The sequence below is a fragment of the Malaclemys terrapin genome, chromosome 19, assembly GCF_027887155.1.
Source record: "Malaclemys terrapin pileata isolate rMalTer1 chromosome 19, rMalTer1.hap1, whole genome shotgun sequence".
Lineage (NCBI taxonomy): Eukaryota > Metazoa > Chordata > Testudines > Emydidae > Malaclemys > Malaclemys terrapin.
In genome coordinates this window covers 15178989-15620281 of record NC_071523.1, presented here as the reverse complement: position 1 = coordinate 15620281, position 441293 = coordinate 15178989, and the positions used below count along the sequence as shown (strand labels likewise).

Sequence of the window (441293 nt, the reverse complement as noted above, 5' to 3'; positions counted from 1 at the left end):
ATTCATCTTTCTACCTGACACCAAGTGATACCTGTGCTAAGGGTCCCACTTCCAACAGGCAGCTTTTTCTTAAGCATCCGCTGTCACGCATCTCCAAGGATTTCCGTCCTATGGTGTTGGAAATCCACCTTTGAGTCAGCTCTTCCTGATGAATTTGAGGATAGGTGCTTAAATCACACTTCACTGTATAGAAAAGATTTTTTTCCCCAATATGACGGTCCCCGCTGCTATATTCCTTGCAGAAGAGAAGGTGTATAGCTGTATACTGCTGGGATTTCATGTTCCCTTGTAATCCTACTGCAGCACTGACCTCCCAAGCAGTCTGCGTGTCATGTCACGCACCCTGGGGTGGCTGCCACAGCTTTCTCTTTTACCTTTTCTTAGTGGAATTAGAAAAAGACAAAGGGTAAAATTTGCAAAAGTAGCGAAATGACTTAAGATCGTAGGGCTCCTTTTCAAAAGCGACTGAGGCACAGAGCAACCTGCCAGTCAGTGGGTCTTAGGGCGTGTCTAAATGAAGAGTTAGTGCATGGCAAGCAGGGGCGTAAAGCTACAGCACTCCAGCGTGACACGTACCAACGGTCCATGTGGATCCCACTGCTGTACCCACAAGGTTCCTTAGATTACACGGACATAGAGCTGTTTGAAACAGCCATTCACTACACCAGTGCACATTAGTGAACAGTGGCAGGATCCACACGGACAGTTAGTGTGCTGGAGCACTGTAGATTTTACACCCCACCTTGCCACACACCAACTCTCCGTTTAAGCTCCTAAATCCCTTTTGCCTAACTCACCCATGGGCTAGCATCGCCCCGCTATGTTTCTGGAAGCACAGCTTTCATTACGATTCATCTGGAATCCCAAACTATACTGGCTAAGTAGCAAAGTTGCCGGTGACCAATATAAAATTGCACGATCCTTTTAGAACCTGCAGCGGTTCAGCAACATTCTTTCCATTTTTCACCTAGGCATGACACAAATACTCATCACCCTCAGAAATTCATTTTTTTTTAAATCAAACTTTAAAGCAATCAGAGAAATCAGGGTAAATCATCCCTTACTTTTGCTGTATCTCAAGGAGGCACTATTTAAAAAAAAAGTCTGTGACTTTACTGACAATCTCTGGTGGTTCTGCTTTTAAACCAGTTTTTTTATTTCTCTGCTCATGTATTTTTTTTTTCTGGCTCACTTTATCTTAAAGCAAAAGTTATGGGCTCTCGGGAAAAGATTGTAGTGTTAATCTAGTAGGGTATACGGAAGGGGGAGTGAGTGCAGGCTGGGCTTTCACCCAAGGAGGCTGACGTGTTTTATTTCCTTGTACGTCTTTTCAGGAGTTGCAGTTACACACTTGCTGTATTTTTTTTTTCTTTTTGTTGTGGTGGTGGTAAATGCTATTGGCAGAAAAACTGCTCTGTGTCGTGTTGCCCTTTGCTGCTGTGTTGAAATGATTGTGTTCTGTATTTCTGTGTGCATGGGTGACTCTGGAGTCAGGCTGACACAGTCCATATTGTAGGGGTGGGAAGGTGCTCATCTGCTGAAGGAAGCAGGCTGCCAAATCTGGCTTTGACTGTGGGTTAGAAATTAACCTGCTTCTATCCAAACTGGCTCCAGCTGAGATCGAGCTCCCAGTTCAGGTAAAGCATGCACTGCTCTGTGTGCGATGGCAGGTTATTAAACAGTGAACGGCATCTTCTGTTCCCTGAAGAGCCAGAGGAGAATCTAAGTGCCCATTCTAGGAATAGTGCAATACATCATGGTTACAATCTAATACATAGGGCTTGATTCCCCTCTCCCTTCCCCTGGAGGAATGTACAGTAACTCCACTGAAGTCTAGGGAGATGCCAGGCTGAGTGAGTGGGGAACCAGGTGTAGACTGTTTGTCACTTATTCGTGAGTGGATGGAGGGAGATCTCCTCCAAAATCCTGCTGATGCCTTTAAATATGTCCAAGTTTATCTTTGCAGCATGGGGGTGTTTTGGGCCTAATTTTGCAAGCATATACTGCCAGATGGATGCTTCCTCCAGAGAGACGTGCCCTTGACGTCAACGAGGCAGTTGTAAGTGCTACGCCAGGTGGCGAATAGTTGAAGGATCAGGCCCTTAAAGAGCATGTAGTTTCTTAGCAGAGCCCAGGTTAGTTTGCTCCTTTTAAGGTCGGGGAGTGGCAGTGGTCTGGCTCTAGAATGTATCTTGACCTGTCCTCCTCCCACTGCAATGAAAAGTAATGGGCTTGCCGTTAATAGGCACACGAAGGGTGTGATGCTGAATGGGTTAAAATGACAAGCTGGCCTCATAACAGGAGCCTTAAATAGTATTTGAATTCGGGGGGTGGGAGGAAGGGAAAGGGGGGAATTAGCAAAATCTGCCTGTGCTCTGCAGCTAGACTTGCACTATTATTTATTCATTCCTGTCAACAGCAACTAATAAGGACAAATAGGTGTGTTTTGTGGCTTAGAGATAACATATGTGCCAAGGCTTTGGGATGACACCTCCTACTGGAATGTCAGTATTAACCCAACTCTCTAAAGAGTAAGATTTTGGTGAATGGTTTATGAGCGTCTTAAAGGCACTGCTGATGTCTTTGACCTCCTGTTAACACATTTTCTTTTCAGAGGTAATAGTCCCTGGACACTTTATCCAAAGGTATATTGGATGGCAAACAATGCACAGGCGCCGACTTTTGATATTTTTATTGTTTTTTGTCAAATTGACAGTCCCATCTTGAGACTGACAGCTGATGAGTTGATGTAATTGTTTTTGTTTTGCATTTAACTGGATTGTAATAAGATTGACTTTAAAAAAAATCATTCTAATCAGTGATTAGAAATACATGTAAAGAATTTATGTACAGTAGAGGGGGAAAAACGTTAAATGATTTTAAATAATGAAAACCCAGACTATCACTTATTCTAGAATTGGTTCTACTCCGAGAGTAACCTTTTACTAGCATGGACTGCACTGTTCCTGTTAAATGTCTATTGCATAATTGAATTCTTTTTTGTAGATATTGTATTAAAACCCAAGTGTCTGTATAGTTAATATATAGCTGCTTATGTGTAAATGCTATTTTAAACACTAAAAAGCTTTTAATTTTATGTGACAACTGCACCCAGTATCTTGCCTTTATTGATACGTTGCACTTCTCTAGCACTTGCCTTCCAGGGATCTCAAGGCATGTCTGACAGCTCCCCCCTTGAGAGAGGTAAGTATTCTGTCCGGTTGATAGGAGAAAGTGTGGTCTGCGGGTTAGAGCAGGGAACTGGGATTCAGAGTTCTATGGCCTATCGTCATTTCTCCGGATGCTCAGATACTGATAAGGCATAGGTGCTGGAAGTAGGGGTGCTTGAAGTGATTTCCATTATATGCAGGTTTACATTTTGATTCAATGGCTCTCAGCACCCCCACTATACAAATTGTTCCAGCCCCTCTGTGATAAAGTGTATGAGTCGAGGGAACGGAGACACAGAGAGTTAAATGAGTTGCCTAAGAGGTGGGGATAGAATCCAGAGGTCTGATTGTCCCCATGCAGGATAATGAGTGAAAGGAGAGGTTCCCAGGAATTATTTGCAGTGCTCAGTGCTTCTTGCAACCATGCCCTGACCTTGTCATCAATGCATTTGTGCAGAAAGCATGCTTGTCTCTTTAAAAGAGAGGCTAGATTAATTAGCTTATCTCCTCCCTCTCCCTGAGCCTGCCTTTGGAAAGGGAGTAGGCAGAGCTTGTGGGAGCACAAGTCTAATGTAGAGGGTGTGATATTTTGCATTGTATGGACCAGGGTGTTGAGAGTCCTGGGCCTAGGTTGGAACAAGCTGGCTGAGCCGCAAACCCAAGAAGCGAATAAGAAATCTCTTCCTCTGTCCCCTGGAGCTGCTTGAACCCACTAACGGTCCTGTGACTAAACTCACTTGTTCTGGACTCTGCATGCCTGCCCCAGCTGAGATGGAGACTAGGATCCTGCCGGACCCCAGATGGCAGGTGAGTCTAACGAGGAAACCCCAACAAAATGCATTTGATAAACGGCATAAAGAAATCTGCTCTCTAAAGCCTGAATGGGCCTGGCACAGAGATTCTCCCTAGGGCTTGATGGGGACCAAATCCCCCACCTAAGCTGGCGAGAGCCAGCAGAAAGGGGGGTTGCTCTCCATCATCAGGGGCCCCTAGAAGACCCCTGAATACCCCTCGGGCCGATCATGGATAGTACTGCTCTGTAGCAGATATGGACTGGAGACGCCTTCTCTGGGCTGTGTGCAGAAGAACTTCCCCAGCTCTTCTATCTTTCAGAGCCTACATGTCAGCTGGGAGGGAGCTGAGGGGAAGCTGGCTAAACGCTGGATGCTAATCACAATTTAGAGCACAGTCCAGAGCTGCTCAGCTGCAAGTGAGAGGAGATCATAGCTTTAGTTATCACTGTGGCTTTCAGACTGTAAGCTCTTTGGGGGCAGGGACTGTCTTTCTATTCTTTGTCTGTGCAGCACCTAGTACAGTGAGATCCTGGTCCTGGAGCTCATAGACATGAATGCAATGGAATAAATATCATCCGCTTCAGCCTGCAAGGCCTTCACACATAAAGCTTCCACTGAAACCCCTGCAAACCCAGGGCCTGCTGGTTATCACTAGATAGTAGACCGGGGCAGCCAAACTTTTTGGCTTGAGGGCCACATCAGGTTTCCAAAATTGAATAGAGGGCCGGTTAGGGAAGGTTGTGCCTCCCCAAACAGCCAGGTGTGGCCTGGCCCCTGACCCCTGACCCCTATCCGACTCCCTCTGCTTCTCGCCCCCTGACAGCCCCCCTCGGGACTCCTACCCCATCCAACCCCCCCGTTCCCTGTCCCCTGACCACCCCCGGACACCTCCCCAACTGCCCCCCGCCACTCCATCCAACCCCCCCTCTCCTTCCTGACTGCCCCCCCCGGGACCCCTGCCCCCATTCAACCCCCCTGTTCCCCACCCTCTGACTGCCCCGACCCCTATCCATACCGCCACCCCCTGACCACCACTCTGAACTCCCCTGCCCTCTTACCGCCGTGCCTGGAGCGCCGCCCAGAGCACCGGGTCAGGCCGCGGCTCTGCAGCTGCGCTGCCTGGCTGCCCAGAGCATTGCGTCGGCGGCAGGGCGAGCTGAGACTGCGGGAGAGAGGGAACAGTGGGGGAGGGCTGGGGTCTAGCTTCCTGGGCCAGGAGCTCAGGGGCTGGGCAGGACGGTCTTGCGGGCCGGATGTGGCCCACGGGCCATAGTTTGCCCACCCCTGTAGTATACACTTAATAATGTATTCATGGGAAGCAGCATAGCCTTTTGCCTAGGGAGATCCTAGGTTCTGTTCCCAGCTCTGCCATCAACTTGCTGTATGACCGTGGGCCTCTCAGTGCCTCATGTCCCCCTTTGTACAATGGAGGTGATAACACCCATGTACTCCTCTCACTCGCAGTGAGAGAACGTCCGTCTTCACCCACCTTAGTGCCCCGATGGCGCCTACCTTTCACCACAGGCAACAGCTAAGAAACAGCAACTATCCAAGGTGCTGATCAAACACATCGCCAAGGGCGAGCAGGGCTACGGATCTCCCTGCACCGTTGGGAGAAGAGAATGAACTTGGACACACGTTGACCTCTGCAGCTTGGGCAATGATACCTCCATTGTAGCAATAATGCATTTATTTCTCAGACAGGGTGAGAGACAATTTAAACCTCCCTAGTGGGCAGTGGGTCTGATTCTAATCGCGCTTGCGCTAGTTTTAAACCACATAACCCCACTGACTTCAGGGGTGCTACTTCTGACTATGCTGCAATTGAGAGGAGAATTTAGCAGCCTCTGCTCCGCAGAGAGTGAGGCAAACCTTTGGGATATGATTCGAGAGCTGTGCAGCCAGCCTGTGCCTTTATCCATCTAATCTATAACACGACAACACCAAAGTGTCACTTGATTAAAAGACCAAATAGTAATTACATTGCCCAGAGCACACATGCCCCAGTCAATGGATGGCAGGAAAAGCAAACAGACCTATGAATGCTTCTGGAGTGGCCGGCACGGCGCTTTAAGTGCGCCCGCTGGCTTGGTTGCATTGATTCCATTGCCACTCAGTCAAAGCTAGTCTCCCTTGGGTTGGTTGGTTTGCTTCCCTTCCAGGCTAATTCAGCGGCTTCATCCTGCTCCATTGCCGTCCGTGGGAGTTTCACCCTTGTCTCCAGTGGGAACTAGGATCAAGCCCCGTGACCTTAACCGTTCCAAAGCGTCTGTTCTGATGCTGTCTATGAACCATTTCATCTCGTTACCTGATCGCTGCTGAATAGACGAGCTGCGGCTGAATCCAGCAGTATCTCTGGTCGTTCCCAGTGCCGCTGTTTTGGTTTTTGTGCGTGCAGACTGAGCCTTGCAGTGACGCCTAAAAGTACTGGGAATTGAGTGCCCAGATACCCTAAATGACTTTGAAAATTGCAGCAGTATTTTTTTTTTCCAGCGTCCAAATAAACTGTAATCCATTTTTTCCCCTTCCCGTTGCCTTTCTCATGGACGGAGGGGTTTATAGCACCATGAACAAGTCAGATCCTTCATCACAAAGAGTGCCTTGTTTAATCTGGATTATTTGATAGCATGTGTATTGCTTGGTGTGCACGTGGGGGGAGGGGGGAATCATGGAGCCATATTATTTCAAAGCTAGACAGTCTGATCTGTGGGGAGTTGTTTGAGGGGGGCAGGTATAGGGATATACAAGATTAAAATAATCTTAAATCACAAACCTGGCTTTGAATAACCATCCATGCATTTTGCCTACACGGCATGGAACAGATCCTCGTATTCTAGATCATCCTAATACTATAAACCCCTTTAAATTCAGAAGATCTGTCTAAACGTTCTTGTATTGGTGCTTGACACCGTGGTATTTCAGCACCAGCTTTGCACCATAATGATACTTATCCTGCAGACTTACTCCTCTTCTTCCCTTCAGATTGACACATCTCCCCCTTTTCACTCCTGGGATTCTAGCCTTCCTCTGCCTCTTCCCTTCTACCCATCGCTCTCACGCTCATTCCTCTCCTCCTGCTCTGAACGGGACAAAAGAAGCTGCTCCCCAGGGGCCAAGATGGTAACCTGGCTGTGCCGTCTGAACAGGATTTGAAAGATCTGAGATCTTCCAATAGGCTTTGCCTCCTGAAAGCGACCAGCCTTCCGCAGAATGGGATGCGGTGACCTCCAACCATGTCAAGATGCTGCTGCTCGGGGGAGGGGAATGAATTGAGATGTGTTCATTTAGATTTAACAACAAAGGGCCAGATTTCCACAGGTATGTCGGTACCTCAGGATGCAGGGAGGGGCCTAGTGAGATTTGCAAGTGTCTTAACTCCCATAGATTTGCAATGGGAGTTAGGCACCTAATCCAGTTAGGTTCTATTTGTGAATCCGTCTAGACACGTATCTGCATCTTTAGGCTTTTGTAAATCTGGCCCAACGTGACTAGTCTCCATGCTGCACTGAGACGAAGAGAAGCCGAGAGTCGTTTCCCAGGAATGTCAATGGAACTGCAGTGGGCTTTGGCCGAGGCCCATAATTACAGTGGTTTTGTAGCCCTGTAGCCTGAATGCAAACTGCCCTAAGGCAGCTCCCCCTCTAATCCAAACAGAAGTAGCCACTGAGTGGCAGGAAACTTCCGCCTCTTTCTTGCCTTTGATGAGCAAGCTTTGGCATGTCCGTGGGCAGCAGTGCCACCGTCGGGCTGGGATCTCCTGGGCTAACCAGGGTGGGGGGAAGGATAGCAACGAAAGCCCAAGATGGAAGTGATGTTAATTCAGTAGGAGGCCCTTTTCCCTGTGAAACAATGCTGAATTGATGCCTCAGCATGGCGTTACCCGCTGGTGCTGCACTACAGGTACATCCATCGGTCAGGTGAGATGTATCCCTGAGATCCTGACCACCTGCAGTCATAAAAACCCTGATTCACCCAATCCAGAGCCTACTGAAGTCGTCGTAAGTTGTCCTTTCTAGCGCTAGAGGCGTATTCTATAACAGAGTTCTACCTCTCATTAAGAAAATATTCAGTGACGTATCAGAAGCAGCTGAGAGGTAACCGAAGAATAAATGTCCCATCTTCGTTTCGGGTGTATTTAGCATTTCGGAGAGGGGGTGTTGATTTTAATGCATTTGTTTCCTATGGGATCAAACCTTTCCCTCTCTTGAATTTTGTAACATTTGCAATAAATAGTTTGCACGCTTTCTCTGTGCTTCCCCTCCTCCTCCACGGAGCATCTCTCTCTCTCCGCAGAGTGTGAATGAGGGCTGGAATGCTTTGCACAGGCAGCAGATGCTCCTGGAGCAATCCATATATTAGAAATGAACCAAAAAGGCAGTTGGCAGAAAGATCAGCTCGAGGGTCTGAAAGTTTGTAGCTATGTATAGAGCTAGAAAGTGGCAGTAGACGTTCCTACTATTTCTGTTTACTCCTATCTAATTCAATTAACACAGATGTACGAAAAAATCGTATCTTTAGGGTTTGGATGTAGCCCCTAAGAAATGGGCCAAATTGAAGGAGCCTGGACTGATGCTTGTAGTAGGCTGACAAACCACAATGCAATAATTGGCCTGTGGAACTCATTGCAATGAAATATGCCAAGAGGTTGGTGGGGTTTCAAAAAGATTTGGACAACTATATGGACAATGGAAACATCCATTTACATTAGATAGGGTTTTTTTTAAAATGGAGGCGATGTAAACCCGCAGGTTTCAGAGCATTAACCAGCTCTGAAAGAACTTCTATGGGCTAGTTACTCCATAATTGTCGTTGTAGGGTTTCCTACCCCTTCCTCTGAAAAGAGCTGCTATTCGTCATTGGTGGTGGCAGGTTGCTGAATTAGACAAACCACTGCTCTGACATTTCCCGAGCCTGTTTCATGAACAGGTGAGGGGGTTTTTTACATGTCGTTCATAATTTGCAACAAGGATGTTGCTATTTTATCCCAATGCAAACAGTCCCACTGGGTGAGGAGTGGGTCTCTTGGCCGATCCTTTGCATGTTTGCAGAGGCTGTGGGAGCATTTTGCTTTGACTCGGGAGGGTGAGATTTGCATTTTCTATTTTCAATTCATTTCCATGTTCTTTGCAAAGGCAGCTTGGCGAAAAATGAACTAAAGCCAATTTAGATGATTAATATGTCCCTTGTATTGGGCCAGATATTTCCCCCCTTATACTTGATCTAAATGTGGTCTCTACAAGTCTCAGTACAAATGTATGCAGTGGTAGATATAGATGTAAATAAGGAATAGCACACTCTTGCCTGTATACTGAAGGATCCTGGGGAAGGTATAAATGGTAAGAGGAAAGCTTGTCACCAGAATGCTCAGGTGGGATTCCAGCATTAATTTATATCAGTTATGAGGAGAAAAATTATACTCTCTTGTTCCAATTCCTCCCTTTCCGCCCATTTCAGGTCTGACCTACTCTTGTTCTCTTCTCCCGTATCTTTCCCCTCCCATGTCCTCGCCCTCCTTCTATGTATTCCTCAAGGTGAAATCAAGGGCCTGCAAAAATTGCCCCAACCCAAGGCCACGTTCACTATTTTCCAGGAACCTGAGGGTCACAGCTAACTTCGAGCAGATTGGAGCCACCCTCCTCTTTAATGCAAAAGAGCAGCACAAAGAAATGACAGATCCCAGCATGCAATATTCTATATTGGTCTGAGATGGATCCAGAGTCTCTGTGGGTTTTGGTGGTGGCCACTTTGGCCTGCCGCTGATTTAGATGATGAAATGATTTCATTCACTGTAACTTCTACAAAGTAAATCCAAGGCTGCAGAATGTCTTGGTTTTATTCCTTTTTAATAGACACAAAATGTGTAGAAATACATGCAGTCCTGTTACGCTAGCTTGGAGTTACAAACCCCGTGTGTGGCAAAGCATGCTTGTGTGCTAGGAACAGAGCAAACATATATACCAAAAAGCACCCAGGAGAATGGAAGCCAGAAGCAAACTCCAGCCTTTAAACTAGTTGCTGGGACTGGAGGAACTGATCCTTGAATACGATTCGACTTGGTTATCACCCTAGCAGCAATACAGAGGCATTTCAGTGGGTTCTCTCTCCCCCATCCATGCTGCCTGTGGTGCATATTTGGAGACCAGTAATAAAGGATCTGTAGATATGTACTCGGCAATTCCTGGGCCGTAACTATTTTTCCCCCCATCGTTGAGTTGGAATCAGAAACGCACCCTGTTGAAACTGGAGGGGTGCTAAGCATCTGCTTCTTCCATGAGAGCAAGTCCTCTCCTCCCCCACCACATGCTGTCCCTTCTTTCTGTGCCCCTCCTGCATTTCCATACTCTGGTCGGGACCGGAAATGGATGTACACAAATAGCACGAGAGAAGCAGGTTGGCTTTTATTTCTGCCCTGACTGGAAGCGGGAAATCCTGGAAATCTTTTGAGGGCGCTGGGTCTGGTGAGGTTCCCAGCTCAGCTGTGCAGACCCGACAGGAACAGATGCTGCCGAGAAGCAGCCGAACCTTAGGACGCTTGTTAAATGGAACCTGTGACGTTGGTGGCTTTATGGGGGTGACTGACTCAGCAATGACTCCCTCTGCTTATTGGTCCAAGAGGATATGGGACCTACTATTATTGTTGCCTGGGGCATCAGAACCCTATGATAGATGTATATTTTTTTGAGCTGGAAAGGTTCTAGTCTTCAGTCTACCAGGTAGGGCTGTGTGTGTATTTTATACAGTAATTGTGTCTTTGGACTGCAGCTCATGGATTCATTACAAACCAAACCACCCTCGCTAATATTTCAAGCCCTCCCCGCTTCTATTTCACAGCAGCCAAGCACAGGCCTGGTTAGCGAGAATCCTTCTCATGAAGCCCCTTCTTGGTGTAACTGGAAATAAGCCACGGTGTTCCACTCCGGCTTAAACAAGAGGATGTAACATTTCGGGAGGTAGTAGGAGGCCAGGAGCCCCAGCGTGCACAGCAGCCCGCTGCAGATCTGCGCAGCGGGCTGCTGCGTGGCGTGCACCGTGCTATAGGTGGCCACGAAAGCGATCCAAGTAACAAAGTAGGACAGCATGCTGAACGTTATCCCCCGGGCAATGTTGTACTTCTTGGCAGGGGTCTGCACCATGAAAGTGCAGAGGAAACAGATGAATGCCAGGCCGCCGGTGTAGCCGTGGATCAGAATGAAGGTGAACCAGGACTGAACCCTACAACGGATCAGAACCTGGGAGTGCAGCAGCTTGTAATCCCTCGCTGGGAGGGCTGGATTGGAGTAGATGTACCAAAAACAGAGCATGCTCTCAACCAGGCAGGTGACGGCGACAATGAGCCAGGCCCTCTTCTGGGTCACCCAGAGCAGGAAGCTTTTGGGACAGCTTGTGAACTCCGTGAGCAAGACGATCTCCAGCGACTTGACTAAGAAGGTGGAGAAGCAAGCGCTGAGGCACAGGGTGTAGAGGGGCTGCTGGACCATACAACCGGCTGTGCTGGGCTTCCCTATGTGGAGGCACAAGCTGAGGTACATCAGCAAGAGGCAGAGCAGGGCAAAGATGCTCCTGGCGCCCCCGGACGCCTGCACCAGGGGCGTGTTGAGGTTCTTCAGGAAGAGCACTGCTGACAGGCAGGTCAGCACCGTGACGAAGAGCATCAGGACCAGCAAGCCGATGATGAGCGGCTCGTCCCAGAAGAGGTACCTCTCGCTGCGGTCGTAACACTTGGTGCTTCGAATAGGTGACCACTGATGCTCTGGACAGTCAGTACAAAACAAGTCCTCTGCAAACCAGCAATGAGGAGGGGACGTGAGACTGGGCCCGGCTTTCCACGCCATCGCTCTGGGCTGCAATGACCCTGCCACAGGCCGCTCGTGACGACGGGTCACCGGCACGGGTGAACGGAGCAGCCGATGCGATTCCTACAAGCCCCAGTTTCAAAGTGCCATCCCCAGAAATATGCAAGCATCTTCAGGGTCCCCAGAGCCTGTGACTAGCCAATCTCCTCCCCTGTCTGCCCTCAAACGAGCCCTGTATTTTCTGCTTCTGCTCCCTTCCCCAGGCAGGAGCCCTGCTTCCAAAAGACCCTTCGGTTGTGTCACAATGATCATTTTCACCTTGTCACAAAACTAAAAAAAATCCCATCCCGTCCCATGGGCTCACTTCCGCTGCTTTGGCCCCGCATTGGCTGTCACCTGAGGTCTTCAGAAGGATGCTGGACAAAGCACTGGAGAATAGATCATAGGGAACAATCCTGCACGGGCCAGTAGCAGGGGCAGACCAATAGGCGAGTGAAAGATGCTCACCCACCCCACCCCCACTTCCCCATGCCACTCGAGCTGTGTACAGGGGCTGCAAAGGTGTTACAAGGCACTGGGGGGAAATGCCCCCACCATGGGGCTGGCATAACCAACCCTGGCCTATTCACAACTGTAGGGGGTACACTAGGAGCAGGCCAAGGGCAGGAGCACATGTCTGCAGCACATGCCACTACAGAAACCTGGAGCTGTGACTCGGTCCTTTGGAGGCTGCTGTAAATTGGAGCAACCCCGGGGCTGCTCTAACTTATGGTGGGAGCAGCACTGGCCCAGGATAAGGCCAGGCAAAGATGGCTTCAAGTCACCTTTGTCGCTCCTCCCCATGGTCTGCATTTTGTGCACCAGGCCTCTCAGAGGAACAGCACAGAATTGGACACCAATTTTCCTTAGAGGCTCTAGGAAGTTGTGTGGCCCTAAAGTCAGTGGCCAGCTGGGAGAGGGGTTATTCAGACAGTTGCTTTTCCCAAGCCTCACCTTTGGTGCTCTGGTAGGTGTTTTCTTCACAGTCAATACAGTCATAACAGCAGAGGTGGAATCCCTTCACTCTCTTAATCTGCCCCGGTTCACACCGCCGAAAACACGTGGATACAGGCTTCTGGAAGATGAACAAAGCCACAGACATTCAGCAGCAGTAGCAGCCGATATTTGACGACACTGTAACACACGGGCTGAGTATGGGCACCACTGCCCCTTATTGGATAGGACCAGAGCTCTGTGTCTGAGTCCCTATACTGCTAAGGAGGATTCACACAGCTATTTGTGAGCAGGAAGGACTGCTGTAGCCATAAAGTCCTGAATGGCCACAGCGAGCAAGCTGGGTGGGTAGGTAGGGGCAGCTTTGTTACCGTGGTGTTGTGATTTAGCAGCGCCTCCACCCTCCCTCTTTACCTGGCTATCCACAGTGTGAAACCGAATCTGGGCCGTGTCGATGCGCAAGGACTCCCGGTAGTCTCCGACGGGTATATACTGGAGGCTGTTTTTCTGCCAGCTCCAGAACATGACGTCGTAGCCCTGGTTGGTGCTATGGAACTGGTCCATCTGGAATGATTGGTTATCAAGGGTGAACTGAAGCTCTTCCATGATGTCCAGCAGCTGCAGAGAAAAAGGGAGAATGCGTGGTGGGCGGTGGGAGGCGGAGAGACTTTTTGCCAAACGCTCTCCAATATCGGGTGCGTCTGGACTGCGATCGCTGGGGAGGGATTGCGGCCCGGCCTGACGTAGCAGAGCTAGCTTGAATCTAGCTAGCTCAGGAAAGCTGCGGCTGCAAGAGCTTCAGCCCAGGCTAACCCCACAAGTAATTGCCCAGGGTTTGGGGTGGGTTTGTACCACCCATGCTGAAGCTTGCTGCGGTGGGACTCAAGTTCAATCAGTTAACGCTAACTAGGGTGTGGCTGCTCAAGCTGCAACCACACCCCATGACTGCCATGTACAGGGTGTGTCTACACTGCAGTGTGAGCCCAGGGTTCAAACTCAGGCTCAAGGCTAACCCCCCCGCCTTCCGTCTACACACAGATCACCCTAATCCAGGACTCAGCTCCAAGGTCCCAGGGCTCCATGAGGATGGAGCCAGGACCCAGGGTTCAAGCCCTATTGCTTTGCAATATAGACACAGCCCCATGTGACTCATGCCCTGGAAGGCCACCAACAGTATCCCACTTTCCCATGGGCCGACTTTCTTTGTTCTCTGGACGGTCAAGTTTGGTGGACAGTCACATTTTCCCATGCTGCCCCACGAACAAAGGGCTAGAGCAGGCCACGTTGTGGGAGGGCACTAGGAAGTCTAGGATACAGCAGGTTGGCCTCAGGCCTGCATAATGCAGTGTAGATGCTGGAGCCCAGGTTCAAGGATTCCTACCTGGGGGTACGAATGAGTGTAGACACACAAACCCAGGATCTGCTGGCGCAAGTTCTACTAATCCTGGGTTTACATTGCATGGGAGACAGACCCACTCTGAGTGTGGCAGTGGGCTGAGTATGAATGTCCCATTTTCTGATTGAAATCACTTGTCACCTGTGCAGGCTAAGATAGCAGCCATCCGCTCTTAGGCTTCTGGACATCAGCTCTTAACTGCCGGGCTCAGGAGGGAATTTCCCCTTTTTTTAAAGCCTTGACCAAGCATTATCCATGGCGTGGAACTGACTTGGTGACCTGCTGCATGTTTAACGGCCCTTTATTGCAGTGTGGGGTTGTGTTAATAAATACGTGGTTCGTACACAGAGCTGTTCATTTGTAGATCTCAAAGTATCACTATCCCAGTTTTACAGCTGCGGAAACGGGGGCACACAGAGGGCAAGTAACTTGCCTGGAAGTCACCCAGAAGGTCCATGGCAGAGACGGGAATAGAATCGGGGTCTCCTGACTCCCAGACCACTAGACCACATTTTGGGCATTGCCGGAGGCAGGAAACTGGACCTGGTGAGCCAATGGCATGATGACCCTATGCCTGAGTAAAGGAGTTGGTCAGTGTGGCTCCGGTGATGGGCTCGTGGTGGGAGACAGTGAGGAGGATTAATCTTAGCATGTGGAAAAGGACCGATGGGAGAGAGCTGGGCAGCGGGACAGACGGGTGGGAGCGGAAAAGCTGCTGCTGAGACTCCGGCCCTCACTCACCTGCCAGGACTTGACAGTCGCTTTTGGGCACCCTTCCTCCGTGCACCCCAGCGCCTGGTGCAGCGTGTGGGCCACGCTGTAGACCGCGACGTACACCGTGTAGGTCTGCTGGTTCTCTAGCAAGTGAGCGATGTCGTGCAGGGAAACGTTGTCGCATTGCCTGCACTGCGGGCCCAGCACAGCGGAGTCGGCATCGCGGCTGTACTCCCAGGAAGCCCGGCAGAAACTCTCCTGCTGGACGGATGCGAAGAGGTCAGCAACGTAGTCTTGAAAGCCAGGTACAATGCCGCCCTTGATGGTAAAGCCGATGACGGTCCCAATGGTTTGGATGTTAGGGATGGAGGTGACTATGTCAGACATCACCCAGGCTTCAGTGGCAATCCAGACCTTCTGGCTGAAGCCATGACTGATCCACTGTTCCAGCAGAGCCTTCGCTGGCCTGTCCACGGAGAAGAGGACAATGACATTCACCTGGGTCTCATTGATGTACTTGATTATTTTCTCCAGTTTCTTGTGATCTTGTGGGACCGATGGGTCAGCAGGAATCAATGCCTCATAGGCTATGCAGATGCCCTGGGCTGTGGCCAAGCTAGAGAAGGTGCCTACGCCTTCACGGCCATATTCGTTTTCGCTCCCGATGGCTGCGATCCAGTTCCATTCAAACTTGTCGAGCAGCTGCACCAGGGCTTTCGACTGGCTCTTGTCACTGGGAACGGTCCGGAAAAAGGACGGGTAATACTCCTCTTGGCTGAGTTTCTCACTGCTGGCTCCGTAGCTGACCTGGAAATGGGGGAGAGACCAGTGTATCTGGATACGTCTGCACTGGACTGGAGGTATGCAGTGTGGTGGTAGCCACGTCAGTCCCAGGATATTAGAGAGAGAAGGTGGGGGAGGGAATATCTTTTATTGGACCAACTTCTGCTGGTGAGAGAGAAACTTTCAAGCCACAGAGAGCTCAGCTTGTCTCTTTCACCTACAGAAGTTGGTCCAATCAAAGATACGACCTCACCCACCTTGTCTGGACTGGAGGTGTAATTTCCATCTTGGGCAGACAGACCCGTGCTAGCTCTGATTTGATCTAACTTGCTAAAAACAGCCGTGTAGACATGGAGGCGCAGGCTGAGGGCTGGGCTGTCCACCCTGAATACGCACCTAGGATGTCGGATGGGATTGTACTCGGGGAGGCCAGCCATCCTGCCACCTGCGCTGCTGTTTATAGTTCTCTAGCTTGTACAGAGCTAGTGTGCCTACGTCCGCCCACGCTGGAAATTCCAGCTCCAGCTCCAGTGTAGATGTACCCTGTGAGAGCAAAGCTAGTCCGGGAGAACACGCAGGGCTAGAACCACCAACTCCAGCCTGTCTCCCAGTGCCATTACATCGGATAGCGCTGGGTGCCTAAAAGACAGGTTCACGGTAAAGGCATAAGAAGGAAGGAAGTTGAGTGACTGGGAGGACTGCGAGGACTGCAGGCATAAGGATGAAAATCAGTGACTTTCCCCGGTATATAAACAGCCACTGCTGGTCATTTCCTCACTCTGCATTTTCACTCGGCCGCCTGTTTAAAGGGGATCTGTTATCAAGAAACTGAGCTGCCCTCTGTAGGTAGAGGGCCTGGGGCCGAGCCCCCTTGATTCCACTGATAGGAATCTAGAGTGCTCAGCACCTCCTAGGCTGAGGCCCAAACGCTACCCAGGGAGCAGCGTTTAGACCTATTAGATCAACAGCAGCAACTTGTACAGCGAGGCGGCTTCCATTTCCAGAGCTATGTGCTGGCACCAGCCAGGGAGCTCGCGAGTGATCGGGAAACACACAACTCCTCTGTCTTACTTCGACAGCCCTCCATCAGCGCAGTGTCTGAGCCCCACAGTCATCAGTGCATTCATCCACGCGCCCCTGAGAGGTAGGCCCTATTTTACAGATACGGGACAGAGAGACGAAGTAACTTACCGATGTCTGTGGTCTCCCAAGGCCCAGGCTAATGCTCTAACCACTAGACAATTCTTCCTTTCACGCTCATTGGTCCAAACACCTATAATGCAAAAGCTGTGATTCTCCAAAGACTTACCTGCGGGATTAGAAAGAAGCCGAAGAGCTTGGCTGTAATCAGAGCGAGGTCTGACACGTAAGGCCCAATCACAGCTGTTACTCGGGTCTGGTAGTCAGTGTAGCTGCACAGGACTCTGATCCCAGTGCTGCCCTCCCTCGTCAGGAATAACAAGCTAGGCTGTATGACCACCACTGGCTCTAAGCAGGTGTCGTAGATTTCATAGCCCAGTTTTATTCCCGGGAGGAGGGAAGTGGAGTTGTTGATTTCATCGATGGCAAACTTCATCCCTAGAGCCCAGATCAGGCCAGAAGCATATAACCTGCAGGTAGGGGAAACAGCAAAGGAGAGACCTAGAACTACATGAAGCCAGACTGATCGGTGCCGTTGCATTAGGGATGAATTTATTCTATGCTCTTTGAGCTCTCGGCAGCCGTGAGTTAGCACAGACGTGCAGAACAGTATAGCTGAGCCTGCCTCTAGCAAATCCAGGTTCTACAGGAGATGACTTAACTATCAGCAGAGCTTGACTGTAACCAGGACTGTTGTAAGACTTTGTACCTTCTGCCTGAAGATCTCCAAGCACTAATGAATTCAGCTTTGCAGTCCCATTGGGTGGTAGGTAAATATATTCTCTGCATTTCACAGGGGAGAAAACTGAAGTACAGAGCGGGGAATTGATTCATCCTGCGTCACACAAGAGGTCTGTGGCAGAGATGGGATTCGAACCCAGTGCCCTTGACTCCCTACGAGTTAACCACTAGACCATTGTGTGTGGAGTGTGCTGTTGACTTCAGTTCTGTCCTTTACAGCGGTCAGACAGTGGATGGGACACAAGGGTCTGTTTTCCACTCCTTGCAAATGGAAGTGTGTATACATATTGCCATTGTGGTCTGGGGTTGTTGGCAGCCTATATCGTCCCTGTAAATGTGACTAATTTGGTGAACCTGACAAAGACATATCAATCACAAGTCCACAGGTAAGAGCTAGTGTGCTGAGACCTGCCTACAGCATTCAGCTACAGCGTAATGACTATTGTATGACTGTACACTGTGAAATGTGGCTGATTGCTCCCTGGAGTTGGTGTCTGGAGTTCCCCCCCATGTTTGATCCGGGTGAGGTTGACTTCCTCTGAGGCTGGCTTTTCCTGGGAGTTGACTCAAAGCAAAAAGTAATCCAGAATTACTGCGCCCAGGCTGGCTTGTGTCTCTGCTTGTGGAATCGTCTCCGAATTCAAGTGTCACCAGGGTTTGGGGTCCCTTGTTCAAATGTCGCCCGTTTCACAAAAGTCTGGATTGCGTCTGTGTTCTGAGGCTTTAACACAGCAGGTACTGGCCGAGGAAGAATTTGCTCACTTTTCAGCTTTACCTTTTTTCATGTAGGCTCTGACTCAGCAAAGCACACAAGCATGTTCTTAACTCCCATTGATTTGAATGCCTGCACTTAGAGTTAAGGTGTCTGCTTGGTGGGTCCTGCCCACATGCTCAGGGTCTAACTGAGCGCCATATTTGGGGTTGGAAAGGAATTTTCCCCCAGATCAGATTGGCAGAAACCTGGTGGTTTTTCGCCTTCCTCTGCAGCGTGGGGCACGGGGCACGTGCAGGTTTAAAGTAGCGTAAACGGTGAATTCTCTGTAACTTGATGTCTTCAAACCCTGATTTGAGGACGGCAGTAACTCAGCCAGAGGTTAGGGGTCTATTACAGGAGTGGGTGAGTGAAGTTTTATCACTTGCAGCCTGCAGAGGTCAGACGAAATATCACCATGGTCCCTTCTGGCCTTAAAGTCTAGGTGCTTAAATGCTTTGCTGAGCAGGGATAGGAATGTGTAAGTGCATGTGGCCCAATCATGCAAGGTACTGAACATCCTCGTCTCTGGCTGAATTTGGAGAGAGTGGAGGGTGCTCATCGCCTCTCTGGGATCTTATTATCCTTGTTTGTAAGCATCTTCCCCCAATAGGCATGGTGAGCTTCCCAGCGGGTTACAAATGCAATAAGAAACCATCATGATCTGTCAGAGTCCAGGGCACACTTACAGCTCTGTCTAAACCCACAACATATTGAAACCATCCTGGCAGACAGTAGAATCCTTTCAGTGTTAGCAACCGAACAGGCCAGCACCATTAAAATCTCTGACCAAAATCTGTGTGGAGGGAGTGAATAACATCAGCAGGAGCGTGCCGAAGATTTCCCATTCCAGCACCTGCCATCACCATGGCAATGCCCTCAGTGCCCCATAGCGCTCTTTCTTCCTAACTCGCCTCCAGCGTCCTCCTATGTGACTAAGACATCGGATTGTTTGCTACATAAAAGCCCTTTCCTCCTCTTCCCCCCCCCCGGGTGACCAAAGTCACTCTATGCCAATTAGGATGATATCCTTGACAGATCCCGTCTTACCTTTCACACACGACGACGCTGGGCTCCAGTCGCTCGCTCAGGTTCATGGTATTCATTCCAAAAGGGAACAAGCCTCCCAGGATATAATCACCCGGCTTTTTAAACTGAGCCGACATGCACGTGCGTCCATGGGCCGCGGAGCAGCCCAAACTCAGGTACAGCAGCAGGATTCTAGCCATGGCTTTGGTGTTTGAGAGCTAATGCTTCCCAGGAAATTTAAAACGGCCACAGGGAGCTGGAGGGGAAAGCGAGAGAGAATCTTGCAGTGGCAGGTCCCAAACAAGTCTTGTCAAATAGAATTAAAAGAGGTGAGAATGACGCGGGTGAATTTGGTTAGCAAAATTCATTAAATAAATAACTCTGTGTTTGGTCCTCAGTAGTCAAATATACAGCAGTGACCTATGTGTGGGCTCTTCTGCAAACCAGGGGCTTGATCCTGGCTCCCTTTGCTCAACGAGTGGCGTGTATTCAGGCATGGAGTCTCATTGACTTCAGTAGGAAGAGTTCGCGTTTGCTTGAGGGAGGTGTGCAGGATCCTGTCCCAGGCCCTGGAGACGATCCAATTTGACTAAAGTTGCTTTACATGACCTCTTTCACGGAGTGAAATTTGCAAAAACAGTCTCCCGTTTGCAAATTTCCCTGACACCTGGATTTGTGTGTCACCTTGTATCAACAACCGCTCTTGATTACTGCAGATCACCTGCCCCAGAGTGTCTCTGCGTGGATGTTGTGCTTTATACCCTGGCCTGCTTGAAGCTCGGGGGTGAGAGGGCTCTGCACTTTGCAGGATCTGGCCTTTTAGTAGAGTAAATGTTTGCTTTCCCCAAACAGTGCCCGCTGCGCTTTGTTTTCTGTTTGGGTAACACAGCCAGATACCACAGCGATGGGCTTATACTAGTAGGCCAAGGTTTTTCAAAGTGACATGTGATGCTGAGTGCTCAGCTTGAGAGATCACTTGATGATTTGGATCACTTGATGGTTCCCTGTTCTGTTCATTCCCTCTGACGCACCTGGCATTGGCCACTGTCGCAAGACAGGATGCTGGGCTAGATGGACCTTTGGTCTGACCCAGTCTGGCTGTTATGTGAGAGATCTTAGAGGGCCCTACAGTTCAGAAAGTGCTGAGTGCACACCCATGGAGAATTAGACACCTTTCAGAGTGGATTGATTTAAATCACTTTATTTTAATGATTTAAATCAGCAGCAGCAGCAAACCTTGATTCAAATAATCGATTGTAGTCTTGTTTTGTGTTTGTCATTTTTAGTTATTTTCCTAAAGAGAGGTTGATTCTTGTTGGTTGGTAACCATTAAAACGTGTCGATTAGTGTGTTGAAATCCGTAGGCACCTAAATACCTTTGAGGATCTGTCCCTCAGGCACTTTTGAGCTTGGATTCTGTGTAGCTTTCCCATCATTAGAGTTAGTGACAGAGCCAGGAACAGATCCCCGTTCTTAGGAGTCCTAGTCCAATGTTGTAACCTCAGGACCATCCTTACGCCACACCTGGGTTGATACTCTCCACTGTAGTTCCTGGGTATCAGCACTTTCTTTATTATGCCCATCTAACCTTAGAGCAGGGGTCTCAAACTCAAATGACCACGAGGACCACATGAGAACTAGTACATTGGCCCGAGGGCCACATTTACTGACACCTCCCCCCCTCGGCCCCCCCCCCACTCCACCCCTTCCATGAGGCCCCGCCTCTTCCCATCCCTTCCCTGCCCCCATTCCAACCCCTTCCCTAAAATCCCGACCCCAACTCTGCCCCCTCCCTGCCCCCAGGGGTGTGGCAGGGGCTCAGGGCAGGGAGTTGGGGTGTGGAGTGTAGGAGGGGTGCGGCAGAGGGTCAAGGTGCAGGGTGCGGCGGGGGCTCAGGGCAGGGGGTTGGGGTGCGGGGTGCAGCGGGAGGTTCAGGACAGGGGGTCAGGGTGCGGCAGGGGGCTCAGGGCAGTGCAGGCACGCAGGGAGCCTGCCCTGCCCCCGGTGCGCGTCGGGCTGGAGCCGCTCTAGGTAAACGCTGGGGGAGGGTGGGAGGGGGCTGCGAGGAGCTCGCGGGCCACAGAAAATAACCTCATGGGCCGTATGCGGCCCCCCGAGCCGCGTGTTTGAGACCCTTGCCTTAGAGGTTTATAACTCAGCTAAAAATTCTGCTGGAAACGAAAAAAAGAGTCTGGTCCAATCAGCAGCAGGTTCTGTCCTTTCTTCCCCTCCTCCCACATAAATAGCTCATTCGGTCTGGCAGAAAAAGGAACAGAAATTGGTTGCAGATGACAGTAAATATCCTGTATCTGCTTGCAATAAGCCGCCTCAGTGGGGAGCATAAATCATAGCAATCACTGTCTGCTCTGCTTTCAGAGGGATCCAATCTATTATTTCCTGCCAGGGCTTGATCAGTCATCTTGTGCTGCAGTTAAACAAATTGCAGCTGTGTGGTCCTATGGCACCAGGATACACAATGTCCAGTACTCCATCACTGCACTGTGCATGATGGACCTGCTTTGTGTCTAACGGGCAAACACAATTAGCCACACATGGTTCTCTGAACAGCTCATTTGCGGGATTCCCCCACTCCAAGTTTATTTACAGTAGACGGTGTCACTTCGGATTCTGTCAGTGCTAGAGTGGGGGAGATTACAGGAACTGGACACTTTCCAAATACCTGTAAATTTGGGGAAATGGCTCTTATTTCTTAGAGGATGGAATGGGGCCTGCAGTGATGGGACTAGGAGTCAGGACTTCTGGCATTGCCACTGACTTAACATATGCTCTGGGAAAAGTCACTTTCTCCTTCTCTGTACTTCAGTTTACCTATTTATAAAACCATTCTAGTCCAACAGAGAGGGCTGTTTCGAAACCCACTCTCCTGCAATGTGCAGTGCTTGGTGTATTACCCAAAGGACAGCACTTTGCAGTTCCAAAGAGGGCTGAGCAGGGAAGCCCTTATTGATGTACATTGTATTGGCTGTGATTAGGGTTACCATATTTCAGCGAGCAAAAAAGAGGACGGGAGGAGCCCCGCCCTAGCCCCGCCCCCGCCCCTCCCACTTCCCGCCCCCCCAGAACCCCCAACCCTCCCCCTGTTCCTTGTCCCCTGACTGCCCCCTCCTGGGACCCCTGCCCCTAACTGCCCCCCAGGACTCCACCCCCTATCTAAGCCTCCCTGCCTCTTGTCCCCTGACTGCCCCAACCCTTATCCACACCCCCACCCCCAGACAGACCCCTGGGACTCCCACGCCCCATCCAACCACTCCCCACCCCCTGACAGCCCCCCCCCAGAACTCCCAACCCATCTAAACCCCTCTGCTCCCTGTCCCCTGACTGCTCCGATCCCTCTCCCCACTCCTGCCCCCTGACAGCCCCCCCCAGAACTCCCAACCCATCTAAACCCCTCTGCTCCCTGTCCCCTGACTGCTCCGATCCCTCTCCCCACTCCTGCCCCCTGACAGCCCCCCCCAGAACTCCCAACCCATCTAAACTCCTCTGCTCCCTGTCCCCTGACTGCTCCGATCCCTCTCCCCACTCCTGCCCCCTGACAGCCCCCCCCCCAGAACTCCCAGCCCCCCACTCCGCTCCTTGTCCCCTGACTGCCCCCTCCTGGGACCCCTGCTCCTAACTGCCCTCCAGAACCCCACCCCCTACCTAAGACTCCCTGTTCCTTGTCCCCTAACTGCCCCCTCCTAAGACCCCCCCCCAACTGCCCCCCAGGACTGTATCCTGACTGCCCAAAACTTTCTCCACTCCCCCCAAAAAGCCCCCCCCCCCCGTTTCTTGACTGCCCCCTCCAGAACCTCCCTGTCCCTTCTCCTGCCCCCCCTTACCCTGCTGCTCAGAACAGGGTGTTGGGCTCTGTGCGAGCCGAGCCGGACACGTGGCTGAGCTCCCCAGCACAACAAAACCCGGTCCCTGGCCCTGCACAGTGCTGCCGGACCGGGTTGCAGGGGAGAGCTGCTGGCTCAGAATGCAGGGCGGATCCGGCTCCTCTACAGCTGCTCCTGAGTCCAGCCCGGGACTTTCCTGCAGCCCTCCCAGCCGCTTGCTCTGCTCTGCTCTGCCAGGGAGGGGGGAAATCCCGGACATTGTGAGTGCTTTACAAATTCCCCCCGGACGCTATTTTTAGCACGAAAAGGAGGACATGTCCGGGTAAATCCGGACGAATGGTAACCCTAGCTGTGATAGATCGGACTATGTTTAGGCCCATCCAATTGGTATAGCCAGGGAATAAAAAAACCAACATTGCTAATTTCCGGTGAGTGGCAAATTGTTTCCCTGGTGTGTGGGTGAGTTTAGCCATTAATTCCTGCAGGGCATAATCGTTTGGAAAGGCCTTCCCAGCAGCCATCAGGCTAGTGAAGGGGGAGAGTAGGAGAGACCCTCCCCCACATGCAAGAGTTGGGAGGCTTTTAGAGGTGTGGGAATCCAGCCAACAGGGCGGAGGCTTGGGGGGGTGGGAAGAGGGGGGGGGAAGGAAGGACAGAGTTCCTCCTTCCTTGAAGCAGCCCAGAGGAGGTTGAGGCTTCAGAATGATCAGACCGCAAGCAGCCAGAGAAGCCCTCAAGTGGTGCCCAGGGATTGCATGCTGGTTATGCACCCAGCAGTTGGGAGTGGTGGTGGTGGAGTGTGTAGGGTAGGTGATGGGCGGGGAGGGGATACTTGAACTTGCCAGTGGCTCTTCCCCCTCCATCATTCTTATCGGGCTCTCTGGCAAGGTGAATTTTTCAAACCCAGGACATGACTCCGTCCACTCCAATAGCCTGATCTTGTTCAAATCCATTCTGAATGAATAACTGCGCGAGCATCCCCTGCATATGGGAGCGAGCTCAGGGTCCACATCCACGTTGATTCTGGAGTGGAGGGTTTTGTGCACATTAGGCTGTTTTTCTGCACTGCATTTTCATCTCCGCTCCTTTAAACATCTTGGCCATCAGGCTGCGAGAATGTCTTGTTTTTCATTTGCTGTCATGGCTCCCATTTCGGTGTGAGCAGGGGATTCCTTAGGGGTTCATGCTGTATGGGCACTGTCTGTTTCAAAGCACCTGATGTTTCTATCTGAAGATGCTCCTGCACTGGGGGGAGGGGAGGAGCAATAGAAGAAGAGCTGGCAAGGACTATTAGATCATCAAGGGCAAAGCAGATTCCTGAGCTAGGCCCCATCAGCTGCCGTTATGCTTGATCTTAGCCTCAAAGCAGAGACAGTGAGGGCCATTGTTTTGCTTGCAAAAGAAAGGAAAAGCAGTTGGTCCGTAGGTAAATCTGATGGTGTATGTACAGAATCACTTTGGCATTAAGGTTTGTGCAGAGAGATGATGTATCTGAAGATCCCATGTAGGCTGCCCCCCCACTCTTCCCGCGCATGCTGTTTCGGTAGTTGCATGATGTACTAGTGTTACCAAGGGCTTGTTCCGACACAGGGTAGGTATGGTGCCTACAGGCCCTAGGTGAAAAGGGACGTGTGGAGAACCTGATCCTACATGAATGAGAGTGTTGCTGGATGGACCCCATGTTACTCCTGCAAGAGTGAAGTCTAGAGGGGAGTGTGTAGCTAAGTGCCGAGGGTCTGGTACGGAGCCCATTGAAATCAATGGAAAGACTCCTATCAACTTGAATGGGCTTTGGTTCAGGCCCCTAATTACCAGGGTGAGAATCAGGCTTAAGCTCACATCTCCTTGCATGTGCCTTGGGCTTTTCTCTTCAAACTTGAGTGCACAAGGAGTGGTAGAAACCTACCCCAACTCTACCCTCAGGAAGGGGCTAAGCACAGCTGGGGTGAGGGTGTGAGGATGTGCATATCAAAGCTGCTTGAAGGTTTTTTTTCCAGTTTGTATTTTTACCTGAAGCCCTTGGAGGACAATCTCTTCGGACATTTCATAAATTAAATTGCCCTGCTATTATGATAAATACTGTCTCCTCCTCAAGTCAGTGTGGGAGGAAAAGCTAACCTTTGTAGGAAACATCATTTGTTTTTAGTTTAAAAAAAAAAAAACGGTTCAGTCCCGGCACTTCCCTCTGCCAGCTGGCAAGGAACATGGAACCAGAAACTTGGTTTTTTTTAAAGGTCACTAATAACCATGTAAAGACTCTGCAGTTCACTGGTAAATGCTGACAATCCGGTTCCATGATGAATGCTATGGTCCAGCACCATGCCGCTATCACAGGTTGCAGGCCCAGAGGTGGCGCTGTGGGATTGATGAGTAATAAACATGCTCCCATTGTATAAGGACCTTAACTCCAAACAAACCCTGTACTCTACCTGCCAAATAATTGTTATAGTTGATGTTCCTTACCAAGCAGTTGCAGAGGAATTATACACTGGTTTCACTGCGGGGGAAGAGGGGGGGAATAAAAAAGGAAGTAGGCAATAAGTCCCCTTTCCCTCGTTTTTACACTGAAGTTGTATTGTTCTTTGAAGTAATAATTCCGATCCCCAGTGAGTGATAAACTCTTGCTATAAAGCTAAGGTGTTTGGGGATGCAATAACGCCTCCTCAAGCACTTACATTTCTTTCAACTATCTCACGTTTCACTGCAGAATGAATGGTATCTCCGGCTTATTGATCTGCTTGAGACAACAGAAGCAGGAGGCTTTCTAACAGGGATGTTTTTCCTGCTAAAATAACTTCTTTCCAACACCCTGGGGACAGTGCTGATTTTGGTGTAGGACGTATCCCTGTGAAGTCAATGGGGATCAAGGGCCCATAGCAAGCTGCAGGATTAGGCTCTTTGGAGACCCGAAGCTCTTTGTGCACCTTGGGGTGAAGGGGAGAAAAGGGATGGCAATAAAGAAAGTTGCCATAGGTGTTGCAATCTAGATGATTTAAAGTTCTGTTTCAGAGGTTCAGGTGAAATGACTCGCCCGTGGTCAGACAGTAGGTCAGTGGCAGAACTAGGAATAAAACCCAGGTCTCCTGGCTTCCCGTCCCCTGCTCAAACCCCTAAGCCCTTCTAGTCTACTGGTGGCCAAACCTCAAAAGGTTCATTGTAGACCGACATCCAAAAGTTCAGAGGCTTAGCTCACCTTCTTGGGTGCACTGAAATGTCACTCCTCTTTTCAAACAGCCCGAAGCACAGGGACAGTTTTGGCTGGGTATTTACTCTCAACCCAGTTTTAGAGAAGATCACTGACTTGATAAAAAACACACCCAGTCACCCTCTTCAGTCTCCATTATGTTGGTGCCAGGAAACCTTCTAAAGCAGTGGGTCTTCCCCTTTTCCATCCCACAACCCGGTGCGACACCGTAAGAATGTTGAGGGTCCCTTCTAGTCATAAAGAAGAGGAACAAGCAATATGTTGAGAACACATCAAAAATATGGGCAGACATTCTTAGGCACTCTGAATAAATTATCTAGCATTCCCCTTGACAGTACAGTCTGGCTTCGACGTGGGGGTGGTGAAATACTGGCAGAGGAATATAGAATAGTTATTGCTAGAATGTGGAGTAAAACATTAAATGCTGCCATTAAACTCCGTGTTCTTCTCTGGGGACACACTGTGTGTTTCTCTGCCATTACAGATGCAGTTTCCCAGCCTCAGCTCTTCATTCTCTTTGGGACCTATTATTCCTCCATAACCTTTCAACTTCGTCCCCAGGTACTAAATTTATTCTCCAAACTCCTGATTCTTATTTGAGCCTTTTCATCCAAAGGCACGGTGACTAATTTGCTAGCTAAAGCTCCACATGTCGCATCTCCTGCTGGTTTTCAAATCACACTGGGAAAGAAATCCTCTAACTACTTAAAGGTGACCTGCAATGAAAGAATGGTGTGGAACTTGTTTTTAAATGAGCTATGGAATTATGTGCTCAGTGGCCCAGATAGTAAGGTTAGGAGCAGCAGTCAGACAGCAGGGATCCTAAACTTTTTAATTTTAGGTCATCCAATGGCACAGATTTGAGTCTCCTTCAGAATCATCATTGGAACTTGTCCGGAGCAGAGAGCTAGTCTATACTCCAGGACAGGTAAGTTGTGCTGCTGTTTTTTAATAGTCATTTGGCAAAATTGTGATTTCTCGCATATGGGGTTGCCATGTTATCCTTAGTGCAACTCTTCAGGGATCTCTATTCCAGAATACAGTCATTTAGGCACCAAGGCATATCCTGAGGACAGATCTAAACTGGAGAACTTCTGGTTTTAGCACTTAAACTCACTGGTGCACTTCTTACTGGCTCTGCATGCATTGATATTCCATCACACACCTAGTCTCAAAGCATGAAAAAAGCACTGGTTTCTACTACTAGATGTTTGGAATATGTCTTTCAATAAGTCCATTAGAGAAGTGATACTTGTGCATTTAAATTTAGTGTTTAGCTTGCTGTATGATCCGATGAGGGTAGACACAGTTGTGAGTTTCCTGAGTTCAGGGGGCTGTGTTGTACTGTTTAGCTGATGTGACTGCAAATCTCTTGGTAAGATTTCTATGTACCATTCCCTAATCTTTGGTAAAGGTTCAGAATGCAAGTGTAGGAATATATCTAAGGATATGAACAGATGGAACAGGCCAGCAGAGAATGATCTGAAATCCTTATGTGATTGCAAAGTCAACTCATTGCTCCAGAAATGTATTTTCTTCTCCTTTTAATGTTACGGGCTTACTTAGATTATAAATTCTTCAGGGCAGGGACCATCTTTTTGTTCTGTCTCTATAGAGTCTAGCACAATAGAATCCCTAGTTATGACCAGCCTCCCACATGCTATGGAAATAGTTAATGAGCAGAGTGGAAAGTGATTGATTTTTAAAGTATGTAGTTTCATAAGACTAAACTAAGTACACATTCACTCCAAGATAAAAGGAAATTTAGAGCCAAATGGTGCAAGATTAACACGTGTACAGAGGCAAAGAGATTGCACCTGTTCAATTCATCACTCGATGAACGAGCTCCATCTGGTGAACAGATAGGTTCATTGCGACCCTTCCTCAAAACCTACATCCAGTCCCTGCAGCTGTAAGCCCACATGTCCGACAATACTTTCTGCTTAAAACTGAACCTCTAAACCCAAATGTAATTTGGGCCCCAATCCTGCAAGCTGCTGTGCACGGCAGGACCCTTATACCATGCAGAGGCCTTCTGTGCAAAGCAGCTTGCAACCCCCACAGAGCTGTTTGTAGGACCCCGGCCTTAATGAGCAGTAAGGGACAGAGGCTAGGATTTTAGGAACATGGCCAGAGCAGGGAGAGAAGAGGAACCTCAAAATTTGGAGCATCACTAAACAATGCATATGCATAAGAATTTGCTAAAGATGCAACACAGATTGCAGGATGCTGCTAGAAAGGTGTCGATTTTGAGTGTATTAAGTGTGTGTACCGCCCTGTGGAATCTAACCATCATGTGTATATATAACCCTCATTTGGAAAAAAACAAAACAAGACCAACAGATTAGTAGAAACAAAGCAAATTCAGGTTTTCCACTGGTAAGTGACTTTTTAATTGAAAAACCACTTGTTGGAAATTGCAGAATCAAGTATTACAGCTTTGATGATATAAGAATAGTGTTTTAGCTTGGACATACTGGTGGAGAATAGATAAACAGTTTTCACATGATGTTTCTCCCTTTATATTAAACCCTTGGAACAAAGGCATTATGCAAATGTTACTTACGATACATACAGCTTTTTCACATCATATGTAGTGCAAGATGCTTCAATTTCATACAATATTTTAATTGTACACAAAATATGCAACACCACATTTTAGATGAAATATCAACATCTGACCAGCAAGAAAACTCATTTAGCTAAAACAAAACAAAAAATAGCGAGTATTTATTAGACGTTGGAACACTGAGCTACCTGAATTGTCTTAATACGCGGGGGATCTACCCCATGGCATTGAGTGTAAACAGCATTTTGAAAGTTACAGTAAGTTTTTAAAAGGGGCTTTTCTAAATTAATATCTTAACATGGAAGGAAAATGGCACATTTCACAGAGCTATACTAGAGGCATAAATATCTTTTAATCACTGTGGGTAAATATCCATCCTTGGATCAGAGGGGGGGAAACCCTCCTTTCCTGATCCTCAAGCTAAGAAATACTCTATGAACAGATTCTGATCTACAGAGATGCATGCTGCAGCTGAGAGTTTAGAATCTGCTGTTAAATGTATTAGGTCTCTTCTGATCACTACCCAAATGGCTAATTAAGCAACCACTCATTATTAGGTTCAGTATGCCCTGAATGTATGAGACCCAAGATCACATGCCTTCAAAGACCTGAGAAAGACAGGCATTTCTGTACACCACCACTTTTTGAAGGCAAGTTATTAATGTAATTTAAGGGAGAGTAGTGTGGCTAGCTAGGTCAAACTCATGAGGTAATACTCAATTCTAGCATTGTGGCCTTATTGGCCATTTAAATGCCTCCGATTATCTAGATCACTTTATTAGCATTAAAATGTACAGGGGCACAGCGTGAGAGGTGTGAACGTTGTCTTGAAATAGTTTCACAGCAGTGGTATTAGTGTTCTTTCTGAAATATCCATGCAGTGTTGTGAAAGATAAATTTTGAAAATATCTGAAAGTACAATTCATTATTTTATAACCAGCTTGCATACCTTTTCCTATTTATACACCTATTATATACACAACATATATAGGAATTCTTGCTAAAACAATTTTACCCTTACCACTTGCATGAAGATTTACCCTCCTTTTAAAGCTTATGATTGATTTGGACTGGAAGGCATTAAGCTTCAGCAAACACTATGATTTTATGTATAGTACAAATCATAATTACCCCACCCAGCCAGCAGGACTTCATTTCTCTAGGCTTTCAGCATTCCCTTTATTTCCTAAAGTCTACTGCAGGGGTAGTTTCTGTAACCTCAACATCCATAAGGCTCTGAATTATTCTGTGATTCAGTACTGTGCAGTTTGCACTAAAGATTATTCCCCACCCCCAAAAGGCATGATGCCAAGCAATACAACTGGGGAGAGGGAGGGGGAAGAGGGAGAAAATAACAAAGGGACTTCCTATCTCAACAGCCCCACACAAAAAAAAAGGGGGGGGGGGGGAACGTATCCTTATACCACATCTCCACGCCATTTAGTTTTTGTGAGGATGAGTGTGAGAAGAAAGGGCAGGAAGTATTATCCAGTGCAAGTGATGACCAGCTGCCATGAAGGTGGTCTGTAACCAATTGCTCTCACTGTTGAGAGAAAGCATCATAATTTCAAGGTCCCTGCTTTGCAGTGCATCAAAACCAAAATACCAGGCCCTGTAACACACATCACCTTGCTAACCCAACCAGAGAACAAGTGGCTGAATGGCAATGAGTGTCATCTGTACACAGGCCTTACAATATCACAGCAAGAGGTTCCAACCCTAGTTTAGCTGTATTTTAGCATCATCACACGAGTAGGACAAAGGGAGAGTCCTCATCACTTTTGTTTAAAAAGGCATTGGAGCTACAAAGATTAAGTGATCACTCGTGGCCGGGTGCTTTGTTTGGCTTTTACAAAGAATAAAGACCTGATAAAGTTTTGAAAAAGAAGTTCAGTGCAGAGAAAAGCGATAAGTCCTTTAAGTTTAAACAAGCTAATATGGGCTTTGGAATGTTTATTCCAAATGTCTTCTTATAAAAGGGGAGCCAAGAATTAAGTCAGCTCTCTTTTAAAAGGCCAAAGAGTACCAATCAGGTTATTTATGGGCTCTACTAGAGACATAGGGGAAGAGGAAGAGAATCCAGTCTCTAGTGCAAATAACCACTTATTTACATAAGTGCACCCTCCCCCCCCATACAGTGAATTCCAGCAATCTCAATATTGAGATATTCTAATCAAACATCCCCTACGCTAGGGGAGGTCGAGCAGTTTGTGTTGGGCATAGAGCTCCTCTGTGATTTTATAGACTTCACAGATATAGGGCAAAGCATCCCCCAGCATAGCCACCGCCTCTTCAGCTGTGCCCACATTCATGGTTTCAAGGAATGTATTTCGAGTGGGTAAGGCACAAAAAGCCACCCCGGCAGCCTTGCGAATAATCCAGGGATGATAGTTAGCCAAGGAAGCATTGTACGTCTCTGAGCAGATCACAGAGGTTTTGGAGTTGTCCTCGCCAGTCCTCAGTCCTTCCAAGAACATCTGCAGCCAGTGAAGGGCTCGGTGGAGGCGCAAGAAGGTTCTGCAACCTGAGTTAGGGTGCTTGGATCGCTGTTGGAGATCAACCAGGCCATTAGCCAGCTCATACTCCACCATGGATTGAACGGTCAAGTACTTTTCTCGCTGGTCACTATTACGGTAATTCTCTATGATCTCTATTTTGGTCACTGCGTCTTTAGAAATGAAGGAGAAAATTGTGCCCAGGCAGTTCAGAAACCTACAATCAAAACAAAAAATCAATTGTGTTATGTGACAGAGTAAGGGAGCTTGAGAAATGATGCTGAAATGGTGACCTTACTTAAGTGGTTAAGAGTTAGATCAGTTATTGGACAGACCAGAACTGGTGAACATAGATTGAACTTAAATCTAAAATGGAATATATGTAAGAATAAGGTGGTAGTCATTTTTATTTTTATTACAGGTAATGTAGTAAATAACAGGAACAGGCTTACAAACAAGATAGTAGTGGAGTCAAGTGTCGGTAATATAAAGTAAAACTGGTTAACTACATAGAATGTAATATACTAACAGCCACTTTGTGCCTAGTACTAGTCACCTACCTTTTTCAGGGATGATCAAGAGGCAGTGTTTCAGTGTTAGGCTTGGAAGGATTAGATTTTTAGCGGTAGACATTAATAAACATTGATTTCACACAAACTGATGAAAAAATATTTTCATCAACAGTCATCAAAGTTTACGTATAGGCAAAGTAAGAAAAATACTGCTTGAGAACTTTGAGTTTGATGTAAGGCGATTTACTTTGTTAAACTGCCAATATCATATGTCAAAACAGTTAGAGATTCAAAAGCTGAAACTTTGTCTATTGTCATTGAACTGTCTGACCCCGCCCATAATTTTGTGCAACTGCAAAAATTTAAATTGATAAATATGCTTCAAACTAATACATTTTATCATAATTAAAAATATCAAAATTGAATTCTGTCATGCCTCATTATGCTTCACCTCTAGCTTAGATCACAAGAGCAGGGGCTGAGGCAGGTGGTTTGCATTAAACTCATGTAAAGTGTGTAGTATGGGGACATTAGAGACACAAGGTAGGTAAGTTCATATCTTTTATTGGATCAACATTTGTTGGTGAGCAAGACAGGCTTCTGAGCTACAATGAACTCTTCAAGTTGGATGGAGCGTGAGGGCACAGTTATCCTCAAAATGCTCAACTATGCTCCCTAGGACAGTTACCTGACACTGGTTTTACAGTGCATTATAACATTTTCTTAACTATCAACCCCCCTTTGTCCTGTGCCTGCAGTGGTGTTAATTTCCCACTTCTTTTTAAGTGGTCTCCTGCAGCCTGTGAGATCCTTATGCTTAATCTGCTCTAGCTGATACCTAACTGTGACACTGGTTGCCTCCTCCAGTCCTAAAGCGCTTGATAGGTTTGCTCTGCCTACACCCCAACAACAGGCCAGTGCAGCGCTGGGGCGACAGGCCAGGCAGGCTACTCCCATGTCTCCTGCAGTACTCTGGGAAGGGTGTGGCCCTCTGCCACGTGACCACAGACGCTAGCTATGGGCGGGGCAGCGAACCCAGACAGCGCCCCCAGCGGCCACCGGCCCAGTCGGTATCTCCCCGCTGTCCTTAAACAGCGGGGCGGGGCCTCGCGGGCGGCTGAGGCTACGGTTACCATACGTCCGGATTTTCCCGGACATGTCAGCCTGGGCCACGCCTCCCCTCCCCATCCCCCCCTTACCTGCTTCAGGTTTCCGGCGAATCAAATGTTTGCGGGAAGCAGGGGAGGGGGCAGAGTTGGGGCGGGGACTTTGGGGAAGGGCGGAGTTGGGGGTGTGGGCGTGGCAGGGGGCGGGGCCGGGTGGAGTGTCCTCCTTTGGGAGGCTCAAAATATGGTAACCTTAGCTGAGGCCAGTCACAGCCCACGAGCCCCCCCTTACCGGACCAGGCCTTTCCAGCCCGCCAGGTACGGGTCCACGCGGACTTCCCGCTGCTCGCTGACGCAGGCGGTGAACGCCACCAGCACTTCCCGCAGGGAGAACGTCTCCGCCCCCGCCGCCATGTTGAACCGCTCGAGACTCCCCCGGCTCTCCTCAGCCCGTTGCTTCCGCTTTCCCGACGGCTGCCCCGCCCTCTCTCTCCGCAGCCAATCGACGCCCGAGGCTCTTGCTCCAGCCATTCACCGTCTTCCTCTCCGGGCCCCACGTTGCCTTGGCCAATCGCAAGTAGGGAGACGGGGGGTGGTTGGGGAGGATGAGAGCCGCTGCCCATTGGCTGGCGCTCGCTGTGGACGCGGTGAGAGGCTATACCTGCGTCACGTGATAGGGGAGTGACACCCCCTCCAAGTCAGGGGGCGGTGCTTCGTTAGGGTTGTCGCGCATGCGCAGATATCACCGGGGGAGCGGGCCTGCCAGAAGTAATGGCAACGTGAGTCCGTTTGGGAGCCGCGGGCTGGGAGTGAGCGGGGCCTGTGCCCGGGGGGGGAGTTGGGGGGATTCAGGGGGCGCCGTGCTGGGGGGGGGAGTTGGGGGGGGTCAGGGGGCGCCGGGCTCGGAAGAGGGGGAGTTGGGGGGGTCAGGGGGCGCCGGGCTCGGAAGAGGGGGAGTTGGGGGGGGCCAGGGGGCGCCGGGCTCGGAAGAGGGGGAGTTGGGGGGGGCCAGGGGGCGCCGGGCTCGGAAGAGGGGGAGTTGGGGTGGGGCAGGGGGCGCCGTGCTGGGGAGGAGGGGAGTTGGGGGGGGGTTGGGGTAGGTCGGGGGCGCCGTGCCAAGGGGGGGAGGTGGGGGGGCAGGGCGCGCCGTGCTGGGGCGGGGGGGGAAGTTGGGGGGGTTAGAGGGTGCCATCCCGCGGGGTACGGTGTGTGTGGGGGGGGTGAACGGGGGTGCCATGCTGCGGGTTAATTGGGACACTTTTGTTTTGATCACTTTTTCGGATCCCAACCTTTTAAAACTTAAACTGGTTTTTATATAAATAAAATTTTGTTCCTAAAAGTTGTTTTGAAACAAAACAATCAGAACGTTATATTCTGGGGGGAAAAAAAGGATGTTTTTATGTTATTTCAGGATATTTTGATTTTATTAAAACACTTCATTTGGTTTTTTTAAAATGTCAAAAATGACAACTTTTTGTAAATATTTTGATTTTGACTTAAATAACATTTTTGTTTTGTTTTGAGGAAAATTTTCCCATCAGCAGTGGTGATAATGCAACCTCACAATTTCCTGTAATGATTTATAAAATAGGGACTGCTCTGGAATCCTAGAAGCAGAGCTAAAGAATGTACTAATTGCATTCAGACAATTTAAGGTGTTTTGTTATGTCCCGCCTTAGAAGTTAATTGAACTAAATTCATTCTCATCTTTGATCTAATAGCAATTTGCGTTGGGAAAGGGATGCAGAGGATGACAGTCTTAATTTTTTTAAACTAACTCATACTGCAAAATCAAGGCTGTAATAGGGAGTTTGTCTGCAATTTGTTAATACATGAATGAACTTAGAAAGTCTAGGAGGCTGCAAACCTCACTCTATCTGGCAGGATCAGCCGCAGTCAGGCTTCCCACATACAGCCATGCCAATGTGCATCCCCTCTCACCTGGGCAGAATCCCTCTAAGGACCAAGTCCATGGCCCAATCAGTCCTGGACTGAGTGACTATAAAACACTCTAATAATGTTAGGGTCAAGGAAACCAGTTTATGTTTTCGCAGAACCTAAGCCTTAACTATATTGGGAGCAGGCATGCATTTTTAGATGACACTAAGAATGTGCTGAGTTACCTGACCCTTTTCTTGTCTGTATTCTTGTCTCCCTCTAGGAAGCCATGGGGCCCCAGCTGAGCTCTTCTCTGTGATATTAGTAAATAAACAGATCAGTGGTTTGAAGAAAGGCTGGATCTTCTCTTGTTTTCAGTACCCAGTTATGGTGTCTCTGAAATAGCCTGCTATACTGCTAAGGTTCAAAAAGTTCTTCTCGGCTTAAAATGCCTGAAATAAAAGTCACACCCTTGGGTAAGTTCAAACCACAAGATGGAGCTGAAATAGATAGAAAAGTAGAAAAGGTTTGGATGCTGTGACAGAGCCCTAAAGGAATTAAAATTAGTTAGAAATAACTACAATACGCATAGCAAGAGATTCATGCTTCTTTCCATGTTTTAACATAGAATAGCTTGTTATGGTCTTATACTTGCACTTATGTTACTACGTTATATTTATGTAACTAGCATGCAGCATTCAGATTTGACTCCTCTCTTTAGGCAATCTTAATCTTGCTTTGCAAATGAGAAGACGGAAAGAGATGTTGCTAACCTTGCTTTCGGATGTTGAAAGGATTAATTCATTTATATTTATAAGCTGCCATATAGTGCAAAATATTATTTCCTCTTTTCCTTTTGAATTTGGCAAACACTGTTTTCCGCCCACCCCAAAAGTGTTTTTACTGAAGCTGGATTATGCTGTGAGCCTCTTGTTTCCTGCGTGGTTTTGCTTCAGCATACATATTAGCACAACGTGTGCAGAATGTTAGCTTATTTAACATTGCTATAGGACCAGTGGGGGACATTGTTCTGTGGAGTACACACATTCAAAAATAGCTGCTGTTAGTTTGTATAGCTATGTTTCTGTGTGTAGTCTGCATACAGAGGATGTTCCTGAAAGATGATAGCAGTTTTGGTGATAAACTGTTCGATGGTATCTTCTTAAATATATCAGCAGAAATGCTTTTTGCTAAGGTATGTCTTTTGGTCTGAAACTAACAAGCCAGGTGCTAAATGGAGAGCTGCACTTTTACCAAAAGATGAGACACTGTGGCATAGAGGAGTGACTATAGGAGAGGGTTTAGATTTCTAATCCAGCTCTGCCAATGATTTACTGTGTGCCATTGGGCAAGTAATTTCCTCTGTCTGAGCCTGAGTTTCCTCCTTTCTAAAATGAGGATAATGATACTTGCCTATTTAATAGGGGTGTTGAAGTTTATCTAGCCAGTGTTTTCCCAGAGCTTCAAATGTTTATATCCTTCTAAAGGTTTAAGAGGTTATATAGACGGGTGATGCAGTTGCCTTTGTTTGTCTCTTGCTCCAGGGGCTGGCCAGGATGTGGGCCGGAGCTGCATCCTTGTGTCTATTGCAGGGAAAAATGTCATGCTAGACTGCGGGATGCACATGGGCTATAACGATGATGTAAGTATGGCAGAAAGACCGAATGTTGTGTGCAGATTCTTTAAGGTTTATCTGCCCAGCCTTTTCCAGTATTGCTTCTGGTTCTGTGGGTGCCTTAGCTACCTAACCTACTTGGCCAGCTGTACCAAGCTTCATTTAGAAATTGTTTGAAGAATCCAGCACGTTTTGGTGCACTCTTAGGTGAAGGCTCACTTTCCTCTGAAACCTTAGGTATTAACCGCTGCTGGAGTTATAGTACCACACTTGATGGACCAATATCCCCTCTGGCAAATGCTGAGTTCCTGAGTCTTCCCCATATATGACAGGTTTCAGAGTAGCAGCCGTGTTAGTCTGTATCCGCAAAAAGAAGAACAGGAGTACTTGTGGCACCTTAGAGACTAACAAATTTATTAGAGCATAAGCTTTCGTGGACTACAGCCCACTTCTTCGGATGCATTTAACACCATTATAAAGGCTGGAGGCAAAGCGGGGTTTGGAGTGGTGGCTGACAGCTCGTGACAGAACGAACTACCAGCTTTAGCAGAACTCTATGAAGAGGTCTGAAACCTACAAATGAGAATTATGGTGAAGATAAAATGGATTAGCTATCTTTCTTCTCTGACGATAACTTAATTACTTATTTGCAATGTCAAAATAAACCCTCCCATTGGCAGTTTTCTCCTCCTCCTCCTTCTTGGCACTCTCTGCATTCATGTCTTTTATGGGGTTTAGCCTGTAGCGATCCACCTTACTGGTGACACCAGCATTCCCTGTTGTCCTGCTGGAGTTCTGCCCTGTAATAAGATCACAGTGCATTCCTAATGCTACATGGGCGGCTGACATTTGTTTTGAATTTCATGTTTTGAATTCAGTAACCAGCTTTGTTTAATATCTGATAACCTGCTTTTGTGTCTTTTAGAGACGCTTTCCTGATTTTTCATACATTACCCAGAATGGAAGACTGACTGACTTTCTAGACTGTGTAATCATCAGGTAAGAAAACTGCCTGCCATCTTATAATTCGGGTGCAGAAGAGGAAAGCACTGGAAAATAATTCTTCCACTTTCCCCTCCTACGTTAATAAACTAGTCACCCTTAATGGCTTGCAGTTCTATACTGCAAAGATTAGATTGCACTTCTGCTCCATGCAGGGATCTCTCCGTGTTTTACATGAGCTAATGCACATTCACAAGATCTGTGTGTTAGGTGACGGCTATAAACATCTAGCTAAGTGCCTGTGGGTCATATCTTCCATTCTGGATGTTCCTACACAGCCACTTTCATTTGGACCACTGCGGAGCTTTACCGTATTTCAGCGAAATGGTTGGCTATGATGGACCCATATACATGACGCACCCCACCAAGGCCATCTGCCCCATCCTGCTGGAGGATTACAGGAAAATTACTGTGGATAAGAAAGGGGAGACCAACTTCTTCACTTCCCAAATGATTAAAGATTGCATGAAAAAAGTGGTAGCTGTCCACCTTCACCAGACAATCCAGGTAATATGACTCACCCCGGGGAACTCTCAGAATAAATCAATTGGACTGTTGAAGAGGAGGGAACAGGGTCTTCCATTGCTACACTTCCATAGTGCCTGAGATACAAAAAAAGGTTAAATGATGTGCCCAAGGTCAGACAGTGAGTCAGTGGCAGAGCAGGGAAAGGTGCCCAGGAATCTTAATCCCCTCCCCTCATACTCCTGCCCTAGCTAAGACGCATTTTCACTTTAAGCTTGTAAGATATTGTGTTTCTTGTCAGTTTCCCTTTGCAGCCAGCTATGTGCTCTAAGGAGCTTGATACAGAAGGAAAAGGACTAAACCTAGTCAATTTCCTCTGCAGCCCTTCCATGTATAAAGGGGGTGGAGGGTTGTTCCTCACCTTGCAAAGACCAAAAATAGGTGGAAAAAACAAAGTGCATATAAAAGGAAAAAGGAAAAACAAGCAAGAGACCAGGGTGAAGGGGCAGAAACGAGAAAGCAGGGAGTCAGAGACACAATACAAAATAGGAAGAAGGTGAGACAAAGATTACCCAGGGTCCTTTTAGCGGCTGCTATGGAAGCATCTTAGGAGCTAGTGCATTTGTCTTTGGGGGTAATCAAATCCCTTATTTGTTCAGGGTAGTACTGCACTAGAAGTTGGTTCTGCCCTATGGTTTCCTCTAGCGGGAGTGTGACTTTTGGTATAGAGGGTGCTGCCTCTCAAACACAGGGGATGGGAAGAGGACAATTGTATTTGGGAAGGGATCAAAATTAGCAGTGAAGAAACAGAGTAATAAAATCAGCTGCCATCAGTGCTCGTAATTCCCAATGCATGAATTCTCTTTAAACGCTGAGAGAGATGTCTAAAATTGGCTATATGGTTTTGTCTCTGTAGGTGGATGATGAGCTGGAAATCAAGGCGTACTATGCTGGCCATGTGCTGGGAGCAGCCATGTTCCAGATTAAAGTTGGCTCTGAGTCTGTGGTCTATACTGTAAGTATACAGATAAATATTTATAGACCTATACATCTCCTTTGTATGGTATGTGTCCAGTTAGCTTTCAGGTAGTAAATGGGTTTTCTTTTCTTCCATTAGGGTGATTATAACATGACGCCAGACAGACACTTAGGGTAAGTAGGAAGCAGAGAAATTATGAATTTTAATGAGTGTGATCCATACATGGGAGATCTTAACCTGCAACTCCTGTTAATGTATGGGAGTTTATTACTGGTGATTCTTTGTTCTCGGATAAGAGACTCAGTCGCTTAGTGCCTTCTCTGTTGGGAAGATAAATGAAGTTTTTCAATTATGGAACTAAATAGATTTAAAATAATTCCTCAAGATAGACTCTGCAGTATTCTTCTTCTCTCTGGTGTACGGTCATGTTAATCCCTTTTTAAGACTGCACAATAATTGGGTTTAAATGTTCCATATATTTTCCTGTCATGGCATCTTTTATAGATGTTAGCCTTCTAACATAATTCAGATCAATGCTATGCATTTGCAGTGAGCCATGTTTTCTTTTATTACTTGCAATAATAAATGTTCTATCAGTGCTAAAGGAGAAGGATATTAATGTGTATGAAAGATTTTAAATGTTGGTGATCTTTAATAAAATGTAACCTCTTAAATTAGTCTTCAGCAAGTAAATGAAAGCTTGTCTCAAAAATCTGTAGTGTTAGTCTCCATATTGTGGACTGGATTCATTTAGCAAGAGACAGTTACAATGTGGTCCAGTGAAGTTAAGATTCTTGGCTCTGCTCCTGACTTCCTGTGTGACCTTGAGCAAGTCACTGCACAGTGATCTGGACAAACTGGAGAAATGGTCTGAAGTAGATAGGATGAAATTGAATAAGGGCAAATGCAAAGTACTCCATTTAGGAAGGAACAATCAGTTGCACACACACAAAATGGGAAATGACTGCCTAGGAAGGAGTACTGCGGAAAGGGATCTGGGGGTCTTAGTGGACCACAAGCTAAATGAGTCAGTAGTGTAACGCTGTTGCAAAAAAAGAACATCATTCTGGGATGTATTATCAGGAGCGTTGTAAGCAAGACATGAGAAGTAATTCTTCCGCTCTACTCCGCTGATTAGGCCTCAACTGGAGTATTGTGTCCAGTTCTGGGTGCCACATTTCAGGAAATGTGGACAAATTGGAGAGAGTCCAGAGAAGAGCAACAAAAATGATTAAAGGACTAGAAAGCATGACCTATGAGGAAAGATTGAAAAAAATGGGTTTGTTTAGTCTGGAAAAGAGAAAACTGAGAAGGGACATAACAGTTTTCAAGTATGTAAAAGGTTGTTACAAGGAGGAGGGAGAAAAATTGTTTTTCTTAACCTCACAGGATAGGACAAGAATCAATGGACTTAAATTGCAGCAAGGGAGGTTTAGATTGATCATTAGGAAAAACTTCCTAACTGTCAGGGTAGTTAATCGTTGGAGATTTTTAAGAGCAGGTTAGACAAACACCTGTCAGGAATGGTCTAGATAATACTTAGTCCTGCCATGAGTGCAGGGGACTGAACTAGCTGATCCCTCAAGGTCCCTTCCAGTCCTATGATTCTGTGATTTCTGGGCCTCAGTTTCCCCATCTATAAAAGAAGGATAAGGAACATCATTATCCCTATATTAAAGTGCTATATATTATCTATTAGATTAGATGGTCTCTCTCTGTTTTGTTTTAGAGCTGCCTGGATTGATAAGTGTCGTCCGGATTTATTAATCAGCGAATCCACCTATGCCACAACTATCAGAGACTCCAAACGCTGCAGAGAGAGGGACTTCCTGAAGAAGGTCCATGAAAGTGTAGAGAGAGGAGGGAAGGTATGGCGGTGGGTCAGTAGGGCCGTATTATTGCTAATATTTGAGCTGACTTCTTACACAGCCTGATGACAGCTCTGTTGCTCCACCAAGCAAGTTCATGGTTGGTTTTATTGCTAACCTATGCTAGAAAGGGCAGGGTATTAAGTGTGTGCTTTTGTTTTTCTAGTGGAAGGGAAATGCCAAGGTTACAGTCTGAACTCTCTGTAGTTCAAAGTTACAGAGAAAGTCGTGCCTGAGACACAGGCATAAGCATTTTGTGCTCTAAACTAGTCTCTTAGTCTCAGTTTCTAAATTTAGATGACTATCTGTCAAAATCTTTACTCTTAACCAATAATTTCTAGTGCTCTCATCTCAGTATTCCGTGCCCCACGATTAGACCCTTAGCAGATTTTTGCTGTAAAACCCCAAATATATGGAAAGTATTAACATACAAAGAGGTACCTACATCCCCTTCTGAAACATTTTAAAAATGTTTGCATGCACTGCATGTAGCTTCCCCCTTTTATTTGTTCAGTTCTTTTCTAATAATGTCAATTTGAAATAAACAACTACATGTTATCTACATGACCACCAAAGCACATGGCACATAGCGGTGCTTATAATGTCAATAACATCTTAATGCAATTTTTAACTATAGTTGGATTTTGTGGGTCTGCCTTAGGCACTTGTTTGTTTCTCGCTCATTCAGAATTTTGGTCATTGCCTCCCTCTGTTAATAAAAGACAACTTTCTGTAGCCAGTGAGAGTATTTTCCCAATAAAATGTGCCTTAGAGCAGTCCTACTTAAAGGTGGATGTTGTATCTGCATTATAACAAATAGTTTAGAGCCAGATCCCAATGGTCAAGTCACTGGATTCTCAAATAATGGAACTATGCTGATTTGCATGAGGATGTGGCCCTTAGTTCCTGAAGTTTGGATTAAATTAATCGCTGATAAAATGGGAGGTGCAGTCTGTATGGCAATCGCATGTTTACGGTTTTAATGGTGTTGTCGTGGTTAAAAGGTACATTAGTTCATCCCTAGTGACTTTGGTCATACACTTCGTTCATTTATTGTTCTGTTCCCAGTGAGGGAGAAATCTGGAACTGCTTATGGAAGGGAAAAGTGAGTCCTCTGAGAACAGAGGTGGCATACACATAGATCTCCCACCTAGAGACTCATCTTAGAACTAGCTGATGATTTCTATGAAGTTGTCACTGAATCTGGAAAACCAATCAGTGTAATGTAAGGTCCTGCGAGTTGGCAGCAAGCATCAGTGAAGAGTTTGATAGCAGAAAATATTAGAGACATGAAACGACGTGTGTGAAAACTCTCCAAGGAGGCAGATGTGTGTACGTTCTATGTTCGACTCTCACGCTCCTTGTCCCCTGGAGGGCTAAAAAAGTTACTGCTAGGACGTAACTGCTCCAGTGCGGCCTAGGCAGTCAAGATGAAAAGTGCTTGGCACAATATAATTTTCCATAGACAATGCCAGAAATGTGGTTTTGTTTTTATTTACAGTATTTTATTGGAAACTTCCTTGCAGTGCTAAACCGAACAATGTGATCCCCTAGGTCTCCATAAAGCATGTTCCCTGTTACATTGCGAGAATCCAGGGAGCCTAGGCTGTTGCTTTCAGTAAATGTGCAATGTCTCCTCTCCTTAAGAACAAATGATGAATAGGGAAATAAAAAGCAGCATCAGGAAGATCGGCCCTCTGTGGGGAGAGTTTGGAAAGGAGGGCACATGGAGTTCATCTATAAAATGGAATGTGCACCCACTGTGAGCAAGTGCAGGTGTTTGTGGGCACCAGTGGGGCACATAATCTTTGCATGATGTTTGGCAGTAGTATAGTCTAACTCTGCACTTTAATTGCAGGTTCTTATCCCGGTTTTTGCTCTGGGACGTGCCCAGGAACTCTGCATCTTACTGGAAACTTTCTGGTAAGAACAGCCTCAACTTTTCCATTTAAACCACGTATTTATTCCCCTCCCCTCCTACACTTAGTGCTCATTTTTTCCAGGATTCTGTGGTGTCTGTTTGTCATGCACAGTCTTATATTCATCTCTCTGCCTTGCTGACCTTCCGCCACCTCCCCTAACTGGCAACCCTGGTAGCCCTTGCCCACATTCCACTGGGATCTTGCCCAGGGCTGGCTGCATCTGGTCCCAAGCTGTCTCCGCTGTATTCCAGGTGCTCTGTGTCCTCGCTACTTTCTCTAACCACTGCCCCACTCGATACCCATTAATGCAACATCGGAAACATCCGAATCCCTCGCGTCAACACCGAGACCGACGCGAACCTCCCCCCGCAATGTTGGGAAAAGCTGGATGGGAACTTTGTGGCCCGAGTTCAGCACTGATATCCACGAAGCCCAAATTCAGACAGACGCACGCCACAGACGCAGATTAAGGAAACTGGCTGCCCTGCAAAGAATCTGGAATGTAAACCTCTTGAGTGCCTGTATCTGCCCATGCTGGCTAGTGTAGGATTGCTCCCTGTAGTATATTTTCTAGTGCTTTTGTCCCTCCACCACTTGGACACTACTCTAAAATATCTTGCTCTTTTGAGTCATGCCTCATCCTGCTCCAAGGCACTCAGTCTAAATTTTCTCTTTCTTTATTTCATACCATCCCTCTGGCCTTGCAAAACTCTGTGCTCTGGATAAGAAACTTTTTTTGGATGGCCGAATAAAATATTGAGTCTTTTTCATGAACACTGTCATGGTAAGGATCAGAAAGGAGAGGCTGTGTCTGGGTTGGAACATGTACATGATGATCTAAAGCTGCCTTACTCTTAATTATACCCCATAGCATCATGTTTAACATTCATAATTGGTTAGATAAGTCTGGACCAGCTGACAAGGAGAATTGGATTATCTAACATTAATGTGACATAGCGGAGATATTGACTTCCTATTTCCCCAGGTAAGTGTATGCATAGAAATCTTAAGTCCCTAGACTAATTCTTGAGCACACAAAGGGGAGCGCCTGAGAGGTTTTTGCCAGGATTCCACTTAAGCAACCACAATTGACTGACTGACTCTTCTCTCTCCCCAAAGGGAAAGAATGAACTTGAAGGCCCCAATTTACTTCTCCATGGGATTGACTGAGAAGGCCAATCACTACTACAAGCTCTTCATCACATGGACTAATCAGAAGATCCGGAAAACTTTTGTCCAGAGAAACATGTTCGAATTCAAACACATCAAGGCGTTTGACAGGGCTTTTGCCGATAACCCTGGGCCAATGGTACGTGGAGGTTAAGAACGTGATAGGATTGATGTGCACGGGTAGGAGCTGTTTTAGTGCTGTTTTTTGCCTGGCTTAAGGAAAGCGCACAGTTTACATAATACCTGAGCTCCTTGCAATTGTCAATGTATTTTTCACAGCACCTCTCTGAGATAGTGAATTACTGTTATCCCCATTTTACAGATGGGAAACTGAGGCCCAGAGAGATTAAGTAATTTGCCTAACATCACATAGGAAGCCTGTGGCAGACCTGGGACTCTAAACCCAAATCCCTGTTGAATTACATTTTTTTTTTTTTTTTGCACTGATAAATCCAATCATATGCAGCAATAATGAAGCTTTTGTCTTAAACATAATAAAAGGAATAAACATATTACAAGAACTACCTTCCAGTGCATTAAAGTTAAAAAGTATTAGAAAATTAATCTAAAAAGGGCGAATGTTAAATGCATTCCTCTGCATTGATCCAATCTATAGTTCTTCTAAACAATCCCTTTAAATTAAATTAAAAATGAAAGTGACCCTTTAAAAAAAAAAATGTTGTTTTCTTGCTATTGATTTCGACAGATTCCTTTCTAGTTACCTCCCAGTAGATCACTCAGAAACCATCATGGTACTGCCGGCTAATCAAAACTCTTGAAGGGTTTATTAGGAAATGTGAATTTTGAAGTATTTTGTTTTATGGAAAATTATGGAGATCTTGTAAGGCACAGTTTGAAAAAATTTCCTCTGCCTCCCCCTTCTCTTTTCCCCCCCCCCCCCAATCCCCAGAGCTGTAATGAGTCTAAACTGTACTGTATATTAATTGGTACTATATAGATTCATAGATGGAACTTCCCTGGTTCTATTCTTACGTGCTCTCTCCATAATCTGGGACACCTGTTTTCTAATCATTAGGAAAAATGAATCTGTGTGGCAGCTCCTAACACTCCTCTTTTGAAACCTAGGTTGTATTTGCAACCCCAGGTATGCTTCATGCCGGACAGTCCCTTCAGATCTTCAGGAAATGGGCAGGGAATGAAAAGAACATGGTAAGAAATTCTGTGACCTTGAATGATGCTTCATATTGATGTGTGGGGCTACACTCCAGTCGTTTTAGAAATAAACTCTGCCTATATTGGCAGGAGAGTTTTTTGCATGCATCTTTCCTTTATCAGCGGTTATCTAAATGAGTCATCAGTTAGTAATAACTGCTGACTGACTGACCTTATTTAATTAAAGCATGATTTAAAAATGCTTTTTATGACTGGCACATTGCATTTGGACCAACGCTGGGCTTTGAAATTAGTGGATGTTTAGCCATTGGCCTCACTGGGGCCAGGATTTGTCTCTCTTGGACAAGGACTCACCCTTTGTGTCTTTGGGGAACAGATGCAGCTTGATGGTTTAATTACTGTGCATGAACATGATGCATTCAGTTCTGATGGCATGTCTACATTCCAGACTTCAGTCGACCTATGTTAGATACCACATTGTGCTTCAATTAGGGGGAAAAAATTAGTATTAACTCCTTACATGCTGCTGTGATCCATGCGTGGGGACGCATTGGTCCATTTATTTCAGTGGGGCCGCCTTATCGAGTATCCACGCAGGTCAACTTTTACAAAGGGAACACTGGCTATGAAAACCGTCGATGGTGAATAGCGGTGGAACTGAGTCACGCTCTGAAAGCTTAGCCTGCTCTGGTGGCCTTGAGGGGATATTGATATCCTTATTGAGAGAGGGTTTGTGTCCAAAGGCTGGCCGTGACCTTTGAAACCCATAAAGTGACATTCCTCAGGTTTGAGACTGTGGAACCACTTACTGAATATTTAGAAGGTCTTTTAAAGAAGCCTTACTTTCGAAGGAATCCCATGAAACTGAATGATAACCAGGCCCTTATAGTCGGGGAGAGAGGGATTCCCTGAGGAATTGACACTGGTACAGTTCTGTTAGCTCAAGTTTTTGTGACTGTTAAAATGTTGCATTGTTGGCAGTAGACTCGGAAAGGATGAGTGGTGCAAGATTTTATGTTATGGAAATGTATTTTCAGCCGTGCTTATCTGTTCAAAGCTGTCTGTTTACCCATGACTAGTAATAACCCTTGTTTAGTAACATGTGGATTTTAACAGAAGCCGCCTTTTTAATTTGATCTTAATGCTTGTGCCATACTCAGGTCTTTATCATGCAAGATGCTGAGGGGCATAATTGAACAGAATAGATTCAGTAGCTTCTAAACCAGAGGTCGGCAACCTTTCCGAAGTGGTGTGCCGAGTCTTCATTTAGTCACTCTAATTTAAGGTTTCGCGTGCCGGTAATACATTTTAACGTTTTTAGAAGGTCTCTTTCTATAAGTCTATAATATATAACTAAACTATTGTTGTATGTAAAGTAAATAAGGTTTTTAAAATGTTTACGAAGCTTCATTTAAAATTAAAATGTAGAGCCCCCGGGACCGGTGGCCAGGATCCGGGCAGTGTGAGTGCCACTGAAAATCAGCTTGTGCGCCGCCTTCGGCACGTGTGCCATAGGTTGCCTACCCCTGTTCTAAACAAAGAGTTGTGGTAGACATGTCGGGAACCATGGAAACTTGCCATCAGCATTATACAGGTGGATGTGCGGCTAGTTCTGTCCCAAGAGAACAACTTACTCTAGCTCCATTCAGTGTGCAAATGCTACATATTTGTCTGGATTCCTTCCAGGTCATTATGCCAGGTTACTGTGTGCAAGGAACTGTGGGTCATAAGATCCTGAGTGGACAGCGGAAGCTAGAAATGGAAGGAAGACAAATAGTAAGTTAATTTTGAAAGGGCCCCGCTGACTTTCAGGGGGACTTGCACATTGCACTGCCCTGTGTCGGTGAAAGTCTCTCCCTGTGTTGATATACATTTTAGCTGAAGTGATTGAATTAGTTCCTTTGGTTGCGCTGACAATGATTTGCATTCTGCTGCCATCCTTCCACATGTGGACACACAACTACAGTCAGTGGGAGTTTGGCTACGTGGGCAATGGCTGAACAATTGCCCCATAAATCTCTTACCCTGCTGAAATCATTGTAGCTGGGGCCCAGAGACTTTAATGGATGTTTAATTCTATATGGAAAAGTAGATAAATCACCTGTACCCCGTGAGGTAACTGTCACATAGATTCCTGCTGAAAGGGACATTGCAGCTGGTAATCAAAATCCTTACAAGGTGATTTTCTTTGGGCAAAGCTGAGACGGGTCGCTTGCTGGAGGATTCTCAGCGATTTGAAGTCTTTAAATCATGATTTGGGGACTTCAATAGCTGAGTCAAGGGAAAGAATTCTTCCAGGAGTGGGTGGGTCAGCTTTTGTGGCCCGCATCATGCGGGAGGTCAGACTAGATGATCATAATGGTCCCTTCTGACCTTAGAGTCTATGAGGAAGTGTATCCAGAATTATAAAGTCTGATCCTGCAAGGTACTAACTGCTTTCCTTGTATGGTGCTGACTTTTGTCAACTGCCCCTGAAGTTAAGGATCTGGCTGTCTCAATTGTCCCACTTTCTGATGTAGGCGTCTTGCTTACTCCAGTTACACGCGGATGCTGAGAGCTCTGGTTTAGTTACTGTGTGGCTTGTAAGTTGTGAACAGGCAAAGCAAGTAGTGATGGGGGATGGTCTGTGTTTGCTTCTCCCCTTGGTCCCTGCAGCTGGAGGTGAAGATGCAGGTCGAATACATGTCCTTTAGTGCCCATGCTGATGCCAAGGGAATAATGCAGCTGATTCGCCAGGCCGAGCCACGCAGTGTTCTTCTGGTTCACGGGGAAGCAAAGAAGATGGAGTTCCTGAAGCAGAAAATTGAACAGGAATTTCGTATGTAAGGTGTTGGGCTCTGGAGGGTGGTGGGGAGGATTAGGAGTGGAAGGGGGAAGGATTAATTATTTTTATAGTTCATGTAGTTTGGCCAGGACGTTAAATCTAGTTGAATAACATGTTTTGATTGGCTCAAGTACTGAAAAGTCCCTGTGCTGGAAGCAAATGGGTAGGATGACTCTCCAGATGGCATGGTTTGCAGTGAGCCCCTGCTGCAGGTTTAATGATCTCTGGGGACCAGTCAGATGCAGTGTAGTCGAAGAAATGGAGAGTTATTGCATGTGTGCATGTATAAACAGGGAGTTAGTTCTGTAAGCTGTGCCTCTTGGACGCCTAAAACCAACAGAGACTGGTGGGGAAAAGTTCTTTCATGTTTACAATTCTGTACTACAGACTTAAGTTACAGTGAACAAGACTAGAGGAAAAATAAAAACCTTTTTTGAAAGCAGCTGACTTTAAGGCTAGGGGGAGAATGATCAATAAAGAGATCATTGTGTATCACTCTCGGGATGCTTATTCATTGGGTGCATTTTCCCAATAGTTTCAGGTGACTTTTGCATTAACTTGTTTTTATCATGGCTGTAAGTTCTGCTGCAGCCTGGGATCGTTTCAGCTCTCGCATACTCTCCAAGCCTCAGGTTGGGTGGGAGTTCCCCAAAGGAAGAAACACATGCTGCTACATGAAGTGTTGCTGGTGATTCAATAAGTAGCGTTGTTCCCTTTGTGGGAATCTGTGCTGTCTTCCACGGGGGGGGGGGGGGGAAAGGCCGTGGCTACTTGTGATTAACAATCCCATGGAATTTACCATGATTAGGGGTGTTAACTCTGGTCTCCTGGCAAGATTCAACTATACTGGTTATTTGAATTACTCTTTCAAGTTTGTTGACTATAATATTCTTAGTCTCTGTCCCAAATTGTTGTAAAGGGTTGCTGTTAAACACCTGCCATGTTCCACTCTAGCCATGGGTGCAATGATAGTCCCCGTATAAAAAGTCCTTTGGGATTAGAAGCTGTATATGGATGTTTCTTCAGTATTGTTTGGCTTTTAATACAGATGTGAACTGTTACATGCCTGCAAATGGAGAAACCACTACATTGTTCACCAGCCCCAATATACCAGTGGACATTTCCCTTGGATTGTTGAAGAGAGAGAGTGCCATAGGTAATACACCCGTTAACAATGACTTTCCCCTTTCAGGTACTGCAATTCTAGTACATCTTATGTTTTTACTGCTGAATGTACGATTATGCATGGATGTGTGAGAAGGGGATGTTGTGGACACATTTATGTGATATCCCATATAATGGAGCTTCATAACTAGTCATTGGTTGAAAGAGGCTTCCAGTGGGATGACGTGGATTTCACCTGCCAATTTATCCTCATTCAGAACATATTCACTGTTTTTTAAAAGCCCCATGCAGGAAAGTCACAGAGACACAGAATGGGGCTGCCCTGCTATTCATCACTAATGCACCCTGCAGAGAGATGACATGTCAGTTTGCTTAATGGATAAAAATGCATACTTCAGTGGGCCAGTTCCGCCCCCACTGGAATTACAAGATAACCTGGTTTTAACACCTCCCCCCCCCCCCCCCCCCCCAACTTCTATCTAAAGCAAGGAAGCGCCATGTGCTGCAAGATCGAGAAGAGAAAGTCAATGTTGCTGAGAGTGATTTGCCTCATCCCCATGGAGTTGCTAACTGGTTTAAGTACATGGTTTGTAAAGGGTCTCTGCCCAGGTTATAAGACCATAGACTAGACCTACTGCATTTCAGTTGAGGGGCTGGCAGTTCAGACCCTCTTCTCACCATGGCCGTGCAGTCTGTTAGATCCTAAAGTGTTTTACTATGTTTGTATGAAAGATAAGCACAAGAACATTAATGACTTTGCCCTTCTTTTCTGTTGGTCCCACTCTAGGTCTTGTGCCGGATTCCAAGAAGCCAAAGCTCATGCATGGCACATTAATCATGAAGGATAACGTAAGTGAAAAGGAGATTACTCTAGTACAGGGATTCTCAAACTGGGGGTCGGGACCCCTCATGGGGTCACGAGGTTATTACATGGGGGGGTCGTGAGCTGCCAGCCTCCACCCCAAACCCTGCTTCACCTCCAGCATTTACAATGTTGTTAAATTTATAAAAAAGGGTTTTAATTTATAAGAGGTATCATGCTCTTGCATGTGAAAGGGGTCACAGAGAACCTCGGTGTTGTGCTCAGTCCTACAGCTCAGCAGTGACCACTCTAAAGTGTTGTGAGGCTGTGAAGGAAATCCAGGTGTATGAGAATTCCCAGCCTCTCACCTGCCAAGGCTGGTAGAGATCAGAGCAACCCAGAGGCGTGGCACTCTCTCTGGAAGAGGACACTGGAGCCATAGCTAACCACTCCACAGAGCCACTTCCAATCAAGTTCTGCTTTTTGTCATGCTCTTGACTCCTGCTGCCATACTGGCTGGTCCACGTCAAGAGAGCTTATCCTTCGCCTCGTGGCTGTGGTCCAACTCACTCTCGTCATACAGGAGGGTTGTGCCAACTTTTATCCATAGAGCAGCTGTGTTTGAAGGCAGGTTTGGAAAATGGGGAATGTATAACAGATAGAGGTGTTTATATAAATAAATCTGTGTACACACATCTAGCTGCTGCTGCTGGTGGTGGTGGTGGCATTGTCCACAGTGTGCTAGGCCATTTAAAAAGGCAGGGTCCATGACCCAAGAAAATCTGTGTGGTTGTCCTTTAGCTCTACAGAGAGCTACCCTAATAATGAAAAAAGCACTCTGGAGCAATGTGAACGGCAGCCTGCGATTAATGGATTTCTCCCTTCCCTTGGCAGAGCTTCCGCTTGGTCTCTCCCGAGCAGGCACTGAAGGAACTGGGTCTTGGGGAGCATCAGCTGCGTTTTACCTGCCGAGTCCACATTCAGGATCCTCGCAAGGAGCACGAGATGGTGCTTCGAGTCTATAATCACCTTAAGGGGTAAGCGTGCCACAGACTGTTTAACAGCTGCTGCTCCAAGGGTGGCCTTGCTGTTCCAAACCAGCTGTGTGTAGCTGGGGAATATTAATAGGTGACAAAGATTCCAGTGACTAAAATGTAGATAATTCCGCTGGCCCAGCCCCTGAGGATTGGTTTATGCAGACGAATAGGAACCAGAATTTTACTTTAGGATCTCGCCTGTCCTTTTCAGACAGGTCAGAAATCCAGCCCTGTGGAACTATATGACTTTCTAATGATTAATATTCAAAGTCTTAGCCTTTTTGTAAGTCCTGTCCTGCCCTCCTCAGCTGGTGGGTATTGGCTTACACTCCAGCCAGGGAGTCTGTGAGGTGCAGGCGTTCTCTGTACTGATGCACCGTTTGTAGGAGCTAGGTCTGTGTAGTCAGATGCCCACTTGAGTACAGAACAGGACTGCATAATATACCTTCCATCTTCCTAGAGTCCTGAAAGATTATTCTGTTCAGCATCTCCCTGACGGATCTATCATGGTGGAGTCCATTCTGATCCAAGCCACAGCACAGTCAGAGGACCAAGGAACCAAAGTTTTGCTGGTGTCATGGACATACCAGGTAAGAATAAATGTCATGTCGAAGACACACATTCACAAAGTGATTCCGGTTAGCTCTGTTCTAACTTGGGCCTGTGGTGGGGGTTGCAGTTATAAGAATCCGTTTCCAGAGGAAGTGGGTTAGTGCAGCGAGGGAACAGAAAAGAGCTACTCCAGCTTTGAGTTTGTTTGAAAAGTCCCGCATGAGCCACTTCGGCTAGGTCTGTGCGGCACGTGGGAGGTGTAACTCCATGCCCAAGCTGCCACCGACACAGCTGTTTTTAGTGCACTAGCTTGCGCTGAGCTAGCATGATCGTCTGTCTGGGCTGGGAATCTCACCTCTCAGCTGCAGTGTAGATGCATCCTTAGAGCTTGTGGAAACAACGTCTTAGTACAGGGGCACTATAGATTTACACCCCAGCTTGCCATGCACTAACTCGCTGGAGTCACCTCCTTTCCTTAAGCTTTCCCCCTAATAAAACTACCTTTCCAGGAGCACCATCTCCTGAGTCTACTCCCCCTGTGGGCACTGGAAACAAAATCATCAGCCACGCTAAAATCGCTGGCCTTACTTATTTTTGGCTATTTCTAGTATCCTGGCCCTAGTCAGGGTGGAGTACTGGTAGCAGAGGGAAGGTTGGAGCGGGGGTTTGTATGAAAAATTTGAGGTGTGACTAGCATACATATAAACAGTCTCAAACTTGCTGACTAGCAAAAAGCTTGCCCTAGCAGAGTCACTCATGTTTAAGTTCAAGGATAGAGTTCTCTAGTGCCTAGGTTTTGTGGGTTTCCAAAGGCTTTTCTTTAGAGGGAAATGTTTTCCTGAGAGCAAAGCAAAAATCAATAGTCCTTTCTTTGCGTCTCTTAAGAAAAGAGACATCTATTGTCTCAGGGCCCCTGTACTTTGTTACTGCCAAGTCTGCGATTTTGGAAGAATAAACTCCCATTTGTCAAACTATCAGAAATGGGTTCAGGCCAAACAATTCTGAAACCGTACTAATTTTCGGGGGTTTTGGGTCTGGATATTTGGTTTAGTCCTGTCAAAAGAGCAGCCTTTGGTGTGCTGCCCTAAATGAGAGAGTGGAGTGGGGGTGTTGCCACCTGACCTATTTCTGATGTCTGTGTATAGGATGAAGAACTGGGCAGCTATCTTACCTCCCTATTGAAAAAGGGACTGCCCCAAACTACAGCTTGAGTGACGCAGCAATGGGGAAAATGGAACTTCAGAAGCCTTCCAAGTTCACCTCTGTTTTTTATATTATCCAAAGCATGTAAATACTTAAGTTGTTTTTTTAAATAAAGACAAGGTCTATTGTAAAATATCCTGCAGTAGAGAGTATTAAACTATTCAGACAAAATTTTGCTTTAGCAGCACTGCTATCCCCCACTGGCAAAGTCAGTCACAAATATCAAGTTACCTGGAGCAGCTTCGTCTGGTATTCCTTGTAGAGCAAGGTAAGAGATTTTCAAAGTCTCTCCATTCACATTTATTTTTGTAATATTAAAAAGAACATTCTGATGCCAGCACTTTGCTTTTTCCACATACTTAAGTACAGCACAGGACGATGCTCCTCTTAACAGCGTTTTAATTCACTCAGCCACCTTTTGAAGCTTGTGAACAAAATGATTCAATTATTTTGTTGTTTCTGCATTGAACGTAAGGTCAGCTGTCAACTTTAACAGTACAGAACACTGATAGGGAGTTAGAACTTAAAAGTAGGCCTGAGGGATTAAAACTAAGCACAATATTTAAGCAGTTACTTATCCATTACCGCATATGCATACATGGCTGTGAACAATAGGCAGAACATCCCTCAGATATAAAGCAAAGCTAACTTTCACAGTGTTCAGCAAAGAAAGGGACAACACCGAGGTACTTGGCTATTCCCATTTTATAGATGGGCAGATATTCAATGTCCTGCAAAGCAACTGGATTAGAACCTAGCCCTCTGAGTCCCAGTCCTTTGTGCTAGACACTTGACCAGTCTGTCTCAATAGCAGTTAAAGGATGCAGATGATGAAATGACTCAAGTAGTCGGTATACCAACCCGTACTGCTGCAGGTCCATTCGTTTGGATAATTCATATCATTTGTCAACTATTAATAAATCAAATATTTCATACTATACACAGACTGAAATTGTTCTTATTCTACAAAGAGATTTTAAATAGCAGAAAGCCAGCTGCTCCGTTTACTTTGGGAATCAGCCTGTAATGTCACCACTTTCCAAACAAAGGATTTTTTTTTTTGTATTGCTTAATAAGTAACACTGAAGTGGAAATATTGCCATACATTCTTGACACACTTCAGTTTTCAGAGCTGTTGATCCCAACTAAAGTCCTATTTATACACAACACAGGCATCTCTGCTAATGTGTTGTCTTTTATCTTCATGTAGTCTGCTGTGCCAACGCTTGCCGATTAACAGACTTTTGGAGGGGGCGAGGGTCGTAACAGACTCTAGTTTCCTAGGAAGTGGACTGACATCCCCAACAAATTCAATTCATAGTCCGTGCCCTAAAGAGTATGTGTATACAGCACCTGATCTCACCTGAATCCTCCTCCTCCTCCAAGTTCGGGTGGATTTGAACCCGTAACCTATGGGTGAATCACTTACTGACCTTGTTTTAAAAAAGGCAATTCATTCAATTGCTGTGTTGGTGGTCTTGTTGTTGGCTTGCTTTTATAAGGATAGTCATTGAATTTTCTGTCACAAATGGTATAAACCTTGGTTTTGGATCTGAACTTGAGGCCAAGATGCCATGGCTTGCTGGAAGACGTGAAGTAGTATAGGATGGGGTTCAGGCAGCAGTTGAAACTGACCAGGGCCAAAGTGACCCGGCGCATTTTGTAAATTAAGTTGGTAAACAGGCAACTTTGGATGAGTTGGACCCTCATCAGGAAGTGGAGTAGGTGAGTGAGATGATAAGGAAGGAAGCACAGGATGGAGATGAGCAGGATCAGGTAGATGGTCCTCAAGGCCTTCTTCTTGTGAATGCTGCGTCTGGTGTGGGCGATCCGCTTGGCGATGAGAGGGTAGCTGATGAGGATGACGGCAAACGGGATGACAAAGCCAAACAGCAAGGCACAGACATTGTAGGGCATCATGCGATGGGTCCAGCTAGTCAGCGAGAAGTTCTCAAAGCATGCGGTCTTGTTCTCTGTGCCCTTGTTGTGAAGCGGCCCCCCAAGGATAAGCGGGATCATGATGCTTGCAGCAATGAGCCAAAAGACGGTGACCACTATCCTGTAGTGGGTGACTTTGATCCGGATGTAGGTGAAGGGGTGCAGCACGGCCACGTAACGATCCATGCAAATGCAGGTGAAGAAGGCAATGCTGACGTAGATGTTGATGTAGTACAAGGCCCCAGTGATCCTACAAGCCATGTCTCCAAAGATCCAATCGTTCTGGTTCAGGTGGTAATGGATTTTAAAGGGCAATATACAAACAAACAAGGTATCTGCTACAGCCAAGTTGATGAGGTAGATGTAGGAATGCGAGGTGTGCTTGACCTTGCAGGTCAAAAGGTAGAGAGCCAAGACATTTTCTAGCAGTCCCAGTACAAAGACAATGCTGTAGATGATAGTGAAGAGATGGTACTGGAAGTCTGCTTCCACACAACAATCAACTATGGTTGCATTCGAGTGTCCCCTGGCCATGGTACAGGAAGTGTTTGCCATGCTTTCTGCTGCAGGAGAACAAGTTCTGTGGGGAGAGCCTAGATTATCCTCTTTTTTCCAAAGCTGCAGGAGCTCTCTGTCCTGGGGTGAGAACTCGAGGTGTGGTGTTACATCAGCCAGCTCTGGTTAAAATGCAGCTAAAGCTTCTACGCTCGGTAAACCTAATAAGATAAAAATAAGCATTAGTGTAGTGGGGAAAGACTTTCCGTCACGTTACAATCAAAAATATCCCCTAAAACAGGAGACGGGTTGAGATTAAGCAGCTGCAGCCCCCAGCTCGTTTAAGAGGCAGCTGGAGGAGACCAGTTACAGGAGCATGTATAGAATATGTAAAGGGGACACACGTTTTTAACGTGCGATGGGCTGAAGAGTTAAATACTGGACTGTCCTTCAAATGTAGCTTGAGATGGTTCCTTGCACTGGTGGAAGCCAAGCCCCAGTTCTCTGAGATTAGGTATCCAAGTCTGAGCATTGGACTGGGCCTAGCAGCCCTGGCTTCTGTTCCAGGCAAGTCAAGTCACCTCTCTGTGCCTGTTGCCCCTCCTACCCTTTGTCTTAGACTGCAAGCTCTTCAGGGCAGGGGTTGTTTCTCATGACGTATCTGTACAGAGCCGAGCACTAGCTGCTACTGTAATACAAATAACCCTCTTGAAACCATTGGGATACCACCTCCCCGAGGAGTGAGGGTTCATGCAGTGTTTGTAAAGTGCTTTGAGATCCTCTGGTGGGAGCCCCTAGGAAAGTAGATGTAACTATTCATTATACATTAAAGGGGCACAGTCCATCTCCTCACACTTGTACTGTTGTCACAAGAAGTACAAAAAATTATTATAACAGATGGGGGGCGGGGGGGAAGAATAGTTTCATTTTGGCACTACAGGGCGAAGAGCAAGTCTGACTACACAATCTGTTGGTGGGGTCTTTCAGATAACGGGTGGGGCGGGGGGCGGAAATAATTGCAAAACCACACTGTGGCCAACCATGCCTCTCAACTATTCAGTGGATGGTGTCCCAGGCAAGAGAATTTCACCAGAGCAGGATCTAAATGCGCAGCGACAACTCTAATTTGACCCTGTCCCTGACAAGAAAAAGAGCGACCGAGAAATAGCAGCAGGCCTAAAACAAACATACTGACTCATGCACACAAACGAGGAGGTTGCAGTGGTCTTAGATGGAGAATTAAATTTAAGATAGATCCAAGGAGCAGCCAGGGTGATCTGAATAAATAAGAGTGATGTCTGAGTGGAGAGGATACTAGCAAATGAAGTGAGCGGTGGGGTTTTGAATAGGCTGTAGAATTTGTCAAGAGAGAGTAATTTTACTGACCACTAACTGAATGACGTGGAACAGAGCAGACTGAGTCAGTCAGCACCACATAGGAAAATACAGGTTTTTTCCATAAGTGACATTTTGCTGACCACACCAACCCACTCAAATCAAAGGAAAATCTCACGCTCTCACTTCTCAAGCAGTCTTGGTGTGAGACTTGACTAGCCAAGGCACAAAATCTACTTGCCCGACATCACCATGATGAAAACAGAGACTAATATTCTAGTGGTCTGCTGAGAGTACAATCTTGCACAGCTGTGCTAAAGCCACCATCTAAGTAGGCATCAGAAACCAGGTCTGCCCCACTGAAAGAGGATGGCAGCCTTCTCAAGCCTCACAAAAAGGAAGTGAAATGTATGGCTGGAAGGGATCTCGAGAGGTCATCGAGTTCAGCCTGCTGGGCTGACTTGGTAAGACGGGTAACTCCATTTAGATGTTCCACTCCCTTACAGTGAACCTGCTTTGGATTAATTATGGCAAAACGAGGATAAGAGAGGGAAGAAAACTCTGAGGACATTCCATCATCAGCTCTTTACAAACAATTTAGCATCACAATACACATCGGAAGTAAATAAATTTAAGTATCTTCATTATACTACTAGAGGTAGTATCAAAATGACTCTCCCCATGTCACAAAGCTAGGAGAAGCAACCAGTTCCCCAGATACAGTCAACTTCTCCCTATTGTAAATAAACTAAATTGTTTACTCATGGTTCTCCTATTACTCTAAGGCCCCCATTCCGCAAGTAAATCAGCGTGCAGGACCAGCGCCTCCATTTCTTTAAAACCCCAATTCTTTCTGCTGTATTTATCAAGGCCATTTTACTTCCTGCATTTCAGCTCGAATAATGAAAATCACCATTGTGAGATTCACTTGCCAAGCTCTCCAGGGTGGAAAATTTCTGGTTTGCAAACCCAGTAGTGAAGAGGAAAAGGTCTGTTGGATTGGAAAAGAAGTTTCCATTGTTATTAATGGAAACGTTTCTGTTAATCACAGGATAAATGTACGTTTTTACAAAATTTGAATTTCGGGTCATGTGATTTGTAAAGCACCAGAAATGCAAGTATTCCCAATGTCGGGATGCAGCATCCTAGGCAGATTACAGCCAAGTGGAAAGAATTAGCAGCATAAGATATTTAAAGTCCCCCCCCCAAAAAAAAAAATAAGTTACTATCTCAGCTGGAGCTAGTAAGTTATTTTCACACATTTACCAGGGGTGTTGCAAACCTAATTCAGCCTGATCAGTTGGAGAGGGGCTTTCCAACTTGTATTAACATGTAAGCATTCCTTTAAAAAAAACCCAGACACTCGCTGCCAGCTGCCCTTGTGCTGTGCCAGGCGGCGTTTCATGACAAATCAAGAAAGGGAAGTAAAAGAACTCACCCACCAGCCCCAGGCCACTATCTCACGTGAAAAATGCAACGAACACGCTGGATCCTCTGAAGATGCTTCACAAAGCAGAGGCTTGATGCTGAGCTCGCCTGTCGAAAGTGTAGCACCACAATGAAGTCACCTTGCAAAGCATATGGCAAAACCCTCCCACCTTGCTCTGCAGCGAGAAACCACAGGAAGTGCAGAGGTCGGCCAAGAGTTCCAGTTCATACTCGGACTCGGCCGGTAGGTGAACAGAACATTTCACATCATGCCCAGCATGTCACGTGAAACTACAGTGAGATGAGTTTCAGTTTTGCCAGCGAGTGAAAGGCACAGTCCCATGTTCATTCACAACTGCGACAGGCACCTCAGCTACTACGCAGCCCTAGGCCTCCCCCTTAGCTGATGCTTCCAAATCATGGGCCAGTACTTGACTTTAGCCTGAGCCTAAATCCGATTCATTTCACTTGTGATTTTATTTGTATTTTAACGAATGCTTTTCCTGGTAAGGAGAAATGGCAATGATGCGGCAAGGTTTAGGCCACTGGTTAATGCCTTTCCAGGGAAACAGCTGCCTAAATGTGATTGATTGTGTCCAATTTCCTGTGTGTCTGTATCTATGTGGAGCTAAGATACCCAGGTGAGTCCAAAGCAACATGAAAGCTGGTCCCTTAACTGTTCTGCAATACGTCCAGTCTCTACGGTAACGACAGGGTGAGTCCAGTGCTCCACAAGCAGATGCACGAAGCCGTTGTATAACATCAGTCGGCACTGCCCCTATTGAGATACCGACGTTCACCTTCCCGACTGTGTGAAAGGGATTGTGTGGCATTTTCCGGGGCTCCTGGGAACTGCCAGTGGCACTGTTAGTGCTAAGAATGCAGCTCCTGACTCACCCGTGTGCAACCAAAGAAAGTGAGTAGGAACCAACCCGCTATGTATGAAGGGAGAGAATAAAATGGAAAATTCTTACCTCTCCTTCAGTGGGTGGAAGAAGTGAGTCCACTGGTAAACCTGCTACCGGCAACAGTAAAGGGCTGAAATACTTTACCATCACCAGCTCCCAACCCTGCCTGTCAGAGTTAATGCACACTGCACAATCTTGCAACTAAGTATTTTTCATTTGTCTGAACAGGTTACCGGGTATCTAGTCCAACCCCCCCAGTAACAAAAAGCACCCTCCGAACCTTGAGGAGCTGACTGTAGGGCTCTGAACACCAGCTCTGCAGTCAAGGAGAGAGCTTGTCACAGGGTCTTAGAGTTCAGTCTCATTTCCTGTATATCACAAGCCACCGCCACCCAGCAACCAAAAGGAAACCAACTATTACAGCCCTCTGGAACCTCGATTTTGTGCCACAGGCAGAGAATAGGAAGGACCAAGATGCACTGATGCCCAAAGTCGCCGCAAATGGCGGGGAAATGATTAAGTGAAATAGACCCTGATAATCTTGGCAGGTCACCTGCATCCACACACTGCAGAGGAAGGTGGGGGGGGAAAATAGCCACCCACAGTCACTGACAATTTGACCGTCTCAATAATTGCAACACAGGCACATGAGGACGAGGAGCTAATTCATAAAGTTGACATTAGGCACCTTCAATGTGCACCAAACATGATTTTTGCAGCAGGACCCGGCCAAGCACTAGTGTTTAACTGAGCGATATGTTCGCTTTCTTTTGGAAAAACCACAACAGACTGAAGTTTGCACTAACCAAGCCATAAGACACCGCAAAGCTTTAGAAGTAGTAAAGCAAAAGGCAGAGCGAGATGATGTTATATAAGAATAACGCCTGCTTCAGTCTCTCTGCCTAAAACTTTTGCCACAAAGACAAACTGTTGCAGAATATGCACAGCAAAACAGGCCCCCCTCCAGCACACCTAGGTCTGGTTTTTAGCTCCCAGTGATGTCAATGCTCAACACCTCCCAGGTACTCCGCTGCCTGTGGCATGGACCTTTGCAAACAGAGTCCCCCTCAAGGAAGGCTGGGGTTTTGGGGCCATTCACAAGCCAGGCCAATTAACACACAATATGATGCTGACTGTATCAGACCTAGTCATAAAATAGGCAAAACTTGAGGTTTAAGTGTCACAAAAAACAATCCTGTTTAATTAAAAAAAAAAAAAAATAGTATCCGTGTTCTCCATCACGCTAGGCTCCTGTGCTGATTCAGGTGTGCTTTGTGCATGATAAGCCTGCTGTCAGCCCCACGCATTAATAGCTGTAACACAGTTGCAGCAAAATGTCCTATTATCAAAAATAATTTGCTAGTCTCTGAGGTGCCACAAGTACTCCTCGTTCTTTTTGATAATCCTTGAGTGTGTCTATTGTTCTAGCAATTTTTTCCTTAAACAAATAGATCTTCTCTGGCTTTTGCAAATGACCCCAATTAATAAAAGGCTATTATTACTTTTCCACAATTTTCCATGTCTTGTCCACAACTCAGCTGCAATTATTTGACAATCATCCCGCAATTCAAGTCGGGCTTTCATGATACATACATAAGCGACTGTGTCTCCTGCTGGTCTGCAAGACGACAGGGATTACAAAGAAGAGGGGTAAAGAGGAGACAAAGGTTTGCCTACTGTGGTCTGACCCCATTCTGCGTCTATGCCCAGGGGAAGTGACGCCCCTCCACACACACAGGTCCCTTCCCTGTATGTTGGTGGAGGCAGGTGGCGAGGGGAAGACAGTATGTGAGTGTGTAGCCAGTGGTGTGACCCAGGTAGCTTAGAATCTACAAACCAACCAGCTGTCTGTCGCCCAGAATTACCAATCCTTCCAAGCCTCTGGGCATGTGGACAAATGACGTGGCGATGTCTCTAGCCACAATCAATGGGGTTTATTGAGACCTGGCCGCGTATCAGCATACAAAGCGAGTTCTGGAAATCTCTGCGACATGGCCCCCACCAACCGAGTTCTTTCAGGCACAGCTGCACGTCTCACAGGGCCGCTATTTTGCTGCGTTACCTTCTGTGTCCACGTCTGTGAGGAGAAAAAGGGAAAACATTGATGTGGAAAGAAAGAAAAACCCAGCCCACCTGAAAGCACTTAAGTTTGTGTTTCTTCATTTCCTGCTTGGGCTCCGTCCCCACAAACGCGGGCAGATGGCTGGGTGGCTCGGCAGCCAGCGCTTCTTGGGAGAAGTGCCATTAGAACAGGCCAAAACTGACAAGCTGCAGCGTTTTCAAGGCCCGCCTAAGAGCTCTGCTTTGTCTCCAAGCTGGTTGTGTGGCTCTTTGTTTCCCTGCTTCTTGTTCCCCGAGTCCTGCTCAGGCACCTCCAAGAAAAATCAAAGGAGGCCTCGTCTGCTGCTGTGGGGGATGAAACCTAACCCTAGTTTAACAGAGACTTGGGGAGCCTTGATAGCTTTAGCAAGCCCTGGGTGCAACGGAGTGGTCCCAGGGAGGGCTGGTGGGGCTAGCTGAGATGGATGCTCACCCCGGCCCTGGTGAATCGCTGGCTAATGAGGAGAGGAAGATTCTACCAGGAGCTGCAGAGAGAGGAAGTGGCTCTCAGGGAGGGCACTCCAGGGAGATGGGGGCCCCAGAGAGAGCCTGTAGAAGGTGAACCATTGACGTCCATTTGTCCCCACCCCACCTGTAGAAGGGAATTGAGTTTTGTTTTTTCATTGCAGCTGCCATGTGCCTGGGGACAGCTCGGGGGTCCGAAGGCCTCTCTCTACGCAGCATAGGATCACCAGTTACACAAGCTTCTCCATATCGCCACCCACCATCATTTGTGCCCTCAACGCTGACCTGGCCAGGTAGGGCACAGTGCTGTGTAGCTGTCAGGACACCTGGGTTCTACTCCAGGCTTCTGCCTCGGAGCCCATGTGACTATGGGCAAGTCAGTTTTGCCTCTCCGTGCCTCAGTTTCCCCATCATGGGCAGTAATACACGTCTTTATAAAGGGCTGTGAGAGCGATGGATGAAGTAGCTCCAGTAGGTACTTGATTATTGTATCATTTCACAATGGTGGCTCACATCTGTCACTACGGCAACACTCGCTAGGAAGTAATTCGATGCCCCCATCCTTCTCCCTTGGAGCGGATCGCTAATCTCATCAGAAGCAGGTACGCGTGTTTACGGCAAAGATTTCATTGATTTCCTTTAATGGGACACTAACACAGAGGCTGTATTCGATTTAGAAATAAGATCGTCTTTGCCCCATCAAGACATCACATTCTGCCTGCAATAAAATCGCTTTTCTCGTTCAAGCCAGTTAATATCCTCCCTCCCTACAGGGGATATGAATTTTGGATTGTATGAATTCATAATCTTTTAGGAGAAACAAATTGGCTTTTTTTTTTTTTTTTTTTTAAACTTCCTTAAGCAGTACCCGAAATAAACAGCTTAAAACAGATACCACGTCTCCGATCACAGGGACCCCCTGGATTTCTGTCTCCTGTTCTGGACAGGTTAAGCAACAGGCCTTATCATTACGGGTTCTGTGCAAGAACAACCCAGTGAGAGGTGGGAATGAAGATGCGAGCAAATTCTGGGTATCTGGCTGGTGCCCACCACCCTTCTCAGCCCGCTATTAAACATTTAAAGAGGGTAGTAGCTCTACTCGTTACGTGCAAGAGACTAAGTCTCAAACCCTGGGTTCTGTTCCTGTCTCGGGGAGGGCAGGGGTCAGGTAGTTAGAGCAGGGGACCAGGTGCCAGAATTATTGGATCCTAGACTTCGCTCAGCCACTGATTTGCTCTGTGACCTCGGGCAAGTTGCTGCACCTTCTTTGCCTCAGTTTCCTCATCAAAACGGCCATAATGCTCCCGTGGGTGTAACAGGGCTTCATTAGTTCGTCTGTACTGACACAGCCCTGTTCATCCAAGAATCTCAAAGCCCTTTGCAAACTGTATGATGAATGTTTTACCAACGGAGAAAACTGACCAGGAAACGCACCCGTCCATGATGCCCCATTGCAACGAGCGCCCATTACGACTTCGGCACTCAGTGGAACGTGGCTATAAATAGCCTGTGGGATGAATAATGGCGAAAATGGTTTTGATAGCAAGGCTGGGGCAGGTGACTGCTGCCTTCAGAGGCAGATCTGACTCCACTGAAGGAGTCTTGCGATGCTCGGGGTTCTCTCTGACTGGCACTACATGGATTCACTTACCAGCGTCGTCATACTCCACAGATTTCAGGAAGAGTCCAGCTGCTGGAGCCATGGTGTTCTGTGGATAAGCCAGCGAGTCTCTAATCTCTAATAGTTCCTTTATGTGATAAGGTGCCAGCCTGCCTTGGCCAACTGCTACTAGAGCCCCTGCCATCCTTCGTACCTGAAACAACAGAGAATCCGGCTTAGAAATACCGCCCCGTTGTTGCCCTTGTAAAAAGCAGACGTGAAAACCCATCTGATGCTTTCAGTGTAACCCAGCAGGGCCCAGGGGCATGTAACGTTCCATAACTACCATGGCCAGGGAATTAGCCTATGGAGCGATGCTTCACGCCCTGCAGTTCAAGGCAGCATGCCCGGTCCCTGTCACCGTGGGAGGAGTCCTGCCAACACACACTGGTTGAGAAGAAGTGGCCTGAGAGGGCCAAGCAAATTCCAGCACTGGTGACCGGTAAATTAAGCCCCTTGCTCAAAGGAAGGTCAGATAAACCAGACCCCGCAAGAACGCGTTGTCTGTTGGGGCCTCTTCTGCAGGTATTTTTAGGGCCACCACTGGCTGTGGCATCTCCCTGCCAAGCCAGCTGCAGGAAGCTCCCATCACTCATCCCAGCTAACTCTGTCCCTCTGTCTGGACCCAAAGAGCTCTGGGCGTCTCCTGAGAGGGGCTGAGTGGGAATTAAGGGGACTCGGGCCCTTGGAGGAGATTCCAAGCTCCGTGGTCTATTCTATGCTGGGCTTCTTTACTGAGAGCCAACCCAGGGGCTCCATCACGGCACAGACCCGCTGGGAGTGTCTACACTGCAATGAAACACCTGCAGCTGGCCTGTGTCCGCTGACTTGGGCTCATGGGGCTGTAAAACTGCAGTGGAGATGTTCAGGGGCAAGCAGAAGCCCAGGGTCTGGGACCTCCCCCCTCCCCCCATCATGGGGACTCAGAGCCCGGGCTCCAGCCTGAGTCCAAATGTCCACACTCCCCCACAGCCTACCCTCGCGTGCCCGGGTCAGCCACGCCTGCTTTAGTGCTGTGTAGATGTACCCAAAGAGAACCAGGCTGAGACCAGTCACCCCAAAGAGCCCTGACTCTCTGTCCATAATGTGGCAGCCTGGAGCTTCCACATCCCCCAGAAGCACCCCTTGGCCTTGCTCTTTTAACGCTCAGGGTCTGTCTACACTGCAACGCAACCCCAGGGATAGAGAACTCGAGTTGGCCGGCCCGTGGTTTGTTAACCCGGGACTTGAGCGTCTACACCCATTTGTAAGCCCAGGTTAGGAATCGTTGAAACCCAACCTGGGGCTCCAGCATCTACATTGCATTATGCAGGTACGAGTCCAGCCAGGCATATTCTAGACTTCCTAGCGCCCTCCCACAACGTGGCCACTCTTGCCCCTTGTTCATGGGGCCGTGCAGGAAAACTGGACTGCTCACGAAACTTGACCGTTCAGAGGACAAAGTCAGCCCATGGGATTGTGGGATACTCCCCGAGCATGAGTCCGGGGGGGCTGTGTCTACACTGCAAAGCAATAGGGCTTGAATCCAGGCTTGGAGCCTCCACCCCCAAGGGGTCCTGGGACACAGCCGTGTGGGTGCACGGAAGAGGGGTTAGGGGTGCAAACCCTGGACTTGCATTGCAGTGTAGACATGCCCTGAGACCCCGCCTTTGTGACACCCCCTCACGCATGGCCCCTACTCCCCCAATCCGCTGGTGAGCTCCAGCAGCTGCCCCCTATCTCCAGGGGGCAGGGCATGGCAATGGTAGGCGGTACCTCTGCTGTGATTTGCCTGCTCCATGAGTCTGCCCCGCTCAGCGGTGCCTGGGACTGCAGGCAGCAGTGACAGCGGCCACCAATAACACAAATCAGCACAGTGACCTCTACTGGTCAAAGGAGGAGGGGTGAACTTCAGACAAAATTCCTGGGCCCTCTGCATTATATCATGAGAGCCTTCCTTGCAGTGATACTGAGAGTGCCGGGGACGCTGAAACTTTCTGCTACACAGCAACGCTGCCTCTAACTGGAGCGCACGCGTGGGCAGAGAGAGCTGAGCAGAGGCGAGGAACAGCAGCACCCACACATCCCTCTGTGGTAGGAAACTAACGAGCACGCGACAGAGCTGGGCTTTCAAACTCAAGTTATGCAACCAACCTGGTTTCCAGGCGGGGGAGACTCGGGGGCTCGTGTCGCTCTCAAAAAGCCAAAAACAAGTGAGTCAGACGAGGAAGAAATGCCCCCGCAGCCGGGAATTTGATATTTCAAACACCTCCTCTGATCTGCATAGAACACCTCCCCACTGCCACTTGCTGCTTTCATCCACACCGGGAGGACTAGAGAGCTACATGGAGAAGCTTGCCCTCCTGTCCATCACCTAAGCATCTAGGCTAACAGTTGTCCTTTCCCGCTCTGTTCCTGGAACCGAAGGTGCTGCATGGATGCCCCTGGCACTTGCATCCGTCGGTGCCTCCTGTCCCAGGATGCCCCAAAGTCAGCAGCCTCCTACGCCAGAGGCATGGAGCATCTCTGCAGACAGGACGTGCACGGACTGCTGCCTGACACGGGCAGCAGAAGCCAATGCCCGCCTTACAGCAGCTGCTTCAACACGAGCAGCCACCGCCTGACAGCTCCTCCTCAAAAAGGGCACATCTACCAACATGCAGGAGAAGCGAAGCTAAAAAGTAGAGCACCAAAGATGCGAGTAGGAATGAGGTCTGCCTACAGGAGGCGCTGGCACTCGTTAAGAGAGAGGATCTGATAGAGCGTAAGCTCTTTGGGGCAGGACTGTCTTTTTCTTCCATGTTTGAACACGCTGGGGTTCTGGTCCATGAAGGCGGCTCAAGGGCACTATGGTAATACAAATAATTAATCATCACACTCATAGGTCCAACCCCTCAATCCCGTTAAGCCAGCTGTGATAGGGCTTGGGATGGCCTTTGGGTTCCATACGGCTGCTAGGAAGTGAAACCCATTGTTGTGTTTTTCAAGGCACTGACTGCCCAGTAGCTAGTTAGTTATAGACAGGAGCTGGACAGGCGTCACTGCTAGCAACCAAGCAGCAAAACCATCAGCAACAGCTGGGCCCGTATCCTCTCCAGGCAAAGCTCTGGTGGGGCAGGAGAGTGGGTGGGCACTGGCAGTGATCCTGTTCAAAGCACGCAGTGCAGCTGGAGAAAGGAGACGACGGGATTTCACAGCTCCCACAAGAGTTAATGCACAAAACGGAAACAGTCCACCCATTGGGGGGAGGGATAGCTCAGTGGTTTGAGCATTGGCCTGCTAAACCCAGGGTTGTGAGTTCAATCCTTGAGGGGGCCACTTGGGGATCTGGGGCAAAATCAGTACTTGGTCCTGCTAGTGAAGGCAGGGGGCTGGACTCGATGACCTTTCAAGGTCCCTTCCAGTTCTAGGAGAGGGGATATCTCCATTATAAAAAAAAATAAAAATCTCAGCTTATTGGCATTAGCATCGCCTCAGCCAGTGCCCCTTTTAAGGGGCGTGGGCAGAATCAAAGGGGGAGATGGGGCGGGGCGCTGACTCTGCCGGCGGGATGCTCAGTGCTTTCCGAACATCAGGCCCTTTGAAGGCACCTCAAAGTGGGCACCCCGGAAAGCCCCAGGTTGGCCTTTTCAAAGCCCTCTCCTCTGATCCCACGGGCAGGCCCTGCGGCTCCCCTCAGGCCGTAGGACATGGCAGTCCCCGCCCCAAAGAGCTCATGGTCTAAAAGACAAGCCGTAAGAGATGGACGAAATTAACAAGTGGGTGGTGCAAGAAGCCAGCCAGCAGCCGAGCGCTCAACATGCCCAGAAGAATGTGAGTCTGAGTGAGTAGCCATGGGCCATAATCCCCATGGTTCAGTCAGCGAGTGCTGCGAGGGCTTCGGACCTTTGCCCCTTCTGGCTGCCTTTCCAAGGGCATAGCTAGCCCAGTGGGGACCTGGGGGGATGCAAGGCACTGTAGAAATGCTAGATGTTATTTAGCCTTTGCTCAGGGTCCCTGCCCTGCAGGTTGCATGGGGCAGAGAGCGCTGTTCGGCCTCTCACGGGAGGAGGACACTTCCATTTTGCTTTTATGCAAAAAGCACACTAAAAAGTTACTTGCTCCCTTTTATATTATTGGCAGCCTGTCCTCAGCCGTGTCGCTGTCTCCTCCCCAGCTACCAACCAGCTCCCCCACAGCCTTCCCCCGCATGACTCAAGGGGAAAATTATTCCAGCATCCATGCCATGAAAAGCTGCCTCGCCCTGCTTTCTGTGCTTGCTACTGTCTCTGCGCTCTCTCCATTCCAGCCCAAGGCGTTAGCTTAGCCGTCTCAGAGAAGAGTTTAAATACCTTGTCTCCCTTCACCCCCAAGAATCAGAGCAGGACTAACTGAGGTTTCACACACAAACTCTAATGCAGGTAGCTAAGTGTGTACAGGACTTTTGCACAAACCCTTAAAAACCAAGGTCCTGTCTGGCTATGAAAGACCCTAGGACAACTTTCATAAGAGCAGGGTTTGCCCTGGTGTCTGCCCACTCGCTGTCACACACGGGGCTCCCTGCCAACCCCCAGGTAGCTGCATTGCAGAGCACAGGGCTGCTGGCTGTGTGTACATATAGTTAGGGGAGCATTTGGGGATGAAAACTGCTAGAGCAATTGGAATTCTATCACAGTTAATAACTTTGCATCAGGAATTTCCAGCCATTAGGATCCTCCTTTTTTTGGTGACCTATAAAGGTAGAAATAAAATTATGCTGGCACCCTATTTATTTATTTAGCTTCTTTATGGTGCCACCTGATAATGAAAAACAGAAATATCAGGAATATCGAGTCTGATTTTGCTGGAGGAGCTGAAAACCTTGAGTTGGGACTTCCTCAGTCCTTAACTGAAGGGGCAGGGGATGATTAAACTTTAACAAAAATGTCTTTTCTCCCAGATGTTTGGCAGGCGTTTGAGTTGTGGTAGGGCCTAGGAGCGGCTGTCACATCTCATCTAAAAGGATCCCTCTTCTCAATTGCTCTGGGTCCACTTTCTTGGGAGTTAAGATCCTATAATCCTTTAAGCTCCCCAATCACAGAATCTTAGAGGAACAGCAGAGTAGAAACAACCTGAACTGCTAAAACAAAAACTCAAAGCCCAGGCTCCTTCCTGCTCGTTATGCAGTTCATCATGCTGCAGCACCAAAGGACACAAGCACGTCCTGAAAGCCACCTTTTGGGGCTGCCTACTGCCTGACTCTCCTTCCCTCTTGCCATCTGAGCCAAAAAAAACCCAAACTCAGCACCTCCCTTCTGAACAGGGCTGAAGAAAGCTCCTTTCTGCTTATAGCACTTCCAGAAACAGTCTGGCAGGCTCTGAGCTGGTACCTTTGCAGCGTAGCTGCTCTCCCAGGAGCTCCGACTGATCTCATCAGAGGGATATAGGGCTGAGGGTGCTAGCTAGGCTGCCCGATCAACTCCTAGCCCTCCTCCTCCCTCGTATATCGATGAGCTTATTCTGAAACTAGACTTATCTCCTGGCCCCTGGCATACTTCATGTTTGCACTACGGCTTTCCCGTTAGGCTGCAGTCAAGAAATGTCACTTTAAACTCCCACCACAAGCCTCGTTAGCGATCCATTTCTAGGGATACGGGCTGTTCTGTAGTCACTATCAAAGAGACCTGTCTAGTGGTTAGAGCTGGGGAAGATCTGGGATCAGCTCACTGGATGACTGTGGGCAAGTCAATTTGCCCTTGAGAAGTTTAATGTGCAAAGGGCTTGGAGATCCCCAGGAAAATAAAGGGAGAAAGAGGGGAGTGAGTTCCAAAACCAGGCAGCCAGCTTCTAACAGGGCCAACCAGCAGGAGAGAAGGTTCAGTGGGGGTCACTGACGCGATTGGGACTTCATCCATTGTGCTCACTGCCTGTGGGAACAGCCGCTCAAGCATTCCTAGAACTCTGCAATGCACAGAAGCCCTAACACCTAATTCCACCTGGCTCAGTGGCGACCGGCCTTTCAAGTTGGGCGTTGTGTTTGGTGAGGTCCCGCAAGACCCCTCCTCGACACTGCTGGAGCTTTGCGATTGTCTGACTAGTATCCCGGGCGCTGAGAGGAAAGCGACCATGCAGGCTCAGGGGAGACACCAGCTCACAACAGCCTTTGTGTCACACATCGCAGGGATGGGGAGTCCCATTGACATTTAGAGTTGGGCCACAGAACATGCTACTGGTGCAGCACTTGCTTGTGGTTGTAACTTGTATCCCACCCACTGCTATCTCATCCCCTCCCGTGGATCTCTCCAGATTTTCCACTAGCTGATTTTACCAGCAACCCAGGAGTGCAGACCGAATCTGTACGAGGGACTCAGATCAAACACACGGGGGCCCAGCTGCCACACTTACTTGTGTAAACAGCTGTTGTGCAAATGCACATCCACCTCCGTACGTGCAATCGGTTGTGCCCGCACAGAAGGGAAGGCTGGGGCTAACATCGGAGTTCCATTTAGATTTGTTTTATTAGGCTGCTTGTGCCCTTACAAGAAAAATGAAGAAACAAATGTAAAGCAAATCCGGCAAGGACCTAAGCACAACACTATAAAACAGGAGGAAACAATTATCCAGGCGGTTGCGTTTACAGTGGAGTAAACTCAGCTAATCGGGTTTGTCCTTGTTAAACCCAGGCACCGGTCAAACGAGCGAGGAGTTATTTATATGAAGACAAAGCACCATCACTTTCCCACTAATGCCTTAATCCAATCAAAGCAGCCGGCTCCCAGTGCAGTTAGCAACTAGGGGGTTGGGTTCGGTCTCTAAATCTTCAGATTGATGGGCCAACCCAGCACGGATCTGTTTTATGGATCTTCCCTGCTCAAGCCAGCTAGGTCTTGTCCAGCTCTACCGGCTAAGATCCTACACTTCAGCATGGATAAAACAAGCCAGGTCTCACTGTGAAGAAACGACCCTTCTGGACACGCACTATTTTACATTTTCCCCACTAGAGGTCACTGCCTGCTGCGAATCTAACTCCGATGCCTCAGTGTTTCATGTCTGCCTGCTTTAAAGGACGGCTGCCTCAGGGATCTGGGATAGCCACACGCCCCGCATCCTCATCAGCCTCACGGGGCCAACACATTACACGCCTCGTGACAATTCTCCTGGGCTGCCCCACCCTGCTTCCCTTGTCAAATGCATCCTGACTGCACCAGCGGGTAGGTCGGTGCACACAGTTCAAAGCTGAGCTGGGTTTCTGCAGTAGATAGTTGGGCAGAGATGGCGCGTGGGAGGCCCAGAAGGTCACCGCCCGAGGCTGGTACCTCCTAATGCCTAAAACGCTCATTTGGAGGGAGACATACACTCTCTCTCTCTTAACTGTCCTTCCCGGGAACAGAGAATGGGCCTACGTCCTTCCCATGCCCTGAAGGTCTCCCCCGTTTCGAACCCGTTGCTGCTCCGCCTCGGCCACTCAGTCGCTGGGCGCCCGCAGCCAGGGAGTTTAAGAAAACAAAGCTAGTCTGCCATAATGGAATCCAAAAGAGCCGCTTATCGCTCCCACAAAGAAGACCAAGCTGCCATCTCTCTGCTGCCAGAACGTGACCGTGGCGGAGACCCACCGACCAGCATTGCCAACTCTTTCCTAACAATGAGCTCCATTAAACTGAGGAGCAGCCTCTCCCGGGGGTGTGTGTGTGTGTGTGTGTGTGTGAAAACCCCCCTCCTGAGTCATTTCCAAGCAGACAGGACAAATCTAGAGAACAGGGCAGAGAAGGGAAGAATCTCCCTGAGAGAGGAACCACACGGCGTAATGGCGCTTTTCCAGCTCTCCTTTCTATATTCCACGTAGTATTTCATGATCCAAAACACAAGTGAAAACTCCTGCCTGTCGGCTCAGCATCGTAGCACAGAGTGAGACTGCCTGGCTAGTGGCTGCAGCCACTCAAACCGAAGGGATAAGGCAAGGAAGTTTGGGGGGAAGGATAGCTCAGTGGTTTGAGCATTGGCCTGCTAAACCCAGGGTTGTGAGTTCAATCCTTGAGGGGGCCACTTAGGGATCTGGGGCAAAATCAGTACTTGGTCCTGCTAGTGAAGGCAGGGGGCTGGACTCGATGACCTTTCGGGGTCCCTTCCAGTTCTAGGAGATAGGTATATCTCTCTATATATTATTATTTAGAACTCCCACCCACATGGCCTGGAACCTCCAGTCATTTTAGGAGCAAACTTAGAGGTTCTGGTTCTACTGGTCCAAACACTGAAATAAGAACATCTGAGTTCTATTCCCGGCTCTGCTATGGATTCACTGCATGGCCAGAGCAGTCACGGCGCCTCCTTGCCTCAGTTCCCCCATCTGTAAAACAGGGAAGACAACTCCCAAGGATGTAGTAAAGTTTGCTGAGTGCTTTGAGATCCTTGGATGAAAGGGGCTGACAGCGGCTAGAGCTGTATCACCATCACGGCACTCTACCGTACCTGCCTGTAGAGGAATGATCTGCTCTTGAATTCTAGCTCCCAGAACTGCAGTCCCCTAGAAAAAGAAACAAAAGATCAGTTTTTAAAATTGTCTCTCAAACCAGCCACCCGCAGCCCCAAGAGGGACCGTAAATCACTGGTCAATTATAGGCAGGCAGGAGAATCAATGCGAAGCCGTGAGTTTCCACTTCTGATGTAAAGAGCCCTCACTGATCCCCAACACTGAACAGGGACAGCTTCCTCCAGAGCCCAGATTCTCCTGCGGGAACTACGCTGAACTTGCAAACGGTCAGTTATGCAGTGAGCAACGCTGCACAGAGCACTCCCCAGCCCTCCACTCGCCTACAGCTAAACGGGCAAATTTCACAGTCCTGGAGTAAGAGAAACAGCATTGGCTGAAATAAAGGAGACACAAACCTTTGTCAGGGAAACGGCAGAGCAGACTGACGGGGGAAACTGAAATGCTGCTTCTAAGACAGATGGCGCCAGAGCGAACAAGCAGCTCGGGGCTGCACAGGACATGCGTTGCACCATACCCAAGGCAAATTTCTCCCTCACCATCCCAGCTCGCTTCTTGTGTGGAGCTTACAGGAAGTTTATACAGCAGCAGATGCGAGGGTCTGTTCTCTACCCAACCCACACACTGCTCTGTCAGTCACATTCTGGCTGGCCCTATGTAGGTGGGGATGGGAAGAGGCCAGAATGGTCCTTCGCTATTTGCCCAAATCGTTGAACCACCACATGCATCATGCGGCCCATCTGGCAGGTTCTCTCTGCCCGGCAACAGATTGGAAACGGGGGCAGCTGCAGAGCTGGGGAGTAGCAGGGGGTGCGGCGGGTCTGGACGGAGCGGCATCAGCAGAGCCGTGGAACGGTAAAGGCACTGAGGGTCAGGACTGAGGGGAATCAGGACAGCTGCTGGGGGAGGTAGGATGGGCACGGCAGGGGATGCCAGGAGTCAGGATTCCAGGGCATCAGCAGAGCTGGGCTGGGAAAGTTTTGGTCCCCCGCTGCTCTGCCATTCACCTGTTCGCTCTCAATGGCACCAAAACTCAAGCACATTAAAGACAAGTCATCTTTGTGCCACCACCACCGCGCAGCGCTGAGCCTCAGTCTCTCCCTATATCTCACCGTGACTTAAAAAAGAATCCCTTTAAACTAACGGGGAACGGGAACAAAAGACTAAAACAGGCTCCAGGAGAGGAGATTAAGGAGGAACAATTCCACTCTCAATCTTCTTAAGCCTTTGGCAGGAGAAGAGAGAATCAAACACTCGGGCCCAGTTTCTGTGCTCCCTGGATGGCACTCACCACCGGGTTTCTGGTTACAGAGGAGAACATGCCCATAGCCCTTGCTCGCCTGGGGTCGGGGGGGGGGGGGAGAGGGGTTCAGATCACAGTTTTAGTGCAATCAATAATCTCTCCCGTCAGGGAAGTTTGGGTTTTTTAATTTTTTTCTTAACTCCTTTTGGTCTCGATGCACTAAAGCGCCCCACGGATTCTCAACCCATTCAAAACACTAAGTGCCGCTCTGGCCCTGAACAGAAGGAGCCGACGGACCTCAACCCTGCCCTGCAGCGCTCACCCTGCCCTTCCGCTCTGAGCTCCCAGAGACCAACCATGTAACTAGCACAGATATGGACATTGCTGCAGTCCAGGGAAAATCACATTTACCTGCACCTCCAATGAGCCAAAGGTTGCAGACGCTCCCTGAACAGGGCAGCTACAGGGGATCCTACTATCCATTATTATTATTGAATCGTGAGCTCACATGGGCTGCTGCCAGCATGGTGGAGGTTTCCAGGGCCTTGCCTCCACTAGGGATTTCAGCTGTTGGTGATCAGCCACAGGGACAGCTGTCCTGACCTAGGCAGGCAATGCTACTTTGCAGCAGAGAAGTGGTCACCGCTTAAGGGCAGGGTAAGTGACGTGGGTGCAAATTGACTCTCCCCGTTGACAGTAGGGGCTGCAGCCCCGTCGGTCAGTGAAATGGGGCTGGAATCCCTGTTCATCTGACTCTGTCCTGGGGCAGCAGCCTCCCTGTGTCAGGGCTAAGACTCCCCTCCCTTTTCTTCCCAGCCTGTGAACACCAGAGGGGTTGCCGATTTTATGTAGCTTTCGAGGAAGCAGATGCTGTCCTGGGGGTTCTTTCGGGGGATTCTTTTCTTGCCATTTCAGAAATTCGCCCCTAACTGAATAGCACGACCCTAAAATGCCCAAGGACAAAGTAGGTCTGAGCCAGAGGGGAAGAGATGGCCAGGCACTCTCAGAAGGACTAAGCATTTACAGTACGGTCCGGTTGCTGGGGAGACGTGGTCAATTTCATGAGCACAGGTTTAAAACAAACACAAGGAAGTATTTCTTCACACAACTCACAGTTAACCTGTGGAACTCCTTGCCAGAGGATGCTGTGAAGGCCAAGACTATAACAGGGTTCAAAAAAGAACTAGATAAGTTCATGGAGGATAGGGTCCATCAGTGGCTATTGGCCAAGATGGGCAGGGATGGTGTCCCTAGCCTCTGTTTGCCAGAGACTGGGAATGGATCACTTGATGGTTACCTGTTCTGTGCATTCCCTCTGGGGCACCTGGCATTGGCCACTGTCAGAAGACAGGATACTGGGCTGGATGGACCTCTGGTCTGACCCAGTATGGCTGTTCTTATGTTCACTCATGTGATTGTCCCACCTGGGCAGGACAGCTCCGTGGTGACTATACATGGATGCAATGCCTTGGCCAAGTGGGCTGGGCGGTTCTGGGCTGCTCCGTGGGGATGATGTGTCTCAGCCTGGCTCGGAGGTGCTCCACACAGGTGCTGCCCATGGGCTAGGAGCTCCATACCAAGCGGGAAATCAACACTTTTTATTTGCGCCTGCTGGGTGGTCCCTGCTGATCCATTTAAAAGGCCAACCACCTCCTCAAGTTATTTCCAATTAAATTCTCAACAGCTGCATAGCCCAGTTTGCCAGCTCCCCCTCATTAAACCTCACCAGCCTCGCACGTGGCTCAACTGGGCTTTAACCAATCAAAAGCCACGCAGGACGCACATACCCAGGCAGGACACTGCCCCGATGAGCTGAGATCTAAAGGGGGGCAAGCCAAGCGCAGACAGGATGCCGGGAACAGCAGGGGATGCTGCAGGTGCAGAGCTGTGGGAGTGCGCAGAACTGGATCAGCGGCGACTGCTACAGGCAGAGAACAAAGTGCCCTGGCAGAGCTGGGCGGAGACCCCCCAGCTGGAATGGCACGGGAAGGATTTTTAGGTCAGGGTTCTGGACCCAGGCACATCTAGGTGGAGGAAACTTGCCCAACATCTGAGCTACCCAGAACTGCTGACCCTCCCCCCCACACACACACACCCCGAGCCAATCTGTCTGCTACTTTCAGAAGCACTAAATTCACACAAAACCAGCCTCTTCTCCCACCGACATGAAGATTGCTTTTGGCGTTTGCTGCAATTATGCAGCTTCTGTTCAGGAGGCGGGGGGAGGGGAGTCATGAGGATCGTTTGGCTGATGTAACCCGAGCAGACATCTCCCAAGAGGAGGCACAGAACACACTCTTCTCCAGAAGATGCAAAATGGGCCTTAATTGAAGCACTATTATTTAAACAGCAGGCACTGCAGCCCTTATGCGCAATTTTACTCCAGGCATCTGTAAGTAATGGGGATCGGGGGTGGGGGCTTAGAGTCAATGGTTAATAATGACACCGCCGGAAGCTGATTTTTCCATGGCAGCCCAGGGCGGCTTTCTTGTTCTGGGATCCAGTCGCATGACCTTGGTCCAAAGTTCACCTGGGAAACGAGCATGGCGGCTGCACTGACAGCGGCTCACTCTGCAGCTAGCAATGAAGTAGTGCTGCCATGAGTTAGGTACATTCAGAGGGGACACGGCAGAAGCATGCAACATAATGAACAGGACAGGGAGCATTGATCAGAAACCAGCATGACCCGTGTGTCACGATACACGGACAAGGGGACAGTCAAAGAACTTGAAAAGCGGCCACTTCAGACCTGATCAAAAGGAAAGATTTCCCCCGCATGATACATAATTAGCCGGTGGAACTCATTGCCACAAGATGTCACCGATGCCAAGAAGTTTAGCGGGATTAAATGGGTAGGAGGCATTGATAGGAGTAACAAGACTAGCCAGAGTTAGAATAGTACATATGAAAACACACACCAGACAAGAGTTTTGGAAGGATAATTAGTAGTAGTAGTATTGCAACACCTAGGAGCCCTAGTCATGGATCCCATTTTGCTAGGCACTGTACAAACACAGAACAAAAAACAGCCCGTGTCCCACACAGCTTATCATCTACATATAAAACAATAGACAAAGGTAGATACAGACTGACAGGGGAGTACAAGAAAACCATGAGACGGTGTTGGTCAGCAGGACAGGCTGTGGTCTCTGCACACCAGCAGACTAACCACTGTCAAGTTTTGTGTAGGCGTCATGGAAAAGGAGGGTCTTAAGGAGGGTTCTGAAGGAGGCGAATTCATTAGTTTTGTGGATGTTTATGGGGAGCTCAACCCCAGCACGGGGGACAGCACAAAGGTGTTACATTTTCAAACAAGCAAGTGGGCCGTGGAGGCTGGGATCCTGGACCGACCGGTGGCGGGACAGCGAATGAGAGATGGGGAAAGGCCATGCAGGACCTTGAAAGCAAAGACAAGCAGCTAATATTTTTGGTACGCTAGAGAAGGGGGAGCCAGTGGAGGGTTGCAAAGAGAGGAGGTGACACGGTCAAAGCGACAGGCCAGGCAAACAATCTTTGCAGCAGCATTCTGAAGGGATCTGAGCGCGACAGGACTGCATTGGTCAAGGCCAGAGAAACGGATGTTGCAGTAATTGAGGTGCAAGATGGGGAAAGCCGGATAAAGCCTCCTGCTGTGTGGCAGAAGCTCTCACGTGTGTGGTTTGGGAGTAGACTTTCCTTGGGAGCAGCTGAGACCGTAACTGCCAATTGCAAGGTCTGGATCTTTGATGTAACTGGTACCGATCACGGCCAGAGACAGGATATTGGACTGGATGGAGCACCTGTCCGGCCCAAAGTTCCTAGCAGTTGTCTTTGAGGAAGCTCTCATCACCCCCTTAATAAACTGGATGCACCGTGAGTGCTCCAGGCAGCGCTGCTGCATGTGTTGGGATAGACGGAGCCAGCCCTTCCTGCAGCTCCCTCCAGGACTGCTCAGTTGCACAAGCCAAGGTGCAGAGATGGACATTCTTCCGTACCGGGGTCAGCTGCTGAACCATGAAATGCATCTGCAGCCAAATGTCGAGAAAGAATTTCTACCTGTCAAGAGAGCAGGGGATGCAGCCTCCCAGTAGACAGCCGACCAGGAGTCATCCGGACACATTGTCTGGCCTGGGAGATGTTTGTTTCAAAGAAGCTTATAAAAAAAATAAATGTTTATTTAAAAAATATGTAAATCCCAACGAAGACAGAAAAATTCTAGAGTATTAGCATCACCAGCTTTCCATCTCATCGGCAGCTCTAACAAGTGCTAGAGACGTAAACATGGATTAGTTCAGTGACTGGATCCATCCCATTAGCTTGGGGTTTGCATCTTTAATGAGAGAGCTTTTCCCCCAACTATTTAGCAGGTGTCTGAGTTAATTAGTTGTTGCTGAAACAACAGAGTTTTGAACATTAAAATCTCCCCTCTTTCCATTTAATCGGTTTTCAAATGCTTGGTGTCTGTGACTAGTTCCCCAATCATCGAAAGAGTCTTTCAGGGAAACAGAGTGGAAAAGAACTGAATTCATAATGTAACAAACACACCAGGTTGTTGGTTTTTTTTCCTTCCACAAACCTTTCAGATCTTTTCTCATTCACCAGGAAGCAGCAAAAATAAAGACGCACATGCCCATTTCTCCTACTCTTTGCAGGTCATCTTTAGGAAATGGTGCAACTGTCTGGAACACTGGAGGTCCACCAAACGTGGCCTTCCCTTCCACGTGCAACACCGCTTTGTTGTTATTCACCGTCCTTGGGATATAAACCTCACCAGCTTCCTGGCATCCACTCCTTAGCTGGGGTCAAATGTATTATTCCATAACTGTCCACTAGCTGGTGGGGGCTTCCTTCACCTTCTGCTAAAACAGCTGGTTCTGTCTGCTGAACCAGGATACAGGACAAGATGGACTGTCTGATTCGGCCTGGCCATTCCAACCTCCCTGTGCAATTCCACAGAGCCTCACAGGGCTGGGAAATGTGCATCAGATGCTGGAGACAGGAAGCGAGTGCTAGAGCCGGAGGGGAAATGGGGCGTTTCTGTCCCTCCCCTCCCTATCGGCATTCACATTTTTGATGAAAAACATGGTCAACCTTTCAACCAACTGCAGCAAGTGGAAGGATTCCAGGGAGGAGGCAGGGATAGAGCCAAGGGAGGGTGGAGAAGAGGCGGGCACTATTTGAACAGGCTGGGGAGAGGGAAGGGCCTGGCCAGGACGTAACAGGAAACGGCAGCGCCCTGGGATTCGAGTCACGTTAATTTCAGCCTTTGCACTACGAAATCCCATCTGTCTCGTCGGGAAACACTGCCTCCAACACAGTCTCCCTTCTCTCTCGGGGGCACCCAGCCCTCGGTCTGCGCTGGTCGCTAACGCGGCTTTGCTTACTGGCAGAAAAAGGATGAGGAAAGCAGCTCTGACCCCTTGATCAGGCTCCTTCCCAAACAAGAACTGGCGTTAACCACCACCAGGGAGGCAGCTATTGCTAATTTACTGCAGGTTACATTTCTATTTCATTTATGCGTCTCAATACCCAGTGCAAATGGCTGTTCAGAAACAAGTGCTGCAGGAAATTGCAAATGAAGACTCTCGTTACCTAATGAATTGGAGCCATTTAGTTAATAACATTTGCCAACATAAACCTGGAAGCAGAGCCAGGCTGCTCACTGCAGTTCCTTCAGCCGCAGTTCAAACACAATTAGCTGGGCATCAGATCACCAAGATAATGAATGTAAGGAGCCCCCAGCAGGTCAGATTTAACTCTCCCTCTTCCCCTTCTCTCCAAAGAGACAGCTGGAGACTTGAACCCTGGTCCTAATGTTCCAGACCCGTGTGCTTCTTCCACTTGAGCTAAAGGAGAACTCCCTCAGTTTGTCCTAAGGGGTCTGTGAGGCCAACATCATTTATTCATATGCTCAAAGCCAGCATATGAGCTCCAGCACATTGGCAGCAGACAGGATGAACCCAGGAGTCTGACGCCCTCTGCTGGTGGGTGGCTCCATCCTGTTGTCCCAGCGGGAGAAACTGGGCTCCATGCCCATGTCACATGCTCAGTTGGCACTGGGGGTAGCAAGGCAGAGAGGGAATACGCCAGGGACAGCCACACCCCCTCCAGGGCCGGTCAGGGCTCTTACATCAGCGCTGCACGCTCAGCCAACGAGCACGGACTGATGCGGGGAGATGCGTGTTCTGATGTTGTTACGGATCAGGTCTCAACAACCGAGGCTAAAAATAGACAGCACAGGGCAGGCGGGAAAGGGAGCCCAGGCAAAAGCGCCGGGGAACTGCCAAGATGCGTTCAGTGCAAACCACCGCTGAGCTAGCGAGGCAGCTAACGTGCAGCGAACACGCACCTGCCTCAGGGGTGAGGAACCAGTCCCGACAAAGGAAGGGCCGGTGGCTAATGCACTGGAGCGAGATTCAGGTTTTTCACTGATTCACGGATTCTGAGGGCCCATCGGGATCCTCCAGCCTGACCCACTGCAGAGCACAGGCCAGAGACCTGCCCCAAAACAATCCCTAGAGCAGAGCTTTTAGAAACACATCCCAGCTTGAGTTAAAGACGGTCACTGATGGAGAATCCACCACAGGCCCTGGTAAGTCGTTCCAATGGTTAATCACGCTCGCGGTTACGAACGTACGCCCTGTTTCCAGTCTGACTTTGTCTAGCTTCAACTTCCAGCCATTGGATTGGGTTCTACTTTCTCTGCTAGACTGAAGAGCCCGTTATTAAGTAATTGTTCCCCACTTAGGTACCTGTAGACTGTAATGAAGACACCCCGTAACCTTCTCTTTGTTAAACTTAATAAATCAGGTTTTCTAACCCTTTAATCGTTCATCTCCAGACCACTTGGGCGGGTTGGAGTTGGTCCCCCAGCCACCTGGGCTCCTTCCTTTTAAGAGGGAGGAAACTTAGCAGAGCTAATTAAGCACTAGACACCTTAACTTACCAATGGGCTACTCGCCAATTAGGCGCTCGTCGAGGTGAGCTGGAGTGGTAGAATCCGAACACAGGCATTGTTGTCTGCCGGCTTGGGGGCTTGTAGTTATTAACCAGACCAAGTGCCGTCTAGAGCAGAGGTTCTCAACCAGGGGTCCGGGGCCCCCTGGAGGGCAGCAAGCAGGTTTCAGGGGGTCCTCCAAGCATGGTCAGCATTAGACTTGCTAGGGCCCAGGGGCAGAAAGCCGAAGCCCCCACTGCCTGGGGCTGAAGCCTGGGGCCCTGAGCCTAGTCACCGGGGGCTGAAACCGAAGCCTGAGCAATGTAGTCTCACAGGGGCCCCTGTGGCATGAGGACCCCGGCAACTGCCCTGCTTGTTATCCCCTAATGCTGGCCCTGGCTTTTATATACAAAAAGCCAGTTGTTGGGGCACAGGCGGGCTGTGGAGTTTTTATAGCATGTTGGGGGGGCCTCAGAAAGAAAAAGGTTGAGACCCCCTGGTCGATGCTGCTCATGCCGTGAGCCTCTTTTAAGGGAGAGACAATTATCAAGGTGCCGGAAACAGGCAGCATCCTGGTCAGCGCCCCGCCCCACAGCACTGCTTACTAATAACCCCAGACACAGGGAGTGCTGGAAGCAGGGGAAAGTTCCCCGCCTCTGGTTTTAATTTCACGTCCTGGGAAAATGCAGAGGAGCCGGGTTTCAGTGGGGATATTCCATTACGGGGTCCGCGGCGAGGAGGGTTTTGTGCTTGGCTGGGAGGAGGGAATTCGAAACCAGCCAGATTGAATTGTGGGGGGTGGGGGGGAGACAGCAGGGCAGGCAGCACTGCTAGCAGACAAAACAAATCTCTTCCCCCTTAACCAACCCTCCGCAACGCTGGCTACAGGCGTCCCTGGGGCATTTGCAGATAAGGCTCCCTTGCTTTTCTCCAAGCTGCAGCTCACTATAAATCTGCCTCCTCCTCGCATGCCCCCTGTCCTCTGTCTCCATCCCCGCCCAGCGTTCAGCATCATTAAAAGGAATTTTTTATGGGTGTGATTTCTAATCGAATTTGCTAGACGTTACCTGACCAGGCTTCGGGATGAATTACTAACTGGAACCTCATGGCATTAGGTTGTTGCATGCTCTGTCTCGCCCCTCCCGGTTTCCTCCCCCCGCCCCAGAGAAAGCAGGGCTTTGCCAAGCTTTCAGGACCAGCATTTCTCTCTCTCTCTCTGAGCCTCTGGCAAAGCTACAGCACTCAGTGGTTTGTAGCTTCACTAGAGATCTTGGAGTGTAGCTACAAGGGGGTGGAAATTAGCGCGATTCACAGGAACAAAAGCAACCAGTGTATGAGGGAGAGGGGAATAAGCGATTCTGCAAGTGAGTTGGGCAAAGTGTGACCGTCTTCCCTGAACCCAGGAGGGACTGCAGCCAGGACAGGAGCTTACAGAGCTGGGTCCCTGGGTTCCAACAGGATTTGGTCTTGCTGCTTGGCCAGGCCCACTGTGCATTGTAACTACGTGCCGCATCATCAGGGGGGTTGCGCAGGACAGTGTGTTTGGCCCATGACCATTACAACATGGGTCCGCTGGCCTGGCAACATCTGGAGCGTAGATGGCAGGCCATTGGTGGCATTATTACTGGGTTTGGAGTTGCAAGTGGTGGCCACCAGTTCTGGTGCAGAGTACCCCATGCCATGAAATGCGCACTCCAGGAGAGCGTCCGCTTTACAGCGTGGACAGGCAATTCCGGGGCTAGGCGCCACTCCTTCTCCGGGTTACATTTCCAATTTCAACGGAACCTTTCCTCCTGCCTCTGCCTTGCTGACCTTCTGCCACCTCTCCTACCTGGCAACCCTGGTAGCCCTTGCCCACACTCCACTGGGATCTTGCCTAGGGCTGGCTGCATCTGGCCCCAAACAACAGCTGTCACAGCTGTATTCCAAGTGCTCTGTGTCCTCGCTGCTTTCTCTAACGACTGCCCCACTCTATACCCATTAATGCAACATCGGAAACATCCGAATCCTTCGCGTCAACACCGAGACCGATGCGAACCTCCCCCCGCAATGTTGGGAAAAGCTGGATGGGAACTTTGATATCCACAAAGCCCAAATTCAGACAGACGCACGCCTCAGACGCAGATTAAGGAAACCGGCTGCCCTGCAAAGAATCTGGAATGTAAACCTCTTGAGTGCCTGTTTCGGTCAGCAGTTAAACGGGGGTTTTGCAGGCAGGGAGTTGAATGTAATGCAAAAGGAAACACCGATCTTCCCGCGGGTTAGGGTAGGCCCTACGTATTTTGCAGAGCGGATGCACTGTGCATCTGCAGCTAGCAGAGTTGCTATTATGTCCTTCATACACACAGCTGATCATTTGCATCAGCACCACTGACTGGATGCACTTAGTAACAGGCACAAGGAGCAATGTCCAGAACTCAAGGGTCATCAGTGATCTCCCTCTGGCATCCAACCAGAACGAAAGGGCTTGTCCCATCTACCTGATTCATCACTTGTGCTTCACAGAGGAGACGAGCGCCAGTCCCAGTGGGGAGATGGGAATTCAGAACTTCTGGTCCACATCTCACAGCGCTACTAGCTCTTCTCTGCAAACCCAGTTAGCCTGCAGGGCTGAACGATGCCACTTTGCATTAGAGTAGTTGCTGTCAAAAGTCTATCCAAATCCAGTGGCCAGCAGCCGACTGCAAATTAAACCAGCCTAGCTCACTGTGGTGGAAATCTTTGGTGTGGGTCTGGGAGAAGGTGGCATTTTTCCCCTAGAGATTCAGCAATGAACCAGTGCCCCAAACAGAGGCTGCTGGATGGCAGGAGGAGCAATCTTTCAGAGAAGATGTGAAACCGAAGTTGGGAGTGGTTGGGGTTTTTTTGGTAATAGCTTTTAACCTCAGTGTCCTGGTTAAAACATAACACAGTTCCTACATGCCGCCTATTTAAACTCTTCTGTCATTTCAGCTAGAGATAGCGTTCAGCACCACTTCCACTCCTAAATTAAAGTGGAAAATTGATGTGAGCTGTTAAACAGCTGCCATGTTCCACCCCAGAGATGGCTGCCTCTGAGCAATCCCTGCCTAGTTTGTATGCATGATTCTTAAGCTTGTAAAGAGCTTTAGGATCCTTTAGCGCAGCGTGTATAGGTTCTTATACACGTATGCACAATGGCTCACAACCAGAGCAATGACTTCAACCTGAGATACACAATATAAAACAAGGTGCAATTCAACTGCCTGCAGAGAAAGTGCTGACTCTGGGAACGCTCCCTGCTGGGAACAGGAAAAAAACCCTCTCCTAATACCCAGAGCAAACCCACAATGCGATTTCATCGGAGCTGACTGGGGAAAGTCATGTGGTCACCACCGACTTTGCAGAATGCTTTTCATCATTCGGCAGTCCACTCCGCGACCTCCACATGCTGCTGGAAAGGCCAGAGCAAGCAAATCAGGAAACTGACGTGCACAGGGAATCCATCTGGAGCAGTCAGGAAGGCATGTAGCAGCAGACAGAGAGGCGTTCCCATACAGGGGCGAGAGTCGGGGGAAACGGCCAGATGGAGATTCTGGTTCAGACATTATTTAAGCAGGCATTCTTCTCCCTTGTCAAATCGTGCTGCTTGGATAGAAACAGCCGCTGCTATCAGCAACCTAGAGATCACTCGGATTCGAAAATCTTCGGGGATGATCACCAACGTTCCTTAAAGGGGATCTGACCAACGCTAGTTCTCCCAATGTTTCATGTAGGCTTGCAAACCCTATTTAATTCTTTATGGGTTGTCTTTGAATACTTTGTGCCTTTGCACCATCCCGTCACCCCAAAAGGCAGAAGACCCCGTGTTCACACCCAACCCTGTAACAACAAATCAATATCTGCAGCCCAACTCTCAGGAGCAGCCCTACAACAACAGACCAGTACGAACCTTCCTCTCCTACAGCCCTAAAAACAAAACCCAGCATGCACGGCAGAGCACTCAAGAGCAACCCTGTAACAACCAAAATGTCCATCCTGCCCTAAAGCATGATTCTACCACAACGAGCCAGTGCCCACGTGATGAAGGCAAAAATATTAGCTAATGAAATGGATTACCAGTCTTGGAGTTCCAAAAGTTTTAGGGTTTCTAAGACTCATTGAAAACAGGATTTTAAAACCTCCAAAGGACACCTCGACACCATCCTACCAACATGGGGAGATTTTTGTTTTACGGTGGATCCAATCTGATTCATTTCTGAAAAAAGCGGTTTTGTGGCAGACTCTACAAAGGGACAGGGACAGAGACAAAGCACTCTCCAGTCCATTACGTGTATAGAGAGGGTACATACGTAGCAGCACATTTATAGACTCCCACTGTGATCTCATAATTAATTACCCACCGGTATTTATCCATGCGACCAAGTGCTGCTGGAATTCACGTGATAGCGAATGGAAACTATCCAATGCACTGGGAGTTCCCAAATGCCCCAGCTCCCCCATTCACCACCCCTCCCTCAATTGCTTCCTACTGCCACTAGGGATAACATTTACCTTTGCTAATCCCAACAGCTGACCTTTGTGTGCAAGTGACTGTTAGTGCTCTATGGTTTGTTCCCACGCCCCTGCAAAATTATTAGTAATGGCAGACTGGGCAGCTATGACGATTTGGACCATCTGTGCTTAGGCAGAAGGGGTCTGTGTGTGTGTGGAAAACGTGGCTGTGAGAAATGCATCTGTGTTGTTCAGGCTGGTTCCCCATTGGTTTGGGCCTGTTCAGAACCTGCAGGCCTGTGGGGAAGGGCTCGGCTCTCTGGGAAGGTGAAAAGCTACCATGCGATCAAAGACAGAAGGGCAGAGTGGGGTTGAGGTCACCTGCTAGCACCGGAGGTCGGCGCACTAAAGGGTGCAGAACGCGGCATTAGGACACTCCATGGTGGGAGGATGCTTTTAAAGAAAAATCACTGATAACATCCTGCTGCAACATGTGCTTCTCCTTCCCCTCGTTCAGTTCCCACCCCCAGACTCTGCTCCTGTCAGAAAACGTTAATATCCTACCGCTTCCCCATGCCATTACTTCCCCTCTATGTATGTGTTTTACCTGCATGCGCACTCTGCCCATACACACTCTGCCCTTACGCAATTTTAATCAGATTAAGGTCTTGATCCAGCAAAGCGTTTATGCACATGTTCTGAATCGAGGCTAATATATTTATTGCAGTCTCCCTTCATTTTATGCAGCACCACGGGCATGGTTTCTTGGTCTCCAAGTCCCCTGATCAATAACCTTGGACCCCAATTTAATGAGAAGGAAAACTGAGGGCCTGGCCACCCATTATGTGACACTAAGTATTTGGACACTTGCACTCAGTTCTTGTCATTGTTTTGCTGCATTGAATCATAGAATATCAGGGTTGGGAGGGACCTCAGGAGGTCATCTAGTCCAATCCCTGGCTCAAAGCAGGACCAACACCAACTAAATCATCCCAGCCAGGGCTTTGTCATGATCCTGGGCAAATTACTTCCCCCTCTCTGCCTCAGTTGTCCCATCTGTAAAACAGGGCTCATAAAGGTGCTCAGGCCCATGATCTAGCTGATCTCTGAATTTTAGTTTTTTTTCTAAAAGAAGAATATAAAAAGCAGGGGGGAGGGATAGCTCAGTGGTTTGAGAATTGGCCTGCTAAACCCAGGGTTGTGAGTTTAATCCTTGAGGGGGCCATTAGGGATCTGGGACAAAAACCTATCTGGGGATTGGTCCTGCTTTGAGCAGGGGGTTGGACTAGATGACCTCCTGAGGTCCCTTCCAGCCCTGCTATTCTATGATTTTGATCAGGACTAGTCTGAAATCTTGCCACATACTGCTGGGGTCAAGGGCTGGAATTGCCTGTGAAATCTGACTTCCTAAATCGATGCCATCAGAGATGCCACTTGCAAAGTCGAATAGGACTGAAGGATGAAACCAATAGCAGTCTATAGAAGTTGCTCTAAAAACCTATGGAGCTGAATGGAAAATGAGATTCTTTCTGAAAGTTTTCTGAGCCTTCTTATAGAATTTTATAGCGGGGATATAACTTAATAGAGAATTCTATCAGATGACTCAAACTTAGAGAAAGAATTTAACAGAGAACCAGATCCTATCAGACTTTTCCATAAGGGGGAACTTTCTTCTTCTTGTTAATATCACACACAATTCTTCTTCTGAGCAGAACTCTGGGCTGGCTTTTCGCTTGGCAGAACCCAGCACCTCGCAACGAATAATACATGTTCAGTGAGAAACAGGTGATGGAAAATTACTCCCAAGGAAGCAGCAATGGGGCTAAGTTCCTGAACATGGCTGTAGCATTCAAGAGTGCTTTGTACTGACGGGACATTAACCTAACTTCCACTGTTGCCAGGCAACACGGAGTTTGATGGAGGGAGCCGTTTTAACAGCTGCCCTTTTACACAGACAAGTGGTCAATTCAGAAGCTCGGTTTTCGTGTGGAGGGGAAGAAAGAAGCAGGAAGAAAAGCTGCATTATTTGACTAAAAGATCATGGTTTATCATTCTCTGTATCCCACCCTCCCGAGTGAAAAAAATAAATAAACCTCTTAGATTAGTCTTAAAACCTATTTATATGCTGTTAGTGCAACCTCAAGCCTTTCTTTGCAAGCTGATTTCCTGCTGCCACTTCAGTAAAGAAATGCACACGCTGCAGGTACACTGGCTGTCAGTCACAGGTTTGGGAAAGGTGCATACCCAGTTTCATAAGTGACAACTGTCTCACCGTGGGAACATCTGACAGATTCATTATAACCAGGAGATTAATACAAAGGATAAATCAAGCCAGAATTGTATTTATTCCCTACATCAGAAAAATAATGGTTTGGTTTAACAAGATTTTAATAATTAAGGCTGGGATTTTAAAAGGCATCTATGGGAATTAATCATCCAAATCCCATTGAAATCATGCACCTCTGAAAGCCCCAAGTCTGCATGCTCAGTAAATAAATAAATAAAACATTACATCGCTGTAAAAATGACTCGTTATAAAACAGCCGCCTTTGTGCATCACCAGAACATAGCAGAAATGCTCCTCCAACAACTAGTGTGATGCTGTTGATTCAGCTTGAAGACTCTCTCAAGTTGCTTTGCACGGATTTATGAAGCAAGATAAACTAGAAAATGCACATTCCCTTTCCAAACAATTTAAATCAACAGCGTTCTGTTAAAATCGAACACACACAACCAAGCTGGACCACGTTAAAAATTCACAAATTGATAGATGAGTGACGAGAGAAACATCTGCCAAGTCCACTGCTTTCCCCAGTAGTACTCTCCTTATCAGGCTATTGGGGTTTTTTTTTCCTGAAGCTGGGCTCAGTGCAGGGAGATTTCACTCTGAATCAAAGAGCAACTGATGGGTTTCAAGAAACAGCCCTGGTACTAAAATGGGCCTGTCTACATTTATGATACTGGCACTGGAGAAGCTACACTGCTGCAGTCACTCCGTTGCAAACCCTAATCTAGACATACTGCACTGACTAAAAGCAGGAGGTACACCACGGTGGCCATTTACTGGAGTTGGCTGTTCTAATCCAGAAGGGTCTAAATCACACTTCTCTTTCCCTGATGTGTCTGATCACTTAGGTTACCCAATTCCAGATCCCCCAGGCTCCACACATCCCATAAACATGGGCAATCTTTTCCACACGCTAATGACTGGTTATACCATAACTTCACGATGGACAGGGAGGTGGCTTTGGATGGATTGTGCCAGTAAAGATATGCAATTCTGGCCCGCTCCTTTGGTTGCTGGACTATGAGCAATTTATTATTGAACAGTAAGATTGGACAGGGAGCTCCCCTTCTTGCCCCATCACCACCTCTCCTTGGCTCCTTTTACCTGCCTTCTACCCTTTCCCCCAGCTCCTCCCTCCACCCTGGGGCAGACTGCAGGCCTGTTGGTTGAGGTGAGCCTGAAAACGTGCCAGCAGAGACGTGCAGAGAAGCCAGGCTGCACAAGCTGGATAAATGTGAGGCAGCACTGGCTAGTGCCTAGAGAAGAAACTCCAAGTCAGCCGTTCCCAAGTTCCAGTCCCAGCTCTGCCTAACTCGCCCTGGGTTTACCCCAGGCCAAAACACTGGACTGCCTCACTTTCCCCACTGGTAATTCTCACCTCCCACCTGAGGTGCTGCGGGGATGGATTAGCTACTGCGGCAAAGCCCTCCTTCAAGGCTAAGCATTACTAGCTACACAGAGCTGTGGGGTTTTTTAAGGAAGAGAGCTCCGGTATCTTCAGGAGGACATGCCTTTAATGGGAAGATGACCTGACTTTTCACAGCGCCAACAGCTCTGCCAATGTCACCTCCTTGCCACTTCCCCCTCGGCAGAACGCAGCAGGATAGGGGACACAGGTTTGGGGTTTTTTTGGGGGGGAGGGGGCCCAGATGCAAAGAGGTGTTTTAACTTCAGCTCCATCCAGCCCTGATGGAGGAAGGCTCTTTGTCTCCAGCCACAGCAGCCAATGAGTGACACAAGGAGGCTGCCGTGCACAAGAGGCCAGCTATCTCAGCAGTCTTCCCCCCTTGCCATCAATCTCCAGGAACTACCTGGAAAGGCAGCTTATTCAGCTGCCCAGTGGAGTGTGGTGGCCAAGGGTCAGATCAGGTAGGTGCAGATTTACTACCAAGATCCTGCCTAGCTCGGATAACGTATGTGTGTATTCTCCCCCCAGTGGCTCAGCTCTATAAACACTGATCTCTTGGGGGAGGAGGGGTGTCTTTCCATCATGACCTACCACTTCTCTTCACATCATGATGTCCGCTTTGTTCTGGACACACATGCCAGAACAACTGATTTTTCACTTAGCCTAACAAGCCAGGCGATGCCTACCAATGACCTGCTGTTCAGATCAGTGTGTGTTTAAAAAAAACCAACCACCACCTCTTGCACTTCTCTGGCATATTAACTCCCGATGAATCCAGGACCCCTTTGCAAATTGAATAGAGGGGAATCCCTTCTTCCTCACGATGAAATGCAGCGGCCTCTAGAGTGGAACGCATTAGCTAACAGTGCATCACAGTCTTGGAGAGGACAGGAGGCACACTTTACCTGACTGAGCCGTTCCCAGAGCTGGGGGTTGATGGAGGTAGAATTTAAAGGTTTAAACTGGAACAGATCAGGACAACAAGGGCTAGAATTCCTACTTTGGGGAAAACATGCCAGGGAATGTTTAATGAACACAAGTGGTCACTGCCTCGGTCTTACACTCAACCCAAGAGTCTGGCAGTTCAGTGCCATGGTAGCAAGAGAGAGTGCCACCCGCTGAGATGCCAACACCAACCCAGAAACACCCTGTTTCTCCTCCCTGGGTCTCTCCTGCACGGATCACACCCAACTCCACCTCGCTTAGAGTGTCTGACCCGGGTGGGACAGCTACAGTCATTGCTCTTTTACTAGCCTATGAACATGGGTGCAAACCCATCTCCTTTTTCTTCTCTTTTCAAGGCAGTTTAAGGCGTCTATTTTTTAAAACGTGGTTTATGGAACAAACACCAAATCTCTAGGCACTCTAAAGCTTGGATCTCAGCACCTGGCTGACCCTGCCCAGTGGCCTAAAACAGATCACCCTGCCAGTGAGCCTACTATACTCATAAAGTGCCACCATGCCTACAAGGGTCACCACAAAGCTATGAGATGGCACGGGCCTCCCCCTTTAACTACCTCGCTTGCAAGCTGCAAGGCTGGACAGCTGGCAATGGAGGAGGGCGTGCACACTGCAGCAATGTCTGCAGCTTACATCACACAGGATCAGTCCCTTTTTTTGCTCCACAGAACCTTGGCCAAAGTCGGAGATGACGAAATCTGCATGTAACACTCGGAAAATCTCACCGACAGGTTTGGCTCAAGTGCCCCACTCTAAACCTAAGCGTGAGATGGAGTTGGCCGGGGGAGGTGTGGGGAGACACGCAATATGGCTAATTCACTAAATACTTAATGCAAGCAAGACTCATGCAGAAGTAATAACAATCCAGCACAGCTTTACGGAGACAACAAGGAATGGGCAGAGTGCTCCAGTTTCAATTCTTGACCTTAATGAGTGGTACATCACTGACCAGAAAGGAGAGGTTTTTAAGATGGCTTTGAGCCTTAAAAACTGAAGCCAATCCCCTGTAACCCAGGGGTTCTCCACCTTCTCAGCTGTATGGCAAGGAGAAGTTAGAGAAACGCTCCACCCGGTGAGAACAACGCACGTCCTTCCACTAGCAGAGCAGAGGATGCAAAGAGCCAGAGTCACGTTAAGTTTGATGGCTCCCGCCAACGGGGCATTCGATACTGACCACGAGGGCAGGAATGACAACATGCCACTGCATCTGCCCGATCCACACTCCACAGTGGGACAGACAGCCAGTGGGTCTATTCGGCTCGCTCAGCCGTGGGCTGCTGCTTTCAGTCCCCTTCGTTTCCAGTCTTAGGCTGCTGGCAAGGGGAGAGAAGAGTGGGCTATTGGCAAGCTGCAGTTCGTGGTCAGCTCAGCAGAAGCAGTGGCCAGTCAAGGTGTATGATCAACAAAGCGCCTGACAGGGCTGAGGGCTATGTGTGGGTTCTTACCTGTATTCATAGTGATGCGACACGAAGCCAGAAGAGGGTCGGATGTCTACCTGGGCCAGGGTTTTAATGGGAGATTTGAAAGGTTTTTCAGAGCTGACTGAGCGGAAGGTGCTGAAGTCATGGGTCCCTAGGAGGGAACCTGCTGCTTCCTGCATGGCAGGCACGTTCAAATGGCTGGAACAAAATGGAGAGAGATGCATCAGCGCAAGAAGGAAGGTTGTAGGGTGATCTGGAAGCACGGGAAGGTTCTGTACACCAATGTCTTTGCGGGGGTTAAAGATAATAAATTTCCAAGAAGGGTCCAAGTCCCAGATTCAGACACTCTAGAAAAAAGCTGGGAGGGGCGAGTAAAGGCTGGGGAACTCCCATATTGCAAATGGCCCCTTATAATGGCCCAAACCAAAAAACATGGTGCCAAACACCCCTGAAGTTTGGGGGTGTTCCAAACCCTAACCCAGATATGAATTCTGTTCCCCTCTAAGGGCCTATTACTGCAAAGGTTTACGCAAGGCGGTAGCTATCAAAGAACTTCTAGATCGCTCGTGACTGCAGGATCTGAACACCTCCATTAAAGTTACTGCCCTGAAAAAAACAAACCAAAAACTCTCTCTGGAGGATGAGGTTCTTATAAATTAAAATGGAAATTGCAGAGAAATTCACAACACAAGGACAATGACCTAAACCGCGCCTTTGGAATAGCCTGCTACAGCCAAGCCAACCAGAAGGGGCAACTGACTAGAGATGGAAGAGGAACGGACAGGTAACAGCACAAGCTTAAGGCACTGCAAACTCTCAATGAACAGACAGGGTAAAGGGCAAAAAGTAGAGCTAAGATTTCTAACTGCCATTCAGATTTAATAATCCAAAATGTTTAAAGAGGATAGCTATTTTTTTAAGGTTTTTTTGTGGCAAAAAAATGGTGGGTTTGTTTTTGAGAGTCTGGACATGGAAATCACCAAAGGAAATGTCCATTTTTGCTTAAATTTTTTTTTTGGGGGGGGGAAGGGGTTGTCAGAAAACCACAAAAATGGTGTGGTTTTTGGCTGAACATTTTCAGGTTCAAACTTCAAAACTTTTTTCCATTTTTGTGGAAATTTTTCACAGGAACAAAAAACAAACAAACAAACAAAAAGTTATTTCCCAACTACCTCTAAAGGTGATACTGGGAATACAGAAAGGAATCTGGTTAGGGAATTTTAAACTGACAGTGTCCCTTTAAAATATATTTATGTATTTAGGGCTGATACTGCTTTCCACTGAAATCAGTGGGAATTTTCTCTCTGGATTTTGTTAGAGTAAGGATCAATCCAATTAGTAAATTGCCTCCCATTCAGAGTTTGTTAGTCTGTCTTTACCCATTGTATGGTATTGTCCTTTGAGAAAATTAACTGCAACATCTGGACTAAATTAAATGTCATTTCACAAAGCTTGAGATTAGGGTTTATTGTGGGTGCAACATATAATTTTGCAGTTTTAAGCTGATTTTTCCCCTCCCCAGCCCACAAAAAAGAATCCACATATTTAACATTAGGACAATATAATTTTGATTTCTCTGCTGGGACCATCTGGGATTGTTATGCTGGTTTTATAAGAATACATGTAATGAAAAATGTCAAGTTATTCCATTAGTGGTGATAAAACTATTGTAACTGACTTTGAAGTTATAAAACTGTTTTATAATGTGATTGAAAAAACTCCAAAAAAACCAATATTCTTGAATGTATATTTATTATAGCATATGCTGATAAAAAAAGAATGAGGATAGCTTGACGTTGTTTTATTCTTTAACTCACAATTTATAATATCTTAAAGCTTGAAACCAACATCTTGTTTCTTTACTAAAATGTTTGTATCCTCCATTGCAGGTATGCTGCTATATTACTAAACGGTTGTTTCATAGGTACCAATCTGCAATAACTGGTTTGCTATTCCAAGATTGTTTATGAGCACTGGGTTACGCAGACTGGTTTGTTTTTGTAGGGTTGCACGTGAATGATTGGCACCTGCGTCCATTCATTATTTGAATACACAGTATTGTAGAATGTGATCAGGGAGAAGAATTATATGGATTTGCAAACAGGGGCAAGAAAAAAATCTTGAGCTGTCAATCTTGATGGGATGTAAAGAGCAGACTATCCATAACTTTAAAATCTGCAAGGTAATGGGTTTCTGCACATTTGTTTCTTGTTGGATAATTGCACCCTAGACTGTCAGAATTAACTTGCTGTACAGAAAAAAGTATCCATTTTAGATGCTTCTCACTCTCTACAGAGGATGCAAAAAGTTTGCTCCATTGCGAGTTTCTGGCTTGGCAGCACAGAGAACATCAATCACAGATGCAGTCCTTTGTGACTCAGTCACTGCAAATATGCTATTAGCTGTAAGCAAGCGAAGCCACTGCCGTTACCCCAGATCTCACTGAGGAAAGAACTGACAGCCAGATTCACAGCGGTGGTAAGTCAGTGTGGTTCCAGTGACTTCATTCGACAAAACTGACTTACACCGGCTGGGGATCTGGTCTCACACCTGGAAATTAAGGGCTTGTCTACACAGGAACACTCAGGAAAGTGAATCCGAATTAACTAAAAGGTGTGAATTTAAAGTGTATTAGTTAAACCACATTAAACCCATTACCATATTAAATTATTCAGAATTAAAGTGGACTTAATTCCACTTAGTTTAACTCACTTTGAAACTTAAAAAACAAAAACAAACCGAAAAACATCTGCATAATCCAATAAGGGGGATTTTCCTGAAGAGTTCTGTTAATTAAATAAACTTACTCTCCCTTGGGAGCCCAGCACAGATCCCTTTCAAACACCGGTATTTGGGAATAGTGAGAGCAGCCTGTCACCAGCCGATAAACATAGGTTCTTGACAATGCGGAGAAGCGTGCGTGGAAGTTATCAGACACCTGATAGGCACTCAGAATGCTGTCAGGAAAGAAGAGTTGAGATCCTCGTTAATCCACTGGTTTAAGCCTGGTCACCACCTGGATTGGAGACCTCCAGAATTAAACACACAACAGACTTCTCTAGGAAGCCCCTCTGATGATTCCCTGGTTACCACCCATCCCTTTGAGCTGATAAACCAATTCTTTAGCATGGAGCTTGGAGTCACTGTAGATTTGTGTTGACTAGGATAGAAAGGGAGACCTTATGCTTCAACTCAACCGGCTGGCACTTGGGTAAAGTCTACACACCCTGACTACCCACCCTAGAGTTTTAGACTGTGTTAGCTATCACTTCTAGCATACCTTTAAATCCCAGACAAGGGTAAGCCTGGGTCACTGTAGGTGGTATCTTTAGAATGAGACACAAAACTGAGGTTCTGACCCCTTGCAAGTTTCAGAGTAACAGCCGTGTTAGTCTGTATCCACAAAAAGAACAGGAGTACTTGTGGCACCTTAGAGACTAACAAATTTATTAGAGCATATGCATCCGAAGAAGTGGGCTGTAGTCCACGAAAGCTTATGCTCTAATAAATTTGTTAGTCTCTAAGGTGCCACAAGTACTCCTGTTCTTCTTTTTGTGACCCCTTGCAGTTATTAACAACCCCAGAGCTCTTTTTGCAAGAATAGGGAGGTAACCTTGGTGTCCTGACCTAGGTTCCAACCTGAATAATTAACTCCTGCCACCCTTAGTTCCCTTTCCATTTCAATTTCAACTGAACGTTGTATCTTAAACTAATGTGTTTCTGAGCACTGCTAAACAGCTGCTCCATTCTGCCTAAGCAGTAGATGTGGAATGCACGTTTGTGCACATCTAAATATGCATATAGATAAGTACTCACTCACTCTCTCTCTCTCTCACACACACACACACCACTTAAGGGGAAAGTTTTGCATGAGTAAGACAAGCAGGAGTTTGCTCACGGTTTGCAGAAATGCTGTGGGATAAAATGTACTACACAAATACAAGATATTATATTACACTACATTATGGCCAGCATCAACCACAACGGGGCCACTACCTCTTCAGTGGCTGGTGCAAATGTCAAAGGAAGCATAGTGGTGTTTTATTTTATTTTTTTTTTGGGGGGGGGGGGGTGGTGCAAGAAGTCACTATATACTTACCAGTTTCTTTGGTATCCCTAGCATGTTACACAAACATAGAACATCATGATTAACTCTGTTGCTACTGATGTAGATTTAAAAATTAAATCTTTCTGCACCTTCCCACCCTGCAAGTAGCACCATCATGGCTAGATCACATGAATGATGGCAAGAGAGCCATGCTCTCCCCCACCAGGTCCCTTCACAGCAGAGCTCTGCAACGAATGAATAAATCTTAGAGTTGATGGATTTCACCCCAGATTGATCACATCAGCACTAACTTTCATGCAAAGATTATAGCCGCGAGGTGAATCCTAAGTAACGATCGCTGTGTGGAAACTGGCCACACTGCTACCAATCAGTCGGGAATCAGTTTGGAATTGGGAAATCCACTGTGGGGGTGGCTGTGATGCAAGTGTGCAGGGCCATTAATTGCCTCCTGCTATGAAGGATTGTGACTGGGCAATGTGCAGGACATAATGGATAGTTTTGCAGCAACGGGGCTCCCTAACTGCAGTGGGGCGATAGATGGCACACATATCCCTATTTTGGCCCCAGAACACCTGGTGACGGGGCACACCAACAGAAAGAACTACTTATGGTATTGCAAGTGCTGGGGGGGATCACTGGGATCATTTCACCGACATCAACACAGGCTAGTCAAGGAAGGTGCATGATGCATGCATCTTTAGGAATACTGTACAGAAAGCTGCAAGCAAGGACGTTCTTTCCAGACCAGAGGATTACCATTGGGGATGTGGAAATGCCAATAGTGATCCTGGGAGACCCAGCCTACCCCTTGCTCCCATGGCTCACGAAGCCGTACACCGGCCACCTCGACAGCAGCAAGGAGCGCTTCAACAAGAGGCTCAGCAGGTGCAGAATGACTGTTGAATGTGCTTTTGGCACGGACCTGTCTGGTTTTAAGATTAAGTTAGATAAGTTTATGGAGGGAATGGTTTAATGGTAAAACATAGTAGCCAAGGAAAACCAAGCGATGGTATGTAAATAGTATAATGGCCAACAGGGGTCAGGCTAGAGACTCTTGCCTACATGCTCGGGGTCTTACTGATCGCCATATTTGGGGTTGGGAAGGAATTTTCCTCCAGGGTAAATTGGCTGAGCCTCTGGAGGTTTTTCGCCTTCCTCCGCAGCATGGGGCAGGGATCACTAGCAGGAGTGTCTCTGCCAATTGAAGTCACTAAAACACAGGATTGGAGACTTCAACGGCAGAGTCCAGGGATGGGTTTTGTGGCCTGCAGCATGCAGGGGGTCAGACCAGATGATCATAATGGTCCCTTCTGACCTTAAAGTCTATGAGTCTATGAGTTTGAAGGGTCGCTGGCGCTGTCTCCTCAGAAGGTTAGTCCTCAGTGAGGACAATATGTCCATGGTCATAGCTGCCTGCTGTGCGCTTCATAATATCTGTGTCGCAAAGGGAGAGAAATTCCCCCAGGACTGGAGCGTGAAGGTAGATCGGCTGTCTGCTAATTTTGAGCAGCCAGATACCAGGGCTATCAGAGGGGCTCAAAGGGGAGCTATTCGGCTGAGGGAGGCTTTGAAGGAGCATTTAACAATGAGCCACAGTAATGTGTGTTGCTGTAATGTGTTGAGCCTGGCACTGTTTTTCTGCACCTTGGTATGAACTTTGGAAGGATTACTGTGTGCGCCTTATTATGAGAATGCAAATGCATCTATTGCTGTCGTTTGCGAATGTTAGCAGCAGCCACCATATGCTGGAGAATAATAAAAGTAAATTCAGTTTCCATAATAGATTTTTATTCTACACCCATGCAAACATACCTATGTAATGCTGAGTTAAGCTTCACACATACAGGGAAAAGTATCTTTAACGGGGAAGGAACAGGGAATTCACAAACACATACGCCAACGAGGCTCTCACTGCTGGGTTTATGAGTGGCTGCCATTGTGCACACTTTCCCGCAGGGCGGCGTGCCTGGGGAGCTGCTGCAGCCCTGGAAGATACATGGAATGTGGGGGCGGGGGCAAGTGTGGGGAGGTCCTGGAATGCAGATCTCTATGGGCTGCAGCGGCGTTGAGCACAGATGTGCTCAGCCTGACGTTCAATCAGAGACTGCAGCATGTCTGTCTGCCCCTTCAGCACCGCTATCATCTCCTGCTGCCTGTTTTCCCTGTACACCCAATCCCTCTGCATTTTGTCATTGATTTCCAACCTGCAAGGCCTGCTCGCAATCCGAAGCACCAGAGGCTTGCAGGACCTCCTGGAACATGCCTTCCTTATTCCTCTTCTTTCTCCTCCTCATCTTGCCAAGCCGCTCCACCAGAGACCCTCAAGGCCACATCTGCAGTTGCTAAAGAAACAATGGACAGAGGTCCTATTTTCAGTGCACTTACACCCCTTGATCCAAACCAGTTACAATCACAACTTTCTCACTTTCCCTTCTGAGTCAGAGAGCAGAATGGCAGCCCCGGGAGGGGTGGTGGTCGGGTGGCACTGGGGTATCCGTACAAGCGCATAGGGCTGTTGTTCTGAATACTGGTACTGTTTTCCAAAGGCAGTGGTGATTGTAGCTGATCTCACTCCTGAGGGTAACTGAGGCTGCAAGGGAGCAGCTCCTGCATGCATCTGGCTGCAAACTGGGTCTATATGTTGCTAGCCTGAATGCTGCAATGGTGCCTGCTGAAGTAACTGCTGAGTGCCGTGGCAAAGTGTCCTACCACGGGGAAAGAAACAAGGCAGCCCTCCCAAGAAACCTTCGGCAGAGGATTGCAGATTTACCTCCAGGAAAATTTGCTAAAGATCTCTATGGAGGATTCACGTGACATCCCAGCGTGCATAAACCAACTGTTCCACAGGGCCCCTTCTGCCTAGCTGTATAGGGGAATGAGAAGCAGATAGCAACTGGCCCTCTGTTGGTTATTTCACGACCTCCTCTAGCCTGATTAAAAAAGCAGTACGTGAGCAGCGGTGTCCCTGTGATATTGAAGCAAACTGAGTACTTACCAGAGCTTCCCTTCTCTGCATCAGGCTCACCAGAGCTAGACTGCTCAGGAGTCAAAAAGAGATCCTGGCTCCTCACGCCACCGGATCTCCCGGTCACCTGTCCCCCATCCACCTCCGCCTCCACTTCTTCGTCCAGCAAGTCATCCTTAGAGTTCATTCCGGTGAGTCAGTGACTCTAGCCCCCTCCCACCCACCCCCAAAAGTATCCACGGGGTTCTTGACTCTGCAGGTGGGGTTGCTGCTGAGGATGGCGTGCAGCTCTTGTAGAAGTGGCATGTCTGCGACTCCGCACCAGAGCAACTATTTGCCTCCCTGGCCTTCTGGTACGCCTGCCTCAGCGCCTTGATTTTTACGCAGCACTGCTGTGCGTTCCTGGTGTAGCCCTCCTCCTCCTCACCCCGAACGATCTGGCTGGAGATGTTGAACTTCCTACAACTAGAGCGGAGCTGTGACTGCACAGCTTCCCCTCCCCACAGACCCAGGAGATCCACCTCCTCTGGGGTACTCCAGGCAGGAGCGCGCGTGAGCCGGCATGGTCAGCTGGGCAGTTGTTATGTTAGCTCTCCAAACCGAGCAAACGGGAAAAGCCATTTCAAAAAGTTCCCAGGGCGTTAAAAGGGGAGGGGCATACACCTGTGTACCTGGCTGCAGGGCAGCGGCGTTCAAAACGGTTACCAGAGCAGTCACAATGGGACACCTCCTGGAGGCCACTTAGGGCGACGTGAGCAACGCAGTGTCTACACCGACATTGTGTCACCTTAACTACGTCGCCCTAAGCGCTACGCCTCTCACTGAGGTGATTTTGTTAGGTCAGCGTAGCGAGCGAGTTAAAGCGCCGGGAGGAGTATTGTAGTATAGACACCTCCACAGTTAGGTCAACGTAAGCTGTCTTACATCAACCTAACTCTGTAGTGTAGACGGGGGCTCAAAGGTTTAGGGAGACCCAGAGCATGAGGTTGCATCCCTGACCATCTTGGCTAATAGTCATTGATGGACCTATGCTCCATGAACTTATCTAGTTCTTTTATGAATCCAGTTTTACTTTTGGCCTTCACAGTATCCCCTGGCAAGGAGTTCCACAGGTTGACTGCACCGTGAGGAAGAAATACTTCCTTTTGTTTGTTTTAAACCTGCCGCCTACTAATTTCATTGGGTGACCCCCGGTTCGTGTGTTATGTGAAGGGGTAAACAGCATTTCCCTGGGGGCTGTAACGAGTTCACTCCCATGCTTACAGTCAGGCATGAGCTCGAGTGCCTTCCTGAATCGGGGCCCTGAGGAGGAAGGTCCTTCCAGTCATGGCCCACCTGGATACCCAAGGAGCACACTCCTCACTAGCTCTTTCCAAAGGCTGTTACTCAGCTCATTGCAGCAGATGGAGACAGCAGGAAACTAGGTCACTCCCCCGCCCCCCCAAAGACAGACACGACTTTGCCGCAGTCGGGTGGAAATGCAGAGAGCACGTTGCTGCCTCTTCGACTGATTCTGCAGCCAGGAAGACGAGCACGTGGACTGCATTTAAGAGACCTCCAGGAAATCACAAGCTCTTGTGTATTGAAAGGAAGGGCATCTTGTGTATTGAGAGGAAGGGCATCTTGTGTATTGAGAGAAAGTTTCACCCGGCAAGGCAGTGGCAGAACCAGGCCCAGAAGGGCGCTAGGACAAAGTTGTCCCCAGCGCATCTCCATGGACTTCAGAGCCCTTACACCGGGGAGGAACTTGCCAGTTTCCTACGCTCCCTTGTTTTCTATTTAATCCAGGTAGAGGAGCAACTGCCTGCCTCTGTGAGAAGCTGCCATGGCGACCATCAGATGGGGCCACCTTGGTTTAAAACAGAGGGGGGCCACAGATTATAGCGGGGGAAGCAGGGATACAGCTCCTCCTACTCTCTGGCTTTGGGGAGCAGTTCCCACGCCCCTGTTAGCTCCCCCACTTCTTTCAATCTATTTAAGACACTGGAGGCAAGAGGTGATATCAGAGGGTTTCCCGCAAAGGATCCTTCCCTGTCTTGGTCACACATTTGTGTGAGATTTGTGTGTGAGAGCACAGATTTGTTATCCTGCAGGGACAGGCCGAACTATATTGCCCCACAGGCTTTTGGAAGAGGCTGAGGTCATTACCCTCTTCTGGCAGGTGTGACTCTATCGAAGGTGGGCTGCCCCTCTGCGGAATGCAGGGGTCCTCGCTGTGCCAGGCACCCTTTGCATTAAGTACGGGGTGCTCTGAACCTGGCATCTGAGGAGCAAAGAGATCAATGGTCATTAAAAAACCTGGTGCCCATCAAGAGCAAATGTTTGAGCAACCAACTTATTTACAAATATTTTTCTTGTGCCCTGGGGATTTTTGCCAGCTGGAGTGCCCGCAGATCCTCTCCCCGATAGCTATGGAGTGGATCAGGAAGGAGGAAGGAGAGCGGAGCTGCAGGACTCAATGCAGTTTTCCAGTAACAAGCCTCATCTGACCCCAGTACCATAATTAAATGTTCCATTTATCCCCCCTCTCCCCCCCCCCCCACACACTCTGCAAGTATGCGGTTCCCCTGGAGCTTTCCTTGTCAATGCTCATATGCTTATTAGGAAATAATCACCCTTGTATGCACTCCAATAGAGCAGCTCTTTCAGAGAAGAAATATATTTATGCTCACATGATTCTTCTGTGTACACATTATTTCCCGCCTCGCACACTCGGAGTAATGAGTGCTACAGTCCTTTTATAGCTGGGACCGTCTTTCCACAATGTAGTACTCTAGGCCTCCTTCCTTGCTTCATTTCAGTCACTCCTAAGAGCCCATTTCAGCAGCACGGCCTGCAAAAATCATGCTAGGCACTGACAAAGTCGAGATTTCCAAAGGAATTTAGATCCCTTGGTTACCTCGGCTGGGATTTCTTCAGCGACATAAAAGATGGGAACCATCAAAACGCGTGTACATCTTGTAACCACAAAATCATAGACCTGTAACCCATCTCCTTTCCACCCCCGCATCCTTCCAGCAGTGAGTTGTCTCCTCTCTACCAACTCTGTCTTTCAGACTGGGACTAGAGCTGGTTTGAAGGGCGGGAGGGCAGATGAATTTGTTTTTTCCCCAAAATATTCCAAAATTTCCGAACGTTTCAAGTGAGCCCTTCTCAGAAGCCTGCCTGGTACGTGCTGTCTACGATGCACCGAGCAAACTTGTGACTGATATGCAACACCCCACTGTTATTGCTTATGTCTCTGACCCTGCAAATGGAACTATACACCCGCTTGGGAGCCCCGGTGAAGGGACTCTATGCAGGAGGTTGTCAGCGCAGGATCAGCAATGGGCCCAGTGCCTGGCGATGTTTGCCGGATACAGCGCTTAGTCATGATCGTTTCAGGCTAAAACTGCATGGTAAGAGAACACCACCTACTGATAGGAACTGAATGATGACTATTAATCTGGATTACCGTAGCACCACAGAAAACCACCCCATTGTGCTAGGTGCTGTACAAACACAGAACAAAAGGACAGTCTCTGCCCCATTGAGTCAACAGAGGGGGGAGCACAAGGAAACAATGAGGCATTATTGGGCTGTGGTTTCCACACTCCAGCAGCCTAACCATTGTCAAGTTGTTTGGAGGCACCAGGCAGAGAAGAGTTCTGAACGTGATGAGGAGAAACGTTGGCAGATGTTTATGGGACGCTCCTCCCACGCAGGGGGGAGGGGGAGGCCAAATCCACTGGCCTAGTTTTTCAAGAGTAATTGGTGATCGGTAGCATCTCAGTTTGTGGGGGGCCCACTTGAGATGCCATAAAACGACCTGATTTTCAAAGGGCAGGTGCTCAGCGCTGTCTGAAGACCAGGCCCTTTACCCCATCTCAAGTGGATGATACAAAAAAAATCACTCGTTACTGTGAAACCCTTGGCTGTGTTCTCCTGCGCTCCGATTCAGAGAGGTACAGTACTACCTTCCACGGGGATACAGAGGAAGCGAAAGCGATGCTTAAAGATCCCAACAGGATCTGTCTGGAAGCAATATTTTATTAGCAGGTCTTGCGACCACCAAATACTTGGCTTCCTTCGCTTTCATCTGACACTAATGTTTATTTTGCTAGGTCTGTCATTAATCTGGAAGCAAATAATAAGCAAATATGGAACTGAAACCAGAAACAAAGGAATACAAGTCAATTTTCCTGCCATCATTCCATCACTCTGACAAAACGCCAGCAAATATACGGCGGGGAGCCATCCTACAGTGGCTGGGGAGACGAGATGTCTTTAACAGATCTTCTCCATCTATGTGATGCATACTGGATCTGCGTGGGCGAGAGCCTTCAAATTGTGCTTTGCAGCCCTAAAGTAACGCAAGACTGAGTCGAGATGCGGCAGTTGCTAAGGGACTGCAACCAGACGAGGTTTGGGGGAATAACAGGATCATTAGGCATGTAAAATCCCTTTAAAGCAGATAATGCGCAAGGTACCACTGCCATAGGGATAGAAGCCACAGAACAAACACGATAATGCCCTTAGATCCTCCGAGTTTTTGCACAGGGGGCGCACAAGACTGGTGCACTCCGGTGCAAGGGTCAGCCGAGACTGTGGGCAGGCACACACGAGAGTTAGAGGAGGAGGGGGGCAGAAAATTGGCCTATGCTGGTTCATCATTGCGATGAGTACTTTAGCTACCCACTCCCTACTTAGGCCTGACTGCTGGACTGGAGCAGCTTGGGGGTCCTGCAGCAAGATGGGATGGGGTCTCCTACGCTGCTCCCTGCAGCCAGGCTCAGGCTCCGCCCCAGCGTGGTTCATTTGCTTCAGAACTTTGTGTGGACTCTTTAGCAACAAAACACCAGACTGGACGTTCTGGGGAAGAAACCGATGTTAAGACCAGTCTGACCTAAACAGCACAGGCCAAAGACCGTCATCAAGCGATACCTGCATCCAACCCAATAACAAGACCCCAGATTGGTTTCCTGCTCTCCCACCACACAATGCGAGGACACACACCGTTGAGTCCGGCAGGGGGAGTAGCCGCTGACCTATTCTCTAGCATGCAGCAATGCGCTTGGATAGAGGGTGGATTTCAAACTCTCCTGCAATAGGTTAGGAATTCCTCGAGCATGTCTCCAGCTCCAGAGCGTGGGTTTTGGTGGAGCATCATCTGCTGCAGCCAGTTTTGTGGAGGGGGAAAGCTCAGATGAGAGATTAGACCCACCACATGGCATATGGGAGAGCTATACGGGAGGACTTTACTGCTGATAATGCAGCCAGCCAGCCAGCATGGAATCTTGTTTCCCTTCCAAACTCTATCGACAATAATATGCTCTCACAAAGACCGTCCCTCCCCACCCCCTTCCCCGATCTCCACCACATGAAAGTGCTCAGTTTTCTGTTCAGCATTAGGAGGGAATTTTTTTCAGCAGAGTAATATTTACAGAGGGAGAGTGGCGGTTGCTGAGTCCGCTCCGGCTCATGCCCGTCACCAATTCCTTAATCTGAAGCAGATGGACGGTTTGGAAAAGTACAGCCAGGGGAAGGAGTAGGAAGCAGCACCAACCCGAGCGCCTCTAAACCCGAACCCTCTAACCGGTCAGAGCGACACTAGCTCTAGTTAAAGACCAAATAAAGTGAGATTCCCCATCCCGTGGGTCAGTCATTACAACCGTACCAGACCAACAGGCTATGCAGAAAGAGAAAAGCTTAGCCCTTCCTTGAGATACGACTGCCAACTTTTCACTGGATGCTCTCTAGCCGGGATCTTCTGTCTAATGCCAATCTCAGCACACAAGACCACGAGCTTCTTTATGGGTTGGAAGGAATAAAACTCTGAGCTTTCATCATAATCATCAAAACCAGCCTCCCCGCTCCATCCAAAGCCCAGCACAGAAATCTAGAGACATGTTCATCACGTTTATTCCCACAGCATCCATAAACCCATCGGGAGGAAAATAAATCCACAGTTTGAGATGTATTGAGTATGAAGTAGAGTTTGCCTCATAAAAAGGTTTGACAGGGAGATTGCTATCTGACTTTCAAAGGCCTTGTAGTAGAAATGGAAGATCTGTCCCTTAGGCCTGGAACAGGGTTTGAACCTTAAACGTCCAGTGCTAGAAGCGTTGCCCCCTACTGCTTGAGCTAAAGGAATTACTCCACTAGCTTGCAACTGCAGTAGGCTGTTATCCGCTTCAGCAGACCAGCCACTAGAGGGAGACAAAGGCCCACACTTCCTTAATGTGTGTTAGACATTGGATAAATGGTTGTTCTGAATGGTGTCACTCTTCCCTCAGTACTGAACCAATACCCCAGCATGGCCATAGGGGTCACTGTGCCATATCATTCAGAGGAGACTGAAATCCTGACCACTCACGGTCATTAAAAATGTCATAGTACTTAAAAAAATAAATGGTATTCTGGCCAAACTCCATCTCAAGGAATTACATTCTGCTTCCCTAAATCCTCGCTATAGTTTCACAGAGGTATTGTGTTCTTTACTTCCTACCCCATAGTGTTGTGCTGTTAAACACAATGTTCCACCCCAGAGGTGGATGCATTTCCACTGTGGTGAAGTAATACCTATACATCCCTTTCCTCCCCCACAGAGATGTTGTGGAAAGGGTGTTCAGATCCTCAGATCTCAAGGTGTTACAGAAATGTGAAGTACCGCGGTAAAATTCTGTGAGAACCTCTGGGTTTCCTTTGGTTAATAGTGGTGGTTATGGTAGCATAACTTCTGGCAGCCTGCTGGACTGAAAACCAATTCTTTCACCCTGCTGCCTTCATGCAACAGCTGGAGATGTTCTCGGAAACTCCATGCTCCCCAATTCAATTAACATATTGGCATCCTACATCTCATCACTCCCAGAGCTCTTATTTATAGCACGTGAGGCCAAATTTCACCCTCTGATGCATGCAAAAAATTGTCATCGACCTCCAACACAGCCACATATATACACCAGAAGCATTTTTTGGTCCCAGCTCCACTTCTCGATGCTTATCTCATTCGCCACTAAAGCAAAATGCTCTTCTTACATGTCCTCCCCCCCTCACCAATAATGATTAGCCATCAAACCAGACTATAATCACAAGGACCTTGTCAATTTACATACCATGATTTTAAAACCTTTACCTCTAACCCCCCAATTCGCTAGTTAGAGTCACAGGGGGAACACGTCACTACAGGCTATTTCCTTATTGAATTCAGTCCCTCACCTACCCACCATGATGCACGCACTTACTGAGTTAGAACTGGACAACTGCCAACACCAAATTCGTTTTGCTAGAAAGAAAAATTGCATGGACTTTTGCAAACAAATTCAGAAAAGAACACTTCGCAATTCCGGAGCACCAAGCAAACATTAATGAAGCCTAAAACCACCCCCAATGAAGCCAACAGGAATAATTTGACAAGGGGAAATGGAGGCACAGGGAAGTTAAGTGACTTGCCCAAGTCACAATGAGTCAGTGGCAAAGCCAGGAATAGGATGCACAAATTATTGGGTTCAACACAGGATGAAGTAGATGAAATTCTGTGATCTGTGATATACAGGAGGTCAGACTAAATGGTCTAATGGTCCCTTCTGGCCTTCGTATCTGAGTTCTGACTTCCAAACCACTGCTTCAACCACTAGACCACACAAGCAAGAAATCAAATATCGGGCCTCCACGTTTATACCCTGTTCCTTCCTACTATCAGGGTGATCAGAAGTTCTTTGACTTCCAAACTGGGTTAAGTTCTGAGACTGAAAATATAAGACCAAATTCTATTTTATGGCCTTTTTTAACCAAAGAGTCATCTGAAAACAAGCCCTCTCCTAGCGCTCAATACAGCTGCGAAGGCCATTTTCAATGTGTGTTGTACAAGGTGAAAGCTATCGAGGGACAGTTCCCCACAGATGTTAAACACGTAACTTCAGCTGGCTTGTGAAACACTGGCTTCACGCGCTGGCCTCTGACTATGCATTCAAAGGCCACATGGTAACCACAGCCATTACCAATCCATCTGGCTGAGGGCATAAACAAGTGAAATTACAATGATGCATTTGCTGTTTGCAGTACAGCTGAGACCGATACAGGGGCCAGGCGGGTGGAAGTCAAACTTGATTTTATTGCTCCTTTTTACTTTGCACCGTAACCGTCAGTGAACACAAGTTCAACCCAAACCTCAAAACCACCACCACCAGGATTCTTTCCTGTATTTTAAGAGGGGCATCCGGACGTGGTGGCTCACATTTGTCAACGCTGGTTTATTATTGTGCTGGGCTGCACAACCTGGTTTGTTATTGTAGGGTTGCCTCTGGATGGTGAGATGGTGGCACTGAATTTTTTTTTATAAATAATCATTACAGAAGCATTTGCTTTGAGGGAACTTAATGGACTTTGCAAACTAAGAAGAAACTAATTTTTTTGCACTTCAAGAGACATCATCAACTTGAAAACAAAAATCACAATCCCCTCTGAAAAACTTTTACCTAAATATTTACACCTTAGATTACGCTAAACAAATGAGATCAGAAAATCTCTTTTTGTTTACTCTGCATTTGCCAGCATTTTATTGCCAGCTTCACTCCTTCCCGGGGACCAGTTGGGCTCCCTGTCCCAAGCCCCAGCACCGAGACATTATTCGCATGCACCTTGGTGGGTGAACTCCCTTTCCCAGGCACCATGAGAGGGCACCTCCAAAGAACAACAGCAGCAGCAAAGCGAACACTGAAGAGGCAAAAGGAAGATGCATGGCCGGGGAGGTGTATGGGAGCAGGTGTATGTTCAATGAGATCGCTCCTTAGCCTGCCCTAAAGACCCTTCTAAACATCAGTAAGGGAGCAGGAATCCCTCAGAAAATTAGTCAATTAAAAATAATAATTGAAGTTGATTGTCCCTTTAATAACAAGGCTCTTACAACACCTTCTCCCTCTGCATCTCCTCTGTCCGCGGAACCCAAATTCCGAGGACCGTACTTAATCGTTCCCATACAGATACCATGGCACTTGTTCAGACATAAGAGTGCACAGCTGGTGCTGAGACAGCTGCTGCAGATGCTGCTTCATTTATTCACTCAGTCGAGAGCCTTCAGACAAAAGGCCCCACTGTATTTAAATGCAAAGTAGCCTGGTCACCCGGCTCCGGAAACGGTGCAATAAGCCAGAGCCGGGATTGATCCTGAGAGGTGCCAAGCACCTGAATTCCAAGAGGGTTGCCCCGAGAGCTGCAGACACTCGGGTCCAGACCCTGGGAAAGCTCTCACTGTGCGTGGGTAGGACCCTGGCCACCATGGCAGCCAGCGTGGATTCACACGTGCTCACCATGGCTGAATTTAGGAGAGTGGAGAACCAGGAAGCACAGCGGGAAGGTCTCCCACGCTGATCCCTGTCATCCAGGGCTGTCACCACGCCTGTCCTGGGCGTCACTAATGGCAAAGCCGTGCACTGCGTGCTGTCAAACGCTGCCATGGAGAACGCTCTGGAGATTGTGCCAAAGAGAACAAGAGCAGAGACAGAACTCTGGGGTCCCGGCCACTCAGCGAACCCTCCACCTTGTTCCGCCTATCCACACACCGAGGGGTCTCACGGAACATGCACGGGGACCAGCAGCTCGGCCTAACTCTGGCTGGATCCTGACTCAGTGCATGGACCTGAGCAAGTCACAAAGAGCCTAAGCATATTCGGGGTTAATTCCCACTGAAACCAATGGGCGTTCGGCACTGAACTGGCTTTGGTGCTTCTCAAACCCCACCAGACATCTAGCCGCATCTTTAGCGCCTAAACATCTTTGACAATGGGCCTAATTTTCAGAGTTGCTAAGCACCCACCAGACCAGTTAAAGCCTGAGAGAGCTTTGGGGGAATCGGGACCTTTACACCAAGCTTCCTAATCTGTCTCACCGTTCACCCCCACTGTGATAAAAATGGCTGCCTCTTTGGGGTGCTGCAGAAATGGACTAGGCTGTGGGTGTCCTGTGCTTTAGGGGTGACCTTGCTGTGTGTATTGCTATTAAGGCTGGCTCAGCACCCTCACAAAAGGATATGACCCTGCGTGGTATTTCAGACCCTGATTTGGGGATTCTCCCACACGGACGGGAGAAATCAAAGTGGCATTAAAAAAAAAACAAAAAAATAAACCCTCAACAAACGACCACCCACGCAAAAATCTCAGAGCCGGCACAATTTACAGCCAGGGTTGGCGCAGTCCCCCAATGCCGGACGACTGGATTTTCTATCCTGCAATGCTGAGATCAGATGCAACTGTGATGTCAGCCCCCAAATCCCAGGCCTTGCTGTGTCGGCATTTGGGTCGGGCCCTGCTATACAAAAGAGGAGATTAGGATTTAAAGCAAACAGGGATTCTGAGGGAGAGGGGGGGAAAGAGGCGCTTTACAATAATGTTGCTATGCTTAACAACAATCCTTTCACAGGGTGCGTTGGGGATTTGTTTTTTGTCCTGAGCCCGTTGGCTCTGGCAGGAAAGTATTTGCCTTCGTAAGCGTCCCTTTGTTTAATTTCACGCCAGCAGACAGCAGGTGGGTTGTGGCGACATGTGATGGAGCAGGCCACGTAAGCACCATGAATGGGCATCTTACATCAAGGATCTATCATTCAGGTCTCAGGCACTGACCCAACTACCTGCTTTCCTTAATGCCAATTTGGACTGTAAAGCACTTATGTAGATTATTATTTATGGTAGCACCTACGGACCAGGCGAGATGGGGACCTCATGGTACTAGGTGCTGTACTAACAAAGAGATCATCCCAGCCCCCAAAGAGTTTACAGTCGAAATAGACAAGACAGATAGTGGGTATGGCATAGAGCTAGAGCATACAAGCAAAGTGATGGTTTGCAAACAGCATGTTGGTGCCCCAATTTGGGAGAAAGTGACAAAGAGTCCTCTGGCACCTTATAGACTAATAGACGCATTGGAGCATAAGCTTTCGTGGGTGAATACCCACTTTGTCATGAAAGCTTATGCTCCAATACGTCGGTCAGTCTATAAGGTGCCACAGGACTCTGTCACAATTTGGAAGGGGTTTTTTGGTTGTTTTTCACAAAGCATTCAAAACAATAAAAAAGATAGATGTAAACATCACTCTTAGAGTTCACTCAATAATCACTGAAATGCATCTACCTCGGAGGAGGACTATAGCACTATTAACAGCTCACAGTAACAGCACACAACAGTTTAGAAAGGAAACAAAGGAACATTCAATCCACCCAATACTTTAGAAACACAGAAAATATACATACAATATAGCTCATGAATTGCTTATATAATAAATGCAACTTCCCGACAAAAGCTTTTGGTTTAATTATCATATTTTTCCCAGCAGCAAGGTCTGTGGGAGCAGGTGTTTCGACCTGGGTTTTGTCCAAACGAAGCTGATTTTATGAGAACTGCTTTTATGAAGAGCTAAATTCGACGACATGAGCAATCTGCAGCTTTCTGTGAAGTTACAGTCGTAGCATCATTGGTTGACCATGCCCTGAATGTAGCAACTACAAGAGCCGGATCCCCTCATTTCAACCCTTAGAGGGTTCTCCACAAAGTACCATTATTGTGATATGATGAGACTGCCCGACTGCCAAACGGTACTGGTGGGACAGGGGAGACTGTGTGTATGTCTGTCTGTGTGTGTGTGGACGCGGGTGGGGAGCTTGCAGAGATGTTTAAGACAGCCAGACCCATTCTGTGGATAAACACGGGGGAGCTCATCGCACCTTCGCCAGCAATCGCAGAGAAAGATTTTGTCCCTCCACCAAACTCACCTGATTGGTTCGGGCTTCAAGTGGTAATTGAGGGCGGAGACAATAACGCTTTCAGGGAAAGGCGGCTTCCCGACGCCTCTCTGGACGTCGAGGTGAGCGGAGTTGCAGAGGGCATGGACGCCGGTGTCTGTTCGGCTGGAGACGTAGAACTTGATGGGAGTGACGGGTCTGAGATTCTGTGCCGCCCGCTGCAATCCAACAGAAGGGACAGTGAGCAAGGGATTCGCAAGAAGGCATTACGACACAACGCCATGTTCTTCGTCTCTCCCACGTGCCCTCTCCTGCACCACGGCAATCAACGGGAGCAGAAGCGAGGCATGTTTATAGGCCTGGTCCCACGGAAGTGATCTGACCTTTGCTCTGGTAGAGCATCAATCGTACACATTTAACGCGAGCATGTGCAGCAAACGGAACTTCCTGCATCTGTTCACCTGCTTCTTCCTTTGAAACTTCTTTTATACAGTTACACACCAGGGAAAAGAGAACTCCCCGCTCCAAGCCCTCTACACATTCACCATGACTCAGTGCTAAGTACTGGCCTCCGATCGTTTGAGCAGGAAACAAAACCAGCCAGCTCTGTCACTGGCAAATATTTAATAATGTTTTCCCGGTTCTCATCAAGGGATCCATTCTGCAAGGGGCTGGGGTCCATCAGCTTTCAAGGACATCAACAGGAGTCCAATTCAGAGGCCTCAGCCCCTTGCGGAAAGCAGACCAGTGGGTGCTTTCGTTTCTTTGAGGCCAACAACAAAACAAAACCCAATTTTCAAACACGACGGGGTGATTTTGGGGGCCCAGTTTCAGACACTTTAAAGGGGCCTGATTTTCACACAGTACGGCGCATTTGCCCTCTGAGAATCAGGCCCCTTTAAAAGACACCTTAGGCTGGACACCCAAAGATGGAGGCACTCAAAATCCCTAGTCACCACTGTAGATGTAGGCCGTTGCTTTTCATACAATTGTCATCAGGGAAGAAGGAATCACATACAACAGATGTTCGTTACAATGCTTAATGCACGACTGGAAGGTGCCCAGACACTGTGGTGACGAGGATGGTATAAAAATCTAGACAGAACAGAAGATAGAAGAGGAGGTTGGCTGGTTGTTTTGTAAAGGTTGGTCCTGCTTTGAGCAGGGGATTGGACTAGATGACCTCCTGAGGTCTCTTCCAACCCTAATATTCTATGATTCTAAAGTGACTTCCCCTTTAGGGTGACCCAGATTCTAAATCCAGTTTTCCACCAAGATATGGCTGTCTCAGATTTTCCCTAGCCCTGGTCACTCTTTCCACCTTGCCATATGGATTGACTGAGCAGAGATGACATTTAGCCGAGTGGCAGGTCAGGTGGGCAAATCCATTCCCCTTCTCGGTGACCCTTACAAACTGAGGCAAGACAACCGTTTGCATTTTAAGTCACAGCTTAGACATGACATTTAGTCGATGCACCCAGCGTTTAAATGCAACCCAGCAGCTTATCCTGTGATTGGTGAGTAACTGCATTTACAGTGATTTATCACCTGTTCTCATTTGCGGACCCCTAAAACATTTCGAATGGAGGTGCAGACCCCTTTGGAAATCTTAGACATAGTCTGTGGACCATCAGCGGTCCGCAGACCAGAGACTTTCTTACAATGCTATTGATCTTAGCCTGACTCTATGCACACACACTTAAAAGAACATGGAAGCCATTCACTCAAGAGACACATCAGCAGCATCTAGGGACCAATCCAACACCCCTGCAGTTTTGACACCAGACTTTAGCAGGTGCAGGGTTCACCCTTTCATTTTCAGAGCAGACCCCAGCTGAATAAAATATCTCAAGCCAAAGATTCCTCCCACCCATAAAGGGAGCAATAGGCTTCCATCAATTATTAAGATCAGAGGAGGGGCCAGCAGATCAGACTAACAGTAACACAGCACCGAGCTCATGCATTTCATTAGTCTCAGGAATAGATGATATCGCCCAAGGATCAAGGCACTTCCCCATTAATACGCACATGTAGCGTTGGAGCTGATGCAAGGACATACACGCAGGGATATGAGTGACGGGATAAACCATATGGACTCAAGTCACATCCTTCTATTCATTGGTCACGTATGTTACTATGACACAGAATTGGGCTGCTCCTGTTTAAAAATACTGCCTCTCTTTCCTAGTGAGAGTCATCTTAGCATTGATGCGATGTCCTGCTAACACGACTGGGACGTTAGTCACAGCAAGACTAAAATTAAAATGACTATGGGCAATATATTATTTATAGAGCGAGGGGACTGTATTTTACTAGTGCCACCATACCACCCTTGAATCACACCGCAGCTGTGAAGTGAGATGGGGGGGGGAGGAAAGGGGGGACGACGGGACGGGACAGTTAAAAATTACACCCAATAATACTAAAAATCACCATTTTTAAACCAAGGGTAGCGGAAGTACTTTAATATCTGCAAGATTCTGCACCACAGCACAGCTTCCACAGTGAATTAAACACCTTTTAAAAGGGATTTCAGTTCCCATTCCCCACCACTCTCCTCCCCAACAGCTGTTCCCCCACCCCCTTCCTCCTTTGCCCCATAACAAAGGGCTGGAAAAAACAAACAGGTGCGATATCTTTACTGCCCCCCTACTGGGAAAGTAAAGAAAAACCCCGATTAATGTGGTGTCCTCTAATGCAGCTAATTAGGCATGTCTGCGTGCACGAGCTAGGACGAATTACGTTTTCTTAAAAACCCTAGAGAAGACAGGGCAGGTTTTATTTTAACACGTGAGTGGGTAGGGGCCTAGGGTTCACCAGGACTGACTTTACACATTTTAAAACATAACTTGCCCCGTCTACACTCAAGTTTTCAAAGCACGTTCACGATCTCATTGTGCAAGCACCCCTTTCAGCCTCATGTTCACTGGCCCCTAGGGAGAGACTAAGGCAGTTAGCCAGAGTGGTTAGGACGGAGAGAGATCAGAAAGATGGGCTGAAAAAGAAATAAAGGAGAAACCCAGATTAATGGCTAGCATTGGCTCTCACTCCCCGCCCCCCCTCCCCAAGGAGGGCAAGCAGTGATCTTTATTAGATTTCAATTTGGTACCGAGAGTCAATAAAGTTTTAACCGCTCACTCGGAAATACCTTCCAGACTCCTGCTATTTTAGCAGAGAGGATTCTGGACTCTTAGAAACGTACCATTATAAAGGATGGGGAGGAGCGCAACAATGTAACTGAACTGCAGGGGGAAGGCCTGGGAACCAGAACACACCCCACCCGAGCCTTTTCCTCTTCCTAGTTCTTTTCTTGGAGCTCACATGTGGTTACAATTAACATTGAAAAATCTTTATTTATTACCCTTTAGCAGAGAGGAGCAGACAGAAATTAAACAGTTTTCTTTAGCAGACCTTGACATGTGGCTCAGCGACTTATGGTAAAGCTGAGGTTGCATTTATAGAGCAAACTTGCAGGAAGACGTGTTTGGGTTTAGCAGATTTTGTCAGGCATAGGAGAAGCGCAGCAGATCCATGCTTGGGAAACAGGGCTAGAGCCTGGGAAACCCCCTGCTTGGCTTGGTATGGATTTGTGTCTGTTTGGGCTCAGGACTCAGCGGGATCCCCACACCCACCCCATCCCTTCTCCAGCCCCTTTCAAGCCTGTGTCTGAACAGCACTGGAAGGTACTGCAGTGAGAGCCATGCGCTGAGGTTTGGATCTCACCCCTCTGCCTGGGAGAAAGTCTCTCTTTTTGGAGAATAGACTGGAAAAGAAGCGTGGACCGTAGGATCGATCCAAGCAGGACTGACTGACTGACTGGCACATGGGGAACAATGAACCCACAGAGAGCCACAACTGGACGATGGGGACAAAGAAAAGCTATTTTCACAGCTGCCTCCATCCAGCAGGCGTCCTTCCCCTGCAGAACTCTCTGGAGAGGAAACTGAAGGATCTATGTGCTGAACATTCAAGGAATAACCAACAACAAAACCGGAGCTATTAAAAGCTATTTTCCCTCCAGCCCAGCGGCCACGTGGTCTTTAAGAGATATTACAAGTGACTCCTGCACCAGATTCCTTTTTAATAGCTCAGTGGAAGCACGTCCTAATTAATCTCCCCAATGCGGAGCATTGCTGAACTGCTGACCCCCGTTGCAAGCAACTCACAAATGACCCCTTCACTTATGAGAGTGTCCCATAATTGGACCATCCAGATGTCCTTTGAGCCTATATGCAGCTGGTGGTTTGTTTCCCCCTGATTCCCACAACGCTAATCTGCTAATATCACTCGTACTGAATTATGAAAAGATGCATTATTTACTCTTCAGTAATTTCAGGGAAAAGCCTGATGACAAAATAAAATCACTTTGGACCTGCACAGTGCTTTTCATCGGAGGAACTCACCCCGGCATTACTGATATTAATTAAGCCTCCCAAATACCTCCCCTGGGTATTATCTCAGAGATGCAAATGAGGAAACTGAGGCAGAAGGATTAAGCGACTTGCCCAAGGTCACCCAGCAAGTGGCTGGTACAGCTGGGACTAGAGTCTAGGATTGTGGGGTCTCCTCTCACTTGTGCTGTTTTCACACCAGTGTAACTCTGCTGACTTGAATGGACTTACTCCTGGTCACTCCAGTGCAAACGAGAGGAGGTTCACGCCTTAGAAGTCCCCAGGTGCTGGTTCTTAGCCCACATTGCTTCCAAGTGTCCTCACTTTAGCAGATGTTCATTTCATTTGATGGCTCAACACATGCCGGAGGTGCCTCATTTACCTAGATCCAGTCATCTTTCTATTGGACTTTGCTTTCTGGTGTGCAGTCTCTCCAGCCAACAGTATTCCTTGAGCTGGGATACACATCCAAGGGTTTCACTTTACCCTGAATTCCTGCCTACGCTGTGATGCATGAAAAGAACCACTTGCAGTTAGCTGGGCTGTTCTTCTCACAGGCCATTCGCTAAGCGTTTCCACATTTAGAACCGCATGAAAACGTCCACTCAAGTGCCAGAATGATATGGATCCACGTCCCATATTGCTATTATTCTTCTGGGGCCCATCCTCCCCTCAGTCCACACACCTGCGAACCGCAAGGATCCCATCTACTTCCACGGAAACTGGGTTCGGTCCCAACTTAGAAGCTCTGGCACAAGGGCCACAAGCCAAGGCTGAGCTGAGAGATTTGCAGAGGGAGGGAATAAAGTTCTAGTGTGGGGGAGAAGGGGGAAGCTCTGGAACCCTACCTGTAAATCCTTTTTTTTTTTTTTAAACAACAATGAACCTTGCACCATTCAATGCAATCTTGTGCCTTGGAAACGCAAGAAAAATTCTCCAATTTCCCAATCCAACTCCCATTCAAATCAATGGGACTGACTTCAGTGGGAGCTGGGCCCTTAAAGTATCCTGAAGAGACAGGGAATAACAGGAATCCCCGGTAGGTCCAGCGGTATCCAGAGAAGAGGGACAGAGTCCTGCAGAGCCAGGGAAATCTCGGCTCCTGTTTGAACTCTTGAACGCAGAAGAGGAACCAGAGAGACATCACCTGTAGTGCTGCAGCCTATAGAAAGAGTTGGTTTTCAGCTCTCTGACCCAGTCCAATTGCCCTTTAAAGGTTAAAACAGACATTGAGGGTGGCTCTACACAGCCCATGGAAGCAAGCGCTCCCAGCCCGGCTTCAGAGACGGGCTAGCAGGACACGGCTCTGAAGTTGGGTCTTGGGCTGGGGCTCGTGCTCTGAAGCCTTCAGGGTAGGGTGGCAGTCTACGTACTTGGGGATGGGAGGGGCTGACTGACTACAGACCCAAAGAAGGGAGGCCCAGTCCAATAAGTCTGAGAACCACTGAGCTGGGGAAGCAGTTAGAAAAACTCCCTGGTAAGCTTGTTACATGAGGTCTCTCAGCTCTATCCCGGACATCAGAAGTCACCCAGCCACGATACCTGCCTAACTGCGATGCTTGATGTATTGGACCCACAGAGACAGCAGAAACTCTGGCTGCAGGGCCAAATTCTATCGGCGACAACGGTGCAGCTCTCCTGATTCCAGTGACGTTTCCCCTCAGTTACACTGGGGTAAGCCCAGGGCCGGCTCCAGGCACCAGCCCAGCAAGCAGGTGCTTGGGGCGGCCAAAGGAGAGGGGCGGCACGTCGGGCTCTTCAGGGGCAATTCCGCGGCGGGTCCCTCACTCTCGGAGCGAAGGACCAGCTGCCGAATTGCCGCCAAAGATTGAAGCGGGCGCGGTTAGGGTGACCAGATAGCAAGCGTGAAAAATCGGGACGGGGGTGGGGGTTAATAGGAGCCTATATAAGAAAAAGCCCCAAATATCAGGACTGTCCCTATAAAATCGAGACATCTGGTCACCCTAGGCGCGGCAGAACTGATCGCAATCGCGGCTTCTTTTTTTTTTTTTTTTGCTTCTGCTTGGGGTGGTGAAAACCCTGGAGCCAGCCCTGGGTAAGCCCTGCAAAAACAACACTTCGCACCTCCCTGGAGGTCCCTTCAGCGCGTTGCAAACTAATGACATCCCTGTGAGATCGGAGAATAGCATTCACCCCCCCGGGGAACACACTGACGGTGAAGTGACCTGCCCAAAGCCAGACAGATAATGAATGGCAGCACCCTGAGAAAATCTGAGCTCCCTGAATCTTGCTGTGCGCTCTAACCACTGGACAACGCTTCCTCTCTGACTGTGCCGTATTAGAGAGAAGGGAAATGGATGCTTTCAAATGGGTTTTAAAGGTCAAAACAGAAGCACTAGGGCAAACTGCATGTGGAAGAGAATTCCATCAAGAAGGCACCAGATGTGCAGAGACCCCACGTGCTGCGCTGGCTCACAGCCGTCTACTGAGGCATGAGGGTACATTTTAAAATTAGTGGGCCTGATCCTCTTCTGGTATATATCAGCACAGCCTCATGGACTTAGACAGTGCTACACCGATTCACACCAGCCGAGGATCTGGCCCGGTACTTAGTGTGATGGATGCAAGTTCTTGCGGCAGCAAGGAGAGTACAGTAGAGACATTCACTAGGTCTAAAAGCCAGTCGCCCACATCGCTGGAGGAGCAATCCAACTCAAACAGGGACAACAGATGACTCATTCCTGTGTCTACCTTCTTTTCTTTGGAGTTTGTTCTGAAACAGCCTCACGCGGCCCTTGGCTGCTCTGATCCCCGCTCCCCCTTGCATGGGAAATAGTATCTGGATATAGCACAAAGCTGCTGGCCAAAGCAGAGCTTTGTGCAGGAAGATTTGTTCTGGGCAGCATTCATCAGCACACTCGGGAGACGATTCAAACCAAACAGCAAGCACCACACTGCACATAAATTCAGGAAGAAAAATACAACGAAGAAGCAACATACACCAGCTCAGGGCTGGGGGTTCTGTTTTCTTGGGGGTGTATAAATTGGATTTGTGTTTGTTGCATTTTAGAGGAGATCAAACTGGGTGCAGTTTACTAGCTGTAGCACTAAACGGGCTTGATTCTGCAAATCCTAACAGTGCTTCCTTATGCAAGTAATCCCACTGAAGTCCAGGTGCTCACTTGCATGAGTAACAGCTACTCATTTGAGTAAGGGGGTTAAAAGCTTCGATGCTGAAGGTTGTCCCTCTAAACTGCACTTACAGTGGGGTTACCTGTGTGTAAGGGCTGCAGGATCGGATCCTATATATCTTGTCAATATTAATAAAGAAATAACAAGAGAAATGGCCAAGCCACAGTGTTCAGATCTAGATCCAAACTCTAGAAAAGTCCGGGGGGGGGGATGCTTAGATCTGGGTTCTAGGTTTGCTCCCGTCCCTAGAAATGATACGAGTTTTTAAGGGGCGCAGACTAAATAAATATTCACCAAGAAAGAAAGTTTTAATCTTCTGGGGGGGAAAAAGCTAAACATATTAAATCATCCTCTATCTCTGTATGCTTAATCCGCAAAACTGATCCATCTCTCTGCTTCATGCAGGTAGTCTCTGAACACGAACAAATCTGTGGCTACAGGATTGTCACTATGGTGCATGCCGTGACCACTTGTGAACTTCATGGTGACAGCGGGGATAGACTCAAAACCTCCTGCTCCAAAGGACCAGTCCCCAGCTACTTGAGATAAGGAGAATCTTGGTTAGCAGTATAGGATCTATGGCGCACAGTTGAGCAGTTCTGATTCCATCCAGGAGAGGGCAGTCGTAAACATGTTTAAACAAACATGCCTATGTGGTGCTCTCTAGGAGAGCACTTCACCACCATCCAGCCCCGAAGGAGTCTAAGGCACAGTTTGGCAACCTAGACCACATACGTGCAAACTGTAGGGCTCTACGATAGCTCTCCCAATGAATGGGGCTAGTCTAGCTGGAGCCGCAGATGTTAGAATGTCCACCAGCTTGTGAGATTTTTTCCCAGCCTCCTCCAGGTGGCTATCAAGAGCTATAACCATCCTCCGCAACAACTCCAGAGGAGTCTGAGAATCACCCCGAGGTGGAGAACCAGGTTGCGCCACAATTGCCTCATCTGGAGATGAGGAAGAGGATGCTAACGACACCAGGGGCTGGTCCAGTTCCTTCTCCTCTTGCAGCTGCTCATGAAAGGGAACCCAACTCTGCTTGGTACCAACACTACGGTGCTTGTGGTGACCATTCTCCTGGTGCCCAGCACATGGAGCCGGCTGAAATGGCTGCAGGGATGCTCTTGACTTGGAGGGGGACCCCAAGGTTCCCAAAGGGCCACAGGTACAACCCTGGACCCAGCTATGCCTAGCCCAAAGGTCCCGCCTGTAAGCTTCCTGCTGGCGCTGGGGTGGAATCCAGGGCGGGCAGGTGGCATATCCCTCCTGATGGGACTGGCTAGGTTGGGTACACAGGAACCCACTTCAGAGTCCAATGAGCACGAAGCTTCTTCTCGAGACCTCGGCAGCACTGTACCCATCAGTGCCAGAGAAGGAGGCTCAAACTCTGAAGAAAAGGCAGCCAAAGATTTGATGTGTGGCTTTCCCCTAGACCAGGGATCGGCAACCTTTGGCACGTGGCCCATCAGAGAAAGCCGCTGGCGGGCCGGGGTGGTTTGTTTACCTGCAGCGTCCAGAGGTTCGGCCGATTACAGCTCCCATTGGCCTGGAACGGCGAACCGCACCCAGTGGGAGCTGCGATCAGCTGAACCTGCAGACGCTGCAGGTAAACAGACTGTCCTGGCCCGCCAGCAGCTTTCCCTGACAGGCCACGGGCCAAAGGTTGCCGATCCCTGCCCTAGACAGTATCGGCCTCACTGGTACTCTAACAGCCACATCCGGTGGAGCTGCTCAGAGCGGAGGTGAAGGTGCTAGAGGAGGTATCTTGAGCACCGGTGTCAGGCGAGTTTCTTGAAGTGCTGGTGACGGTGGCTCCGGAAGGTTCAACAACTCTCTCAACGACTCAGGAGGAGACAGCCCCGGGTAGACGCTCTGCGGCGCGAGGAGATGCTGATGAAGGTGCTTCAGGAGCCAGTCTCAACAGATCCGCAGCAACTCCCTTGCTTAGCAGTGTGCTCTGGGGACTGCCTCCTCTCTGAACACCCTCCCGAGTCTCTGGAAGAGCTCATCCTCCTCGAGTCTTTTGATGATGCCTCTTTATTGGTACCAGTGATGCTGATCTGCCTCTTCCTCCCAGTAGCACCGAAGGTGCAGTGCTGACAGACGCCAAGGGTGCTCGGTACCCAGAGCGAGGCAGAAGGCTCGGATGGAGGCCGAAGTGCTGATTCCATCAGCAAATATTTTAACCTGGTTGCTCTGCCTTTCAAGCACTTAAGGCAGCTGGGGTGAGGGTCACTACTACAAGAGTGGCAGGCATTGAAACCCAGAGAGCACAGCACTTCTCCAGTACCAGTCCTCAAGCTGGGTGCCAGAGCCACACAAAACAAGTTTTTACCCTAACAAACTAACTAGCTACTAAAGGACACTAATAATACCCGGGCACTAGATACAGGTATTGAGAAAAGACTTGCAGAAGCAAGGACAGGGAGCTCCAACAACCATCACGGGCAGAAGGAACTGAAGGAGACCTGGGGTGGCTCAGCCCTTTATGCCTGCACCATGTGCACAAGACAGAAAAGGGCGCTCGGGCCACCCTGACCGGCGCTGCTAAGGGTAAAAACTCTCCGATAACCATGCACTGGAATGCACCAACACCGACAGTGGAACGGACACGTGCAATCGCTTGAAGAACACCATGTCCTTCGGAGTTCAAGGTTGCAAGAAGGTGGAGCAAAGGGGACAAATTCCTACAGACTCCAGAAGTTTTCCATTAATGTTCCTTTAAGACATCCCATGTGGTTCTCATAAATGCAACCCGACTCAGCAGTGCCCGACATCAATCCAACCACATGAAAGGAACGAGCATATCCATGAATTGGCCAGCGTGCAGCTGAGGAGATCAAAATGCCGATGCCATGAAATGACAATACCAAATATGTTGATCTAACTTTTTCTCCCCACCCCTCCCTTTTTAAAAAAAAAAAAAAAAAATTGCCCATTCTACCCATTCGCTTGTTAAAACAAAAAGTTGCTCACTCAAATGTTGCAAAACAACTGCTGAGCTCATCCAATGCCCCAAGCATGGGGCAGGGAGGGAAAGCAGTGCTATGCTACGCAGAGGACAGGGTAAATGGGATACACGGCCTTTTGGACTCTCTGTCTTTCCAGCTCTGTGTAACATTCATGCAGCATTCCAGATACATCTCTGGAGATGGGTGGGTGCTTTATAAATCAATGAGCAATATGAATAAATGTTGCAGAGATCTCCAATTAGAGTTATGATTCTTAGCCCCTAGGCAGCACTTTCCCTCCATAGATCTCAGAGCTCTCGGCCAACGGATGTGAGAATTATTATCCTCAGTTTGCAAATGGGTAACCCAAGGCACTAAGATTAGGTGACTTGCTTAAGGTCATGCAGCAAGTGGGTGGCAAAGCGGAGCATAAAACCCGAGTCCCCCAATTCCCAGACCAGTGCCCCAGCCGTCGGACGGCGCTAACTCCCACCACCAGAATTATAGACAGCCCCCAGCTACCACAGCGGTGAGTGCCGAATGAATGCCAACACAGGCCATCAAAAACAAGCATGGCAAATACACAGACGCAGAGTCTTCTACGGACCATTGCACCAGTCAGTCAGAGTGACCGCGAGTGATGGCATCACACCAGGCATCGCGCAGTCACGTTCCCAGAGCTGGCTCAGTCCTACACATCCATGACTCTCTGGGGCAGCCAGCCAGAAGGCCTGGGTGTCTGGGTGTGGGGAGGTCCAGATGCTGGAGGAGTGGGGTGGCGATCCAGGTGCAGCTGGTTGGGGCTCGGTGGGGTGAGGATCCAGGTGGCTCATTGGGGTGGTCCAAGTGCAGGGGGAGTGGGGCTCCTCAATGGAGTTCTGGGTACAGCAGGTGTGAGGCTCAACGGGAGGGTCTGGGTATGAGGGGATTTGGATGCACGGCGGTTCGGGGAGAAGCTCCCTGTACAGAGATCCCTCCCCATGCAGCTGAGGAGCGATGGGTGCAGGAAGTGGGGGGCCGGAGGAGTTTGCAGAGCTTCCGTCAGCTGGGGGAAAAATCTGGGTGTGGGTCTGACCCAGCCCTGTATACCGTTCAAGGGAAGAGGTAGTCCTGTCCTCCCCAGCCCAGCCGGGACTAGCAGCTGAGCCCGGCGCAGGGTAGGAGCCACCAGCCGGGTCTTCCCCAGTCCCGCCCCCTGCCCTCCAGCGATTTACCTCTCTGCCGGCTGCCGTGGGCACCCGAAACGTACTGCTGGGGAGGGTCGCATGACCACTCTTGTGGCTTCCCTTTGCTTTCCTATCAGAAAGTCATTTTTGGGGGGGAGGGGATACAAAGAAATCTGCGGGGAACATAAATTCTGCGCATGCGTAATGGCGCATCATTCCCCCAGGAGTAATCTGACCCATCACTGACATGCAGGTGTCTCTGACAGCTCTGAAAAATGGCAGCTGTTTAAGAGCACACAGAAAGACAATACAACAGTTCGTCCAGAAAGCAAAGAATACTGCTTGTTAGCTGAAGCGGCAAGAGTAATGTTTTTTTTTAGGTAGGCATTACTTAACCTAGCTCAAACTTAACCAGGACATCAAGGTCTACAATTCTACCCGTGCAAAACGTGAAGAGTGATCTCTAACGGCCTCAAGTCATTCTTTTCAGTGACCATAGACGTTTACTATTTCATCTTAAAAGGACAGCACCTCCAAAAGTGTATCACCACCTGACACCATGTTGGGGCACTGATTCAGTGCTAAGAGTTCACACCATCTATTGAACTGCACACAGCTCCCTCCGGCACACCCCTCCCAAACATACACACGCCTCCAAAGAGGAAAAGCAGAGCAAGTGCTAAGACTATGCCAGAGACATGCACCCTGTCCTTAAAACCCAGAGGTGATAAGAAAACATGCTGCTCTAAGAATACTACGCTCAGATACTATGGGGAGGGAAGCCATCATATAGAACCTAGATTGGCTAGAATAAAACATATGGTTTAATCTCTGCTGCTGGCAAGCCTAAACCCAGCCCAGAAACATGCCAGAGGATAATCGTTCCAGAAGTAAAGCTTATGAGAACCATACATCATTTCTGTTGCTTCAGAAGTGACTAGAAACAGTGGTGTGAGTGTCTCATTCTGGATAGCAAACGCAGTCAGCTGCAGCACAAGGGGCCTGGATTGTAACCTCTCTGACAGCTCAAATCTCATCTCTCACACAAACAGGCGTGTGTTTCACTTTAGCTTATAACTTACCCCGACTGCAAGAAGTAAATTAAGACAGCAGAGTCTCCTTTTAATTACAGCCACTCGTGGGGACAGGGGAATCACTGGCAGTGTTCAGAGATGTGCCACTCAATACAGAATTGTAATTAACTTAGCATTACATTACAAAAATGCCTAGATGTGCAGAGCATTAATTCTGTAACCTGTACTAGTGCCCCACTTTCTACTGGCTGACATAGGAACAGGTCTTTTTTCACTGCTACTGCACAGTTAGGGCCCAATCCTGTTAACAATTGATACAGAGAGAAGTCCTGACCACCGTGGGAAGTCTCCTGGAAGTTAATGGAACAACTCAGACGCTACTCACAGTGTTTGTAGGATCAAACCCATATCCAGTGTATTAAAGGGATACTTTCAGGTTAGAAATCATTTAAAAACCCCACAAGGTTTCTTTATATGTGTTCATAGTTATATCCGAGAGCATTAAAACCAGAGAGAACTTTTAATGGCAAATTTCCTTCTTCAGTTTTTGCATTTCTTGTCATCTTGACAATGAAAATGAACTAGCCAATTTCACTCTTGTTTACATGCAGCGTTGCTGGAGCTGTGCTGATCCCAGGATATTAAAGAGACCAGGTGCGTGAGGTAAATCTTTTATTGGACTAACATCTGTTGATGCGAGAGATTTACAGAGCAAAGAACTCTACGTAAGCTTCTCTCTTTCACCCATAGAAGTTGTACCAGAAAGAGATATTACCTCTCCTGCCTTGTCTCACTTTTGTTTACAGTTACTAGTCAGTTTCACCTCTGGGTGTCCCACACTAACACAATGCTGCAATGTTTGGATTGCAGTTCTGCAGGGGGATGTTTAGCTTAAAAAACAAAAACCGTTTCCACTGGAATTTTCAGAACCATTTCTACTGGTCTTAGGTTTCATGAAAAGTTCTTCTTACAAGCCAGCTTTTGGTTTAAGTTTGGCCAGGCAGAGAAGAAGAATGTCTTATTGTTAAGGCCCTGTATTGAGACTCAGGGACCCTAAATTCAGTCCTACGCTCTGCAACAGACTCCTTGTGTGACCATGGGCAGGTCTCAGAAACCCAGATTATCAGGTGTTTAGGAACCTAACTCCCATTGAAATCCATGAAGATTAGGTACTTAAATACCTTTGAGGATTTGTTCCTTAATTTCTCTTGGCCTGAGCTTCCCATCTGTAAAATGGGGAAAACAACACTTCGGCACAGGTGTTTTGTGGGGATAAATTAATTAACATTTGCGAGGTACAGTGAGGGGAGCTATGTAAGTACACAGGCAGACACACAGGATCGCTTTTAATTGCTCTACCAGGAAGACTCCAACTCAGTATCAAGTCTCTCTAATTTGAAGCTATTTGGTTTTGCTTGTGTAGAAACTGAGAGATTGTCACTGCCTGTTGATTAGTGAGAGAACAGAGGGTAAGATTCCAGCGCTAATTAAACATTTCTGATGGCTTTGCTTAGATAGGACAGTCATACGACCCTCTGGAGAGGAATGCACTTAAACAACATAAGCATGATTAGCAGAATTCCTCTACATCAGACAAAATTCCTGCACATTAGACAAGTGATCTAGGAACCAGATGTTCCCTCGGTACAGTTCCCAACAGAGATTACAGAAAAGTAATGGCTGAGTGAAAGTGCTGCCCCCTTTGAGACAATAATGACCATGAGGAACATACATTAAGATTAAACCAGTCATTCATGATTGCATCTCTGGGACAACAGGCTAAGTACACCATTCTTATGAGTGTTTACATTAAAATTAAGCACAAATCATTAATTTTAATATACCATAGGAATAACTGAGTTTTTGTTAATAACAAACAGCTATTAAATACATGGCTTTGGAATGTGACACCAGTTTAACAAATGCATTTGCAGGCTTTGGAAATAACAATGCTTTGCATCCATACAAGGATCTGAGGAGGTTTTACAAACATCCTTCCAGTAAAACTCTCATGCCCTTGGGAGGAAAGTATTTTAATACCTCTTTTATAGGTGGGGAAAACTAGGCACAGAAAAAGCTGGATGACTACCACAGGGTCCTATAGTAAGCCAGGTTTTGTCTACACACAAACTTTCACCCATTTAGTTAAACTAGTTTAGCTAATCCGGCGCTACATGAACACCAGTTTAACCAAACCGGTTTAAAATCAAATCTCAAGGTAAACCAGCACAACTCTGCATTTAGACAAGTGCCTGCCCATGCAGAGCAGCTTGCAGGACTGGCCCCCACATCCCCTCAAAAAACAAAGAAAAGGCATGAAAAACTTGTCCTGGATCAAATCCTTAACAACAATGCCACTGAACTGCTGGGTAACCTTGTGCAAGCCACTTCATCCCCTGTGCTTCAGTTTCCCCATCTTTAAAATGGGGGTAATAATATTGAACTCTTTTGTAAAGAGCTTTGAGATCTACAGACTAAAAGTGCTGTACGAGGAGCTAGGTATTATTATTATTATTATAAGTGGTCAGTACAAGAACAAATGTTCCCCCTTATAATATCTGTGGTTCCACAATGCAACCTTAGCTTTTCGGTTTGTGTCAGTGCCACCCCAAGTACCTACCTCCAAGTAATTCTGGACACCGAGCACAGACTGATCAGCCAATGTCTCCATGACACCACTGCAGAGCAAACGAAGGACAACAGTTATTAGCAATTGTCATTGAATTCCAACCTTCAGCCAATGGCCAAACATTACACATAGGCTGGGCACCTGGGCGACAGCAAAATAAGCATCGTCAGCTTTTTTGTCAAGTGACTGATGGTGATTGAGATCCAGGGAATTCTTTACATACAACTGATCTAAGGATTAAATGCTACCGTCCACTTCTGTGTGTGCGAGCAGAAAGCAGTACGAGTCGGCTGGCAGGCTGCAGGGGGGGAAGCCAGGAATAAAGGGTGCTGTCCCCCTGCAAAGAATGGGGTTTGCTTGTTCGGATCAGGGAGGACGAGGCTCTCCTTGTTATTAACCATTTCAAGATTCGGGGGAATTCGAGGAGCTGATAGCATTCACTGGCATGGCTCACCCCTCCGCTGCATGGGCCTGCCCCAAAACCCAATACAAGAGGAAGGATGGTTCAATGGTTAAAGCACTGGGCTAGGACTCGGGATCAAGTCCGTCCTCCGCCACAGACTTCCTGCGTGACCTTGGGCGTCGTTAAGGGTACGCCTACACAGTCCATGGCACCGAGCCGGGGTCGACAGACTGGGGCTTGCACTATTTGTGCTACAAACTGCTGTGTGGACATTGCAGCTGGAGCTCGAGGTCTGAAGCAGGGGGGGGCTTCATAACCTGAGCTCCAGCCCGAGCCACAGCACTGCCTCCCCTGGCCATTTTTAGCGTAGTAGCAAAAGCCTGAGTCTGTCGACCCAGGCTCGGGGGCTGGCGGCCGCGGGCTGCACAGACATACCCCGAGGGAGAGATTTAGATGCCTAAAGACGCTTTTGAAAATCCCATTAGGTACCTACCTGCATCTTTAGGCACCTAAATACCCTTAAAAATGTTGACCTTTGGCCTCTCTGTGCCTCACTTTTCCCTCTGTAAACTGGGTATAAAAATATTTCCCTACCTCACGGAGATGTTGAGAGGACAAATGCATTCAATACTGTCAAGTGCTCCATGACACTTATACTACAGCTATGGGGTCCTGACAAGTAATGTAGATAGATTGCCATGGACTTTGGATCAGGCACCAATACTGTACATTGAAGTAAAATTATATATACACGTTTTCCTACCACTACACGCTGCTAATTTAGACAGGCTCTCATTTAGCAAAGCAATTAAGCACATGCATCACCTTAAGCACATGCTTATGTCCCATTAACTTCAAGGGCTGGTAAGTGTTGTACTGTATTGAGGCCACACAAATAGGAATCAAAGTTTTACAAAGACTTCTTAACAATTCACATAGCATGGAGTTTGCGGCTTTCCAGCTCTAGTAATTGTCCCATTAATAATAATGGCCTAATCTGATTATAGGCAAAGAATAATATTTAAGCAGCAGATGCAGGCACAAATCTATGACTATGGTTTCAACAACAGATGACATTTGCATATCTTATTTCAGTTATTCCTTCTCTATTCTGCTTGCATTGTCTGCCTAATAGAATGTCTCGCCGAGAGTTAAAGAGACTCACTCGAGTGGAAAAAAAAGAAAAGCAAAATAATGCAATCTCAGCTGTCAAAATGGATTACGTGGCATATCCAACATTCAAACTCTCCCTGCAAAAATTAAATGGCCCTTTTACTGCATCTAAAGACAAGTTTATCTGCCTTGGTTCTTTCTGCATCATTCAAGGATGAAGGGAAACGGTCACATACAGCACTTGGCATTTTTAAACACTTTTCTTTATTTATTTTACTTTGCAAAAAGGTTTGTGACTGCAGAAAACACAATCCATCCTTTTCTCCTCGTTCCCTAGCCAGGCCTCCATCCTCCCACCTACATCGGAACTGCCACACCAAGGATCTCTCCTTAGCTACTGAGATTTCCTCCTCTTTGGTCTTCCTGCTTTTCTCCCTTGCTCCCCCATCCCGTCCACGCAAAATACTGCCAAAAGTCACCTTCCTTCCTCCCCCAATGTTCTGATCACATCACTCCCTTCTCCAAAGTACATCCCCGATTTTCCCTCTAGCCTTCCATATCAAGTTCAAGCTACCTGTCCTCACCTTTAAGCTGCTACATAACTCCATTCTCTGCTACTTTTCCCTCCTACTACTTACGTTTCTCCTAAATTGCCCTCATAAAAGTTCCTTGAGATCCTTCTCCTGCTCTAAAAAGAATGAGGAGTCCTTGTGGCACCTTAGAGACTAACACATTTATTTGGGCATACGCTCTCGTGGGCTAGAACCCACGGAAGCTTATGCCCAAATAAATGTGTTAGTCTCTAAGGTGCCACAAGGACTCCTCATTCTTTTTGCTGATACAGACTAACACGGCTACCACTGAAACCGTTCTCCTGCTCTGACCTTCATGAGCCAGGGTCACAGGCCACCCTTTCTAAGTGTCTGGAAGGCCCCCAGCATATAGCTGGAGCAATTGCACATCAGTCAACATTAACGATAATGACAACCCCACTGAAGTCCTGGGGACGATTTGCACAAGGTAAAGGCTTTCAGGATAACGTCCCAACCCCGCTGACGCTATGGCGAGCGAGCAGTGCGACTGACTGTAATGTCACCCGCGCAAACATGTGCATTTGCGGGACTGGAGCTTCAGATCAGAAACTTCTCGAGGCAGGGACCTTGTGCAACACTGCGAAAACCGAGCACTGCAAGAAATAACTCTACTCATTCCAACAGTCGCGACCTGCATGTGAGTGATTTTGATTCTCACATTAGAGACAAAGTAGACACGACAGGCTGAAAGTTATAGACATTGAGGCCTTGTCTACACTAGAAAGGATTTGTCTGTAGCCAATACTGGCAACAGAGTTTGTTTATAGTATATACCAGTTCCCCAAACAAAAATTAGCCATAACTGCACCTACACTGGAGCTTTTGCTGGACAGCTCTTATTTTCACACTCCTATGCAACGAAGCTACACCCGCAAAAACTCTGAAGCCAAGTTACTCTGCTATAAGTCCCAATCTACAAACTTCAGAGGGGTAGCCGTGTTAGCCTGTACCCACAAAAACAACAAGGAGTCTGCTGGCACCTTAAAAACTAACAGATTTATTTGGGCATAAGCTTTCGTGGGTAAAACCCCCCACTTATTCAGATGCAATCTACAAACTGTTCTTCAGGGTGCAGAGATCAGCCCCCATGGGACTGCTCGCTGGATCAGGGCCTCAGCCTGAAATACCTTCATCAATTCAAATGGAATTACTCTGCATTTACATCAGTTTGAGATCAGAATCTGGCTCTTTTTTCTATCCTCCAAGGGACCTGTGTCATCGTTCAGTCCCCCATCACTCCAGGTAGAGTTTTGAGGGAGGAGAGAACCAGGACAAAATCTCCCCCACCCCTAACGATTTGTCCTAGTTCCAATTTCTAATCCCCAGTAGATGTATTCCTGCTCTCCTCCCCTTCCCTATGCATTCAATAATGTGATTAATAGTTACCAAAAAGACAATGAGTTATTTACCTTCAAGACTGGTGTGTAATTTCTGTGCCTCCCACCCCTTTATGGTGACCAGATAGAAAGTGTGAAAAAATAGGACACAAATTGTGGGAGGGATAGCTCAGTGGTTTGCGCATTGGCCTGCTAAACCCAGAGTTGTGAGTTCAATCCTTGAGGGGGGCCATTGAGGGATCTGGGGTAAAATCAGAACTTGGTCCCACTAGTGAAGGCAGGGGGCTGGACTCGATGACCTTTCAGGGTCCCGTCCAGTTCTATGAGATAGGTCTATCTCCCAGGGGTTATAGTTGCCTATATAAAACAAATCCCCTACTATTAGGACATCTGGTCACCCTACACCCCCACCCTATGAATGGATAGATCTCGGGCTTGTTTTACCAACACCACAGTACGGGAGGATAACCACCACTACGGCACCTACCTATATTTAGTCCCAAAGTACTGAAAAAAAAACAAGTACCGAGTTGTGGGAGAACTCATCTCTGTTTGCAAAGGCTCTCCTTTAAAAGCTCGGCTTTCAGGTCAGGCTCGCGCAGAAGATACTGTTACATCTTCCCCCTCTGGATTTTAGCAACCCGGACCTGCTCCTCATTGTCTCTGCTTGAATATAACTCTCCCCCCCGCCCCGCTTTGCACGGAAACCTGCGAGGTCAGAGCAAACCCCCTCTCCGCCCAGGACCCATGCCCGACCCAGCGTAGAGCTGCTGGGGGATCCGATTTCAAGTTTCGGCAACCAGCCTTCCCATAGGCCCCTTGCAGGGCAGCTCCTACAGCTGCCTTCTCTCCCGGGGCCACCCAGCAATGAATTTTCTCCCCTCGCCTAGGTTTCCCGTCTTGCTTCCCCTCCCAGGGCGCGGGGCAGCTCGCCCCTGGCTGTCTCGCCAAACCACGCGCCCCTTCCAGGGTGGATTTTCATCCATGCATTTTGCAGGCAGCGACCAGGGGCGCCACATCGGTGCACATGTTCAGGAGATAGAAAGCTTTCAGGGGCCTAAAGAGGTTGGTGTCGCGGCTGCTTGCAACTTTGGCAAGCCTTAGCCACCCACAGAGCAAGAGGAGGAGCCGATACTTAGTTGCAATCAGCTCTAGGGAGTGAGGAAAAGTTTTGCCTTTGGTATAAAACGTGTAATGGCTTTGTGATTTACAAAAGAAAAAAAAATTTTTAAAGGTCTAGCGAGGTTTAACCTTTAAAGGGTCTCGTCTGCTCCATCCTGTAGCTTTTGAGCCTTGAAAAATGCTCCCTTGGGGGAAACAGTTGTGGGTTTGGTTTTTGTTTTTAACCAAAATGTTTCCCCGCGGTTTGCACGCCAGACAGCTGCAGGGGGGACTTGAAAATGGAATTGACTAGACACTGAAGTAACCCAAGGGGAAACTGACTAGTCTGTATCAACATGGCCCCACCACCACCTAAGAATAACTTGAAAAACACAATAAGCAAACAGCACAAACAGTGAAAAATAAATTCTGGGCAGAATGTTCAAAAGTGGATAAAGAACAGTACTTGTGGCACCTTAGAGACTAACAAATTTATTAGAGCATAAGCTTTCGTGGGCTACAGCCCACTTCTTCAGATGCAGTAGCCCACGAAAGCTTATGCTCTAATAAATTTGTTAGTCTCTAAGGTGCCACAAGTACTCCTGTTCTTTTTGCAGATACAGACTAACACGGCTGCTACTCTGAAAAGTGGATAAGTCACTTAGGACCTAAATCCCACTTTCAAAAGGAATTTAAGACACAGATCCTCAAAAGTATTGAGGTGAGCTGGGCACCTACATGCTTTCGAGAATCCAGCCTGTAGCCGTGATGCCTAAGGCACTTATAAAAATTACCAATCCCCTAATATTAGGACATCTGGTCACCCTACACCCCACCCTAAGAATGTATGGATCACTGGCTTGTTTTACCATGTTACCCTTTAGGTTTAAAATCCATTCATTTACAATAATCTACAGTGTGGATTGCAACAGGAAAACAATCAGGTGTTGTCCAGGTGTGCCTTTTTCAATCTGTGCCCCTCCAAATAAATAATTAAAGCAAAAGCTAAAGGAGCCATGCTGCCCTGGCAGAAGCAACTACTGTATATGGCATTCATCCTGGATGGGACCTTGCAGAAATTTGTGCTGTCAAAAGCAGCACGAACTGGTGCTAGAATCCCCTGGGCTAGCCATGGGAATTATGAAATTCACCCAGTGACAGATCAGTCCTCAAAACAGGGCTTCTGGGGGCTTGAGCTGAGCACACGCTTTGTGCTGGCCCGCTACACAGGAGTGAGTATCACCCAAGCTGCGCAAGGGACATTGCTATGTATCCTGTCAGCTTCACTGAACCCCAGCAAAGGATGCTTCAACAGGGAGTAGAGTGGGGAGTAGATGTGTCATTCCCCTTGCCTGCTGGCACTCAGTCAGGGTCCCCTGTTAGCACCATTGTATGCTGTGTCTAGATCTGCCATTGACCAGTGTCATCTCAACACGGAAGTGTAGCCTAGTGGTTAGAACAGTGTCGGCGAGTCAGATACACTCCTGGGTTCTGCTCCCAGCTCTGGGAAGGGTGCATGGTCTCTTGATTAGAGAAGGGGCTGATGGGTTCTATTCCTGTCACTGACAGACTGTATGGGTGGGCAAGTAATGTCAATGCAGTTTCCCCATTTGTAAAATGGAGATTATGATCATTCCCAGCTCACAGCTGTGCTATTTGGGAAGCATGAGCTCCTCGGTAGAGAAGGGCAATATAGTGGTAATACTAATAAAAAATACAAGCTGGAAACACCAAGCTAAAGGGAGTCAGGCTTCACAGAGCTGTACACAATGGATTTGCAGCAGCATTTAGGTAAAATATATGATGTGAGTCTGCAGTCTTTATTCACAGAGGTATTCATGCAAGAAGTTCTATTAAGTTCAATGGAACATCTCCTGTGAATAAGCACTACTCTACAGAGCACAGCCTCATCTGGGATAAATTGTAATAATAGCTCAGTGGACTTCAGTGGAGCGATAACAGTTTTACCAGCTGAGGATCCTCCTAAATGTTGCAGAATCAGGCCCATAACGACCGCTCAGCTCTCAAACCAGCATCCATTTTAACTAGGGCTGCCGATTAATCTCCGTTAACTCACGCGATTAACCAAAAAATGAACTGCCATTAAAAAAAATTAATCGCGCTGTTAAACAATAGAATACCAACTGAAATTTATTAAATATTTTGGATGTTTTTCTACACTTTCAAATATATTGATTTCTATGACAACACCGAATACAAAGTGCACAGTGCTCACTTTATATTACTATTTTTTATTACAAATATTTGCCCTGTAAAAATGATAAACAAAAGAAATAGTATTTTTCAATTCACCTCATACAAGTGCTGTAGTGCAATCTCTGTGTCGTGAAAGTGTAACTTACAAATGTAGATTTTTTTTGTTACATGACTGCACTCAAAACAAAATGTAAAACTTTAGAGCCTACAAGTCCACTCAGTCCTAATTGCGAAGACAAACACATTTGTTTACATTTACAGGAGATAATGCTGACTGCTTCTTATTTACAATGTCACCTGAAAGTGAGAACAGGCGTTTGCATGGCATTGTTGTAGCCGGCGTTGCAAGGTATTTACGTGCCAGATAGGCTAAACATTCATATGCCCCTTCATGCTTTGGCCACCATTCCAGAGGACATGCTGATGATGCTTGTTAAAAAAATAATGCATTAATTAAATTTGTGACAGAACTCCTTGGGGGAGAATTGTGTGTCTCCTGTTCTGTTTTACCTGCGTTCTGCCATATATTTCATGTTATAGCAGTCTCGGATGATAACCCAGCACATGTTAATTTTAAGAACACTTTCACTGCAGATTTGACAAAACGCAAAGAAGTTACCCATGTGAGATTTCTGAGGATAGATACAGCACTCGACCCAAGGTTTAAGAAGCTGAAGTGCCTTCCAAAATCTGAGAGGGACGAGGTGTGGAAAATGCTTTCAGATGTCTTAAAAGAGCAACATTCCGATGCGGAAACTACAGGACCCGAACCACCAAAAAAGAAAATCAACCTTCTGCTGGTGGCATTTGACTCAGATGACGAAAATGAACATGCGTCGGTCCGCTCTGCTTTGGATGGTTATCGAGCAGAACCCATCATCAGCATGGATGCATGTCTTCTGGATTGGTGGTTGAAGCATGAAGGGACATATGAATCTTTAGCGCATCTTGCATGTAAATATCTTGCGATGCCGGCTACAACAGTGCCATGTGAATGCCGTTGTCACTTTCAGGTGACATTGTAAACAAGACGTGGGCAACATTATCTCCCGCAAATTATAACCAAACTTGTTTGTCTGACCTGAAGTAGGACCGAGCGGGCTTGTAGGTTCTAAAGTTTTACATTGTTTTATTTTTGAATGCAGATATTTTTTGTACATAATTCTACATTTGTAAATTCAACTTTCATGATAAAGAGATTGCACGACAGTCCTGGTATTAGGTGAATTGAAATATACTATTCCTTTTGTTTTTTACAGTGCAAATATTTGTAATAAAAAATAAACATAAAGTGAGCACTGTACACTTTGTATTCTGAGTTGTAACTGAAATCAGTATATTTGAAAATGTAGAAAACGAATATTTAAATAAATGGTATTCTATTAACAGTGCGATTAATCGCGATTCATTTTTTTAATCGCTTGACAGCCCTAATTTTAACATTACTTCAAAGCACATTTCTTTTTGTTCTAAGTGTCTCCAGAAATGAATGGCTGCTCCATTAACCCATTACATCACATATCTATTTTCTATAGTGATGCCTTCTGGTCAGGGTTACACAGATCAGCTATGATCTCCTCTGCTAGGCTCCCTAATGAATTAATCAAGGCTGAGGTTCTGCCATTTAGGCAATAGAACTTAATTACCAATATCCTCCTTTCTCCATGGAATGTAGGCCCCGCAATCCCTTCTAATTAGTGCAAACACATTTAGCACCTATTTTCAATTTAATATCTGTATAAGGATTACCATAGATTAACATACTACCAGATACAGCACTGCATGTATCACAATCCCCAATCACATGGGAGCAGCATTAGGGCTACCTATACTTCTGTTACCTTCCTCATAATAAACCCACAAAGCAAGGCAATTCATAGTTAAGGTACAAGCCTCTAAGCAGTGCTGTGGGCACAGTTGGCTGACATTAAAGAGACAGCCTGTAGTGCCAGTTTATGGAGGTGAAATCCTTAATTGCAAAGACCCAGATTGGTAGTAGGCTTATCCTTCTGTTTATATGTAGAATCGTTCTTCTGTGAACGTCCTTGCATGTTTGGAATGGTGGTGGCATAGATGATCTTTTTCTTTTTTTAAAAAGTGTAATCGCTATAAATACAGAAAAGCCATCAGCAGACTATGCCATTGTGTTATTTAATTGCATCACTAGGACACTGGAAAATATCTTATGAAACAAAATGTAATACACATGATCAGCTAAAGATTTTAACTTTTGTCCAATGGATAAAGGCACCGGGCTGAGAAACAGGAGACCTGGGTCCTATTCCTGTCTTTGCCATGGTGTGATTTTTTGGGAACATTACTTTGATTTTCAATGCCTCAATTTTCCCATCTGTTAAGTGGACATAATGATGCTTACCTGCCATTGTAAACATACTACTACTACTACCTAGATCTTGTCATCCGTAGAGCTCAAAGTGTTTTACAAAGGCAGTCAGTATTGTTATCTCCATTTTACAGATGGGGGAAAGTGAGGCACAGAGAATCAAAATGATTTCCCCCAAAATCACACCTTGGCAGAGACAGGAATAGACTGCATGTCTCCTGAGTGCCTGTCTCTTGCTCTAGCCACTAGGCAAGCCTGTTCTTTGCATATGACTGATGAGAATTCTTTGCATATGACTGATGAGAATTCATAGAACACGTAAGGGTGATTATTATTTACTTTATGAGCATGATAATACCTCTGAGTTGGGCTTTTTACTTTGTTTCACTTGCAAGAGCAAGTAGTCCAATTTAGGGCTAACTCCTAACTCAGATGGGGCCTAATCCAATTCCCATTAAAGTCAGATTAGTATGTCAAAACACCCCAATTCTTCAAACACCCAAACCTGAGTGTAACTTTACACAGGTAAGCAGCCTCGCAGAAAAGTTATTCAGATGCATAAGAGTTTGTAGGATCAGGTGCTAAAGCAGCAATGCTTATAAATGTTCATAGTCTTTAGTCACGTGAGTATTCCTGTTTATATCAGTGAGGATACTCATGGGAGTAATAGACTATTTATATAAGTAAGGATTTGCAGAAAAAGGCTGTTTAGTTTTAGAATAATTTTTGGGGCAGGAGGGAGGGAGGCCAAGACCAAATTCTCAGCTGGTGTAAATTCTCCAGTGCTACGACAGTCTAGCTGAGAATCAGGCCCCAAGTAATGGATCCTGACTGCAGATCTGGGCCCAAAATCCCAGTTGAAATCAACAGAGGCATTTCAAGCAGGACTGGGTTAATAACATTTTAAACTTTCATTAAAAAAAAAAAAAAAGATTGCTTCTGTGCCACCACTTGTTCATAATAAATAACTGTGGATAAAAATATAAGAAGATGGTGGTAATAAATATTAAATGCTAGTGTTCATTGTCCTCATGTTTTTGTTATTTTGTTTTTATTACACCTATTTCTAAAGTGCCAAACACTGGAATAACTAGGTGTATAATTAATACACTAAAAAGAGATGTAAAAATCACAGCCTGGGTCAGTAGTAACCAAGGACAGTATGTAGGAGAAATAAAACCACTTAAAATCCATTGCCCACCTATACATAACTGAGATTAGAGTTTTTAATGGACAAATCTGCCCAACTTTCAACTAGTCTGGTAGCATCTGGACTCTGTTATAATGAAACTGATGAATCTCACTTTTAGAAAGGGGCCCCCAACAGCCCCGACCCCCCACTCTCAACACTGGATGCACCAAAGACAATTTTAAAAATGTAAAAAGTCTTGATTTGTCTTATAACTTCCTGTGAGCTCTTAGCAATCATGCAATGTACAATGATCATGTTACATCAATCAGACCTCTGCTTACAGTACAAAAACAACAAGGAGTCTGGTGGCACCTTAAAGACTAACAGATTTATTTGGGCATAAGCTTTCGTGGGTAAATAACTCACTTCTTCAATACTTACAGTACAGAATTCCTCCTCTGACCAGTGCAGTCTTAGAGGCCTGTTAGAAACATGAGCATTTTCTAGAGTTAGGTTTTCACTGCAGTGTTTGCATACAGAACTGGGACTGAATTCCCTCCAGTTTTTGGTTTGGCCCATTACTGAGATAAAGTCTATTCATGAAGTTTTGATTTGGATCCAAATTTCCCCAGCCCTTTGGGTCTTTTGGCTCTTGTTTTTTGGTTCAAGCCCACATTGTCTGTGATTCATTTGTTTATACTGTATAGGGAGATTTATACCTAAAAAAATGTAATTGTTTTAAAAATTTGAAATCAGGATAATGTGACATGATGTGACAATGACACAATCGGTACCGTTCGCTGCTTTGCTGTGTAGAAAAGGCTCCCCATGCTTCTGCTGTCTGTGCTGCTTAACTGGGGGAGGATAAAGATTAAGCACACCCCATTTATTCCAGTTTATCCATGCCAGATTAAATTAACTTGATCTGTGAAAAATTTCATCCATTCATATAGCCTCACGGGGCTGATTCTGCTCTCACGTTGGCTTTACGCCTGTGTAATTCCATTGATGTCATTGGAGTTAGTCCGGATTTACACCAGGATGGCCGAGAGCAGCATCAAACCCATAGAATTTTTTAAATGAGAGACTAGAGTTAGTAATTCTGAGCATCGTCCTGCTACCATTGGCATTGGTAGTGCAGGAGTGGACCTTGTATACTGTACAGGGCCTGGTATATTTTATTGTGCCGATGAATAGTGGCAACTGTATATGCAGATTGCTAGTTACGTGTCCAGCTGGTCATTTAACCACCCCGTTACCATGATTACATGAACTGAGGGGTGATCATTGCATGAGCAAGTTTGCAAACACAGCCCCTTTTCAAAAGGCAACCACAGTTTTCTGAAAATCTGGCCCTGCTTATTTTGAACCAGGAAACAGAAACCGTGTGGGAAAGTGTGGGTGGGCAGCAAGACATGGCTTGTGGGGGGATAGCTCAGTGGTTTGAGCATTGGCCTGCTAAACCCAGGGTTGTGAACTCAATCCTTGAGGGGGCCATTTAGGGAACTGGGGTAAAAATCTGTCTGGGGATTGGTCCTGCTTTGGACTAGATGACCTCCTGAGGTCCCTTCCAACACTGATATTCTATGATTCTCCTCAACCCTCACTGTCCAGAAATAATAACAAATACATTAAACATGCCCTGGCCATTCAATTCACATTTTCATTCCCCTGCAATGTTTTGAGAAGAGAAGGGAAACGCTAACCTGCCATAAACACAAAGGGGAAGAGTCTGATCTCAGTTATGCTGGTGTAAATCAGGAGTAACTCCACGGAGGTGAATTAACAAGGAGGCTGATTATTTGATATTGACATGGCAGCCATGTCCTGGTTCCCCACTAGGGATCTATGGGCTGTTGTATTTGAGGGCTGACGAGGGGAGGAAAGTGGGGACAATGGTACTTGGGTCCAGAGCTCAGGAGGTCCCACAAACGGTCACACTGCTGTCTAGAGACAGTGAAATGGGAAGCAGTGGGGCTCCAGGGGCCCGCATTTCTCTGGAGGGGTCTGATTACAGCTCTCTCTGAAGCATGGGGTTCAGGCCGCTATCCAAGACATTGGACCAGTAGTGTCATCCATCAAGACAGTTGTTGTCAACCTGTGGTCTGTGAACTCCTGGGGGTCTGCAGACTATGCCTCAGGGGTTTGCGAAAAGATTGTCATTACCACAGAACAATGGTTTTCAACCTGGGGTCCACGGACTCCCGGGGGTCCGCAGACTGTGCCTACGATTTCCAAAGGGGTCCACATCTCCATTCGAAATTTTCTAGGGGGTCTGCAAATGAGAAAAGGTTGAGAACCACTGCACTGGGGCAGTTTTCTGGTGGTCCTGTACAGACAGACAGTCCCTGGCTGGATGCCTTTGCCGACTCTAAGAAGCCAAGTGGCATAGGCGCACCGGGAGGCAGAGGGATGCGGTCAAGAGGCAAGGCCAGGGCGCAGCGCTCCCATGGGCTCAGCGTGTGCCCCAAAGGCTGTAGGATGTGGGTGGGGGGAGCGATGCGGTGGTAGCCTTGCCAGCCCTCCAGGATTGTCCTGGAGTTTCCAGGAAGGAGAGATTCATCTTTAAGTCAAGATTAGGTCATGTGATGAAACCTCCAGGAATACGTCCAACCCAAACTGGCGAGCCTGCGCGGAGGCTGGGGGAGGAAAGCTCGCAGCGGAGCAGTTTGGCGACGCTCCCTGAGCAGTGACAGGCCAGCAGGGCTGGAGCTGCCTAGCTCCCTCCTTCCCCAGCCAGTGACAGGCGAGTCCAGAGAAAGGAGCCTGCATGTGCCTGTTCGTGGCTCCACTCAGCCACTGGACTGCAGCGGAGGGGAGGAAACCGGGGGCCCCTGCCGCGCAGGGGGAAGGAAGCCAGGGGGCACAGCGGCTGGAAGGTGGATCCAGTGTGTTGGGGGGGTTGTTTTGCCTTGCGGGAGATGAACTTTCTCAATTAAAAGTGCCCGGAGCTGAGCTGTGAAAATGACGGTGGAATTTGAGGAGTGCATCAAGGATTCGCCCCGGTTCCGGTAAGGGATCACCCCCCATGTGTGTGTGTCTGGGGGGGGAAGGTGATGGCTGTAGGCTGACCAGATGTCCCGATTTTATAGGGACAGTCCCGATTTTGGGGTCTTTTTCTTATATAGGCTCCTATTACCCCCCTGTCCCGATTTTTCACATTTGCTGTCTGGTCACCCTAGATGGATGGAGGGGAGAAAAGCAGCCCTGGACCCTGCTGGGCTCCGTCTCCAGCCGCTAGGTGCATGCAGATGCCAGGCACACACATGCTGCCCCACCTGGCCAAGCCAGCATGGAAGGGCAGAAATGAGAGATGAGGAAAGAACCCATTGGATCATCCGTAGAATCGCCAGTGCTTCTGCAGAAACGCTGCAAAGAGGGGGGGGGGGAGGAATAGGGTCCTGTCATTCATAGTCCCTGATTTCCACCCTGATAAGGACCGTGTGTTTCCCTCGGACTGCATCCTGCCTTGGCACAGCCCCTGCAAATGAGCAGCCGGCGGAGGAGAGGGGAGCTGAGGCGCGGAAAGGCTGCCGGAGGGGCGCCGCAAAGCTCCGCTCTTTCTAATCGCATTAGGGGGAGAGGGGGCGAAAGTGGCCTGTGTAATCCGGGCAGGGTGGGTGCGTGTCTGGGTATCTGCACATGGAGGGGGAGAAGGGGCAAGACTCGAGCACGAGGCAGATTGTTGGCTTCATTGTCAGGCTGGTGCATGGGTTAGAGCATGGGAGGCTGGGGGCAGAGGTGCCGGAACAATTGTTCTGGTGGGGGGTTGTAAACCCTGTGTATGACGGAAACCACTTCAAACCAGGGGGTGCAGCCGCACCTCCAGCACCGTTAGTTCCAGCACTGTGGCTGGGGGCTGGGGAGGAGAAAGCCCTAAGGGATGCAGGGATGCCAGCGAGCCTCGGGACCACGGTCCCCTCTGCATGCCCTGCAGATCACTGTCAGCTGCATTGTGATCAAAGGCAAGGCAGGGCTCCGATTCCTTGTGGCTAGATGTTGCCTTGTGATCATCCACCCGCCAACGATACAGACAAGTTCTGTGATTGACCACAGGCTAAATCCAGGCAGAGAGACCCTAACCGAGGCTGGATTGACGTCTTGGGCCATGGAAATCCAGTTTTGTCAGACAAAGAACCGCTCGCATGGTTAGCCTTGTAACTCCAATGGGAGGTAATTAATCAGAGTTCAGACCCAAAACCAAAAACGTTTCCGTTCATTTTTTTCTTAATGATTTTTTGTTTTTACTGCCAAGGTCATCTGCTCTGTGTGTGTGTGTGTGAGAGAGAGAAGGGGGTGGGAGGTTACAAAGAGAAGGCACATAAAGGATTCAATTACTATAACCCTATTCCGAGCGTTGATCCAGACAGTTCACAATTGATAAATGATTCTGTCAATCAAAAGAAAAAATAAGAAGTCAGCCCTTCTCCCCAAGGTTCTGGAAGGACGTGAAAGTAAGTGGCAGTATTTATACTAACAGAATCCAACCGAATGATCTGCAATAGGGAGCCCCATTTAATCAGGCAATGGCTGGGCTGATGGGTGAGATTTTTCAATTAGTTATAAGCTTTGCCCCCAGGTCTCGGTGATAAATGGCCAAATACTATTGGCATGGCAGGTTTAGGCTCTGAATTACATGGCGATGATTTTTGTTCTGTACATTCTGCCCTGTTCATTTTGCTTCCCAGTGCTGTTAAAAATCTTCAGCTCCCTCCTGCATGTATCATTCAAAGAAAGGCTCACAGCCGCAGCTGGGGTAAACTGGTGTCAGTGGAGCAATGCAGATGTATCTCTGCTGAGGATCTATCCTAACGACATGGAATAATTTTCTATACTATCAAATTCATTCCCTTTGGGGATTCTTACAAGGCATCCCAGGCTCTCAGAACAAAAGACTCCATCCTAGTCCTACAGTAATTCAATCAGGCTATTGTACAAATGCAAGAAACTGGGGAAAGGATTCCAGGGTTATGGATGCTGTTGCCCCATTGCACCAGAAGCTTGCTATCCTGGATAGATGCTGTAATAGAAAGATCAGACCCTCCAAGGCTAATAACCTTCTGCTGCGTCTCATACTGTACTTCAGTGCTGACAGAAGCCAGGAAAGACAATAGACGGCGAAAATGTGGTGGGTGGGCCACTAGTGCAGAAATAAGCCTGCAAATAGCAAGGTTCTCAAGGGGTTAGGATAGACAGTCACTGTAGTTGATTCTCAGTTATCCCAGTCTGCAAGGGCTTTTTGTTTATTAAAATGAGTGTTTCCCTTTAAATGCATTTTAAAAAAACCCAGTGGAATGTGCGATTCCTTGGAATGGCTGCAATAGTCCATTGGTGTGGACGCTCAGAATGCCTGTGTTTGTATGTGTAAATGTATATAGGGGTGTGTGTGTGTGTGTGTGTGTGTGTGTGAATTTCCCTGTGTCTGTGGTGTGCTTGTGTTCAAGGGGATTACAAAGCGGTTTCTTTCCTCTCCCCCCCCCCCACAGTTTAAATGTAGCTGAGAGTTTAGGCCCCGTTCTCGGTTGTTCCAAACCCTGTTAGTAACATGCAATGTCAGGTCATACACTGTAATAGTCTGAGCCAATGTGAGATGACAGGGCAGGGCTGTTCCCTCCCCCGCTTTGCATTCGACTCTCAGAAGTTTTTCCAGCAGCTAGAAGCGCGGAAAGGTTTTGCAGAGTGTGTGGGAGACTTGTTCCTCACACCTGAACGTACCTAGCATCAAACAATCAAGCCCAGCGGACTCCCCCCTCTCCCCCTTCATCGGGTCCCATTGTGCTGCAGAGCCTGCGAACTGTTCCATGGCATCTTTCCAGGGCAGTGACTTCATGGGCCAGATGTCTTGTTCCACATGGCAGTGACCCTTTCCAGCGTGACGTCAAGCTTGATTGAGGTGTTTATTTATTTATTTAGCATGTAGCGTGCGTGGGCTGTCGGCCAGGTTTCTTAGTATGCAGGCAGCATCCTTGCTGCCCGCTCTCCTCTGTCTGTAAAAACAAAATGGCTCTCAGAATACCCTGTTGGACCTTTATCAAGAGCCAGTGGTTTAAGCATGGAATTACAAAGTCTTTTCCCACATGGCTGGACGCAGCCTGCTTGTTGCAGTGAGAGGGTGAGAGAGAGATGGTCGAAGAGGGAAGGGAGCTGCAGCAGTTCCAGAAGGGAATAACTGACGGATGTAAACTTCTAGTCACCCTCAGTAAATCAAAAGGACCATGACATACTCAAGCTTGGGGTAAAAAGAAACAAACCCTCTCCAAACCCGGTTAGGGTTTACACTATAGTCCCTGCTTGACACTTTTCCTCCTCCTTCCATCTATCTAACCAGGTCCTTAGATTACTAGTATGTGTTATTTGTATTACAATAGTGCCCAGTGAGGATCAGGGCCCCACTATGCTAGGCACTTCACCAACACATCCTAAGAAACAGCTCCGGTGCCAAAGAGCTTACAGTCCAAATAGACAAGGGGTGGGCAAAAACTAGGCTTATTATTCCCATTTTACAGAGAGGGAAACGGAGATTAAGTGACTTGCCCAAGGTCACACAGGGGCTATGTGGCAGAGAGAAGAATTTAATGCAGATTTCCTGTCTCCCACTCCAGTGTCTGAACCAAACAACCATCATTCTGTTCCTATTGGACAACATCACCACAGTATCTGAGTGTTAACCCCATAAGCACTTTTCTGCTCCCCAGTTCTGTTGACAATTGTACTCTATTTTATAACTGGTTTATGGCCCTCAACACTGATCCCTAAATCATTGCAAATCTTTTTCACGGTCATACATGAGGGGAAGAAACAACAGCTGCTTGGAAGATCTATGTATGCGGAACAGACCCTCATCATGAGGCATCCTATAATAAGGCTTCTAACAATACACTGCTTCTAGCCTCCTTTGGCAATCAAATCCAATTATACTTCACAATGCTCCACACCACCAACTCAATGCAACATTCGTCCGGCACCTTGCACTTGATAGGGACCATCTACTGAGAGGAAAATCCTTTTTTTTTTTTGCTGCTTTTTTCCCCACTTAAATATGTACAGATCTATAGATTGGTGGGTAAACCTTGTTCCTGTTAAGCATCTTGTGGAGACATGCACAGTCTCAAGTTCCAGTAAACAAACATAATTACCTTGAAAGACCAGTTTTTAGAGCATTTGCATGCAATCCCCAATAGATACTAATGCTTTCATCTATCTGGCATGCAGAGCCTTTTATTGCTTAACTAATACCGTAGCCTGTGAAATACAGGAAGAGATTTCTGACTTGTTACTGTCAATATGGAACCTCAAGAGGAAATGGGGCCCGGGTCGAGATTATATGAATGAAGGCCCCATTACCGCCCTCCTCCATGCGGGTTTATAAAGTAACCATCTCAGACCAGTTCTGTCCTTGCTGTGACTCAGTGGGTTCACATCTCAGGGGCAGATCTGGCCCCCTTTTTAGGATTGATACCCACAGATCTATTGCCAAATCTTGAGGCTCATTCAGGCAAGACTCCCACTAGAGTATTAAGGGCCAGATTCTGCCACTCTTACTCATGTGGAGTAGTACCTTACTCTGGGAGCAATCCCATCCAGGTCAATGGGGCTACTTGCTGAGCCAGGTGCTATTCAGTGTGAATAAAGGTGTCAAAGCATGGCCTTAATTTTGGGAGGCCCAGAGAAGAACCCAGGGGCAGGATCACTCCTTCCTGGGGCAAAAACCCATGAGGGGTCAGGGAAGGAAAGAACCACAAGGCATCTAAGGCTCCCTGATGGTGTAGTTTCTAGCCACGGGGTCAGGGTTTGCCCCTTGTAGACTAGGCTGTGGGACTGTGAGAATCTGCTGGAGGTGTCGTGCTTCCTCGGCAGCTCTGGACATTGGGTGCTCACATGGTACACATTGGAGTCCTGCTGACAGGTAATTCCTCTGACTACAGTTACCCCAGAGACCCCCTAAAAAGAGAATCTCACCCCCAGGGAATAGGCACCCACTCCTCCCCAAACCCACCCAGTCCCTGGACCAGCACTGGGGAGAAAGGGAAAACAAATTCCATGAAGGCAGCAGTGCTCTCTTTCAGGACAGGATACACAAGACCCACATGCCATCCCATGCCACGCACACAGATCTGAGGAACGCCATTCCCCACCTCCCTGAAGCTTTGCAATCCCATGGCAGGCTTTGCAGGTGTGGCTTCTAAACCAACGCATTCCCCAGAGTAGCGCTGTCATCAGGCAGTGGCACTGGGGCACAAGCTAAAGTGTTTCCTTTGGCGGTATACAGCTACGGTTGGGTGTTAGCGCTGATCTCTTTAGAAAAAAGGACTCATCCGTCTCACTCCAACTCCATGCAAATGCAGGAGAAACACCACAGTTCTTGCAAAAAGTACCTAATAGGTTGTTCCAAACAAAGGAGAGTTAAAATCAATCAGTCAAAAGATGCTGTCAGGTATTTCAGAGTCTTGGGCAAGTGCACTGATCATTTTCAGCTCCCGCTGTAACAAGCTATTTCAGATTAATGGCTGGTCTACACCTGGGTCTTTTTGTACCAGAGCACACTGGTTTAAACTGCACTTACACTGATCTCGCTTATTATTGTAATTTACTAAATTAAACCAGTTTGGAGTAAGTGGGATAAGTATAGTTTAAATCGATTTAAGTGTGCCCATGTTAGGAGTTTGCACTGGTATAAATGGTGCAGCCTTTAACTCAAGATATGATTTTTACCCAGTTTAGTTAAACCGTCGCAAAAACCTGCATGGACGCTCTTATTTCAGTTTAAATTGACGTAGTTTAAACAGTCGTTGAAACCAAAATAAGAGGGGCCACAAAGCAGGTTTGAAACCTGCTTAACTAAAGCAGTTCAAATGTGCGTGTAGACAAGATCTGCATTGATTTGAAATTAATTGAGTTACACCAGTGCAAGGTTTCATATACAGACAAGCCCTCCGATGGCGCAACGACCTCATGCTTGCAAAGAGATCCAACCGCACAGAGCTCAATGCAGAATCGGGGCGTAATTTGTAAAGTTTTCATTATTGGCTGGCGTATTTGCAGGAAGGAGGAGATTTCATCACACAAGCAGCATGAGACTATCTGTCTATCATTGCATTTCTAAAGCAGTGATCCCCTTAGCATGTACATGGACAAAGGGGAAGCCAAGGTCCAATCCTAGGGTGACCAGATGTCCTGATTTTATAGGGACAGCCCCGATTTTTGGGTCTTTTTCTTATATAGCCTCCTATTACCTCCCACTCCCTGTCCCAATTTTTCACCCTTGCTGTCTGGTCACCCTATCCAATCCTATGGCTGCTGCAGGTGCTGAACTCTCAGCAGAAATGATTAAAATCTAAAATATCACAGTATCCACTACAGAAATTCTCTTTCCTCCCAACTTTCAGGAGACCCGACTTTCCCCTTTCCACCCATCAGGCCAGAAAGCCTATGTAAATAGCATGGCTAGTCAGTCAATAAATGTCTGTTGGACCAAATTCCAGAGTCAACAGCCCTTTTTTTGGGGAGCAGCACGCATTTCAAATCCAGGGATTGTAACTTGAGTGCCCCAGGTGATCTCAACTGCTGGGATAAGGTACAGAGAGATGGGTCTCTGGTAGCCAGACCATGAACCCAAACCATGTAGCTTAAAGCCAGCACTTTGAAACTTCATTACTAAAATAACTGGCAGCTGGTGCAGTGGCTGGGGCACGGGCGAGTGCGCCCCCTCTGGGAAACCCAGCCTCCTTAGCGTGGCATCCCGCACTAGTTGAAGTTTCCGCACAGTCTTTGGTGTTTATGGTGTCGTGGAGGACAAAAGTACTCTACAGCCTCAAGCAATCGCTGCAAACCTTTGAGAGACTCCTTTCAAGGCAATGAGCTTTGCAGCGCATCGGGAGCAGTGTTGCGACTGAACCTTGTGTCCTCGTGTTGATGCCTGGGCAGGACTCTCATTCCCCTAATGGGAATTGTGTATGTGCATGGCGAATCTGCAGTGACTGCTTCAGGATCTGAACTACTTTTGCCATGAAAGAGAAAATCCTGGGCTTTAGGTAGCCCTGACTTCTAGGTATGTATCAATGCTTGTTACTGTATCTATATATTATGGGATAGATTCTGCCCCCAAATACATACACCTATTTCTTAACAAGTTCAGTGAGCATGCCAGGCATATAGAATTTGGCCCTACATAGGTATGAGATGAATTTTGTCCAGTGCTTAGGACACTAATCTGGGACTTGGGAGAACCCTGCCCCAGCACAGGCTTCCTGTGTGACTATGGGGAACTCATGGAACCTCTCCGTGCCTCAGTTTCCCCTCTGTACATTGGGGATATTAGCACTGCCCTGCCTCACAGGGGCATTGTGCTGATAAATACATTAAAGATTGTTATGGACTCAGATACTATGGGACCGTATAAGTACCATAGATAGCATATATACTTGATGTTTCCAGGGGGTTAGTGGAAGCTCCAGGGTGATAATTCCTGTGGATTGGGGCTCTGTTGTACCTTGGAGGCGCAGTCCAGTAGCCTCATGACTCGCAACCTTAGAGAGAGAGTTTTTCTAGGAGATCTTTTACAAATGAGTCAGAATCAGACTAACCTGGGTCATAAAATTCAGGCCTCGATCTGGCCTTTACCAGTGTTGTTCTAGGGCCTGGGGAATCTGGATCCAGCATTCATGTTTGGGTCCATCTCTAGTCAAAATGGTGTATTCTCCCTTCACCTGCCACCTTCTAGGGCAGCTACAATGTTTGTGCTGGTTATGTGATGCGTGGGACGTAAATGTAACATCACCACCCTCAGGGTTTCCTCTCCAAGGGAGGTGGATTCGCAGCTCAGCTGGTCCCACGGCAGGTGAATTGTATTCGCAATAGATCAGACTGGGACTCTCATCTGATGCAGTCAGGTGGTCCCCGCCCCCCATTGGACTGCCATAGAAGATGGCACATGAGGGTAGGATTTGTCTCTGCTGAGGTTCACTATTCTCAGAGCTGCCATGTGCATCCTGCAATGCACTGGAAAAGCAAAGGCCTTCAGTCTATATTATCATAGGCCAGATCCTGAGGTCCTTATTCAGTGCTTACTCAAGCAAAATCCCATTGACATTAGAGTGAGGACTGGGTGAAAACTCAGCAGGGAGCTTTGGATTTGGCCCTACAAATGTAGATTCACCCCGAGAACTCTGTAAGCTGTTCCCTCTGTCGGTCCCTGAAATTTTAAGTGCCCAAACATGCTAGACCTAAGGGTTTGGGACCTGTATAACCTAAGAACCCCATGATCCATCCCAACACTCCAGATCCACATGGGGAGCTTCTGTTCCCAGTTCCTGAGATTAAACTCTCTAGGCCTGGGAACAGGGCATTTGCCATGCAAGGTCTTTAACTGTAAAACTCACTGCTTCTCACAGGAGCCTGCGATTGTGGATTTAATGTTGCCTGTGTACCACACCATTAATTGTGGTATTTCCTAACTTCGGAACATTTGACTTTGCAATCTTAATCATGTTCTTTTAATGGAAAGTGTTTGTGTGCAATAGCACATACGTTGATGGAGACATCAGCTAGGTTTAAAGTGTGAACTGGACTTAATTCTAGGGTGTTGCCTTCTGGATCAGCTTGTTAGCTGGAGCTGGGTGGTTTTGTTTTTAGTAGCTGTCCCTCTCAGTTATATATTTCTGTGTGTTGGGATGTACGTGGTGAATTTAATTGATCACTTGGGCTATATAGCAAGCGAAGACAAAGTCTCTCGTGGCCGGGATATTCTTCTCTCCTTAGTTTTCCCTGGAACCAAGTCCCACCAGATGGTGTAATGTACGTGCAAGGAGGGAGCCGCACAGTTTGAATGATTTCACAGGAGGAGGTTTTGGCTATTGCCTGCTGAGGGCGTGAGGCTGGGTTGCTTTCCCAGAAAGCCAGAGACTGACAGAGCTGGGAACTGTTAACTTTGTTTTATGGGGTGGCCAAAAGCCACAGAGCAAGCAAAGATCAGGATGGGGGCTAGTTTGCAAGTAGCCAATTTCCTAACTGCAACAAGGAAACGTAAGTAGGTTGCAAGTTTGAAGATGGAGGTTACTAAAAGGAAAAAAAAAATAAAAAAGAACAGTAAAAACCAGAGCTGATGAGGTTAATCAGACCCAGAGGTGATGAGTTTGGGAGGCTCTGAAGTTAACTTATCTCTGCTATTGAAACCATGTGTGTTTCAGTGATCCCTCTTTAGAGGCTGCTACATGGCTTGATAATTACACTTTACACATTATCCTGGCACCATGCAAGGGTGCCGAGTTCCAGTCTTTGTCCCTCGAAGGACTGCGGAAAGCCAAGTGTGTACAGAGAGCAACGGTTCAATGAAACTTCATTTTGCAGAACATCATTCATGCGTAGCTTGGGCTCCTGCTTGCTCCCACTGAACTCAGAGCCTCGTTGTAGCCCAATGGGCTCCGTGGGGTTAAATAACACTGTGGGTCTGATGCTGCTGTCAGTCACACCAGCGAAAGGCTGGAATAATTCCCTGGAAGCTAGTAGAGTGCCAGAGGCTGATTCCAGCCAGTGGTTCCAGTGACGTAGCTGCCGTTAAGCTGGGCACTTTACGCAGTTTGGTGCTGTTGGCAGGGCAGTTTGGGTTTGCAGAATCATCACAGGGCAAAGAACCGAAGCTCTGCCTCCTCTGGGTGAGCACGGAGCACGGCTCCCTCAGGGGGCTGGCTAAACTCCACGGGGGCTGCTATTAGTGCTGGTCGGTGAAGCGCCAACAGCCGAGGCCACGTTCTAGGGTGAGCCGCACCAGCAACGAGTTGAGGCGGCCCCGTCTCTCCACCTTGGAAAGCAGACGAAAAGCGTCGGAGCTGTAACGAGGCTGCAGCTGCTGGAGCTCAAGATGGGTGTTAATGAGGTCGCTGGTGAACCCAAAGGAGGGGCTGGGTTGTTGGGGATGCAGGGACAGCATCAAGGCTGAGAGGTATCATTAGAGCTACAAGCTGAACATTGGGTCCCGGCGCCGTGGGCTTTATTAAACACACGGCCCAATCGCTGCTTACTGTGGCATGTCCGGCCTCCCCTGCTCTCAAGAGGTGGAATAGCAAAGGAGGAGGGGGACTGTTACAAGGCCAGGACGGTGGACCTGTGCAGGGGCAGTGTCTGCCCATGCCATGCCTGGCTCTGTCTTCCACACCCTGGTGTTCACCCATTTTCCTTAATAATAAATAATATCTGTCTTTCCTTTTCCTTCACACGTGCCTGCTCCCCCAAACCAATGAAAAGGGAGTGACAATTTTCTGGAGCCCTACAGTTTTACTAAAAAGTGCCCTTTAAACGCTGGTTTCGCAACGCTACGGCATGTCAGCTGTTGAATTCTTTTTATGAAGAAGGGAGACTGGCGGAACGATCGGTTTTCTCGTTCCCAGGCACTGCCTGTGCTTAGACCTCCAGATGGCAGCTGCCTTTGTGGGGCTGAAATGTGATTATTCTGCGGCTGTGTGGGTAATGTTAAGGGGCTGGATATCGGAGACAAAGAAACAAGGACTCGGAAACTTCACTGAGCTCCAAGAGGAGAAAAAGCAACAGGGGTGTGTTTCAGGGAGAGGCCCAGGGTGCTTGATTCCTTGCTGGTTTTCGCTGCATCCCTGGTGCTATATTCAGAGTCGGATTGTCATCAGCCCTGTTGCTGAGCGGTTTGTTGCATACTCAGCGGCGGTTGGTTCCTGGTGCGGTTAATGTGGTTTCCCTGGTGTCTGAGGTTGGGTTCCTCTCTTTGCAAGGCTTGTTTGAAACACGGGGTGGGTGGGAGGGGGGTTCTTGCTAGACTCCAATGGTCAAATCCAGTCATCTGCTACTGCATTCTAGCTCGCTCACTGCAGTAGAGTTGCCCTGGAGTAACAGAGAGCAGAATTTGGTCCTTTACACCCAAAGTGATCTGTAGTTCCCAACTTTGGGGAGGGCATAAACCACCACCAATGTAATGGACAGAGGCCTTGGTTTGCCAGCCCCCTTCTAACCAGTCCTTCCCCCACCATGGAACAGTGCAGCGTCTGCTCTGCTGAAGCTCGTGCAGCTTGCCTGGTTCCAAACGGGTCTCTCCATTGCACGGCCGGGAGTTGGGGCAGCAACGCTCCATGGCAGGGGAGGGCATGTGTGACTGACTGGGCAGCTGTAGCGCACCAGGACCCAGCGCAGACAGCTGGATTGCAGCCCTTAGCCGCAGCCCCGAGCCAAGATGCACCCCCCCAGGGCAAGCTTGGGGATGGATTGTGCAAGCTGCAATAGCCAAAGGGGCAATGCAGGCTGCCTCCCTCTCTGTGGGCCACATAGGGGTATGCCTTCACCTCGCCTCTGGTTCCTTTCTGGTGATTTGGGGGCACATGAACGGAGAGAACAAGGTAGTGATGGCCCCTGAGGTCTACAAGGAGGATGGGAGCAGGCTCCCTTTTCCTCAGCGCTGGAAGGAAGAGGTTTTGATTTGCTTTTAGTGCAGGGAGAAGGACCTGGGGGAAATAATTGAAAGGGGCTGTGCTCTAGGGAGTTCCACCAGAAACTGGACAACATGGGCTCGCACAGCCGGTTTCTGTAGCCCAGGCACCACAACTACCACCCACACCCTTGTTGACAGTCTCAGCAGCGGGCCCACGCTGCACGGCGTCTCAGCTCCAGAGGTGGGTCATATCCGCTCCCAGCTGAGCCTCATTAGAGGGTTATCTCATCCCTACTTCCTGCCATGACACTCAAGTCCAAGCCAGAACTCAGGGGGAAGTTTGGGTGTTGACACTAGACAGCACAATATGTTAACCAGCCAGAGAGAACAAGAGGGTGTGTCACTTGGGTCCTGCCTCTTCTTAACTGCAAGAGATGCTAGGTGGGGAAGCGTACTCTGCTGCTGTGTCTAATCTGGGGGTAAGTGGGGACCTATGACCATCTGTCTGGCACATTTAACCAGCACTTAATTTACTAAGGGGGGGGGGACACACCCATACACCCTCCCCTCGGATCCCCCCCCCCCACTAATCGCTCTAGTATAGTTAATGGATGGTGTGTAGAATGAGAGCAAGGAACAGCTAAGAGGCAAAGCTGGGATAATACAGTATATTTATTACAATGGATTAAAGGAGTGATGTCAGAATTCATGGGTGGCACCATCCCAGAGTGAAATGCTCATTCATTCCCCAAATAAGCATCGAGCGACACAGTCTAAACAGATTATATAATATCAGAGTGAGATAATCCCCTCCCAGCATACACACAGTCTGCTGCATCGTACTAGTGCGCGACTTGATAGTTTCTAATAAAAAAATATGGTAATTATCACTCATGGAAACAGCATGTGCCTATGTGCAGGAGACTGGGCGATCCCAGCTCTCTGTCCGTACACATACAGGAGAGTAGTTCTTCTAGCTGTGTGTGTAGTTTCTGAAAACAAAGACAAGACAGCTGTAGGTAGGTATGTGTGAGTATACACAGCCCCATCATATATAAATACTGGTACAAACAGACTGTAGTGTCTTTCAACGTCCAGCATCAATGGAGTGTAGACACATGTACTGAAAAATAGGCAGGTGTAATAGGAAATATTGGCAGCACTGACTGTAGGAAGGTACCCGATAGAAACTGACGATCAGGCTGCAAATACATTTCACTGCGTGTGGACATTTTATGTGCAGGTGTTCTTTGTAAAATTAAGATTATATTACATGTCCGGTATAATTTCTCTACGCACCTGGAGAGCTGCTGTGATCGCTTCTTTGCCTCTAGGGCACAGGTAAAACCTTAAGCTGTTCACACACATACACACGTCCTGCTTTGGGGCCCCTTTATAGCCCTGTGCTCTACAGTGCAACTTTTTTAAAGCCCAACCCCTTTCTGCGGCCCTAGCTCTGCTGGGGTAGTACAGCCCTGCGTGTAATTGCTTTAGCAGAAACCAGCCATCTAAGCATGCCGGAGTTGTTCCAGCATCAGTGAACCAGAGCTCTTTCCCACAGCTTGCTCTCTGTCTGCCAACATTGCCCCTCTTTGTCCGCCCTGTTAAACCCTCTTTTGGCAGGAAGTATGGGTTTGTCCCTGCACTGTGACCCAGCCGGAGGATGTAGGAAACAACCTATGTGAGAGCCCTGAGAGAGCAGGAGGCCCCCAGCCTCCCTTCCTTGCCACTTCCCCCCTGTTCTCCTTGCACTGCCTGAGTGCTAGGAGTTTGGAGGGGGCTTCAAGAGTTGAAGAGGAGGGAGTTGCATCTGTGTTTAGGGGAAGAGGCGTCAAACAGATTCAGGGAAAGGCCTCTGCTTTAACTATTCTAAGCTTGCGACACACAGGTCTGCTAGAGCAAGGCTAGGCTCACATCCCCAGCCAATTCTCTTAGTGGAGTGCTGGTCCCAGTTGCTGGAAATGCTAAGAAACAGAAGAAAGATCAAACAAGCATCTAGCTTGTACCAACTGCCACTCAAGACTGGTTCCATATATTTGGGATATTGTTCAAAGTAGCTTGATGGATGCAGGAGTCCTTACTCATTGATCTAATAGAAGTTTTGCCTGGGTAAGGCTGGAGTAAAACCCTTGGTAAGGATTTGACTCTGGGTGAGTTGTGGGGCAGCCCGTTGTCCTGATATTTAAGAAGAACAATGTCATTTGAAGACACTAATCTCTCAAGGGCTATCCTTCATAAAGGTAATAGAGTTGATGTAATATACTTAGACATCTGTAAGTTGTTTGACTTAGTACCGCATGACGTTTAGATTAAAAACTGGAATGATATAAAGTTAATGGCACACATGGAATGGATTAAAACCTGGCTAACTGATAGGTCTTCACAATGTATATGTAGAATCGTCATCTAGGAGGGGTCTGTTTCCAGTGGGTCCCGCAGGGATCGGTTCTTGGCCCTACACTATTTAGCGTCTTTATCAATTACCTGGAAGAAAATATATAATCACTGATAAAGTTTGCAGATGACAGAAAAAGGGGGGGAGTGGCAAATAGTGAAGACGACAGGTTACGGATTCAGAGCGATCTAGATTGCTCGGTAAACTGGGTGCCAGCAAACAATGTGTTTTATTTAGTATGGCTTAATGGAAGTGTATACATCTAGAACCAAAGAATGTAGGCCATACTTATAGGATGGAGGACTATCTTGGGAAGCAGCGACACTGAAGATTTAGGGGTGTGGTGGATAGTCAGCTGAACAGCAACTCCCAGTGTGATACTGGCCAAGACAGAATGCGATCCTGGGATGCATAAATGGGAGAATCCCAAGTAAGAGCACAGAGGTTACTGGGCACGGTGATACCAGTGCTGGAATCCTGTGTCCAGTTCTGGTGCCTAAAATTCCAGAAGGATGTTGATAAATTGGAGAGAGTGTTCAGAGAAGAGCCCTGAGACTAAATAAAGGATTAGAAAACACCTGCCTTATAAATGATAGACTCAAGGAGTTCTGTTTATTTGGTTTAACAAAAAAGGTTAAGGGGTGACTTGATTACAGTTTGTAAATACCTGTAAGGGGAACAGGTATTTAATAGTGGTCTCTTCAATTTAACAGAGAAATGGCTGGAATGAAGCTAGACAAATACAGATTAAAAAAAATTACATCTTATTGCCAAACAGTGAGTGATTAACCATTGGAACAATTTACCCAGGGCCCCGGTGGATTCTCCATCACGACCATTTTTAATCAAGAAGGGTTTTTTTTCCCTAAAAGTTCTGCTCTAAGGATGGTTTTATGGAAGTTCTCTGGCCTGTGCTCTGCAGGAAGTCAGACGACATGATCACAATGGTCCCTTCTGTCCTTAGACTATGAACAACAACGATAGCAAGATGTCCATTTCATGGATGGATGCAAGTGTAAGGTCTCGACTGTGCAGAGGGCCTTTGGGAACATACGTACTACAGCAAGCTTAGGACCTGATCCAAAGTCAATGGGAAGATTGTTGGGGTCTGGCTCAGGCCCTTATTTGTTAGAGGGATTTGGACTGCCTGGCTGCAGAACGCAGGAGCTTTCCCTTCTAGATCACCAAGACGCACACACAACTACACACCCGAGCCTGTGTGTTATCTCCAGGCTGCAACAGGCCCACAATCCCCCAAGACCATTGCCTACTACTTAGCATATGTTCATTAGCCCAAAGGGAGGAGGTAGACAGAGAGACCGGACAAGGCCCAAAGAACAAAGGATCTGCCTCTTGCCATGGGAATGTTGTTCCCAGGCATTCCCACCCCACCCCCCCAACATGCATGGCATGGGTCCACAGCACCCCCCCCCCCCCCCAGAGTGACACTGGAAAAGGACAGCACATCAGAGCGCTATAAGCCCTCAACCCAGCCTGAAGAGAAAAGCACAAGCTAGAATCTGGCAAAGAGAAGTGGGGGGAGGGATGGGAAATGGAAGTTGGGTTAAACAAATAAACTGGGGAAGCAGCAGTGAAACGCCAGCCTGGCTCTGGCCTGATGGAGCTAGGAATGGAGGAAGTGCCCTGTGAGAAGGGTCCCGACCTCTCCCACTGCTGAGGGAGCAGAGTTTGGAGTTCAACCGTCCCCAGCCCTCCCGCACCTGCAAACCACTGAGGGGGCTGCTCCAAACCCAGCTCAGAGACAGGGCGCAGGTGACGGCCACTTCAGGAGGAACGCGGGCGACTAGCCAAGTTCCAGTAGCCAAATGGGAAGCGAGAGAGGGCGGAGTATCAATGAGCCCCTCGGGATTGAGCCCTGGGGTTGTGACCCTTGACTGCAGGCACAAAGTTCTTCTTCGCATGCCGAGGCCTTACCACTACAATGCCGGCTTTATTCCCCTGTGCCTGGGAAGCGCCTGGGCCACATCCTCTGGCATAGAAAACCCATTCATTTTCACGTCAGCCAGCCCTCGTCCAAACTTCCTGCCCTGGGATTTCCCTGATGGTTTTATTGTCTGGCCCGGCTTGGGAGCTTTTAAGCCCACGTCTGCCCCCGTTTCATAAGGCAGGCCGTCCCCTTTCCTGAGCAAGGCCCAGGTACATAAATGTTCAGAGTTGGAGTGTAACAAACTGGCTTTGAGTGATGCTGCCTGTTAGCGGATGGCCCCACAACTAGGGTGAGGGGTCATTTACTGGTACCAGCCAGAGCGATGTCCTTTAGCCGGATGGGTAGAGATGCGAGTTTCTGAAGCCGAAGGATTGCGGTTCTAATCCTGGTTTCCTAGCTGTACCCGAGAGCGACGTTCACCAGGCAGCTTGTGCCTAGCATGTCATCTGAAGCCCAGGGCTTGGGTACAAGGGCAGGAATTCCTGAGCACTGTTTTGCATTTCCGTCACTCAGTCACATCACAGAGCCAGGGCTTTGGGGACCTGGGGAAAAGCACAGAACTAGACAATGGGAAGGAGCGAGCTTCCCTACTCAGTAGCCCTGTGAGAGTTAAAATAAAAAAATCAGATGGTTGGTGTCCAGCTACCAGGGCAATCAGTGTCTCCCCCTCCTCTGCAACAAGCTCATCTGTGTTTCACCTAGTAGGCGATCGCCCATCCTCCCTTCAGTGGCAGCCGTGGAGCTGGCAGAAGATGCAGCTGCAGCCTGTTGGAAAGAGCCCTGTGCATTACTCTGTCGTGTTGCTAGAGCTTTGAGAGCATCATTCCCAGGGGGTTAGTCGGCCTGTCTCCTGCCGCAGAGGGCGAGATGGGGGCTGGGCTTAGCAGCCAGCAGCGCAGGACCAGCCTTTCACAAGGAGACAAACGGAGTAGAGAGGCTGGGCGGGCAGCGCTGTCAGAGAGATTGGGGCAGCTTGGCGCAAGGCTTTTGTTAAATCCATTCTGCTTTTCAAAGAAGAGCCGTTTAGCCTCCTCCGAGGAGAAGCACGTCCAGGGAGCATTTCCTGCTGGAGCTCCTTGAATAGAGTCTGCTATTTTCATGGATCCAACTGTTCCCTGCACTTCCTGTGTCCCAGATGCCACGGCACAAGCCTCCGTGCACAAGACCCGGGGCGTGAAACGGATTCTGTAGAGAACTAGGACCAGTCGGGCCAGTTGCACTCTCCAAGCTAAATAAAGAAACTGCCCCAGCGGTGGGGAGAATGCACAGAGAGGCCTTACAACAAACTCCTGCTGATGGGGTTGGTTTGGGAATCGATGGGCCTGTCTGTGGGTATGTTTCGGCTGGCCCCAGTGAGATCACTGCTGTGGAATTTGTCAGAGGGATGAGCTAGCGCCAAGGGCTTGAATGAGGCAGGTTCATTCTCTCACTTCCTGCTCTATGGGGGTTCCCCTCGGCAGGCCTGGCTCAGCAAAAAGGAACAGCCAGAAACAATATTTGCACATGGGGAAAAAGCCATCCTTGTATCTGCCTCCACATCATAGGCAGCTTCAAGGAGCTTCTACCAGACTCCTCCTCAGGCATAGGGAGGGTGTGGCCACCACAGCTGCCTCTTCACACTGAACCTGCTTCACCTTATGACTGGTGTCTGGGGATTTCCCCTTCCAGCGGTCAGCAGCTGGGGGCAAGAGGCACAGGCCATCCTTAAGCTAATCAGCTGTCTCCGGTTGCCTTAGTTCCATGAACTGCACTGATTAGGCTGCCAGAACTGGAAAGTACTCGGCTACCCTTGTGCGTACAAACCCGCCCTGTAGATTTCAGGCTCTAGAGCCGCTAACCTGCCTTGTAATCTTTTCCTAGGAGATGGGAGGACAGGACCTGGTGCACATTAACAACAGGGATGAACAGCATTAGATGTTAACCACATAGTTGCAACGCTGTGCTGTTTAACAGCACTGCAACGGTGCACAAGGATTTTAGGACAGAAGTACAGGAGAATATTGCATCCAACTGGGAGCATTTGAGGGTGGTATATATGTAATTACCAGAAATGGAACCTGGCAGCTCTGCAGCAGAGGCTGCTAGGTCGGTGCTGGAAGGGTTTGGATCTCAACCCATTTGGGACCTAAATAGAGTTATAGCACCTAGAACTCGAGTAGTGAGCAGTTAGTTCAGTAACCTGCGGTGCCAGCCAGCGCTCCTCTCTCCTTGTCTATCCCCTGCTGCTGTACCGATTTATCAGCATCACTGCTCTCAGCTGGCCTTTGAAGGGCGCAGTGTGAGAAATCAGGCACCAGCATGCTAGCAGATAGAGGACTTCTAAGTTAATTGAAGGCAGGACAAGATCAATGTTGAACAAGAAGAGTGACACCCTTGCTGCTTCGGTGAGCAGAGCAGCCTTTCTGGGGATAGCTCCCCCCTCCCGCACAAAGCTAACCCGGATAAACGCTAGGACCATGACTGCACGCACACCAGCCAATTGAACAGCAGAGCTCTTGGAGGCACTCGCTGGATTTCTGCAACAGAAGCACACGGTCATGGAGATTTCACCAGTAATTTACATTGGCATCCGGATACTGCTCATCGGACACCACTGAAAGGCCTGCCGACCTGGACTGGACTTCAACCAGTAGCCTCACAAGGAAGAGTGCTCTCTATTTTATTACCAGTCCCCCAAGTTTAATTTGTCAAATGGGCCATTCTCTCCCCCACACAAGCTGGTTTTTCGGGAAATCAAAGGATTAAAGTGACCATGGCATTGTTGAGCATCTTTCCTTTTCTTTCAAGCTCGCGGAAGCGGCTCGTATTCGGAGGGAGAAGGGGGAAATGGGTTTGGTTTATTGTGCCAGAAGCTGCAGCGAGTTTCATCCCAGAGTCAGGAAGACGAGTGGACAAAACTAAAGTGACTCAGAATCCTCCTCGCCAGGGTTTCCTCTTCGCTTTGTGTAGGTGTTGTGATCTGCAGCTTGGTCAGGGTTTGAAGGCGAGAGACCCAGCCGTTCGAAAGGATGCTAGTCTAGCTCCACCGGAGTTTGGCTGGGGGTAGGGATGGAAAGATGAAGCGGGGAGGGGGAACGAACACACACACACACACACACACACACGCACACACAGAGAACAAGAGATCAATCTTTCATTTTTAAGCTTCTAAAGATAAGACCTGTGTTCTCAAAATTGTGGCAGTAGGAATCGCAACAAGCCAGGATTCATCTACATAATAATGCTCCACATTTACATTCCCAAAGCACTTTACAAAACATCAGTGAGTTAGGGGCTAACTGCAGAAGGCAATTAACGTGTCCTCAATGCCCACTGACTATAATGAGACCTGAGGATGCTCATTTCCCCTCAGAACCAGCCCAGCAATCCTCACACTAACCCTGGGAGGTAGGTAGGAGAGTGTTTTCATCCCTATTTTACTAGCAGAGGTCAAGTGAAATGGTGAAAGGGGCAGGGCTCGGCTCGGAGCCCCAGGCACAAGCCCAGACCTTGCTGTCTCTCTGTAAAGAGTTGGTTGGTTGGTTCAGGGTGAAAGATTTGGCTACAGGATACAAGCAGCAGTGACCCTCTCCCCAGGTCAAATGCCCCTTTCTTATCAGAGCTCATAGGATGCTCAAGTTGGATTGAGCTCCCTCTGCATCTTAGAGCCTCTCCAGACAGGGGTTTCTGCTCAAGGGGAAAAACATCCCTTCCCATTTCAAGGTACCCGAGCATCTCTTTCAGCACTTGGTAGTGTCTAACGCACACAGACGAGCAGTGCTAAAGAACCGAGCCCTCTCCGCTTGCTGGGTGGTTTTAGATCACTTGGATTCATTTGCATGCACTATCGTTGCTGATTTGAGACTACAAGACATTTTACAGGCCTCCAGCCAGTTCCGCTGGCCCCTTTATGACTTGTCTGGAAGCTGAAACTGGCCTCTTTCCGCCAGACCCTCTCAATCTGCAGTAACAGGTGCAAGGAGTTTCCTGAAGCAGAGTATACATGATTCAGCTACCTTCTTTCCAACAGTCTGGTTACCGTTGGGATAGGAGTCTCCTCTCTAGGCTACTGGCTCTAATCAAGCCCAGGTGGATTGTGATCAAAAGCGGCTGCCACCTGACGTCAGTCTGGTGACCTGGGTGAGATGAGGAGGCCGGCCTAGTCCAGATTCGAGGGGATGGGGATCCACCTGACAACAGCACCATCACTACTGGCTCTATGGAGCTCTCAGAAGGCAGGCTCAGGATTGAATGGATGAAGTAATTCGGGCTCTTCCTTCTGCTGTCACAGTTGGGCTTTAGCGGTGAAATAAGCGCTGGGCAGTGGACTAGAACTTAGATTAGAAGCTGACACCTGTGGTGCTCTCTGTAAGGGGCTGTGGAGGGGAAGGGGGCGTTTCATGTAACTGCCATCTGATAAATGCTCAAGACCATCAGGCAAGCACTTGCCCATTAGCTGCAAGTGGAGCATTTCTTGCTGGCCACGACAGGAGGAGCGGAGCAGAGACGAGGTTGCCAGGCCAGCTAGTGAGCAGAAGGAATTGCTACACCAACAGGCCACACCCACTCCATTCATTCACCCATGTGCTCGAATCAAAGGGAAGCGGCTTCCCTCCTAGGCTCTCAGACAATGAGATTTTTTTTTCAGGTCAATAGATACCTAAAAATAACTGTTAATCACTCCAGCCCTTGCACCACTGTTCACAAGCTATGTGAGCTCTCTGCAATTTTCCTCCGAGAAAGCACTGCTGAGACCTTGAGGCACATTTAAAGAGCCTGCAGTCCCCAGCAAGAGGAGAACTTCTTGCTTCCAGAGATGTGAGCGTTTGCCATGTTTCTGGGTTTACGGTGTGCTCCCAGGGTCTGCCTGGCTTAGATTTGGGATAGCAATCCCGAAGGACTTGTTCCAGCCACTCTAGTAGCAGCATTACTTCTTTCGCATGGTAGCGGCACGCTATAGGTCTTAAAAAAATTTGTGGGCAAATTTTTAGTCCTCTAAGAAGGAAGATTCTGGCCAGAGCATGGACTGGAGCAGTGTGTGCCCTGGCAGCCCGGATATTGGTCTTGGCCCTCCCCTAGCTCTGCAAATATGCCACATTCTTAGCTTGAGCAGCCCCCACTGATCTAGTCACTCTGGGCTCCTGCTGGTGCCATAGGGAAGTGTTTTGGAATGGCCCATTGGGACTTGGGGGAGGCCAACCACTAAACCAATTTTTGCTTGAGTTTAAAAAAAAATAAAATAAAAAGCAGAATTGGAGCCCATGTTTCCAGAGGTGAGAGGCAGGTGAAGTAACACGACACACCAGCCATTCCCCTGCCCAGGACCCTCTAAAGCAGGGGTTCTCAAACTGGGGGTCGGGACCCCTTAGGGGGTCATGAGGTTATTACATTGGGGGGGGGGGTCATGAACTGCCAGCCTCCACCGCAAACCCTGCTTTGCCTCCAGCATTTATAATAGTGTTAAATATATCTATAAAAAAAAGTGTTTAATTTATATGTGAAAGGGGTCACCAGTACAAGAGTTTGAGAGCCACTGGTCTAAAGTCTGGTTAGCCAGTCTATTTGCTTATCTTATTCATGCAGTAGCTTCCCAAAATATATCCATCAGGTCAAGTGCTGCTCTTGCCCAGCCTTCAGAATGAGACATACGCTCACCCTTCGAAAGCAGGAAGGGTCACGTGGCTTGGAGGAGGAAGCCTCCTGAGAAGTTGAGTGATTAAGTTGCCCCAGTCACAGATGCACTAGACACTCGTTTGTTTCCTTTGGGGCAGAGGCTGAGAGTCAAGCTGCTCTTCTTCCGTCTCCAACCCCTTTGACTGTGCCCGTAATGAGTAGGTTCAGTTAGGGGGGCAGGCATTTCATCTGAGTGCCTCCCAAGGGGCTTGTGTGCACAGGTAATCCACAAATTCATTGCTACAGGCAAATACCGTGGTTAAGTTTTTAAGGAAGCTTGATCGTTTTCTGACCGACACATCTGAGTATTCAGATTGATGCAAGGCCAGTCTGCTAACCCTTCTCTTCTCCTCCCACCCCCGACTCTCACCCTCCTGTGGGAAGTTACACAACTAGCTGGTTGCATTTGGAGGACGGTGGGCTACCAGCCCTGGTGGAGCCAGGCTAGGATCAGGGCCGGCTCCAGGCACCAGCTTAACAAGCAGGTGCTTGGGGCAGCCAAGAGAGAGGGGCGGCACCTGCGGCAATTCGGGGGTGGCAGGTCCCTCACTCCCTCTAGGAGCGAAGGACCTACCGCTGAACTGCCACTGCCGATCGCGGCTTTTTTTCTTTTTTGGCGCGCTTGGGGCGGCAGAAATGCTGGAGCCGGCCCTGCTTCGTAGGGTTTATCCTAGCCAAGTTCAGGTATTTTACTGAACGCTGTAAAAGCCTTTACATGCTTTGAACGCGAGGAGGAGTGTAATTCTGGCAGAAATGGTCAGGGATTGTGTGCATGCATGCGTGACGTGTATCATGTGGTGTGGGTGTGCATAAGATTGAATGCATGAGAGGGCATGTGTTCAATGAGTGAGTGGGAATGAGAAAACATACGCATGCGAGTGGCTGGCTGGTTCCTGGGGGAAGATGCCATTTTTAAACCACTGAAAATGCTGTTTTAATGTCAGCTGAATGTTAAATACCATGCTGCAAGAAAAGAGTTATTCAGGATGCTTCACGTTTTCCCACCCTAAACACACACGCGTCTCCTCTCTGGAGGGCTATAAAGCGAACTGCCACGTCAGTGCATGTGTCCCAAGGATGTGCCCGTATACACAGGAACCTGCTTATGTGCAAAGCATTGTGGGCATTTTCACACCAGCTGAAGCTGCACAGAGGGTTGCTGCAGGGTTTCTTCACCTGTGGAAATATTTCCTGGCAGGCCTGTGTTTTGGGGTTGGTTACCTAGATGCAGTTTGACAAAGAAGTGGCGGCTAAGCAGAACACCAGGCACAGCAAAAGTGCTCGAACACATGAGAACCAGAGGAGGCAAAGGGATACATTTCACTAGCAATGAATCCCAAGAAGCAGCGATGCTATTAAGGGGAAAAGGCACAAGTGTCACAATATTGATCTGATCAGTGCATCAAAGGAAAAGGAAGAACAGGGAGCACAAAGTGGTAGCCGCTTTGCTACTTATCGATAATGGTATTTTGTCCTTCTATAGCATCTTGCATCCAAGATCTGACAACTCTACAGACACTCAGTAGCCTTCACAACACACGCTGGGAGATAATGAAGTACTATTATCCCCATTTTACAGATGAGGAAAGACAGATTATGGGCCTAATTCTTCAATACTTTCGTTAAGTAGTACATCATGTGAATAGCAACAGAGGGTCCTGTGGCACCTTTGAGACTAACAGAAGTACTGGGAGCATAAGCTTTCGTGGGTAAGAACCTCACTTCTTCAGATGCAAGTAATGGAAATCTCCAGAGGCAGGTATAAATCAGTATGTAGTTAACGAGGTTAGTTCAATCAGGCATGTGAGTAGTATCATTGACATCAATGAGCCAATGTATGTTCTAGTCAATGCGAGTAGAGGTTGCAGAATTAGGCTGTTTGTGACATGCCACCGGTCATACAGAGCTAAGACTAAATTTCAGTTCTACCCACTTCAATACCCTCTGTTCTAAAATGACCGCACTCCCTGTCAGAGCCAGGAACAGAGAGCCCAGGGGACCTGCCTTCAAGCCATCTGTTCTAGCTACTAGATGAAGATCCACCTCACCAATGAAGGTTTATGGTGGACGATGCTCTTACGTAGCATTGCCTCTCTATGTCCAGGATAGGGAGTTAAAACATCCAAGAAGAGACAGCCCTCTTTGGATCCAGTTCTTGGTTTTCCAAGAGGTCCAGTGTATGTTGAGAAAGGATTTGGGGAGGGTTTCATCCATTCCATGTTAAATTTCAGCCAGGCAAGATGTAGCCAATGAATGTATATAATTCTTTACCTGCATATAGACTCCATGTACGGAGAGGTGGGCAAAAAGCATTGATGCATTTTGCTTCAAAAATTAGGCCTGTTTCCCAGGCTAAAATTGAACTATTCCTTGACAAGAGTTTTATCAGTGTGGAAATGTGCAAACTGGCAGGACTTTGCACATTGCAGTCAGGAAGTTACTGCGCTCACAAGATTTTCTTCAACAGATGTGAAGTTTCAAGGCAGGAAAAGAAGACAAAATTGTTCCTAAAACAACATTAAAAAAGTCTAAGTCAGAGCTTATTAACTTCACATTCCCAGAGATTTTGGACAATGTTTATCTCCGCTGGTGTGTGGAATCTAACTAGGGAAAATGCCATGGCTCTTGGGTGGCTGGAACGGAGGCAGGGGTAGTACCTCTTTCTAGCCTTTGAGACTCACTTCACCTATTACATTCAGAAGCTGGAAAATACAAAAACCAGATTCCCAGTTGAGGTTCATCTCCCCAGATTCCCATGTGCTGCAATATGTGGCTATTGAGATTTGGGAAGTGATCTTCAGCTGCCTTATGGGATGTTCTGCCATTCTTGCTAACCCCTAGCATCCCACGAAGGAGCAATTGTATAGAGCACTGTTTATTGTCCATCCTCAGGGGGAGATCCCTAACAACCCTTTGCACTTGAGTAATCAAAATACTTAGGGTCCAAAGAATTAAGGAGAAAGCTATACCTTCCCATAAAGCTGTTTTATTACACCTTTAGCCCTGACCTGCAGCACCTCTTTCTATTTCAGTACTAGGACCTCCCCTGACCTCTTTCAATGCACTTCAATCCTGACCTGTACAACCCCCGCCCAAACCCTCCTGTATTTCGGATATAGGCTACTCCAAGGCTTTAGCGATGCACCTCAACCCTGACTTGAAGCACATCCCCCTGTTATTGCAGTCCCATGCCTCCTCCTGAGCTCTGCCAGCACACCTCAGTCTCCTGTGATTCCAGTCCTGGATCTCACCCAATAGCTCTTTCCTTCCAACTCTCTCTCTCAATTTACATCATGGGAGGGGGAAGGGAAGTCATGTGGCTTTTCAGTGTCTGACTAATAGCATCTTCCACCTAACTGAAGAGCTCAGTGCACAGATGGGTTTCGTGACTCAGAAGAAGGCAGATTTCTCAACTCTAAGGATCCTAGGAATTCTCTGTATTTAATAATCCAACTATGTGTGTTCAAAGCCTATGCACACCTTGATTGAGCCTATGACTGTTACTTTGATGGGCACATCCAAAATGCCGCAAGACAAATAGATGGGAAAGGCAGAGTGCTCACCATCCTGAGGAGGACTTCCAACTTTTTCTTAAACTGTTTCAGCCACCTGTGGGCTCTTAAAGATACCCACAGGTTACTGAGCTTGGTGTAGGACCTCCTGGGTGAATTTCTACAGATTAGGTTATGCAGGAGGTCAGACTAGGTGACCACAATGATCCCATCTAGCTTTAAGCTACATGAACTGGTTAAATCTACTTCTTGTGAAGTGGAGTTGGGGGATGATTACACTCTTGACCACACAGGGAAATTGTGCATTCACACACACAAAAGTGGAGATGCATCCCTGGCTGAGGAGTTAGAATCAGGGAATAGATAGGAGGTTTGGGAAGAGGAAAGGTTGCCTGGACGCTCTTCCCCTGCCCAAGAGCGACTAGTGATTTTTGGTTGCCCAACTTGAGATCCCTTTTAAAGAGGCTCAAATTTCAGAGGGCAGGTGCTCAGCACTGGCTGAAATCCAGAGGTCTCAGTTTAGGCACTCAGAAAAATCGCTAGTCCTTTTTAGAAATCTTGGCCTTCATCCGTGACCCTTAGAACATAAGGACGGTCATACTGGGTCAGACCAAAGGTCCATCTAGCCCAGTATCCTGTCTGATGACAGTGGCCAATGCCAGGTGCCCCAGAGGGAATGAACAGAACAGGGAATCAAGTGATCCATCCTCTGTCGCCCATTCCCAGCTTCCGGCAAACAGAGGCTAGGGACACCATCCCTGCCCATCCTGGCTACTAGCCATTGATGGACCCGTCTTGCATGATGCTTACAGCGGAATTGGTGGTCTCTTGGGGAAGTTGAAGCTAAAGATGGTTGGATTTCACATGGAGAGGTACATGGGCTAGGCCATGGGGATCTTGAACCCTCTGACAGCTATAGCTGGTTTGTGCCTCAATCCTTATTAAAGCAAGATGTGCTTGTGGGTTTAGCAGCAAATTGGATTGGGTCACCCCGATCTAAGCTTCTTGCTTTTAATTGCTCACATCCTGGCTGCCATTAATGTTCCTCCCCCTTTGAAATTATGATTTCCTGTATTCTCCAGGACACAAATCTGATGAAGTGCAGGCTGAGGCAATGCCTCGTGGGATGGGATGCCTGGTTCAAGCCCTAGCTGCCTCAGAGAACAGCTGTCTGAGGGATTTTCCTCTGCAGCAGGTTCTGGAGGGCTTTTAACCCATTAATTCCTGGATAGCTTTGGAGGTGCCTCATGCCCTCGCTGTGGCGTGTCATACCAGCCTGACAACACACAACAATGGCCTATGTGTGAGGCCCGTGCCTTGTTCTGATCTCACGGACGCTGATGAGAGTCTGGAGTGACCCCAGAGAGGCCATCAGACATATGGTTGGTACAGAGACCTGCAGATTTGGATTTATACTGAGTAATGGCCCAAGTGGCGCCCCCATTCAACCACCCCCCACCACCAAAGGAAGATCACTCTCACCCACAAGCCAAGGAGGTCTTGAGGAAAAGGGAATAAATACAGTCCATGGATAAATACAGAGAGCCTTCATAAAGGACTCCCTCGCCCTCCAAAACTATAATCCCTTGGTGCCCTCTACTACTCTTCTATGCAGCAGTACTGTTATATACGCCTTCCTGAAACTCTCCATACAGCGATAATGTAGTCTACACGCCACAGTGGTTCGTGGCATTAAGTTGGCCATGGCTTCAGTCATCAGTGTAGGAAGATTATATTGTTCCAATGGGGGGGGGGGGGAAGACAGTCTCATCTTTTCCCCAATTAAAATACAATAGCCTATTATAGCAACAATCCAAAACAAAATAATCACCCTCTGCTTCTGCCCTTTTAGATTGGAACACGCCGACCCTGCCTCAAACATATTATAGGTCAGTGCTGTGCCTAGCACATACTGGATGCTACTGTAATATAGGCACACAGCCGACTGGGGGTTAATTACACCATTATCACAGCTTTTTCCCCTTCCAAGAGTTGCCACCAGACATTTGTTGGAGCTGCATGTAGGCAGTAGTGATGTGTTGGTTAGCGTTCCCCTCCCTAAGCCCCATTTTCAATGTTAAATTATTTCCAGGAACAGGAAATTGAATAAAAATTAGAGCTGAAGTATTCGGTTCTCTTCTCCATTTGTTAATGAGGGTACTGTCCAGTCTAATTTAAGTGTTCCAAGTGATGAGCTTCCATTAGGAAACAGTTCCACAGCCGAAAGTTGCCACTAGATGTCACACAGCTGTCTCTGGCAGGGAGCACGGCAGGTATTTCAGACTGATTGCCCTTTAGAAGGCCAGAAAGCAGCATGCAGGAGGTTCTGATTGCTTGGTCACTTAAGGCTTCCCCCGACACATTGACATGCGGGACACCCTTGTAATGAACATGGCATTGCAGCAAAATCAAACTCCCCTCACCTCTGCTCCCTGTGCAGCTTCCAAGCTGGTTTGTTCCCCTTTCTGACGCAGCGTCTGTCAGTCTGTATTTTCTCATATAGATGATGCACAGTCTCAGTTGGTGCTAAAAATGCTAAGTGTTCTCTCACTGGATACGGCAAGCGGCACCATTACCGAGTCACCAGCGCTGTGTTGCAGTAGCATTGTCCATCAGCATGGAATCGGTGGGCAAGAACTGTCAACATGTGGGGTGTGGTGGGAAAAAAATGTTTCACCCCTCAATACTAGCAGGTGATTGACAGATTGTACTCCCACATGGCCCACGAGGGCTATACTGACCAGGTTGCTATGGCTACCATCAGTAAATGCTGGGGCTGGTTTTTTAGTTTTTTCAAAAATTTCAGAGTTGTGGGAATTTAATTTTTTCTTAAAAAAAAAAGAGGGCGGGATTGTGTGTTTAACCAGCTCCGTTTGCTCTTTATATTATGGTAGCACTGTTGGGGTAGGTGCTGTATGGAGGTAGATGTATGCCTTGCCCTGAAGAGCGGGCAGTATAAGGAGTCAGAGTTCCTCATTGTCTATTCCAACGGGGCTGCACTTGGAGCAGGTCCCAGGCATGCATAGGGGAGGCAGAGCCAGGAGGACAAGGGCAGTTTTATTCCACTTGTGCAGCTCCTCACATTCAACACTGGTCAGGGGTTTAGCCCCTTTTGTAAGTTACAGCAGCCTTGTACCAAGCTGCTTGTGGAGGTGTTGGGTCATTCCAGTAGCCAGGACTAGCCAGAGCAGAGACGTTCTAGTCACACGTCCGACTCAGGGGCACGCTGGGTTGAGAGGGGCAGATCCACTGGATGTACATTCCCATTACGCTGGCGGAGCAGCGCAAAGGAGCTGCCAGGGGACCTCAGAATTGGGCCCAGCGAATCTTAGGAGACAATTGATGAGAAGGTCACTGACTCCCAAGGTTTTTCACATGCAGCTACTATTCGCTATGCCTCTTCAGCGTCTCTTTCCTCAAGCAGTTGGGCTTCTTCCAAGGAAGAATCACTACATGCTTGAGAAGGCTCTTGCCAGAACCAGGTCAGACTTCGGAGACAGTCTACAGCAAATAAGGCCTGTGCCACACGGGGGTATTTCCCAAACGGCAGAGCTCTGCCGTGGATTGCCAAGCTTGAGAAGTCTGCAGCAATGCAGAACATCCCACCGTTAGACAAGCATTTCCTTTCAAATGAAACCCTCCCCTCATGGTGGCGAGCGGCAGCGGAATGGAGACAGGGGTCGCTGGGGGGTGGGGAAGCGGATGAGAGCAGCGAGGATGGGGGTGGCAGGATGCAGATGTGACCGCCTGCTCAGCTGCGCAATAGGAGGAGAGGGCTAAAAGGATGGACCGTCCCCTCCACCCTGCACATAAGCTACTCCGAGGGATCTTAGGAACAGACTCTTACACACGTGTCACTTACATCAGCATCAAACAAGGCAAGGCAAGCGGTGACAGCCTGCCGCATGCTTCACTTGTCCTGCGCTTAAAAAGTCCCTAGAGCTGTGACATCCTACAGAAGCCCTTCAGAGCTACAGACTCCTGTCTGAGGGGTGATTTGAATCCACGTACCAGTAGCTAAGCAAAAGGCACTAGAGAAGTTACACTAGGGGCATTTATGCCCCTACATAGAAGTGCAAAGTTTAATTACCTCCAACACCTTTCATTCAAGGCTCTGAAAGTGCAGGGCATTCATCTGCCACATTTCATCCCTGCCTGGCCAGTGTTATTAACCCCTCTTTACAGATGGGGAAATTGGAAGCCCAGGTGGAGTGGATCAATGACTTGATCATGGCCACACAACTGCTTTGTGGCAGACATGGAATGAGAACCCAGGAGTCCTGTCCTCCAGCTTGCCACAGCCAGGAATAGATGCCTGATCTGACACCAAGTCTACTGCTCTAAACACCAGACAGTATTTCTCCAACCTCAGTACTAACATGGAGCCTACTCAGTCACCCAGCACGGTGGATCGGTTCATAAAGGGTTGTATTGAGGTGCAAGAAGCCATTAGCTAATGAGCACTGGGATTGTGGTGAGGTAGAGGGCAACGAGTGATGTACTGTGGTCCTTATCTGCATCCAAATACACAAGCTTCTACCTAGTCATATCTGACTGTGTGAGGTGTTGATGTAGTTGACTCGGGAGACATCACCAGGATATTGCAATCTAGATGTTCTTCCCCCTGTTGATGTAAAAACAGCCCTCCCCCCAAAACAAAAAAACCTCATCACTTTCATCCACCCTTTTGAAAGCCTCCAAATGCCACCCAGAAGCTGACAGCAGGCTGCCTCTAATGGCTTTTAGCTGCAGGATCTCCAAGTTCCCTTCTGGTGGTCCATCTAAGCCTGACCCACCTGGGAAAACTAGCCCAAACCTTGCCTTGGAGCAACCCAGGTGTGCAGGATGCTGGCTGTGCAATCCAGTGAGACTTCTGTGCAGGATACATAGCTCAGCTTGTTGGCTACCTACACTTGCATGGCGGGAGAAGGGGGCTAGAACTGAAAAATCTGGTGATGTGCTGAAGTGTTTGAGTAAATGTTGGGTCTCAAATAGAGAAAAATCAATCTTTCAAGGGAGCTTTTGAGACAGCAAACTACGGAAAAACAAGAGGCAGAGGGAGCACATAACCCAGAATAGTTTGTTTGCTGGCAGTACTTACATTTGCGGAAGATCATCTGCCTTCCTAGCCTAGTTGCTCCACAGACTCCCTCAGCGTGCTCGCCATCTTGTGCTGCCGACACCACAGGGCCTTTGCCCTGTCACAACTTCGTCAGCTTGTCTCCAAGATAAACTGTAAAGATATTTTACCCAAGATCAGAAATAAGGCTTATTCCATTATCCTGCAGCAGACATGGAAACTCAGCAAACACCCCAACCAGCACTGCTCTTGCCACACTATTGAGCAGATGGTGTGCTTCCCCAGAGGTGGCTGCAGTGTAATGAAGAGCGAGAGCCCATGTGGCTCAGAAGAGTGTTAGGAGATTAATATTTGAAAAACATGTTGAGATCCGCAGATGAAGAGAATAGTGCAAAGTATTTTTAGGTATGTGAATCATGTTGTTATCTGTGGCTTTAAGAATCACTTCACATTCTATTTTAAACAAGTTCTCCAATTATTTAAACAACAAAACTCAGCTCTGGGTTTGATCTGGAGATTTCCATAAAGAACACACAACAGGAGATCAGCAGGACTCCAAGAGATAGAGTATGTGATTGAGTCAAAAAAAGGGGAGAGAGCACAGCATGCATGTCTCCCTCTAACAGGCTGCAACAATCTGAGAACAGAGTGGCGGATGTCTATACATAACATCATAGAAATATAGGGCTGGAAGGGACCTCGAGAGGTCATCTGGTCCATACTCCCCTCCCCATTAAGGCAGGATTAAGTATACCTGGGAAGTTTAAAGAAAATTGGATCACTTCCTTTGTTAGTCAGCATGGAAGTGATCAGAGGAGCGTGGAATTAGCATGACCTTCATCGTAAGTAAATTATAACCTGGCCAAACTAAACATCACCCCATCCTATATTGGCCAGAATCATGCTTCATTGCTCAACAATGCAGGTCCATGCTGTGTTCAGACTGCTGGAGGAAGCACTTCAACCCAAGCAATAGCCAGCTCAGGCAATGGAAGGAAAATAAAGCAGGTATTAGAACCACAAAATGCCAGGGCTACTCGCCAGGCATTTTACAGCCAATCACCTGGCTGCGGACCAGGTTGACTGCGTCAAGTTTGCAGAGCTGTAATTATCTCTTTGCAAAATGAAGCCAAACCAAACAATTTCCAGGGCAGCTCAAATTCTAGCAACGTACAAGCTAGAGATGTCAAGGACTGCATTGTTTTGTGATATTTTAGAAGGGGTCATTGCTGACTCAGCAGTGCTGGAGGACACAGGGAAGTACAACAGCAACAGCACCAGCACAGTTCCCCCCCTTTCCCTTGTGTGCCAACAGGAGCAGATTCCTCAGATGATGAGGCCACCTAGTGCTTTACTGCCCTAGCTGCTAGCAAACCAGCCCTATAAGGGAAGGATCTGGGTAGCAGGTCAGCATGTGGCTTATCCCCTTTAGCCAGGTCAGATGAGCCAAAGCCAGGTGCAGGAGAAACCTCTCCATATTTGCAGATCTGTGGACACGGGCAACTAGTAGGCTGAAAGCAACCAGTTCCAAACCCCTCAAAGGTTATGCCTAGCAGCTCTCTCCAGATAACACTGATCCCAGGGTCTGTCCCCATGAGAGAAAACAGCTTGCTGTGTCCCTCCCCTTTTTTATGGTCTCTGGATTTCCTCCCTAATGGGGCCATTAGCTACAGCTGAGCCCCGCCTGCATTCCACTCCTCCCCCAGCTGGGTCCCCTGGCAAGCTCTGCAGTGAGGGTAGACACCTGTGGTAGGTGTTTTTTTAACTCTTGCCCTGCCAAACACAAATGGGGGTTTTGTGCTCCCCTTTAGAGAGCCAGTAGGGGGGAAGATTTTGTGAGCAGATCCATCTCTTAGCTTCCCCTGCCCCATCTCCCCGGAGCTGCTCTCAGCCTGGATGGAGACACTATTTAGGTCTGATCCCTGTGGAAATGCAGCCAGTTTTGACAGGTTCTCTGATCCCTTCCCTTTCCCCCTGGCCCTAGGCTGAATGAAACTCACAGCGCTGCCCATCAGTTTCCAGTTCTCTCTGGATGTTATTATTTTATTTGGATTTATGGTTTCCTGTGGGACGGGGAGGAATGTAAAGCAGCAGCAGCAGCATTCCTGCTTTGTCACTTGTCGAGAAGAAAAGGAAACAAAGGTACCATTAGCAGAAGCAAGACTGGATTGTAATAGATGTTTGCAGGCTGGCCAAGAAATGTTAGGAAAGAGCAGAGCTGCTCTATGGCTTTACACTGGGGATCTTCAACCTTGCAGTGCTGCGTGAAGGGCCCAGAGCCACAGCGAAACAGGGCAGCCTCCCAACTCAGCCACCTCACGCACGGTTCCACACACACCTTTCCAGTCTCAAGTGACTTTTATTTTAATGGAAAGAAAATCCACAAAATCAAGAAGGAACCACAGTAAAGTCTTGGTGAGAGAGCGCAGCGGGCGTGTCCCTTCTGAAACAGGCTGCAGCAGCTCGGAGAACAAAATGGCCGCTAGTCTCGCCACAGGAGGAAAGTGCTTAGAAAAGTAAAGATGCAGGATGTAGAAAACAAAGGCCCCCCAGTCTGATAGCCTTGACGGCAGGGCATTTTATAGCCTTTGCTAATTAACTTTACTTATTGCAGGGGCTCTGAGTTCTAATTATAGAAGAGCAGAGCATGGGGCACCAGACCAGGAGTCAGGAGGTCTGAGTTCTATTCCCAGGTTAGCCACTCACTTGCTGGGTGCAGGGCCGGCTCTAACTTTTTTGCCGCCCCAGGCCAAAAAGAAGAGTGCCGCCCTGCTGTATCCCCCCCCCGCGAGCGCCGCCGAAATCCCCGCCCCCCCAGCGCTGCGCTGCCCGAAGCCCCACCCCCTCCAAGCACCACCTGAAGCCCCCGCACCCCTCCGAGAGCTGCACCGTGCCAGCCCCTGCCCCCCAAGACCCCATCCCCCAAGCACCGCGCTGCCCGAAGCCCCGCCCCCAAACACCACGCTGCCCGAAGCCCCGCCCCCTCTGAGCACCACACCGCCCAAAGCCCCACGCCCCTGAGCACCGCCCGAAGCCCCCGCCCTCCTCCGAGCACCGCGCCGCCCGAAGCCCCGCCCCTCCCTCCGAGCACCACACCGCCTGAAGCCCCCGCCCTCCCTCTGAGCGCCGCCCAAAGCCCCCGCCTCCCTCCGAGCACCACGCCGCCCGAAGCCCCGCCGCCCCCTCCAAGCGCCACGCCGCCGAATCCAAAATAAATAAATAAAAAATGGAGCGCCACCCTGCCCCAAGGTGCCGCCCCAAGCACGTGCTTGGTCGGCTGGTGTCTGTAGCCGGCCCTGGCTGGGTGATCTTGACTGAATCACTTCCTCTGTCTGTGCCTCTATCTCCCATTGTGTCTATTTAGAATGTAAATTCTTTGGGGCACAGACTAGGTGTCTGTCTGCACAGCGCCATGGGGCTCTGATCTCCTTTGAGGACTCTACCAAATACAAATCACAACAGTAATTTTCTTCTTTTGTTCCTCTTTAACTTTGGGAAACCAGCTTATTTTTTTGTCCTGGATGTGTCACATATAGAGATATATTGTAAAAACTTAAATCACGGCTCAAACCAGTATAGGAAAAACATAGCTCGTGGCTTGATGAGTCATGCAAAGATATTAATAACCACACACAAAGGAGATAATTAACGCATAGGCAGTGCTCCTAATTAAATGCTTCATCCTCATTCATGTGAGCGCGGGTGTGAAATCCTTCTCTTCCGCTTGCCAGTTCTTATTATGGGAATCAGTAGCATTTGACTAACCTGTAGTGCAGATGGGGCTTCAAACTAATGCCAATTCATAAGCAAGAGCTGCAGTTTAAATACAGCTGGGTGGGAACAGGATCTTCCATTTTAAAGGAAATTCCACAGCTTTGAAATTTTTCCATTTTCAAAACAGAATGAAAACCAAAAATAAATAAATAAATAATGTGGACAGATCCCGTGAAATGAAATTAAAAAAATGATCGTTTTGTGTGGATCGAAATGTTCCATATGGATAAAATAAAAATGTTGTGCTCCGATTTTGACCTTTTTAAAATGTTATGTTATATTATATAATATAAAGTTTAAAAAAAAACCATCAAAAGTTTTTTCAAAATGGAAAAAGAAATTGTCCATTCCAAAGCGGTCGAAAAGGAACACTCCGTTCGGTTTGTTTTTTCCTAAATGATTTTTTTGTTGTTGAAATTGTCACATTTCCACAAAGTGTTTTGCTTTTGACGAGTCGACAGTTTTTGACGGCAAAACGTTCCTTCGGAAAATTCCTGACCAGCTCTAGGTTGAATAGAGAAGCTTATGAAATCAGTGTTAACCCAGAGCAAGCTGCAATGCAGCGAGTGAGATGCTGGCAGTGCAAGGACTGCGTAGGCAAACACAGCAGCCTTTGAGGTGTAATCACTCTTGCTCAGCCTTGGGCAGGAGAACCTGTTTCCCGGGGTTGGGGTGGGGAGGGCTAGAAGGGGAGAATGGGGGTTGTCAGGACACATCCGTTATTCCCAATGCTTTCCAAAAGTTGCCATGGGCCCTTCTGACTTGGTACCCCCATCTTTGCAGTAGATGAGCCTCACACACATTAATGAAGTTCTCCTCACGACCCCTTGGGAAGTAGGGAAGAATTATTAGCCCCATTTTACTAGCACAGAGGGCCAGATTTTGAAAGGTATTTAGATACCCAATGAGGCAGAAAGGGGGCCTGGTTTCCTGGTGTTCAAAAGCACCTCAGGACCTATCTCCCATTGAAATCAAAGGGAGTTAGGCACTTTTGAAAATCCCACTGGGCACCTATCTCCAGCTTTAGGTGCCCTAATTACTTTTAAGAACCTGGCCCGAGGAGATGGCTGAGATTTACAAAAGGTCCTAAGGCTGTTAGGCACCCAACTTCTATTGAATTCCAAGGTGAGGTGGGTACCTAACTCCCTTAGACCTCCTTTGACAATCCCAGCCTGAGCAGCTGGCCTAGAGCAGGGCCAGGAATTGAACCCAGACTTCCAGCATCCCAGTGACTTAACCCCTAGCCCATCTTTAACCACCTCCTTCTCCTCTGCTTGGACCACACCAAGGGCCCTTGGCTGAATCTCTCATCTGAAGGACAGCGCCTCCCGTCATACTGGGTCACACTGTCAGTAGTGGGGTAATCATCAATCGAAGCCATGACTCTTCAGCACGGGGGTGAGAACGCTACCAGCTGGATTGCTCTTCTATGCCCTATATTATATTGGGCTTTAATAAGTGCTAGATGCTGAAGAGGGTAATGTCTTTATTATTTTATTATTGTTAATTAAAAAACAATTAAATGAAAGAATCCAAAAATAGCTAGTGGAGGCCTGTCTCAAACCTACCCAGCCCTAAAATTCACACGGAAAGCTTTAAATTCCAGCCTTATCTTACCCATCTGTTGCAACACAAATAATACACACTATAGGAATATGTATCCTAGTTATGTTGATGACTGGCTCGCTGGAAGCATGTAGTTAGACAGGCCCAATAGGCAAACACACACGTCATGGACATCACAAATCGATAAGCACTGAATGTATTTTGGTTTCTGTATGTGTCCATCAGAGCCTTAGCATGCAACATAGCGCGGTGTGGTTAGAGTTTGAAAAGTAAAACAAACCAAATGGGACTGCTTTCAAAGTAGAGCGTGAAAACTTGCCCTCTTCCCTCTACATGCAACTCCCACCGGCTTTGGCTATAGTAATTAGTTCCCAGGCCAGTTTCGGCCTGTGTTTACAACACTGTGAAACCTCGGGGAAGCCTCTGGGCGTATGTTGGGTGTAAACGAAGGGAGAGACTGTAGCTCGACTGGCGGGGGTGGACGTCAATGTCCTGAAAGGAAACCAGAACTCTCACAAAGACCAATCTAATTCAGTCACGAGTCGCTTCGTGGTTTTTCCTTGTGAATCAGATAAGAGTAAAAGAGTGGGAGGGGAAGAGAGAGAGAGAGGACATTGAGAACCCAGCCTTACTCCAACAAGACATTTGTTTCTCCTGGCAAGAGGAAGAAACCTTTCCAGACGTCCTCTGAGAACAACTCAGTAATTGAAGTAAAGAGGCTGAATGCTTGTTTCTTTACATTTCTGAAGAAAAATAACTGTTATTTTACCACAAAGGAAACTTTCTTTTTCTTTTTTGGCTTCAAGCATTCAGGTTGAGTCAGGTGCTTTGGATTTAATAGTGTAGGTTGTTGTCCTCGGGGGCTGGTATCAAAAATAGGAATAGACATGTGTATGTGGTTGTGTGTCTATGCACGAGAGCTGGTCAGGAGGTTTTCGGTGAAACAAGTTTGCCATCCAAAAATGGCGATTCATCGAAACTGAAATTCATCACAGGATGAATTTCTTGACTTGAAAAAAATGTTGAAAAAAAGTTTGGAAAACTTTGAAACATCCCATTCTGACATTATTAAACAACATTTTGGTTTTCTGGTTCAAGCTGACGTTTCATTTAGAAATTCAGGCCAATTATAATAAAATGTTTTTTTTAAATGGTCACAAGTGAAACAAAACATTTCAGTTGACCCGAACAGGAAATTTTTCCCCGAACATCTTCAAGATTTTGACTTTTTGTTGCACTTCAGGAGAGGAAAATTTTTATGGAACAGGAAAACATTTTCCTACTCAGCCCTAGTGTGTACATGTGCGTGTGTGTACCTTGTCTGATGATCAATGGCGCCCAAATCATTTGCCTGCTTCCTCCTGTTCAATCGTATTTGCTTGGAACTGGTGCTTTCTGTGTTTTTAGGTTACATGGCAGGTACTAACAGGCCCTCCCCTGTCTAAGCCGGAAGCACAGCTGGTGCATTCATAATGTGCATACACAAGGTAACACTCCTTGTACTTCTCATGGTATCCCCAGATATATGATGCCAAGTAGAGCCATGGGCAATGAGGCTCTGTGACCATCTGCATGGGGGCACAGAGACTAGGCATACAGAACACATTCCTGTAGGCAGCCAGATGTCCTTCACACCTCCCTTAGACATCACTTGATTGCAATGGACCCACATCTGCAATGTGTAGATATTAATAGCGGCAAAGGAATCCTATGGAAAGGTAGGATAGGCTAACAAGAGACAACCAGGGCTGGAAGGCAGGGAGTGGGATAGAGACCAACTACACTGAGTGGCCTTGGGCATGTCCCATAACCTCTCCGGGCTGAACTGATGTCACTGCCCCCTCCATGTCCCAGGTTGGGCTGGTGGTGGGATCCCACAACAGAAAGAAGACACAGGTGCAGTCAGCAGTGGGCTGTTCAACAAGGAAAAGAATGTCACAGACAGCTCCCCGAGTCCAGTCCGGTGACCCCATAGGTGCAGGATGCAGCTTCCCATCCGCATGGTCCCTTCTGCCTAGTTCTCCCCTTCAGCGACTGTGTATGGCAAGAGGGAGGATGAGATGAGGTTAACCCTTTGTCCACCAGGGACCAGCTAGTGGCTCTGTAACACTCAGTGCCTGATTCTCCTCTCACACCGCTTTTACGGCAATGTAACTGCATTGACTTCAGTGGAGTCCCTCCAGTTTGCACTGGCGTAAGTGGATGGAGAATATGCCTCCCTCGGGCTACCCCTCAACAACACTAATTTTCCTGCCTCCCAGGGGCATCGGGATGATTTATTAAGTCTGCAGAGTGCTTGGGAGATCCACTGCCCCAGGGCTGTACTGGCGTCACTGGGTCCAGAAAGCACTAAAGACGTGCCAAGTACGTACTGTTTACCACCCTGTAAGTGCTCGGAGCAAAAACATCTCTCCACCTCCTGCCCGGGGATTCCAACCTAATTCCTCATTCCTCACACTACCTCTCCAGGCTGGACTCTCCTGCTTGCGGGAGCCAGAGCTATGGGCACTCAGAAGTGATTTTTTTCCCCCATGCAAGGCACTGAATTTTGCCGTATTTCTATGAAAGGTGTGAGCTGTCATTAGGTGCCAGCTTGGGTCACGGCCAGGGAATACCATGCCCTGTTATGGAGTGTGCATTGCATTCATGGTGAGATCTCACGCTGGTCTGATCATTCTGAGTGGAGAAGGCTGATCACAATGCAGGGGCGGGGGTCGATGGGGCTGTAGGCTGAGCATGATCTGGAAACGGGGCAGGGCCCACACACAAAGTCTCATATCAGTGGTTAAAAAAAGGGTTTAGGAACGGCGGGATTGGGTTGGAGCCGCTGGAGAGCTAGCTTCAGTACAGCGTATAAGTACCTTCGCAGGGAGAAAATACCAGGGACTAAAAGGCTCTTTAATGTAGTAGAGTAAGCAGAAGAACCAATGGCTGGAAGCTGAAGCCAGGCAGATTCAGATTAAAAATAAGGCAGCGAGGGCGATTAACCACCGGAACAAGCTACCGAGGGAAGTGGTGGAGTCTCTCTCTCGCTCGATGTTTCTAACGCAGGCTGGCAGCCTTTCTGGAAGATGCTGGAACCAAACACAAGTTACTGGGCTCAACACAGAGACAACTGGGTGAAATGTAATGGCTTGTGTTATACAGGAGATCAGATTAGGCAATCCAATGCTCCCTTCTGGCCTTAACACCTCTGACTCTATGGCTCCATCGTGTATTAACCGAAGGGTCCATTAGCATTGCACAGTGGGGTTAGACTCATCTCAGCAGATTCATAGATAAATCATAGACTTTAAGGTCAGAAGGGACCATTATGATCATCTAGTCTGACCCTCCTGCACAACGCAGGCCACAGAATCTCACCCACCCACTCCTGTAACAAACCCCATATCTATGTCTGAGTTATTGAAGTCCTCAAATCGTGGTTTAAAGACTTCAAGGTGCAGAGAATCCTCCAGCAAGTGACCCGTGCCCCACGCTGCAGAGGAAGGTGAAAAAACCCCAGGGCCTCTGACAGGAAGCTGGTCAAGGGATATGAAGCAAAGATAGCTGAGAACCACATACTGCCTATTACCTTGTTATTTGCTGCGGGGCTTATTTTAAACAATGAGCTTTGTCTAAACCTTTCACTGGGATTATTTTGAGTGCCTTGCTAATTAGGGGATTAGCCAATCACAGTGGTAGACTACCTCACTGGCTTTGTCCATGGGACATCTCTCTTTGTGCGGCTGAGGGTGGGAGGGGGTTCGGTGGGCAGGGCCTCTGCTTTGATACCGGCAACTCCATTTCATGCCCATTGAACGGTGGGGACTGATGATTCTGGCCTGCGTCAGACTGGGAGGCAGGGGGACACTCCCTAAGGGTCCCCTCTCCCTTTCGTGAGTGGCTACAGCCAAAGCCCACTGAAGTCAATGGGAGTCTTTACACTAACCTCAATGGGCTTTGGATCAAGCCTGCCGCTCCTTTCGGTCCGGATCTGCTGCACCCCCCCAGTTATTCCAGGTCTGAGCCCCTCCCTCAGCTGTATCGACGGCCCTCAGTTCTGACCTGTCTGCTGCTGTTCTAGTGCTGTGCCACGCAGCCTGACTGCTCCCCCCATCCTCAGCTGCAGCACTCGCTACTCTTCCGTTTCTCCCCGGCCCGCCGCCAGCAGGGCGGTTAATGCCCTCTGATACTTGACTAGAGGCACCGTCGGCTAGCAATAATCCAGTCCTGCTCTCCACTCTCGGCTCTGCCGATTCATCTCACTTCTGACCAGCAACCCTCATCTGTTTCAGTGCTTGCTCGGGCACCAGACGCTGCCAGTTCACCTAAAGCCTGATCCAAAGTACCTATTGCAATTCCAGACCTGGGAGAGCCATGCACCTCTGCATTGCCGCTGCATTAGGACCTGCCGCACCGCTGCCTGGTCCGCTCTCCATCATGCTTGTAAAGTCTGATTTACTACCAGCTTCAGTGCTGCATGTGCCACTTCCGTCTCTGTCTGCTCAGGCAGGCCTGAAATTCAGTTTTTCTGCCAAGGGGCCGGAGATATCACAGTGGTGGGTTATGAGAGCATGGGCATCAGGGACCCCAAGGTTTGTTCCCAGACAGATGCAGAAGTGGCCTTAGCTGTTCTGAAGAATCACTGCTCTGAGAAGACAGATGGATTCCTTCCTCTTGCAAACCAGGAAATGTTTGGCACTTGACAGACATAGGCCAGACTGAATCGTTAGACTGTATATAACATAATTACTCATCCAGCATTCATGGTAGCTGCCGCATCGACATCCTTGGAGGAGGAAAGGGGAGTTGGTTCTCCATCTCCCATTCAATCCTTGACCTCTCTGCCGATGGATCTGCAAATGTGTTGATGGGTTTGATGATCCACCGAGGATTAGAACGCAGCCCCCAAAGTCATTTCACATGGGCTTCTGAACAGCCATTAGAATAAATGTTGAAAACCTTTGACCACTTGTTCTGTCCTGGGCTGAATTTGAACAGGGGAGCTGAAAGCAAAAGAAACCATTGCCCATTAATACCCTGAGCCATCCAGTCCTCCTTGTAAAAGTCATGCCATTTGTACTAAGGAGATTGAGACCTCACGATGTTGCTGACGAGGGGAAAAATGGTGGCAAAGAAGCAAGGTGGGTTTAAAATAAAACATTAAAGGGTCAGCATATTAGGCTAAGGGACTTTTTCTCATCTTCTTAAAATTCCTTATGTTCTTATGAAAGGCCACATAGCAGGGAATACATTTTTAGGGTATGGATGGATTGATGGATGGACGAAAAGGTGCTGTCGCATGGTTGGCTGGGTAGAAGGCTGTTGAGTGGATCAATGGATGATTAGATGGATGGAGCTGAAGCATGACACTTTTCAGCCGTGCAGACAGGGAGTCTTTGTGTCTGTACCTTTCACCCGTTCCAAGGCGTTTTCCTGCTGCATGCTGACTAAGGAAGTTTACCCTCTTGGGAGGTGAAAGGTGTGGATTTTGAAAAACAAATGGCAGAGCTTAAAGTTGGAGGGTTGCATCCACTCATTTATCTTCTAATGAACAGAGCAGAGCTCTGCAAAAGCGTTTCAGAGCATGAGAGCTAAGCCAGACAAGTTCTTTATGACTCTGAAGAATCTCTTTAGAAAGGAAAGCTATAGCAGACCGCACAACAGTGAATGTTTAAGATTACAGTCAGTGGGGAGGATCTTAGCTGATACTGGGGCAGCTTCTAGGAGAGATGCAAATTGGGATGAATGAAACATACTGCTTTCCTGCTGAGAGGTTTAATCTGGCTAAATCTATAGCACCATTATGCTTGCAGGAAACCAGGCAGAAATCCATCAGGAGTCTGCCTGGTTTAGTTGAAAGTTTTGTCGAAATCAATATGTTCCCACAAGACATTTTGATGGAGATGAATCCATTTTCAGCTGGAAAAACCTTCTGTTGGAAAATGTCTGACCAGCTCAATGTGTTGGCTAAATATGGGTCCCCTTGGATGTCTTTCTGAATGAGCTAGTCTAGCTTAGCGAGGAGATATGGGCTTGATCTAGGAATCAGCTGGTGAAGTTCTGTGGCCCGTGTCATGCAAGAGATCAGACTAGATGATTATCTGGCCCCAGTGCCTATGAATTTATGAAGTCACTCAGTTTTGCCACCAATTTCAAAGGTTGCATCTATGTTGATTTTCTCTTTAAGACCTTCCACTGTTTCATTAGCAGGGATATAACCCCCCCGTTGATGGGAACATTCATGTAGCCTGGCCAAGGGCACTTTAAGAACCAGGGGCCAGATTTTCTAAAGCGCAGCACAGCCTGCTGGGTGCTGAGTGGTTTTGAAAATCTAGCCATGGGCATCCCAACAGGAGCTGCCAATGGCTGAGCACGGTTGAAAATCTGCATCCGAAGAAGTGGGCTGTAGTCCACGAAAGCTTATGCTCTAATAAATTTGTTAGTCTCTAAGGTGCCACAAGTACTCCTGTTCTTCTTTTAACCTTTAGGTGAGTGCCTAACTGGGAACTGAGCTTATGTTAAAATCTGCCCCTTTGTCTTCTAAACATGCTCAGAGCAGGTCTAGATGACATGGAGGTTCCACTGCAGGTGAGCGCGTCTGACTTTGCTCTCGCCAGTGAAGCCAGGCTGGCAACAGTACAAAGCAGCGAGGCCAGGACAGGGCTCAGGGCAAGGAACACAGCAGGGCGAACCGGGGAAGCCTAGCTGAGCAGAACACTGCTCTAGTGTTGTGGCTCACAACTGAATTCCTGTGGCGGGGGTCACAAGAGAGAAGATTGTCTGGGGGTCTCTCAAGCACTTCAGTGTTCCACGCGCAGTTATGAGCTTAAAAATTCACAGGCAAGGCTGGGGACGAGTAGCAATCGGTGCAAGTGGATATTGTCCATAGAATGGGCCAGTGTAGTTGCCTCTCCCGGACTTAATGGGAACAAGGAGTGAAGTGTGTTTGTTTGTGATGGTTATGGGGACGGGGTGATATTTATCACTGTAATTACAGTCAGAGGGACACCTGTGATCGGCCTTCTGGCAGGGTATCGCTGGAAGATTTATCGTCGGCCTAGCCTCAAAACTAGTCATGGGCTATTGCCGCCACAGTCTCTTTCTCACTCTTCCAGCACTGCCGAAAATGCCAGCTGCCAGGCGAGCTTGGGTACCAGGCTGGGGATGTCACAAAAGGCTGCAGTTTTGAAAGAAAAAGTGGGGCGGGGGAATCAAATTAAAGGCACCATCTTGCACACGTTGGAGTAAATGGCAAAACTCCCGTTACAAGGAAAAGGTGAAGGATGACTGCCTAAGGGCCAGATCTTCTACTGAGGTAAATTGGCACAGCTTCATGAAAGTTAATGCTGATTTACATCAGCTGAGGATCTGGCTCTCCGAGGGGAAAAGAAGGAATTGCTTGCAGATGCGGGCGTGCTGCTGCCCCTTGCTTTGCTAAGGCAGCTCACTCCTCATGCACTGTCCTCCCCCCGCTATTCTAGAGCTGGGCTCCCTCCATAGCGGTGACAACTCACCCTACTTCTGACCTGCAGCCCCTGTTCTGGTCCAGAACTGGGGCCCGTCTACCGCTCTGCCAATGCACCTCACACTGACCTGCCGCTTCTCTTGCTGCTCCAGATCTGGCTTTTCCCGTACAGCTCTGCCAATGCACCTCAAGACTCCGTTGTATTCCAGTCCTGGGCTTCTAATGATCAGAATCTGCTGGTCATGCCAGACTGTGTGTGTGATAGAAGAAGGGGGAGTTGGGAGGAAAAGAACATTTGCTGTGCAGCAATAACCATAATAGACTATACATCTGCAGTCCAGCTAACCCAGCTTCTCGGGGTGGAAGGCTAGTGGAATGTAGTGTTGTCTGCCTAATACAGCATGGCGACATTTTTTTCCAAGAGGACAAGTTTTCTGTCCATCTCTGGTGAGTCTTTGGCACAGAAACTGCCTGAAATTTAGCATACAGGCCAGCAGTGCTACATAATAGAGTGGAGGGCTGGGAATTGTTTGGTAAAGAGGGGTCTGTTCTCCACTCACAGAGCTGTTTATTTCCTGTTATGTCAGTAGAAATTACACCCTGTCGTGGAGAGAAGAGATTCCACAGTGTGTATTTTCATGCCAAGATATTTGTTACCAAAAATGGGGGCCAAAAATTTAAAGGGACACCGTCAGGTTAAAAAAACATTGTTAAAAGAATGCCCTTCCCTCTGTTAGTGCTGAAACTGTGAAAACAGCAAGAATTTTAGAAATCTGATTTGCTTTTTACCCTTTACTTTTTGCATTTTGCTCAGGTTAGTGAATCAAGACTGGGCAGTTTCAGTTTCACATCTTGCTCAGCCCCCAGTGTAGCTTCATTATTGGATGCTTAACGCTCTATTTTGCAATGTATCACTTGGCTATCACCATCACATATGTGGGATACTGTAAATGACCCCCCTTTTCTGTGCTTAGCTTTGACAAATCTGCCGTGGGACTATTAATTGGCTACTGAATCTAGGCTGGTCAGTTTCACGGCTTGGGCCAAATTCATCCTTAGCGTAACTCCACTGAGGTTGATGGGAGTCACTCCTGCAGGAGTTGCTGACTCTAACGATCTTATCACCAGTCTCGGGATATTGGGTGTTTTTCTTAAAGTCCCAGCTCTCACAGGCAGGAGATGACTTGAGAATCTCAGCTTTCATTAAAAAAAAAAAGTAAATTTCATGTCCGGGTGGTTTCAGAGAAAACCTTGAACCCCAAAGGCTCAAAACCCAGAAGGCAAATTAAAAAAAATAAATCCAAATTTATTATTTTTAAATATCTCGTGAGTTTGAAACTAATCTCATGGTTGTTGGGTTGTTTTTTGGGGGGGTGGGAGGGGGAAGGGGAGTCTGGTTCCCGGTTTCTGAATGTTTGAGATTGGCATTGCTTGGGGGGGGACGGATAGCTCAGTGGTTTGAGCATTGGCCTGCTAAACCCAGGGTTGTGAGTTCAATCCTTGAGGGGGCCACTTAGGGATCTGGGGCTAAATCAGTACTTGGTCCTGCTAGTGAAAGCAGGGGGCTGGACTCAATGACATTTCAAGGCTCCTTCCAGTTCTAGGAGATGGGATATCTCCATTATTCTGTTCTATTCTTCTCCAAGGGCAAATCCAGGGATCTTGTCTCTAGTCAGTTTCACATTCAGTTTCCCATGCATTAGCCCAATGTTGCTGCATTTGGGTTTCTAAGATTTCTGGGGAGTGTTTAACACCTTCCCCTCCCACCAACAAACAAACAAACACACCTTCCTTCCCATATTTGTACTGACATTTAAAAACAAAAAGAAGTGTGAGAATATTTCTAGTCATAGTAACGTAGCAAAGCTGCAGTTTGACCTACTGCCACTGCTGAGGAATCAGCATTTTCCCCACATTGTCTAGGTCTGGTCTTAGATGCTCAGATCTAGGTCTGGTCTTAGATGCTCAGATCTGATTAATAGGCTTGCTCAGTGTCTGACTTTTATGTTGGGCTCCGATTTGTTAGCAAACGCACCTCTTGAACATCGTGCACCAAATTGCTCTTTAATTCTAACCAAGGCACATGGAGCCAGCCTGTGGAAAGCTTTCAGTGCTTTACTGCCTTGCTTCCGTCTTAGCCAGATGTGCTTTGGCCTGCTGATCTCGGAGAATCTGGACGACTAGGCACCCATGGGTGCATGCCTAGCAGCACCTGCCAGTAACTCCCTGCTCGGCTTCCCTTCAGACATGTCGCTGGATCTCATTCCTGCTGCGGATGGTTTCACACCGAATTTTGTTTGCTATGGCCACTTAGCAATCCATCTTTACTCAGCAAAATATGTCATTATGTGCTTAACGTTAGGTGTGTCCTTAAACCTGCTGACTTCAATGTGACCGAGGCATATTTTTAAAGCTGAATATGTGCTTAAGTGCTTTGCTGAATACAGATGGGCTTAAGCAAGTAATTAAATGCTTTGCTGAATCGGGGCCTCTTTCCTTTCATGTCCTTTACGAAAGGGCATAAAAGCCATGCGAGTGGCATCTTTGCTAGGCCTTTAACTTAACCTACCTTTGTTAGTTTTCTCATTGACCAGCTCTTGTATTAAAAGAGAAAGCAGGGAACTGGGAGTTAGGAGTTCTGGGTTCTTTTTTTCATGTCTGTCACTGACTTACTATATGAACATGTGCAAACTGCTTAAGTTCTCTGCCTCAGTTTCCCCAGCTGTAGCATGGGGACAATAATGCTTTCCCTACTTAACAGGAGACCATGTGATATAAAGCCTAATTAGTGTTTGTGATGTGCTTTGCCCTTATAAGTCTCTTTCATTTGAGGACCTCATACATATCACAGCATTACCTTAAAGATCCAGCCAAGTGGTGGTTAAAAAAAATATTATTGTTGCGGCTAATCCAGGCTGCAATGCTCAACCAAAACAAACCAAGCGCCAGCTTGCTGGGTGTCCCATACGCACACACACACACACAAACACACACACCACACATGCTATGGTGGGAACCAGCATGCACTAGGATTGGGATAGAGTATGTGTAAGACATGCAGCAAGCTGGGGCTGCAGTAATGACTCATGAAAAATCTCTCTCTCTATCTCCATACATATCCATCCCTCTATCTTTCTATCTTTGGGCTTATAATCACCAGGATATCTGTCGGGAACTGGAATCTTTAAGGTAAGATCTACTAAATGGGATGACTGCAGAAAAGAGGGTTCGTTTCCAGACCTAACAAGTGTGAGAGCAACCCAATTTTGCATCCCTAAAGGGTAGCTAGCGTATTTCATCCGAGCATCTCAAAGAGCTTCGCAATCATTCAGGAAGCCTTCCCAACCCCACTGTGGGCTGGATAAGCATTGTGATCCCTGTTTCAAAGAAAGTAGGGTTACCATTCGTCCGGATTTACCCGGACATGTCCTCCTTTTTGTTCTAAAAATAGCGTCCGGGGGGAATTTGTAAAACACTCAAAATGTCCGGGATTCCCCCCCTCCCCCTGCAGAGCAGAGCGAGCGGCTGGGAGGGCTGCAGGAAAGTCCCGGGCTGGACTCTGGAGCAGCTGTAGAGGAGCCGGATCCGCCCTGCATTCTGAGCCGGCAGCTCTCCCCTGCAGCCCGGTCCAGCAGCACTGTGCAGGGCCAGGGACCGGGTTTTGTTGTGCTGGGGAGCGCAGCCATGTGTCCGGCTCGGCTTGCACAGAGCCCAACACCCTGTTCTGAGCAGCAGGGTAAGGGGGCCAGGGAGGTTCTGGAGGGGGCAGTCAAGAAACGGGGGGGGGGGCTTTTTGGGGGGAGTGGAGAAAGTTTTGGGCAGTCAGGGTACAGGTAGGGGGTAGGGTCCTGGGGGGCAGTTGGGGGGGGGTCTTAGGAGGGGGCAGTTAGGGTACAAGGAACAGGGAGGCTTAGGTAGGGGGTGGGGTTCTGGAGGGCAGTTAGGAGCAGGGGTCCCAGGAGGGGGCAGTCAGGGGACAAGGAGCGGGGGGGTGGGGAGCTGGGAGTTCTGGGGGGGGGCTGTCAGGGGGCAGGAGTGGGGAGAGGGATCGGAGCAGTCAGGGGACAGGGAGCAGAGGGGTTTAGATGGGTTGGGAGTTCTCGGGGGGGCTGTCAGGGGGCAGGAGTGCGGAGAGGGATCGGAGCAGTCAGGGGACAGGGAGCAGAGAGGTTTAGATGGGTTGGGAGTTCTGGGGGGGGCTGTCAGGGGGTGGGGAGTGGTTGGATGGGGCGTGGGAGTCCCAGGGGTCTGTCTGGGGGTGGGGGTGTGGATAAGGGTTGGGGCAGTCAGGGGACAAGAGGCAGGGAGGCTTAGATAGGGAGTGGAGTCCTGGGGGGCAGTTAGGGGCAGGGGTCCCAGGAGGGGGCAGTCAGGGGACAAGGAACGGGGGGAGGGTTGGGGGTTCTGGGGGGGCGGGAAGTGGGAGGGGCGGGGCTAGGGCGGGGCTCCTCCCGTCCTCTTTTTTGCTTGCTGAAATATGGTAACCCTACAGAAAGGATAAAACAGACAGGAGAACATAAGTGAGCTGGCCATAGTCACCTAACAAATCCAGGGATCCTGAGCCCTCTCCTATAACCACTAGCCACACGTGCAAGTTTGGGGTTAGGTTTTTAAAGCCAGGTGCACATGTCTGTAGGTGACAGTCATGCCATGCACCATTTGAGCCCTTCTTTAAAGACTTGCGTGGTGCTGGGTCCTTGTGCTGACCTCCTGCACGGGGGTGACTTGCATCCTGATGTGCACACACTGGTATGTCGCTAATTTATGCATTGGAAAGCCCCACTGTACATGACCATATAGGCGCTTAACTAGACTTGTGACTATACAGTACCCAACGATTAGCCCCAAGTGAGCCAGTAAATACTGAAAGGGCCCCGGCTGCATTCCTCACAGGCTCTACGTACTGTATGGACAGTTTCCCAAAATCCTCGGCACTGCTCTGCTCCTCTGCCCATTGGACCCCCGCTCTGCTCTTTGCCTGGAGCTAAACCCCAAAAGCATCTCTCGCATTTCCTTTGGCTACTCAGCCCTCTAGTGAAGTGAGATCCGTGACCAAAGGGCCTACAGCAGCTGTTTGTCTCTGAATAGCAGGAAGCATTGAGGTGGTGGCAGGCCTCAGGGACACAGAGCCAAGTCCAGAGCTAATGCAAGCAGGTGCAACTCTGCTGAGGAAAATGAACCCACCACTCTAGGTCAGATCCAGGCCTGCTGAACATCAGCACAAGTCCACTGAGGCCACTCTAGCGGCAATCATTTACCCCATGGCCCAGAGAGGAATGAATTTGGCCCGTAGAGACATTTTCAGAACCTAAAGTGTGATGGGTTTTTTTTTTAAAAAAAACTTTGACTTAAAAAAAACACCCCTCGTTTGAATTTGGGCGTTAACGTTTCTCTGTTAATCCCTTTTCCGCTGCCCTCCGGCCGCTGCAACTTTTTGGCATTTTACAATGATGAAGCTGGCGCTTAGGGCAGCAGCTAACATGCTTGCTCCCCCAGGCACCAGGCCTGCCGGTGAGAAGCCAGTCAGAGGAGCTAGGCTAAGGCAGAAGGTGCATCTAGAAAGGTTCTGGCTCCAGCAGATGTGGCCACCATTAAGGCCTTTTGCCCGGGGTGACCATCTGTGCCCTGAGCATTTCCATCGTCATATTCCTCAGCCAGGTCCATTTCATGCCAGACCTTAAAGGCTGATATTTTTTCTCTCTCTACCAATCAGCCTCCGATGGGGCACCCAAGTCTCCATGTAAAGGTTAATGAGCTACTGAAGGCCCAGTTAGGTCAAATTCGGACACGTGGAGCAGGAAGCAGGCTGCCAGGGTGGGGCTTAAAAAAAAGAGCCCTGGTCAGTTGGAGAGGAGCAGGCAAAGAGAGCAGAGGTAGAGCTCTGTGTGGGTGAGAAGGTGAGGCAGGGCTAAGGCTCAGACCAGGGAGCAGGAAAGGCCGGTGCCAAGCAGACCCAAAGGGAAGAGTTTATGTTTATGTTGCTTCCGACGGATTTAGGACTTTGAGTGACCCAGCAGGAACCTAGCTGGAGAGGCTAGCCCGAGGGACCGAGCTGGAAGGTGGGCAGAGCTGTGGAAGGGCAGCTGGGAAACAGGCTGAGTGCCTGCTGCACTACGCAATGTCTCTGGGCCGTACACGTCTGTATGTGCCTTCCCCTCACAATTTGCTCTTGGGCTTGTCTCGTCATTCGGGTTTGTGTTTCCCCTCACACCTCTGGCTGCGCCGGCCCAGGAGACGTGGTAACGGGCGCAACGTGCAGCACAGCTCAGCACTCAGTGCAGACGGGCACGGTCACCTTCAACACTGCCTCACTTGGCTATGGGTTAGATGGCACCATGTTAAGCAAAACAGTCGCCGTCTAGGCGGACTATTTAACACTGCGTCGCTTGCCATGACTCCTCAAGGTCACGTTCTGTCCCAATATGATTGCCCAGTGCCCCCGAGCCTTTTGAGCCTTGTCTATTTGCCCTTATTGTCATACGTGCTCAATGGTTTATTTCACAGAGGGGACAGCTGCCGTCTTGGCAAATGTACCCGGAATAGAACTGGGGAGCTTCAGAGGTAAAAGCATGACCTGCTTCAGCTACAGAACCAGGCGCTGCAGGTGGGGGACAGACTGTGACAGACCCAGATCCTGTGTGGATTGGGGATACTCAGCACACACTGAGCAATGGGTTACACTGCCCCCGATGGGGGGCCCTGTTACACGGGTGTAGCACTTTGTACAGTAACAGATAAAAGGGTGGGTGGGTGGGTAGAAAGGGAGGCCATACCCAATGGTGCAGTCTGATATAATAAGGGTTTTATTGGCATGAGACTGGAATGTCCAGATTCTTCAGTAGTGTTGAGCGTATGCAGGTCATGCCCGAGGAGTGGGTGATCCGGTCAGAAATCGATTAGTGGGCACAGGGAAGCTTAGGTGGCCGGTTAGCATCTGGTTCTGCAATTCATCCCACGGTATTCACCGCTGCGTAAGTGGGATACCATGAATAAATCCTGTCCCCTTGCCGAGTCTGCTGTAGAGCTCTGCTCTTGCCAGCGAAAGGAGTTCTGACCTCAGTCAGTTAAACTAAACCATGGTAAAACTCTGAGGAGTTCATTTTTGAAAGGCTTCTCATTCTTTCCTGGTCTGGAGGGAGCCACTTTCATCCCTAAACCCTTTCCTTTCCAGCCCCGTGACCCTCGCTCTAGTGATTCACATGGGCAGGACTGCTGCCAAGATGGGAAGCTTTGGTGGGTCTGTACGTAGTCAACCCCCATGGGGTTATTTTTTTAGGATGTGCTTTTGTTGAAACATCAATTTGTAATTTACTACCGTCCCTTGGACTCTAGTGTTTCCAGTTCTGAGGATGGCCGTTGAGGTCACTGCAGATAGCATTCCCCGACTGCTTGCAAAGGCTGCACTGGGCTGTCTCGCTCGGGGTCAGCGAGGTTAAGGGCCCACAATTAATTTGCCAGGACACTTCTTTCCAAGTGAGGAGTGTGAGGGATCCCAGCGTACATGCTGCCTGCACAGAGGCAGTGTGAGGAGTAGGGTGAGCAGATGCTAACCAGGGAGAGGGAAATTGCAGGGTCCTTCAAATCTGTGCAGTGCCGTGCATTTCACAAGAGGCGGTGTGGCCGTGAGGATACCTTTCTGATTTGCAGGTGTTGGAAGCTGGCTTCCAAGTCATGTTGGTGGTGGCAACACTATACAGTCTTGGTTGATTTACCACTCAGCAGCTTGTAAAGACAGAAGAATGATGCAGTTTTCTGCAGACCTCTCTTCCAATGAATGGATTTAGCAAGGTTCATCGCCTCTGTCTAATGACTGGAATCACTTCCTCCTCCTCCTTGTTTGAATTTGCTGGGCTTCCTCTTTATCTCTCTGGACCTGGGTATCTCCACTCCTGTGTGTCTGGTCCATCCAAGGCCAGCTGAGACAAGGTGCTGAGAATCCCTCCTAATCCATTCAGGAAAATCATCATCAGGAAAACCACAGCCTCTATTTGGCAGTAAATCACGTGACTCAGTTTGTACCATGTGGTCAGAAATTTATTATCCACAATCTGGAGAGAGTAACATGTCAGCGATGGGCATGTGTTGTAGGTGGGGTTGGTCCTGCTTTGAGCAGGGGGTTGGACTAGATGACCTCCTGAGGTCTCTTCCAGCCCTAATCTTCTATGATTCTATGTGTACCAAGCTGCAGATTCTTTTCTCTGGCAGACATTGTTTGCCTGAACATAAGAATGGCCAGACTGGGTCAGACCAATGGTCCATCTAGCTCAGTATCCTGGCTTCTGACAGTGGCCAGTACCAGGTGCTTCAAAGGGAATAAACAGAACAAGGAAATTATTACGTGATCCATAGCCCGTCCTCCAGTCCCAGCATCTGGCAGTCAGAGGCTTAGGGACACACAGAGGAGGGGGTTGCATCCCTGCCCATCTTGGCTAATAGCCAGTGATGGACCCATCCTCTATGAATTTATCCAATTCCTATTTAACCCAGTTATACTTTTAAATATTCTTACCAATTCTGTTCTGCTTTTGCTGTGAGGATCAGACCCTGATCTAACGAGTGTTCATCTGTGATCAAATATTTCTCCTAACCTACTTGCCAATATTCTCTGAAGGCTCCATATGTCTGAGCCTTTGACTTTCTAGTTTTTCCTCGGGGAACCACCAGCCCAGAATAAATGGAACAATTGTTCATGTGTACAGCCCTGAAAGTTGCCCTGGCACCTTGGTCCAGCTGGGTTTCTTTGGAACTTGATTCAGCACTGAATATAGCAAGTCCTGGACCTCCATCCAGTTAAAGTTTCAATCCCTCTTATTTTCTCCAAGCCGGTGGACTCATCCCCACTCAGCGCTCGAAAGAGCACGAGGCTAGCAATACTGTTGCCTCAGTTAAATATAGTCCATCTCCACATGCCATTGTGTTTGAGCCGGTCCTTTACAGTTTATTTGTGTGTAGGCCATTCAGAGCAGGGTTATAACTCTGTGTATCTTGGCTGTGAGAGGAGCCCGTAATTAGCTCTCCGCTGGTCTGTTGTGTCTGCTGTTTGGTGCCTTTGTAACCGGAGTGCGAGGAACTGACAGGCCCCTGCAGTGTCATGCGTTTAGCAGCAGCTGGTAGGAAATGTTCTAATCCTTATTTAATAAAGGGGAGGGAAATAGGTAAAAAAATCATGGCTTTAGGCTCATTTCGGATGATAATCAGGTGCCCCTTGTGGAGCTGAGGAGTTTGAATGGGAGGGGAGGTACCAGTTATAAAGAGGATGTTGGTATAAGATACCCACCACCTTACACACATACCAACATATATGCAGTAAGCCCGGGTAAGCACGTCTTATGCTTCAAGGCATCAGCTGATCATCATAGGGACCAGGAAGGAATCTCCCTTACCCCATGGACAGCCAGCATTACAGCATTGGCCATTATGAGAGTTTTACCTTCACTTAAAGGTCAGGTCATGCCAGCATCCCAAGACTGGACTTTGACACTGGGTGTGGAGAAGCCCGTGTTTCTATGTATTGCAATCAACTGCCCAGTGGTCACAGCTCTGGTCACTGTATGTCAGGGTTTTTTTCTGTTCACAGCTAACAAAGATTCTGCTTTAGCTCAAACGTCAGGGGCCCGAGCTTGGGAAGCTACAGAATCTGGTTGTTGCTGTGAAGTTCTGAGCTGCCATGGCATAGAACAGCTGTGTGGCTGTGTGGTTGTTCCCGTGACCGTTTGCAGTAATTCCATGCACTTAAGAACTAGTGGGTAAAAGGTTTATATTGGCCTGTTTCACGCATGATTGCTTAAAAGCCACGTCAGTGTTTGGAGCTGGGGCTTTGATGCTCAGGAAAACGGTTGATTCGTCACCAGTGAGAGTATGTCAGTCATCATAGTAACAAATAATAACAACTGCCTTCCAATAGCCTCTTTGGTCTGAGGCTGTCGAAACACTGTAGATGTTAAGCCTCACAACACAGCCCTGCGAAGCAGGTGTTATTTCCCCCATTTTACAGATGGAGAAACTGATGCAGGGGAGGAGTCAAATGAGTTACCCAGCATCACAGTGCGAGCCAGATGACCAAACGCAGCAGTCCTGTCTCCCAGGCTCCTACTCTAAGCTACCAGACAACACTCTCTCCAGCGTCTTCAGACCCCACTCCTGGAATAAGTTAGCAAGGCCCGGTCACTGCAGCTGAAAGGAGACGCTTCTTCGGGACTGTAAGCTCAGCAGTCACGTACCTTGCCAAAGCGTCGGATAAACATTTACGTTTCCTGCTTGCGTATACGCTGCAGCTGGCAGTGACTGGAGAAATACCCCTTCCCTTTGCACTAGCATTTGGCTGGGAGCAATCAGAGAGAGGCAGGGGAAAGCTGAATTCCCAACAATTCCTGAGGTGCCCACACTGAGATCTCACAGAAGTCCTAAATACATTGGCATGGGCTGCTGGCAGCAGCTTTGTGTTGTGGGGGGACAGGCGGGGGCACGTGTGGAAGCGAGGTGGCGGGAGGGATGAGAGGGGAAGGGTGGAGGAATCTGTGTCTGATCTCCCTGCAGCGGACAGATGGTCTTCGGAGAGGATCCAAGGAGGAAATCTAGATCAGACAGGCAAAAGTTCAGGGCGAGCTGGCTGGCTGCCAGGCAGGGTTCAGAGTGTGCTGTTGTATCAGGGCGTTAGAGGAGATAAATGCTTCGCGCAGGGGGAGGGAAATCCTGAGGCGGAACTAAGCATTGCAGGGGCTGAGATGCTCCCCAGGGGCACTGCTCCCAATTTGAGGGATCAGGGGATATTTCCATAGGCACGATCTCAGCATTAACTCTCCAGCTATCACTAAGTTGCATGCAGAAGTGCTCCCTCCATCCTTTGCGTTGGGGAGCCATCCATTCCCGAAGCCTTCTTGAGTCTAGCATGAAATATGATAACGGGTGACATTTGCCCTCTGTCTTGGCTCAAGATCCTGGCACAGCCCAGATGTATCTCCCCAGATTGTCTCGTGCAGTGTCTGTTTGTAGCCATCAGCCATGGGCAAATGCTTAGCGACAAGAAGACACAGCGGTGGCATTACGAGCCACAAGGTGGAGGGACGAGTGACTTTAATCATCTGAGAAGGGCAGTAATCTCCCTGGAACACATGGGTCCTCATTTTCCTCTCATTTACCCCATGTGATCTGACCTCACTGCCAGTGTATTGCCAGTGACTTCAGAGATTAACACCCGGGTGAGTGAAACGAGAACAAGGACTTCACGGGTGGGATTTTCCAAGGCACTTAGCGTTGTCTTGACCCTGCTGCCTCTGAACGCAATGGGAGTTTTACCATTGATTTCACACGGTTGGGCAAATTCCACCCCACAGCCTTATTGCTGCTATGAAGTGGAATTTACCAATAGAGGCACTGGAGTTATTTAACCACTTCCCCAGGTCAGGTCCATCTGGGACTGAGCTACATTTTCTACATATGAAATTTCAACAATTTTTTTACATTTCTACACACACACACACACACACACACACATACATACGTGGGTTGGTGGGTGAAGGTGTGATATAGTGCAGAGTTTTCATGACATTATTTTCTTATTTGTCCGTCAACTACTAAGATGGCTGAAATGTTTCCAAATTTGAAATTTTGTGGGGGTGGGAGTTCATGAAAACTGCACGATTTCTCCCCCCGCCCCTTGTTTTCTGATCAGCTTGAGTGGCCAAAGTGGAGTGAATTTGATGGGTCTTTGTCCAGTTCCCTAAAAAATGTCAAATGGCGGGGTGGATCCCTTTGGAAATTCAACCTGTGCTTTGTGGACTCCTAACATAGAAGTCTTAGACTGAAAACTGACTGAACAGAATTACAAATGTTGCCCAAATGCTCGGCCTGGCATTTGATGCAGCCTGAGAAAGGTCTCTAAACTGTGGACTGCTATGGCAATGACAACACTTCCAGGTTTCGACCTGTAGGTGGGGCTATTCACATACTTTTGATTGATCAAAAAACCGGAATGCCTTTTCTGGGATCTGAAACTTTATTTTCATAGTCACCTTTCGTGGACCCCTTAGACATAGTCTGTGGTCCCCCAGGGGTCCACGGACCATATGTTGAAAACCACTGCCCTAGTTGGTACTAAATAGCCTTCTTAGCAATGTCATTACAGAGGCCAATGGTCTGATTCTCCTCTCACCTAAGCTAGTTTTATGCTGGTCTAACTCCATTGATTGCATTGGAGTTTGTCCTGATTTACCGTGACGAGAGAGGAGAAGCAGACCCCAATGGCCAGGGAGACTTACTTAAATCACTGGAGTTGGTTCCCCTACTGAGAAATGAACCAGTGAGGTAGAATTTGCATGGTTGAGACCAATGCTGTCCCTGTGCTGTGAGTCCGCTGGGGATATCAGACTCCTGGGCAGACTAGCTGGCTCCTTTCAGCAGCACTAAATCCCTGCAACAAATTATTATTAATAATAATTAATCATTACCCCCCTGCCTCTGGAGTGTGTAGAGTTTCCATTTACCTAGGCTGCCCTTTGTGCGTTGTTCCCAAGTCATTTAAAGAGCTGTGTCTTTAAGAAGGCATGAATGGAGGTGCAGAAAGGCAGCGGTAGAGGCTGGCAGGAGAGCTAAAAGGAAGTCTTGATTATAAATTGTTATTATGCGACAGAGCTTAAAAGCCATCAGCTCTTGCTGACTGTTCAGGAAGCAGCTCAATGGGGCTGGGGCTGGCCCATGCCCAGGCAGTTCAGAGAGACGAGCTAATAGGAAGAAGGCAAACGGGACGCAGATGGCAACAGACTTCATTGACCCCGACCCTCAGCTGGGGAGCAGGGAAAGCCTCAGGTGCATCTTAATCCCAAATTAACACTCTGCCTTCAGGCCTCCCATCTTTGCTGTGTGTAATTAGGAAATGTGAGTGCTTGGCGTCTGTGTCTGGCTCCTGGCACACACGGGGGTAACGGTTTAAGGATGGATAGAAGAGATCATCCTGGTCTGAATAGACATAGCATATTAGACTCCCTGGGGGGCCTGCCGCTGAGAGTGGGTTCCTGCAGCCCATTTCTCCTGTTCCAGGTTCTGTTGACACACTGCAGGCCCCTCCAGTTCTGGGTTAAATCCTCAGACGGGAGTGGATGTGATGTCTAGCGACCAGAGCTGGGGGCTGGGGCTCAGGACTCTTGGGTTTTACTCGTGGCTCTGTTGTGTGATGTTGGATGAGTCACTTTCCCTCTCTGTGCCTCAGTTTCACCATCTGTGAAACAGGGCTGACAACACTGCTTTCTGCCTAGCAGCGCGTGGCGTCATTACTGTTTGCAAAGGGCTTTCAGTTCCTCTGGCCAAAGGTGTTAGCATAAGTGTAAAGTATTATTACTAGCAGCGGCTAATAGGGGAAACCCTATCCGCAGCTCCCTGCTAGGTCTGGAAAGGGGAAACCCTGCAGTTCCATTACATCATGCGTCACTAACCCACAACGTACCAGATGTGTCAGAGGGATACCAGTGTGGCATTGTGCTTGCAGAGCCGGGAAGATTCAGCCCCAGGAAAGTGGTTAAGAGCTCGGAGTGGGTGACAGCTCTGCTGACTGGGATTCCGACGGCCATAATACTCGTGTATAACATAGTGTGGACAGACAGACAGATGCTGATGTTGTTCCCCTCTTCCCCCCGTATGAGAACTGCAAACTCACTGCAGCTGTGGCCTCGAGAAGCAATCTAACCTAGACCTTCCTTGCCCCCGAAAGTAGGCAGTTCAGATGGTATTTTATTACACTGGCTGTCATTTCATTACCCTGGGAGCCCTCCCATCTCCAAACGCCACCCCGTGGCTTCTGCTAATCTTCCTCAGGGCCCCTTATCGCCTCCTGCCTCCTGAGCATCATGCCACTGGCCCCATGCCATTTCCACTAGGAAATGCGAAAAGCCACACAAATCAAGTCCTAGCTTTGAACTGGAAGCCACAGCAATGACTGGATCTGTTCGCCATGGAGATAGTCACCATGGAGCTGTTGCCAGAGTGGTGTTTGCTCATAGTGAGAGAGAGAGAGATGCAAAATAATGTTTTAAAAAAAGAGGTTTAAAAAAACCCATGTTGGGTTTTTTTTAATCAGCCAGGTATTTGTGAGGTCAGCAATTGCTCCATCAAAGTTTTCTCCAGCCTCTACTTTCCATTTTCCTAAGGAGCCTTATTTAAAAATCTGTTTCAATGTCGGTGTTTCATGGTAACAGCTAACAAAGGGGAATTACAGAACTGCTCGGTGACGATGTCCCCCACCCCAGGCCAATGAACTCAGCACCCTCATCTCTTGCAGAAATGTCCCACGGGATTTCTCGTGACCCCGGAAGGTCAGTGCCTTCGTTTCAAACCTCCAGCAGCACAGCACCCCCTAGCAGCATGTGGGGACATCAGAACGTTCTCCTTTGAGGAACCTGTGCGCTGTTTTCTCAACACAGAAAGTCTCTGCTCCTTTGGATGGGAGCTTGGCAGCTGCTAGTGATCAGGATGTTGGTGTTTCAGGGGGGAGGGAACTGAGGGAGAAGCAGCCATGTCTGTGTCAAACTTCCTCCCCTGGTTTGATCTAGGGAAGAGAGGAGCTAATTCCACCTGGCTGGCTCTCTGAAGGCAGGGATCAGTGGCAGTCTATTTCCAATAAACCACAGTCAGATTTCGTAAATAATAATCACCCTCATCATGCTTTGCCCACCTAAGCTCTTGGCTCTCAGAGCACTAGACCAGCATGACTTAATCACTCCTCCCAGCACCACTGGGAGGTTGCGAGGGATTCGTTTCCCCCTTTTAAAATGAGAATGAGACACAGAGACGTGTGGTAAGTGGCTCCCCCAGGGTGGCACAGCAAGTTTGTGACAGAGTCAAGAAGACAACCTGGGAGTGCTGGCTCCCAGTCCTATACTCTAGACCAGTGGTTCTCAACCTTTCCAGATGACTGTACCCCTTTCAGGAGTCTGATTTGTCTTGCCTACCCCAAGTTTCACCTCACTGAAAAACTCTAGCTTTGGCTTCAGCCCCATGCAGATTTCTGCCCTGGGCCCCAACGAGTTTAATGCTGGCCCTGGTGACCCCATTAAAATGAACTCGCCCACAGTTTGAGAACTGGTGATAGCATATAGACCAGTATAACAAGTCATTGTCTGTATGACATTGTCGTTTGTACGGACTTCGCTAGTGCTTTTTATGAAGCCTGTTGTAAAACTGGGCAAATATCTAGCTGAGTTGATGTCCCCCCTGGAAAACCTGCGTACCCCCAGAGGTACACGTACCCCTGGTCGAGAACCACTCGACAACTTTCGCTCCTTATTGATCCAAGGCAGTAAGCTAAAGGGGGAAGCCCTGAATATGAATTTAAAGGGACGCTTACTCCCCCTTCTCCCCTGTGGCTTGTCATAGAGCATCGGAGCTCTCAGGTGGGCAGAAAGGCTTTACCAATGTATAGATCAGGTGTCTTGGGAATCTTTGTTGTGATCAAAAAGGGGGATTTAGACCGCACTATGCAGAGATGTGACTCTCATGGGTGGTTAAACAATCTTTGCAGAAGCCAGAGCAGCTACTGGATTGCTTCCAACCCTCTCAGATGTATGTCAGCCTCTTTTCCTGGCCACAAAAAATATTCTTGTGTGTATTGTCATGGCAATGGCTAATTCTCCTGCTCGCCTGACTCTCCTTTTGCCTGGTGGTGGTAGAGAAATGGGTTGCACGCAGACACATGGCTGTGACTGATGTGGTGCAGAAAGAAGTGGGTTTTCCAGGCATTACAAAGCAGTTCCTCTGCCACTCAGCATGCTGATCATGTACAGCATGAGGTGCAAAATCACAGCTCCAGATGCTAGGTTGCTGGGAGCACAGACCTATTACTTGTGCCGTTTGTCGAGAGCTGAGATACTCGAGACCCCAACAAGTCTATCTGAGTCCAGGCCCAACAAGCAATTGGGAACAGCTGGACTGCAGGAGGGGCCCCATTCAGAGTCTCCAGGGAAAACAGTTGTCATCAGTGCAAGCTGTGGAAATTTGACATGCAACAATGCAAACTGATGGTGAGGAACATCCTGGCAATATGGTCTAGGGGTTAGTGCACAAGACTGGGAGTCAGGAGGCATGAATTGATGTCAGTTGGAATTGGAATTGGCACTAGTGAAAAATCAGGTCCTAGAGGAACTGCTCTCACTCCTACTGAAGTCAGTGAAAGTCATTATGTTGAGTTTACTGGGAGCTGGATTCGGCTCTAAGGTCCAGATCCTCAGTGGAAGACACATGCCTTGGAGGATCTGGGCCTAGGTGCCTCCTACTGGCATCCATGAGCAGGAGCAGTCCCTGAGTATGCAGAGTTGGCCATCCAAAAGAGAAACTCCTGAAATTAACGACCACTTTTGGAAACGTGAGACTCAGGGGCAGATTTTCAGATGCAGGAGGTACACAATTGCACGGCGAATGTGAACAACTATCGAGATAGCGGTTGCAAATAAAGTAGCTTTGCATGGAAATGTGCCTTAATTAGCCATTCGCTTGGGCAGTCGCACAGTTTTCATGCATTTGTGCATCTAGCTAGTGTGAAAATCTGGCCCTTCATCTCTCTGTACCTTGGTTTCTCTGTCTGTAAAACGAAGAATAATGATCAAATAGACGTCCCAGTGGGATGCGAGGTTTAACTGAGCATTGCTTGTGAAATGCTTTGACAGCCTCAGATGAAAATGATTGTTATTAAAGCAACATAATTTTGTAGAGTATTTTATGCCATTTCAAATCTCTTGCTCTTGTAAGTCCCAGAGGTAACCAAGCATTTTTTAAACGTGGTTTTACTTCTTATTATATACCATTTCCTCCAGTCTTCACTGCATGCAATATGTGGGGCACGTGTGTCTAAGACACCCAATTAACAGGGGAACGTCAATCCAAATGATGATCATTATTCCACCATGAACTAAAAAGGTGCTGACATGGCACTCTAGGAAATGTATGTTGATCCCTTCATGCCTAAACTGTTGAATAATATTGTAATACTTAATGCTAAGACTTATTCATCTAATACTGATTATACCATACAACCTTGCTTTCCTGTAGTGCCTGTTACCTGAGGATCTCCAAGAACTTTACAAACATGAATCATTTAGTTCATTAACTTATTAGTTAAGTCTCACGCTACTCCTGTGAAGCGGATGTCTATCATTTTAGCAATGGGGAAGCTAAGGCTCAGAGATGATTGTTGGTGATTGCCATTGTTATGACAGGTTCTTTAGTTCTGGCTCGTTGGTCCTGGCTGGGATGCATCTCCCTACATTTGTAAGCCTGCCACTTCAGCCTGCACACTCGGACAAGTTGCAGGCAAATTGTGACTAATTCTAATTGCTGCATGTAGCTAAATGAGGTCCAGTTGGGTCATGATGCCTTCTGATACATAATGAAAGAATTTGAATGTTGTTTCACATCACCGTTGTATAATCCTATTATCATCCTCCATTTGTATTGCCCCACTGCGTCAATCCAATCCAAGCTCCAATGTGCTGGCCATTGTACTAACATGTGGAAAAACACAGTATTTGCCTTAAAGAGTTTCCAATTTAACACAAGACACAAGTGAGGTAGGATTAGCCCCACGTTCTTTGAAAAGGTTTAATTCCACTATCTGAAGATAAGGAACATAGATTAAGAGCCAAGACCATTCAATTATATTTCCAAACAGCAGCTCTGCTTCCTGCACCAACAGAATACTAGTGAGCTACCCTGTTTCCCCGAAAATAAGACATCCTCCGAAAATAAGGCCTACTTACAGTTTTGCCTCTCGTTGTAATATAAGGCATCCCCCCGATAATAAGACCTCCCCGATAATAAGGCATCCACCGATAATAAGGCATTTTTCATTTCTGAAAAATAAGGCATCCCCCCGATAATAAGACCTCCCCGATAATAAGGCATCCACCGATAATAAGGCATTTTTCATTTCTGAAAAATAAGACATCCCCTGAAAATAAGACCTAGCGCATCTTTGGGAGCAAAAATTAATATAAGACACTGTCTTATTTTCGGGGAAACAGGGTAGTGGTTTTGTTTTCCTTTTACCTCACCAAGAATGGCTGACGGGATGGTTCTGGAGACTTTGGCCTGATGACACTAGCAGTGGAAGTAGCACTGGTATCTGCTTTACAGACCTCTTGCTATGGGGAGGGACCAAACTCTACTACTCAAAAAATTCCTTTTGATTTCAGAACCATTTGGTCATGGTGGGAATAAAAAGTTTTCCTTTCCCATGCTATTAAGGAAAGGATCTATGATGTATGGAGGGTCCACAAAAGGGTTAATGAGTTTGCGTTAGGTGCTACCTGATGGTGACTCACCTTTGGGTTTACCAACCAGTCCCAGGAGTGTGTGCTTGGGTGAGGTCACCTCTGGAATTTAGTGTCAAGACTGTAGCAATTTTCAGACCTTTTGTGGCCTGTATTTTGTTTTCAGTTTTGTTTTGCCTCTTTTCATTCCCCCCCCCCCCAAATGTCATGTTTTTAAGCGATTTGGTCATGAAGACCTGCAGAACTACATGATTTTGCATGTTACGGCCAAGGCGTCAATTTAGATCCAAAAAATGGATTATTTGGCTTGAAGGAGTATTTTGAATTTCATTAGGGATGTTTTACCCACCTTGCTTTAGTCTTCTTGGTAGAGAGTTTGTGTGGGTGGAATCTGCGAAGCCAGCTCCGCATCGGAGCTCTTCAGCATAGATCATCCCTTGGCTATTCCTCCAGAATTCATTCTCTCAATCAAAACAAGTAGTTATTGTTCTCATTTGCCTCTGCACCCTGAAATATAATTGATACCAACACAACAGAAGATTAGAAATCCCAGCAATCCAAGGGTAGCAGCCAAGTCAAGTAACATCAGCCCATCCTTGAGATGCTGCAGGATAAATGACAAGCTGTGGTGTTTATTTCTGAGTCTCGGCAATGATCATGGAGCTGGGATGCTAGTTTAGAGAAACTCCGGGGGCCTTTCAGAAGTTGCTGCCTTGTCAGTCAATGGCCAGCGTCCAAGGGCAGAGAGAGTGAGCGGGTGAGCAATGCTTAGCGTAGGTTGGGATCCCACTCAGTCAGCGGTCCCAGGATGGTGCTTGAAACGCATCCTGGGGCATGTTGACTACCATATAGCTCAGGTAATGTCTGCTAACTTTTCATTACTCACGGGGTTACCTTACCGGTGTGCTCCCATCCATGCCATGCAATGGTTTGGCTCTTTAACTGCTCTTACCAGTGCAATCAGGTCAGATGCAGTAAGGGCTGGAGGATGAAGCCACCAACCCCACTGGGTTTCAGGGATAGCTCATTAGGCACAGCACAAGCCAGACATAGTATCGCACAACTCTACCAAGGCACCTCAGCGCTGACTCACAGTACCCCCTGCCAGCCAAATCCTACCTCCACCCGCTTTGCCCGTGCACCCCCAATGCTTCCATGCAACACCACTTGAAAATCCAGTCTCAGGCTCACCTACGTAGCTCTGCTGATTGACCTCAATGTGGCCCTGTGGCACCTCCTGCTGCTCTAGTCTTGGGTTCATCTGCTGATGCACCTTAACACTGACCTGGTGCAGCCTGTCAGTCCTGGCAAATTTTTCTAGTTTCTTATTCTTTTGTGCCATGGAGAAGTGTCTACTCAGCACCTTGCTAAAACCACCTAACTGCAGTAAAACCAAGTCCCCAGAGAGGAAAAGGCCAGTGCATTCACTCCATCCCCCAGATCTACACGGTTTAACGTTATTCCTCTTCTGCCTGGGATTTTAAAATGCTTGTGGGGACCACAACTTTCTCAGAGGCGGGGGATGCTTCTCCCGGGCTTCCCCTAGGCCTCAGCCTGAAGCAAAATCCAGATTCCGAACACCCTTGGAGTTGGGGACAGTTCTAGTTTCGCTGAATGAAACCGCATCTCTTCTCTCTATTCGGGAGGCCTGTATTTCGCACTGCGCAAGCTGCCGCTGGACGGGCTATTTTCTCTTCTCTCATGACGGAAATAGCCTGAGGCCTGGAAGAGCTTTAGGAGGAGCATGGCATTGGGAAGCAAGCAGGGCACCTTGCCAGGAGATGACTGAACAGCTCTTAGCCACCGGATAATTAGGACCTTGCTTTTTGGGTCTCAGTGAAATAATTCACCTCCTCCTGTCCCGGTCACTTGTCTCTCTAGTTAGGTTCCTCCGACTACGTGAATGTGTAGGATGCTGCACATTCTTTTTGACACACGACAGCTGCCACTGATGTCTGAGGACACCTGGCTGGGCTCAGAAGTATGGCATGCTCCCTCTGCATGGCAAGCACATAGGTGCCCCACAGATCATAGGAATGGCATGTGCTGCCTTTCTGTCTCGCTTTCTAACCGCTCAGATTCTGATCTCAGCAGCGCTGCAGTGACGCCGTTGATCTCAGTGGCGTCATCCCAGGCTCACAGTACATTTGTATAACTGAGATCAGAATCTCACTTACGGTCTATAATGTGCCGGATTCTCTGCTCTTGTCACTCTATTGATCTCAACAGAGAGGATGAAATCAGCAGAGAATTTGCCCCACGGCCTTTATTACTCACGAGGAGGGCGCCAAACAAACGTTCAGGCAAAACGTATTGTTTCCCCTCAAGCTATGGGCACAGCAAGCTGTGACACCACCACTGTGAGGATGGTAAAGCTATTCCAAGGGGAGAAGGCTGAAGGGCAGCTTGGAAGTTCCGAGTTTCTAGTATGTGGTTAAAATCCTTCGAGTTGATGTCTGCCGTTTAACAGCTGCTGCTGTTTCTTCGCTGCAGAGATAAACCCCTTCTTTCAGCCGGCTAGTCTATCCACCTCTCCCAGATGAGAAGAAACCGCATGGAAAAATTGAATCCGGATGGGCAATAAGGGGATGATGCATGAAGGCATGTGACTTCCAAGTCCAGAGAATAAAAATAGCAGAAAAATCTGCCGGAGAGCGGCCCTTTCATTATTTCTGTTTCTTGCACAGGCTTCTGCCATTGGCACAGACTGGCAGGCTGGCATTCCTACCGGGCTTCCATATGCACTGCCAGAAAGAGCCTGGCACCACATCATTAAAGGAGGAAATAAGCCTCTTTTTTGGAAGCCATTTCAAAGGCCAGGGGGATGGATCAATTATGGTCAGACCCCCGTGGCACCCTGTGGGGAGTGAAGAATCTGGGCTGGGATTGTGAGTCACCAGGACTTGGTTTCCTGCCCACTCATCGTGGGGGGAAGGGAGTCTTGATTCCCATCCTGATGTTAGAGCTGCTTCCAGGGGCCTGCTCAAGTTAGCTGTTGGGAGAACAAGCTTTGGAAAAGGACAGCCCAGCGCTTACCTCTAAGTCTGCTTGATGTCGTTGCGGTGCTGTGGTTGCCATGGCTCAGGAGACTGAAATCTCCATGACGATGCATTGGTACCGCGGCAACCAGGCAAACTGATGTAACAGTATTTGATTTGGGTTAAAGAGCAGCCCATTCGAAGGCAGAAAGTACAGCCAGGTGAAATGTGGTACTTAGGCACGCTCATCCATCCTCCATTCTAATACACCTCTACCCCGATATAACGCAACCCGATATAACACGAATTTGGATAGAACGCGGTAAAGCAGTGCTCCGGGGGCGGGCGGGGCTGCACGCTCCGGCAGATCAAAGCAAGTTCGATATAACGCAGTTTCACCTATAACGGGGTACGATTTTTTGGCTCCCAAGGACAGCGTTATATCGGGGTAGAGGTGTATAATCTACCCATTCCCTTTCATAGCATATGGGAATAATTAATTATTTAATTATTAATTTGTTTCCCAAGGCATTCGTATGGGAAGTATTTGTGCTGGTGAAAAAGTCTGTAGATAGTGAAAGGAGCAGATACAATAAGCCTACGGGTGCCAGTCTCTGATCCGGAAGAGTGGCTAGCTGATGCCAATTGTCTGCAAACACCCTCCTGGCTGAGATGAGGATTGGGACACATTGAAGAAGTAATGTGGGGAAACTGGCACCACTACTGTCCGCTATGTATTATCTGTTTTGTGGCTAAACAGAGAACTTCATTCTCCAGCAGCACTAAATTCATTCTTGCCAATAACCCATCCATCCAACGCTTCCTTTAAAACTCAGAAGACCACCTCAGCAGCATTCTTCAAGCTAGCCGTCTGGGGCAAGCAGGAAGGGTTTGTATCTGGTCCTCTCTGGCTAGCAGGACCCTAGCCAAGATCTATCAATAGCAGCACACCAGCTGTGACACTGCAGGAAGCCCAGGGTCATTGTGGATGTGGTCAGAATTCCAAAGAGGCGCCAAGATGGTAATTGACAAGTTTAGTTCAAATAAAACAGTGGGCTGGATTCAAATCTTCAGTGACTTTCCAAATTGGACACAGCTCACTTTCCTCTTCCAACACAGCCTGGGCAACGCAGGCAGAGCAGAGCTGTATTTGCGGGAAGCAAAGGCCGATATTACAGCACGGTTTCGAGATCTTATTCTGAAAAAAATAAAATAGATTTACTATTCTTGGGCCCTTTGCTGGCGTCAAAGAAAATTACACTTGCCTGAAAAACAGCGGCAGCCAACTCCCTTGCTTTGCTTGGGGGCGAATGGCCTTCCAGGGAGATGGCTCCATCTGCCGAACTAAGTCAAGTCCCCAGGAGACCCTCTGAGCAAAGAATGGCTCCAGCAGGGAGAGTTTAACAAGCTCCTCAGGGAATAGGACCTGCACGTAAAGGCCCGCTCTTTTCTGAATGGAGCCAGTGGGAGTTGAGGGAGCTCATACATGAAAGGGCTGGGCTGGATATTTGGAGAGGCACCTCTGTGCAATGCTGATGCGACACAAATTTGTTCTGTGGACATATCTAGACCACAACATCAGTGTGTGTCTCTGTACCGTACATGATCTTACATCCAGAATCCCTTTTATTTACATTAATATAGACATTGATATTCGTACTTCCTTGGCTCTTACAGCCATGGATCTCAGAGCCCTTTGCAAAGGGTGATAAGATTCATTAACCTTTTTTTTGCAGAGCGGGGAAGCTGAGGCACATCACAGGTCAGTGGTAGGTGCAGGGAGAGAACCTGTGCCTAGAAGTGGTCTGGAGCGTGGAAATAACGTTTGAGGAAGCAACCAGACCTTTGGCGTTGTATCTGCCAGGCACCTTTTGAGGTTCACCTATTACTACAAAGGCTGCTCAAGTTTGATTAGACATAGGACTGTGCTGTTAAATTCTGGATCCAAATTTCAAATCCCTCCTCCCCAAGTTTAGGGAGTTCAGATACAGGATCTTGGGTGGGCCCATTATAGGGATGGAGGCCAGCTGTGAAATCCAGATCTCGAGCCAAGTAATGATTATGAACCTGCCAACTCCCTCTAATTTGGGATACTTAGCTTTGGGTTCCTCTCTGTGATGGCAGGAAGAGGTCTATCTAGCTACCAAGGAGGCAAGGAGAGACTCTGAAGCTGGGGGTGGAGGAGCTGGAGGGGGGTATAGTAGTATCTGAAGTGCCCAGCAGGTAGAATCCCTCATTTTGTCTGTCAGTACATATTTCCTCCTGCATTGTGGGAGCCAGCAGGACCTAGCCAACTGCATCTCAACTGCTAGGGGCACTTACATTGTCTCTATCCAGCTTTGCTGGATGAAAACTAGATCCCTGTAGCACATAATGGTGATGAATAACTCAGGGCACTTCCTCTGTGTTTGAAGTTTGGCTTGTGTCAGGAAGTAGATTTGTTTCGGGGGAGTGTCATTTTCTCTAAGCGATCAGTGACCAAGTACTCTCTGCGCAGCGCATCAGGGGAACTTCAATACCTCTTGCTGTTGCAGGGAGTGTGAGCACACCATGGCCCATGTAGGAATGCCAGGCACCCTGCTAAAAGAAACTAGACAAGGAAGGGAAAGAATATACTGGGCTCAGTACAATTCTGGTGCAAGAAGATGCAATGCCCTTGACTTCCATGGATTTATACCAGTTTATCCTAGGCCAGCATATGCCCCATCATGTCCAAAATGGCCGGGAAGGATATAATCAAACCACAAGACAGAAACAGTTTTGCATGAAAAGAGAGGATGCTGATAATATATGAGACTTTCTCTTGCTCGTAACAGCATGTGGTTTGGTGGGGGGATAATAAACTCAAATAAGGATGGTTATAAACATCAGGGGGAAGGGATAGCTCAGTGGTTTGAGCATTGGCCTGCTAAACCCAGATTGTGAGTTCAGCTCTTGAAGGGGCCACTTAGGGATCTAGGGCAAAATCAGTACTTGGTCCTGCTAGTGAAGGCAGGGGGCTGGACTCAATGACCTTTCAAGGTCCCTTCCAGGTCTATGAGATAGGTATATCTGTACATATTTTTTATTTTTATATATTTTATTACATCACAGTTCCCAAATATGCAGCTAATTTAGATTTAACAAGCTGGTTATGAGACGTTAAGTAACTAGACTCCTTAATTCTTAAAACAAATACGCATATTCTTTGAGGCTTCACAGCTATGCGAAAGATTTCTTTATGAAAACCACATTTATGGCAGATGGGGAAGGGCTGTATGTAACGGATTAAAAAATCTGGTTAAAAAACAACTATGTAAAAGATAAACAATCTGCCCCATAGTTGTCAAACCTCAGGAAATAAAGGCCAGCTCTTTGGCTAGTATAAGTCAGCTGAGCTCCGTAGAGTGAGGAACTGGATCTATTTTAAGGGAGGGATCGTTGTCTATCATTTAAAAGAGGTGGTTAGAAATCAAGGACTGTATTGTCAGCTGGCGTAGAGGGGACATCGCTCTGCTGAAGCTGGTAGAACTGCATTAATTTACACAACCAGAGGATTCCTTAGTTCTGTTGATTTCAGTGGACGTTCAGAGCCTAAGTAGATGTTAGGTGTGTAAGCTGCTTCATTGATTCCAATCTGAGTTTTTTTTAAAGACAGTCGTGCTCCGCTGATTTACACCAATTGAAAACTGGGCCCCAGGACTCCTGGGTTCATTTCCTGGCTCCACCCTAAATTCTCAAGTCAAGTAATCCGACGTTTTCCAGCTTGCCCTCTGCATTGGAATGATTCAAGTGCTGGGGAGAGAAGGGGTCAAGGCAGGGAGGGTCCGACCGATCCAAGGCCCGAGAAGTTGGATGCAATAGCAATGGGGGAGTGACTGGAGGGCTTCAAAGAAAGGGGTGATGTGAACAGAAGGACGGACGAGGCAAATGATCTTGGCGGCTGTATTTTGTATCGACTGGCGCGGGAGCAATGTGGGTGTGAAGGGGGCCCGGAGAGGAGAGTGTTCCCATAAGCAAGAAGGGAGGAGATGAGAGGTGAGAACAGAGAGTGAAGGTTGCATCTTAGAAATGTTGCGAAGGAAGAAACAGTGAGATTTGGACACCCCCCAGAGCAGAAGGGGAATTCTCACTGGGTATTTAGCAAGCTTAACACAGAGCATAGCAGGACCCTCTGAGATGCTAGTTCAAATCCAACCCCGGTCAGAGGAGACTGAAAAAGTCATTACTATATGCTAGCCCTTTAGTGGCCTATGTGACCAAGCTGATGGTCTCAGCCCCATTCTGAGCAACTTGATAGGGAGGTAGTATTGCTCAGTGAGTAGGGCACTTGCTCAGGAGTCAGGAAAGCTGGATTCTATTGCCACTGGCCTACTGTGTGACCTTGGTCAAGTCACTTCCACTCTCTGTGCCCCTTTTTCCCCTCCCACTCTTTTTCCTTGCCTAGACTGTAAACTCTTCAAGGCAGGGACTGCCTCTTATCAAGTGTCAGTACAATGCTTATCACATGGGGCCCCCAATCTCATCTGGTGCTCTCTAAGTGCTAGCACTATCGAAATAATAACCACGTGTACAAATGCCCTATCACGGCTAGCACCTCAGCTGGCAAGCTGACCGCTCATTGTGCCTGGAGAATGAACTCTCAGTCCTTGCTGGGGTCTTTCCAGAACAGGTCTGAGGCGGACTGGAGGGAGGGGGGGGAGATGTGGGAAGCATTCACTGATGCTTCCCTTGCTGCTCCTCTTGTAGGGATGAATAGAAGCCTCTTATCTGAGTCTGTCACTCCAGAGCCTTCCGTCAGCATCTAAACCCCTTGAAAAGAAAGGCAGGCATTCCCAGAATGCCTAGGGGGACCCAGATTGCTGGAGAGATGAGATGGGGCAACGTTATTTTCCTGCTTGTAGATTTGTGAAGTGGAAGCTGGGGCAGAGCACAGACTCAGCATTCAGAGCCAGGGCGTCAACGCCCCAAACTCTCAGGCTGTTCAGATCCAGGGTGTCGGTTCAGCCCCTTGGGAGGCAATGACGGGAACTTGGATTCTGGGACGCGTCTGGGAGCTGCAGAGCAATTCTGCTGACTCATGTGGCACCCAAATCAGGTGGGTCTCATTAGCTCCCCCTGAAGAAGGCAAAAAGTGGGGGAAAGAAAGAAAGGAAATAGGGGGTGAGACAAGAGGTCTTGCGCAGAAAAATCTCTACAATTAGCGAGCTCCAGAGTGAGCCCAGGCTAAGCCTCCCTCAGCACGTGAGGAACCAGGTGATTCAGACGTCTGACAACATGCACTTAATATTCAGTCACAACAGGTCATGTGGTATGTCCCATGACTGTGTGAACTCCCCATGCGCTGAATACCCTAAGGCAATTAAAAACCTTTCACAAACCCTTCTAAAAGCACTGGTACATTGATTACGAGGAGATTATATTAAATAAACTAGTTTTTCCTCTCCCCCCAGGGAAACAGCCCCACCACTTCCCATGACCCCTGTGAAACTCAACAAAGCAGCCACATAACCTGAAAGCCCAGGAATGGCAGATGGGACCTCCCCTGCCCCTCCCAGCATTGAGCAATAACATCATTGTAATTATATATGTCAGTAGCACCAAGAGGCCCCAATTGTGGATCAGGGCCCTGTACCCATCATTAAAAAAAAGACAGTTCTTGCCACAAAGATCTTACTGTGTTGGCATACAATGGGTGTGAACCCTCCTTCAAAGCAACTTTCTATGTAACATTCATTTTTTAAATTGCTTGCTCTTGGAGGATGGGTTTGGGGATTGCAATGACCTTACAGGATAGCTAAGAAATAGGGTTGGGATTTTCAAGCGGCCTAAGGGATTTATACACCCAGTCCCCCAGTAAAAATCAATGGGAATTCCCTATTTAAAAAAATCAACGGGAAATGGGATCCTGCCCCTCCCCTGCCCTTGAAAATCTTAGCTCAGACTTGGAGATAAATAAACGCTGTTTTGTTGGCTGTCATAAAGGATAGAAACTAACTGGGGTGGGGGAAGGGACACAGCACAACAGACCTTGACTGGCTCATGTAGTCTCCTCTTACGGTTAATAGAGAGGAAGGATGGTCCAGGGGTAAGGGTACTCCCCAGGAACTTGGGAAACTGCGTTCAGTTCCTTGCTCCGCCACAGACTTCCTGGGTGACCTTGGGCAAGTCACTAAGGCTATAGCTGCACTGCCAAGGAAAAAACATAGCGCTGAGTCTTCAAGCCTGTGTCAACCAACTCAGGCCACGTGGCTAAAACCAGCAGTGTAGCCGTTCCCGCGTGGGTCAAAACCTGCTCAGGGTTTTTAGCCCCACATGGTGAGCCCAAGTCAATTGACCCAGGCTCTGAGACTCGCTGCTGCGGGTTTTTCTTTGCAGTGTCGATGTCCCCTCAGTGTCTCGGCCCCCGATCTCTAAAATAGGGATATCAGTACCCATGCATACGCACACCTTCCAGGGATTTTAGCAGAATTTGAGGGTGCTCAGCACCTGTCAGAATTGGGCCCAATTATGTAATGTGACAGGACTGTGATAGGGACAGGCATAATGTGCCGGGAGGAGAGTTCACACAGTCACATGCTACATCACATGGCCGGTGTTGTCACTGAATATTAGGTTTACACTGTAAGTTGTCTGAATCATCTGGCTCCTCACAGCACTCCAAGGGAGATTTCTGGTAGCTGTTGGGAGAGATGCTCTCTCCTGAAGCCTGACAGAACTGACGTGCATGAGATCAGCGCCTGGCCTTCTATTTGATTTATTTCCTTTGTGGGGAGGGAGTCTCCGATCTCTGTTCCATTTGGATTACCCGGCGGGATGTCGGCCGACTTGTAGCAGTGTCAGATGGGGACTGCGTTCACCTGTAGAAGGTACTGTTCGTTTATTTCCCCTGGAAGAATGGTGAATGTCGAGAAGTGCTGAGTTTGCTCTGCTAGTTGTATTTCCTCTGAGAGAGAGAGAGAGATGGGCTGAATCACAACATCACATGACCTCTCAAGGTCCCTTCTAGTCCAGTGTTTCTGTGACTCTATGATCAGAGCGAAACTCCCTTCCCAAACTCGGTGGGAGTTTGGATCTGGATCCAAATTTTATGACTTTGCCCTATCAATCATTTTTTATTTGTCCTTCCTGTTGTTAGCAATGTGTCCCTGGGCAGCTGTTCATCCGTTTAAAACAACAAGAGCCTTTAGAGAATAGATTTTGTTGCCTGATCTACTGAGGCCCTGGGGGTTTTCTCCTGGTTCCTTTTGGATTGTGTGCGTAACGTCCTTTGCTGTTTTAAAGCCACATGAATCGGTGCTTCGCCGGCACATCCTTCCTCCACAGACCTTATACTTGGCACATGCCCATGGCTGGAATTTTTAAAAAGCCGAGCGTTAACACTTCCTGCTGTACACAGCAAACCCACAAGCGTGAGAGGGTTCATGCAATGGACTCTGGATTGCACACGTTGGGACGCGAAATTGCAGTGAGGTTTACCACATTTCCAGGTGCTTGTTGAAGGGAATGGCTGCCCTTGTGGACAGGCTATCCCAGCAAGTGGCTATCCATGGGAAGGTTTCTGCCTTACTGCTCTTGCAGTTGGAGTTTTGCCTAAGAGAAAAGTGGATTTATCCCAAAGGTCTTGAGCTGGAAATGTCTTTTGCCAATGGGCTGGGCTGATGTCATTGGAATGTGTCCCACAGTTGGGGGATGCTAGAATCCTACTGGCCTTTTACTGTCACCAGCACCCAAGAACTGGAAAGAAAACAGACCCAATGGATCTCTCCTCCAGACACAGCCGAGGCACTAAGGGTAACACTCAGAGGTGTGTGAGAGTGAGTAGATTGAGATGGTAACAGGACCAAGATATGCCCACATTGGGCTAAAGGCTTGCTGGGGTTTAGAAGACGCAAGCCAACGTGTGGGTGTTCTTGAGAAATCATTACAGCCTCGGGTCTAGTTTCCCAAGGGCTCTACGCCGGAACAATGAATGCTGGTTGCCAGTGGGCGGTGCGCCCGTTTACCCCAGCCATGTCGTTCATGCTGGTGTAACTTAACAGTTGCTCCTGATTTACATGGGTGTAAACAAGATCAGAATAAGACCCCGCGGGTGGTGGCTTTGCTGTACATTGCCCGGGCACAAGACAGCTCAGCGACTTGCCAGTGACACGTATGGGGGGTTGTCAGCAATTTCCTCCCCCCCCGCCCTCCAATATTTTTCATCAGCCCAGGAGCAAAACCCATCCCAGATAATGTAGGATCCTCGGAATGGAATTCTCCCAAAATGTGGATCCTTCGCTTATACGACAGCCTCTGCGCAGGAAACCCCAGACTGGGTAGTGTGAACTTCCACCTCTCTCTTCTGCCTTTTGGAGTTCTTCTGGCCTTTGCCTTTCAAGGACAGTTCAGTTTCTCTGCCCATCATCCATGTTTAGGCAACCAGCTGATTTCCCCTTTTTGCTCTTCTGATTACAGGGCGACCATAGATGAAGTGGAAACAGATGTGGTGGAGATAGAAGCAAAGCTTGACAAGGTAAGATGGGGAAGCTGAGGGAGTGGCTTTGGGGGAGATGGTTGGGGTGAGTCTTTGGTTTAGGAACGTGGCCCCGCCAGCCTGTTCTGGGCACAGGGCCCCTGCTCAGGAAATCATTGGTTGATATGCTGGTTTAGTGTGTATGATCATGTCTTCCTGTACTGCCTGGCCCCAGACACTGCTGCGTAGCCATAGACGAGTGAGTTGGTTGCTCCTTTTAGCACAAGTAGCTAGGGCTTGTTTCTGAAGAGCGGTCAGGAGAGTTCTACTTCTTTGTGCCTCTGTTTCCCCTTCCACTCTGTCTTTGGCTTGTCAACTTGGGCGGTAAAGCTCTGTGGGGCAGGGGCGTTTCTCACTAGGTGTCTGCACAGCAACTAACACAACGTGGCTGTAACCTCAGTTAAGACCTCTAGGCACCACAGTACAGTAATAGAAATAAAGGGGCAGTGGTCACTCTGTGATTGTGATGTCTGTAGGTATGCAGCCTGGGTTGGTTACAATAGCGCTCAGTATCTCAGAGCTGGGGTTCACAGAGGGGAGGATGTATGTGGAATTCAACTGGGAACGGTTTTAACAATATCGTATCAAATCTGTTTCTATTGTGATAAAGTCTTAAAAACCATTTCCTATTATAACAAGCACCTTAAATAGTTCTCCTTTGGGGAAGATGTCTAGCCCATTGGTTAGATGAGGGTCAGGACTCCTGGGTTCTAATCCAGTCTCTGCCAGAGTCTCCCTGTGCAACTATAGCTTCGCTGCACCACCTTTCCTCGAGCAGCAAAATAAAGATAACACCTACCACACAGCGACTTTCTGAAGCTTAATTAATGTTTTTAAAGTGCTTTGAAGTTCTTGGATGAAAGGTGCTATAGACGTGCAAACTGTTATTATACTATAATGAAAATTGAGTATGTGTACGCCACTGGCCTCTGCCGGATAGAATTAGAACTGAATTGAAGCCAGACTTCCTGAGTCCCAGGATGATATCTTAGCCCTGGTCTACACTGGGGGGGGCGGGAATCGATCTAAGTTACGCAACTTCAGCTACGTGAATAATGTAGCTGAAGTCGACATACTTAGATCGACTTACTGTAGGGTGACCAGGCAGCAAATGTGAAAAATTGGGACAGGGTGGGGGGTAATAGGAGCCTATATAAGAAAAAGACTCAGAAATCAGGACTGTCCCTATAAAATCGGGACGTCTGGTCACCCTAACTTACCATGGTGTCTTCACCGTGGTGAGTTAACTGCTGCTGCTCCCCTGTCGACTCTGCTTGTGCCTCTCATGGCTCTGGAGTACAGGAGTTTACGGGAGAGGTCTCGGGGAGCGATTGATCGCGTCTAGACTAGACATGATCAATCAATCCCTGCTGGATCGATCGCTGCCACCGATCCGGCGGGTAGTGTAGACGTACCCTTAATCATAAGACCATCTTTCCCCATTGGAAGCGTGAACCTGAAACTTGCTACCTTACCGATTTTCATCTCTCCTATTGTGTGCACATGCTTGTCCGCTATTGGAAGGTTGTGAACGAGTGCCAGGCTTAACAGGGCTGATCTGTTTAGTGTAGGGTTTCTCCTGAGGGCTGGGCAGTGCCCATTGACTGTTTTTTCTGTATGTTTTTCTGGGTGCTGGGACTCTAATTTTAGACAACATAGCATTGAATCAAGTGCTAAACAAACAAAAAACATACATTCAAAATACAAAACATTCCAAGGATGTTGCAAAAGGATGTAGGAAAAGCAACAAGGCAGGTCAAATTTCCTGTTTTTTGACATCGATTGTGCCCCTTTCAAGTTTCCAAATATCCATCTGGTTGTGCTACTGCATGATTTGATGAGGTCTCTATCGGCAGCTACGGAGGCAAAAGCCTCCATCAGCAAGAATAGTTTGTAATAGCCAGGAGTGTTAGAGTGGGGGTGGGTGGGAAAAGAGTTGAAACAGTCTTGGATCCAAGTCAAGAGACGTATTGAGAGAAAGTCATGTTGTGCCCCTCCAAATGTCGGAAACATCTGCCCAGTTGTTTCTGAACTGAGCAGACAGGGGGAGGAACCAGCGACGCTGCTGGAGTTTAGCAGGGAAATTGTGTGTTGCTAGAAGGGGAGAGAACGTCTGCATCGGACTAAGAGATTGTCTTTGTTGAAGCCACAGGCCCCAAGAAATGGGTGGCCTGGGGGAAACAAATAGGTGGTGTTAGCTGAGTTCTTAGTGGGCAGGTGCCTGCAGAAGATATCTAGCCTCCTTATTGGAAGTTGAAAAGAACCCTGAACTCTCTGTTGGCCCTTGGAGCTCGTCCCTTGGAGGTAGGACTGGGGCACTTTGACTGTACAGTATCAGGGAAGCTTGTTCTGATGATTCTGTTAGTGCCATTATTGTGGCTAGTCTGTGGCTAAAGGCCATTGGTTTCAAGGCCTGTCAATCTGGAAACCTTCATAGAATATCAGCGTTAGAAGGGATCTCAGGAGGTTTTAGTCCAACAGGACCACTCCCCAGACAGATTTTTGCCCCAAATCCCTAAATGGCCCCCATCATGGATTGAACTCACAACCCTGGGTTTAGCAGGCCAATGCTCAAACCACTGAGCTATCCCTCCCCTCCAAGTTGTTAGCTCTAGAATTCTATAAACAATTATTCAGGACTCACAATTTCATTGCATAGAGGAATGCCCCATAAATACATTTCCAATAGACTTAACAAGAGAGCTAATTAGGTAGAGCACCTTTGGGCAGGGACTGTCTTAAAGCTACGGACTCATGTAATTTGGGCCCTCTCCAGATGGTAGCAATGGGCTGATCTGGAAGCTTCTTCCATTTTGAATGACAGATCTCATGAGATCGGTTTCGTTTTCACATTGTTTCCACCGACTTGCACCAAAATCTCCTGGCATGGCTGATCATGTGAAATTGTGGCTGTGTCAGAATCAGAAATAGGGCCACGCAGCCTGGAACCGAAACGAGTAAAGGTGAGTTTGGAGCCAGGAATTTGAAGCCGAGGCCGCCGTTGAAATTCAAAGCAGTTATGCTTTGAGGGTTTATTCTGGGCAAAATTCTGTTAGTTTTGCTCAGATTAAATAGGAATGGTTGTATGGCCCTTATCACCATAGTGTTTGAGTGTGTCACTGTCCTTAGTGGATTTATTGTCAACTTCTCTGTATAGAACAGTGGCACAGGCAAATTAAGCAACTTTGCCCAAGGTAACACCAGAAATCTATGTCTGAACTAGGAGCTAACCCCAGTTCTTCTCAGCCCTTGTCCAGTGCTCTATCCACTAGGTAATCCTTCCTCCTTGGGAATACTAGTGGAATAAAGTGCTATTCAGTGCAAGTAAGAGTGTCAGGATCTGTCTCATAAGACTCAACTCTCTGCCCTTCCTGTGGTTTGGTGGGTTTCTCAGTCTTTAATTGCTTTCTGCAGTGAGAGGTAGAAACAGCTGTTTCTAAACTGTGCAAATACGGCTGCTGCCTTCACTCCGACCTCAAGTTTGCCTCCAGCTGTTGCAGACTGCTTTCCTACCAATGGTGCCCAAGCCTTCTAATATTTCAGGAGTCTTTCTGAAGCTAGGGAACATGATTTCAGAGTGCTCTCGTGCTGAATGGCCCTCAGCTACTAGGAACACAGCCTTGGCCGTGTGTGCAAGGAGGTATTTTAAAAACCGCCACGTTGCAGAATAAGCTGGATTTCCTTTCCAAAGGATCTGTCCAAAGCCCCCGGTGTCCGTCTGGGCTCCAGATGCTACAGGAGCTACATCGGTTTGTTTTCTTTCTTTGGGGTGGGATGGAATAGCACAAATGTTCCTCTAGCACCCGGTGCTGTTCTGCCAGATTATGTGAACAAGAGAGAAAGGAGGCGTGTGAGAATTGTGTTCAGATAATACTCTGCTAACACAGCTGGAGGCCATCGACTCGCCCCAGGGGCTGGTCACATTTATCAAAAATGGCTTTACAGTCATTAAAATGGATGATTTTGGTTTCTCCCCCCAGTGAAAAATTGCTAAAAAAAACTCAGTTTCCAAAAACGTTGGGTTGTCAAAAACCAACATTTTTCATTTTGTCAAAAAAATAAATGAAACATTCAGTGACAAGTTTTGAACAAAAACATTTTTTGTTGGTTTCTTTTGGAGTGTGTGGATAAGACAGTATTTTTTAAACCAGCCTTAACTGTGGGTGGTGTGGTGGTTCCCTCGGGCAGGGGTTTTATAGTGATCAAGAAGAGAGATTTTTGAGTCCTTGCTCTCCCCCATCCTTTCTAAAAGGAGAAATGAGATAACCAAGGGATTGTGAGTTCCGACTCACTGCAATCAGTGGACGGGCTGTTTCTAGGCTGCACAGGAGCTCACATGTGTGTATCTGGAAGTCTCTTGTTTCTGGACACTTTCCATGCAGTTGTGATTAAATTAGTGATCACAATCCATTAATGGACCCTGAGAGGGCTGCGGTGGGAAGCGGCCTCGCCAAGCTCTAGAGCGTTACAAGAGTAGCTGTGCACCCATCTTTAAAACAAAGGAGTTGGTCTTACTCCGCTGTCAGACTGGTGGCAGTTTGGACTAACTTCAGTGGTGTGGTAACAGTCTGTAATGTCAGTAAGAGGAGAATCAGACGCCCTGTGTGTAGTACTGTTGCTAACACATCCCTCACTAGAGCTAGGACCTTCCACATCCACTGAGTGAAAACAACTGTGCTGTCTAGCACCACGAGCCGCTCAGTGAGGAATACCATCATTCCCTTCAGATCTCTAGTCCTCAGAGGTACTACTTCCCTGGGCTGCAGGACCGACTGAGACAGTGTTTAACAGTTATCTAGAGTCCCTCTGATTTTACAGGGATCTGGTCGTTGCCCTATGCATATTACACAGCTTAGAAAAATACAAAGCCCTCGGATCCATTATATCAGATAAATGTTTGTCAGGCTGCTAAATGTCACAGCCTCTGCCCTTGCTTTCCTTTTCCCCACACCCAACCCCCCGCCTGGCCAGGAAAATCCAGAGAGAACATATGGAGCGAATTGCCCACAAAACAACTCTCAAACCTGCAGTTGAGTTCAGAAATCTCCACTGAATAGTTTTAACAAATCATTTTGAGCACACAAGTGGGCTGCAAACCATTCACTTCAGCTACTCATCCCCTCCTTCCCCACTGCCAGCCCCACCCCAGGCCAGTGTGAAGGTGCGTTTCACCGCTCCACAATTAGGCATGCAGTTGTGCCTCAGTTTCCCTACCAAGGACAGTCTTCCCCAGGCTGATCGTTTGATCTGGCCAGACCAAAAATCTTCTCCTTCCAGAGCAATGAAAGTGCGAACTCTTTTCATCCTCCTTGGGCACAACCCTCTGCTAGGGTCTGTGCAGTCATTAAATCGACCCCCCTTGGTTGCAGAGGGCTTCCTCCCCCCTTCAACCAAGGGTCAAGACCTCCCTGGGCTACAACTTCCCATTCAATGCTTCCCCTCTGCTGCAGGGTTTCCATATCACCTCTCTAGGTAGCATCATACTGGGGCCTCCCGTTAGGTAAGCTCCAGCCTTCACATGCTAATACTTGGAGCAGCTTTCCTGCTGCCCAGGGCCATGTCCTCCAAAGCCTGCTTCCCACGAGGCCTTCCTCTGGCCTCTTGAGCCAAGCACCTGTCTGCAGGGAACGCTCCCCACCTTAGCTCAGGCCCCAGCACATCACCATCCTCGCCCAGGACTCTAACTGGCAGCAAGCTTTTCTCTCCGGCACCCTCCTTCCCGGCAGGTCTTGCTGTAGCTTGCAATCAGCTGATCTGGAAGGCAAACCAGGCATAGGTGAGAGCTGTGGCCTGAGCCCCTGTGATAGCTGGCATACGGCCATCCAGCGATTTGGCCACGCCCTCACCTGGGGGCTGCCCCATGGCCACCGCCCGAGCAGAGAGGAGACTGGGCGTGGATGCTCCCTCCCTTCCTGACAGTGGTGTTAGCAGCAACAGGATTCTCCTTCCCCTCCTGGCAGCAGCAGTGTGGCCCCAACATGGTGCCTTGATCCTCCCCCACCCCCGTTCCCCTCCCAGAGTCTTGTATGACTGTGGGGCCAGGTGGCTCTATTCGCTGCTGCTCCTGCTGGCAGACATCATTGCTTTACACCCAGGCCACGTTCCCAAGCTTTTCTTTGCCATCACGAGAGCTAGAAATGTCAGGGCCAGATCCTCAGCTGTTGCACATCCACCTATTTACCCCAGCTCAGACTTTGGCCTCTAACTGTTTTCTTAAATGGCAGCAGGGGGAGGGTTGACCTCACTTCCTGATTCTGTCCTGTGTTGATTCTTTCGGTTTGGATTCACATGTTCAGACTAATAATCCTCTGGGATCATGGCATTTCACAACTGGTGGCTGTCTGTCTGCAACCCATACTGGGAGAGAGACTGTCTGTCACCCGCTAGTGGCCAATCAGTAAACTAGAGCAGGGGTCCCCAATGCAGTGCTTGTGGGCGCCATGGCGCCCACCAGGGCATCTAAGTGCACCCACGTACTGGCCGGCGGACGAGCATCTGCCGAAATGGATGACGAATTTCAGCGGATGCTCGTCTGCCGCCAAGGTCCTCCGTGGCTCGTCGTCTGGCACCTGCCAGACGAAAAAGGTTGGGGACCACTGAACGAGAGTAATGCAGTAATGAAGTTACTAAGCGAGGCCAACAAGTAGCAATGCAGGGTTTTAACTCTGAAGGTTATGAGTTCAAACCACGGCATTAGCCCCGCAGATCAGACTGAACCTAACTCGGTGAATTTTATTTGCAAGTCAGGTTTCTTTTCAAAACTCTTTGGCCAGCCCTATAGGACATTCCCCACTCACGTCTCTTCCTCTCTCTGCAGCTGGTGAAGCTATGCAGTGGGATGATTGAGGCTGGGAAAGCCTACATCACCACCAACAAGCACTTCGTCAGCGGGGTCCGAGACCTGTCGCAGCAATGCAAGAAGGACGAAATGATTTCGGTGAGTTGCCTTGGGGGGAGGGGAGCAAGCATCAGAAAGGGTTAAACTTCCCTACAAAAGACTGGGGCATTATATATGGGAGGAGGACTGCTGGGGATTCTCTCTAAACTGAGCAAATAAAAATGTTTCCCAGGAGTAGGCAGACGCCTGTGATGCTAGGTGTGTGCTTTGCAATATGCAGTGTTGCATTGGGTTTCTACATGGTGCTTCTTTTGACTTCCTATCGGAGGTCTTTTACGCTAGTATCTTTTACTTATATATGTACATCTCTATAGAGAGGCAAGTGAGGGGACCAGGAATCAGGACTTTGGGTTCCCTGCCCAGTTTTGCCACTGCCTCAGCGGACACACATTATCGCTGCGTGACTCAGTTTACCCTCCTGTGACATGGGTTCAGTTTACCTGTCTCACTAAAGGAAGGCTGGAGAGCAGATGGTTGTGAGGCATAATATCTGCAACGCACACTGAGATCTTTGCAGCCTCGTGCTGCTATTATCAGCTGTGGCAGGGAGGGGCAGTGATATCCAGTGAACGCCATCAAAGGCAAGGAAATCCTGCCAACTCTCATTGCAGCTGGGGTCAGAATTTTAACAGAAATCTCCCCGGGATCCCTGAGAGTCTGTCCAGCGCATTGGAGGATCTTTAAATGGAAGCTGTGCTATAGACGTGCAGAATATTGATCCCTTTGGGTGAAATTTGTCCCCGTAGAGTGGATCAGCCCGAGGCCTATTCATCATTGAAGTCTCACATAGAGACAGATTTCACCTCGGTGTCTGAAAGAATCCCCAGATAATGCAACGTTGCAAAGGTTGAAGAATAGAGGATCCTTGTTTGCAAGAGGCACTATGGTTTTAAGAAGCCAGAATGCAAACAGGATCCTTGGAATCTAGGTCAGCGAGCATTGGTGATTTGGGAAACGTGGATAACCATCGTGCAAGAGAAAGAGCCCGGCGGTGCTGGTTTCAGTACTAAACCGGAAAGGACGGGCGGCCTCTGGCTTCAGTGCCAGCCATTTATTTCAATGCACAGTTGCCAGCTGACAGAGCGAGCTCCTCAGTGGCTTAAAAAGTATCCTTCCCCCGCCTGCCAATGCTGGAGGAAGGTCAGCTGCCCCCATTCATTGCCTGTCCTCTTCTCCTTTCACAGGAGTGCCTCGACAAATTTGGAGACAGCCTGCAGGAAATGATTAACTATCACATGGTAAGGTGTCACCTCCCTCTTGTTTTGTTTGTGTGCTGGCGACCAGCCCTTAATAGTCTCGCCTCCCTCTCTAGATGCTCCTTAATGATCTGTTGGTTTTGGATTAGGCAGCAGTCGTATGGCACTGGCCAAAGGCTGCATCTATGAAGGAATCCTCTTAAGCATCCCTTTCCCTGGACACTAGGCAGCAATTACAAAAGTGAAGGGGTGCGGGATCGGGGGGATGTTGTACAAGGTTCTTCCCTCTTTAATGAGTCAAGTTCTGCCTCAGTTGCTCTGGTGCAATGTCTAGTAGTTGTGTACTTTGTGCAGTGATCAGTGGGGTTGCATGGGTGCATTAATCAATGGGTTTGTACTGGTCTGCATGGGTGCATTGCACCAGTTTGCATGTGTGCATTGATCAGGGAGGTTGCACCAGGTTACACACATCCATTGGTCGGTGGTAGTGCACTGGATGCATTGGTCAGTGCTGTGGCATGAGTGCATAGATCCATGGTGGTGCAGTGGGTGCATTGATCCATAGAGTGCATGAGTGGCATTGGTTAATGGGGCTGCATGAGTGTAGCTGAAGGTGGGATTTGCCCCGCTGTCTTTAACCAAACATGCAGGACACTGGATGGGAATGTGGGGCAATGCTCTGCCCAGCGAGGTGAAGATGAGACTTTCAGCACCCTTACGGGTACCACGTGTGCAGGGTTGCTATCCCCACTCTCTTCTGTTGGAAGGGTAAGGCCCCAAAGGAGGATGCACTCTCTGAAAAATGTGCTGCATGTTGCCCATCCCAGGCACCAAAGGGATCTTCTCTGCATCTAACAGTTAGGCAGAGAGAGATACACAATCAGAGGACAGTTCAAGGCAGCTGTGACCTTCTGGGGTCTGGGCCAACTGGAAAGAAAGCCATAGACTTTGCAGTCAGCCGCAGGTTGGGGTGCGGAGGGGAGAGGACAGGGCATCTCTCGTCTTTACTTGCACTATGGACTCACGGCAGCCAAAGTGTCAGGGACGTGCAACCAGTGTCAGAGGGAGAGGAGTTAGAATGCTCATCCCCCAAATGGAAAAAGCAAACCCACGCTGTGGATGATTCATTCTTCTTTGGTGATTATGGTGGGAGCTGTGTGTGAGGCCAGGGCAGCACTAGATGGGGTCCTGAGGAACTCCAATACTCAGCATGTTCACTGTGAATGCCTCACTTGCATAGCCTGCATGTATTCCAGACTGGGGGGCAGAGGGAGGCCGGGATCCTCTTGGAAGCCACTCAGCATTGATCTCTTTCCTACCAGCAGGAGTGGCTTGAAGGTCACCTTGCTGCTCCTGCTTTGGAGTTTTGCATTGGCTCGATACGTCCGTGTGAAGCCAGAACCCAAAGCAATATTCCAGGGGGTGTGAGCCACAGGTGGATTGGAACCAAAGGACCCGTTGGAGTGAGCAATCCACTGTGAACACAGTCTTCCGGGTTGTGTGCAGCTTCGGGGTTAAGGACAAACTAGAGTATATTAATGCCACAATAGATTAAAGGAAGAAAGTGGCCAGATAAAGGCTGATTCTGGACTTCAATGCGTCTCAAAACCAGAGCACCTGGGGTGGGAGAATCTGTCCTGTGAACGCCCAGGCACAAGATTTATGGGCCTTGCAGAGGAGAAAGGTGGTTCTCACTATGTGGCCTTCAGCCAGCCATGCAGTATGTGACTCAGTAGGAGACGAGAGCGCTTCAGACCAAAGGAGGCTTTAGGGTGTCGGCGCTGGAGTGACCCAGTTTTATCCCCCATTGTCCCTGTCACTGTGCATGAGGGATGACGCGTGCTTTTGGGACACAAGCTGATTGTATGCGATTGGAGGCAAAGCTGCAGCGAGTCCATTTCGTTATCTGGGAAGCAGGTAGGGAGATCACGTTTCCTAATGGGAAATGACACAGGGGAAGAGGTAAAAATACACCCAGGCTTTCTGGGCGCATTAGCGTCTGAGAGCAAAGTTGACCAGTGATATAGAAACCCAACAGCAGGAGGACTGTACCAAACCTGAGTGTGTGTCAGAGAAGGGTGTGCGTGTGAGAGAGATAGGGCTGTAAGCCCAGTCTACACTAGGCGTGCTTTGCTGGTATAGCTAGACCAGTATACTGTACCGGCAAAATGCTCCTAGTGTAGACACAGCTTTACCCACAAAGCTTTTGCTGGTATAGTTCATTCCATCCCCACCCCTGTGTGAAAGAAGCAATATTGGTAAAAGCAAAGTGTTGCTGGTAGAACTGTGTTCACACTAGGGGCTTCTGGTGGTACAGCTCTGTCCGCTGGAAATCACACCTCTTCACGCCCCTGATCCATGTAGATTTGCCTGCAAAACTCTGACATGTAGACCACGGCAGAGAGATACGGTGGGTGGGGGGTGGTGGTGGTGAGGGAGAGAACGAATGAAGGCATGAGAAGAGAAGACAGAGCCCTATATCCCCAGCCTTGGCTCTGTCTGCCAGAGGTTGCGACATGCTATTAATGTTTAACGACATGCAGTTTGCTGAACTAGAAGTGCCAAATGTGCCAATTAAACCACCGTTGCTACCGTGGAGGATGTGGCGAGAGAGGGGAAGTCCAGAGCTGGCTGCAAGTGCAGCAGACTGACGGCATGGGCTAAGCTCCTATTTGGTAGGCATGGGCCAGGCCGTGGGTCTCTCACTCTCCTTTTGCCCCTCACACCAACCCTTGGGCCTAGTTTTTCCCTTGGGTCCCCACTGATTTCACTGAGTGTTACACCCCCAACACACACACATTGATGGTAGAATCCTTGTGGTGGGTCCCTGGAGCCCCAACCTGAATAAAAGCAACAGCAGCTAGAAGTGATGGCCGGGATTCTCCAACGGGGCTGGTGAGATCCTGGCTCTCCAACTTGAGGCACAGCCAAGAGGCTGATTCTCCCAAACCGCTGTGCAGCTCCCCTCTGAAAATTCAGGCCTCTTGAAGGTGTCCCAGGTATCCCAGGCTGGGCACCCAAAGGCTAAGGCCTCGGTCTGGGCTATGATTTAGACTCGAGCCAGGGCGAGCGGAGGGTCAATAAGCCCAGTCACCTTCTCTCCTTTACCAGTAGATTAGCTATTTTGGCAACACTCTAAAGCTGGAATTTACTCACTCACGTTACAGCTAATGGTGACCCCAAAGCACATAGAAGAGCAGGATTCCTCCTTCCCCTGATGCCCACACGTAATTCCCATGAATTTATTTCAGGACAGTGACAAACTCTTCCTTTTAAATTTACTTCTCCCAAGCAGACCGGGTTCTGCAGCTGTGCTTATTTAGTACCAGCTGAGCCCAGAAGAGCTTGCTAGCCTTTTCCTGAGTGGGATGGGGGTATGTCCCATCACATCCAACCTTTTCCAAAAGTGACTCTTCTGGGAACACCAATAAGCAGTGACAACGTTCCTAGAGCCAAAACCATAGTGGCGCTGTCAATGGTATAACCCCTCCTGCCCTCATCCTGTTCCATCCTGACCTGTCAGGGGCGTTCCCCACTGTTCATAAGCACCCAATTTTAAAGAGATGGCATCTCATTTTTTGCTAGCTGTATGCCCAAAGCAAGACATATGCCGGAAGACTCGCTCCTAAGTGGTTTTGGGTGCAATTGCTCATCCCCAGGAAATGTCTTTGGAGTGACTGTAACATCCTTGAGCCAGCTATGATGCCTGTGCCATTAGCCAAGTTATTTTTAGTGGTTCTTCTGCTGTCTCCCCTCTTGTGTATGTGTGTGTGAACATCTTGGCTCATCCAAGCGCAAAGATGTCAGCTACGAAGCAGTGACCAGTGCTTAGTCCAGGCATGTGTCCAGTACAGTATGTACGACTGGAACAAATTAGAAAGAAGGAAGAATGCCCTAAAATTCAGTTGGAGGAAGTTAAAGTCACTTGTTCTTTAACTTTATTGCTGGAGCATTGGCCTGGGAAACATCCCTGCGTCTAGTCCTGTTAGGACCATTCCCTGCAAAATCCATGTATGAGATGCATTGTTGAATGGAAAAAACTAATATGCTAAAGCATCCCCAACTTTTACATGAGACACAAGCAGGAAAAGAGAATAGTTTATCTGAAGCAAAATCCACTGCAAAGAAAGGATGATCTTGTGGTTAAAGCAATAAGCAAGGACTTGGCAGCCCTGGTAGTACCCCCCATCCACCACCACCTTCCTTTTGGACTTCAAGCAGGTCACCTAATCTCTTTGTGCCTCAGTTTCCATATCCATAAAATGGGATTAATAATACTTTCCTACCTCAGAGTGAGTGTTGTGCAGATAATTACATTAGCGATTGTAAGGAACTCAGATAAAGGCCACAGCAACATTTGAATTAGGTACCTTTTGCCCTAGTAAGGGTGAAAGGTGGGGGAGGGGGAAGTAGAGGGGTGAAGGCAAGGACAATAGGTTTAGTACTGAAATGAAAAATGCTAGGAGCTAAACATCAGTTATGTCAGTGCAAGCATGCTGACTTCAGTGAGATTGCACTAGTGCATTTGAAAACAGAAATGGGCCCTGGGCTACTAGCGGAAATTCAAGAGAGACACAGTGTGAGAAAATAAGATTGTGCCATGGAAAAATCCCACTCTGGAGGAATTCCAAATACTCTACCACAGTCAACAGACTGCTTAGCAGAGCACTAGAAAATACAGTGCCGAGGGCATCTTGTATTGGCTAAAGGAACTCATGAGCTGGGACATGACATGCTCAGGGTGGAACCGATCCCCATGGTTGGAGTCAGGAAGGAATTTTCTCCCGGGTCAGATTGGAGGTCACTTGCCAGGATCCAGGGCTGCCCAGAGGATTCAGGGGGCCTGGGACAAAGTGGGGGAGTTGCGGCGCTTGTACTCACCCGGCAGCGGTCCGGGTCTTCGGCGGCAGGGGGCTCTTCAGTCGCTCCGCGTCTTTGGCAGCACTGAAGGGCCCCCCACCGCCGAAATGCCGCCGAAGACCAGGAGAGACTGAAGGGCCCCCCACCGCTGAAATGCTGCCGAAGACCAGGAGAGACTGAAGGGCCCCCCACCGCTGAAATGCTGCCGAAGACCTGGACCGCCGCCGGGCCAGGGCTCATGGGGCCCCTGTGGGGCCCGGGGCCTGGGGCAAATTGCCTCCCCCCCGGGTGGCCCTGCCAGGATCATCTGGGTTTATCTCACTCACTCCATTCCTTGCCATTGCATGGAGCCTCCGGCATTGACGCCCCTGTTCTCTGCCGATGACACATAATAGTTTTGTCTCCGAAGGGCTGTAATGCTTTGGTCTGATTCTGGTTGTTAGCTCTGGCATGCGGGTGCTGGGTGGTGGTGGTGGTGGTTTCCATTTCTAATTGTTTGCGCGTCTGTGATTTGATTTGCAAGTGGAGGCAGCAAGAGGCAAATGCTATTGTGCATTTGCCCTGCTTGAGTCCAAATCTGCTTCTGCAGCGGGTATGTTGGGATCAGTAATGCTGTGCAGGCCGGCGGGAGGGGGGTCCCGTCATGCCCTGACAACGTAGCGTGGCTCCTGGGTGTGGTTAGTTTATTGAAATATTTTTATATTTTATATATTTTTATACCACGAAAAAAAAGAAGGAGAGACAAGGAGACATTGGGATGATAATGATGATGGTGAAGCAGAAGGTCAAGGTCCAAGATACCTTGAACTTCTCACTCTTCAATGGGGCTTGTTTGTTTTGGTTAATGTTACGGGGAACAGTGGTTCCTCTCGGAAGCCCAGGGGAAGTGTTTCTGTCACATGCCAGTTATATGGCAGGGAGACTAATTTCATCGGCTGCTCTGGAAAAAATAGCCCTCCAGAATCTTAAACAATAGGCTTTCTAGGACATTCCTTTTGGTAGTGTACACTTAAAGGCTTGAAACACGGAGCTGGAATGCATTGTAGACCATACCATTGCTCCCACCAGTGCGGCAATGCTGACCCCTTGAGGCAGTTGGCATTGGTATTGTCAATTTGCCCCGACAGCTTGCAATCAGGCCAGGCTTCCCATTGTATCCGGCCTGTGGGGAGCTATCTGAGCACTATCTCCTTCTTCACTGCGCTTCCCCTCTGCAAACACGCGCCAGAAACAACCCAGGCAGGGTCCACAGCTCTCTCCCGTCTCTTTGTGATGTTCATTAGATCCCAACAGGGCTAATCCACTCGGAGAAGTTGCTCAGTAGTGTTAGCACTGATCCTGAGTTATTCCATGGTTGCCTCTATCATCGTTTGCAACGGTTGAGTGTGTTCTCACTAGCTAGGTCAAAGCCAGCTTGGGTATGCCTGCATAGGCTGCAGTCACACCTCTGATTGCCATGTAGACCTGCCCTCAATGTCATGCTGGGAGCCTTTGGGTGGAGTTTTTCTGGATCAGCTCTCAACTGGTCTCTCCTGCCCCAGCGCCTGAACCTGGCTTGTGCAACTGAATTAAGATTCAGAACAAAGAAACTGGAAAAAAGATGTTTGGAGTAATGACAGGGAGGGGGAAGTGAAAAAAACCAACCCCCCATCAAACATGTCTTTATTATTACTCATAATAGGGCGTAAGAATAACATGGATCCTTCTCTCTTTGTCCCACCAGTGCTGCCCCATGAGCTGCCCAGAAGGGGGTGCTGGATCAGTGCCTCTTACTTACAGTGGTTCTCAAACTTTTGTACTGGTGACCCCTTTCACATAGCAAGCCTCTGAATGCAAGCCCCCTTATAAATTAAAACCACATTTTTATATATTTAAACACCATTATAAATGATGGAGGCAAAGCAGGGTTTGGAGTGGTGGCTGGCAGCTCAAGACCCCCCATGTAATAACCTCACGACCCCCCCCCCCAGTTTGAGAACCTCTGCATTACAACCTCTTCCTTCGTCCCAAATGCGTCTCAGCTTAGTCTGCTCGCTGAGCCAAGGTACCAAGTATCAGAGGGGCAGCCGTGTTAGACTGTATCCACAAAACCAACGAGGAGTACATGCATCTGAAGAAGTAGGTTTTTTACCCACGAAAGCTTATGCCCAAATAAATCTGTTAGTCTTTAAGGTGCCACCGGACTCCTCGTTGGTTTTGAGTCAAGGTAGTTGATCAGTGGCTGCTTTCCCTAAAGCTGAGGCACTGAGCACCCCTTCTTTTCTCTGTTGCCAGCACCTGGCCCAAAATACACACAAGCTTAGAGCCATTAACAATCTGCCGGGCCATTAAATATGAGAAAACAACTTTTGCCTCTTTTTATAGAATCTGGTGAATGTAATTAAATGTGAGAGTAACAAGATCTGCCCGTAGCTAAAGGCGAGAAAGGCCTTTGCCATGTCTTGGATCAATAGTTCTCAGCTTCATGGGCGGCTGGACTGAGAGTAATGAGGCAATACGACGGCGTGTGGAATGATGGCAGTGCAGAAGCTCACGTATGTTTCCCGTGGCCATTAAACCACACTCTTGAACGGGAGACTGGTCCCCAGCAATTGCTGATTGGGAATCCCAGCTCCCTGCGCGGCTGCGAAGGGCCATTGTTCTGCCCAGTGGCGTCTCTTGTCTAATCTGAATACAGAGGTGCTGCAGGAGTAGCGTAATCCTCCCCATAGATGTCTAGAGCAGAGGCTGTCCTTTACAGCAACCCCTTCATACGGACTGGCTGCCCAGAGTAAAGTGTGTTCGAGCTCTCAGCATCCCACTTTAACCAGATAGCGAAAGGGAGAGTGTGATGGGACATCCCCCATGCCTCTGGTGGAAAGGCTAAGGAGCATTCCCACACTCAGGCATCCGTAGCCTAAAGTGACTATCCCCTCACCCTAGTCGTGTCTCTCATGTGGTCTCTGGTGAGATTTTGTTCAGGCTTGAAGCTACAGGTCAGCCTTGCTAGCAATCCATTCCAGCCAGTCCCTTGGGTAGATACTTACTGCAAGGTTTGTTGAGCACGCAAAGGATAACAGAGACACGACCTAGTAATACACAGCTATCCATCCACACAGGGAATTTCCAGCCAGGACTCAATGCCCAAGAGCAAAACTCATGCCATCATGACCCCTGAGAGGAAATAAATGTCAGGGAGACACAGGGCAAAAAACCCATGAAAGGGGCATTTCTAGTGACATAATCCACAAGAGTAGGCTGAGTCATAGAACCAGCCAGGGGAATTGCAATGGTATTTTAAAGCATTTTATGTTTATATTCCACTCACCAACAGTACTAGCATCAAGGGGGTGCCACAGTAGGGCTGACTGAGCTGAATGTGGTCTGCTGATCTATCGGAATGCTCCAAAAATACTACTGTTATACATCTGAAATAATAAATAATCCCTCTCTCTCTCCCTCTCTCAGTCTGATTTATCTATGTATCAGAACTGGTGGGAAAACAGGATATATGTTTCAAGGAATTTTTTATGGAAAGTTCATCCTGTGTTTTTTTTTTTTTTTTTTTTGAGAAATTTTATTGACAAAATCAAAAGGCAGAAAATTTCCAACAAGGTTTATTTCCCCTCCCCCTGTTTTCTGTCTTTGTATCCATCCATCCATCCATCCATCTCCATGTCTCTCTATGTATCCATCTATCCACCCCCTGAATGTTCCCCTCTAGCTACCTTGTCTATCAGGAATCACTGAGATAAGAAGGAAAAAGCATGCAAGTGAAAATGCAGGGGCAATAAAATTATTCAGGTGGAGTGAATTCAGCTATCCCTCCTCCTTAGGGGGAGGGATAGCTCAGTGGTTTGAGCATTGGCCTGTTAAACCCACTGTTGTGAGTTCAATCCTTGAGGGGGGGATTTGGGGCAAAATCAGTACGTGGTCCTGCTAGTGAAGGCAGGGGGCTGGACTCAATGACCTTTCAGGGTCCCTTCCAGTTCTAGGAGATGGGGTATCTCCATTAATAATTAAAGCCCATGTATGGCCCTTTAGCAGCACCAGGCTGTTTTCAGAATCCCAAGTTGTGACATTATAGTTGCTCTCCAGCACGGTTCCAACCAGCCCAGTCAGTTCTACTCTGTACCTCATCCCCCTCTGGCCTTAAACCGCGCGGTCCATCCCTAGCTGCTGTGGCTCCGTCGCAGTATCTAGCAGCAGCCTGCAGAGGAGATGTAGCTGCACTGAATGGGCTGGGAAGCATTTCCTGCTGTCAAGGAAAAAGCCACCCAAGCTGTGAGGAGTCAGTGAGGCAGATGCCAGATGTCTTGGGGCTGATTGTGTTGTGTTTTAGGCGAAGAGAGAGAACTATCTAAAGGATGGAAAAGGAGAATTCCTCCAAGCTGCTTGCTCCCCACAGAGCTGGTGGGGCCTGGTGGGGCTCTGAGTAGTTTCCTACAGCACACGGTGATGGGCCAGATGCATCAGGCTGCTCTAGTGGGAAACGTTTAAATGGATGCAGAATTGTCAGCTGACAAAGTGAGTCCTGTAGGATAGTGTCACCGTATCATGACATTGGTGTCATCATGTCACCTCGCAATGACATTTCACCAGCCTCCCCTCCCCCAAATACTTTGGGATATTTTAATGTCCGGTGGGCTATGATACAGCGCCACCAAAATCAGGACCTGGATCTCCCAGCCAAAGCAAACGCTCAGAACCCAGTGAAATTCCAGGTTCTCATTAGTGTAGTGAACCACCAAAAGTTTGGTGGTTGGGTTCAGAGAAATCCCCACAGATCTGGGTTTTTCTGGGAACTATTTGAATCACTTGGATCTGAGAACAAGTTTCCTGGTCACGTTTAGATACTTCCTACTCCAGGGTGAGAGGCTTTTACAGTATTACAGGAACTTCTCTTTCCAAAGCCAGAAATGCAGAAGCAGCGGTAATAATGTGTGAGGGGCAGGAGCATCTGATCTGGACTTTTTCAAGTTTTAGGTGCCCTTCACATTTTAGATGTATGATCTGTTTGATTCTTCTTTCAGCCAAACGCTACGTGTAATCCCTGCTAACTCACTGGCCTGGAATAAGTCTCTTCCCCTCCTTGTGACTCAGTTAACACAGCTTGAATGAGAAGGACCTTGCTGAAAAGCAGCTGGGGAGATTGTGATGGGGCGTACCATCAGTCACACACTGTAGATGAAGCAGCTCACTAGGTGGCTTGCTCGACCTCTTATTGCCCCTCCAGGAACAGCTACTGGGCCTCAGCCTGGGCCTGCTGTTGTTGTGTAAGATGTCTCAACAAATATTCCCTTCTCCCCTTTGCTAGGAAGGCAGGCTCGGTCATCCCACTTCTCCCACCACGGTTTGTAGCATGCACTCACTACTAGCGTGCCCCCGTCTCTCAGGACATGGCGCTGCTGGAGTTCTTCTCTAGTGCCCCCTTGTGTCCTGATTCAGCAATGGTCTGCCCCTTCCGTGCGCTAGCCTTCCAACTAGGTCAGCTCTCAGTCTGGTCCCCTTTTGGAGTTAACAAAACACAAATTAAATCTGAACTCAGAATACTCCATGATATAAACACTGCCCTTCACAAAGATTCAAGGCCGGTGTTGTCAAGGGTAGGCCCTGACTGGGTCAGGTTACTTGGGTTAGGGCAGAGAGAGCCCTGTTCTGGCTTCCCCCACAACTGGGCCCTAGTGAAAACAGCCAGCCCTTTTTATCTGGCCTGCTGGGCTCTCATTGGCCTCTGCCCGCTCCAGGCCCTTCAGCTCTTGCTGGTTCTGCCTGCAGCTGATCATGGGAGGTCTCTCTCTAGGCAACCTGTGGATGTCTGAACTTGCTGCTCTTCCTATCCACCTTCTTAGGGCGAGGTGTGCCAAGGTGGTGGGGCCTCTGGCAGGGGGCAGTGCATCCTGGTACATCCTGTCACACCAGTGAACAATATTCTTTAAACACCAGGCTGGAGTCACTGTAGCCCAGAGACTCCATCTGGATCAGAGGAGAGACCCCTCCTGTCAGCTGGCTTGTTAGGTTCTGTTGCCAGAAACTTGAATAGCCAGGAAGTAAACTGCGGGAAGAGTAAGACATCAGGGAAGAATGCCCCATATGTTGTAATTGTCTAATCTTGTTGCTTTGTTGGAACAGCCTCAGTCGTATTTGCATGCTCTGTCCACGGCCCTGTCGGCCACACCCTTGCTCAGCGTGGAGAGATCAGATACCACTAAGCCAGCAGTTGCGGAGTGCATGTGTGCAGGGAAGAGGTTTGGATGCCAGGAACAACCTCTGCTGAGCTAACTACAGTCCTAGCTCTGGCCTGTGGAATAATTCAGAGCTGCCTAGACCGCAGAGTAGGCCAATCTTGTGGAAAATGTGGCAGTTACCTTGACAGAGTAGCATGGATTAATCTCCGGGTTGGTAGGGCATCTATTCCAATTCTCACTGAAGTCAGCGGGAATCTTTCTATTGACCCCAGTGGCAGCTGGCTCAGACTCGGGAAGTGCTGTGCTGCACTGCAGGAGGTACTGTCTTTTCGACAGAACATAAAACTAAACTTCGGATTGCTTTTGGACACTAAAGATCACAAGACACTTTGAGCAGGGATGGTCAACCCAATGCACTGCCCCAATTCCTACTCAGATATTCCATTGTGCCTCCGTAAATACCCCGGTCTCTTCTGTTAGATGCATTACTTTTCAGTTCCTATCATGTAGGTAGTGCAGCGTTACTATGTGCTCTTAAACAGCTATAATGTTCCACTCCAGAAGTGGCTGCATTTTAGGGATGAGCAGAGTGATTCTCTTGAGTGATTGGCAGACACTTACTTCTGCTCAACTTCTGCTTTGCCTAAAAATCAGTGTTAGTTTCCCTTTCTCAGTACAGAACAATCCTTCCAGCTAGTGTACTGGCAGGGCAATATCTTAGCAACAGGGATCCTTTCCATGGAGGCTGTAGGCCTCCAAGTAACCATGCATTCTGTGTTTGCTGACCCAGTCTTGCTGCTTCCAGGGTGAAATCCTGGTCGCACTGAAGTCAATGACAAAACTCCCATTGACGCCAATGCAGGATTTCACCCCAGATTCATGGGGCTTGTTCGTTTCAATACAATGTGCATTTATGTAGCATACAAAGAACACTGCCTATGTTAGTCCATTTTGTGATATTTAGGATCTACTCCTGAAGGGTAAGAAACATATTTGCTCCCCTTCCCCTTCTCTTGCTGACCCTCGTCACTCATGCAGCACTAGAACACGTGAGTCAGGCTGAAATCCCAGTGGCTAGGAGAAAGAGTGGGTAACACAGAATCTGGAAAATCTTAGCCCGAATGATGCGTTCCAAGCATGCCGGCGGAAGCCAGAACGAGGCAGGGAACAATTCCATATTTAAAAATCAAGCTCATAATATCCCTTTTGATTTAATCTGTTTATTTGATTTTGAAAATTAAATGGAGGAGCCATTTAGACAGCTTCTGGCAGAGGGTCTCAGCTGGCAAAATTAATAAAAGAGCAATACGAGAAGAACTGGAGTCAAAGCAGGCATCTCTTGTTGCTCAGCTGAGATTTGGCAGGCTTGAAATGCCCATCTATCATCAGGTGTCCCACGGAGAAGGTTGAAAGTAGAGCTGTCTCCGTACAGACCTTCTACCTGATCACTGCGTCTTACAGAGGAGACATGAACCAATCCTCCTCACTACATGTGCTCATGTAAGTTCCCAAGCAATAGTGGCCGAGATGCTCATCCCAGTGCCATGGCGTGAATTCCAACACAGGATTTGGGATGAGGTGAGTGCAGTAACTTCTCATCATCAGAGCTCAGGGTGCAACCCCCTGTCTTAATTAGAAAGGGGTTTAGTGGTCAGTCCACATCACAAATTCATGGAGGATAGGGTCCATCAATGGCTATTAGCCAGGATGGGCAGGGATGGTGTCCCTAGTCTCTGTTTGTCAGAAGCTGGGAATGGGTGACAGGGGATGGATCACTTGATGATGACCTGTTCTGTTCATTCCCTCTGGGGCACCTGGCACTGGCCACTGATGGAAGAAGGCTACTGGGCTAGATGGACCTTTGGGCTGACCCAGTCGGGCCATTCTTATGTAAACCCATCGAAACAACTGGTAGTCTCTGCTCAGGCCAGGAGTGAGGGGCATTGGCAGGGCTGTGTGGGGCTCAGGACTGGAATAGTGGGTGGGAGGGAGCAGGCTGCAAGTCAGGAGTGAAGGTCTGAGCAGAGGTGGGTGTGCCCCTTGCATTATGCCAGCCTGCCCTTATTTCCACTTAAATCTACTCATGAAAAGTGTTAATCTTGGATTAAATTATATATAAGAAAAAGAAAAGACCCCCACTCTCCCTCCCCACATACACCTGGGCTGTTCTCTTCGGTGATCACTGCATGAAGAGAGAGAAATATCTAAAGGATGGAAAAGGAGAATTCCTCCAAGCTGCTTGCTCCCCACAGAGCTGATGGGGCTCTGAGTAGTTTCCTACAGCACATGGTGATGGGCCAGATGCATCAGGCTGCTCTAGTGGGAAACAACAAGTATCCATTTCCCAGAATCCACCCCAGAGCGATGCCATAACAGCAGAGGGACATTTCTCTTCCCAGTGGCAGAGGCCATGTCCCTAACCAGGCCTCAGCGTGCACAGCAATCCTAGTCACTACCTAAATGCAGGGGCAGGACACCCAAACCAAAACAGTGAGGACAGCCTAGGATCCCATTCTGTTGACCTGAACTCTAAGCCCTGGTCTACACTACAAAATTACTTCGACATATGTCATTCTGGGGTGTGAACAGTCCACTCCTCTGAGCGACATAGTGATACTGGTCTGAGCGCTGGTGTAGACAGCGCTGCATCGGCGGGAGAGCGCTGGTCTCTCGCCGAGGTGGATGAGCTACGCCGACGGGAGAAGCTCTCTCCCATTGGCTTAGAGCATCTTCATTAAAATGCAACAGCAGCACAGTTGTGCCGATGCAGCGCTTTTAAGTGTAGATTTGCCCTGAGTAACCCTCATTAGACACACGCTTGCTTCTTTTAATGCACTGCCTGGGGGTTAGTCCTGTTCATCAGTCTAGACGCTCCATCCCTCAGCCACCAAGTCTGACGCTATCCACTCAAATCTGCCCCATGCTGGAACTCGAGCCGCTTGTCCCTCCAGGCTGCCTGGGGCCAGCCGAATGAAGTGGCCTTTCCCTTCCCTTGACTTAAGCAAACGTCCTCATGGTGGAAGCCAATAATGGAAACACTCCAGATGTGGGTGCAGGTGGAAACCAGATGGCTTTGTTGCTCTTTGCCTTCCGCTGGACAGCGTTACAAGCCTAGGGAGGCACGGTCAACATGTAAACATCACTCAGGGAGCCGCTTTTTGGAAAAAGTTGTAGGCCAGTGGCTTTTGGAGAGTGTTCCAAGAGGGCAGACTGATGCCAAAAGCAGCAAATAATTTACACTGGTGAGCTGGGTGGTCTGGGTCCCCCCTCCCACCCTCCGCCACCCTCGTTTGCATCTGTTCATATTTAGAGGCCTTTCTTGACCGTTTGTATTCAGCTAGACTCTGGCATTCCTCTTGCTTTGTCCTTGGCCGCAGTCATCTGCATAATGAATGTATTTGAGGATCCAGCCAACGCTGCTGCTGAAATCTATTACCCATAATGCTTTAGGCCTTCCAGTAGCAGGTCATGCCGTAATCAAGGGCACAATTCACTTCACTCCTAATGGGCACCAAGCTGCAGTGGAGATGTTCCACCGTGATCACCTCTGCCTGTCATCGGCAGCTTCCGGTAAAATCCCACAGCACTGTCAAAAAGTGTAAGGGACGTCTCCCGCAGTGCCCTGGCCGTCATTCCCTCTCTTAGTAGTATAGGGAGGGAGGGAGAGAAATAGACAGATGGCTAGATGTTGGAAACTGCTGCTGTTGCTTCCACAGTCACTGCGCTGCATGTATCCAACCAAAAACTTTGGAGATACTGGTTTATGAGTCTAATACTGTGTAGTGTAATGAATTCAAATTCCATTTCAATGGGCTGACATGGTAAAAACGATTCCCTTAAGCAAACCTATCAGAGTTGGCACAGTGTTTTGTCTGTTTTTCACTGACAGACTAAGGGAATTAGGAGCACAAACCCCACTTTAAAATGCCAATCAGCTGCATGTTCCTAAACCCATTAGGCCCCTTTTGAAAACCTCTCCCTTCATCTCTAACTGGCCCTTTGGAGAGGTTTTACAGGCGATTACTTGACTCAGTATAACCTCTGAAATAGGACACTGGGCTAGTACTCAGGACACCTGGGTTCAAATGCTGGCTCTGCTGCTGGGTGACCATGAGCAAGTCACATCATCTCTCTGTGCCTCCGTCTCCCCATCTATAATATGGGGATAATGATACTGACCTCTGCTGCAAAGCACTTTCAGATCGAAAGTTGCTAAGAGCGAGGTATTATTGTCTTGTATATTATTATTTTCATGTAGGTAGCATCACTCATCTCAAACAGTTTGCAGAGAGCATCAGGGTGACTCAGAGTGGATAGGTCCTGAGTTCTAGCCATTTGCATAGATATTTATCTTGACACCAGTCATGGGCTTTCTGAAGGTCCCACTGTATTGAACTCAATTTATTTGCCTAAAAAGGATGAAAGTGTGCCCCCCCCACCCCTGGCCAGGCTTTGAAGCGGCATTTCTGAAGGATGGAGGCATATCAGAGCTGGTGATTAGATCCCTAAGGACCATGATCTTATCCTCCAGCCAAGCTGCTACCTTCTGCAGTGCCATCTGTGTTGGGTGTGAAGGTGGCTATGGGTGGCCTGAGTTAGAAGGACTGCTCCATCCTCTCAGAGCTGGGTTCCTGAGTGGACAAGCCAGAGACCAGCCCGTTGCATCTGCCCTACCAGTTCTTCTGGTGATTTGTACAGCAAGGTGTGAAAGGCCATCTGATAAGGAAGGGAGAAATGGCCATTGCCGGGGCAGGATATGATGCCCCGGAGCATCATGCTTGAAACCCAGGTGGGCAGGGCAGCCGCAAGGGGCAGAAAACCAAAGCAAATCAGGAAAAGGTGCTTTTACAAGCGGTGAGTTAAAAACATGATTAGCCCGAGCCAGCTGCCCTGCCAGAGCCTTGTGGGAGCTTCACATACGCAATGGCTGAGAACATTCCTCTGAACTTACTCTTGGGGCTGAATCAGACCCCAGTGAAAACGGTGTGGATCTTTTGGAAATCACTTACACGGCCAAAGGAAAGTATTTAAAATGCAGCCTCTGGTGACTGTCTCCTCAGAAGGAAATAAGCATGAACGGCCTATATGCTTCCAGGAACAGGGGGTGAATCAGCAGTTTAGGGCAGAAAGTAAAAACAGGACCGGAGGGTTCCCAGTCCATGTAGGATTAGTATGGCAGTAGCATCTTGGCTCCCCAGTCATGGACCAGGCCCCTATGGTGCTAGGCGCTGTACAAACACAGAACGGAAAGACAGTCCCCGCCCCAAAGAGCTGACAATCTAAGGATAAGGCAAAAGGCAGAACATGGATAGAGACAGAGGCTGATTACAAGAAACAAAGAGACATTGATGTGCTCTGGTCTGTTTACCAAGCTGGTTGAAGTAAGGGGCCCTTGTCTCACTTCTCAATGGCAGCTCTACACAAGGCGTTTTACAGCGCACAGCCCTTGAGCAGGACGGCAGGATTCTTAAGGAAGGAATCCACATCATAGAGAAGGGCCATAGGTAACCACACCTGGAAAGGCTCAGGCACAGGATCAGTGGGCTGATGGCAAATGGCACGGCACGAGTTTAGTGGGTCTCAGCCCAGTTCCCAGGGCACAGATGTCCCTGGCACAAAAACCACCTCCACAATTGGCAGAGTCAGCAGAAAGTCCAAGGGCTGAATGGGACGTAGATACTGAATTCCCCCTTTGCCATAGAGTGGTTCTCTTTCCAGGGCAGGATCCAGGCCTCTGGGTGGGGGTGCAGACAGTAAATGAAACAAGCTTTCTTCTGTCTGCAGATTCCCACAGTGGGCATGGTTTGGAGGGGGAGAGCCAGGGTCCCAGGAGGAACCGATGAACAATGTTATATCGGGGGATCATTTGCTGTTAGGCCCATCTCCACTCTGCAAGCCCCGCCCGTCTCCACATCTGCAGGGCCTCTGGGTGTCACCAGGGAGCCTCTGTCCATCTGGCCTCAATTAGTCAAAGTGCTGCATCATCGAAAGGCACGTCTGAAATGCAAAGGCTTATTCATCATCACGGCAGTGTTCCCATGGGGCCTGGGGAGCAGACAGGCGGACCTCGCCCTGCTGGGACAGTATCGCTTGGAGAAAAGAGACCAGAACAAGGAGGGGAGATTTTGGATGCACAAGAGATATGATGGGTGTGGAGCAGCTGCTGGGACCAGTGTTGGGGAGTGAGGTTTAAATGATTGATAGGAGCAAGTTCTTCCTTTCTCCTTCTATACTTGTGGTTATGCTGCTTCCAGGGGCTCTCTCCTGGCCAGCACAGTCGGCTTGTGCTTAAAGAAGAAGCAAGGGGTGACGTGTGGTTTACTGCATGTGCCTTACTTCAGAGACCAGCACCCCTTTCCCATTGCTGAAATTGAAACCACTGGGTGCAGTTTGAGGGGACAGTGCTCCCTGCTGACACAGTGAGGAACTCGACAAATGGGAGAGGCGCAGTCGGAAATACAAGCTAGGGAGGCACAGGCTGTTACAAGGCACACTCTCTTGGGAGCTTGTAGTGACCCTCTGCAGATCATGGGAGCTACCATCCAGGAGCCTTTTATGCTGACGGCCGCATGGGTGGAAAAAACGTGTGACATAAACCAGAATTGATTGTGGTAGCACCAAGTAATGGGCACTTTGCCAGTCCACGGGAGTAATGCCCTGCTCCCCCCCCCCCCTTCTACACAGACATACTTAGGATCCCTGGAATGTGAATCAACTTTTTTCATCTAAAATCTATTTCCATGTTCATGGTCAGCCCTGTTGTCTTTTCTGGTGAGGATGCCACCTGCCCATCTCACTGCCCAGGCACGGCAGCACAAGATCTGATGGAGATATATATGTGTCTGTGCAGTGCAACCCCGCTTCCCCAAAGGTTACATTGGACATCCAGAACCTTGGGATAAACAGGGGAGTCGGCCAGACAGCTTTGGGAAGGACGTGTTCTCACATTCCACATTAGCATCAGTCACTGTAAAGCACTCACTCCCATGCCAGCCACTTCTCCATTGTTCTTAGGGTGGGGAGTGTGCACAGATCCCTTGCATGGAGCACTGGGTCAGTGGAGCAGGGCTGGGAATCAAACCCACCTCCCCCATAGGACAGAGGAGATCCCTAAGCCTTTGGGCTCGGCCTGGATTCCAAGAGGAGTTGAGCTCAGATCTTCCCCATAGCTTTGTAAAGTATGACATTGTCAGGCCAGGCCAGGCCAGATAACCCTCCCAGTGCTGCGCTTCGGCCTCGCCTTGGGGAAAGTTTCACGGTTTCATCTTTTCTTGTTATTTTTTCCTTTTATCTTAGATCCTTTTTGACCAAGCCCAGAGGTCGGTCCGGCAACAGCTGCACAACTTTGTGAAAGAGTGAGTACTAGTCGATTGGGTCCCCGCTGAGGCTCCCTGATGAACTACGGACCCTCTTGTGTCTGTGGTGAAAACAGGATTGCAGTGCACTGGCTATGTATATATTCAAGGCGCTGATTGGAGTGAAGGACACATCCAAGGGAAGGGAACTATGAACCCAGCAATGGGATGGGGTGACCCCCGCTGCTGTTGTCCTGTCATCTCCACATTCTGTCATGGGGGAGCTCCTAGTTCTGGGTGCAATCCAGGCCCTCCTGAGTTTCAAATTTAAAGCTGGACATGAAACAAACCCCCAGATCTGAGCATCCCCAAACCGTGTGAAAGTTCAGTTCCATATACACACTTTACAAGCTGACTCCTATCAGCACACTGGGGCACACCAAACCCCCCCAGTTCAAACACCCCCCAAAAATCCAGATCCGTGCAGCACGGGTCTGACACCCCCCCCTCCCCCGGTAGGAAGCCCTTTGAGCCAAGCCTGGTTTGATCGCTGCTGTCACCCCGACTGGATGAGGTACAGAATCTGCTTAGTCCGTCATCTAGGTTGATATGGCTTTTAAAGCATAGGTCAGTGCCCAGCTGTCTGTCAAAATCCAGGCAGGCACTTCTTCCCCCAAGGGCTTCACTTCAGAATCCTGCAGTCTCATTAAATTCTAAGCTTCTCACCGGGCACCCGTATCCCCCCAAATCAAACCCCACCTCCCAGGACACCTTTGGTGTGTCTGAGGCAGTAAGCGGAGCCTGTAGACGTCTGTTGCACATAAACTTTGCAGGTAGGGGGGAAGGGCTCTTTCTGCCTGCGGAGGAAGCAGGCTTCTCGTAGGAGAGATCACCCAGCCATGCAATCCTTGCGCCAGTATCGTTGGAAATCTCGTGAGGACACTGGCACCGTCGAATCCAAGCCTGACTCCTAACCCCAAGCTGGGTAAGATTTGGAGTCAGCCATCCCCCGGCCCTTATAAAATGGAACGTAAACCCCCTCTCTTCCCCCCGATGCCACATGGCCACGTGTTCTTATTCGTCAGTCTGAGGCCCGGCTGCCTCGTTCCTTTACACCTGTGCAAAGCGGGTGTAAAACAGCCCGTGTGGGTGACAGAGGATACGTTGTCATTCGGCCACACAGCTGGTGCGAAGTAGAGGAGAATCAGGGCTGGGAATGATCAGGATGTGGAGAGCCCGCATCTTAGCTCAGGTCTATCTCAACCTGCTCTTTCCCTTGGGTGGGGGAAACAGAATCTCTTCTGCCCGTGTAGGCTGTTTCCCTCTGCCCCCCCCCCAGTGCCCGCACAGCCCACGAGCAGGTACCAAGTGCAGCGTGAGATCCCAAATCAGCTGAATATAGGTCAGCGAGGCAATGGCAGCCTTCAGCTAAGCGGGAGCTGGTTTCCATGGGAACGGGTAATTGAGTGCGAATCCATCAGCAGCTGTGGGTGGTTGGGTGTGGGGGACGACCCACAGTTGTCCCCCCTCCCAAGCACTCCCCCTCCCCCATCTCCGTCTAATCATTTCTCTGATGAGCTCAGATTTAATCTGCTTAAATCCTGGCAGCCGGAAGGGGGAATTTCACCTTCATTTTGGGGCTGTCACCGCATCAGCGTATTTGTGTTTTATTCTCCCTTTGTTGCGCCCATCAGACCCCCCCCGCCCCACCGTCACAGGCTTCGGTGTTTTGATCTTCAAATTGCTATTGTTTATCTGAAATTGGTTCTGTGGTTGGGATCATTTTAAAGAACCCCCCAGGACCACGTCGGCAGTGTCCTGGCTGTGAAAAGGAAGCGACGGCAGCTCTGCAATGTAGAGTTTTATACACAGCCTGCAGCTAGCCCTTCTCACCCTTTGACATTGCTGTGTGATTGCATTCGGGGCTGGCTTGACAGCCATGGAGCCTCTGTTTATCCAGGGGTCAGGCTCAGCATGGACAGTGGCAGGGCGAGTCCTGCCCCACTCATGTGCCTCCGTCTCCACATGGAGGGGCCAGCCCTTGGGACGAGAGGAGAGTTTTTTATTACTGCTGGCCCTGCACTTGTGATCCCCCCCAAACCTGTCCCGTGACTCCTGGGTTCAGAAACACTAAACTAGGCAAATATCTAGATGAGTTCATGTCCCCCTAGGAAGACCTCTGCGTACCCCCAGGGGTGCACGTACCCCTGGTTGAGAGCCACCGACCTAGGGTATGTTTACATTGCAGCAGGGAGCGTGCCCCCCAACCCAGGTAGACAGACACAGGCCAGCTCAAGCAGTGCTAAAAATAGCCGTGTGAACATTGTGACGTGGGCTAACCACCTGAGTATGTTCCGGCCCACTGCCCTGCATCCGTACTCGAGTGGTGAGCCCAGCCTGCAACGTCCACACTGCCAATTTTAGCACACTAGCTCAAGCGGCGCTAGAGCATGTCTGCGTCCATGGGCTGGAAGGCTCGCTCCAGCTGCGGTGCAGCCGTGTACCGAGAGGTGAAATGCTTTCAGTCCCGTCACCCAAACCTTAGCCCGTCTCATCTCCCCACACGCCATGTCCCCCGGAGAGACCTTGCTAAGTTGGACTTAGCCTTAGTTTGTCAAAAGCCTTGTGATGTGCTAGGAAAGGGAATGACCTTCTGTGGCCCTCCACCATCCCCGACCTCATATTTTGGCTCTGCAGGCCAGAGATTTCACCCTTCTCTCCTCATCAATAGCCTCCTAGCGGGAGCGGAGTGGATCCAGCCTCGTGTGTGATCTGATGCTGGGAAGGAAGCGGTGGAAGGGGCACACTGTTACGTAGTCAGGGGCTGCAAGAAGCCTCAGCTGAACAGAAATATTGTCCCAAGACAGGGCTGGCAAGAGAATCAGGGGTTTCTGGGAAGTAAATAAGAGGGCAAAACACCAGCCATCTGTGAGCTCACCAGCTGAAAGACCATCTCCGGTTCCACTTCTCTGTAAAGGCTTGGGCCACCCCCACAGACCCCCTTACCTGCCTGGTGTGGTGCTGAGGGTGTGCCACCTCTTAATTCCCCCCAATTGGGGCAGCAATCAGTTCGCTTTAACAGCCTGGGTCAAGGAGACGCCAACACACACTCACCAAAGAGCATGTCCCCTTTTAATAAGGTTTCAGGACAGGAGTGATGACAATAGATGGTTCATCAGGACCCTGGTTCAGAGCTCCCCAACTTAAACTCCAGCAAAGCACGTCGCTGGCTGGTTTTCTTCAGCCTGAGCAAGACACCCTGCCCATTGCAGCCTGCAGAGCTTCTGCTCCTCTCTCCTGCTCTGTTTCCTGTTCCTCTTTAAATAGCCCAGCCCTGGGGTGCGGTGGGGCAAGGCAAGGCCTCCTTGATTACCTACAGGCTCTAGGCTCTAGCGTGCCCCTCCTGTACACCCTCCCATGGACTCCTACCCCTTTCTAATGTGCACAGACGTTGAAGGGCCAGTAGCTCTTCAGAAGGCCGGCTATGGGTTGCCTGGCAGATGACACCCTTGCTGCAAATTCGGAAAAATCACCTGATTTCCCCACTCCCGACTCAAAAAGCCCTGAGAAATGCTTCCTCTCCTGCCAGGCCCCGCTCCGTGCAATGCCAGCAGCCCGTCTCCGGCTGCCACAGCTCTCATGCCAAATGGGTCCAACTCCTCCACCCTCTGCCGGGCCACTTGGAAGTCTGTAGCTGGAACCTCAGAGTCCATGTGGCTTATTACCTGTTCAGGTGGGTGAGGGCGGGGTAAAGAGACAGCGGCCACTCTCCCCTCCCTCTCTCCTTTGCTAAGCATCCTGGGGAGGAGGGGGGGAAGCGGAAGCCACGCCATTCATTTTTAGCATTGGCTCAGGAGGGAGCTTGTTGGCAGCCATAATAATAGCTGAGTAGAAAGCCTGACGCCAGCTGTTGGGCTGGTGAGATCCCGTGCCACTTAGCCACGCCAAGCCCACTGGCCAGAGCCCAGCAGGGGTAATAATAGAGGCCGAGGGGATATTTTTAAGCTCAGGAAGGGATTGTTTTCATGGTGAAGTTTGTGGCACTTGAAATTCAACAGAGGAGCGTGCGCGCGCGTGTTTACGTGTCACAGAGCGAGAGGGGACGGGCGCAGGCCGTGTTTGTGCGTGGGTGTCACCGTGAGCCCTTCCAACGTGAGGGGCAGAGAAGAGTGAAGTTGAGGCCCTGTTGCTGTCCATCCTTGGAGTTCGAAGATGACCATGTCCTCACTGATTGGTTTGGTTTCTGTGAACACGTGTGTGGCTGCTCAGGCCAGTTTGAGCTTTGAACAGTCTGTGGCGCTATGGGTTACTTGATTAACAGCGGACATGCTGCTGTTGCGAGATTTATGCTGCTGGCGCTTCTGCTCTTCCTCAGCAGTTCTCCTCTGCTCATAGACTGTAGCTCCAGTCTGGAGGAGACTTCCCTGTTTCCCCTGTATATGCAGTCAGTTTCTCCTGGTTTTTATGTCTGTCTTTCTTAAAGCAAGGGTGGGGGATGACTTTTCGAGAATTAGGAAAAGTTTATAAATGTTGTCGGGGTGGGGGTAAGGCTGCAGGGGCAAGGGTGGTCACTATGTAACTATTTTTATTTAATTGACTAGATTTCAAGCTGAAGGTGTTTTTAAGGCCCCTTGGTACTTTTGGCAGGAACCAAAATCCAAATGAGGGCAGTTTCTGCTGGTTATAGTATTTTCCTTCCCCTCCTGGCCTAAAGGCTTGTGTTGCTGAGCAGTGTGGAACAGGGGCCGTTTCCCATCTCAGAAGTGACTGTATTTCAGCGATGGGTAAAGTGATTCCGGTGTTTGCAGGGCATTGAAACACAAATGCATTTGTGTAAGCATCTAATGTGTGTAATTATTGTAAACAAGCCAGCATTTCAACGTGAACTATGCTGGGTAATGCCATACCTGAGATGTGTCAGGACACGGAAGTACTTGAACACAAGGTAGTGAGCTTGCCCTGTGCCCAGCAGGAGGTAGGGTGGTCCAGTACAAAGGGTACTGGACTGGAACAGAACTTAGAAAACTTGGGTGCGAATTACTGGCTCTGCCACTGATTTGCTGTCTGACCTTGGGTGAGTCACTTTGTTTCCTCTCCACCCTTTATGGGTCCAATATCTCCCATCTGGCACACTAAACAAATAAATGTGCCGGTTACAAGAGTACAAAAAAGATGGAAAAAATGAAACTTCTAAGTCTAACACTTCAAATCAACAAACCCAACTTGCAGGCAGGTCAGAAGAGACATGCCAATGGGCAAAGTGCACTTGGCTCGGCAGTGAATTTTAAACATGAGAACCGGCTGATTTGTGGTATTTTCATAGGCTCCAGTACAGTATGTTTGGTGACATATAATTTGACTGTTTCTTATAGTGCATGTTATGAAACATCCCAGTCTCATTGCAAGGCAGCTGGAGAGCATCGTTAGGATTGTGCGGGTTGCTGGAGGACGCCTTGGGGACGCCTCTAACTGTTTTGAAGGGGCCATTCTTTGCATCCAGAGGGAGATGTTTTGGGTCAGATTCTGATTCATCGTTTCATGGAGCTTTAAGGCCAGACGGGACCATGAGTGAGACCTCCTGTCTATCACTGGCCATTACATTTCATCCAGATACTCCTATATAAAGCGCAAAGACTTTAGTTAGACCTCAACATTTCAGTCCTCAGGAGACTAAACTGTGTGCCACAGGCACAGAACAGGAGACCCCTTCAGTGCCAAAGAATGGATTAGAAGAGAGATGCCCAGATAATCCTAGCAGGCAAACCAGGCCCCATGCCACAGTGCCCCTCCCACCTCTCCCCAGGTCCCTGCCAATCTGAGCTGGGGGGAAATTCCTTCCAGCCCCAGATTTGGCAGAGCTGAGTGGGGTCACTGAATACAGTGTGAGGTCAGGGTCTGGCCATTAGAGAGATCATACGCCACCGGGATCCCTGCTGCGTTCCAATGCTGATTCCCTGGTGGTCCTGGCTGCCCTGTAATGGTGGTCATCCCCTTTGGGTTCCAGTGATGTCCGGAAGTTCAAGGAGACGAAGAAACAGTTTGACAAGGTGCGCGAGGACATGGAGATCTCTCTGGTGAAGAACGCGCAGGCCCCGCGGCACAAGCCCCACGAGGTGGAGGAAGCGACAGGCACTTTGACCATCACCAGGAAGTGCTTCCGACACCTGGCCCTGGACTACGTGTTACAGGTGAGGTTCTGGCCTACCAGCTCCATCCAGTTGTCCTGTCATAGAAACAGGTGAGCCCAGGATAAATGCTGATTATCCATCAGCCGAGAGTAGAGGAGCCAGTGGGTGGGTGGAGGTGAGTAAGGAGGATCTGACATCTGGGTTTTAAATGGCATCGGACTGTGAAATTATCCAGCACTTAACCTGCTGCCTCACATGGCAGAGAATCCCTGGGAAGTTCTTAAAAGCCAATGGCGAGACCCGGTCAAAGGTGTTTGGAGCAGACCTGGAACAAAAGGCCATTTCTGTACTGAAGGTTTGCCCCAATTTCAGCCGTGGGGTAGCCAGGCTGCTGCAATCCCAAGGATAACCAGGAAAGCCACAATTTGCCCTAGATCCCAGATCTGCCCTGACCACCCCTTTACTTGGCATACCCCAGCCTGTCCATATCAAATGCCTACTTGACCCCTGCTTGAAGGTGGGGTAAGTTCCACTGGTGGGGTTGCTATCTCTCTAACTGACATCGACTGCTTGGCAAATTCCCAGGATAGACAACGCCTAAGGGAGAGCCGGTTTTTCTCAGAAGTCTCTGCCTCTCTGATCTGCAGATCTCTCCAGTAGGGCTTAGAAGATGGCATTGTGCAATCAGCCAAAGTAAGAAAGCCAGATAATGCCTCTGAGTGCTTTTCTCCCCCATGTTCTGATTGTGAGTCACAGCCCATTCCTCCTACAGAGAGTTTCCTTAAGGAAAACCTCTGGGCACATGTGTGCGTGTTTGCATATACCTTTGTGCATGCACACACATGTGTGTATACACATTGCTTGAAAAACCACACCCTAGCTGAAATGGTAAATGTCACAATCATTTCTCATAAAGAAAAATTCAACCAATTCCCTTGATTGAAGCTCCTTTTAGCATTACAGTCTCCTCAAAGAACATGGATTTTGCCCCCATAATTACCCCTTGCCCTCCGCCAAAGCTTTTGTTGTATCATTTGCAGATTTTATTAGCTGACTTCAGGTTCCTCCTTCCAGGCAATGGGTTTAATAACTGAACAAATTCAGTGCAAATATTGATCCATGTGTCACTCCACTAGCCCTCGTTCCCTGCAGCACCAAATTGGGACCATCTGCCAGCACCTTCTGTCTTATCACGAGATAGTCTATGATGTCACATCCTACTGATTGCTGAGAATCAGCAGTGGGTGGAAAGGGGACGCTGTCCCTTTAATTTGTAAGTCATGGGTGCTTTGCTAACCTTGAGGGATTGTAGCTCTTTGGCTTCTGGGATTTAAAGATAAATTCAGCTCTGGTTGCTGGCAAGGTCACTAGGGAAAGAAGTTTCTGTGTTGTAGGCCAATATCCAATGCTGACAAAGGTAGAAAGCTCCACTAATGCCATAGGCCAATCCAGTGGGATTTCTCTGCTAGCCCTGCTGGGTGGGGGATGATCGAAAGCCATGCACCCAAAAAGACACAGACAGAGGAACTGGGGCAGGATCTCTTTGCATGTCTTTAGGCTCAGAGATGTTAGAGATGGGAAAGGCTTGGTATTTTACTTATTTATGTGGACACGCTAGGGGCCCTTGACACAATTTAAATCTGCATCCGAAGTGCAGCAGTTTTACAAATCTCTGTCCCCTTCACACAATTCCCCTTCCCTATTTCAAAGGTCTCGGAAACAAGAGGAGTCTTGCTCAGATGACATAAAGGGGTTGGCCTATAATGCAGACTCTGGCCCAGCATTTTTTTGCTAATGTGCCTCTCACCTTGCCCAAGGATGCGATGAGCCTTGGGGAAAAGCAGATTCCTGCTTCTCAGCTCTCTGACTTAGCACAGCAGCCAAATATCTGTCAGTGAGATGATCAAGGAAAGTTGGAGTTAAATTAGTTAACTACTGTGCAAATCTGCCAAAGTCCCTCCCCCTCACGCACGCCCCCAAAATTGGATTGCACGAATCAGTTACTTGAAGTAACTGGGCATTTTTTAACTGCCAGATTAATTTGTTTTTACCAGTATGCATTTGTGTGGCCTAGGCATGCCATCTAGTGGCTGGTTGTCTAGATAAGCCCAAACAATTAACAGAAGCCTCCACAGTGGGAGAAAGAGTTCTGGCAAAAAGACACCTTTTGGCCTCATGCAGATGCCAGGAAACTGTCCTAGCAAGGCCACGACTGGCATATCTTCCTCCTTACGGCCTGGTACTTCTGCCAACACCAGACCAGAGCTGCAAAGACACAGCGCTCATTTCCTGGACCGGCAGCCCTGGACAAGCAGGAAGCCTGTCCCTCCCGCTTCCACCCAAAACTAATTTCCATTCATCACGACACAGACTTTGGTCACAGGCCCGAAATTTGCATGAAGGAACTTTGCTTTTATGAATATTTGCAACAACAACAAAAAAAGAGTCCAAAAGGGGCTCAGACCCAGAGAATTGCAATTTAGGACCAGATTCTCCCGTGTGATCCGGCACCTTTGCATTCCTCAGGCGGTGCATAGAGGCTGGATTCTGATTGTAAATGGCCATGGAGTTCCCCTTGTGGAGTGGAACCCTCTATTTGGCTCCCATCCATCCGCTATCCCCATTCGGCTGTGGAAGGGAGGAGGGGGAAGGTTGTGGGGCAGGCTGGGGATGTTTCTGAGCTGAGTTCTTCTACATGATACTCGCTGGTATAAAGCCCTCTGGATAGCTGTAGCAGAAGATGGGACATGGCTGAGGAAGAATCGGGAGGCAGGTTCTGCCAAACACAGACACACGCCATCCCCTCCGCCCAGCACAGCTCGGAAAATGGGGGAGAACAGAGCCCTCGGTCCCTGATCCAGGAAAGCGTTTGCTGTAACTTTCTCTCAACTCTAGTCTCAGCTACTCCAAGTGCAGCATCGTTGGAGCTAATTGGTGCCACATTTATAAATGAGATACTAACACACCGGGACCTGTTTTGCAGCTGTCATGGTAACATATTGTTCGTGACACTGACAGCTGAAGCCCCATAGAAATCTTCTGCTACATTTGACAGGCTCTTTAGTGCTAATTACAGCACTTGTAAAGCTTCCCAGACTTGCTCATGGGATCCATGGAAAGGTATTATGTAACTGCAGGCTATTCATTTTTTATTTTTAAGGCATCACTCTCTCTTCTGCAGCCTCTGACTTTTCATTTCCCTTTAATGTTTTATAAATCTCAGAAGCATTTTTCATCTCCTGACCTGTGGTCCATGACCTGAGCTGACAAGAATTTACTGGTCCTGAGCGCGTTTTTCACTGGTTCACCAACCAAACAGCTTTGCCACAGTCTCGCCCACCTGATTTTGGCATCCGTTATCTCGTGAACCACTAGTGCTCACTAATAGAGCTAGACACAGCTACTAGGGTGGCTTTACCTTGCAGCCGGTTCACCAAGCATCCTCTACTATTCTGGTCCTTGTGCCTTTCCTGGGCAAAAGCTGCTTATTGCTTCAAAAGGTGCTGTGATTTTGCAATTCAATTAATTGGGGATTAAGATGAGAGCCCACCAAACTCTCTGTATTGGTGACATATGGCAGGTCTCCAGAAATAAAAGGACAGCACAGGGACCTGCTGCATCGTGCCCTGTCTTTTATAACAGGGATTAAAGCTGGGATTTTCCTGGTCAGAGTAGCACGTAGCAGGCTGAGAGATGTTGGAATGTGCTTTCGAACCGCACGGCTCAGCACCTGCGGAAGGAGCACAAGAACCGAGGTGCTTTAGCACCAACGCTGCCTGTGTTTTGCAGAGGGGCATTACAACCGCTGCAGAATACATTTCAGAACAAGACCCTCCCAGCCTCACTAGATGGTGCTGTCGTGCTTCTCTGACCATGGACATATGGTGCTCGTCTAAGGACTGAATGTGACTGAAGGCCCCTTCTTTCATCCTTCGAGGTGACCACACATCACAGGGGATCAGACTGGGGGCCGCGCAGGGGAAGTTTGCACAGCAGCTGCCTGTGCTCTGACGATAACTTTGCTTTCCAGGGCCGTCAGGCGGCTGGTGCCCTTCCTGAGCGCTAAAGTCACTGATCTGGTTTCCTGTGTAAATCACAATGTGTTATTTTAGGAACAAGGTCCCAGTGCCGGCACCGTGGGTGCTGGTTACTTGGCCAGCTGAGCCAACACCTGCTGCACTGACACCACTCGATCTAGCTGCCAGGAGGAAGCAAAGCAGTGGCCCACCAGATTTTAAATGTGCATCGACATCACGGGCACCAAGTACTGAACAGTCTCCTGGGGCCAGCCTAGCTAGTCCGATGATCTGCAGTAACACAAAGGGGGCAGCATCTTCAAATGCACCTATGTCCCTTAGCAGCCTACGTCTGAAAATTTTACCCAGGGACTTTAATTTGTACACACTGGCCCTTCCCCAGAAATCTCTACATCTCCGAGTGGGCCCGTCAGACGCCAACTGCCGCTGCCTGCTTAGGGTTGTTGCAATGGGTGCTGCTTGCTATGTCTAGCCCCTGGGCTGCCGCTGCTGAGTTTCTTGTCTTGATTCCCTTACAGATCAATGTCCTCCAAGCCAAGAAGAAGTTTGAAATATTGGACGCGGTAAGGGCGCCATTCGATTTTCCCTGCTGTCCCCAGACTTAGTACACTGCAGTGCTGCATGTTCCATTTCGCCCAGGCGGATACACCTCCACACACGTCCCCAGCACTGAGACGCAGGCAGGAAGGCCAGTGTGGGCTGCGGGGTTCTGGAACAATAGTGCACCACAAAGAAACAAACAATCCCTCGGCGCTCTGGAAGGGCGAGGGCTGTCAGAGAGGAGTGACAGTGACACGGTGGAAAAGACAGTCGCTATGTGGGGAGGGATGGGGGGGGATACCTGCAAGCTTAGTAAGATTAGAGGCAGGAGGAATGGGGGGGGCACAGAGGAAGAGAGAGAGAAGGTGGGAAAAGAGGATGTGTTGATGTCTGCAGAGAGAGGTGATGTAGCTGGGCCTGAGAAGAAGATTTGCACGGTCTAGAAACGATAGGCTCTACCTACGTTCATATATGGCCACCATCCCCATAGCATATGAGCACCTCGATGGTGCGTGTGGCCTCAGAGCACCCCTCAGAGGTAGAGCCGTATTCTTATTCCCATTTTACAGAGGCAGAGAGAAATCGAGTGACGTGTCCAGGGTCAGACAAGGAGCCAGTGGCAGAGCCAGAAATAGAACCTAGCTCTCCCGAGTCCCAACCCAGGGCCTGGTCAATCACAAGAGCATGTTGTTCTGTGAGGTGGGTCGCTCCTTCGCCATCAGCAGCATGGAGGAGAGCTCCCCCAGGCTAGCGCTGTCCGCGGTGTCACCCAACAGAAGGTATTGGAGTGACGCGGGGGATTCATTTGGCCCTGGCAGAGGGAGGGGGTCCGAGAGAACTCTTTTAGAGAGGATTGTGTCTGCTCAGGCTGTTTTCTTAGGCCAGCACTGAGGCTGATAGTCTACTGGGGTGTATGAGTGCCCTCCCCTCCCAATGGCTCCGCTCCTGTTCTGACCGTGTGCCTTGTTTCCCATCCCCAGATGCTGTCCTTCATGCACGCCCAGTACACGTTTTTCCAGCAGGGCTACAGTCTCCTTCATGAACTTGATCCCTACATGAAGAAGCTGGCCACTGAGGTGAGGGGTTGGGGTGAGGGGATCTGTTTGCCATTTCCCTGTGGTGATCCCTTTGCCATGAAAGCCTTGAGCATCAGGACGGGAATGTTCCAGAACCTGCCTTTGCCAGGAACATGGCCGGCATGGGGATTCGGGAACTCAGCCATAATTAGACAAGTTGGTTCTTCCTGGGCATCTCCTGCTCACTGGACCAAGCAAGAACTCCTACGGTCCATCTGGGGCTGGGCAGCCCTCCCAGACACAAGGCATCCTGGGTTGTTTGTTTTTTGCATTGCATCTTTCTTGCCGAAGTTTAGGGCCTGGGCGGGAGACATTCCCTCCAGATTCCTGACCAGATTCTAGCCCTGGTCTTATACTGAGCCCAGTGCATGCTGGGGAAGGAGTTGGGAGTTCACAGGGTGGTGGGCATGCCCAGGCCGTGCAGAAAGCTCATAGCGATGTGCCTCAGGATAGTCTCTGTGCTTTGGTCTAAGGAGCTCCCGGTAACCAGGGCGGTGACAAAGCATCACCCCAAATCCCAAGCTCTGGGAGGAGGTCCCAGCGGTGGAAAGCTAGCTGCCACACCAGCCCGCAGCGTCCACCCAAACGCAGCCTCACTGGACCCGGGGAAACTCGCATCCCTCCCCAGGACGTAGGCCATTGGCAAGACTGGCGTGAGCCCAGAGGCAGGAGAGATGGCTGGGGGCACAGTAATGGGAACCATCTCGCTGAATTTTCCCTCGGGTTTTCTCCTCTCTGTCTTCAGCTGGACCAGCTGGTGATCGACTCGGCCGTGGAGAAGAGGGAGATGGAGCACAAGCATGCACTGATACAGCAGAGGGTGAGTCCCAGGGGGCTGCGGGCTGGCATGAGAGGACATCCCTCTCCATTAGCCAGGAGAGCTGAGTGGTTAGCAGCACCTCAGCCTCCCAGCAAGGGGACTGCTGTGGGAGAAGCTAGCGGTGGGACTGTAATGGCCCTGCAGCTGGGTTACACGCCATGCGGCAGTGAAACCTTTCCGCCGTCGTTTGCCGGAGCTGGGTTTGGATGCAGCTGCCGGGGAGTCCCGTCTCAGCTAGCACTATTCTGGTTTACAGAATGGGAGTGCCGTCTAGTGTCTAGAGCCGGAGTGATCAGGAGTCAGGACTCCTGGGTTCTGGGCCCACTCTATCTCCTGGGCAAATATTAAACCTCCTCGGACCTCAGTTTCCCCCCCGTGTGATGCTTTTCTGCCTCCCTAGGTGGTTATGAGGCTTAACTGGTTAATGCCTGTGAAGCCCTTTGAGGTTCTCGCACATAGGGGGCTGTTCCCAGAGCATGTTATTGTCATGAGTCCATACATGAAAACAGTGTCATGTAAGGCCAGGACATTGCTCTGGGAAGCCAGGTTTGGCTTGGGAAGCAGTTAGAGCAGCCCAGCGACTCTCCCATTCTCCCTCCCTCGTCTCGTCCATTCCCTCCCTTTTCCCTTCTCCCATCCCTGCCCTCACAAGCCGGACAAAGCGTCTGGCGAGCCCCAGCGTCTGCAGCTGCTATGGTGGCAGCACATCCCTCCCGAAACTTGTCTGTCTGCTCTCACATCTGTCCAGCCAGCTTCCCCTCCACCTTTCCCCAGGAGGCGGCAGCAGCACGCCTGACTGCCCAGCTCCACCAGATGGTCAGCGCCCCCTTTTAACTCAGCCAGCAGATGGATGGAGCCATTTGTTCCCTGGGGGCTCTGCTGGCCGAAGGGCCGTTTCTTCATTCACATGGAGATCACCCCCCCCCACCCCGAGTTAGGTTAATGGGTTGTGAGGAGAAGTGGAGGGAGCTGGGAAATGCTCCTGTCTTCCCCACATCGCTCTTCCCTCCCACAGAATGAATTCCCAGCTACCAGGGTACAAGAGGCCCTGCCTGTTTTCTGATCAGAGAGCCCTGCGGCCCTCCCCGCAGGGGCAGAACAAAGCTATTTAAACTGAGCTCCAATAGATAGGTACAGGTGGTGGAGAGACCAAACTGCCTTTCGCTACATGATTAGATAGATAGATAGATAATGTCTGGGGATGGGTAGGTGAGCAGACTGAGGGGTACATATGGGGATGGATGGATGTCCCTTCAGCATGGGCATTATTAGATATAAAGAAGGATCCTTTTTCTTCTTTAAGGAGTCACATTCTGCCCTTTCCTAGCACCCTCTGTCTGAGGATCTCCAAGGACTTCACAAACATTAATAAGTTACTCCTGACAAAGTCTCTCTGAGACATCAGTACTAGTCATCCAATTCTGAAGCTAGGAAACCTGAAATACAGAGAGGTGAAGTGACTTTCCCAAGGTCATGCACCGAGGGTGCGTCGACACGGCAAGCAGAAACCTGGAGCGAGTCTCAGAGCCCCGGTCTCCAGTCTTGGGCTTGCACTGTGTATACGTCTGGGCTCGGGCTGGCGCTATGTTAACATGAACTTGGTACATTTTAGTTCACACTAGCACCGTCTACGGGCAGGGAGGGGAGTTACAATGCAGCCCTTTGGTGTGTGCAGCAGGTCACACCCTGCAGTCTGAACTACAGGGCTGTTGGACAAGCCTTGAGCCTCAGCCCCCAAGAGTTTATCCAAGGAATTTTATCCCTTCCTTGTCGAATCACTTATTCGTAAATAAACTTTCCCTGTTCTATAGGTGGTCAAAGAATATCCATCAAATAAATTAGGCCTGATTTCTTTTTCACCATGATTTAGTCACAAACACTTTTTCCCTCGTCTGCAAGTTGTTTGCCCGTAACAAAGGAATTGTTAATAGTGTTTTCACTTGATTGTCTCCTGCCTGGTTTATAATCGCAATAATGACCATGGCCCATGGTACTCCTGAAGAGATGTCTACTTCCCAGGCTCTCAAGTCTCTTGATCCCTCTGGCTCTAAATACTAGATGGCACCAGCCAGTTACTAACCCCTGGAATATGCCCTGTGCCGTGACCATTATTACTTAAAGGCAGCCTCCTCTCCGATGAGTCCAAAGAATAGATTTTCCTTCTCCATCAAGAAGGCAGCTGTGGGGTGGGTAATTTCACCAGTGAAAGAAGAATCTTTTGGGGGAAATTTTGGTGCTCCAGTAGAACCTTGATTTTACCGCCACTAATCTTACGCATGACCAGTTATACGAACCATTTTTCCCAATGGAAAAGAAAAAAAATTCACATAACAAAAGCGATGTAGATGATGAGTAAGCTGACATCCCTTCATCTACTAAGAAGCCAAAGGAAAGAATTCCTGTGGCTGGATCAACGGCCCATGTCACGCAGTGTAGATCCCCTTAGATCTCTGTGGGAGCAGTGGTTCAGTACTGATGAAGAGGGAAGAGTGAATTACCAACACCACTTCCTGTGTTTTCCTTGGACATCTCCCTCGGATGATCCTTCTTTAGCTTCTAAGCTATGCTAAGAGCACAGTCCTATGGGGCCTGGCTTCAGAAACAATTATGCCACCTGTGTTACCTGTGTCAAAGTGCGGGGAACATGAGAAACAGGGCAGATATGGAATTTGGGCCATCCCCAGCTAGCAGGGCTACTGGCTCCTTGTAGAAACACCTTAGGATCTTTTTGTATGACACAGCTGCAGTTTCCCATGGAATATTAACACTAAGAATCTTGCTGAGTTGCGGGAGGGAGGTCAGTGGAGTCTGCTTAAATCTCTCCTCCCTGGGGCCAAAGTAGGTTGCTTAGCTGGCATGTCCTGTGGATGTCTGAAAGGAAGTGCCCAGCTGAGACCCAGGCAAAGCCCAATATTGATTTTGTACTCATGGGCGAGGAAGTGGATTGACAGGCCGGGACGGGAGAGGGCAGTTTGGTCGTCTGACGGCGGCCGCTGGGGAGGAGGAGATGGATTCCAGCATTTCGCTGCCAAAGCAGAGTCCAGGCTCTGCATAGAGAGGCATGTTGCGTTTCTCACCGTCCCGGAACAGGACTGACTGGAAAGGATTCACGTGCACCAGGCACTTAAAAAGATGCGGAGCCCAAATCTGCTCCACTGGAGTCAATCCATTCGGCCAGTGAAGCCAGTATGTCACTACCCTGCCTTGGCATGACACCTAGTGACAAAGGTGTGCCACATTCTGCTTCCGTTGACACCAAATCCAGAGTTTCACAACTGGAGTCTTGGGGATAGGGGGTAAACCCTCTGCTGGTTAAATTGATATACCTCTATTTGCTTCAGGGGAGCTGTCCAGCAGCTGAGGGTGGGGCTCTGGGTGTTGCAGTTGAATGAGATCTTGACTCTGGGCCCACAAACTGATTCAAAGCTAACCTCCAGAGCTGGATAACGAACTCCCAGTGCAGTAATAGGGGAAGGGTGTAGGTCTGCATGATCAGGGATGAGATGCTAAACTGAAGTCTTCTTTGGCAGAAATTAAAGATCCCATTGCAATGCTTGTAAATGGTAAGGGATAACCCAGGTGTCCGGCCCCGACGTCCCCTCCTTTGCTGACACAGATTCTAATATGGCCTGTTGCAGAGTACATACCAGTTGCCGCACTGACAGCATCTAATTCGTCACTCTGTACAGCTGTGGAAGACCAATTAAAATGCTGTTCCCTTGTGCTATTGCTGGACATTCAGGAACAAGTTTAGAAAGCAGCCATAGTGCTGTCTTCTCAGTTTGAAAACCTAGAACTACACACACACATTCCCATGAGCCCGCAGTGTCAGATTTGCCATGCACATCAGGCATTGAGATGTTTGGCTAGCTGACCCTGGTATGCAGCTACTGCTTGCATGCAGAAATACAAGATTTGGAGGGGCACAGAAATTGCATGGATAATTCTGAGCCTGCCAGTGGATCTGGAAAACATGGTTGCTAAGCCTTGCGAAGCTTCGCTGGGGATTGATTTTGCACTTGATCATTAGAGTAATGTTAAGTAATGTGCCCTTTTTTTCTTCTTTTCTCTCTCGTCAACCATCGCTGACGTGCCCCCTCCAGACTCTCCTGCAGGTGAGTACAGCCACAGTGCTGTGTGGTGTCTTTTGAGAGATTGGTTCTTCCCTTTTGTGAGCTAAGTTTCTTCGAAGGAGTTGCACTTCACTACACTTGAACTCCAGTGAGCCCTGCTTTTAGATCTACACTGGCAATGGGATTAGATCCTGGCCGGATCCTTTAGTGCATTAGCCTGTCCTCTCTGGAGAACTAATTCCCAAACACAATTGCAAGTAAGTTTGGTGGTTTCATCCTAATCCCTAGTAGATTTTCCTTCACATAACAAAACTGCCATGCAATATCCTAGATGACTGGCAGTCTTGACTCAAGAGAGGCCCAGTTCTGGAACTGCCAGGGTTCCGTGGATTGGGACTGAAGTGTGTTGACCGAGCAGTGGAAGTAGAATAGCAAGAAATTCTGCAATTGAAGATGGATGGGCCAAATTTTTGAAAGTATCCATGTGCCCGAAGATGCAAGTAGGCACCTAGTTGGGTTTTCAATAGGTCCTTAGTGCCTAACTCCCACTGAAATCCTACATGCTTTTGAAAACCTCTCTAGGTGCTTGTCCCCATCTGCATCTGCAGGCACCTAAATACTTTACAAAATTCTGGCAAAAAGTGCATGGGCAGAGCCATGAAAGGGCCCAGGACAGCAGAAGAGGGAGTGCCGCAGGTCAGGAATAAGCTGCATTGGCAGAGCTGTGGGTCTGGAATAACAGGGGCTTTTATAACTGAGCAATGAGGTTCCTTGCCAGAGCTGCAAGGCACCTTAGGACTGGAATGGTGGGTGGTGGGTCTGAGGACTGGGGTGGAGCTGCGTGGGCAACGCTTGCCCAGTGCATACCCACGCTCTTCTTGGGTCCAACCAACGCTCCTCTGTCCCTGGCTTCGGGGAGCATGGAATGTTAGACGCACGGAATAAAGGAGCAAGTAGACGGGGCCATGCGCTGCTAACGCTGGCTTGGGTTGCTGGTTCTCAGCACCATGGACACTTCCTCCTGTGCATTTCACCTTGCCATGTGTTTCTGGGTGGCAAACCAGAGGCTAAGCAGGCGCTGGATTTGTCAGCGGAAGTGCAGCCATGGCTATATTTGTTATTCCCACCGAGCAGAACACTCTCAGGCGTGGAATTCAACAGATTGCCGAATCGACTGTGGACGGACAGAATGATAAACAGAGTCTTTCCCCCTTCTCCCTGCTCCACTGATCACTTAGCCACAGCTGCTGCACCGTAGCGCCACTGCAGAAACCTGTTTACTTTAGCTTTATTGACACGGGTCAGGAACTGTTCTGCAAACCGCCAGATGGGACAGCCTGGGAGACAGGAGCTAGTTAATCTGCTGTCTGTCTTCTTGGAGCTCAGCAGTTCTTCTATGCCTGCTCCCTTTCCCTTCAACCAAGCAGTAAGGTACTTGGGGAGGATGTCTGATGGGCTCCTCTTTGGTTTGTTACCAATATGTTATAGGGGTTTAATTATGCACTGCCAGGGCGCAGCTCGGCTTGTTAGCCAGGAAGGACATGAAGGCACAAGCCCTACATCTCAATCAGATCCGCGTAAGCTAAGCCGTGGGATCCCTTCCTCTGCTGTACGGAGCTGAGAGTGAAAGTCCACAGCTGTGCGGAGGCTGCTCAGTCCTAGACGCTGCGTCTCCTGTTGCTCAGGCTTCACTTATGGCAGAGAGTGTGTCCTGCTGCCTGCAGTCGGAGGTGTCCAGTCCATTTGACAGCCGCTCATTCTATCTCCTGGGCGTAGACACATGAGCTGTTGAGGCTTTTCTATTCTGATCCATTTAGGTCCTTCCCCGCAGGAGATGACAACAGTGAGGCCATGGAATTAGGACCCTTTTCTGATGAGATTAGGTAAATGGCTTCAAAGCGAGATAATCTCCAATTGAACTGCTGAATAGCAAAGCAAAGGCAAAATCCTGAGAGAGGGAGAGAGTCTGAGAACTCGATTTAATCCACTGTGCGGTTTCCAACTTGGGTAGGCTTTCACTGGGACGCTTGTTGGCTGATGGCCTATGAGAGCTTGTCATTCTCTCCAGGCCGATAGCTAAGAACCCCACAAGCTACACCCCACCAGGAGTCCTTTAGCACCAGCAGAAGATAGGACAACAGGTAACACAAACCACTAGGAGAAAAACCAGGTCATGCACCGATAAAATGTAGAAGCATCCAAATTAGAACCCTCAGATCCAGGCACTCAGCTGAGCCCTTCGCTCTAATGGGCTGAACCAAAACCCCAGATCCAAACATGTCCCGACTCCCAGGAAAGTTGGGGACTGGATTTAAAATGTGCAGCTCCAGCTTCTGTCTCATTTCAACCTGAAACCAGGCAAAGCTCAGGTTTGGGGGGTTGCTGAAACCTGACTCTGAAATTAGACCTACAAAGGTGTGAAACTCCCACCCAAATCCACACCAGAGAGATGGATTTGCTTGGGTGAAATATGTTTAATTCCATGTTGTTGTATGATGAAATCCAGCTGTGCCTGCCTTTTAATTGTGATTGGTCCAATCTACAACTTCAGATCCTGAACTCCCCCAGTTGTTAGGAAGTTTCAAAATTCCAGTCTGGATCCAGACGCCAATTTCGCTTTCTTTATAAAGAGCCAGACTGATTCTCAGCAGCACTCCTGAAGGCTGGGGTGTTGAATGCCAGGCCTGAGGATTATAACCTTAGTCCAGCCCTGCTTTGTTTTTCTTTTTAAAAAACGCAACATGAGAAAAACACGCCAGGGATATTCATCCCATCTGGGCCACTCCTCAGAATCGCTGACAAGCCGCACTGTACAGTTTAGAGTTGGACCCGGAATCCACTTAGCATCCCATGCGCTGTGGTGAAATAAGAGGTGACGTGCAAGAGCCATGGACAAATAGCTCAGTGGTTTGAGCATTGGTCTGCTAAACCCAGGGTTGTGAGTTCAATCCTTGAGGGGGCCATTTTGGGAACTGGGGTAAAAATCTGTCTGGGGATTGGTCCTGCTTTGAGCAGGGGGTTGGACTAGATGACCTCCTAAAGTCCCTTCCACCCCTGATATTCTATGATTCTATGAAAACAGACATTCAGGAGCTAAGTGAAGAAACACAGGAGGCAGAGAGAAAGCAGCTGTCCTGGGCACAGAATTCATTGATAAGTTCACATGTATCTAGGCTCTCATGCAGATCAACGTTCCTCTGCAGGGAAAAATTGAGCAGTGCTTTCAAGGCACTTTCTTTTTTTAATGCTCTCTCAGGGGAATGTCATGCCTCATGAAATGAAAGTGTAGCCGAATTGGAAGGCTACTGACAAGCGTTTCCTGTGTGTGCAGATGCTCTCTTAGCCTGATTGCCCTGCGGGGAGGGAAAGAAATCCATTTGTGAGCCTCCTGGCCCCTGGAGGGATTAAAGGGGAGTGATGACTTCATCGGAGAGAGCAGGGAAAGGTCTCTCTAATGCAATGCATTTAAAACCAGCCATTTCACACAAAGCTGCTCTACGAACCAGACTGGCCGGGAAGAGCTGAGGAATGACTCGGGATCAGACGCGGAGAAAGCAAAGGAGGCAGACAGGGATCCTTATGAACAGAGCGCCCCATGGCCTTGGCTCCCCATGTATATGACCAGTGGCCTTGGGAACGTTAGACAGCCATAGTCGAGTGCAGCGCGGGAAGCATTTCGCTTCCAGCCGCAGTAGGGTCAAATCAAAGCCCTGGATCCAGTGACCCCCAGACCATTGCTTGTTAGAGCTAGACAGGAATTTTGTTTTCAGAGTCAGCAGTGCCTGGAGAGCGTGTGCCCTGGCTGGCTAAAGGAGCCAGTGTCTCTCTGGAGGCAGCAGGGAGGTTGCAGATAAGCAGGTTGAATTGGCTTTGTGAGGGGGTGGGGAATAGGGGATGTCCAGATGACAGGGTCGGGTGAGATTAGCCTGCTCCATATTATGTGCTCTGTGATCTCTGTGGAGTAGAGCAGGAAACAGCATGGTCCAGCAAATAGAGCGTGGGACCAGGACTTCAAGAGAAAGGGGTTTGACTCCCAGTTCTGCCGCTCAATGCTGTATCTTGGGCAAATCACTTGGCCAGATCGGTGCCTCGGTTTCTCTGTCTGTGAAATGGAGACGATGATACCCACATTTGTAGAGCTCTGATATCGCTGGATGAAAACTGGTATCATTAGAGGAGGTTGTTACTTCTTTGTGTCTCAGCATATCCTACTGGACACTGCATTCGCGGGTTAGGCATGGAATCAAGGGGAAATACGATCGCATACATAACAGCCTCTGACACTGCAGCAATGCCACTGGACCATAGTCATTGTAAGATAAAGATTTCACCCCACTTCATCCCCACTGTCCTGCTGAGTTACAGGGACCCACAACTGCCTTTTCCCTGGGAGAAGATAGGCAGCAATATATTTTGCCCCATCACAGTGTCTCCCCAAACAACATGGCACTGACTCCAATTTGAAATAATGCTTTGTGGGTCCTGCCCTGATGATGACTCTTATGATGGTGTCTTGCTAATTGAATTACCCCTTGTCAGGTTTGCGAGGGGTGGAACGCAGGCAGGTCCTTCGGAACCCGTTAGCTAGGAGAAGCTGCGATTTGGATTGAGGGTTGGTTGGTTGCTTGTTTGTTTTTTAAATAAAGCAGAAAACATTCTGCAAGGGAGAAAAACTTGAAGTGTAGCTGGATTATTTTCCTTCACACTGTTATTCAAGTGTCCTTTTCTCATCCCTCCCTCGGCCCCTGCTGTCTTAGGGGCATCTGTCACCTTTTGTGCGTATTCCCAGTGCAGCAATCATTTCAAGCTGCCTTTGTTATCTTAACCACTGCCCCCTTTGTCCTCCTTGCCCGCTAGCCCTACAACTCGGAGGAGTTCCATTTGCTGTTTCACACTCTACATGAAAACAAGTAGTGCTTAAACAGAGGGCATGCCAATAAAATTGGAGCGAGGTGGTGGGCGGGGGGGCTGAATTGTTATGGTTTGAAGCAAACCTTTCTAAACTCTCCTGCCAGCTGGGAAAAGCGAGAGGACACGATTTTAACATGAAGCTGCTGGATCAATCTGCATTTACTGTGTGCACAGCCATGTACGTGTGGGGGAAAGTTACGCAGTATTTAAAAGGGGACTGCAGACACACATTGTGTTCCTGCTATGGCATGGCTGCTCTGGAGATGTGAGTTCAAATTTGTCTTAAGCCACAAGTGAAATGAGTTTGTGGGTTTCCTGCTAGCCCCAACAACACAGAATGGGCACACACACTGGCTGACATTTGAAAGGTGCAGAAAGGGACAGTTAGGGGAGAAAAATAAAGGGATGCCTCTTGAAACGCCATTGAAATGCATGGGCCTGTGACAGCTTTCTGGAGGACAGAGGAGAAAAGGGGTAACATTTAAGCTAATAATCAGGGACTGCCCCTGCTAAATAGGAAAGCTTGGCACACTGGCCTTTGCTTTGATGTGATGAGCAGTCTATACGCAGGAGAGGCCTAGGGTGAGCTGATTGAGGGGAGGCTGCAAGTCATATCTGGCCACAGCTGAAGTTAAATAAATAATAATAATAATGATTAAGTAATACCTGACCCTTCTCTAGTGCCCTCCAGGGGATCTCAAACCACCCTTCAGCCTTGCCACCTCCCTGCGTAGCAGGGAAGAGTTATTGCCATCTCCAATTTACCGCCGGGGAAACTGAGGCACAGATTGACCTGCCTGAAGTACAGTGAGTCTGAGGCTGAGTGATGAATAGATCCCAGGACTCTTGACTCGTGATGTGCTTTAACTGGGAGTTCATCCTCTCTCCCACTTCCTGGCCTTACTGAGCCCTTCCATTGTACCCAAATTTACCAGCCAATTGAAGAAAAGGAGAAGTTCCTTTGGAGCCCATTGATTCTTCTCCAGGCCTGGCGCACGGCTTTGTGCACGTGTGTGGGAAGAGAGCGGTGAGTGTTAGGGCAGCGCCGTCTGCCTGATTTAGTAGCAACGGTAACTAATAAACCAGTCGGCCATATGGCTCTTAAATCACGCCGACACGCAGCAGCCCCAACGGAGCATGTGTGGCTTTGTCAGCCAATGGGGGGCTCCGTTTTCCTTAGGCGGGGGTCCCAGGGATGAGACGGTCTCAATAGGAAGTAGCTCCTGCCAAAAGCATGCCAATCCCTTGAAGATCCACTCGGCTGAGGTCAAGGGGCTTCAGCGGAGCATCCTCCTGTCAACTTTGCTCTGGCTTTGCTCACTGCCCCCACGCCCCTCTGTCCTATGGTGACAGCTGTATGATAATTAGCCCTTGATCTAAGCTGATTGATGGTGAATGGGAGGCAGGAGGAGGGGGCAGGCAGGTGGTCCCTAGAGCCTGGCACGCTTCCTTCGCACAGCGTCCCTGCTTTGACAGGAGCAAACGGCGGTGCTCGCAGCTACCCAAAAAGGAGTGGGAGGAGTGAGGAAGAGTAGGGGGGGAAAGATCTTGCCTTCCCTCCCATCCCACGGCGCCTCGCAGAGATGCTGCTCTAGAGAGCAATTGAGAGGAGAGGCGTGCACAGAAGCTCCCTGCTCGCTTGACTAGATCAGCAGAACTCCTTCCCGCAACGGGCAGCATGAAGATTTTCGGCAGACTTGAGTACCTTCTGGTAAGGAGCTTTTCTTATGGGGGTGCTTGGCTGGGGTAGGAAGTTTAGGGGGCACGCTCCATTTGGGTGCAGGAGAACTTAGAGGGTCATGCAGGACCAGGTCTCCCTCCTTGCTGATGTGACGGACAAGTTCGTTCTGGTTTATTATTTGATAGGGCGGATTTGTTGAGTTCTGTTGCTGTGACATAAAAGCGGAGAACGGTCCCTGAGCATCTTCTCCCTGGCAAGTCGAGAGCAGGGCCATCAGTTATCGTAAGACAATGAGAGAAACAAAAGGGCTGTAAATAGGATTCTTCCGGATCTAGCCATCAAGTGTGTGTTTGTGCACAATGTATGGGAATGTGTGTGTAGGAGTTCCCCCTTAGAACCTGTGTGTGCACATGGGGTCACAGTGTATACACAATATACACACAGAGATGTGTAAGTCATCATGTGTAGAAAGTGCTTTAATATTCACATGCACTAGTAGAGTATGTACTTATATTCTTCTGTTCATATATAAAATGTGAGTGCATTTATATGCAAACTATATGTATCTGAACAGTCCATATGCATATATCCACACACACATGATAGCTAGCTAGCTAGTTAGATAGATGGATAGATACACGCACACACACACACACACACACACACACACACACACACACAAAGTACATAGACAAACTGGTCTCATGTAGTATTTATTTTAATACGGTATATATTATATACATACGTTTTTGTGTGTGCATTACAGTCTATATAATTGTTAAATAGTGACGATTGATATAAGAGAATAACTGAATGCTTTGCTAATTGAGAAAGCAATTTTGCATAAAACCATTTTGTCCCTTCTGAGGCAATCCATGCGCAGACTGTACATATACCTGCATGCATTTTCTATTATTCTAATTGCTATTCATCAGAAATAGCATAAGCAAAGGGATTTGCTAATAAACAGGATGTATACGAAACCATAGCAGTATATTGCCAGCTGTGCAATACAAAGCAGGAAAGCATATTGGTTATTAGAATTGATCTGAGAAGGGCCATACGTGGCAGATTGGATACCATGGCCTTAGTGGGGAATGTAGTTGCAGCAGAGTGCAGTACTTTAATGAAGATTCCAGCCTACACATCTCCACTCTTGCATGTGTCGCCCCTTTCAGGACAGTGCTAGACCTATGTTAAGGGGATAGACGCAAGAGTCCCCAACTGCACAGGGCACGGAGTTTCCAAAGGCTAGTGGGCAGGGCTCTGTCCTTTGAAGAAAACCTTCCAATGGTCCGGGGGACTGGGGCGCATCTCCACTTTTCCTGTTACAGCTGTTCACTTTATCGGGAAGTTTATTTAATTTGATCAGTCTCCTTCCCTGCATGCATGGCTGGCTCTGCATAAGAAATCGCCGTGTCTGTCTCGTGGAGATAGACAAGCGGCTTCTTAAAGGGCCAGTCCTCGAAAGAACCTTTGACATTTTTTTCCCAATGCCCCTTTGTACGAGATAGTGTCTGTGTTGGTTTTTTCCTCCTTTCCATTCGCCCGTTTGAAAGTATCCATGTCTAGGCCTTTTTCACATCCCTCTCTTGGAATTTGTTACCTCATTGTCATGGCTTCAGTGGCATTCAATGCGTTCCCATGGAAACCATTGTGATGTCATTTCTAAAAGGCTCTCCGTTCCCAGGCAGCCTTGGGTGTAAATTCAAAGCCATGGGGCAGGAAGAAGGGGCACAAAGGGGTAGGATCGATGTGATTTATTGAAACTGCATGAAAGAAAAGAGAACAGATGATGGAGGGATTGCCGGACTTTTGGCAGATCTTATTTCTTGTTTCAGAGGGTGGCTCGTTTATTTTAACATTGTGTGTGCCAACGCGTCACCGCTGTGGCTAGCTCACTGTTGCGTGGACAGTTGTAGCCAGATGCCATTCAGAACACAATCCCAGCATGCATTTGTCATTTCATAATGGTGGTAGGCACCCATTCTCCAGTGATGAATATGGCCTAAAACACATGGATGGCTAGATTAATAATAGCAGCGAGCTCTTAATCCGTAGATCTCAAAGCATTTACAAAGGAGCTCAGAATCATTATTCTCCTTTTACATAGGGAGAAACTGAGGCACGGAGCGGCAAAGCGATTTGCCCAAGGTCCCCCAGCTGGCCTATGGCAGAGCCAGGACGAGAGTCCAGCTGTCCTGAGCCCTAGGCCAGTGTTCGCGCCACAAGGCCCCGAGATAGATTGATAGAGCTAAACAGAACTAAAACCGAAACCAGCCTTACCCTGCGCTCTTACACTGCAGTGATGCTAAGGGTCTGGCAAAAGGCAGTTTATTCAAATTGAGGCCGAGTCTCCGACCATAACGTGCAGCTACGTGTAAGAGATGACACAACAGCAGGAGCCTGAGCGAGAGCGGGAGCCCCTTGTCTTGTTCCCTCAAGCCTTGACGAGTGGGAGTGGACCCAGGACAGTTACTTGGCTTACAAGGCAGAAGGGTGATTTTTTTTCTCACGCCACCTGCGGTTGGAGAGTCCAGCTGGGTTCATGGCATCCTTTCTAATAAAGGGTCAGCCGCAGGGACTTAACTGAGGCTCGGCTGATGATGGGGATGTGTGTGGGGCAGGCACAGAATTGTGCTCGGGCTCCCTGGGCTCTTTGGACCGCTCTGCGGGGCTAACAGGATTAAGAGTTTCCTTGGGTCCGTGAAGTGAGCAGATGTCAGCCAGACACATGCAGAAAGGGGGCAGGTATGTCGGGTGAGACAGTACTGTTTTCGCACATTCGCTGTATCTATCAGTGGCCGCACCCTGATGTTATTTGAACATAGGTTGTAGCACTATTTCTTCAGATGCTTGGAAGAGCTTCCAATGCCAGCGACGATAACGAATCAAGAATCAGAGGGCAGGGGTCTGGGAATGACATTTCGCCAGATGGCTGGTATTCCAGCAGCTCCCCCTCCAGAACACCCCTCTTTGCTCCCTCTCTTTTCAGTGGCCAACATGCCAGGGGAGGACACATCTTTATGTGGGCTGGGAATGTGGAGATACGTGCACAGGAATCAGTTTTGTAAGCCACAGCATCCTGGCTGATTTTAACTGTAGGGTTTTTAATTTTAATTAACTATGCTGTGATTAGTATTTATTAAGAAAGGAGTGCGGAGCAGAGACCTGGCCCTGCAGATTTACACAGGGCTTAGACACTGCGGCATTGCCCAGGCCACGCTTCGCAATCTGGAACCAGAAGAGTTAAATCTCTCCTTAAGACAAAGGGTAATGCTGCCTCTGTGCATCTCTCTGAATGGACCTGAGCATCTAATCTCCTCAGGCCCATAGCAGTCAATCCTCTAGGATGCAAGCTGTGAATGGCAGGGACATGAAACTGACTTGAATCCTGACTTATTTGCTGTTCAGCCTCAAGCCATCTCCATACATTTCTTATTTGGTCTCAGTGGGAAAGGGGAAACAAATCTCATTTTTCGGTGGAGGGAGGGGGAATGCTGGATTTTTCCCTTATCTCCCCTTTCTCTGATTTCATTTGTTTTTAGATACTGCAGTATTCTGTAGTAACAGCCCCAACCACCTCCCTCTAGTCCACTGTGATTGAACAAAATGCATTCCCCCTCTAAGTATCTGCATGGGTACGTTCCCAAGGATAAGACACACACGGGATCTTCCTATACTTGGACCTACTTCACAAATCCAGCTTAGAGCTCTAGGGCCCACATTTTGCTCTCTGTTACCCGAGCATAATTCTTTTGACGTCAAAGGAGTTACTTGGGAATTACACCGGAGTAACTGAGACCACAGTTTGGTCCAGGGACTTTTTCTAACCCCCCATCCCCCCCCCCCCCCCAAAAGGTGGTGGATTAGAAAAGAGAAAGTATTGTTCAAGTAATGCACCCAAATATCATTTTTTTCCAGCTGTGTGCTTTTTAGAGGAGCCAGCTTCCAACACCAATCAAGGTGGATCTCAATTTCCTATTAGTAATATATGTAGGTTGGGTGTGTATATAATAATAGTATTTATTTGTACTGTGGTAGTACCTAGGAACCCCTACCATGGACCAGAACCCCATTGTGCTAGGCACTATCTATCTCTCTATCTGCACACACTCTCTCTTTTTAAAGATGAGATTGGCCAAATAGAGGTTTTTGAAAGGCCAGGAAGTTCTCCAGGTGCTGTCGCCCTTGTTTTTGAAGTCTCAATACAGTTCACTTGTCACCTGATTTTTTTCCAGACAATCCTGTGAAATTATAACGGGGAGAAGGGGAATCACATGAACCATGTTTAGCCAATCAAAATTGGGAAAAGTGTAATAAAATACAAACATGCAGGGCTGCATTCACTCCATTGATGTCACTCCCTTGATTTTTAGTGGATGCAATGGCCCATCTGTCCTTCTTGCATTCGTCAGCAAAATTCTCTCCTTGCTGTAATAAACGTGTTTTTGTTTTGGGACAGCTGAAGAAGCCCGATTAACATATTTAGATCCCAAATTATACCTCTTCCCTAAAGTCGGGTACAACACAGTTGTCAAAGCTGGGAATTGGTCCTGCTTTGAGCAGGGGGTTGGACTAGATGACCTCTTGAGGTCCCTTCCAACTCTGATATTCTATGATTCTATGATTCTATGAAAGTTAAAGCGTATTTATTAGTAGTTTCCACTCTGTGGAACCTGAGAGCCCCCTGATCCCCCTTTAACTAAAACAGGAAATACCTGCGGTAGGTGTATGGTATCAGTTGGCAAATGTTGACTTTGAATGTTGACCACTGGACATCTCATGCCCTAGCCTTGTCATGCATTTTTGAAAGAAGACATTGTTTGGTGGCTCACCGTGTTTACACTAAAACAAACAGGCCAGATTCTGACTTCATTTACACAAGTGTCTTTCCGGAGTAATTCCACTGCAGCCAGTAGATTTGGCTGTGGATGGAAGTGGGATCAGAATCCCTTCTGTCTTTTTTTGTAATGCTACATCAAAAGCATCCACAAAGGGGACCACATGGGCTTCACCCCCCCCTTTATGTCAAGTAAATTTGGGGCCCAGTGGACCCCCTTTAAGTGGGAGCCTTACAGCGTAGCCTCTCCTGGCTAATTGGGCGTCATGCTGCCTTTTCAAGAAATGACTCAGTCTTCTCCCATTATATCTCCTCCTTCTCTACTAGTATTATTCTTATTATGATATCTCCCTGGCAAGCTGGCATCTCCGAACATGGAAATAACTCATCCTAATGAGATTGAAGTGCGTGTTGCCTAGCAACACAGCATCACTAGAGTCGCCATGCGCTGGGCTGGTAAAGGCACTTAAGTTAATGATGATGCTTTTTACTGTGGTGCGGCTGAGCCTCTGAATCTAGCAGAGTGGAGAGAAATATTTATGCTCAAGTGCATAAATTCACAGATCTCAAGGCTAGAAGGGACCATTGTGATCATCTAGTCTGGCCCCCTGTATAACACAGGCCAGAGAGCTTCCCCCAAATAATTCCTAGAGCAGAGCTTTTAGAAAAAATCCCATCTTGATTTAAAGATAGCCAGTGATGGAGAATCCACCATGGCCCTTGGCAAATTGTTCCAATGGTTAATTACTCTCACCATTAAAAATGTATGCCTTATGCCTACTCTGAATTTGTCTAGCTTTAACTTCCAGCCATTGGATTGTGTTTTACCTTTCTCGGGATCATGTTATACCAGCAGGAGCTGGCTGCAGAGTACTATGTAATGGTGAAGGCAGCTTGCGGAAAGAACAGACTTCCTAGTACTGCAGGTTAGGTTGGAAAGTAATTCAGGCTCCGTGACCTGGTTTCCATCGGGCAGGAGATACTGCCCTCCACTGGTAGCAGAATTCCATGAGGATTTTCTGGGAACAGTTACTGGAGCCCTTTGCCCTGCTCACGTACTACCACAATCCATAGAATCTGTCGGGCACAGCAATGCCAAACTCAGTACGTCAGCTATCAGGGTGATAGATAGGTAAAGATGTGACTGGCAGTCTGTTTGCCAGGTGAATATGTAAAGATCGGGGCTGGTGTGTGGAATGCACTAACTGGAAACGGGATTGGTGATTTCCTTCCTCCCTCCTGGAAACACCATCCATTGACCCTGTCCCCAGCTACATGGTGACGAGCTCATGTTTGCTCTGATCATGGGCTCATCCAGGGCAGGCAATACCCAGTTACACAGAATAACTTAACCTCTGAACAGCACTTCACTGTCTGTTCACTGCCAATTGCAGATTGCACTTGAGGTTGGACATTTTCAACCATCAAGATACCAAACCACCCACTCTGTCTCTTCTTAGCTGCTAGGGTAGCCACGGCTTTCACTGGAGGAGCAGTGGTTAACTGCATACGCATTACTAACACCTAACAATAGAAACAGCTAAGGATACTGGAGTGAGACTAATTCATGGCTCCCAGTTATTGCAGTAATGTGAGTGAGAGGATTCTGCTGGCATTGTTTTTCTGGGGTGCTGTGTGAAAATATGCCCAGCAGGAGGCAGTGGTTTGTGGGTGAACTTTTAATACAAAAAATAATGACTTAAAACTGTCTTCAAAAAAGGGCTTATTTTGTCAAACCTGGCTGATAAAACCCTGAGCCAGGAAACTGGAGTAATTTGGCACTGCAGTGAACAATCCCTCTGATTTAAGCACCACACCTCCCCCCACAAAAAAAAAATCATTAGGGTGGGAAATACTCGAACTAACTGAATTTGTGACCACTTTCTCAGGCCATAAGACAACCCCAAAAATTGTGGAGAAGAATATGAATAGCCATGACAGTGAGAGACAGGGAGCACTAAATGCAACCAGATAGAGCAAGCTTCTCATGGGCAGAGATCTGCCTCGATAGCTGTCCTGCACCACCTCAGCTATTTCAGCGCTAATTCTTAACCCAGCTCCACATCCCACTCCTGAGCTCCAGCTCTTTCTGCTACGGTCCTTTCACCTGTTCTGGATCTGCCGGTATTCCTCCAGCCTGATGCGTATCACCTCAGCTATGCCAGTCTTGGAACGCCACTCTGCTCTGCCACCACACCTGAGTCCTGACCAAACCTCTGGGCCAGAGTCTGGCCATCATGAGGATTACTTCCAAAAGAGGAAGTACTCTCACGATGCAAACCAGCCTCCACTGAAAACACAGGCTGAGACCAGCAAACTTATTCTCTCTTGCAACCTAATCAAGGATTGGCGCATAGGCCTCCATTGAGGGAAAGGCTGCTTTAAATAACCCCTGCAGCCACAGAACCTTCTTACACGTGTTCACATGTTTCCCGGTTGGATATCCTCATGGTCCCAACACTGATGTGCTGTTTGGTGTCACCGTTTCCCATTTATCTGGGTGTTTTTACCGTGCCCCTCACCCTAGTTCTTGTGGCGCTGAGGCTGCAGCACCAGCATCCCCTGATGTGTTTTCTCAACATGTTTCGACCTGCAGGACTTCTCCTACGATGACTCCAAGGTGGAATTTAATGTCGATGCCCCCAATGGAGTGGTGATGGAAGGGTACCTCTTCAAGAGAGCAAGCAATGCTTTCAAAACATGGAATCGGTAAGTAACGTGTATCCCCACTGATAACTGAATGAGGGCTCTGAATGCATCTCCAGCCTGGCAGCGCACATTTGGCTACAACTCAGCAGGTGTTTTCCTTTGTTTAAGTGGCTTCATCAGCTCCAGGCCCACCCAGAGAAGCGATGTTGGGTTGATGCAGAGTTGTCTGTCAGTGCAGCATCCCTTAACTCTTTGTGTGCTGAACTGGTGAAGTCACTTAATATAAGAAGGGTCCTGTGATGCTGGCATGTTCTAAACAGAAAGGTTTAGGCTCAGTAAAAGGAGCTGGATGTGATGTATTTTATAGGTAGTGAAGATCGTCTGCAAAATAAACTGGCTTCTCCTGGCCCTGCAAATGTTTGTGGGACCATTCAGCTCTCCCACGGAAAGTCAGTGAATCTTTCTTTTGTTATCACTTCTTTATTTTACCAGCTACCTGCAGTCTGGTCCATCAGGGCCCAAGGTCACCATGGAAATAGTACAGAGGGAGACCTTGCATGCATTGGCATTAGCCTAGTTCTTTCTTTGCTAAGAACTGGTATCGTCCTAAAGGGTGAACCAGTGCAGTCAGCCTGCCTGCAGTTTGCCTCCTCTTGGTACATGCCATCAAATGTGACAGCGAAAACCTTCCATCTTAAGACAACCACCAGGCTTCATGCAGGGAGCGTAGGACACAAAGCAGCTGGAGCCTTGCCCCAGGAAAGCTGTATGCTTGTAACCATCAAGAGAAACATCTAACACAGCAGGACAAGCCTGGCTTTCAAGAGCTGCTAGTATCCAACCTCCCTGGGAGGTGGGAGCCTGGAAATGTCAGGATCTGGCTTCGCTGGGCACTGCCCCTTCTCTCAGTCACTTATAAATATTTCAGATGACGGGTCATTGGGGATGCAGTTAAATTTCCCAGCTCCCAGGTGAATTGCAAGCAAAGCGGGTTTCAGGTTCTCTCCTCAATCAATATTTGTGTGTGTCTAGGAACCCTTGTAATAGTCAATGGGTCGGATTTACGCTGGTGCAGTTAAGAGCAGAATTCAAACCATCGGATTCTATTATTAGTACATCAGATCAATGCCCCCCTTGACCCACTCCTGCTTTCCCCTCTCACCTGGCAGTGCAGTGATATAATACCTAGAGGTCACCTGTCTGTCCAAGTTCAGGGTAATTTCTGCAGCTAGGTAGAAGTTTGAAACAAACAAGCAGTTCACCACGTCCCTGTATTTTTGTGCAGAAACTGTTGGTTTTATGCCTAGAGACCGGTAAGCTGGGGTAAGCCCCTCCCTCCCGAAACCTTCACCCCCAACTCAAGCTGGGCCTTTCTTGCCATTCCAAACCAGTTTGTCTGATGTTCTTAGCCCCAGTGTTGCCATCTGCATGGCATTCAAGTGCATTCTCTGCACTTCAAGGTTTCCTGAGGCACCAGAAGCCAAAGTGCCAGATTGTGAAGAGAACAGCTGTTCTTGTGAGATTTCCAGCCCCCGGCTACAGAGGTTTGGATTTGGTGATTGCTAACCTGTGAACTACAGGGCACTCCTCTGAGCTGAATTTATGAACCATTTACGGTTTTCCCCGCAGTATTTCCAATGCAGAGCTTTGCCTCCATTCTCAGCCTTTCATTCAGCAGAGCCAGGCTTCCTGATGCAAAAGGCCACCACCCCATTCCAGTATGTGTCAGATTAATGCTGAGCTCCTACACTGCAGGATAAGTGAGTCCCCATCTCACCCCTGCAGACGATCCATGGGAGTTCTGAGCAAGGTACCCCATTCCCCTCAAGGCAGCTGTTCACAGCTGTACATATCCCCATACAGCCCAACTATTCACAGCCATCCATATCTCCCCACAGCCCAGCTATTCACAGCCATCCATTTACCCCCACAGCCCAACTATTCACAGTCATCTATTTACCCCCACAGCCCAACTATTCACAACTATCCATATCTCCCCACAGCCCAGCTATTCACAGCCATCCATATCTCCCCACAGCCCAGCTATTCACAGCCATCCATTTACCCCCACAGCCCAACTATTCACAGTCATCTATTTACCCCCACAGCCCAACTATTCACAACCATCCATATACCCCCACAGCCCAGCTATTCACAGTCATCCATTTACCCCCACAGCCCAACTATTCACAGTCATCTATTTACCCCCACAGCCCAACTATTCACAGCCATCCATATCTCCCCACAGCCCAACTATTCACAGTCATCCATTTACCCCCACAGCCCAACTATTCACAGCCATCCAGATACCCCCACAGCCCAACTATTCACAGCCATCCAGATACCCCCACAGCCCAACTATTCACAGTCATCCATATACCCCCACAGCCCAACTATTCACAGCCATTCATATCTCCCCACAGCCCAACTATTCACAACCATCCATATCTCCGCACAGCCCAGCTATTCACAGCCATCCAGATACCCCACAGCCCAGCTATTCACAGCCATCCATATCTCCCCACAGCCCAGCTATTCACAGCCATCCATATCTCCCCACAGCCCAACTATTCACAGCCATTCATATCTCCCCACAGCCCAACTATTCACAACCATCCATATCTCCCCACAGCCCGACTATTCACAGCCATCCATATCTCCCCACAGCCCGACTATTCACAGTCATCCATATCTCCCCACAGCCCAGCTATTCACAGCCATCCAGATACCCCACAGCCCAGCTATTCACAGTCATCCATATCTCCCCACAGCCCAGCTATTCACAGCCATCCATATACCCCCACAGCCCAACTATTCACAGCCATCCATATCTCCCCACAGCCCAACTATTCACAGTCATCCATATCTCCCCACAGCCCAACTATTCACAGTCATCCATATCTCCCCACAGCCCAACTATTCACAGTCATCCATATCTCCCCACAGCCCAGCTATTCACAGTCATCCATATCTCCCCACAGCCCAACTATTCACAGCCATCCATATCTCCCCACAGCCCAGCTATTCACAGCCATCCATATCTCCGCACAGCCCAACTATTCACAGTCATCCATTTACCCCCACAGCCCAGCTATTCACAGTCATCCATATCTCCCCACAGCCCAGCTATTCACAGTCATCCATATACCCCCACAGCCCAGCTATTCACAGTCATCCATTTACCCCCACAGCCCAGCTATTCACAGCCATGCATATCCCCCTCACCGTGGGTGGGAGGATACTATGGTGATTTTAAGGGCCCTGGGAGGAAGTCCCTGTTGGAAACATACACAGAAGGATACTGGACGAAGAAGACCCCTGAGGTCAGAATGAGATCCAGCACCATAGTCCAGAGCATTCCTGGATGCTAATGCCCCAGCTAAGAAACCAAACAGGAGGAGATACAGCGCTGTGAGGAGCAGCATCCAGGATCAAACAGCTGGGAAGGGAGCTTTCCACTTGGCTTCATGTGACAGCAAAGCTGCTTGAGAATATGTCGTTGCCACTGCCAGAGGGAATGGCTGTCACCAGGTGGAGCTCAAAGTGCTGCAGCTCCAAACACACTCAGGAGCTGATCAAAAGGGGCTTTCAAGCAGGCAGAATGGCCTCAGGTCTCCTGCGTTGCTCTGTTTTCTGGCAGACGCATCAAGCAGTGGCAGATTAATAATTTTGCCGCCCCTAGGCTGGGAAATAATTGCCGCCCTGGCCCCGCCCCGACTCCGCCTTTTCCCCGTCCCCATTCCAACCCCCTCCCCAAAGTCTCCGCCCCCTCCCTTCCCCTATTGGATCCCTTCCCCAAATCCCCGCCCCCGGTCCCGCCTCTTCCCCCAGGCGCGGCGTTCCCCTTCCTCCCCCGCCCCGCGAAACAGCTGTTTCGTGGCTCAAGCGCTGGGAGGGGAGAGAAACCGGACGCGGCGGCGCACTTGCAGAGGAGGTGGTGAGCTGGAGCGGGGGGGCGGGGCGCGGAGGGGAGGGGAGCTTCCGCCCCTGCAAATTTGCCGCCCTAGGCCTAGGCCTTGTCGGCCTAGGCAATTATACGGCGCTGGCATCAAGTCCTTCACAATCGGCACCTTTTATCTCTGAGCAATGTCTCAAGCAAGGAGCTGAAAACAGAATCCTCTCTTGCCTCATTTTCCCAGGGTACCGAATTCCTTTGCGTGTCGAGCGTGTGGTAGATGCTTTAAATAATCCACTGTCTATAGCATAGCTGCAGCATGGCTTCTTCCCCCAAACTGTCCAAGCCCTGTAGGAGTTTCAGACTGACTCGAGTGCCCCTACTTAACGAGTAACCCTAGAAACGTTATGCAGAGAGTTTGCGATAAATGCAGGGTTTTTGTTTGTTCAAACAGAAGGGCCACACATTTTGTAGACACGATTTAGGAGGCTTCTTTGAAAATCGGGCCCGTATAGTTCATATTAAACACCAGCGACCCAAAAGAATGGGAGAGTTTGACTTATTCTCACGCCAGCCAAAACATCCAGATTCAAGGCCTTTGAGCGCTTCCCTCGCCCTGGTGTGCGCCCAGATATTTCAACACAGCCTTCATGGGATGTAACAATATGGATTGCTGTCAATTCCCTCAGCTCCCCCGTGACAAAAGAGGCTCTTTGTGGCTAAATCACAGGAATGAAGTGAGAGCACCCAGGGTTGTGAGTTCAATTCTTGAGGGGGCCACTTAGGGATCTGGGGCAAAATCAGTACTTGGTCCTGCTAGTGAAGGCAGGGGGTTGGACTCGATGACCTTTCAAGGTCCCTTCCAGTTCTAGGAGATAGGATATCTCCATATGCAATGCAATATGCAATAATCCTAACTCTGACACTGACTCTTTGTGGCCTTAGGCAAAGCACTTAATCTGGGTGTGCGCATGCCTTCATTTCTTTAGCTGTAAAGTGCTCTTCAGTGCTATGGTGATACGTGCTATAGGAGAACCGTGGAGTAGGCGACGGATGGATAGGCCTCACAACGCCCCTTCGGATTTTGGTGAAAGTCAGAAAACCGGAAAGGCCGGATTTCCACGAATCGAATTGTTAGGATTCGAAAGGCTCTAGATACAGGGGTGGGGCAGGGTTCTCACATAGGACAGTGGCTGGCGAGCAAAGTCGCTCTGGATACATGGTTGAGGCAGTGACCTCACAGATGCCTGTGGCTGGGGAGCAGAGTCACTGTGGATACAGGGGAAAGCCAGTGATTTTAGGGTTAGGGGTTAAAGGTTGGGCTTAGGGCTCAGGCATCACAGAGCATCCTCTGCCTGCAGCAGCAAATGGGTCCACCGTGTTCCTGATTTTAGTCAAAATCAGGCTGCTGGAAGCCTTTTGCCCTCCCCTCTGCTCCCTGGCCTGCCCCTTCTCCCCAAGGTGGCCCTGTCATCCCCACTTCTCTCAGCCAGGATTCTCGCTCCTGCCCCCAGACTCCCAAGTGGGGGGTAAGAGGTCTGGCCTACTTAAGAAACAAAGTGTACAACTCTGATGTTATCCCTCCCCATCTTTCTGTCTTTCTTCCCGTATGTCAATGTTTCTATAGAAGTATTGAGGACACTTGTCGCCCCAGTGTCTCGATGCCAAATACAATAATCCATTAACATTGCAAAGCACTTCTTTAGTCTCAGAAGGAAGGTAAGTCTTATCCCCACCCTGGTCTTTCCCACAGTCCCTAAAATCAATGGCACATGTTGTAAGTGCAGAGGCGATGTCCTGTTCTGCAGGGAAAAGGAGCTTGCATCTCCCCCCGCCCCCTAGCTTTGGCACTGTTCACTTGCTCTGATGCCTCTTTCTTTCCTCTCTCTCCTCAGGAGGTGGTTCTCCATACAGAACAGCCAGCTGGTCTACCAGAAGAAGCTAAAGGTCAGTGAGCATATCTCAGATGACATGAGCAGATTAGCCAACTTGTCTGATGTCCTGCTGTTCTGGGGACTTGGGCACCATGGGGGAAAGAAGAATTGGATCAGATGAAGATCTGACAGCAAACCCGGTCTGAAATTTCCAGTCAGATAATATTACACTCAGAACCCAAGCTGCTCTGACAACCAAAGGACAGCGGCTGGTGTTTATAATGACCCCAGTCTTGCTGCCCGACAGAGTAACGGAGAGGTGATGTGCTGAGTAACTCCGTCCCTGCCCGGGTTTGATATGCCACGTTTGGACTGTGGGTGCTCCATGGGGCAATCTCCGTTCCCATCAGGAGGTAGTGTGCTCAATCGGCAAGGCTCAGAAAGTGGGCTTGGTTACTCCTTTGTCTGTTTGAGAGGAAAAGGGGCAGGAGACAGCACTGTTGTACACTGAAATCCAGCACACTGGCACGGTCTGTGGGGCTTCCCTCTGAGCGGGTAACTCCCAGGCTGTGGTATTATTGTTATTAATTTGTATAACTGTAGCACCTGGAGCCCCAGTCATGGACCACACTCCATAGTGCTAGGCACTGTACACACACAGAACACAAAGACGGCCTTTGCCCCAAAGAGTTTGCAATCTCACTATAAGACAGGAGGCAACAAATGGATTCAGACAGACAGACAGACGGGGGGAGTACTGGGAAACAATGAGACAGCATTGATCAGCATGGTAGTCCGTGGTCGCCTGACACCTACTGAAGATCAATCTGCAGTTGTGTTGATTGTGTTCTCCTGGATTTGGTAGGGAATGAGCTCCAGGGATGGGCACTCTGGCTTGGATGCACAATGATCTCCCCACCAACACACACACACACAATCTCCCTCCTCTCCCCCCCCCCAAGACCCTTTGTCCACAACTCAAGACAAATTGCAGCTGAGTTTTGAAAAGCTTGTTCCTCCTGTTAGTTATCAGGTCCCTGCTCTTCGGGGTTCCTGCTGGTTTGGCATGTGCTAACATACCATGAGATCACCGGTCCTCAAAGTATTTCCAGCCTGACCCTAAGCTGGAAGCACCAGAAACGTCAGGAGAGAATCTTCATGAGATTTGCCTGCCCAGTCTTGCAGACCAAAGAAGGTTGGCTGGGTCAGCAAAAGTGCTGAGCCTTCTGAGGTTCACTCAGAGGAATGAGCGCTCTGGACGAGGGAGCTGGTGAGGAGGGGAAGAGATCTGTGGGAGGTCTGAATAGGATGGGGATTCAGAGAGGAGTGTAAAGTCACCTGCTCTCCTCCTTTCAGGATGTCCTCACGGTGGTGGTGGAAGATCTGCGGCTCTGTAGCGTCAAGCCCTGCGAAGACATAGAGAGAAGATTTTGCTTTGAGGTCGTCTCACCTAGCAAGTAAGTTTTGCGGCTCTTCTAAGCTGCAGAATGCAATGCTGGGACCGTATATGGGGTTGTAAGATACCCAGCAAGTAGATTCTGACCTGGGGACCTCCTTGCCTGCACTCAGAGTTGCAGTCCTATCAGTGGGCGATTTTTTTCAACCAGACGCTGAGCGGTGTTTGGAGACAGCCTGTCAGGATGGGGAGCTGCCAAAGCTGCTGAATAATGCATGAAGGGAATGTAGAAGGGTCTGGGCCTGCCTCACAAAGTGCTGAGTCACCAGCCTGGCTCCCCAAGAAGCAGCCGGCTGCTGGGGGGCATTAAAAGCATCAGAGTGGAGGGAGCAGGTGTGTGAGGGGAAGGAGCGTATAAGTGGGAGGATGCTGGCGGGGGGGAGGGGGAGTGTGTGTGTTGGGAGGAAAGGAGGGATTTTCTGTGTGGGTGGAGGAGGAGGAAAACGGAGTACGTGGTGCGAGGGGGAGGGAGTAGGGGGCTGATGAGGGAGGGAACTTGTGAGGGGAGGGTTGCAAGTGTGTGGTGAGGGGAAGCCGAGATGTGTGTGTGGTTGGCGGCATCCATAATGCATTTCCCCTCAGCTGTGAGTGTCCTATCAGGAGGCCGTGGTGCTGCACCCCTTAATGGGCGGGCTGAGCCCCAGGAGTGGGGACATTGCTCAGGCTGCGTGGGGATGCGAGGAGCACTCGAGCCTCACTGCTCTGCTGGGGCTGGAGAGGGGGATTCATTCCGCTGTTTACTCTGAAACCTAATGAGAGCAGCACTGTGGGCAGTGAACAGCTGGTGTGAGGGAAACAGAGGCACCCACTGAGGAGAGGAACGGTCACATTCCTGTTTTTCACCGACCCTCTATGTATCTGGGAGTGGTGGGGGTGAAAGCAGGGCTGCTTTAATGAACTGGGGCGGGGTGAGGAGTGATGGCTTCTCTGAGGTTAATTTTGCCTAAGCCACGCCTGGTAACTTCACGTCCTTACTATGCATCTCCAAACCATACCATCGTCACCCTTGGTGAAGCGAGGCTGTGAGGCTGGTTATAAACTCAGGCACCTCGCCGTGTTGCGGCTTCCCAGGTCCCATACCCCAAGCCCTTTTTCTCATGCCAACCAGCGTCTCTTATGCCTCTCCCCTACCCAGGAGCTGCATGCTGCAGGCTGACTCGGAGAAGCTGCGCCAGGCCTGGATCCAAGCGGTTCAAGCCAGCATCGCCTCCGCTTACAGAGAGAGCCCAGACAGCTACTCCATCGAAGTGAGTCCGGTGGCAGGGACAGGCGCTCGCAAGCTGTCGCAGCGCCACTCCCGGGCATGGGCTCTTGTTAGCACGTATGGGTGTGCAAATGATGACAGCGCCGGCCCAAAGGCAACTGTAGTTTAGCAAACGAAAGGCAAGCTTACAAAGCAGCGGGCGGGGGTGTGTGTGATGGAGTGCAGTCCTGAAGCCCCCACCTTCCTCCTGTCCTCCAGAGAGTCCCTGCAGAGCAGGATGTACTCCTCCGGGGAACACTGAGGGGAATTCACTCTCTGGTAAGATGAGACAACACAAGGCAGCGGTCTGTTACACACCATGCAATCATTTGTGTGCTGCCAGCCTTGGTGTGTATTAATGGGGGGAAGAGAGGGGTGTGCTGTGTAGTGCCATCTGGTGACAGAAGTCACTAGTTCAGGTGGAAGATTCACGCTTCCCTTCATTCACATCCCCAAACTCCGATTCAAAGGGAGTGAACAGATCGGGGTATCCTCAACCCTCCCTTCCCTTGGCTGACACCAGCTCAGGTTTGTCTAGCTGACTTTTTTCACCTGTGATGGTTACATAAAAAGCCCACACTGGGATTTTAATGCCCCCCTCACCCCAGGGCTTCCCAGTATGATTCTGTAATGTCTCCCTGGAATGGCAGAGCAAGTCCTAATGAACCCATCGGCCCGCCCCTCTGCCTGCACCACACGGAAATCCTCCGCATCTGTCCGCCGGCAGAGCACACAGCAACTCCCCTTCTCTCTCTGCAGAGACTGGACCGGACCGCCTCCCCTTCCACCAGCAGCATCGACTCTGCCACTGACTCCCGGGAGCGGAGTCTGAAGGGGGAGAGCATCCTGCAGAGGGTCCAGAGCATCCCTGGAAATGACCAGTGTTGTGACTGTGGCCAGGCAGATCCGCGCTGGGCCAGTATCAACCTGGGCATTCTGCTGTGCATCGAGTGCTCTGGGATCCACAGGTACTGTGCGTGCGCTGCTCGCCCTGCCTGAGCGCTGGGGGCTTTGCCTGCCTGACGCTGAGGGATCTCTGGTTGGAGCTGGTCTATCATGTGTGTACAGTCAGGTTCAAAGGTCATAGAACACTCCTGAGTGTGTGTGTGTGTGTGTGTGTGTGTGGGAGGGAGGGAGAAAGAGTGAGGGACACAGAACAGGATGTATGTGTGTGTGATACACTCAGTCTACGGGTACTATATACTGCTGTGTACCCACACATGTATTAGGCCTTGGCTACACTGGTGCTGTACAGCACTGCAACTTGCTGCGCTCAGGGGTGTGAAAACGCCCCCCCCCGAGCGCCGCGAGTGCAGCGCTGTAAAACGCCAGTGTAATCAGAGCTTGCAGTGCGGAGAGGTGGAGTACAGACAGCGCTGCGAGAGCTCTCGCAGCGCTGGTGGTGCGACTACACTCGCGCGTCACAGAGCTGTCGCGGCAGCGCTGTGAAGTCCCGAGTGTAGCCAAGGCCTGAGTCTCTATCTACATCATATGCAGCGTTGATATATATAGATAGGGCAACCAGATAGCAACTGTGAAAAAATGAGATGGGGAGGGGGCGGGGTAATAGGCGCCTATATAAGAAAAAGTCCCAAAAAATGGGACTGTCCCTTTAAAAATGGGACATCTGGTCACCCTATATATATAGAGGATCCAGCACATGGCCTACAATCACATAGCAATAAATGTAATCTCTTGGCTGGGGTAAAATACTTAGCATATTTCACCTACAGAGCATTTTACAGACACTAACTAATAAAATCTTCAGCAGTTATAGAAGCTATTATGATCTCTACTGCCAGCTACCCTGTCCTGGAATGTATGAAGAACTTAGTGGTTAAAACTGGGAGTCAGGCGATCTAGACTCTATTCCCAACTGCTACTGACTTACTCTGTGACCCTGGGGAAGTCACTTACCCGGTCTGTGCCTTACTGTCTACATTTCTAAAATGGGAATAATCCCTGCACACTTTTGTAAAGTGCGTTGAGATCCGTGGGGGGAAAGGTGCTATACACGTGTAAATTATTATTAGTAGTATTAGCATCCTCTGTGATAACAAACCCTGTGTGCGTTGTGCAACCCAGCTCTCACAAACAACCCTACAATAACAAGCCAGCACTCATGTGCAGTAGTGGAATGCAAGTGTCAAGTAGGGAAACCTCGTTCCATTCAAGGTTTCCTAGGACGGACTGTAAGTAAGGAGAATAAAAATAAAAATAATTCAGTGCCAAATAACTCAACTGGGCGCTTTTTTCGTTTGAGGAATTCACTGGGAACCCCTCCAGGAGAGGGGGCAGTTCTGTGTGTGTGGAATTCTCTCCCTCTCTAAATCGATTCCTTTTGCTGCATACGTAAGACCTGGGTTTGCCCTCATTCACCCTGTGATCCGCTCGCCCTTCTGCTTTGTTGTATAGAGTCTGTTTGGCAGCCTATAACCCGTCTCTGTCTCCCCTTTGCTTGGCAGCCTATAACCCGTCTCTGTCTCCCCTTTGGTTCTCTAGGAGTCTGGGCGTTCACTGTTCCAAAGTCCGCTCTCTCACGCTGGATTCCTGGGAGCCGGAGTTACTGAAAGTGAGTGCTGATTTTCAGGCTGAGGAAGTGGGGAGGGAGTCCTTGGTGGGGGGCTGAGGCGGAGCCGGAAGGCAGCTGCTCTCCTGACTGCTTTGTCCCTCACTTGATGTATCGCAGCTAATGTGCGAGCTGGGGAACAGCACCATGAACCAGATTTACGAGGCACAGTGCGAAGCGCTGGGACTTAAGAAGCCCACTCCGGGGAGCTCCAGGTAAGTCGGAACCCACCCAGCCCTCAGTCCGGTTTGGGAATGACTCCCCCCAGATCTGTCTTTGAGGTGCAGGCCAGCAGGGAGTCAGTAGATCTGTATGGAAGTGTTGTAGCAAATGGAAAGGGAGATCAGCTTTGCCCTACCCCGGCCAACTACACAGCATGGCCTTCTGCTGACTGCCCCAGAAAACGAGCGGCTCTGATCCGTTCTCACCGCCTGTTAGTTTTGCTTCTTGGAAAGAAGGACTATTTTTAGGTCTTTATGACAGATCCTGTTCTCCCATCCCCCTCAGCTTTTGTTCCCTCCACAGTTCTGGCCTCCTTGAAGGCACTCCCGTTGGCTCAGCCATGCCCTGGCCTCTGCCTTCAGCCCCTTTCAGAGCTCTGCCGCTCCAGAGCATGTCCTCCACCCTAGACCTGCAAGTCACTGGGAGCCGCGGCTGCTCAGCGTCTCTGAAAACCAGGCCATTTGTTTAGAAGCCTGACTTTCGTCCCCTAGGTTGGAGGATTCTGCCTTTAGTGAAAAGAACAGGAGGACTTGTGGCACCTTAGAGACTAACAAATTTATTTCAGCATAAGCTTTTGTGGACTACAGCCCACTTCTTCAGATGCATAGAGTGGAACACACAGACAGAAGATATTTATACATACAGAGAACATGAAAAGGTGGAAGTACACATACCAATTGTAGATTGGCCTCTTACAGTTGGTATGCATACTTCCACCTTTTCATGTTCTCTGTATGTATAAATATCTTCTGTTTGTGTGTTCCACTCTATGCATCAGAAGAAGTGGGCTGTAACCCATGAAAGCTTATGCTGAAATAAATTTGTTAGTCTCTAAGGTGCCACAAGTCCTCCTGTTCTTTTTGCGGCTACAGACTAACACGGCTACTACTTTGAAACCTGCCTTTAGTGACATGCCTAAGGCCACAGAGTGAGTCAGTGGCAGAGCTAGCAACAGACCCCCAGTATCCTGACTCTTCGTGCCTGGTTCTTCCTGGCCTCGCCTCTCCCGTAGTCATTTACAAAGTGGGTGTAAAATCCGGCCTCACAAGGTCCAAGGCACTGGGGAGCTGGGCCCAGGATGCTCTGCCCTGATCACCCGAGCTTAGCAGCATCCCTGCTGTGCCCCACCCTAGGAAACAAGCCTGGTGTTACATTTTTCGCTGGCCTGAACATCAGGGGCATGAACTGTCCCAGCGCCGTGGGAGGCCAGCCCCTCCCCATGTGCTCTCAGGGTTCGCGGTGTGAGAAGAGCCTGCAGTTGCCAGGCTCTCTCGTTGGTAGGTTTAAATGAGCCACCTGTGGCACAGTAAATGCCTTTTCCTGCACTGCCCTCAGGCAAGACAAGGAAGCCTGGATCAAGGTCAAGTACGTGGAGAAGAAGTTCCTCAAGAAGTTGCCTACTGGGGAGGCCCTGGCGGAGAACGAGAGGAAACCCCGGCGCTGGAGCGTGAAGAAATGCCAGCGGCACAACAGCGCCACAAAAGCACCTACGGCTCGTCGGAAGTACCGGCATGAGGCAGGAAATGCATCGCCGGCCCCGCTCTCATCAGGTGGGAACCCATTCCCCTCCTTTCTTTCCTATATACTGTGCTGCAGCTGCCTTTCCACCCCCACCTTTGTGTGCGTGTGTGTGTGTGTGTGTGGGTACTATGCCATCCTCTACTGTAAAAACAACAAGGAGTCTGGTGGCACCTTAAAGACTAACAGATTTATTCCTCTACTGTAGGTAGATCTGATAAAGTGTCTGTGCTCCTGTCTCCCCGTAGTGGCTGCAGCCTGCAGAGGCTATAAGACCTAATGCTACTGCACAAGCATGTCCTTTGCACAGGTTACCCATGGAATTTCCTAACAAGCTGTATCTTCCTAACATACCTTCTTAATAGTAGAGGATGGGACCATTGCACTGAGGTGACCAGCAGGCCCCTTATTCTGCTTCCTTTATACCACAACTTTCTGTTCATTCATTAGGTTCAAACCTCCTTTATTGTTTTTACTCAGTTGGCCCAGAATACAGTCCTAGGGTTACCAACTGCCCAAAATGTCATGGGATGGTGGTGATTTTACCACTTCTTCCATGCTCCCTGTTTATTATCTGTATAGATTTGCACATTTCTGAAGTACGCTCGACGTGCAGGCTCAGCTTGTACAAATGTGACCATGGGATTGTCTTTTTTCCTCCACCGTATTTAAAAATCCCTCCTTGCAAACAGCTGCCACTCTGGAGAGGAAATTCCGGCGGGACTCTCTCTTCTGCCCCGACGAGCTGGATTCCCTCTTCTCGTACTTTGACACCGGCGCCGGCTCAGGACCCCGCAGTAAGTACAAATAACACAGCTCTCCTCTTGGCACGTCTTTGCCTCCCACCTCTTCTAGGGCATGTGCATTGCACCCGACCAACGGCAAGGTATCTGTCTCACCGGTGAAATGACCAAATCACACACACACTGGGGGAAATGTTTCAAGAGAGTGATGGGGAGTTACTTGCACAAACCCCGACCCACTGCCCTTTTTATTCCACTGGTTGTTTTTTTTAATCTCTTTCCAGTCAATCCCAGGCGTTTGTATTTTGGTGAAGGGGATTTTTTTCGCGCTCTTTACCCCCAACCTGTGCATTTCACCAGCTATTTCTTTTTCTTTTTTTTTTTTTTAGCAAGTCTTATTGCTAACTTTTTTGTGTGTGTTTGTGACGATTAACTCCCCTCACATTCCGTCCACCTTCCTCTTAGGTGCCAGCTACATCTCTATGCAGCACCCGCTGGCAGCTGGCCCCTGGAGTGGCATTGGTCCCGGTGGGAGCGGTATGCCGTTCCTCCTGGACGGAGGTAAGGTGACACCATAGCAGCTAGCAGCAAAAGAGCCCCAAAGATATGACTTGTTCCAACCAAAACTTAGATGTATTTTTCGCAATCACATCACTGGAACTCAGATAGCACTGTGATAGATACCTTAGGAAGATCAGAGATAGATAGGTAGACATTCTACTAAGACAAAAAGCTGAAGTTTTTTAGGCTCTGATTCAGCAAAGCACACGCTTAATTTAAAGTACACGTTAAGTCTCACTGACATCAGTTAAGCACCAGCTTTAGTGCTTTGCTGAGTCCGGGCTTTAAAGATGCCAGAGCAACGAGCAGGAAAAGCTACTTTTCAGAGAACTCCTGGATTCAGAATTTTTAGCTAAACTGAAACGATTCTTTTACCAGCATGGCTAGCGCTGGTCTCTTCCAAAGCACTCAGCGTTGTCCTAACATTGTTCCCGTTGAAGGCAATGGGAGTTTTACCACTGGCTTCCGGGGGAGCCGAGTCAGGTGCGTGCTTTGGCAGAGTCTGTGGACATGCCATAGGCCGCTCACTCCGTTGGGGTAAATCTGGAGTAATTCCATTGTCCTCGTTGGAGTTGCACTTTATTTGCACTGATGTTATTGAGAACGAAGTCCACCCCTTAGTGCACATGGTCCTAATCCCCCACTCATATCTATGGAGGCAGACCTCTGCCCCGGCACATATCCAGAATCCTGCTGAAGCCAAAGAGATTGCACACGGGCACAGGTGTGTATCCGATTGCAGAACCTGGGCTTTTATTGGCCAGAGCTGGCGAATACTGTAAACAGTTTCCCTCAAATATTGGTTCACATTTTTAACAAACTAGCCTAGGATGGCTGCATTTGCTTCTCTTTTGCGTTCGCTTTCTACAAAACACGGCGAGGAGTTTGCTGGCAGGAACATTTGTCAAAGCAGCACATCGAAAATGACACATTACAGAATATTCACACAAGGTGACATTTTAATTCTTACACTGGAGACCTGATCCAAAGAGTAAAGAGACAGAAACAGCCTCTGGGACCGAATCCAATCCAAACAGTTTACCTTTTGGATATCCATTACCTGCAGGGAACTAATCCAAAGCAATCCAGGGACCAAGGATTAGTCACTGACATTTTTCAAGAAATTATTTTGAATAATGAAGAAATTTGAGAAACTTGGGGCCTATTCAGGGACAGTTTGGAAAAAAAAGGAAAAGAAGCAAAATTCACCAAATAAACTATATGCTAAGAATTTCCCTCCCTGCTGTAGTTATGGCCCAGGAGTTCCCAGGCCTTTGGGCACCTCTGACAACTAGGACTCAAATCCTGCTTCAAGGTCACAAGTGAAATGAATCTGATGTTCTCGCTCTTGTGTCTAAGGGTGCATTGTCCCTATAACAAATCTGCCATGCAGCACTATTCAACCTAACTGGCACCCTGTGCTCAGGGGAGCGCCAGCACTGGAATATTTGTGTGTGTGTCATGGCAAGATCTTGCCCCTGTCGTTCCTGGCTCTGGATGATGCTATTACACCATCACTTTTATGAGTACGTCATTTTTTATACAGGAAAAGGACTTGGGAGTTGATCCTGCAAGATGCGAAGTGCCCTGTGGGAAGCGCTTAGCAGCTCTTACAGCCTTCCACCGTTAGTGTACAAGAAAGTGACAGTGGATTGACAATCAATCGGCCACCCCTGTAAATACTTGTTCTTTATGTTAAACAAGTACAAAATCAAACCTTACTCTTCTGCTGTGCATACTAAACAGAAACGCTTGACAAAATTGTTCATCTCTCCATGAAAAATATATGTGTCACTCTTAAAAGCGATTTATTACTAATTTCCCAGTGGCATATCAAGAGCACTGACGAAGAATAAAGTGCCTGATGTCTACGGATTTGGACTAGATTCTGTTCCGTTACCCCAGTTTAAGTTTGGAGTGATTCCACTTACATCATTGGTTTTACACTGATGTAACAGGTCAACAGCTGGAACAAAATGTTTAACACAAAATGACTGCATTTATAAATTAACGGTGGTTGATTTTTCTCTTTATTTTTCTTGCACTTGTTTTTTATTGGTTACACGGCCAAGGCTTAGTATAATTTTCTATTGAAAGGGAATTGCAAGATCAGAAGCCTGCTTTTAAACTGGCCAATTCTTTATTCAGAATGAAAAATTGCTTATGCAGTTGCATTTAAAGGGAAGCCAAGCCAGCAACAGGACATCACTGAGAGGTCTCTGTGTCCTGATGGCATCTTTAAACAGCTGTTCCAACCACCAAATCCTGAAGTGAGAGGTTGTGGGTTAACTCAGTGGAAGTAACTGACTTCTATCATTGGGAGTCACGATGGGCCCAAGTTGCCCAGTTTGCATCTTGATTTGGATCTGGATCCTAAATTCAGGTATATCCAAGCCCTGGAGATTTTGGTTTGGGCCCATATCTCCACGGGACCATCCCATTCTGCTAGCGATTCGCAAAGGAATGGGGTGGTTTTGTGTCTATCAAGAATATCCAGAGTTATAATTAATGACAACAAATTTTTGGACGGGATATTAAACCTCATATTTCAGGGATTATTTGCAATGAGGATGAGACCGAATGTGAGGGGCAGATTATCCCACATCTGTTTTACACCTCCCTCTGCTGCCTCTGGTGCTGGCCGCTGGATTAGATGGGCCTCAGATCTGATCCAGTCTGGCGGATTCCTATGTTGCTGGAAGGTTCTCCTTTGGTTTGGCTGCAGCTGTAACTCCAGTGGGACCTGGAGCGGAAGGTTCTACCCTTTCCAGGAGGGAAGGAGAGCACTTACTACAAACATAAAAAGAACAGGATTACAAACTCGGGGAGGCGATTCTTCTTTACCACTGTACCCACCTGGAGCCAGCAATGGGCGAGTGAAGGGGGATGGGGTTTGGAGGGTGAAGGGAGCCTTGCAAGGGTCATGATGGGTTCCGAGGTGTGGATGGGGATGAGGGGAGTCTTTCTCGGGGACCTGCACCTCGGTTCCAGCCCCTGCTGCTGCTCTTCCTCCCAGGGCTGGAGGGGCATGTACAGCTTTTGCAGAGGTAGATTCCCCTCTCTCTGACCAGCAGGGGGTGCTAGTTCAGACCCCCACCCCCAGCAAAGCAACAGGCAGAAACCATTCATTGTAATATTGAATCGTTGTAATGATATGATAATGAAATTCGGCTGGAACCCAGTGTGGGTTCCTGACGGGGTGCGGCGCGCTACAGAACAAGTGCAACATGCCAATGTTTGCTCAGTCCCACCCTGGTGGGGGCAGCATCCCTTTGGAGACCTTTCTTCCCGGCCACGGTGGTTGCCCCCTTGGCATTTTCTCAGCTGCCACCTCCACAGAAGTGGGGGCAGAGTGCAAAAGGGCTCTTCCATGGAGGTGCTGTGTGTCCTTGGTCAAGTCGCTTCATCTCGTTGCACCTCAGTTTCTGTGACGTGTTTGCCCACCCTGGGATATTTAGCAGCCCCAGGGGTTCATTAGCAGAGGGGTGGCTCCTGGCAGATGTGAAGCACAATATAAACTAACGGCCCGGGGAGCTGGCCAATGAACCCACCACAGGCAGTGACGGGTCAGCACATGCCAGTGACTCCTGCAGGGTGGTGGGAAAGCAAGCAGGAGGGCGATGCTGGGGCAGCTAAGGGTAAAAGCAGAGCATTGTCATTATTGGCTTCTGACACCGCAGGTCCTGCTGTAAAGCGCTCTCTGCTGCTGCTCCTTGCCTGCCATTCTCCTCACAGCCTCCAGGCCCCCCTCCTGGGGCTCCTGCCTGAAGGAGATGCAACGGAGAAGGCTGGAGCGTTCCGTGAACGCAGGGCAGCCCGGGGAGATGGGTGCCCTGCTACACCACGAGCAGGCTTTGCAGTTTGCCCTCATATTAAAACGATCTTGGTTTGTCTTCTGTTGGCCCCGCAGGTCTGAGTAGCGACAGCGGGCTGGGTGGCAGCACGGACGGAAGCACCGACGTCCTGGTGTTCGGCTCGGTGGTGGACAGCGTCACGGAGGAAGGTGAGTGTGACACGCAGCCAGCGATAGTGATGCAGCAGGCCCGGCGCCATTGCAGACAGGCCTCAGCGTCGCCTCATCGGCACACGCCGCATTGCATCGTGCTAAGGGACGCCTGACCAGAACATTGGGGTGTGGGCACTAGCGTGAACGGGTTCGCCAAGCAACACACCTCCATAACAATCCTCGAGGGGCTGTCAGCTCTCCAGGGGTGTGGTAATCTCCCCACAGCGTGGCCAAGGGGAGTGGCCCCGTGTGTCGTGCCCTGAGCCCCAGAGCAAGGAGCAGTTCCCACCCTGTATGCCTGGGCTCTCTAGAGAGGGAAGATGTCACCCCCTAGTCCTCCCGGAGGTTCTCCAAAGAGTTGCCCTCGCCTTGCCCAGGTTCTTCCCTGGTGGGGGCAGTTGCTCCATTCCTGCCAGGGGTCCCCAGGAGGGGAAGAGATCATCCCTTCACCCAGTGCGCTTGGGGCATGAGCCCCATCAGTAAACATGGCACTAAAAGGCCAGGAGGGAGCATAAAAAATGGGAAAGTGGGAGCCCCCTTGGCAAAGCTCAACATGGTGTCTGTGCCGCTGGCTCATCCCTCCTCTCTCTCCGTCCCCTCCCTGCCCCCCACCAGAGTGCGAAGTGTCGGAGGAGTCCAGCGGCGAGGCGGAGATAGAGCAGGAGGCCTCGGACCTGGAGGACCTGCGGGAGCTGCACCCCGGCCTGCTGATTTACAAGGCAGCACAGGCCAGGAACTTGCCTGTCATGGCAGAGGCTCTGGCACATGGAGCTGAGGTCAACTGGGTGAATGATGAAGATGAAAACAAAACTCCTCTGATTCAAGCTGTGATGGGGGTAGGTAGGATTGGCAGCACTGACTACGCAGACGCTGGGGGAAGCTGGGGGACTGGTTCAGCAAAACTGATAATACAGCTGGTTAATGCCCTAGAGTCCTCTGTTTAAATCGGTCTCAGATGCCAAGTGCCTCGTTTGGTGGCATTAGAGGCTGTTTGTTCACACTGCAAAGCGGCTAGTGCTGGGACTGGAATTAAAGCGGGTGCTGCAGCCCAGGACTCAGGTGCATTGGCAGAGTGGCAGGTGAGGGCCAGCACTGGGATAGCAGGGGGGTGCAGAAGTCCAGATCAAGGTGCATTGGCAGAGGGAGGCCTGCACATCACCCGTGTGCACGTCCCCTGGTACCCACCCCAGTGCTGGCTGTTTCTAATTAGAAACTCCCTCTCTGAAATGAAGCTTTTCCTTCTTGGGGAAGGGATCAGATGAGGATTCAGAGAGTCTGGCCTGCTTAGACAAGGAGGGAGACCCTTCCGGAGCTGCTTTGGGGACATTGATTCTTGTGTGTCTCTCTCTCCGATTGTAATGGATTATTCTGGGGTTTTCCCTTTCTTGCTATGCCTGACATTGGTGGGGCAGCCCTGGGATGGGATTGACTCTTCCCCGGAGCAGCCTGGGCTTTTATCAGCATTCCAGCAGTGCAACGGGACCCAACAAAACTCTCTCCCTCTTCTAAACAGGGCTCCTTGATAGCCTGCGAATTCTTACTCCAGAACGGAGCAGATGTTAACCAAAGAGATATCCGGGGCCGAGCTCCTCTGCACCACGCCACGTACCTGGGACACACTGGGTAAGTCCCTCCCTCCCTCTCCAAACACACCCCTGAGCCCACAGGTTGGGTCGACCCAAGAGTCCCGGTGGGCTGGTGGGTTTTGGTCAATCAGCTATTTGAAAATCACACGTTTTTCTAGCTACTGGACAACAACCTGTTTGGTGGGTTGAGGACAGAAGAACCCAATTCCCCTGTATAAAGCCAGGCTGGCATAAATGGAGCCTTATATGCTGTAGGTCTGATTCTGATCTGTCTCTCTCCATTGACTTCAGTGGAGTTACTTCTGATTTACACCAGTATAAATGAAAGGAGAGCCAGGCCCAACATAGATTTATTTTTATTAGACTATTTCTTTCTCCTCTTTCTGCTCTTGATTAATAGCTGCTTGGTGCATTTATTATTATTATTGTTCATGTAGGAGCCCTAGTCATGGACCCCCATTGTGCAAGGTGCTGTACAAATAGAGACAGTCCCTGCCCCAAATTCTCTCCAGTCTCAGCTCTGTTTTTCACCCTGTGGATTGTCCTCTTCCCCCTTCTCTGCTCCCATTTCCCTGCTCCCCCGAGTGCTCTATGAGCGTGTCCTGGACGAATCCTCTAATGTTAAAGTTCGAGTTGAACGTTCGGTTCGGTCATGCAGTGATTGGGTGGGTTTGAAGTTAGGTAAATAGTGTGATCACCCCTGCTTCTGAGGACGCATCCCTTTGGGGTGCAATTCACCCCTGTGCCGAGGGCCAGCACGGGGCATAACGGCCATACTGCATATGATCTGGTGTCACTAGCCACTAGAGCCATCTGAGTGGGCGATGGAGTTTGGGTCTCCCATTCACTCACTGTCACTCGTGCAGAGACCCACATGGGCTGCCGCTCTGACACCCTTTGCTCCTGTGCACTGGCCTGAGCGGGAGCTCTTCCCCGTCAGGAGAGCAGGCTAGCCATGAGAAGCACAGCGCCCCACAGTGCCGCTGTTGTGGTTCGGACCTCAGCCCAGGAGCCTGTATTTCTGCTCTGACGTCTTTCATTTCCCGTTTTCAGCCAGGTCTGCTTGTTCCTAAAGCGAGGTGCCAACCAGCACGCAGTGGACGAGGATGGCCAAGACCCCCTCAGCATTGCAGTCCAGGCAGCCAATGCAGACATAGTCACCTTGTAAGTGTTGTCTACCTTCGGGGATATTGCGGTTGGAGCTAGGCCTTGCTTTGCGAGCAATCTCCAGGTCTAGTCAGGAAAGGATAATAAAACCTCTTCTCTATTTTTCCCTCTAGGCTGCGTCTGGCTCGAATGAACGAGGAGATGCGAGAAGCCGAGGGCCCCTTCGGACAACCAGGTCAATATCCCAGCAACAGCCCCACTGAGCTCCAGTACAGGAAGTGTATACAGGAGTTCATCAGCCTTAATATAGATGAGTGTTAGTGACAACTCCCCACCTGCCTCTCCTTTGCTGTCTTAAGTGGGCTGAATTCAAGAATGCCGCCTGAGCCCCACCTTTGGTGTATATTGGTGTTTCTTGCAGATTGGCCTGATTCTGATGCCTACGGCAGATAGGCCAAGAGCCACAGAGGCAGGAGAGGGACTTTCCTGTTAGTGTGTAATTCTCATGCTTGACTAGAGACGGTCAATTTCACACAGGAGGAGATTCAGGGCACACCACAGACCGTGGCTCGTGGGTTTGAGTGTGCGGGGAGCGCACGAGTTTAGTGTAAAAAAGAAAAGAAAACCCTTTATCGGCAGAAGAACATCACCAACGATACGGCTGGATGATATGCTTGGAACCTGCTGTGTATTTGTAGCGCTATAGATCAGCCCTACACCGAATTATCGTATGAACAAAGTTTGGTTGGACAGCGTGCTGTTGCTGGAGCCCTCTCTTATCAACGGTGCTCAGCAACTTGAAGTACTCATTAGCAAATGGGGTGACTGCAAGGTTTGGAAGTTGTCAGAGCTGGTTTCAAATGCTAACGCGGGGGCCTCTTAAGTCTGGAGGAGGCAAGCTGCAGGTAGAGATCTTCTGCTGCAAAAGGCTCCCGGGACGGGGTAGGAAGGAGAGACATGGCCGCCCACCTTACATGCTCTCAGGTTTAAACCAGCAAAGCTCCCTTTTTTAAACCAACAGTAGCTAGCTGGTCAAAGCCATAGCTTAGCTGCGTCCCGGACTAGAGTGCGATGTGTTTAGTGTTACTGAAGCAGTGAGGCTAATTTTTTGTGGCCAGGAGAGGCTCGTCGCCGGCGATGGGCTTTGTGCCAGGGAAGAAAACTAAAATCAGACGCCCACAGCCTGAGTGGCTAACTCAAGCAGCTGGGTTTTTTCCCTGGTCAGATTTCCTCCTTCGCCCCTTTCTGGGAAGGGGATTTCTATTTGTATGCGTGTCCCTAAATGCTGTCGTCCCTCATGCTGATGCATGCGAGCAGGGTGTTTCTGCAGCAGGTCCAGGGAATCCGGATTGCTCCATTTCCATTTACTGGCAAGACTATTTTGGTTTTTCTTTTTTTGCGGGAGTGTGGGGGGACCTGTTTTTCCTCAGAGCCACTTTGGATTTTACGGTCTGTGTTTCTGACGTGCTCCCGGTGTCTCGGCAGAGATACCATCACCACGCTGTCATTTCTGCAGAGGGCTTGGAGATCATGTATAAAATTGGAAGCCCAACCTGTGACTGTGCATGACCATGGAAAGCCTCACTGGGCTCCTTTAAGAGTCCAGTCCCACTCAGTGCTGAGCCCCCCAAATGCCATTCAAGTCAATGGGATTTGGGGGCTCGGTGCCTAACAGGAGAAGCTCAGGATCTTGAAGGATGAAATTCTTAATCAGGAACACAAGAGACCAGGAAGACTTCCCCGTGCCCTATCCCCTCTGTTAAGCTAGCAGTGATACACCGTAATATTTCTTTCCATCAAATACTTGTCCGATTCCTTTAATAAAAGTTCTGCTCCGCATACCAGCTGCTGCCCTTGGTAAGTTATACATCTGCTGGTTGCGCTCTGTGGGCATATTTCTGTCCTCGGGTGCAGCACGAGCAAGCAGGTTCCACTCAAATCTGTGCACTCATCCAGGGCTAGAGCAGTAAAGAAACGCCACCCAATTCCTTTAGTTCCTTTCTCAGCTAAAGGGCCGGATCCTGCTCTTTTGGAAGTCAAGGAAAGCGTTGCCACTGATGTCAGTGGGGCAGACTATGTCCTGAAGGTGTGCCACCCACTTCCTGTCTTCCCTCATGGCTTCTTTCCTGTCTGCTCCCTTCGAAACTGTGAGACGGCCACTCCCGGAACGCCAAGATCTCAGTTACACCCATGAGCTGTAAATCTGGAATAACCCTACTGAGTTTGCTGGAGTTGCTCCAGATTACCACTGGAGCAGACTCTGGATGGCTTCCCCGCTCCACCCCCCAGTATAAAAACCTATTCTCTCCAGCCCTTCACTGTCCCTTCTCCATCTACACTCCCTCCTGTTGAGCACAGAGATCACGCCAGTGCTCTTTACATAACATGCCATTGCCAAAGCTGGATTACGTGAGTCTTCAGCATTTACGTAGTCGTGCTGTCTTCCTGCCCTGTACACTTGGTGGGGCCCACAGTAAACCTCAGGCCACCTGCACTATCCCCTCTGAGTGAGTGCTGGAAAAAGGCTTTAGGATGCCTGTGGTGGTACTTACTAGAGGCTAAACACCGCAGTCTTTGCTCATGCCATACTCAGGCAAAATGCCCATAGACTTCATGAGTAAAGCCTGCAGAGTTGTGCCCTTTGTAGTGAAATGGTCACTTGTTACCTTTTAAGTACAGAGAATGGACATTGATATTTAGTCCCTGTTATTCAGGGGACAACTTCCTGGTGACTAGATTCTGATCTTAGTGTAAATCTGGAGTCACTTCATTTGAAGTCAGTGGAGTGATGCCAGATTTACACCAGTATCAATCATGTCTTCTGTAGCTAGAAGTGCACACAGCATTGCAGAGGTGGCCTCTGTGCAGTTGGAATGTTTCCCTTTGATTTGCACGTACAGTGCCCTCTGTTAAGGTTCTTGTTTTCTGTTAAGCTGAAGGCTATCGGGTTTGATCCAGCACTTCTCCACTTCCCTCATCCACTTCAGCTTCGGCGTTTTCAGCATAGAACCACTAACGGTATATGGTTCTCTTGGTGCCTGACCTCGTAACCTTTCATTTCGCTGCACTCCACACTGTTGCCTTCTCACCTGTCCAAATCACGTTAGGTGTAAACTGCTTCCTCCTGAAAACTGACTGGCCTCTTCTATTGCATCACCTTTTCCTTTGACACCTCCGATTGAGTTACAGCCTGAGCGTGCTCCCACTGAGGTCAATGGGAATTTTGCTGTTGACGTCCGTGCGAGTAAGATCAGAACCCTGCTGAGCAAAACCCTGGACTCACAACTCCTCGGTGTGAAATTTTCTGCTTGATGGTATTGCCATCTCTGCCGATCTGGGATGGTTTACGAAGCTGCCTGACAGAGAAACTCCCTTGCCTTCCTCAATTTACTGAGCACTCTGCCTTCAGTCCAGCGACACAGGAATACTCACCTGCTTAAACCTCAGCCTGTACTTCTGTGCTTTGCTAGATTGGGCTCAAAGGGCTCAGGACTACGCAGGAACCAACCAACGTGCAGCTGAATATCTGCTGCTTATCTTGGCTTAGGAACGAGGCGGCTTCTCTGTAATTAAGACTCGTTGATTATCCCAGCCTGTCCCATTTTATATAGAAAGGCTAATCTGCACAAAACAGTTGCTCTCCCGCACGTGGTTCCCTTCAAGCCATGTCCTCCTCTAGAAAAAGACAAGATTGAATTAAAACTAGAAAATTTCAGGACACTCCAAAGATAAAAAAGCAACATGTTGATCATTAAACATCCTGCTCTCACTCTGCATTAACGATACCCAGCCTGGTGGTTGCTGGAAACATTTTTCCTCAGGCGTTGCCTGTTAATCGACTCCAATCAGTTTTCTGACTCTGAAGAGGAGTTAGAAATTTGACTGATCTTTTCTATAAACCAGTGAGATCTGAAGGCGTAGCTTGTCCACTCCAGGCCATTTTATTTCACAGTCGACATTAGTGACTCACGAGAACAATACAAAACAACAGTGTACGGTTTGGCACATACAAGCTTGGAATCACTCACTGCCCCAGTAAACGTGGTTAAAGAATATGTAAATACTGACACAAAAAGCAGTATGTCTGGCAAGACAATTTATCTATTTAAAATGTATCGGTACTTTATTTAGAGTCAATGTATAAAGCAACTTTGTGCACTTTTCCTACTTACAGTATTGGGTTTTTTATGTTCTTTTGTTATGGATTTTGTGCTGTCTTTTTTAATCGGTGAAGTTGTTAAGTATTTAATTTATTATTGAGACGCCCAGAGGACTAGTGCAATTTTCATTCAATACAGTTTGGCTGTATTTAATGTCAGGATTTTTTTGTAACATTACTAGGGCCTATTTTTTTAAACTTGACTTTTTTTCCCCCGTCTCCCCACTTCCCTTTCTTTTCTTCTTTTCCTCTTCTTTTTGCGTGTAAAGAGAATGCAAGGCATCTAATGCCTCAGAGCTTGAGATAGGGTAGAACACTTAACAAATCCTGCAGTTTCTAAAACAAAATGTTTTTCTCCGGGAAAAAACTATGCCTAAGAGGCATTTATCAATGTTTTCTATGGTTTTTGTTTTTTTTGGAATGAGAAATGTGTGTGCGCGCGTGTTTTGGGGCTTGGGAGGGAGGGAGGGATATTGGGGAAATTGTACATAAAGTTTGTTTTCGGCAAAGCAAAGAGCCAGTACGGCTACAGGGGAGTCTAGACATAAAGTCGCTGGGTTATTTTTTTTCTCTTTAAATATGGTTACATTTCGCTGAGTGTTGTACAATCCTAATGCCAAAATTGCTGTCATTCCTCCTTTATAGCTCTTCTTTTCAAAGAGTTTGTACATTACATACATGACAGTAACTTGGTTGCAGCTGCGATTAACATTAACAGATTTGCCTTTGTCTAGAAAGCAACACCCTGGGTATTACCTCAACATAGATGGGCCCAAAAGATGATCTCCAAATTGAAGATTCTCATGCTTTTGGGGTGATTGAGATCTGGGCCAAGCTTTGAATATTTGTTCCAACTATATTATGAGCCAACCCACCATCCTGGATCCAAATACTTGAATTGGAGGATCCGAATTTTGCATTTTAAGCACATCTTCAATTCTAGATTGTATGGGTACAAAAGACTTGCAGGTTGAGATTATACTCCCTGTTCAACGTGTGTACAAACTAGCAAATTGCCATCTAACTACCCCCCTCCGCACGCACACACATTATTTTAATATTATTAATCATGATAATCTGAGTCTGTGTGCCTTGCCGTTCCTTCCAATAATTCTGTCAAGGGGAGAAATATTGATGCTTGGAAAGCCTGAGATTCGACAAACTGAGACTGCGCTGAGCATGAATTTCTCTGACATTTGCAACATCTCAGACTGGCAAATTTGAGTGTTATTTACACACGATGAAAAATGGATACTCCTAAAGAAATGCACTGAGAGGCCTCCAATAGCCTCAGATTAATGGACACAGCTATTGCTGTCTCCTTCCAGACTGCCAGGAATGCTGTGTGGTGCCATTCTGCTGCGGTCCTCTCACTGCTTTCATCCAAAGGCAAAAAAGCATGAACAGACTAAACGTTATATTAAACAACAGATCAGCTGATGACAAACTTGTGCGTGTGCGTGTGTGTGTGTGTGTGTGTGTGCGCGCGCGGAGTGATGTGATGATGAAGGGGTGTGAGGGGAAGGGCACGGGGTGAGAAGGGAGGGGGGAATGGGCGTTTGAAAGGACAAGAGAAAAAATAATAAAGATACCAAATACCGAGTGCTGTTTCCATAAGAATGTGATGTGTAACAGTCCAAGCCCTGAAGTCTGCAGTCGCTGAGTATGGGAATAAGGCTCTCAAGCTGAAAGACAAGGAGTCGGTGGGAAGATGGGGCTTTCAGGCAGCCAGATATGTGTGGGAGGGGAAAGGGTGGGGGGCAGTCACACGGTTCCTAAATGTAGCAGAGTCATGAATGTCAGTTTGCAGGGCGCTAATAGAGCCCATCGGTTTCTAGTGCAGGAGTAAGATGGCAGAGAAGGGTCAGCCAGGCAAGGAGCACGGGGCTCCCTAGATGCGGTCTCAGCTCTTAGCACCTCCCCAATAGCTCGGGAATTGTTTAGTTTGTACATCCGTGTGCTCCAGTAAGGTGCATTTTCGGAAGAACCAGGCAGCTCCCTTCCGCTGCACCGACCCCCATTTGTATAAAACCATCTCAGCGTCCATCAAACAGCACATGAATGTCAGGGTGTGTCAGTCCTGTGACATGTGACCCCCTCAGGGTCAGACCCACAGCTGGAGCCGAGGAAGGATAGATCCCCGGGGGATAAGCTTGGCTCAGTGCAAGGTTATGTTAACTGGCCTTCCTGAATGAAGGCCTTCGAGCCATTGGGGAGCAAAGCCCACCTGGCTTCTTGCCTGACCTGAGACTCCATCACTTCCTACCTAGACAGCACGGAAAGAAAGAGGATCTTTCAGCCAAGTCAAAGCTGCCAGGTGTGGTTTGTTGAATAGGCTCTGGACGCACTAATGGCTGGGTACAAGGGACTTGCTGTAAATACGCTAGTGCATATTAACCTCCTTCACTTGCCTGCTTTCAGTACAACTTTGTGACACTTTTTTTTATTTCCCCTTTGCCTCTACAATCTGTACTGAGTATAACTATGGAACTGACTATTCTATATGTTAGTATCTTTGTACAATTTTACAGCAGTTGCCATGGTGTCAGCTTTTCCCTCCCCCCTTCCACCCTCTATTGTCTCTTGAAACACTGTTAATAAAAATCTAGATAAACTCCTTACCTCCTTCTGCTTTGGCTTGTTTTATTTACGGAGGGTCTCTTGCCTTGTTTTCTGTATTAACTGTAGCTAAGATATTATCCCCTTTTGACCTGTTATTCTTCCACTGCAACCCACGTGCTGAACTGTGTCCGCAAACAGAGTGGAATGGCACATAAATATTCTGCATTTTTTGAGTGGCTGGTTAGGCGTCCATCGCACTATCCTATGATAACATCATGATTTCAAACAGCTTGAAAGGGACACCGGGTCAAAGGTGGCAGGTTCAAAATATCCCCTACGGTGTCTTTTAAAAATACTTATTTAACTTATCCAGCATACGATCAGTCTTGGAAAAGGAGGCCTTGCAACACAGCTAAAATCCTACATTCCCACCCTCAGGCTGAGCACTTTAAAACCACTTCAGTTGCAAGGTAGCTGTCCTTTGCTTACCATGAGATAATCTAAGTGCAGGTGCCTTTCTAACCGCAGGTGCTTTTTGGAAGATGTCTCCTACCTCAAGGTTTCCATCACTCTCAGAGCGGCAGAGAAATGCAGAAACTAAGTTGAATGATTAGCTCCACTTTTCTATTTTGTAAATCAGGTTGGGTTTGTGGAGTTATGAGGAGGGATTGGACAGTCAGAACAGTTTAATATGGGAAAGATCATTACAGTTATCTCCCCTATCCTCATCCCTGGTTGTGTCCCCCCCATCCCCCCGAAAAAATGGCAAGGCCATTGCATATAGAAAGGAAAGATTAGGGGAACTAGCCTAGGACTTTGGAGACCTGCGGTCAAATCCCTGCTCTGCCACAGATTTCTTTTGTGACCTTGGTCAAATCACTTGATCTCTCTAGGCCTCAGTTGCCCATCTGTGCAATGGGGATAACAGCACAGCGCTGCCCTCAAAGGGGTATTGTGAGGATAAATACATTAAAGATTGTGAGATACTCAGGTAATGACTAAGACATTTCTACAATAATGGGGGCCAGGTAGCTGAGATAAAATTAATCTGTGGAACTGGATGCCGCAGGATATTACTGAAACAGATAACTGAGCAATTTTCAAAAGTATTAGCTATTTATCTGAATAAGATTACATCAGGGCTTGTGGGCATGATTCAGCTACTACTGGGGTCAATAGGAGTGTTTCTAGTGACTTCACTGGGAGTTGAATGGGGCTTTATGTGAACAATAACAAAGCCTATGAGTTTTCGAGCTTCTTGTTTGATTATATGAGCTGATCACCAACGGAGTGCAATTTCCTACCATGGTATATCAAATTGCATTATGGCAGCTTCACACCTTCTTCTGATCATTTCATCATTAGCTGTCGGAGACAGGATACTGGAATAGATGGACCACTGGGGCGGGGGCTTTTCCAATGTGGCAGCCCCTGTGAGCTTAGTGACAGGATGTCTTGACATAGACCTAAATGTGCTGGAAATCTCCACTGCGTGATTCACTTGCCAGGATCTAGAAGAAATGTGCAACGATGATGTAAAAACCTGCAAACTCAAGGGCATTATGGCAGTCCCATGCCTCCTGCAGATGAATCCAGTTTGGGCTACTGTCAGAGACAGGATCCCAGCCCCTCCAGCAACCCCTACGTTAGAAATCACAGCACGTTCTCTTTCTAAGATATGTACCAGAGGGTGCTCTGATGTGAAGTCACCCTCCTAGCCTTGCAGCTCGCGTTGCCGTTTACAGCTGTGCAAAATGGGTTTGAAAAGCTACCCTCGTCAGCTGGCAGCATTTTTACACACACTTTGCACAAGTGTAAATGCGACACAAAGGTGCACGGCAGAAGAAAATCTGGCCCAACACTGCACTTGTGAGCGCCAAAAATAGGCAGCGTCAGCTAGTGAAACTCACCCTAAGTGAGTTAAGGAGACCGGACGCTCCTCAGCCAACTCAGGATTTGCGAGAGTGAATGAACTGTTGCTTTGGGGGGATTTCGGTCTGATTATTTTGGGATCCACGTGGGTTGTAGGATTACTTGCTCATATTCAGTTACCCCTGGACACTGCAAAGAAGGGGGCCTTTCAGTGAGATAGTTATGATTCCCAGGGAGGGCCTGCACTCTTCTGAGCCCTGGCAGAGGTAAGGACAGCCTGGGAGCTGTTCTAACTTACACCAGCTGGCTATGGTCTCTCAGGGACCATAGGCCACCTGAGCGGAGCCTGAGAAGTGTGTACTCCAGCCATATCTTCTCCCCATGCCAGTGCAGAGTGGGGCTTGGCGAGATGGTGAAGGAGCCAGTTACAATGGCTCTGTGTCAGCTGAGAACTCCCCACGCTAGGGGACTCTCAGCACGTGAAATCGGGCTGCTCAGGTACTAATGTTAGTCAGATCTAGTGCTGCTCGGGTGATGTGCAAAGGAGCTGGAAGGGACCTGGGAAACTGGCTCATTGCATCAGCTACTAACGTGTTCGAATCTCTTGTGTTCAGTGTCTCTGTGCATTTGCTGCAGTGCTGCCCTTTTCTTAACCTAACAAATAAAGAATAAATGTGAATGCTAGAAAGAGACAGAGACAGAGACAGAGAGAGGAGCCTGAATCGGATTCTGGTGCCTTCATACAGTCCTGCCAAAGGGGTGATACTCTGCAACCCATCCCATCCCTGGCAATACCCTGATCCTGAGGCATTACATCTGGCCAGATGTCTCTCCCCCCATATCTATCTATCTATCTATCTATCATCGCAACCATCACCATAATATTGAGGCGCTGGGCCCTTCCGAGTAACTGATGGATATTCTGAATGCAAGTGGATTTGTCCGTGAGCGTTATGATTCCCCTGAAGTTGCTTCCGTCCATTTTAGCTGCAAGGGCTCAATCAATCCAAAGCCTCCCGTGTTGTGGTCACCTGTGCACCGTGCATTAGCACGTCTGTTCTGAACACCGTGACTCCAGCCTCTAAAGAGTTAATCTTTTCTTTTCTTCGTAGGAAAATAGCTCGCTCTTCTATGTACTCTATAAGAAAGGAGGGTGACATCTTTCATTCAGAGAGGGAGCAGGCAGGCACAAAAGCAAACTCTTCTCCAAGGGTGGGATATAAGTAAAAGGCTATTGGTTTGGGGGTCGTCCTAGCCACAATTGGTGCTCACCCAGCTGTTCAAGCCAGTGCAGACGGTGGAGCAACTGCAGCTGGGTCTGGGGACAGTAGCCCTGGAGAATTGAGGGTAAAAGAGAATGCAGCCCACTCTGTTACCTGGACATCTAGGGCAGCACTGGAGTGACTTCAAGGGGGCTATGCCGAGTTACACCAGCGATGGATCTGGCCCCTAGATTGTTTTGAGATTTAGTGCAGCCCACGCGGCTGGTTGGGAACCAGGCACAAGAATACAGGCATTCCCACTTGCACCTGTCCATCAGTGTGAGCGCAAGCTCAGCGAAGGCTTGGTTGGAACAAGCTCCATATTGTTATTAGATTTGTATGGCAGGAGCAGCAGGAGTCCATTGTGCTAGGGGATGTACGGACGCATGACGTAACCCCCTACCCCAGAGAGCTTACGATCTAAGTCCAGAACGTTAAAAGAAGAAACTCCATTCGTGGAGTAATGAGTGGGGACTTCATGTTTACGTAAGGATTCAGTTTACTCACTGCTGGCCAGGGCATATGCTCATGCCCGTATCTCCAGCCATCTCTGGGAGAGCAATTCAGATTACATTGAAAAAGGCCAGAAACCTTGCCACAGGGAACAAAGCTCCATGGGAGAAAGACACGACCAAGGCTATATTGAGCTATCAGATGGTGTCACTCCCAACCTACCAGCACTCAGGGGAACAGGTCAGCAGATGGCTGCTCCTTGCACGGACTGGGAGGGGAACAGACCCGGGTCCTTGACACCTCAGGGCTTCGGTAACATGTGCTGGTTTTAAATCCTGCCTAGAACTGGAGTGCCTACTCAGATGAAAAGGGCACCTTCAGTTTGGGCTTTACCTAAATAGAAGCCAAGAGACCGTCCCCCAAGAGACTGCGCAGGTGCACAAGGGAGCAGTCTGGAAGCAGGACACCTCCTGCCTCCATTTACCTCCTGGACAATGGCTGTCTGTGTGCTCTCCCAAGTGCTCGTGCAGGCAGTGGTGCATGCGCCCCTCAGGGGGCCGAGAGGAGCTGATGACCCACCCACTGGCCAGTGGACTGGCCTGGCAAGGAGCGGAGTGCTTCATGGCACCGCTGCCCAATGCAGCCCAGTGGCTGGAAGGCACAAGTGAGCCGTGCATTAAATAAATACAATTAAACACACCTTGCAGGGAGAACGTTGCTCGTGACAAACCAGACCGAGTGCACACAGCTCCCTGGCATGGTGACCGTGTCTGGTGGTCCCACCAGGGGCCTGGGGAGGAGGAAATGAAGACGCACTGGATGCTTCCATCTTGCTGTCTTGGTGAGAGTAGGCTTCTGGTCAGGCAGGTCGCACCAAGCCCTCTTGACTCTGTCTCTGGCACCACCACCCCAGGAAGGAGACGGCGAGGTGGGCCCCCCTGCCCTTGAGTGTTCACATTCTGATGTGGTCACAAGAGGAATTTAGCTTAGAGGCCTCATCCTAAATTGAAATAGTCCCGCCCCCACCCTCCCACAGTGACAGCTATGCAAGCACTGGGATTATGGGATGCAGGTGTCTAGTGATCTCTGTGGGGCTCTGCACTGAACTCTTGCACATGCCAAAGGAGGTGTGATGGGTCTGGGCATTGGTGCCGGGACACCAGGCCTTTCGTGCCTAGGTCAGACATTTCAAGCCAGCCCCAGCGTGGCGGTAGCAGAAAGTTGTTGCTGTTTGAAGGCTGTTCTGTGGTCTATGTGCAATGAGACGTTGTTTCCCTCCAGCATGGGTGGACAGGAGTCCCCCTCCTGATCCTCCGTCACTACCCATCATCCGGCCTGGCAGCCAGCACAGAGGTCGGGGACTACAAGCCAACTACCATCTTATCCGTGGTCCTTGCAGGTCACAGGGAGGTGCAGTGACAGGGCCCATTGGGGGAAGCTTTCATGGCTGGCTTTGCTGGGCTGGGGAGAAGTATAGGGGTACAGGACTGCCAGGTTGGCTCCTTAACAAACCTTGCTGGCTCACGTGCCTGGATACGTAATGAGAAAGCAACGATCAGAGATGGATTGGGGGGGGGGGGGGGAAATGATCCCAAATCGGGACTTTCCTGTGTGGCTTTGAACAAGTCACTCAGGCCAAAACTTTCAAGTGTCCTCTAATCCTGGGGGCCTTTTTTGGGAGGGGGTGCATAGGGCTGGGTTTTCAGAGATGCTGAGCACCTGTTCCACGGAAGGAGAATGTTGGGATTAACTTGTCTTGCCCTGTATTTCTGCAGGAGATGCGACATACCTCGACATCTTCCGGGAGTTTTCCCACATGGCGTCGAACAACCCTGAAAAACTCAACCGGCGGAGCCTGCACTTCAGCCACTCCTGCAGATAGCCCCGTCCTGCCTCTTCTGAGACCTTCTGCTGGAGAGTCACTCTGTGAGAGCAGAAAGGGGGAGCGGCTTGGCAAGGCGGAATGGATCCGCTGGGCTCATCTGCTGGAGGAAGACCCAGCGATCTGTTCCCTGACCAAACACACACTTTACGGAGCACACCGTGTTTATTCCAGAGCCTGCTTTCGTATCCACATCCCAGACCAATGACCCGTAGTGACATGACTAACCAGCCAGTGTATCCACACAGGGCTGAACCAACTGCGAAAAGAAATCCCTGCTTCTTTGCAATTCACTCCCTCAGCCCCCGGGCCTCCCTCGGGCCAAACGCCTGCTTAAATCAATGAGATTTGACCTTCGATGTGTTAATTACTAAAAGGTAGGGGCCACACATCCCATCACTAAAAATATGGGGTAGCAAAGGGGGAACCAAGCACTGTTTCTGCAGATTATGTTAATCCCTGCAATGCTGATTTTTGCTGCACCAGGTGTATGGTACAGGTGTGTGGTACAGGTGTGTGGTACAGGTGTATGGTACAGGTGTATGGGGCAGAAACGGAAAAACGTTTCGACACAGACACCAGCAAAATGGTTTGCCCGGGGCAGCAGCATAATGGTTCATCTTTTACATCAATCCGGGGCAAACGCCAGACGAAGAGAAGTGACTTTCTGCGTTACAAAGGGACGCATTCCAGGGATGATATTCCTGCTGATTTGTGGTTAGTATTTGAACCGGTTCGTTCTCAGATTTTATGGTTTTTGGTTTAGAAACCCAAAGGACGCAGAATAACCCATCGAGGACAAAAGTCTAAACATCCCAAAGTTGATAGAGTCTGGCAGCCACCTCGGAAACATGGCATATCGGCTGTGAGGCCGCAGCAGACCCCAGCCGCGAAGAGTTTAAAGCCACGCCAAGCGACTTTCTGTTGAGGTTGCGCCTGTTCTGGGGACCTGGAGTGTCTCACCTGTGCTGCTTGTGTATTTGGTTTCTGCACAGAGGGATTTTGGGACTTACCCTTGGAGAATAGGGTGTGAAGATCCTCTGAGCTCCTTCCTGCCAAATGTAGGAGTGAATGTAGCTTCTGAGCCCTTCCCCCTTGGGAACAGTTCGTGTTAGACTCTATGAAAACCGTAAGGGTTTGACTTAAATCACTACCCTTGGTGTGAACGTTTCTGGCCAGCAACACAAGTTATCAGAGAGGCAGTAACAAGTACAACCAGCAAAGGATGCTGGGTAATATTATCAGCTGACTGAGGTGTAGCCATGTGTGGCTAAGGGGTTCGTTTGTCACGGTACCAAACCCAAATCAGAAGATAAACACGTGTGAACTCCACGGGCAGTGTGTTGTTGTGGCATATTCCACCCTCCATTATAGAGGGATAACCTAGGGCACAGGAGAAACCAAAGAGGGGTTCATGATGGATTATTCAGCTGTGCATTTGGTTTCAAACACCTGAATATTGAGGGCTGTGTGAGATGTTTGGATCCGGGTTGTCAGTACCGGCCTGTCTGGAGTAAAAACTTCAGCATGCAGGGACCTCACTGGAAAAAAACACAACTTTTCCAACTGAGCTTGAACGTTCCTGGGCCAACACACTGCCAAAGACGCTGATGTCTTATGCTGCTGAACCAGATTTGCAAATGAAGTGAGTTTAGTCAGCTCCGCTAGGCTAAGAATCGCACAGCACCAATGGCCTGTGGCACTACTTCACAAGGGCTGGTTTTCCATCACACCCACAAACTATAATTCACTTTAGGCTGAATGCCACCCACATGCAGCTTCCCAGGCCTTTAGTGGTTATGTGGTTCAAGGGATAGAGACCCAGACTCGGATTTAACAGACCTGGATTCTGTTCCTGGCCTGCGGGGTGGCCAATGGCAAATCACTTCAGTTCTGTGTGTGCCTCATATGTTAAGTGCCTTGAGACTCTTGGGTGAAAAGTCCTATGTACTATTATTATAATTATACCATGGGAGCTATGCATGCAGATCTGAAACCAGAACCTGGCCCTTTCCCCCTTGAAGAGTTTTGTAACTCATGCTTACTGTGCGGCTCAACGCTAGGAGAGCAGAACTCTTTCTGTAAGGCATGGCTTTCGTTCCTATTTTTTTACCTGTAATATTATTTCATAGCTATAAAAAGGGTTATGTGTGGACTATACAGGTATAGACACCATGACATATTAAAGTGTATCGTCAGAATGATGTATATAAACCATGTTTACATGCTGAAATGTAATATATCATATTGCAGAAGAAATGTATTTTTTAAATAAGGGGGAATGGAAAAGTGTCACCTGCAAGTGATGCCTATTAATTGAAAGTAAAATATGAGATTTTTTGTTTTGAAAACCAGGTGCATTTCCTCATTCTTTCCAGTCTAGGCCTCTGCAAACCAACGGAGCATTTCAGTTGGAGACGGTTTATATAACGTGAGATTTATTAGGCACTCGTTTATGGCTGGAAGTCAGGGGGCCAAATGAATTTTCCTCCGAGGAGATGCGGGGCACCCAACTGTTTTGGGTAGCTGGCACGTTTGATTCAGATTCAGGCAAAACCTAGATAGATAGATAGATGTCTACTAAGAACTGAGACTATAAGCTCTCTTGGGACTGTCCGTTTGCTCTGAGTTTGTTCGATGTCTAGCACAATGTGGTCCTGGGCCATGGTTGAGGTTACTCTGTGCTGTTGCAATAACATCAATGACTGGACAAAGACCACAAGCTCATTTAATGTAGGTTACCAAACAGAGAACAAATGGGTAACAACTTTATGTGCCTCCTGACCTGGGCTATTGCTGAACTATTCAGTACCATTTTCTCTTATCTAGTGTAATGACAGAAACAAGGGTGAGAGAGGCAAGGTGGGTGAGGCAATATCTGTGAGCGGAACAACTTCTGTTGGTGGAAGGGACACTTTTTTGAGTTTGACAGAGCTCTTCCTCAGGTCTGGAGAAAGTCACCAGAGTGTCCAGGCTAAATATGAGATGAAAGAGATTGTTAATCATAAGGGGTATTTTCATTTTAAGTGGTCTCCTACTCCATGTGTGAGCCCCTTCTGTTTAGCAATCTGCCCCACCTCAGATTTAGCGTGGACACTCTGGTTCCTCCCGACCTCGGCTCGAAAGCTGGTCCCTTCCTCCAACACAAGTTGGTTCAATCAAGACGTTGCCTCACCTATCCTGTCTCTCTCATATATGGAGACCAACACAGTTACAACAACACTGCAAGAAACAAATGTGGCATTTAAGCAGCACTAAAGCAACCAGAAGACACTAGCAATGTAGCTGTTTATTAGATACACACTCAGCAATATAAACAATTCCCCCATAATAACACCCCGCTCCATCCCACCCCATATATACATCTTACTCTTTTCTGGCCTTAAATCTCAGTCAGTGTGTCAAAAGTGAAGGGAGGCCTGAGGTGTGAAATTTGGGGCTATCTAGATCCTGGCTACTGGACCTCTCCATTTCTCCAGGACTATTTCTAATGAGTTTTTTTCCTGCACTCCTTCTATTGCTTTAGCAGAATTGCATAAAGGCACAAATTCCTTCTAAAGAAAAGGCCACTGTAGGCTTTTAACTCCTGCATCAAATGGAATCCCTCTCTCTCCCCCACAACAGGTCACACTACCAGTGACTTCGGTTTTGAGGGGATAGTGGGACAATTATTATACATAGGCTGATGATAGGGCTGCTTCTACCTGTCTCTTATTCCATTTTGTCTGATTGGTGACCACCGTCTGGAAGGTAAATAAATGACAATGGAAAATGAGCAACTTGCCATGTATTTATCTGATGCGATCATTAGCCTTTGTGGGCTTGAGACCTAAAGAAAAAGCACCCACGAGGACACAGATTCCAAGCTGTAAAGTCCTGACAGGCTGGAGGGTGAATGTAGGTAATCAAGCACTATGGAGCAAGAGTCCCTTAAGCAAATGGGTTCATCTTCTCTAGTCAATTACAGAGATCCATTATAACTAAGATTTGGAAACAGGGGAAAACCCCTATAAGCAGAGACCGGGTCCTAGTCACCGCATTCAGATACACATCTGGATTCTGAACACTGCTGAAGTTCCGGCTCTGAGATTTTGGATCTGAGATTTTGATTGGGCCATGTGGTGTACTCCTGATACATATTAGACACATTTCTAGGTATCATTTCTACTGTGCCCACCATCTTGGTGTCAAGCCATCCTCTGTATGCTCTCATGCTGCTTGCCTCTCACAGGGCTATATGTCCTTTGCAAGCCATTTCACCTCCTGTTTCCATCAGAAAAACACTAATATCTGGAGCAGAGAGCGGGGGGGTGAGGTTTAATTCATTTGTTTTTGTAAACGACTTTAAGACTGTGAGATGGAAGGTAGTGTAGAAATGCAAAGCAGAGTCACTAAACATGCAGCGTACCTGCAGGGTCAATGTACGGTCATTTTTGTCTCCTAATCTAAAGTGCAGGTTACGAGGTAATTACATTAGGGCCTACCCTGTGTGATTACCGATAACCTTCAGCAGTAATGACAGGCAGCACTGCCTGGTGTCCAGCTCTGAAGTCTGAGATCTGATCCCAGCTCTGAGTTGCTGTGGGCGGCTCTAAGCAAGTCAGTTTCCATCTCTGCAAAAGGAGGAGGAGAAGGGGTTAGATCGTTGTTGCTCCTAACACAGGGGTTCTCAAAGGTCATTGCACCGAGCCCCCCCTTCTGCCAACAAAAATTACTACACGACCCCAGGCGGGGGGACCGAAGCCTGAGTCCGCCTGATTCCCACTGCCCTGGGTCGGGGAGCCCGAGCCCCACTGACCTGGACAGGGAAGGGGTCAAAGCTGAGGAGAATCTTTACTACCGTTCCTGCCAGGGACATTGTGAAGATTCAGTATGAGTGCTATGACAACGCAATGTGCTGTAGAAGTATGGTTATTATTATTGGAACATGTCCTTAGAGGGAATTTCACCAAAGACCACACCAGGGAAGAATACGGTATTTGTGGTCTAGGAGCTCCAGTCCTTACGCTGTTAAGTCAGCAATCAGATCCTCCTCCTTCCCCCCGGCTCATTATTGTGTCACTCCCCAGCATGCTGCTAGGGGGATCTGTGCTGTGGGACGTGCAGATGAGACGTCAGTCGAAGGCTCCTGACCAACTACGGTGATTATAGTTGGTCACTGCAATTGACAAGAGAAGATGAACCCGGTTTGCTTCAGGGAGTCTTGCTCCATAGTGCTTAATCGCCTACATTCAGCCTCCAGCCAGTCAGCACTTTAAGGCTTGGAAGTTGTGCAATCACGTGCTTTTCTTCTGCAGATTTTTAGCCCACACGGGCCATTATGGACGCGAAGGAGCCTGACTTAGGAATCCAGTGATTAAAGGAATGAACTTTCCTATTACAAGGAGAAGCATGACAGACAACTCCTGAAGGGGAAAGAGGCCCCCATGCTCCAGCGGTGCGCTGGATTCCAAGTCAGTGAAGTTATGCTTTAAAGAGATCTCTAATGACTATTTAATGCAATTAATGTAGCCTCTACTGAAGCTAAACTTCACAGGGAGCAGCCCTGGGCCACCAGCCCTTTGAAGCAACTGTGCGTGGGTTTGACAGCACCTGAGGGAACAAAAGAGGCCAGGCTGCCAAGGCTCTGACAAAAGGGTGTTTTAATGATTGGGTAACTTGTTGGATGCTTCTTGCTATCAATTGCAGCAGCTCCAGTGGGAGGAGGAGGCATCTGGGACATTCCCAACTGGCTCCCTCGGGAGTTCTGAGCTAACCATTGGCACCGGCGCAGCTGGGATGCGAGACGGCAAGGCCTGGGGTGACCGTGCCCCTGTGGCTGATAGGCAGAAGCAAAGCGCAGCCACCACCACGCAGCGCAGACGCTCTGGGAGCGGCTGTGCCTCACAGAGGTGGTGTTAGGTACAGCAGTTCTCAAACTGTGGCTCATGACCCCATTTTAACGGGGTCGCCAGGGCTGGCTTAGACTTACTGGGGCTCAGGGCTGAAGCTCAAGCCCCACCCCCCTGAGCCAAAGCCTGAGGGATTCAGCCCTAGATAACAAGCCCCCCTGGTTGGGCCCGAAGCTCTTGGGCTTCAGCTTTGACCCCTTCCCTGCCCAGGGCAGTGGGGCTTGGGCTCCCCGACCCGGGGCAGTGGGAATCAGGTGGACTCAGACTTCGGTCCCCCGTCCTGGGGTCGTGTAGTAATTTTGGTGTCAGAAGGGGGTCCTGGTGCAATGACGTTTGAGAACCCCTCTGTTAGGAGCAACGACGATCTAACCCCGTCTGTTGTTTTGGGGCAGCATGAAAAATGTGTTTCCTTCCCAGCCATTCCACCTCCGGGCAGCAAGGAAATAACCTGCCTCCTATTTTCACTCCCTAACAGCACCCTGTCCAGCCTACACCTGGTTTCCTCAGGCTCCCACTGCCTTCCTGTCTGTTTATATAGTCCCAGCTGCTGGGACTACCTCCACGCAGTTAGCCCCTCAGCTGTATCCCCACCAGACATGCCAAAACCGCAGAAATTGGGCTTGGTTTTGGCTGAATTGGTTTGTGAGTTGCTTGTTGGCTAGTTTTTGGCTTGCAGCTTGTTGCTTGTTTGGCTTGTAGCTTGTTGCTTCTTTTTTTTGATTGGCTGCTGGCAAGCAGGGGCAAGGGGGGGGGAGAGTCAGGGTGCTCAGCGGGCCCACCCCAGTCCCAGATGCACGCCGGGGGGATCTAGTCGCATAGAGTGTTGGGGTTCTTAGGGATTGGCTTATTTTGGCCTTGTTTTGAAATGGGATCATCTTGATTTTTGGCTTACTGTGAAAGTCGGGGGGCTTATTTACCACGTGAAAGTTGGCAACTGTGAGCCCCACTCAGTTAATTGACCCCCTCTGTCTTTCGCCCTGGTCCCAATTAGTGTATCCTGGTGGGGATGGGCGTGCCAAGGCACCGCATCAGATCCTGACTCAGCACACCTATTTCACAGGCTCATGCTAAAGGTAGGGTTGCCAACATGCTACCAGGGACGCCTCTTATTTAAATAGGAAATTGCCTGCCCTGTACTAAATCAGCCCGGGACGCCTTTTATCCCGTATTTCAACAGATTAAAAATATTATCATGATGCAAAGCCAGTTTTATTATTCCCTTCCTGTCCCATGATGGAAAGTTTGTAAAATTGGACAATGTAGTACTGCAGGATCAGCCCTATTATTTACTGAATCAATTTACCTCTAGCGCAGAGGTTTCCAAACTATCTGGGGCATGAAGGCCTCATGGGGCCTTGCTGGAGTCGTGGGGGGGCTCTGTCTGGCAGGGGAAGTGGACGGGGCTCTGTGCAGGTGGTCTTGGCTGCCAGGACGGGCTCCCTGCCTGCCTTGCACCCCCACTGCTGCAGCTGCAGTAGCCACCGGCCAGCAGTGATTCTCCTCTGCTGGGGACGTTGGCAGAGACTCTGCGAGCAGGGAATAGAAGGCGACCCCCTGAGAGTACTGACCCCCCCTGCCAGACAGAGCCCCTTCCTGACCCTGGCCCTTCCGTGCAGCTCCAGGGCACCCCCCTGCCAGACAGAGCCTGCGCGGGGAAAGCAGGCGGGGTTAGTACCCCTTGCTCCCTGGGGTACACTAGGCACCCCACCCTTGGCCCCCAGTGGCACAGGGTGCTCCTCACCCCTAGGGGTGCTAAGAAAACAGTCCCGTATTTTAAACACAACGTTGGCAGCCCTAGCTGGAGGTGACAGAACGCCCACCTGAATAGTAAACCTGAGTTTACATTTGCTGGACCCAAGTCTCACAGCTACACTAATGGGTCCATAGTGCACCATGAAGACTTTCTGACTTGGGCCTGTGACTTGCCCTGCGTGCACACTGCAGAATGACAGGGCTTGGGCCCCAGTCACAGGGAGACCTGGGCTCTGACCAACCCCCTCACAGCATGGCTCTAGAACCTGGGCCCCAAGTGCTTGTGTAACCCACCCACCTCCTGGGCGTGGTGCTCTGTCCCCTCTAGTGGCACCGAGACCACTTAGAGATGCATGAGTCTGCTACAGCCTTAGCTAAGAGCCATGTGGCTTTTCGCTCATGCAGTAGAGACTCATGCATTTCGCACCAGAGGTTCCCAGGTTTGATCCTGCCCGCCGACGACTGGAGTCTGTCGGCGTTACACTTGCTGACTCGAGTTGGACAGAGTTGTGTGTGGACAGAAGGTGGGTTCAGGCTCAGATCTGAATCAGAGCCTGGGCTTAGTGTGCAGTGTAGACATACCCAAAGAGTAGCCAAACACCTGATGCTTCAGGAGAACTCAGTGAAAAGCCCCCTGCACTTGAAATTCACTATTAATCACACAGCATGTTTCCAGCGGCCATGTAATGGACAAAGGAACTCGGCATGGTGCGGATGGTCTGATGATGATATCAGAGGCGTGTAAACATGACTGATTTCTCAACTACAGCTGATTAAGAGAACATTCTGTAATGAGGTGGCAGGTGCTTAGCCCAACAGTAGGCCGCGCCTCATAGACAACTGCTGTTCTTTGGCTGGAATACAGGTTACGCAAACAGTCACCCTTGGGTTTACACTGTTTTTAAAACATTTTTTAAAATTCTCTCCAAGGTTGTGGGGTGAATTTGGTGCTTGTGAAAACAGATGTCAAAATTCCCACCTTTACAGCACCGCCCAGAGCCAAGCAAAATTCCACCACACTGCCCCATATCTCTGCCCTGCAACACCACCCTCCTGTTCCAGTCCTGGGCCTCCACGCACACCACACTGCTGCCAATGACCCTCAAGTCTGCCTGCGGCAACCCCGCCTTTCCTGCATCCTCCAGTTCAGCACTGCCAATATACCTCCCTCCTGATCTGCAATACATTGCTCCACTCAGACTCACCTACAGCTCTGCCAGGGCACCTCCATGCTGACCTGCAACACCCCTGGCTATTCCAGTTTTGAACACACACATGTAACAAAGAGTTCAGCTAATGTTCCTGTGTCCCGACTTGCAACTTCCCTGTTATTCCAGCTTGAGCCAGACCACAATGCACTGCAACCCTTACCTGCATTTATCTATTGCACTCCTGGCCCTTCCTTGAGCAGAGACTGCCGATTCCTGCCTAGTATATTTGTAGAACTCTGCAGTCATTTTTTACACTGGGACTAGGACCAAACCACTCAACTAAGTTTCACTTCTGATCTAATCCAGTATCCCAATCAGGGTCCCCAGAGGGGAAAAGCCAGGGCATGAACCTACTGGTCCCACACAACCCCTATACGTAGGGTTGGGAGAATTCAATTGTTTTATAGAATTTTGCCCAAATTTTATCATGTTAAATTTCAACCGCTGTGCAAAATTCTGCATTTTAAGCTTTTTCTCCTTCAACTTTTACCTATTTAAATGTTCTCAGTTGTGGGAAACGATGGCGGGAGGCAGACAATTGGGGATGAGACAGTAACTCAAGGATAACAGATGCTGAGATTCAAAGAGGCAAAGCTTTCTCCCCCTTAAAACACAAATTGTCCACATATTAAAATATACAAGGGCAATATCCTTAATTCAATCTCTAAGAAGTTCTCAAGCAGCATTTTTCTTACTTTGCCTGTCTATAACTTTTGATTATTATCAATAGGCCTATTTTTGTTGCTTTGTGGGTGTAGCGTGAAATTGACCTTTACCAATAAAAAAAACCCTGAATCCTTCCAAACCTCGCTCTACAGGGTTAGGAGTTCACATTAATGGATGGCAATGCATTGCCATACCTATTGCAAATAATATTGGCACTAACACAACATTTTATATGTCAATGTTCTGTACACACAGTAACTAATTAATCCTCCCAGCATCCCGGTGAGGCAACTAGAGGTTCATTTTCCCCATTCTTACAGACTGAGGGAAATGATGATGCAGCGTGATTAAGCGACTTGCCACGCAATGAGGCAATGTCAGAACTCCGGAGCTGCCGATGCCCAGCCCTCTGTTCACGTTATTGTTCAGATCTAGCAGAGTCACGGGCTCACGCTGCTCTTCAGTGCTCTAGTTAATTACTAGAGGGAGGCCCCCCAACTAAAGGCTGGGATCCGAACACCCTTGACTTGATGGCTTGGGGCCATCTTTAGTTATTTCAAAGCCCCAGGATCCCATCACAGAAGTTGGGATCACAGCCAGGGCTTTCTTCTTCACTGCAGAGCCTTCCCAAGGACTGTAGCATCTGCTCTGCCTCATGGTCCATCAAAGCCTGAGCTTAGCAGCCTGGGTTTTCCACTGCGGGTAGGATATATAAGAGTATCTGTGTATACACACGTGGTGCTATATAATGCTAGGGCAGTGGTAGCAAGCACACGATGCAGACACACATTCCAATATCCTCTGCAGTTTGCCGTACTCTGGATGTATTGGGTAGCTCTGCTTAGGAGTCTCCTTTCTTCCTCTCCTCTCATGTCCCTGAGGCGCTACGTCACGGCAACCCTTCCCTGGCTCAGAGTGCCAGTTGCACGCGAACAGTGCAAGTCGCATCTCTCCAGGCCCAGCTCAGCACGCTGCCTCTGCAGTACTCTCTGCCCTGGGCAACCTGGCAAGTAAACTCAGCAGACCCTATAGACTGCTAAATCCACAGCCTGTTTGGTTAGCAGAGAGAGGGGTGTGCTCTAGTGGACTAAGAGGGGCTGGGAGCTGGGGTTCTGTGCCCAGATCTCACACTGATTTGCTGTATAACCTCGGCCAATTCACTTAAACTCCCTGCCTCTCTTTCCCCACCTATAAAACACAGATAATGACTTTACCCTGCCCTCTCTCCAGGGTGTTGGGAGGATTAACTAGATATTGTTTGCACAGCGCTAGCATCGGGATTAAATAACTCCACTGTGAATGCTGCAGCACTAACAAAGAAACCAGCGCACATCAATCTGAGGATTAGAAAGATCTGTGGTCATAGTCATTAGGAAGGAGAGTCTGGTGTTTGTGCTTAGATTTTCCTTTGGTGCATTAGACTTGCTCCTGGAGCAAGGGACCTGCAGGTATTAATAACACCGTCATCTGTGCCACTAAAGGAAGAGGAAGATACCTATGGCTCGTATATACAGTGTGTATCTATTATGAACTGTCACCACACTTCCAAATGGAGGCACTCCTCTGCCCTGCTGCAGAGGGCAGCCGCCATTTTGGGCCTGTGATAAATGAAAGGGGGGAGGGTTGCTCCCTTTTACGGACACCCAGCCAGCCAGTTAACTTTAAAACCCTCTTAGTAGTTGTTCTCTACTTGCTTTACCTGTAAAGGGTTAAAAAGTCTCCCTGCATAGGTAAAAGGAAGGGAGTGGGCACCTGACCAAAAGAACCAATGGAAAGGCTAGAACTTTTTAAAATTGGGAAAAAAATTTCCCCTTTGTCTGTCTGTGTTCACGGGGGAGAAGCAGAGACAAGCCTGGAACTATGCTGTAAGAAGCTTGGGGCCAGGTATGAAAAATCATCTGAATCATATCTAGAAACTACTCACTTGAAACCCCCAGATATGTAGGTAGTTCAGGAAATGTCTAGGAAGATGCAATTAGGTTTATTTCTGTTTATTTCTTTATGGCTTGTGGCCTCCTCTGTGCTAAACCCAAATGCTTTTGTTTTGCTTGTAACTTTTAAGCTAGACCTCAAGAAGGTTATTCTTGATGCTTAATTTTTGTAAGTGTTTTTTTTTAAATCTAGCAATAGCCTGAGTTTTCAAATGTATTTCCTTTCTTTTTGTTTTTAATAAAATTTACCTTTTTTAAAGAACAGGATTGGATTTTGTGTCCTAAGAGGTTGTACACATGTTGTTCAATTAGTTGGTGGCAACAGTTGATTTCCTTTGTTTTCTTTCTCAGTTCTTCCCCGGAGGGGGGTGAAAGGGCTTGAGGGTACCCCATGGGAAGGAATTCCCAAGTGTGCCTTCCTGGACTCTCAAAGCGGTTTTTCCACTTGGGTGGTGGCAGCAGCTACCCATCCAAGGTTAGAAAAAAGCTGTAACCTTGGGAGTTTAATACAAGTCTGGAATGGCCAGTATTCATTTTTAGAATCCTTGTGGGCCCCCCGCTTCTGCACTCAAAGTGCCAGAGGGGGGAATCAGCCTTGACAGGGCCCTAATGCCACCAGCTGCGGAGGAGAGACATACACTGTGCTCTCTCTGAATGCTCCTTGTTGATGGAAAAAACACAACATCCTGCCATTTTCTGGGGTAGGTCTGGGGAGCGGTGCTGCGGGGAGTGAGCGCCAAGGTTTTCAAATGGTATCTAGGCACCGCTAGGGGCTTAAATACATTGATGAATATGGTCCGAATTGCCTGGATCAGGCCCTAACATTTCAGGGGAGGATACAGATGCACTTACAGAAGCGTCAGTGAAACCAGGAAAATTTACCAGGCATTTTCAGTTTTACTTCAGAGGCAGGGGAAGATGAAACATTGATTTGAAGGCACAAGGTGGTCACAGTCTGAATTCAGAACATTTTATTTATTTAAAAAGTTACAAAACACATCAGTGCAAGACTCATTAGTTCCTTGTTAATTCTCGTTTTCAGTAGAAATCAAGGCTAACAACTGGAGCTGAATGAAATATATTCTTCCAAACATCAACGTTAAAAATAAGTCTCTATATTCCTTTGTATAGACACATAAATAACTGTCAAATATTAACATTAAGATTGTATAAATATCTCTTAATAATATAAACATGCTGCAGCAAAAATGCAGCATGTTTTAAAGTTCTAAGCAACTCAGACACCAGTTATGAGAAAAAATGTTATTCCCTCATTTGTTCCAATCCCTCCCCCAAAAATTGAACGTCATGTGAAAGAATCTAGGTTCAGCACAATTGTGGCCCCACCATGGATTCCCGTGTATCATGCTCACAGTGAAACAGCAGGATTACTAAGAAGAGAAGCGCTGCCTTGGAAGTGATGTTAGGATTACAGCAGTCTTGTGTTATCACATCCTTTGCTGTCCCAAAGTGGTGTTAACTGATAGAACATATGCTTGTAAAATGCTGACTGGAGACGTTTTTATTTATGGATAGGTTAACTTTTAACTCAAGTACAGTTATGAAATGCAGATGGGCCTGTCTGAAGCCAGGAGATGTCCAGTCAGATCTGGTTTCCTCAGGAGCGTTTAATCTAGAAGTTATGATAAGCTTTTATGAGGACTGGGCAACTGCCAGGGATACTCAGAATATAGTCCAAAGAAAAACACTTCTGAATTACATCAGGGCATTGCACGATTCCTGAGACCACTGCACAGGTCAGATACCTAGATGCCACTAGAGAAGTAGCAGACAGAAATGCCGACTGCATCCAGTGTGTCGGTGAGCTCCTAAAGCCATGTCTGTGGAATAGATCTCATAATCTTTACATATGTCTCTCAGTTCCACACACACAGTATTAGCTGTTTAGGTCTATCTCTATGCTGTGATCCTTGATATGCCGGAATCCATTAAGCACAACGTCTGGGTTCAGCTCTGGTGTCGGGGTCTTGTTACAAATTGAGTGGAAAGGTAAGTCGCCGTTCTTGGTTTTGGCTACGGTCCCAACATTCTGGTTAGTCCAGATGGAATTCCAATCGGCAGCGAGGTCCTCATGCACGGCTCTATAATTCTCTAGGGTCAAAGTTACGCTGGAGATGGCAAGAGGTTGGGCCATCTTCAGCGTCTTCTTTGCCTTGAACCGTCGATAGCAGAATATGAGAGACAAGACCATTATATCCAAGAGCAACTCAAACATTTCAACCACGGACAACACCGAGGACCCAAACCACAGACTCCACTGACTTCCCATGTTGGACAAGAGCAAATTCACCTGTGAATGGGACATATAAGGATTGAATGGTTATATTGACAGGATACATGGTGCAACTCATGAAATATGAACTTATTGCATTTCCCCAGCAGGTGAATTAGCTAGGGGTGGGACAACTCAGCGCTTCATGTGTTTTCTAGCTCGAAATCTTGGCTCCTTAGAGTTTTTTTTAATTTGGGGGAAGAGAGAGAAAGAGATTATTTGATTTTGCTTTTATTAGAAGTTTAGTTGCTTAGTGCAGTTCATGCCGATAACATAGGTACCAAATCAACAGCCCCAGGGAATGAAATCCAAAGGGCAAATACAGCACTGGCAGCAGAGATGCAGGCTTCCCAAGCTGCATTGTCATTTTTTGTCAGGAGGGAGTCCCCGGACATGGGGCTGGACGGAGAACACTAACCCATTTCCCCTGGGATGAAACAACCAGCAGACGCTAAGAGGTTCCAGTCTCTGCCAACCCAGGTCAGCTTCAGACCAGTGAGCTAGAGGTAGAAGACTCCGCCCCTGATTACTGATCACCTTGGTTCGCTGCAGTACTTTGCTTTTAATCCTAATGGTTTTCCAAAACTTTTCCAAACGCAGCGGGAATTGTGACACCCAACGCTCTGCAGGGTTCTTTCCCCCAGACAATTATTGCAATGCCTGTGCCTGCCTCAGTGTAAACCCTTTCGCCTGGATCCTGAAAGTCCATGCACAAGGCACAGCTGAGTGTGACAGATTTTTCCACCCCAGCCCGAGTGCATGGCAACATCTGCTCTGTGTCATACCAATTCCTTGGTAGCAAAAGCCTTATTAAACAAGATTTTCCCTATAAAGATTAATCTCAGGGTAGATGTTGGTAGGGGACAAAGTTAGTGTGGCACTGTGTATTTGATAATATCTTGTGATTTTATTTAACCCCAGGCTTCAGGGCATAATCTGATCCCATGTTAGGGTCAGGAAGGAAATTCTCCCCAGCCATTTGCATCTTCCCTCAGAAGCGTCAGATGTTGGCCATTATGAGAGTCAGGAATGAAGACTAAAGCAATGAGCTGATCCAGTACTACTTACTGTGTACACTGGAGATTCATCCACAGACTGGTAATTCAATTGCTGGTAGAAGATATTCACCTTGGCGATGTCTCTCCTTCAATGGAAAATGGGGAACAGTCAGAGATAGGTTCCCTGCACGGCATTCCACCAACTCTAAGTTTTGCTTCCGAGTTTGATTTTTTTAAAACAGAGAAACCCTACACGTAGGCCTTTAAACTGGGCCAAAGGGTGTCTAGCAACAGATTTAAATGGCTAAACAAAAGGAGGATAAAAAGCCTGATTCAAACCCCGGTCAAATCAGTGGGAGTCTTTCTAATCAATTTCAATGGGCTCTGGAACATGTCCAGAAAGCCTACCAACGCAATGTTTTGTTGCTAAACCATTTGTCTGCGTAACTGGGATGTCAGATTGAACGCCTATATCACTGAGGTCGTCGTGCTAACGGTCTGGCTGGCAGGCTGCAGCCCACGGGTTCTGGGGACAAGGTTTGCTCTGCATTGGCATAGTTGTTTTCTTTGCATGCTGTTAGGCTCTGGAACTGTCTCAAGGGAAGTGAAGGAAACTTCACCACCTGGGACATAGTGAAGTGGGGAGAAGGGATGGGATGTCCTCACAGGTCTTTTTCCATCTTTGACTTCTACGATTCCATGAGGACAAATAGTTCAGGATCTGTTCCTAGTTCAGGTACCTCTGGGTGAAAAATCATGCTCCGATACCTTCTCTTGGGGACTAACCTGTTGTGGGTAGAATTATATCCCTTCTGCCGACTCAGAATCTGGCGGACCCAGTCCTGCAATACAGTATTTCTATGTTACTGGCATGTTGCTGCTTGGAACAGGCACCAGATAACCACCGTTGTCATTTTTATGCCTCAGGTTCAGTAATTTTCCATATTCCTTCTGCCTTGTGGGGGGAGCCACTGTGCTTCCCTCCTGAGGCATATTGAACATAAGGTACATTTCACCTCTGATAACACGAGTATTGTTAGATCCCAAAAGAGATCTAGTAGGACATTTGAAGGCATGGGATTTAAATACAGTGATCACCAGTAAAAAAGCCAACAGCACAGGAGTATCACGGATCATTGCCCCCTCTAAGGACGGGGAAATAGTCACATGGTAGTATCTCAGATATGTGTGGACAGCGTTCTTAGAGGGCAACCGCTCAACTAATTGAGTCTTTCGAAAACACACGGATATCAGCTATTGTGTAATGCATTTGTACCTACATATGCCTCCATTTCACATACACTTATCACTAGGAGATATGTCTCTAGTGGCCGGTTGACGTTAGATCATGAGAAATAGGAAGACGTCATCTATATATATCACGAAATCTGAGCATCTCACAAACAGTAACTCACAACACCCCTGTGAGTTAGACTATCATTAACCCCATTTTATAGGGCACTGAGGCCCAGAGAGGTTTAGTGATGTGTCCAAGATCACACAAGGACTCTGGAGTGGAACTAGAATTGAATCTAGACCTCTTGAGCCCCAGTAGAGTTCCTTAACTACAAGACAATCTACCCAAACACATTGGCCATTTTGGTTTATTGCAATCCCAACGTTCTGTCTTGCCTTTCCCCCAGAGCTCTCAATATCTCCCAGGTCTTGAGGCATGTTCTGTCTTGCCTTTCCCCCAGAGCTCTCAATATCTCCCAGGTCCTGAGGCATGTTCTGTCTTGTCTTTCCCCCAGAGCTCTCAATATCTCCCAGGTCCTGAGGCATGTTCTGTCTTGCCTTTCCCCCAGAGCTCTCAATATCTCCCAGGTCCTGAGGCATGTTCTGTCTTGTCTTTCCCCCAGAGCTCTCAATATCTCCCAGGTCCTGAGGCGTGTTCTGTCTTGCCTTTCCCCCAGAGCTCTCAATATCTCCCAGGTCCTGAGGCATGGGTCTACAGAACCCACTTATATCCTTGACTCCAACAACCTATATAGCAGGGGTGGCCAACCTGGAGCTCCGGAGTCACATGCGGCTCCTTGTATAGGCAATGACTCTGGGGCTAGAGCTACAGGCGCCAACTTTTCAATGTGCCGGGGGGTGCTCACTGCTCAACCCCTGGCTCTGCCACAGGCCCTGCCCCCACTCCACCCCCTTCCTGCCCCCTCCCCATAGCCTGTAGTGCCCTCGCTCCTCCCCCCTCCCCCCCAGAGTCTCCTGCACGCCATGAAACAGCTGATCGGGAGGTGCGGGGAGGGAGGGGGAGGTGCTGATCGGTGGGGCTGCTGGTGGGTGGGAGGCGCTGGGAGCGGCGGGGATGGGGGAGCTGATGGGGGGCTGCTGACGTATTACTGTGGCTCTTTGGCAATGTCCATTGGTAAATTCTGGCTCCTCTCAGACTCAGGTTGGCCACTTCTGCTATATAGTTTCCAAACACGGTGTATCCATATTTGCTCTGTACTCTACCTGAGACTTTGTCGAGGGCCATTTCGCAGTCCCCGCAGACAGCTTGTACCACGACTCCCTGGGAAGGCACAAGGGAAATTACAGTCACTGCGACAGAAACGTGGATGTGTGCAAGCCCAGTGAACTCTTTCGCCACATGCGGTTTTGGTGGCTTGCCCCGACACTCCCAGGGCATGAGCAAGTGTTTGCTACGTGCACCATAATGCAGGGAATTGTGTTTCCCCGCGGCATCAGCAGCATCTCTCATGGCAGGCCCCTGTATCTTACTGTACTAAGGCTCGATCCTGCAGAGTGCCGAGTGCTCTCAACTCCAACTGATGCCAGTCAGAGCTGGGGGCCCCCACGTGACAGGAGATACAGGCCTGGACTCTGCTCAGATCATGAGTGACAGTCTCTGGTTCTAGGGATAGCACAGAGTGCACAGGGCCCGCCAACTAGCTCCACCCTTATCAGAATCCTTGCCCTCTGGCCAGTGACTCACCAGCACGGTTTGGGACACTTGGCGAAACAGCTGAGGTGGTGATCGGCCAGCCTGTTGTACAGCTGATAGAAGCAGTGCCCTGGAGGAGGAGATGGGAAGGAACAGACTCAGACAGAGCTCCCCCAGGAAATATGCTATCCCAACCCCGGGATGGTCTGGCACACCATGTTCTCTCGTGCTCTGCTCTGTCCTGCCCCCACTTCATAGAATCATAGAATATCAGGGCTGGAAGGGACCTCAGGAGGTCATCTAGTCCAACCCCCTGCTCAAAGCAGGACCAATCCCCAGTCAGATTTTTGCCCCAGATCCCTAAATGGCTCCCTCAAGGATTGAACTCACAGCCCTGGATTTAGCAGGCCAATGCTCAAACCACTGAGCTATCCCTCCCCCTTACGAACAGCTGCAGATGGCTTGGTTAATTTCCCACCTGAGTGCCAGGGTCTTTCTCCACTGAGGACTTAGACTTTAATTTGAGGACTACTGCACGAGTTACTTGGCGAGACATCAACCAGAAAAAGGAGAAAGAGATCGATTGCCCTTCTATGAATGGAAACTGCACAGACAACCCGTATTACTTGGACTCGGTAGGTAAAATAGCTCGGCTGCAGGGTTGGCTTTGGCAACGCATGTCCTTTTTTGTTTTGCGCTGCTAATCTCTGGGGAAGGTGATGCTTACTGGCATTAGGATACTTAAATAGCCTGCCATCCGTGTACGGCTGGAGCTGCCCCTGGCAGAAGACTAGGTGGTAGGGTACAGCCCTTTAAGTCTCTTTGGGAAGGAAACACCCCTCCAGCCCCCCGAACCTTTTGAAAGCTAGACAAATGCCAGGTAAAGCGCCAGACTAGAACTAAACTCTTCCCCGCCCCCATTTGTAATTTAAGCAGCAACATTTTTCTATGGCAAAAGGCCAGCGAATTATCTCATTGGGCTGCCAATTACCAGCTGACTCTCGGCAGCATCAGTCCAACTACATGGTAGTCCAGCAATAATCGGAGACGCCCCCTGTTCTAGCAAGAACTATTCCTACCAGGCCCGGCCTGAGATTACACGCCTTGCGCCATTACCCCAGGCAGGATGCTTGTTGTAGTTACAGTATTCGGCGCCAGGAGGCAGTGGGTAGTAATAGTAGCCACAGCCGCATCTTTCAACCATTTTGTCCTGGAAGCAGGAGTGCAAACAAGCCTGAAAAAACAGAACGCTGGGTAAGTCTGAGCTCCTTTGGGTCCTGATCTTTGCCCACGAGCAGCATGTGATCGCTGGAGAAGAGCTGCAGCTCTTTGCCTTGCAAGAATACACAGTGTATAGCCATGGCAGGATGGGGTGAAAGGGTTTCAAATGCATTCACCCTGTGGGTGGTGCTCTTGAGAACTTTGCAGGGCCTATAATAAATATTGCAGACTTCCAACGGATGGGGGTCTAACAAACATCATAACCACACAACCTATTGGAGGGCACAAGAATAACCACAGCGGAACAGAGCAGCAGGCCATCTAGCTTAGTATCAGGCCTCCGGTGCAGTGCTACAAGGAGGTGACAACTCCAGTGTTCTGGGTACAACCTCCGCCACTCAATAAAAGAAGTTGTCATGTCCCACAGTGTGCAAGCTACTGTACTGCCAGCCTCTAACTCATTGCTTTGTCAAGCAAGGTTTGAACGGTGCGACAAGTCCAACCATCTGCTCGGACAGTACCTGCAGCGTGTAGGAACTGTTGTACAGGAGTTTTACATCCACATCTTCTCCGTCGACTGTGCATTTTCCATAATTCCCACCCAAGCGATGCACCTCGTCCTGTGGACACAGAAAAGAGGCGTATACAATTATGGAACATTAATACGGAGCTCCAAACGCAGCTGCCACTTTACACAGAATAGTGCAGAATAATGCCCAGTCCCTGCCCTGATGAGCTTCAAACCTAACACACACAAGACAGACAGCAAAGCAAGCGTTCAGGTAAAGGAGACCGTGGAGCAGTGGTAAGCAATTATTTTTTGTCAAGGTCCAAATTTCTTGGTCAAGGTCCAGACTCCAGAGAAAATACTATAAAACCAATAAATAAAATAATAATAAATAATAAATAAAAAGATTTCACAGTCCATTCAAACGCATCTGGTGGTCCGGATTTGGGCCGCAGTCTGCCTACTGCCTACCCCTGGCGTGGAGGGATCAGTGATCAGCAGACCAGGGATTCCGGGGAGGAGTGGGTTTGAAGAAGGAGAGCAGAGGGATGTTCCAAGTGCAGGTGTGAAGCTAAGGGCAGAAGACAAAGGGGCAGCAAGGAGAAAGGACTGGGTGGAGCAGAGGCCATGAGAGGAGAGGAGGAGGAGAGCATAAGACTGGAGGTGTAGGTGAGACACGACTGACATTCAAGGTGAAGTGGGGAGCTACCCTCTTACACGCTGACAGCAGGTGACGGGATTTTCTCTGCCGGGCCAGCGCATGTCATGGGCTTATCACAGTTCTCAGCCTTGCCGCTATGCCGTGGGTTACCAGCGGCGGCAGGCTCAGAGCCAGCTCATAGCTCGATCGCGGACCGAGACACAGCAGGGAAAGCGGAGGCAGCCCCGGCTCCACTGACAGGACATCACAGCTGAGGGGGGGATGAAAACGGTGTCTTCTTCCCATCCCCCATGCCCTCTAGCACATTCTGTGTCAGTGATGTGCATTTCTAATAGGGCTCTTATTTATTATGTCATCAAGTGGAGGACCCTCCCGTCCCTCAAGCTGAAGGGAAGCAAATGGCTGCACACCCTTATTCAGAAGGTTTGGCTACAATACTTTGCCCTCCCTTAGTAACTTCCACCAACTTCAACTCTCAAAGCACCTTACAAACAGGAATGGAAGAGTCAGGCCTAGAACCCAGGAGTCCTCGCGTTCAGTCCTGTGCTCCCACCACAAGGCCATCCTTCCCCTCGGGCCCACCCAGCACCGGCCGAAAAGGAAAACGCACGGAGGAGAAACAGTGCCGCTGTGCCTGGCCTGCCCACCTGTCTGATTCCGATGTTAGTCGCGATCCCCGGTCTGATGTCGAACCACTCATGCTCGAGGAACGGCGTCTGATTGTGATTGTGGATCATCACTTGCACGCCTGCCACCGTAGACAACAGCGGGAGGCGATCGTTCTGCTCCGCTTTCAGGATCAGGGAGAGTCCTGGAGACACAAGGAAAGGAAAGTATCTCTTTAAACTGCAACTCAGCAGGGCAAGCCCTAGGAAGTGACATCATCTCTTCCAACCCCGTGTGTATGTAGGTGTTGGAAGGAAGCATCGTTAGAGGTGTTTACAAACTGGATGCGTGGAGTGGTATTTGCTTTGTCTCCTTCCCCTGGTCCTGGCCAAATAACGTACCATAGGAAATTCCAGGTTTCGATGCTTTCCAGAAGAGGTCTGTCCCCTCGCTGTTGAAAGTGTAGCAACTTCCATAGACCTGGTGGTGAAAGTGAATGTAGTCGCTGGAAGCAAAAGAGTTCAAATATTATTTGTTATGGCTGAACCTCCCCGCCACGTTAGTATTGTAATGTGGCCGCGGGATCCCATTGTGGTAGATACTGCACAAACATAGAATGAAAAGACAGGCCCTGCCCCAAAGAGTTTACAATCTTAGAAGAGCTACGGTCTCCTAACAAACTCTTCCTAGGATACTTTCAAACAACCCAAAACAAAAGAATACACTAATTAGCGGCCAGCCAACAGATAGCTACCAAGTAACAGGCACACGTCAATCCCCTTCTTATGCTTAACTAGCTCAGTGTTGTTTACACTAATAACAACTAATCAAATATATTTGTACTTATATCATGCTTGCCATCTGAGGATCTCTGAGTCTTCACAAAGCTGGGAAAGCATTATCTCCATTATACAGACAGGAAAACCAAGGCATGGAGTGATTCATTGAATAGCAAGTGAGCGTTAAAGGCAGGAGTAGAACCAGGAGTTCTGACTGCCTTTTCCCTGCTGTAACCATTGTCTCCAAGGTCCAGGATGCAGGCTAGGCATTTTTAGCTTTTTAAAGCAAAGATTTGGCTTCTCCAACCTCCCTCCTTCATTTCTCTTGTGCTATAATAGTGCATCAGGTGATGGGACCCCACACAATGCCTTGAATACCAGTGCCAGTCAGACTCAGATCTCACACCGTGTAACTTTACGAGACATATTTTTCATATACCCAAAGAAGTTTGAGGTGGACTGCCTTTGTTAATTTCATCTCTCTCATTGCCTGGGATCTAATTCAGGTCAATGTATTAACTCCAAGACTGAATTTAGCCCTTGAGACTTCCCTCCGGTGATTTATTGGGTACACAAGACTTTCGCTGAGAGCACTTAGGCAAACATTTCCTTGCTGTTTTTTTTTTTTTTTTTTTTGTATGAGCATTTAATAGGCTTTCTTGTTAGGACACAACTGGATCCAAGCACACGCTGGCATCTACAGCCTTGACTATGCAACAGTCAGTGCAGTAGCACTTAATTACAGAGACCGCAATCAGCTGCAAAGGGAATGGTGATAACCCTGCATAGCTTCTTCAGTGTCACAGAGTTTATGGCCAGAACGGACTATTAGCTCATGCAGTCCTGACCTCCTGTCTATCACAGGCCATGACATTTCACTCCGATAGCCCCGTACTGAGCCAAATGACTGTAGTCTCCTGAGGACTCGAATGTCTTGGTCTAAGGCAAAGAACAAGAGCGACCAAGGTGCCCTGATTAATGCCCTAGCAGGGAATTGCTTAGGGGCAATACATCCAGATGATTCCAGCAGGCGTAGTCCACCCCACGCTGCAGATGAAGGGTGGAAGGCCTTCTGCTGAGGCATCCCTTTGTCAACAGGGAGCTGGTGGGTGGGTTTCCAGTAACCAATATCCTCCTCGATTTGATCTCATTCAGTTACAGTAGGCTGCCCTGTCTGGGTAACTACCCAAGAGCTGGCTTGGTGGTGTGGCAGAAGTGTCAGCTTCTGAAGGGCAGGACTGTCCAGAGCAAAGCCAACACAGCATGCTTGACGTTGTGGCAATCATCCTCATACTCCCCTGGCCACTGGAGAAGTTGAGTTAGGTTAGATCATTCATAATGAGCTGTCTGTTTGCAATTCAGACATCTGTATCTCAGGGAGGCAGTGCAGGCTGCTGGTAACACCCCAGAACTGAGATTCAAGAGACTGGGGTCCTTTTCATGATGGCCATCACCTTGCTAGGCGACCTTGGCCAAGTCAGTTCACCTCTCCTTGCTCACTTTCCCCCTCTGTAAAGCAGGGACAATAGTCCCTTCCCACCTTTGGAAAGCACTTTGAGAGCCTTGCATGAATGGTACTATATATAAAACACAAAGTATTATTACTAGACAACAGCCAGAGCTAGAGAGGCCTTTGTTCAAAGCTGTTCGTTGCTTTACAGAAATAACCCTGGATAAACACTTTACCATAAGATTCCATGAAAGTGCTGGGGCTCATTTGTTTCGGGTGTTGTTTGCAGCTGACTGGTAGGGGATTTGCTTCCCTAGCTCAGACTTGAGAGTTGGTGCTTTCCATGCTCTGGGATTTACCACTCCACTGGTCTGTACGTTCCTGCACAGGGCAATGCTGGAGAGCTCATGGGCAGCGCAATGAAGTTATTTACTGGACTTGGGCAGGTTTGCTTTGGGTTTATTGGACTGTTCTTGCATTGTGGTGCAGCCTCTGGGTGGCACCGTGGGTTGGTTTACTTTAGCTTTTACCCCTGCAGACACAGGGATCAATATGTCACACAAGGGACATTTTGCAATGAGTCCAATGGTAAAACCACCACCCAGCCTGGTGACCACCCCCTGCTCTCTGCTGGGGCAGAGTTTTGAATTGGTTGGTCATCCTTCTGAAGACCACATCTCAGTGATGTTGTTCAGAGATGTTCTGACCCATCTCCATCAAAAATTCCTGCAATTCAAGGAAATACCGACATGGACGGTTCAACTCAGACTAATGCCTGAGCACCTTCATTTCACGTCTTGTTTAAGCCCCAGTGGACTGGTTTCCTCAGGCACAAGGGCACAGTTTCAGACACCCGCTGTTGATTTCACCTGGCGCTTATGCTTGTCACTGGACCAGTCTGGCTGAACAAAATGCTGCCCCCCTCTTTCTGCTCTGCTGAAGCAGAGCTTTTTATGCTGTTTTCTTGCCTCTCCTGTTATATCTCAGTCCTGGGGGCGGTCAGGCTTTGAACTTTGTTGTGCCAGCTTTTGCAACGTGTGGTATTTTCCTCCCTCCAGCAGAAAATAGATCTTCTCTGACTCCAACTGCCTTTGAAGGCAGGAGCCAAACTTGTCTCTCATAAAAAGCTGCAAAACCACAGGCATTTGCTGCTGTTTGGGATGTATGTGGTTTTTGTTTTGAGGTCAGCCCAGTTGTCCCTCAGATGCACGGTGGGAGGACATTTAAATTCTTGTGTCTAAGCTTGTTTTACTACAAGCCATGAGAAACTACCGCAAAGCCAGACACCGAACAAGGACAGGTCTGGAGAATCCCCTCAACACTAACAAAAGGGGAAAGTCCACAATTGCTGTTTTCTACATCAAATATGATCCTTTATCTTGTCCCCCTTGCTCCATTAGTCTGTTCAGCGGCTGCAATACAAATAACTATTCATCTGAGACCTGTCCTATTCAAAGGGGTGGCGGAAGGGGGGCGTATCGATAAATCAGAATCCCCCAAGCATGCACACAAAGCAGTTCCCAATCAAAAAGATGAATTTCCTATATTTAATAACAGAAACAACAGGCAGCATTTCTGCAGCTCTTGCTACAGGGTGGCAGACATGAGGCCCTTGCATAGGGTTCTTCTGTTGAGGTGTCCCATCCCTTAGCCAAGCATGAAGGTGCAATGGAATTCCACTAGCTCCTGCCGGGTTGATCAAGGGGGGTGGGAGCCTTTCCCCGGGACAGAAGAAACTCTGAACTGTGACAGAGAAGGTTCTGCCAGGAAAACTCCAGGATGTGCCAAACTTGGGAGAAAACTCAAGCCGAGGTCGATATTTTGGTTGTTATGAATGATCAATAAAGCCAACCCTGGACTATATCCGGGAGGTCAGATGCTCAGCTGGGGTCAACTGTCATAGCTCCGTTGAAGTCAAGCTACATCAGTTTGCTCCAGCTGAAGATCTGTTCCAAAGATCGGTGCATTCTTAGGAGCAAAGAGGCAACTCCCACGGCTTACCAAGGTCTATTAGCCATTCACTCCCCTAGCCTCAAACCCCCTCTGCGAGGCAGGTGTATATTGGTATCCCCATTGTAAATGGAGATACAGAGAAGTTAAGCGACTTGCCCAAAGATCACATAGCAAGGTGGTGGACGAATTGGGAATAGAAGCCAGGAACTGGCTCCTAACCCTGTGCTCCAGCCAATAGGCCAGTTAAACGATGAGACCAGTCCACTGCTCTAACCACGAGACCCATTATCATCCTGAGAAAAGATTACACCTTTTATTATAATTATGTGAAACTTCTCTAGTCAAATCAGCCTCCATATCCTTCCTCCCTAGTGAGGTTCTTACTCATGCTAGGAGCTGGCTGATCACACAAGCATCAAAGCAACTGATTCCTGCAGTTAATTGCAGCAGGTGTGCCAGGCAGAAGTGTCAGCAAGACATTAAATCAACTTCAAAGAGAACAAGCAGCTACTGCTTCTGGTGTGGGGAGAAGAGAGGAAACTGTCCTCTTTAGTTTGACCTCTAACAAGGGCTCTCACATTTCGTCCGTCTGCCCATCATGAGAGGTGCTGAACTTCCTCCACTCAGCTTTCTCCTCACAAGCTCTGGCATAATTCCAAGGTGGATGGGAACGGATCCCTTTGTCCTTTGCTAACCCACAATTACCCCCTTGGCAGGTATTTACCTCTCTCTGCAGGGCTCCCCGTCATACTGGCAAGAGTAGACCAAGTTTTGTATGTGCTCTTCATGAGAAGAAATGTTGATTATAACGGGTAGCTGGGACATGATATTCATATAGTGAAACCTGTACCACTCTTGAATGGTGTCTACCCCAGACGAGTAGGCCTTGTAGAAACAATTCCCACCTGTGGCATTGCACTGGGGAGAAAAGAAAAGGAGAGAGGGAATCAGAGCCCACGTACAGGAGCAGTCCAAGGGACTCCGGCTACAGAAGATGCAAGATGGTGTCGTTAAGAGCAATGGAGGTGAGGTGGATTTCTGTCCTGGCAGTACATGAGCCGTGGGGGCAGTCTAATGTGTGGGGAGTGAGAATACAGCTCAGCCACACAAGACCATGTTAGACATGTCCCCAGGACTCTTGCTGGGGTCACTCCTTGGACAGGAGAAGGAAGAGAAGCATTGTTTTTAATTACCTTGCCAGAAGAAAGGGTGAAGTTGGTGGAGGCACTCTTACAACTAATGAATTTTGGGCCAAACTCTGAAGTGCTCTCACTTCTTACTGAGTCCTTAGCCGGGGGAACACCCACTGTCGGCAATGAACGTCAGCCTGAGTAAGGACCTCAAGATATGGCATGGTGATAATAAATAAGTCAAAATAAAATTGTTTGGGCATCTCATGCCTTGTCAGCTTCACTTCCTCGTTGGTTTTGAATTCCATGTCTACTATATCCCCATGTTATAGATGAAGAAACCAAGGCACAGTGAAATTAACTGACTTTTCCAAGGTCACAGATCTTTTCTATCTATGTGTTAAGTTGATCATTTTTAACACACCCATTCTCTCTCTCCTTCCCTTTACACACACACACATTTACAGTTGTTTGTTCTCTCATTTCTGGTATTGCTGGAAGGATCTTGCAAAAACATGGACTATGAAAGGCTGCAAAACAATGTGGGATGTAACAATGTATAATTAGATGCTAGCTAATTATACAAGCTCTGTCTATTGACATTCCTTGAATGTTGGTTGTTGTTGAGGAACCCCTATTATCCCCTCTCTCTACAAGAGTCTCAGAAGATAGGATAACAAGTAAAGGATTATGGTAGGGCTGGGATCTCCCCAGAGATCCTCAGACCCTTCATTAGGCTCTATTGTTTAAATGCACCTATGTTCTATTTAATCTTTTGCGCAGAACAGGTTCAGTTAAACTTGTCGCATGGATTGGATGGATTACCTAACAAGCTGCAGTTGCCTGGTTACACTTACCAATTTAAAGCCCACTTTGAAATGTTTCTTCCTGGACCCGGTATCAGGTTCCTTCAGCATCACCAGTGAAATGTGGCGGTTCAGTTGGAAGCTGGAGCTACTCAGATTGGCAGACCCTCCCTTCACGCTGATATCCTTTTTATAACGGGAGGAAAAGATTGAAGTTTTGTAGCCATACAAATTAGCTATTGCTTCCTCTGCCATTTGGTCCAACTGGGCCAGTCTCTCACTGACTAGGTCAAACCTATAGGGGACAGAAATAATAGGAGTGCATAATTGTCTATTTGTACACACACGTGGTTTCTTTTAACATTGGTAAAAGTTCAACCTCTAGTCCACTTTAGTTCTTGGCATCTCTGTTGGAAAGGCCAATCATGGTGGTGAGTAGAAGGCATCCAAAATGTTCAGACATTATGACAGATATTGCAATTTCCTGCAAGATCTTTACAAATCCTTACTGTATTAAGTTTAATTATCCTAATGCAAAGTTTATGTATTATTCTGGGCCAGGATTGTATATAGCTTCTCTAGGGGGAAGAGGTGATGTAAGACCTGGATGATCAAAGGACTATATGGAACAATGTGCTAGACAAAAATAGACTTTTGGGATAATCCGTGTGAAGCGGATTTTCTGGGAAATATCCACAGGGAGGTGAATGCAAAATTCCCCACCTCCAGTTATGCAAAACCTAGCCATTTGAAACTATGCCCTGAAGAATGGGCCTTTGTCAGCTGATCACCTGTCACATGAGGGCAAGATCAAAGGCCCAGGCTTATAAACAAAAGACTGAGTTATTCATGGCTGTTCTGGTTCTGAATCTGAAACAGTTGTGAACTTGTAACCATGGGGAAAACCAAGATGTGGATTTTGAAGGGCTAACACCTTCCAGAGCCCGAAGCTGACATCGGGGTGTATTCATGTGTTCTTTTATTGTTTTTAATATGTTTTCTCTGTAATACTTTCACCTTAAGAATAAAGGTGCTTGCTTATAAAGAGCTGGATGGGGATTTGTAACTGCTGGTAATTACAGCTGTTCATAGCCTTCGAAGAGAAAGCAAAGCTTGGACACTGGTCTGTTTCGGCAGTCTGGCTTGCTGGGAATATCACAGCATAAGCCGGGAACTGTGCAGCCTGGAAAAACCCTGGTCTGGAGGGAAAGAGTCCCAGGTCTCTGCACAAGAGAGGTGATGGCTGAGGATCTGTGAGCCTAGAGTGGGTGCTCTGGGTGGATCACAGAGAGGGAAATACAGATGGAACGGTGATAGAAATAGTCTGATGTTGCTATCAGTGGCTGAAGTTCCAAATCTTAGCCCTCAGACTGAATGTTCAGATTTGCAGCCATCCTGCTCTTGCTTGCAGAAATGCCTATTTATGCAGCCAAGTTAGGTAACTGCTGCAGGCAAATTAGGTAATCGCACATTACGTAATTTGAATGTAATTGAATGAATATTTGGCCCTGAAAGTCTGGGCCCCAGACCGTATGCAAACAGTCCCAGGGATGTCAATAGGACTATCCCTACACAGAGTTACTCGCATACGTAAGTAGTCTTGCCGGAGCAGGTTTTAACTAGCAATTAGATATCACTATGTGTCCAGCGGCAGTGATCTGTTGATTAGATACGAAAGACTTTACAGTAGCTACATATTTCAGGGGAAAAGTACTTCTACTGGTACAGAAAATCAATTAGTGAAGTCAAAGCAGCCCCAGGGACCCAGCTCCTCTACTCTTGAATCTGGACTTAAAGTAAGTAAGTTTCTATGCACCATCCTTCATGACAAACTAAGGTCTGACTCCAAATCCACACCGAAAATAAAGTTGTTGCACCCCAATTCAATCCGGGGTTCAATCCCCACCCACATCTGCACTGATAAAGTTTCTCATCCTCACTCAATCAAGGTCCAACCCCAAATCTGTGACGAAACCATGGCAGCCCTCCCCAAATGCTGCTCTACCTGTATGGGTCCAGGTTGCAGAGAGTGATGGCTGGAAACATCTTGGGCTCTGAGTGCATGGACATGGTCATGATGACGGGATAGGTCCAGTATTGGCTGAAGAGAAGAGCAAACTGCCAATAGAGCATCCCGAAGCTGGCAAGGAAGAGCAGGGTCCAGAAAGCCGTCTTCATCCGGTTGCTGCTCGAACACACTAGGCGGACAGTCCCGTGGATGGTAGTGTTCTTGCAGAAGAACTCAAACATGTCCTTGAAGGAGCTGTAGAACTCAATGAGGCCTTCGTCCCTCATCTCCTCATTCACCCACTCTTGCTCCATCCTCTAAGTCTGTTTCAATTCAAAAAGAAAACAAAAGGCTCTTGTCAGCCCATCAGAACCAACAGGTGCAGGCTAGCTCCCCATCGCTCCATGCCATGCAGAAACTGGGTTTCACCACCGCCACATAGGTGAAAGGGCTTGGCGCTCACACAGGTAACACCCAAAGTACTCTTTGTTCCCAGAACTTGGACACTGGGAACTACTTAGTTGAGAGGTCAAGTGTTCTGGGGAGCACCACGCAGATGAATAAAAACCCAGATGGCCTTAGCTGGATACTGACATTCCCGCGAGGACATTGGGAACTGTTACAAAGCTCTCAGGATGGGTGTGTGCAAATACATCTGGTGCTACAGACAGAACTAAATGAGAACTTTTCCTCTTTCTCAATAAAACTCAAGCCTCCGATATACATAAAGCAATGTTAACACTAAAGGGTGGGGAGAATCCCCGTTGTCCCAATACATATTAGAGGGTCGGGGTTAATCCTGACGTGCCATGCACATCGATGGAGCGACATAAATAAATGAATAATAATTACCACAGACTTTGAGGCATTGGGTGGTTTAGGGTCACACATGACCTTGATCTTGCTCAATTCTCATGCTTTGTATTATTATGGAAGTGGTGCTGAGCTGGTCCCCTGAAGAATTAGCAGTGGGAAGAGGCCTGCCCCAGTGAACGACTTTGGATGTGTTCGCAGAGGACTGGGTGGTATCCCATTGGAACTCTTTCCCCCCCGCAACTGTTTCTTTATTAAAGTACATTTTAAAGTGACTAGAATGCTGGTGAACGGCCCTGGAGAACAACATGCTCCATTTATACACAGGCCAGGGACAGTGTGGCTCCACCCCAGACCTGAAGGCACCACTCCCAGTGGGAAGAGAGAAAGTTCGGTCTCTGGGGCTGATTCAGTCCTAGGTTTCGCTGCTGAGATTGCCAACGCAGGGCCCCAGTCAGGGCTAGTTGTAACAGTAGCTTCTGACCGTTCATTGGGAACTTATTCCACTCAAGCCACCAAATCACCATAAAATGGAAGCAACTTCTGATCCCTAGTACCAAGGGCTGGATTGATTTGCAGCCCATTATCAATCCCCTAAGCCAGCCAATAGCCTATAACGCCTTTTCTGCCAAATCTATTTTAAGTCCTCTCCCCCAAAAGAAGCCCCATGCCCTTTAGGATTGGCAATAGAAAAAATGGACAAGGAGGGCTCCGGCACAGGGCAACTGTTTCACAGCATGCAGCAGCAGAACCCAGCAGTCTAGAAAAGGAAGTGAAGAAAAGCACCCGCACCTTGTACAACACCACAGAGGGAATTTCCCTTGTTAAAACGCAATTATGCAAACTGGAGTTTGGCTACAACACTAAGGCTAACAACCTGCTCATAACAAAAATGCCTTGGAATGTTGAAATGTCCATAGATGGACATCAGGATTCATGCTCATGAGTGCGTCACTAATATCTCTGCTTGTAGGTGTCCTCCAAGAGATAGTCCCTTAATGGACACACATCCTCACCTCTAGGGTGCCCCCTCCTGCACAGACATGGCATTGCAGGGGACTTTGCTCAGATCCCCTCTGGACTTTTCCAGCTCCGGTGACCACTCCTGACTCCCCCTTGGGGTAATCTGTGGCCTAACCTGCCGATCATGTAAAAGTCTAACCCCTTCTGGTGTAGCATGACCAAGTCCGAATAAAGATTCACGCAGGTCTTCCAATTAAAAGCCCTTCCATCCCTTCAGGCTTCACTAAAGCTCCCTTATTGGAGTCTACTTGTTCAGCCCTAATCCAGGGCTTTCATCCCTCAGTGACCTGTCTCCTTTGCAGTCTACAACTGAGTTCCCCCTCAGTCTACTGATACAGCTTAGCTCCTCCTCCTCTGGCCAGGAGACAATTAGCTACTCACCCTCCAGGTGCAGAGCATGATTAATTGGGTGCTTTCCACTGCCTTGGAGGTTAAGCCTCATCACACCCCTACACCACTTTTAACACCAAGCTGGGGCACTGGCCTAATACCAACCTAGTGGAACGAGTGCCATCTACTGAACCAACATCAGCATCACTTTCTGTAGGAGCCAGCGTTCCCAATGTTACATCCCCTCCTGGAATCAGTATCTATTATGCTAGTAAGATAAGAGGTTGCTGGAGGTGATACAAGTGTCACTTTATTTAACAGAGGTTACAAATACAAACATTACAGCAATTTTGAAGCTGACACACCAAGCACACAAAAACGAGGGGTGTTTTATTTATTAAAAAAGGACGATTGGAAGCACTTTCATGTTGATCAGTTCTCCCAAGTCTCTTTAAAACAACCAAAGCACTACAAAATAAATTTAGAACCACATCCTTATCTGGGGTACCCTTTGCTCAGAAGGCTTCAAGTGAGGTGGTCCTAAGTACATTGACCTTCACTCCAGAAGCCAGAAGGGGTTACTGCCGCCTCAAAGTACTTCAGTTGATTTCAGTAGGAACAGGAGCACACATACACACACCCTAAAGCAGTTCAGAGTGCGCACACCATCTAAACGGGCTTTGTTTTAGGGCAGCAAGAAAAAACAAAGAGAAATTGATCTAAGAGGCATGTCTGAACACTCTATTATTAAACAACTTTAAAGATACCAGGTCTCTTTTTTTCCAACTTGGATTACTTTTCCTATCTCCACAAAGCCTGTAACACAAGCCAAGTTTGACATTTCTGGCTGTTGAGGTATACACGCAAAACATTCAATTGGTACAGAAAGGGAAACCCGATTTTTTTCAAAAATGACTGAAATGACTTTGTTCAAACTTCCTAAACAAATTAACCTTTGGACCTAGGACAAGCAAAAGTCTGAATGTTCCAGTCCAGAAGGAATTTATTAAAGAAAAGCATGAGCATCTGAAAAAAGGGGGTGGGGGAGGGATTAGCACAAAAATTGAAATTTCACCTTTAACAACGTTTGCTACTGACACATCCCTCATTCTGTGTGTATAGTATATCTGTTATCTCTGGAGAAATACAAGCATACCCAATTGCAGCACTGTCCGCTAAAGAACGCTAGTGGCTACAAAGCTTTATCTTTAGACATTATTGCAGAAGGCTTAATCATTACATGTTGCTGTTTACGCTTGAATGCTTTTCAAGACAAAAAAACATTGTACATGACGAGACTCTAGAAAGAAATCAGCATTAGCACTGTTGTGCATTGCTACTTGTTCTGGTTAAACAGCGAGCTTTTGCATTTCGTCTTATTGTTCCCCCTCCTCAGATTCAATCCTTTATTTCCCTGTATTTTTAAACATGATGTTTTCTCCAGAATGTGGAAAAAACACAGAGAGGCTGCATAGCATATTGAAAATAACATGGAATTATTCCAGGAAACATTAATGGTCATTTAAGAAAGCCTTGCTCATGATGGTTACTTTCAGTAAAGCAACAGTCTATTATTTGCTCAAGTGTCAGAAAATTCTCATGCATGTTATACAGTCAACTTGAGTTTAAAATAGAACAGAGAAACACATAATACACAGCAGAGACAAGAGATCATTCAAGTGCCCCTGTGTTAAACACACTCATTTCACGTACGCAGCTATGCATATGAAACACAAGTATGAAGCTTCAGAATAATGAATTTCAGGGTGTCACTGACAAGTTATAAAAGATTCTTACTTTCCTTTCTGAGACATGGCTGATGATTTCATATAATTAGTTTTTAAATAACTAATGAAAAACACAAATAAAGCTACATAGGGATTATTCCATATATATATATATACACACACACATGCACTTAGCTACTATGGTGATGAATGTGGTATAAGAACCTATATAGAATAGAATCTGTTGCCTGTTGTATTTTCTTAATGTTCCCGGGTTGTCTTGCCTTGTTATTAACATAGCAGTTACAGTTAGACAGAGACCTAGCGGCGTGTTTAATAAGAATGATGAAGAGCTGTCAATCTTTGCAATAGCAATCATCAAAAGTGACAAGTTGGGAAGAAGATGCCAGTTCCCAGAAGAAATAACGTTCCTTGTAAATTAAAAAAAAAATGGACAGTGATATGTGCCCATGTATTGTCATGACTGCCAAAATATATTAATTCAATGTTCAAACATATACCTTGAAAACATACAGTCATGTATAGAGAGAGTAATAGATATAGCTGTACATATTTCAATTATGATATGATATATTTAGACATTTAAAACATTAAGACTCACTGGCAAGGACTTCATTACTGTACCTTGGTCGTAGCTATGTCTTTGTAGAGCAGTATTTGCAGTAGCCACTAGACTGCCTGCAGCTTTGTCCTGAGCAGAAGGCAAATCTTAAGTCCAAAGCTTTCAGTTTTTCCTTTATAACTGAACATGAACTGGGAGCTGTCTGGCCTATGTAGATAAAAGTGATGACATCAAAAGGGGCTGGGACTTCTTAGGACACAGAGATGTTGGAAATTATTCAACTCATTTTCCAAGGGAATAGGGAGTGAATGAACTGGATCAACAAGTTAACACCCACGGTTATACTGGGCTTAAATAAAACGATACGTGTTTCTTAGGGCTACGCTGATTTTTTTCAGACACGTGTTTTTATACATCGTCATCGAGGTATTTGTAATAGGAGCCTAGAAAATCCCTTCCGATTCCCCGCCAAGCTGAACAAAACTCTAAACAATCAATAATGTCCCACCCCAGGCATGTCCTTTTTGCCGGTCTATTATTTTCTGTGGCTTGCTTTATCACTGGTTATTAAATCTGTTATGGCCTTCGTGGCTGTGCTTGAGAAGTTTCACACGCGATAACCATTTGGAAGTTTGAAATTGTGCTCTGCATATTTTTCCTCCAAGACACTCGGTTGATTTTATGGGGTTGCTCATTAGGTTACTGAGAGGCTGTGGGGAGGGGGAGGGAGGAAGAGGGGAGTATTTATTTACTTAAAGGCTAGTGAATCATTTCTCATCTGTGCAAGCAAAAAACCCTCACTTGGCAAGAATTCTACTAACTTTCGGAACAGATCTTTAGGGGAGTGGGGGCATGGTAGCTGAGCTTGTGAGCCTGCTAACTTTGGATTGCCTCCTTCGACCAATTAGAGCACCTGCTTTTGTGACCCTCCCCTTTTAGCTCCCTTTCCAAGATCAAGAGCCTTTTATAGGATGAATAACGCAGAAACAGATTCGACCATCCTGATGATGCCTTCACGCCTTGGCCTGCTCACAAAGGTCTTTCAGACCTTGAGGCTAGATGGAGCGTAGTAGCTCTGCAAAGCATTGCCAAGGAAGCTTATTAAAGCACAGAGTGCTGCATATGAAAAGGTCTGGTTCTCTGGATGCGAAGAATACACTGGTCCACTTGAGGAGCCGCAGGTTTCGCCCAGCAGAGCATCAGCCCCCTACAGTCGCTCGCAGTAGCTACAGGGCTGCAGACATTCTGCCGTGGACCAAAAGGTGATCGACTTGTTAAATTCCCATGAAATAAAATCTAATTCCATCCTATTTGTGCATTTGTTTTTGTAAGGTTGTTCCTGAGCGCTGGGGCCTTGGTAGCAGTGTTCTAGAAAATATAAATGGAAGCTTTTGTTCTGGAACAAAGATCTAGAATTTACATGGCTCTCTGGGCCAGATCCTCTGCTGGCATCAATCAGCACAATCCCATTGAAGTCAGTGGTATTACGCCAATTTACACCATCTGAAGACCTGGTCCCCTCTTCTCCATGATACGTGCATTGTGCAATAGAAAAGGACAACAATAAATCCTGGACGATGCAAAAATTGCACAACGACTATGCATGAGACACACATTGTGTTGCTTCACTCTGGCTGCAGGCCTTGCCAGTGTGAGGCTCCGTCTCTGGCAAGACATCAGAGCGAAAACTTCTGAACTGGCTAAGAACATTTCCTGTAGGAAGCAAATGAGTGGAACAGGATATGCAAGCAATGCTGCCCCTTGAGCAAGGTGTCATCATGCAAGAGGGTGATGTCTCTCCATTTGCGCACAGCTCACATGGCACGCCACGTCACGGGGAAATCCAAACCGCTTGGACGGTTCAAACAAGTTACAGCCTGTTTGAACGTTGGAGACAAACTATGGGTGCAGCCCACATGAACGTGCCATCAAGGAAGGCTTGTTAGAGCTGCTGGTAGTGCTTCAATCCTCAAAGAGGGACTGGACTGGACAAGGCCTCACCTTCCCTGCATACTAGCTATTACACTGGAAAAAGCATGTTGTACATTCCGAACAGATGCAGCAAGATCCGCTACCCACTGCTGCTTGCAGTGACACTCCAATACATGTTTCCGCTATACTATTCTTTAGCCGGGGGGAGGGCTCCACTGGACAGAATTTAGCCCCCAGTTTGGCTGGATGCAAACAGATCCCACATTTAACTGAACAGGACAATGCCCACTAGCAAAACAAAGGGAATCTCTGACCTTTGGCCTTTAAAATATTCAAGCCTTTGCATTACTACCAAATATTGAAGGGATCCATCCATACCCCACCTCTGCCCCTTGCTGATCACTAGCCTTGAGCATTGCATGGGCTCAGCACTAGCTTGCTTATTAACATAATTCAGCCTTATGAAAGCGCGCTAAAGCATAATGATTTGGTAAAATTATACCACGAGAAGAACCCAGAGCTGAATACACATCTATGTTAATATCGGTGCAGACTCAGATCTGGAACTGACACTAGTCCCGGACTAAGATCACTGCCTGGCTACAGAGACTAAAACTGTAAGCTGAGGGTCCCTAAGCTCCTTGCAGGTGGCCATGTAGGTTAAAGTGAATCATAGAATCATAGGACTGGAAGGAACCTCGAGAGGTCATCTAGTCTAGAGCCCTGCACTCATGGCAGGACTAAGTATTATCTAGACCATTCTTGACAGGTGTTTGTCTAACCTGCTCTTAAAAATCTCCAATGATGGAGATTCTACAACCCCCCTAGGCAATTTATTCCAGTGCTTAACCACCCTGACAGTTAGGAAGTTTTTCCCAATGTCCAACCTAAACCTCCTTTGCTGCAATTTAAGCCCATTGCTTCTTGTTCTATCCTCAGAGGTTAAGAAAAACAATTTTTCTCCCTCCTCCTTGTAACAATCTTTTATGTACTTGAAAACTGTTATCATGTCCCCTCTCAGTCTTCTCTTCTCCAGACTAAACAAACCCAATTTTTTTCAATCTTCCCTCATAGGTCATGTTTTCTAGACCTTTAATCATTTTTGTTGCTCTTCTCTGGACTTTCTCCAATTTGTCCACATCTTTCCTGAAATGTGGAGCCCAGAACTGGATACAATACTCCAGTTGAGGCCTAATCAGCGCGGAGTAGAGCGGAAGAATTACTTTTCATGTCTTGCTTATAACACTCCTGATAATACATCCCAGAATGACGTTCGCTTTTTTTGCAACAGTGTTACACTGTTGATGCATATTTAGCTTGTGGTCCACGATGACCTCCAGATCCCTTTCCGCAGTACTCCTTCCTAGGCAGCCATTTCCCATTTTGTACGTGTGCAACTGATTGTTCCTTCCTAAATGGAGTACTTTGCATTTGTCCTTATTGAATTACATCCTATTCACTTCAGACCATTTCTCCAGTTTGTCCAGATCATTTTGAATTTTAATCTTACCCTTCGCAATCAATGCTCTTTCCAAGGGGCTCAGGCACTTAGGGAAAGCAGCCCTCAAATGATCATTTTTCATTCTCTAACTTTCCTTTCTAGATGGTGCATGTCAGATGGAAATTGGCTACGTCCTTGTGATGGGGTGTCTACCCCCACACAGGACTGGAAAGGGTGAAAGTGGCCAGGTAGGCCTATTAACTCCAAGGCTGCACCTGGAAAGGAGAGCTGGGGAGCAGGGAATTGATTGCAAGCAGGTTCAGCTATGCAGGAACAGGTAGGGCCTATAAAGCCAGGAAGCCGAGAACAGACAGGGGCTGCAGGGAAAAGGGCAGTCACACCCTGGGAAGGAGGAGGAGGTTTTGGGCTGGTACTAAGGAGGAGAATCAGGAGGGGTAGGAAGCAGTCCAGAGAAGGAGTAGTGAGGACTGGGAGAGGAAAGCCCAGAATTTTGGGAGAAGTGGGCGGAACCCAGAGCAGTGGCCGGGTCTGGATTTCCCTAGCAGCCAGAGATGGTGTGGAAGAGACTGGTGTGGCAGTGAACAGGAAGACTGCCTGGGAGTGGCAGAGAATTGAAAGACTGTACCCCAGAAGGCGGGGGACTCTGAGTGACCTGGCCGGAGGGCTGAGTCATGAAGAGGATGCTGCGGTTCCTGGAGTGAGAGGCTGAGAAAGAGACAGAGTGATGGCGTGCAACCATGGGAAGGGGCGTCAACCTGATGAGCGAATCCCCAGAGCGGCCAGGAGGAGGTGCCCAACTAGCAGTGAGTGGAGCCCACCCCCCATCACAGCCCTCCAGAGAGGAATTTACCCTCATATTCAGCCATATTCGCTCCAACTCAGTTAAACAATACCAGACAATAGTCAGCATATTGAATATTTCGCTTGCCTAGTCCTAATAACCGTTTGCTATCAGCAGCAGGCTGGAGCTGAGAGAACCCAGCATAGAATTGTGCATCTGTAATGTCATTTAGCCCATCCCGCTGGCCAAGACTGGAGGGTTCTCTTCAGCTCATTTACAAATGTTTCATCCAGTCTAGTTTTAAAATATCCAGAACAAGAGATGCCACAAAGAACAGAGAAAGTAAAGTTGATGTAGAGCAGATTAGATTGGGTTTTTTCCCCACCTAAATCAATCCCTCTTGCCCACAAAGCATTTTGGGCTTAATCTTGCAGCTCCGTTGGGAATTTTGCTGTTGACTTCAGTATAGACTGGGCCCCTTTAGTAACCCTTTTTCTGCTCACCCTCCAGTTCCAAGATCTTCCTTGCATTGAGGAGCCCAGTGCAAGGTGTCGGACTGAACTTGCATTATCCAAGATCACATTCATTGGCTTTTTTTTGCTGCCATGTCACATTGAAAACTCCTATCTAATTTGCTGCAAATTACCCCCAAAAGTTCTGACATGTCCTCCCTCCCGCTTGTGGGCCCAAGAAATAATCCTTGATTTTACCATGACTTGCTTTACTTACGTCGCTCGATTCCATGCGGTGGACATTACTGAGTGGTTATTCTTCAGAATGCTCCAAGCTACTTTCCACCCTTCTCCCCCCATCTTTGCTCCTAGATTGTGGAAGGCAGCATACCAACATGGTTGTCTTGAGCCAGGTTTCCTCACAGTGAAATCAGCATGAATTGCCTCTTCTGTTTTTGCAGATACTCCCTTTATAGTGCTGGCTTCTTGGTCACTGGTTGCGCCGGTGTGTTCCCCCTCCTTCTCAGCCGAAGACTTTCCCTGGGCAGCTAGGATAAAAGCCTCCATGGATATTTCCTCTCAGCTCTTGCTGATTGGCTATCCCATGCTTGGACTCCGTCTGTCACCCGCTAAGCCTGGCTTGATGTGTTGTCTCCCAGTGAGTACTACTGCCATTGGAACCCCTCCACCTTCTTTTCCAGAGAGGAAACAGAATTGCGTTTCATACGCCTGCTCCTCCATTGGCGAGAGGAGCCTTATTGACACGTACATCTTACTGAAGTGCTCACAGCAAGCTCGGTGCTGGGCGTGAGACAAAATGAAGACAGTCCCTGTCCTGATGAGCTTTCAGACATTGTCCAACTTCCACAGGGCTGCCTTTGATCCTTCCCCAGCCATTCCCTATCCTGGCTGATGAATTTCACGTGCCTTCCTCCGATGGTGGAATCTCTCAGGGTTCCAGCCTGTCTGCTTCCCAGAATTTCCTTTGGGAACTCCAGCGATTGCTTCTCCTGTGCTGGTTTGGTGCTCTGAGAACACAAGGTGTTTGAACCTGCCTTGCTTCCACTCCCGTATGATCAACAGGTCACAATCCCTCCCCTTCACTCAGCCCCCACACAGAAGTTTCCAGTGGAGAAACACAGCCATAGACAAACAAACCCCAGCTCACCTGACACTCATCTGCACACACTCACCTGTCTGAATAAGATCTCGGCAGTTGCTCCTCTCACCCCTTCAGGGCAACAGCTGTTATTTCCCCTCTTCCTGTTCTCTGCACCCTAGGTTCCTTTCTCACAGGGCTTTATACCTGCCTCACCTCCACCCAGTCATTACAAGTATTGGGTCACCACCCCAACCAGATATCCTCTCCAGCCATGCTCAAGTACAGTATCTGCAGCAGTTACTGTAATCTTTGTTACCTGGTCTGGCAGAGCGAGAAGAAAGCCTTTCAGTCACCAACTCTGTCTCCCTCCTACTGAACAAATTATCCCAGCAGCAACCTTCTCCTAGCCTCCAGGGGAAGGAATTGAGATGTCCTATGGCTCTCTCTGCTGGGGACAGCAGTGAAAGACTCTCCTCATGGCTGCCCCATCTCCAAGCTGGGGGAACAAACATCAGACACATATAGGAGAGGAACCTGAGTGTCACAAGTGATAAGGAGTCACTGGAATTATTCAAGCATGCGATACCAGCAACCTACAGCTCATTCCTTAGGAACTACATGTGGCAAAATTTGCAGATGATACAAAACTACTCAAGATAATTAAGCCCCAGGCAGACTGTGAAGAACTACAAAAGGATCTCACAAAACTGGGTGACTGGGCAACAAAATGGCAGATGAAATTCAATGTTGATAAATGGGAAGTAATGCACATTGGAAAACATAATCACAACTATACATATACAATGATGGGGTCTAAATTAGCTGTTACCACTCAAGAAAGAGATCTTGGAGTCATTGTGGACAGTTCTCTGAAAACATCCACTCAATGTGCAGCAGCAGTCAAAAAAGTGAACACAATGTTGGGAGTCATTAAGAAAGGGATAGATAATAAGACAGAAAATATTATATAAATCCATGGTACGCCCACATCTTGCGTGCAGATGTGGTCACCCCAGCTCAAAAAAGATATATTGAAAGGTTCAGAAAAGGGCAACAAAAATTATTAGGGGTTTGGAACGTCTGCCATATGAGGAGAGATTAATAAGACTGAGACTTTTCAGGTTGGAAAAGAGATGACTCAGGGGGGGATATTTTAGAGGTCTATAAAATCATGACTGGAGTGGAGAAAGCAAATAAGGAAGTGTTAATTACTCCTTCTCATAACACACGAACTAGGGGTCACCAAATGAAATTAATAGGCAGCAGGTTTAAAACAAACAAAAGGAAGTATTTTTCACACACTGCACAGTCAACCTGTGGAACTCTTTGCCAGAGGATGTTGTGAAGGCCAAGATTATAACAGGGTTCAAAAAAGAACACGATAAATTCATGGAGGATAGGTCCATCAATGACTATTAGCCAGGATGGGCAGGGATGGTCTCCCTGGTCTCTGTTTGCCAAAAGCTGGGAATGGGTGACAGTGATGGATCACTTGATGATTACCTGTTCTGTTCATTTCCTCTGGGGCATCTGGCATTGGCCACTGTCCGAAGACAGGATACTGGGCTAGATGGACCTTTGGTCTCACCCATTATGGCCCTTATTATGTTCTTACAGCAGATGTCAATAAGAGGAAGAGATTCTACAGTGCAACTATCATGGAGGAGGAGAATGAGGAAACTAGGTACTAAGGGTGTAGGGGAAAAATACGGTAATTAGCAAAGCACTAAAGGGACTAACTATTACATAAAGGGTTGTGTCGTGTTCACAGACACCACAGACTAATGCTTTTAATCCACAGGGTGACCTGTTTATGTTCAATGGGGACATTCAACTTTCATCAGTGACCTTCACAAGATTCCAGCAGCACCATCCCCGAACTTTCCCCATCACAAGATGCCCTATATGCATCTGAGTCTATAATTTGTAAAGTCCTGGAGTCTGGAACCATACTGTCCTATATGTTTGGACAGCACTGGGCACACTATTGACACTCAAACCTTTTCAAGCATACTAATAATTATCCTCTTAATTAGGACATCCCCAAAAGAGATCATCCTGGTTTAGCAAATGTCTTGAATTGGAGGAGGGCATTCTGTACTCTGGATCTCTCTGTTTAAAAAAACAATCAATTCAATCCAAAACCTTATATGTACAAAACTTATATGACCCAAAACTCTATAGCTGTGTGAATACCACACAGAGTGTTTGCCAAGGTTCATTCAAATCCCCAAGGTGTTTGGGTTAGTCATGAGTGGTTGTCCACATGAGGTTTGTTCTCAGGGATGTCTGGGGAATGCTTGTTGACATGTAAAGCAGGGTGTTCATGAGTAAACAAGAGGATTTGCTCTTAGTCATTTGCTGGTCATTATTCTCATGCTTGAAAAGTGTTAACCAATCAAGAAACAAAAACAACACCATGCGACTTCATTGACTAATCCCACGCCACGAGTAAGGCGCATTGAATATTCCATGTGAACAGTTCATGAGCAACTTTAATTTTTTTTTAATATCCTAGTTGATGAGTACTAGCAAACAAAAAAATCAGGAGTGGTTTGTAACCCAACAGGGCTATCTTGGTCTGGTGATGTTTTCACATTGAATTCATTCAATCAGCTCAATACAAAACCAAGCAAAGGCAGGAAATTTAAAGCTCTCTAAAACTGTGAATTTAAGGGCTAAGCATCTGTTGTCCAAAAAGTATCTTGGTGCTCTGCAGAAATGACTCTACTTTGAAAAAACATTTCATCTGAGCTGGAGTAGGAAGGAAGGTCTGGTGGTTAGGGCACTGGCTTTGGGCTTGGAAGACCTGGCTTCCATTCCTTACTTTGCCACGGACTTCCTGGGAAAGTCACTTAGTCTCTCTGGGTCTCAGTTCCTCACCTGCAAAATGAGCATAATAGCACTGTTCTGCTTCATAGGGTGTTGTGAGGATAAATACATTAAAAACTGTGAGGTGCACAGATACTATGGTGATGGGGGGCATATAAGTACTTGAGAGAGATAAAGTCTATTACAATAATGAGCAAAGTGTTTTCCCTGTCCGCCAGAGTTGCATGAGAAGAAGCAATGAGGAGGGGAAAAAAACACTTGAAAATATACACACAGGGGGACACGGGCAGAGTCTGCGGCATGACTGGCAGCAGAGTCAAACGAACTAAACAAAGGCCTGAGAACGAATCAATTCTTATATTCGCTCGCTGTGAAATCTTGAGCAAGTCATTTCATCTCTTTTTCTCTCTCTTTCTCCATCACTAACATAGGATAATGACACCTACTTTGCAGGAGTGTTATTGTGAAGATAAATTAGTCAATATTTGTACAGTGCTTTGCGGATGTAAGGTGCTATGTAAGTATTGTTATTATTGCTGTTTCGGTGTTGCTGGTTAATTGCTTCAGTGTGAATAACTGCCACTGTAAAACATTGAAATAAATATAAGGCTGGTTTTTTTTAAAAGATATACCCAGCAATTCATCTCTATTAACTCCTGTGCTAAAGGCCCGATGCTTAGAATTCTGCATACATTCAAACAGCTGGTTAAACACTACTGAACCCTCCACCATCACAAGCTGTTGGCTTCTTCCACCACCTGCAAGAGTCCCCGGGATAAATCCTTAGCTGGTGTAAATCTCTCATGGACACTCAACCTCTTTCCATGTGTCATTGTCCTTGTACTGGTGCAAATCAGGATCAGTGTAATCCTCAGCCTGATTCCACATGAGGGCCCTTTTACACTGCTCCGGCTGCAGTGCTTCTGCTCGGACGCCTTAAAATTGGTGCACCTGTAACTTACCCTCCCTTTACATTGCCAGAGGGGTGCAAAGGAGCCTTTGTGTAAATAACACTCAAGGGCCTTTTCTCCCTTACCTGTGCCTTCTAATTTCCCCCTCGCCATTGGCAGGAGGCTGTAATTCCCTTCTCACGTCAAGGCATTACGCTGCTGTGTGCTGTCACTTATGCCACATCTTGTGTTCTTTCATTCTGAAAAGTGTCTTGGGGTAAACGGTACGTGGGTGATGCCATGCACGATACAGCTGCATGGATCTTGGAGCACTCTGTTTCCCTCCCGCCCCCCACCCCGGGTATTCCTCATCAGAGCCTTCCAGTTAATTTTGGCAGCAATTAGTTATATGCAATTACCAAGCACACGTTGCCTCTGACTTAAAGCGTGGGTATTATCTAATTATTATTATTGTCTTTGACATCATGCCACAATGCCAACCGCACAAGGGCTTCAGCCCATGAGGATCAATAACATTCTGTGACCTGGACTGGCTACACCTCTTGTACTGGTAGCATTTAACCCTCCCTCCCCAAAATAATATAGGACTTCTCTGTTTGAGGGATTCTCCACTGCCCTATAACCAGCAATGCTCAAAGAGGTCAACACCAGATTGATCCACTCACTGTGCCAAAGACCGGTCCCGAAGGGGACAGATGGTTCTTTGCTGTTAGGAGCAACAGCTCCAGAATTCTCTTCCCCATGTGAGACACCACCATATGCTACAGGCATCAGACTCTTCATTACATGTTGTTGTGTCTGTTTAATGCAAGTTGGAGGATGGGACACAGTTTTCATTATGTGATTTTGGATGCTATGGCAAGGTTTTAGGGCATACTGGCCTGTTTTTGGTCATTTGTGCTGCATACATTTATTTTTAAGATGCCCAGAAGCCTTGTGAGCATCAACAAGTTCAAAGTATTATTCATAGGCTAGCTCCAAACAATCTCCCTCTCTTCCACCATGACGTCTGCAAGGTTTCAGCACCTTTTAGGGCCTGTGCCATCATCTGGGCTGTTATATGTCTCGGCAGTGTTTTGCCTATGTCTATACTGGATCGTCATCTTCTTGGGAGCAAGGACTGTGTGAACCTCTATATTCCTATAAAATCAAGCACCCTATTAGCACTCAGTCCATATTAAATAGTCAGTTATTTTTTGTCTTAGCAGCGGCAAAGACCATGGTGGCTGAAAGAGTGCAGTGGAACAGGAAGGTGTCATAGTTCAGGGCCACTGCACCCGTATTCATCTCTCTGTGGTCCAGTAAGGGCACCACTAAGCTCAAACTCCTCAGCCATCACCTCTCTTGGGCGGAGACCCACATCTCTTTCCCTCCTAACTGGGGTTCTCCCACGCTGCACAGTTCCCAGTCTGCACAGTGAGTGCCCCAGCAAGCCAGACTGCCTAAACAGGCCTGTGTCTGTGCTTTGCTTTCTCCTCAGAGGCTATGAACAGTTGTAATTGCCCACAGTTATGAGTTTCCACACAGCTCTTTCCAAGCAAGCCCATTTCTGCTTAAAATGAAAGCATTACAGAGAAAACATATTAAAAACAATAAAAGAACCTGTGCTAATAAGCCTACCAGGGATCAACCCAACTCCAACCTTGGACTCTTGTAGGTTTCAGTCCTTCCAAGGATTGTCCCCCACCCCCACCCTTGAACAGAAGGTTCTGTCCATTTGCTGGATCACAAAGAAGGCCCTGAGTCAGTTTAAACCGAGGTTATTCATTAAAAAAATCCTTTCTTTGTTGGTCTCTGAAGAATCCAGTGTGAACCAATATGTGCGAGCCTCTCCAGGTGGCAATACCTCTCCAGAGGTGTTACAACTTGAGTGAATTTAACTAATCACCTCACATGATGGGCTGAGGTCATCCTCCCCCATGGAATCACAGACCAATCCCGACCCAGAATGATACCTAAACGTGATACAGTGAGATCTCCCAAAGATATTGCAGGAAATTGCCACATCTGTCACAGAAGGATTCACAACTCAAGCCAGAGCTCAGTGTCCCCTCTGCATTGCTCAGTGTCAAGTCAGTAAAGCAAGAAGTCGTTCATCACTGAAAGATTATACTTCTGAAACTGCTTGTCAGCAAGTGAAATCGGAGCAGCAGTTTTGCTTCACGTGCTAATGATCAGAAGTATGAATAAAATTCATTAGGAAGCCAGAGCCTCTATTGGTGAGCAAATTGTTTAGGAACTGATCCTGATTTCTGTAAACATGTTCATTGTTTGCAAGTGCCCAATAGTTTGGAATCAACAATTTCTAGCCTACAGATCATTCAGAAACTGTTTGCTTTGACTAATTGCTAGTCATATGGTGTGGCTGGCCACTTGTGTCACATGGTATGGTTTCTTCTCCCCTAACTGGATTACTTCATCTTTAAAAATAAAGAATAACAAATAATGGGAACTGCCGGTTTGTTCTGTTTGTACTGCACCTAGCACAATGGGGTCCTGGTCCATGACGAGGGTCCCGCGGCGCTACAGTGATATAAATAATAATAATGAGCTTCAGGTACAAATTTTTGGATGAACCATTATGTCAAAACTGATGGTAATTTTCAGGATTCACAGTCATTTCTATGACCACCTACCAGTTGACCAAATACTTATTAATCATAAATAATAATTAATAACTCATAAATATGTAATAGCTAATACTCATTTTAATTAAACAAATGTATTAATATTGAATGCATTGCACTGTATTTCTGGGAAATTGTGATGTTTGTCTGTTTCTATGTGTCTATCTTGTCTTTTAGATTGTAACTCTTCAGGATAGGGGCCTGTCTCCTGGTCTGTGTGTGTGCAGAACTCTGGTACCATGGTGATGGGTGACAGTATACAACACTACAATAGATGGATAGATACAGTGCTTAGCACAATGCGGCCCAACCCTGGTTTGGGCCTTCAGGTGCTACCATAATATAAATAAGAAATAATAAAAAAAGATATGACCCCATAAATTTGAGCTAACCAAACATAGTGCTTTTATTTCTAAAAATATTTATTAATTGCGGGTTTTGTTTATTTATTTAAATTATGTGACCAGCTCTACTAATGCTATTAGTGAAGTAAATGCCCTAGGACAAAGAGCTACGACGACTCAATACATATTGTATATGTATTGTGTATGTATATGTAGCGTAAAACTCCACAAACTTAAGTTAGGAAAAGTAGAAAACGAGGGTAGGAATAACAAGGTGGCTCGGGGCATTGGTAATCGGATAAAACAGCTTTCTACTTATTTCACCAGTTCAGATCTATGCAAGGCACATCATAATTGTAAGTTGGGAACAGCTGATGGTTGCTCCGCGGTCCTTGTGAAGTGAATTTAGTGGTCTTAGTGCAGTTCTTAGTGAACATGTGTCCACATCATAAAATCAAACACCACTTCAATTAACACTGTTGAAATCTTAGCAGAGACTGAAAGGGCCATGAAAACTGAACTCCTCTCCCATCACTCAAGACAGTTCCCCCTGGTCAGGGCTGAGACACATTTGTGGGGCAATGTAGCTACATGGCCCGTATTTATTTTGTCTCTCAATGGAGGTCTGGAAGTCGGCAGGATTGTCAATCCAACACCTTCCACCAGTACTAAATTAATGCTAAACAGAGCAATTAGAGAAAAAAGATGTACACATAACAGTTCATTACAAAATGCAAATAATTTTCTTTCCAGTGATCATTTGTGGAGATCCATACAGAAATAACCTAATTTTGCAGGCGTTACGCTGTAATGAAACCAGAGACATTATAATGCTCTGCGTGGCATACACCTATCTGGTAAGCCAGTAGAGTTTAATAACGTTCTACCACACTGTACTATGGATGTCAACAGAAATGTAATCATGGAAATATTAAATACCAAAGAGGAGCATGTCAAGGCAGTGATGGAAATATTAAATAGCAGACAGGAATGTGTCTTAGTAAATTATTCCAATTATTAATTACTCAAAGATTAATGGTGTGTGTGATCTGGTAGGACCAACTCTGTGTTCCCGTTTTGTAGGGTGCTACCATACTTCTGAGGTGCTCTGTAGTCAGCAATTTACCAAGGATTGGGGTGTGTTCTTCATCACTGGCAATTTTTCAATCAAGATTGGATGTTTTTCTAAACAATATGGTCTAGTTCAAACAAATTATTTCAGACAAGTTCTCTGGCCTATGTTATACAAGAGGTCAGCGCAGATGATCACAGCTGTTCCTTCCAGCCAGAGGTGACACTTGTGGGGGGCATGCTGGGTCACATGCCCCCCTCCCCACCCCCAGATTTGCTACTTGGCTTGTACTGAGCATGCTCAGTAACACTGCTGAAGCTGGTTGCCCTCGCTCTGCCCTCCCACTATTGGGTTATCTCTGCACCTGGCCTTAGAATCTATTTTATCTTCTCCTCTGTCTGCAGTGAAAAGCTGGTAATTCAGAGAAAGGTGAGGAAGGAAAACATAGCAACACAAGCCAATTGTGTTCAGTGCTTTCTTGATCCAGGCAGGTGTCAGCTAATACCAAAGGGGTAAAGCTGGATTAACCTTATCTCACCATGTGTAAACTACAAGTGTTACTCATGGTGATTAAATTATCTAGTCAGGGTATTTAACTCTATGACCTCTTGCTGTGAGGAGTTCCACAAGCTGATGATATCTGTTACCAATGTACACTTCTGGCTGGAACAGCTCTTTAATCGGTGGGTTTCAGGTGCCTCCCATATAGCTTCACTTATCAGTTAATAAGAGAGCAGGCTGGAAAATGGCGGGGAGGAGGGTCCCTGCACAGAAAAATTTGACTTTTGGCAAAAAATTTAAAACTGAAATATTTTGATTCAGAAATACCACCATCGTACCTCATGGGAGTTGTAGTTCAGGTATCTCATTCTTCTTTATAGGCTGGGCTCCCTGGTCAGACTACATCTCCCATGATGCACTACAGTCTCCCCTCTTGATTTGTCTCTGGCCTTAATACACAGGGAGATACCAATGTATCTGGGTTGGGGGGGTTGAAGATTTAGTATTTGTCTGTATGTGTCTATATCAAATTACAAACTCCACTTTGTTGTAGGAGTACCAGTTGACCATAAGACAGTACTGTGCCTCCTTTGTTGTCTTTTTGCCTCCATCTTAGACTGAAATTCCAAGAGATGTTGAAACAAGACAAACAGTGGGGAGCAGTTAAGGGTCATTAACAATGAATAACTTTGCACTGGCAATACAATGGATATACTAAAGAATATGGCCAAAGCTTCAAGAAACCATTTTTTTCAGTCTGGACTTCAGCTGGATAGTAACCAAACAACACATCACCTGATGGGGACTTTGAGGATGACCAAGAGGGTCACATGACAGAAGGAACTGGAAGTTATAAAAGGGCATGGTCTGCTCTTAATAGTTTGCTCTCCAAGCAGACCAAGATGGTAACATTGAGCAGAAAGAAGGAAGGAAGGAAGGAAAGAGAAGTGAGGTCCAGGAAGAGGGTACCTGGGGCCCCTGAATGCCGATGTTGACTGACTATGGACATTGCGGACTCGGGCTAGCAACCTGAGCTCGGACCCCAGGGGCTGGGTAGGCTTGAGAGCCCAAGCACCAACGTGCATACTGCTATTTTTATCACGTTAGCATGAGCCCCGCTATCACAAGTCTGCCTCCCCAGGCTTGGAGGCTCGCTGCCAGCTGCAGTTTAGACATACCCAGAGAGTCTTGGATGGACATAGGAAATTGGTTCTTAAATACCTAGGACCCAAATCACATACGCATTATAGATGAGTTAACACCTTTAATTACACCTGCAAGTAACTAGAAAACCAGTGTGGCCTTTGGAGGATATTAGTGTTATTGCATGAAGACATGTGTTTCATTGTTAATGCATGAACATGCACTAGCTGCGTAACCTAAACTAAATATTGCTCTTCCAAGAATGGTTACCCTTCTATTGTTACTATTGTTTCTCTGAGGTGCTGTCTCCCTAAACTCATCATGTCCCGTTATTACATAGTGTGTTTTCTGTCTAACTTACACTGGAATCGCCTTTGGAAGGGGACCGTATCTTCTTGCATGCCTGTAAAGGGTCACGCGTAACTGCGATGCCATAGAAGCAGCAATAATAATAGTAAGCACATTCGACATATTGGGCATGAAGGTTTGGGGTATTAGACTGTGCAGTTGTGAATTGGTGGGTATGTTTGAAGAAATAGACTCTGAATAGAGAAATGTGTGTAGATAGGAACTGCCACATCGCATCAGGCAATTGGTTGATCTAGCTCAATATCCTGCCTCTACCAGTGGCTGATACATGATGATTAGGCATGAGGCAGTGAGAAAGATAAGAAACCTAGACAATTGAGCAATGCTATATACGGGGGGAAATTCCTTCCTGGTTTTGCAAGTGCTCTGCTTACAGCCTTAAAACATGAAATATTACTACCTTTATCATAGTCTTGGCTTGCAAAACAATTGTACATATGATATTAGAGCCTGTTTACAGCTACCGTATTTGTCTGGATGATCCCCTGCCGCAGTGAATTCCCCAGACTGACTATACTGTGAACAAAGACATATTTTCCTTTTGTTGCTTCTAAGGTTGCTGCCATTTAATTTCACCACTTGTCTGCCATCTTCTTTTATTGCAGAACAGGATACAAAAGACTGATTTGTTTTCACTATATCCTTGCAAATTTTGCGTAAGTAAGTCCCCTCTAAAATCTTCAATTCTTTGGAATCTCTCATCAGCCACAGTAAATAAAATCTGGTAATCAGGCCATGCATAGCTATCTGCTGAATAGGCAACAGATTTGGATCTGAGTAAGTGAACTCATTCTGAACATTTGCAGGGGCATAGTTTTCAGCTTCACAATTACTTTTCTATTTAGCATCTCGGCCCTTGCCAAAGCCCTGACCTAGCAAAGCACATTGGACATGCTGGACTTTAAAAGCACAGGTGGCATCCCATTGACTTCTCATTTTCGAATACACCTCTACCTCGATATAACGCTGTCCTCGGGAGCTAAAAAATCTTACCGCGTTATAGGTGAAACCGTGTTATATCGAATTTGCTTTGATCCGCCGTCGCGTGCAGCCCCGCCCCTCCAGAGCACCGCTTTACTGTGTTATATCCGAATTCGTGTTATATCGGGTCGCGTTATATCGGGGTAGAGGTGTATCTTCAACTATCCATTGTAAGTGCAGTAACTCTCTTTCACCACTGGAACCCAGTTCTCCCAATGTTGTCATTGTCCATGTATGAATTGGAAGGGTTGCCTAGACTTATCTTGGACAGGAAACAGCAGAAGCCACTTCACTACCTCTTATCTACTCTACTTGAGGCTATATCACACGATAGGCTGTAATCCCGTACCAGCTGTGGTTATTCTGCATTTCAAATCTTATGTCCACATTGCGGTGTCAAAGATATGACAATGTTTACATTCCTTTCTTGTTGTACCTTTCTTCAAAGGAAGGAAATGGAATGAGGGCATGAGCAGAATGGTCATCTGTGGTCATGGTGATGACAGGGTTTTAGGATCAAGGGAAGCAAAGCTTAAAAGGAATTCAGGGTATTTTTCATTATATCACAGGTCTGAGGTCCTCCTGATGTTTGCAAGGGAGTCAATATGATCTCTTTGCTAAACATCACTTGTTGCCATCTTTAGCTTTGCTAAGGAATAACAGACTCTAAAGAGAGAACAGACCATTTGGGTCATCTGATCTCTCCCCCTGCTATTGCTGGATGGTTAACTAGTGTCTTGTCCAGTTTAGTTTTAAAAGTGCCAAGCAATGGCTTTGCACCATGTCCCTTGGGGAGGAAATTAGTACGCAAGCGAGTCATGCAAAATAAACAAACAGGTCTTGATCCTAGGTGGGTTAAGGAGCTTTGCTGCCTCTAGAAAGCTTGAAATATGCAGGTGGGCCGAGCTTGGTCTCAAGCTGTCTGACAGATTTGAGGAAAAAGCTAAAGGGTGTGTTCACTCACAGCTCAGGAAACACCATCGTATAAGAATTCAGTTCGATTACATGCCTCTGGTTTCATTGGGTTTAAATGTCTTGAGTCATACCAGGTCTTGAAGTGTGACCCCCTGGCCTCCAGTGTCTGAGAAGTAGGTTTCTTCCCAGAGGAAAGCAGAGTGTTCAGTACCCTGTAAGTAAGGCTCGCTAGCCAGGTAGCTAAATTCAGGCTTCCTGCTATAACAGTCGTCTGACTGAAAAGACCTGCTTTTTGCCTGTTTGTTGAGGTACCATATTGTTAGACAGGAGGAAAACATGCTATTCTAAGGCAGGACTCCATGGCACCACAGGATGGTGGGGATAATCCCCCACAGTAATTCCCTACTACCACTGCCCCCTGTAACAGTGCGGCTACAGCGTTACAGGATGCAGACCCACCTGATGCCGCTAGGGAAGTCTGGGTCGGGCAGGACCTGCCCCAAACCCAATTAGCTGCAGTACTTCTTGCTGCTATGGGGGGGGGGGGGACTTTGGAGAATTTACACTATTCTCCTTTCCCCTGGACTGACTGAAATGCTGAGTGCATGACCCAGCTTCTCTACGAAGTGCCCCGTCTCTGAGGGATTTGAAAGGAGGCTTCCTTGCAGCACTCTAGATGTTTGGGCTCTATTCAAGAGGGCCGATGGAACTGGCCTGATTTTTTACATGCTAAGCACTCCCAATTCCGGAGATGTAACTTCTGTACCTTCCTCATGTGCTGACATGCCCACGGGAAGCCGTTTCTTTGCAAAACCATCACGCCTAGGAGTAATCGGAACAGCTTGGTCTTCATGATGAAACTGAATTCAGGGAGCTTCGCCAATCTACCCTTTGCCAACCTGACAGTCAGTTCAGTTTATCTGGACTCCCGTGTGAGTAAATGACTGAGACACAGGTAGGCCTTTAAGGTCAAGGGGGGAGGTAGGCCACTTTCATGCATGTTGATAACAGACCCAGGTGTCTAGAGGGTTGAGACAACGTCTTCTCTGGCTGCATGTGACAAGTCACCATAGTAACGGTTGAGATTCCTAGCTGCTGTGATCTCAGGAACAAAAGCCCTGCCTCATCGCAACCACCTTCAATGAAAGCTTTGGGGCCTCCATGGCCTCAGCTACGAGATTAAACAGGTTTGCAAGAGGACAGCATTCACTCTCTCTGATCGTCGTTCAAAGCAGAAATCACAGCCCAGACTGCTGCCTTTAAAAACATCGTTCCGCCCATCACCAACTGCAATCAGCCATGCTCCATATGGCAACCCACTGACCAGCCCCACAAGAGTGATTTTTTAGTCATGGAAATGCGAGACCCGCACATCAATGATACATGTTTACCAGAACTGAACTGAAGGAATAAACACATCTCAGTAAGACCAAACAGGATTAGACCCCTCTCTCACCTCCTGGTGGTATGAACAGATCCCTCCCCTGCCTTCCCGCAGAATGTTTATATACAAGGAAATGGTTTGAAGAAATTATTTATATGGTTGGAATAAGATTCTGTCTAACATACCAGCTGAACTATCCAGGGGATGGCCAAGGTAACAATCACCATCAGTTCCTGATGGTTATGATTGGCTCAGAAGTCACATGTGAACATTGTAACCAATGTCTTTTTAACCATAAAGGGTTCCAATGGAAAGAATTTTGAAGCCTCGCTCTCATATATTCACAATTGCCCTAAGTTCATTGGCTGGGGGATGATGAAAGAAAAGACCGCTAGCATGATACCTGTTGTTGCTAAATGGGCTACCAATGAGCACATCAAATTTATGTTCTGAACAGTCAGGAGGAAGAAGCCTGATTCAAGTATGCAAGGCTATATAATCACAATCCACAATCCCAGCATTAGTCCCATTTACTCCTTTTGATGCTATGACTAAAAGCAACCTCCTGATCTGTGCTGGTTCCGTGAAATGCTGCCAATGGGCTCCTGGGAAACTTAAAAAGTGAGTAGAGAAACTTGTCAAAGAGTTATTTAGAAGAGCCCAGCTCCAGTTTCACTCCTTTGGGATCAGATCTGGCATATCAAATGAAAAAAAAATGTTTTGGAAAGACTGTGTATATGGCTTAAGGGAATTCATTCTCAAAATTGACAGGCTGTGAACTGCATATCTACAAGTCACTTTCCACATGTGAAAAAATAACTCCACAAAGGAAATGTCCCCTTCCTAATCACTAGCGCAGTCTGTAGTGAATTCTTTAATAAGTAACAATTTTGCTAACACTTCTGGGAACAAATGCATCCGACTTCCTTAAAAAGCTCCAGAAGTCCTCCACTCTGTTGGTTCTGTCACCCTGATGTATTTCAATCGGGATTGCTGTATACCCAGTGCACTAGCTGTCCACAGTGCTGTTTTCCTCACTGGCCTCCAGCAAGTACAAATATCCAAACACCAGCCACCTCATGAATGGCCCAAATCCTGCTGATTCATTATTTGACTTGCTTCAGCAGGGTGCTGTTTCAATAAGGTGCAATTTTTTCACAGGGAGGATAATTAACCCCTGGAACCACTTATTAAGACTTGTGGTGGATCCCCCAGCACGGGCAATTTTTACATCCAAATTACATGGTTTCCTAAAAGAGATGTTCTAGTTCAAACAAAAACTCAGTTCAAGGAAGTCCTATTGCCCCTGTTACACAGGAGGTCAGACTAGATGATCACAATGGCCTTGTAATCTACAAATCGAAGGCACAAATCAATGAATAACAATAATCATAAATCGTTACATGGCGCTTTTCATCTTAGGATCTCAAAGCGGTTTGCTTAGAAGACAAGTATCACTATCTCCATTTTACAGAAGGGGAAAAAGAGTGGTGATGTGAAAGACACGTGATGTGACTTACCAATGACCCGGCGCTGAGTCAGTGACAGAGCTGGAACACAACTCAGGTGTCCGGGCTCCTGACTGAGAGCCCTATGGAAGTGCACTGCCTTCTTTTTTTTCAGGCTTTGGTGGACACTAAATCAACTTTCTGAATAAGATGGTCCCCATGCCAACCATCACTAAGGAGTCCCTACTGACTGTAGGCAGGCAGGAGGAGGAGATGAAAAAGGAGAGTATTCTCAATAAGAACTGACTCTCTGAAGAAGAAGAAAATCTTAACACTTAGAGTCCTGGTCTTTAGAAAATCCCCCTTGACCTTAAACGATTTCCCACCCCGCAGGACGGGTTCCAATGAAGAACACTGAGTTCCTGTGAAAAAGACAACCTAACCTGCAGGACGGGGCTTTGCTTTCAGCAGGTTCTAATGGGTTCTGCTAGTAGTCCGCCTCAGTCTAAATAACCTCTGCTTTTCTGGGTGGCGAGAAGGCCACCAAAACCTTTCTGATTTCAGACATCATGGGAAATCAAGAATGGCTGCCTGATCACTCTCAGCGAACTTACAATTAAGGAAAGAAAGAAAAAACCCAGCACCATGATGCCTGGAAAGGCTGATGAGTCTGACCCAGATATATGTGATGTTGATCATGAGTTTAATAATAGCAATAATTATGAACAATTAACAATATAATTCATGCTCGGCGCTTGACGTGGAACTTGTCAACGAGAGACCTTGAAACTCATGATAATTATTAATTAAGCCTTGCGAGCCCCTGGATGAGGTAGGTAAAACTCATTATTAGCCCTATTTTACAGATGGGGAAAACGGAGGCCCAGAAAGGTTCAGTGATTTGCCCCAAGTCACAGTGAGCCAGGAAGAGAGTCTGGTCTGTGACTGGAAATGCTAGATCCCTGGTTCTCAACCTTTTGGGGCTCAGGACCCATTTGTAAATGTTTATGGCCTGTCGCGACCCAGTAAATAATCTGGAGGTGAAGGCCCTGGGGTAATTTTGGTTGGATTTTGCCCCCAGGGGGGTTGGGTCCTGCCCAGCATTTGCCCCACAGTGGTGGCTCCTGCAGCACCAGTGCTGGTGGGACTGGCTGGGCTTGGCTCTCCGCTCTGGGCATTGTAACCTCCGGGGTGGCAGTACTGCTTAGGTTTGACTCCACCTCCCTGACTGGACCAAATTTGTGTGAGTGGAGTTGTGACCTGGCTCATGGGGGTTGCAGTGCCACTCATTCAAATTTGGCCTACCGTGGGCCAAACCTGAGCGGTGCTGGGACCCCAGAGGTTGCAGTGTGTGGAGCAAGGAGGCGAGCCCAGCCGGCCCCGTGGGACAGGAGCTGCCGCACAACCCTTTGAAACATTCTAGTCAGCCAATTTTGAGTCCTGACCCACGGGTTGAGAAACCCTGCTCTAGATCATAGTCAATGTTGAGGCTGTTCACCAGCACCCAAGAAGTCTCAGCATCGGTTCTCACTGGAAAGAAACCCTGAGTACCGACTACCTGAGGAACAACGGAGTTCTGAGAACTCTACAAAGATTGACTGCAATCCACCTAAAAATGTGTTACGAGGAAGGCATGATGCTTGTCACCACCCCCAACTCCAGGAAGCCCAAGAAACTATCAGTGAAAAGCATCAAGACACATCTGTTATAGAAACATTCTCCTGTGTGGCAATGCGCCAGTGCCCAGAGAGACCTCAAATGCCTAGGAGCCTAAGTTTAAATGTCCGCCCATTCCTGTCTCCCAGTGATCTCCTACCTTTCTCACTCTGCCTGTTTCTACACTGAGAATAATGGGAGACTGGGGACTTAACATACAGAAAGTCTGTAAGGGAAATGCGATGAAAACTGCCAGAGAGCTCATCTAGAGCTGCTGTCTGAAGTCTGAGATGAATATGCTCTGTAATAAAGTAGAAAGAATTACACTGAAATAAAAAGTGATTTATTCCCAGTGCACACAAAAGGGCATCTCAGGCTGAATTGCAAGGAAGAACTCTCCTGGCTACAGGTAGCAGGGCTTCAAGTTTCACTGTAATGCTCCTGTCTCGGAGGTGAGAGAAGAAAGATCTCACCTGGCAAATCTATAGCACCTTTCAGCCCTGGATTTACAAACACTTATTAAGCTTGGCAACACCCGATGAGTTCAGAAAGGGATCCCATTACTCATTGCCGAAATCCAACCACTTCTGGGTTGTAAAGCAGCAAGCTGTTTAAAAGCAAACAACGTTGCCCAATAGTGCAGGTCTGCAAGTAACACACACTACATACATTTGAAACTTCAGGGGAAATTAGGGAGGCAGAATGTAATTACTTGCTTTGGAATCCAGCCAGGCTATTAGGGTTAACACCCAGACTCTTACAAAACGTGCCTTGGGATCTTTTCAAGACCGTAGGTGAAATCCTGGCCCTCCTGAAGTCAGAAGAAGGATAGATCAGTGGTTAGAGCACTACCCTGGGCTGTGGGAAATTCAAGATCAATTCTTGTTGTGCCACAAACATCCTGTGTGACCCTGGGCAAGTCACTTAGATGTTCTGTGCCACAGTAACTCAAATGTGGCATGGGGATGATAGCACTGCCCTACTTCATAGCGGGTGCTGGGGGGGGGGGGCGTAAACACATTAAGGATTGTGAGGCGCTCTGAGACCATGGTGAAGAGATCATAGAAGTACTTTATCGAGACCGAAGAGCAGATCTCCCATTGACTTTAAGACCTATTAGAAAAGGAGGGCCAATAAGTGGTCAGGATCTAGGTTACCAAAAGATGGCTCCTCCAGGATCCTAGGGACACATAATGACATGTTCAGGGACTGGAGAATTCCGATAACAAATAATCATGCTAGTCAATGATGCCAGTACCTCTCTCCTTCATGCACCAAGAGATGAACCGGCAGCTCCCTGAGTCTTGTATCACATATAATGATGATAGAAATTTTTCCCCCATATCAAGGTTATTGCTAAGCCTTGGTCATTCCTTCTTCTACAACATCTCAAAGATCCATCCCTTCCTGCCCATCGCTCCTGAAAATCCCTGGCCCCATGCCCTGACCGCAGTGACCTCCTCACCTCTTCCTCCTCCAGCGCATCGAAAATACTGCCAGCCACGATCACCTTCCTCTTTTGGAGCTCTGATTATTTCTCTCCATTTATGGAGCCCCATCCTCTTCCAAATCATGTCGAAGGCTTGGCACAGCTCCGCCCCCACCTACATTGGTTTCTTAATCTCCTCCTACACCCCCCTCCCACTTCCTATGATCCACCCCATTTTCTTTCTTTTCCAATCCCAGTTGTTGTTTGTGCTCACTCCTGACCTTGATCTCAATTGGTGCCATCCCTGATGCATGGATCAGCCTCTCCCTGAGCCCCACGTCTTCGGAGAAACTTCTGAGCTAAAGAGATTGCACTCCACTCCGGGTTTATTAACTTTGTACTGCCCAGTTTTATTGCTACTCAAGCCTTTAGGCTGTAAGCTCTTTGTAGCAGAGATTCTATGATGCATCTGGCACATTCTACTTTTGTAGAGCACTATGTATGCATTCATATAGTGCCAGTTACTGTAGGATCTTGACACCAAACACAAAGGGCCAAATCTTTGGTCTCAAGCTAAGGGTCCAGAAAAACCAGTGAGACTGTCCAAACTGGAGATTCCCCAGATGGGAAGGAATCCTAGGTGGCATAGAGCAAGCGTAACTGTATCGCTGCACCTCTGGGAAGGTCAATAGCAATGAGGAACCCACCTGAGCTAAAAGACCCAGCTTCCTTAGCTGAAGCTGTAGCAGGCTCATCAACCTCTATATGTGGCCTACTCACCACTGGAAGGAGACAGAGCACCACACGGAGTAGGTGTAGCTTGCATAAGCAGGTCCTATGCCACCCCCTCCCAGCCCCTGGCATAAGTGGAGAGCACCATATTAGGATTATGCCAGCTGACGTACTAGCCCCTTGGGGCCATCACCGAGATGGCACAAGTTACATCAGCCTTACGTGGGGTACAGGGCTGGCCCTAGAATTAGGAAGCCACAAATGGCTCCTTTGTGGTTTCCCTCTCAGCACTTATTGGACACAACCACGGGGAGGGCGTAGGAACATTGTGCTTAAGCAACATCCTCATAATAGCATATTTGCTCCTCCCCCACTGGCTGGGCTCTTGTTCTGTAGGTACTCTCTCTCTCTCTCTCTCTGTGGTCAAGATGCCTAAGGAAAGGGGGATGGCCAACTGGCCAGAGCGTCAGCACATCTACTCAGGAAAGAGACACCTGAATATGGATGAGGACTAATTAACCCTCACAACATTCCCCCAGGTACACTCTCTCTATAGAGTTATTTTATCGTATGTTGAAGATGACCCATCAGACACGTAGTTTACAGCATACTGCTTGAGGGGTTGTAAACCTCACAACCGTGGGAAAATGGATAGATAATATTATCCTCATTTTACTGATGGTGAATCTGAGACAGAGAGGACTGGTTCCCTGCACCATGTAATCATTTACATCAGTGCTAATTGCTACCATGTTAGCATTTTACACCCATCTTGCACTGGATTTAGTGACTATATAAGGGGACGGACAATTGAGAATCAAGCCCTGAGAGTTTAAGTGACTTTCCTGATGTCACTCAACAAATCAGTGGCAGAACCATGAATAAAATTCAGCTCTTGCCCCCCACTGCTGTGAATATCCCTATCTCTCAAGACTAACTTCCTAAGAAATGATAAGGAGATAGTTATATTACATATATGCCCCTTAAAGGAACATCCAGTGGCTGCAAAAGGAGCCACCTGGCATTTATGTTGAATCAAGACATAGCTTTGGAAGAGAGGGAAAGGGAGAGTTTTGGATATTTACTTTGAGCCATATTTTGTCATTGTTTATATGTGGGTGCAGGCTCAGGTCAAGATATAGATACTGGTGATTAACTAAGGCATTAGGGATAACAGTGACAGAGAGTTTCAGAAATGTGATGCATCTTCTTCCTGAATTTCCACATATGCAGCATGAGGGAAGGGAATGTCAGCAAACGTATGGTATTATAAGTGGACAAGATTTGCCCTTTTCATCAACTTGCCCTGGGGTCTGGGGAGTTCACTTCCTCCGGAGAAAATATTTTACCAATGACCCACAGAGAATGTTTTGAATTTTGGTAAAAACAACAAAGAGTCTGGTGGCACCTTAAAGACTATCTGTTAGTCTTTAAGGTGCCACCAGACTCTTTGTTGTTTTTGTAGATACAGACTAACACGGCTACCCCCTGATACTTGAATTTTGGTGTCCACATTCTGTATAGTCCATTGTAGGTGGATTCTGTGAATGAGTAGCTGTGAGCAAGGCCTCCTGTGACACCCCATATTACAAAAGGAGAAACCAAGGTATTAGTGTGTTTCCCAACATCATCCAAGAATAGAGCAGAGAACTAAACTCCCATTTGTTTGCATTCGATTTGAAAATTTGCAATACTGCTAAATAATTAACCAGATGCCAGGACAAGATAGATAGATATTAACGAATACTTTTTGCAAAATAAAAAAAAAAAAGAAAAAGAAAGCAACAACTATCTTTCAGAACTGATACAAAAGGTCTGTGTTCTCTAAAATTTCAAACAGTTGCCATGGCAATGGGTTTTTAAAACCATGGACCGATGACTTAAAATTAATAAACCTAAGATGCTGGCTCCCACATATTTCTGTCATCTTATTAGAAATATCTTCCTGTGCCCTGTAAAAAAACATGGTGCACACATTTTTTAAAAAAAGTTTTAAATGTTTATTTTCCTTAAACTGGATCCCAGACTTGATGTCTATTGCCCATAACATAAAAGTGCACAAGACACACTGTAAAACGTAGGCATTCATTCAACAAGCACTACGCATTCTTCCATGGGTCCCCTTGATTGCAGAGCTCCACAGTTCCACACTAACCTTCCAGATGATGCTTCTAAATAGAACTGAACCTCAAACCACCATCCAACAGTCCAATCCTCACCTCATACTCTACCAATATCCATCCAGGGATTATATTAATTAATGAGCGAAAATCATTGTAGTGCCCTCACTGTTCTGGCATCCTGATGCATGAAATAAATTTGAAAAAACAAGCAATACATTCAACTAAGCAGCCTTCAATTTTCAGCCACCTCCTTTAAATTTCCACAGCATCAATAGAGACACATCGTTGATCCCTGGTCAAACAAATTCTGGACCATCAAGATCTGTCTTGCTTGAAGGTCAGTAGACTCAGGTTCTAACAGACCACCAGAGAGAACAAGTTCAACTGCTTCCACTGAATGTGCCCTGTTTACAAGTCAGTGTGCATCTAGGGAGGGTCAGCTAATGTGATTCAAGTTGATCTCGGTCATCATGAGGGCATAATATCTACAGAAAGAAGAGAGGTTTCCCGATCTTTTAACCTCCAGTATCATCTAGGTCAGGAGATCATATCACTTGCCAGGTGATCCCAACCTTTATAACAACAATAGCTTACATGTCCACAAATGAGATGTTGCCACACAGGGTGCCCTGTGTTCCATCAGTTTGCTCCATGCTGAGGACAACCACATTTGCTCCAATCCCTCAGACAGAGACAAACACCTACAAGATCTTTATCAAGCATTCTTAAAACTACAATACCCACCTGGGGAAGTGAGGAAACAGATTGACAGAGCGAGACGGGTACCCAGAAGTCACCTACTACAGGACAGGCACAACAAGGAAAATAACAGAACACCACTGGCCATCTCGTACAGGCCCCAGCTAAAACCTCTCCAGCACATCATCAGCGATCTACAAACTATCCTGGAAAAGGATCCCTCACTCTCACAGACCTTGGGGGACAGGCCAGTCCTCGCTTACAGACAGCCCCCCAACCTGAAGCAAATACTCACCAGCAACCACACACCACACCACAGAAACACTAACCCAGGAACCAATCTCTGTAACAAACCCTGTTGCCTACTCTGACCCCATATCTACTCTAGCGACACCATCAGAGGACCCAACACCATCAGCCTCACCAGCAGGGGCTCATTCACCTGCACATCTATTAATGTGAAATATGCCATCATGTGCCAGCAATGCCCCTCTGCCATGTACATTGGCCAAACTGGACAGTCTCTACGTAAAAGAATAAATGGACACAAATCAGACATCAGGAATGGTAACATACAAGAGCCAGTAGGAGAACACTTCAATCTCCTTGGACATTCAATAACAGATTTAAAAGTAGCCATCCTTCAACAACAAAAACTTCAAAAAATGGACTTCAAACAGAAACTGCAGAGCTACAATTCATTTGGAAACTTAGCACCATTAATTTGGGCTTGAATAGAGATTGGGAGTCGACTTACTACAAAAGCAATTTCCCCTCTCTTGGTATTGACACCTCCTCATCAATTATTGGGAGTGTACCACATCCACCATGCCTGAATTGGCCTTCAACACTGGTTCTCCACTTCTAAGGTAACTCCCTTCTCTTCATGTGTCAGTATAATAATGCCTGCATCTGTAATTTTCACTCCATGCATCTGAAGAAGTAGGGGGTTTTACCCATGAAAGCTTATGCCCAAATAAATCTGTTAGTCTTTAAGGTGCCACCGGACTCCTCATTGTTTTTGCTGAGGACTTTGACACTTTCCAAATTCCTCCCTATCTGAGATATGTACTTACTATTTACTTGTTGCACTCAAAGCTTTGGTCAAAGTCTCCTCGCCCACCAGGGCCGGCTCCAGGGTTTTGGCCGCCCCAAGCAGCCAAAAAAAAAAAAAAAAAGCTGCGATCGCAATTGCGATCTGCGGCAGCAATTCAGCGGGAGGTCCTTTGCTCCCAGCGGGAGTGAGGGACCGTCCGCCGAATTGCTGCCGAATACCTGGACGTGCCGCCCCTTTCTGGAGCAGCTGCCCCAAGCACCTGCTTGCCAGGCTGGTGCCTGGAGCCGGCCCTGTCGCCCACATTAATCCCCCAAGAACATAAATTGAAAACCTTAGTGACTTGCCCTGCATGGGCCCTGCCACTGTGGGTTGAGTCAGGGTGGGCTCATTCTCTAAACACACACATGGACACCACCCTCCGCTTAGCGGTAATTTTTTGGGTAGGGTGTGTGTGTGTGGGAGTCTCAGTTTCAGATTTTGTCCTGGGCCCCCAAAAACCTGTCCACACATGTCCACAGGAAACCAAAATTACTTCTAAACTAAGAGCAATGCCATAGTGGTGTGATTCATTTGTATTTTGGAAAACAACCGGGAAGAAACATTTAAACAACTTTATGATACCAGTTCTCATAATACACTGTCATTAGTGTTTAGATTAAGGTTCCAGTCGTATGTCCAGTATGTTAACTATGGCTCATATATAATATGCACGAAATACATTGTGCTTGAGGAACATTCAAAAGGTAAATGTGAATATCCAGAAGAATCCTTCGGTGTTTTGAGTGCCTCATTACCCTCTCCATGCTCATCTGGTTCAACAGGGTTCTTCTTTCTTCTCCATACTTAGAAGTTTATTGAGAAATTCCAGTGTGATAAATAAGAAAAAGATGACATGGTACAGTAGGAAAAGTACCAGGTAGCTTCCCTCCGGTTAAAAGGTATAAAACTAGGTACATATTATGAGTTGTCCTAGGGAATTTATTAGTCAGATATATCTAGGTTAAAAACCCATACATTATAATAACACCTTACATTTATATGGTGTCTTTCATCCTGAAGTGTTATAACAACTTACCATCATAAAACTCCTTCTATCCTGAAGAACCCTAGAGCACTTTATAAACTGTGAGCCAATTTCAGACTCAAGCGCTGGGGAGCATAATAGAGCTGGTGTGACAGATATGGCAATTTCCTGCAATATCCTTGGAAAACCTTACTGAATTATGTTTAAGTATCTTTGGAGTCCATTGTGTTAAATGCAAAATTTACAAATTAATGAGGGCCAGTATTGTATGTAAGCTTTCTAGTGGGGAGATGTGAACCCTGGGAAGTGCTATGGCCTTCAAAGGACTAGACTGAACAATGGGCCAGACAAGAATAGACTTGTGGACAAACAGGATCGAGTGGCTTACCTGAGGATTCTCTAGGGAAACGTGAATACAAATTCCCACTTCCAGCTGTGCAAAACCGCAGCCTTTTGAAGCTATGCCTGAGAAGAGGACTACTGTCTACTGATTACCTGTTCCCGGAGATGCAGTTCCCGGAGATGCAAGATCAAAGGCCCAAGCAGCATAAAGGAAAGACTAATCGATTTATGGGGGTGTTAGTTCTGAACTAAGGCTGTTATGAAGTTGTAACCACAAAAACGACTGCTGCGTTGGGTCTGAAGGACTGACTCCTACCAGGGCCCTTGTTGGATTGGGGGGGAAGGTGATCTCTGGTAAGCTTATTGGCATGTGTGGCTTCTTTTATTGTTTTTAATATGTTTTCTCTATAGCGCTTTTACCTTAAGAATACATGTGCTTGCTTAGAAACAGTTGTGTGGTAACATACAACCGTGAACAATTACCTAGTCATACCTTGGAGAGAAAGCAAAGTATAGATGCTGTCCTGTTTAGGCAGTCTGACTTCCTGGGAATATCACAGTGTAGATAGGAAATTGTGCAACCCGGAAAAAACCCAGTCAGGAGGGAGAAAGATCTGAGTCTCCACCCAGGGGAAGTAACAGCTGAGAAGCCGGGTGCCTTTGGTGGACCACAAGTGGAAATACAGGTGTAGTGGCCCTGAACTGTGACAGCTGGTCAGGAATTTTTTGGCAAACCATCTTTCCATCAAAAAATATCAGTTTGTCAACACGAAAGATGCTTGCAGGAAAGGGATGGTTTTGATGAATTTCTTGGCTCAAACGTTTCAAAATTGTTGAAACATGCTATTTTGACATTTTCTAAATGAAAAATTCCAGTTTTCCCATTTGAAATGACATTTCATTTCAAAATTTGAACAAATTATAATTGAAACATTTTTGAAAGGTCAAAACTGAAATATTTCAAAATTACTAGAGCTGTCAAGTGATTAATAAAATTAATCATGATTAATCGCGCTGTTAAATAATAATATAATACCATTTATTTAAATATTTTTGGATGTTTTCTACATTTTCAAATATGCTGATTTCAATAACAACGCAGAATACAAAGTGTACAGTGCTCACTTTAGTGTTTTGGGAGAGAAGTGATAAATAACTACTCCTGTTGAAACTACAAGGAAACAGAACACATATGCCCAAATTAGACTTTTTATAAGGACATTGGGGTTTAACAATCCCTAGTTTGTAAAGCCAACATGGGGTTTTAATGACCACATGTGGTCAGAACTTTGGTTTTCCATCACATCCTGACATCTTCTGAGACACCATCACCACTTCCTTGATTTTCCTGGGAAATTCCTATCTTGGTATTGTCTGGCTTGACCTTGTTTAGCATATGAATTCTGATGAGATCACAGCAACGCAAGACTGAGATGCAAACTAGAATACTGTACCTACTTAACCACAAAGATAAGGAGGAGGGACTGGATGTCCATGTTAATCCCTTTGGGTAATTTCAGTCTGTTTAGTATCCTTAAAATGTATTATTGAAACAACTTAACCTTATCACAATGTCTTGGAAAATCTGCTGACTCAGATACATTCCTATGAGGAGATCTAACAATCGACTTTGAATGCACTGGATAATTTGTACGTGCCACCGCTGCCCCCTGTTGGATATAACTGCAAAAGTGCTCAAGTACTGTTTTGACTAATACCTGTACTTCAAAAGGTGCCAGTGTTTTTTGGAACAGAAAGACTAAGGTTCTGTGCCTGGTGTGATCACAAAGTCCTCTGTGGCTATGAATCCATTGCAAACTTTTTGGGCAACTCATTCGCTTTTGCTTCCAGCTTGTAATTCTGTTCAAGGGGGTAAAGCAGGCTTGTATTCTTGAATATTTATTATTAGTTCTGGCAGAGAAGACTGCACGAGGACATCTCCCGCAGCTAGGCCACATATTAACAATCACCAAAAATGAATACACCATTGTGGCTATGAGCTGAAGACTGTGCTAGATACAGGTACAACAGAATATGCAAATTAGGAGGCAAACACTTAAAAAAAATCCTATTGGAAATTTAGCCCCTTGATTTCACTTTCAAAACCATTATCTGTTTTGAGTAGCAAATCTCAAGTGCCTTGAAAGAACAGCATCTGAAACCAGCTAGCAAAAGATTGCTCATTAGATCTCTGAGGTGTAACTCAGTACGGAGGTGATAATGAAATGTTAATCCTCTCTCAGAACCTGAGCAAAAGTACTTGAAAGTTACCTTTTTTGTCTTTATTTCCACGGGCTTGTGTAGGTTTGGTGCTTATGCAAGTGAGCCAGACGTAGTGTAGGCAGATGTTTTGGCATTTACTTCTCTTCTCACACACCTCAAAACCTGAACTGTAACAACCCGTTACTCCAGTCCTGCCAGTTCCTGTCAATTCAATCCCAACCTCTCAATGATCCCACCCCATTAGTAGTTTATTTCGGGGCCTTTCTTGAGTAGCTGCTTCTAAATGTGTGGTGATTTTGTGTATTAACAAATTGTAACATCAGAGATAGGATGAGACTCTCAGATTCACTTTACCTAAAAGACCTCAACCAGGACTGGAACTCAAGTCTCCAGAGATGAGCAGTAAAAGCAAAACACCACAAAAAACCAAACCAACCCCTAGGCCTCATTTGTCTCCTCTTGAGAATGTAATTGGGCACTACATTGGCTAAATTAGGTGATAGCGTGGTCAGATATAGCGCTGGTTAAGGAATGATAGGCCAAGACAACTGTTAGAAGATTGTTCTATCATTAAGTATCATACGTAGGTGACATTTTCTCTGAAAGAAAATCAGCAAAAGCACTTGATAGCAAGCTTATGTGACCATTCAGCTAACATGACATTTGCCAATCTTTACCCTGGCCACTCAGCTTCTATTTTGTTTTCCTGTCCCCCCAACCCTTCATGTTTTTGTTTCTATAGAAAGTGAGCAATTTGAGGCAGGGGCTCTGTCTTCATATATGTCTGTACAATACCAAGCTCATTTAGGTTGCTACTGTAATACAAATAATACTTAGTAGTAAGATGTTGGTAAGATGAGGAGGGATATGCTCATTAGATGCAATGTCAGATAACGAGGAATAAGTTAGGAAGCAGAGGTGTCAGACGGCAGCGGCATGTGTATAAGAGACCAAATTAGACAAGGACAGTTATGCCAGTTAAATACTATCTTACTCAGAGTGAGATATACTATAAGATTTCAGGATTAGTAAGATATAAATGACCAAACTTCGGATGAACATGATCTGTTAATCAAGGTCTTTGGAACACAGAATTGCATAAACATGCTCATTGTGCCAAGGGTCAGGCTACAGATAGCTAGAGCCAGGGAGCTCTCCATGACAAGTCTCGGGCAACTCTTCTCTCTCTGAAATTCTTTGCTGTCAAAAACTGAGCTAACCTTAAACCTAGCAATGCTCAGAAAACACTAATGACAGGTTTCAGAGTAGCAGCCGTGTTAGTCTGTATCCGCAAAAAGAACAGGAGTACTTGTGGCACCTTAGAGACTAACAAATTTATTAGAGCATAAGCTTTTGTGGGCTACAGCCCACTTCTTCGGATGCATATAGAATGGAACATATATTGTGGAGATATATATATATACACACATACAGAGAGCATGAACAGGTGGGAGTTGTCTTACCAACCCTGAGAGGCCAATTAAGTAAGTGAAAAAAAACTTTTGAAGTGATAATCAAGATGGCCCAGTACAGACAATTTGATAAGAAGTGTGAGAATACTTACAAGGGGAGATAGATTCAATGTTTGTAATGGCTCAGCCATTCCCAGTCCTTATTCAATCCTAAATTGATTGTATCTAGTTCGCACTGTAGCCCACGAAAGCTTATGTTCTAATAAATTTGTTAGTCTCTAAGGTGCCACAAGTACTCCTGTTCTTTTTGAGAAAACACTAAGAATCATCTCTATGTTCAGGCTTTCCTATTTATGACAGATCAGTTTCACCTATCATCAATGTCTCCCTTTTTTCTCTGTTCTTTTAAAGTCTTGGTGCTGAGCTACAGTATTAGCTTCCTATATGTGAGTAGTCTCTTTAGGGCAATCTGAGCCATTTGGGGTATGCCCAGATACTACGCTGACATGCACCATGCAAAATGCCAGTAATAAGGAATCCAGAGCTGAGTTGTGTATGAAAAAAAGAAGACAGATCATTGCTGCAGAGTCCTCTGGCACATTAACAGCATTTCCATACCTATTTCCAACTAATATAAAATCTACCAAACAATAAGTGAGATGCTAAAAGGATGCTTAACATGAAACAATAGCTATCTCTGAATCAACTTCTGTAGAACACTTGAAAAGTGAGTATTACATGAATCAGTGCTGGATATCTAGGCGATAAGGAAGATTAGAAACATTTCCACATCTGTTTTCCAAAGAGCAAAGCTGAATGACATTTCCAAGATAGTAAAAAGATATCTACAAAGTACATATAGCATGATACCCGGCCTCACCCTCAAGCTTTCAAAACAAGTAGGACAGTGTCCCACAACATCTAAACTATTTTAAAAAAACAGAATGAGTAATTCTGTCACATGAAAAGGATAAATGACTACTACTAACCTGAGTTGTGAAATAAATATACACATTCAAAACATGTCATGTAATATATACTGAGCTGGAATTCCTCAAGGTTTGGCAAACCTCACATATTTAGTAACAAAGAACTATCATTCAAGCTGCATTTATCTCAGGAAGATGAAAGGAAAGGTAAAGATGCAAGAAGTTAGTAAGTATACAGTAAAATGGAAAAATAGCTAGCCTAAAGAGCTGAAATGAACTAACAAAATACTCTCAAATTAAGTAGCTGCTCAGCTTAGGATAAGAATAAATTATTCCCCATTTTTCACTTCACTCTCCTGAACACAAAAAGCTGCAGAATTGTACTTCTTGGATCCAGAAATATTTAATTGTATTAATATAACAACTCTGGTTTTTACTTGCATCTGAAGAAGTGAGGTTCTTACCCACGAAAGCTTATGCTCCCAGTACTTCTGTTAGTCTCAAAGGTGCCACAGGACCCTCTGTTGCTTTTTACAGATTCAGACTAACACGGCTACCCCTCTGATACTTAACTCTGGTTTTGCATTTCACTTGGAACTGTATTTACTATGAGAAATACAAAAGATAGCAAACATATCCCATTCTTACCAGAATTTTCTGTTTTATGGCTTATAAAGGGTGGGACAATACTATATTTTATTCCTTATGTCTCCTGAAGAATTTACCCAAATAATGGATTCTGTGGCTTTAAACATGTAACTTAGCTCCTTTTCTTAGTCATGTGTTGTGAGATAAGGCACTTTATTCTGAAGAGCAAGGAGATTGTTTATTTTCACTACAGAACACAAACTATCTTTGCTCTTCTTTAAATCTCAGGCTTCAACAGTGGAGTGCTGCTGCTCACATATTTAAAATCTTAATAAAAAGAACGTTTAAAAATGTAACATTGCTCATTAAAGTTAAGTAGATTTAAGGTTTCTATTACATTTAAACCTTTGGTTAAGTTTAAGCATGTGTTTTTCCTTAAGAAAGCTATTGTTTTATGATTGTAGGCATATTGGATCTCTTTGTGACATTAAATATTTGCTTCTAGCAAGGTTCAGGTGCACTGGCATTGGAGGTGTCTGTCATGTTGCTACCTGACAAAATACAGCATACATGGGGGAAGTTGCATTTGGTTCATTTCCAGGGTTAGGTTTATTGGTTTTACTCTAGGGAAGAAAACCAGAGTAAGAATGTATATCTGTCCTTGTCTTGGCAGAAATTATGGGTGAAATCCTCGCCCTATTGAAGTCAGTGGCAGTTTTGATATTGATTTCAAAACAGAAGGAGCATTTCACATGAGAAGCGCATCTCGTGAGATGATCCGATTGCACAAAATCTTAAATAAATATTTAAATCTTCCTTGGATTAAGAGAGATTTCAATTCCTGGTTGGCTTCTTTTCCTGTTGACAAGAGAAGTTGTTTGTATATGCTTTATTGAAGCATTTGTTCCAAGTTTCCATTTACATGTTCTAAGAAGTCTAGTATTGTGGCTCTTTACATTTCTATCCTCTATCATGATGAAATGTGGCTGTCCTGAGAAGTTTGTGTAAGAGGAGTTACTGCATGTGCAAAATAAACTGACACACTAAAAAATAAAAAAAAGTGTTTTGAAGTGTTTTCTGCTCTGATGCACTAGTACAAATTATGGCCTGAAGTTGTGCATAATTTCAGGTGGTAATTATAAAATAAAAGGTATTTTAGAAGCTATTCAGTTACAGAAGCACTAAAACCTCTTCTCTTAAACATCTATATTATCAGATATTGTATTTAGGAAATTTATATTCATTTTGTGAATGTATTAAGTTTGTAAATGGTGATTGTGTTAATTATGTCCTTAAAATACATAAACAGACACAGTTTCCTTAAAACTATTGTTTTATCATTAATTCGCTTCACATTTTTGAAGTCTTTTTGGTTTGTATTACATTTTCCCCTATTGAGGTGAGCTATTTGCACAAGTATTTTAACTGCTTTTGCTCTATATCCAGGTTGGTAAAATACTTCATGTACAAATGTATCTGCACAATGACATCATAGTGCAACAGCACCACAGATCAGTAAATATTGCAGCACCTGAAAATGAAATTACTGCACACCAGCCTGCTACAGCAGCATCATGCCACAGAGCGAGGATGGCCATGTAATGCACAACGAGGCAAAGGCACCTGTTAACGTTCTGACACCAAGGCCAGCCTAACGCAACACCACTGGGCCACAGCACAAATGATGCCGCACATGACGATGACATCACCACGTAACAGGATCATGGAAATATGGCAGCACTGCCAGGATTCTGATTTGCTTGCAAGTCTTGCCGCGTCTGGAGCTTTCCTTAAAGCCCCAGCCCCTGGAGTCACGTTAAGTGAGATTTGCACCTTTTCTTAAAAAATTGCCCAGATCCTAGTGTTTGTGCTGGGAGATGACAGACGGGGCCCTACGGGCTCAGAAACCCGAAGGCAAACTAACAAGAGACCCCCCCCCCTCCCCCACCATTGGGTCCTGGTCAGTCACCCCCCGCTGCGGGGGCCTGGCTCGGGCTGGGCATGGGGAACGCTGCTCTGCGGCAGGTCCCTGTGTCGTGAGGAGGAGGGAGCCCAAAGACCAGGCCGGGCTCCCCGCGCCACGGAGCCTGGCCTACACCACCGTCCCTCGACCACAGCCCAGCCCCGCCCCGCCGCAAACAGCGTCTGAGTTCAACCGGAAGCGGAAGTTAGCTATAGGCCGGAAGCGGAAGTCGATGGGGTGGCGGAAGTTGGCAGACTCGCTCTCCTCTCCCTCCACTAGAACGGCCAGAGGCGCGTTCGCTCCCGTCTCCCGGAAGGGGAAGCCGGCTCTGGCCCGGCTCCGGCTCCGCCTCCCTCTGGCGGCCATCTTGGATAGCAGCGGCGGTGGAGGGGGGCAGCGGACGGACCCGCATCCCGGCGCTTGCTGTGTCCCGCCTGAAGTTCCTTCTCCCCCCTCCCCGGCGTCTGCAGCCGGACGGAGCTTCCCCGAGGGACCGAGCGGCCGAGGCTCCCGCCTGAGCAGCGAGAGGTACGCGGGCTCCGGGCCAGGGCCTAGGGCGGCTCGCCGGGGAGGGATCGGGGAGCTGCCGGCGCTTGGCGGGAGTGTGGGGCCGGCTGGGGGGGACGGAGCCCCTCGCGGGGGGCGCAGGGGGCAGCTGGGGAGGTCCCGACACCGACGAGCTGCGCCCTTCCCCAGCAGAGCCCGCTCCGGGCTAGGGGCGGCCCGTTCTCCCAGGCCTCTCCCGGGGGGTGTCTGGGCTTTAGGGGCTTTCTCTCGGTGTCACCGGGGGGTGCGGGGCTGAGTCCCCCCCCCCCCCACAGATGCTGCTGGGTCCGTGGCGGGATCGGGGAGCCGGTCCCTGGGAGTGGCTGTAGGGGAGCAGTGGTTTATTTCCGCTGGCAGGATTTGGCTGGTGGTGAGCCCCCCCGCCCCGGTCTCTGGGTAGAAGATGAGAGGGGTTAAGCGAGCCGCAGCACGGATGCTCCTCGCCGGGACGTGTTCATTTACTTCCCCCCGGTCTTGTGGTATCATTTCCTCCTGGCTGTTTAATCTCTGTGGGGGAGCAGTTTATTATCAGGGAATTTCTCACGGGGATGGGGTGGAAGCTGTTTTTCAAGGAAAGCTGTCAGGTTAGAAATATTAATTTAAAAAAACAGTTTTATTTGTTAGCAAAGGTCTTTTGAAGACCTGTTAGTCACCCTCTCCTTGGTTATCTGCATTCATCAGGTAAGACCCTGCAGACCCATATCCAAGGAAGTAAGGGTTTTCAGGATTGGGTCCTGCTTTTGGTGCTTAGACACACAAATGTCTATGTAAGCTATCTAGAAATGCTACAAAGAAAAATCTGATTACAAACAAAAGCTGTTCTCACTGAATGTGTTTTAAAACATCCCAGATACATTTCTTTTCAGTTTTGTAAATGTTTTCCTTTTAACTTAAGGGTATTACAAGTGTCTCTGTTTGTGAGGGAGGACAACAATACTGTATACAAATATATTTGTTGTTACAATATAATTTTTGTATTTTTTTTCATGCAGCCTATAAGTAGTAAGGCACACCATTCTCAAAGACTTCTGACTGCCAGACACAGTACAATTATAACAATTAAAATACCTCACTTAGCCAGCTTCATGCAAGTTCCTCTGTGTGGGTGAACCCCCATTGACTTACACTGGCGCTTCCTGGGGGCACGAAGGTCTGCCCATGTAGAACAGTTTGCAGGGTCAGAAATCTCATGTGGTTACTGGGGGGAAGTTGCAGGAATAAAGACAAAACAAAAATCCACAGTGTGAAAGTCAGTTTTTTAGCAAATATGGATCAAACAGAGGCTTTGGAGGTTTTTTCCTCCTATGTTGAATAAGATTTTGAGATGTTAATTTCTTTATCTTTAATTTCTTTCCTCCAAAACTTCATTTGCCTCCCCCAACACCTGTCTAAAATAGGATGTTACCACTTGTTGTAGATTAATAAAATTCATAATTAATATCCATATTAGCTGTCTTCTGACCTGGAGGAAAATTTCTCTGTTTAAAGCTGGGATCTAACTGCTCATTTCATACATGAGGTATAACCCCAAAACAGAAGTTTACTAATTGGACCAGTATTTCTCTCTGGGCTGTACTGTAATTGGCATTCACAGATAAAGAAAGCTTGGTAAAAGCTAACTCTGGTAGCCTACATCCTTACCAGCAATAACAGTCTTTTAGGTAGAACAGAAATTTTAGCAAGCGTTGTGAACCACCCTTGGAATGCAGCCTAACAGTGATATATCCTTGAGTACTGATTTGTTCATCCTTCGCATCGGTCAGCTGTAAATTTCTCTGCTCATTATTTTAATGAGATGTTCCCAAAATTGGGGCTTCATGTCCAACCTGTAGTATAACTTTACTCTCCTTTTTAAAAAAGACACAAGCAAACAAAACCCACCACAGCCCACAGTTATTTTCTCTGTATTTTTTTTTTCTTTATCCTAAGGCACATAAAACTAGTTTTTTGGGAGAATACATCCATTTGTACACTAGTCAGATTTCAAGGGACACCATGTAATAATATAGTCCTAATAAAATCTGAAAGTTGTCTATAGGATTTTCTTTTACTTCAGTGTCTCCCACAGCATTAAATGAGCACTGTCTCATACCTTTATAAAAGTTGTCAAACTTCCAAGAATAAGGCCAAGTGACTTTCTTGATTTTGTGATTTATTGTATGAAAAAAGTTGAATGGCAGGCTTTTAATTGGTGTATATTCTAGAGATGTTAGTTGAGAAGGGGTGTTGCTTCCCTTCTTCCCAGGAGAGACATGAGACTTCCCTTTGTTACTAACAGCTTTGATTTCAGTAGGAGCTGCGTGTGCATCTGAGGGCACATAACTTGGTTTGAAAATGCCTTTTCTGTTGATTTAATGGGTCTTAAAGCAGACAACATGATTCTTATTTTAGCATCTTTCGCCCAAAAGTCAGTATGTTTCATAATGGGTTTCTCAAAGGTTTTAGAGTCAAAAGTAGCACAGATAAAAATTAATTTTGCTTTAAACACATATTGAATCAAGAAATGAATTCAACTCTTGAGGAATTTAGCTGCTAAAAACCCTGCTCCAGATGGCTGGAGGTTCAACTTTACAAAACTGTGTTCAGTAAAAATGTAGGTTTTGTTTTTCCATTTCTAATTTTTAGATACCATTGAATGTGGAGAGAAAATAGGTCTATGTTAACATATTGTCACACTAATTAGTTTTTATGAAAGTAAATGACTGTCTTTTTCTCTCCATTGGGGACATTATTTTAAAAATCAAAAGTACAAAAAGGTATGCAAGAGCTTGAGTGTATAAAACACGTGTCTTAAAATTCATGTGCACAGTGTCCCTTAGTAGTCTTTCTAGTGGCCCTGCTGTGCGGATCTTGTGCTTAGCATGTCAAGAGTATCAGCCATCACAATCTGTTCAGTTTGTGCTCTGGCACAAAACCAGATTGATTTTTCAAGGTGCCTTGCATAATGCAGAGCCATTCGTGTCATTTATTTTTGTTTGTCTTAACAGTAACTGCTACTCTCGGGTAACAGTCTTCTCTGGTTGATTTTAATGTTTAAAGAAACCTCTAAGCCATGAATGGGTTATCTCTGGAAACTGGCTGGCTAACAGGATGTTCTAAATTTGCCATTTATACATACAGTGTGGTGGTGATGATATTTAAGAATCTACCATATGTAGAGGTTTGAGTGGAACTTCTTTTAAAAAGCTTTTAGGTCTGAAAAGTGGAAAATCACTGGAGAACTAGCTATTCAGAAAGGCTGGTTTGAAGTAGGCTGAGTGTTTTCCTACTAGGAGGATGCAAGGAGGACATGAGGGACTGTGAGGCAGGTTGACTGGCAGACTGGAGTTGTGGGGGGGGGGGGGGGGGGAGGTTGTTATGCAAAGGGAAAACTGGGAAGAAAATGTGTTGTACTTTTGACAAGTTACTTTTTTGTCTATATCTGTCTTGTCTTTGAGTTAGGTACTACTTTTATTCTGTATTTGTGTGGTGCCTAACACAATGGGGTTGGAGCCTTTTGGTGCTACCAGAATATAAATAAAAAATAAAATTGGTTTGTGCAAAGTAGTCCTTGGCTCAGAATTCAAAACCATTAAGAGGAGTGTTCCCCCCCCCCCCCTTTGAAAAAATAAACATACAAAGCAAATTATTTCTCAGTACTGGAAACAATCAAATAAAATCAGGGTCAGACTTGATGTTCAGGTGTATTTGTTGTAACATAGTGCTCTGGCATTTCTGATACATTGTTCAAACCAGCCTTTGTATCCGTTAATCTGTTTAAACAGAACTAACTGCATTGAGTCCTCAGGATCAGAAAGTCGAGTACTAGTTGACAGCAATTGAGTTTGCTGCCTGCAGTCTGTCTTGTTGGTGGGTCAGTAAGAACCAGTTGTGACCACCGTTTATTTGAGGGGGATTGCTTTCATTAACCGTGTTATCGGTAAGATTATATTGAGGTCATGTCTGTTTATAATTTTTTTTAAAAACTAGATGAGCAACAACAGTAATAAGAGAGCACCAACAACAGCAACGCAGAGACTTAAGCAGGACTACCTTCGAATTAAAAAAGATCCAGTGCCTTATATCTGTGCTGAACCCCTCCCATCTAATATCCTTGAATGGTAAGAATCCGAATGAACCGTTCTTACGATCGTAGAGACCCAGACCATCTGGGTTGTCAAGTCTGAGCTTCATATACACCTTCATTTTTGTATTGGAATCTTTTATGAGGGGGTAGTAAAAGGATACGAATATGAAGCTGTTGAGCTGAGGTGATAAATCCATTTATACTTTGTGTTCCCTTTGGAAATTTGATGCACATAAGGTGTTGGGTTTCCCACCTGTAATACAAAATTCCTTTGTTCCTTTAGGCACTATGTTGTACGAGGACCTGAAATGACTCCATATGAAGGTAAACATTAGCTTGTTGCCAAAGCATGCACATGCTGTATATTGCTATCTATATTTGATGAGTAGTAGTTCATAATTGTATGAATGGGTCTTTCTTATGTAACAGAAGTGGTTTTAAGTGTATAAGCATAACAATTTACTTCAATCATAAAACTGTAATACTTGCCTTTGACTTGTGTAATAGCCTCTTGAAATGAGATAGTGTTAGCATTGTCCTCCAATGATTCCCTGTAGCACCAAGTAATTCTAGCAAATCCCTTAGTGTTCCTCAAAGTCTTAGCACAGTTCTCTCTGATCTTTTTTTATGTGGCACCCTTAGTTCTTTGTTTAACGAAGTCTGATTTTTAGCGATTGCCACAGATCTTCTGGAAAACACAGGGAGCCCAGTTGGTTGGTAGCCAAGACGAACAGGGTTAAAAATAGCCAGTTTTGTCAGATTTTACTTTAAAAAACTGAAAGCGCTAATAAAACTTATTTCTGGTTTATCATATACTCTGCTCTTACTAGAGTGGAGGCATATACCCTTTTTTGTAAACGTCATCCCTGGAGAGGCTGAGTGTCCTAGCTAATTAATTTGCCTAAATATAATAATTCGCTGTATATTCCAGCCTCACCCAAAGGATCTGCTTCTGAAATTGGATTTTTCAATGGACTTAAAATGGTCCAGCATGATGATAGCGGGCAAGACCCTGCCATTTATGCAGATGTGTGTTTAAAGGGAGAACCCTGTGTAGATGAAATAAGGACTTGACAATTGGAAAACATTGCTTGCTTTATGCAGATGACAGAATAATAGTACCTCCAAAATATGTCTTTCCCAAAGGTACTGACCATCATTTGTATCAGTGAAGGGCCCAAGTTGATTAGTTTTTAAATGTTTGGAGTGTATTTATAGTAAACGTTCCTTTAAATCTTTTTGCTGCAACATTATAAGTATTTGAGGAAAGCATTTCCTTAGTGCAGAACAAACCTCTCCTTTTTTTATATACAATACAGGTGGCTATTATCATGGGAAATTAATTTTCCCCAGAGAATTTCCTTTTAAACCTCCTAGTATTTATATGATAACTCCTAATGGAAGATTTAAATGCAATACAAGGTAAGGATTTAATTAACATCTGTTTTGAAACTTGTATCACACGTAATATTATTTTTCCTTTTTACTAATGGCAAGGAATAAAGTGCACTGCTTGTTTTGCTTTTTGAAGGTTGTGTCTTTCAATCACTGATTTCCACCCTGATACATGGAATCCAGCATGGTCAGTCTCAACAATCTTGACAGGCCTCCTTAGTTTTATGGTGGAAAAGGGCCCTACATTGGGCAGCATAGAAACCTCAGAATTCACAGTAAGCTCCTAATAATATCATATCTTTTATTTCATTTAATTGTTGTTGTTGTTGAGGTCAGGGTATGTTGAGCACGTCCCAGTGGTTAGGCACAAGACTGGAATCCAGCGGTCATGGGTTCTAGACCTGGCTCTGCCTTTGAATTTAGTCATTGGGCAGATGAGAAAATGAGGGTGTTTAAAGGAGCATAGAGTCAAAGGTTTGGATCACGGGTGGGAAATGTAACTTAAGTGCCACAGCTTCTGACTACAAAGCTAATTTTTTACATTGAAATATTTGTTTTATTAATAGGTTAGTTGGAATTCAACATTGGGCTGAATAGGTCAGCCTTTCAAATCCAAGGGAGGGATTTTGTAACCTTTTCTTCTCACCCTTCGGGACAAGACCTTTTGACTGTTTTGAAGTGAAGGTTCTCCATAAAATGTAGCTACTTTATTGGACTATTTCTCCCCTCTGCTCCCCCTCACTCACCCCCCCAATTACCATTGGGCAGACACAGAATGGAAAAGCATTCAAATAAAATGCAGTTAAGAACGTCTGAGGAGTGGGGGTTTATAGAAAGTCATTACCAATGAGTGTACTCACAAATGTGAAGTAGCTACAAACATTATAAAGTAGTAGGTTAGCCCCTTTTTAGCGTTCTTATGTGAAATATCCTCCAGATGCTTTAATGCTTAATGTATATTTTAAAATTTAACTTTCAAGCTGATGTTCCTTTCTTGTTTCCTTGATAGAAAAGACAGCTTGCTGCACAAAGCTTAGCATTTAATTTAAAAGATAAAGTCTTCTGTGAGCTGTTCCCTGAAGTGGTGGAGGTAAGAAAGTTCATTTGATTATTTCTGGCTTTCATGTTTTATCGCTATGTAAATATGCAGATTATGCAAATTAATTGGCCAAGATTTTCAAGTGACTAGTCACTTTTAGGTTCCTCAATTTTGGGTGTCCAATTGGCGACCCCTCTAAAGCAGCCTGATTTTTCAGTGTAGAAAATTCTGTATTTAAATACCAAGATCTGTTGCTTGGAGAATCAAAAGTTGTACATTTAGGGACAGATTCCAGCAGTCCAATGTGGATGTGCTAGAGAAGGGAGAGAATCTACAGAAAGCACTTCCTCCCATTGGACTCATACAGGGGAGGCAGCCATAATTTGGATGCAAGCATGGGGAAGCACAAAGTGAGCCTGGCTAATGCTGTTCGCAGTATTCATAGGCACAAAGGGAATTTCTGGGCCAAGTAATCAGTCAGTAGGTCCAGACCTCCCATCAGGGCTTTCGAAACACAGTGCATCAAATCGATCTAGACTTCAGAGTTTGATTACCTACATTCTCCATTACACATCTGAACACATTCCATAGTGCAGTTTTAGCCTTTTTTTTTTTTTTTTTTTTTTCCATTGGGGCCTTCTAAGCTCTGGGGTCTCATCTCCACTTCCTCCTCCCCCAATAATTAGTCTTGGACCGGAGCATTGGAATCTGCTTTCCCTATAATCAGCTAGCAGAGTTACCAGAGAACATGAGATCCTCCATCCTTCACAATGCTCTCTTCCCGATAGCCCCAAAATGTTTAAGATGTGCAGTTTGATACCTTATAGTGGTAATGATATTCTTGTCAGAACCTGAGTATCTATACATTTAACTTGTAAGAGATTTACTTGGGGCCCTAACCATGAGATGATGCTCTGAGGATTCCTGTTTCTTCCATTTCAGTTCTTTGAGAATTGTTGGGTTAAGCATAACTCTTAAAGTACTTGAATTACATTATCCCATTCAAGGGTCTTCGTAGTGGCAAATATAGAGGCAGTCTTAAAAGACATTTTCTGAAAAAAGTGCCCCAATTCTCAGAAAAAAATCAAATTTTAAAACCAGGTATAGAAAATGTACAAGTGAACATTTAAAAACTAAACATAGTTTGGCTAAATGACGATCACGAGAAGGTGTTGTAGTTACTGTCTGCAAATATTTGAAGGTGTAAACCTCCAAAGAATGTGAAGAATTTTTTTTAGGTCTTTTCAAATGGTTATAAATAAATAATGGGGTTATATTAAGAGAAAAGCATTTAGGGTGAATATTATGGAAAGGTTGCTAATAGTGAAGTTCATTACTCTGTGAAATAGTTACCTCAAGAGAAATTGTGCAAACCCCATTGTTTAGGACATTTAGAGTGATACAGAGCATTGGAAAATATAGTGTATGGAACAACAATCCAGGACTAGATGGGACCAGTAGACTATATGACCTTCCATCTCTTAACTTTTATAACTTCATTATGGATAAAAAATGAGCAAGAAGCTGTCTCTGTGGAGCTGCACCTGGATATACATGAAGAAGGAATATCTTCTGCATCAGTCTCACTTCTTTGCATGGATAGACTTTTTGATAAGAGACAAGGTGACTTGCCAGAAAGCTTAATCCGCTTCACTTCCAATGATTCCTTTCATTTTTTTCCCTCCAGGAGATCAAACAAAAACAGAAAGCACAAGAAGAGCTCAATAACAGACCTCCATCCCTTCCGTTACCAGATGTTGTCCCAGATGGGGAAGCACACCATGGTCAAAATGGGATACCGCTCCTTAATGGGCACGTACCACTGGCAGCTGCCAATCACCCAGGTCTTCAGCAGGCCAATCGTAACCATGGACTCTTAGGAGGAGCATTGGCGAACTTGTTTGTTATAGTTGGTTTTGCAGCCTTTGCCTACACAGTCAAGTATGTACTGAGAAGCATAGCGCAAGAATGAGGAACATAACAGAAGTCCAAGACCAAATTAGTGGTAGTTGCAGAATGAGTGGGACTCTGGGCATCAGACTTTGACACTGGGATAAATATTTGTGCTACCATGATGCAGGTAATATATTGGTTGGCTCATGGGTTTAGTTTGGAAAATGAAGCAGGTGTGATTTGTTAGGGAAGCAAAAGGTGTTCTGCTCACAGTTCCTTTGTCCTCACTACAGTTTTAAGTGATTCACTAGCAAGTCAAAGCATTATTGATGTGAAACTGGCATTTTGAATGCTTTGATTTTTATAGCACTTACCCCTTGTTTTCTGAAATTAAAAATATTTTAAGTAAATGAGGCTTTTTACCAGATTGAACAATTTTTAAAATATGACACTTGAAGATGCATATCATATGTTCAGCATACATTTTCAGCTGAAAATTTCATTTGCGAAGAGTCAATTGTACAAGTTTGGAATGAGTAAAATGCAAGTTTCCTCACTGACTTTACTTCTGAAAGGCCTGGTTAATGTGAATGTTGGTGTTACAGAAAGTGGCTAGTTCACTTTGTTATAGAGAATGAATGTCCATAACGATGATTAGATGTAATCAATAACAATGATTAGATGAGTTGGAAAGTAACACAATGTGTGTTGGTTAAATATGTTTTGTCTAAATTGTCACAGTAACATTTAAGAAGGTTTAGTTTGGCTACAAGAAGTGCAGTTGCCAGCCTTCGAAAACCATTTGCACGCAAAAAGCATTTAAAATGGTGGTGCTCATAAGCAATTCTTTTTAAAACTTTTTGGTTTTTGTTTGCTTAATTACAATTTTCCATTTTGGAAATTAGTGTGATTTAAAAATGAAACAACTTGTGCTCAAAAAGAAAACATGTTTGCCACTGTTCTGTTTAAAATATCTGCAAAGAACAATGAAGAATGTAGTATAGTTTTCGGAAGAAAGATCCTTGGATTCTGGGTTTTTCGCTGAGTGAAATGACATTGCCTCTTCAGGGCCTAATGAGGAAAGAAAAAGAAGACTGAATACCGAGCCAGCTTTTCAGAAGACTAGTGGATTCCTCTGAAGTGCTCTAATTACAGTAAACTTAAGCCATTTATTTGCAGTCAGTTCCATTTAAATTACTTGACCCTGTTTTCAAACTCCATTACAAAAAGAGCTTATTCTAAGACTTCTTATTTTGCTTGAATTATGGAAGCCCTCTGCTTCTATTAAATTAAATTCTTAGCCATGGTCCCATGCATATGACCACTGAATGAGGATTGCATTCCAGTGGGCGGTAACAAGGTTATGATAGCATGGATATGCACTAAAACTATTAGCGTAGTTTACAGTCAGAAATGCTACTTTTACAACTCATATCTTACTAAAAATTGTAACTTAAGAGAAAATCCTTATGACTTTATCCAAATGCTTTGACTTGTCATAAAGGCAATCTTACTGTGCCTTTCATAATTTTTAATGACTTTTAGTCACCCAGCAAATGAAATATTCCCTGTTATGATCTAACAAAGACTGTAAAAGAAGTTGGCAGAATGAAAAGCTCTGCACCTAACCTCATATTGTGTTAAATGTTCTAAAGAGCCCAATAAATGTTACCTCATGTATTTAAGAATGTTTTATTTGGGCTGTTTGTTTTATTTCCTTTGGCAGGTTTTTAATGTTTGATTTTTCTGCTTCTGTTTGGTATTTTGAAATTACTGGATTACCAAAAAAAAAAAAAAAGTGTCAAACCCATGAGCCATGTAGCTTAGATAATCAGAAAATATGTGCTGTGACCAATTCTCTGAAATAGGTATGGATTAGCAGAACTAACAGAATAGCTCCAGACTAAAGACATCTTAAAACAGACCTTATTTGGGGGTGGGAGGGGAGCGTGTGCTGGGCTTGATTTAAAATGTATTTATAAACTGTTTAAAAATTGGTTTTGTTTTTGATCACATTTTATTTATAATTGCTCTTTAATTTGCCTCTTGTATGTGCTTAAGCTGTTCTTGTAAAGAGAAACCCCGGTTGTATCTTTTGTTTCTAGAAACTGTTCAGTTCTGTCAGTCTTGGGGAAAAGAAATGTCTTGTCTCTTCTGCAATTATGGGATTTAAAGACTGGTTTGCAAAATATACAGATCTGTAGCAAAGGTTGAGCTGCGTCTTATATCATCATCACATTGAAATGCGTTCAGGCTTCTCACTATGCCTTCTTTTGCTACCATTGTCGTTCCCTATAAGCAGACTGCTACCCAGCATTGTGTGTCTTTCTCTCATGAAGGCTCTTTGGGCCACAGGAATGAAGATGAAGGCAAGGAGACCTTGGCTGTGGTACATTCATGCCCTCTGTGAATGTATGTACTGGAGGGGAAAGGATTAATAAGCTCAGGAGGTCATTGTTCAAAAATCCACCACTTTTATTGCATGGCAGTAAGTTGGCCTTGCAGTTAGCCCTGGGTATCTGAAGGTGGAGTCCCTTTTTATTAAAAAAGTGCCTCAATTGGGAATGCAAAATTGATACTATTTATAGAACCCTGAATATGCTGCATTTTTTTGGAAAGAGTAATTGTTGATTTTAAAAAAAAAAAAAAAATGGAGCTCATCTTCAGTTAGTGATTTTTCTTTAACACCCTGAAGAAGGATGAAAAGACTTGGCAGTGATTTGGGGGCCATCTGTGAAAAGCTAGCGGACTTGCTGCACCCTCCCAACATTTTGGTACATGTCCTTGCTCCTCGCCTTTGGTAGCAGAATATTTATCCCTTCCTGTGTAGGTTTTAGTGAATTTAAATAGTATTTACTATGGTATGCAGTATCCGAACTTTGATTTTGTTACCAAAGTCAGTAGTAGATGGAATTAATCATTCTTTGCCATGCAAAAATGTTGATATCATGCCCTGAGGCAGTATGTTATCTTAATGACATAATAAAACTGAAAGTTGTCCTTTTGTGCATCATACTGGAACAAATGGTGTCTTGACCTTTCACTTCTATGCTGCATTTCCTTAGTTCTGTAAGATTGCAGTGCACAGTTGGTGGAAAAGATTTGCACCTCTCTTGGATCATGAGACATCTCAACTGTAGCCTTCTCAAATTTTTCAGAATTAGTTTTTGGACTTGTGTGTAGTTACATTTTTTCGCCAATCTTCAGTTGAAGGAAGTTACATCACCACCTATTCTTGATGCCTCAGCTGCGAACTTTAAGCATGTTTTGAGGAGTAGAAATGACTGCATTGTAAAGTTATCCATTCATAATAAAAACAAAACTACTCGTGTTTAAAATGCATGTTTTTCTATGGGACTTTTTTTGGGAAAGGGAACGTTGGGAGAAATCAAAGCTAGAGATGTTGGATGGACAGGGAAACTATTACTAAGGTAAAGACGGCTGACCTTTTGCTACTGAGGAAACAGGTGCTGACGAGAACATCCCCACTTAAATATAATGACAAAACATCTGGCATACTATTTTTAATGATGACTTTGGAAGAAAAGTTCAATGAACCAATTTAGAAATGGCAGGTTCTTGGCTTCAATCTGGTGGTTTATTTGACATAGGCTGTTCGGGTGTATTAGCTTCTATGAAGTAGAGGAATTAATGTTTAGCAGCTACTTTAGTTCGCTGAATCACTCTGCCAACAGTAATGTGTGTGGCTGGCATCTCAAATTATTGCTTTCTTCTGTACATTAGAGCATCTCGTATTTAGTTACAGTAGAGCATGAAGAACAACAATCTGGTTTTAAAATACAGATGCGCTAGCTCATATTGCTGATGCACGTTTAAACCCTGAAGGGGAATAACCACAAATAAATGTAAGATTGCGCAAACTGGTGTCACAGCTGCACCTTTGAATTCCAATGGTATGTAGCTTTGTAAAGGTAAGAAAGAAATGTCTTATTTAGGCTGGGTTTGGGAGAGAACAGCATTTCAGCTTTGTGCTTCATTCATGTTTAGTCAATTAACGTCAGCCCGAACACTTCCATATGAAAACTTCTAATAAACCATATGCTTTCCAAGTCCAGCTAATACCTTGTTCTATAGTCCAGTGTTTCCCAAACTTGGGGCACTGCTTGTGTAGGGAAAGCCCTTGGTGGGCCGGGCCACTTTGTTTACCTGCTGCGTCCACAGGTTCGGCCGATCGTGGCTCCCACTGGCCGTGGTTCGTGGGAGCCGCTGGAAGCGGCAGTCAGTACGTCCTGCGCCCAGTGGGAGCCGCGATCTGCCGAACCTGCGGACTCGGCAGGTAAACAAACCGGCCCGGCCTGCCAGGGGCTTTCCCTACACAAGCGGTGCCCCAAGTTTGGGAAACACTGATCTAGTCCATTTATGCCTGGAGGTGCCTCAATTCCTCTGTAACCTATATATATATCGCTATCCTTTCACCACTGTAATGCAGCCCCCGCGTGGTTGGAGCACAGCATCCAGCTAGGCATACCCATCAGTCTTCCATCTGAGAAATTAATCAAATGGTGCACTAAGAAAAAGGACAATGAGTTCTAATTTGTCTTTTGTCTGAGGCAATTCTGTTCAGTGAGGGGTAGCATAGCATTAGATGCTGAGCAGAGTGGTCCTAGGTGTCTAAAAATAAAACTTGAAAGCTTGTTTTTTCTCACCCACAGACGTTGGTCCAATAAAAGATGCTACTTCACCCATCTTATCTCTGAAAACACAACTGTCTCAGTCTGAAATAGAAAATATTTCATGTTCCCAGTATTCCCTTCTGCATCTATAGTAGATGGCTATTTCCATCCCCGAGTTGAGTGCTGGGTAAAACAGGTTAATGGTATCCTGTCACTTAGCTTTTAATTCTACTCTATTAAGCTGTTCGTAATAATGTGCTAATTCTAATATGTTACATTGCTGATTCAAGGAAAATCCATGGAAGCCAATACATTTGATCTGGATTCACACCAATAAGAGACTGCGGTCCATTTCTGTGTTCCCCAGTTTCCTTAAACTAGTTCTTTCCTCTTCAAGATATCTGCATTCGTAACTTTGTCCAAAGAATTATGTAAAGAATACAACACGTGTGTGTGCAGAGCTCTTAGCACTGGAGCGCTTCTGAACTTGGTTGTTTAGAAGGACAGAAGCATTTCAGCTGCCCTAATCAAAGGATCGAGAACCTGCCAGTACTTGTGAATTAAATAGATAAATTAATGCATCCAACGGGTCATTGAGTCCAATACCCACATGCCAAAACAAGGCCTGCTTCTGGGGTGAAATGTATAGTCATAACTATATCACTTGCTGTAGCCTCTCAGACTTTTGTGGTCTTGTGTGAGAATAACCCCTCATGTCATTCTTCAAATCTGTACCCCTCCTTGCCACAAATGGGAGGGGGGAATAGTTTTCCTTTTGCTGCAGCTGTATGAATGCTTAGATGTGAATCTAGCCAGTAGGGGGCACTGGTGACACACAACTACAACATAACATGGCAAGTTTCAGTTGCAGAAAGAGAGAGGAAGTAGAGGATGTGAGAAACTGATCTTCACCAACCTGCCTGCTGCAGAGAGGAAGAAAACCATTAGGATACGGAAGCTGCAGATGCCACCGAACTGTTCCTGCTTGGTAAGGACCGTCTCCATTTTAAGAAAGACATAATGGTTTCCTGCAGTCACACTGGAAAATCCATCTATTTCATTGCATTTCAGAGGGGCTAAAAGTGTGTCCATCTTCTACCTTCCAATTGTCCCTGCTAATTGCTTTCACCTGTTGGCATCTATGGAATCAAACAACAGCAAAGGAAGTGGTATGGAAGGAAAAGTGCCTCACTGTAAATTCCTTGTTTGTAGGTTGTGCGTGCTCCCATCAAAAGGCTGGAATTTTAAAAAGTCATAAAAAATCATAAAAATAACATTCACCAGATGCCGAAACTGTTCCGTTTATCAGAGAAGTCTCTGCTTAGGTAAAAAAAAAATCACAGGATTGTTCCAGTTTGGTTAATGGTTCAGTGAAGATGGAAAGACAATGGGAGTTGGACTGGGCCCTAAATATCCCCCCCCCCATTTCCATAATGAACAATTCTGACCTGGTGTGTAATTATGTATTTAGTACATAATTGTACTATATAATTGAATTTTTTTCTTGATCTTACAGTAGCTTTGAAATTGAGAAATTACCAGATTCTTTCTTGTAACATGATAAAAGCCATCAGACTCTGCTATTCATTAATTGCTTGCAAATGGTCCCTTTATTTCTTTTATTTAAATCAGCTTGTTTTTAAAGTTACTTGGGAACAAACAAAAGCGATCACAACCCACCTTTCCCTACTGCTCCTATAACTTTTAAAAACATCCCATTTTTTGTTGGCTTGACAATTAGTAATAAAATAAAAATGTGGAGCCCTTCACTGAGATTCTCTAAGTCAGTCCTTCTCCCTATGCCACATTCCTGATCAGACTTTAAGGGAACAGAATAAGGAAACTCTAGAGTAATGCCAGTCTTGGCTTAGATGTGCCTTTTGAATTGTGGTGCTTTGTCAGCGGGTGGCGCTGTGACACCATCTAGGTCTTTCTAAATGAGATCTGGAACCAGCTGGCTGGAGAATATAAGGGTGTTACGTTAGAAGTGTACAAAGGGTCCATGGAAGGAGACTTCCCGAAATATTGAACGTGGCGTATTCTATCATGCTAAAGTATGTTATGAAAGGCAATTGCAGCAACTCAAATCCTTGACCTTTCTTTAAAGCTGCTGTTTGTTTCTGACTTTCTATAACTCTTTGACCTAGGACTGTGAAACTGTTTGTGTAAGCACCCAAATTGTGACTGGGTTTAAACAAGGGGATACGGGCATTGGTAAGCCAAAGACCTGAGCACTGCTTTCAGGGCTGATTCAAGTTGTTATCCTTTAGATCTATATAGTCCATGCAGCAACAGTGTAACCTGGCACCTGCAGAAGTGTATGGATGGGGCCCACTAGCATATTAGCATATGAAAAACATGATCATTAGCACCCAGGCCTAGGGTCTAGGCCTCATTGACAATATCTGGAGCAAGCAGTGCCTGGGGGATTCCAAATGTCTTCATACCTTTTGAGATTTGGAAATTACCACCCTGTTATTGTTGACAAGATAAAGTCACTTTGAAAGTAAAGCTGAATCACAGAGGTAAAGATTCATATGGTTCAGGGAGAGGGGTGTGGTGACCAGAGCACATGACTGTCCGATTTCTGAAGGGGGTAAATCTGGGAAAAATTCTCCCTCTCAACTAGTTTGTGTGGCTTTAATATTCAGTAACCTACTCGTTTGACAATGCATGTTCTTAGCTTGTCGCTTGCTAGCTATGTTTAGCGATACTATTTCTAAGTTCCCCAACATTTGAGAAGCTAATATGGCTGGCTCCAAATCCTCACCATTAGAAATCCCATAGATAATGGCTGGGGACTAGGAGCCAGGACTCCTGGCTTCTATTCCTGGCTCTGCCATTCACTCGTTCCAGTGGGTGGCTTCCTTCACTCTTGCGTGTGCGTTTGCCCCCAGTGTAACGTTGGTGTAATGCCGCCTACCTCGTGGGTATGAGGCTTTGTGTTTTCAAGCGCTTTGAGATCCTTGGCTGGAAGGTGCTGCGAAATGCAAAGCGGTTCTGTTTGGGTGGGTGGTATAGTGCTGCTTTGAGTGGACGCTGTCCTATGTCTGCCTGGTGCACAAGGTTCATGCCATGGAACTGCTGGGGTGCTCTTATACTGAGTGGGGCAGGCTGCTTGTGTGTCTCTGCAGCAGCAAGAGAGATTGGTGGGGGGCGGGTCAGTCCATTGTGGAGAAAGGCACATAGGGGATTAGTAGCATCTGCTGCTGATTTGGGGTGGGAGGGTAGGATTCCTTCTCCAAGCCCCTAGCAGATTTCCCATGGGCATAGGGTGCCCTCAGCATCTGGCTCTTGGGATGAGAAAGGGGACACTGCATGCAGCCCAGCACAGCCTGCACCGGCAGACCAAAAAAGAAATCGCCCCGCTCCAGCCTCGAGAATGTCATTTCTTGCCATGGTGTGTGGATCTGTCAGGGCTGTTTAGCTGCAATATGACAGATTGTCCTATTAATGTGTCATCAAGTGCACTTTTACAAATTCATGGCTTGTCTACAACTAACCTGAAAAGGGGGCTTAAGTATGAGAAGGCGCCAAAGAAAGTTAAATATTATTAACAAATAAAGACTGCCACATAGTTTTGATGGAATGTGAGCCAGTGGGGGGGGGGTGAGGGGGATAGGTGATAGGTTGTTAACTGTTTAGCTTCTCTATCTCTGTGTTTCAAAGATCTGGGTTTGTGCTCCCAGCTCTGGCACTGACTCACCATCTGATTTGGGGTGGGGAGGAGAATGTTGCTTTGATGCTCTATGCCTCAGTTTCCCCATCTGCAAAGTGGTGAGTATGGATCCTGGCCAACCTTTGTAAAGCTCTTTAATATCTGTGATTAAATGTGCTGTGCAAGTGCTAAGTAGTATTACTTGGGGGATAATCCCAGTCATGAAAAGGGAGTCAGACTCGGGAAAATGGAAGTGCCTTATGGTCTAGTGGATAGAGGAGACGACTGGGAGTCAGGGCATCTTGAATTTTATTCTTAGCTCTGCTGCTGCCTCGCTGTGCGACTTTGTGCCATTTCACTGGTCAGTCCCTCAGTTTCCCTATCCATAAAAAATAGGACGGTTATTCCCTAGCTTGCACAGCATTGGTTAACACAACGTGCACACACGTATGCCAAGTGCTTTGAGATCTTCCTCAGGAGGGCAATGGGGAATGGTGACACGGCCTTTATTAAAGACACAGTGAATCCGAGGGGGTCTGGAGAAAAACGTTTGTATGGAGCGAAGTTGAATAGAGAGTAAAAGTTGAGCTCTGACATCTGGATGTGCGTGTGTGTGTTGTGATGCTGAGTGCCTATTCAAAGCCACATACTTCTAACGCTGCCACATTCCCAGGGGCAGTTTTGCGATTCCTGAGATAATGAAGGGGAGTGTGGTGGGGGGTGCTGATTTAAATCTTCCTGGCACAAGGGCCAGGTCTACTTACAGGGCGTCTCTAATAGGAATGTGAAGAGAATAGGCTTGACAGCTCATTAGAATGATCCCTCCCTCTTTTTTTTTTTTTTTTTTTCTTCAAGTTGATGGAAACACTCTCAGGAAAGAACTACTTATTTGCTGAGGTAGAGCAAAGGCTGAGGAAGGCTTTGCCAATTTGCAGCTGGGAAAAGGAGCACCGAGAGAAATCAGAGATGATCGAAACTTAGAGAGAGAGGTACCTGAAATCTTGCATAGTGTGGAAAGGAGCTAGGATGGGAGACACAAGACTCCACATCCTGACAGTTGTTTACAACACTGGAACTGATTGCTTGTTCTCTTATTAAAGCCAAGGAAAGATAAAGCCAGACAGGGTTTGGCTTGGGACAAGTTTGTCTGCTCCTAATAGACCTAGGTACCTCCTCGGATTCCTTCTCTCCCAATTTTAACTCTTGATGCGTGCGAGAGATCAGCTCTCTCCCTAGAGGACTGAGCCCCTGGTTGGATTCTGCCACGTTCTGCATCTCCAGAGGAAGAGCGATTGTAGCAGCTTTGGGTTTTCGTCGTCCAGCATTGATGAAGGCAAAAAGAACTGATGGGGGCTGGTCATTAAGGAAGGGGTCCCATCACTAAGCTGAGGATGAGCAGACCCCAGTGAGCACCCTTTGAATTGTGCACAAGGGTTTAAATGACAGAAGGTGAAATCTCCCATTGAAAAGGAACAAACCCACAACCCCCCTCCTGGGCTTATGTGCTGTCAGCTCTGGCCTGAGCTACAGTTGCCCTGAGCCATTTGACTTTCTAGGTTTCATAGTTGAGTGAATTTTAATTGAGATCTGAAGACTTGGTGGGGGTGGGGTAAAATTTTAAAGGCAGAGTTGGGGGGAAATCTCCTAGTCAGTTTCCATTTCTGAAAGCTCTGTGGGGCTGAGCAGACTGACTTCCCTCTTCCCCCGCTTTGCCTGATCAAACTGCGACTGTGGATCAGAATTCGCAAACAAATAGATCCATGTCGGTTCAATGTATCCAACTTGAACAGAGGATCTCTCCAGAGACAAGCGCGTTGGCGCGTGCTGATGATTTGACATCGTCTACCAGAGTGGATCATCTTCAACAGAAGTAACTTCAATAAGAAAGAAAGAGAAGGGGGGTGGGGGAAGAGACATCCGTATTTATTACTTCGTTTTGCTCCTGGAGTGTATTCAGCCTCGACTCAACACCCCCTTCTAAAAAGAAGCCAAAATGAGGGGCTGGATCTGGCTACTTGTGGCAACTTTACTGTGCCAGCAGCTCTCTCTCTTTCGAGTGATGGCAGCAAAGAGAGAGAGAAAGAAGATGAAAGAGCCCAATCAATATACAGAGCCCTTCAATGCAACCCTGTCCAACAGTGAAGAACTGCACGGGCATCCCAAGGTATGTATTAAAGTAACCCACGTGTAGTCATTGCACTGAGTAGTTTCTGGATATGTGTGGTTGGATTATTTTTTCATTGATCCAACCAGTCTTTTAACAAATTCCCTTCCTCTTGCAAGAGCGAGGTGTTAAAATCTTCTTTCTGTGGCATGATTTCTCATCCTCCCTCCCCCTCAAATGACCAGAATACTAGGTATGATGTTGACTGATTGATTGTTTTATTTACTTGCATTACTAATGTGCCCATCCTGGTAGCCTCTGATCATTTATGAAGGCACCTGGTTGGCAGGAAGTTTATTTTAAGTGTACAAATTATCCTTGCTCAAAAACAGCTGTTAGCTTCCAAAGGGATATCCGGGTAGCCCCAAGTCAATTCGCCATCCTGATACGAACATTCCAATATCATTAGTGTGCGTCTGTTGCATTCACACTTTTTGAGCGTGGGATACGATGCCAAAGCAGGCTTAGATGACACAGTGGTCTTAGCACCTGAGTATGTGTGAGCCCTATCTGCACTACAGCTTCCACTGGGGAAACTGCACACATTGGGAATTACAGGTCAGAAAAGTCCTAGTGTAGCTAGACAATCTCTGTCAGGAATAGCTGTGTGTGTTGTCGGGAAGGATTTGAGACTGTAGTAATAATGCCTGAAGGCAGATGTATATAGTAGGATCCTTGTGTAAAAGAACAGCATAGACTATGTCTAATACATTAATGCCTACTAATGCTATATTACCAGGCATAGGAAGTGAACCAGTCCTGCAGGGTAGACCCTTTCCAGGAAGTGTCAGTGAGAATCATTCCAGTCTGAAGGCTGCAAAAAGTTGCAGGTCAATTGTTCAGGGATCCCAGAAACCCTTTAAGATACAGCCACTGAGAATTCACATTGAGTGATGGGGGTGGGGGTGGAATTAAAAGCAGGGCCTGGGATTAGGAGCAGGACAGAATGAAAGGAAACTGCAGCGGTGAGAAAGGAGGGAGTAACCTCCTCCATCACGCAGACCCTTTCTCTGACACACACAAAAATGTCCCTTGTTTCAAATGTAGATGACCTCTAAAATGTGACTTCTTTGATCACCAGCATTAGGGGCGGCAGTCACTATAGCAATGGAGGAACAAACCTGTCAAAAACTGGGGGATGGCTGGGAGGGTGAATTAGAACAATCGGGCTGACATTCTAAATATCCCATTCAAAGCCATTGTGAGAATAATTGGTTAAGGTTGGGCAAGTCTGGGAAACTGTCTTCTATATTAAAAAGCTGGCGGCTGCTCTTAAGTGATCATTAGGGGAATATAGGCTGTATTTCTTCTGTTAACCTTGCACTGCTTATTGCAGACTTTGTCATCACAAACTGTGTGACTGTTAATTCTTGGCGGGTTCATGCGCCTGATCTCAGTCACTTCTCCCTGTCACCTCCTTAAAAGTGTCCTCTTTCTGCATGCTGGGCCAAATTCATCCCTGGTGTAACTGCAGCAGTCCATTCAGGAATGAATTTGGCCTGCTGAGTAATTTATCAGACCATTGGCAGCGTGTCTCTTAATTTCAAACTTAAGCAAAATCTAGTCCGGGTTGAAATGGATATAGCAACGTATGCATTATTGCTGGAAGTAGTGTAGCTGTTTCGAGGCATCACACATGCATAGTAATGTACATTGTTTAGAAGCTGCAGCTTCTGAAACTGAACTACCTTGCTGCTTCCATGGCAAACCTTTTGGCTACTAGAACAGGTTGGTGGTGCAATGAAGACAGACCCTCTGAAATAACGATAATTCAAACGCTCCTGACCTTGTTTGATACCCAGATCCAAAGTTTGCAACTTGAACTTCTCATATGGTGAGATCTTATAAGGTGAAGAATGCTCAGTTATTAGTTAAGGATTGTTTCGAAATATATCCAGACTGTGGCTAGAGTGTATTGTCTTTACATTTATATAGCACCTTCCGAGCCAAGGGGTTTTAGACAAACTATAAATAAATATAGAGCACCACTGAGCTGCAGCCACCTCTGGGGTGAATGTCAACTGCCATCTATAACAATGAGTGCTTTGATCAGGGACACCAGGGCAATCAATTAAGTAAGTGGACACAGGGCCACGCAGGAGCTGAGTTTTTAAGGTCTTATCTGAAAGACCCCAACACAATAAACAGTTTGAACTTTACATATCTACTTCTGAAGCTGACCCTGTCAGGCTTTGAATCTGTGGGCCCAAGGAGTCTAGAGGTTTCATACCTGATCTCGAGATTACAAAATGCTTTACAAGGTGCACGGTGTGTGCAGTGTCATTGAAATGAGTATCTCCACCTCTGGAGTGGAAGGCTCTAGCCAACCAGTGCACAGCTTGCTGCATGAGGTGTATGGTATCCCTTCTCGTATGCTGGGTGATGATATCCCTACCTCCAAAAGTGGGGTGTCAGAAATCAAAGCTTCCAGATCTCACTCATTTAGCTTGATCACTTGCTGGGAGTTGCTTTTCCATGAAGATTGACTTAGCCTCTCTGGCCACCACTAGGATTTGAAGATATTACCTCTGAGGAGTCTCATTTGGTAAAGGTGACCTGCCAAAGAAAAGAAAAAAATCTGACAGTGTGCTTTTTCCCTTTAGTATTGTGCATAAAAAATGCTTAACCGTTTGTTTTTGTTGTTGTGTTTTGAAAATCTGTGGTCTTCTACCATACAAATTAAGATCCTGTTTACCCTTGAAGACTCTGTGATCACCTGGAGAAGGCTCAAGGAAGTGAAATCTGATTAGCTGAGAGGGGAAGTGATTTTTATCTAGGCTGCTTAAAACTCAAGTGTTTGTTTTCATGTGTTTAACTAGATATCTGAGAGGTCCATCTTTGTGGTGAGGCCACACCCTGGCCTTTTCAATTAGGGGCTGAGAGAGCCCCTGAACATACATGGCTTCTGAACATACACAGCTCTCTTGAGTCATCCAAGGAGACCTCTAACTAAAACTGGGAAGTGGAGCACTTGATACTTCTGATATTCCTAAGGAGGAAATGTTTGTGCTTCATGGTCTCAGAGACACAGACAAGGTTTTCATCTCTGGGCCAAAAGACCGAACACATCAGACACTTGATCATACCCATTATACTAAAAGGCAAAATCCCATTTTTTCCCCCCTTGCTGGGTCATTTTTAAAGTGATTGTCTTGCTCTCCTGGAATTGAAACCTCCTCATCTATTATTGGGAGTGAACTACATCCACCCTGATTGAATTGGCCCTGTCAACACTGGTTCTCCACTTGCGAGGTAACTCCTGTCTCTTCATGTGTCATTATATAATGCCTGCATCTGTAATTTTCACTCCATGAATCTGAAGAAGTGAGGTTTTTTACCCACGAAAGCTTATGCCCAAATAAATCTGTTAGTCTTTAAGATGCCACTGGACTCCTTGTTGTCTTGCTAAGCACATGCAAAGAGCTCTTGTCTTTAGCCCAAGGATGGACTTTCCAAGCCAAGGGCATAAATTGATAGAGATGGTTGGGGAAACTTGTCTGCAAGGCAGTCCCGTTTCAGTTTGGTTTGGTGCTTCGGCCACCCCCACGTCGTCCACCAGCCAGGCTTATATCCTCCTTTCCAAAGGCAGTGCAAGGCTCCTTCACCCTGATGTGCAGGGACCACCTCCAGGAACAGAAGGGGAATTCTGTCTCCACAGCCCATTCAGCCCTTAGCTTCACTGTTGAGTTTCTCGACCCACTCAGCATGGTGCTCTGTCCCCTTCTAGGGAAGGCTGGGCCTGAGATCAAGGAGCTTTGGCTAACAAAACTGGCTCTTTCAGCTCATGCTTTAAGATCCCCAGAGGCCCCAAGTTCAATCCCTACTGTTGATCCACCCAAGTCCAGCAATGAAGGGGTTCAGGAATAGTCATGTGTCTGATGGGAAGCTAACCTGTCAATGCCAAAACAGACATCAAGGGGTAGTTTATTGACCAGTGCTGCTCTGGGCTGGATCTGAACTGGGTGCCAAGGGAAGTTAATGCTTTTTATCCTGTTACCAAGCCATTGAAACGTCTAGTGCCCCTCTCCTAACTCCTGTCCCAAAATAACGGCTTTACATTAGAACAAATAACTGATCTATTTTTTCCCCCAGAAGGAATCTGTTATTAAATCCTTAATTCTAGGCAGGATCTATTGTAAAAGGTTTTAAAAAAAATACCTGAATGCAGCTGGTTCTGTAATTAGATTCAACTGCTGGAAACAAGAATTGTAGATATATTGCAGCACGCGGGTATGACTGGGCTTGAAACCACAACCTCCTGGCTAGGCGTGTTGTCCCGTCTGATGGTTTTAAAAATCTCCTTGGGCAATTGGGCTAGGTGCAACGGAAGCCTTTTGTGAGCTAATTTCTGCCTATTCTGACCACCTCAAGAATAACAGGTTATACTAAAAGCAGACTAGGTTATTTTCACACACAGTGCATGTGAATAATAATGACATTGGGCTGCATGTTACCTGACAGAAGTTAGTGTTCAATCAGTCTTCTTTTTGCCCCCATTGGCATCCAGCTAAAGCACTGCCCTGCGTGCATGAAGCAAGCTGGCTAGGAAAGGGGTTGTTTCTAATAGGGCCTTTCAGATGGGAGCGCTTACAGATTTGGCCCATGCAGGAGTCACATTCTGCTCATCACCGTGATGCAGCCACCTCTGGGGTTGAACACATCTGCTGTTCAGCAGCAGCAGTGTAGGATGAGGAGAATATTGTGTATCCCACTGACATTGTGAGAAGGATTTGAGGTAAGCAGACTTTTACCCTGGTTGGAGTCGGTACCAGAAGTGTCCATGTATCTTTTTAATAGTCACGAAGTGCGCAGGAGGTACCTGGTTTTGCATCTCCCCTGAGTGCTATTTTGGGCCCTCATTCAACACCACCAGCACCACTTCCTTCACCACTTTGGTCTTTCCTTGGCAGTCCCCCAATGAGGTAGCGCCTAGGCGTGAACCTGCTTATCTTGTGGGAACTGATAAGATCTGTGCTGCAGGCAGAAAGCTAATTATCATTGCACTCAGCTCCCCTTAAAGGATGTTTGGGAAGCCAAGAGTGGGAAAAGGATGGAGGCTGGAGCTAATGGAGTTTTTCTTCCATCAGTCATAGGAATCGGAACTGGCTGCAGCCTAAGGTGAACGGGCAGATGTAAGCTGAAGGGCAGGTGTGTTACTCTGTCCAGCTTCCTAGTAGTTTTTGGAGCCTAGATTGTCCATGGCAAATTTAATAAGATTCACATGGATGGTAATTCCAAAGGTCTGAGGGGTTTGTGTGTAATGGGTCATTCTTCCCCATCCCCTGAACAACCAGTGAACCCATTGGTTCATGAACTATGTAAAGTCTGCTCCAGGCAGTAGGTCTATGAGAAACTAGACCTTGATCCTTCTCATGGACACTGTTAGCTACTGGAGCCTCATTTTGATCCACCTGAAGAAAAGAATCCAGGGGAACCTTGTGATGGCAGAACCCAAGTCAAGCTTTCACAGCAGCCAGCAAAAGCAAATGTAGCGACCGACATCATGGGGCCGCTAGCAGGGTCTGAACTTCGGATTTCCGGCGCTAGACTCACCAATTTTTTTTTTTAAATGTTTCTGGTTGAAGGTTTGCTTCAGTTCTTGTCTTAGCTGAACAGATTCACCCATTCCTGAAAAATAACTAGGGCCAGGTCTACCTGGGCTTTACCTCATTTAATCTCCCCCTCCAAACTTCTTCTATGCTACTTTCCTTTCTATTTGAATCCTGTCCAAAAACCAACAGTCCTTCCATATAGCCAGTCCATTGGGGTAGCACAAAGCACATACCACCTCTGGTTATGAGATCTGTATGTTGGCCTCACTTGGGAGATTGTGCACTCAATTCAAGGGGACTTTATTGGCATGACAAGCTCTATGGGTATAACCAAAGCTGTCTGTCAGACATGGGTAGAACCCACTCATTACTGTCCAGGCCTGACCCAGTGTGCTGGGAGCTGTGACAGAGAAGAGGATACATGTTGTTCTTCACCCAGTCGAGGTCCGCTTAGAATGGTGTTACCAACGTAGCCCAGCCCTCAGCAAGTAATTCAGAGCAACGCAATAGTTCGATTTACTTGGTCTTTCGGCCTGCAAGGTTTTCTTGAGCTAATATGATTTATTCCCCAAAGGACCTCACTTGGATTTCTGTTCAGGAGCTAGAATCCTATGAGCACAGTGTAGTACAGCTCTGTCAAAACTGTCTAATTCTTCCCTTTCTACAGCACCTTTCCCAACGCGTGCTCCGCCTGCAAGTTCAGGGATCGCGTCACCTGCCACTTCAATACAGTTAGCTCAGAGTCCAACTCTGCCACCTTTTTTCACCTGGAGTAGCACTTACGCCTGCGCATAGGCCTACTGACTTCAGTGGGATTCCTTGTGAGAGTAACGGTGACAGGTGCATGCCCTCAAAGTGGATTAAGGCAACTTTCTGAGCAACACAACAGTTTTGGAGTGGGGAAATGAAGACGAATTCCTCCAATTAAAAGAGAGGGCCATTTTAGAGAGGAATTCCAGTTGGGATTTGGCTAGGAGGCTGAGCTTAACACCTCTGCTGTAGTGAAAATTCTCATGAGATCCTTAAAAACCACATGTGGTCAGGTCCTTGGTTTTACGTCTCGTTAATAACCAAGAGTGTGTGTAACCATGAGTTATTAGTAGCTGCCGTGGGATTTTTCAGGCTAAAAAATAGCAATATGTCATTTTTAACTAGTTCCAAACGAAATACGTTACTGGGGTAAGTCATTTGTTACTAATTATACAATGGGCCTGATTATGCTCTTGCTAGTGTAAATCAGGAGTAACTCCACTGCTGTCCAGGGGCTTCACACTGATGTAAAACTGGTGTCATCAATAGCAGGATCAGGCCCAATTTGTGGCTAGTCAAAGGTTAGTTAATTTATTAAGAGAGCAGGGGTTGTTTTCCTAAGCCAAGAATGTTAAATGTACTTCAGTTTATCACACGAGTGAGACAAACCATAGATAGAGGGGAGTGTGCAGGATAGATACATAGATACAGGGGGAGGGATAGCTCAGTGGTTTGAGCATTGGCCTGCTAAACCCAGGGTTGTGAGTTCAATCCTTGAGGGGGCCATTTAGGGATCTGATGTAAAAATCTGTCTGGGGATTGGTCCTGCTTTGAGCAGGGGGTTGGACTAGATGACCTCCTGAGGTCCCTCCCAACCCTGATATTCTATGATACTGTGGTTCTTCATTGAGTAAAACACTTGACTGCAGTGACGAGTGGGACAAAGGAGTGAAGAATTTTGACCACTGTGATTCCTGGTGGGATATAAATTCATTAGCCTGTTCAAAAGTAAAGGGGAACTGCCACTGTACAAACATTGTCTCTCCCGCCCCTCACAATCCTTTCCTGTGCTACTAATGATACGTGAAGTTATTAACAGAGTGGGAATGTATTTAATGCCGTTTACTTGTCTACTGTGTAAAGTGGTTGGTTTACTTTTTTCATTTCACTCACTCAGCACGGACGCCGAAACGACACTCGTCGGTTTCATTTAGAATTGCACCAACCAGCTGGATCCCAAATGCACTTTAGCTTCCAGGAAGTTCATATCTTGCTCAGGATACAACCTTTGCCGCTTTGAGGTCCCTTCTAGTCCTACATTTCTATGATTCTGTGATTCAACCTGCAGTGCTAATGACAGTTCATTCCATGATGGGTGAGGCCTGGCCAGAGTTTAAGGCCTGTGTGGTGACAGTGGGCTACTCAGGTTATATTAGTCAGTCCCAGAGGTAGAGAGCCAGCGGGAATCCCGTCACCCAATTACAGCCCAGTCTGTTTCTTATCTACCGTGAGGGCCATGACGGAGCTTTACTTTCTTGTCTGTTTCACAGTCTGGTTCTCATGCACTAGCAGAAATGCTTTTGTATCTGGGTTGCAAGGTAATGTCAAAAGGTCTGATCCAAAGTCCACTAAACACTTCCACAGACCTTTTGGATCAGGCCCCTAGGATCCGATTTTCATCCAAGTCAAGGAGAAAACTCCCACCACCTCCAGTGGGGCAGCTTTGGGCCTATAAACAGCAAACCATGATGCAGGACCCATCTCCTGCAGCAGCCTTTGCTTTGCCTGGATTTTGAGAGAGAGCGCTCTCAGTCCCGGGCGATACCTGAGTTGGCTGCAAGCTCTTTCTGGCTGCTGGAGCCTGCCTCTGCCAAGAAAAATAAAGAGGCTTGCATGCTTATTCTGAGGATTGCTCATGCATGCCATAGTAATTAAATAATAATACCACAAGGATGGAACATTCATTTTAACCGTCAATCACCCTCGCGCTGGAGAAATTGGGGAGTGCCATGGCTGCCTTACAGAGGGATTTGTAATTCAAGGAAGCTGCTGGCGCGATGGTTTTTTACTTCAGGAGGGTTTCTTTGTCGTTTCTTTCACTGGGATGTGCCATCTGGGCTTTTTTTCCAGTGGGGTGTTTGCTTTCTGGCTGACTTCCGTTCAGCACGTGGAGGGCTGAAGACAGTCATCCATCTTCACTGTAAATGGATGGGTCAGCCCAGGACCATCTGCCTGACTGCTGATTATTTAAGCAGAAGGGAGAGGGCTTTGCACCTGATCTGCAGCCCAACCAAGTCAATGGGCGTCCTTGGGTCGGTCCCTTATTTGCTAGCATGGCCCAGTGTATTCTGATCCCTAAGGATCCAGCCCGTAGGTGACACTGTTGAGCTTCTGCCACATGAGCCGGCCCTTTCCACCAGGGACCAAATAATCCTGCCTTCCTTTCCGCTGGAATCCAGGCGCTCTCTTGTTTTATTCTGATGCGGGCTTGAGGGAATGTACCACACCACCTGAGCCAGGCACAATTATTAATAGGCCATTTCCTTCTGCTGCATGAGCTGCACCACAGACCCACAAATCCCACTCACTGGGGGAAGAAAGGCACCAGTTTCCCTTGGCCGAATGTCAGGCAGACCCTTGCCAGCCCTTTCATTGGGAGACTTTAACCTCTAGAAAATTAATAAACACACAAACAGCTGGGCACGACCTAGAGTAAGATTCAGAGATGCTGCCTCCACTCAGTGTCTGAGATGGGCTCGAACTGGAATCTCAGCTCTGAACCCCCTTCCACGCCATGAAGTTCAGATACAACCTTTGTCCCTATTCTTAGACGAGATAGAAGCACAAGCTCCGTTCTAAACACTGCCCCCAAACATTAGGGAAATTTGCATCTGGTTCATTGCCGCTTGGGCTGACCCGTGGTTTTAGTGGGCCTGATTCGTTCTTGAAAAGAGCACCGGCCAAGAGCCTGCAATACCCAGCAAAGTCAGTGGAAAGTGCAGCTGCTCCTTTGTACAACTGCAAATTGTTTGTTTGGTCATGGTCTCGGAAAGTTAAAATTTGGCAAATACTTGTGCAGATAGAAGTTGGTGAAAAGATATGGACCAGAAGTTTTCACGGGGCCTCTCTGCTTTCCTTCCTCCTGTTTCAAAAGGGGCTACACAATGTAACTACCCAACTCCCATTGACTTTCGGTGGCCTATTGGTGCCTAAATCCCTTGGGCTTCTTTGACCATTCCAGCCACGATAGCAAATAGTGGAAGGTGTAGCTGGAATGAACAGTTTGCTAGGAGCTAATAGCTTTAAAATACAGCATGCCACTGAACTGCAAGCCAGGTTGAAAAATCAGAGTCTGCTCATATATAATTTGCGAACAGAGAAAAGGACTAAGTTCACTGAATAAACAAGCTCTTATGAATAGTTAGTCCTGCTCTCATTTCAAAGATGGCTGCTAAACCTGAGTATGCCGGGGAGTGTACCTGGCAGCCGTGACTCTCACACTAATTACCTGATGACAGTGGAATGCATGAACAATATGGAAAAATGATGCCGGATGCCCACACTTTGGCTGACAGTACAGACACCAGCTATTTTACAAGTGTCTACCTGGAGGGAAGGTGGGATGCCGGAATATAGCAATTCCGTGGGAGTGAATTCTGTCTGTGGATCATGCCCCAGCAGACAATCCCCTGCAATCGTTCGTTGAGAAGATAGAAACACGGATTTGGTGCCAAGGTTTTCTGAGAAACTGCCTCCCCCCCCCCCCCCCCTCAATTCCACAAAACATTTGTCACTTTCTGATTGATGGCTGTCTAGCAGTTTGTAAATCTTCTATTGACTCAGGATGTTGAAATAAAAAGAGTGGTGGTGACATCATCCCTCTGATCAATGGATGGATGCACCCGGGTGCCAGGATTCATGCCTGGAGGGAATAGCTTTCTGGATATGCATCAGGTTTGAAACACCAGTCTTAATAACCACAAGATGGAATTCCATCAGACTCGACTCAACCTGTCATCCTTCCGAAGGAGATGAATTGAGTTCCAGACAGTTTACTTTTCAGGGGTCTTTCAGATGAGACCTTACAAAATGTGGTCTTCTCTCAGGGTGGACATAAAGATAGGATTTGCCCTGATGTCTTTAGTCAAAAATTTCCATCCCCTGCTTCCCTCTTCTACTGCTGTTGTGCAGCGTGCTGGATTCCAATCATCTAATGCTGTCCTCCTCAGAGGTGGCTGCATTCTTGGCAATGTGTTTCTGGATTCTTCAGGATGAAAAACAATCGGTACATGTAAGACAGTTATGTACAGTCTTATTAAAAAGAATGCACAGGGCTAGTACTCCAGAAAGTGCTTGTTGCATTAGACAAGGCGGGTGAGGTAATATCTTTTATTGCACCAACATCTGTTGGTGAAAGAGACAAGGTTTCGAGCTCCACCGAGCTCTTCTTTGGGTTTTAGGCAGCTAAATGAGATGGTGAAGTGAGCAAACCTGGATGTTTTGCCAAGGTCAAGCTATTTCCTATAGGGAGCAAGAACACTGCAGATACTGAAGCACCCATATCTATTTACCGTGGGTAAAGCTGGCATGTTTGATCAGTACCACCCCTGCATATAGCATCGCAAATGTACACAGTGCTTAGCAGACACAGACTGAGGCCTGATCTACACTACAAAATTACTTCAGTGTAACTACGTCGCTCAGGGGTGTGAATAATCAATACTATACTGACCTACACACCCGCGTAGACAGCGCTGTATTGGCGGGAGAGCATTTCCCAGCGACATCGCTACTGCCTCTGAGGGAGGTGGAGTTGTTAAGCCAATGGGAGACTTGTCTCCCATCAGCTTAGAGCATCTACACCAGACAAATACAGTGGCGCAGCTGCATTGGTGCAACTCTGCCGATGTACATTTCTAGTGTAGACCTGCCCTAAGCAACATTTTCTGAATGGAAGATTTTAACTCTGAAACATTGAGACACTTCTGCTTTCCTCTCCCCGCACCCCCTGTTCCCAGTTCCCATTTGTCCCTTTCCCACTCTCCATTATGTTGTCCGATCTGCTACTAGATACAGTAAATAGCTATTTACTTGTTTCAAACTCAAATGGACCCTTACAGGTCTAGGAGGCCTGTCTAATATCTTTTAAATTCACTGCTGTGTTTTACTGGTTTCCTTGTCCACACCCCGGCTTCTACCTCGTTGGAAGGGGGAAGCAAAGCGCAAAACCACTCGCTGCTTGGATGAATTCCCAGGATCGACAATAGGCACTTTTTTCAGATTTGATGCATTCTTTCCAGTACTTCCTCTCTTCAGCTCTTTCATTAACAAGTCTAAATGCCAAGGCATGACTCATTAATCTCTGGGCTGTCAGTTTGCTCTGATGGGGGCTGAAACTATTGGGGCTTGAGATGGACTTGTATTTTCTCCTCCTCGCAGTGATGGAAATTTGCCAGACTGATAGGCGAAGGGATTGGGACCTCGAAAGTCAACGTCCAGTTGTTCTTGTTGGGGGATTGGACAGCTTAGAAAACTTGTAACAAATGGGCCACCGGGCCAGCCTTTCACAATGCAGCTAAAAGTTCAATCCCAAGTCAGCTGAATGTCAACCAACAGGTGAGGCCATCTGAGGGCTGTTGGGCAGGCAGCCTTTGCAAGATGAACGCGGAAGTCTTACTCTAGCTCCCAGGAAACAAGGGGCCAAATTGCAAAACCCTCCCCCAGGATAGACCCCATTTCCTAGAATAAAGAGGATCCAGGATTGGAACTGGCAATGGATAAGATCCCTTTTAGCCTCTCAAAGTGATCCCTCCCATTCATGACTGAGGCATGTTGGCAGGGAGTATTATGCTGCTGAGAAGTCTTGTGTCACTTCCCATAGTGTATATGTTCTGTGCCGTATAAACGGGCTTCATTGTTCATGGCTGTCAGTCTTGGCATCTTTCCATACAAAACACCATAGCTGGGGTTTTTTTAAGTTAAAAAAGATGATGGACCATTTCAAATAAGGCCCCAGACTCTACCTCTCCGTAACTCTGCATGGAACCAACCACTCCCACCAGAATGTCATATCCTGCCATAGGAAGGCCGAGTAGGATACCATCCTGGGGCTCGGGACCATAGCACACAGAACAACCATCCTGGGGTGCTCCTCAGAACTTTCACATAGTAACCTCATCCTCATCAGCATGACATTTATGGCTTGTGAGGGTGATTTTTAGCCCAGGATCAAAATGCCAACTGGACCAGAAGGTGGAAACTGTATCCGCTGCTTGTTAAGAGCGCCATGCAAACAGCTGCTTGGTGGAACTCAATTTGCAATGCACAACTTATTCTATTGGTCCTATAAAACCCAGGAACTAAGCTAAATGTTCTTAGTATCAGAGGGGTAGCCGTGTTAGTCTGCATCTTCTTCTCCTCCATGCATCTGAAGAAGTGGGTTTTTTACCCATGAAAGCTTATGCCCAAATAAATCTGTTAGTCTTTAAGGTGCCACCAGACTCCTCATTGTTTTTCTACTTGTTCTTGAGCACCATCTACTGGCACTGTATCTGTTAACTAATTATATACCTATGTACAGATACAGAGCCACTCCTGTAATGCTACTGACATGTCGGATATCAATGAATCCTCTAGTGATATGGCTAGAATGAGATTGTCAGGTAGGTCTTTGATTGCTTTTTATTTGTATTGGACTCTCAAAAATGTTGTGTGTGTTCTTGGAAGCCTGCTGTTAGCTTTCTGTCCCAAACAATGGGGGGAGTCCCCTTCCCCACTCCAGCCCAGATTAGTAAGGGACCTAGACATTAACACATCCCAATCAATTTGCCCTCTCCTTTTTGACACTGCATTCTAGCACATCCCAGAAAGAACATGGCATGGGCACTAGTGTTTAGGAGGGATTAGTGTTTGTTTTAGTCTGGAGAACAGGGGCTAGAATCAGAGGGGTAGCCGTGTTAGTCTGAATCTGTAAAAAGCAACAGAGGGTCCTGTGGCACCTTTAAGACTACCAGAAGTATTGGGAGCATAAGCTTTCGTGGGTAAGAACCTCACTTCTTCAGATGCAAGTAATGGAAATTTCCAGAGGCAGGTATAAATCAGGGGCTAGAATATGAACCTGTTTCCCCACCTGCCTATCTCACAGAAGTCTTCTGAGAATTAATTAGCAAACGGTTGCAACAAAGCCCTCTATAAACGCTAACGGCCTTATTTTCCCCACTTGACCCCTTGTGTCAACATTTGCACCTGGGCAAAGTGGCCGCTAAATCAGAGCGGTAGCATTTCACACCTACGTCATGCTCACTTGGTGCAGGTGTCAATGATGACACAAGGCGGATGGCAGTGGAGGATCAGACGCCAAGGATTATTAACTGCTTGCTGCAGAGGTAGCACAAAACATTGTTTCAGTGTAGCTCCTGTCTGAACAGTGGCACGGTTGACAAAATTTCCCAGTGACAGACTGATAAATATACACATATATACACACGCACGTGCTATTTGGAATCCAGAAGACATTCTGCACCAGGACAGTTTTGTAGGCCTGACCCTGTCTCTTTAAATTCAGCCTTGTTAGCACTAAAAGAATGCACATGTGTAATTGGGCTTTCCTGGGGGTGGATCGTAGCAGTGATTTTCCCCAAGCCCATTTACTTATCAGCACCAGGTAAAGCCATAAACATTCAGCTTTGTCACTTGGTGCCAAGTACAAATGATTTGCATGTTGCTGAAATCTCTGGTGTTCCCGCAGTGCCATAGCTTCCCAGCCAGACGAGAGGGGGGGAAAGTGACACAGTGGCTGTACATGGCCCCATATGCTGTTGTGTTTCTTTGAAGCCAATCCATCGAGGCCATCTTTGACTCCGTGACATAAAGCAAAACCAACGGACTGGTAAAACATGGGTGGAAATTGGGGTCAGGTCAGTCATTCTTGAATAAACCTGTGGGCTTTTATTGGACTCCTATCTGGCTGCTTGACTGGCAAGGGGCCAGGTCTAGCCAGCTCTATTGCTGGTTGGAAAGTTTAGGGAGAAGATCCTGTGACGGCACCAGTGAAAATTCAATTGGAATGTGAAATGTCATTTGTATTGTATTGCGTGTGTGCACATTACATGTATATGCATATTCCTCTGCATACGTGTGTGCATATACATATTTGTGCAGGCATATAGACTCATAGACTTTAAGGTCAGAAGGGACCATTATGATCATCTAGTCTGACCTCCCGCATGATGCAGGCCACAAAGCCGTCCCAACCCTTTCCCTTGACTCTGCTGTTGAAGACCACAAATCCTGTGGTTTAGAGACTTCAAGTAGCAGAGAATCCTCCAGCTAGTGACCCCCGCCCCATGCTGCGGAGGAAGGCGAAAAACCTCCAGGGCCTCTGCCAATCTACCCTGGAGGAAAATTCCTTCCTGACCCCAAATATGGCGATCAGTAGAACCCCGAGCATGTAGGCAAGATTCTCCAGCCAGACTCTCATTGGCCATTGATACTATTTACCAGCGATGGCACGCTGTTGATTTGACTAAAATCACGTTATCCCATTAAACCATTCTCTCCATAAACTTATCTAGCTTAATCTTAAAGTCAGACAGGTCCTTCGCCCCCACCATTTCCCTCGGAAGGCTGTTCCAATATTTCACCCCTCTGACGGTCAGAAACCTTCGTCTAATTTCAAGCCTAAACTTCCCCACAGCCAGTTTATATCCATTCGTTCTCGTGTCCACATTAGTACTGAGCTGAAATAATTCCTCTCCCTCCCTGGTATTTATTCCTCTAATATATTTAAAGAGAGCAATCATATCCCCCCCTCAGCCTTCGTTTGGTTAGGCTAAACAACCCGAGCTCCTCGAGTCTCCTTTCGTATATATCACATGCATGTATGTACATTTGTGCATGTGTGCATGTATACATGTGAACAGGCGACATGGCTTTTGTATCTATGCACACGTGGATTACTTAGGTGTGGGTCACTATGGGCTTGGCAGTGAGTGTTTGATTTCTCGCAATTACTGTGGGGCAGAAGGATGTTGTTGTTCCATTGCCATCACTGACTGGTGGGTGACTTTTGTCAGGTCACGTCACCTCTCTCTCCCAGTGTTTGGAGACTGATGGGGGAAATGCCCTTTATGAACCCAAACTATTGTTGCTATTTTAAATAGCAAGGGGCTCCGCTCTGGGATTTTATCTTTTCTGATGTCCAGTGTTGACTTTTAGACACATTATGGCTCAGGGGGATTTGATCCTGATATGGGAAACTCTATGCGGATTCCACAGTGGATGTGCATGAATGTAAAGGGATGTTGAGCCAGGACTAGAAGGGAGAGTGTCTTGCAGGCCGGTGCTATGCAGACTGTGCTCCTCATTTCCAGCTCTGCCAATACAGTTTGCTCCTGACGTTGCTTTTGTGGCAATGGGCCTTCCCCGAGTTGCTTCATTGTGCAGTGGGTGTGAGGTATAGACAGCAGAGAAGCCCCGTCTCCAGAGGTTAAGAGAGAAGCCAATGTTAGAGATTCACTACACCACATGGAGTCCCCACAAGTGCTAGTTCAGTAGGAAATATTCATGCCTTGGTGGTCAGAATTATTTCAGTTGTCCCAATGGACTCTTCTTATTATCTCCATCCTAGAAGGACCCAGCCAAGGTCAGCACCCTCTCCTGCTAACCCAGGGTTCTGGAGACTCAGTCCAGCCCTAACCACTGGACCACACTGCCTCTCAACACTGTACCTTCCTCCCATGTTGTTCTTTGCATTAAAGCAATGGAATTTCTTGTGTTTAACTTTTTTTTTTTTTTTATTCCAACATTTCGTAACGCAGCTTCTGCAAGCTGCAGCCTGCAGGCTCCCTCTCTGCTCTTATGATCTGGTCTGGAGTCATTTCCCCACCCTTCCTCTTGACCTCTGCAGCCAGCCCTACATCCTTCCACAACGAAAACTGTCCCCGCACCCATCCCAGCTTCAAGTTCTGACTTGCTCTTTCTTGGAGCTAGGCCTTGAACTGCCAAGTTCAGCTCCATCTCCGAAATAAATGTCCCACAAAGTTCAGGGTGTTTGGATCCAGGGGGTTGGTTCAGGCCCCCTTTATTCGTCAGGGCTCCTGTTGGATACCAGACAGTCACGCAGTCTGAGTTTAGGATTCTTGTCAGTGGATGAAGACACACAATGACATCCAATCTTTGTTCTCGTTTCTCTTTAGATTCTAGAATCTCCAGATCCTCGAATCACAGATCCGCGGCGCACCTGGATCTCATTTGTACATCGCCCGGACGATGGCAACAACTCCAAAAGGAAATGCAAAGGGAGAGACAAGAAATTAGTAGGTTACCGCTAGATATAACACCGGATCACAAATATCTGTGTCCTGGGCCAAAATTTCCCCTCATACGGCTGTTGTAAAAGGTGCTTCTGTGTGCCTTCCCACCCCAGAGATGGCTGCATTTTAGTGGTGCTATATGTATTTATAGTTTGTAAAGCATTTTGGGAAACTAGGACAAAATGTGCTATATAAATGTAAAGTGAAAGTTGTGTCTGTATGCATGAGCGTGTGTTTATGTACCCATATATGTGTTCTGCTATTCTCAACAAATCTTTTAAAATCACCTATTTCTTGTGCTGAGACTTTCCCTTTAACTGACGGGTATTAAGGATCCATAAGAAAGTGTTTTAGCCTCCACAGGCACAAGATATAGCAGTATGACATAGTGGATAGAGCACTGGACTGGCAGTCAGGAGACCTAGCTTCTATTCCTGGTTTGGCCACTGCTCTTCTTGGGAGCTTGGGCAAGTCTCTTTACTGTTCAGTGCCTCAGTTTCCCCATCTGTAAAACGGGGATAACGATACTGACCTCCTTGGTAAAGTGTTTTGAGATCTACTGATGAAAAGCGCTGGATAAGAGATGGGTATTCTTATTATTTCGGAAGGTTGATGTGTTAATCAGTTTAGGACCCAGGTCTCACATGGAGACCCACTTCCGGGGTACAGAGTAGCTATTTCTCCTTTCCAGGAGCCCTAGTTGACATCCTCAACAGTCACACCAAATGCACAGCCTCACGTACTTATGCCATCCTTATGTCATTGCAATAGTCTTAGGCTTGGAAGGATTTGATTTTTATCAGTAAATGCCGGTAAACGTCAATTTCACCATCCACACACAGATCGAGGAAAAAAACATTTCCATCGATAGTGACCAAAATAGGCACCGTCAGAAAAATGCCACTTGAGAACCAGCCCCACCTTAACGTGTATGAAACGTATCGTAGTGCTGGTGTTAGTGGAGCAGGGGTGCCCGCTAGGTAGCTTTGACTTTTTGATCTCAACATCTCCTGCCATTAAATAATTATGGTCGGACCCTCTCCATAATTTCCCACAACTGCAAAAATTGAAATAGATTAAAAATTCTGCCAAGCCTCGTTGATTGTATTAAACTATGTAATAGGGTGGCTCTGCTGCTGCTCCGGGGAGCCAGCAGGTGGCGCACATGGAAATTAACAAACCCAGCCCCAAAAAGGCTGGTGACATGCTACCATCAGTGATGCCGGAAGGTAAAACAGAAGCAAGCAAACCCAAGTTCCCCCCCGGTCCCCAGAGACCCAAAGTAAGGGCCTGGCCTTGCAACCTCTTACTCACATTGCTACTCAGGTGAATAGACCCCTGGGTGGCATTACCTGCTGGGCAGAAAGTCAGCACGAGACCGAGGTGCCACACCAGACCTTTTGTTGAACCTGTGGTGAAGGTCTACTCAGGTGACTGATAGCTTTGCAGAATGCAACTCTTCATTTCAAGGGGGCCTTTGGTGTGTTGCTGAGTTACTGCCTGGATCGGATTCCCATTGTCTTCTTTTGGCTCCTTCCTTAGCGTGGCCTTGTTGGGCCCCCAGGGCCGCCGGGCCCCCAAGGACCTCCAGGAGCACCAGGGGCCGAAGTCACCCAGGAAGTCCTGCTGCAGGAGTTCAAGGAGATACTAAAAGGTAAAGGCGCTTGGAGCCGCATGTCTGTCTCTCCTTCTTGCTCGCAAAGAGCCGAGTCCCAGGTTAGAGGGATCTCCTCTCGTTAAGGCCCCGTTTCAGCACAGTGCTTAAGCATGTGCTTAAATCCCATTGATTTGAGTTCACGAAGCCAATGGGGCTCTGGGCAGGTGCCCGGCTCAGCTTGTGTGCAGAAGGTTGCAGGATCTGGGCCTAAGTCGGTCAACCTTTCCCACCCTTCCCATCAATGATACTGGGGAGAGGAATGGCTTAGGATGGTCCAGTTAAGTGTAACAGGACAGAATGAACAATATTGCCAATGACAAGTATTCAGAAATCAGGAGACAGGTGTAAACATCATAAGGCTGGGGGCGGAGGCAGTGGGAAGATTGTGGACATTTTTTATTCACCTTCTGGATTTGGAAGTATCAGGGTGCAGTGGGGTCACATTTTCAAGTTTTATCCCTGCAACCATGAGGGCTAGAAACATACTTGTTTATCAAAAAGGAAGGCGCAGATTTCCCCATGATTCCAAGAAGGCCAAGAACTGGCGCTTCAGGAACAACCCCAAACATTGCGAGATTGGCGATAGACTCATGAGAGTTGGCAACACAGAGCTAAGTATGTACCTTTTTAGGCAGAGCAACTGCAATAAAGTTCCCGAGTGAGATCTTTTAGATTGAAATGGTCTGTTCCACGGAGAGTGGTGGGAGTTCCTTCAACTGGGTCATTTAAATTATGACTGGAGAAAGTTTTGGAGAACACGCGAAGGGAACAATGTATGGACTAGAGGATGTAGCAGGTCTGTTTATACTGGCCACGTTAGGGCCTCTTCTTCTTACTTATTATTTGTATTGCAGTAACACCTAGGACCCCATTGTGGTAGATGTTGTACAGAACAAAAAGATGGTCCTGCTCCAAAGAGTTTATAATCGACGTATAAGACAGGATTGGTGGGGGAGCACAAGGAAATAAAACCATGCCAGGCAGTGGTCTCAGCAAACCAGCTTCCTAGCCGTTGTCAATTTTTTTTGTAGGCATCATGATAAAGGAGAGTTTTAAGGGGGGATTTGAAGGAGGGACAATGAGATGGCTTTGCAGATATGTCTGAATATCATTGGCTGCCAGCATAAAAGTGCTTCAGTGTAAATAAATATGAAAAAAAAACAAGTTTTTATTAAAATTGTGCAAATTAGAAAAATGCTCCCCCGCTGCTGCTTGGATTGCTCTGTCCAAATCCAAGCTGGCCTCCCATGCAATCTCTTTTCTCTTCAGAAACCATTGAACGGCGGGCATCTCTGGCTAGCTCAGCCCATCCCAGCCAACTGCCCCCGCTCCTGCTGTCACTGGAGGAGACCTCGCCCTACAAACGGGTGGAGGAAGCGTTCCACTGCAAACTGAAAGGGCAGGTCATTGTGGACAAGAAGACCCTGGTCGAACTTCAGAACTTCCAGTCGGTGAGCCAATGTCACAGCCTGCACTTGCACTGTGCTGCTGAGCTCTTCTGTGATGCCTTTCACCCATAGGGCTCTTAAGGAGAAAGGGAGAGCTGATCCCAGGAACCCATCTCCGGCCTGGCTGCTGGAAGTGAGCACTTGCCTTATTAACAGCTGGTCATGGTTGGGAGAAGTGGCATCTTCTCACCCACCATGGCCAATTCTACCCCTATTGAAATTAATGGCAAGTTTTGTCATTGACTTCATAGCGAACAAGAGCGAGCACTATATCTGCTTCCCGAGTGCCTACTTTGATCCTAAAACTCCTCCCCTTCCTCACCTCCTACGTCCAAACAGTTATCAGTTAGGTCCCCATTGTAGAATCTTTATTACAGCTAATTCTGTTCTGTTCTATTGTATCTAGGTTCTTATACCATGCTCATCACTGTAGTCTTTGATTGCCTTCCAGTAGTTGTTATAAGAGTTTGTCTGCACATGGAGTTATTTAAGACTAGCTATTCCAGACTAACTCCATGTGTGGACACTCTTATTCCAGAATGAAAGTGCCTTTTTCCAAATTAGTTAATCAGGAATATCTGTTCCATTTTACATTCGCATTTTACCCTATCCTGGAATAATTTTCATGTGTAGGCAAGCCCAAAATGGCAGCAAGGACCCTCCTGGGCCTTCCAGGCCCCTGGTGTGAATATATGGCTCCAGCAGTTACAAAAATCAGCATTTGACGTTGTCTGTTAGATGGGTCACACTTTAGACTAAGCTCCCATTTATAAATAACTTAGAAAGGGTCACTAAAGGGTTAATCAGTGTTATAAGGATAGTACCGATATGAGCAGCATGTTATCGATGTCAGTAGGAGGTGCTATTAATGGTTTTAAACCATGGTTATAAGCAACCTGTTGGCAATGATTACCCATGTATTAAAACATCCTTTATAAATTATTTGTAAATGGAAGGGTAATGTAAAGCGTGCGTGTTAGCTGCAAAGGAGGGAGTGAGTGCTAATTATTCTCATTATTACTATTGGGCAAACTTGATGCAGGCACAATGGACATGTAGTTCCATGACGCCATTTTTAGAGTAATTTTCCAGAGCCCGACCGAGATCTTAAAGTGTCTTAACTGGCACCAAGTAGGGCTGCTGGTTGCCATCAGTTACTCAGTCAACAGTCAGGTGTGTTCATGCTGTTAATTAGCGACTGTGCTGCACCCCAGAAGTGGCTGCATTTCCATGGCAGCTGTACAGACTTCTATCTATGAAGGGGCCTATCCAACAGATCTTATTCAGTTGAGTAGTCCCATAGCTAATGAGACTCTTCAAGGCTTCAGGGTTAGGGACACAGTTTGCAGACCTGCAGTGGTGATTTCTGAGGCAGGGTGAGACAGCTGCCCAGATTTTCTGCAGGTGCTGGCACAGGAGCAAGGTTGTACTTGAAGCAGCGAGAGAGATGTGCTGCCTCGTTAATTAGGAGTGAGAATGTGAATAGACCTCTTAGCAATCAGTGTGTGGGCTGGGGCTTCCCAAGCCTTATTATCATCAAGTCTGATTACTCCTGGCCCCAGAGCTGATGTGGGAGGGCTGGCAGGTCAGATGGTCCTCTGTGTGCCAACGCTTCATTTCAGCTTCTGGACAAGAAGTGCCTGGTTTTAGCTTGTGCTCTAAGGCCGTCTCTCTCAACCAGGGGTTCGTGCACCCCTGAGGTATGCAGATGGGGGTACATCAACTCGTGTAGATATTTGCCTAGTTTTACAACAGGCTACATAAAAAGCACTAGCGAAGTCAGTACAAACTAAAATTTCATACAGACAATGACTTGTTTATACGGCTCTATAGACTAGACACTGAAATGTAAGTACAATATTTATATTCCAATGGATTTATTTTAAATTCTATGGTCAAATGAGAAAGGGAGCAATTTGCAGGAACAGTGTGGCTGTGACACTTTTTGTATTTTTATGTCTGATTTTTGCAAGCGAGTGGTTTTTAAGTTCGATGAAACTTGGGGGTACGCAAGACAAATCAGACGCCTGAAAGGGGTACAGCTGTCGGGAAAGGCTGAGAGCCACGGCTCTAAGGTACGGCTCTTGGTGGTGGCGGACACGCCTGCTGTGAGGAGAGCATCATCTCTGGGGCAATCGGGGTGAGAGGAAGGAAGCCCGTCGTCACTGATTTCATAGAGCTAAGATCTCAAGGGTTTGACGCTTCCCCAATTAAAGTGGGGAGGTAGCAACTCAGCTCCTGACCCAAAGCCCTTTGAAGGTCATGGAAAGACTCCCATTGGGCGTTGGATCAGGACCTAGCTGTTCTAAAGTCTCCGAGACTGGAACCTCCATTCTCCTAACCTGGGGTACATTCAAAGGGCAGCAGAGCTTTCTTCTCCCTGAGGCAGAGACTTCATAAGTCCCATCCCTCTGTGCTATAGTTATTCCCCAGTGATATTCCCCGGTCTTACTATATCCTCTCCCCTCACACACACACACACACACACACACACACCTGCTGGTGCTCTTACAGTGCCCTCAGTCCTACAGCATCTGAGATGAGAGGGTGGTTTTTCTTCCCCTCCCTCTGAGCATCCTGTCTACAATGCTCCAAGCACTCTGCTCTCCCAAGACCATTGCCTCCTCTGGATGCGTTGCTGGGTAATGTATTTTGCACAGGGGAAGCTTAGATCAGGCACAGCTTGTAGTGTGCAGTGAAATTCCGGCTTTACATCTGGTTTGACTGAGGTCCAGGGAACATCGCTGGAGTGATGCCAGACTCACCAAGGCTAAGAGGGTGCTCCCTGTGATGAGAAGCCTTGGGTAGATCCAGGAGGAATCCTGGTATCTCTCATGTTTTGCGGTCAGGCTAAACTCATTCTGACAGCTGAATCTTAACACTGGCTAGGCGGTCAGAGGGCTCTCAGTGCTTTGCTGTGATTGCTTCACACACTAGTTTCTTGTTCTTATTCTAAGTCTCCGTCAATTTAATTTTTAAAAATAAAATCTTTCCATCGGGCAGCACCCAGCCCACGCCTTAATCCTACGATGCTTGATTCCCTGTTCCCACCAGCAAGTAAATTACACAGTGGGTGTGGACAGGGGGAAAGAGAACCTGAGCTTGGATTGCAGAGGAGGGCTGGCACTAGCTTGTTATTTACATGCTTTGGGGCTGCTTGTTGAAATTAACTGAGAGCAAGTTGCAAATTTCTCGCGGATTACTCCTGGCAGCAATTATGGCAGCTGTGAAATGAGTCGTGCTAATGTCAGGCAGCGAACTCAGCAGGGAGTTATAATTGGTGTGGCGTTTGCTGAAGCATACTGTCCAATGAGTCCTCTTCCTTCCCAACATTCCGTATTGTCTGTTTCCCCCCACAAAGAGTAACAAAGCCGCAGAGGACATGGAAAAACAGGAATGGTTTAACAGCAGTAATTTACTGGTGCCTGCAATTGCCTTCCAAATTCAGCCATTGGTTTTGGAATTAAGTTGCTTCTTCTGTTAGTTTAATTGCTTTAATGAGAAAGGAATGGAGAAACTCCCAGGCACAGTTCTACCTACACACACGGGGACTGACTCTCCTCTCACTTTCAGCAGTATAGTTCAGGCGTCACTCTGTCAAAGGGCAGCGTTGATATAAAACCAGCATCAGAGAGAGTAAAGTGCTTTGAGATCTAGGAAATACAAGTGACTCGCACTAGAGAAATGCGGTGAATGATTTTTATTTCAATCGGTTTTTATTTCCTTTCTGTTTAGAAACAATAAGAAGATCTCGCAGGCTCTTCCTTGTTATACTGAAGGGGATCTAGAATCAGTGCTGTGACTGCAACTCTGGCAGTGTATCACAGGGAGAGAGACTTTCTCTAACGGAGGGCTACTAGTGTAAAGTCATAAGCACAAATACCAGGCAATTCAGTTCTGTCAGGGTTCCTTAGTTCTCTGGGTCCGGATGTGTGTACAGATAACTTAGATGTGGTGCATGTATTTACGTACATAAGCACCAGGACACTCCAGCAGCTGTTCTGCCAGCTAGAATGGTGCTATATAAACCTTGCAGGGGCAATGGTGATAGCGCTTGTCCCGACGCATTTAAGTTTCACATAATGCCCTTGTGGTGGAGGCAGAGTCTCTGAGTAATTTGCTTTGTTGGCCCATCAAAGCTGTTTCTGATTCTCCCTGACTCCAGCCAAACCGATCTTGAGAGGGCCAAAACTAACAATAAACACGTCGCATTGAGTTTATTTTAGCTTAAATCAGATAATCCGCTGTGAGTCTGACTTGAGACCACTTCCTTGTACCGGGAGACGCTGTGCTTTGCTCGCGTTTTGCCCGCTATTTTCCTCTCTGATCCAAACTCAGAAGAAAATGAAGCTAAATATAGATTCCGTAAGAACTCAGCAAGGCTGTGCAGCGCTGCTGGCACAAGAGAATCAGTCCTGTCTTATCAAAGCCTAGAGTGGTAGGAAACCTCTGGAGGCCCTGTGTTGTTGTCTCCTCTGTGTCTGCATCACAAAACCCACACACACAGCTTGGCACTGCAGAGACCCAGGACTGCCGTAGCGGGGGTAAGGCTGGTCAGGAGACTTGGGAGAACTAGGGAGTCCCAGGACTGGAACAGTAGGGGGCGCTAGAAGTTCAAGACATTAGTCCTTGGCAGAGCCAAGGGGCTCCAAGGACTGGAAGAGGGGGTGGCAGTAGGTAAGGACGAGATGCATTGGCAAAGCTGGTGTTGGAAGGCGGGATACAGTACTAGAATAGCAGGCGTTTTGAGAGTCCAGACCAAGGTGCATTAACAGAGCTGCATGGGGGAAACTTGCACAGAGCTCAGCCGCCCTAAACCTAAACCTGACTGGTTTTGTTAAATCCTCCCCTTTCCTGGGCATTAAAGCCACACCGAGGGAGAGCCCTGCCCAGGATAGGATAAGTTTCTAGGGAAGGAGAGGCCTGGCAAACCCTTCCCAACCTTCACACTCATCTGCTCCTCGCTCACACCTGCTCCTCGCTCACACACTCTTTTTCTCCCTGCGATGGGTAGAGATAACGATGGTTCAGATTGCTGAGGGGGTTGTTCAACAATTCAAGGTTTGCTGTTCTTTTCCCCCCCACCACCCCGATAGCCTTTGGCCAAAGGAGCTTTCCTCCGGGGATCAGGCTTGAACCTGGTGACTGGGCGCTTCACTGCAACTGTGTCTGGCATCTACCAGTTTTCAGCCAACGTCCACATCGGTGAGTGTTGTCCACTGGAGCCTATTCCAGTTTAGCATGGTGAGGGACTCTGGAACTCCAATGACTGCCTTATGGAGGCTATTCCATCGGAAACATGTGTAACAACCACCCATTGGTATGAGTCGTCAGTATCATACAGGCCTCTACCACTTGACCTAGCAGAGTAACTCCATTAAGTGGCAGCAGCAGTAGGTTGTTATCCTCTAGCGCAGGGGTGGGCAAACATCAGGGTTCTGAAACTATATGGAGGGCCGGGTAGGGAAGGCTGTGCCTCCCAAAACAGCCTGGCCCCTGCCCCTATCCGTCCCCTCCCACTTCCTGCCCCCTGACTGCCCCCCTCAGAACCCCCAAACCATCCAACTCCCCCTGCTCCTTGTCCCCTGACTGCCCCCTCCCGGGAACCCCCGCCCCTAACTGCCTCCCGGGACCCCACCCCCTATCCAATCCCCCCTGCTCCCTGTCCCCTGCCTGACCCCCGGGACCACCTGCCCCTTATCCAACCCCCCCGCTCCCCATCCCCTTACCATGCCGCTCAGAGCACCAGGACTGGCAGCTGTGTCGCCTGGCTGGAGCCAGCCACGCCGGTGCCCTCCTTGGCAGGAGTGCGCTGCCTGGCAGGAGCTCGCAGCTCCACCGCCCAGAGCACTGGCGGCACGGTGAGCTGAGGCTGCAGGGGAGGGGGGCAGCAGGGGAGGGGCCAGGGGCTAGCCTCCCCGGCTGGGAGCTCAAGGGCCGGGCAGGATGGTCCTGCGGGCTGTAGTTTGCCACCTCTGCTCTACCAGACCAGCCATTAATGGAGGCATGGCATGCACTTTGCCACTGTATTACCCAGGGTTACAGACAGTCCTCTCTGCTACCATAGGATGGTGCAGTCTGATAAAGGGATGGCATTTTATAACTCTACAGACATTTCATTGCTTTTCCTGCCTGTCTATAGATAACAGTGCATCAGACCTTTACGTGGGTTTTGGTGCTGGCTAGAGCTGGATGAATTATTCATAGTGAACAATTTCCCAGTTAAGAGTGACAAAGAGTCCTATGGCACCTTATAGACTAACAGATGTATTGGAGCATGAGCTTTCGTGGGTCAAAACCCACTTCGTCAGATTTCCCAGCTGACTCTCCAGAAAGCACAATGTCCATGGACAGCAGATCACGACTTTGACTCATTTGTTTGCCAGTTGGAATTTGCTGGCAGGGCTTTGGTATTAATGTGTTTTGCCCTTGAGAACTCTTCTCTGAGAATAGCTGTGTGAATTCACTGTCTGAACGGCACAGTACTTTCTCGGCCTGGGTGGCTCTGATTCTTTATCAGCTGTCCTGCTGCTGGCCAAAGTAAATCTCGTTTCTTAAGCAGCCAAATCTCTGCTATGGGCCCTAAATTCACTTTCGTATGAAGAAAACTTTCCCTCCACGAATGATTATGAAAAGCCTGGGGTGGGCATGTGGAAACGGAGGCAAACACGGCTAAATTGAAAGGACATTCAGAACCCACCACAATGTTCACTGATGCTTTTTCCTCCTATTCACTCAACAGTGGTAAAGGGCATTTCAATGAGAAACCAGCGGGGTACTTCTCTAATGGAGCCATGACGTGCTGCTTACAGCCTAACGTGGTTGATGATTTGTCCTGTGGTAGAGGGAGTTTCCTTCTTTCTTTATTTTCATGGTTTGCTTCTTTCCAAGATCACAGCGAGCTGAAGAGCAAAGTGCAGCTCCGGGCCAGAGACAATGTCCGTGTGTTGATCTGCATCGAATCCCTCTGTCATCGATACACGTGAGTCACTGCAATGCGGTTCTTAACCTGTCACAAACGGCTCCTTTCTCCGCTACTTTTGGCAAATGCCACGGATACCCTCTGTGAATGAGGGACAAATCAAAAACCTACTGGACCAAGCATCTCGAAAGGCCCAGGGTGTTCATCCTTTCAAATTCAATAAACAGAATGGTTATTACCCCTGGATCTCCTAGCGAATAAAGCACTCATCCGTCCTCGGTGCTGTCAGAGTTCAAGGCTATCCTGAGCTATGGCAGTGTTGTCTAGTGACAGGGAGAGGGGTCTTCAAAGCAGGATTCCTGAGGTCAAATTCATCCCTAGTGTAACACTGCTGAAGTCAATAGAATCACACCTGGGTTGAATTTAATCCCTGGCTTTTCTCCTGGGTATGCCACTGATGTGCTACCTGGCCCTGGGCAAGTCACTCCAGTTCCCTGTGCCCAGAAGGGAGTAACTATCTTTCCTTTCCTCACAGCAACCCTGGGAACCTTTGTGGGCTAGTTAATGAATTTGGATGCATGGACTCTATGAGCAATGGGACCAGGATTTTGAAGTCAGTGGGAGTTTTGCCATGGCAATGGGGCCAGGGTTTCCATATTGCTGCTGAGTGAGATGAGACAAAGGAAATTGACCTTCTCCTTAGCCCTAGAGCTTTTAGCTTCTCTTCAGGGCTGGGGTGAATCCATCCATGTGGCAGTTTTCACTGGAGCGGCCTGACTTATTACCTGATCTGCACGTTAGACAATAGAGGCCTTTGCTTTTCATCACTGCCCATGTGGGACCTTTACAAGCCCTCAAGAAATTCACCAAAAGACATTTCAGACTTTGATCAAAAAGAGTGTGAGATGGGTTTCTTGAATTGGCCCTAATAAAAACAGTGACAGGAAATTTAACGGGGAACTTCGGCCCAGGTAAACTTGGCAGGTGGACACCGTAATATATTTTGTACTTGCCTGTAAGGACCAGCAGCCTTGGTGCCCTACCAGATGAGCTCATAGATATAACATGTTGCCTCTGTTACTGAATGGCACTCTCTCTTGGGATGGCTGAAGGGTGTGTTATTAAAGCCGTGGGATACTGCTCACCAACCTCTCACTCAGACAGAAAGGCAGCATTCCAGCAGCGACCTGGGGCTGCAGAACCCTGCTATGCAAAGCGAGATCACTGGTAATTTTATAATGCTATGATTGCCCTTCTATGAAAGCTCTGAATCCAAGGTCACCTAGGAATTCATGAGTATCTCTAGGCTGTACATTATAGTCTCTCAGAACTTATCAGCACAGCTAGAACTCAGATCCTCCTGCTCCAAATATCGAGTCCCCTACTACATGAACAAGCAAAGAATCAGGGACGGCTCTATGTTATTTGCTGCCCCAAACACGGCAGGCAGGCTGCCTTTGGCGGCTTGCCTGCGGGAGGTCCGCCAGTCCCGCGGCTTCGGCGTACCCGCCACCGAATTGCCACCGAATCCGCGGGACCGGCGGACCTCCCGCAGGCATGCCGCCGAAAGCTGCCTGACTGCCACCCTTGCAGGGACCGGCAGGGTGCCCCCCGCGGCTTGCCGCCCCAGGCACGCGCTTGGAGCGCTGGTGCCTGGAGCCGCCCCTGCAGAGAACCTCTGTTAGTAGCATAAGGGCTGAAGCACAGGCACGCAGTACTAAGTCCATCCAGTAGAGGAGCTTCCCCCTTCAGCTTTAAAAACATGATTTTCTGCCACTTGAGCCACTAGCTGGCAGCGCTAGTAGACTCTTTTCTTCTTCTGTGGACTAGTCACTAAAGGACAAAGATCCGTGATCGTCTAGTATGGGTTATATAAGCACATACGTATAAATATGCCCCAGTCAGTACATTCGTGGGCGTTGTTTGTTGTGACAGAGATAGAGCTGGTTTTTGTTTCCTCAGAACTGAGAGAGAATTACTGGGCTGGTGCCTTTTCCCAATGATCCCCAGCTTTGCTAGCTACAGGAAGGCTTTTTGCCATTCCATAATTGCTGAAAAAATGCATGCTCCACCCTAGGAGAGATCCGTACCCAAAAAAACCCTCAAATAAACTTTTTTCCTATTGGATTGAGGTGCCCGGCACCAATCAGAAGCTTGTGATCTTCAGCCGAGAAAAAGTGGCTTTGATCTTTAAGACTAATCGCTTGGGGTGAAATTCATCCCTGGGCAGGTCAGCACAAGGGCTATGCCCCACTTAAGTCCTATTCTGAGGACTGATCCTCTGCACAGGGGTACATTTCATATGAATTAGAGATGCTCTAGTTCAACCAGAAGCCATGCCCTTGATGTAGGAATCACTGGATGTCAGACTAGATGATCAACATGTTTCCTTCTGGCCTTAAAATCGATGAATCCTGGGTGATTAGCTGACATGAAAGCATGTTTCCTCTTTCCCCGCCATGCACACGGAGAGGTCCATTCATCTTCATCTGTGTCCTTGGGCACGGGACACTCCTGGAGGCAGGATAATGGATTTGATGGACTAATGATCTGACCTGGTCTGGAAATCCTTGTGAACTAGACTTCACCAGGGATGAATTCTGTGCCCAAAGAACCCCCTGGGAAACAGGATCCGTCTTTGAACAGAAACTTGGTCAGGCTCTTGAGTTTTGTGTAAATTTTCCCATGAGCTCTCCCTGCTTGTCAATGGATGGCGCTAACCACGGTGTATACCTAAGTAAATATTCAAAGCATCATAGACAAAATGGGCTAGAATTGAATTTGGCCAAGGGTGCTGAGTAGAGAGAATGATATAAAAGTGTCAGAAAGACACTGTGGTTCCAGGAGGCAGGAATGAGATTCTGGGTCTGAAATACAGGCCCTGCTGTGACTTTTACAAGTTTTATTAGCTGTGAACAGCGTTCCTTCCCTGCCCTGCCATCAGACAACCCACACCCACGAACGGCTTCCTAAATATAATCACGTAAGTGCCCTGCTAAACCCTCGGGATGTACAAGTTGTCATTATGGTAACCGACCCGACCCACGGGCCTATCAATCTTCCCGAGGAAAGCCTCCCACAAACCCATCCCTCAGACTTCACTGCACACGTGCCTAGTAGTGCTAGCATGTTAATTCAGGGTCAGGGGAGACTATGGTAGCTATGTTTTTGTTATTTCACCTGCATCCCATCTGGATAGAGCTTAGCATCTCACTGATGCTGTCCTTCAAAATGCTGGACCGATCAGGAGGGTGGGTGAGTGTAGATCGTTCCTGATGCTAAATGTGCCAGGACCTATATACAAGCATGTCGTGTGTCCCCCCCAGGGATAAAGACACAGAGAGACCCCGTTTTGCATACTGAACCCCACCACCCATAACTCAGGGTGAGCATTGAGTCTTGGTGTGGTGCCAAGGATTGTTAAATTTAGCGGCCCCTTAGTATATGCCAGACCAGGGAGGACTTAGGAGAGATGTCATACTGTTCCTCAGCGACGGAAATAAAAAGCCATGCAATAAAAAGACTTGGGGGTAGAATTTTCTAACGTGCCTGAGTGATTTAGGAGTCTGTCCCATTGTCAAAAGTGACTTAGAAGCCCACGTCTCTCAGAAAGTCAATGGACTCCTAAGAGCCTACATCGCTAGTAGGCCTACATCGCCCCTAATGAAGAGCATCGGAAAAACAATTAATAGATTCTTGGGGGTGGGGGGAAGTGCATCTGCACTGTTCTCTTTGCAGGATCAGGGCCTTAAGGAAGGGCACCCAAAGCATGCACACAGACACAGGCACCGCTCTCACCAGCTTAACGAGTCACCAAGGCCCTGACAACCTTTGTCTCTGAAAAGGCAGGCTTCTCCCTAGGGAGCTGGGCAGAGGGACCTGACAAACATACGGGCAGGCCTGGCATTTCGCCCAGCAGAGGGCAGTGCTTCTCCCCAGGGCAGCCAGTCCCCTTCAAGGCTCGCTCTGGTCGTCTCTAAGGTCAAGAGACCCACCCCAGCTCACCCCCACTATTCGCCCAAATTGTAGTGAGACATGAGCAATTAGAGCACTGAAAATGTGTCAATAAAACAACTTTATGGGCGTGACTTAAAGCCACTAATGCCGTTAAATGTGTCGCCGAGGTGGAACCTCCACTTTCCCTGCCCTATGCCTGGGATGGCCGTAAATGGGATCGACCTCATCTCAGCTTTATTAGGGAATTAAATTGAAATGAAGCCTCGTACCATAAATACCAGGTCTCACTCTTGTGTTTCATTGGTTTGTGGAAAAGACTCGGTTGGTGCCCAAGTACCCATTAGTAACCAAGATAACGATGAGTGCAGAACACCCGCTGGCCTGTTGGGAAGGTGAGGATCTTGCTAACCAGGGCAGCGTTGTTCTGCAGTCTGCTTTAGAGTGGTCCTTTATGATTTCAGGGCTCAGAAAAGTGAGGAGCTGACGGGGCCTAAATGAGGGATGAGGAGAAATGTCTCCCCCCAAATGTTTTACTGGCCCACTCTGGGCAGCTGCAGGACTCAGAGCCTCCCACTCCTGGACCCACATCCCACACCTTTTTGTATGTGATTGTGTGACTGGTACCAGCTAGAATCAGGCATTTGAGCAAGCTTCCTTCATACAGCTTTGCTAAGTGCATCTCTCTCCCGGCCTGCAGCCTGGCCTCTCCTTGCTGTCTTATTACAGTCCCCTCCCTACTGATCATATTGGAAGCAGGACTGAAACTCTTTTGAGCAGAGACTGCCCATCATGCTGTATCTCACATATTAGGTGGGAAAAATGTCCCTGATGGACGAACCAGAGTGGTGGCCAAGGTATTTTTCAATGGAGCCCTTAGCCAGTGTGTATCAATGGCTGAGATTTCAGAGATTTGAAACTCTTAGCCTATTCGTGTTGCTCTCTGAGGGTGAAAAGCTATTTTTACTACCACTACAATGCTGGGGTGCCAGTTGCTTTCTTAATAGTGTTGAAGAATATGGATCTAAGGACTTTATCCGGCGCCCCGTTTTCATGGTATCTGAGCCTCATAATTTTTCTTGTGTTTACCCTCACAGTACCTCGGTAAGGTATGGAAATAGGACTATCTCCATCTTTTCATCTCTGGCGCAGTGGCTTGCTCTAGGTCGTGCAGGACGTCTGTAGTGGGGCAGGAAATTGAACCCACGTCTCCTGAGCCCCACATCAGCACCCTGACTGCTGGACCATCCTACCTGTCTTGGAACAGCTGAGTTCCAGTTCCTAGTGCACATGGGGCTGTCCTGGATTTCCACAGTCATGTATTCAGTTGTTTTTAAACTAGAGTGACCAGACAGCAAGTGTGAAAAATTGGGACAGGGGGTGGGGGGTATTAGGCGCCTATATAAGACAAAGTCCCAAATATCGGGACTGTCCCTATAAAATCAGGACCTCTGGTCACCCTATTTTAAACTGAGCTCTGCTTACTCAATGTCCCTTTTGGATTTATTAGGCCCATGAGGCAATTATCCTTGTTTATTTAAAAGGCTTGATAGTTTCAGAGCCATGGGCACTTGGGCCTGATTGATACTTAATGCCTTTTAGAGAGGGGAAGACAGATAACCATTTGTAAAAATAAAGAGGGGTGGGGAGCTCTCCTCCCTTATCAGGTTCTCCATACTCCTGACTGCTTTGATAAAGGCACTTGTCTTGAGGGAAAACAAAGTGTTTTTCATCGGGGAGGCTTACTCACCTCCCTCAAGGACCTTGTCTGTCTGTCTCTCCACACTCCAGCGTCAGCCATGCGGAGGAGCAATCAGGTATTGAAAATGTCTGTCAACAGCAGATCTCTTCTGACATGGCTGTAGCTAGCAAGGCTGGCGCATAGCTACCTTGTTTTCGTGGGTGGTTTTTTTCTGAGAACTTAGCACAACCATGCCACAGACTAATCCTTCCCTCAGCTAGGAAGCTAGGCCAGATGTCATCGAGAGCACTGCAACCTTCTAGGATATATCGCAGCTGTCTTCCGCTGTAATTTATGGCCACAAGCCCTGATTCTGCAAAGGGGAGCCACACTCCCACTCCCACTCAGGCTGGTGGGATGCCTTGCTTAGCATATAAGTAGGGTTACCATACGTCCTCTTTTTCCCGGACATGTCCGGCTTTTCGGCAGTCAAACCCCCGTCCGGGGGGAATTGCCAAAAAGCGGAACATGTCCGGGAAAATGGCGGCTCTGTTTAAGAGCCCGGCTGCCTGAACGCTCCCGGCTTCGGGCAGCCCCGTGCCTGGAGACCCTGCGCCGCCGGAGCCCGGGAGGGGAAGTGCCCGGCTGGGGGCGCAGGGTCTGGAGGCACGGGGCTGCCCGAAGCCGGTAGCGCTCGGGCAGCCCGGCTCTTAAACAGAGCGGGGGCGGCTGAAGCCTCCAGCCCCCGGGGCTCTGTGTAACTGACACAGTGTCAGTTACACAGAGCCCCAGCCGCTGGAGGCTCTGTTTAAGAGCCGGGCTGCCCGAGAGCTACCGGCTTCGGGCAGCCCCGCCTCCAGACCCTGCGCCCCCAGCCGGGCACTTCCCCTCCCGGGCTCCGGCGGCGCAGGGTCTCCAGGCACGGGGCTGCCCGAAGCCGGTAGCTCTCGGGCAGCCCGGCTCTGTGTAACTGACACTGTGTGTAACTGACACTGTGTCAGTTACACACAGCCCCGGCGGCTGGAGGCTCCAGTCCCCGCGTCTCTATTTAAGAGCCGGGCTGCCCGAGCGCTACCGGCTTCGGGCAGCCCCGTGCCTCCGGACCCTGTGCTGCCGGAGCCCGGGAGGGGAAGTGCCCGGCTGGGGGCGCAGGATCTGGAGGCACGGGGGCTGCCCGAAGCCGGTAGCGCTCGGGCAGCCCAGCTCTTAAACAGAGCGGGGGCGGCTGGAGCCTCCAGCCCCCGGGGCTCTGTGTAACTGACCCAGTGTCAGTTACACAGAGCCAAAGAGGAGAAAAGCCTCCAGCCCCCGGGGCTGTGTGAAACTGACACAGTGTCAGTTACACAGAGCCCCAGCCGCTGGAGGCTCTGTTTAAGAACCGGGCTGCCCGAGAGCTACCGGCTTCGGGCAGCCCCCTTGCCTCCGGACCCTGCGCCCCCAGCCGGGCACTTCCCCTCCCGGGCTCCGGCGGCGCAGGGTCCGGAGGCACGGGGGCTGCCCAAAGCCGGTAGCGCTGGGGCAGCTCAGCTCTTAAACAGAGCCTAAGAGGAGCAGAGCCTCCAGCTGCGCTCGGGCAGCCCAGCTCTTAAACAGAGCGGGGGCGGCTGGAGCCTCCAGCCCCCGGGGCTCTGTGTAACTGACCCAGTGTCAGTTACACAGAGCCAAAGAGGAGAAAAGCCTCCAGCCCCCGGGGCTGTGTGAAACTGACACAGTGTCAGTTACACAGAGCCCCAGCCGCTGGAGGCTCTGTTTAAGAACCGGGCTGCCCGAGAGCTACCGGCTTCGGGCAGCCCCCTTGCCTCCGGACCCTGCGCCCCCAGCCGGGCACTTCCCCTCCCGGGCTCCGGCGGCGCAGGGTCCGGAGGCACGGGGGCTGCCCAAAGCCGGTAGCGCTGGGGCAGCTCAGCTCTTAAACAGAGCCTAAGAGGAGCAGAGCCTCCAGCTGCTCCTCTTCGGCTCTGTGTAACTTATACAGTGTAAGTTACGCAGAGCCGCCGGAGCCCGGGAGGGGAAGTGCCCGGCTGGGGGCACAGGGTCCGGAGGCATGGGGGCTGCCCAAAGCCCGAGCGCTACCGGCTTCACGGTTTGCTGGGCAGCCTCCAGACCCTGCGCCCCCAGCTGGGCGCTTCCCCTCCCGGGCACCAGCTGCGCTGGGGAAGCGCCGGCTGGGGGCGCAGGGTCTGGGGGCTGCCCGGGAAACCGTGATGCTGGTAGCACTGGGGCAGCCCTTTCCCCCTGGCTGGGAGTGGGAGGGAGGAGGGGGCGGAGTTAGGGTGGGGGAAGGGGCGGAGTTGGGGTGGGGCTAGGGGTGGGGAAATGGGCGGGGCCATGGCCCGTGGAGGGTCCTCTTTTTTTATTTATGAGATATGGTAACCCTACATATAAGGGTCTTTTTTACAAGACTGGAGCCATAACATGGTGAGGGCCTTTGGCTCTGAGGAGCAGCTGCCAGGACCCCTGCCTTGTTCTTGCTTAGTCAGAGCTGATCGAAGGCTTAATCACCACTCAGTAGATTAGATTAAGCTCCTGTAACTAGGAGACAGAGCTGTGTTTCCACTGGGTGTCTACCATGGCCCTCTTCAAATGGTGTTGAAAACTATTGTCCCATCAGGGTAGTTCTACAGCCATGGTGACAAAGCCTGGCATGTGCCAGGTTCTAGCAGGGGCTGTTCTCGCTCTCTGACAATGGGTGAGGACCTGACTGTCCCTTGGAGTGGTGAGAGAATGGGAGGAGGGGCACGAGAACTTTTCTGTCATTATGGGACCTGTTCGGACGAGCATTCTGCTGGCACTGGGTGCACTGCTACCGGAGCCAGACGGTGGAATTTGCTAGGGATGTCTGCTTATACAGTCATTTGTTTTAGGGAGCTGAAAGCCTCGAGGCTTCCAGCTGTGACTGGGAGAGAGAGGGAGGCAGACACTTGGAGGGAAGGAGAGCGGGAGTGTGAGAGAGATGAATGAAGGATAGTTCCCGCCCAGGTTTGGCATTTGGTAGTATATGACACACACAAGTAACTCCCTAGTTGGCTCTTGGTGCCAAGTGATTTGTGCTCTCTGGGCCAAATAGCCCCCCCTACGCAGGTTATCTCCATGTTGGAGGGCTGGAAACGCCATGTGTTGCCACTCGCTCTGTTTCTTCACCTCACTGTGGAAAGGAGCGGGGTGGCGTTGGCCTCCTGGGGGAAGAAGCCAGAGGTGCTACCCACTGAACAGGGCAGATCTGGGAGGATCCAGCCAGGCAGAGGCCATGTGCCTCTGTCCTGCTTCCTACCTCCGTGACATGCCATTGGGATGGAGCTGTGCTCCCATGGGTTGACCTGTTATCCCTGTAACCTCCCCTCAGGGAGAGTTTTAGAGCACGCAGGGTGATATGGAGGGACAATGCTGGCTAGGTGATACAGAGCTTTCCAAACAGACTCTGACTTATTGGCACTCAGAGGATGGTCTGACCCTTGAAAATGATTTTCTGTCCATTACATATGGGCCTGATTAAAAACCCCAGGCCAACACACTCCTCCCATCCAAAGAGCAGGCTCCCATACAGAGCCCTGTCTTTTCCATAAACATACTTTCTTTGTGACCATCACACCTACAAAGCAATTAATAAACAATGAGCAATAAAAGGATGCTATAGTGCTTGGCAAACTTGACAAGCTGATCGGAAGCAGGGTCATTTCACTCATCACTGAAATGCAGCTGGTTCTTGGGCGGAAGGAGGCAGCGGTTTAAGAGCAAACAGCAACACTGCATGACGGTTCAAGAGAGAGGAACAATAGTGTTTCCAGTGGAAACCACAGGGGGTGTTTTCAGATTTCATCTGGAGGACATCACCTGCAGCTCACCTCTTTCTCTGCTGCTCTAACACTATACTTAGTTATTGGTTCAGCTCTGAACTGGGGGAGACAGTGCAGTCCTGGACAGAGATTCAGGAGAGCTGGGTTGTTTATTCCTGGCTGTGGTGCTGACCTGCTTTGTAATCTTGAACAAGTAACGCCCTTTACAATGGAGAGAATAATACTTACCTCTTTTGGAAAGCACTTTGAGCTGTACAGCTGAAAAAGGCTATATAGAAGCTAGTTGTTGTTATTTCTGAGTCACCACTTCCATGGAGCATTTGGTCAGGTGGGTAGGGCATGGAAGTAGGACTCCGGAGATCGGGGTCTGTTCCTAGCACTGCCACTAACCTGCTGAGTGACCTTGAGCAAGTCACTTTCCTTCTCCGGGCCTCACTTTCCTCAGCTATAAAACAGCTACTTGCTGTGAGATCAGTGGACCTCCATGAGTATGTGAATATTAGAACAGTACTAGCAATGTGTCCCATAGCAAGTGGTAGATTTTCCCTCGCTACCTACAGCAGTCAGAATTCTTGTGTCGTTTGTGCAACGTTCAAATAATTTTTTTACACCCTGTGTAAAACAACTGTGCACTTAGTGCAAGGAGTCATGGCTATTGAGAGAGTAGCTATCGTACTGACTGCTGCAGAGTGCCCCCTGTAGGGCAGAATTGGACATTCTTGAGAGTCATTTAGAGGGCCGGAAATAGTGATTTCAATCCATTTGCTTGGCAATTGTAGAGCAAGAGCCTGTGTAGGGCTGCTGACCTGACTCCCCAGCCCAGGAAGAATAACGCTGTGCCCCAAGTCTGTTCAGGCACTTCCATCGGGGCACAGTTGGATTCTTTAAACACAGAACTCACAAAGCAAAGCTATTCCCCTGAGCAAAGCAAGCTGCAGGGCCCAGAGGCCCTTCCCCACTGCTCCAGGGCCAGCTACAGATACCAGCTTCCCAACTCCCGCTCCCCAAATGTTGTTTTCTACTTCTCATGCCCCAGGGTGAAGCAGACTCATCTACTAAGTCTGTAACTGCCACCAAATAATATATTCCTCAGACATTCATGCCACTGCACTCTTACCCTCCTCTATACCCTTAAAAACACCGTAGTCCAGCTTTCTAATGTTACCTCACTTTCCCGATACTCTTCTGTAGCCTCAGACAGTATGTTCTGTCACCTTAAAAGTGTCTCCATTCTTCCTAAAGAGGCTTTCCTGGAAACACTCCCTGCATTCAGGGGATCAGCTGCTTGTTAACCTTACACATGTTCCATCACCCAACTTCGCGTCTAGTCGATAAATATAAATGATCATTCAGACCATAGTGACCAGTTAGTCTAAATATGAGCACTTCACCGATCCTTTCCGAACTTTGGAGTTGCACATTATCCTCTGTTTCGGGGAATCTTCTTCCTCTCTTCTCCTTGGTCCACAATTGATGTAATTCCTTCTTAATGTTTGTTTTGTTTTTGTTTTTTAAACTAAACTTCTAAATTCCTGCGTAGTCGAAGGAATCTTTTTATATCAGTGTCTCCATGTTTTAAAGCATTTTTCACTTCTTTATCTGAAGCTTTTTTGCCAGCTATCCCTACACGTGCTGGAATCCTTGGTAGTAATATGTTCACCCGGTTTGCATGATTTCAATGTCCAAACATCCTAACTCTGTTGTCAAAAACAATATTTCATTGATTAGATTTGAGGTATCCTGGGAATGGCCAGAATTCCTGATAATGAATCTGAAAAGATAACAGGTGTGGTAGGCTGTACACCTCTTATCTAGTTCAGTGCTAACATTAGTCCCACCAAGTCAGCTATCATAATGGCTACAAAATTAGATATTCTTTTAGATTTCTTAACTCCAATCTCAGGGATGCAAAAGGCTGCTCCCATTCAACTTATTTTTTTCAACTTAAGATTCGCCTATATATATAATATTTTGCAATGGTGACTTCATTTACCGTATATAAATGGATAAACTTTATCTGTCATATAGAATGACTCTTTCTTTCCCTTTATTATATTATATAATTCTAAACTCACGTCCGGAAAGACAATTTTCCAAGTATAATTTATTGCCCCATAATTATAGATTTGAATCTCTTCTGGTCCTTCCTTTTCACATAACTCTTTTACCTACATTTTAACCCTCTGAGCATGAAGGAGTTTACTGTGTTAGGCTACATTTCGTCTGCTTTATTCCCAACATTCCTCATATATTCTTATCTGCACCGTTTCCCTTAACTTGAGCCCAAAATATCAGATCTAACTTTTTCATTCTCAAATTAATAGGCATTTCTCCAGTAGCTACCTGCATTGCACATAGTGGTGTCATAAGAAATGCACCACATGCAATTTGTAGCATTTGAGCCTGAATTGACTAACTTTTTAAGCTCCGATCTGGTCACAGAACTAAAGGCTTGACACCATAATCTATGATTGATCTTATTAACGCTCTACGTAGCATCATTTGCACTTTCTTATCTGCTCCCCAACAGGGCCGGCGCAACCCATTTGGTGATCTAGGTGGTTGCCTAGGGCGCTACAATTTGGGGGGCGGCGACCGTGGCGGTATTTCGGCGGTGGGACCTTCCGCCACCTCTGTGGGGGGTGGCATTTCAGGGCGGGACCTTCCGCCGCCTAGGGCGGCAGAAAAGCTGGCGGCGCTCCTGCTCCCCAATTAATCCCAGCAATACTTTTAAGCAGATGAATCCTACCTTTTACATTTGTTTGTAATACTTTTTATATAGCCTTCCAAGTGAGTTTGTTATCAAACACTACACCCAGAAATTTAAAACTATTAACTACACATGCCTGTTCTCCATAAAGAAATCAATTACACTCATCTTTAGTCTTTTTCCTGGTGAAGATCACTCCATTTGTTTTAGATCCTCAATCAGCTCCCCAGTGTGAGACCTCCCTGAATGCTTCATTGCTTCTTTCTCCAGCCACTTTAATTCTCCTGCGTTTGACCCATATTGCAACTACGGTGATACCTATTCCTGCCCTGACGCTTTTTGGGTGATTGTTTATCATAATATTAAATGTGGTTGGGCTGATAACACTTCCCTGTGGAGTGCCATAGGCGATATTATAGATATCTGTTAAGACTTTCCCTACTCTAACCTGTTTAGTCCTCAAAAAAATCTCTTGTCTACTCACACATTTTTCCTTTTACCTCTATCTTGGCTGACATATAGAACAAACCCTCCCTGCACACCAGATCATATGCTTTTTCAGTGTCCAGAAAGGCAATTATCTGCTCCCCATGCTGAGTCACTTGCTGGCTTTTATAATGGCTTGGTAGGTCTCAGCTGGGAGGTAGCTAATCAGTTCCTCTTCTCCTGCTGCTACTTTTCACACCTGTGTAGGACTCCTGGAGTGGCCTGTTGTAGATGTCTGCCACTAACTAATGGGGGGAAGAAGGGGGTTGGAGGCGATTTCCCTGGGAGCAGGTTATCACCTAACTGTCACTCCAGGGTTTCTTGCACCTCCCTCTGAGGCACCTGGACTAGATGGGGTCCACTGGTTTGATCCAACATAGCAATGCCTATACCAACACTGGTTTTCCCCCTTTTCCCTCCGGGAGTGTGGAAGCTCTTTGAGAAGGGGAGGACTGTGACTTAATCTGGATGTCTTTGTTTCTGCTTAGGTGTTTAGCTGATGTGACTAGCTGGCTGAGTTAATGTGCATATTCTGTTCTTCTCTGGCTGCTGTTTAGATCTTTGGAAGTTATTGCTGGTCTGGAAAGTAACAGCAAGATCTTCACTGTTTATGTGCATGGGTTGCTACAGCTACAGGTAAGGGGGCATGGAAGATGATGATGATACAGTCTGCACTCATTCAGTGCCCAGTGCAGTTGTAGTTGTGTTGGTCCCAGGATATTAGAGGGACAAGGTGGGGGAGGTGATATCTTTTACTGGGACAACTTCTGTTGGTGAGAGCGATAAGCTTTCAAGCTTACATGGAGCTTATTACACACACACACACACACACACACACACTTACACTTTTCTCTCTCACAGAGTGTGGTGGGATCACAGAGACCCAAATCCACAAAGGTATTGAGGCTCCTAGCTTCCTTTGTGGAGTTGGGCAAGAGTGCTTTATAGCGTAGGCACTGGCTTCGTCTCTACCCGGGGGCGGATGGGGGTGTTTGACAACCCCCCCCCCGCCCCAGGCTCATCTCCACTCCACCCCTTCCTCCAAGCACCCGCTTCCTCCCCACCTCTTCCCGCCCCAGTTGTGCCCCAGGCCCAGCCCCCTCCACCCCTTCCCCCAGGGCCCCACCCTCACCCTGCCTATTCCTGCCCCCTCTCCTCCCCCAGCCCTGGCCCCACCCCTTCCCCCAAGTCCCCACCCCCACCTCACCTCTTCCCACCCAGTTCTGTCCCCTCCTCTGAGCGTGCACTGTCCCCGCTCCTCCTCCTCCCTCCCAGCTCCTCCTGCACGCTGCGGAACAGGGAGGGGGAGGAGTTGATCAGCGGGGCTGGTGTCAGGTGAGAGGTGCTGAGAGGAGGTGGGGGGAGTTTGGTTGACAGTGGGTGCTAAGCACCCACTAATTTCCCCCCCTCCCCCGTGGGTGCTCCAGCCCTGGAGCACCCACGGAGTCAGCACCTATGCTTTATAGGCATTATTGAATTAAGATTCTCAGCCCAGCTCCTTTCCCCTCCCTTCCACCCCCTATGTAGTAGGGAAGTGTTCTTAACTTCATTTTAGGATTAAGGTACCATGAAATTAAATGGTCACCCAGGGAGTCTGTGTCAGGGCTAGAAACAGAAACCTGATCTCCTGGTTCCAAGTTCCCAACTTTAACCACACAATTAATCTTCCTCCTACAAAACTGTGATATTAATAATAGTAAATACATAAACTCTTCATCCAGCCATCTCCCAGGGCTTTACCAAAGTGGGTAAGTATCATCCCAATTTCATAGAAGGGAGACTGAGGCAGAGAGCACCAATTGCCCCAGGTCACCCAGCAAGACAGTGGCAGAGTAAGGAATAGTCATCTGATTTTTCTATATATACACCTATCTCATAGAACTGGAAGAGACCCCAAAAGGTCAAGTCTAGCCCCCTGCCTTCACTAGCAGGACCAAGTACTGATTTTGCCCCAGATCCCTAAGTGGCCCCCTCAAGGATTGAGCTCAGAACCCTGGGTTTAGCAGGTCAATGCTCAAACCACTGAGCTATCGCTCCCCCCAAACACTGAGCTATCCCTCGTTGGCTGCTCTAACCACTAGACAGCACTGTTTCCACACTCTAATCATGTCAAGCCCAGACACGGATGTAAATAGAACTGAATAGTAACAAGCTAGAAACACAATGCTGCAGTGAAAATATTTGAGCAGCTCCCTGAAACCACCACATTCTGTTGTCCCGAGTCCACCCTCACGATAGCCTTTGCTGCTTTTCGCTTTCCCTTACACACTGGATAGCCGTATCCAATTCCTTTCCCGCTTTTTGTTTTGAACATACAGGCTGGGCAATACACCTCTATATTTGTCGACAACAGCGCAGGAGCCCCCATCACCATTCAGAATGGATCGGATTTCATGGGCATGTTTATGGGCGTCTAATCTGGATCCCCACCACAGGTTGGGTGGGGAAGGACATGACTCAAGGAGCCTTGCAACATACATCTGACTGAACAACCCTTTACTCTGACCCTAGAGGACTGCTCCGTTACCCATTGGCGTCTATTTTTAATACAGTGAAGTAAAGAGCCTTTCCTTTTGCAGACACTCAACTTGCTTTTCAAAGGCTGCTGCTTTTAAATGTCTACATCAGTTCTGCCTACAAATATATTTTAAATAATAATAATAATTAAAAAAAGAACTGTATATTATTTAAATTGTCTGTGCTTCACCAAAAGCTCACAGCGCAATATACCAAGGTCTGGAAGGGTTACATTGTAACTATCTGTATAACACGATTGAGCTTGTATCCGGCGTGTCTTGGGGATCGATGGGTTTTGTTTGAGTTTCTTTGCAAACTAGCTAACAAAGCAAAAATATATATATATATGGATGGATTCTCTGTATTTGGGAGGAAGAATATAGGGATTTGCCAGCAAACTCTGCTGATGTCACGCTCTGGACAAGTTGAAAGCCCCCACTTTCCGGCCTGCCTCCTGGATGACTGATACACAGCATGCTGACTGCTTTATCTAACATCAAGTCTGAGTGTTGCCCAGTGTAATTCTGGAGGCCCAAGGACTGAAGCGACATTGTTACTTTATTTCCAAATAGTTCCTTAATCTCTTGACAAAGCTGAGCATTTCATGTTGGCTGCGTGATTACTTTTTTATGTTAGGGTAAGACAAACAAGCAAGGGCAACAGTTCTAGCCAACTCTCTGCTTCCCTTATATTCTTATGTTTTAGTAAGATATATATGTATTTTTAGTCACATCCATATATGCAGCATTCCCTGGGCCCCACATATTAAGTTGTAAACACGGCAGGAGTACAGTTGCTGGTTGCCAACAGGCCTGGAAAAGGCTGGGGACCAGAGGCCCCAGACTGGCAATGTGAAAGTTGTCTTTTTGTATGGTGCTAATTTGGTGGCGGAATTGATGAAAATATCTGAGCAACAAGGAGTGTAACTCCCCTCCCTATAGAAGGCATTGTTTACGACCCACCTTTTCCCTACTTTTAGGTGTTAAGTGCTTCAAAGGCCTTGTAAATGTCACCTGGAAGGCACCAGATGAGAAGGTCACAGGATCGGGGCTTGTCCAGACCCCAGTTTGCAAAGGTAGGTGCCTTAATAGGTCCTGCACCTCCCAAATTCCGGTGTTCCCTGGTGCTAAGGTGTGAAACCCTGACGCACATGAAATCAATAGGAGTTTTGACTTCAGTGGGGCCAGGATTTCACCCATGATCTGGAGACTCAGATAACCTCTGAGGCACATAAAAGCTCATTGGATGCACCTGGGTGTTGATTCCAGCATCAGTAGATGGGACTTGGATGTTTTGCTAATGCAAACTCTATAGAAAAATGACCCTGTCAGATGACTCTAAAGAGACACTGGCAAGGCAAAGAATGGGATCGATGGGCCTTTTAACATTGATCTAAACTGATAAGAAAATAAATGAGAGATTCCAAATACCTAGTTTAGGGGTCTTGTACTTGTCTAATCTCACCAAGCAATGAACCCACCGATGCCATTTTTGTGATACCCACAGAAACGCTGCCCGCTCCTCCCTCTGCTGGCTCTCTGGGAGGAGATAATCAATGAGCCTCCATGCTCCAGTGACACTGCAGCACACAGCTGATCGATTTAAGGCACTGTGGGAAAAGTTGTGGTAGAACAGAAATGGGTTCTTTTGTATCAGCTACTTTCTAAACCCAGGGAGAAAAATATCCAGCGCAGAGGCGGCGGGGAGGGGGGAGATAGTATTTTCGGTTTGCTAGGAGTATATTAAAAAGCAATAAAGAGTTGGAAAACCCGGGTCCTTTAAACACAGGCCCTATTCATCCCTGTAGTCGGCAGAGTTCCATGAGTGGAGGAGTCTGTCCCAGGCCTGGCTACAGACGTATGAGACAATCTCTGTGACAGATATCAGCTGCCGATGTGTGTTGTACACTGTTATCCTCTCAGTGCACGCTGGTCCCTGGGATCAGGCAACTGGTGGCAGCTCAGGCCTTGATGGAAATGAATCAGTCAAGCGGTGAAGACAGACTATTGACACTGCGTGATTACAGAGTACAGGTAGCCCAGGCAAGTAGCCTATAAGCCAGAATATATCCCTAGACCATATTTTATATTGTGTGAATACTTGTACTCACCAGGGCTTTTTCATGCTGCAGCATACTCACTGAGTGTTGTGCCGTACAAAGTGGTGTTATACCTATGAATCGTGAACCGTTGTCTCACTGATCTTAGCAAATTGGAGTTGAAATATTTATTTTGTCGTAGAACTAAAATGCTTGTTTGACTTGGCTTTTTGTTCGTTTGTTTTATTGGGTTGGTGGTTTCCCCTCGATATTCACCGTGGGTTGGATTTTACCTACCTGCAGTGCCTGGAAGGGAACACCCCCTCCCCCCCCGTATTTATTGGTATTACGATAAGACCTAAAGGACTAGCTGAGATCTGGGCCCATTATAGTGGGCGCTGTACAAACACATAGCAAGAGACAGTCCCTGTCCCCCAGGAGCTTACAGTCTAAATATATAAAGGGTTGGAAGTGTGAAGGGTGAGGAAAGTGACTTGTCTCGCAGTAAAGCCAGGAATAGAGCCATGGTCTTGTCTCCCAGGCTGACATGCCATCCGCTAGACCGGTGTTTCTCAACCTCTTTGGTACCAGGGTCCTGCTTGCTGCCTTCCTAAACTGTGTCAGGCAGATCTCCGGGACCAGAGCCGATCCACGGACCGGTCGTTGAGAAATGCTGCACTAGACCACAGTGCCTCTCCAATAAGTAAATAATGTGTGGTATGAATTTAGTGCTGGTGAAATGGCTCCAGCTGGCAGCCCCGGCGGGATTAAAGTTCTTTCCAGGAGCCTGATCCCTATGGCCACTGAAGTCAATGGGAACCTTTTTCCTTGACTTCAATGGGCTTTGGATCAAGTCCTATATCTACAGGACAAGCCACGGTGGAAGCTTCCCCACGCATTGCCCTATTGGTGTGTCAGCCCTGAATGTCACTGGAAGGCTGCTACTCCATGCCTCAAGGGCCTTGGCCGTCAATCTGATTAGACACATTAGAGAGAAATAGTCAGTCCAATGGTAAGACGAGAGGGGACAGGCTGTGAGGCATGTTGGTGGCAAAGAGTCAATACACAAGGGAACTAGCAGTGAGCCGGGTGTGTACCAGACTCTGGAATAATAGCCACTGAAGTGAAAACAGAAGACTCCAAGGCAGGACATGGCTTGGGAGAAGTGTGGAGGGGGGGTGAATGCGTTGAACTGCCTGACCGCTGTTTGGATGCTGTGGAGATTGATAGTGTGAGAAGCAAAGTCTCGGTGCTTCTCTGTCTGTAGCCACAAAATTTATAGTCCAAGGAAAAACACGAGCGCTTGGGAGAACCCGAGTTCAGTGTGAAGGAGACGTTGTTTATAACAAAACCCGAGTGCCTGAGCCTTTGGTTTAATGGCCAAGAGTGTAAATCCCACCCAAACAGCCCCCAAGGGGAGGAGAATCATGGCAAGACCGAAGGAAAAACTGAAACAGGCACAACCGAAAGGGCTTTGTTTTTCTCCTCAGACCTGTGGAGATGTCAACATTTGCAGGCTGTCCCTTATGTGCAGGACTCATTCACGGGTCCTTAGAGAGGAAAGGCTTAAACCACTGGACTGAGTGGAAGTGGGATTTATCAACGCAAAGGAACAGCTTTATTCTAGTGATGGAACATAGGACAGGAAGGGGGCTGCTAGGTCATTGAGACCTCCTATGGCAGGCAACCCCATGGACTCATCCCATTCAGAGTGACACTTTGACAGCCAGTTGAATGGTGGAGCAACGTTGTGCTAGGCATAAAGTCAGAGACACTAACCTCCTCTTCACTGGTGAATGATGCCACTTACTGCTCTTTGTATCAGGGTAGCACCCAGAGATCCCAACCCAGATCCTGGCCCCATTGTGCTAGGTGCTGCACGGCCGTGTAGACGGACCGGAAGAGCTCAAGGTCTGAATAGATGAGACTGACAAAGGAATCGTCGGCCCCATTTCAGAGCTGGGAATCTGAGCTACAGCAAGATTGTGATTTGTCCAGCATCGCACAGGAAGCCCCAGGCCCTTCGCCCCAAGCCCATCTGTGAATGCTTTCCTCTCTCACTACCACTGGCACCACAGCAGCCAATGTGCTGTGCAGTTGCTCCCCACACTCCCAGGGCACACACATCTATCCCTCTCAAAGGGTCTTCATTTTAGACATCCATTTACCTGCATATTGTACACAGCTGGTTTGAATGCTTCTCTTGTTTTGTGCAAAGCATATTCTGCATTTAGCAGCGTGCCATGCTGTGTTACCAGTGTTTGGGGGCATTACTGAAAAGTTACTCTAATGTGTGTAGGGGGGTGTGAGGTGCGGGGTTGTTATAAGCATACGATTGGGCAAAAACTTGTCTTTTCAGCTAAAGTCATTGCGCCCAGCTCTGAACATCCCAGATCCTGTCATTAGAGAGCCCCTGAAACTTGCCATATGAATAAGGGTTTGTCCTAATGTCTGTGGGTAACATTTCCCCACACTGCATTGCACTGGTGCTGGACACTATGGGAGCCTACAAGACAAGAGGCCCTATATAAAATCTGATATATTATTATTTAAGCTCCCTGCTCTGGTCTTTTTCTTGTGCCCCTTCCTTTTTCTGTAGCTTTGCTCTATATTCTGTATATTTTACATTCAAGCTGTGGCAGATTGAAAGAGATGTGCTTGTTGCATGACCATCCTGGCTAGGAGGCATTAGCAGAATGAGGGAGGATGGGAACCATTCATTGTATATTTTGAAACCTGTGAAAAGTCTTGGGTTGAGTTTTGGATAAAATTTCAGGGAAGCAGCAAGGGGCAGGGGATGTTTGTGCTTTTTCTGCATGAGTTTACCTTTTCCTAATAGCAAGGCCTCCTGAGGGTGTACTGTCCCTTGAGACAGGCATGGTCGCAATCCCAGCTCTGACACTGGCTCGCCCTATGGCCTTGGTCAAGTCACTGGAATGGCCTGTGCCTCAGTTTCCCCATCTGTAAAATGTGGGGGGGGGGATTACTTACTTGCTTCACAGAAGGGCTTGAGAGAATGAATCGGTCGATGCTTTTAAAATGTTTTGAAGATTAAATGCTCTATATAGCTATCTATTCTACCTAGCACCAATCATGATAGTATCTAGGCTCCAGACACTAGTCTCAGAAATGTTCCGTAAAGGACTCCCCTATCTCCTACCTGGTTTAGCTATTACTTAAAGAGATTTTCTTTCTTTTTCATGCCCTCCTGTAAGGCTAATCGTCTGCCCCCGCCTTTGCAATAAAATGCACCGTGCATTGTGCTCTAAAGACAATTAACATATCAATGCTAATGGGTCACACACCCAAGGGGCAGCATACATAAATCCACTGAAGTCAATGGCTCTATCTATCTTCTGCAGAAGTGAGTCAGTGGCTCCCTGCAGCAGGGGTACTCCCCAGCAGATGTGTATGGGGGGGCTGGTAACCCCTGCCTTGCTGTCCCTTTGCATTGGGCCCGCAATGCTGAATCGGGCCTTTTGTAATGGGGGAGCTGCACTAGCCCCTAATTTGACACAGAGCAGCCCTTGGATGGTAACCCCACCAGCTTGAGCTGTGTTAGAACCGGCAGTGTAACCCCTAGGCTGTCCTGTCCCCCTCCCCCTCCCCCTCCCCCTCCCTTGCTAGCTGCTTAGAAGGAGAAGGGGAAAAAGCAATCTCCTTGGCACCTAGACAGTACACGACTCTAATTTCGGGCAGGCTGTGAATATTTTCCCTGGCTGGGAGCTGACAGGTTATGGGGTTTTAAGCCCTATTCAAATTTCAGGTTTTGTAAATGATTTTGATGCCACACTTCAGACTGACTCCACGGGTATTTATGTTGGATTAGCAGCAGATTGCCTGCCTTTCCTCACTGGATAGAAGAAAGCCCGGCGTATGTAAACTCCCCTTGAATGGCGTGCTATTAACCTTCAAGCAAAATGATTCGTTTGTCTTATAAAACTCTGTTATAAATAGGGACAGACTATAAATCACTCCCGGGACCCATGATGAAATCGCACAGAAATGGAGTGTATACCGTAGGGGAAGGCAGCACACAGAAGGAGGGAAAGATGGTTAGTGAAAGGGTTAGCTAGGGAGTCTGCTGGGAAATACGAAAGCTCTTCTGAGTCTGAGACGCGAATGAAAAAGTGGGGTGCATCAGCCCGAGATGTGCTTTAGACATCTTCTCTTGTGCGACATTTGAGAATGACATGGGGAAGATAATAGAATGAATGTACTTCGGCATTTTAACTATCTTCATGGACAAGTCCGATGGATGGGATTTCAGAGGGCTCTATAGACATTAGAGACGGGGCACGGATTCTATACAAATACCTCTTAAAAACCTAGCGGGCGCTGCTTTGTGCCATCCTTTTACACCTGTCCAAAGGAAGTGCAATGCGCTACCATTCCAAGCTGGTAGCATTGTGGTGGTGTTGTTTGTTAAACACTCACGCAGCATGGATGGAAAGGAGAACACAAGTCAGGGGCGTAGAATTCAATGGAGAATCAGATCCTGGACAAGTTCCAACAAGGAAGGGGTTAAGATCCTTCCCCAATAAGCCAGTGTCCTCAACTGGCTGGCTGTGCAGGGGGTTCCCAACAGGAGTGGGCAGTGGAGGCCCTGGGGGAGGGGTATTTAAATCTGCAGGGTGCTGGTCGCCCGGGGAAATGCGTATGCCCCTTCAGCCTGCTTGGTGTCTGAAGGAGCCAGCCCCCTTCCCCCCCCTGTTCCTGCGGCTCAATGAGTGGTCTGCCTTTGTTAGGGCCTTAAAAGGGCAAAACATTTTCCCTTTCTCCTCTGCAGCCAACTGTTGTAAAATAACCTGCACAGGTGCCCCCAGGTAGCTAGAGAGGGCAGGGAGAGGCAGAAATGACTCGTCCCCTGTGCCTTTCCTGGGAAGCTCTGTTTTAAAACAAGCTCAGATTCCTATAGGGGGGGAACCCCTAGTCCCCAGCTGGGGTAATGCCCTCTCTTTACCGTCTGTCTTTCTCCGGGACTCTGGGAGCTGGCTGTGGGAGAGGAGGAGGTTTTCCAGCTGGGTGAACAATTTTGGACCCCGTTCACTAAGGGCAAGATTTTTCTAAAGTGCAGAGTGATTTTTGGAGCCCAGCCTGAGGCCCCTTGAAGAGGCCTGGTTTTCAGCGGGCGGGTGCTCAGCACTTCCTGAGATCTAGGCCCCAGAGACACGAGTCACTTTAGGAAATCTTGGCCTAGATGAGGTTTGAGCTCAGACAGGGTTATTTCTCCTAGCGCCAGCACCGCGTTCCCGGTTGTGACAGGCCAGCCACGATGACAATTATCCTGGGGAAAGGGGAGGTGGGGGGAAATGTAGGCATCTCTTGTTACTGCAGCCCATCACAAGGTCCATGAAACGGGAGGCTAGCAATGCTGAGAGATTAACCTTGTGGGGTCACCCAATCTGCTTGTCAAACTATTTCTGTGTCTGAAACAATTTCTGTCTAGTGTCCCCTCCCCAGCTTCTTACTGCTGTGTGATCGCAGAGGGAAAATACTTTTACCCAGGCCCTTTCATCTGGCTGTCCTTATGAATTATGCCAAACCAGCCAGCTCCTCTGCTCTGGATGGCAGAACACGGCTTTGTTCTGCCCCCATAAATAACTAATATATCTGTAATTGTTTAGTTAAGTAACAATCCCTGGAGAGATTCCAATTGACATATTTGTGTGGCTGTATGGGGGTGGGTGGGTGTGCATGCCATGGATGTAAGTGTGTTTGTGCATGTGTGTGGCTGCCTACAAGAACACGTGTGTGCATGCATTTTTGTACAAGCATGTGTGTGTAACTGAGATCCTGCTGTGGGTGTGTGTCTGTGGCTTTAGGTGAGCAGGTGACTGTGTGTGTGTCATAGAGGCATGTGGTTCTGTGTCACTGTGGGGACTGTGTGTGTGTCATGGATGTGTGTGGTTTTGAGTAACTGGCAGTGAGCACCTGCAGGTATGTGGGGCTGTATCACTTCATGTATCTGCTGCACAGGTCTCTGTAACTGTGAGGGTGCATGGGGGCGGGGAGGCAGTCACCCGCTTACTGTTTATAAGGAAAGGAAAATTCCTGACATAAGTAGACTAAAACCAGCATAAATCTCAGAACAAAGCAACCAAAAAGGCAATTTGGAACATGCTGGGATAAACAATGTGGAAGCAAAGCCCAGGATGGATTTATCTCTGTCCCACACGTCTGCCCGAGCACCATGCATTCTCCACTTTAAAAGGCTTCAACGTCATATATTCTTCCCTAACTCTCTTCTTCCCGCACATGACTCCCCCGCAAGTAGCTCCCTTGAGCTTCACCCCCTTTCCTCAGCCTCTGCAGATTTGGACAGTGACTGGAATCAACTATTTTGCATGTGAGCTCGCCAGGTTGAAACTTGATAGGAATCCCAAAAGCTTGACGTTATTTTTCCTCAGTTCCCCAACGCTCTTGTGTGTCCCAGGGGACAAATGGCGATTGGGATCTCCTCTTGCTAAGGCGTTGAGCTCCATGGGGGAGATTCTCTACACTGCAGTGTAAACCTGGGTCTGTGGGACCCGTGCTTGTGGATTTGGATTTTCCAAGCCTTAATCTTCACTTGAGCGTCCACACTGCATACAGTTGCTGGACCCAGGGCGCACAGCCGTGCTAATGCATTCACACTGCATTATGTAGACCTTCTGACTCAGGTCGGTGGCTTGAGCTGCGTCCACACTGCAAAATGACAGGGCTTGGACCCCAGTCTCAGCAGGACTCAGGCTCTGACCCACCCCCCTAGCAGAGTCCTAGGACACAGGTCCTGAGTGCTTGCTGATCCAAATCAGACTGATCTGTGTGTGGACGGAATGGGAGCTTGGGCCCAAACCTGAGTCAGACCCCCAGTGCAGGGTGAATGTTGACAGTCAGTCTGGCCTGATACCATTATGGAAGTGCCAATGACAATTCCATAGTTAAGGCTGAATTGAGCTTTGCATTTAAGGCAGATATTTAATCACTTGGGTGCATATAAAGGACGCAGGGTTCCTTCCCCAGATGTAACAGCATCTATACTTTGAGTACACAATGGATTTTCTGAGGTTACTAGCTGTGCCCTGTAACTTAAAGTTACAATAGTTGGTTACTACCAACCCAATGTTGCCTCTGGGTTTTAACTAACTACTTGTGCCTCCCACTTAGCAGTGAGACGAATTATCTCCCCATTCCCTCAGTTAAATAGGACCCTAAATGGACCCCACACCCAGAAGATGCCATGGAGATATTTGTGCAGAAGTGGGTGCATTTGGGGTTCGGACAGCCTCCCCAAGAGAGCCTCCAGTCTCCTACCAGGGAGGCACTTTTAGAAGCTTGTTGCGTTTTTCTCCTCATTGATATGAATGGAAATGTTAGTAAAACAAACAAAATATTCCAGCTACTACTGGGTTTTGGTTTAACATAAGAATATTTTTGTCTTTGTGATGACCAGCCTGGCTATTTCCTTCTGGGGCTCTTGCTTGCCTAAATAACTTGTGTGCTTAGCTTCAAGTTAGCACAAAAGCCTAGAAAATAGTCAACTACCATGAAGGCAAGAAAGAACAAAAATCATAGATATTTAAACTACGTGGATGTGACTTAAAGCCTCAAAAGCAAGAGACCTTGCAGCAAGGAGTAGCAAACTTGGATTGTAAAGTCTCTGGGGGCCAGAACCCTCTTTCGGTTCTTTGTACATACACCATCTAGCAAAAGGGGGTCCTGGTCTGTGACCAGAGCTCCTAGGCACTGCCATAATGCAAATAATAAAGACTGCCTCGCACTGTGTCGCGATGCAATGCCTTGCATGACGGGGCCCTGACCTCAGTAGCCCAGATAAATAATAATGAAATCCAACTTCAGATCAGCTTGGGCTTCAGCTCCTACTCCTGTGGAAAACAAGGAAAAAATAGCACCACGTCTTCAGCCAAGCACAGAGCATTGGCTTGTATTTCCAGGCATTGCCACACATTTTCTTGCTGCTTTTGTTGGGCCATAAATCAGGCTGTTAAACTCTTTTACAAGGCACCTGTTTATTTATTAGGCACATTTATTTTTTATTTTAATTCATTACTGTGGAGCGTGTTTCTGGCAAATAAAATGTGCGGCTTTGTTTTTGTTTTTGTAACCGCAGGTCCAGCATTCCGTCTTTGTTCCTTGTCCATCTGACATTTGCTCTCCACCCCAGAGGTGGCTGCATGCAGCATACGTAGTCTGGAAAGTTCTTTGGATAGAAAAGTTCTATAAAAAGGTAAAATATTAGCATGATGATGACCCTGGTTTACTGGGAAATACATGATGCTTATAACCGGAGCAGAATCTGACCTTACAAATCAGGACAAGAAATTATTGTCTCTCTCTCTCTCTCTCTCTTGCTCATTTTCATGGATGTTCTTCGCAGTTCCCTTTCTTGGAACTAGTTTTCCTGAAAGAGACGAGAAGAAACATTTA

The 441293-nt window shown here is 47.6% G+C and overlaps 9 protein-coding genes across 12 annotated transcripts; 4 read left to right on the top strand and 5 right to left on the bottom strand.

Annotated features, from left to right (window-relative positions):
• Positions 1-9859: 9859 nt before the first annotated feature.
• On the bottom strand, positions 9860-19504 carry TAS1R3 (taste 1 receptor member 3). Its single transcript, XM_054009453.1, has 6 exons — positions 19326-19504; positions 16953-17253; positions 14888-15667; positions 13165-13368; positions 12751-12871; positions 9860-11741 (listed from the first exon to the last, which is right to left on the bottom strand). The coding sequence occupies exons 1-6, from the start codon at positions 19502-19504 to the stop codon at positions 10831-10833; spliced, it is 2496 nt and encodes an 831-aa protein (XP_053865428.1). The 3' UTR covers positions 9860-10830.
• A 9207-nt stretch (positions 19505-28711) lies between these two features.
• CPTP (ceramide-1-phosphate transfer protein) lies at positions 28712-33601 on the bottom strand. The gene is made up of 2 exons (XM_054009415.1): positions 33323-33601; positions 28712-31629 (listed from the first exon to the last, which is right to left on the bottom strand). The coding sequence occupies exons 1-2, from the start codon at positions 33559-33561 to the stop codon at positions 31107-31109; spliced, it is 762 nt and encodes a 253-aa protein (XP_053865390.1). The 5' UTR covers positions 33562-33601; the 3' UTR covers positions 28712-31106.
• A 112-nt stretch (positions 33602-33713) lies between these two features.
• On the top strand, positions 33714-52741 carry INTS11 (integrator complex subunit 11). The gene is made up of 18 exons (XM_054009409.1): positions 33714-33809; positions 35192-35384; positions 36453-36550; positions 37449-37522; positions 37804-38032; positions 38907-39005; positions 39108-39142; positions 40699-40837; positions 42696-42760; positions 43879-44068; positions 45016-45099; positions 46750-46839; positions 47719-47881; positions 48936-49043; positions 49800-49861; positions 50709-50851; positions 51312-51441; positions 52549-52741. The coding sequence occupies exons 2-18, from the start codon at positions 35357-35359 to the stop codon at positions 52612-52614; spliced, it is 1803 nt and encodes a 600-aa protein (XP_053865384.1). The 5' UTR covers positions 33714-33809; positions 35192-35356; the 3' UTR covers positions 52615-52741.
• Positions 52742-52890: 149 nt separating this feature from the next.
• On the bottom strand, positions 52891-60530 carry LOC128826224 (lysophosphatidic acid receptor 6-like). Its single transcript, XM_054009410.1, has 2 exons — positions 57813-60530; positions 52891-55260 (listed from the first exon to the last, which is right to left on the bottom strand). Exon 2 carries the CDS (start codon positions 55097-55099, stop codon positions 54032-54034), a length of 1068 nt encoding a protein of 355 aa, XP_053865385.1. The 5' UTR covers positions 55100-55260; positions 57813-60530; the 3' UTR covers positions 52891-54031.
• Positions 60531-60625: 95 nt separating this feature from the next.
• On the bottom strand, positions 60626-128337 carry PUSL1 (pseudouridine synthase like 1). Of its 3 annotated transcripts, none has more exons than XM_054009411.1 (8): positions 128047-128337; positions 124105-124162; positions 108820-109007; positions 92852-93001; positions 90069-90242; positions 71339-71393; positions 62927-63089; positions 60626-60787 (listed from the first exon to the last, which is right to left on the bottom strand). In XM_054009411.1, exons 1-8 carry the CDS (start codon positions 128103-128105, stop codon positions 60756-60758), a joined length of 879 nt encoding a protein of 292 aa, XP_053865386.1. In that variant the 5' UTR covers positions 128106-128337; the 3' UTR covers positions 60626-60755. The 3 variants fall into 3 exon arrangements, with proteins under 3 accessions (XP_053865386.1, XP_053865387.1, XP_053865388.1); XM_054009412.1 differs by having other exon boundaries at positions 128086-128337; XM_054009413.1 differs by lacking the exon at positions 92852-93001.
• Positions 128338-137099: 8762 nt separating this feature from the next.
• ACAP3 (ArfGAP with coiled-coil, ankyrin repeat and PH domains 3) lies at positions 137100-290721 on the top strand. The gene is made up of 24 exons (XM_054009321.1): positions 137100-137364; positions 209782-209839; positions 216657-216776; positions 217922-217975; positions 236257-236315; positions 242260-242443; positions 246939-246983; positions 247941-248036; positions 248782-248856; positions 252960-252971; positions 266961-267073; positions 272804-272855; positions 274139-274239; positions 275374-275485; positions 276241-276449; positions 277984-278053; positions 278171-278265; positions 279608-279822; positions 280483-280587; positions 285005-285097; positions 285716-285936; positions 286614-286723; positions 287740-287850; positions 287967-290721. The coding sequence occupies exons 1-24, from the start codon at positions 137318-137320 to the stop codon at positions 288112-288114; spliced, it is 2505 nt and encodes an 834-aa protein (XP_053865296.1). The 5' UTR covers positions 137100-137317; the 3' UTR covers positions 288115-290721.
• Positions 290722-312388: 21667 nt separating this feature from the next.
• On the bottom strand, positions 312389-329051 carry SCNN1D (sodium channel epithelial 1 subunit delta). Its single transcript, XM_054009330.1, has 12 exons — positions 328735-329051; positions 326781-327024; positions 325518-325711; positions 321013-321116; positions 320653-320816; positions 319358-319456; positions 318732-318849; positions 317667-317745; positions 317186-317243; positions 315512-315567; positions 314796-314871; positions 312389-313745 (listed from the first exon to the last, which is right to left on the bottom strand). The coding sequence occupies exons 1-12, from the start codon at positions 329049-329051 to the stop codon at positions 313332-313334; spliced, it is 1923 nt and encodes a 640-aa protein (XP_053865305.1). The 3' UTR covers positions 312389-313331.
• A 40935-nt stretch (positions 329052-369986) lies between these two features.
• UBE2J2 (ubiquitin conjugating enzyme E2 J2) lies at positions 369987-381927 on the top strand. Its single transcript, XM_054009276.1, has 7 exons — positions 369987-370174; positions 374162-374292; positions 374542-374582; positions 375578-375680; positions 375790-375928; positions 376663-376743; positions 378380-381927. Exons 2-7 carry the CDS (start codon positions 374162-374164, stop codon positions 378662-378664), a joined length of 780 nt encoding a protein of 259 aa, XP_053865251.1. The 5' UTR covers positions 369987-370174; the 3' UTR covers positions 378665-381927.
• Positions 381928-387741: 5814 nt separating this feature from the next.
• On the top strand, positions 387742-433088 carry C1QTNF12 (C1q and TNF related 12). 2 transcript variants are annotated; one of them, XM_054009262.1, is made up of 8 exons: positions 387745-389041; positions 405540-405659; positions 407199-407310; positions 408583-408764; positions 413858-413966; positions 415653-415743; positions 428866-428944; positions 430627-433088. In XM_054009262.1, exons 1-8 carry the CDS (start codon positions 388871-388873, stop codon positions 430723-430725), a joined length of 963 nt encoding a protein of 320 aa, XP_053865237.1. In that variant the 5' UTR covers positions 387745-388870; the 3' UTR covers positions 430726-433088. The 2 variants fall into 2 exon arrangements, with proteins under 2 accessions (XP_053865238.1, XP_053865237.1); XM_054009263.1 differs by lacking the exon at positions 405540-405659 and having other exon boundaries at positions 387742-389041.
• Positions 433089-441293: the final 8205 nt, after the last annotated feature.

Coding starts and splice junctions, on each gene's coding strand:
- TAS1R3 (XM_054009453.1), bottom strand. CDS start 19,504: ATGGCTAGAATCCTGCTGCTGTACCTGAGTTTGGGCTGCTCCGCGGCC. Junction 17,254..19,325: donor AGCGTCGTCGTGTGTGAAAG/GTAAGACGGGAT, acceptor CCCTACCTGCAG/GTTATATGCTTCTGGCCTGA. Junction 15,668..16,952: donor GCTTCTTTCTAATCCCGCAG/GTAAGTCTTTGG, acceptor CCCCATTTCCAG/GTCAGCTACGGAGCCAGCAG.
- CPTP (XM_054009415.1), bottom strand. CDS start 33,561: ATGGCTGGAGCAAGAGCCTCGGGCGTCGATTGGCTGCGGAGAGAGAGG. Junction 31,630..33,322: donor GGCTGGAAAGGCCTGGTCCG/GTAAGGGGGGGC, acceptor TTTTGATTGTAG/GTTTCTGAACTGCCTGGGCA.
- INTS11 (XM_054009409.1), top strand. CDS start 35,357: ATGCCTGAAATAAAAGTCACACCCTTGG. Junction 45,100..46,749: donor CAGGGAATGAAAAGAACATG/GTAAGAAATTCT, acceptor GATTCCTTCCAG/GTCATTATGCCAGGTTACTG. Junction 50,852..51,311: donor GTCTATAATCACCTTAAGGG/GTAAGCGTGCCA, acceptor CCATCTTCCTAG/AGTCCTGAAAGATTATTCTG.
- LOC128826224 (XM_054009410.1), bottom strand. CDS start 55,099: ATGGCAAACACTTCCTGTACCATGGCCAGGGGACACTCGAATGCAACC.
- PUSL1 (XM_054009411.1), bottom strand. CDS start 128,105: ATGAGTTCTCCCACAACTCGGTACTTGTTTTTTTTTCAGTACTTTGGG. Junction 90,243..92,851: donor TGCTGGGCTCCCAAGGGAGA/GTAAGTTTATTT, acceptor ATTTTGTTCCAG/CCATTTGAACGTGCCTGCCA. Junction 63,090..71,338: donor GATCATTCCTCTACAGGCAG/GTACGGTAGAGT, acceptor CTGTTGTTTCAG/GTACGAAGGATGGCAGGGGC.
- ACAP3 (XM_054009321.1), top strand. CDS start 137,318: ATGACGGTGGAATTTGAGGAGTGCATCAAGGATTCGCCCCGGTTCCG. Junction 216,777..217,921: donor AGAAGGACGAAATGATTTCG/GTGAGTTGCCTT, acceptor CTCCTTTCACAG/GAGTGCCTCGACAAATTTGG. Junction 246,984..247,940: donor AGTTTGAAATATTGGACGCG/GTAAGGGCGCCA, acceptor TCCCATCCCCAG/ATGCTGTCCTTCATGCACGC.
- SCNN1D (XM_054009330.1), bottom strand. CDS start 329,051: ATGGAGCAAGAGTGGGTGAATGAGGAGATGAGGGACGAAGGCCTCATT. Junction 327,025..328,734: donor TGCAACCTGGACCCATACAG/GTAGAGCAGCAT, acceptor TGTCCCCTATAG/GTTTGACCTAGTCAGTGAGA. Junction 315,568..317,185: donor GGCCCTCGACAAAGTCTCAG/GTAGAGTACAGA, acceptor ACTGTATTGCAG/GACTGGGTCCGCCAGATTCT.
- UBE2J2 (XM_054009276.1), top strand. CDS start 374,162: ATGAGCAACAACAGTAATAAGAGAGCACCAACAACAGCAACGCAGAGA. Junction 375,681..375,789: donor AGATTTAAATGCAATACAAG/GTAAGGATTTAA, acceptor TGCTTTTTGAAG/GTTGTGTCTTTCAATCACTG. Junction 375,929..376,662: donor TAGAAACCTCAGAATTCACA/GTAAGCTCCTAA, acceptor TTTCCTTGATAG/AAAAGACAGCTTGCTGCACA.
- C1QTNF12 (XM_054009262.1), top strand. CDS start 388,871: ATGAGGGGCTGGATCTGGCTACTTGTGGCAACTTTACTGTGCCAGCAG. Junction 415,744..428,865: donor TCCCTCTGTCATCGATACAC/GTGAGTCACTGC, acceptor GCTGCTGTTTAG/ATCTTTGGAAGTTATTGCTG. Junction 428,945..430,626: donor ATGGGTTGCTACAGCTACAG/GTAAGGGGGCAT, acceptor TTGAACATACAG/GCTGGGCAATACACCTCTAT.